We start from the raw sequence: 547255 nt of genomic DNA on the forward strand, positions 1-547255 counted from the left end.
GGCTCCCGCTCAGGGCGGGTCTCGGGACGTAGGGCAGAGACCCACCGACAAAACCTTATGGTTAAAGGGAAGGCGGGACTCCGGGAAGGGGCGGGGCTCGAGGCAGAGACCCCGGATGTTGAGCTACCGGAGGGAAGGCGGGACTCCAGGAAGGGGCGGGGCTCGAGGCGGGGGCGGGGCTCGAGGTAGAGTCAGTCCGGAGACGTGCAGAGAGAAGCGAGAGGGCCCAGGCTTCGCGCGGGGGGCGGGGCCTGGGGCGCGTGGTGGGGCGGCAGCGGCACGCGGCGCGGGGGCGGGGCCCGGGGACGTCACCGCCGGCGGCCCCGCCCCTTCGCGCCTCGGGTCAGCTCGCGCTCTGTGGAGACGCCAAGATGGCGGCGAGCAACTGCTCCGGCTTCGCGTGGGGCGCCGGCCCACAGTACAGGTAACGGCCCCAGCGCCGCCCGCGCCGCTGGCCCGACGCGGGTCCGACCCCGGCCCCGGGGAAGCCGCGGGCCGGCGTGTTGGCCGGAACCAAGCGGGACACGGGCTGGGAGGCCTGCGCCAGCTAAGATGGCCGCGCAGCCGGGAGGGAGAGCTGGCGGTGCTGGGGGTCCATACCTGAGGGGGCGCTCGGGCCTGAGGTGGGGAGGGCGGCGGCCCCCAAGGCGGGCACAGAAGCCCGAGTAGGGAGGGGGCTTGGCCGAGGGTGGCCCCGGAGGGGCGCAGCTGGAGGGCCAGAGCGCGGGGACCCCTGGGCGGGGGTGGGGGGTAGACGGAGGCCCGGAGGGTCCTGCGGGCCGCGGGGGGTGGGGGGCGGGTCCGGAGGGGACCTGACTGCGCAGGGTGTGGAGCGGAGACCCTGGCGGAGGACAGGGGAGTGGAGGGGCGATCTGATTCTGGTCTGGGGGCAGACAGGCCGGGAGGGCACCTGGCTGGGCAGGGGAATGTGGGGTCGGGGGTGCTGACCCCTGACGGGGGTGTGGGTGGTGAGGGAATTCAGAGACCTTGGCAAGGGGGATTGAGCCCTGATTGGGGGGTCAGGCAGAGCCTTGGGGGCGTTCCAGATCGACCTGGGGGAAGTCCTGACACCAGATGGGGGGTGGGCATTAGAGGCTTCCAGGGCAGGGGGAACAGTGAGGAGGGCTAGAGGAACCTGAGAGCTTGGCACTGGGGTGGGTGTGAAGGACGGAGACCGTGCATTTGAGGGCGGGGGAGGAGCTTAGAGAAGAGATGGGGGCAGAGAGGAAGCAGCCAGGGGCGGGAGGGATCTCCAGGTAGAAGCAGCACATGGGCGTGCTGTACCCCCGCTGGACAGACACACAGCCCACGCCGTCCTCCACGCCTCTCCCCGGGGCATCTCTGCTGTTGCTCCTTCAGCCTGGCGCTCAAGAGCGAGTCCCAGGCCGGGGTGCAGGGCTGTCGTCCGGGGCCGGGGCGGTGGGGCGCCTCCCCGCGCCCAGCCTTGTCCAGCTGCAGCCTGGCTGGACCTCTGGGCCAGTTCCTCACCGGGAGGAGACAAGGCCGCAGACTGCCCTTTGGGCAACCGAGACTCGTGTCGGCTGCGCTGGGGGCCTTTGCTGCGCGTTTCGGTTTCAGCTCGTGGAAGACAGGTACATGGAAAGTGAGGGCCCACCTCTCAACCCGGTCTTTGGGATCCGGCCGTGTTCTTTCCGCTGGGATCACGAGGAAACGGACTGGGGCTTGGGAGTTAAGGGTTGTGGAAAAGAGGAGGGCTCGTCATGTTTTCCGCACTTGGAGTGGCTTCTAAGTGGGGTGTTGGGCTAGTGATGGATTTTCTGATGGGGCCTGCCCTTTCCTGCAACAGCGTTTTTATCTTAGCCTTCTTTGTTTCCGCCACCCTCAGTGCTGTTTTTATTGCCGGTGCTTAGGTAAAGCAGAATCCACTAGTCCAGGCTGTTAGGGGCGTGCACTTTGGGAAGGGCTTCACCCTCTGCCCGCTCGCAAGCTCTTTTTTCTTTTCTCTTTTTCTTTCTCAGTGCATTCTTCAGCCATGAGTGGGACATCACTTGAATGTTATGCTGTCATTAAGGTTACCTTCCGGGGCGCAGGGGGGGCACCTGGGTGGCTCAGTCAGTCAAGCATCCGACTCTTGGTTTCGGCTCAGGTCGTGATCTCAGGGTCCTGGAATCGAGCCTTGAGTGGGGCTCTGCACTCAGCACAGAGTCTGCTTGTTCCCCTCCCTCCCCCTCAGCTCCTACCCCTGCTCGAACTCGCTCTCTCTCTCAAATAAATCTTTTTTTTTTTTTTTAAGATTTTATTTATTTATTTGACAGAGAGAGAAAGACAGTGAGAGAGGGAACACAAGCAGGGGGAGTGGGAGAGGGAGAGGCAGGCTTCCCGCAGAGCAGGGAGCCCGATGTGGGGCTCGATCCCAGGACCCTGAGATCATGACCCGAGCCGAAGGCAGTCGCTTAACCAACTGAGCCAGTCGGGCGCCCCTCAAATAAATAAATCTTAAAAAAAAAAAAAATTACCTCCCAGAGGAGAAATGGAGTATTTACACTGTTAAAATAGGTAATTGCTGGGCTTCAGCAGATGCATCTGTCGTTTATTTGAATTAATGTACTTACACATTTCAGCCTAGCTGCTGTCTCTAGTCTGATGACTTAGGTGATAACATGTACTCCCGTGTGACTAAGGATGTGAAATTACCCTGAATGAAATGTCAAATTAGTCTGTGCTTTAGAAGTGTCCCCAAGAACATGTGTTATTCCTTAAGAAAAGAGTAGGGGTGCCCGGCTGGCTCAGTCAGAGTGTGGGACTCTTCATCTCAGGGTCATAAGTTCGAGCCCCACGTTGGTTGTAAAGATTACTTAAAAAAATAAAATCTTAAAAAAAAAGTAAATTTAAGCGAACTGAAACATAGATATAGTAAAATAAATTTCATTCTCACAAAACCTTGGAAAGAGATCATCTGCATTATCTGAATGACTTTAACTAGACATTTTCTTCTGGGGTAAGTAACTTTTGCTTAGAACCTTCAGCTGCTTTTAGAGTATATATTTCTTATATAACGTGCCATGGGAAGACTAATTAGATAACGGATTTTGAGAATGCATACCAACTTTATGGTAGCATTTGGACAACAGTATTTACAAAACCCGTTTCACAAATTGCTAAAGTGAAGACAACAGTTTTTTTCCTCTTTTTTTTTTTTAAAGATTTTTATTTATTTATTTATTTGACAGAGAGACAGCGAGAGCAGGAACACAAGCAGGGGGAGTGGGAGAGGGAGAAGCAGGCTTCCCGCCGAGCAGGGAGCCCAATGCGGGGCTCGATCCCAGGACCCTGGGATCATGACCTGAGCCGAAGGCAGACGCTTAACGACTGAGCCACCAAGGCGCCCTGACAACAGTTTTTTTCTTAGAGGAATTTTGAGTAGGTTTTCTTGGCTTTTAAACTTGATAACCATAGCCCTGGATAGGAATATCCCTTATATCGTTGTCCATTATTAGGGTTGGGATCTGAACTTTTTGAATTGTTGATCAGTAGGAATTGGATGCATATTCACTTTTGAAGGTATAAGAAAAGTTTACAATCGTTGGTATGATGAGTTTCAGTTACTGTATGTTATTTGGTCTTTTAAATCTCCTAAAGCTTTTTTAGAGCTAGAGTTAGGGCTGCAGATATCCAGAATGAAGGATTAATCCCATGAGGAAAATTGAATTTGGCAGTGCTTTTCATTCATCCCAAGTGCAGTTTTCCCAGCAGGGTTCTGTATGTGTTTAAATCACTTTGGTAATGGAAACATCTAGACCTTGGAGCTGTATGCTGGAGGTCCACACTAGTGGAACAGGACAGGCTGGCCCTCTCTGTTACATTTCCTTCCCTCTTCGTTCAGCAGTTTTGTGAAAATTCCACCTGTACAGTACACCTGGCTACCTTTGCATTCGCATTCTTGTTAAGTCTAAATAAGACAACTACTGGATTTGATTTCTCATCGGGAGAAGCTGTATTTTATTTTATTTATTTAATTTATTTTTAATTAATTTATTTGACAGAGAGATAGCACAAGTAGGCAGAGCAGCAGGCAGAGGGAAAGGGAGAAGCAGGCTCTCTGCTAGGCAGGGAGCCCGATGCGGGGCTCGATCCCAGGACCCTGGGATCATGACCTGAGCCAGAGGCAGCCGCTTAACCGACTGAGCCACCCAGGCGCCCCAAGGAGAAGCTCTATTTTAATAAGCTTTTGAGAAGCTCTCTCTCTTTTTAAAGATTTATTTATTAGAGAGAGAGAGTGGGGGGAGGGACAGAGGGGGAGAGGGAAGAGAGAATCGCAAGTAGACTCCCTGCTGAGCATGGAACCCAATGCAGGGCTCTGTCTCATGACCCATGAGTTCATGATCTGAGCCGAAACCAAGGGTGGGACTCTTTTTTTTTTTTTTTTTTTTTTTAAAGATTTTATTTATTTGAGAGAGAATGAGATAGAGAGAGAGAGCATGAGAGGGGGGAGGGTCAGAGGGAGAAGCAGACTCCCTGCTGAGCAGGGAGCCCAATGCGGGACTCGATCCCGGGACTCCAGGATCATGACCTGAGCCAAAGGCAGTCGCTTAACCAATTGAGCCACCCAGGCGCCCCCAAGAGTGGGACTCTTGACTGACTGTGCCACCCAGGTGCCCCACCAGTGGCTTCTTTTTAATTTGAATGTCTTTGGTTGAATCCAGGGTTGGTAGTTGGACATCTGTTGTACTTGCTCATAAGAACCACACATTGGGGGCGCCTGGGTGGCTCAGTTGGTTAAGTGACTGCCTTCGGCTCAGGTCATGATCCTGGAGTCCCTGGATCGAGTCCCGCATCGGGCTCCCTGCTCGGCAGGGAGTCTGCTTCTCCCTCTGACCCTCCCCCCTCTCATGTGCTTGCTCTCTCTCATTCTCTCTCTCTCAAATAAATAAATAAAATCTTTAAAAAAAAAAAAAAAAAAAAAAGAACCACACATTGGCTGTCTAGTCCTGCCTCCCTCTGTCGACACAAGAGGTGCATGTGTTAGACCAGTGTAGACATGGCTGTAGAGGTTTCTCCATGTCTGAAAGCAGCAGGAGAGGGCTGGAACCACACATGACCCCTCTCCAGTCCTCAAACAGTGGCCTTTCATCAGTTGGATTCACAGCAGTAGACTGGCGTGGTCATTGTAAGCCCAGTTGGAAATTCCTTCGCTTGCACTGCTTCTCTGAGGGCGCATACAGAATGCTTTCTCTTTGGCTTACCCAGCATAATATCATCAAGACAACATTTTTAAGCATCTGCCTGGCAGGCTAACCTTGTGGCCACCCTCCATGTGGGGACCATGTTCCTTTGCAGAAGGATGGAAGAGTTGCACTGCCAAGCTCAGAGTCCGGCTCACCCTGGAGGCTCGGGAAATGCCTGTCACCAGCTTCGGGAATCCCTGCCTCAGCAACGTGGAGCGGCCCAGTGGCTCTGTCTTGAGGAGCCAGGCTGGCCCTGATTCAGACCTGGAGACTCTTGACTAAGGTTTAAAGAAGGTTGCAGATGGGGGTGGGGAATGAAATTCTCTGTCATCTTCTCAAGAGCCCAAGGATTTAGTGTGTTTTTGTTTGTTTGGGTTTTTTTTTAAGATTTTATTTATGTATTTGACAGAGAGAGACAGCGAGAGAGGGAACACCAGCAGGGGGAGTGGGAGAGGGAGAAGCAGGCTTCCGGCTGAGCAGGGAGCCCAATGCGGGGCTCGATCCCAGGACTCTGGGATCACGACCTGAGCTGAAGGCAGATGCTTAACGACTGAGCCACCCAGGCGCCCTAAGAGCCCAAAGATGTAGTTTATTAAACCCCTTTCCAGTATGTTGGGATGTTTTCTGCATCTGAGATGGGCATTTCACATGGAGAAGGTACATAAGACTTTCATAATTTAAAAAAATCTGCTAAAAAACAAATCAGAATTGTAGGGCACGTGGCTAGCTCATTCAGAAGAGCATGTGAGTCTTGATCTCAGTGTCGTGAGTTCAAGCCCCATGTTGAGTGTAGAGATTACTTAAACTTTAAAATAAAATATTTTTAAACATCAGAATTGTTGTGGGTATGAACGTATGTCATATATATATTGTGACTATAAAAACTTCGAGAACCGAAGTGCCAAATGAGATCATCACGGTGTGTTTACGTGTGTGTATACACACACAGTCATGTCATCTTACAATAAAACAGATTTGAAAATGTCCTTCCCATGAATGTCTTTAGTGACCATATCAGCAGTGGGTATTGGAGTTCACTGCACGCCGTCTAAACTCTGAATGTTCCTCAGCCCTGAGTCGTCGCAGATGCGCCTGGAAAACTGTGCCGAGGTCAGGGTGCTGGAGCTGAGTTTTCTCTCACCAGCACTGCAGCCTAGGTGATCCTTGACGTGAGAGTTCAGCTGCTCGGTGCTCTGCAGCAGTCTCAGTCGGGCTTAGTTTTTGCCACGTGGGGCAGTGATACTGAGTGAACTTTCTCAGCACTGTGATTGCAGGAAAATCTTTTTTTCCACCTTTTTTTTTTTTCTCAGACTCTAAATGTTTTTGGTGTTGTGTGTGTGCCTGTCCCCACTGAGTATGACCCACTGACAGTGGTGTGTATCAGATACCGCACTGCTGCAGCAGACCCAGAACATGTTACCTGCTGGAGATCCTCAGACGTACCCTTCTGAAGTGAGGGCTCCACTCAGGGGCCGTGTGTTCTTTTTTTTTTTTTTTTTAAGATTTTATTTATTTGACAGAACAAGCAGGGGGAGTGGCAGGCAGAGGGAGCGGGAGAAGCAGGCTTCCTGCCGAGCAGGGAGCCCAATGTGGGGCTCGATCCCAGGACCCCGAGATCATGACCCAAGCCGAAGGCAGACGTTCAACCGACTGAGCCACCCAGGCGCCCCTCCATGTGTTCTTTTATGGTTGGCCTTGTAGGAGCAAGCGAGAGCATGTCCCACAGGAGAGAGCCCTGCTCAGAACCGGACCTCCTCGGCTGAGTCCCTTCCATCTCCAGCCCTCCACGTCCCTGTCGGGTGACTGAGCAAAATGATATAGTGGGTCTTGCCAACCTTGCATTCTAAAATCTTACCTAGATGATGTACTCAAGAAAACTCTGCCTCCCCAAAACATTTAGGTCAAAAAACCATTAGAAGATAATTGCCTTGACCCAAAGAGGAGGATGCCAGCCGGGACTCAGGAATCCGCATTCACATAGGTGTGCTTAAATACTGCTTTTCCTGTGCTGACAGGTGCCCAGCATCCAGCTTCAGCTCTTCTCCCTCCTGGGCAGACGGCACCAGCTGGGTCCTTGTTGTCACGGGGTCCTCACTGTTGTGGGGACAGCGGCACACCCTCCCTTTGAGCAACAGGTGACTTCCAGCTATAGCAGCACAGGGCTTCGGCTGCGGGCTTAAAGGGAGTCTTCACCGAGAGCAAATTTGTGGCTTTTTATTCCTGTTCCTCATCCATCAGGGGTTGAAAATTGGCAGCTTGCACGCCATGTTTGATTCTCACACCTGCCTTCTTCAGCCTGTGTGGTAGGCTTATTGCTTGCTTTATTTGAATTGGTTGCCAGCATTTAAAAATCGGGAGACTTTGGGACACCTGGCTGGCTCAGAGGAGCATGTGACTCTTGATTTGGGGGTCATGAGTTGAGCCCCATGTTGGGTGTAGTAAAAAACGTTAAAAAAAAATAAAAATAGGGATGCCTGGGTGGCTCAGTCAGTAAAGCATCTGCCTTTGGCTTAGGTCCTGATCCCAGGGTCCTGGGATCGAGCCCCGCGTCAGCCTCCCTGCTGCTCCCTCTGCTTGTGCTCTCTCTCTCTGACAAATAAATAAAATAAAATAAAAAATGGGAGATTTTGCAAAACCCCTGATTTTTAGCCTTGCTTAAAATCGGGAGATCTGGCACCCCTGGACTGCATTGTAAGCTCCTGCCTGCACAATCTGCCGTAGCACGTGAGCTCCTGCTGAATTGTCCTGCCATCTCAAGAGGTGGGGTCCCAGGCCAGTACACCGAGGGTAAGAAAGAGTAAGTGACTTGCTCAAGGCCCTGGTGAGCAGAGCAGGACTGGAAGCCATCCCACTGGGCTGTGGCTCTCCTCCCAGTTCCTGATCTTGAAACCTCTGTGACTCCAGCTCCGTCCTTGTGCAGCACCTCTCATGCTCAGCCTCTCTTCTCTACCATCTTGCTTGAAGGGAATGTCTCACTTGTGCCTTTGGGATTTTATTCCATGGAGGAGCCTGAGTGTGGACATGGAGAGGTCTGTGTTGCTGCAAGAAGAATTGATGACATTTCCCAAGAGAAGGGGACATGCCACGTCCCACGGGGCCAAATTTGCCATTTGAGCTCAATGACTGCTTTTTGGCACCCCTGTCCCAGCAGGGATTCTTAACCTGGGGCCTGCGAGGCCAGGGTGACTACAGGCAAAACTGCCATTTCCAAGGAATCAGAGGGAAGGAAGCCTCAGCTTCTGCCTGATTGGAAATTGAGAGAAGGTGAGGTGACCAAAGGCCTCCCATGAAGGGGAGCCTGAGCAGGGGTGGGGTGTTCTCCCTCTGGACCTGTGGGGGGGAGCCTGGGCGGGGAGCCTCTGCTGTGCCCTTGGCCGCTTTTCCCCCCAAACACTAGGCTCAACCCCCAACCCCAAACCTGTGGTATCCTCACCCATTTTTGCAGGTCTGAGTTTCTCAGCAGCATGTTTGACATTGGGGCAGGTCATTCTGGGGTGGGCACTGGGGGGTGGAGCAGCATCCCTGGTTACTGACCCAGTGCCGGCAGCACCCCAGTCGTGACAACCACAGATGTCCCCAGCATCACCCAGTATTCACTAGGGACAGAGTCACCCCGGGTGAGAACCCCTATGCCAGATTTCCTAGGTTTTGGCAACCGTATGGGTCATGCCTGTGGGAGGTCTTTGCCATGAGCTGTGTTTTGGCTCACTTAACTCCTAAAACCTCAGTGTGGCGGATGGGTTGCCAGAATGTCCCCGTCCTTCATTCCTTACATCCTCAGCCTTTCTGCCATGACCTTGCAGCTTTTCCCATCTTGAAGTAACGTCTGTTTCCGTAGCCCTGGAATCTGGGCTTCCTTGTCCTTGTCTTGCCAGCGGACTGCAGTGGAAGTGACGCTGTCATAGACTGACAGTCGGTGCCCCCCACAATTGCTAACTGAAACCTAATCCTCCAGATGATGGTATGGGGAGGTGGGGCCTCTGGGGGGGCTTAGGTCATGAAGGTGCAGTCCTCATGAATGGGATGAGTGCCCTTACGAGAGGCCCCATAAAGCTCCGTCCCTCCGTCCTCCACGTGAGGACATAAGAAGATGGCGGTCCATGAACCAGTCCCTCACCAGACACGGCATCTGCCAGCACCTTGATCTTGGACTTCCAGCCTCTAGAGCCTTTGCCTGTGTCCCCTCCACCTCGGGAATGCTGCCGCGTGAAGGACCCAAGGCTGGCCCTGGAGGGGGAGATGCTACCGGGAGGGAGCCAGGGTTTCTGTCTGATAGCCAGCCGCCTTCCAGAAGTGGAGCTGCCTGCCTGCCGCTGACTTCAGATGCAATGCAGCCCAGCCTGCGGAATCATGAACAAAATAAACAGTTGCTGTTTTAAGCCAGGAATCCGCAAACCTTTTCAGTAAAGGGCCAGAGAGTAAATACTTGCAGCTTTGTGTGTATCTTAGTTTGGGCTGCTGGAACAAAGGACCATGGACTGGGTGGCTTGTAAACAGTAGGAATGTATCCCCCGCAGTTCCGGAAGCTGGAGGAGATGAGGGTGCCGGTGGGGCTGGGTTCTGGTGAGAGCCCCCTGGTGGGTTGCAGCTGGCTGCCTCCCTGCTGTGTCCTTGCATGGGGTGGGGGGCAGCAATCTCCCCGCGACTCAAGGGCACTCCTGAGCGCGCCAGCCTCCTGACGCCATCTAATCCTAATCCCTCCCAAAGGCCCCACCTCCTAACACTGTCACCCTGAGGTTTCAACATTGAATTCTGGGAGACACAAACTTTCGGTCCCTGACACCAGGCCATATGGCGTCTGTTTGCAGCTACCGAGCGTCCCCACTCCAGGCCAGAGGCAGCCGTAAACGATAACAAGGTGGACATGGCTGTGTGCAATCGAAGCTTTCATTTTTGACTGAGGGAGAAAGAGTGGATGTGCCCGCAGCCCAGCAGTTAGCAGGAGCCCTCACCCACTTCCCAAGGCCGGAAGAGGCCTTGCAGTGAAGGGTGCCTGGGATTTGGGCGGGTGGGGCTGGGATGCAGCGCACCAGCCCGAGAGAAGGGCCTGGTATGGACATTGAAATGGGAGAAAAGCACAGGGGCTGACCGGGGAACGGTGCTGTGTGCTGAGGGACAGAGGATGTTGGGGGGGTGGTGGCGGGAGGCTAGACCGTGGGCTCGGGGCTCTCAGATGTAAGGCAGAAGCTGGGGTTTATGCAGTAAGTAATAGGGAGTCACCAAGATACCTGCTCACAAGATTTGTCCTGTTTTAGGATGCTAAGGTGATGCTATAGGCTGAATTGTGCCCCCTCCAATTCATGTGAAGCCCTAACCCCCAATGTGACTAGAGGTAGGGCCTCTAACAAAGTCATTACAGTTACGTGAGGACACAGGTGGGTCTGAGGCAGCCATCCTGGCCCCATTCCGTGGGCTGTGCTTGGTTTGTGGCCAATGGGGTGGGACCCAGGCTGGACAGGAAGCCGCTCGAGGATGCCAGCACAAGAAGGCGTATGTAGAATGTACGTGGAGGATACCTTGGAGCATTGCTTACCAGCAGGAAATTAGAAATAATGTTTGGTGGTTTAAAGAGATACCCACAAACTCTTCAAAAGTTGGGGCCTAATCCTCTGCCCTGGAGTGTGGGTTAGATTCAGTAATTCGCTTCTAACTAATGGGATGTGGCGAAAGTTCTGCCATGTGATTGGTGTCAGAGGCTGGGTCATGACAAGTCCAGCTTCCGCACCCCAGACCCTCTCAGTTTTCTCTCTGGGGGAAGCTAGTTGCTATGTTGTTAAGAATACTCAAGCAGTACTGAGACGAGCCCACACAAGAGGACCCAAGGCTTCTTGCAGACAACTAGAACCAAAGTGCCCGCTGTGTGAGGGAACATCCAGGAAGCAGAGCCCGCCACCCCAGTCAAGCCTTCAGATGATGCCGCCCCAGCCAACGTCTCGTGGGCAACCTCAGAAAGACCATGAGCCTAGAGCCCAGCCAAGCCACTCCCGTGTTCCTGACCCGCAGAGACTGAAGATCAGTATTATTGTTTGAAACCACAGCATTGGGGATAGTTTTTGACTCAGCAGTACATAACACGTAATATAAATGTCTACCAGTAGGAAGATAGGCAAATGAATTGTGATCCATTCAAATGAGTAAATAATCAGCCTTTAAGTTTGGGGGGCCCAGGATGAAAGTACAAATGGACTGCATACCATACATCTAAATACTTTTTTTTTTTTTAAAGATTTTATTTATTTATTTGAGAGAGAGAGAATGAGAGAGAGCACATGAGAGGGGGGAGGGTCAGAGGGAGAAGCAGACTCCCTGCCGAGCAGGGAGCCCGATGCGGGACTCAATCCAGGGACTCCAGGATCATGACCTGAGCCGAAGGCAGTCGCTTAACCAACTGAGCCACCCAGGCGCCCTACATCTAAATACTTTAACATCATTAACCAAACTGGCTAAAAGTTAAATACAGTATGTTTTCTCTTACCTACCTTGACAAATGTACGTTTCTAATGACCAAAAAAAAAAAAAAAAAAGAGGCTAAGGTTTTTCTGGTTGGCAAAACATCAAAGATGACTGAGTTTATTATCATGCATGTCTGGGCATTCAGTTGATGGGCCAGGGCTATTTGGATGTCAAATAAAATAACAAATTCATAAATGATTATATATTTTGTAAAATGTATTTTTTGAATTTTATTTATTTATATTATTTCAGCATGAATGATGTTTGTGTAACCAAGATTTTCATGTCATCTGAGTTTTGCTACTATAATGGCCTGAAGCAGCTGTCATGGATGGGCTGACTTGTGTCCTCCCTAAAATTTATATGTAGACGTGCTAACCCCCAAGACCTCACTCACAATGTGACTGTTGTACTTGGAGATGGGATCTTTAAAAGCAGTGATTAAGTCAAAATGTGGTCACAGAGGTGGGCCCTAAGCCAATATGACTGGCATCCCTGTAAGAGGCGATGGGGACACAGACACGCATAGAGGGACGGCCCTGTGAGGACAGGGAAGAAGATGGTGTCTATACGCCCAGGAGAGATGCCTTGGGAGGAACCGCCCCTACCAACTCCTTGATCTTGGCTCTGGCCCTTACAGGACTGTCTGTTGTTGAAGCTACCCTGTCGGTGGGACTTTGTAATGGCAGCCTGAGCAAACCCACACAGTCTCTTTCCTGATCGGGGTTCCATCTCAGAGCTGCAGAACGCAGGAGATGGTCGGAGAGCCCGAGTCCCCATAGGGACGAGCCACAGCGAGCGCCATCCCAGGATCCTCAGAGGGACGTGAATTCTTACCTACACGGATGCCTGGGGGCACAAGGCCTTCGTTTCTGCTGGAATCCCAGTTGAGAAAGGCTGAGCTAAAAGATCCAACCTTAAAATGCAGTTACAGCTGAAGTGTGCAAAGCAGATGTATATTCATCAGAAATGCTGAGTGACTAAATGTAAAACATGAAAAAATCAACATAATTTTTCATGTGTGTCTAAAAAGTTTCTTAAAATATTAAAAAATGTCTGTTAAACATTAAGACAAAATATATGGGGGGGATGGGGAGTGACTAGTAGTGGTTATGAGGTCTCTTTTTATTGTAGTGAAATAGACACGACATAAAATGTACCATTGGACCGTCTCTAAGTGCACAGCTCAGTGTCATGAAGCACACTCATCCTGTCCTGCGACCACCCCCACCCTCTGTCTCCAGAACTTTCCATCTCCCCACACGGAGACTCTGTCCCCATGAAGCACGGACTCCCCACCCCCTCCCCAGCCCTGGCTCCCACCCTCTCCTCTCTGTCTGTGTGGACAGGACTCCTCTGGGGACCTCCTGGGAGTGGGGTCCTGTGGGATGTGTCCCTCTGGGTCTGGCTCCTCCCACTGAGCATGGTGTCCTCGGGGTCCCTCCACGTGTGAGGTGTCAGGGTCCCTTCCTTTCTGAGGCTGGATCATTATGTATGAGTGTTGGATTTTGCTTTCATGTTCTAGAGCAAGAGGTGGGGAGAAGGGTCTCCCCAGGGCCTGAACAGGGTTCGTCACAAGAGTGGGAGGGGGCCGAGATGCTTGTGTGCTTCTCAGTAAACGAGTGTGTGTTTGTGATGGGTGAGGACTTCGCATGCGGCACCGCCCCAGAGGACTTTCTGTGATGACGGAAATGTTCTCTCTCTGCGCCTTCCACTGCGAAACCTAAATTAATTAAAATGAAACTAAATGTTGAATTCCATTCCTCAGCTCGATCTGCCTTTTGACCAAGAAAGTCTCTAAGACAGAAGAGACCCATGAATCTCACAAGTGGCTGACTTGAGAAATCTCAGTGCTCCTTCACAGCAGATAGGGTGCTCCCGATTTTCCTGGAGAGATGAAGGCATCTCGTGTTACAGGTCGGAGGTCTGGCTTCCCGTTGTGTTGTAATTTCACTGTAGAGCTGCAGATTTCGAATTGTTTGGACGGTGGCATTGCACCTAGGAGTGGCCCCTGGGGTCCAGGACGCTGCCTTCGATTGAATCTAGAAAGCCGCTGTAGATGGGAGCTGCGGGGGCCGCCCCACCCGCCCTTTCCCAAACACGTGCCCCCGGGACGCCTGTAAGCACGTGCTCCCGCAGCAGTATTTACTGCGCCCCTGCCATGTGCCAAGGGCTATTGCAGTGCCTGGTGAGAATTGGGACGCACTGCCCTTCCTGTGCCCCTGTGGCCTCATGCTGTGGGGGAGGGGACGGCCAGGGGACAGGCAAGTCAGAGAGGATCAGGTGGTACTGGGAAGAAAACTCCAGCAGGGCGACGGGGACGGGATGCTGCTGCTGTCCTAGACGGGCTCAGAGAGGGCTTGTTGGAGGAGGTGACATTCGAGCAGCGACCTACAGGAGGGGATGGGGTGCATGGGCTTCAGGGCTGCGTTTCGGAGCCTTGAAGGGTTCCAAGCAGGAGGGCGACGTGGGCAGGTTTATGCTGTGCTCTGGCTGCCAGGGGGACAGAGATGCCAGCGAGGAGGTGGGCGGGCCCCTGGCAGGGTTGAGGCCCCAGGCTCTGCGGGTCCCCAGCTCCTGCGAGGAGCGTTTGCACTCGACTCTGTGTGGTTGACCAGCCTGGACAGCGCTCCCCGTGTTGTCCCAGCTGGGCAGCAAGCCACTCAGAGGGACAGGGGCGGCTCGGCAGTCATTGCATGGCTAGCTTTGGTCCAGAACGTGTGCGAAGGTACTTTTGTCCCCAGGCCTGCCTGCCCCAAACCCCACGCGCACATCCATCCTCGTCCCCTGCAGGGTTCGCAGGACCTTCATGGGATCCATGATGGGGCTAAAAGTTTGATGATATCTTCCCAGACAAAGGGACTTTGATGAGGACCGTCTACTCAGTGACTGATATTTAGTAGCATGAGGGGCACTTGGGTCGCAAAGATCTTGTCTGAATCGAGCACTTGACCCGTGTCACGATCCTCAGAGTTTCCGCATTCAGAAACAGGACTGACGGACAGGCAGATGGGAGAATGAGGTGGTGTAGACAGAGGCCTCAGTGCTGTGCAGAGCAAGCTGGCAATAAAACGGGTTCTCGTGACTATGAGTTTAGTTCCGTGTTAACTGATCTTCTGTATTTTAATAATTGGGGATCCATTCGTTCCTCAGTTACAAAATACCGTTCAAGTCCAGCTTTCTTTGAAGAATCTTGATGTCCAGAGAAAGCTTGCTGCCCACACAGATGAGCTGAGAAGTCGACCCACGGGCTCAGGTTCTGACTTTGCCACTTACTGTGCTTCAGTTTCCTCTCTGGTAAACGGGGACAAGGAGGGTCCCTGACTCACAGAGTTGTTAGGACCTTGTGTTATTTTGTATGAAGTGCTTAAACCCAAGCCTGCTCCCGTAGAAAGGTCTGAAGAACCGGTGATCACAGAAAGCACGGTTCACTGTGGCATCCAGAGCCTCGACGCCTGGGGGCTGATGGAACTTAGAGCTCATCTGACGTAGCCGGCCTTTGTGTTTATCTGTGGTTCCAGCACCCAGCCTCCGATGGCTTTTCCCCTCCCCACCGCTGGAGCCAGCCTCGCCACGGGACCTGCTGCTGGAATGGGTCCCGCTTTGACCCCACCGTTTCCCGCGGCTGCCCCGCCCCCCATGCCTGTCACCCCAGCGGGGTATGGCGGGTACCAGCTCCGCTCTAGCCAGCCCCAGGAGCCTGCCCCGGCACACACCATGGCTCCCTCCTACCAGGTATCAGCCTGGCCTTTCTTTGACTAGCACCGGATAACACTGAGGGGGCATGTGCAGTGGGCGCCCCGTATGGGCAGACAGACGGGGACGCAGACTTACCTTCCGGATCTCGTCCCTGCCCCTGCCAATGAGCAGGGAATGAGCTTGTGCTCATCGGGCACTTCTGGTGCTCATGATGCCATCTTCCCCTCCCAGAGCTCTGGGCCTAGAGATCTGGCCTCTGCGTTGCCGCTTGGAATTGCCAACGTGTCCCATGCTGGACATGGTCCAACCCCCCTGAGCCTCTGCCACCCACTGCTGGTACCCCCTAACGTCAGTGGATGGACCACAGGCTGCCCAGCTAGCAAAGCTCACACTATCTGGTTCCACCTTCTTCCTCCCTTCTCTTCCCACCCTCTGGTCTCTGGCAAGCCCACCAGCTGACTCCATGTGGGGGCTTCTGCATCTGGCTGACCCTGCTGGGAACCCCGCCCCCAACGTCTTCACCTCCTGCCTTCCCTGTACCGCTCCTCCTCTGAGGAGCTGTCTCCAAGCTAGGTGTTCCGCAGAGCACTTCTGCGCTCAGATGTTAACATTTCCACGAGGGCGGCCGCATCCATGTCACCGGTTACTGTGTCCCCAGCTCCTGAAATGGCCTGGCTTAGAGCGGGAGCTCAGGAACCGTGTGAACGCGCGCCGCGTGTGGGGCGAGCAAGGGCACACCTTGCCGCTGCCCTGAGGGGCTTCCTCCCTGCTCTGTGTCGCTCTGCTAACCCCCTCGCAGGACAGTTACAGCTACGGACCGTCGACAGATGCGGGTAGCTACGGTAGCTTCGAGAACAAGCAGTATCACCTGCGTGCTGCCAGCCAGCCTCAGCTCCTGGCCACGGCCACGGCCTCAGCCTGCCAGCCAGGTGCGTCTCTGCAAGGAGCCACCGGCTCTACCCAGGGAGGAGCCCCCGCGGAGTCACACTTCAAACTTTCCAGATGCGTAGGAGGGCTGGGAGTCTCAGGGCTCTCCTCCCCAGCGTGCCTGAAGGCTCCGCTGGGGGGTGGGCTGGTATAGGGGAGAGGGAGGGCGGGAAGGAAAGAGACAGAACTAAAAGGGGAGCCAACCAGTTTTATTCCGAGGAGGCTTTCCCAGGCGGGAAGGAGGTGAGTCCTGCTGAGGACTTGGAGTTTCGAGATGGGAGAGCATGGGGCTCTGGACTTGCAGGCGGTTGTGGCCAGTAGGGGCCTGGGGAGGCCAGTTGCCACGGTTCCAGGGGGAGCATGGCTCCTGCTGTCCACGGGGGGTTTGTGGCAAAGGGTGGCTTTGCAGAGAGGTTCTGCTTGCCCTCCAGGGACTAAAGGAACTTCTGTCCAGCCCGGTGGAGGGCGCAGCCAGGTGCAGCCCCTACAGCCAGTGGCCCCTGCCGAGGCAGGGCAGCCAGCCAGCGCCCTGGCGTGAGCTGCACCGAGAACTGCCCCCACCCACTGGCGACCAGCGCTCTGCCCGTGGCCTCCGCCTCCACCCTGCCTTCCTCCGCCCTGACCTCCCACAGCGCCCCCTCTGCCCCGGACGCGGGTAGGACGCATTCCCGTGTGCACGCAGGCACGGGCTATGCCTCTCGGAGCGTCCTCAAAACCAACCCGTCTCCCTGTCTGGTTTTTCTCTCTGCTTCCCAGGACCAAGCTACCCGAGCTACGAAGCAGCGGCGCACTCGGCAGCCGGTCCTCGGTGTCCCCCACCGCCGCCCCTCCAGCTGCCACCGCCTCCCCAGCAGCCGCCGGGCTCCCTGTGGGGCGGCCCAGGAAGCAGCCCCACGGCCAGGTCTGCCGGCAGCCTCTCTGGCAAGCTCCTGGCTCCCCGCAAGCTCCCGAAATCCAAGGGTGGCCCCAGGGAGCCCCCGCTTCACTACTGTGACATCTGCAAGATCAGCTGCGCTGGTCCCCAGGTCAGCTGCCCCCCGCGCCCGCTGAGCAGGCCCAGGGGACCTTCCTGGGGACCCTGCTGCCCGCCTTGGGTGGGGAGAGCCCCACCCCCCACCTGGCTAACCGGACATCAGGGGCGTGGCCTACCCCAGAAGGCCTGTTATTAAACTGGCGATGTCAAAGGCACGTCAGATGTGCCTTTCAGGCGTGCGTGCGGAGGACAGAAGGGCAGGCACGGCGCGGACCGCTGGCGGCAGGAACGTGGTCCCGGGCTCCCCTTGCCGGGTGGGCAGCGTGCGCAGAGCCCCTCCTCCGCGCGGCGACGGGTGCGGCAGGCGCAGTTCCAAGAGGCGCCTGGGGGTGGCGCGCCTTCGCTGCCGGGCTGCTCAAGCAGGGCCTCGGGTGGGGGGAAGCAAGCGTGGGCACGCGTGTATGCGCGCTTGTCTAAGGGAGATCCCCCGGCCACACTCACAGATCGCCCAGCTCGTTCTCTGGAAGGGTCGGCGGGCACCAGGGCTCCATGCTCACAGAGAACCACGCGCTAGTGTTGTCTTCTTTTTAATACTCTGAGAGAAAGCTGGCGGGGTGCACAGACCCTGGGATCACAGGCTATCAGGGTGCGTGGGGAGACCCCTCATCCAGCCCCCACTTACCTGGGGGGCCAAGGCCCTTGCCCGTCTCCTGTTGTCTCTACAGGCCTCTTGATCGAACGTCCTGTGCGCTTTTCCCGCTGAGACTCGCGCTCATTAACGGGAGGTCTGTCTTTACTGCTCCACGTGATTTTTATTCTGTGTCTCGGGGATTCTTGGTTCCTCTCACAGGTCAAACACAAGCCTCTGCTCCTAGTTCTAGACCCTGCAGGGCACTGTGTCACGCGAGTGCGGATCGCTCCCCACGACGGGGACACATGCGTGATGTGGGGTAGGATGGAACCCAGCCTCGTGCTGCCTGTCACCTGAGCAGGGGTCTGAGCTGTTCTCGGGGAACAGGGTTTGCCCGAGCGTGTCCCCACGCATGCAGCGTGCCTCAGAAGTGAGAGCTCTCGTCGTTCCCAGCTTTTTGCTGAGGTTAATAGCACTCTTCAAACTGGAATTTTTACTGAGAAAGATGTAGGTTTGCAGGCGGTTGTGAGTAATGACTCAGAGAGGTCCCTGTACGCCCTGGCCCAGCTTCCCCAGTGCCATCAGTTGGCCAAACTGCAGCCAGTCTCCCAGCCAGGGTGTTGACATTGATCAAGCGTCCTTCTTCCTCACGTCTGCCACCTCACCTGTGCCCACGGGCACATGCGTGTGCGTCTTGTTCTGTGTGAACTCACTTGGCCCTGTGGCCTCCGGGCGAGCCCTGCGGGGCCAGGGGGAGCCCTCGGAGCTGCAGGAGCACCGGGCAGGCCTCTTCCCAGCGCGCCTCCCTGCTTTTTCTCTCGTCACACCCTGAACACGTGTTTACGGTGGGGGGCCCCGTGGCGGGAAGACAGTCGCGAATGCTTCCTCTTACTTTGAGCTTAGGACCCTGCGCAGCACCTTCTGCGGGTCGTCTCCTGCTGCTACCTGCGGCCTCTACCTCCACGTGTCAGGGGAAGGCCTGGGGCGCAGAACCGGGGACCTGGGACTGGAAATCAGACCACGGTTGGTCGAAGCTGTGTGGTTTAACTGGTGTGCGTGTAGGATGCGGGCGGGAACTGCCCTACTCACTACACTTGCAGCTGTTTCCTGTTAGCATCACTGGGTCTATCCTTCCAGGCTTTTCTCTGCCCCACAGGCTTTTACTTGGCGTGTGTGTGTGTGTGTGTGTGTGTGTTTCTGCGCACACGCTGTTGCTCAGGTAGATGTTCAGAAGTTTCCTGAATTCCAGCAAGTACCCCTCCGGCTCCTGTCCCTGCCTCCCATCTGCCCCAGAACCACCCCATGTCACTGGTCCCTGTCACCAGGGCGGCCCGAGTCTTGGCATAGTCAGGGTGCATTGGTTGAGCTGACCCACTTGGAGCATGTTTATTGCAGCCGGCCTCATCTTAAGGATTGCCAGAGAGGAGTGTGGGATGCCACTTAAGAGCTTGGTCACCTGCCAGACGCCGTCCGATATTTCGGGCACAGTGGTGTGGCACGCACGGGCCTGTGACTCACGCACCCTCTCTCGCCTGGACCCCTCCGTGTGTTAGCTGCCTTCTGAAAAGGAAGTGTGCCCCGTGTGATTCAGGTAGCAGCCGTCTTCGTGTGGTTTCTGAGGTTAGATTCTGAAAAGCCAGCATTTTCCTTCCGAGTAGCCCCTGAAGCGAAAGCAGCTCATCCACTTTTAGAGAGGAAAAAGAAACCTGTGGTTCAGGCTGAGCTTCTGGCCCATTGACTGGGTTTAACAAAGGCACACCGAGCGTCTGGGTGGCCGGTGAGCGGAGGGAGGGGGGCGGCGGCCTGGGTCTCCCCCGGGAGTGAACTGCGCGTGCACACACACACACATGCACCCGCACGCACACCTCTCAGGCCGCTCTCGCTCTCTGCCTGCAGGCCTACCGTGAGCACCTGGAGGGGCAGAAGCACAAAAAGAAAGAGGCGGCCCAGAAGATGGGCACCCAGGCCAGCAGTGGCCTGGGCGGGGTGCCAGCGCGGCTGGGCTGTGGCCTCTGTGCCGTGTGGTGCCCGGGGCCGGACGCCTACGCCGCTCACATCCGGGGTGCCAGGCACCAGAAGGTAGGAGCCCTCCCAGGCCCCCGGCATCGAGGGGGCCGCCAACGACAGGAAGCTCTTCCTGTGGGGCCCATGCTGTTGCATTCCTCAGATTATAGAAGTCTCACCCGCCCCCTGGGCCAAGGGTGAGGGGGGGCTTGTTCCCAGACCGCAGGGGAAACCTTAGGTATTTACACGTTTGTAGAAACAAGAGTTTGTTGATGAGGTCAAACTGCACGGTCCATTTGGGGTTCTGCTTTTTAAAAATTAAGCAGATCCAATTCAGTTAATACAATTCAAACAGTAAGGTTTCATGTCAATTTTGATAGCAGTGTTTTAATTGATAGGGAATAATTTAATAGCCGTGCTTTTAATATTGATTGTTGATAGCAATCAACATTTTCCTGTGGCCTTAAAAGTGCCTGTATTATGTCAGTTCATGGAGAAACTTGATGGGATCCCCCACCCGAGAGAAGGTAGGGAGACCCCCATCTCTCTCCCCGGGGCCTGCCCTTGCCGTGCTCCAGAGGGAGCTTTGCGAAAAGCAGCAACCCTTCCCAAATGGTATTGATAACCTGCAAGATAATGCTCTCTTGGGGGGCGGTGTGCGCTGCAGGCAGGAGGAGTGCCTGGCAGGACACCAGCTTCTCCCCATGTAGTCACCAGCAGGACAATTAGGAAGGCCCCTGTCTCGTGGCCCCACACAGAACCTCCTCCTGGTGCCCAGGCCCACCTCCCTCCTGCCCCCGGGGCCTTTGCTCCTACCCTCCCCCGCGGCCAGCCCTCCTCCAGCTCCCCACTGCAGAGCTGGGCCACCCTCAGATCACCTGCCTGAGGACCTGTCTTCTCCCCTCCTTCGGCCCAGCCGGGGCAGGCTCTCGAAAGCTCGAGCAAATCCACAAAACTCACAAAGGCAAGAGCAGATGTAGAGGAGGGGAAGTGAGCAGGTGGAGGAGAAGTGAGAAAAGGGGATGCACAGGCCTGGCCATGCAGGGGTGCAGGCAGGAGAACTGGGACCCAGGAGGAGTGGGCCGTTCTGGGGGCCGGGGAGAACCTGCAACCAGCTCTGGGTGGAGGCAGGTCTGAGCTGTGAGTGTCAGAGACTTGGAGCCTGAGAACAGGTCTGAGGTGGTTGTCCGGGAAGATGCTGCGGGCGGTGGGACGGTCCTTCCAATAAGTGCATTGAATGGGGCCTGGAAGCAGGAAGGATCTTCTAGAGGGAGTGATGCCTGAGAGCCAAGGGCATGCCGCTGGGGCCTGGGATGGGACCTGCACCCTCCCTCCCACAGGTTGCCAGCCCCCTCCACCCACCACATGCTCTTCCTGCCTCTTGAGGAAGCCTGATCAGGCTCGGTGGTGGCCCTGACAGGGGGCCTGGGTCTGTTCCAGGTCTTGAAGCTGCACACTAAGTTGGGGAAGCCCATCCCTACCATTGAACCAGTGCTGGGGGACTCCAGCTCAGCCCAGGCCACCTGCACCAGCAAGCCGGCCCCCGTCGCCACGGAGAGTCCCCCCATGGCCTCTGCTAAGCCCACAGCCCCTGCTGGCCCCGGCGGGTGCGCCCTGAGCAAGCCAGCGCCGGCCAGGAGACCAGCGGCTTTGAAGGCCAGGAGTGTGGGTACGTGTCACAGCCCCACGCCCACGCTCTGACTCGTGCCTCCTGCTGGGGTTTCAAAGAAGCACTTGTCCTGTTAACTGTGGGCGTGGGTCAGAGCCGTCACCTCTCTCTAGAGGGGCTAAGCCCTGGATGGAGGGTGGGGATGGCGAGAGGCACGCCTTCTCTCCCACATTCTGGCCACCTCGGGCCACACCCTTGGGAAGTGTGGGCAGAGCCCGTAGTCCGGTGGCAGCATGACTCACGCCCCAGTGCTCAGGGTGAACATGTGCTCAGGGCTCCGATGAGTTATGTGGGTCTCAGGAAATTGAGGGGGGCTCCTTGGCCCCCCACCTGCAGCCCCATCTCCCCTGTGTGTGGCCTGCCTGGTGGCGCGGATTGAGTGGCAACAGCTAGGGTCCGTGGGAGACACTCCGCTGACTGCTTTGCGGCATTCCTGATTTGCCCTCCGCGACTCTTTTCTGGAAAGTAGGTTCTGTCGTAATCCCGGTTTGCAGAGGGACAGCCAGAGGTGAGGCAAGGTCACGTACCTGGCCCTGGGCCACCTCATCCATAGTGGAGGTGGGATTCAGACCCAGGGCCATCCCACGGGCTCTGCTCTCCACCACTGAGCTTTGCCCAGGAAGGGGAGGAGGATTTATTTTGAGCCTCAGCAGCACTGTGTTTTGAATCACCACATGATATTGAACTCCAAACCAGAGAGCAGTGTGGTAACAGAGACCCGTCTCCCCTCTGGCGCCCAGTGAATTTGCTGAAGGGGGCTAGCTTGACCATGACCCCGGGTCCACCTGGAAGTCCATCTTCAGCTACCTAGGGGCTGCAGAGTGGTGCGGCCACGGGCTCCTCCACGAGGGGCCTGCCACCGGGGCCTCCCCGTGGACGTGTTCAGGTGGGCACCAAATGCTGCGTGGGCCTGGTGCTCTCAGCTGCGACCCAAGCTGGCACGGAAGGGGTCTTTCAGGACCGGGAATCCGACTGACTGATGTCACAAGGGGGTGAATGCGCAGTGGGAGACCTTGGTTTGCATCGCATTCCATACTTGACGTGGGCAGACCGGAAGCCGGCCCTGGTTTCTGGCTGGAGCAGGTCATGAGCAGCCCAGCTTTTCCTTCCAGGGCCTTCCAAGCCTCAGGCGGCGAGCAGCAGGGCCCCAAAGGGCAAACGGGCACACCCCGCACCAGATGGGCCTAGAGACCCGCCCGCCCGAGGAGACTCCGCAGAAGCTTCTGGAAGCTGTGATGCGCAGCCAGTGGGCCCAGACTATGTGGAAGAGGTAACTGCCAGGCAGCTGCCGTGCCCTGGGCCGTCGGCATGTACCCTGCTCCCCCCTAGGGCTGTGGTGAAGGACTCCAGCAGGGCTCAGGCTTCAGGACCGCGCCCCGGGTCTCCATCTGAGATGTACACACCTGTCCACGGGCAGTCCACAGTGAGCCGTAACATCTTGCGGAACTCACTGGAAGGTCCAGGCACCGGGTTTCAGGTCTTAGAAGGAAGGCCTGAGACAGACAGAGGCACGGGATCTTGGGCCTCAGGAGCCGATATGCAACCCCCGTGGGCCCTGCCCCTGTGCCCGGAGCCTGCAAGGCCTGCCTGGAACAGCTTCTAGAACCAGATTTGGAAGCCGCCTCCCCTGGCCGCTTCCCTAGTTCTCAGGCTCCCCCTCAGTGGCTGAAAGGAAGTGTGAGCATTAGCGTGTTTTCTGGTTTTGTCCCGTGAAAAATTGCCACCCCGGGGCGCCTGGGTGGCTCAGTTGGTTAAGCGACTGCCTTCGGCTCAGGTCATGATCCTGGAGTCCCGGGATCGAGTCCCACATCGGGCTCCCTGCTCAGCAGGGAGTCTGCTTCTCCCTCTGACCCTCCCCCCTCTCATGTGCTCTCTCTGTCTCATTCTCTCTCTCTCAAATAAATAAATAAAATCTACAAAAAAAAAAAAGAAAAAGAAAAATTGCCACCCCAGATAGGAGTCCTGCCTAGGCAGCCCTGGCATTTCAGAGTTGAGGAGACGATCAGGTGCATAAAAGCCTCAGGAGGCACAGCAGGGCCTGTGACGGGTGGAACTCAGGACGGAACAGAGGCAGGGGCTGTGCGGGACAGGCCATGGGTGTCCGCGCCCGGGGCGGGGAGGGGGGTGGGGGAACGGGACAGGACAGTGGCCGAGGGCAGCCGGGGCACAGGAGGGTGCGTTGGTGACACGCCGGCTCCCCTGAAGCCCGCCTGGCAGGCAGGACGCCAGCACGCAGGCCTCCCGGGAAGGCTCGGTGCCCCCGAGGGGAGGAGGGTGCCCCTGGGTGCCCAGGGACCAGACGCACCGCGTGGGTAGCGGCCAGCTCAGCGGGGCGCTGTGTCTCAGGTGCGCAACGAGGAAGGCAAGGTGGTCCGGTTCCAGTGCAGGCTGTGCGAGTGCAGTTTCGGCGACGCCACGGCCAGGGACACGCACGTGCGGGGGCGGCGGCACCGGCTGCAGTACAAGGTGTGCGGGGCTGGGCGGGGGCGGGGGGGGCTGACCGGCCAGGCTTCCCGCACCCCGCCCCGTGCCCCCGACAGGCGCTCCGGGCCCCGTGGGCCTGTCCCCCGCGTTCCCGCTGCCTGGAGCCTGCAGGAGACCCAGCACTAGCTGTGCTTCCCATGGCGTCTCGGCTCTGGACCCGCTTATTGCTGGAGGGGTCCCCGAGCACCCGGAACAGGTTCACAGATGCAGCTGAGCCGGGGTGCGGGGGCAAGGGGGGAGCCTGGGGGCTGGGAGGCCGTGACCCAGGGGCCGCTGCTGCTGCGGCGGGGGCGCTGGGCTGTCCAGGCTGAGTGTCCCCTGGGAGCCGGTCCTCCGGGGAGCCGGGGTGACGGGTGCTGAGGCCTCCAGCACCAGCAGGGCCCTTGTCGGGGCGCACCACTACCCGCCCGGGGTGTGGCCCGTGGGCCCTTCCGCCCTGTGGGCTCCACCAGAGGAGGGGCGGTCGGCTGCCTTCCCCAGGCCTCCCCTCATAGGTTCGCGGGGCAGTGGGCGTGTCATCACGCGTGCACACCCCCCCTTTATAGCTGCTGCATTGAGGTGTCGTTCACACGCCACACGACTCACCCACATAAAGGGTACGGTTTCATGGCTTTTACTACTGTGGATTCACAGAGCTGTGACCCTTACCTCTCTAGTTCCAGAATATTCCATCTCCCCAAAATGAAGCCCCATCCCCATTAGCAGTCATCCCCACATACTGTCCCACGAGTCCCCTTCCCGTCTGTGGATGTGCCTGTTCTGGATGTTTCACATAAATGGACTCACACCCCGGTGGCTTCCGTGTCTGGTTCCCTCCCTGAGCGTCGTGGGCTCGGGGTCCGTCCCCAGGGCAGCGCATGTGGGCGCCTCACTCCTGCTTGTGGCCGAGGGACGCTCCCGTGCGTGGGGGACACATTGTGTGTATCGGTCCATCCATCGATGGACCCGTGGGCCATTGCCAGCAGTGAATGGTCCCTAGACAGCACTGCGCCTTGTGAATGATGAAGGAAGCACCATAAACTACGTTCAGCAAGAGAATCTGCAGTGCTATTGAAAACGCGGATTGCTGGATTTCACGCAGATGGTGTTTCCCGAGTGAGCTTGCTTAGAAATACGCACTTGGCCTTGGCTCTGCCGCGACCCATCCGTGGTCAGTGAGGGTGTCTCACGGTGGGGCCGGATTTCCTTCTTCCCTGGCTGCGCACACATCGCGGCCGTGCTCCCCGTGGAAGCTCCCTGTTTTGTGGCGCCCGGGTCCCGAGTGTTAGGACTCTGGGGGATGGAGCCCCGACTGTTGAGTCAGCCCGCAGAAGGGTGTGGCCGTGGGGGCTCCCGGGGCTCCTGGCACTTGTCGAAATGAAGGTCTCCCATCTCACAGCCCTTCCTGCCCTTTCCAGAAAAAGGTGGACCCTGACCTCCCGTTTGCGGTGAAGCCCAGCCACAGAGCTCGGAAGCTGCTGGAGGCCAGGCTGAGGAAGCAGAGGCAGCTGACCAGGAAGCGGCTCGAGGAGATGCGGTGCTGGTACGTGGGGTCCCTGCTGGGGTCCCTGCCAGGCCGCCCTCACCCGCCGAACACCCTCTGCTCGCTTTCGGGTGCAGGGACCCAGGGGCTCACCCCTGCGATGTGGCCACGGGACACTGCCCTTGGGGGGAGACGGTCACGCTGAGGACCTGTGAGCGTCACATAACATAAACATAGGACAGCACAGTCCCCGCAACCATGGGCAGGCGCTCCGGGCCCCCATTCACAGGGATGCCCTGGGTCTCCATGCACCCTGACCCCAGTGTTCCCTTGACCCCTGGTGTCCCTTGACCTCCTGTGTGTCCTTGACGTATGTTCTCTGACCCCAGTGTCCCCCTGACCTCCTGTGTCTATCTTACCCCCAGTGTCCCCTGACCTCTGGTGTTCCCCTGATCCTAGTGTCCCTTGACCTCCTGTGTCTCCCTGATCTCTGGTCGCCCCTAAACCTTAGTGTTCCTTGTGTTCCCCTGACCCTGGTGTCCCCTGACCACCCACACATTTGTCATGTCCTCTTCCACCCCCTGGAGCAATTTAAAAGTGTTTTCTGACATGGTGTCTGATTGATGGAGGATCCGGGCAGTGTCGGAGCTGGGGAACAAAGCCCAGGACAGACCCGGGGCTGTAGCTGCCCCCTCCTTCCCCACCTGTTGCCCTTGGCCTCTGTCCTCTAGGCCCGCCTCGCCTCCGTCTCCCTGGCCCATGGCGGGCATTGGTGCAGGACCCGTGTCCTGGGCTCTTGGGGCCCCGTCAGGCGGCAGCACCTCTCCCTGGTGGTCCTGGAGCCCCAGCCTTGCTCAGCCCCAGGACGAGGGGTGCTTCTGATGCCACACCCGGGGGTCCCACCGCCGCTTAGAGGAGCCTGTTTCCCTGGTTCCCTGCAGGCGCGAGCAGCTGTGCCGGAGGCGACCAGAGGAGGGGCCCCAGGCCCCGGATGAGCACCCCGGACCCTCACCACCCGACCAGCACTCTCCTTCCCTCACGAGCAGGCCGGGGGCGCCTGCCGGCTCACCTCTGGTGGGTGGTGGCCTTGTCTTTGTGCCAAAATGCCTCCCTCGGTGGAGGTCCTGCGGGCGGGTGAGCTACTCAGGCCCTCGCTAGAAAGACCTGAATCCTCCAGGAGCGAGGAGCACAACTTTGAACCAAGACCCCCGAGAGGTGCCCAGGGCTGGGAGCTGGCAGGTCCTGCGGGCCACAGCCCAGCCCCAACACTGGTCACCAACAGGAAGCCCGGGCCGGGGCCCCACTTCCCTGCGGAGCCCTCAGCGTCCATCCGGGCAGGCCCGGCCCGGGGTTGGGTGGGAGCCTTCCATTCCCACCTTGCTGAGGGGGAGAGCTGCACTGAGTTGGCTGAAAAGCCTCTGGCTCAGAAATGTAAGGACCTCAGCAAAGGGGAGCCCACAGGCCCCACGCGGTCACACATCCTCGCTGGTTCACGGCCTCGTGGGTCCCCATCCTCCTTTCGCCTGGCTCTCTGCTATCCCTTGCCTGTCACCCCCAAAGCCAGCCTGACTCCGGGGCTCCCCAGGGCCCCCTGCTGCACGCGCCGGGCCTCAGCGTGGCTGACACTCACCCTGCCCCTGCCCGCCGGGCGCCGGGCCCTTCAGCCTGCCCTTGACGAGCCCACCTTTCCCGGCAGTGTGCGCGGCGGCCGGAGTCCAGTGATGACCGGCACGTCTTGTACAAGCACGCCACCATCTACCCCACGGAGGAGGAGCTCCTGGCCGTGCAAAAGGCCGTGTCCCACTCGGAGCGCGCCCTCAAGCTGGTGTCCGACGCGCTGGCCGAGGAGAACTCCGGAAGCCCCGAGCACGCGGGCGGTGAGCACAGGTAGTGGGGGTCACTCTGTTCCCAAGGCCCGGGCTGACTGCACGGGGCAGGGAGGCCCCCCGGGTGGGGGGTCGGGGTTCTGGACAGGACGTGGCTTGCAGGAGGGCAGAGGCGCCTCACCCCGATTGGCTTTGAGCTCTTCGAGGTCTCTGGGGCTTTCCAGCCCGCCACAGAACGTTCCCCAAATTGACATTTCCTATCGAAGGTGCATCTAGAAATGTCCTTTACGAAGGGTGAACCAGTCTGTTTCTCATCTGTGAAATGGAGATTAAGGGTGATTCTGACCCGTCCCCTTCCTCCGGGGGCGGTGAGGGCCCCCCGAGCAGGAGATGCCACCAAGTGCCTGCGTGAGTCACTGTTCCAGGCGCCGTGACTGTCCGGGTGGGGAGGCCCCCCACCTGTGACTGGGAGGAAGTCCCCTTTTCCAAGCCCTTTCTCTCTGGGTGGCTGCTTCGTCTCCTCGTTGAGAGGTTTGTATGATGCTGAAATACACCGTGGCACTTACCATCTCAGCCACGTTCGCGCGGACGGGCCAGGGGCACGGAGGACGCATGCGGGGGTGCGCCCATCACCACCGTCTGCCTCCAGGGCTCTTTCACCCCCTGATGCGGAGATCTGTCCTGTTAAATTCCCCGCGCCCCTGCCCCCGCCCTGGCACCCACCACTGCACTTCCTGTCCCCGTGGCTCAGCCCGTCCTGGACACCGCACGCACACGCAAGAGGGGTCCTGCAGTGTCCACCCGTTTGCGTCCGGCTGGTACCCCTCAGTAGCCTTTTCTTACCGCAGTGTCTGCGCCCTGGGGGAGCGCACGTGTGCCCCTCGTGAGTGAGCTCCAGGGAGTCGTCCTGTCCCCTGGGCTCAAACCTATGGCCTCCCCTAGGAGAGTGCCCCTCCTCCACCCACGCGTGGTAGAGAAGCAGGGGTGCACCCAGCTGCCCCCAGCACCCTTGCGCAAGATGGCAGAGTCCCGTTCCAGCTTGTCGCAGGTGTCGTGTGAGCACGCCCGTGGCGCTCAGCTCAGCACCTGCAGATTCGCGTGACCCCACGACAGCAGGTCAGCCTCCACGTGGTGCGTCTGGGAGCCACCCCTTCACGGCCCCACACTCCCCCTCCCCTAAACCGTGCAACCACCGTGGGCTCAAAAAACAAAACTGAGCTCGTTCTTTAAGCTTTCACATGACATTTACGTCAAATCGCGTGTGAGGTCCTTTATTTTTCAAAAACACGGAAATGCATTTTTTACAGAGCGTCATAGTGAACCGTCATGTACTCAGTTGTGGCAAAGAGCACGTCAGCACTGGGGGTTTTCGCTCACTGTGGAGGTTCTCTCCCACACAAGTTGGCGGAACAGTGAAGCCCCACTGAGCGCCCGGTGCGGGTCCCTGGACCGTGGTCCCCTGTCCTACATGATCTCTTAGAAGGGAGCTGTCCGGGAGGCCAGGAGCCGGCCCTAAACAGCGAGGGCTCCTGTTTTGACTTCACAAAACCACAATGCCGTTATACTTCAACAGCGTCAGATAAGCAGGGTCCACAGAGATCAGACTGTGGGTTTAGGGCTGTTTGGTTTTACAGTGGGTGTGAATTGGGATCCAGATTGATTGACGAGCCTGAGTCTCTTTGTCTGCAGGCCCCCCCACACACACACCCCTGCCCCCCTGTGCTCTGCCCTCCCTGGTCCTCCCCCAAGTCCAGCCATCTCCCTCTGCGTGTTGCTGGTGGCCTCCTGGCCCAGTCCTCTCAGGCAGCGCTAGGCTCTGGTGCACGTGGTCCAGAAACCAACAAGAAATACATAAATGGGGGCGCCTGGGTGGCTCAGTTGGTTGAGTGTCTTGAGTCTCCATCTCAGGGTCATGAGTTCAAACCCCACGTTGGGCTCCTCACTGGGCATGGAGCCTGCCTAAAAAGAAATACATAAATGAATTTTTAAAAACCAGGGCCCCTCCTATCCCGAGGAGTGTCACAAAGCAAGCAGCAGTGGCTCCTGGAGCGGAGGGGGGACTTGGTGAGCGTGTCCAGGCAGAGGGCCCGGCGAGGGAAGCAGCCTCGTGGGGCTGGAGCACAGGGACCAAGGGAGGCTGCGGGTCAGGCTGGGAGAAGCTGGGGTGTCCCCCACCCCCCCCCACCTGCAGAGGGGCAGCACCAGGAGGGGACATGTCGAGGCAGAGGCAGTCAAGCTGGCCTGGGCTTCAGAGGGGTGAGCGAGCAGGGACCCCAGTGAGGACGCTGCGGGGCGGGGCACCGCCAGGCTCGGGATGTGGGCTGGAGGGGAGAGGGCAGACTCCCGGCAGAGCACCGGCACGGGCCTCCCAGCCAAGGAGCTGAGGTGGGGGGCACAGTGACCCCAGAGACACTCGGGAGGGACACAGAGCCCAGGGCCCCTGTGGGCGGATCCAGCTGGCTGAGGACCAGGGGCCACGGGGATGGCCATTGGTGGCCTTCCTCAGAATGCAGATTATCAGGAAGGAGTAACCGCCAGCCCTTACTGAGCATGCAACTTGGTGGGCTTGTTCCCAGGGGCACGTGCCCATTTCACAGATGGGGAAGCTGAGGCGGAGGCCCGGCAAGGAGCCTGTGAGCGCCGGAGTCGGGGACCCTGGCGGCAGCCCCTTCTCCTGAGCCCCTTCCCCTGTGGGTCTCACACGTTTGTGGGCTTGTCTTCACAGCGGCGGCTCGTCCTCAGCTCGGGTCCTGAAGGGCGTGATGCGGGTCGGCCTCCTGGCGAAGGGCCTGCTCCTGCGGGGAGACAGGACGGTGCGGCTGGTCCTGCTCTGCTTGCAGAAGCCCACGCGCGCCCTGCTGCAGAGAGTCTCCGAGCAGCTGCCCCGGCAGCTCCCGGTAAGCGGGTAAGCGCCGTGGCCCCCGCGTGCGGCCCCCAGACGGGATGGCTTTGTTCCCACGCGGTTCTAAGAAACAAGAGACGTGGCTGTTGGACCCAGACCAGGTTGTTTTTATAAAAAAGTTGACGAGAGGGGGAACTTCGGGGTTCCTTTATAAAGTGAATTTAGGGTAAAACTCAGAAATGACGTAACTGTCCCGTCACTACGGATGGCGACTTACCAGCCGTTACAGGGGTGAGTGGAGCCGAGCGCTGCATGCGGCCCTTGGTGGTGGGGAGTCGAGAGCGGCCCTGTGAAAACCTGTTTGGAGGGGCGCCTGGGTGGCTCAGTCGTTAAGCGTCTGCCTTCGGCTCAGGTCATAATCCCAGGGTCCTGGGATCGAGCCCCGCATCGGGCTCCCTGCTCGGCGGGAGGCCTGCTTCTCCTCTCCCACTCCCCCTGCTTGTTTCTCTCTCTTGCTGTCAAATAAATAAAAAATCTTTAAAAAAAAAAAAAAAAGAGAGAACCCGTTTGGGGACAGCGGGAGGCTGCCTGGGCTCCTCTCTGGACTGTCATGGGACGTTCTCACCAGAGACCTTGATTGGGGGAGGATTGAGATGATCTCAGGTTAAAAAAGTCCAATCCTGGGGTGGAGGGGGTCTCTTTCCTGGCGAGTCTGTCTCTCCTCCCGGGAGAATCCAGCACTGGGGGCTGCGCAGACCCAGGCCCACCCTCCGGGGCCCCCACTCTGGTCACGAGCAAGCAGAAGAGCAAGTGGATGTCCAGTGTGCTGTTTGTGAAGAAATGAAAGTCAGAGGCCAAGGAGGGAGCACCGGCAGGGAGGGGGGAGGCGTGCATCCCGACAGGGGAGGCCTTGAAAGATGGGGGAACAGTGTTCCACGTAGAAGGACCTGCATCTGCAGCGGCCGAGCGGCAGGAGGCCTGGGGGCGGCACATGGGGGCCTGGATCACACCAGGCCTGAAGGCCATACAAGCAGGTAGGCCTGTGTTCTCAGGGAAGTGGGAAGACAGGAGGGTTTTGAGCAGAGGAGTGACAAGGCTGCTTGGTTGATGTAAATACGCATTTCCGTGGCTCAGTCGGTTAAGCCTCAAACTCTTGATACAAGCTCAGGCCATGATCTTGGGGTCAGGGGATCGAGCCCCATGACAGGCTCTGTGCTCAGTGGGGAGTCTGCTTGAGGTTCTCTCTCTCCCTCTCCCTCCTCCTCTGCTCCTCCCCACCCCCCCCACTCTCACAGATGAACGCACACGCTCTTTCTCTCTCAGATAAATAAATTTTTAAATAAACCAGTAAACACCTGTTTCCTTCACACCCATGACACAGTGCTTTCCTGCTAGCTCTTTCAGGAGCGCAGGCACGGCTCAGACGCAGGCTCACGAAGACAGCCCAGGCTGTGGGTGAGCGGGCAGCGCACCCCACCCCAGCGCCATGGACAGGGCCGCCCGCAGGGGCCCCCTCAGGAGGAGGCCCTGGACGGGACTGGGTACCAGGCAGGAGGAAGGTGTGATTCAGGCATCAGGCGTGCATGCAGGTGGCGTCAGAGGATGCTGGGTGCTGGGTGCACATCTCCGTGCTGCAGGCCCCAGGCACCCTGAGGCAGGCCTGGGGCTCTCCGGTCCCCACACGAAGATGTGAAGCAGCATGAAGTCCAGGGAGGTGAGGGGGAAGCATTTGAACCCCCGTGCCGGCCAGGTGGGGAAAGACAGCTTAGCCGGGGCAGAGAGCATTTCTAGGGTGCAGAAACAGCTGCCTGAAGTTCTGCGCAGCTCGGGGGAGCCCTGGCCAGACGTCTCAGGGACTTCAAAACAAGGCGAGGGACGCTGTAAGGCTTCTACCGGGCAGTGGGCACTGCACCAAACCCGCATCCGTTATGAAGTCTCCCCGGAGGGCCTGCCTGTGAGGGTGACCCGCTCAGGGTACCCCCCAGGGAGGGGCGGGGGCCGTGCCTGGGCCCCTGTGGCAGGCAAGGGGTGGCGACCAGAGCCAGAGGGGGCCTGGGTCTTGTCTGGAACCTGAACACCGAATGGGTTCTCCCTGTTCTCCCCTGGTGTGCCAAATGGTAGCATGTTCGAGACCCGCTGAAGGATCTTGCTGTTTTCAATTAGCGCCCCTGGGTCCAACTTCATGTGCATATTTAAGGAACGTCATTGTGTTGTGCGGCCGACGAGCATTTCACTGCTGTTCGTCTATAACTTGAGGGGCCCTTCTGTGTAGTTGGACATTCAGGTCGTTTCCAGCGAGAAGGTGACCTCGTACACACGTGAGAGCTTATCCCAGGGGCAGAATTGCTGGCCAAATACATGAGACCAGATGTTTCTGGTAAATGTTGCCAGGTCAGCCTCCCCCAGCAGTTTATAGATGCCCGGGTTTGCCAGCCCGGCTGTGCCTCACACTTCTTGAGGTCTGTGCTCCCAGGTGATGATGGTACCTCGTCATAGTTTTAATTTGCTTCTTTCTTACCACGGGAGTAATCTGTGTCGTTGCGTAAAGAGAGTCATTTCTGTCTCTTTTCTGCAAGCTACTTGTTATGTCACTCACCAGTTTGTTTTTTTATTTTTTATTTTATTTTATTTTTTTAAAGATTTTATTTATTTGAGAGCGAGAGAGAGAATGAGAGAGGGAACACAAGAGGGGATAGGGTCAGAGGGAGAAGCAGACTCCCCGCCGAGCAGGGAGCCCGATGCGGGACTCGATCCTGGGACTCCAGGATCATGACCTGAGCCGAAGGCAGTCGCTTAACCAACTGAGCCACCCAGGCACCCCAGTTTGTTTTTTTTTAATTGGATTGCTGGTCTTGTTGAGCTGCGGGCATTCTTTACATATGAAGGCACCTACATGCCGGGTCTGTTATCCGTGCGCACTGCTATGTAGGTGCGCTCCCGCAGGCCGGGGGCTACATCTCCGTCCCTTGGCGGTTCCAGGCGCCCAGCACGGGGCCCAGCACTCGGCCACATCCTTGCTTCTCAGCCAGGGTGACACGGACTCGTGTTGCATTTGCACCTCATAGATGGTGACAGAAGACAAGTACGAGGTCTCCTCTGACTCCGAAGACATCATCATCATTTCCTCCTGCGAGGAGCCCAGGATGAGGGTCACTGTGTCCCTCACCTCGCCCCTGATGCGGGAGGACCCTTCCCCGGACCAAGGTGCGGCCAGACCCTTCTCTCCCGCCCCACGCCCCGCGCCCCCTGGTGGCTGAGGGCAGCATCTGCCCGTGTGCTGGGTGGGGTGGGGGCCACGGCCGACGGCCTTCTGGCACGTTGGTCAGCCCTGGATGCCACCGTCAGAGAAGAGCTGGGCGTCGGGGCGGCTGCCGACAGAGCCCAGGCTGTGGTGCGCTCCAGGGCACCCACCTCGGGCGCGCAGCACCGTCATCCTCCCCTCGCCTCCGGGCCAGCATAGGCTCCTGCTCTCCACCCCGGGAGACCGGCTGGGCCGGGTCCCCGGGGCTCGGTTGATTCCATGTGTCTGTGTAGCCGGGGCCGCAGCCAACCCCGCGGGGCGCAAAGCCTCTCGTGTGGGACGTGGGGGCTCAGGGGACTTGAGGCGGGTTGGCATCGCCGGAGGGAGTGGGCAGGGTGCTGGGCCAGGCCCGCGGGCAGCGAGGGCCTCGAGTCACGGCCACGTGGTGAAGGCCAGCTTCCAGGAACGCACCGCGGGCCTCTGGGAGCCACAGAACCTCCCGGAACAGCCCCGCGACTGTCTTCCAAACTCCAGTCATTCTCCAACCTCCGTCACGATTGTTTTGTCATAGCGGAGGGCCACCGTCTAACATTCTTTAAATCAGTTCATTTTTGTCACTTAAGTTTTTTAAGAGTTGCACCCTTGAACTGTTGGTGGAAAACGGTACCAGTTGTCATGGTCGTCTAAGAAAATAAACACAGGAGATAAAACAACATCGTTAAATTCTAGCTGAAGGCCCCGCTGGGCTTTGCTCAGACTCACCAACGGGGCAGACTGGGCACGTGGGCAAGTGTGAGCGCTCCGAGGCTGCTGAATGGGGCTGGCTGGAGGGAACCCCCACTGTGTCCCCGTGTGGGGGTCCAGGCCCCGGCTGGCTGTCACCAGAGGGGAGCTTCGAAAGCCCCTCCTCGCAGACACATCCCTGCCGGCTCATCTCAGCCTGAAGGAGGGGTTGGCCCGCGAACCACGTGTGGGGACACTTATGCACAAGTGACACTCGGTCCCATCGCCTGACCTCTGTGATCGGGGGCCCCCTGGAGCCAGGAGGGGAGTGTGAGGCAGTAGTAAGAAGGCAGGAAAAGGCGCCTGAGTCTCTCCCAGACTTGGGGCTTTCGCCGTCAATGAAGGCACCTGTTGGAGTCTGACCCACTTCCTCTCTTGTGGTTGATGCCCTTGTTAGTTTCTGGAAATGTGGCTTCATTCATAGTTTCCCACCTGAACTGTAGCTTGCTCACCATGGGACCGCGGAGGGAGAGGATTTGCAGAGACGTGACTTCGGTCCTTGCAGTGTCCTGGAGGAAAGACGGTCTGGAGCCCCGTACCTTCCAGAGACCCGAGGGCCCAGGAAGGCGGGAGGAGGGGAAGGGGCTCTGTGCCCACACGCCCTTTCCTTCTAGAGGGAATGCAGGTGCCTCCGTCCGACCCAGGCGACGTCCTGAGCCCAGAGAAGTGCCTCCAGTCACTGGCTGCCCTCCGCCACGCCAAGTGGTTCCAGGTCAGGAGGCAGGGGTGCCGCACGGGTTGGCCCGTGTCTCGTGTCTCCCCGCCAAGCGCGAACCCGACACTCGTGTCAGGAACGTGAGCGGAGTGCTCGCTGCTCCGGGGGTGGGGACGCCGTGGCCATGCAGCCACCCGATGGCGGGTACCAGGGGCTCCGAATTGGAACTGTTCAGTTGGCCTGGGCCCCTTTGGGCAGGGACTCCGCTCCCAGCTGCCGTGCTTGAGGCCAGCCGGCCTGTGCGGACCCCCGGAGTCCCTCCTGGGCCAGGCCCACGGCCCGAGCATCAGCCCTTGTGCCCCGGGCCTCGCGCACGTGGCTCCCTGAGCTGACGGTGTACTTTTTCCCCCAAAGGCTCGAGCCAGCGGCCTGCAGCCATGTGTGATTGTCCTCAGGGTCCTCCGTGACCTCTGCCGGCGTGTGCCCACCTGGGGGGCCCTGCCACACTGGGTAAGGCAGCACCAGGTGGCCTCCACGCCCCAACGAGCCTCATTTTGTCCGAGACAGATGCCCCCTTCTCAGTGCTAGGCTTTCCGAAAGGGGTCCCCTTAAGCCTGAGCAGCCAGGAAAGGTAGATGCAGTGGGGGCGTCTCAGGGGTCCCTTGGGGACCGGGAAGAGGCCTGCTACGGAGCATAGCCTCATCTGACTGCCATCATCTGAAACCCACACCTCGCAGACAGAACCAGGGAGCACGCGAAGGCAGGGGCGCCCAGGACGCTGGCTTGGGGGCCGCCTGGCACACCCCCTCCCTCTGATGGGGAGACCCCCCAGGGCTCTGACACCCCCCGGCAGTCAACCTGAAGCCCATTGGGGGAAAAGGGAGAAGACAGACGCAGGGGCACCCGTGCCCCCAAACCCCAAGTTGCCTGCCCTCTCTGGGGCACCCCCCAACACCTTTCTCTGGGATCACGCCATGTCCGTGCACCCGTTGGCGGGTCTGAGTCTGTCCCTCCCTCCTTTACTTTGGGGGACGCTTGCTTTGTATGTCAGTTCTGTGGGCAGCATGTCTCCCCCACCAAAGCCGGGCTCTTAGACAAGCAGACCCTTCCCACCCCGGCCCGGCCGCCCTGGGCCTTAGTCACAAGGGCCGTCTCCAAAACCAAGGGTTCTTGTGCCCCCCCATCCCAGTCTCCACTTCCTGCCCCGTGTCCAGCAGGAACACCGATCTTGACATGACACCCTTGTGGACGCGGGGTCCTCTCTGACGCCAAGAGGAGCTGTTTTCCTGTAAATCTAGAAGCACCCCCAAGATAGCACGCGTCCTGGTCCCGCCTGCAGGACACCCTCCCTGAGGCAGGGTGGCTTCCTGGGGGGGGGGGCATGCCAGAGCAGCCCAGTGGGTCATCGGGACCCCAGCTAAATGCACAAGGGTCACAGAGAGCGGTTCTTTTAACCCTCGGGACGCTGGCTTGCAGTGTTACTGTGCCCAGGATTTGCCGATGAGGAATTGGGAGACGTGGAGAGTGAAGAAACCTGCGCTCAGCCAGGCCCCGGGGAGGCGGGAGGCGGGAGGCGAGGCTCCAGGGATCCCCCTCCTCCGCAGAAATTCAAGGGTGGGTGGGCCTGAGGGAAGGAGCTCAGGGTCCCCTGGCGACCCCGCCCAGCCCGGCATTGCGGCTCTCGCTCGGTTCGGGCGGGAGGCAGGCCCGCGTGCTCTCCCCAAGGCCCAGTGTCTCTCCTGTCCCCACCCGGCGCAGGCCACGGAGCTGCTGGTGGAGAAGGCTCTGAGCAGCGCGTCAGGGCCCCTCAGTCCTGGGGACGGCATGAGGCGTGTCCTGGAGTGTGTGGCCTCGGGGACACTCCTGACAGGTCAGTCCCGCCGGCCGGGGAGCCCAGAGACCCGCAGCACGTGGCTTACACGCACTCGGGAGCACCGTCAAGGCAGACGGGAGGACGGGCCCGGACAGACGCACGCGCCCCAGAGGAGGCACGTGGACGCGCCCGCGGAGGAGAGCGGGGCGCGCGGGTTGGGGCAGGAGGGGGCCCGCCCTGGGGCAGCAGGACCCTGGTTCTCGGGGGCCCACCCGCCCTTTCTGGAGAGCCCCGGGAATCTTGCCGAAGGAAACAGCCGCAACGCAGATAATGGGCTGTAGGCAGAGGTGTTCACGCGGCGTATTTTCCGCCGCCAAGGGAGACCCCGCACCGCCCCACGGTTGAGATGTCAGCTGCGGAAATGGGGTTTCCTGGTCGCTCTAGTGACAGGATGGTAGCAGGCTAAGAGCAGAAGCGATGCAGTGGGCCCGTCTGTGCGGTCACACGGCGCGCGGGGGGCGGGGACGGACCCCGTGGGACCCGCCTGGGCCCCCGCGTTGCCCCACGGCCGTGGCAGTCTCTCACCGGGGGGCTCTCTCCTTTGCCGCCCCCACCTCCCCTCGCCAAGATGGGCCTGGGCTCCAGGATCCCTGCGAGAGAGACCAGAGGGACGCCCTCGGGTCCCTGACCCCCCAGCAGCGCGAGGACATCACGGCTAGTGCCCAGGTAGGACGGCCAGGCCCTGGGGCTCCACAGGTGGGGGCCGCCCCCCTCCCCGCCTCCTTCCCTTTGCAGAGATGGGCGGCCTGAGGGTGACAGGACTGCCCCCGGGACCTTGCTGGCTGGAACTTTCCTGGGCGCCCCTAGGCCCCCTGCCCTGTGGTGTGAAAACACCCGCCGTGGCCTCCAGCCCCACGCACCCCAGCAGAGCCCCTGGCTGTGGTTTCCTTTTAGCGGGCAAGTTTACTTAGAAGATCTCCCAGCGGCCCAGAAACCACGTCGGGCCTGGCGCTTACGAATGGCCCCTAACAGGAAGCGCCAAGTTGGTCAGGATCAGGGGCGAACAGGAGATGCAGGGTTCGGGGTCCCCGTAGAGAGGCCAGCAGGGGCCGAGGCCCTGAGGGGCGTCCTAGCGGCGTCCTGCCATCCGCCGGCCCCAGCGAGCCCCCCACCTCTCTTGGCGCCTGAGTGTGTCCTGAGCTCCGAGTTGGGCTGTGGGCGCAGGGCGAGCTGGGGCGCCGCGCGGGGGGCACTGACCCGCTGTCTGCCCCCAGCATGCCCTGCGCTTGTTGGCGTTCCGGCAGATCCACGCGATCCTGGGCATGGAGCCTCTGCCGCCCCCCAGAAGCAGGCCCGGGCCGCGCTTCCGCAAGAGGCTGCGGGAGGCGGGTGCGGCCCCCGAGGGCGACGTCCAGAGGAAGCAGGGCCGGCTGGGCGGAGAGGGGCCCGCGTGAGCAGCCTCACCCCTGCACGTGATTCCCTGGATTCATCCCGAGGACGTTGGACTGTCGTGTTTTCCTTTCCAGGAAGGCTCCGTGGGTTTCTTTAAAAACACTCGTGTTTAAATCCTCACGTTACCCCGGAGTGAGAGCCGCATGGGGCCACCCCCTCCCCACCCTGAGGCCCCCATGGCGGGGTAGAAGGTGCGGCACCGCGATGGTAAACCCTGGCGTTTCTCGCTAGCTTTGCACTCGCCCGCGGCCCACTAAGCATGTGGCTTTCTGAGGCATTTCCTTTGGATGCCGCAGCTGTGCGTGGACCCGAAGCCCTGCCAACCGACCCTTCTCGGCTGGGGAGGCAGGCCAGGGAGAGCTGGGGGGTGGGGGTAAGCCTGAGGGCACAGCCAGGCCAGGAGTGCCCCCTGCAGACCCCCAGCCTAGAGACCCCCCACCGCCAGAGGTCTGCAGGCCTGAGCTGGGCGGTGTCTCTCCAGCCCACGTCCACCCCCAGGGAGGGTGGTAGGGCCGAGTGGTGGTGAGGATGCAGGCTGGGCGCTCCCCTCGCCCCCCAGAGAGGTCTGTGACCCACAGTCGGCCCTGACCCCCTACCACTGAGTGCCTTCTAACACTGCTGTCTGCCACTTCCCATTCGGGCCTGGGCTTTGCCCTCGCTCCCGCTTGGGTGCAGCCGATGCAGGCCCAGGGCTGGGCCTGGTGGGCATGGGGGCACCCCCGGCCCAGCCCCTGCCCCGATGCGGCCAGACCTCCCTCTTTGCTGGGGCGTTTTGTCCAGCTGCCGGGTGGCCCTGAAGGAGAGAAGCCCATCTGTGGTCGATCGGTCCCTTCAATTTCATTTCTGTGTTTAGGGGACAGCCGGAGTGTGGCTTCGTGTCTCATGTCCTCCTAGAGCTAGCCGAGAGTTTGCGGGGGGTGGGGAGTGAATAAACCATGTCTTCTGGTGTGGACTGCGCGGTCTCTCCCTCGGGCCCTCCCGCTGCTCCCTCCGGGCTCCGAGCAGGGGCGCCTGACCAGCCAGCATCTCTCTCTGGGACTCAGGCCGCGGGTGTGAACACCGAGGACGTCTGAGGAGCTGGCGCTGCCCAGAGGCTGCACCCCGACATGTGGGTCCCTCGGGCCACCCCCACACCAGGGTGCCCTGGGGACCCTACCCGAGAAGCATTCATCCCACGTGCCCCACGGCTGCTCAAGGAACCCATCTTGGCCTGGTCCCAGAAATGAACAGTGGGGCCATCAGCGGGAAGGTCGGGGGCCCAGAGGGCTTCCTGGGGGAGGAGGCGGCCAAGCTGAGTTGGGGTGGGGGGGGCTCTCTGCCTGCAGGTCCCCTACCAAGAGTTCCCTGGAGTTTTCCCTAATGTTCGTTGCAAACCTCAGCGGGGAGAGCGGGGGTTCACGTGGGGAGACGTGGTCCTGGGCTGAGCTCCTGACAGCGTGAAGCCCCAGGGCGTCCCCAGGCAATGAGGATGGGGCACGGGTGGGGAGCAGGGGGAGGACGCATGGGTGGTCCGTGGGAGCGGCACGTGTCAGAGCACAGGCGCGCACGCAGACCAGGGCAGGGAGACGCCAGGACCCCCTTCTCAGAGCCGGGCCAGGGGACCGCCTGCCCCTTGGGCGGATGAAGCCAAGCCTCGTTCTAGTAGGCACGTTATCTCCTGGAAACCGGAAGCAGCCGGCCCCTGCCTAACCACTGCTACCTCCCTGGGAGGGCAGGCCCCTCTCCTCTGCCTCTGGGGCCCCAGGCCCCCTTCCTGTGGGGAGCGGCCCCCTGCCTCCTGCGGGCACCCTGACAACACCTAGGAGTCGGAGCCAGCCCCTCAGCTGGTCCTGGCTGCAGCCGCAGACGGGGCACGGGGGAGGGTGCCGACATTCTCCTGCTCCTGCCGCAGAGCTTCGCCAACCCCCCTCCCTCTGCATCTGTCCGTGGCTCTGCCAGTCAACCGGCTCCCCAGGCTCACCCCACCACCACCGGGGAGTCCTCCTGGGTTCCTCTGTGCTCGAGTTCAAGCCATCAGGAAGTGCTGTCGGCCCCGCTTCTGCCTGCCATCACAGTGGCCCATCTGCTGCTTCAATCCTCAAGCAGTAGGAGCTCAGGATAAAACCCCAAATACCAACAAAGCCCCACAAAAGCCCATCCACCACCCTCTCCCTCCATAATGCCACTTCAGACCCACAAGCCTCTGCTGTCCTCAGACCTATTCTCACCCCAGGGCCTTTGCACATGCTGTTCCCACTACCTAGTAAGCTCTTCTCTGACCTGTATGGCCAGCGACACCTCCCTTCCCTCGGGTCTCAACCCAGGTGTCACCTCCTCAAAGACTCCTTGACCACCTCACCCTGTCACATAACCATATTCGTTTTCTGTACCCCACATACCACTGATTAAAATCACGTGTTCCCTGCCTTCCCCCGGGGACGAGAATTCTCTGCGTGCAGGGAGTGCATCCACTTTGTTCCCCGTGGTAACCCCAGGTCTAGAACAGACCAAGTACATAGTTGTCGCCCAGTAAACGTGTCAAATGCTTGAAGCCATGCTCTGACACCCAGAGATGAGTCTCACTGTCCGAGGGACGTGCCTTGTGGCTGGGAGGACGCCGCTTGTTGCCATCTTATCCCAGGAGACTGTTGTAATGGTTTGGGCGAGAGGCCTCAGCTAAGGCAGGGGCAACAGGACGGCGGGAAGGGAGGCTGGCTTGGCCTCCAGGGCGAGCACTGGGCAGCCGTGACCATCACAGCCTCACCTTCGTGGAAAGCCCTGTGTCCCCGCTCCTACGACCAGCACGCAGTTCCTGGCAGGGGCAGCTCTGGGAAACCCCATCACCCACGGATCGCCGGTCCCACCCCTGGCGCCTGGGGAAGACAGACAGTATCCTCACCACCAGGTGGCCTAAAACCAACCCTGTTGACAGGGAGTTAAATCTTCCCCCGCCTCGCGCCCCCCCCCCCCCCCCCAGCAACTCCAAAAAAATCAAGCAGTTGGTTAGCGAAGCATTGGGTCCAGATGGATGAAGCGTCTGGGCAACTGCGCTCCCTGCAAGCCCGAAGAGCGGTCGCTTCGGACCCTCCCTCTCCAGCCGCCCTCCCCCCGGCAGAGGACGCGGGAGCAAGCCGGTGGCGGGCAGGCAGAGGCGAGCCCGGGCGAGCCCAGGCGCCGGGGAAGCATCCCTAGACCTCGGGCCGCAGGCTGGGGCGGGCGAGCCCGGTTGCTAGGAGACGGCGCGGCGTGTGGGCGGGCTGACGCGGGTAGTGTGGGCAGGGCTGGAGCTGAACCTGGCACGCAGTCCCCGAAAGACAAAAATGGAAGGGCAGACCTGCCAACTCCCTCCAGAGTCACCGGTAACACTGACAGCTGGGAAAACCCAGCGCGTCCCTGGTCCGAAACAAGTCCCACCCGGGGGTAGAGGGAGCGTCTCCCAAGGCTTGGCCGCTCCGGCCGGCCTGGGTGGGGAATGCCGCCTCCGCGTTCTCCCTGGGCCGCCTGAGAGTTGGGCTGCCGGGGCGAGAAGATGTTTCAGGGAAGCAGATGCGGACAAGCCTGAGGACCCGCGTTTCTCCTGCAGTGGAGAAGGCAGCCTGGCTCGGGGGAGTGGGGCCCGTTTATGTCTGCTCGAGTTCTGCCAAAAGAAAAAAAAAAAAGGTATTGGGAAACATGGGGTATTTGCACCCATCCACAGCGGCCAAAGGGTGGACACGACCCACGTGCCCATCAACAGGTGAATGGATAAACAGTGCGGTCCATCCACGCGCGGGAACACGATCCAGCCTTAGGAAGGAAGGGACCCTGACACCTGACACGACTCGGAGGGACCCCGAGGACACCGTGCTCAGTGAGAGGAGCCAGACCCAGAAGGACACATCCCGCAGGAGGACCCCACTCCCAGGAGGTCCCCAGAGGAGTCCCGTCCACACAGAACGGAGAGGGTGGGAGCCGGGGCTGGGGTGGGGGTGGGGAGTCCGTGCTTCATGGGGACAGAGTCTCCGTGTGGAGAGATGGAAAGTTCTGGAAATGGAGGGTCGGGTGGCTGCAGGACGGTGTGAATGTGCTTCATGCCGCTGAGCTGTGCACTTAGAGATGGTTATGATGGTGAAGTTGGTGAGTTTTAGGTCTGCTTTACACTGAAGAGCTTGAGTGCATTGGGTTTTCCCATTACACAGAACTTGGGAGTTTCAGAACAACGAAGAGTGGAATGAAGTGGACCACTGCGAACACCCCGTTTCCTTCCTTTCCTGTCTCTCATGCTCTCTCGGTTGCAGAGAGGCTCCTTATATCATTGTAATTCCTGCTGTTCTTCACTTGACGTCGTCACAACTTGAATTTCTCAGGTGTTTTCAGTGTGCTCTGATCCTTTGCCTAATTTAATACTTCTGTAGACCTTACAACATATTTTTTTAAATGTGGTAATGTGCACATAATATAAAACTTATCGCTACATTTCAAAGTGTACAACTCAGTGGTTTTTGGTATTTTTGCGGATGTGCACAAACATCACCACCATCTCATTCCGGAACATTCCGTCACCCCAAAAAGAAGCCTTGCTCCCATCAGTAGTCACCCTCACTCCCCTCCCCGGGCCCCCACGAGCCCCCTTCCCGTCCGTGGATGAGCCTGTTCTGGACGTGTCACCCACGTGGACTCACACCCCGTGTGGCTTCTGTGTCTGGTTCCCTCCCTGAGCGTCGTGGGCTCGGGGTCCATCCCTGGGGCAGCGCGTGTGGGCGCCTCGTTCCTGTTCGAGGCTGATATTCCCATGTGTGGATGGACCACATCTTGTTATCCACTCATCCACGGATGGACATTTGGGCTGTTTCCAATTTTGGCTACTAGGAAGAGATGTAGTTTTTAACAGACGCATAATATTCCATAAAACAAACGTACCCTAATCTGCTTAACCATCCCCTACTGTTGGACACTTAGATTGTTTTCAAATTATAAATGACAGCGTGGCAAACACCTTCTTGTACAGTTGGGGTTCTGTCTCTTCCATAGATGTCCAAAAATGAAACTTCTCGATCAAAGGGCACGAGCATTTTAAGGCATCTGAAACATCCATGTGCAAGATTACGTTCCATCAGAGCTTTGCCAGTCTCCCTCTCATTGTAAATGAAGGAGCCCCATCCTCTGCCCCCAAATCAGGACTGTGTTTTCTCATTTCCAAAGTATTTTTCTTCACATGGACAGAAGTGTAACAGTTCGGTTTCCTTCTGTGATGTCTTCTATTACACTGCTGTTCTTCCATTTTCTCAATTACTCAACACGTGCTTATGGAACACCTATCGTGCGCCATGGGCCGTCACTCATGTGGCTTCCGCATGTCTACCGTCAAAAGTGTGGAAATGTATTCAATATTCGATCAGCAAGCACTCAGCACCTTCCTTGGGAGGACCCAAAGATGAACCAGAAGCTGTCACTTCATGCATGAGGGTGACTCCAGGCTCTAGTCTCAGCATGGTCCTTGAACATATTAGCTGTGGGGGTCTCAGGACAGCTCACTTCGACTTCCTGAGCCTCTATAAAGCCGAATCATAACTGATAGCACCAACCTTTTGGAGCTGGGGGAGAACTCAGTAATAAAATGCATTTTTTCACACTTGCTGCACAGAAAGTTTCCACCTCAGGGACACAGGTGTGGTGGAAGGCAGGTGTGAAGGTGGAAACTGGCAATCGAGAAGAAAGTCACACATGGAACAAGCGGCCCCTTCAGCTTCCAGAGCAGATATTGCTGGTGTTTGGGGCTCCCTCACAATGGCCAGTGCCTCATACTCAACCCAGAGTGAAGCCACCCCAAGGGCGGGGGGCCTCTGGCTAGCTCTGCAGCACGTGCCTCATAAATTCTAGCTAGTGAGAGACTAAAACCCAAAAAGAGAAGAAAAAAGTAACTTGCTGGAGGAAAGAGACAAAGAGAACAGAAGAAAGCAGTTGGAGAGAAACCCTTCTGCAGGTTATCCTCGGAGAGCTTGTAGAAGACACAGTGGCCAGGAAGCAGCTCTACATTTGCCTTTTGAAAAAAGAACATTCAGGGGTGCCCGGCTGGCTCAGTTGGTGGACCCTGCGACTCTTGATCTCAGGGAAGTGAGTTCAAGCCCCACGTTGGGTGTAGAGATGACTTTAAAATAAAAATCTCTAAAAAAAAAGAAAGAAGGAAGGAAAAAGAACATTCAAAGAACTAGAAAGAGCCCTTGGAAATTAAAAACCTGATAGTCAAAATGGAAATGTTGACAGGCTTGGAAGAAAAAGTAGAATGAGAAGACAAAAAGAAAAAGGCGGGCAAGAAAATGAGAAGATCAACCCAGGAAGCCCAATATATGACAGAGAAAAGACACCAAAGTGGAAGAAATCACCAGGGATGTCATTTAAGAAAGTTTGCCAGGAATGGAAGGCATGACAGCCCAATAACTGCCCAGCACAACAGGTTAAAAAAAAAAGACCCACACCAAAACCACACTTTGAAAGTGCAGGATGTGGTGAATGAGAAGACTCTACAAGTATCCGAAGAGAGAGAAAACAACGTGACAAGAAGACAATGAGGAAACAGGATAGCTTTGGGTTGTTCAAATGCCCAAGACTGGAAGCTGGAAGACACAAGGCAAGGGAAATTAGCCACCACCCAGCACAGCGTCCTCAGCCAGACCACCAATCTCACAGGAGAGTGGAAGGAAAATACCTTCTCTGGAAATGCCTAGAAGGTGCGCATTCCCAAAACGAGGGCACAGACCAAAAAACAGGGAAGCCTGGACCCCAGAAACAGGAGCTACATCCCAGGAATCCCCAGGTGCTGAAAAAGTGAAAGGCCAGGGGTACAGCTGGGCTGCAGCTGGCCCTGAGTGGAGAAGTTCGTTCCATTGGCAAGGCTGGAGGAAAGAGAATTCATAGATACACAAAACAAAGGCAATTACTAACTTCAGGAAAATAACAAAACAAGTCCTAGAAAATAAAAGTGTTCCATAGTGTACACTGCTCCACTGTAAACAATTTACATAGTAACATAAGGGTCTACTATGTGCCAGGCTCCAGAGATAAATGATTGACCAAGCCAGAGACAGTCCCTGCCCTTGCTCATGGAATATATGTTTTGTCAAGGGGGCCAAGGCAAGTCAGGAGGGCAATCAACAAGAATGAGTAAGACAGGGTCACAGGCAGTGATGTGGGCTCAGATGGTGGGTGGCCATTATGGGTGGTCAGTAAGGGTCTCTTGGAGGAGCCAGAAATGCTGAGAAGGAGCCAATCTTGAGAGGAGCCGGGAAAAGCAAATGCTAGGAGGAGGCTGGGCAACACCTGGAACATTCAAGGAACAGCAGGAGGAGGCAGAGGAGGTGGTAGCGAGCCAGCCAAGGGAAGTGGAAGGAGCTGAGAGCAGGAAGTGACAGCAGCCAGACCCAGCTGGTGATGGGCCATGGTGAGGAGCTTGGGTAAATCCTAAGCAGGGTGGAGCCACGGAAAGATTTTAAGCCAAGAAGTGACACACAGACCCAGTTTACACGTGTTGAACCTGCAAGCATCGTTGGGAAATGACAGACCCAGCTCCACCTATAGAACAAGGAAGACAAGGTGAGGGATGTTGAGGGAGAGCAGATAGGCTCTCCCACCAAAGGCAGACCACTCCTGGCACCCTAAAGCAGTCGCTTTGAGAAGCCCTTCATTCAGTGAGTGGAGAATGGCCCATCAGACCATGTCTCCAGTTGAGCGATGCAGCAGTTTTCCTCGAAAGAGCAGAGTGTTCCTCCACCGAATCCCCAAATCCCCTGGCAGGGAGGAGAAAGCTAAATTTAAAGGTGTACTAATTGGGGCAGTCTGATCTGGCCGCGTTCTCCAGCGGAGGATCCACTGGGCCCCCGGCAGCTCAGCTGTTCCCACATCTGGCTGCCGCTGGCCTGCCTCACCCACCCTCTATAAAATTCTTTGGGGGTCTGTCATATGCCCAACATCTTGCTGTGCAGCATGTGGGCCCTGGAGCCTGAGAGACCTGGGTTAAAAGTGAAGCCTGCCACTTCCTGTGTCTTGGGGTGAGCCAGAGAACCCTCTGAACCTCAGTTTTCACATCTGTGGAATGGGTACAATGAAAGTGCTCCATTCACACATGTCAGTCACTGCTCATTACCTCTCCCTTCCCCAATATTCATTGGCTTAAAAAATATGTTCCAAGCATCTCCTGTGTGCCAGGTATACGGAGGCCACAGCAATGAATGACACTGTCCAAAATCTCTGCCCTTGGGAAGCTGATGTTCTAGAGAGGATGCAGCCAGTAAACAAGAAAAAGAAGTGAAATGTATGGTCAGTTAGACCATGGTAGCTCTCCAGAGCTACAAGGGAAAGTGATAGGAAGTGTCAGCAGGTTGAAATATTCTGTAGGGTGCTGGGATGTTGGGTAGGTCTGGGGAAGTGTCCCAGGCAGAAGGCACAACTGATGCAAAGGCCCTGAGGTGAGAACAGGTCTGGGAGCTTTGAGGAAGCTTCCTTGGCCCCTGCTGTAAAGATTACATTTCCCAGCTTCCCCTGCCACTAAATTTGGCCATATGGCTAAGTTCCATCCAATGGAATGAAGCAAAGGTGTCACATGCATCTTCCAGGAAGAGTTCTTAAAGGGAAGAGGTGTACCTTTTTCTCCAACTTCCTGTTTCCTGTTGGCTGGAATGCACATGGGAGGGCTGGAGCTTCAGCAGCCATCCTAGCTCAAGAGATGGAAGTTCCTGCGCTGAGAAAGGCAGAGCAGCAAGAAGGCAGGAGCCTTGGTTCCTGACATTGCCCAGGAGTACATCCCTCAGAGATGAATTTCTATCTAATTCAAGCCTCTAGCACTTGGGGTCTTCCATCCCTGTGTGCCAATCCTACTAACTGATACATTATGTAAAGTGCATTGTTACAGGACTCCGTCTGTTCATTGCCTACATTGATTTGCATCCATATCAGTGAAGAAGAATAAGAAATGTGCCCTGCCTTTGAGAAGTTTACAACCCTGTTGAGTGAGTCCACACACCTGATTTATAGCCCCAGCCAACTGTGTGACCATAGACTAGTCGCTTTGCCTCTTGGGAACTCAGCTGCTCAATTCTAAAACAAGAGGATTGGCTCCCCTCAAATCGCCAAATCCCCCCAAAGGAGAGGATTTGGCTCCCCCCAAATCCTCCGTGGGCAGGAGTGTGGAGAACGGGGGGTGGGGGTTATACAAATCGCAACAGCCAAAATAGGAAAAAGGTAGGAAGTGAAGAACAGTGAGCTTTGAATAAATAAGGAGAGGCATTCAAGAGAGAAGGGAAGTGGGCCCAAGGGAGGTGGGTCCCTCACGGTTTTTCTGTTGCATGTGACGGAAGATAGCACCAAAAGACCCAATGGATGGAACGCAGATTTATCGGATCTTGAAAGGGGATGCCCAGGAGATCCCTAGCTGCGTTTAGGGTCATCTAATCTGACTCACCAATTGCTCGTCCTAGAGTCTGTTCATTTCAACCCCCCACTTCTGGCCCCATTTTCAGTATTAGGAATCTTTTTGCTTGCGAGTGGCGGAAGCCCCGTTCAGAAGCAACCAAAAACCAACTAGTGGCTTCCAACACTAGTCACAGCACGAACCCGAGGCGTAATTGCATCCGAAGTTTTGAATTCTTCCTGCAGGATTCAATCCCTGCTTTCTAGTTGACGTAGGAAGGATGTTAGAGTTCGATGCCAAAGGCCAAGAAGGAATTCTTGAGACGTCTTTGGTGCAAAAAGGTGGTTTTTATTAAAGCACAGGGATAGGACCTGGGGGCACAAAGAGCTGCTCTGGGGTCTTGAGGAGCGGCCCATTACATACTTTCAGATTGGGAGGGGGTTAGGGAGAGTGTAAGCCTCCCAGGTGTTTTGGAAACAAGGCTTCCAGGATCCTGAGGGGGTAGCTATTGTTGGGAAAGGTCATTTATTACTGTTTAGTAAACCCTCAGTCATGAGACCCTTCAGACGTATATGAAGTGGGTCTGTGGGTTGGTAAGTATGCTTGGGGGATGATTGCCAACATGTATCTTGGGGGGTAGAGATAAAGGAAGTTTCCAAAGGAATTTTTATATGTTAGAGTAGGCTTACAGGATCCTGGGGATCTGGCTAAGATTGCCTTTTGCCCTTAGCAAAGTATTAACATCAAGGCAGCTGAGTCCCTAGAGGAAGGTCACTCTGCCTGTTTGAAGGACTTGTCAGTGGGCTGTAGGTAGTAAGGAAATTTAATAATTTTTCTTCTGCCTTTGCTTCCCACATCATTGGGACTGGCTTCCTTCCCAGGCAGGCTGATGGGCTTGGCCACCAAGGCCAGGTCCACAGCCATCACACAGTGAGACAAGAGAGCTGGTGCCTGCCTCGAGGAGTCTTTGCAGGACATAGAAGCAGGGCCTGGCTCCGAGAAGGATGGGGCATCCAGGGAGGCTTCATAAAAATGGTGCCAGTTGAGCTGGGCGTGGGCTGGAAGATGCCGGATGGACAAGGCGGAAGGGCATTCCAGGCAGAAGGGACAGCCAGCCCAAAAGGATGCAAGCTTCTGCCGTTCAGAGGTGCCAGACCATTGGGTGCTTTGTGGGAGCAGAAGGAGATGAGGCTAGGGAAGCCAGTTGTTAGCCGAACGGGAAGAGCTCGGATGGCCGGACTGAGCGTTTTAGGCAGCGGGGAGCTACGGAAGGATTTAGTGCCGGGGAGGGCCACAGTCACATTTTCATCCTTAGCCATGCAGTGGAAGGTGAATGGTAGCAAGGAGAAAAACTGGAGGCAGCTGGGGAACCAGGGAGGGGCTCCTGTGTTACCAGCCTGCACCAGGTGGGTAGCCTGGTGCGTCAGAGAATTTCTGGAATCAAGTCAACAGGACAGAAATCTGGAGGGTGAGGAGCCCAGGGCTGGGTCGTTCTGGAATCTAGTCTGATGGTGTGGCTACCAACCGGCTTCAGGCTGGTAGAAGGAAGGGGCTAGTCCCCCCTGCGCCCGGCAGGAGGAGGAGAAACTGGGGTTGCCACCTCTGGGGACTGCAAGACCCATCCAGTCTTTGAGATTCAAAGTGGCCAATTCTTGAATGCCTTCAGGAGTGGGGAGTTCACTCCTTCTGTAGCTCTGACCCAAATAAACCATGGACTCAAACCTATCTCCCTAGAGTCCGGTACAGCTCAGTGCCCCATGCCCATATGCTGGGGGGGGGGTTGCTGCACCCCAGGTTAGCCCTTGGAGATTTGAGAACCTGGCACTATCCACCTGAAGTCTGTCCCTCTCCAATCTCAGCTCCTGTGGTTCCTCTCTGATCCCTCCATCTGGGGTAGGGCCTTCCAGAGTGTGGGACAAGGATCCCTGGGGTCTTGGGGAAGACGTAGGTATTACTCAGACACTAAGTATTGATTCACAGGGGGAGCAAGCCAGCCCCTTTAACCCTCTCCCCATCTCCCTGACTCTATCAAGGAGAAAGGCTCCCTGGGGTGCTCGAGCCTCTTAGGGTCTTACACACAGGCTCCTGTCCTTGCTGAGCAGAGAGCAGGCAGGCCTCCTTCGTGGGACCTCTGGCTGCAGTCTCTGGTCTGAATCTACTGGTGTTACTGGGTTTCCTGTGGCTATTTTCATGTTTCTATTTCAGGCAAGTGATGATGGTTTGCCATATATGGTGGCCCCGTGACCCAACTGAATGCTGGCTGCAGGGTCCCCAGCTCTGGATCCACAGCAGTGCCCGAGGCTGGGAGGTGTGGCCGTACCCCGGGACTCTCCCACAGCCGAGCCCGGGGAGCCTGGGGACCCCGCTTAGCAGGAATATGCTGGGGCATCCTCCCTGCCAACATTACCACTTACAGTGAATTACACCACCTTGAAGGAAAGCGGTCTTCTCCCTCCCTCTCCCCCTGCCTACTGCCCTCGCTGGGGATAACCCTAGGGCTGTTTGGAGGGTCCCCTTCTGGAACTTTCCCCGTGTGCTTATTCTCTCCTGTATAACACAAAAGGATGGTGCGGGTTGGGTTGAGTCACGTGGTGGTGGTGGTGGTTTTCGACAACTGTTGATTCTAGAACCTTGATACATACAATTTCCTAGTTTTTGTTCTAGAATATTCCATAATTGGGATGTTTTTACAATTTTGTAACTGGGCCTCTATTCTGAGAAATCACATGATGCTTGGAGCATAGACACTTAGCCTTTTGGGCTGACAGAAGACTAAAACAGGACTCAGGCTCCCTGGGCATCCTGGCTCATCACCCTCCTCCGATGAGCGCCATCCTTGTCCAACAGACTCATCCCCTAGAAGCGGAGCGATTGCTGGGCCCAGTGCGGAGCTCAGCAAATGCTCGTCAAACCGGTGTCTGAGGCTGAAGCCCGCGCTGCCGGCCCTGCGGAGGAGGAACCCCCGGCCCAGCTGGGATGACCCTGGGCAGGCTCCACCAGGAGGCCTCCGGTTCCACAGGACCTTTTCTCCGGAGCCCCAATATCCCCCTAATGTTGCCGAGGATCCTAACGATACTGATGACCAATGACATTTTTGAGCACTTTGCGCTAGACGCCAACAGCCCTCTCGGCAGAGGAGGTGAGCGAGGAGGGCGTTGGAATCCCAGTCCGAAGGGTCCATTGCACAGTCTGGGCTCTGCGGCTTGCTTATCTCCCCAAACGGGCAGCTCACTCTCCCTATCCCCCCCCAACTCCCCCGCCCCGTGCGCGGCACCCACTCCGCGCTCCAAGGCCTCCGTTTCCCCGGGTGGGCGGGGTGCGCCCCGCGGCACCGGGCCCGGGAGTGGCGTGGAGCAGGCGAGCGCCCCGGCCCCCGCCCGGGCGGTGCGGGAGGCGCCGGGGGCCTCAGGGGCGGGGCGGGGAGGGGCCGGCGGCGGCGGCGGCGGCGGCGCGCGGAGCCGACCGCAGTGCGGCCGGCGCTAGGACCTGCGGGGGCCTCCCGGGCCGCGGCGCCTCCCGCTCCCCCGCTCACCCAGCCCTCCTCCCCCCCACCCCAAAATGAGGAAACGGAGCAACTTGTTCCAAGTTGTGCCGCCAGGGCTGCCTCGGGGTGCGCAGCCAGCGCGCGGGGGCCCTCCTGGGTGTGGGCGCGGGGCGCGGCCCGGGGGCGCCCCCTGAGCAGGTGAGCGCGGTGGCAGGGGGGTGAGGGGAGAGACCGCGGGGCAGTGGCGGGGTGTGGGGGGGAACCCCGAGGCCTCCGGGGGCGTCCCGGGCGTGCGGCAGAGGGGCCGGCGTGAGCGCGAGTGTGCGCGTCCGGCGTGCGCGGCGGGTACGCGGCTGGGGGAGCGGGTGGTTAGAGGCGATCGGGCGCAGGGTGGGGGTATTTTTCTGGGTGCGAGTGTGCGCGTCTGCAAGCTCCCGGGTGTGTGTATCCGCGCGTCCACGTGGAGGGATGTTCGCGTGTGGCCGAGATGCGTGTGCGCGGCCCTGCGTGTAGCTCTGCGTGCCCTGGTGGCCCAGTGTCTGGCGCCCAGCGTCTGGCGCCCAGGTGTTCAAGTGTGGGTCTGTGTGTGTTGGGGGGGGACAGGTACACACATTTCTGGCCGTCTGAGAGTCTGTGCGTGTGCACCCATGTGTAGAAGTGTACACATCTGTCTCTAGGTGAACGTGCTTTTGCTTGCATACCCGCGTGCCTGTGGGTACCTGTGTCCACCTGTGTCCAAGCCCCATGTGTTTCTGTGTGTGCTCGTGTGTACATGGATCAGTATGCGTGTGAGTACTCATGGGGCTGGGGATTTATGGGGGGCAATACTGGAGGGGCAGAGGCTCATCCCCCCAACCATTCCCACTGCCCAGCCACCTGCTGTGGGGTCCAAGGAGGAGAAAAGGGGTGGAAAAGACCCTTCCCCAGCAGCAGTAAGAGACCGCATGTCTATCCTAGGTTGGCATTGGAATTGGGGGGCATCAGAGAGGCTCAGTTGAGGGCCAGAGAAGCCCAGCAGGGCTGCATGCCCCCTCCCCCCACCCCCTCCCAGCCCCACCCTAGGTTCAGAGATACTTGGGAATGACCTTGAATCATCCTCTGTTTCCTTGCCCTGCCCCTGCCCACTTACCAGAAAAGAGGAACCAAGCTCAGTTAGGTGGCACCATGTTTCCCACCCACTGCGGGGCTGCTGGAGAGCCTGAGCCAGGCGCTCCACCCCTCCCCACCCTATGGCCACTTGCTCTGTGCCCACCTTGTGCATCCGTTGCCCTTCCGGGACAATGGCGGGGCTAGACTCTGGTTTCCTCACTGATGTTCCATGGCTGCAACTCTGATAAGGAACTCCTGTGGGTAAAGACCACCTCCCCAGAGGGGCTTGGGGAGCCACCACCTGGAACCCCCACGGGGATGCCCTCCGGTACTTGCCTCCACCTGGCCTGGGCGGAAAGTGGTTAGTTAGTAAAGGCCCCGGGCCCCAGCCTGCCTCCAATCTGGGCTCTCCAGCTGGTCTCTGCCCGCCCCCAGGTGAGCCCTCGCTTCCTCCGTGCCTGGCACCCCACGTTCATCTCAGCCAGGATGCCAACGGTGAGTACCCCCAACCCGGGTGCCTGTGTCCCGGGCCGTCCGCCACCCAGTCCACACCCGCGGGACCTCAGCCCCGTGGGGGGGGGGGGGCGCTGTACCTGTGACTCCAGCCCCCTTCAGCCAGTGCTGCACACTCTTTCACTATCACCTGATGCTACATTTCTGTCACCTTTTCTTCCTGACCTTCTGCTTTGGGCCCCTGGGTTTGCGCCTGATACTTCTGCCCAGGCTGCTCCCTCTTGATTTCTGTTCTGTGTCTGCCTTGCTGTCTTTTGCCCAATTTCCGTTTCTCTCTCTCCCTGGGCCTCCCCTTCATGCCCCTTTGCCCCTCCCCCCTCCCTCCCGCCCGGCCTCAGAGGCGCTGGGCCCCAGGCACCCAGTGCATCACCAAGTGTGAGCACACGCGCCCCAAGCCGGGAGAGCTGGCCTTCCACAAGGGCGACGTGGTCACCATCCTGGAGGCCTGTGAGGTGAGTGGCGGCCGCGGGGCCTGGGCGCGCTTGGGGAGGGGTGTCTCTGCCGGGAGCCCGGACCCCGGACCCCGCCGCCCCGCACCCACCGCCGGCTCCCTCCCCGGTAGAGTAAGAGCTGGTACCGTGCCAAGCACCACGCCAGCGGGCAGGAGGGTCTGCTGGCGGCCGGGGCGCTGCGCGAGCGAGAGGCGCTGTCGGCGGACCCCAAGCTCAGCCTCATGCCGTGAGTCTGGGGACGCCCCCCACCCCCCGGGGCCGGGCGGCAGGAGGGCCCGGGCCGCCTGGCCCAGCGTGCCCTTCCGCCGGCCGCAGGTGGTTCCACGGGAAGATCTCGGGCCAGGAGGCCGTGCAGCAGCTGCAGCCGCCCGAGGACGGGCTGTTCCTGGTGCGCGAGTCCGCGCGGCACCCCGGCGACTACGTGCTGTGCGTCAGCTTCGGCCGGGACGTCATCCACTACCGCGTGCTGCACCGCGACGGCCGCCTGACCATCGACGAGGCCGTGTGCTTCTGCAACCTCATGGACATGGTGGAGGTGCGGCCGCCGCCGGGCCTGGCGCCCCAGAGCCGCATGGTCTGCACCGTGGAGGTGGAGGGACCCCAGCCCCCCCCATTCTGGCAACCGGGTGGGCCCGGGACACCCACCGCTGCACGCACAGTCCGGTGTGGGAAGGAGGGGCTAGTCTCCGTGGACCACCAGCCCCACAGCTGGTCTGGGTCCTCTGGGTCCACCTCTAGGGAGGGACTGGGGTGGCTCCTCTGGGGACCCCTAGGAACCTCCACGTTGACACTGATCCAGAGACCACCGCCCCACCTTCCCCAGGATCCTCCTGTTTCCTAGCCTGCATCCTTTCCGTTCCCATGGAAACCAGCCCAACTCCTCGGGTGGGAAGCAAAGCCCCCTTCTCCCCAGCTCCTGCCCACCCCCTTCAGAGAGCCTCCCCGGGGAGGGCACAGAAGGCAGGGGTTCCCTGCACCCCTGGCGGGGCTCACGGCTCCCTCTGCCCCGCCCCCACCCTGCAGCACTACAGCAAGGACAAGGGGGCCATCTGCACGAAGCTAGTGAAACCCAAGAGGAAGCAGGGCACCAAGTCGGCAGAAGAGGAGCTGGCCAAAGGTAGGGGCCCCCGCCCCTCCTCATGGGGCCCGTGGCCAAAGCCACATTGCTCGAGCATGGCTTGCTGTGCCCGGCACTGCGAGCGGAAGACCTGAAGCAGCGCTCGGGTGGGGCAGAGGTGCCCACGGACGCCCATCGGCCCACGAGGAGCGAATTCCCACACCTGCTCTGCTTCCGGGTCCCCATCATCCACCCGATCGCCTGGGCCAGAGGCCCAAGCCCGAGCCCCAGCCTAGCCTCAGACCCTCCCACTAGACCGCCTCCTCTCTGGGGAGCATTCCCCTTCCACCGGACCCCTACCTCAGTGTCCCCAGAGGTGACTTTCTATCATGAAAATTCACCCACATCACTCTCCTGCCTTCTAGAACCTTCCCTTGTGGCTGAGCCATCTTAGTTCATCTACAAGACCCTTCCTCCATGCTCCCTACTTGCCTCCTTGTTTTCCTCTCGCCTCTATGCTATTGTGCATTCTGTTCCCTCCACCCGAAGTGCCCCTCCCGCCCCTGAGTAATGAAATCCTCGATGCTCAAGGCCCCGAACAAATGCCCCCTCCCACGGCCACTCCTCCTGAACCTGATGATCGTGTCTGTCTCTCCCAGGGAAATCTGGACGTCTCGGGGATGGCCCCAAGGGGAGGCTGGTGTCCCCATGCTTGATCATAACTAAGGGCTTGTAATTTGGAGGGGGGGCTTTTGGGCAGGAAGGGGAAGGAGCCTATGGAACCTACTAGAGAGAGGACGGGAGAACATGGGCATGTTTGAGACAAGGAGTCAGGGAGGCTGGACCCCAGATGACCACTTAGAATGCTGGAAGATTCTGGAAGATTCTGGAACCTTTGCCAGAAGATTCCAGAAGCTTTACCAGTCTCCATGTCTGTTGTATTTTTTGCTGTGTGTCCTGGGTGGCCAGAGGTAAAGGACTATAAAGGGAAGAGCCCCTGGGGTATTTGGAGGGACAGTCTCCAGGTAGAAGAGAGAAGGGCAGCCCTAAAGGGTTTGCCAGCGCCACCCCCTGGACCCGATGGGGCATTCCTGGGAAGCCCTGCTGGGTCCATCCCCCACCCCGTAAGCCCCTTTCCTCAGGTCATCCTGGGGTACCCAGGCTCTGTTGCTTTCCAGCACTTGATAAGCAGGCCCAGGAGTGGGGGTCTCGGACAAGCCCTTGACCATTGCTGGGAGCAGCTGAATGTGTGCCCCTGGCCGGGGCGCTGGGGGGGACACCACCCGGCCTCTTGCCAGGTGGAGCCCGTTCCCCTCTGACCCGGTCCCCACCCCACAGCTGGCTGGTTACTGAACCTGCAACATTTGACGCTGGGTGCACGGATTGGAGAGGGTGAGTTTGGAGGTGAGTGGAGGCCTGGGTAAGAGGCTGAAGGAAGAGGGGCGTGTTCGGGTTTAGGAGTCATGAGGGGCGAGTTAATTCACACCCATGTTAGCAGCAGCTCTGTGAGGGCGGCTGACGTCGGCTCAGCAGGCACTCGGTGATCAGTGATCGTGCTCGATGCCTTCCCACCTCCAGGCCCTGTGCTCGGAATGCCACTCCCGGAAATTGTTACTTGGAAGGCTCTGGGGCTTGCTTAGGTCAGGGGTCGGCCTACCTTCTCTGTAAAGGGCCTGAGTGCACCTATTTTAGGCTTTTCAGGCCGGACGGTCTGAGTCAGTGTTCAGCTCTGCCTTTGTAGCAGGAAAGCAGCCGCAGACGCAGGTAAATGAATGGGCGGGGCCGTGTGCCAATAAAACTTTATTTGTAGACACTGAAATTGGAACTCCATGTAATTTTCATTTATTGCAAAGTAGTGTTCTTCTTTTGATTTTTTTCCAAACATTTAAAAAGGTAAAAACCGCTCAGAACTTAGGGGCCTTAACTGACTGTGCCACCCACGCGTCCCTGAACTTAAGGGCCTTGCAAAAGTGGGGTGCCCTCTGACAGGATTGGATCTGGCCCCCAAGCTGAAGTTTGCAGACCTGGGTTCAATGCTTCTCTTTGATCAGCTTGTAGGGGTGAGGGGTTTTCCAGGCCTGGGGCCCCACAGCAGTGTTGGGGTACGTGGGGGTTGGGGTAGGTGGGTGTTCCCAACTGTCTGTCCCCATACCCGTTCTCCCCCCCAGCGGTCCTGCAGGGTGAGTACCTGGGACAGAAGGTAGCCGTGAAGAACATCAAGTGCGATGTGACAGCCCAGGCCTTCCTGGATGAGACGGCGGTGATGACGTGAGTCCGGGGGCGGGGTGGGGGTGAGGAGGGCATCCCGGGGTCGGGGTCCCAGCCGTGCCTTCATGGCCCACCTGCCGGCCCCCCAGGAAGATGCAGCATAAGAACCTGGTGCGTCTACTGGGCGTCATCCTGCACCAGGGGCTCTACATCGTCATGGAGCACGTGAGCAAGGTGGGGGTGGGGCCTGAGGTGCCATCGGGGCCTGGGGGGGCCTCTGAGCAGCCTCGAGCCCCCCAGGTCCATCTCCCTCCCCCGCAGGGCAACCTGGTGAACTTTCTGCGCACACGAGGCCGGGCCCTCGTGAGCACCCCCCAGCTCCTGCAGTTTTCCTTGTGAGTGGGGCTCCGGGGGGGGCGGGGAGGGGGGCCTTCCAAGGTCAGGGGGACACTGAGGCATGGAGCAGGACAAGCCCAGCCTTGGGAGTTTGCACCCTTGCAGCCACACACCCCCTCGGGCCCTGCCCCCTCCCCAGGCACGTCGCCGAGGGCATGGAGTACCTGGAGAGCAAGAAGCTGGTGCATCGAGATCTTGCCGCCCGCAATATCCTCATTTCCGAGGACCTGGTGGCCAAGGTCAGTGACTTTGGCCTGGCCAAAGCTGAGCGGAAGGGGCTGGACTCAAGCCGGCTACCAGTCAAATGGACAGCGCCCGAGGCTCTCAAACATGGGGTGAGCCCCCTCCGCCCCTGGGACCCTTGAAGCCCCAGTTCCGCCTGCTCTGTGACCCTGGGCACATCTCTTATTCTCTCGGGACCTCTTTCAAGGGAATGGCTCTGCCACCCCAGTGAGTGCTTGGCCCACGGTCGTTCCTTTTAGCCCGCGTCTGGCCTCTCCCTTGTGTGACCCTCTCTGGGCCCCCATTTCCCCATTTCTGAAACAGACGGGCTCTGTGCTGGGGCCAAGAATAACAAGGCCCCCTCCCTGCACTGGGTCTGAGTCCCACTCGGCTGGGGGAGGCTCAGAGGGAGCAGTCTGTTGGGAGGAGACCAGAGAGTGAAGGTCAGCCCAGGGGGACTTCCTGGAGGAAGCAGGGGCTGGCGCAGAAGCCCTTCGGGGCCCCTCCTCACCCTGATCCTGGGCCCCACAGAAGTTCTCCAGCAAGTCGGATGTCTGGAGTTTCGGGGTACTTCTGTGGGAGGTGTTCTCATATGGCCGGGCTCCGTACCCCAAGATGGTGAGTGGAGTGTGCGGGGAGGCACTGGGCCCCCTGCGGGTCTGGCGACTGTGGCCCTGACCCCAGCCGTGCCGGTGTGCACTCTGCCCACAGTCGCTGAAGGAGGTGTCCGAGGCCGTGGAGAAAGGGTACCGCATGGAGCCCCCCGAGGGCTGCCCGGCCCCCATCCATGCCCTCATGGGCAGCTGCTGGGAGGCTGAGCCTGCCCGCCGGCCGCCCTTCCGAAAACTGGCAGAGAAGCTGGCCCGGGAGCTGCGCAGCGCGGGCGCCTCGGCCCCGGTGGGGGGCCAGGACGCGGACAGTTCTCCCTTGCCCCGAGGCCAGGAGCCCTGACCTTGCCCAGTGGGGCCTCGGGCCCCAGAGGAGAGAGTGGAGGGCGCGGGGTGGGGCGGGGGCCAAGGCCTGAGGAGGGTCAGGGCCGGTGAGCTGCCCATCTGGCTCGCAGCAGGGCAGGCCCTTGCGGGGGTCTCCAGGCAGCCCGTGGACACCACAGACCGGGGAGGCGAGGGATCAGCGCCTCCATAAAGCCTGGTTCCAAGGACTGTGGGTGTCTGAGTCTCTCTGCAACCCTTGGCGTCCCTCACCCCAGGGGCTTAACACCAGGGGACCCCCCCCCGCCGCCATCGCTCAGCCCAGGGCGATCCACCTGCCCGTTGTCTGCCCACTGAGGGGCCCACCCAGCCGGGATCCTGTAGCTGCCGCGGGGACACAGGTCCCCAGGGATGGAGCGAGGAGAAGCCCCAGGATCACAGCCACCCCCACGGACCTACTTACTGTATCATCCATAGTTCCCGCTGTGGCACCCCCATGGCTGCCGTATTCAACCCTTGGGGTCCCAGGCTCAGAGGACCGCGGGAGAGTGCCAGTGGCCACGGAGGCCCGAGTTCCACGCCTCCACCCCCACTGCCCGAGCCTTGCCCCTCAGGGTGGCTGTGTGGGAGCCCGGGGAGGGTCCAGTCCAGCCACCAGACTGACCCAGTGACTCAGGGGGAGACTGGCTGAAAAGCGCCGGCCCTGCCCCTCTTGTCCACACCCACACAGGGGCTGGGGCCCGGGCTTGCACCCCCAAGTTCTGAGCTTTGTGGCCCTGACCTGTGGTGACCAACCATCCCGAACCGAGAGCATTTCTAGGATGGGGGGACATTAGTGCTAAACGTTAGTGCATCTGGTGAACTGGGGAGTTGGTCCCCCCACCTGGGCTCCCGCAGCCTCCTCTACAATCAGGCGTCTTTTCGGGGTGGGGTTGGGGATTGAAGGCTCGCCCAGCGCAGGGCTCAGCACACACAGCTGGTGCTCAGTTACTGCTGCGTCTGACAGTCACCCCCTCTCCGTTGATGTTTCCAGCCAGCCAGCTTCTAGGATGCCCGGAAGGTCTCTGGCCAGGCGGGGGTGGCCCTCACCCCAGGAACCCCCAAACTGGGGCTGGGGAGGGGACACCAGACCATAGCACACCCGCCCCTTTGGCTGACCCACCCCCGCCTGAGCACAGCCTCAGCCGGGGGGGCTTTCCCAAGGTCACACTGACCTCCTGCGGTGCCCCCCACCCCGAAGCCCTGCCCACCCTCTGGTCTCAGTTTCCCCACCAGCACCTGAAGGGGCTTCGGGATTCTTCCTGGGGGAGAAGTGAAGGATGGGAGGCCCGTGGGGCTGAGAGTGGCCTGACCCCCACCTAATCCAGCTGGAGGGGACTCGTAGCCCCACCCACCCCGCCCTTAATCCTGTTCTCTAAGCTGACACAGCGTCTGCACCCGCTAAGCCACCAAAGCCCCTGTGCCTAATGCCCAGATCCCTCCTGCAGCCTCTTAACCCACCCGGGGCCAATTAGCTCACTGGGGCCTGAGAACAGAGCAGCCCCTAGTAATGAAGCAATTAGGGACTTAGAGACCACCACCTCCCCGCCCCACGTTGCAGGCCTCATACCCCGGCCCCAGAGCCCCGAGTCCACCTCACAGACAGGGCAGCTGGGCTTGGAGGGTCCCAGGGAGCCTCGGAAAGCACCAGTGACCCCGCCCGCCCGGGCTCACGGTGGCTGGGGCCTCCTTGCCCGGCTCCCCCCACCCCTGGGCGCTGAGCCCCTGACCCCCTCTGCCGGCCCTCAGCGGGAAGCACAGCTGGGTCCTCATCCAAGGCCATTAGTGCACGCAGTTGGACCCCCCTCCAGGGCCTGGCCCCCCTTCACTGGGGAGGGGGGTTGCACAAGCGGGCCTCTCCCTACAAAGCCAACATCCCAGCAGGTGCCTGCCACCTGCTCCCCGGTCCATACACAGGCCTGGGCCTCCCTCCTGTCCTCTGTGTCACTAAATCCATCAGACATTTTCTTGGCCTCACCTTGCCCCCCCACCCCCACACTCCCCTCCTCTTGGGCCCCAGGCTCTTTGGGTGGGGGCAGGGGTGGGCAAACCAGCCTCAGGGGCTTCCCCTGGAACCTGCTGTGGCTCTTGGGCCACTGCCTCTGGGACAATCTTGTCATCCACCTGTCCCCAAAACGGGGGCCTGGGTATCGCCAGTTCCTCACTCTTCCCCAAACTTTCTCCCCGAGGATTGTTCCTCTGTCCCCCTCTCCCCCCACGTCCATCCCACAGCCCTTGCCCTGATCAGGCCTCTAGCCTCCTCCCAGCCTCCCATCTTGCCCACAATAGATATTCCTCCAAAATGCCATCTGACCGTGTCCCTCCCCTGCTCCACAACCTCCCATGATTCCCGAGTACCCTCCCCTTCATACATAGTTGTGTCCAGAATCTTAGCCTTGCACTCCATCCCCCATTCTGAAGACTTTCTCTAAAAGAACAACCTACCCTCTGTCCCCCCCACCCCGTCCCCCCCTGCTTGAGTTTTCTCACTAGCCTTATGACCACCTGACACCCTCTATGTCTTATTTGCTGGTTGTCTATCTCCCCTACTAGCATGTCAGCTCCAAGATTTGTGTCTGTTTTGTTCACTGCTGTGAACAGAACCTGGTATACAGTAAGTGCTCAATAACGTTCATTGAATGAATGAGGAGTGAACTTCTATCCATTCCTCAAAACCCAGCGAAAATGCCCCCTACTCCCTGGTCAGCTCAGTGTCTGGGGGAGCCGACTGGAACTGCCTTCACCTGTCAGGACCTTGGCTTCCCCCACCCCTGTCCCCACCGGTGTGTCTAAGAGGATCTTTTTCTGGCCCCAGCTGATAAAAACAGTAGCAGCGGACATTCATTGAGCACCTACTGTATGCCAGTCACTGTGAATGCTCTCTACTTTCATCCCCTCCTTGCCCCATGAGAGCCCCATCAGGTAAGCCCTGGTGTCACCCTTCTACAGCTAGGGAAACTGAGGCCCAGAGAGGGGGAGGCCCTTGTTGGTGTCCTACTGCGAGGGGAGGTGGACCCAGGCCGATAGTCACACCCGTCTGGAGCCCCAGCCGTCCTCCCCCATGCCCGCCCTCTGCAGCCAGCGCCCGGGCGGGAGGGGCCACCTCAATTAATCACCTCGCTCTAATCTTCCCCTCACCAGACCCCAACCCGCTCCCCGCTTGGTTCTGGCAGGGCCAGGCCAGCAGCAGACGGGGTGCTAGGCCCGCTGGGGCCGGAGCTGCGTGGATACTGGGGCTGTCGAGGGGCTGCTGGGGGCGGTGAGTACTGGGCAGGTGGGCACAGGCGGGCACCAGTGGGAGTTGGGGGTGCAGAGAGCCCCCCAGGATGGAGGACTATGGGGGCAGTGTCCCAGCCTCCTGCCTTCCTGGGGGTCCCAGGCACACAGAGAGGTGGATGGACAGACAGCCCATAGCTGAGCTGCAGGTCGATGGAGGCCGTCAGGGAGAGCTCGAGCGGGAAAGTGGGAATAGAGGTGGAGGGACAGACACACAGGGAGAAGAGGAGACGCACGGAGAGCGAGAGCATCCCTGGTGGACGGGGAGGCGGGGAGGCCGAATGAATGCAGGCCCCAGCGCGTGTCTCCCCGGCGCATCTCACCCCAGGCCCGGCAGAGGCTGGGGGCTCCCCTGCCCTCCCAGCTGGCAGTCCCTGCTGCTGTCTCACCGCCTTCTGTCCTGCTGCCGCCCGGCCAGGTGGGGGTGCGGAGAAGCCATGTTCCTGAGCCCCTGTGAGGGGCCGGCGGCAGAGGGTGGGGGGCCGGGCCCGGGCGAGGAGGCCCCCAAGAAGAAGCACCGAAGGAACCGCACGACCTTCACCACGTACCAGCTGCACCAGCTGGAGAGGGCATTCGAGGCCTCCCACTACCCAGACGTTTACAGCCGCGAGGAGCTAGCGGCCAAGGTGCACCTGCCCGAGGTGCGCGTGCAGGTGAGGGCACCCACAGCCCAGGGAGGGAGCCAGAGCTGGATCGGGACCCTCCCGGTGTGCAGGCAGCAGATCTCCAAGCTGGGAAGGCTTCCCAGGGGAGGGGAGGTGGGACTGGGACCTTGGTGTTTGAGTAGAAGTTTTCCAGTTAGAAAGCAGAAAGGGTTGGGGCGTCTGGCTGGCTCGGCAGGTAGAGCGTGCGACTCTTGACCTCAAGGTTGCGAGTTCGAGCCTCACGTTGGGTGTAGAGATTAAAAATAAAATCTTAAAAAGAGAGAGAGAAAGGAGAACAGGTGATCTCTAAGCATCCAGGAGTGTGCGCTGAGCTGTGGAGGGGTTACACCGGAGGCGTTTCCAGCCGGTGCGAAGCGGGGGGGCGGAGAGACAGAGCGCAGCCGAGACAGAGCTCGTGAAGGGCGTCCAGTGCCGAGCCGAGCGGCTCAGACCCGGTGCCCGGGGCCAAGAGAGGCCGCGGAGCCTGAGGGGCTGGGCAGAGTAGTGAGGAGAGCTTAGCTTCAGGAGACTTGGGGCTGATTTGATGGGGGCCCTGGGGGGATCCTTCGCTCGAGGCAGGTAACACTATGTTGGCACTGCAGCAGGTGGGAGTCAGGCTGGACAGCAGGCAGAACCCTGCAAAGCTGGGAGCCCCGAAGGACACAGTGGGGTGGGGAAGAGTGGGCTGGCTCCTGCCCACGGGCCCTGAACCGGGAGCACCCCTCTCACTACCTCCAGGTGTGGTTCCAGAACCGCCGGGCCAAGTGGCGCCGCCAGGAGCGTCTGGAGTCAGGCTCCGGGGCTGTGGCAGCCCCAAGGCTCCCCGAGGCCCCAGCACTGCCGTTCGCCCGCCCCCCAGCCATGCCACTGCCCCTGGAGCCCTGGCTGGGCCCCGGGCCCCCGGCCGTGCCAGGCCTCCCGCGCCTCCTGGGGCCGGGGCCCGGGCTGCAGGCATCCTTCGGGCCCCATGCCTTTGGTCCGGCCTTCACGGAGGGCTTCACCCTGGAGGAGGCATCCCTGCGGCTGCTGGCCAAGGAGCATGCACAGGCTCTGGACAGGGCCTGGCCACCGGCCTGAGTCTGGGGCCCAGCTAGCCCTCTCACCTCGGCCTGTCCGTGGCCACCCATGCCGGTCCCCTCAACCACCTCCTCAGCCTGCCCTGCAGGGAGACTGGTACTGTCTCGGGAAGGAGATGGCCTGGCCTGGGGCCTCGGCCTCCCTGCCTGCCAGACGGGCGTGGGGCGGATGGTGAGGCTCTGGAACAGTAAGGCTGCCATCACAAGCCACTCTGACTGTGCCCAGGTCCCCCGCCCGCGCCTCGTCCTTCACAGCCGAGCCCCGGCTCTCGGGCCTCCTGCTCTCCGAGAAATTCCCTGCTTTCACTGTGTGCTCCCATGTGCCTGTCCTGGGCCCATCGTTTTACCCCTTGATGACCACTCAGCTGGACTCGAGGACAAGGAGGCCATCGAGGGCAAGGAACAGGGTGTGACCAGGCTTGGGGCTGGCCTAGCATCAGCACGACAGGGGACCTCCCCATGGGACAGGGCAGTGTGGGTCAGGACAGGAGGGGAGGGGCTCAAGGGCAGAAGCTGCAAGTGACCAGCACCCTGCCTTTGAGCTCTGTCCATGAAGTGACCATAGGCTCACTTCTGAGTCCTCACACCAGTGCACACCACTGGGGTTCAAGCTGGTCTGCTCTTCTCGGTTCACTTGGCATCTCATACGCGAGTCCCATGGCCATGTCTTCTTCACCTTGTGGCAGCTGGGTCAATCGCCTGCCCACCCACCCACACACCATCCATCCACCCACCCACCCATCATGTAATGCGGACATGATGGTGAACAGACAAAAATCCCTGCCCTGATGGAGCCGCCACTCCAGTGGGAGAAAGACAAGAAGCACAATTAAATAAATACATACGTACATAAAACACCAGCTGGTTATAAGTGCTGAGAGAAAATAAAACCACAAGAGGCAATCCTGAGTGTGTGGCAGGATTACAGTTTAACAGGGTGCTCGGGGGCCTCTTGGAGGTGACATCAGAGACTGGAGGAGGTAAAAGAGCGAGCCATGGGAACACCTGGGGGAAGAGCCACCCAGGCAGAGGGAATGGCATGTTCAAAGGCCCTGGGGCAGGACCAGCCGCGTGTGGGAGGAACCACCGGGTGCCCCTGGGGCTGAAGTAGAGTGAGCGAGGTGCCAGCAGGGAGGTGACAGGAGGCAGGTCTGGCCAGGTCTTGTGGCCATTACAACTTTGTTTCTACCCTGAGAGCCACGGGGATCCATGGGAGGGTTGGGACCTGCTCTGGGCGGGCCACCAGGGAGGGCAGGTAATCCGATTGGCAGAGTCCTCCTAAGAGGATGAGGGCTCTCGGTTTCCTGGGACGAGGCAGAATTAGTCCCCAGCCCCACCCACCCCGCTAGACCAGACAGCACAGAGGAGCCTGGAGGGCCCCTGGTCCAGCCCCCCAGGTGCTGCCCGCATCCCGCCACTCCACCCCCTGCAACCGCATACCCTCTCAGGCCTCACCCCAGGGCCCCACGATCCTTCCCCTAGCCAGGCAGGGCAGAAGCTAGGACTGCTAGGAGCTGGTTCTCACTCAGGCTGTGGGTCAGGCTCCTGGTGCCAAATGCAAGACTCCCAGATGCATTTCCTGGTGGGGTGGGCACGGGGGAGGTTGAGCCCTGGGCACTAGTGGGGTGACAGGAGGACAGTGGGTACGCCTAGGTCCTGGGGCTCAACTGGCCAATGCAGAGAACACATGACCTTGGTAAAGGAAGGAAAAGAAAGTCCCTTCCCTCTGGCTGGGCTTGCTAAACTGGGTAGGGGGTGTCAGCCAGGAGTCCTGGGGCCACCTCTGTCCAGGAGAACTACCCACTGGGGCTACAAGGACCCAGAGCCAGAGAGAGCCGTCACCTGGATACCGAAGCCCGAGTCCAGCGACCTGAAGGCAGAGCCCGCCCTGGACGCTTCAGTCTCTCTCTCATGTTCGGACAGTTTGGAACGGGTTTGAGTCCCTTGTGACCAAGATGGTGTGTCTAGAAAAACCTCCCCCTGGAGCCATGTGCCTGAGGCAGCCCCCTGCCCGCCCACCCAGACAGCAGCCAGGGCCTGCCAGCGACGGTCCCCCAGGGCCCTGATCCAGCCTCGCCGTGGGGACCAAACAGGCACCAGGTCAGGGGTCTCCTCTGTTCTCAGAAAACCCTGTTTTCTCCAGGAAAATAAAGTCTCCCATGGGGGCTGGGTGGAGAAGATGTTGTGCGCCGCGGGGGTCCTCCTTCGGGGCCCGGTGAGGCCCCCGAGGGCTGCAGGCGGTCGGCCCCTCCCCGCTAGAACTTCCGGTTCTTGCTCAGACGGTTATGACGCCAGATGTTATGTTTTCGCAGCAGCCGCCAGTACTCCCGGCTCTCGGGGTCCAGCTCCTCTAGCTTCTTGGGGGGGCCCACGTTCACCTGGAACAGCCTGCCGTGGCGTGGGCAGGAGTCAGGGAGGCAGGGCAGACCCCCAGAGGTCCCCCACCCCGGGCACCGTGGGCAGAGGTGGCAGCAGGCTGGGCCCCCCAGCCACATGGTGGCAGCATGATCCCGGGGCACGCCCTCCCACCCCGAGCTGGGTTCCTGGCTGTGGAAAAGCTGCCCCATCCCAGTGGCGCTGGCACTGGAGGTGGGCACACACCAAGTCTTGTGCTGCCTCCTGGCCATTGTCTGTGCCGGGAACACCTCCCCACCCACCCACTCAACCTTTCGGAAGCTTCCCTAAGCTTTAAGGATCAGCACAGGTCAATGGCTTCAATGTCCTGCTACTGGTCCTGGGGCCAAGAGCAAAATCTTCCCTGTATCCCCCCTGGCCCTGCAAAGGCCGAGATCCATCCCCTCCCTGCCCCATCTCCCTCTATTCTCCACCTTCACGTCCTGCTGTTCTGCTAACAAACCAGGTGCAGTCCTGCCCCAGGGCCTTTGCACGGACTCTTCCCTCTACCTTTAAAGCTCCTTCCACCCACTCAGGTCTTGAGTCACGCCTCCCCTCCCCAGGGAGGCCCTACGGAAACCTCAGATCTGAGACCTTGCCCTGGCATGCGCTCTCGGGGCTCTCCAGCCTGGCTCACTCACCACTCGGGGTACTCCGCGTCTGGCTTCAGGACCACGTCCTGGCCCTCCTTGTAGATGTTGACGCCCATGGCATGTGTGGTGAGTCGGACGGGGTCTGTGCACACGTCTGGGTCCTTCAGGGCCTCGCTGGCCACGCCACCTTTGCCGCCTTTGCCCCCCTTCATGACTGGGGGGTGGGAGAGAGTCATTTCTGCCAGCTGCGTCCTCGGGAGGCTGGCCTTCCCTTCTGACCCCTCTTTCTCCAGGTGGACCCCGGCCCCTGACTAGACGGTCTGCTGCACCCAAGATGATTTTAAGTGGGACGTGGATACTGCATTAAACACTGACGCTTACAGTGACCAGGTCATTGCTTTCCCATTCTGTTTCTCTCTCGGAAAAAGGGCTGGTATGCGTCTTGAAGGCCCAACATTTTGTCAATTCCCTCCTTCCAACAAAGGAGGTCAGGCCAGGCTATACCCGGGTGATTTTGCCTTTGCTTCAGTGGCTAAACCTCAGCTGGGCCCCACTGCGTCCTCAAAGTTCCGGTGGCGACTTGCTCAAGATCACACAGTGCCTTTAAAAGGCCCAGCCAGGGCGGGGACCCAAGCTCAGGACAACCTCCCCCTCGCGCCCCCCCAACCCCGGCCACCGCAAGAAAAACACCCCGCACCTGCGCAGTGAGTCCAATCACGGCCCAGGTACCTCAAACTGCGCCTGCGCACATAGCTCAGCGCCTGCCTCTTTGCGCTTGCGCACTGATTCTAGGAAGCACCTCCCAAGCCAGCGCCTGCGCACTACTAACTCCCCAATGTCCCACACCTCTCCCCTCTGGGTCCCTCTTAACCCAGCTCACCCGGTCTCTTGGCATAACCCCGTACCAGGAGTCTTCCAGGCTCGGCAGGGACCGGGAGCTCCCGGGCCCGCCAGCCGGTCCAGGTCCACGTAGCCCCAAAGAGACGTCTGGCCGCCATGACGTATGCTGACTGCCGGCACGTGCCCTTTTCCGGGAGACGACAGCGGCCAAGGGGTGCGTGGGAGTTGTAGGCTCCTAGAGATTTCTGGGAAATGTAGTATTCCAGTCTCAGGCGTTCAGGGTGCCTTCTTTAAAACTTTTAGATATCCTGTTACTGTTAAGAGGGGACTTTCGAGATATTTCATTTACTTATTGCCCTTCTTCAGTTATCACTTACTTTAAGATCACGCCTTATGCATTCCTGATTCTATTCAATGAGCAATTAATGAAAGCCTAAAAGTAATTCGGTAATACCTAATAGCCTCATTATATCCCAGCCCTTTTGCTAAATCCGTAACCAGCTCGATCTCGTCTAGTCCTCACAAGTAGGAGGTAGGTACTATTATTATCCCCAGTTTAATTGCGGAAGCGAAGCTCAGGGATGGAAAGTTAGGCCAGGACTTGCCATTCCGCCCCCCTACTGTGAGCGAAACCGGAAGTCCGTCTACATTAGGGTCCCTGCGCTGCTTCCGGTGTCTCTCGAGTCGAAAGAGACCGCCTCTCACTTTAATATTTCCCAGTCCCATTTCTTCCCATCTGCCATCCATTGGAATCATGCCCACAGCCGTAGATGGCAGGCAGTGATCACTAACCCCAATTTGTAATTGAGGAAATAGGTCCAGAGGCCAGCCGGGACTCCCACTCTGTGTAAACTGAGGCCCGGGATTCGAATCCTTGATTCCGACACCTAGCGCTCCCGCACGGCGAGGCTAGCTGGGAGAACTACATTTCCCAGCAAGCCCCCGCAAACGCGCGCAAGCCCAGTGGGTCCGAGAGCTGCGCGGACAGACCTGCCGGCGCCGCGGCCGGGAATCGGCGAGCCGCGGCCAGTGGAGGACTGTCCGGCTGGGGGCGTGGGGTTCTGGGGGGCCTCGCGGCCTGAGGCCACCTCGGTTTGGAAAGTGAGTGTCCCGGCGGGGGCAGAGCGGGGTCTGGAGCTGGCGGCTCAAGAAGGGGGTCTGAAGTCTTGAGGCTGGGGTCTGCGAGAGGACCGGGGTCTTAACTCCTAGCTTTAGGTGGAGTTACGTCTTCAGGCTGGGTGCTGAGGTCCGGGGCAGAGTCCGGGGTTGATCTTGAGCGTGGCATTGGAAGTGTTGAGAGTAGGCTCTGCTCTCTGGCGTCTTGGAGCTCTAGTATTAAGTCTGGGGTCCTGGATCTAGCCTTAGGCTGAGGTCCTGAGTCCGAGGTCTCGGGGACCTGCACCTCCCGGGTCTGTATAGTCAGGCTGTGTCTCCAGCCTGGGTTACACGCCGCGGTGGGGGGAGACTTGGAAGAACCAAGTCTGGGGGAACAGGGTCCACGGGTGGGGAGAGGCCTGGGCTGACAGGTACAGGGGAGAACTCCGGGGTTCCGAGCCTATGAAGCCCCTGTCTTAAAACTGCCTATTCTGCATCTTGATTTCCTCTTCTATAAATTGGAGATCATAGCGGACCCTTCCTTGCAGGGTATGGTGGGGATTAAATTCTGTGTTCTACATGAACAGCACCCACCTAGAGCTTGGCACCACGTTGGCAGTCAGGAAATCTTATCTTTGAATCTCTCTTTCAGATGTTGGCCTGAGCCTGGGGTCCGGGCATGGAATTCCTGACAACTTCCCAGTCTCCCTCAGGCCCTCCAGCTATGGACTTGGAGGAGCCCAGGGACACAATTTCACCTTCCCAGGACCTCACCCCCAACTGCCAGTGGGACCCGGTGCCGGGACGGTCCGGCAGCCTGAGTCAGATGGAACTCGATGGGCCAAGTGTTGAGGACCTGGTGCAACAGTTTGAGGCTCTGCCTGGTGATCTGGTGGGCTTGTCGCCGGATGGACCTCCCTGCCCCTTGCACGTGGCCACGGGCCACGGCCTGGCCTCCCAGGACGTCGCTGATGCCCATGGGCTCTTGTCTGCCGAGGCCGGCCGGGACGACCTGCTGAGCCTTTTGCACTGCCAGGAATGCCCTCCTTCCCAGTCTAGTCCCAAGGAGCCTCCGGACCCTGCCCCTCGCCCGCTGCAGCCCCCTGAGGACCCAGATGGAGATACCAGTGCCCCGGAATGGGCGGAGGGAGCTTCTGCCGAGCAGGGCGGCAGCAGGAGCTCAAGCAGCTCCCCGGAACCGTGGCTGGAGACGGTACCTCTGGTTGCTCCTGAAGAACCGCCTGCCAGTAACCAGGTAGCGCCTGTCCCGCCCCCCAGGCTGCCTCTGCTGCCAGGAACCAAGCCAGGGCACTCAGTCCTGCCCCTCTTCTGTCTTCTTCCAGAGCCCCAAGACCCTGGTGCCATACCCTGCCCTCCAGGAGGGTGAGTGTCCTGCCCACCCTGGCCCCAGGGACTTAGCAATTTCAGAATCGCCCCAATCAGGCTTCTCCCAAAATGGCATCAAGTTTGCCAGTAAGGAGTTGTTTCTAGAGAGGCTCCGAGGTTGGTTGAGTAGATTCCGGATGGTCTGGGAGGGGAGAGGGAGTGGTGAGAATGTTCTAGAATGAATAGGGGATGGAAGGGCATGTGTGGCATTTTAGCACGGTTCTAGAGCAGGGCTTGGCAAATTACCATCTGCGATCAAATCCAACCCGCCTGTTCTGGCATGTCTTGTGAACTAACAGTGGGTTTTACGTTTTTAAGTGGTTGGAAAAAAACAGAATAGTATTTCTTGATGCATGAAAACAATGTGCAACTCAAATTTCAGTGTCCACAAATAAAGTTTTATTGAGACACCGTCATGCCCATTCATTTACGTATTGCCTACCGTGGTTTTCATGTTACAGTGGCCAGGTTGAGTAGTTGCAGCGCAGACCATCTGGCCCACAAAGACAAACGTATTTACTGTTGGGCCCCCTGCATAAAAAGTTTGTCAATCTTGGGATGCCTGGATGGCTCAGTCACTTAAGTGTCCAACTCTTGAGCTCAGCTCAGGTGATCTCAGGGCTGTGAGTTCAAGCCCCACGTTGGGCTCCAGGCTGGGTGTGGAGCCTGCTTTAAAAAAAAAAAAAGTTTCTCAATTTCTGCCCTGAAAGCGTGGAAAGAACCAGTTCTGGGCACCTAGAATGTTCTAGGATTTCCCCCCAAACTACCTGAGGCTGTAAGTCAAAGAGCAAGTTTTATGGTTGTGGGAAAGTGAAGCTGGTTTGGACTTACAGTTCCAAGAAGGTGCTGGAATCATGGGTGGAGCCATGACTCACCTTGGGAGTTCCAGAATTTGGCCTTGGTTCTAGATTAAAAGAACCTGGGCTGATAATGTTCGAGAATGGTGAACAGAGCTGTCTAGACTGGGGGTTTCGTAATCATGGGGTGAATAGAGCTTTCTACGATTCTAGCTCAGGGGGTGTTCTAGCACTGTGGACAGGGCTGTCTGATTCCAGAGTAATCAAAAAGTTCTAGAGTCGTGTTATACAATAGAATCATAATGTGAGTGATGTGTAACTTTTTTTAAAAAAGATTTTATTTATTTTGAAAGAGAGAGAGTGCGTGCATGCTAGCAGGGGGAGGGGCAGAGGCAGAGGGAGAGAGAAAAATCCCAAGCAGGGGTGCCGGGGTGGCTCAGTTTGTTAAGCATCTGCCCTTGGCTCAGGTCATGATCTCAAGGTCCTGGGATCGAGCCCCACGTTGGGCTCCCTGCTTCTCCCTCCCCCTCTGTCGCTCCCCCTGCTTGTGCTCACTCTCTCTCTCAAATACACAGAATCTTAAAAAAGAAAAAAAGAAAATCCTAAGCAGCCTCCCTGCTGAGCGTGGAGCTCGACACAGGGCTCGATCCCACAACCCTGACATCATGACTTGAGCTGAAATCAAGACTCAGATGTTCAAACAGCTGAGCCAGCCAGGCACCCCTGTGTGTAACTTTTAATTTCCTAGTTATCTGCTTTAAAAAATAAACATAGGGGTGCCTGACTGGCTCGGTCAGAGGACGTGCGACTCTTGATCTCGGGGTCATGATTTCAAGCCCCACTTTGGGTGTAGAGATTACTTAAAAAACAAAAACTTAAAAAAAAAAACAGGAAAAAGTAATAACATTTTAATTAACTCAATCTATTTAAGGTGTCGTTTCCACATATAATCAATATCTTATAATTATTTTACCTTTTTTTCATACTAAATTTTTAAAATCCAGTGTGCATTTTCAGGTGCCACATTTCAGGTGCCCAATCCCCACACGTGCCTGGCTGCTAGCATATTGGATGGTGTGGTTCTAGAACCCCAGAGTGGAGTTCTGTTGTTCCAGAATCTTAGGTCACGAAAGATAATGGGCAGAACAAGCTGTAGTTTAAATTTATTTCGAATCATCCAGAGCTGGGGCCTGCGCCTGCAGTTCTAACCCAAAAAAGCAACCACTCCTGGTTAGGACATTCTGGGAGAACTGGCTGGTTCTAGATTGCTCAGGGAATTACGGAGCTCGACGGCAGAGTTCTGTGTGGTTCTGGGCTAGGTTGGTGGAATTCTAGAACTATGTGCAGAGTAGTCCATTTCTGGACTACGCAGATCATTCTTAGACTCACTGGGGACAGCTGAGGTGTCCCGACTATTTGAGGATGTTCTAGAACCATAGGAAGAGCTACCCAATGCCATCATGATTAAGAAGTTACAGAATCACGGAGTCGGAAAATGTGGTTCTGGAGGGGTGCTGATTTCTAGAACCCCTGCAGAATTCTGTGGTTTGAGAGCTGTCAGGGAGCTCTAGAACCACAAATGGAAGCCATTTGGGGTTCTGGACGGTGTGAGTTTTAGACACGTGGGACGTTGTCTCTTCCTACTCTGACTGGGCAGTTCTACAACTATGGAGTAGAGTCGTCTCCAGTCCTGGGCTGACAAGGGAGAAATCTAGAACAGTGGGCAAAGCTAAATGGCTTCAGATTGATTCGGGGGATTCCAGAACCATTGAGTACAGGTGACTATGGTTTTATAATGTTGCTGGTTTTAGAAATGGGACTGCCTGGTTCTAGCCTGATGACAGAATTCTAGAAACACAAGGTGGAGGTGCCTGAAGGCTAGAGCGGTTTTTGGATCCTGCCGTGGTTCTAGACTCTCAGAGGGCTCCTGACACTGGGTCCTCTGCCCTGGAGTCCTTGAGCCGTGGGCAGAGTTCAGCTGGCTCTAGACCAACAAGAGGCTGTGGATATCTGTGGCTCCTGCTAATGGGATGGTTCTGGAACAGTGGGCGGATGTGTGTGGCTCAAGAGTGCTAAGCCATGGGGTAGAACGCTGTGCTTCCAGACCACTGAGGGAGCCAAGACCCAGCAGAGCCCGTGGGGTTGGACATGCGTGGCTCAGGGCTCACAGGGGCTGACCCTCCTCCACTGTTGCCTTTAGTACCTGGTCCCTGTGACCATGAAGACCTCCTAGACGGTGTCATATTTGGGGCCAAATACTTGGGCTCCACCCAGCTGGTGTCCGAGCGGAACCCACCCCCCAGCACACGCATGGCCCAGGCCCGGGAGGCAATGGACCGTGTCAAGGTGAAGCCAGGGCTGGGCAGGTGGGGTTCCCTGGGGCCAGTGGGCGGGTGGGTGGGTGGGCTGCCGGCCAGGTCCTCCAAGGCCCCTGGAGCCCAGCGCGGCAGAGGCTGGGTCTTCGTGGGCCTCCACCTCCCACCCACCCCCACAGGCCCCTGATGGGGAGACCCAGCCCATGACGGAAGTGGACCTCTTTGTGTCCACCAAGAGGGTCAAGGTTCTGACGGCCGACTCCCAGGTACGGGGCCGGGCCCGGCCTCCGGGGTGTGGGGGCCCCGCCAAGCGCCCGCACAGCCCGCCCCAGGCCTGGTCTCCCCCCTGCTCCAGGAGGCCATGATGGACCACGCCCTGCAGACCATCTCCTACATTGCTGACATCGGCAGCGTGCTGGTGCTCATGGCCAGGCGGCGGCTGGCGCGGCGGCCGGCATCCCAGGCCCACAGCCATAGGCTCTACAAGATGCTCTGCCACGTCTTCCACTCCGAGGACGTGAGCAGCCCCGCTCTGGGCGTCCTGGGGGAGAGGGGGACTCGGGCCGGCCCCACCCTCTTCCAGAGCCCACCTGGCTACACTGTCACTGCAGCATCCTTCCATTGGTCCTCGGCGCGGGCCGCTGTCTCCCTTCCCACCCCCGAAGCCCCTGGTCCTTCCCATAAGCCTTGGAGACTGGCGGCCGACCCCTGAACCTCCCCCCTCTGGGCCTGTCTCCCTCCCCTCCCCTCGCCCCCCATAGATTCCCCAAGACAGGGGCTGGTTTCCACAGTCCCTGAAGCCACAGGGCATCGCGCTGTCTCCTGGGAATCCTGTGCCCCGTGGGGGTGGGAGGGCTTGGCTCTGAGGACGCCGGAGGGTTTGGGGGACCTGAAGGAGGTGGGTGGGACACCCTCCCGAGAGATGCTGCCCATCGGCCTGCAGGCCCAGCTCATCGCTCAGGCCATCGGCCAGGCCTTCACTGTGGCCTACAGCCAGTTCCTTCGGGAAAGCGGCGTCGACCCCAACCAGGTGGGCGCCCAGCAGAGCCAGGGCGCCGCGGGCCCCGGCCACCTCCACAATGGGGACCTTGACCACTTCTCCAACAGCGAGAACTGCAGGGAGGTGAGCAAGCAGGCTGGTGGCCCCCGCCAGCCCCCCAACAGAGCAGCCCTCATGCCCCCCACCCCGTGTCCCCCTCCCAGGTGTGCATCGAGAAGCGCCGGGGCGAGGGCCTGGGCGTGGCCCTGGTGGAGTCGGGCTGGGGCTCTCTGCTGCCCACGGCTGTCATCGCCAACCTGCTGCATGGGGGTCCCGCCGAGCGCTCGGGGGCCCTCAGCATCGGGGACCGCCTCACTGCCATCAATGGGACCAGCCTGGTGGGGCTGCCCCTGGCCGCCTGCCAGGCCGCCGTCCGCGTGAGTCCCCTGCAGGGTAGCCGGGTGCCCTTCCCTGGCGCGGTCCAGAAGGCGCAAGGTAGAGCATGAAGTCCTACCCGCGCCGGTGTGCACAAGGAGACGGAGCCTTGGAGAGGGGACGCTACTGGTCCGGGGGGGGCCTTGATGGGGTGAGGGCAGGATTTGAACCCAGGCGGTCTAGCTGCAGGGTCGGGAGCCTTCCTCTCTGCCCCGAGGCAGCCAGTGTGTTCTTGAGTCTTGACCCTTGTTGCCGGCTGGGGAAACTGAGGCCCGGAGCAGGGAAGGACCTGGCCAGGTTAGAAGGGCAGGCCGGACATGGTCCACGCAGCATGTTACGTTTGAGCGTGGCAGACGCTGCTAGAAATGTGCTCTCGACAGGGAAATTGAGGCCACAGATAAGGAGGGGAGAGGTCACCGCTCTGACCCGAGGCCGCCCAGCTCGAGTCTGTGTTCTTAACTGCTTCTCAAGGGGTCTTCTAGAATCTAGAGCCTTAACTCTGAAGCTCCATTTCACGAGTGGGTAAACTGAGGCCCCAGGGGGCTGCAGTGTACCGAGAGGCCCCGCTAGGCCAACAGCCCGTGTCCTGCACAGGAGGTGAAGTCACAGACCTTGGTGACCCTCAGCATCATCCACTGCCCGCCGGTCACCACAGCCATCATCCGCCGGCCCCACGCCCGTGAACAGCTAGGCTTCTGCGTGGAGGACGGCATCGTGAGACCCCAGCCCCAGGACGGGTTGGGGGGGTGGGACTGGTGGCCCCGAGCACGGCCGCCTGAGCAGCCGCGGCCCCTCCCTGTCCCCTCCAGATCTGCAGTCTCCTCCGGGGCGGCATCGCAGAGCGCGGGGGCGTGCGTGTGGGGCACCGCATCATCGAGATCAACGGGCACAGCGTGGTGGCCACGCCGCACGCCCGCATCATCGAGCTGCTCACCGAGGCCCACACGGAGGTGTGTGGGCAGCGGGCGGGGCGGGGGCGGGGGCCCTCCTGCCAGTGCGGGCCCGGCCCGAGCCGCCGGCCTTCTCTCTGGCCCCCCAGGTCCACATCAAAATGATGCCGGCCGCCACCTACCGCCTGCTCACCGGCCAGGAGCAGCCCGTGTACCTGTGACCAGCCACCAGCGCCCCCCTCCCTCCCTCCCTCTGCTGTGCCTTAGCCCAGCAGCCCTGGGAGCCCGTCTGCGGGGCCTCCAGGGCTTCTTGGCGCCGTGTTATTTTCTGATGTAAAACATTAAATGCTTAAAAAAAATGGGCAAAATCTTGGATCGAGGTCTGTGGGGTTGAGAGAGGAAAAATAGGACCGACTCTCACTCCGTGTGCTTCCCAGAAATCTCCAGAAGCCAGTGTTGTGAAAATACTCTATTTATTAAAGACTGGCAGAAGGAAGTGGGGTTCTAGGTTCTGAATGGGAAATCGAGTCCCAGCGCCAGTGGGGAAAAAGGAATATGGGTCAGCTGGCCACCTGGGAGGGGTCACAGGTCAGTAGCCGGACCCCACTCATAGCCGTCCTCGTCAGAGGACTCCATATCTCGAGCTCGTGTAAACTTCTTCTTCAGGGCCTCCCGCCCGTAGGTCCTGGGGATCAGGAAACAGAGGAGAGGCTGTGGGCGGTGGGGAGGCTTGAACTACCCTTACCTGAGGCTGACTCTGCTAGGCACAATGGGTGTGGACAGAGATGAGCAGGACTGCTCATTTAGGGGTCAGGCCTCATTAACAAACTCCTACACATCCTTCAAAGCCCCATCTCATGTCCTCTCCTTCCGGAAGCTTTCCCAGTCCTCTGAGGACGCGGGCCCTGACTACATGGGGTGGGATTGGCCCCTCTGCTTTCATCTCGCCCAGAAGGATGGGAGCACATTTAGACATAGCTTGGTTCTAGGTCCCTTCATCCCCTGAGCCTGAGTCCCAGGAAAAGGGCTGAGGGGCTCCAGTCTGGAGTACGGGGGCTCTTACCGCACGCTGTCCTGTCGCCACTGACCGTGGTGGGGGTGGCTGTCTACCTAGGAGTGGGGGAAAGGAGGTCAGCACTTCCCCCAAAGTAAGATAAACTGGAATGAAGAGCACCCCTGTCCCAACTCCCCACCTTGGCCCAGGCAGTGCTGCCCACAGCTCTCTCCTAGCCCCACACAGGTCTGCAACTCGTCTCTAATTTTTAGTGAGAAGATATGCTGGGATGGGGGGGAAGGCCTTGGCTGAGATCCCCTAGCCTGTCAGCAAAGGAGGAGTTGGGTTTCCCATCTGCAAAATTCCTGAGGGCTGTTCATAAATAAGTTCATATATGGAAAGTGCTCAGGATAGTGCCTGCCCCATAAGCAAGCTGCCATGGACAGTTGAGCAGGTCGGGTACTGCACAACTCCTGGGAGCACATCATAGATTTGTACATTTTCACATTTAACTAAAGAGGGCCTGGAGGAAGGGGTACCTTTGTCAAATTTATAGAAAGGCACTGTGGGGGCTGAGGCAGCCTCACAAAGAATAAATACTGTATAAATACTTGTTTTTGGTAAACACCCAAGTCGTATGGGCTGGGACTTGGGTAAGCGCATTGAGTTTAAACAACAACCTTGTGACGTCAAGATGTATCTATTCCATAAGGAAACACAGCGGTGGAAACATTTGTTTTAAGTTGTTCAGTGACCCATGCATTCAAATAGCCTAGGTCTGGGTCTGAGATACTGATCTCAGCAGAGAAGCTTCTGTTTGTTGATATCCTGGGGGGAAACAGGTTCCCACACTGTGTGTCTCAGCCACCCCCGTGCCCTGCTCACCTGGGCCCCTCGGGGACCGGAGGCTCTCCCATGATCCCGCGGGCTCTGGGGCTCATCCATGAGCACGGGCTCCGAGGACCGGGCCAGAGCTGGCGCCGGGGGACCCTCGTCCACGTCCGTGTGGGGCCCGCCCTCGCCGTCTGTGTAGCCCTCGCCATCTGTCTCGTAGTCGCTGTTGACCCGGCTGTCACAGCTCAGATCTGCAGAGCTGTCGGCCAGGCCGCGGTGAGGGAGCTCCAGGTTGTCCTCCGAGGAGTTGTCCAGCTGTGGGGCGGGGAGGCCAAGCTGAGCCAAGACCCCCCCCACCAAGCCAGGCCCTCCCTGATCTCAGACCAGATCCGCGACCCAGGACACCAGCCTTTGACCTCAGTCCCAAAACAGGTCAAGACCCTGACCTCAGGCCAAATCTGGACCGTGGACACGCCCCCAGCCCTGACCCGGTACCTGGTCCTCGGCCGTCCAGATGGGCCGGGTCTGCTGCTCGCGGATGATGGCCTTGAGCTCCTCGTACCAACTGTCACTCGTGCCATGCAGGGGGATGGTGGCTGTGGGGAGGGGGCATCAGCACGGCGGAGAGACTCGGCCCAGGCCCCATCGCCGGCCCCGGATCCCCAGCTCCCAGCCCACCCGTGAAGAGGTGTTCGCTGTGCTTCCGTAGCTTCTGGGCTTGCGTGTAGAGGCGGCGGGTGCTGCGGCGGGAGGCGGGCGCCAGCCACTGGCGGAGGGCCTTGAGGGCCGGGCGGCTCTCGGGGGCGCAGAAGACCACGATGGGGTAGTACTGCACGTAGTTGAGGCGTTCGACCGCTGACGGCGTCACGTCCAAGAGCGCGTGCTTGTTCTGGGCCCAGCCCGCAGTGGAGACGGTGGGGGGGGGGGGGGGACAGACCGCAGAGACAGAGCGGGAGACGGGGCAAGAGGCAGGTGAAAGATCAGCTGATCAGAGATGCAGGCGAAGGGCCAAGGTCAAGGGGGGCCCCAGCCTCGCACCGCAGGCCGGCATGTCGGAGGGGTGGGGGTGGTGGGGGAGGCTGGGAGAGCCCAGGGCTCGCCGCTGTGTGCCTCCCAAGCCCCCACATCACAACACCTCCCCGAGGGGTGCCGTGGGAGTCCCTGCTGCGCAGCATGGGGCAAGAACAGGTCGGAGACCTAGGCCTTGGTTTCCCCACCCTCGAAACAGGACCCACAGCAGGGCCCTGCTTACTTTCTCCGCGATCATGCGCACGGTGTCCAGCTTGATGATCTTGGAGGGGCTATCCGTCCTCAACACACTGTCTGTGGAGGGGAGAGAGAACCCGGCAGCTTCAGAAGGGCATCCCCCTGGCCACTCAAATTCAAGCCTCCCTGCCCCTCCCCTGCTCAAGAACCCACCATGGCTCCCCATCGCCCTGCGAGCAATCCTAACGACAGCAGCAGCCCCCCCAGCCACGTGCCTGACACTCACTGCACTCAGTCTCCCTGCTGACTGTGGCCTACACTGCTACTGAGCCATCAGGCAGATGGGAGACAGCCTCAGCGACATAAGGTCACTGGCTCAGGGTCACAGAGCCAACACGGGGCAGGGTGAGGAGCCTCATTTGGAGTCTGTGTTCCAGACACTGGCTCTCCCAGACTTGACCCCAGCTCGAGGCCTTTGCTCAGACTGTGTCAAAGGAAGCTGCCCTCCCATCCCCCATCTGTCCTCTAGGACTTGAGATAGAGCACTGCTTCCTCCAGGAAGCCCTCTAGTATAGCCAGGCAGCTGAAGGAGGAGACCCGCCCTGCCCGGGGGGGCCTAAAAGGAATGGCGGAAACACAACCTTACCTGTTTTTTTATCGTTATAAAATGTGCATAACATAAAATGTACCACCTCAACCGTCTTTAAGCGCACAGCTCAGCGGCATGAAGCACACTCACACGGTCCTGCGACCACCCCCACCCTCTGTCTCCAGAACGTTCCATCTCCCCACACGGAGACTCTGTCCCCGTGAAGCACGGACTCCCCACCCCCTGCCCCAGCCCCGGCTCCCACCCTCTCCTCTCCTGTCTCTGTGGACGGGACTCCTCTGGGGACCTCCTGGGAGTGGGGTCCTGCGGGATGTGTCCTTCGAGGTCTGGCTCCTCTCACTGAGCCCAGTGTCCTCGGGGTCCCTCTGAGTCATGGCAGGTGTCAGGGTCCCTTCCTTTCTAAGGCTGGATCACGTTCCAGCGTGTGGATGGACCACACTGTGTTTATTCACTGGCCTTGGGTCGTGTCCACGGTTTGGCCGTTGTGGACGATGCTGCTGGGAACGTAGGGGGGCAGGTGCCAGTGTGAGCCCTTGCCTTTACTTCTCTTGGGTGTAGATCCAGACACGGCCTCGCTGGCTGGGTCAGATGGTGACTCTGTGTTTAACTTTCTGAGGAGCTGCCAACTGTCCTCCCCAGTGGCCGCCCCCCTCCATTCCCCCAGCCGCGCAGGAGGGCTCCGATTCCCACATCCTCACGGACACTGGCTACGTTCTGTTTGCTTCGTTTGACACTATGGCCCTCTGAACCACACCCAGGGGCCTCCTCCTCCTCCCGCCAAGTTCCTGTCCCACAGGCCCTGCGTCCCAGGGTGCTCTTGGAAAAGCCTCCAGAAAGCTGCTGAGCCCCCCGGGGCAGTGAGAAGGCCAAACGGACAGAGGGCCTCACCTCCTGAAACGCTCACACCTTACGTGGGCACGAACACGGTGCCTGGGAGCCCCAGCCGCGAGCCGCCGTGCAAGACACATCCGCCGCCTTCCCTCACTCATCCCTCCCACCGAGGACAAGAGACCCCATTTGAGAGGCAAGGAAGGGAGGTCTCAGAGAGGGCAAGCGGCCAGCTCAGGGTCACCCAGCCACACGGAGTAGGAAGGAATTTAGGAACACTGACCCACTGGACTCCCTGGCACTGCCTCGAGCTGATAGATGCCCACCCAGAGGACCCTCCAGCAGCTAGATGAGATGTTGTACCTCCAAAAGCCCCTCCACCCTCCTCTGGGGGCTCCTAACCAAGATCTCGACCCCACGGGGCTTTGAGCTGAGGCTTTATTAAGTGCATCTGCTCTGCAAATAGTGCCCTCTGCTGGAAAGTAGCTACAGGCAATATGTAAATCAGTGGGAGTGGCTGTATCCCAATAAAACTTTATTTGTAGATGCTGAGATTGGAAGGTCATTATCATTTTCACGTGTCACAGAATTTTTCTTTTAACTTCTCTTCAACCATTTAAAACGTGTAACTACGGGGTGCCTGGGTGGCTCAGTGGGTTAAGTGTCCGACTCGTGATTTTGGCTCAGGTTGTGATCTGGGGGTTGTGAGATCGAGCCCCGCATGGGGCTCTGCGCTCAGCGGGGAGTCTGCTGGAGGATTTTCTCTCTCGCCCTCTGCCCCTCCCCACTCTCGCGTGTGCACACACACACACTCTCTCTCTCTCTAAAAATAAATAGATCTTTTAAAAAAAGTGTAAATTCCATTCTCAGCAGGCTGTATAAAAACTTAGCTGATGGGCCAGACTTGGCCCGGGAGCTTTCATTCGCTGACCCCCTACTCCAGCTTGTTTCTGTAGTGGCTCATTTGGGGTCTCCTCAGGGCAATCATCTTGTTCAATGCTGTGTCGGTAGCTCAATAAATATCTCTTCAACAAACAAAGGAACGGGTAGCACGTTGGCTGCCTGGCGAGGTGTGTTAAGAAGGATTCTGAGGCTCTATCCAGACTAAGAGTGCCAAGACCAATTCAGGACATCTGGCCCCCGGCATTAGAGGGGTGCTGGTGACTCATGTGCCTCATGTTTCCACGGGCTGTTCTAACTTCCCACAAACAGCAGCAGCGGCAGCCTGGTCATCAAGCTGCTTTGGCCCCAGAGATGGGGAAAGGGTTGTCAAATGACCCCCCCCCCCCAACAAAGACCTGGGTTCTCACCTGCGATTTCGAACTGGTCAGGCATCTCAGCAGTCAACTTCTGCATCGCAATGTCTGCCACGGGCCCCAGGATCACCACCGGGCGCTTGAAGCTGGCTGAGGGGCAGAGAAACGGCAACAATCAAGGTCCCATTTGCAGCAAAGACTGCTAGATCCAACCAGGCCCATGGCCGCCCAGCTAAAGACTATATCTCCCAGCGTCCCCTGCAGGCAAGGACAGCCATGTGACTAGTCCTGGCCAATGGGGTACAAGCAGAGTTGTTGCGTGCAGTTCTGCTTGTATCCTCCAGGAAAGGTAGGAGCCCTCTTCACCTTCTTGCCCCTTGCCCCTGGCTGGAATGTGGGTGTTGGCGCGCCATCTTGGACCACAGTAAGGCAGAAAAACAAGATGGGAGGGGACCACCCTTGGCTGTTACTTTAAAAAGGTGTCTTGTCTGTGTCTGCAGGTGTCACATGGGGTCCGTTAGAGCAGCTGAACCAGCCAACTCAGTGGTCAGCAAACTACAACCCGGGGGCCACATCCGGCCCACTGCCTGTTTTATAAATAAAGTTTTATTGGAACACAGTCACATCCACTCTTTTACGTACTGTCTCTGGCTGCCTTCCCGCAGAGCTGAGTCGTTCTGAAAGAAACTACCTGGCCCACAAAGACCAAAACAGTTTAGTGTTGGATGGATACACCATTTTAGCCATGAGGAAACGGGCACAGAGGGCAGGAGGAAAGGGGGTATCTGCTCTTGTTCTCCTCTCCTGAACTCCAGGCCTCTCTCTCTCAAAAGCTCGATACATTCAGATTTCTAAACATTCTTTGGTCAAAATTAAGTTGGCGGCCTTTTATTTTTAAGTCTGTCTCAAAAAATAAAAAATAAGTCTTTCTCCTCTCCTGGACGTTGGAGAGGCAACTTTGGAGCAGCTCAGCCCAATCCCATCCCTACGGCAGGTTTTTTTTTTTTTTTAAAGGCCTCTGCACCTGCCGCGATTCTTTCTCCCCAGAGGCCGTGGGCGAGAGCTTGCTTCCCTTCTGGTAATCTGGATGGGGCCGTCTCCCCACCAGCCCAGTGCTCAGAGGATCTATGATCTATGTGCTGCTTTTGTGTGTATTTATAAATATTTGATTAATTTCTTAAGATTTTTAGCTTTTTAAAATTAATTGTTAAAAATATACATAACAAAATTTACTATTTCACTGTATATTTTAAGGGGTACAATTCAGTGGCATTTAGTACATTCACAGAGCTGTGCAGCCACCACCCCTAGTTTCAGAATATTCTCATCACCCTGAAAAGAAATTTGTCCCCATCAGAAGTCACACCCTTGTCCCCTCCCCCAGCCCCCGGCCCCCACGAGCCCACTTCCCGTCCGTGGATGAGCCTGTTCTGGACGTGTCACCCACGTGGACTCACACCCCGTGTGGCTTCCGTGTCTGGTTCCCTCCCTGAGCGTCGTGGGCTCGGGGTCCGTCCCCGGGGCAGCGCGTGTGGGCGCCTCACTCCCATTTGTGGCCTAGGGCGGCTCCCGTGTGTTATATCCCTTCATCTGTTGATGAGCATTTGGGTTGTTTCCACATTTTGGCTGTTGTGAATCACACTGCTGTGAACACGCGTGTGCAGGTTTAGGTCTAACACCTGTTCCCAGTATGGGTGTATTTTATTTTTTTATTTTTTTTTATTTTTTTTATTTTTTTAAAGATTTTATTTATTTATTTGAGAGAGAGAGAGAATGAGAGACACAGAGCATGAGAAGGAGGAGGGTCAGAGGGAGAAGCAGACTCCCTGCCGAGCCGGGAGCCCGATGCGGGACTCGATCCCGGGACTCCAGGATCATGACCTGAGCCGAAGGCAGTCGCTTAACCGACTGAGCCACCCAGGCGCCCAGTATGGGTGTATTTTAAAGGGTGTCTGTTTAGCACCAGCAGCACCCAGTGAATGTACAGCCCCCCTCGCTGTGCTGTCTGGTGCCACGGGGGGCGAGGGAGCACTTAAAGTGTGGCTCGACAGGGCGCCTGGGTGGCTCCTCCGGCTCAGGTCATGAGCTCAGGGTCCTGGGACCGAGCCCCGCATCGGGCTCCCTGCTCAGTGCGGAGCCTGCTTCTCTCTGTCCCTCTGCCTGCCGCCCCCCCCGGCTTGTGCTTGCTCTCTCCCTCTCTCTCTCTCTGTGTCAAATAAGTAAATAAAATCTTAAAAAAAAAATAAAATAAAATGTGGCTCGTCTGAACTAAGATGCACTTTGAGTGCAAAATACACACCAGATTTCGAACACAGTGCACACACAAAAAAGGATGTGGAATATCTCACTGACAACTTATAATTGGATGATCTATTAAAATAATACTTGGGCTACATTAACGAGATAAATTATTTAAATTATCTTTAACCATTTCTTTTTCGAGATTCTATACGTCGTTTGCATATTTCAATTGGAAATAGAAATTAATTTTTAAGGAAAGAAGCCCTTTCCTGTTTCCTTACTTCGGCACCCTACAATAACCAAAAATGGGTATTTTTGGTGGGAGAAGAGAGGTAAGGATGGGGGCTTCTGAAGGCTGATGTGGCTGAACACTTGGCCCAGAAGTTCCAACAATCTTACGAGCCCCCCCAGCCACCCCCCCTCCCCCGCCACCCCAGGGACTCACCCTCTCGAAGCACCACGCGTTCATACGGCGGGTAGTGACCCTGCCTGGTCAGAGCGGACAGGTCCTCGCGGCTCTGATGGGTGGTCTTCTTGGCCCCACGCCGAAGGCCCCGCAGCCGCCAGAACTCGGCCCGCGCGCTGGAGCCCGCCGAGGCACCCGGCCCGGCCCCCACGGCGCGCTGGGCCGCCTCCAGACTGGCCAGCTGCTCCGCCCTGGGGAGAAGGCAGGGGACTGGTCACCGAGGGCGGCGGAAAAGCAGCCCAGAGACGGTGGGCAGCGAGGCCGTGCCCGTCTCCGGCGGGGAAGCCGCGGCCGAGGGGCGGCCCACCTGCTCTGGTTGGGGATGATGCCCCGCTCCTGCTCCCGGAGGTCGCGGCCCATGCGCACGGCCAGCCAGTGGCCCCCGCGGGCGCGGCTCTGCCCAGGGCCGGGGCACAGCGTGTCCAGCACGTGGAAGACGTCTCCGCGGGTGAAGCCCAGGCCCGATGGCGGGCTGGCCTCCAGCTCGAAGTGCGTGCGGATGTAGAAGGAGTCGCCCACGCGGGACTGCACCATTTTCCGGAAGACTGCGGACAGGGGAGGCTCCGTGAGCACCCAGGCCGCCGCCGGGCCCCGGCCCTCCTGGCCACACACACTCACTGTCCTGCTTCCGCTGTGTTACCAGCTCCACGTCCTCGCCCGGTGGCAGCCCCAGCAGGAACTGCACGGCCTCCTCCCGCGTCAGGTTCCGGAACGGCACGTCATTCACCTGCCAGGAGGGGGGCACGAGATGGGGCACAGCCCCGGGAGGAGGATGGCGGGGACGAGGCGTGGCGCCGCGCTTGCAGGGGCGAGGGGGTCGGAACAGGGAGGAGACTGAACGTGGGTAAGATTGTAAAAGGAGCCTAAGGAGGTGCTGGTTGTGGAGCGAGGCAAGACTCGCCGGGAAGGCACGACCCGGCCGAGGCCGTGGCCCAGACGACGCGGGCAGGCCACGGTGGGCGCAGCCGGGACACGAGCGACAAGATTATGATGCTGACACCGATAACAAGCACGAATCCTGGACAAGGTCATCACTTGGACAACGAGGTCAGGACACCGCTAACCAGGACGTGACACGGACAAGGTCGTGACCCAGACAAGCCGTGCCCCAGTCAGCAAGGTCGTGATCCAGCCAACAAGGTCATGACGCAGGCAGGGAGAGGCGTTAAAATGTGCAAATGCCCGTGGGGGGTGTGGGCAGCCCTCGGGGTGCGCACAGGGGAGGACACGCGGGCAGGGAAGGCTTGGGTACCACACCCACCGCCCGCTGCCCCGGGTCACCTGCAGAATCTGATCTCCCTCCTGGATGCCCTGCCCGTCGGCCGGGCTGCCCTCCTGCACCCCCGACACGAAGATGCCCACGTCGTTGCCGCCGGCCAGCCGCAGCCCGATGGTGGTGCCCTTGGGGAAGCGGACCACCCTGGAGTCGGGGCTGTACCTGGGAGGCGAGGCAGAGGCGGGGTGAGGCCGGAGGGGGCGGGGAGGGGGCGTGCTGGGCGTCCTTGGGAGAGCCCCCACCCCCTCCGGGCCTCAGTTTCCCAAACAGCTCCACATGGCGGCCGCATCAGCACCCTGGTGCCGGAGGGCAGGACTGTGTGCTAGGGAGGCGGCCCCGGGATGTGCGGGCCTCGGGCCGGCGGGCTGTCTTTCTGGGGGACATACCCACGGTCCTCCACGCTCTGGCTGCTGGACACCCTGTAGATGTCATAGCTGCTTTGCCTCGGGGAGTCTGAAAGGGAACAGCAGTCTCTGTCCCAAGCCCACGGACTGGTCCAGCTGCCACACCGCTGCCTGATGGCCTCCCTGCCCCCCATCCCCCCAGGGAGCTGTCCCTGACCTCTTAGGCCCATAACAGCCTCTGTAGCCCTGCCTGGCACAGCCTCACTGGCTGGGATCAGAAAAACCAGAGGGATGCTCAAGAGTCACCACCCTTCCGCCCCCTGCTCACCTGGTTCCGAGACGGTTCTGGAATCCACCGAATTTTTCCGCCGAAGTGGGGGGCTCTCCCTGGAGGGGAAGGGACTTGGGGTGAAGTGGGGATGGATGCTGAGAGTGACTGTTGGAATTCTAACTTCTTTTTTTTTTTTTTAAAGATTTTATTTATTTATTTGACAGAGAGAGACACAGCGAGAGCGGGAACACAAGCAGGGGGAGTGGGAGAGGGAGAAGCAGGCTTCCTGCTGAGCAGGGAGCCCGATGCGGGGCTCGATCCCAGGATCCCGGGACCATGACCTGAGCTGAAGGCAGACGCTTAACGACTGAGCCACCCAGGCGCCCCTGGAATTAACTTCTCTGCACCCAGGTTCAACTCCGGGTTCTGCTCCCTCCTAGCTGTGAGACCGGGGGCCACTGCCCTCTCTGGGGATGGCTCAGTCAGCCGTGTGAGCCAGCTCAGGAGTGGGTCATCCGCCCCCAAATCCTACAGCCCTTGATGGCACCTCGGCTATAATCTGTTAAGATCGCGCATCAGCAGCGCCCCACTAAGCCGCCCCGGCTCCGGATTCCCCAGACATTTACTGGTGTTTGGAGCTGCTGGGTTTTAGGGTACTTTGTTACACAGCCACAGATAACAGACCCCCTACCTCACAGGTGCGGGATGCCTAAGTAGGGTGCCCGTTATCTAATCCCCACGTGTTGGGCACTTGGGTTTTTAAGCATTGAGTTGTGTCCCTTCAAAATTCATCTGCTGAAGTCCTAACCGCCCATCTCAGCCCCGATCCCTTGTGACTGCTATCCTTATAAAATGGGGACATTTGGACACAGAGACAGACACGCACAGAGGGGAGATGATGTGAAGGCAGAGAGGAGGTGGACACCTACGAGCCCAGGACTGCCAGGGGCTACCGGAAGCTACTGGAAGCTAGGACAGAGCCCCACCCACGAGCCTCCAGGGGGAGCCGGCCCTGCCCGTGCCCTCATCTGCCGTCCTGAGCCCCCGCCGCCACAGGGCACCGACGCAAGGTCATTGCCTCCTGTCCCCATCTGTCATCATCATCATAAGGAACAAGCACCCATGGCTGTTGTAGCCCCAAGAGAAAATCCCTAGTAGGCGCCTTATGCACTTTGAAGTCTGGGATGTGTTGTAAAATTCAGTTCCTTCTGCTTTAAAGTCGATCCATATCAGGTTTTCCCAGGACCAAGAACCCAGAGCCAGTCCTGGGGGCAGGGAGGACTATGGGTGGACAGGGGACGCCTCTTCCAGGCAGGCCACCAGGTGGAAAAGATATGTCCACGTTCCCCTCCTGCTGGACCATTCTGGCCAATGGGGGTACGTACTCGGAGGAGTTGGTTTGGCTGGCGTCCAAACTGCGTTGCACATGCTGGGGTGGTGGTGGGACGTGGGAGGGTGGCGCCTGAGACAGCTCTGAGCCGAGGTCCGAGATGTCTGCAGGGGAGAGCATGTCCCCTCAGGCCTCCCGCCCACACCTTCCAAACTGGACCCATTTCACAGAGGGAAACATCAAGGCCCCTCGCAGCAAAGGGGCCTAGACCGAGTCAGGCTCAGCCAGGGCCTCCAGCTCTGACTTACTGTGTGGCCTTGGGCAAGTTTCTGTCCCTCTCTGAGCCTCGCCAACCCCCACCAGGCTCTGCCTGGCACTCTCTGCACCGCCCCCCCCCCCGCCCTCCATTCAACCCCCAGGGCCTGCCTTCTGGCCCCTCACCATCCAGGAGGGAACTGTCGCTGTCACTGACAGCCGGTGGGATGTTCACCAGGAACTGCCCTCGGTCCCTGAGCACCAGCAGGGTCAGCTTCCCTTCTGACTTCTCGATCAGTCGCCGTGTGTCACTCAGAGACAGATTCTCGCTGGACACACCGTTAATCTAAAAGGGGCCGGGAAGGAAGAGTTAATGCGAGATCGGGGATGCCAGAAATAGATAGCTTGGTGGTGGTGGGGGGGGCGGGGACTAGAAGCACACAATCCCCAAGAATTCATAAAGACAGCCATTCTCAAGAGGAAATAATAGAATTGGATTCCTCCTGCTCTGAGGAGACCATGCCCAGAAGTGACTCCTACAAGAATTCCAGAATTGGCCAATTTCCTGAGGGGTGGGGCGAGCACTAGGGGAAAATTAGAAGCAGGTTGAGTCCCCATCTCCCTAGAAGGGGAATTTCTCGGGAGACACTAGGAACAAACATTAGAAACAAGTCTAAGTAGGGGACAGGGAGTAGATAGCCCAAAATACCAGAAGCAGACGATCTGTAGGAGGTACTAGAAACAGACATTTAGAGGTACGTCAGAAACATAATTTGGGGAAGAATTTAATGTCCTCTCTGGGCGCTCTGGGAATCCCTTTCTATCATTTCCTGGAGGGTGTGTCTGTTTTCATTTACCCTGGGGATTGTGAGTTTGTCATCTCCCCCCCCGCCCCCTCCGCCCACTGAGCTACCTGTTTCTAGTGTCTGCCCCAAACCACTAGAAACAGACAATTCCTCGGGGTCACTAGAAACAGATAACTCTGAAGAGGCTCTCAAAGCAATCAACTGGAAATGGTTTGGAAATCAAACACTAGGAATCACTAGAAACTGATTTTCAGGAGAGGAGTCTGGAAAGAAACCAGCTCCGAGACAGAGCCGCGCCTCTAAGCCTGGACTCTGGACCATCAGCACCGACCAGCTAGGGCAAGTTGTGGAATGAGCACTGTGGGCCAGCGCCCCCGTGTGATTCTGGGGATACTAGAACCCGACATTGGAGTGTTAGAGCAGAGGATGGGGCAGGGGGGATCCTGTGTTGTCCTCTCTAACCTCTGGGAAACAGGCAACACCGTGCAGGCCGATGGTTCCCGCCAGCTCTGCGGACCTTCCTGGTGGCAGGGTCTCCCTGTCTAGCCCCTGACAGGAAGCCTGGGCTCACCTGTAGGATGAGGTCTCCTTCCTGCAGCCCACGGTTCCTGGCGGCCAGTCCCGAATCAGTGATGTGCTTGATGAAGATCTGACTGCCCAGGGTGACCCCGAACTCTGTGGGGGGGAGGAGGGAAACTGAGGCAGGGCCTGGGCTGCGGGCTCCTCTCAAGCTCAGACTTCTCACCTGCCCTCGACCCTCCTGCCTGCCTTCTGGGCCGCCATCCCGCAGGGAGATCTCAGGCCCGGCTCCCTCCACGCCACCCTGGGGCTGTTCTGACAGGACCCAGGACCCAGGACGTGTGATGTTAGCACAGAAGGTCATGGGCAGGGGCCTGGGAAGGAACAGAGCCCTGGTCCCCGCTCCCCAGCGCCCTGCTCACATCACCACACAGATGCTCTTAATGACATCACCGTCAGTGTTCAGGATGTGACTCTTGCTATTAAAATCCCAAGGTGGGGGGCGCCTGGGTGGCTGAGTCGGTTAAGTGTCTGCCTTTGGCTCAGATCATGATCCCGGCATCATGGGATCGAGTCCCCTATCGGGCTCCCTGCTCAGCGGGGAGCCTGCTTCTCCTTCTCCCTGCTCTTGTGCTCTCTGTCTCTCTCCCTCTCAAATAAATAAATAAAATCTTAAAAAGCAATAATAATAATAAATAAAATTCCAAGGTGGGGACAGATGGCCAGTGCCATTTATCACATCATGTTTAGAATTCTAAGGTCACAGTGCTGCCATTGAATTGAGATGGGGTCAGAGGTCACGTCCCTGCTGTTGGGGTCATGAAGGAAACGCCAGTACCATGACCCTCTACAGATGTCACAGTGGGTGAGTTTCCCGGGGCTACTCGAAATTGTCACAAACTTAGTGGCTTTAAAACAATACCAATCCACAATCTCATAGTTCCGGGTTCAGAAGTCCTAAAACCCAGGCGTGGGCAGGGCTGGTCCCCCCGGGGCCCCCGGGAGACCAGGCTCCGGCCTCTTCCTGGCCCACGGCCCCTCCTCCATCCTCACCGCCAGCAGCGCGGGGTCTGCCCGTCTCTGGGACTCCCACCCTCTGCCTCCCTCTCGTGAGGGCCTCTTGAGGACGCCGGGCCCCCCGGGAACCCAGGGTCACCCCCTCCTTGGGGGCCCTGACAAGGTCCCCTCTGCCGCGGGAGGGGACCACGTCCCAGGTCCGGAGGGGCCAGGACGGGGACACCCGTGGGGGCCTTTATTCTGCTGACCACCCGCCACACGGGACGGGGGTCAGGGCAGTGGCGACCCCCCTCTGCGGGAACGCTGAGCCCCACCGCCAACAGCACAGCCCAGCCGCTGGTTCACCTTCGCTCTCTCGCCTCCGCACCAGCACGGACTTCACGGGCCTCATCCGCACATCCTGCCGCGGCAGCCGCTTAAAGCCAGACACCAGGGCCAGCCCCTTGGCCTCAGAGCTACCACCGGGGGGGCTCCTGCGCCCCTGGCTGCCGGCCCGGCTCCGGCGGCCCGCCCTCGGCCGGCGTGAGCGCTCGCCCCAGGAGCGGCCGGAGCCACTGGATGTGTCGCCTTCGTAGCCCTGGCCGTGGTCGGCCTCGTCGGAGTCCTGATGTCCCCGGCCAGAGGGGCTGGCCTTGGTGGCAGGCAGCTGGATTTTCCGCGGACGCTTCACCGTCTGTTAGGGGAGGAAGGGAGGGCCGGCTCAAGGCTTTGCCCATCCACTGGGTCGTCCTGGGGGACCCTGGCCCCTCTCTGGGCCTCAGCGTCCAAGCTGTGAGATGGGGACAAGATTCCACTTGCTTGTAGACGCTTACGCTCAGGCTGCCCATGAGCTGCAGGACCAGGTGGGGCTCAGCGGGGGCCTGGGGGGGCAGAGGTGCCCCCTGTACCAGGGGCTGCCCCTCCCACCCGACCCCCACTCACAATGTTGGCCAACTTGGTGCAGGTCTTGAGTATCTGAATGGCAAAGGTGGAGGTGACACTCTCCATGGAGACCCCATTCACCATGACGATGTGGTCCCCTGTCCTGAGGGAGGAGGCTGGGTCTCAGGGAGGAGGCCTCACCTTGCACTTTGGGGCGGGCACCCCCAGTTCTACAAGGCCTGGTTCTAATTGACTGGTGTCCCATGTCTCACAAAGACATTTATCCTTCTGGGCCTCAGTTTCCTCATCTGTAAAATGGGGGCCAATCATGGATGCTACTGTAATAATAAAATGCAACCACAGAACAGAAGCTGTGGTTATAACGGGTGTCTCCATACTCCTCATTTCTTCTGTCCATCCCCTCTTTCTGCTATTCTCCCCCTCTTTTCCCGTCTGGGTTTCAACATCTCTCTCTCTGAAGCTGTTCCTTGATTCCAGGCTGAGCCAGATCATCCGTCAGCCACTCAGGTCCCAGAACCATTTTCCCCCAACATAACTCCCAGGAGCCTCCTGCCCCCAACGGCTCAGAACACTGGGTTTCCTTCCCTCCAGCCAAAACAGGTTTCCCAGTCTTTTCATTCCAGGAATGCCGTGGGGCCACTATGACCCCGAGACCTACATCAGAGGACCAGAAATTGCCTTGGGGAGAGGGAGGGCCACATCACCAACTCCGTCCTGCTACCAGCTCCAAGCCCTGTGTTGGCAGGGCTGGAAGGCGCCAGGCACTTTCCTGGCTCCTAGCTTTGGCCCGCACAGGTCCCTCCTCTCGGCCAGCAACCCTGCTGCCTCGATACGCACAGCAGTCTGCCCTCCGCTGGTCCCCCGGGCACCACATCAGAGACAACCACGGATCCACTGGGCCGGTCTCGGCCACCAGAGATTGCAATGCCGAAGCCTCGCCGGGGGTCCTAGGAGAGGATGAGACATAGGATGAGCTTCTGCTTCCCATGGGGACAAAGGTTCTCCCGTCCTGTCGAGCAGCCCAGGATCAAGAAGACATTCTTGTTGGCAACCACGCGGGGAGAGGGAGGCCTCACCTTGCAGAGCGTGGCCGTGTGCTGTTCCCAAATGGTCATCTCCTCCATGTCCAACACCTGACAGGAGGGAATGGAAGGTGGGCGTGAGGCCATGGCAGGTCCACTGGAGCACTCAGGGGTCCCCTGCCCTGGGTGAGGAGCCTGGCTCTGACACTCCCATGGTCCAAGCCTGTGGGCAAGTGGCTACCTCTCTGGAGACCTCAGCTTTTGTATCTGCAAAGTGGATTTATGTCAGGGGTTCTCAGTTAGGGACCATTCTGCCCCCCAGAGGACACGTGGCAACATCTGGAGGCATCAAGGCTCCGGTCATCACAACTGGGCGTGTTCCTGGCACCAGGTAAGTGCGGGCCAGGGGTGCTGCTCAACCCCCCACAGAGCAGGGCAGCCCCACACAGAGAACAATCTGGGCCCAAACGTTCATATGCCAAAGCTGAGACCCTAGGTTAAGTGAACCAAACTGTTAAGAGCAGAGAAAAGGCAAGTGCCTGGGGGGGATGGGGGGGATCAGTGCTTCAAGGGATCCATGCCTGAGGAGGTCAAGCCTGGGGGGGGCGGTCAAGCCTGGGAGGGGGGGCGGTCAAGCCTGGAGGGAGGGAAAATCAGATCCGGAGGGCAGAGATTTTTGTTTGTCTTGTTCTCAGTGGAGTCCTGATTCAGAGCAGGGATTCAACAGCTGTTTATGGAAGGAAGGAAGGAAGGAAGGAAGGAAGGAAGGAAGGGCTTTCCTTGTGCCGAGCGCTTTCCATGTACTATCTCATTTAACCCACTCATTGAAGGGAGATTCTATTATCCCCATGTCACAGAGGAGGAAACTGAGGCAGAGAGGCAAAGTCACCTGCCAAGCCAACAGAGCTGACGGAGGTGGCGGCTGGGGAATGTGGAAATACCAGATTATTTTCAGGCCCCTGCTATAGATGCGAGTGCAAGGCCACACTCCAGGACACCCACCCTGCTAGAGGGAAGGCAGAGATGAGGAGCCCACCCTCCAAAAAACTCGGTGGCCCTATTTCCCTGGGGGGCCTGGTAGAAAGGACGCCCCCTCCCCAGCCCGGCACCGCAGGTGGATGATTCCCCCAGCAGAAAACCCTGCGCCGGCAGCCCCAGTGCCTTTTCTTAATGGTTCCCGGGAGAGCGGCATTCCTGGCTCCCAGGGAGTGGGAAGGGGGGCGGGGAGAGAGGAACAAAGCCCGGGGCGGGGCCTCCCGGGCACTCCGGGCTCCGCAGTTACCAGGCAGCTGAGAGGACAAGCCTCACAAACCAAGACTCAAACCCCTTGGTTGGCGGTGCTGGTGCTTCTCCCAGCCTCAGCTCCCCCTCCTGTAAAATGGGTTGCCCCCATCCCCGCTGCCCGGTCGTTCAGGGTTGAGGTGCCGGAGCGGGGCAAGGAGGAGCCACGCGCCAAAGGCAGAAAGAGCCTGGGCAGAGAGGCTTCCAGAGACGCGGCAGCTGTCCTGAGAGGGGAGGATTCAGACTTTCCTCCTTTGCACATGGATAAGAAAACACCGTTCCGTAGCGGGCTGCCGAGTGCTTTCCGCACACCCACTCGTTCAATCCTGAGGGGCCCTAGGATGTGGCACCACTATTATTCCTACCTTAAGGGAGGAGAAAGGAAGGCCCAGAGAGGTCCAATACCTTGCCTGAGGTCACATAGCAAACGGGGGACACAGGCAGACGGTCCCACACCCTCACTCCTCACTGCAGGGCCACAGCATCCTTCTGCTTAATGCTTTTTTTTCTTCTGAGACTTATTTTTCAAAACAGAATCTTTTTACTTGGCTTTAATTTTACGCTTTGAATCAGGAAATGGCCTCCAGAATTTTGATTTCCTGGTCTTATTTTAAGAAACAGCCCCAGGGAACAAGGGCCCCCAGGGGGACAGGAGCAGGTGACCCAGGCTTGTCCGGCCTTGCGTAGGTTGGTTCCTAGGTTCGCCTCCTCAGCTGTCAGGGGCCTTGACTAAAACCCAGGGGGCCAAGCCTAACCCCACTGCGCCCCTCAGCCCAGTTCACCTCCACAGATTTCCCCGACACCGCTGTGCCCAACACACGCTCCCAGGATTTGTGCACAGCTAGCCCTTGCCACTCGGGCTCTCAGCTCAAAAGCTGCCTCCTCAGGGAGCCCACCTTGGCTAGCCAAATTTCCCTGGCTCCCTATCACTCTTCCGTGTTTTATTGTGTTTTCTCATGGCATCCAAACCATCTTAAAATATCCTGTGTAATCACCAGTTTGCAAGTTTCTGGTCTTTCCTCCGGGCTGTGAAGGCTGGGTGAGGCTGTCTCTGCGCTCTGGTGATGGCCACTAGCACCTCCCGGGCCCTGCGATTAGCCTCCACTCCAAGCCTTAGCACACGCTGTATGTACTCTCTGGGCAAACTCCTATTCATCCTTCACAGCCCCAGTGCCATTGTCTCTTCCTCCAGGAAATGAGTCTTCAATGGCCCCATACACACATCTCACATCCCTAATTATTGGAATCTGGGATGTCTCCCATACACCCCTCTAGTCTGGGGCCTGCTGGTGGGAAGGGCTGGGGGCCCTGGGACCCCCGCATAGTCCCCACAGGACCAGCAGGGAGACAGTTTGGGGAATGGGTGAATGGTGACATAAAAAGTATATTCAGCCAGGAAATCAACCGGTGTGTCCAGAATTGCTAGACCCCTCAGCCAGCGGCCCATCCAGGTGAGCTCTGAGGGGGCGGGGCCTGCACCTGCTTCCCCACCTGGAGCACCAGGCCGGTGACAAACAACGAGGAGAGGAGGAGTCGCCCAGAGGGGGCAGGTCAGGTGGTACCAAGTCACACAACCCCAGACACTAGGCTCAGGGACTGCAGTCCTCTCTCCCCCTCCCCGCCCCCACCTCTGGGAACAAAGGCGCCCGGGGAGGCGGGAAAGGGGGCCACAAATAGGCCACTTGGGGAGGGAATTCTGGAAGCTGTTCCCCGCAGCCAGGAAGAAAGCTGGCGGGAACCTGAACTGCCCGGCCTTAGGGCTCCGGCAGTGTGGTCTGGGGGGGAGCCACATTCCCTCTACGGCCTCAGTTTACCACCACCACCACCCCGCCCCTCCGCCCGGTGCTATCGGTGATTGTGAGTCAGCGCAAGCTCCATCCCTGGGGGGTAAGGTCCCCCCAAATAGAGACACGGAGATCCCCTCCCTCCCAGCAGGTTTGCTCTGGTGTAAAAGGGGCTCTCGACTCCTATCTCTGCTGCCCCTGTATACAGTAGGCGCCCAGTACATGGTGGTTCCTTCTCCAGCAGCCTCGTCGGGTTCACCAAAGCCACCCCAGCCCACAAAAGAAGTCACTGATGCCGTTCCACGGTTGCTCAAGCCTAACTCCGCGGAACACCCCGGGAGCCAGGTGTAAACATCTTTACAGGGCACCTAATACGTGCCAAGCGCTTAAAAACACATTTTCCTCTTAGAATCCTCCCTACACCCTTCTTTAAAATGAAGATCACCAATTTTATAGGCGAGGTACGGAGAGGCCTTGATTCACTGGCCCGAAGTTATACAGAAAAGGCAAGATTTGAACCCAGGTCTACCGGGTAAGGGAGGCAGACCTTGGGGCAGAGAAAGACCCCAGAGACAGTTTTTGGAGACCAGCGGGGGCGAACGCCCCTCGCTGCGCAGCCTCGGGCTAGCCACCCTTCTCCTCTGGGCCTCAATTTCCCCATCTGCAATCTGGGGTGATCTGGGGTCCTGGGTCCAGGTCGCAAGCCCCACTCCAGCTAGATCCCCTCCCCCTCCCGCCCTCTGCGGGCTACTCGCCTGGAATCTCACCGCCATGGTCCACCCCCGGGGCTCTCCAGCACCCCTGCCCCTGGGGGGCCTGGAAACGGTCAATCGGTCCCCACCTTGGGGTGAGGGAGGAGGCTGAGGATGCTGGCGGCAGAGAGTGCCCGGCCCTCGCCCTCCTCCAGCCCGCTCCGCGGCTCCCGGCTGCACCTGCCCCTCTTCCTCCTCCTCGTCCCCTACCGGCCCCGCCCCCGCCCCGACACGCCTTCGGGACGTCGCGGAGGCCGCCTTCGCCCCTAATCGCAGGATCCAGGCGCCGGGGTGGAAATACCAGGCCGGGTTTTCCACTCAGCTGAGCACTTGCCGGCCGTCGGGGAGGGAGACCGGCCAGACAGGGCTGCAGTGAAGACCTGGGAGGAATTCCGGCTGCGTGTCTGAACGGAGCCTGCCATTCAACATCCTGGGCCGGGCCCCTTTCGAGGTTCAGTCGGGACATCTATTACAACAGGAGCAAGGTGAGTGCCAGAGACCTCCAGGACAGAGCGCTAGCCTTTCTCGGGGCACCCCACCTCCGGGAGGTTTACCCTATTACATAGAGGGGAAACTGAGGCCCGGTGAGGTCTGAGGCACGGACTTTCTGATGGACGCAGGTGCGCGGCTACCGCCACCCGGGCCTGGTCCTAAGGCCGAGCTGCTGAGAGCTCGGTCTTCACACCCCGCACAGGGCTGGGTCCCCAGCTGAGGAGGGCGGAGGAAATTCTTCAGGCTCCTGAGAGCAAAGGTCAGGCTTCCTCCTGAGCCTCAGAAGGTGAGGTCTGGGAATGACGGACCAGGGCAGGAAGACGTTTGGGGGGGGGGGAGTTGAGTGAGGGAGGAATCATCTGGATGGTCGGTGGGGGGGACTGTGGCTACACCCACACATTCCTTACTGCTATATAGACCCTGACGCCCAACTGTTCCTGAGCTGCACCTCATGCCAAGGTTGAAAGAGCAAATCTGGGCATAGACACCCCTTCCCAGCCTCATCCACTCAATTCTGGCAAAGAGGAATCCCACCCACGCTGTGGCACAGAAAGGTAGACAAGAAAGGAGGAAACTGGAGGATCAGGAAATGCTTCCTGGAAGAGGGAGCATTGCAGCTAGGGTTTTGAAGTTTGGGTAAGAGTTTGCCAAGTGAACAAGGCAGACAATATAATAAAAATCTTTGAGGCCCCCCCAAAATTGACTTCTTACCCCTCCCCACTGCAGTTCTCCCAAAAACACAAGTCAGCAGAGCCCACTCAGCCAGCATGGGCCCCTCGAGTATCTCCAAAGGTCCCCAAGACAGTAAGCCTTTGCAGAAACCCCTCTGAGGACCCACTCAAAACCTCAGGGCTGGAGGGGAGAGCTCAGCTTTTTCCCAATATGATCTTTGGCCACCAGCAGGTGGTGTGCAAAACCATTTTAGGTGGAAAAGGTCAAACTTTTTTTTTTTTAAATAGCTGTGTATTTGTTTTAATGAGTCATAGGAAAACATAAATAGGCTCCCCACTGACAAGCATCCGTGGGTGTTCGTGGCTATGAGTACTCGGGAGTGGCCCGTATGTGGGGAACATCCTGAGCTCCTGCTCAGACCTCAACACCATTGTCTATGGACTAAACTGGTTGAATTTGTGGTAATGAGGCTCCTGGCTCACGTTTATTGAGTGTTTGCTTTGCTGCAATTACACATAATGAGATCCACGTGTCCGTTTGGCAGCTGAGTTGAGGGGCAAGCCTGACTGGTAAGAGCTGGATTTGGCCCCCAATTTGGCTCTGTTTGACCCCACACACCTCACTTTATACGAGTGTTTCTCACTGTAGGGGAATTTGCCCATGAGGGATGCTTGGAGATGCCTGGAGACCTTTTGTGTTGTCAAAACAGACTGGTGCTCCTGGTGTCAGGTAGGTGGAAACCAGGGGTGCTGCTCATCACTCCACAGTGCCCAGGACTGTTCCCCACAAGGAATGACCTGGCTGAGGATGTTAATAGCACTGAGGTAGAGAAACCCCACTCTAGGCCACTCTCAGAAGGGGGGCAACCACCCCAAGACACATGGTCTTCTTCCAGCCCCCCAACATTCTGCCCCTCATGTATTCATGCCCTACTCAAGAACTCTCAATGGCTCCCTAGGACCCATCAGACAATCCTGTGCTCAAATGCAGGTTGTTTTATTTTTTAAAGTAAGCTCCGCACCCAAGGTGGGGCCTGAACCCACGACCCCGAGATCAAGAGTCCCAGGCTCCACCAACCCAGCCAGCAAATGCAGGGTTTTGAAAAAAGGTGTGGCCGGTGCTGCCCCGTAGGCCAGAGGAGCTGGCTTTAAGCCCACTATTCCAGCCACCCCCCAGCCGGATCACTTTAAGGAAATAAAAATCTGCTTTTCATCAGTCTACTTCATTCATGCCCTCATTGTTTTTATTCAGTCATTAACGCAACAAAAATGTCTCAAGCCCCTACTATGCGCCAAGTACCTAAGCGGGAACCCGGAGGAACTGACTTCCCATCTGAAATTTCAGTGCCAAATTCAACCAGGAGGGGGAAGTGCGGGCATGGCATGAGGGAGTGGGGAAGGTGGGGTCCTGGAAGTACCCCTGAGATGACCCTGCTCCGTCTTTCTGAGTGCCTAGGGGGAAACTGAGGCCCAGAGAGAGAGCTGGGGCTGGACTGAGGCCCCCAAGAGTGGTGGCCACAGGAGGGGTGAGAGCCTGGGGGTGGGGGCTCATGTAGGGGGCTTGGGGCCCTGTGTATACCCAGGACTGATGAGACAGACCCAGGAGAGCCAAACAGTAATCGAATCGTCACATAACATAAAGAAAAAGTACTACGTAGACTTCTGAGAGCATCGGCAGGGAGACACCACAGGGGCTGGGGGCTCAGGGAGGGCTTCCCTGAGGAATGGCACTCAAAATAAGAACTGAGTTTAGTAGGAGTGACCTAGGTGAGAGGGATCCAAGCCGAGGAACAATTAGACCTAAAGAAGATGAGGGAGGAGCCATGGAGAGATCTAAGTGTTCAGGCAGATGGCACAGCCTGTGCAAAGGCCCTGGGGCAGGACCAGGCCTGGCAGGTTGGAGGAACAGCCAGGAGGCCTGTGTGACTGGAGCAGAGTGGGCGAGGAGAGAGGGAGGAGGGAAGGGCAGGAAGAAGAACGAGGGGTTGGGGGGCCGAGGGGAGAACTTGGGCTTTTACCCCCAGGGAGGTGGGAGCCCTGGAGGGCCGTCGGCAGAGGGGGGACCCTGATTTGGGTGCTCGCAGGCGCCCCCTGGTGGCCACTGAGGGAAGGACGGACGGTGGGGGGGTTAAGGCAGAAGCAGGGGGACCAGGGAGGTCAAACCTGGAGGCCCTGCCAGGTCTGGCTTTAAAACAAACAAACAAACATTTCATTTTGGAATCATTTAAAATTGACAGAAAAGTTGTAGATACAATTCAGAGTCCCCACATGACCCTCACCTGGTCTCCTCCAACACTAACATTTTCCACAACTGCGGTATTTTGTCAGAACTAAGACAACAACATCCTACATCACCATGAACCGAACTGCAGACTGTCCATGCGCGCGCACACAGGCGCGCACACGCGCCTACACATACATCAAGAGCGCTGACATGAATTTACAGATAGACCATGAGCTGGACAATAACCACAGGGCAATAACCAACAGTCTCCGTAGGACAAAATTCATTTGCATTTCTATGGACCAGAAACATCTGCCATGCTACCGGTTTCCTCTGATTTACAGGGCTGTGAAATAGTTGAGGCAAGAACCACAGATAGTTTTAGAGGGTACCCCAAAGCCTGGCATTGATCAGATAGTCAATCACTATACAAATGCTAAGGAGCTATTGAATGTTCTTGAGCTAGGGTCGCAGCTTATTTTTTTTTAAAGATTTATTTATTTATTTATTTATTTATTTATTTATTTGAGAGAGAGAGAGAGAGAGAGCGCACAAGCAGGCAAAGTAGCAGGGAGAGGGAGAGGGAGAAGTAGGCTCCCCCCGAGCAGGGAGCACGATGCGCGGCTCAGTCCCAGGAACCTGGGATCATGACCTGAGCTGAAGCAGACGCTTAAACAACTGAGCCACTCAGGCGCCCCAGGTCGCAGCTCATTAACTGCACATTTATTTATGGGACTATTTTTGGAAGATCTCTTCTCCCTGCTGGTCTGCGAGCTCTACCCAAGCACCGAAGTATCCCAAGCACCTAGAACAGTGTCTGGTATGCAGTAAGTGCTTAATGAATGAATAAATAGCTCCTGGGGAGCCACCTAAGATTCTGAACAGAGGAGAAAGACCGTACTGTGTGCCCTGGGAGGACACATTCCGGGTGCGGCGGGACCAGCCACAGAACACATAAGGATTGGCAACGTGGGGGTTGTGGGGGAGCTTTAATGAGGGCCCAATGAGGGGAGCTGGCCTGGGGTACAGGGGCAGAGGCCAGGCTGATAACAGGGACTGTAAGCAAAGGTGGCAGGGGTCTCGATCCTACCCCCAGCTGTTGCACAGAAAGACAGAACCTTGATATAAACAGCTTCGTGGGGACCCCCTCCAGCCTTGGGAACACCATAAAATCACCTTCATTTTTCCCCACTGGGGCCTCGACTCCCTCCTGCCCTGGAGTGGAGAAGGAAAGGAAGCAAAAGGAGCGCCCAAGCCAACCTTCCATGCACCTGCTCCAGGCCACGCCGCTGCTTCTACTTTTGAAGCTTCCCTGTGATACTGCTCAGAAGTTGGAACCAGGTCCCCATCTTATACAAATGAGGAAACTGAGGCAAGAAGAGGGAGGGCTCTGCTCTTCCCCTGCAGCAGAGCTCCCTCCCAGAACTACGGCTTCCTCCCGTCTGATGGTGGGGGTACCTTCTGCGAGTCCCCCTCCAGCTGCAGCCCACACTGCAAGGTTCTAGAAGAGTCTACGTGCCCCGCCTCAACTTCCTTCCCCCCTACACCACAGTGCTCTCCTTAAGATGCCCCGGGACCCCCCAATGTTGCCCTGGGACATCCCTCCACCCTCCTGTGCATGCTAGGCGCCTGCGGCACCCGAATCTGCCCCTCCTACCCTCTCCCCTCCCCATCCAGTCATGAGGAAAGCATCAGACAAACGCAGAACAAGGCGCTTTCTGCAAAAGCCTTGACCGTCTCCTCCAGGCGGTGAAGGTCAAGGAACAAGGTCACAGCCCGGAGGAAGCAGAGGAGACCTGACAACTGAATGGGCTGTGCAGTCCTAGATGGGGCCCCAGGCAGAAAAGGTGACTTGTAGGCTCTGAATATGGTCTGCAGCTCAGCTCAGGGTGTTGGTATCAGTCCTGACAATACACCGCGGTGGGGGGAAATGTTAATGTCGGAGGACACCCCGTGAGGATCATATGAGGATTCTCTGAATTGTATCTACAACTTTCCCGTCAATTTTAGATGATTCAAAATAAAATGTTTGTTCTAAAGCCACACTTGCAGGGCCTCCCCGGTCCCCCTGCTCCTGCCCTCACCCCACAGTCTGTCCTCCCCACAGCAGCCACCAGAGGGTGCCCGTGAGCACCTGAGTCAGGTCCCGCCCTCCTCTGCCCACAGCCCTTCAGGGCTCCCGCCTCCCTGGGTCAAAGCCAAATCCTTGGTGTGGGCCCCAAGGCCCTGCAGGACCTGCCCCTGTCCCCTCCCTGCCCTCCCCTCCTCCCTCTCTCCCCCTCTCCCACTCTGCTCCAGCCACACGGGCCTCTTGGCTGTTCCTCCAACACGCCAGGCCCAGTCCTGCCCCAGGACCTTTGCACGGGCTGTGCCGTCAGCCTGGAATGCTCATTCCCCAAATAGTCACTTCCTTCATGTCTCCTCAGATGTCACCTTCTCAGCAAGGCTGCCCTGATCTTTCTACTGAAGGTTGTAAAACACCTCTTTGCCCATTTCACTCCTGTCCCTGTTGCTCTTCCACATTTTGCCCCGCTGTGAGACTGACCAGTCTTTAACCCCGGGTACAATTTCCTTCCTTCTTATATCTCCTGTTTCTTGAATGTCTTCCTCTACCAAAACTCAAGCCCACAGGAGCAGGGATCTTCGTTGGTCTGGTTCCCTGCTGAATCACCAAGGCCCGGAAGGACACCTAGCACACAGTAGGCGCTCCTTAATTCAAGTTCACTCCCTGGGCAGCCCCTCCTCCCAGTGGCGTCTCCGGCTAAGCTCAGCCCATTCCAAAGGGTGTCAGGCTCCTCCCTGAGCAAACACTGCCTGTCTGGCACAAGGCCAGGCTGAGGAGGAAGAACAGGAACCCAAACTGGCCTCAGCGGACTTTCGCCAGAACTCGGGGACATGCAGAAGCCCTGCACCATGGAGGAAGGACTTTTACAAGATGCTGAGCCCGGAGTGTTGGGTGGGGGTGGGCAGGGGCAGTCCCCAGACCTCCTGCTCTCCTATCTGCGTGACATCCCTACTTTACTGTGCAGCTCTGGGCAAGTAGCTGCCCCTCTCTGAGCCCGAGTGCAACTTCTGTCTAACAGGAAGGCGTATGGGACATTGCAACCAGCTTGTCATTCTGAGTTCTGGTTTGGGGTGGGACCATTTACCCCAACGCCCCATGACTGAGATTCGATTACTCACACCCTCCTTTGCTGCTCTCAGCCGCCCTGGGTCATGCTGACTCGAATTGTACCCATTTTACAGAGTGGAAAATTGAGGTTTTGGTAGGCAAAGTGGCTGGCGCCTAGATCTATCTGACTCCGTGGGTTTTCTCTCCAAATCCCAGGCAGGTGGGATCCGACAGTCAAGATATATCCCCTTCCAACCCCACAGACTCCAGATTTGAAGTCTCTCCACTCCCTGGGAGTGACCCCCAATTCCAGACCAGCTATATACCCCGAGACTCATATGCCTGTCCCTCCCTGGCCCCAGAGGGCCCTCTCCGTCCCAGACAAAGAGACTTGAGGTGCAATCGGACACCTGGCTGGCCAGGAAGCTCTCTGTCTTGCACTTTGGGAAGCAAACGACCCAGAAAAAACTCTTTCCACCCCAGCCTGTCCTCTGTAGGTTCTGGGTTTCCTTTGCCCTGGGGACCATCCAGCACCTTGCCCACAGGAGGCTCTGCCCACCGTCCCCCTTCTTACTTTTCTCCATTGGCAAGTTTTAGTCAGAGAAGGAACAAGTGAGATAAGCCCAGCGGGACCCCTCCCCGGCACCCTGCAGGTCCCAGCAGTGGGCGGAGGTGGGTTCCACTGACGGGAAACTTTGGGAGTCTCTTCAGAAGCTCCAGGAGGAGCTCCCTCGCCTGCCACCTCCCTACCCGGGCCTCCCCTGCTCAGTTTTGGGGGATCAGAGACCAGCCGGTGCCTCCTCTGTCTCCCTGGCACCACCTGGGCCAACAATGATCCTTTTAAGTCTCTGGCTCTGGCGTCCTGGGCAGGTTGCCAGGGGGTGATAACTGCCAGCCAGATAATCCCCTAGAAACTATGTCAAATGCCCATGCAGAGTGTCAGTTTCCTGCTTTCCGGGCAGTAGAGGGGAGGTGATGGGGGTCCCAGGACCCTGTGGCCAGGGAGCTCGGTCTGAGCAGAGCAGGGCGGGGGGTGGGGTGTGTGCTTACCTGTCTAGGAGGCGGGGTGGCCTCTGGGCAGGCGGCAGGAGCCAGGGCTTGGGTGCCCGCCTGGCATGGGGGTGGGGAGGGGCTCTGAGATTTGAGCTCTGTCCTCCCCACTTGGTTCCCCAACTTTTCCTCCCTCGTGGAGGCAGCAGTTCTGTTCCGAGGCAGGTGGAACCAGCAGGACGAGGTGCACAAGGCCAGTGAGAGACCAGCAGCTGGTTGGGTGTGTGGCTTTGTCGCAAGGTGCTCTCACGTGGGAGCAGCTGGCCTTAACCCCTGCTTGCCCAGAGGCCAGGGACGCCGAGTGATTGCCCTGCTCACTCTGCTGCCCGCGAGGCCCTGGCATCGGCGCGGGGACTGGAACACACAGGCGGGTCCTCGGGAAAACACCTCATGGCTCCCCTTCTCACGGCCCTCCTTGAATCTGGGACTGACAAGCCCTTCCAGCAGGCACGCCATCCCACAGATTACCGCAGAGCTGGCTCCTTCCCACCGGACAGAGCACAAATTCTGCTCCTTGGCCACCAACTCACCTGCTTGGATTCCTATGCTAGGAGCGTTCAGCCGTTTCCCTGCTGGGCAGCTTTGGGCATGCCACTGAGTCTCTTCAGTTTCCTCAGCTGAAAAATGGCAAAAACACCAGCCCCAGCTTCCTAGGCCTGTTTCAGAAGTTGGATAAATGAATGGATGTCTGGAAACTGCTTATAGAACCATGCTGGGTACACAGTAGGTCCACACCCTCTAGCCACTATCCATCCACAGGTTGGAAAGACTAGGGTGTGGGTAAGTGTAAGACACACGTCGGGTTGGGGCGCCTGGGTGGCTCAGTTGGTTAAGCGACTGCCTTCGGCTCAGGTCATGATCCTGGATTCCCGGGATCGAGTCCCACATCGGGATCCCTGCTCGGTGGGGAGTCTGCTTCTCCCTCTGACCCTCCCCCTTCTCATGTGCTCTCTCTCTCTCTCTCATTCTCGCTCTCTCAAATAAATAAATAAATAAACTTAAAAAAAAGACACATGTCGGGTTTGGAAGGCCCAGCATGCAAAGAAGAACGTAAAATAACTGGTTATTTTTAATACTGATTCCATGTTGAAATGATCGTATTTCGGATGTTTTGGGTTAGACGACATATATTGTCAAAATTAATCTTACCTGTTCATTTTTCACTCTTCAAAATGTGGTCACTAGGAAATTTAAAATGACATTTTAAGTTTTAAATTTAAATTGGCTTGCGTGATAGTTCTGTTGGACAACGAGGGGCAGGTGCTTAATGCATACTAATGCGTTATCTGGGGAGCCCGCCTTTATGGACCATGTCCCTCATAGTTTTATCGCATTTGTGTTGTTTTCAAAGTATTTATTAGCACCTGAAACTGCCTTGTGTCTTGTGCCTGTTTATCTGTCTTTTTTAGAATGTCGCCTCACTGAGGTTAGGGATTTTTGTCTTGCTCATTCCTGTGTCCCCACGGCCTGGAACAGTACCTGGTACACAGTAGGTTGCTCAATAAATATTTGTGGCATGAATGAATAGATGAATGAATGAATGAATGAATGAATTGTGGGGAGGGGGATGGAGGGATGCATGAGTCCCTACCTGCAGCATCTGCCACCAATGGTAACAGCCATGGGGGGGGGGAGGGGTGCCAGAAACCAGGTAACCTGCCCCAGCGGGGGAGCCTCAGTTTCCCAGCCTGCAAAATGGGAACCCAGGAGCAGGAACCTGAGAGGATGAAGTAGGAGAATCAGAAGCTGCGACCGCACCCTGTGACCGGCCTGGATCCCTGCCCCTCCTCTCCTTTCCTCGCCCAAGCTTTCCTGCCTCCTACAACACCAGTTTGGGGTTGTTTTCCCCAATAATGTGCGCACTCTAAAGGGTCAAATTGTCATTTAGGTTGGCTAAAATCAGCAGTACCATTGCCACCCCACAAGTTCTCCCTTCCCAGAGGCACCCCCTCTTTAGCATCTTTTAACTGATCATTTTGACCTTCACTTCCGCATGTCTAAATAAGACCTGTTTTGCCACTTTTTGGTGTTTTCAGCCTTAGTATTGACTTCCCTCCAGGAGACATTCAGAATCAACCTGAAAGTTGATTTTCTTTTTTTTTAATTTGGCTCCTTTTCATGATCCTTATGATTGGCCCAGCCCCCAGTCCTTCTCCAGTTGGAGTCAATAGTTGTCAAATTCAGGCATCTGAACTGCCTGGAGTAGGGTGCCCGGCGGGGGGCGTGTTCCTTGAAATTACAGATTATAGGTCCCACCCGTGGACTGTTTGTTACAGGAAGTCTGAGGCTGCCTGAGAATCTGCATTTCTAACAAGCTGCTAGGTGAAGCTGCTGCTGAAGCAAGGACCACGCTTTGAGAACCATCTCTCTAATTTTTCAAAATAGATTTAAAATGAGGGGCGCCCAGCTGGCTCAGTCAGTGGAGCGTGTGACTCTTGATCTCGGGATTGTGAGTTTGAGCCCCATGTTGGGTGTAGCGATTACTTGAAAAAATAAAATCTTAAAAAAAAACAAAACAGATTCAAGATGATTCAGGAGATCTATCCATGGCATGTGTCCAAAGGGCTCTTCCTGGAGGCTTTTTGTTATTGTTTTAAATGGTGGTAAAACGCACACAACATAAAATTTACCACTCTCACCATCTCTAAGTGCATAGCTCAGTGGCATGAAGCACACTCACACTGTCCTGCGACCACTCCCACCCTCCATCTCCAGAACTTTCCATCTCCCCACATGGAGACTCTGTCCCCACGAAGCACGGACTCCCCACCCCCTGCTCCAGCCCCAGCTCCCACCCTCTCCTCTCTGTCTCTGTAGACGGGACTCCTCTGGGGACCTCCTGGGAGTGAGGTCCTGTGGGATGTGTCCTTCTGGGTCTGGCTCCTCTCATTGAGCATGGTGTCCTTGGGGTCCCTCCGAGTCGTGGCAGGTGTCAGGGTCCCTTCCTTTCTGAGGCAGAATAACATTGCAGTGTGTGGATGGACCACACTGTGTTTATCCTTCATCCTTTGATTCCCTTAAGTCTTTGGGCTCCACTCTGGGTTGGTTCTCTTCTGACAAAAGCTGGGGATTCCTTTTGCCACATCTTGAGTCCTGTTCTCCATCCTTCCCTTTCTTGATTTGTCTCCTTGTTTTGACGGAAAACATTTCAGAAACATCTTTCTAACCTCTGGGTGTGGCTGCTCCAGGCCTGCTCCATCTTCCTGATTCCCCATCATTCCATTACCAAGCACCCCAGAGCCCAGTCTCCCACCTACTTTGCCAGCACCCCAGACAGTGATGAGGGACCATGTCTCTGAGTCAGACAGGCCTGGGTGAAAATATCCTAGGTCTGTCCCTCACCACGTGGGTACCCAGACTCCTCCACTCACCCCCCGGCAGAAATCGTTAGTCGTGAACAAAACAAATATAATACCAGCATTTATTACCCCCGAATCATGATCTCAGAATTAGTAAACACCTAGCCATATCATTAATAAATTCACCATTAAACTTTAATGACAATATGAACACAGTAATTCTTAACACTGTACATAAATACACTGATTCGCAGCATGATTCTTTGTGATTTCCAGTAAGTGACTTCAACGTTCTGAGATACTGTTTCCTTTGTGTGTAAAACGGAAATGATAATAGTCCCCATCTGGTTGATCAATACTATCAAATATTTATTTTCTTCTAGGTGTTATGTTTTATATTAGGTACTGGGAAAGTATTAGTAGTAAAAAAAAAAAAAAGGCAAACAAGAAATAGATCCCTGACTTATGGAGAGATTGCTCGGAGGCTTTTGCATCTAGCCTGACATTTTAATTACATTGTTACTTATAACTTACTTACCATTGTATTATACATAGTGTTTTATATTATATATGACACTCGTACATTATATACCAACATTATCTCTATTATAATAACATCATACTTTTTCTAGCAATGATATTAGTATGCCTATATCTTAATAAGACATATTTTATATACTGTGCCTATTAGTACAAATCAAATTTTTTTTTAAAGATTTTATTTATTTATTTGAGAGAGAGAGAATGAGAGAGAGCACATGAGAGGGGGGAGGGTCAGAGGGAGAAGCAGGAGTCCGGCAGGGAGTCCGATGCGGGACTCGATCCCAGGACTCCAGGATCATGACCTGAGCCGAAGGCAGTCGCTTAACCAACTGAGCCACCCAGGCACCCAGTACAAATCAAATTTATTTTGACTTATTACATCACTTATTACGTCATTATAACTACTACTTATGACAAAGCACATACCATAAGTAAGTGTCCTCTGCAATATGATGTTAAGTAGCTGATTAACTGTAGACAGCGCTTGGGTTTATGACGTGTGACAATATTCTAGCAATAGGATTAGACGACGCGCATGGAGCCGCCCTTCCACCCCCTGGGCGCGTGGGGGCGCTCGAGACGCGGGGACGCACGCAGGCCCGCCCCCGAGCCCCGGCCGGCGGCGCGCGCGCGCGCGCTGTGCGCCGGCGCACGCTGGCCCCGCCTCCGGGCCCGCCCCCCGCTCCCCGGGCCCGGCCCCCTCCCTCCGCCCTCCAGCCGGCGGCGGTTGTTGTTCGGCGGCGGCGGCCGCAGTTCGGGTGCAGCCTCCGGGCCGCCCCCCCGCCGGCCGGTCCGCGCGCGCGGCCATGGAGCTGGAGGTGCCGGAGGAGGCGGAGAGCGCCGAGGCGGGGGCCGTGACCTCGGAGGCGGCCTGGGCCGCGGAGAGCGGGGCGGCGGCAGGTAACGGTGCCGGACCTCCCTCCCTCCCCGCTCCCCGAGTGGGCCCGCCCGGCCTCCCCCCGCCGCGGCCCAGTGGAGCCGCCCGAGCGCCGGAGGGGCGCCGGGACCCGCCGCGGGGAGGCCGGAACGTTCCACTCGGGGGCGCTCGCGGGGGGGGGGAGATGGGACACACCGGGCGGGGGGGCTCGCGGGGGCGCCGCCCTGCCCGGGGGTTCCGGGGGCGCGTGCGGGGCCCGGTTCTGGGAGGCCGTGGGGCGAGCAGCCCCCTTCGGAGGCGTGCGAGGAACGCGGATCCTCACCTCGGGGCGGGGCGGGGCGGGGGGGTGAGGCCACGCGGTGGGTGGGCGCGCTGCCTCCGGCTGAGGGCGCCTGGGGACGGCATCCCACCCAGTCTTGTTGGGGGGGGTGCTGCTCTCCGTGTGTGGGACGGTGCAGCACCCCCGTTCTGGGGAGCGGCCATGCTTCCGAGATGGGCATGGCCGGGGAGGTGACACTGTCCCAGATGTGCCTCTCCCTTCCTGCGCCGGCCACCTTGCTGGGGTCAGCTTCTTGGGATCCCCCCTGTGGGCACATCTGGGTGGTGAAGGGCAGGAGTTGCGGGGGAGGGGGCTGGGGGGTCTTTGAGGCCATCTGGGCCAGCCTCCTGACTATCCCATCTCTCTTCGTGGGAGTCACCAGACCCGGCTTCTAGTGCACTGGCCATTCATTGCCTTTCTGGGCCTCAGTTTACCTCCTTATGACAGGAGGGGATTGAGGACATGACATCTCGCCATGCTTTTAGGGCCAGGGCTCTCTCTGCAGGCAGGTGGGGGAAAAAGAGTCACCCCCCTCCCCAGCCTTCTCCCTGGACACTGGAGGGCGACTGTTGGTGTGTAGGGCACTGTTTCCTCCCTCGCCCTCCGGAACAGCAGGTGTGAGGAGCGACGTGGCCCGGCCCAGCTCCCGGCGGGCTCCTGGCCGGCTGTGCATGGGCAGCAGCAGAGCTGGGCCGCTGCCCAGAGGAATCTTCTCCTCCAAGCTTCCTTCTGGGTCACATTCTCAAGCTTCCAAACAGAAGTTTCCGGATCTGCAGGATCCTCTGCTCTCATCAGGCAGCCCTCGCTAGCAGAGGCCCTGCAGACACCCACACGGGCATCCGTCCTCCTTCTCCCCCAGGCCTCCTGAAGCTTCCTTGGCAGGCGGGATATGCTGTGTGGCTGGGGGGGGGGGGGGGGGGATGGGCGAAATGTCTGGAGAGAGAGAGGGGCCAGCGAGCTTCCCCCCCACCCCCTGCCCCGGGCTCTGGAAGGCTTCTGCCGCTTCTGTCCCTACTGCCATCTGGAAGCGCTCGGTAGATGACCTGCTTCCTTCGACCATCCGGTTGCCTCGCCCTTGTTCTTGGCTGGGGATTGGTGCCCTGGCTTGGCTAGCCCTAGGCGTGGTTCCGGGACCCAGCCACGCTCCTTTATCAGACCCCTGACCTCCACCATCAGCCCTCCAACTGGGGCTGGTCAGAGACAAAACAGCCCAAGACTCAGTGACCACAAGAAAGCCGCATAGCAAACATTTATTTTATTAGGGACTCAGTGAGCCAGATGAGGGCAGATAAGGTCCCAGGCCCAGCGGCAGCTGGGTCTAAGCATGGGGGCCTGGAAGATAAGGGGCCAGCCCCGACTGCCTGTCACCAAAATCCGCAGAAATCTAACTCCCCTGGCAAATCGTTTATCTCACTCACTCTAAAATTAAGAGCTGCTGCTCCCTTTCCAAACTCCTTTCTCCTGATGTAAATCCTAAGTTTGGGTGAAAACCGTCCAGGCTTTTCCTGCTGCTCATAGAAATGTAGAAATCCATAAACATGTCTGCTTATTTTTTGCCAAGATGGTTCCATGCCACACCAGGGGCTCTCCGCCTCGGCACTATTGACGTTTTGGGCTGGAAAATTCTGTTCTGGAGGTAGCTTCCTGGGCACTGGAGGGGGGCTGAGCAGCATCCCTGGCCCCGGCCATTCAGTGCCAGGAGCACCGCCCCTGAGTTGTGTTGACCATAAATGTCCCCATGTGTGGAGACACAGTCACCCTAGATGAGAACCTTTGGTCTCACTCTGTTATCCCATAATTTGGGTTGCTTTTTATCTGCAATAATCTGAACTTCCCAGCCCCTTGTTGGTATCAATTACTTTCTTCAGAGAGAGTACGGGGCCATGGTTAAGAGGGGGCAAAGCCCAGTTATACTGCCTGGGTTCCACTCAGTTGCTGTGTGACTTTGAAGGGCAAATGCCTTGACTTTTCTGAGCCTCTGTAGCCCCATCTGTAAAATGGGGTGATGTGTATACCTGCTTGGGGCTGGCTACGACGAGCCTCACCCGAGTTAGTGTGCGTCAGCATGTTGAGAGTGCTTGAGGAAAGACAGCCCGTTTTAGGCACCAGCCATTACTAGTTCAACCAGCCTCCTGCTGAGGACCATTCTGGCTGCTTCTGGAATCCACCTTTTGCTGTTACCAGCGATGCTGTGGTAAACATCCTTGAACATGGCCCCTAACTGTGGCGCTTTGACTTCTAGCAGTTGAAGTCCCTGCTTTGGAATGGCTGGGCCGTGGTGAGCCACTTGAAAATTGTTATCTGATGCCTACTGGCTTTCCAGAAAGGTCTGGCAGGGGCCAAGAGAGACCCTCGCCACAGTGTTGCCAGCTCTGAATGTTACCAGCCTCCTTAGTTTTGGCTAGTGTGACGGAGGTGAAATGATGTCTTGGTGTTTAGAATCTGGTTACTTTAAATGCCCTGATCTTTGCTCCCAAGGCCTGGTCCAGAAAGGGCCGGATGGAGTTCTCCGCTGGCTTTTGGGGGCTTGGATGCATTCACGGGGCCAACTGTTGGGACCTGTGATCTGCCTGTGGGCTTTTGGCCTGAGCTGTGGTCTGGTTTTCTGAGCCATTTCCCTCCTGTCCTTCCGACTTGCATGATATCACAGAACAGTTGGCTTCATTCCCAGCCCCCCCCAGCCCCCTCCCACATCTAATCTGGTGGCAGATTATGCTGGTTTTGTCTTCAGAATGGACCCAGAGTCTGCCTACTTCTTCCGTATTCTCTGCCCCACCTGGTCTAGCCCCATCATCCATCGCTGGCCTGATACCCCGTCTCTTCCTTGCTCCCTACAGCTCATTCCAGAAGGTTCCCATTAAAAACTGACTTAGGTCCCACCCTTCTCTGCCCATAGCCCTCCAGGGCACCCACCTCCCTGGATGACCTGCTCTCCCCTCCTCCCTCTTTCCCCCTCGCCCACTCTGCTCTGGCCACACAGGCTCCTTTGCTGTTTCTCCCACCCACCAGGCATGGTCCTGCCCCAGGGCCTTTGCACATGTGCTCTCTGTCTAGAACGTTCATCCTTCATATCTGTGTTGTTTGCTTCCTTAGCTCTTTCAAGTTTTTGCTCAAATATCTCCGTCCCAGTGAGGCCTCCCCCAACGTTGCGGGAGGCCTGAAGGATGGAAAGGAAGATGGCGCAGCCCAGGCAAAGACCTGGTGCGCTTGAAAAACAGCAGGGGCCCACGGGGCTGGGGTGGGGCATTGTCTTCGGAGGCCTCCTCGGTAGTTGTGGGCTAGTGGTCCCTCACCCCCTTGTTGCCTGTGAGCTGTGTCCCTTGGAGGCAGAAATCTCCCAGTTGGAATTCTGCCCTGGATGCTTCTTGGCAGTGTGACACTTTTACCTCTGACGGTTCAGTCCCCTCCACGGAGAGGCCTTGGGAGCTAGACTGCTCGGTTCACATCCCAGGTGAATCCTTGGCCAGCTAGGGGGACACGCCGCCTCGGTGTCTCCATCTGTGAGATGGGTCTGATGCGTGTACCTGTCTCATGGGGCTGCATCAGGCGGACGGACTTGCAAGCCCTGAGAAGTGCCCCTGGCAGGTAGCCAGCTCCGTGTGGGTGCTGGGAGTTTCCCTCCTCGGAGGGACAGGTGAGTTCCAGGGGGCCACATGTGGTCTGCTGTTTCTGTGCAGAACCTGGAACAGTTACGGATCTGCTATCAGACTCCGGGTACACAAGGACACCCGGGTGCTTCTTACTTCGTCCTCGAACAGTGCTCATTAAACCTTGATCAGGCACCTGCCGTGGACCAGCGGGGGTTCTAGGTGCAGTGACCTGGGCCACTCCCTCGCGGCTTTCATGGCGAACAAGTAAACAGATAGGATCAGGGGTCGGCAGCCTGGACCTTTGGGGCCAAGGCCTATCCGTCCCCAGTTTCTGTCAATGAAGTTTTATTCCCACACCGCCACACCCACCCACTCACATGTTGTCTGTGACGACTTTTGCTTGTAGACCTTATGGTCTGCAGAGTCAGAAATACTCACGGTCTTGTGCTTTATGGAAAATGTTTGCCATCCCCTGAGGAGAGCGTGCTGGTCAGTGGTGAGCGCGTAGTGGGGACAGGAACAGTCGTGGTGATGCCAGTGCAGGGCTGGCTGCAGCTGGGGTGGTCAGGGAGGAATGCAGCCACGGGTCGAGTGTGCCAGGCAGAGGGATTAGCCTGTGCAAAGGCCCTGAGGTAGGAACAAGCTTGATTCATTTGATCCAAGGAAACAAAGTCCATGTTTTGGGGGACCCTGAAGCAGGCAGGGCCAGTCATGTGGGGCTGTGGCGGGGGGGCCCTGGCCCAGTACTCTGGCCGGTTGGTCGGGAAGGACCTTCCCACGGCAGGTGGCAGGTGAGCTGTGCTGAGCTAGGCTGGGGGCCTGAATGGAGGCTGTGGGGGTTGAGGAGGGTGAGGGAGCCGCGGAGCCCAGTAGGGATTGGCCTGTGCCCTGGAGCTGGTGGGGGGGCGGTGGGGAGGGCCCGGGAAGGAGCAAGTTCCAGCAGGCTCATGCTGATGTAGGAGGGGCAGGCTGGGTCTTGACCTTGGTCTTGACCCGGGGCTGACCCTGCCTTGGCCGCAGACACTGTGCCTCTGAGCAGGTGAAGTTCCTGCTCCCCATCTCGGCCCCTCTCAAGGTGAGGGCAGGGGGGTCCCAAGGATTCAGGGGACAGGAGCAGGGCGAGGCCTGCGGCCTCAGGGTAGTGCTCACCGAATGACGGCTCTGTGACGTTGGCTCCGGGGATCTCGGGCTCCCAGGCCTTCCTGCCCACACCGCCTGCCACTGTGGCTGAGCCTCGTGTCACCACTCGTGACAAGGCCGGTTGAGACCCCACTGGGGATTGCCTGCCGTTGCCAGCTGGACTGTCCACGTGTGGGGATTAGAGACGTGGGGGATTAGAAAATCACCGCCCTGCACCCGCTCCTCCACCAAGCCACCCTGGAGGGCTTCGGGTCCAGCCCGAGGGGCCCCACGTGCTCGAGCCAGTGTGAAGGCATTTTGGCTTCGGTTGGAAAAAGGAACCACCAACATTTTGTCACAGTTGCTTTCTGTCTTGTGTGTGCACCATGCACACATTTCTTGGCCTTTATTCTGGATGCGTGGGGTTGCCGTTGAAGGTTTAAGGAAGTGGGGTGCGGTTCGGGCATTTGTGTATGAAGGACACCCCAAGGTGCGCTTGGGCTAGTCAGTCCCCTTCTCGTTGCTCATCCCCATTCCCACATTTAATAATTCACATCTCAGAACTCCCTTTGTTTTCTGGGAACTGGGTAGTTGTATCTTTCCCATATCCAATTGGTCTCTCAGGTCTTTTTCTTATTTATTTGTGGAAGCTCTTTATATATCATGAAAGGTTTTTGTTTTTGTTTTTAATTTATGACACAGCGTGAGTAGTCTTTTCCCATCTTCTCTTAAAACGGTAATTAATGCCAGGCAGGTATCTTTCTATTTATGTGGTCAAATTTATCAGTCTCTCCTTTTATGGTTTCTCAGTTTGGTGTCACGGATGGAAAAGTGTTCCCTGTTCTGAGGTTATAATTTTTCTAGTACCTCTGTAGTTTCACTTAAAAAAAAAATCCTTTAAAGTCTTGCTATATTTGGAATTTATCCTCATACAAGGTGTTAAGAGAGTTTACTGTTCCATGTTTTTTCAGGTGGCTCAGGGTTGTCCCTACTCCACTTTCTGGATAATCTGCTTTCCTCCCCGATTTGAGATGCCACCTTCATCACATACCAGATTCCTGCACGTGGCTGGTCTATTTCTGGACTTTCTATTCTGTCCCACTCATCTGCCTGGTTCTTGCAGCGGGCAAGTCTGTAACTACAAGTAATAACATGTTTCCTTTAAAAAAAACAACAATCAGACCTGTGGTCAGGAGGAACGGAAGATTTCTGTTTCCTGCTCTCTGTTTCTAGGAGCAGATAACCACCATTCCAGGTGGTTTTCTGTGTTCATACCTACCTTTTCTTTTTTAACATCTTATTTTGAAAATTTTCAAGCCTGCAGGAAAAGTTGCAGGCTTACTGCAGCATTCGGCCCTTAGCCGAGATTCACCAGCTGCTGACACTTCACCACGTGATGTTATCTTTTTACTGAACGTGTATTATCGTGTGCATGCGTGTGTGTGTGTGTGTGTGTGTGAGAGAGAGAGACAGAGAGAGAGAGAGGTGCTGCGGGTCATTGCGAGTCAGCTGCAGACATGATGCCCCTCTGTCCTAATACATGGGTGTAGCCAGTTCCCCATCATTCCCAGCAGTTCTGTCCCGTGAAGTCTCCGCGCACACGGAGTTCGCGAATACTGAAACAGGCCTCCTGCAGGAACACAGGGTTAGGTCCCCGTGAGCCTCTGGTCACGACATTTTCAACATGGAACTTGTGTCACGTGTGTGTGTGTTTCTATTTAGACTTTTTGTAAACTATGTATTGTTGATTCACTAACACTGAACTCAGGGCAGCCGGCGGAAGCTGGTCTAACACGTGTGTTTTCTGAGGCGCATCACGCACAGCCTTCTGGGCTCAGGAGCCCCAGACCATGGCAGCTCTACGCTCGGGGGCCGCTGTGGACACTGAAAATCACCGACAGAAAGCACAGACATTTAAAACATGTCCCTCAGTAGGCCATGGAAAGGGCCCTTGTCTGTAGTACAAGAAAGAGAGACCTGAAGGCAGAGTGACCTCTGCTGGACACATGGGCGGGAGGTGACAGATTTTTCACTCCCCTGGTGTGTCTATGGGTGACCTCGAAAGGCTCAGGAGTATTGATTTGGGGCTGCAAATGGCCAGTGGGTAAATTTGCAGGTAAGGGATCTGCGAATAAGGAGCAACTATGTATCCTATAAGCAAGGATATTCTCTTCGCTAAGTGCGGGGATCAAGTTTAAGAAGTTTAAATCCGGTCCACAGTCAGGATTCACGTTTTATCAGTTAATCCAAAATTGTCCTGGATGGCAGTCTTTGTCCCCTCGGTGGGATTCAGTCCGGGATCACACTCAGACCTGGGGCAGCAGGTCTCCCAGGGCCCCGACTAGACAAGACTTCCCCCAGGCAGACGTGCGCTCTGTGGACCCGGCCCCACCACCTGAGGCCTTCCACCTGAGCCGTTGTGAGTGAGCCACCCCCTGCTCCAGTCCCTTCAGTGCTGGCCCTCTGCCTGCCTCTTCAGGAAGCCCACCTGATGCTCTCCAGCCTTGGGCCCTGGACTTTGGTGGGAGGCCTGCGTCTGGCATGGACATGTGTGTAACCGTGTTTGTGGCGAGGGTGGTGAAAGTTCTGGAATCTCCTTTCTCTTTTTCTTGAATGCTGGGACTTTGGAAAACGGTCTACTGGCCTAAGGCCTGCTAAGTTCTGGATTAATGGCCACCCTCCCCCCGTCCTTTGCAAGGCTTCCTGTTTACTACTCTGGAAACGCATTTGCTTTGTGCAGTGAGATTGAGGTGGGGGGAGCAGGACAGATCTCAGGATGGGGGAGGAAGGGTAGGCCGCTGGTCAGGGCTCTTCCCCCGGAGACTGCCCCCTGCCTCCATTCTCGGCACCCCCAGGTGTACCTTCCCCTCCAGCCACACCAAACCCTTTCTTTGCTGTTCCACAAAGGCATCCCATCTTGTTTCCACAGGACCTTTGCATGTGCTCTCTCCCCCTTAGAATGCCTTTGCCCTTCACTTCCCTCACTGGGTCCGTCCATGTGGTAGTTTGTGTGGGCACCTCGCTCTTCTTCCTGGCTGAGTGACGTTCTGTAATATGGATAGAGCGTGTTTTGTGTCTCCATTTATCTGTTGACGGACACTGGGTTGTTTCCACTTTTTGTCTGTTATGGATAGTGTGTCCACGAACAGGCGCAGGCAGGTTTTTGTGTGGATGGATGTTGTCATTTCTTTTGGGTGGACACCCAGGAGTGGAAGTGCCGGGTCGTGTGGAGACTCTAAGTTTAACCTTTTGAAGAACTGCCAGACTTATCCGCAGCAGCTGCCCCACTTTCCATTCCCATCAGCCGTGCCTGAGGGCTCTGATTTCCCTCCATCCTGGACATTACTCGCTCCTGTGTGTCTCTTTGACTCTGGCTGTCCCGGTGGGCATGAAGTGCTCTCACTGCGGTTTTGATCTGTGTTTCCCTGACCGATCAGTGATGTGGAGCGTCTTTTCATGGGCTTGTTGGCTGTTTGTACATCTTCTGTGAAGACATGTCATGTTCAGACCCTTTGCTCATTTTTCATTTATTTTTCTTTTTATTGAATTGTAAGTGTTCTTTATGTATTCTAGATACTATTCCTTTCTCAGATCTGTGATTTGCAAATATTCTCTCCCATGCTGTAGGTTGTCTCTTCACTTTCTTGGTGGTGTCCTTTGATGTGCAAACATTAAAAAATATATATTTTATTTAGTTATTTTTAAAGTAGGCCCCATGCCCAATGTGGGGCTTGAATTCACGACCCCAAGATCAAGAGTCGCATGCTCCACCAACTGAGCCAGCCAGGCGCCCCAAAGTACAAACGTTTTTAATTTTGAGGAAGTCCGGTTTATTTTCCCTCGGTTGCTGGTGCTTCAGTTGTCATATGCAAGAAACCATGGCCTGACCCAACGTGATGAAGACTTAGGCCTATTTTCTTCTGAGAGCTTTATTGTTGCATCTGTTACATTGGTTTAGATTTCTCCTGCGTTTTGAGTCACTTCTGCATATGGTGTGAAATAGGGTCCAACTTCATTCTCCGTGCGTGGAAATCCAGTTGTCCCAGCGCTGTTTGCTGAGACTCTTCTTTCCCCTTGGAGTGGTCTTGGCAACCTTGTCAAAATCCGTGGACTGTGGACGTGTACGTTTACTTCTGGGTTCTCACTGACGTATTCTGGACCACTCCCTGATGTCTCTGTCTGTCTTTATATGCCAGGACCACACTGTCTTGGTTACTGTGGCTTTGTAGTCAGTTTTGAAATGGGGAAATGTGAGGGGCACCTGGGTGGTTCAGTAGGTTCAGCGTCTGACTCGGTTTCGGCTCAGGTCATGATCTTGGGTTCAGGGTCGTGAGATCAAGCCCTCCGCGCTCAGCGGGGAGTTGGCTTGAGGTTCTTTCTCTCCTTCTGCCCCTCCCCCCTCATTCTCTCTTTCTCTTTAAAATAAATAAATAAATCTTTAAAAAAAAGAAATGGGGAAATGTGAATTTTCTAACCCTGTTCTGCATTTTACACTTTAACGTATTCAGTTTGGCTTGGCTCTTAGTTCCTATCAGTGTAGCTCAGAGCCACCATGTTCTTTTATTTTATTTTTTTTTCAAAGATTTTATTTATTTGACAGAGAGATAGCGAGAGAGGGAACACAAGTAGGGGGAGAGGGAGAGGGAGAAGCAGGCTTCCCATCGAGCAGGGAGCCCGATGCGGGGCTCGATCCCAGGATGCTGGGATCAGGACCTGAGCCGAAGGCAGACGCTTAACGACTGAGCCACTCAGGCGCCCCCACCATGTTCTTTTAAACCCGTATAATATGCCACTGTGCACACGCTAGTCACTCATTCCTGTTGCTCATCAGCTCCTTATTGAGCACTTACTGTCTGCCAGGCCTGGGGGAAGCCCATCGCCAGCGGAGCCCAGAAGGAGCACAGGAAGAGGCCAGCACCCAGGGGTCAAGGATTCCCACCCTCTCCCACTCTCCTGAGCTGCGCGGGTGGCATGGATATTCATTCAGCAAATGGATCAGACTCCAGCCTTGGCCTGGCCTCCAGTCGTAGTAGGGGCCAAGGTGGATTCCGGGCTTGCCTCCAGGAAACCCCCAGTCTGGGAGCGCCTGGAGACAGACCTTCATCTTAACAGGCCACACGTGGGTCCTCACAGTGACAGTGGCAGCAAGGCCTGTCCCATCCCTGTCCTCATCTCTTCTTACTCTGTTCCAGCCACTGGGGCCTCTGTGCTGATTCCCCAACTCTGCAGGCACAGTCCTGCCCCAGGACCTTTGCACTGGGTCCTCCTTCTGCCTGGGAGGCTCTGCTGGCTCTAGCACGGCTGGTTCTTCCCCATCTCCTTCCCTCCGTGTGCTTGTGGCTCAGGCTGGAGCCTGACTGCCCGGAATCACGTTCATCCATTCCCACTTTTTCCTGGGTAACCTCAGGCCAGTGACCTGACTTGGCCTCTCGGAGCCTCGGCTCAATGTAGGTAGCCATAGTACCAACCTCACAGGGCTGTGGGGAGGGTTTGATGAATCACACGTAGGTGCACCAGATGGTGCTGGCCCCACATTCAGCTGAAGTCAGCTCTTTGTTACTGTGTCCACATTCCTGCTACTTTCTAGCCGGTCGCTGGAGCTGACTGGAGCGTCAGAGTTGGTGGCTCAGTGGTTAGAGACAAAAAGCAGGCTGTGCCCGGAGGCTCCTGCTCCCCCATTTGCCTCCTGACCCAAGCCCTTAGTACCCTGGGCCCCAGACCTTGTCGTGACTCCCGTTGTCACCACCAGGGAGAAGGGGGCAGGTGCTGGTGTCCCTGCCCCGTGCCCGGCACAGGCCTCCCTGAGCCGTAGCGGTGAAGCAAGATGTGACTCCTGCCTCAGGAGGCTCCTGGCCTCTAAGAGAGCAGCCCCTGGAGGACCAAAGGCATAAAGAGGAGGTTTGAACTGAGCAGGGGTAGGAGTTATGATAGGGGGTTGGAGAATGGGTTAGGGAGCCGTCTCAGCCAGGCGTGCAGGGAGGGTCTCTCTGAGGAGACTTTTGATCCAGGCCTGAATGGTGAAATGGGGAAGAGCATCCTAATCAGAGAAGTGTGTGCAAAGGCCCTGGGGCAGGACTGTGCCTGGCACATGTGAACAGTGAGGAAGCCGTGTGGCAGGAGTGCAGTGAGTAAGGGCAGAAAAGGTGGAGGGTAGGGCAGGGAGGCCTTCTGTGTAGATATCCCCCAACCCACTGTCCTTATCTGTGCTCAGGGGCCATGTGGAAACCCCAAGCATATCAGGTAGCTATTGCTGTGAAATAAATTACCCCAAAATGTAGTGGCTTTAGACAGTGGCACGTTTACTATCTCATGGTGTCCGTGTGTCCGGAACCCGGGGGTGGCCGAGCTGGGGGGTTCTGGCGCGGGGTCTCAGATCCCGGTGTCTGTGTGTCCGGAACCCGGGGGTGGCCGAGCTGGGGGGTTACGGCGCGGGGTCTCAGATCAGGGTGTCTGTGTGTCTGGAACCCGGGGGTGGCCGAGCTGGGGGGTTGCGGCGCGGGGTCTCAGATCAGGGTGTCTGTGTGTCCGGAACCCGGGGGTGGCTGAGCTGGGGGGTTACGGCGCGGGGTCTCAGATCAGGGTGTCTGTGTGTCCGGAACCCGGGGGTGGCCGAGCTGGGGGGTTGCGGCGCGGGGTCTCAAATCAGGGTGTCTGTGTGTCCGGAACCCGGGGGTGGCTGAGCTGGGTGGCTTCAGTGCAGGGTCTCAGATCAGGGTGAAGGCAGGCCTCCTGCCTCATCTGAAGGCTCGACCCGGGCTGGAGGAGCCGCTCCTGAGCTGCTCCCTCATGTGGCTGGTGGCAGTTGTCCTCGGTTTCCCAGGCCACTTACGTGTCCTCACAGCATGTGACCACTTGTCCCCCAGAGAGCAATCCAAGAGCAAGGGAACACAGCAGTGTCTGACCTGTGTTGGAACTCACACGCTCTCACTTCAGCCGTACCCCATCGGTCACACCCACAGCTGCTGCAGAAGCATGTGGATACCAGGGGGCCCGGCCCACTGGAGCCCGTCCTGGAGGCTGGCCACCCCAGCGGGCAGCTCGCTTCGCTTCGGAGCCTCCCTCTCTCATCTGCAGAATGGGGCAGTTGTGGCCCTCTCCCCACAGGGTGGAATGCAGCACCAGCGAGAGCTTGAGCTGAGCAGCCAGCCCATGCCTGACGCAGAGGGACCCTCAAGGTGCAGGGGCCCCTGTGGTAATCCCAGAGCCCAGCGGGCATCAGGGGCCTGGTTCCGGCCTGGCTCTCCGCCAGCTTACTGGCCCTGCCCCACTCAGCCTCCATGTAAAACAAATCCGGCCCCCTGGGATTCTGGAAGCCTAGACACGCCCTGCTGGGTAGGCTGGCCCACACTGGGAAATTACTGCCGTGTTGAGAGAACGCCCAGCCCCAGGTTCCCACCGTCCGCCTAGAGCCTGACGGGCAGACACCTGCATGAGTGACGAGCCCCGGGCTGAGGGGTGCCTCCAGCTGAGCAGCCCTGGCTTGCCTCGGTGGCTCCTGGCATTTTAGAATTCAAGTGCAGTGTTGCAGCCCAGCCCTGGCTTCCGGGGAGTAAAAATATATCTGGGAAGAAAACTGGGCCAAGAAACCTCACACGTTGGTCCTGAGACAGCGCATGATCTTCCATCGGGCACCTGCTGGGGCGGGGCTCCTGTGCTCCTGCCCTCCTGTCCTCCTGCCCTCCTGTCCTCAGATCTGGCTCGTCCACAGGCCCCTTCCCCTGTGGAGGTCTGCAGTTGCATGTCCAGCGATGGCCACCTGGTGTCCCCTTGAGGAGCCCCCATCCCCCACACCTAGGCAGAGTGCTGCTGGCTCCAGGGTTGGGTGGGGAGCCAGGCCTCAGGCTCCTGACCTGCAGGGTCCTGCCCTGGGACTTTACAGGGGACAATCAGGCACCTGCGGGGGCAGGGGGTGTGCTGGGAGGACAGCAGCACTGACAGGTGGCCCCCAGGTGCAGCCACACTTGAAGCTCATCACACCTCTTCCGTTAGGTCAGGGCTTGGCAAGCTTGCTGTGAAGGGCCGGATGGTCTCTGTTGTAAGTGTTCAGTTCTGCCATTGTAGTGCAAAAGCCATGGTAGAGATTCATACATGAGTGGGCGTGGCTATGTGTCAATAAAACTTTATTTATAAAACAGACTGTGGGTTTGGTCTGCAGGGCAAGTTGGCTGGCCTGAGTTATATTAACAAATCTCTCTCTCTCTCTCTCAAATAAAATCTTTTAAAGTGGGGGGAGGGGCCTGGGTGGCTCAGTTAAGTGTCTGACTCCTGGTTTTGGCTCAGGTCGTGATCTCAGGGTTTAAGATCGAGCCCTGTGTCAGGCTCCATGCTCAGCGGGGAGCCTGCTTCTCCCTCTGCCTCTGCCTCTGCCTCTGCCCCTCCCCCTGCTCATGAGCGCTCTCGCTCACTCTCTGTATCTCTCTGTCTCAAATGAATAAATAAAATCTTAAAAAAATATATCCCTCTCCACACACACCTTTGTTCTTCCAGCGGTGTGAGTTAGGCTGCTGTCTGAACATGAAACATCCTAATCGCACTTCTTTGAGCCTCAGTTTCCCTCTCTGAAGAAGAGAGATGAGAGGCATTGCCCAGCACAGGCCTGGTGGGAAGCTCATGGCCTTGCTTCGCATTCAGCCCTTCATCAGATGTCCAGGTCAGGGACCGTGTGAGAGCTCCATTCCCCATGCTCTTCCCCTGAGGCTCCCTCCTCCACACAGCCCTCCAGGATTTCTCCGCGATGCGCACTGAGGTCGGCTCTGTGCCTGGGAGCTGGTATGGGGGTCACTGAGAGAGACGGGGAAGTGGCCTGTCCTCCGGAGCTCTCAGTGGAGCCAAGAGGGCTCTGAAGGTGGCGTGGCGTGGGTTCCAGAGGGAGCTGCCAGGAGAGGCTAGACCTGGAATCCCTGGGTCCCAGGATGGGCTCGGGGAAGGCATCCACTGAGCAGAGAAGAGGCGGGGAGGAGATGTGCCTGGCTCAGGGCCCACGGTGTGAAGGAACCTGAGCAGCAGAGGACCCGACCGGCTGGGCGGGGGGATGGACACTGGCGGGTGACCGCTCATGTGCTAGGTCTGGGGCCCCAGTGTCCGAATCCATGAAAGAGGAGCAGTCTCCGTCTGCCCCTGTGATGGTGTGGGTGACCCCGCGCAGAGCGTGCACTGCATGCCGCGAGCTCGGCAGAGCTGGTGCCGGCTTGGAGAGCGCACGACCAGGAGCGGGTGTGCCTGGGGCAGTGAGGCAGAGCGAAAGTCAGCAAATGCGGGGGGAGCGGCATGGAGCTCTCATGCTGGGCCCAATACACAGGGTGGTGGTGGGGGTCACACAGGTGACCAGATGGCTGCAGGACATGGGGCCGGGTGCTTGGGAGCACCGTCGGGAGCAGCAACTCGGCCTGGAGGGTCCGGGAAAGCCGCAGAAGGGCTTGGCGAGGAAGTTTCTGGTTGCTCGTGAGGACAGGTCAGCTTGGGCTGCCTTGAGCCAACCTGGGAGCCAGCCCTTGTGGGCGGAGTGGGTCTGCGGGGTCCTGGGACCCCCTGCAGCTCTGCTGCCTTGAGCTGGCCCAGACCTCTGAGCCTCAGTCTCCCCAGCTGTACGGTGGGTCCAGTGACCGTTGGCTTCCGCGAGTGTTAGAGGTTGGATGTGGCTTTCAGGACGCCAGCCCCGCACTGGGAACGTGTGCGTGCGGTAGGTCTTTGCTGCGGGGAACTGCAAGCAAGAGCAAAAGTAGACAGGATAGCACAGTTAGGTATGTTTTTTATCCTGGAATGTTTTAAATACCTAGAAAATACTGACACCCACATCCTACCCGCCCCCTGTCATCCCACACACCCCCACAGCGGCTCCGGAGTCCGTCCCCCCACCGCACACCCCCATGGCGGCTCCGGAGTCCGTCCCCCCACCGCACACCCCCACGGCGGCTCCGGAGTCCGTCCCCCCACCGCACACCCCCACGACGGCTCCAGAGTCCGTCCCCCCACCGCACACCCCCACGGCGGCTCCGGAGTCCGTCCCCCCACCACACACCCCCACGGCGGCTCCGGAGTCTGTCCTGGGCACTGTGGACACAGGACCAGATCATTCTGTGGGGGCCTCCTGAGCACTCTGGGGGGCCGAGCAGCATCCTGGGCCCCACCCCCTCCATGCCAGGAGGCCCCCAGGCGTGACAACCACAGACGTCCCCAGATGGGGCAGGGCTGCCCTGGGTGAGAGCCACCTTTATGTCACTCCCCTCCGCCCTAGTCACTGTCCCTGCCTCTGGGCCTCCACTGGTCCTTCACGGGAGACATTTGCTGACCCCTGACTGAAGAGAGAAACAAGAAAAGATCTGTTTAACCTGCTGGTGTCTTTTATGTTATGTTGTGCTTTTCTGGGTGCTTAAAATCTTTTGTTCCTAAGCATCATGTTTAGACAATGCCAGACCCTCCAAAGCATTTCATCCCACAGCAGGGCCCAGCAAGCAGGAAATGCTCAATGCTCACAGTTTGGAGTGAGCGAGGGAGGCAGGGAAGGAACAGAATATTCTTTGGGAAATTGGTTATTAAGGAAAATTTGTAATTCCTTCTCTGACACCATTCACTGTTCCAGGGGGATCAGAGTGAAAAATGCAAACCTGTGAGAGGGAAAAACTATCCAAGAGGAAGAAAACAGCTTTGTGAATCCCAAAGCCTTGGTTTGAGGCTTGCCTTCTATTTTGAAGTTCTAGGCTGTTGCTGGAGTCCTGCTGCTGCTGAGGCCCGCGTGGTTGCCCAGAGCCACGGGGAGTGTTCTCCTCGGGCTGTGGGGTCAGAGCCGGGATGGGTTTCCCTCGTGTCCTGGGGGTAGGGGGCTGGGGGCCAGTCCAGCCCTGCTTTGGACAGGGGCAGCATTTCCCACGGTGTCTCCAGTCCTTGACAGAGACGTGGATCGAGCACCTACTACGTGCAGGGCACTGTTCTGCTCTGCACCTGCCACCTCCATGCATCATCTTGCGTGTGTGCCCTGCCCTGGGCATCTGGCCACATCCGAGTGTCCCTCCTCCGTGGCCTCTGTGTCGGTGATGGGCCCACTGTGCGCCTGACCGGGCCCCGGGCTTCATGTCCTCCCCAGTCCTCCCCTCTTGCAGCTGGGTATCTCCTTGTCCTGGCTGTCATCCCTCTGGGGTCTTTCCCAAATCCATGCCCACTGCTCCATCCCAGCGTCCCCCACCCAGCTCCGTTCGACCTGGGGTTGCTGCGCTTGGACCGCGTGCCAGGACAGGGCCAGGTCGGGGGAAGCAGCGTCAGCAAGACGGTCTGGTCTCTGCTCTACTGGTAAGGAGAAAGGCGATAAAGCAGTTAGCTTCAGACAGTGACGTGTGTCATGAATAAACAAAACGGGCGTGGTAGAGGGTGGGAGGAGGTTAGGGGTGGGAAGGGACAGTCCCCCTAGGAGGTGCTATTCAAGCCGAGACCTGAGTGATGGAGGAAAGCAGCCTGCCACGGGCAGATGGAGGGAGAGTGCATTCCAGGCAGAGGGCACGGTGAGTGCCAAGGCCTGAGGTGGGAACGTGCCTTCTGGAAGGTATGCTGAGTGAATGTGCGTGAATCCCGTGGCACACTGGTGCTCCGTAACGTCTGCTATTCCCCCTGTGATCACTCACATTCCTTGGGCAGAATCCACTCAAAAAACGCGTTTCTCCTAAGCTTGAAAACACCTGGCGGCCGAAGTCAAAATTCACCTTTAACCTGGAGGGAAAAGTTTGCGTGTAAAGAAAATTTTCCACTGTACAGAAAAGTTGAAAGAATGGGACAGTGGGCGCTTACTCCGTACCACTTGGATCCTACCGTTGACATTTTGCTGTGCTTACTTCATGCATTCCGCCCCCCCTTACCTCCCTCCGTCCACCCCTCTGTCCACCCGTCCCCCCACATCCCCTCCCTGCTCTGGGGATTTAGTGCCCCTGGAGGACAGGGCATCTTCCCAGTGTCTGTTAATTGGAAAGGGCCATCGACATTTGACAGATAAAAATTAATCCAAGCGTGAAACTAGGGAGAGGCAGCCGCGTAAAGAGCAGGGGGTGGGTGCAAAGGGCAGAAACTCCCAAATTCAGCCTCAGCACTCGTGCTGCATGACCTCGGGTAGGTCACCGGCCACCTGCTCTGCTCTGGTTAGTTCTAACGGTTGGCCAGTTGGTTCTCCTGGGTTTTCTGAAATGTTGTCTTTCTTTCCAACCTCCGTTCCTTCTCTTTTCTTGTCTTACTGCACTGGCCGGCGTCCCCACGGTAGTGGTGGCTCTCGGCTGCACTCCTCTTGCGGGGAGCGTCGCGTGTCTGCCGTGGGTTTTCGCTTTATTCTGTTTTCAAGCAAAGCAGTTCTTCTCCCCCATCAGCCCATTTCTGTTTGTTTCTCTAGTTTCTAATAGTTTCCAGACACGAAATTTGTGTTGAATTTTGTCGAATGCCTTTCTGGATTCTGCGATGTGATCATAGGGTTTTTTTCACTTTCGGCCTGGGTGTCTTCAACCCCGTTTCGCTGCCTTTGGAATGGTGGCTGCAGAATAAGGTCGTCAAGTCGGTGGAGCCTGGCCCCTCTGGCCTCCGTGTGGGGGACAGCGTGACCTGGGCCGCTTGTACCCTCACTTTGCAGCACTGCCTGCCAGAAGGAGTGGAGCCTGGAGAATGTTCTGGATGGTGCGCATCGTTGGGCAGTGGTTTTGCAGCTAAAGGGATTCGTTTTTGAGATGTGTTCACGTACCATAAAATTCACTCTCTTGGGGGCGCCTGGGTGGCTCAGTCGGTTGAGCGTCCGACTCTTGATTTGGCTCAGGTCAGGATCTCAGGGACGTGGGATCGAGCCCCACGTGGGGCTCCGTGCTCAGCAGAGAGTCCACTTGGGATTCTCTCTCCCTCTGCCCCTCCCCCAGCTCATGCGCTCTCTTGCTCTCTTGCTCTCTTTCTCTCTCTGTCTAAACTAAATAAATAAATCTTAAAAAAAAAATTCACCGTCTTAAAGTACACGATTCTGTGGGTTTTACTACATTTGCTATGTTGTGCCACCATCACCACTGTCTAGTTGGAGAACATTCCGTCAGCCCAAAGGAAACCCCGTCCCCATCAGCGGTCACTCCCCGTCCCCCCCAGCCCGCGGGCCCCCACGAGCCCCCTTCCCGTCCGCGGATGAGCCTGTTCTGTGCGTGTCACCCACGTGGACTCACACCCCGCGTGACTTCTGTGTCTGGTTCCCTCCCTGAGCGTTGTGGGCTCGGGGTCCGTCCCCGGGGCAGCGCGTGTCTGCACCTCATTATTTGTATGACTGAATAATCCAGGCTTTGAATATATTTAGTGCTTTTTTGAAAGTAAGGAATTTAAGGTGGACAGAGGAGTTAAAGCTCTTATTTCCTTCCTCCGCCCCCGAAGAAGTCCCTGGTAATAGATCCTTACGTTCCTTCTAGAAACGCTCTCCACGTGTCGCCGCGGTACCTGCTTCCGTCAGCTGTACTGGTCACAGACCGCCCAGAGCTGGGTGCTTGAGAAAACGGCTGCGGGTTCGCTTGCGATTCTGCCCCTGGCTCGGCTTCGGCTGCAGTCCTTCTGCGGCCTCGCCCGGGGTCGGTCACACAGCCGTGGTCAGCAGGCGGCCCGAGACCCCAGAGGCTCCCGCACCGCAGCCGGGGACCGCCCGCCTGTCTCCAGAGCCCCGGGCTCAGGGTTCCCGGAGGGCGGAGTCGGAGGCCGCCAGCCTTGCCCGCGCCCTGCGGTGCCCTCGGCGTCCCCTCGGTGGCGCTCTGCGGCTCAGAGCATCACGTGGCCGCAGAGAACCGGCCGTCTTCGCTCGGCCACGGGAGCCTTTCTTCCTGTTCGGAGACAGGATTTGCAAGTGCGGCGCCTGAGCGTCCTGGCGGGCCAAGGCTGACCGGGGCTGAGGGTTGGCACTGCCCCCCAGGGGTTCCCAGCGTCTTCGCAGGCTGCCCGCAGGGCTCTGCTCCGGAGGCCTGTGCCGCGGGAGGCCCAGGGCAGCCCGAGCATCCCAGCTGATCAGGGAAGTGTGTGCGGCTGGGCCTCAGCACCACTTCCTGGCTTCTCGGGGCTGCTGGCCCTGTCTGCCACGGCCTAGTGCTTTCTTGCTGGCTCTGAGTCACGGGGAGCCGGCGCTCTTCCTGGGCCCCAGGCAGTCCTGCTCTGGGCAGGGGCCCCACCCTGCATGGAGCTGACAGGCCTCATGCCCCTCGTGTCCAGTGGGGAGTCTGCACGCAGAGAGCCCTGAAGGTGTCTGTCAGGGGGTGACTGAGCAGACCTGCTCTCCCGGTAGTGGGAGAGACATAACACGGAGGCACCGGGTGCTGCCGAGTGCCTGGGAGACCAGAAGGCCAAGGAGGTGAGGAGAGTGACCTCAGAGGGGCTGTTTTGGGCGGAGTGGTTGGAGGACACCTAAGAGGGGGTGACCTTTGAGCCAGGTCTCGGATGAAGCAAGTTAGCAAACCCTGCAAGTGTCTTGGGAGTGGTGTTTGGGGGGGGGGGGCGGGGCAACCTGTGCAAAGGTCCTGGGGCAGGGCCCTGCTTGGCATGTTGGAGGAACAGCGAGGAAGCCTGTGTGGCTGGAGCAGAGTGGGGGAGAGGGAGGAGGGGAGAGCAGGGAGGGGACAGGGGCAGGTCCTACAGGGCTTGGGGACCTCAGGGAGGACTTGGGCTTTTCCCCCAGGGAGGAGGGAGTCCTGGAGGGCTATGGGTGGAGCAGGGCGGGACCTGACTGGGGTGATCACGGGCGCCCTCTGGTGGCCGCTGCGGGAAGAACGGACTGGGGTGAGGGCGGGACTGGGGACCAGGGTGGAGGGGACTGTGCTGGTCCAGGTGATGGGCCGAGAGGGTCGGGGGCAGTGGGCAGATTTTGGACGGATTGTAAAGGTACGGTGGCTGATTCTGCTGAAAGACAGATGGTAAGGCTCCTCCCTGGGTCCTGGGGACCCACAGTCCTTCCTGAGCCCCGTCCTCCCTCAGTTTCCACGTCAAACAAATGTGGAGGAGCAGCTCCTGCTGAAGCTCACATGCGTGCAGAGGGGAGAGGAAAGGGTGTCTGTCTGTCCATCCATCAGTCAGTCAACAAACATTGGTAGGTGCCTGCTAAGGGCAGGTCCAGCCCTGAGGGAGGAGGCCCTCTCCCGTGGGTAGGACAGATGTTGGTGTCATTGTCGCCCGGAGGGACAGGACAGGGTCTGCAGGGTGGGGCAGCAGTCCGATGGTGGTGCGGGGTGGTGGGCTAGGGAGGGGGAGCCCAGCTCTGGAGCCCTAGCTTTGGTCACCCACAGGGGCACAGACCAGAGGAAAGCTGCTCAGAGAGGTGGAGGGACTTGCCTGAGGTCACACAGTGGTGGGCCACAGGGGCTAGCTCCGAGGTCAGGGAGCAGGGGAGGCAGGGGATGGCCCCCTCACCCCGAACGGTCTGGGCCCTGGCCACCCCCTGCCTTCCGCCCAGCGGCTGGCACAGCTGTGCCCCGCCCGGGGCAGGTCTTGGCCCAGTGTGAAGCACTCTCTCCCTCCCCAGGCTATTTTTAAAACTTAATTTCCTCAAAAATGGGGTGGCTCATTCAGAAGAGAATGGGTCACGTCTTGGGCTGGGAGGAGCTCGTCGTGGTGTGGCCTCCTTGGGCCTGGCCTGGCTGGTGGGAGCATAGGGCAGGGCCACGGGACCTCCAAGCCCACCCGCCCTGAGCAGCCACCACCCTCTGAAGATGCACCAAGGCCCTCGAGGGCCCGGGGCCATGGTGTTTGAGGGAGCAAGGGGGTCGCTCCCGGGCATCATGCTGCGGCCTCTTCTGGCACGGAGCCCAGGATATTCCAGGTGGGAGGACGCATCTCTCCCTTTTATTAGAGAGCGTGTGAGTCAGGCAGGAGGAGTGTGGCTGTTGCAGGGACCCTGGGCATGAAGCAGGTGACCTTGAGGGGTCCCAGGGCAGGGCAGACCCGGGCAGGACCTCATATCAGAGGCTGGTGTTGGTGTGGCCCGAGCACGCAGGGTGAGTGGGGCTGGGAGCCGCCAGGCTGCCCCCGACAAGCTGGGAGAACTGGGAAGCTGGTGGAACTGTTTGTGGGGGGAGGCCTGGACCTCGGGGCTGGGCCTGCTTGGGCAGAGAGCCCCAGGGTGAAGGGCTGGGGGCTGCAGAGGTCACAGGTAGGCACGGTTGGGTGGACTTCGGGCCCAGCGGCCCCAGGCTGGCCAGGAAGGGGAATGCCAGGGGCCCCCAAGCCAAGTCTAGAATGTTCTGTCTACTCTACCGCCGGCCTCTTTCCTTCTCTCTTCTTCCTCCCCCCACACCCCAGACGTAAAACCAACAAATGTTATGTCAGCTTCCCAGCATCTTCTGCTACCTGCTTGCTCAGGCCAAGCCTCAGGATGGGCCCAGGTTCATCCCTGAGGCCAGGGCGCCCAGGTTGGGAGGTCCCACACCCACACCCGTCTGTGGGTGGGCGCCTAGGGCCTTGGGCAAGTGACCAGTGTTGGCTCTGACCTCTGGCTGGGGTGTCCTCTGGTGGGCCCTGTGGCCGTGACCCTGGCATCGGCCAGTCACCCACCCAGCCCGTTTCCCTGCCTGGACCATCGCCGGCATCTGGGTGAGGCACAGGGCAGTGGTGGTTACACCTGAAAGAGGACACCGTCCCCCACCCTGCCGACCCCAGCCTTACCCATGGTTCACAGTCCTCTTGGGTTCGTTTTTTCCATAAGTATAATTCATACACCATAATTCACACTTTTAAGCTTACAATTTAGTTTTTCACGTATTCATAATGTGGTGCACATGACCACACTGATTCTAGAACATTCTCATCTGCCTAAAGGAAACCCCATTCCCATTAGCAGTCACTCCCCAGTCCCCAGCCTCTGGCCCTATCTGGTGTTAGAAGTGGAGCAGGTCCCTCCTCTGCTGGGCTGAGACGGAACCCGGACCCTCACCTGGGACTCCCGCTCCCCCGGCCCCGTGGTGCCTCCCCCGATGCCCAGGCTGGGTCCTCGGGCCTCTTCCCTCCCCAGCCGCTCCCTTCCCGGGCAGCCTTGTCCACTCCCCCCCCCCCCCCCGCGTCTATGGCAGGACGACGCCCACAGTCCTGTCTCCAGACGGGCCCTCCCCTGAGCTCCAGACTTGGGGGTCCAGCTGATCCTGGAGGTCTCTTTGCGGGGGGTCCCGGGCATCTCACACTCAGCTCGACCACGCTGCACCCGACTGTCCCCACACCTGCTCCTACCTTGTCGCTCATCTTGGCTGAGGCCACTCTGTCCTCTGTTAATTGTTCCGGTCAGGATCCTTAGTCATTCTTGACTACCTTCTTCACTTTGCCTCCAGTGAACAGAGCCTCTAGCTGTCCTAGGCTCCTGTCCTAACTTCAGACCTCTCCGGAATCTGCCCACCCCTCTCCCTCCTCTGCCTCCACCTGGTCCAGCCCATCGTCTCCCACTGGGACCAGAACCACCAGAACTGTCCCCTCCACCCTTGTCCCAGGCTGCGGCCTTCACTGCCCCTCCCCCGTCCGTCCTCCCTGCAGCGGCCACCAGAGGGCACCTGTGAGCAGTCGAGTCAGGTCGGCCCACCTCTGCCCACAGCCCTCCAGGGCTCCCACCTCCCTGGGTCCCACCTCCTGACCCTGACCCCTCCCCCAGGTCATCCTCCTGGCACCCACTCCCCTGTGCAGGCCCTTCTCTGGCCCCCACCCCGACTGTGAGCCCTTGAGGGTGAAGGCCGTGTCTGCCCTGGTCTCGCCTGTCTTCCCGCCAGCCTGACGCATGGTAGACCCCCAGTGTATGGGCTTGTTACATCTGTGATGGAGCACCACAGCTCCGCCTGAAACCACACACGTTTGTTAGCACACTCTGGCGGTCACAAGCCTAAAATGGGTCTCACTGGGCTATAAACCCTGGCGTGGGCAGGGCTGGTCCCCCCCGGGGCCCCTGGGAGACCCGGCTCCGGCCTCTTCCCTGGCCCGCGGCCCCCCCTCCATCCTCACCGCCACCAGCGTGGGGTCTGCCCATCTCTGGGACTCCCACCCTCTGCCTCCCTCTCGTGAGGGCCTCGTGAGGACGCCGGGCCCCTGGGAACCCAGGGTCACCCCCTCCTCGGAGGCCGTGACTTGCCCACCCTTGCAAAGCCCGTCATCTGCAGGGCGCAGGGCATATCTGCCGTCCACACTCATTGGACAGATAATCCACAGCAGAAGCCTGCGTTCCGGGTGAGGATGCTAAGGCTCAGAGAGGTCAGTCAGTGGTTGGCCTTCTCATGGGGAGCTGGGATTGGAGGGAAGGATCCTCAGAGACAAAAACCACCTGCTCCCTCACTGTGAGCCTCTTTCCATGGTGAGCAGCTCTCCCTGGGGACTGTGTGGACAGGAGCCAGGGAGTCGTGGCTCCAGCCCCAGGCACCTGGCCCCTTCCCACTGACCCCATGCGTTGCCTGATTTCCCCTCGGCCTGAGCATCTCCTGGTTAAGCCCTGTTCTCTCCCGCGGGTGTAGACGGCACTTTGTCAATTCAGTCAGTCGTTTGCCGCTGGGGACCTGACGTCTTTGGGGTCAGTGGTGGGTCACCATCCTTGCCCACTTCCCACCCCGGGTCCTCGAGTCCCTCCGTAGGGGCGCGGGGAGCTGAGTGAGGTCGCAGGCACCTGCGTGCAGCGAAGGCAGGGTGGGCTGCCCCCATCTCCAGGCTGAAGCCTCTCCCTTCTCTCCTGCAGGCTTGGCCCAGAAGAAGATGGTCCCGACTGAGGTGAGTGTCCTGTGGCTCTGGGCAGCTCACTGTGCCTCCCTGGGCCCCTCCCTCAGTCCTGCCAGCATCCTGAGTTTCAGGGAGGGGAGCGGGTGGGGTAGGAAGAGCAAGGACCCGGCCTGGACAGCGAGGGACAGAGGGACAGGAGACTGAGGGGCCGGAGAGGTGGGACGGAAGCCAGGCAAGTGTGGGTCCCTGGGGAGTTCCCAGGAGGAGGGGGACCGGGTCAGATGCTGCCGCAGGGCAGTGCCCAGTGCGTGATGAGTAGCACCTTCGTGCAGCCCCCCGGGTCTCCACACACCTGCCCGTGTCTGCCCGTCGTGTTCCAGAGAGCTTTCCCCTGGGGGGGGGGGGCCTCGTACTGCGCCTCCACGCCCCGTGTGGGCCCCGGGCTGCCCTCCCCCGCGCTCCGGTAGCGCAGGTGGGGGTCAGCACTGTCCCTGGTCCTGAAAGGAGCCTGCGGGAGCGTGTCTGTGAGCCCCGCGCTCCAGGAGCAGCCCAGGTGTGGCGTCCCTGTGCCTGCGCTGGCCGCCCGGCCCCAGGCGTCCGTGTGCCCTGGATGCCACCACCACGTGGGACCCTTGTGGGGAGGGCTTTCCTGGAGGGTGTCCAGCCACACGGCAGTGGGGAGTCAGCGAGGGGTGCGGAGCAGGGGTGGTGCCTTCTGATTGCTGGGGAGAGCCCGCCCCCTGGTGGCCAGTGTGCAGAACGCACGGCAGCCGAGCTGAGGGGCGAGGGCTGGTGGGGCATTGGAGGGCTGCCCGGACCCCTGCGTGGGGCAGTGAGGCCGTGCGGGTCTGGCTGGTCTGAGCACCCTCAGCTGGAGGCCGGAAGGGCTGCGTGGGCTCTGTGGATGGTGGCAGGTGTGCGGGAGATGTTTGAATGTCAGGGACAGTCCGGCCCCGGGAGGGACACCAGCTCCCTCTGCTGGCCGGCCTGGGCCTCGAGCCGGGGCCCCTTCCGCCACTTCCCCACACAAGTTTGTCACGCCTGCCGTGGCTGTCCCCATAGAGGGCCCAGGCCAGCGGGATCTCTCCCCTCAGTTCACAGTCATTCCAGCCCAGGGGTCTCAGCCGGGCGACTCCGCCCGAGGGGACACTGTGTGATGTCTGGGGACATACATCTGTGGTTGTCGTGACGGGGAGGGCTGCGCCGAGGGGTGGGGGCCATAGGGAATGACCCTGCCCAGTGTCAGCCGTGCCAGGGGAGCCCCTGAAACTAGGGTCGTGCTCCCCATGCACACAGGAGGGCTGCGGGTGCCGACCTCCCTGCTTTCCTCGAGGAGCCAGAAGCCCCGGTCCGGGTGTGGGCCCTCTGGATGTGCGGCGTTGGACCGTGTGGCCCCTGCGGGTGACAGGCCACCTGCTCTGCCCTGGTGCCTGCCTCTGCCCCATGTGCCTTGTCACGACACTGTGACTCAGCCCGTCTGGTCAGGATTTCCAGAGAACTCCGGGCCAGCGGCGCCTCCTTGCTGATTTTCAGTGCTTCCTGCTTCCTTCTCTGCAGGCCCCGTTGATGACTGGACAGCCGGGTCCTGGCCACGGGAAGAAGTTGGGTCATCGGGGCGTGGACGCCTCTGGCGAAACCACCTACAAGAAGGTTCTCCTCTGCCCTTAGCTGGCTGGGGTGGGGCTCCCAGCTGTCCTGGGCCCCCACAGGCTCGGGCATGCTCTGTGTCCGTGGTTGGCTGGAGGCAGATGCTCTCGGGACAGGCCCCTCCATGCAGGCCCCCAGTCCCAGCGAGGTCCTGGACGCCTGTCGCGGACATCACAGGCGTCCCCGGCACCCCTGGCCGAGCCCCAGCTCCTCCAGCCTTGCTGGCTCCTGGGAGGAACAGGGAGATGCAGTTCTCCTTCCTTCCCTTGGAAGGCGGGGCTGAGCTGATGGGAAGCCCGAACGAGGCCAGGCCAGGCGCTGCACGGGGAGCACTTCCTAATGTAGCAGCTGGCTGAGAGGTCATGGGTGCACCGTGTAATTCACCCTTTCCAAGTTAGGTGGTTCTTAGCGTGTTCACGGTATGTCCAGCTATCCCCACGGTCAGTTTTAGAATATGTCCATGAGCCCAGAATTACGCCCCGTCCCCATTCGCTGTCACTCCCATCCTCTCCTTCTTAAACGGGGGCAGGCTTCAGCCCAGGCGGCTTAGGCCATATGATGCCTGGCAGCCCCAGGATGGCCGGTACCGCCATCTCCATGTCCAACTATGGGTGGGGAAACTGAGGCACGGAGCAGCGGTGTCGCCCGCCCAGCGTGACAATGCAAATCACCGGGAGAGTGGGTAGAAGGAACCTGGGGTTACAGAAATGAAGTTTGGGTGTCATTATGCAAATTTATGTGCCCCCCCCACAAAGAAAATCCTGACAGTAGACAGACCCCAGCTGAGTCGGGACAGTTTTGAGAAGTTGGAACCTTCTAGAACCTTGATGGAAAACAGGCCTGGGGACTGCATGAGGTGGGGTTGGAGTCTCAGCCAGGCCACTTCCTTGCTGTGTGGTGGTGTGAGCTCAGTGACAAACCAGAGGCCAGCAGGTCTGTGACAAGTACTGGGCTGGCACCCCGGGGCCCTGTGATGTTGACGGGTGCCAGGGCCAAGCTGCAGGCTGGACATGTGCCCCGACCTCCTGCCCTGGGGGGCTTCTCCTTTTGCCTGTCACCCTGGGGGCCCAGGGTCTTGATGCAGCTGGGTTTTCCTGCAGACCACCTCCTCCACCCTGAAGGGGGCCATTCAGCTGGGTATCGGCTACACTGTGGGCAATCTGAGCTCCAAGCCAGAGCGGGACGTGCTCATGCAAGACTTCTACGTCGTGGAGAGCATCTTCTTCCCCAGGTAGGCCCAGGCCCTGTGCCACGGAGCCGCTGTTGGGGTGCCCGACAGCCTGGCTGTTCTCCGAATTCCCTTCTCTGCTGGAAATAGCACAGGCCTCTCCTGCCATCTTGGCTTGGAGGTCTTACCCCGTATCAGTCACGCTATTAGTTCTTTGCCGAATCAGAGAGATGTAGTATAACAGCAATTTTAAGAAAACGGGAAAAGAAAACGTAAAGTTTCTTTTTCTCTCACGTGAAGAGCACTGCTTGGCAATCCAGTGAGGCAGCTCCCTGGTGTTGGGGTCCCATGTTCCTTCTAGTGGCTCCGCCATCCTCATGTGCAGCTCATCCAGCCAGTGCTGTCAGGTGGCTGCCTGGGATCCTGCCATCACATCTGCGTTCCACCCGCAGGAGGGAAAGGAGAAGGGGAGCACAGGACCTCTAAGGGCAGGACCTGGAAATGACGTGTGTTGTTTCTGCCCTGCCCGTGGCTCATTGGCTGAGCAGTCACGTGACCACACCTAGCTGCCAGAGAGGCGGGAGTGGACGTTGGGACACGCCGGAGACCGGCCACGTCCTTTGGCCCCGGAGAGCCCAGGGGTTGCCCACCGAGGGACGGCCTGGGAGCTCAGCCGCTGGGCGCTGCCCTGGGCAGGTTGTGCTGCTGGGGGCCGCGGGGAGTGGGAGAGGCGCCCAGAGTCGCCGTCCCTCACCAGCCTCCCTCCCTCCCTGCTCCACAGCGAAGGCAGCAACCTCACCCCCGCCCACCACTTCCAGGACTTCAGGTTCAAGACCTACGCCCCTGTCGCCTTCCGCTACTTCCGGGAGCTCTTCGGGATCCGGCCGGATGATTACTTGGTAAGAGCCGTGGTCGGTCGGCTAGTGCTGCGGGTCAAGTTGCCAGAGACACGTGTGTCTGCTTCCTCGTGGTTTCTGTGGGTCGGGAATTCGGGGGCCACTCGGCCGGCTTCTTTGCCCAGCGTGGTGGTGGAGGGTGGGCTGGGGCCGGAGTCTCAGGGGGACCAGCCTGGGGGACGGTCAGCTTCCGAGCCCATGTCATTGGTGGGACCCTGTTCCTTGCCCGGGGGCCTCTTCCTCGGAGCGTGAACGAGAGGACTGTCCTGTCACCTCTGCCATATCACAGGTCCCGCCTCCATGCGAGGGGAGGTGGGTCGTGGGGACCAGCTCAGCGCGTCCCCTCCAGTTCTGGTGGAGTCTTAGTCTCTCAAATCAGAAAAATCAAAACCTAGGCCTACCCTCTGATCTCACAGTGCATGAGTGGGGTCCTGAGAGTTACAGCGCGTGGGCAGACGGGGATCGGTCTGCACTTCCGGGTGGTTTGGTGGCTGTTTGGCGACTTTGTATTCGGGAAGCCTTAGCCCTTGCATGAGAGCACGTCCATAGCCGGCGGATCTATTCCACCCGACCCCGCCACCGTCTGCCATCCCTGGGGCCGTGGTCCTGCTAATTCTCACCCGCAGTGACTCGTTTCCCTGTGTGCTGGGAAGTCCGGCTGTGCGCCCGCTTGGTCCACGGAGCCCTGTGCCCTCAGCCGTGGCCGTGTCCTTCCACAGGGAAGTAGCTCTCGCTCCGGCCAGGGGTTCTCCAGCTGTCCGGGTGCCCCTTGCCAAGGCCAAGGCCAGGTCCTCTGACCACAGCATCTGTGGTGGGCTTCATGGCTTCCCTCTCTGACCTTCCCTGGGGTCCTGCAACCTTATCGGAGCGAGGACAGCCTGATGGTTCTAGAGTGGAAACGACCCCGGGGCGACCTCGATTTTAGGTCTCGTGGGTAGAGTGGAGGCCTGTGGCATTAACCAAAGCAGTGGCGATATGGCCTCAGGCCCGTTAGCTGTCGTGTGCTGGCCCCAGAGTGGACACACGGAGATGGCCGAGGTCCTGTCTTGGCCTCGAGTGGGTGCTCAGCAGGTGTCCTCTGTCCTCTTAAGACCCTCCCTGATGCCGTGGCGGGGTGACGAGGCCCCCTGGAACTGAGAGGCCCTCCCGCGGCAGGGCTGGGGAACTCAGACATGGCTGGATTGTCCCCGCTTGTCAGCTCTGCCCCCTCGGGGTTCCTCTTTCTTCCCCAGGCGTCCCTGGGGGGCCACAGGCACCGCCTTGGCTTCCAGAGACTTCCCTGGTCCTGAGTTTTGTGGGGGCGCGCCCACTGTCCCTGTTTGTGAGGGCCCTGAGCTGTCCTGTGTTAGCTTCATCTTGGCAGTGGGGGGGATTCCGGGGGGGGCACGGGTAGGGTGGGGGCTGCACTCAGTTGACCTCAGGCCCCATGTGCCCCCCTGGGCTCTGAGGAAGAAGGGACACACCTGGGGTCGTCTGCCGGTGACCCCACCCCGGCGGCTGGTCACCCGGCCGGGAGGTCTGTGCATGTCACTGCTTCTCCCTCGGCAGCCCGGGCCCCATGAGGCCTGACCCCATATGTGAGGGCAGCTGCTGTTAGCCATGTGGTTCTGGAACATTCTCTGCTCATAGACTTCTTTTGTACAAAGCCACACACTCCCCGTCCACCGCTCGTTTCTCTCCACACTCTCCCCCTCTCCTGCTAGCTGGGCTCGGCTGTAGTGCTGGGGGGGGGTAGCCGTGGGCTCCGGAGGCCATGGACCCCGGCCCCCACGGGGTCCCTGCCCGCCCCTCGCTGCTGTCCTAGGAGCAGGCGGGAGGTGAGGAGGGAGAGCACGGGCAGCCTGGGCGTGGGCCTCTGTGTTTCCATGGGTATTGGTGGCTCGTGGCTGTGGGTGGGCAGCCCTCGTGGCACCCACGGGAGAGGGGGCATCCCTGCCCCTCACCTGTGTTCCCCCTCCCCTGCCACCTGCCAGCCCCTGTGTTACACTTCAGCAACCCACAGGGTCGTTGAGCAAACATTTGCTCAGCAGTTACCATGTGGCGGGCTGGCACCCTCAGTCCAGTGGGGGACATGCTGTGGCCTCATCCATGCTGTACACCAGTGGTACTCAGGACCTGGGGGCTGCAGGGGACAGAAACCCAATGCAGACAGCCTTAGTCCTGAAAAGCACTTCACTGGCTCGCTAGCTGAAAAGGCCCCGGGAGAGCAGCCTGCAGGGCCTAGCTTTCCACGCTAGGCTGGGCACTGTCCGAGGTGCTGGGGACCCTCCGTGAACAAAACCCATAGAAATCCCTGCATCCACAGAAGGTCCCGTCTGTCGGTGGGGAGGGCGTGTGGGGCTGCTAGGTAGCAAGCACGGAGGTGAAGCAGAGCTCAGTGGGAAGAGAGGTGGGGTGCCAGGTGCCAGGGTGGGGGCTGCTCCCCCGAGACGGAGGTCCCCCTCTCTCTGCTGTTCTGGTGCGTGGCTTCCGTACTAAAGGTCACCTTCTGGCCCAGCTTAGCGATTGGGGTTCCAGCTCTCACATCATCGTTCCAGGTGGAAAGACATGGGATGGAGAGAAGGGCACAAATTCAAGGGGCACCAGCTTTTGTCAGTTATTTAGGGAGACAGAAGCTTCTACAGACGGTTCGGGAGCCAGAGTTGACTGTTGTGACCTCACCTAGCTGCGGGGGGGTTGGGAAGGGAGCGGTAGCCAGATGTGTCAGGGCCCCAACACAGCTGGGAGTCTGTTACTAACAGGAGAGGGACTGGGCCCTAGGAGATCAGCACCCAGGCTGCTGGTTAGCCCGGGTTCGAATCTGTACTGTGTGGCCTCGGGCACGGCAGTCTCCCTCTCTGAGCCTGTTTCTTCATCTGTAAAAGGACGCTGACAGTGACCTGTTCCAGAGTTGCCCACTAGCCGTTGGGCCCGTGGGGTGTCAGCGACCCACCTGCCCACCCCCTGCCCCCCCAGTACTCGCTGTGCAACGAGCCACTGATCGAGCTGTCCAACCCTGGCGCCAGCGGCTCCCTGTTCTACGTCACCAGTGACGACGAGTTCATCATCAAGACAGTGATGCACAAGGAGGCTGAGTTCCTGCAGAAGCTGCTGCCCGGCTACTACATGGTGAGGGGCCCTTCCCTGCAGCGCCCCCCCCTTCCGGGGCTCGCAGTCCTCCCCGCCCCCAGCTCCTCCCCTTCCCCCAGCTCCTCCCCTTCCAGGGCTCGGGCAGGAGCCCCCGGGCACCACCCCGCCTCTGGCACGCCCTGGAAAGCCTTGCTGGGTCACTGAGCCTCACCCTCAGGGTGCCCCTCACGTGGTGCCCCCCGCACACGGCAGGCAGGAATGGCCATCTGGGCCCGAGTGGCCTTCCCCGGGCGGGGTGGGGCGTGGGGGCCTGGGGGGCTGAGCACCCGCTCCACCCTCCCTGCCCATCCCTGCCCCCGCCAACACCCCTGAGTCATGGATCCCAGAAATCGTGTCTCGTGGGTTCGTGTCTCGGTAGCTGGTGACTCAGGCGTGGGGGCGGGGGGCCGGGCCACCAGCTGGCGTGGGGCTCTTCCCGTTCCCCGTGTGACTCACCACCTGAAAGGGCACGACAGACTCCTGGGCGGAGGTGGACGTGGGAGCCTCACACTTCTGTCCCCCAGCCAGCCAGGGTCGTGCTGCTGGCACTGATGGGGGTGGGCTCCACCTGAGTGCCCACCTGCCCTGCTGAGCCCGACCTGGCACTGGTGGGGGTGGGGCGGGGCCTTTCTGGGCAGCTCTGCATGGACCGTGACCCATCTGCACTTGGGGCGTCTCATCTAGCGCATGATGCTTGGGTGGGCCCCCAGCTCCCCTGGGTCGGTGGTCGGCAGCCTCTCCCTGCCCAGCTCAGCCCTGCTGTTGCAGCAGGAAGGCCCCCGCGGGCCTCGAGGGAGTGGGCAGGCGTGGCCCAGCGCCAGGAACACTTCACTCACTGACACCGAAATGTGAACTTCACGAATCCTTATGTGTCACAAGATGCTAGTTTTCTGCTTTTTCCCCCGTTTTCATAACATAAAGCCATTCTTAGTTTGCGACCGGCTGCATGAAAACAAGCAAGTGGTTGCACTTGGCCTTCCAGCCAGAGTTTGCTGGTCCTTGCCCTGGACGGTGTCCGGAGGCCGGGCCCCCATGTCACCCCAGGGCGGGCAGGTGGACAGCTGGTCTGGCCCTGACACCTCACTGTGGACCCTCCTGGAGCATCTCGTCTCGGGGGAGACAGATCCCGGCTCACATCAGGATGCTGGGAGGGCAGAGTGAGGGCCGGCCCAGGAGGGAGGTGGTCAGGGAGGGCTTCCCGAGGGCGGCTCCTGGGCGGAGCGTGGTGGCCACAGCGGCCACTCTCCTCTGACTCTGTCCCCTCCCCCGCCCCCCAGAACCTCAACCAGAACCCGAGGACGCTGCTGCCCAAGTTCTACGGGCTGTACTGCGTGCAGTCGGGCGGCAAGAACATCCGTGTGGTGGTCATGAACAATATCCTGCCGCGCGTCGTCAAGATGCACCTCAAGTTCGACCTCAAGGGCTCCACGTACAAGCGGCGGGCCAGCAAGAAGGAGAAGGAGAAGAGCATCCCCACCTACAAGGACCTGGACTTCATCCAGGACATGCCCGAGGGGCTTCTGCTCGATGCAGACACCTTCTCTGCGCTCGTCAAGACGCTGCAGAGGGACTGCCTGGTGAGGCCGTGGTGCCCACGCCGAACCCCGTGCACGGGAGGGCCCGGGGCCGAGTGCGGGGGGCCCAGGGGCCCTCGTCCCTCTGAGCCTCCGTCATCCCCTCTGTAACACGGGGACGCTGGAGGAAGCGAGCGCCGTGTGAGCCCCAGATCCACGGCCCATCTTGTCGGCGTGTCCTTGTGGTCTCCCCCACCCCTGCAGCCTGGGGGTATCGTGCCTGCTCCTCTGGAGATGAGGGGCATCCCGGGCCTTCCAGAGCTCTCTGCTCCATCCTCTGGTCCCTCGGCCCACCACCCCTGGCTCCCAGGCCTCCCCCAGACCTCTCAGGACCTGCTTCCCTGAGCCCAGGTGTCAGAGCCCTTGGGGCCAGGAGGGGTCCTGGGCTCCCCAGGTGTCGCCAGGCAGGCAGGAGCTCTGTTGGGAGGAAGGAAACGCCCTGTCCCAGCCCCAGCCCCTTGGTCTCCTGACCACGTGTGAAGCGGGGGTTAGGACAGGCCCCCGTGGGGCTGTGGGGACTGAGTGGACACAGACCCAGACGCAGCTTGGGGGCGCACCGGGCCGGGTGTGAGGAGGGGGACGGAGAGCGTGATCTCTTGGCCCCACCTCCGGCAGGTGCTGGAGAGCTTCAAGATCATGGACTACAGCCTGCTCCTGGGCGTGCACAACATCGACCAGCAGGAGCGCGAGCGGCAGGCCGAGGGTGCCCAGAGCACCGCGGACGAGAAGCGGCCGCTAGGGCAGAAGGCGCTCTACTCCACGGCCATGGAGTCCATCCAGGGTGGGGCCGCACGCGGGGAGGCCATCGAGTCGGATGACACGTAGGTGGCGCGGGGCCGGTGGGGCTTCCGGCTTGTCCGCCCGCACCCCTTGCCAGGTGTGAGGCAGGCGGGGCTGGGGGTTTGGCCAGGAGGGCAGGAGACCGTCTGCGGCCGCTTCCTGGTTTGCACCAGAGTGGTAGCGCCCGCCCGCCAGACCCCACGAGGGTCACCCGGGTGGACACACAGAATCCCGGCTCGTGTGTGATGACCAGGGCCTTCCGGATTAATCTGCCAGCGGATTGAGGCCGTTGGCCATCCGTGTGGGGAACGCAGGTGTTCGCTCCTCCCACTGGAGCCCCAGACGGGCTCAGGCACCACCATCCGCGGCGAAGCCGGCGAGGTGCTGAAGGTGGTGGTGGTGCTGGGGACGAGGGTGCCGGGCCCAGAGCCCCCGGGAGAACAGGCTGCCGTGATGCAGGACGGGGTCCTAGGCTCAGAGACAGCGGGCTGACCCGGTCCTGCCGCGGGGGCTCGAAGTTTGGTGGGGAGACAGACTCATGGGGCGCCCCCTCCCACCCTCCCTGCACTGCGGACACCAGGCCAGGTTGTTCTCTGTGGGGGCGTCCTGGGCCCTGGGGGGCCGAGCAGCATCCCTGGCCCCCACCCATTCGATGCCAGGAGACCCCCCAGTCGTGAGGACCACAGACGTCCCCGGACATCGTCCAGTGCTTGTGGAAGGCAGTCCGGTGGGAACTGTGTTGAGATTGACTTCTTGTCACCACACACTGACCTGTTGGGAAGCAGTACGGGGCGGGGAGGCAGCTGGAGGAGGAGCGGGGGTAATGACCTCCCCTCATCCGCTGGGGAAATGGGGCTCAGAGGTGGAAGCAGCTGTGCTGGGTGCACAGCCAGCTGGTGAGGCCGAGGCTTGCCCCTGGCCTGGCCACCTCACGAGGCCAGCAGCTGCGGGGGCCAGGGAAGGAGCAGCCCCAGCCCCCACCAGGCAGGCAGGGGAGCCGCAAAGGCCTGGTGCGGCTGGCCCGACCTCCCACCGTCTTGGTGTTTGTAGGGTCCGCGCGGGGCCTGGCAGGGGATGGCGGGGTGTGCAGGTGAGCCCGGCACCTGAGTGCCGTGAGTGCTGTGAGCAGAGCCTGCGGGGGCCTGGGCCTGGTGGCTCTGGGGACGTTGGTGACCTGAGGACAGCCGCTGCCTTGTGTGACCTCACTAACCGTGCTGGGCCGGGCACGGGTGGGCCTGGGGCCGAGTGAAGCCACTAACTCCCCAGACGGCACCCAGAAGCCCTGGTGGCCCTGCCCGGGCTGAGCGTGTGCATGGGCGTGCATGGGTGTGCATGCGCGTGCACGGGGGCGTGTGGGTGCTGGGCCCTTCGGCCGCCTCCAGCTTCGAGTGGAGTGCCCAAGAGGGTGGAGGGCGGCCCGGGCCCAGCCGCGCTGCCACCTGCAGGGAGCATGTGGGCTGTGGCTCCTTCAGTGTCCCCAGCCGGGGGCTCCTGGCAGGGCAGTCGGTGGGGCGCTGCTGGCGGGCGCTGAAGGCGCTCGCCCCTCTCTCCCCAGGATGGGCGGGATTCCCGCCGTGAACGGCCGAGGGGAGCGTCTGCTGCTGCATATCGGCATCATTGATATTCTGCAGTCCTACAGGTGGGAGCCCGCCCCGCCTCCCTCTCCTCTCCTCCCCCATCTCCCCCGCCCGCCTCCCCCCTCCCCAGATGCACCCCCGTGCTCACAGCAGCAGTGTGCCCTCTGCTGTCAAGACTTCCTTAGTCCCCGCCCCCCTGCCCCCCACCAAAGGCTCCCAACTGGCTGTCCGGCCCTAAAGGGAGGCATTTGGTCCCCAACCTGGTGACGCCACCTTCATCAGGATTTGTGCTAGGAACATGGTGAGAGCTCCCGTGGGACAGAGGCTGAGGCTGGCCTGGGGCCTGGGGGTGGGTGCGGTGTCGCCAGCTCATCTTCTGTCCAGCCCTGTCTGTTGAGCACCTACTGTGTGCCCAGCGCTGGGCTAAACAGAGCAAGACAGAAGCACCCCATGGCCAGGAGGCACGACATCCCTGGACAGCTCATCCAGTGGGCAGGAATAAGCGCTCGTGGCTGGAGCCATGTGCTGTGTGGTCTCGAGCGTGGCAGAGCCCAAGGAACAGATACTCAGGCCTTACCCGCAGCTGAGAGCTGCGGTGTCGGCAGCCCTGTTACCCGTGCTCGTCCTTTACGAGGTCTCGGCAGTGAGCGTGTCTTAATCGTTAGTGTTTTGTCCTGAGAGTACTGTATGTTCCTTATGCACGATCTGGACAGGACAGAGAGGGCATTGTGGGCATGGCAGTCCCCACTTCCCGTCTACCCTCTCAGGAAGCCCACTGGGCACTGGGTGATTTCTTCCTTGCATGTCTTTCTTTCCCAAATACAAAGCTCAGCTCCTGCTCATCAGATGCTAATATTCACAGCCTGTTTCCCTACCTGAGGGCAAACCTCTGCTACAGGGATGTCCCTCTTGATTTAAAGCAGGACTAAGAAGCTTTTGAAGCAGCAAACCAGGGTTTCTGCAGAGACTGTGAGCCGAGGCAAGGAGGGTGGGCCAGCACATATCAGGCAACGACAGCTCATCCAGGGGCTGGGGGTGTCATAAGGGGGTGTGTGCTGAGGAGAGGACCCTCCCCCACTGCAGACTAGGGGGTGTCCAGGAAGGCTGCCTAGAGGAGGCACCATTGTCCCCAGCCCAAGTGTGCAAGGGCCTAGTTAGAGCCACAGTGCTGGGCAGTAATTCCAGCTGAGAGGACCAGGGCTCAGCTTAGGCCACGACAGCAGGGGAAGGATGTCCTCTGGGAGGTGCTGGCCGTGAGCCCCCACAGGGGTCAAGCACCGTGGCCTTTTCAGTTCCTCTCCAAGAGTAGCCGTGGTAGGAGCTGCCAGCAGGCCGGGAGGGGGACAAAGGGGACAGGAAGAGGGAGGGAGGTGGCCTCTGGCTGGAGCAGCAGGTAGCCTCAGTTCCTCCAGACCGGGGCTCCCCCACCCACTCGGTGCCAGGAGCATCCCCAGTCGTGATGACCACAAATGTCCCCAGACATGGCCCAGTGTCTCCTGGACCCGAAAGTTTGGCAGGTGTTCAGTTCTTTCTTCTCTCTGCAGGTTCATCAAGAAGCTGGAACATACTTGGAAGGCTCTCGTCCATGATGGGGTGAGCAGCGTTCATTTGTTCATTAGTCTATAAATGTAATGATCTCCCGGGGCCATGACGAGAGACGTGTTCCCTCCTTCCTGGAGTCATCATCTAATGAGGGCAGCCCTGTGACCTGGCAGTCACAGGCCAGGGGGTCAGGGTCAAGACGGGAAAGCACAGGCAGCTGGCTGTAGGCTCTCTAGTGAGGGGTCTGATCTCCACTGGTGAGGGGTACAGAAAGGCTTCTTGGAGGAGAGGACCCCCAAGCTGAGTTGGAAGGATCCCCAAGGACAGCCTGACCAGGAAAGTCAGGGGCCAGCTAGGCAAAGAATGTTCTGGAAATGTGCTGCGATATGGAGGGGGTCATATGGGTCCAACTGCGCAGCACTGACCCATTGCCACGAGGGGTGTGGCCTGCTCCAAAACGTCTCCTCTGCTGGAGAATAGCTTGGAATGTGCTTTTTCCTGTCAACGCTGCCAAATATATTCTTTCCAAATACAAAAGACTGTGAGGACCAACTGTTGGGGAGCAAACAGCCCACCTGGGGGCCCCAGGCAGCCCTGGTCCAGCTGTGCTGATGAGCTGGCTGGGGCCTCAGATGCATGCCTCCCCTCCCATGGCCCCGTTCAGACCAATTCTTACTAAAGCGCTGAGGGCTCTCTGTGTTCACATATCTGTAAGAGCCCCTGACACCCCTCAGCGTGTTTGGAGGGTTCAGATGGAAGCTTCCAGAAAGTGCACCAAGAAGGTCCAGGGGGCAGCCAGTCAGCAGGAAGCCCTTTCGTGGTGTTAGAAAGCCGTGGCAGACAGGAGAGTTGCCAAGTCCTGGTGAGGCCACTTGTAATCTCCAAAGTAAGCTTTGGCTCAGCTCCTGGGGGTCCACATGTTGATCAAAGTAACCATACAGGCATGAGCAGTCTGGGGCAGGGAGGGTGGCCCGTGGGGTAGAAGCCCAGGTTCTTGTGGGCGTGGCCCTCGGCCCCCAGCCCAGGTGGCTGGCCCCCCACAGCACTCCAGACAGAGGAGAGGGCGGAAACTCTGTCCCTACCTTGGCTCCCATGCCCTCGGCCAGAACATGGTCCTGCGGTCACGCCTTGTTGCAGCGAGGATGGGAAACGTAGTTTGCATTCTGGGGGCTGTGTGTCCCCACGGGTTCTGTTACATTACAGCAGGCGGAGGACCCGGGCCATGTCTGGGGATGTCCGTGGTCATCACCCCTGGGGGAGCTCCTGGCACCGAGGGGGTGGGGGAGGGACGCTGCTCAGCCTCCCAGTGCCCGGGATGGTGTCCACCGTGCCGAGGGGAGACTGCCATAGAAGGCCAGGCCCCTGGACTGTGGGGAGTAGCGAGTCCCTGCCTTTAGGGACCCAACATCGCAGGAACACCAAGGGTGCTGGGCCCCGTACGGACGGCACGCGTAGCCCCGTCCAGCCTCCCTGTCGCACAGATGAGCAAACAGCTCAGAGAGGCCATGCGTTGCCCGGGGTCACCATCCGGTGAGCGCCGCCTGGCTCCGAGTTAACAACAGCTGCCTCTTGTCCCCAGAGCAGGTGTAGCTGAGTGCCACCAAACGTTACTTACAGTAAGCTGTGCAGCCGTCCTTCGCTGAGCCCTGCTTTAGAGAATTCTTCTGGTTTCCTAATTTTGATATTTATTCATTTACTTGTTTGAATTGCTGTTTGATTCACGAGGTTCAAAGGATTAAAAATACAGATGGCTTTATAATGAAGAAATGTCCCTCCCAGGCCCCTCCCTACCAGTTATGTCCTTCCTGCCAGCCCTGTGCCATGGACCCATGTCCCTGTCCCGCTGCCGCTGTGTGGCCCGGGCTGACCTGCGGGACACGGGGAGCGCTGGTGGCGCGGCGGCACTCAGCCCTTGTTGCCTGCGGGCCCCACTTCTCTCCCCAGGACACCGTGTCTGTCCACCGGCCCAGCTTCTACGCAGAGCGCTTCTTCAAGTTCATGAGCAACACGGTCTTCCGGAAGAATTCCTGTGAGCTTCCCAGGCCCTCTGGGCAGGAAGGCCCCGGGGGTGCTGAGCGGGGAGGTGGGGTCGCCAAGAGCGGGGTAAACCCAGAGCCCCTCCTCCTGCCACGTGGCCATCCGTGGGCCTCGGTCAGGGTCTTGGTCCAGAGAACAGGGGAGTCAGGACGCCACTGTCTTGGGGCCCAGCATGGGGCCTAGAGCGCGCTGTCCGAGCTTCAGTTCGGGCTCCACTGCGTCCTGCCTGTGTGACCTCAAGCAGGGTCGCCCCGCTCCATGCTTCAGTTTCCCCGTCTGTACAGAGCTGTGAGGGCAAGATGTGTTTACACACACAAGAGGTGCATTCGGCCCTGCATCTGTCCTCAAGGGGGGCCACCTGCAGCCTCGTATCCTCACCAAGGAAACACGGCCTTGGCGGACACGGAGGCAGCCGGGTATCAGCCAGACCGGGCATTGTCAAGGAGGGCACAGGACAAACAGAGGCAGCCTGTGCCCCGTGGGTGGCCTCGGGAGGTCCCCTGTCTGTGCTGGGCCTCAAGTCCCAGACCCTGGTGCACATCCCGGGCCAGGATCCCACTTGCTGCCTGGAAGGGTCTTTGTCCCTACGTGTCTGTCTGCCACCTGCACCCTGTTCCCTGTGCGCCCAGAAGGCAGCGTGCTTGGTCACTCCGTGTCCCCAGCATCTAGCCCGGGGCCCAGCACGCAGTAGGTGTTCAGTCAGTGTCATTCGTGGGAATGGTCTCAGTGTGCACCTTATTCTCCGGGCTCCACACCGCAGGAGGTGGGTCCACAGAGGCAGCAGGGGCAGGCAGGCCCACTGCCCGGCGTGCGACATGCTCTCCCAGACTGGGCCAGGCCTGTGTGGGCGGCGACCCAGCCCCGGTCACCCGGAGCCGGCTCGTGGAGCCAGCGCCACTCCACATTCCCTGACATTGAGCCAGTAGCTTGAAATCGATGGCAGTGGGATTATTTACATGGTGGAAATTGGCAAACACCACAATTCTGGCCTTTGTCTCCTGAGAGCGGGTTGTTCATCTTTATCAGCATACCACTTCTTAGAACCTTTCCCGGGGCGTCATTCTCACTGGTCCAGAGGGGATGCCAGCCTCCAGGGACCGGAGGGCTGCTCACGAGGCGAACTGAGCACCTACTGTATGCTGGGTGTTGTGCTGGCCATCCTGGGGGGCAGAGTTCACAGGAAGAGCAGGGAGGACATGGTGATGGTCGCCGACAGGCTAGGCCGGGTGCAGAGGGCATCATGGGGTCACCCGTCTTGTCTGACCCTGTTGCTGCAGATGAGGATGCTAGGGTTCAGAGGGGCTGACCCTCATTTCCCAGGCCACTCATCCTGGATTGGAGCCAGGCCCTTGGTGCTGAGCCCCACATGGCCCAAGGCCTCCGGTTCCTTGTCTCAAAGTGGAGGCCATGGCCAAGGTGGGCTGCAACAAAGGGGGCTCCTGGGACCTCCGGAGGCAGAGCTGGGTAGAAAGCAGGACAGGGTTTTCTTTGCAAAGAATATTGCTTCTTGCCCAGGCTTGAGGGCCGGGCTGGAGGCCAGGCAACGGGGGCCGTGTGCGCAGGTGGCAGACCTCAAGCGGGGCCGACCAGGCTATTGAGCAAAGGAAGGATAGGGGCTGGTGGGGCCCTGCCTCAGTGCTGCCACGGGGCCCCCAGGCTGCCCCAAGCGCCAGTCTACCTCTCTCCACAGCCCTGAAATCCTCGCCGTCCAAGAAGGGCCGTGGTGCCTTGCTGGCTGTCAAGCCCCTGGGGCCCACAGCTGCCTTCTCGGCCAGCCAGATCCCCAGCGAGCGGGAGGACGCACAGTATGACCTCCGGGGGGCCCGCAGCTACCCCACACTGGAGGATGAAGGTGACTAGGCAGGCTGGGGAGTGGGTGCTTTGGTGACAGGAGAGAGAAGGGGGCTGCTGGGGAAAGGTTTTGTCCCTGGGGGGCTGAGAGGGGAGGGCATACAGGGAGCAACCCAGTGTAAGGAAGGGTTTCCTGAAGCTGGCAACCTGGGTGGGAGGGGCCTGGGTCACAGTCACCCCCCATCCCAGCCCAAGGTCTGCAGCCGTCCTGGGAGGGGGAGCAGCTGGGACTGTCACAGGGAGAGCTGAGCAGAGAAGGTGCCACCCGAAGAGGTGACCCACCCATCACCAGATGTCCAGAGACCTAGAGGAAGGAAGCACTTGATGGGGTTGGGCATGATGTTTTGGAAGGTCCCTCCCAGTTCCCAAGGTTAAAGAGTCAAAGATTACAGGCAGGGAGGGGCTGGAGAGGGGGGAATAGCATCCAGGAAGGGAGAAACTGCAGGTGCAAAGGCCCTGGGGCAGTACAGGGCCTGGTATGTTGGAGGGACAGCAGGAGGCCTGTGTGGTTGGAGAAAAGTCGGGGCGGGGGAGAGAGGAAGCGGGCGGGTTGGCAGGACTTGTGGGCCTGAGGAGGGTTTGGATCGCAGTTTGAGAGTAGGGGGCTATTGGAAGCCTTTGTGCCGAGGGTAAATTCGAACGTATTTGTCCTCTTAAAGCTGCCCAGCAGAATGGAGTGTTGGGTGGCAGGTGGGGCGGGGGCCTGGATTGCTGAAGGTGAGCCAAGCTGCAAGTGGAGCCAGAGGCCTGGAAGGCCTGCCGCAGGTGCCCACAGCCCTCTCCCCACAGGTCGGCCCGACCTCCTGCCCTGCACGCCGCCATCTTTTGAGGAGGCCACCACTGCCTCCATTGCTACTACACTGTCCTCCACGTCTCTCTCCATCCCGGAGCGATCTCCCTCGGAGACGTCCGAGCAGCCGCGGTACCGGTGAGGGGCCTGGGCTGTCTCCTTCAGCGAGGCGGGGGCGGGGGGCACATCCGCGGGAGGGGCGGGGCGGGCGGCCTCCCCCGCCCTCTCCCCCCCCCCGCCCCCATCCACCTGCTTGGTCTCTCTGCAGGCGGCGCACACAGTCTTCGGGACAGGATGGCCGGTGAGCTGAGACCCCAGCTTCCCCCCCCAGCTGCCCCGCCGTCCGGGCTCCCCGCAAGGCCCCGCCCTTCCCCCCTCCCCCTCTTGCACCCCCTGCACTTTCCCACCCAGAGCTCCGCCTCTCTGACCACTTTCCTGGGCACTGATTTAAGTTAGGCTCTTGAACTGCACAGAATCTTGAGTCACTTTGTACTCTTCTGCACACACAGACCCCGGGGGCGGGGGGGGGGGGGGGCAGAAGACCCTTCCACCTGCGTGCTGATCCTTTTTTCTTTTTATTAAATGTTTTTATTCTAAGAGGTACAAAAGAATATAGTGAGACACCTCCCCTTGCCACATGCCCCTTCCCCTCCCTGGGAGCAACCCCTGGACGGGTTTTTTTCTCTTTCTAGAAATATTTTATGAATATACAAGAAAACAAACCTACGGGCCTGTTTCTGCCTTCTGTCTTGCCACCAGCCTAGCTCGGTGCCCCTTGCTTGGCGCACTCAGCAGATACAGGTCATCTGTGAGCAGGTGGAGCGCCTGCGGGCTTCCTTCCGTCTGACAGAATGTAGCCTGCCCTCGGGGCTCTTCAGTTGTGGCCAACTCGACCACAGTGAATAGGCCTTGTTGCTTCCCTTAGTGTTCGGGCAATTATTACTGCCATTTGAAAAAAAACAAAACCTTACAGCGTAAAACACATTGGGCAGAATGCACTCCCTCTGTCCTGCTGCCTGCTCCAGCCTCAGCGGCCTTTCTGCTCCCTAGTGCTGCCATCCGGAGTCTGCATGCCGGGCTGCCGGAATGTTCTGACCCACCGACAGCAGGGGCCTGGACCTTTGAAACCCCTGGAACCACCCCACCCCCAGGCCAGTGCCCAGCCACCCCCAGGAGGGTGGGCAGGATCCAGGCCACCATTCACATGCCCCTGCTGGTACCAGAGTCACAGGATGGCCCCAGGTGGCCAACCTTTGCCCCCTTGCAGACCCCAGGTGGGCATGACCGCCCGAGGGACCAGGAGTGAGCTGGGCCAGCTTAGGGCACTGGTCAGATGGTACCCAGAGAGAGCACCCCATGGAGGCTCCCAGCAGGGCTGGAGATTTGCGCTGGCCTGGAGCTTGGCTGGCGCCCCAGGGGGGCAGAGTTAGGGGGAGGAGAGAGAGTGAGGTGCAGCTTCCCACTGCCTCCAGGCCCCAGGAGGAGACACACGCGGAGGAGGACCTGCAGCAGATCACGGTGCAGGTGGAGCCCGCGTGCAGCGTGGAGATCGTGGTCCCCAAGGAGGAGGACGCGGGGTGAGTGTCCTATCGCCAGACTGGCGCACGTGCGTCTGCTTTGATCTCATTGGCTGAGCGTGGTCACGTGGCCAGCTGGCAGCAAGGCAGGCTGGGGAATGTAGTCCACGTTCTGGGCAGGGAGTGGGGAATGGGGGGAGGCTGGGAATGGAGCCTCCCACTGGAAAGGTGGGGATGCAGGGCGTGGGAACCAGGCAGTCTGCGCAGGGGCCGCTGGGGGCTGGGATGGCTGCCTCATCAGGGCCTCTGACCTCCGGCAGAGCTGCAAGTGATGTGTCAATCCCGGCGTTCTCACGCACCGTGGCCCGGAGCCCCCGGCTTGCGGGAGGGGACTTTCCGGTCCCCCTGCGAGCCGCCTCTGGACGCAGTCCCCTTTCCCAGCTGTGTTGTGTTCCTGTGTCATTCACTTCCACTCTTCCTTAATGCCTTCCTTCCAATTTGTTTGTCTCCGTGCGTGGTCCTTCCTTTCCGGCGGAGGTCGAACGTTCGGGCTCCTTTTTTGCTGCAGCTGCTGTCCTCGGCACTGCGCTCCTGCCGTGTTCCGTGGGTTCGGTGGGAGGCAGGTCTTTTATACCGGCTCTTTGATATAGAGCAGTGGCCTTCAGCCTCTGGGGACACCTGCGCTTGTGACCCTGGGGGCTCCTGGCGCCGAGGGCGTGGGGCCAGCGACGCGCTCCCACCAGCGCCCGGGACCCCCGCAGAGAACTGTCTAGCCCCACCCGCCATGGTGCCACGGGGGAGAGACCCTGCTCTAGGGTTTATTTACAAGTGTCTCTCAACTTCCCAGGATTTGAAGACCTGTTTACGTGTTTAGTACTTATGTCTATTTTTATTCAGTAACAAGTTCAAGAAAGTGGCCTTTAAAAGTGGATGTGTATTTTATTTTTTTAAAGGATTTTATTTATTTGACAGAGAGAGACACAGCGAGAGAGAGAACACAAGCAGGGGGAGTGGGAGAGGGAGAAGCAGGCTTCCCGCCAAGCAGGGAGCCCGATGCGGGGCTCGATCCCAGGACCCTGGGATCATGACCTGAGCCGAAGGCAGACGCTTAACGACTGAGCCACCCAGGCGCCCCTAAAAATGGATGTATATTTTAAAAACAGATCAAAGCCTTCACGGTCAAATACAAAATTCATTTTTTTTTAAGATTTTATTTATTAGAGAGAGAGAGAGAGAACAAGCTGGGGGGAGGGGCAGAGGGAGAAGCAGCCTCCGCACTGAGCTGGGAGCCCAATGTGGGGCTCGATCACAGGACCCTGGGATCACGGCACTTAACCAGCTGAGCCACCCAGGCACCCCAAAATTCATTTTTTAATGTCAGTGGGCATGTGGGAGAAACCTGTGTTCTCTGTTGAGGGATGGAACATTCGGACCTGGCCGTGTCCAGTGTATTGATCCGTTGCTTTACATCCTTACTTGGTCCCATTTGGTCTGTTTGGTTCTGTGTTTGCACTGTTACCAAATTTTTCTTGCTTCTCTTGTGATTTCTGCTTTACATGCTTTTAAAATTTCTCTTCTATCTCAAGACACCTTACTTAGTGGTAATACACACACCCCCAGCCTGCACTTTGCCATCAAGAATTACGTCACAGATGCGCAGATGCACGTGCAGTGTGACCCATCTTTCAGTCTTTGCCCCCAAAACAGCCCACCCTCCCACGCGGCTGGAGAGCCAGCTCTCTGTGGTTACAGGTGCCCCCCCATTTCGGAGCTGGGCATTTTGCTCATGAGATGGAAATTGTACCCCAGTCACCCGGCCACCAGCTGAGGCCTAGGCCTCGCCTCACCTTCCATCTGGAGCCTGTTTCCCGTCTGTAACTCAGGACAGCAGCAGCCCCTGCCCCAGGGGAGAGTTGCTGGGGGTGAATTCATGCCAGGCTCTTGAAAGGGCCTGGCACATAGTAAGTACTCAGTGAAGATGACAGAGGTTCTGACCCCAACATGGGGGTGGGTGCCAGGTGTCCCTACTTTACAGATGAGGATACTGAGGCTTAACGATGGGAAAGGACCTTCAGGGTCACCCAGCGGGTGAGTGGTGAGGCGCACCTGCCCACCCGTGTGTGCGCTTGAGCCGGGGTGGGTAGGGGCTCTCCTGTTAGTGGGTGGGCAAATCCTCCCCACCCTTGCCTCAGAGGTATTTGGGGGTGGGGGTTTGTTTTATTCGGCTTCGAGTCTTTTGTCTCTGTGATGACCTCCTGATGAGAGGACAGGAGGCGAGCTGGGGCTGGGGCCACGGGTGCTGTCCAGAGCCCCACCTGAGGACTCCCGTGTCGGCGTGTCCCCAGGGTGGAGGCTTCCCCAGCCGCTGCCGCTGCCGAAGCAGAAACCACCAGCCAGGCCTCGGAGCCCGCCAGCCAGGCCTCGGATGAGGAGGACGCACCTGCCACGGACATCTACTTTGTAAGTCCCCTGCAGCTCCTTCTGTCGCCTGGTCCTCGACCAGACACACACACTCGTGCACACACACCCACGCACACTCACAAGGCACTCATGTGGACACAGTGCTCTCACTGGTCAACACTCACATCCATATACTTTTGCACGACCAGTGTGCTCTCACACGCATTCACACTCACACGCTCCCATGGCGTGGGAGCGCCCTGCCCCTCGGCATCCAGGCCAGGCCACTCTAAGGGTAGGGAACTGCCCCATCCCTCCTCCCCAGGCCTCGTGACCACCACCAGGCCACCGGGCAAGGCCCAGGCCCTAGCCATGCCACCGCGTCTCCCTAGGAAACATCTGGAGTCCTTAAGCTCTGAGCCGCCCTGGGCCCCCCCCAGTCCTGGGCAGACCCGGGGCCAGCCACCGAGGGCTGCAAACTGTGTGGATCTTCTCCCGCTGGGTGGTGGGCACAGCGAGGTGGGTTCTGTTCCCGAGGAGGCCGGGGGATTGTGTGCTTCCCGCTGCCATCCTCACTGGCCGAGGACTCATGGCTGCTCCCTAATGGGGCAGGGTCTGTCAGAGCAGGAAGGGGCCCTGCCGCAGGGACCCGGGACCTGTCTTCCAGAGCAGGGGGTCACCTCCCCCCTTGCATCTCCCACAGGCACAGGTTAGCTGGGCTGGGAGCCTGGGTGAGGTGGGTGCGGGGTGGCCAGGGAGCCTTCAGAGTCCTGCCCAGTGACCACCCCCCACCCCACCCCCCCGGACAGTGGGTCTTGAGGCTGCCTTCCTCGGGCAGCCATATTCAGTGGTCAAATGGCCTTATGCAATGAAGGGGACTGCCTGTCCTCCTCCCAGGCCTTCAGTCTTGTCTCTGCCCCCATGGCCAGTGAGCTGGGGGCCCGCGGCCACGGCTGCCTTATATACCACCACCCTGCTGTCTGTCTTGGGGCATCTGTCTGGCCTGGAGAAGTAACAGGCGCATGCACTGTGTGTGTGTCCCCACACCCGCCGTCAGCTCTCCGTCCCTGGGCGCTTGGTTTGTGTCCCATCCTGTGGATCAGTGTGTGAGGCGGCCCCAGGGGGCCATGTCCTATGTGTGCGTCTGGGTCCTGACACCTGAGTGGGCGGCCAGGCCCTGCGGGCAGCAGAGAACGTAGGCAGACCGCAGTGGGATCCCACCACCCCGAAACTCACCTCCCGCTTGGCCATCGGCTTTCCTGCCCCTGCCCAGCGTGCTCCCCACCTAACCACCCGCCAGATTCCTGTTGCCTCATCCTGTCCTCTGTTTGCTTCCTCCCCCGCCCGCCCGGCCCGCCCAGTTCACCGATGGGAGGTACTGGATTTACTCTCCCCGGCATCGCCGACTGCGGGCCGTGACGCTGAGCTCCTCAGGGACTGTAAGTGACCACAGCAGGTGTCCAGGGAGCCCAGCCCCCGGTCCACCACCCTGGGCAGCAGGGAGCCACAGGTCCTGGCTGTCCCTCGTCCTCTGAGAAGGGACTTGGGGAAAGAATCACTATGACTGAGGCCGGTCATGTGTCCCCCAGTGATGTCACTTAGGTCCCTCTGCGGTGGGCATCGCTAGGCCTGCAGGCTCACAGCCAGGGCTAAGGGCACTTGGCTGCAGGGGTGGGGTCTGCATCTGACCCCAGCCCCTGGCTGCCGCTGCCCCTCTCCCCAGCCTGCCTGAGTCAGGGACAAGTCGGTGGACACTTGTCCTGTATTCAGACCTGGCTGCTGATGGCTCCCCCAGGGGCGTCTGCCCTGCAGAAGTAGGCAGTCATGTGGGTCAGCAAAGCCAGGCTCTTAACTGCAGGAGAGAGGAGATGTATTTCCATACCCACTTCACAGTGGAGAAACCAAGGTCTCGGCTCCCCAGAAAGCCCACAAGAGGGCATGCTTTAGATAAAATCTGGGTCCAAATTCCCAAGCAGCCCCTGTGTCTAGCAGATGCTCATCTATCTATTGTGTTTGGGATGCTGTGTGGATATCATGTAACAGTGGTATTCTCAGGACCTATTATTGTCCTCATGAGCAATAAGTGAGGGGCCCAGAGAGGCCAAGTAACCTGCCCAGAGCCACACAGCACTCAAGCAGGCAGAACAGGTTGAAATCCTGAAGCAGGAGTTTCTGTTCTCAAGATGAGGCCCCTCGGAGGCTCACACCCCCAGCCCCAGTTGCCTCTGAGCGTCACTGGGTGTCCAGCTCTGCCGAGCAAACCCAAGAAGTGGAAACCACTTCCCCAGACATTCCCACCGTGCTGTGTCCTGCTGAGACAGGGATGCCACACCCTTAAAATGATCCAAGAGCTGAGGACACACAGCAGGCCCTGAGGGCCCCCCACCGGGGAAACAATTTGTAAAGGCTGCCTGCAGAGGGGTTGACCCCAGGGTGTGGGGAGGTGGGAGAAGGAAGGGTGGGCTCCGTAGAGGGCACAGCGGAAGCTGGTGAGGGGCACATAGGAGCAGAGGGAGCAGCAAGTATGAAGGCTAGGTGAATGGGAGCAGACCCTAGGGCCTGCAGTACTGGGGAGGATGTGTCCTTGGCCCCACTTTAGTGGGGTCATCACCGGGTTCTGGGTCCTGCTGCCCGTGATCCCTCCCTCCGCCGGGACCAGCTCCTTGCAGAGTTCAGGTGGAGACCCTCTTGTCCCACGTTCTTGTCCCCTGGCTCTGAACATGGGATGTAGCTGCCCTGTGTTGGACACTGGGCACGAGCAGCCCCAGACAGACCCTGCCCCCGGACTTCTGGGCAGGCTGGGGTTTTTGTGCACTGTGACCACTAAGCAGTGAGCAGGGCCTGTGCGCCATTATACCAGTCCGTCCACTGAGGATGACCTTCAAGGGGTGTGTGGCCCTGGGCCAGGTGCTCAGACAAGAATGAGCTGCCCGTGGTGCCCAGTGGGCCAAGTGCCTCCTGCGGGTGCCACGGTCTGGCCGGTGAGGGCAGGTTCTGCAGCGAGAGCTGGAGGAGGGGCAGGGAGGAGTGGGCACAGAGGTGGGGAGAGGCAGTGGGGGGCCCCAAGGGGCAGCGAGGGCAGAGGGGCCTGCATTCACCCGGAGAGCACAGAGGCCGCATGCTGGCGCTTGTTCTTCACCAGGCTCTGAAGAAGCCAGCCCTGCAGAGGCGAGGCTGGTTGTAGAGACCCGACCGAGGAGGGGCAGGTCTGGGGGCTCGTTGGGTTGCGGCCTCCGTGGGTTTAGCCAGGGCAGGTGCCTCCTCAGGCCCCGTGCTCCGAGCAGAGGCCAGGCAACGGGCTAGGTCCACAAGCGCTGAAGACTGGGAGGTGGGGGTCTGCGGGAAAGAGGAGGAAGAAAGAGAAGGGGGCTGCGGGGGTTCTTGTGGTGAGAACAGACCCAGGAGGGGCCGGTGTGGGTGCTGGAAGAACGTGCGCCCCCCCGAGTCTGACCCAGAATGGGGACCCCTTCCCTGACACCCCTGGAGGAAAAGCAGCCCACCCTCTGGCTGGGCCTCTGTTGTTTGCTCTCTGGGTGCCCCGGGCCTGGGTCTCCCCTGGCCGATCTGTGCGTTTGGGCACGAGGAAATGGGCTCCACCCTGCGCCCCCCAGGGCACTCATCACCCAGGACCCCCAGTGGAGGGTCCTCAGGGCCCCACTCCGGCTGGCGGCCCCGGTGGCCACACAGCAGGCTGGACCTGAGGCTGGGGTGCTGCCGGGCGCCCCGGGAGGCCCGAGCAGGAGGCCCGGACGAACAAGAGGGCGGGGCAGGGGGGAGGGGACAGCAAGCAAACCACGCCCCCGCCCCGCCCCCTCCCGCTCCGCTGTACCGGGCCCCGCCTGCACTCCGCGCCCCGCTTCCTGCCGCCTACCCCGCGCGCTGCCGCCGCTCAGCCCCGCCGGCCCCACAGCGGTCCAGGTTGGGGGAGGGCCCGTCAGGGGGAGGGCCGCGGGGGCTGAGCCGCCTACTCGTCGTCCGCGTTGGGGTCCGCCTCCTTTATTTCTGTTTCTTCCTTCCTCCTCTCGCCTCCCTCGCGCCTCCTCGCACCCCTGCTCTTCTGCGCCCTTCCTGCACGTGCGCCCGCCCGCCCAGCCCACCGATGAGAGGAGCTGGGTGTACTCCCCGCTTCACTATAGCGCGCACGCCCACCCAGCCTCCGACGGCGAGAGCGACACAGTAAGTGCGCCCGCGGCTCGCCACGCCCTGGGCCGGGGCCTCGGGCCGCGCGCACCGCCCCACCTGCCCAGGGACCGGCCGGGGACACGGAGGCCGGGGGCGGGCGGGGGCGGGGCAGCGGTGGGCCCGGGCCCCGCAGGTGGGGGTGCCGCCCGGCCCCACCGCTGCCCTCACCCGCCCCCTTGCCTTCCGCAGTAATTTCTATGCACTCACCGCCCTGGAGCCGAGCGCCCGCCGCCGCCGCCCTGGCTGCTTGGCGGAGGCCCTGCCCGCCCGCCGGACCCGGCTCCGCGCCGGCCGCCGCCGCTCCTGTCAACTACCTATGACTGTGAACCTCCCTGAGTGTCCGATCACGTATTTATTTTGGGTCCTTACTCTTTGCACAAAGACGGCAGCACAGGTGTGCTTTTTTAGAAAAAGATTAAAAAAAAAAAAAAAAAAGGGACGTGTCGGAAAAACGAAAAAAGTCCACTCCACTGCACTTTGTAGTTCTTTGCTGTGCTTGCATGTGTCTCCCTGAGGGACCAAGGCCTGTTGGCTCCGGGGACCTGTGCCCCCGTGGCCTGGTCACCCCGGCTGAGATCCACACTCCGAGGTTCTGCCGCTCTCCACTTGGACGGGGTGCCCCCGCGCCCGCAGGCACTCTGGGCTCAGGCACTGGACATCCGTCCTTGGAGATGGCCGACCAGTGGTCTGGGGGCGGCTCTCCACCTCCCCCACCCCCCACCCCCGATGTTTCCCATCACCTCACCTGCCAGGTGACTTGGGAGCAGGAATGGCCAGGAGGCCACCCCTCTCCATGGAGCTCAGGACTGTGGGCCTCTCTGTCCTCCCCACACGGCCCGCTCCATATCTCGCAGAGAGGGCCTAAAGCCTAAGTGAAGGGAGACGCGCTGGGCCCTCAGGCCTTGGGACTTCCAGAGAGCGGGTCCTGGAGCAGGGGCCCTCCCACGGTCAAGCTGCTCTGCTGTCCAGTAAGAGATCCCCCTCCAGGACCGGGAAGGGCTTTCTTTTTCTTTTAAGATGGTGACGTGTAAACAACTAAAGGATAGGAGACAAAGTTCTTCGTGAAAAACAAAATAAATTTTGGGGGTTTGTCGTCTTCAGCAGGAGCAGCCCCCCCTGGGCTCAGAGACCCCACTGGGTCCAGAGGGGACTATGGGAGCCGCTGGCATGGCGGGGTCTGTCCTGCCCCCACAGAAATGCCCTCCCACCTCTTGAGAGGTGGAACAGCGGGGATGGTTTCCCCCTGCCCGCTCTGCCCTCCACCCCCCACTGGCTGGCTTGCTTGCTTGGGAGGAGCTAGGAGCTGGCTTGGAGCAGAAGCTACACCTGGAAGAATTTCTCCCAGCCCTTGCCTTCCTGGCGGAGAACCCACTGATCCAGGAGTTTGATTTTCCGAGTCCCTCATCTGGGTTCCTCACCTGCTGTCATCTCCCCTCGCACGGCTCGCTTCGTGCGCCTGGAGGGAGCCTGTTGGACTGGCTGCCGTCTGTCCAGGGCGGCCAGGGACGCGCCAGCATGCAGCCCGGGTAAGGCAGCACTGAGAGGATCCATCAGAACAAGCCTGTGGGTGTCCCAGATCAGAAGCAAAATGATGTCCTCTCCTTGTTGCCCTAGAGGGCTTTGTCCAGATGGCAGGAGGTGTCCTCACCTGGATTTCAGATGGGCATCTGTCTGCAGGTGCCCTGGCTGCATGCCATGAGTCGCCAGTCCGTCCCTACCCCTTCCTGCCGAGGAGGTGGCAGCTGAGCAAGCAGAGGTCTGGAGGTGCATCTCAGGCCTTGAAGACTAACAGGGACGACTGTGTCACCCAAAAGCCGGCATTGGAGTCCCTGCCCAGGCCCCCAAAGGCCGGATGTTCAGGCACGTTGTGAGTTCTGTGGGGATGGCCAGAGCAGCATGCACAGTCCTGGAGCAGTGCGCCCCATGTCCAGGGCATCCTCAGCCACTTGGAGCTTTAGGAGCAAGGAGGGGAGCTCTGCTGGTCCCCTCGGGCTTTCCTGAGTGAATCATGGAACAAAGGCATCGCTTGGATGCTAACTTGCGAGAGAAATTTGCAAGCCTCCTGGATATCACGACGTTTCTATTTTTGTGTTAGGTCGCTGAGACCCCTTTGGAGACCTGTTTTGTGTTGGTTGCATTCTTTGTCCCTTTTCAGAGAACTGTCACGTGGATGCGAACGTGGTCTGCAGACTGTGCCGACGGGAGTTGTTTGCTTATTATTTGGGGGGCCAGGGGCGGGAAGGCAAGACTTTATTTATAATGTGTAGCAAATTCGTGGCCTTTCCGAGGCCCCCCCACCCCCAGAGGAAGGCCCTGGACCCACCCAGCTGTCGCTGACCCCCAGCATAGAAATCGAAATTTCTTCGTGGCGACACCCAGTCTCCCTTTTGGCTCATCTCTGATGGCTGCGGCCGCTGAGAGCCGAGAGCCTGGGCACTGTCTGGATGGCTGAGCTGTGAAAATGAGACATTTCCCGAGACTGACAAGGTGCAGCTTCCCGAGAGCCCCTGCCAGCCTCCCTCCTCCAACCTCCCCTCACCCCTCCCTCCACCACTTGGCTCAGTGCAATACTCCCCTTCCGGTGGGGTCCCTTGCCATGGTACTGTCGCTGCAGCCCCTCGGTCCGTACCCCGGGCCAGCGCCTTCCACCGCCTTTTCTCTGGTGGCTCAGTTGCATCGCCTGTCCCCCCCCACCCCACCCCCATGTCGTTTTTATGGTCGAACTGATTTCAAAACAATGAAATTGCAACCTTGTGTGTCTTAATTCTTTCTGGGGGTTCCGTGTGCTCAGCCCCCATGGTCTGGTGTGTGACAATCCAGAGCGCGGCCTCATCGGGCACAGAATGCCGTCTCTCTCAAACCCAGAGCCGTGGGCACCTCTGTAACTGCGCAGACCTGCTGGCCCTGAATAACATATGCAGCCTCGGGCCCCCTCCCCGCCACCCCTCCTTCTTTTTATGTTGAAGAGTTCTCTCTAATAAAATCGGGTAATAAGCATCAGCCCTCTTTCTCTTTGCCTCTGTGTGTTCCCGGGGTCTGCTTGGGAATGTAAGGACTGACTTTGAACGAGGGCAGAAAGAAACCTTGGTTGTATTTAAAATAACAACAGGACCCAATGCCTTAATAGCTGTGGCCTCCTTCGGGTTCCAGTTGAGTTCAGAAAACTTTAAAAAATTTCTGACATCAGTGCAGCCCAGCTCAAAAGAACAAACACTCCCCAAAGTTTGTATTGGTTCTGCCAGAGTTGCTCAAATTGGGTAATGCATGGACCCCTTTTAAGAGGAAAACATTTCTCCAGGATTCCCAACTGGAGAGACGCTGCTTTGGAAGTAAGATCCCATCCGTAAGCAGGCCCTTGGAAACCCGTTTTCATCATGATGCAGAACCGCACAGCTCATTTATAGACTCGCAGATGAGATGATCTGGAATGTGCTTACCATCCCATCCAAAGATGAGTATGCACATACTCTCAAAGATACATCTGCGTTTTAACAATCACAGGGCCAGCCCCCTCACGTTTTATGCACATCTGCTGATGAGCTGGCTTGTTATCAGGGGTGGTGGGAGATGGTCTTCGGAAATTCCTCTGTGCCACCAGCCCCACCCTGTGCCTTGGCACCAAGCAGAGCGTGCAAAGCTAGCATTCAGGATGAGGTCGTGAAGTTATATGTTAAGATAAACATTTGAAGAGCTTAAACTAGAACATGAAATACCATCCTCTGGGGTGGGCTGGGGGAGCTTGGAGCAGAGACTTCGGAGTCTTCCAGCCCTACCTGCTGTAGTCCTTCCTGGCCACCTGCCCAGCAGGGACTCCACCTAACAACCAGCGCCCTCGCCCCTCTCTCCCTGCTCAAAACCCTCCCATGACTCCCCAGCACCCACAGAACAAAGCTGCACGACCCAGTTCGGATCCCAGCTCCATGTTGCCTCGCTGGGGCTGGGGGGTGGGGGGACTTTATTAAAGTGATTTACCATCTCTGAGTCTGATCTCGCAGCTTCCGCGCCCACACCGGCCGAGAGACCTCGCCCGCGCGGCTCACCTCCCTTTGGCCCCGCCCCGAGGCCCCGCCTCCTCCTGTTCCCGCCTTCTGGGCCCCACCCACGCCGGCTCCACTTCCCCTGGGTCCCGCCTCCCCAGGCTCCGCCCCACTTGCTCTTCCTGTTTCGGTCTTGCTCCGCCCACAGTCCCTAGGCCCCTCCCACCAAGGCGCGAGGACCCACATAGAGCTGTCCCTAGCACTGCCTAAAGGGCGAGCCCACAACCCTGGAGACGAAAGCCTGGCCGGAGTCCATCATACGGGCCACGTTTGAGGGCAGTGGAGAGGTTACGGGGCATCGGAGCCCCTGCGGGGTGGGGCCGCGAGATGGGTTTCCTTCTCCCGGCTCAGGTGCGGACGGGGCAGCCCGGCGCGCGCCGCAGAGGAGGAAGGCCCCCGGCGCAGGCCCCGGATGTTTGTGTCAGCGCTGCCGCCACGGTCTCAGCTGATGGGTCGGGATACACGCTCGCGCTCGCGGTCGGCAGGTCGCAGGGGCCGCAGGCAACGGAGCGGGAGTCGGAGCCGAAGTCGGAGCGGGAGCCATGGGCGGCGAAACCGCCGGCGCCGGGACGACGAAGTACGGCGCAGGCGGAGGCGGCAGAGCCGGGAGCGCAGGTGGGGTCGCTGCGTGAACGGCGCTGGGGATCCGGCTCCCGCCCTCGGGGAGCCAGAGATCCTCGAATTAGTCAGAGAGGGCTTCCTGGAGAAGGGGACGTCCGAGTGCGAGTCGCAGTTAGGCAGCGAAAGGAAAGAGAGGCGCTCCAGGCAGGGCACCTGGTGGTTGGAGGGACAGTAAAGGAGCGCAGTGAGCGAGGCGGGGCGGAGGGGAAGTGGGAGAGGAGGTCGGGGCGGTAAGAAGAGACCGGGTCGTGCAGTTCTGTGTACCGTGGTGAAGGGTTTGGCCGCTATTCGGAGGGAAGTAGGAAGTCGGGAGGATTTTGAGTGATGTAGTCTGGCTTACTTTGTGGAACTTCCTCCGGTTTTCGCGTGGGAAAGGGACTGAGGAGGTTGGCAGGAGTGACAACAGGGAGGAGGAGGATGGTACGGTTGTCTAGGCGACAGATGGTGGTGGCTTTCAGAGAGGGAGGCAGTGGGAGGCACAGTGGGGAAAGATTTGAGAGGGATTTCCTAAGTAGGGGGGACAGCACCTGCTATTGGAAGTGGGTTTCAGAGGAAAGAACTGTTGGTGACAGGTGGCAGGGTTGACTCCTAGGACCTGGGTCTCAGCTTCCCCGAGGCCCACAGTTGTGTCCTTTTGGAAATGGGACACCTGTCCAGGCTTGGCTTGAGTCTGTTCCAGCACAAAGAGACCAGGCGGTGCCAGGGACTGACTTTCAGACCTAGGTCCCAATGCTGACTCAGCCCCTAACTGGCTGTGACCCTCAGGCCAGTCCCTGCCCCACTGTGGTCCAAGTTTGCTCCTCTGTGTACTCACGACCTCCCTGGGGCTTCTCCCAGCATGCCTTGTCTCCCATCCTGTTGGCCTGTTCACAACGTGGCCACGGTGGCTGTAGTCGGACGTGGCTCATTGCCCTCTACATTTGAGAAAGTGGTTTTTCTTTTTTAAGTCTCATAAGATCATTGCAACCCAGGACTTCCAAGAAGTTATAAGAGGCAGAACGGAAATAACGCAGACATGGTTTAGCCAGGGCTTGGCAGCCTGCAGCCTGGGAGCCAAGAATGCTTTTTACATGTTGTTTTAAAGATTTCATTCATTTATGAGAGAGAGCACAGTGGCACGCATGCCTGAGCAGTGGGAAGGGGCAGAAGCAGGCTTCCCGCTGAGCAGGGACCCCCCCCCTCCATTCGGGACTCAGTCCCAGGACCCTGAGATCATGACCTGAGCCCAAAGCAGATGCCTAATGACTGAGCCACCAGGCGCCTCTGGTTTTTACATTTTTAGTTGGTGAGGGGAAGAGTCAGAAGAGGAATAGTATTTCAGGACATGTGAAAATGTTATGAGATACTCGAATACATTCAAGTTTTGGTGTGCAGAAGTAAAAGCTTATCGGGACCCAGCCGTGCCCATTCATTCCTGTCTGTCCAGAGCTACTTTTGCTCTGCAACGGCGGAGTGGTAGACTTGTGTCCTCGACCGTCTGGCTCTTTACAGAGAAAGTTTGCTGGCTCTGGAGTGAGCGCCTGGTGTTGCTGTTTTCCGCATTGGTTCATGTACAGCAGTACATTTTATTGTTATCATCTGTGCAGCTTTTATATTTGCTGTCTCCTAATATTTGAATTACGATAGTCAGCCATCCCGGATAAGTAATTCGAATTGGTACTGTTAATGAAAATTTGGTTGAATGTGTAGTCTGCATACAGACACTCCAAAATAATTGGTTTTCGTGGTGTAGACTTTTTGACGTGAGCTTAATAGGTGGAGCATTTAACAGAATAAAGAGACTTGGTTGTTCCTCTACACATTCAAAGGCCCCTGACCATTAACAAATCTATCCCTGCGGCTCATGCATTCCATTCCCTGATCACAGTGTTTTTGCCTGGTTTTCAGTCCTGCCAGTCTTACTCCGGTTCACTCTTGCCCATCCTGTGGGACCAGTTTAAACAGCACCTTCTCCTATAAGCTCCCTCTTGTCACCTTGGACAGATCAGGTCCTCTGGTTTCTACACTTACAGTTCCTCCATCATCAGGACCCAGCCCACCTCCCTGCCCTCACTCCTTCCCTCACTCCCCCTTGTTCACACTTTTCCGGCCACATGGGCCTCCTGCTGCTTCTTGAACATGCCAGCTAAATTCCTGCCCCAGGGCCTTTGCTCTTGCTATGCTCTCTTCATGGATTACTCTCTCCCTGCAGCATCCTTCCCCACTTCCTCCAGAGTTGCCTCCTCAGATCTCCATCTGCTCGTGCTAAGTCACTCTTCTTTTTGACTTCTAGCACTATCTAGTGTCATGCTGCATGTTTATTTGTTGATGTGAGCCTCCCAAAGGCAGGGACCGTCAGTATCACTGCTGGTCACTGCCATGTCCCCAGAACCTAGAACAGCGCCTGGCACAGCAGGTACTCAGGAAATGTCTGTCACACGAAGGACTGACTGGCAGGCAGTAAGCAGACCTTTGTGATTCCCTCTGCAGGTCGGATTCGGAGGAAGAAAGGTGGCAGCGGCGAAGGAGGCAGAGCCCGAGCCCGCTGCCACCACGCTGGCGCTCACAGGACCGGTCCTCTCAGTCCGACTCGGAGGAGGAGCGGCAGCGGGGCCGATGGGCCCGCCGGCGGCGGACACGCTCTTGGTCCCCGGGCTCCTCGGCTTCCAGCTCGGCCTCCCCAGACCGCTCCCAGAGCCCTCGGGAGGCAGCGGCAGCCCTGAGCCAACAGCAGAGCCTGCAGGAGCGGCTGCGGCTGCGGGAGGAGCGGAAGCAGCAGGAGGAGCTGATGAAGGCCTTCGAGACCCCCGAGGAGAAGCGGGCCCGGCGGCTGGCCAAGAAGGAGGCCAAGGAGCGGAAAAAGCGGGAGAAGATGGGCTGGGGGGAGGAGTACATGGGCTACACCAACACCGACAACCCTTTCGGCGACAACAACCTCCTGGGCACCTTCATCTGGAACAAGGTGAGCCTGGTGCCGTCCTCGGCAGAGTCTGCCTGCCTTTCTCGTGGTTTTGTGTTACGTGCCTTTTACGATTTCTGCTTCAAGAGATGTGATTGAGCACGCACAGCACGCGTTCCCAGGTGGTGCTTTGCTGCTGAGAGTTTGCTTTAGACGTGCGCACGTGCACGCACCCCGGCATGTGGTAGCTCTTACTGCGTAAACGTTCCTGCCGTGTAAAATTTCAGGCGCTCTGCCCAAGACACCGGGCTAAGCTCCAACGCGACTGGAGAGCGGGTTCTCTGCGTCACACGTACCCGGCCAGTGGCGGCCTTGCGCACAGGACTTAAAGCCACAGATTTTGTTGCCCAGTTTTGGAGGTCAGATGTCGACAGAGTCCCGCTCCCTCCGGAGGCTCTAGAGGAGAGTGCCCTCCTGCCTCCTGCAGCTTCTGGTGGCTCCTGGGGACCCTTGGCTCTTGGTTGCTTCACCCCAACCCCTGCCTCTGTCGTCATCTTCACATGGCCATTTTGCCTGTGTGTCCCCTTTCTGTCTTGTAAGGACACCGGTCATTGGTTCAGAGCCCGGCCTCACCCCATGTGAGCTCATCTTAACCCATTACATCTGCAGAGACCCTGTTTCCATGTAAAATCCCCTTCCCAGGTTCCACGGTTGGGAAGGTGACATATTTTTTCGAAGGACATGGTTTAACTGTAACACAGCACCTGTCTGTTGCAGGGAGGCAGGTGGCCTGGGGTGGCGGGAGCAGGCGGGCACAGTCGGATGCCGTGGCGTCTGCCACTCACCACGTGCACTCCAGGCCTTTGTCTAGAACCCACTGGCCCATGCCACCTTGGGGCCTTGGTACTCACTGTTCCTCCGCCTGGAACACTCCCCACCTCTTTCCATGGCTGCTGCTTTCTCATTCCTTTAGATCTCAGCTGACCTGGTCTCTCTCCTAAGAGCCTTGTTGCCCGCCCCCCCCCCCCCCCGGAGTCCCGCAGGTCCTGGTGCTGCGTCTCCCCTCCTAGCACTTCACTGACTCACCTGTCCCGTGCACCTGCCGGTGCCGGGGGCCGTGCGGGCCAGGCATGCATCAGTGAGCTGGAGAGACAAAGACCCCTGTGCAGCCGGCAGCCTTCTGGGGGAGAGACTGTAAATAAGTAGACTAGCCAAGTGCACAGAGAGAGGGCAGGCAGGCATCGGGGTGCCGTGGCTGTGGTTTGAAACAAGCAGGTCTAGAAAGGTCTTGTTGCAAAGCAGACCTCTAAACAGGGGCTCTGATTCATGATGTGCGATTCCTGCCAGACTGAGCTCCACAGGGGACACTCTGTCCCCAGAGCCTGGTGCACGGTCGGCACTCGGTAGTGTCGAATGAACGAGATCGGGGTGGTTTGTACACACATGAGCTTGGGCATTTTCCCAACAAGTCTTTCTTGGAGCGCATGCTGGCTTTGGGGAATTTGCCCCACGGGAGGGCTTCATCAGCTCCTCCGGTGATAAGCACTTGGGGGCTCAACCCCAGCTCAGCCTCTGAAGCCTCTCTAGACAGGCCCACAGTTTGGGCAGCATCGCATGTCTGTCCCCTTGTCCCAGGGCCGCCGGCTGGCAGCGTGGACAGTCACGATGCGGACCGCTAACACGCTCCATGCCGGGCATCGTTCAGAGTGCTGTCCGCACGTCGACACCCTAACGCAGCCTCGTCAGCTCGGGCCACTGAGTTGCTCACCCAGGGTCTCCCCGCTCATGAATGGCAGAACTGTGATTGGCTCCTCGTCTGTGCTCTCAGTTGCTGTTCTGTGTGGCTGTAGGTGACAAATATGGTCACTGTTAATATGTGTGGCGGCAGCCCAGGCTGAGGCGGGGGAGGCCAAGGAGCGGCCCGGGCATCCAGGGGTGGCCCCAAGCCGGGCAGCCGTGTGTCCTGCCGGAGGCACGTTCTGGGCACTGGGAGAATCCATGCACAGTCCTCGCAGCCGGGGGAGCGCTCATCAGAAGTACAGGCTTAGCGCCCGGCTCAGGCAGTGATTGTGAGGGGATATTGGAGGGCTTGAGGGGTCTCCAGTCCCGTACCTCGAGCACCCTCCATCAGGTGAGGACACAGACAGGGAAGAATCGCATTTGCTGTGTTGTGTTCTGCTCCAGGGGTCTGTGAGCATGGGGACCGTTGTTCCCCTCATAGCGACCCCAGGCAAGTGTGCTTTCTGAGTCTGTCTCTCCTTCCGTCGCTGTCCTGCGACGGAGTGTGCATCTGACCAGTGGGCATCTGAGGGCTTAAACCCCACAGAGCTGGCCCAGCGAGGCTTCTGTGTAAACCAGGGCAGTGGGTCCCACGAGAGGTGCTCCCGTGAATGACACTCGGGAGCCCCCATGATGGGTGGCTGCCTCCCCTCTGCACGTTAGTGTACATCCCACCCATGCCAGAGGCTGGTCCGAAGCATCGCATTCTATCACTTTAGGTCTGGGAATACTAAGGGGGCTGCGTCTTCAGTGGAAGTCAGTGAGGTGTGGCCGTGGGCAGATCCCTTCTTTCGGTCTCGTGGTCTTATCTTCAAAAACACCGCTCAGGCTGGTGGATCTCGATCTGGATCTTGCGGAGGGGTGCCTGGAACACCCTTGGCAGGTGGTGCCTGGGAAGGTGGGAGGGAGCGTCTCTGCTCAGTGGGTGTGTGCTTGGCCCTTCCAGGCCCTGGAAAAGAAGGGCATCAGCCACCTGGAGGAGAAGGAGCTGAAGGAGCGGAACAAGAGAATCCAAGAGGACAATCGCCTGGAGCTGCAGAAGGTGGGGTTGCCCCTGACCTGCCTCCGTGGGGTCAGGAGGCCTTCCCTTGTGAGGGCCTGAAGGCTCACCCTGGCTTATGTCAAGGGAGACCTGACTGGCTTACACAGACAGTCCAGGGGGCTGGCCTCAGGCACAGCCGGATGCAGGGGTTCGGGCGGTGGCTCCAGCGAGCGGTCTCCCTCCGCCTGTTGGTTCTGCTGACCTCTGGGTCGGACACTCTAGATACTGCCTTCAGGATGACCCGAATGACCTGGGGCTGCAGGCTGCTGTGTTCCGAGCAGAGAGAATGCCCCTCTGTCCTAGGGTCTGTCCGAGGCCTTGGGCTTCCCTGACCAGTCCCAAGTCCGGGGCTGCTGGGCTGGGGGCAGGCCTGGGTTATATCCCACCCCTGAGCCCAGGGTGCCCCATGGCCTACGAGAGTACAGGGCAGGCCCCAGAGACCCCCATCTGGCTGCTGTGGGCTGCCTGTACCCCCCATCGGCCCCCTGTGCCCCCAGGTGAAGCAGCTGCGGCTGGAGCGGGAGCGGGAGAAAGCCATGCGGGAGCAGGAGCTGGAGATGCTGCAGCGGGAGAAGGAGGCGGAGCACTTCAAGACGTGGGAGGAGCAGGAGGACAACTTCCACCTCCAGCAGGCCAAGCTGCGGTCCGTGCTGCCTCCGCCACCGCTGCCCTCCTCCGGGCCCAAGCGCAGGGAGCCCTGCCTGCCCCAGGGCCTTTGTGCATGCTCTTTCCACTGCCTGGAGCCTTCTGCCCTGGCTGGTGCCCCTTGCCCTTCAGGTTTCCACCCATCACCTCCTCAGGGCGTCCCTCCCTGACCCCCCTTCTGGTGCCAACCCCTGCTGCGTGCGCCACTTCCTGTCCGCTTCCTTCCTTGAGCCTGTCTCCCCCGTTGAGTCCCGTGTCAGGGAGACATCTGAATGGTCCTTGCTCCGCGTAGTGCTGCTACACGAGCGAGCAGGGTGCTAGACCCCGGGCTGGTATGGTCGTCCCTCTCCACCCCCCAGCCCCCAGGAGCGTCTGTCCATCAGGCCCGGTCACAGACAAGGACCCCTGAGCGCCGGAGGCCGCATGGCAGGCATGTGAGCCCGAGGTCTGGCTTGTGTGCCCTGGGAGCCCGCTCCTGGCCCCCTCTCTGTCCTGCTGCCTGCTGGCCACACCAGCCCCCAGGGGCTCAGACCTGCCTGGTTACAGGGTTCCCTTGGGTTGGACCAGCGTCAGCCTCTTGACATGTGTCCCCACGGGTGCAGCACTGAGGCTTCGGATCTCCCACCCCAGCAGCCCATCCACTGGGAGGAGGTGGTCTTCTCTGCCCCACTGTGTCCCCCCACCCCGCTCCATTCCCACCTGCTGCTCTTCAGATGCCATGCTTGCCTATGTCTGGGCCTGTGCCTGGTACTCCTCTTCCAGGAAGACTTCTTTGACCACCACCTGCTGCAGGCCAGACTGTTCCCCTGGCTCCCACACAGGTCACTTCTCCAGGGCATGGTCTTCAGGAGGGGAGGGGGGCACACCCTGGGCTCTGACACCGCTTCCCTGCTCTCTGGCAGCTCCAAGATCCGCATCCGGGATGGGCGAGCCAAGCCCATCGACCTGCTGGCCAAGTACATCAGCGCCGAGGACGATGACCTGGCCGTCGAGATGCACGAACCGTACACCTTCCTCAACGGCCTCACTGTAGCCGACATGGAAGACCTGCTGGAGGACATCCAGGTACCTCCCGGCCCCACCGCTCGTGTCCGGGCCCCCGGCACAGCCCTTCGCCGCACTCACCCCTTTGCACTTCCCTCCTCCAGGTGTACATGGAGCTGGAACAGGGAAAGAATGCAGACTTCTGGCGGGACATGACCACCATCACGGAGGATGAGATCGCCAAGCTCCGCAAGCTGGAGGCCTCGGGCAAGGGCCCAGGTAACCCAGGGCTGGGGCCAGGGTAGCCAGAAAGTACCCAGTGTGCTTTTGGGGGCACGTGGCTGGGTCTGCTAGGAGCCGCCTTGGTCCACGTGGCTCCCCAGGGAACCTCGGACTCGCTGCCTGCCTCAGTTTCCCCATCTGGGGTCTCCCTGGCCCTCTGGAGGCCTCTCCGGGAGCCACCAGGGGGCAACAGCAAGTGCTCCTGACCCTGAATGGGTCGGGGCTCAGAGCCCAGCAGTGCGCCCACCCGCTTTCTTTAAACACTCGCTCAGCCACGCTCTGCTTTCCTGGGAATGGTGCCAGTGGGGCCTCGTCTGTTTGGGTTTCAGGTTTTTGCTGGAGGCTGGGTGTGTGTGAGTGAGAGCAGGACTGGGGGTCGGCTCTGCTTGTCGGGGAAGCCCCTGGAGCCCCAGTCTGTCCAACCTGATGCTCTTTATCAATTCATTTTCTTTTCTTGGAGGTGGCCACACACATGCATAACCTCTGGGGGAATGAGCTCTGGAGCTCAGTTTCTCATGCTGAGCACTGCAGTTACTGGGCCCCCACCCACTCCGTGACCGGAGCACCCTCAGTCCTGACAGCCGCAGGTGTCCCCAGACAGCACCTTGTGTCGTCTGGGGGCAGAATCACCCTGGGTGAGAACCACTGTTTTAGAGGCTTAGAACCAATTACATTCCCACCCCTCCACCCCTTGAGGCCACCACTCAGACAGCGCCCAGCTCCTGTGGGCCTCGTGGGCCTGTCCTAGGCCCCGCTTCTCTTAGGCGTGGTGGTGGCCAAGGATACGCGCCCTCCCCCTCCTCCAAGCCTGTCTTACTCAGATGGGGTGGGGGGGCTGGTTTCCTCTTAGGAAAAGGAGGAATGTTTTTCATCATGTTTATAAGTGGTGATTTGTTTTCCTGCATCCTCGTCCTCTTGGCAGGGCATGTCCTGTAGTAAGTTCAGGAGAAAGAAAAGGAAATTCTTTGTTCTCAGAGACATGTGAGGAGGTATTTCCTTTGGTGGCAGTGGGCTGGGTATAGAACTCCAGTTGGAAGGGCACTGACCGGGGCAGGTGTGGCCCTGGGTGCAGATCCAGGCCGCTAGGCAGCTCGGTGACCTCCTGGGAGCCTGGTTGTCTCTTTTGTCGCCTGGGGATGACAAGATACCTTCAGGAGTGTCAGATGAGAAGAAACGAGTAAATGGTTGTCATGCGCAGGCGCGGGGCTGTGTGACCAAGGGTCACAGCACTCAGGGCCACCACCGACCCCAGGCCTCCCCAGGCCTCCAGCTCCCCTGCCGAGGTGGCTGGACTCATCGGAGTGTCCCCTCGGGCCTCTTTCTCCTTGTCCCCGTGCCCTCTGTCCCCCTTGTCCCCTGCCTCACAGGGCTTCCCTTCGCTCTGCTGTGTTGGAGCCCCTCTTTCTATGACGCCACATTTCCCTTTCTTGTGCTTTGTGCCCTCCTGTCGGTGGGACACATCCTCCAGTAATTTCTGGCGAAAAGCAGGAAGTTCTGGGACATCGTGCACTTCAGGAAGTGTGCTTTGCCTCCCCTCTGGCAGGTGGCTGCAGTGCTGGGATAGAACTCTGGGGGCAGGGTGTTCTCCTGCAGACGCCGAAGACCCCGACCCACCGGCTGGGGAAGAGTGAAGGCCGTCCCGCTGTGTGCCCCCCTTTGCACAGCTCCCCTGCGCCGAGTCCCCGGGCCTCTCTTGCTGGCTGCCCCCATGGTGGGCCCCTTGCTGGTTGCCCCCTTCTGTGGCCGCTTCCTTTCTCCCAGTGATGGCAGAGGCCCCGCTGTCCGCTTTCCCTCCTCACTTGTTACGGCCGGAGTCCCAGCTGGCTCCGGCTGCCCTCATAGATGAGCTTGCTTTCCGGCATCTCTTTTTGGCATGATTTCCAAGAGGTCTCGGCTCTCTTATTCCAGGAGACCTGCAAAGCACCGTGTGTTGTCTTTACAAACTCAGTTGGGGTTTTTTTTGGTCTTTCTCTTGTTGGTAACTAGGAACTTGTAACTGTACAGTAAGAGTGGGCGTCCGCAGTGGGCCCCCCACTACCATTCCCTGTGGGTCCTCCCCGTGGTGCTGCCCTCTCTCCTGAACACTGTCCCAGGGAGTGCTCCCGGCAGCTCGGTAGAGCTGCCCCAGCCCCCGCCGGGATCCAGCCGGGCCCTGTGCGTTCTGGACCTGGGATCTGACTTTATTCAAACCGTGTGGCAGAGTGCGGCTCGGGTGGGGCCACGCCAGCCGGTGCTGGCTGTGTGGGGTGAGTTCTGTGTGCGTGAACGTGGGATGCGGCCCCACGGGCGGGGAGGGGGAGTTGTCGCCGAATTCAGTTTTGGTCCCATGATGTTTCTGTGCTTGTCACAGACTCAGCCAGTCTGAGTCTAGGGCTGCCTGGGATGCTCAGCTGTCTGGCAGAGGGGCTGAGTCTCTAGGTGCTGATTCCAGGGTCCCCACGTTGGTCGGCTAGAGGGACCCTTCGTGACCCTAACTGACCAGCTGCAGCCCTGTGTCCAGCGGGAGGGCTGCCGGAGCCGGTTCTGGAGCAGGACGCACCTGCCGCCCGCGCACCCCTGCGTTCAGCAGCAGCCGCACACTAAGCTCCCATGGGCCTGGCCCCGTACCCCAGAGGCAGCATTCAGAAGCCCCACAAGGTCCCCACCCTGGGGAAGCCACAAATCAGGCTTCCGGGCCAAAGGGAGCAATCCGGGAGGCAAAATGGACAAGGAAGATCATGTTGCCGGTGGAAAGCAACACGTGTGCACGGGCCCTGTGGCAGGGCTTGGTGTGTCTGACGAGCGGAAAGGGAGCTGGTGAGCCAGAGCAGGTCACACCAGGCGGCACCCAGCCCCGCCTTCGGGGCCCCTCAGGCTGTAGGGGAGGGACGTGGCCGTGGGCCCCAGCTCGTGATGGATGCAGGACAGGGGACACACTTGCCTCGGGGCAGCATCAGGACTCTGCAGAGCCTGGAAACGAGCAGCTCTCCTTACTGGGGGATGAGCCAGGCCCAGAAACAGTGAACCGCTTATCCAAGGTCATACAGCCGAGATTGGCACCGAGAGTCTGGCTGTCCAGCGATCCCTCCTTCCTCTTCCGACACGGTGGGGGTGGCAGGCCGGGCATGCCAGGCTGAGGTGCTCAGACTTGGTCCAAGGGTCAGAGTGGGGAGACACTGGAAAACACCCACCCGGCTCCCCCCGGCCCAGAGTCAGAACCATCCCAACTAGGGTCCGTGGCCTGGTGCCCCCTTCACGTGTGTTAGGATCCAGCCAGAGGCAGGGGTGAACCGGAGGCCGGGAGGAGGCAGGACCCCAGGACCAGAGGAGGGGCAGTGTGGGCAAAGGGAAGGGTCAGCACCCTGGCCCCGCGCTGAGCGGCCTGTCCCCTGCAGGTGAGCGGCGAGAGGGGGTCAACGCCTCAGTCAGCTCTGATGTGCAGTCGGTCTTCAAGGGCAAGACCTACAGTCAGCTGCAGGTCATCTTCCAGGGCATCGAGGGCAAAATCCGGGCCGGGGGCCCCAACCTGGACATGGGCTACTGGGAGAGCCTCCTGCAGCAGCTCCGCGCCCACATGGCACGCGCCAGGTCAGCCCTGCCCCCGGCCCCTGCGGGACACCTGTGACCTCGGGGAGCCTCTGCCCCCGGAGTCGGGCTCCCAGGCAGCGGGCAGGGCCTCTGGGGGTTCAGCAGGCATCACGGCGGGCCCTGAGGCCGCCCACCTCCCTCCCGCCCCACGTCCTCTGTGTACAAATTCTCAGCGTGTTTGGCCGCGCCGTGTAAACGCAGCCCGTCTGCCGCTAACTGCAGAGCTGTCTCTAAGTTTGTTCTCGCCTGCCTGCATCCTGCTCAGCCCAGCTTGGGGGCTCCCATGGCACACGAGTCCCCGGTATGGGGACCCACCCTTCCCAACCGTGGAGTGCTGCTCCCGGCAGGGTCTGTGACCGAGTCCCAGGTCTCGGTGCTGAAGCCTGGCCCTCAGCACCCCCCAGCCCCCAGGCAGCCCCCCCGTCCTCCACAGGGGCCCCTTGCTGCTCTCCTAGGACCCTCGCCAAGAACAGGCGTCAGGACGAGGGCTTGGTGGGGAGGGCGGGGTGACCTCCAGCCCGTGTTCCAGGCTCCGAGAGCGGCACCAGGACGTGCTGCGGCAGAAGCTATACAAGCTGAAGCAGGAGCAGGGCGTGGAGAGCGAGCCTCTGTTTCCCATCCTCAAGCAGGAGCCCCCGTCCCCTGGCCACAGGTAGGCCGCCTCCCGTCCCCCTCCGCGGCCCTCAGCCCAGGACCTCCTAGGGGCCCCGGGCCGCCCACCCCACACCCCATCCCGCTGCCGCCGGCCAGGCCCAGTCCAGCCCTCTCCCTTCCGCAGCCTGGAACCCGAGGACCCAGTGCCCACCCCACCCGGGCCCTCGTCGGAGGGTGGCTCCGGGGAGCCTGAGGCAGAAGGGGCGGCGCCCGCGGAGGGCGAGGCAGACGGGGAGGCCGTGCTCATGGAGGAGGACCTGATCCAGCAGAGCCTGGACGACTACGACGCCGGCAAGTACAGCCCCCGGCTGCTCACGGCCCACGAGCTGCCGCTGGACGCCCACGTGCTAGAGCCGGACGAGGACCTGCAGCGCCTGCAGCTGTCACGGCAGCAGCTCCAGGTCACAGGTGCGGGGCGTGGGGACCTGCTCCGGCCTCCCGAGAGGCCCTGCTGGGGGCCACCCACAGGTCTCTAACCACCAGGCCCTCTGGCCGCTCGCCGGGGGACACGGGCTCTTTGGTGCCCACCCAGGGGGACACTCGGAGATGGCCAACACCGGGCTGGGGCAGGCTGTGTTGGGACCGGGCCCACCTCTCCATCTGCCCCTGGAAGTGGGCGGGGGGGTGGGTGTGCCCCGCTGGGGGTGGGGTCGGCTCGGTGTGGTGAGGGGGGAGCCGAGGCCCAGGGCCGCCGCGCCGGCTCACGCAGCCCCGCCTGCAGGTGACGCCAGCGAGAGCGCCGAGGACATCTTCTTCCGGCGGGCCAAGGAGGGCATGGGCCAGGACGAGGCGCAGTTCAGCGTGGAGATGCCGCTGACGGGCAAGGCCTACCTGTGGGCCGACAAGTACCGGCCGCGCAAGCCGCGCTTCTTCAACCGCGTGCACACGGGCTTCGAGTGGAACAAGTACAACCAGACGCACTACGACTTCGACAACCCGCCGCCCAAGATCGTGCAGGGCTACAAGTTCAACATCTTCTACCCCGACCTCATCGACAAGCGCTCCACGCCCGAGTACTTCCTGGAGGCGTGTGCCGACAACAAGGACTTCGCCACCCTGCGCTTCCATGCAGGGCCGCCCTACGAGGACATCGCCTTCAAGATCGTCAGCCGCGAGTGGGAGTACTCGCACCGCCACGGCTTCCGCTGCCAGTTCGCTAACGGCATCTTCCAGCTCTGGTTCCACTTCAAGCGTTACCGCTACCGCCGCTGACGGCCGGGCCCCCTCCCGGGCCGCCTGCCAGCCCTCGCAGTGCCCGGTGGGGCCAGCGGCCTCCCCTGGCCTTCCCGTCGCCCAGACCCGCTTTCCCGGTTGCGAACAGGGGGAGGGGGGCCACCGGAGAAGCTGCCCCGTAGCGCTGACAGGACAGGGTGCCGGGCTTTTGAGGCACAGGGATCCGAGTCCGGGGCGGCTGCGGGACCCCCACCCCGGCCCTTGCCCAGGCTGGCCTGGTGCTGCTGTGGGTCCGTCTCCGCCCGCCGGGTGGGCACGGAAGACCCCTCCGCCATCGGGTCCAGCAGCCAGGGGCCACAGAGACGTTCTCTGCGTGCGGCGGCGGCACCCCCACCTGACCCGGGTGCCCCCCCATGTCGGGACAGCTGCGTTCCTGGAGACCGCCTCCCAGCCGGCCCGAAGCTGCGCTCGCGTCCCTGTGTGTGGCCGAGCTCGGCTGTGGGGCTGACAGGTGCGGCCACCACCCACTCACACGCTGCCCCAGAAACGTGGCTTCCGACGCCTTGTTCCAGACACGTTTCCAGCCTGAAGGGGGATGACCCCCGGCGCCGGCTTCTCCAGCGGCCGCACCCTCACGCCCTGTTCCGTCTGGAAGTGTTCTAGGTTGTTTCTCTAAAATGAATTTTTTTAGGTGGGGGGAAATATCTTATTTTCATTTAATTGGTCTACTCATGAAGTTGCATGTTTTTTTAATAAACGCTTTATTTTAGAATACTTCTAGAGTTTCAGAAATGCTGCACAGTCTGGAGCCGCAGGCCCCGCCGCCACAGGCGGTCGCGCTGTTTCCGTCTTGCGTGGGCAGAGCACACACGTCACAACCAGGGTGAGAAGACCTTTAATGACAGCACTTAAGAACAGCGGTGGCCCCTCAGGAAGCTCCCCGCTGTCCGCAGCTGTCCTTGTCCTTGCCCACCCATGGCTTCACCTCCCCCCGGAGCGCCTGACCGGCTCGAGCGTGGATGCTGGGAGGTGAGGAGCTGCTCTCCCAGGCCAGGGGATGGCGGGCTGTGGTTGTCACGCCGGGGGCGGGGGTGGAGGGTCTCTGGGCCAGGAGGGGGGCGCGGGTGCTGCTCGGCCCCCCCACGGTGCTCAGGCTGCCCTCATGACCAAGGACCGTCCGGCCCAGCGTCCATGGCCAAGACTGACCGTCCCCGGGCCACTGGTCGCCCCAACCCCGTCTTAATGCTACCCCAGGAGCGCCTGGCAGAGCCCAGGCCTCTCCTCCATCCTGCCCCACCTCACACATGCACATGGCAGCAGGGCTGGGCCACTCAGCAGGGAGGTGGGTCTGGTCAAGGGGCCCCGGAGCTGCGAGCTGGGGACGTAAGCTGGCCCACCCACACCAGCCTGGTGCAGGCCGGGCGGCACACGGAGCACATCCGGCCCCTTCACCACCCCTGACAGACATCACTAATTCATCACTGACTGCCAGGGCGACCTTCGTATCTGGCATGTATCTAAGCAGTTGGTACCCGGTGATTCTTGGCCCACTCCACTGTCCTGCGCACAGGGCAGGCCCCTGGGCACAGGGCTGAGTCTGGGGCACACCCAGGAGGCATTTCGGCCCTAGCCTGCCGCTTGGTCACAGGCTGGGTAAAGCGCTGCCCTGTCGTCCCAGCGTGGCTGTGTGTCCACGCACCATCTGGCTCTACGCAATAGCGTCTGTGTCCGTTTGGGGGTACTGAGGCTCGCAGAAGCCCACATCTTCAAGCCTAGAAAGTGCTCAGGGTTAGATTCTCCAGCTGGGAGAATCCCACCTCCCAGGTCACCACCCACTGTCCCAGCCTCAGTTTCTCCACCTGCTCCCAGGAGAGTCCGAATTCCTCCATCTCCTCGGCAGTCCCAACAGGGTGTGGACCCCAAGGGAGACAGCTGCACCAGGAGGGGAAACAAAGTGACTTTCCAGGTTCATGTTTAAGCCAGGAGCCCCGGTCTGGAGGGAGGAGGGCTGGGCCCAGACACCCCTAGACCAAGGGGTCAGGGAGGCATTGGGGCTAGGGGCCCCCCGAAGTCACACGGAAGGCTTCCCAGAGATGGGCGCGGGAGCCGGACTGGGCTAGGCAGCAGGGCTGCTGGGCAGAGGACAAGGCAGCAGGTGCTCCCGGGGCAGGGGCCCCGCGGGGTGACTGCAAGCCCAGCAGCTAGACTCTTCCCAGGACCCTGGGGAGCCGCAGAGGGTGGATGATCTGGACGGGGCTGTGAGCTGGGCATCAGGGGGACCCTTCAGGCCGACTGGAGGCACCGCAGCCGCCCAGCCGCCCCTTGGTCCCCACCCTGGCCCAGGGCCCACCCAGGGCCTTAAGCTGCCCCCAGCCCCCACCCCATCCTTTTCCTGCCCTTGGCTGTGGAGGCTAAGAATAGATCCTCCCTGCCTGGCCCCCACCGGAAACCAGCCCCGGGGGGCGCATCCTGAGCCTGGCCTCTGTTCCCACCATCTGGCCTCCCTAGCCTCCCTAGCTGACTGAGTGGGGCGGGGTTGGGGAGGGAGGCCCGGAGGTGGTGGAAGCCAGAGCTGTGTGCAAATCCCACCCACACGTGGCCTTGGATGCCTCATTTCCTCCCTCTGGACCTCAGTTTCCCCTTCTTTTTTTTCTTTTTTCTTTTTTTTTTTTTTTAAGATTTTATGTTTTTAAGTTACATCCACACCTAACGTGGGGCTGGAAGTCACAACCCTGAGATCAAGAGTCGTGTGCTCTACCGACTGAGCCGGCCGGGCGCCCCTCAGGCTCCCCATCTTCCCCGCCCCCCCCCACCGCCTTGCAGAGTTGCGGTGCTGCCCAGACTCCATGCAGGTCGAGTGCCCCTCTCTGACGCCTGCTGTGGCCGTTTCCCAGAAAGGCCACTGTCCTTGTTATCTCGGGCAGAGGAAGTGGGAAGGGAGCAGTGTCCCTCAAGTCCCCCCCGACATCTGCAGCCCCAGCTCCACATCCTCTTTCCACCACATCTGCCTTCCTTGCAATTTCCCAAAGCCTCACGCTCCCTCTCCTCCCCAAAGTTTTAAATGTAATTTCTGCCACAACCGTATCTCTCTGACCCAGGGTACTCCTATTCATCCTACAAAGCCCCAGTTCTCATACCTTCTTCCCTCAGGATGCCTTCCTGGCTCACCTCTGGGCCGCCCTAAGCCCTGTCACTTCCTCTGGTCCCAGGCTGACCACAGGGGACTGGACTCTGTCCAGCTCTTTCTCCAGCGGGAAGGCATCTTCAAGGGCAGATCTGATGCAGAATTGTCCACCACATGGACTAGGACACAGAGTTGCTCTTGAAGAGGGTTGGGGGTAGCAGGACTGCTTGGGAGAGCACGGCTTTACAAAGGAGGGGGTCTTAGAGCCAGGGCTCTGCCAGATGCATAAGAGTTGGGGAGACCCCTTACCAAGGAGGACAAGTTAGGGTTAACCACCAGATCCTCAGCGCCTCAGACAATGGGATAGGACAGGGGAGGGGCCTCCTGGAAGGACACAGGGTGTGTGCTAAGGCCCGGAGGCCGGAAGGATGGTAGGGTGGGGAGCCAGAAAAGGGGTATTAGGACACGCAGGGCAGGGGAGGGCAGAAGCACGTCCTCCTCACTCAGAGCCAGACCTCCTATGTCCTTCCCAGGCCCCCGAGGACTGGGTGGGGCAGGGTCAAGGCCAAACCAGCTAGTCCTGGCCCACTGCAGGCCCTAACTTAGGGCAGTGAGGCCCAGGGTCACCCCTTCACTCCAAAATCCTGCCCTCCATGCGGCTTCAGAGGCTGAGCTCAGGCCTGTGGACCCCGTTCGCCCACCTGAGGCCCAACCTCACTTTCCTCCAGCGCAGTGCAGCCTCTGGGGGCTTTTGCTCCAGCCGCGCCCAGCCTGGTCACCCTCTGCTTTTGTGGCTGATGAGACCCTGGCCCAGAGCCCTGGGTCTGGGGGTCTTCAAGGATGCCAGCCCTGCCTGGGAGCCCTTTGCCAAGCCCCGCTCCCAGTTCCCTGGGCTCACCCTCACTCCCTCCCAGGGTGACTGGCCTGGGATTCCTTCTCCATCCGTCACAGGGGTTAGGGATGGAGGGGGGTGGGGGACCGACCTCCTCACCCCCCTGCAGGGGGCTCTGTAGGGGCTTGCCTTCTCCAGCTCCACTGCCATCTTCAAGCCTTTGTCCTCACAGGACCCTCACCCTGGGATGCCAGATCCTCCACCACGGCCAGTGGACCTGCTCCGGGAAAGCCTGTCTCGGCAGGATGCCCACAAAGCTGCTCCCTGAGAGTGTTGGCGCCCCTCCCCTCTAAACAGACCCTGCATTGATTGGGTACCTAATTGCGTGCCAGGCCCCAGCCCACCAGGTTCACCAGCGTGGAGCCCTGGGCCCTTTGGGTGGGGGTCTGGGCGCCTAGGGGGCTGATTCCGCCCGCAGGCTCCGTCCCGCCCCTGCCGGCCTTGGGTGCTGCCCAGATGGTGAATAATGCGGGCCGGGCGGCAGGAGCGCAAACAGGGGGCCCGGCTCAGGCGGGTCCGGGGCCGAAGGCTCCCGAGTGGGCGCCGGCCACCCGCATCCCTGTCCCTGAGCCCAGGGGACGCGCCCACCCCTCCCCCAGGCGGCTGCGCGAGTTCCCGGGAGGGCTGGGGGGTGCCCACTGACCCCCATCAACCAGGCCGGGCCAGAGGGGCGTGGCCAGTGCAGGGGGAGGGGCCGGTAGAGACGGACGGAGAGACAGACAGACAAGGACAGACAGGGCGCCGGCTGCGGAGCGGAGACCCGGCCTGGGCTATTTTTAGCCCCCTCGGACCCCCCCTTCCGGGCCGCGAAGGCTCGTCGCCCCTCCTCCAGCCCCGGAGCACCTCGCGCACCCCGGCGTCCAGAGCTGCCGTGCCCTCCGTCTGTTCCCTCTGAGGACGTGGCAGCGCCGGGGTCCTATGGGCGGCCCGCCCCTGGCCGTGACTCGGTTTCCCCGGGGGCCCCGGGAGGCCGGACCGCCCCACTCCCCGCTCCGCCCTCCCAGGCCTGGGCCCGGCGCCCGCCCGCGGGGCTCTGTGACAGGGCGGCCGCAGCGCGTCCCACCGGTCATCGTGTCCAGGTGAGGCTGGGCCCCCAGGTTAGGGGCGGGGCGTGAGAGCGGGCAGGGTGTGTCCAGCGGTGGCCCGCCCTGCTGTGGGTGTGTCCCCCTGGGCCGGTCCAGCGGCCAGGTGCTGGGTGTCCCGGGTGTCGTCCAGAGCGGGTCTGTGTCCGCAGGGGGCGGTTGCGCCCCCCGCTGTCCGCCCTGGGCCCGTCCCAGTGTGCGTTTCCCTGGCTGGGCGCTGGGCTGCTCGGGTCCTTTGATGTGGCAGGAAGGTTGCGAGGCGCTGGGTGTGGTTGTGAGCAAGTGTGTGCGTGCACTTTGTGTGTGTGTGTGTGTGTGCACATGCGATGGTGGGTCTCAGCACACGTCTGTACGATCGAACTCGCTGTCCATCTGAAACCACGGCCAAAGGCCCCAGGGCCTGTCCCTCACCCCACACCCGCCCTCCTGTGCAGCCCCCCTGCCAGCCAGTGGTGAGCCCTGAGGGCACCCATTGTACGGATAGGGAAACGGAGGCTCACAGCGGTCCCCTGAGTCAGGGCCGAGGCGGGACTCAGACCTAGTTGGGCTGACTGTGGAGGCCCCACTCTGTACCCTCTGAGGTGGCGGCCGGGTCGGTGTCACAAACAGGAAAAGTTCCTGGAAATTAAGGCTTGTGGGCTGGTGAGGGGAGGCAGAGGCAGGCCTGGGGACTGTCAGGGGCCCTGCCTCTAGGTGCGCGTCTCCGCGGGTGTCTGTGGGCCTCCGCCGTGGGCCTGCGAGGAAGCATCAGGCACGGGCTGGCCTGGCCCCTGCAGCTTCGTGCCAAAGGGCGGCGGCGGTCACTTGGCCAGCGTTCACAGGACTCAGCAGATGTGCTGGGGGCCGCCGCGGGGCTGCCCCCCATGCACGCGGCCAGCCAGGAGATAAGCCCGGAGCGCACCAGGAGCCGGGGGCGCCGCGGAGGCAGAGGCTCAGTGGGAGCAGGTCAGGCCTGGGGAGGCCAGCCAGAATGCCAGCAGGCGACTTAGTGTCCCCGTTGTCTGCATTTCGCAGAGTGGGGCACACTGAGGCTTGGCGGTGGCAGATCAGGGGCTCCAGTCCGAGTTTGTGGGAGCTCAGCGTCGCCCCTGCGGGGAGTCTGGGTGGGCCTGGAGACAGGCGGCCTCGCAAGCCAGGGGATGGAGTGTTGAGCGGGAGACGGACGTGTTGAGAGATGGCTGGCTCCCCAGAGCGGGAGGAGGAGAGCGGGGCCGGTGGTGACCAACAGGCAGAGGAGGAGCCTGGCACTTGGGAACCAGAGATCACATTCCACGGGGTGGGGCTGGGCTTGGGAGGGCCCAGCCTGGTGTCTGTGCCTCTGAGGCAGGATGGAACCCCCCGTGGCCCAGCCGCACCCAGGAGGGCTGATGAGAACTGAGTGTCACACATCCTCCAGGAAGGAGCCAGGAGCTGAGACCCAGGTTCTGGATCCCAGCACTCAGCCACGTTCCCATCAAAGTTCTGGAACCTCGGCTCCTTGGAATTCTGGACTCGAGGCCTCCTGGGTTCCAGAACCAGGAGCTCATTGGAATTCCAGAGCCCTGGTCCTTCAAAGCCCAAACCTCCCTGCTCTGGGGCCATGGAAGCCTGCGTTTGTCCAGCAAATCTGGGGTGGGATTCTGGATCCGTGCCTCCCATGAGGCACAGAGAGGGAGATGGATTCCCCCCTGAGGGCCACACAGGGCTGATTCCGGGCCTCACGCTATGTTGACAGTCCCCTGCAGGGTGAGGGCCCTGCCATCCCTCCCAGCCAATTTGGGAGGGGATAGGACGCCTTGCCAGGGGCCCCTACAGGCCTAGCCCGTGTGCCAGGGAACTTGAGACAGCCGCTATCACCTGAACCTGGGGCTGGGGTGTGGGTGGGACTGGAAACCACGGGCCGTGGCCAGAGGGAGTCATGCAAGTTTCCAGCCTCCCCTGGAGCCAAGGGCTCTGGGTCACAGGTTTGTTCCCAGACAGGGGAGGCATGAGGCGGGCTCAGAGTGTGTGGCCCTGGGCGAATGAGAAGTGCATGAGCTCCCACACAGGGTTGGGGCCGTGAGCCCTAGGAGGAGCTGGTGGTCACTCCAGGCTGAGGTCGGGGCAGTGGCCCAAGCACAGCCCAAGTCCCCAAGAAGTCTCAGAAACAGTGCATACCAGCTCTCGAGGGAGAGGGTGCCCAGGCCTAGAAGAATCCAAATGCAGGCCAAATCTGTGATGGCACAGAGCATGCCGCTGCTCTGCAGTGGAGGGTAAGATTGAGGTCACCGTGGACCCCACGCACCTGCCCGCCTCTCTCCGGGCCTCGTTTTCTCACTCCAGGTCCCACCCCGCCCAAGTGGCGGTGGCTTTGGCTCTCGGCCTGGGAGCACAGCTCAGTGCGGTTGTCAGGGGCTGGATAATTTATGAGGAGCGATAAGGAGCCGCTGAGCAGAGGGGCCAGGCCAAGCACCGGTTAGCAAGATGGGGAGCGAGGGCCGGCGTGACGGGAGCGCCCACAGAGGGCTAAGCCCTGTACTCAGCTTAGCTCATTCCCATCATCCGCCCCATTTTACAGAAGGGAAACTGGAGCTCACAGCAGGGTCAGTGAGAGGGCTCGTGGCAAAGCCCAGATTCAAATCTGGCCAGACCCGCTTTTTAGAAAATTCTGTCCCTTAGAGAAAATTCCAATGATGGCGACCCTCCACACCTACGGCCCCCATCCTCCCTCTGACTAGCAGGCCTACGAATCATTTACACACGCTTACCCACAAGGCCTGGATTTACATCTCAGATCAACTCAGGCCAGGATGCGGGACTTGGACCAGAGACGTAACTTCTCTGGTGCCTCCATCTTCCCCCTCTGCCAAATGGGGGCCGTAGTAGGAGCTTTCTGAGCTCTAAGTGCCTGGCACCTGCGTCCTGCCCACGCCCGGCCACCTGTGCCCGCTCGGCCGTCCCCCCCGGGGCAGCCTCGCTGGCCACACAGGGACACCTGCGGTGTGGACGCAGGGCAGGAGGCCAGGAACCCACTAGCTAGGCCCCAGCCCACCCCCGATGGCCTCTCTGGTGTGTCCTTCTCGGGCACTGGGAGCTGTTCTCTGAATGGTCTCTCCTTTTATTTCTACGTGACATCCCCACAACTGGTCTATCTGTCCACACTCGCGGCGGCTGGGCCCCAGCATCTCCAGTGTCCTTCCACAGCCCCACAGGGTAACAGGTCTCTCTTGCTGCCATTTATAGTTCGTCCCAGGGGAGTCTGTCGCTCCAAATGAGCTGGGGTTTTTCTGTTGTTGTTCCCAGAATGGAACTGGATTTCTGGGTTTATTTCTCATTATAAAAACAATGCCACGAAAACGGGGCGGGGGGGAAGAATCCACACGATCCCAACATGGGCAAGGCAGCGTCTTCCAAAAAGGCTGAAGGTGTCGGGCCTCCCGTGTCTATGCGGCGCAATCGTGACCTGGAGGCTGACCTTAGAGCCAGTGTGAGAGCCCGTGACCTCTGGCCGCCCGCCTGCCGCCCTCCTCACCTTGGACGCATCCTATCTCCCAGCGGCTGAAATCTGTCTTGGATTCTGCAGTCGGCCAAGGGCTCAGCTGGGTGACAAGCGGGGCCATGGAGCCCAGAGAAAAGAAGTCATTTGCCTGGGGTCACGCAGGGGGCGCCAGGACTGTGGTTCCAGCCCAGAGTTTCTTGGTTCTTCTCTGTGACCCAGAAAAGACCCTGGGTGTTCTCCAGGGGCCGCGGAGCAGACAGCACGGGTCCTCACTCTTGTGGGTCACTGAGTCCGGGGCAGGACAGAGCTGGAGGCAGTAGAAGTAGTAATACTGAGTGCGGAGTGAGATGAGTCAGGACAGGCTTCTTCAAAGAGGGGGTATTTGAACTGGGCCGTTGAAGATGGTATAGGAGTTCGCCAGGCCCACTCCGATGAAAATACACAATGAATCACCAGCAGATCTTTTCTCTGCTCCCCAGGTGTGCCTGAGCCAGCGCCAGTTCTCCCCACCTGCAGCCCCGGCCCGATGGGGTGGTGACCCTCCCCTCCCCGCTCCGGCGCCATGTGGCCCAACGGCACTTCCCTGGGGCCCTGTTTCCGGCCAACCAACATCACGCTGGAAGAGCGGCGCCTGATCGCCTCTCCCTGGTTCGCCGCCTCCTTCTGCCTGGTGGGCCTGGCGTCCAACCTGCTGGCCCTGAGCGTGCTGGCGGGTGCGCGGCAGGGCAGTTCACACGCCCGGTCCTCCTTCCTCACCTTCCTCTGCGGCCTGGTGCTCACCGACTTCATGGGGCTGCTGGTCACCGGCGTGATCGTGGTGTCCCAGCACGCCATCCTCTTCGACTGGCACGCGGTGGACCCCAGCTGCCGCCTCTGCCAGTTCATGGGCGTCATCATGGTCTTTTTCGGCCTCTGCCCGTTGTTGCTGGGGGCAGCCATGGCCTCGGAGCGCTACCTGGGCATCACCCGGCCTTTCTCGCGCCCCACGGTGGCCTCGCAGCGCCGGGCCTGGGCCACGGTGGGGCTGGTGTGGGCGCTGGCGCTGGCGCTGGGCCTGCTGCCCCTGCTGGGCGTGGGCCGCTACACAGTGCAGTACCCCGGCTCCTGGTGCTTCCTCACGCTCGGCGCCCAGCCCGGGGATGTGGCCTTCGGCCTGCTGTTCACGCTCCTCGGCAGCTTCTCGGTCGGGCTGTCCTTCCTGCTCAACACTATCAGCGTGGCCACTCTCTGCCACGTCTACCATGGGCAGGAGGCCGCCCAGCAACGCCCGCGGGACTGCGAGGTCGAGATGATGGCTCAGCTCATGGGCATCATGGTGGTGGCCAGCTTCTGCTGGATGCCGCTGCTGGTGAGTGGCGGGGGGGGCTCTGCTCGGGGCTTCTGCCACCCTTGGTGACTGGGCTCCAGCTCATCCACAGTGGGTTTATTTATTTATTTTTAAAGATTTTACTTATTTGAAAGAGAGAGAGCGCAAGCATGAGCCGGGGGAGAGGTAGAGGGAGAGGGAGAAGCAGGCTCTGCTGAGCAGGGAGCCCAGTGCGGGGCTCGATCCCAGGACCCTGAGATCATGACCTGAGCCGAAGGCAGATGCGTAACCGACTGAGCCACCCAGGCGCCCCTCCACAAGGGATTTAAATCCTCAGGTTCTCATCTACCCAAGAAAACATGGGCACAGACCCGTGTTCGAGTCTCCTTCCTTGAGGAGCTCGTGAACAAGACACAGATGACCTCCAAACTGGGCGGCAGGGCTGGGATGCCCGGGTGGGTTCTATCTGTTATCGGAGAAAGTCTTCCAGAGAAGGGGCATTGGGGCTGGGGTTTTGAAGGATACATAGGAGTTTACCTATGAAACAAAACCAAGGAAGGCATTCTAGGTAGTATCACTGAATCATCAAACATTTCCTGAGTCTACTTTGTGCCTAGTTCTAGGCTGAAACCCAGCTCTGCCCAGATTTTCCGAGTCAGGGGAGCTTGGCTGAAGTCCTTCCACTGATCAGTGTAGTTAGCCATTTGGGGTGGCTATTTTTCCATTTCTGATTCAATCAGGACACGTCTGGAGTCTGAAGTCAGACACTCGGTTTCCAGCCCATGTCCAACAAGGACTTTGCTGCGTGACTCTGGCTCTGGGCTCCCCTCCTCCAGCCTTGGTGTCTGATCACGGGGATTAAAAAGGTGTCTGCCCTTCCAAGTGATGGTGAACTCATTAATCATCTGCTCCTTCCACGAACATTTCATGAGTGACTCCTATGTTCCAGGCTCTGGTCTAGACACTGAGGACGCAGAGAACAGAAGTGACAGAGATTCTTCCAGGAGCTCTTGCCAGTGGGGAAGGCAGACCATAAACATAGCCTATGGATGCAGGAAGCGGTAATTAGTAGGAAGTGAAAAGAACTAGAACAAAAACCAGACCTGCAGGGGTGGCAGGTGGGTTCAGTCGGAGGAGCATGCGACTCTTCAGCTCGGGGTTATGAGTTCGAGCCCCCCGTTGGGTGTAGAAATGACTTAAAAATAAAATCTTAAAAAAAAAAAACCCTGCAAAAAGAGAGATCACAAATTTGTTTTTTTGCTTTTGCTCTGGGTTTTTTGTTTTGCTAAGAATTTTTTACAAACGTTAAGTGGTCAGAGAAAAAGTGCAAAGAAGCATCATATTTTGATATTTTGTGACACGTGACAGTGACATGGAATTCAGATTTCCGCATCCAGAAATAAAGTCCTGTTAGAACACAGCCACACCCATGTGCTTCCTTGTCGCTTTGAGACTGCACGGCCCTTGAAGAAAAAGTGTGCCACCAAAGGGGCCCCAAGCGTCATTTCACGATTCAGGGAGATTCTACCTGGGATGCCTTCCTGGGTTTTATCTAGCAGTGAAACTCCTACCCATGCTTCAGAGCCCCAGCTCCAATGGTTCAGAGCAGAACAGGGCCCATTCTGGGCGTCCTAAGAGACTGGGGCAGACCATGGTCAGGGACTTCTCGGTGAAGGTGACATTTGAGCAAAGACATGGTGGAGGTGAGGAAGTGAACTGTGTGTGGAGATCTGGGGGTGGAAGCATTCCAGGAAGAGGGCACAGCACATGCAAAGGCCCTGGGGCAGGACCCTGCCTGACATATTGGAAGATCAATGAGGAGGAGCAGAGTAGATGAGGGAGAGAGAGGGAGGAGGGGAGGGTGGGGAGGGGATAGGTCGTGCGGGGCCTAGGGGACCGCAGGGAGGATGTGGGCTTTTCCACCCAGGAGGTGGGAGCCCTGGAGGACTGTGGGCAGAGGAGGGTGGGACCTGACTCAGGTGATGCCCAATAAATATTAAGAGTAATAATAATAGGGGCGCCTGGGTGGCTCAGTCAGTTGAGCGTCTGCCTTCGGCTCAGGTCATGATCCCAGGGTCCTGGGATCGAGCCCCGCATCGGGCTTCCTGCTCCTCGGGGAGCCTGCTTCTCCCTCTCCCTCTGCCTGCCGCTCCCCCTGCTTGTGCTCTCTCTGTCAATATAAATAAATAAAAGTCTTAAAAAAAAAAAAAAGAGTAATAATAATAATAAGTGAATATGTAAATACCCTCAGATCCATGAGAACAGGCCTGGGAAGGGCACCCCAAGGACAGGACAAGAGCACATTTGCCAGCCAGAAGCAGCATTCTGTGGCTGTGGCCCCCGTGGGACCCATCGGTGCCAGCAGCTGGGACCCACCCCAGGAACCGGCTCCTTCCCTCCCCTGGAGATGCGCACGCCTGTCACCTCACAAGGACCCTGACCTCCAGCAGACTCGTCCATGCTGCTGCACATCGCTCTCCTCCCTGCCCCCCAGGGACACCCAGAATGGGCTCTGTCCTGCTCTGAACCATTGGAGCTGGGGCTTTGAAGCATGAATAGGAGTTTACTCACTAGGCATAAGGGAGAAGGCGTCCCTTCCCTTAGGTAGAAGCGCTGAATCATTAAAAAACCCCTGAGTCCCCTTTGTGGGCAAACTTTTCCATAAAGGGCCATATGGTAAATATTTTAAACGTGGCCTCTGTCACAGACACTCAGCTCTGCTGGCCCATCGGGGCAGGAAAGCAGCCACCGGAGACAAATGGGCGTGGCTGTGTGTCTGTAGGACTCTGTGTGTGGACACTGGGATTTGAATCTTGTGTCATTTTCACCTGTCACAAATGCCCCCCTTCCGAGTTTTTCTCCCACTATTGGCACCAGTAAAAACATTCTTAACAAAACAATAAAGCCAAATGAAAAGACAAGGCCAACAAAACAGAAAGAGGTGGAGGGCCAGCTTTGGCCCCTGGCCAGCCCCTGCCCTAAAGCCTCCCCGGGCTCCCCATTGCCCCAGAAGATAGGCCCACAAACACTGCCTTCAAACTTGCCTGGGGAACCCCTGTGTGCCAAGCGGCTTCTGCCCCCAGGTCAGCTCCGGCGCCCACTCTGCCTCCCACGGGGCCCTCCTCGCTCCCCCGTCATGGCTCTGTCACCCCCACCCCCACGCTGGGACTGCCTCGCCACCATGCTGGCGGGGCTGCAAGCCTGTGCCAGAGGGACCTGGTCTGTTGTGGCTGGTGCAGCGTCCCCAGCTTTGCCCAGCACGCAGTAGGTGCTCAGGAAACAGTAATATAATTTTTTTAAGATTTTTTTTTTTAAGATTTTATTTATTTATTTGACACAGAGAGAGAAAGAGAGCACAAGCAGGGCGAGCAGCAGGGAGAGGGAGAGGGAGAAGCAGGCTTCCCGCTGAGCGGGGAGCCCGATGCAGGACTCGATCCCAGGACCCCGGGATCATGACCTGAGCTGAAGGCAGACGCTTAACCGACTGAGCCACCCAGGCGCCCCTAAAAAGATCTTATTTTTAACTAATCTCTACGCCCAACGTGGGGTTTGAACTCACAACCCCAAGATCAAGAATTGCACAGTCCACCGACTGAGCCAGCCAGGTGCCCCAACATGAATATAATTTCACCATAATCATTTATTTTAATATAATACTTTAACACAATATGAATTATAATTATACTTGACAATATAAATTTTAATTATAGTTATAAAATATACATTATAACTATCACATTATTGTATTATAATTTATATTTAATTATATAAATGATATAATGGTAATATTATATAATTTTAAATACTATATAATATATAGCTCCAATATATTACAATAATGATAATTAACAATATATTAATTATTAAATAATTAATTTCTTACATAATATTTGTAAATAACATATGACATATGCATACTAAACATAAATTTCAAAAGTAATAAAAATAAATACAAATGTAATACAGAATTATTTAATATAAAACCGTGTCATAAAATTATATAAAATATGTTTTAATATCATATAAAATTATTTAAAATAAAACATATAGGGCGCCTGGGTGGCTCAGTCGGTTGACTATCTGCCTTCGGCTCAGGTCACAATCCTGGGGTCCTGGGATCGAGTCCCGCATCGGGCTCCCTGCCTCTCCCTCTGCCTCTCTCTCTCTCTGTCATGAATAAATAAATAAAATCTTTAAAAAAAATAAATAAAATAAGACATAGAATATAAAAATTAAATATTTAGTGTGCAATTGAATAGTATAGTTTTATATCGTAAAATGTTTATAAATGGTAACGTGTTTGAGAGGATAATAACGCGGGCAGTGACTCACCTGCCCACACCTGTGAGTCTTCTTTCCCACCGTGTTTACTTGCCCCCAGGACATGGGCAGGAAAAGTGCGCTATCTTCCAGCCACATCAGCTGAAGCTCAGAGAGGTTGGGCAGCCCTCCCCAGGTCACACAGCAAGGCAGTGAGAGAAGTACCCCAATCTCGGCGGGGGGGGGGGTGTCTCGCAGGGGCTGCGGGGCCCCGGCTAACTGCTCTGACCCCCGGCAGGTCTTCATCGCTCAAACGGTGCTGCGCAGCCCTCCCGCCATGAGCCCCACGGGGCAGCTGTCCCGAGCCACCGAGCAGCAGCTGCTCATTTACCTGCGCGTGGCCACCTGGAACCAGATCCTCGACCCCTGGGTGTACATCCTGTTCCGCAGGGCCGTGATCCGGCGCCTCCACCCTCGCCTCAGCGCCAGGCCCAGGTCGCTGTCCCTGCAGCCACAGCTCACCCAGAGACGCACAGTGCAGTAGAGCCCGAGGGGGCGGCCGCACGGAATCCCCCCCCAGCCGGCGCGTCCCTCCCGAGATCTCCCTCCTCCATGACGGTCACAGCTGCCTGTTATGGGGTTCCAGGAGCTGGGAGTATCAGAAGGACCAAGCCTTTGAATGGCAGGATCGTGAGCTGTCCTCCATCAGCGTTGGGGACTCCCCAACTCTTCCCCATCCCCCTGCCCGCCCCAGGAAGGGTGGGCAGGCATGTTTGGGGGTGTGTGAGGAAACGAGACTTGCAAACCTCCCCTTCCAGAAATCCTCTGGGAATGGGGGACTCCGAACCCTGACTTTGACCTGCTTCCTGGGGTACAGTTGATCCCCTTGGACACCCCAACCCGAGAAGGCTCTGCTTAGGAAATACTGAATGTGCACAGGCCACACACCCCCTCTCTTGCCAAAATATATCTTGGCCCCCCAGCCTTACTTTCCTTTGGGTCTGGAAGTCATCAGTCTTTAAAGTTGGCGCATCAGATCGCTGTTCCACCGCGTGCCCACGGCCAGCAGCTGGAGCAGAGCTGGGGGGGGGCGGGGGGGCGGGGCAGAGGGGGGACCTGTTTTTTTTTTTAAGATTTTATTTATTTATTTGACAGAGAGAGACACAGCGAGAGCGGGAACACGAGCAGGGGGAGTGGGAGAGGGAGAAGCAGGCTTCCCGCTGAGCAAGGAGCCTGATGCGGGGCTCGATCCCAGGATCCTGGGACCATGACCTGAGCCTTAGGCATATGCCCAATGACTGAGCCACCCAGGCGCCCCTGGGGGTACCTGTTTTTTTCACTCAACACTTCAGACTCCAGCGCCTTGAGCAAACAGCACCTGGCCCATAGTAGGTGCTCAATAAACATCAGTTGAAGGGCCAGGTGATTGAGCCTTTGCAGAGCGCCCGTCACAGCAGCCGCTTCGGAAGCATCCGGTGTGGTCATCTGTGCCCCCTAAACTCTCATGCCTGCCCCTTCCTCTGCCTTCCCACGAACTCCCCCAAAAATGACACACCCAGCTGCAAGGAGAGGTGCCTTTATTCCCCATGAGCCCTCGAGGTACATGAGGACAAGATTGCCTCCTGCCCCCCATTTCTCCACCTCCTGCCCACATGCCCCCCCCCCACACACACACCCAGCTTTCCACTCCACAGACCTAGGATCTGCTTACACCTCCCAGAGCCAGGCCCAAGTGAAACTAAAGCCCCTGTTTCCACTCTCCCTACTCCCCCCACCCCTACCTGCTGGGGGAATGAGGTCACCTGCTGCTTCCAGGGGACCCAGGCTGGGAGGGGCCGGAGACAGGATGGGGGGGATCTTGGAAGCCAAAACTGTGTCACCCTCAAGCTACAGCTCCCCTTGGTGGGGGAGGGGCTCTGACCCCCAAGGAGCAGGCCCTGACTCCTTGAGCGTGTGGGAGGGGACAGGCCTCTGGGCTAGGGATTCAGGGGTCTGGGAATGCAGGAGGACTGCCCTGGGGGCAGAACTAGAGATGACAGATATGGTGGGTGGGGTGGACTTCTGGGGTCCTAGCCGGGGCTTGGGGAAGAGGACCGGTTTCTGAGGGGCTGACGGGGTCTGTGGCTGTGGGGCCAGGTGGGAAGTTGGTGAGCTTCGGCCCAGGCCAGTGTTGGCCTGCGTTCCATGTACCAGATCATGGGGCTGGGGCTGCAGCTGAGAGACTGTGCTAGGGCCCAGAGTCGGGGCTCTGCGTGGTGGGCCCAGGGGCTGAGGTTGGGCTGGGGGAGTGAGATCAGCCTCGGTTCTAGGGTCAAGGCGAGGGGTCTGTAGGTGGAGTCCATTTCTAGAGCTGAGCTGGATCTTTGAGCTGGTCTGGGTTCTGGAGCTGGACTGGGTTCCAGAATAAGGTTGGGTTCTGGAACTAAGGTAAGTTCCAGAGCTGGGCTGAGTTCTTGAACTGCTCTGGGTTCCAGACTTGGGCTGGATCTCAGGGCTGAGCTGAATCCTAGAGCTGGGCTGGGTTCTGGAGCTGAGCTCGGCTCCAGAGCTGGGCTGAATTCTTGCACTGGGCTGGGTCTCTGAGGTGGGCTGGGCTCCAGAGTTGAGCTGCGTTCCAGAACTGATCAGGGTTCTGGAGCTGGGTTGGGTTTCAGAGCTGAGCTGCATCTCAGAGCTGAGGCAGGTCTCAGAAGTAAACTGGGTTCTCGAGCTTAGCTGGGCTCTAGAGCTGGGTTGAATTCTTACACTGCTCTGAGTCCCAGAGCTGGTCGGGGTCTTGGAGCTGAGCTGGGTTCCAGAACTAGTCTGGGTTCTGGAGCTGGGTTGAGTTCCAGAAAGAGGCTGGATTCTAGAGCTGAGGTGAGTTCCAGAGCTGGGCTGCATTCTTGCACTGGGCTGGCTTCCAGAGATGGGCTGTGTCTCAGAGCTGAACTGAATCCTGCGACTGAGCTGGGTCTCAGAGTTGAGCCAGGTCTCAGGGCTAGACCGAGTTCTGGAGCTAAGGTGGGCTCTAGAGCTGGGTTGAATTCTTACACTGCTCTGGGTCCCAGAGCTGGGCTGGGTCTTGGAGCTGAGCTGGGTTCCAGAACTGGTCTGGGTTCTAGAGCTGGACTGGGTTCCAGAAACAGGCTGGGTTCTGGAACTAAGGTAAGTTTCAGAGCTGGGCTGAGTTCTTGAACTGCTCTGGGTTCCAGGCTTGGGCTGGGTCACAGGGCTGAGCTGAATCCTGGAGGTGGGCTGAATTCTTGCACTGGGCTCAGTCTCTGAGGTGCGCTGGGTCTCAGGTCTGAGCTGCGTTCCAGAACTGATCAGGGTTCTAGAGCCGGGTTGGGTTTCAGAAACAGGCTGGGTTTTAGAATCACTCTGGGTTTCCAAGTTGGGCTGTGTCTCAGGGCTGGAGTGAATTGTGGAGCTGGGCTGGGTTCCAGAGATGGGGTGAATTCTCGAACTTATCTGGGCTCCAGAGCTTGGCTGAGTTCCAGAGCTGGTCTGCTTCCCAAAGTCCGGCTGAATACCAGAGCTGCCTTGGGCTGTGGCTTGGAGCTGGTATCTAGAACTTGGTAGGGTTTCCGAGATGAGCTGAGTCCCAGAAGTTGACTGAGCTCCTGGACAAGTCTGGGTCCTGGAGCTGGGCCTGCTTTCAGAGCTAGACAGATTTGCGGAGATTACGTCTGTTGCTGCATTGGTCTGGGTCCCAAGGCTAGACTGGATTCCAGAGTTGAGCTGGGTTCTTGAACTCAGTGGGGTCTCAGCAACTGACTGTGTTTGGGAGCTGGATGGGATTTCAGACCCAGTCTGTGCTTCAGAATTGAGCTGAGTTCTGCAGCTGGGTGGAACGCCTGAGCTGGACCGAGCTCTGGAAATTGCCCAGGTCTTAAAATTGTTCTGGGTCCCAGAGTTAGATGGCATTCTAGAGCTGGTCTGCGTTCTGCAGTGAGAGCGGGGCTCGGCATCAGGCTTAGCTCTGGAGGCAGGCCTTGCCTCAGAAATGGATGGGGTTCCAGAGCTTGTCTGAATTCTGGAGATGGGCCTGGTTGTAGCACCAGGGTGGGGTCTAGAACTGGACTCAGTCTCTGAGCTGGACTCATCACTGGAACCGGACCAGGCCCCAGGATGGGGGTGGGTACTTGAGTGCAGTTGGGTTTTAGAGCAGGGCTGGGATCTGGGTCTGGACTGAGCTGCAGCATGCATCTGGGCTCGTGAGCAGGGTTGGGTTTGGGAGCCATCTTCCAATCCTGAACTGGTGTGGCTACTGTTGCTGGACTGTTTCTGGAGTCTGAGCTGGGCTCCAGAATTAATGGGAGTTCCTGAGCTAGACCGGGTGTCTAGGTACAGCTGAGTCATGGGGTTATCTTGAGTTCCAGCATCACTCTGAGTTTTATGGAAGGGCTTGGTCATAGATCTGGGCTGGCTTCCAGAACTGGGACTGATCTCAGAGCTGGGCTGTGTCTTAAAACTTATCTGGGATCCAGACCTTAACTTGATTTCGGAGCCTGGTTTAGCTTCAGAGCTGTCTTGGGTTCTAGGAAAGGGCTGGGTTTTGGAGCTGGGTTGGGTCTCAGAACTAAATTGCATTCTAGTGATGAACTTTGTCTCAGGGTTGGCCTTGGGTCTAGAACAGGGCTTGGTCTCAGAGCTAGGCTTAGTCTCAGAACTGAGCTTGGTTCTAGAGCAAGACTTGACCTCAGAGCTGGGCTTGGTCTCAGAACTGGTAGGGGTTCTAAAGGTGAACTTGGTCTCAGAGCTGGCCTGGGCTCTGGAGGGGGGCTGAGTTTTTGAGCTGGGTTGGGTCTCAAAAGTGGATTGGGTTCCAGAGATGAACTCAGCCTCAGAGCTAGCCTGGAGTCTAGAGTGGGGCTTGGCCTCAGAGCTGGGATTGGTCTTGAAATTGGTAGGGGTTCTAGAGGTAAACTCGGTCCCAGAGCTGGCCTGGGCTCTAGAGCGAGGATGGGTCTCAGATCTGGGCTGGGCTCTGGTGCAGAGGTGGGCTTCGGGAACTGGCCAGGAGGGCTGGGGCAGGGGGCTGGGCTCTGGGCTGGGGCTGCGCTCGGCCCCAGGGCAGACTAGCCACAGGCCTCCCTGGCCTCGCCTATGGCGGCCCACACCTCCACCACAAACTCGTCCGGGAAGGCGAACTCGCCCAAGACGGAATCTAAACGGTGTGCAAACTCCTGGACGCTCAGCGTCTTCTTGGAGGTGTCCACCATGGTGCATGCTGCAGGCCAAGCAGGAGGGAAGGCTGGTGAGGGTGCTCCGTGGGCCGTGACTTCCTCCTGGGGCCTCTGACTCCTCCCTGTGGGCTGTCCTCCCCCCAGGGTCCACCCAGCTTACCCTGGCCCCTTACCCAGCTCTGGGTCCCGAATGCCCATGTAACTCTCCAGCAGGTCATCCACCCTCCGTGATGCTTCCTCCTCAAATTTGCTGGGCTGGGGCGGGGAACAGCAGAGGGTCAGAAGTCTGGGATCCCTCCAGCCCAGCCCCTCCGCAGGCCCCGCCCCTGCGGTGAGAGTGGAGCGGGGAGTCTGCACTCTGTGCCAGCACTCCCATCCTGCCGTGCATGGAGGACCCATTTTGTGGGTAGGGGAGCCGGCTGGACGAAGGAGAGGGTCTTACCCAAGGTCCCACTGAGTCAGCTGAACGCTCGGTGCAAGAGCACCTGAAGACTCCCTTCCCCTTCACTCACCACTTCCTCCACTGAGGCAGCCCCCCCAGAACGAAGACGCAGGGTCTCCCTTCCCCTTCACTCACCACTTCCTCCACTGAGGCAGCCCCCCCAGAACGAAGACGCAGGGTCTCCCTTCCACTGGTCACTTTCGGTTCCATGGGGCATTTGCTGCCCCTGCTCCTCTGGGCGATCATATCTGGAGGGGACAGAGCGGGGGAAGGGCATGTGTTCTGGGCAGATCCACATCTGTGTAAGCCTCAGAGGTTACCAGCTAAGCCTTTCTAGCACCTTCTTATCCTTCAAAGCCCCCTTATGTCCATGGGTGAATCTTCAGAGACCCAGCTTGAGAATCCCCCCAAATCACCCTCCTCTTTTTTATTTATTTTTATTTTTTAATGTTTTTTATTTTTTATTTTTTTTTAAAAGATTTTATTTATTTATTTATTTGAGAGAGAATGAGAGACAGAGAGCATGAGAGGGAGGAGGGTCAGAGGGAGAAGCAGACTCCCCGCTGAGCAGGGAGCCCGATGCGGGACTCGATCCCGGGACTCCAGGATCATGACCTGAGCCGAAGGCAGTCAGTCGCTTAACCAACTGAGCCACCCAGGCGCCCTGTTTTTTAAATAATCTACTCCCAGCATGGGGCTCGAATTCACGACCCTGAAACCAAGAGTCATGTGCTCCCGGACTGAGCAGGCCAGACGTCCCCGTCCCTCCTGTTTTGTTTTGTTTTGTTTTTGAAGATTTTATTTATTTATTTGACAGAGAGAGACACAGCGAGAGAGGGAACACAAGCAGGGGGAGTGGGAGAGGGAGAAGCAGGCTTCCCGGCGAGCAGGGAACCCAATGCGGGGCTCGATCCCAGGATCCCAGGATCATGACCTGAGCCAAAGGCAGACGCTTAACGACTGAGCCGGCCAGACACCCCTGTCCCTCCTGTTTTTAAAACGACTCTCTCTAGAAGGGACTGCTTGAGATCCTCCTGTAGCCAGAGGGTCAATCTAGAAAAGACTTTGTCTAGAATTCAGTCCTAACGTTTGGGCATGGCTCTTGGAGTCCATTGCTCTGCTAAAGGGCAGATCTGGAACCCCACCCTGTCCCATTCTCCCTGGGACCTCCCTCCAGATGTGCCCGGGAGTTTCTAGAACCTCTTGCTGGAGAACAGCACTACTCAAAGGGCCAGTCCATAATTAAATAAGAGAGTGGTACCGGAATGGAAAGCGACAGGCTGGTTCCTTCCTTGAGAAAGTCGTGCTGTAAAAAAACGACCTGCTGCTAAACAGGATGGTCTACATTCTAAAGCAGAGGTTCTCAACCCCGGGGCAGGGGTGGGTGATTTTGCCCCCAGGTGACATTGATGATATCTGGAGACAGTTTGGTTGTTACGACCTGACGGCTGCCATTGGCATCTGCTTGCTCAAAGCCAGGGGCGCTGCTCAGCATCCTACGGTGCACAGGATGGTCCGCATTGCAGAGATGAGCTGGCCCAGATATCACTACTGCTGAGGTGGAGAAACCGTCTTCGAGAGCAAGTCCCTTGTCTCGTGCATGGACAGGTCACAGACTTCTCTTTGAAAAGCACCATTCTAGGGGTGCCTGGGTGGCTCAGGAGGTGAAGCATCTGCCTTGAGCTCAGGTCATGATCTCAGGGTCCTGGGATTGAGTCCTGCATTGGGCTCCCTGCTCAGCGGGGAGTCTGCTTCTCCCTCTGCCACTCCCCACCCCTCATTCTCTCTCTCTCTCAAATAAATAAAATGTTTTTTTTAAAGCACCATTCTAGAACTCACTTGGAAAAACATTCTCTAAAATCATAGCCTAGAAGCCGTACTTTAAAAGCTCCTAGCCAGGTTACAAAATAGGTCCAGACACCTCCTCATCCTATCCCCATCTTTCCAAACTCCCCTGCCCCCATCCCTGGATTGACTCTAACAGTCTAGAAACTACCTACCCATTCCTGACACAGTGCCAGAAGCCCCCTGTCATGTCACCAGAGGCATCTAGAACCTTCCATCCTGTCCCATTTCCCCCCCCCCCCACGCTCCCATCCTCCACTGTGTTCACTGGGCATCCAGAGAACCCGCTTCTGGAAGAGCTCCTCACCACCACCCCACCTGCCCCCTGGACCCCAGGTGGCCCTCACCGAAGGCTCTCTTGGGCTGCACCAGGCGCAGGGTGAAGGGCTGGGACTTGGGCAGCTCCCGGAGCATCTTGGCTACCTCGTAGTGGCGGCAGCCCACGATAGAGTGGTCGTTGATGGCCTCAATGCTGTCGCCCACGCACACAGCCTGGATCCGGTTGATGATGCTGCCCTCCTTGATCCTCTGCAGGGACCCAGAGTCACTCACGAGGCCACCCCAGCCACCCTCCTCGGCTTCCCAGAGCCCAGGTTAACCAGACAGGGGCAGTGGCTCATCCCAGGTCCCCGAGCACGCAGGTAGTCACCCGCCCTCCGGGGGCACCTTGATGAAGGCGTAGCCGGCCCCATTGTCCGTGATGGTCAGTCCCAGGGCATCTTCGGTCTTAGTGACCTCCACCTCCTTGGTCTCGCCGCGCACGTGAGCAAAGATAAAGTCCTCCAACCCTATCTGGCCGCCCAGGAGTTTCTGCATGTCCACTTTGTGGCTGTTTAGGGTACAGAATAAGATCTGTCCCAAGGGGAGGGGGAGCGCAGAATTAATGACAGCGCTCATCGCCCTCTGTCTGTGCAGAACAACCAGGGTGATGGGTTCAGGAGCCTGAGAGGGAAACCGAGGCACAAGGAGGCATGAAACTGGCCTGGTTACCCAGCCACCAGGATCCCAGTCCACCGGAAAACGCGGGGCATGGGACCCTCAGAATGGGGCGGGGTACAAGAAGGAGTCTGAGACCCTCAGGATGGGGAGCAGGGAGCTGTGGGCAGGAAGAGACCCCTCCCTCACCCCTAAGACTTTCAGTTTTAACCCGTTGGTGCCCTGACATCCCAGACCAACTTGTTCAGTCGATTCTGAATCTGCTGGCGCCCCCTGGGGGCTACGAGTCGTACAGCCCAGCAGCCCAGGCCCTGACCCCCGGGGCCTCCGACTTCGCACCTGGAAGGGGGCTGCCTGGAACCCCAGCCCCCAGCCGCGCCCAGGAACCACAGAGGCGCTTACCCGAGGGCTGGGATCCACTGTTAGCTGGTTCAGCGCAGTGGGTTCCTGGACAAGCTAAGGATCCACTCACCCTAACCCGGGCTCCCCTTTTGCGCAGGGCGTGCGAAGAGGTTCTCTGGGGTATGGGCACCCCAGGATCTGATGGGTGTGTCTCTGAGATCTGGTGATCGGATCCCCTCCATCCGAGGAGAGGGGGATCCGGGGCCCCCAGTCCCGGGTTCCAGGCTCCACCCCTATCCCGGGTCAGATGGGTGGGCCTCTGGCGCCGGGAGGGGTGGAGCGGGGGTTCGGGGGTCCTCACCTCTGTGGGCGCGATCCCGAAGGCCTCGGCGATCTTGGCGTAGAGCTCGCGGACGTTGGTGAAGCCCTCGATCTTGCCCGTGGGGCTGCCGTGCGCCAGCTGCGTGCGGAAGACCAGGCGCGGACGGGCGCGGGGCGCGGCTGGGGGCTCCGCGGGCGAGGGCGGGGGCGCGGACGGGCGCGGGGCCTCGGCACCCCGGGTCTCTTGGGCCGCGGCGCTCTCCATGGCAGGAGGAGCTGGGCCACCCCGGCCACCGCCACCGCCGTCGCCGCCGGATCCGCCGCTTCCTGCAGCCTCCCCTCCCCCGGCCCAGGGCGTGACAGCCGAGCCGCTGGGGTAAGGGGATCCAGGAATCCGAGCCGCCCGGGAAGGCGACACCGCGGGCTGCGGAGGGGGGTCTGGCCCCAGGTGTCCGGGCCCTGCCAGGGCCAGCTGCGCGCTCCTGGGGGACGCCGGGCAGTCCTCCAGGGGCCTGAGCTGCAGACTGGGGAAAAACAGGGATCACCAATGAGGACATAAACAGCTGAGCGTGAGGAGCGCTCACTGTCTGCTAGGCGCGCTCATTTAATCCTTGCAACAACCCTAGAAGGGGGCAGGACACGTATGCTGGGATAACCTCAGCCATACCCTGTCCCTGTTTCGACACATCCTTCCAGTGCTCAGTCCTCCCTGGGGAGGTAAAAGCCCAAGTCCACCCTGAGGCCCACCAGGCCCTGCACGACCCGCCCCGTCCCCCCCCCACCCTACCCTCCTCCCCATCTCCCCCTCGCTCCTGCTACTCCAGCCATACCGGCCTCTTTGCCTTTTCTCTAATGCCAGGCTGGGTCCTGCCCCAGGGCCTTTGCACATGCTGTTCTTTCTGCCTGGACGTCATCTCCCAAGTCATCCACCTGGTTTCCTCCCTCACCTCCCTCAGCTACTTGCTCAAATGTTGCCTCCTCCTTCCACCTCTCAATCTCTTTTCCCAGATTTTTCTCCCTGGTATCAAGTACTACCTGATAGATCAGCTGTTTACTTACTCATCTTGTATCCTGGCTGTCCCCACCACTAGGATGTTAGCTGCAGGAGGGCAGGGGCTCTGGTCTCTTTTTCCCCCTACCGTATCCCGGTTCCCCGTGCCTGGCAGACAGCAGGCACTCAGGCAATCTTTGGTGAGGAAATGAATGAACCCCCAGGTTACAGATGAAGAAGAAGGGAAGGAGGCTGTGGGCACCAGGAAGCATCTGTAAGAATCCCCTGGGACCACAGCACGGAGGCATCCAACAACAAGAATTTCGGCTCTTATAATAAACAGCAATGGAATGCCATATAGTGGTGCAAAAGAGGGGCCTCCCGCCTTGGGAGAATCTCAGAAACCAAGCGTTAATGGAAAAAGGCAAGTTGCAGAAAGCTTTGGACACTGTAAGAAAATGTTGTGTCAAGTTTAAAAGCCCACAAAACATGACACATATTATGACATGGATGAGCCTTGAACACACGACGCTCAGGGAGGGAACCAGACACAGAAGGCCACACGGGGTGTGAGTCCACGTGGGTGACACGTCCAGAACAGGCTCATCCACGGACGGGAAGTGGGTTTGTTTCTGTCAGTGGCTGAAGGAGGTGGGAGGGGCAGTGACTGCTAAGGGGTACAAGGCTTCTCTTTGGGGTGACGGAAACGTTCTGGAATTAGATTGTGCTGATGGTTGCACAAGTTCGTAAATATACTAGAAACCACAGAACTGTACACTTTAAAAACCTTTAAGAACTGAACGAGAAAACCAAACCCTGTCAAAATGGTACTCTTCTAGGAAGACATACTTATGTGCTAAAGTAGATAAAGACTTGCCTGATAAACTCCAAATTTGGGATGGGGGTACCTGTGCCGGGGCGGGGGACAAGGGACCTGGGGTGGGGAGGTGACAGTATCTGGTTGTGTTTGTCTCCTGGGGCAGCCATAACAAAGGCCCACAAGCTGGGGGGCTTAAAACAACAGGGATTTACTCTCTCTGTTGGGGGGGGGCCCGAAGTGTGACATCAGCTTGTCAGCAAGACCACGCTCCCTCTGAGACCTTGGCAGAGCCCCTCCCTGCCTGTCCTAGCTTCTGGTGGTGGCTGGCACTCCTCGGTGCTTTCTGGCAGCTTGCATTGTTCCCATTTCTGCCTCTGTGGTCACATGGCTGTCTCCTGTGTCTGTGTCCGAATCTTTATCTTCTTATAAGGACACCAGTCATATTGGATCAGGGGCCCACCCTACTCTGGGATGACCTCATCCTAACTAATTATATCTGCAATGACCCTATTTCCAAATAAGGTCACATTCTGAGGACTGGGGTTTAGGGCTTCAGCGTATCTTTTGAGGGGACATCGATTCAACCTGATAGAAGCATTTGTCTAATTATTCTCCCCAAATTTTAAGATGTCTTAAATACTGCATTACACAAAAAGTCTCAGAGAGGATTCCTCGGTAAGGCAAGCGCAGAATCCCCCTAGGAGCAGCAATTCCATTCCTGGGAGGTAGCTTGCAGAGGCGAAAGCAGGTGTTCAAACACCTGCACACACATTATACACAGCAAGACTCAAAGGAGCCGGACGGTGTAAACGACCAAAATGTCCATCAACGGGTGAAGGGATAAATGAAATGTGGTCCGTCCACATATTGGAATATTATTCGGTCACGAAAAAGAGGGAGGGGCCCACACGCACGGCCCCGGGGACGGACCCCGAGCCCACGACGCTCAGGGAGGGAACCAGACACAGAAGCCACACGGGTGTGAGTCCACGTGGGTGACACGTCCGGAACAGGCTCATTCACGGACGGGAAGGGAGCTCGTGGGGGCCGGGGGCTGGGGGAGGGCGGGCCTGGGACACCCAGCAGGGGCATCTTGGGGGCCCTGGGCACATCTTCTAGCCGACCTCCCACCCCACCCCCCAAAAAAACATTCACAAGCTTGGAAATTCAAATTCCACTTTTTTTACTTAAAAAGTCCAGATTGAGCAAAGGTAGAGGCTGCCTCCGCCAGGGTCCCTCATCTGGATGAGGGAGGGGAGGGTCAGTACCAGCCCCCCCAATTCTGGGGTGCAGGAATCTGAGGGCCACAAGCAGAGGGTCCCGCCCCGAGTATGAGAGCATGTCCCTGCAGCGTGCCTGCCTGGGGCGGGGGGGGGCACCTGTGGTGAGCACCTGCTGGGGGTCCCAGCGGGTCGGGGGTGGGGTTTTCTACCTTGTCCCTGGGCCGGTCCTCGAGATCCGGTGTAGCAGGTATAACCCTCCCCACCCTGGGCGTGCCAGTGGCTGGGGGTCCCCTTGTGTCCTGGGTTCCGCAGCCCCTGTGCTGCTCCCACGTCCCTGTAGTGTGATGTGCAAGGGGAGCGGGCCTTGCTGGGCCTTGGGGCTCCGGGTTCTAGGCGTGTCATGTACAGCAGGTGATTTTTCTGGGTTCAGGGTGCTGGGGGAATTGAAAGCTAGAGGGATGCTGTAGCAATTTAATTTTAGGGGGGCTGGAGCCCCCAAGGTGCAGGATTGGGCATGGCCCCAAAAGGTGGACCCCCAATCCTCCTCCATGGGGTGGAGAAGGGGCCATGACCAAAGCTTGGTCTTCTCTGGATCCGTGGGGCGGCGGACACCCTCATAGGTGCTCACTGTGACAGGAGAGAAGGGGAGGACTCGTGATGGGGAACCCCCATCATTTATCTGCCCTGACCCCCAGGATGGGGGTCACCATAGGTCACCAACCCTCAGTTCTTCCAAACAGATGCCACGGTGGGGGCCAGGAGTCCATCCCACCTAACCAGGACAGCTGGAAGCCACCCAGAAAAACCCACGAGCAGCTGCGGGGAAGTTCTAGCCCCCCCCAGTGGATCCCACCGGCCAAGAGGGATTGGCATTTCCCGCCCAGCAGCATTCATAAAGTCCCCGATCTGATCGGCGCCCCCCAGCGGTCCGGCCACTGGTCGCCTGTATGAAATAAGCCCCTCCTGGTAGATCCCGTGTGGGCGGTGGCCTCGGAGTACGATCCCGCAGCCGGATCCCACCCGGCAGCGCCCAGACTCCGGGACCCCCGTCGGAGGCCGAAATCCAGTCATTTCCGCGGGGCCCAAGGCAGGTCTAGCCTCAGGGAGCCCCCCCAACCCCCGTGCAGGGAGGCCCCATCCGGGCCGAGCGGAGCCCGGGGGCGACCCGCCCCGTCACACACCTGGCGACCTGGGCCAGGATCTCCTTGATGCGGACGATGAGCTTCTCGTGCTGGGCGGGGTCGCGCTCGATGGCGCCGTGCAGCCGAGCCATGTAGAAGTCCAGAGTGCCGAGAGTGGGCGTCTCGCCCGTGCCTGGAGAGGGCAGGGACCGGTCACCGGAGCCCGGCGGGGGAGTCGATGCAGCCGGGGCCCCACAGGAGCAGAGATCAGAGGGCGGGGGGGGGGTCCTCCAAGGGCAGGGTCCCGGGGAGGGGGCCAGAGGCGCGGCGCGTCGGTGGGGTCGGGTGGGGGATCAGGACGTCTAGACCCGGAAAAGTCAAGGTCAGCTGTGGGCGGGGGGCATTAGACGGAAAGTGGTGAGGGCGAGGCCGTGGGCGGAGGGCGGGTTACAATGGGGAGGAGGAAGTAGCCGAGGTCAGCTGAGGCCAGAGCGCGAAAGGCCAGAGGGGAGGGGGGGTCACGGGCAGGACCGGCGCGGGCAGGGGGCAGCGAGGGCGGGCGCGTGCTCTGCTCACGACAGGGAGGAGTCATTCGGTGCCGGAGTCGCACGGCCGGGGGCGGCGCTGGCCGGGATTTCTGGGGTAGGGGCTCAAGGCTGCAGGGGTCCAGGCTCGCAGCAGCTGGGGGCGGGGCCAGGAGGTGGAGCCGGCGGGGCGGAGCTCGCCAGAGAGAGGGTGGGGGAGGGGGCGGGGCCCGATGGTGGGCGGGGCCCGATGGTGGGCGGGGCCCGACGCGGGGGCGGGCCCGACGGGGTGGGCGGGGTCTCCGCACCGGGCACCGGCAGCGAGGCGAAGCTGGCGGTGAGCGCCTGGCGCACGGCCTGGAGCTGCTGCTGCAGCGCCAGCGTCCGCCGCTCCTCCAGCGCCAGCTCCTGCTCCAGGCGCTCCCGCGCGCTGCTCATGCTCTGCGTGTGCCTCTGCAGCACGGCGTTCTGCTCCTCGAAGGCCACGTTCATCTTGCGCAGGCGCCGCAGCTCTGCCTCCCGCGCTGCAGCGTGGGGGAGCCGATCAGAGCCTGGAGCTTCCTCCCTGCCCGCTGCTGGGCCTCCGCCTTAGCTGTGTCCCCCCCCTCCCCGACCCCGACCCCCAGGCCGGCTGTCACTGCTCTGCCTCCAGCCCCACACCTCGGCTTCGGCTCCGGAGGGGCGGGGAAGGTGGGCGCCTCTGCTTTTTTGAGTGGGTGGTCAGTTCCCCCCACCCGCCACCGCCCCCGGCCTTGGCACCCTTTTGGCCCACACACTCTCCCAACACCCACTTCCCCAAGAACCCCTGGTCAGTGCTCACCTTTGTTTTGGTCCAAGAACTCTTCAGTGAAGATGGGGACGTCAAAGGTGGAGAAGCCATCACAGTCCCCACCCTGGGACGACAGGACAAGATGATGAATTTGGGGGGGGGGCAGCCAAAACCCCTCTGGGACGTCCCTCAAGCTTGGGAGGGATTCCTCTGGCCATCTGGGTCGAAGTCCTTTTACCAACATTCCCACAATGTGGCTGCCCCACTCTGCTTGCACACTTGGGAGGAGGGGCACTCCCTTCCTCCCGTGAGAGTTGGTCTGGCTCACCCAGGGCTTAAAGACCTCCAGACCTTTCTTGCCCAGCCATGGTCCTTGGAGCAGGAGTACTTACCTTGTGTCCATTCAAGAGGGTATTCATGAGCCCAGAGCCCGAGTCTTCTGGTGGGGAAGGAGGGCAGGATCAATCAGCCTGGCAGGTCTCCTCTGAGCCCACATATTGCTTTGCGAGTGCCGCCCTCCCCCGCCCTAGTTAGCCCTGCTCGTCCTGGGGCAGGCTCCTGCCTAGGCCCCCCAGTGTCTGTGTGCCCCCATGTCAGCACTGCTCAGCCCTGCCCACTCACAGCTGTCCGCTTAGGTGTCTCTCGTCTTCATGGGACCGGGAGTCCCATGGAGGACGGTGGGTGGTCTGCCCAGGGTCACCTGTCTCAGAGCCCGCACCCAGCTGCCTGGGGGCTGGGTCCCTTCCCACCTTTCTTGATCTTCTTTTCCTGGATCTTCTCCGTGCACATCTTGTAGGCTTCTGACTGCTGGTACGCGCGCAACTCCTTCATGTACTGCTGCTTCTCCCGCTCGGCCTCATCCAGGTACCGCTGGTGGGGGCAGCGGAAGGCTTGGCCCAGCCCAGGGGCAGGGGCGGCAGGCCTCCACGGCCAACACCCCATCTCCATCACTCAGCTCACTATGCCCCCACCTTCCCGTAGCTCCCTACTGTCCTTGGAGACAAAACCCGCCTCCTCGGCCTCCTGCTCAGGGCACTCCCCGCCCCCCCACCCCCCCGCCCAAACTCCAACGCTATAAACCTCTCCCTGTTGTCTCCAGGCTGGGCTGCCCTCCTGCACCCATTTCGCTTGTTGAAATACCACTTAGAGGGCGCAAACTAGTGGTGTGTTTCGTTTCCTTGATATTTTTGCAATTTGAATTACCAGGATTTGAAAATCGGAAGGTATCACATAAAAATCCAGCCCCCACCCCTACATCTTTACACCTATCCATGTTGGTTATTAAGTGTTACGTCGATTCTTGCCTATTGCTACCCTCCCCTCGCTTCAGCCTGCTGGGGAGAGCTCATGGGTGATCAGTTCTCCAGGCGGAAGCAAGGACCCCCCACATTCTGTCCTTTGGGGCATGTGGCTGCAGGGCAGTGTCCGAGTGGGTCGGGGCAAGGTCAGTGGTCCTGGGCCAGCCCCCTCCGTCCACACCTGCTTCTCCGCCGGCTGCAGCTTGCTCCACTCGGCACCCAGCATCTTGGTGATCTCGGGAAAGGGCAGATCTGGGTGGCGCGTGCGAATCTGCTCACGCCGCTCGTTGAGGAAGCGCACGTAGCCCGTGACCGGTGCCTTGGGCCCATTTGGCAGGATCTTCTTCCGCTTCTTGCCCTTGGGCCAGCCACGCTTCTTCACGGGCTGTGAAACCGTACGCGCCATTGGGAGGGGCCTGGGGGCTGGGGCAGGGCCAGAGGGATGGGCGGGGCCGATCCAGGAGACAGGGACTGGAAGGCCTGTAGGTACGGCCTGGTCAAGGGGCAGGATTGGGAAGGGGCGGGGTTCGGAGGTCCCGGGCACTTGGCATCTGGGATGGGGCTCGCTTGTGGGCGTGGTCTCTGGGATGGGCGTGGCTTCTATGCTGGAGGAAAGGCCCACTGGACAACGGGAAGGTACCGCCCACAGGGCAGTGGGCGGAGCTGGTATTGGGCGATGGGCGGGGCCTGGTTTAGTGGCAGTAGATCTCTTGGGGGCGTGGCATGTGGCACGGGGCGGGGCCTCAGCTTCGAAAGAAAATCTGGACTGTGGGCGGAGCCACAGCGAATTCAAATCTAGCCCGGGGTGGAGCTTCCAGGCTATGGGCGAGCCCCAGAGCCTCCCCCACCACAGCGCAGGGACTCGGGACTCACCTCCTCCTCGTGGGAACCCTTCTCGCCGGCCCGGGGGCCCTCGCCGCGCTCTTGCTTGACAGCCACCACGAAGCCCCCATGCTGTCCCGGAGCCTTGCCGCCCGCCGGCCTGGAGCCATGGGACGCCAGGGTCACCCCCATCCTCACCTCCATCCCCGACCGCGGAGCTGGCACGGAGGGGGCCTGAGTCCTGGGAGCAGGGGTCTGCGGGGGTCATTATCCACGGGACGGGGAAGGAGCACTCGGGGGGCCGGTAGGGACCCCTGGGAGGAACTGGGCCGGGGAGTTGGGGGGAAAGAGGCCGGTAGGGACGCAAGGGGGAGGTCCTGCCCCAGCTGTGTGGGGGGAGTCAAGACCCCGGGGGGCGGGGGGCGAGGGGCGAGGAGCTCCGCAGGGCGGGCGGGAGCTGGGCTGCAGCCCCGAGTGGGCTGGGGGAGGGGATGTCTCACTCACGCGGCGACCGCGCCGGGCTGCTTGGAGCCGTGGGACATGGCCGCTCCCGGCCCCACCTGGAAGGCAGACGCGTGGCCGAGTGAGGGGCGCCCGAGCCGCCGATGGGGTGGCCCGGCGGGGGAGCCCCGGAATGCCGGGCCCGGGGTGTTTGGAGGGGCCGGATCCAGGGGCGGGGAGGCCCTCGAGGGCGGGCGCCCCAGGGATCCTTTGTTGGGCGATCGCCCCCCGGAAGGGCCGGGCCCACCCTCCTCCGGTCCGGGAGGGGCCCCTCCCCGGCCCCAGGACCCCCGCGCCCCCACCCCCTCGCAGGGCCCGGAGTTCCGCGGCTGTTTTCACCTCCAAAGAAACTTTCCCGGACCTCTCCGCTGCTGCGACGCTCCAACCAACCGCCCCGAGCCCGCCCCTGCCGCTCGCCCCGCCCCCGGCATGCTAATACGGCCTCCGCGAGCTGTCGGATTGGGTGCAGTGTTTCCCTGGGGCGTGACCATGCAGATGAAGGTTGGCGCGCCGGTCGGCGATTGGCTGGGGCAACCGGGGCCGCGTGGGAGGTGGATAGGGAAGGCTGCGGGCGGGTGCGTCAAGTTCGGCTGCGCTCGGCCGCTCTCGGGACCAATCAGGGCGCTTTGAGGCCTTGCCGGGCGGAGCCCCTTAAAGGGCCAGTAGGCGCGGCTCGGACTCCTCCTCTCCGGGTGAAGGCGAGACCGCCCGCCCCTGCGGGATCCCGGGACCGGCAGGGCCAGATCGGGCGCCTCCCTAGTTGCCATGGAGACGGCGGCCGGTTGCTAGGAAAGGGGGTTAAGGTCCTTCCCCGCAGTGTCTTCCTCTCCCGCCCCAGGACAGGGTGGGACCTGTCTTAGCCTCTTGCAAACCTGGCGGGGAAGTTAGCCATCCATTCACTGAACTTAGGGCCCCCGGCCGCCCGCTGTGCCTAGTCCTGCAGTGAGCCGGCAGGGGCTGCTCTCCCCCTGGGGGCTCAGCTTTCCCTCCTGTGCAATGGGGACCTTGCACGATGTTTAGGACCAGGAGGCTGGGATACTGCGAAGCTGAGGTCCAGAACTGGGCTGAAAGCATTTGGAAAGAGGAACTGAGACAGGAAGGCTGCAAGGACCTCGTGAAGATGGAGGGGCAGGAGGCTCTGCTCTGGGATTTGCCCCCCCACCCCCACGCGGCAGCGTGGTCTTATGGCCTGAGCTGGGACTTCCCCTACTCCCAGGGTGACAGTTGTGGTCACTGAATGCTCACGATCTCTTATTAGACCCCAAACAACTGGCCCACATCACCACACTGCCATCTCCCTTCTCTGCTTCCTTGATGTTCCTCAGATACAAATACGTCCATTTCACTTACCCCTCCCCCCGGCCTTTGCACCTGGTGTGCCCTTTCCTCCTGATTACCTGCTGGCTCACTGCTTGTTCTCCTTCAGGTCTTTGCTCAAATGTCACCTTCTCAATGAGGTTTCCCCCATACACCCTGTCTTAGTTTTTCTCCATATGTTAGTTTCCCCTGTTAAAGAACAAAAAAAAAATTTTTTTTTTGTTTTAAGTTTTATTTAAGTAATCTCTACTCCCAGTGTGGGGCTTGAACTCATCACCCTGAGATCAAGAGTCGCATGCTCTATGACTGAGCCAGCCAGGCGCCCCTAAAGAACAAAATTTTAATGGAATAAATTTGAAGATCTAATGGGCTTTGTTAAGGGATTCATGGATGGGGCAGCATCCCATCTAGCAAGTAGAGGGGAGCTCCAAAGGATCCTACAAAATGGAAGGTTATATAGGAAGCAAGAAGGGGCAAGGACATTCTTACCAAGAGAAGAGAAAGGATTGTGCCTCCTTGCAAGGTCACTTTCCCTTAGCAGGGGGAAGAGCAGGAGGTCTTATTATGCACATTCTCTCATTTTCCTTTGGGGCAGAGAGGGAAAGTTCCTGACTGACCCATTAATACATTTCTGGGGGAGGGGTGCCTGGGTGGCTCAGATGGTTAAGTGTCTGCCTTCGGCTCAGGTCATGATCCCAGGGTCCTGGGATTGAGTCCCGTGCCGGGCTCCCTGCTCTGTGGGAAGCTTGCTTCTCTCTCTCTCCCTCTACTACTCCCCCCTGCTTGTACTCTCTCACTCTCTCTGTCGAATAAATAAATACAATCTTAAAAAAAAAAAAAAACATTTCTGGGGGAGGTTGAAGCTGCAGTTAGGTTGGTATTAAGCTCCACTTTGGTGACGTGGCCTAAGTGGCTCTTTTATTGGCCTGTGGTTTTTAATACTTTTTTTTAGATTTTATTTATTTATTTGACAGAGAGAGACACAGCAAGAGAGGGAACACAAGCAGGGGGAGTGGGAGAGGGAGAAGCAGGCTTCCCGCCGGGCAGGGAGCCTGATGCGGGGCTCGATCCAAAGACCCTGGGATCATGACCTGAGCCGAAAGCAGACGCTTGACGACTGAGCCACCCGGGCGCTCCATCACGTTAAAGCACCTAGAACACTGCCTCTAGGAGCTGCTCAATCCCTATCTGTTGAATAAACAAATGAGTGCATACAGTAAATTTCTCAGAGGCAAGTGCTTTGGAAAACAGCCAAGCAGTTCCTCAAAACATTAAACATGAAATTACCATGCGATCCAGAAATCCCACTCCTAGAGATAGACCCAAGAGAATCAAGAACACATGTCCACGCAGGAATTTGCACATGAACGTTTACAGCAGCACGATTCACAATGGCCGATAAGTAGAAACAACCCAAATGCCCATCTGTTGGTTAACAGATAGACAAAATGTGGTCCATTCATCTATTAGAATATTAGTGGCCATAAAAAGGAATAAATTAGGGGCTCCTGGCTGGCTCAGTCGGAATAGCCTGTGACTCTTGATCTCTGGGTCGTGATTTCGAGCCCCACGTTAGGTATAGAGATGATTAAGATAAACTTAAAAAAAGAAAAAGGAATAAATTGCTGATTCATGCTACAACAGGGGTGAACCTTGAAAACATGATGCTCAGTGAAAGATGCCAGTCACAAAAGACTACAAGTGTGTGGCTCCATTCATATGAAATGTCCAGAACAGGCAAATCCATAGAGACAGTAAGTTAGTGGTTGCTTGGGGCTGGGGAATTAGTGGGGATGGGGAATGGGGAGACACTGCTCAGGGGCACGGAGTTTCTTTTTGAGTGATCAAAATGTTCTAAAAATTAGACTGCAGGGCGCCTGGGTGGCTCAGTCGGTTAAGTGGCTGCCTTCGGCTCAGGTCATGATCCCAGGGTCCTGGGATCGAGCCCCGCATCAGGCTCCCTGCTCTGCGGGGAGCCTGCTTCTGCTTCTCCCTCTCCCTCTGCCTGCTTCTCTGCCTGCTTGTGTTCTCTATCTCTCTGTCAAATAAATAAATAAAATCTTTAAAAAAAATAAAATAAAATAAAATTAGACTGCAGTGACGGTTGCATAACTGTAAATATACTGAAAACCTCAGGGGAGCCTGGGCGGCTCAGTCGGTTAAGCGTCTGCCTTCCGCTCAGGTCATGATCCCCTGGGATCGAGTCCTGCGTCAGGCTCCTTGCTCAGCGGGGAGTCTGTTTCTCCCTCTCCCTCTGCCCTCCCCCCAGCTTGTTTTCTTTCTCTCTCTCTCAAATAAATAAATAAAATCTTAAAAAAACCCCCTCAGAATTGCACACTTTAGATGGGTGCATTGTATGTGAATTAAATTTCAATAAACCTGTTCCCCTAAGAGGCAGCCCAGGGCTGAGTAAGATGAGCATGCCTTGGAATCATGACAGACCCAGATTCCAGACCCTGCTCTGTTGCTTCATGGGACACACCACCCTTGCCTCTGATCTGTTAAAAATAATATAGGTAAGAAGTCTAAGCGGGAAGTTGGGGGAAGCCCCGCCCTCCAGGCCCCGCCTCTTTGGCTTGATTGACAAGATGTTGCGCTAGAAACTGTCCTCCCCCTCCTAAGGAACCACACAAGGAATTCAGGAGTCTTTCTGTACATCAAAAAGAGAGGAACTGTTTTGAGATTGACTTTTTAAAAAATACTTTACTTATTTCCTTTAGAGAGAGAGCGAGAGCCCGAACAGGGAGGAGCAGAGGGAGAGGGAGACAATCTCTAACAGACTCCGCACAGGGTGGGGAGCCGGAAGCGGGGCTCGATCCCAGGACCCCAAGATTATGACCTGAGCCAAAACCAAGAGTCCCATACTTAAACGACTGAGCTACCCAGGCGCCCCTGGGGTTGATTTTGAAAGCAGTTTGCAGCTCTTTGGCATCAAGAAAAATATCTTGCTACATGGATATTCTCTAGAAAGAATAAAAGTGTCTTCCGTCCAATTCATGCAGTCCATACACACCCACAGCCCCAAACAAGCAACATATAGAAGCAGCCTTTATACTATCTGACTTTACATCCTTCGTGCATTTATTTAACAGCAGATCCTTTCTGCCCCGAAACTATAAATCATTTTTTTCTTTTTCTTTTTTTCCAAGTAGGCTCCACACCCACTGTGGGGCCTGAAGTCATGACCCCAAGATCAAGAGTCACCAACCGCACTGACTGAACCAGCCAGGCGTCCCTTGTTTTTTCTTAGCAACATAAAGTTCTCTCAATACCTAGCCCTCAGTAAGGGCGCCTGGGTGGCTCAGTTATGTGTCCAACTCGTGGTTTCAGCTTCGATCATGATCTCAGGGTCATGATCTCAGGGTCATGAGATTGAGCCCCGCAAAGGGCTCCGCACTCAGCATACAGTCTGCTTGGATTTCTCCCTTTCCCTCTCCCTCTGCCCCCTCTCCCCAATCACGTGATCTCTCTCTCTCTCTCTCTCTCAAATAAATCAATAAAATCTTTAAAAAAAATACCTAGCCCTCAATAAAACCAGTAACCACAGCTGTCTAAAGTCGTAAATTTCGTTTTAGTTTCTTTGCATTCATTTCCGTGCCTCGCTTGGAAATTTGTACAGTAGGAAGCCTGGTACGGAGTCCCAATTTGCAGTCCCAGAAATACAAGATCCATTAAGGATGGCTTAAACTTCTGTTTTTGAAATGAACGTTATTTTGCAAATATTGTGCAAACTCATTTCATTTGTATAAAATTAGTGTAGGTAAGGCCACGGTACGCACACCATATTCCCCCTCACCAGCTTGCTAACACTTCTTACTAAGGCTTTTCCTACGTGCACACGCACGCACGCATGCACGCGCACGCACGTGTACGCGCACGCACTGTATTAGTCCGCTAGGGCTGCTCGAACAAAGCACCGCAAGCCCGGGCCTCAAACAGCAGAAGTGTATTGCGCCCCAGTTCTGGGGCCTAGAAGTCCAACAACAAGGACTCGGTCAGAGCTGGTTCCTTCTGCGGTCCTGAGGGGGAATCAGCCCCAGGCTCTCCCGGCTCCTGGGGGTCGACGGCCATGCTGGGTGTTCCTTGACTTGTCCAAGCGTCACCCCGATCTTTCTGCCTCATCATCCCTCGGTTTCTCCGTGTGTGTGTGTCCAGCTTTCCCTTTGTATTGGGTCCACAGGGGACTGCTCCAGCGTGACATCATCTTAACTCCCCACCTCTGCAATGACCCTATTTCCAAATAAGGTTGCATTCCAAGGTCCTGGGTGTTAGGACTGTCACCTACTTGGCGGGAGGGGAGGTTGCAGGGGAGGGGACACAACGTGAAGCACAACACACACACAAATGCAGTGGTCACAGCTGCCTGAAAGAAGGGGTGTGGGGGCGGGGGCCTCAGGCCTCTGAGGAGGAGGCAGCCCCGGCTGCTGTGGGACCCGCAGAAGGTCAGGGAGGTGGCCCCAAGCCCTAGGTGTGTGACTTGAGCAATTTACCGGAACTGTCTGTGCCTCAGTCTGCCGCTCCACAAAGTGGGACGATGACTATGTCTGCCTTCAGGAGGTTGTCGCGAGGGTTTAATGAGCTTAATTCATGGTCTCCCTTAGAACTGGGGTCAATGCCACCAGAAGCGGTAGCTGGTTTGGTCCGGGAAGCTGCAGACCCTGTTACAGAGAATTTTCTAGTACAGTGGCTGCTACCCAGGGTAGTTCAGGGGACACTGGACCATGCCCAGAAACATGTTTGGTTGTGACGACTTACTGGGGGGGGGTGTGCCCCTGGTTTCTACTGGGTGGAGGCCAGGGGTGCTGCGATGCACAGGACAGCCCCCGACCACAGCGAATGATCTGGTGCCTGTGCAGTCTCAATCCTCACCTGCCTCATCTCCCTTAGGCCACCCTGTGATGCTATTCAGCAGTGCTACTGTCACACCCATTTCACAGAAAGGGAAACTGAGGCTTGGGGGCTGGCCTGAGACTGCCTGGTTTGATCTTGGCTGTGGGCCCCCCACAGCCACCCTGGGATCTAAGGAAGTTCCTGGTTGTTTCCCAGTTTCTAGGAATCCTCCCTCCCCTTCCATCCACCCCGCCTCTCCTCCCCCTCCGCCACTCCTAGTCATCCAGAGCCCCTGGAGAGGAGATCAACGCGAACCCTCCCTTCCTACCTGCAGCTGGACTGGGGCCACCAGGACATCCGATCTCCAGCAGAGGGTGGGGGGCAGCTGGGACGCTCTGGGGACATCAGAGGCTCGGATCTCACTGGACTCCAAGGCTGTCTCTATCCTATTCCGAGGGCAGGGCATTCATCCCTCCTTTCTCACATCCTCCCTTCAGGCAGGACCGTCTCTGATCTTCCCCGCAAATCTCACATGGGCTCTTATGGGGGCGTGTGTGCTCTGCACTAGGTTCCCAACCCCTGTAGCCAAGGCCTGCTTTGGAATAGATGCCCCCCATCCCCACCCCCATCCGACTTTTTATCTGACTCTCCCAGCTCCTCTCAAAACCCTCCCATGGCTCCCCAGTGATCTGGAGGTAACGTCCAGACTCTGCCTGCCATTCAATCAGCCCTCGCATGTCTGACCCCTCCACCACCAGCACCAACCACAGAGGGGCCGGCTCTGTCCCTGCTTCAGACGAGGGGCTTCAGAATTTTGGGGCTCCTGCACTGTTCAGCATGAGGCCAGATCCGCTGAATGAGTGAGTCCAGGAAGGAAGGAGGGAAGGACACAGTTCAGAGGCAGCTCCCTGCCAGGGTCCGCCTTGTTCTTGCCTTCCCCCTGCCCACCCCCCCCACCCCCCAGCGTCCAGGCCAGGAAATATTTGCTGGCTCCCACTGGCAGGAAAACCCAGAGATATGTTGGTGTTTCTGCCAAACGCCCCCACTCCCTGTGCTGGGTCTGCCCGAGGGATGCTCCCTGTGGGTTCCTGACCCACACAGGAGGCTGGTAAGAGTAAACACCGGGCACCTTTTCTCTTCAGGTGGGCCCTCCCCTGTCCGAGAATAAAGAACTCAAAGATGCTGCAGATCACGCGGGGAGCCCAGTTTGGATCCTGAATCTGCCTCTTGTTAGATGTGTGCCCTCTGGCAAGGGACTTCTCTAAGAGCCTGTTTTCTCTGTAAAATGGGCAAGAAGTAGTGTAAGATCCCCTAGGGATGTGGGATGAAAGGAGATGAGAAATGTAAATACAAAGCTTAGGTGAGGGGCGCCCGGCTGACTCAGACGTGGAGCGTGTGACTCTTGATCTTGCGTGACTCTTGATCTCAGGGTCGTGAGTTCAAGCCCAACCTTGGGGGTAGAGATGATTTAAATCAATAAATAAGAACTTTTTTAAAAAAAGATTTTATTTATTTTTGACAGAGAGAGAGTGTACAGGCAGGGGAAGCAGCAGCAGAGGCAGAGGGAGAAGCAGGCTCCCGCTGAGCAGGGAGCCCAACGTGGGGCTCGATCCCAGGACCCCGGGATCCTGACCTGACCTGAAGGCAGACGCTTAACCGTCTGAGCCACCCAGGCACCCCAATAAATAAGAACTTTAAAAAAATGTTAAAGAAACTTAGGCAAGTATTTTTAAATGTCGTGTAAGGCTGAGGCAAGAATTTCTTTAAATCACTTTCATTGCCCCAGAGAAACAGAAGGAGCATGCCCGGCAGGGAGGAAAGAATTGAGATTCTTGTCTTTCCTTATCTCCTCCAAAGCTGTGACCCCTTATCTCCCTGCTCCCCTGTTAGGTTATCTCGAGTCCCCATTACCCCACCCACATCCATTTTTCAGGCTCTTTTCCATAAAAAAGTGGGTATTGGGGTGGGTGGTCTGCATCAGTGTGGAGTTCTGGGCTAGGACCCCCTTGGGGTGCCTGAGCCTCTGGTTTGTCAGTGGGTTCCTGTCTCCCAGTTTCTGTCTGCAGTTTTGCATCTCTGCCTCCGTGCCCACCACACAATCATTGGACAGATATTTCTTGAGCTCCTATGTACCAGGCATGGATAGCTGATCCGGTCCCTGCCTTCACGAGGATCATAGTTCAGTGGGGGACACAGTTAAGAGCTGGGGTGGGGGGGAGAGCAGATATCGGCCCTGATGGGGGGCAGCCCAGAGTACTGTATGACCTGCAGGGGAGGAGGGGGTGATGAGAAAACTTTCTGGCTGAGACTATTAAGAGCTAACAATTATACAAGATTTTATTTTATTTTATTTTTAAAGGAATCTCTCACCCAACGTGGGGCTGGAACTCAAGACCCTGAGATCAAGAGTCGCACCCTCTATGGGCTGAGCCAGCCAGGCGCCCCTATATGACTTTTAGTGTACATTATACCCATTCTAGATCTGGGAAGACTGAAACCCCACAGAGTTAAAGGACTTGTCCCAGCTGGAACAGTTAGCAGGGAGTGGGCCTGGATTTGGACCCCAAGTTTCTGGCTCCAGAGCGCAGGTGTTTAACCGCGGCTGGAGGAGGCGCGGAGGGGTCGGGGGGACGACTGCACGCAAAGCTTGGGGGAACTTGAAATCGCTTGTGTGGTGACCCGGTCGTGGGAGGACGTTGCAGGAGAGTGGGGAGGGGTTCTGAGCGCAGGCCTCGGGCGCTGCCGCATGCACCTGACTCACTGCGTCCCCGAGCGCGCCTTCCCCGCTCTCCGGGCCTGTTTTATCGCGTGTGAAATGGGAGCCACTCGGCCCGCTTCCCTCCCGGCTTGGGTGAGAAAACCCACGTGGGGCATCTGGCACAGTCAGCGCTCATTAAATGCCAGCTGGTGTTATTATGATGATTACCCCCATTATTATCCTTAATAACTAATTAATTAGAACTAATGCGTCCTCTCCGCGTGAGACTGGGTCTCTCCGGCCCGGGAAGTTGGGAAGTTACGGGACCCCAAGGAGTGGCGAGCTCAGGCTCAGAATTCTCCCCCATCCCCCACCCCCCAGCCCACCCCGCAAGCCTCCAGTCCACCCCGTCCTCCCCCCCACACACATTAGGCCTCGTAAGCTGCGGGCAGGCTAGGGTGGCGCGGGCCTGAAGGCAGGAGTCTGGGTGTGGGCACCCCTTGCGTCGCCCCCCCAGCCGGTGAGGGTCCCGCTAACGCCAAGGTGAGCCGTCGGGCGCTAGGACCGTCCCACCCCGTGGGAGCAGGGCGTGGGGGCCGGACTGGCCCCCGAGGCCACGCCCCCTCTGATTATTGGCTCTCGGGCCCCGGCGCGCGGCCCCTATTGGTGGAGGCGGCCGCCAGCATTCCCCGCCCCGCCCCACCCGGGCCTTAATTTGGGGTTCGGGGCCCGGCGGCTGCAGGCGCGCTCCGCGGGGCGGCCTTGGGCGGTGGCGCAGGGAGAGCCGGGCGCGGACCGCTCGCGCGCGGGGGTCGCGTCTGCTGCGCGCCAGACCGGCCGGCCCGGGTGCGGAGCGCGGCCATGGGCCCGGGGCCCCCGGCGGCCGGAGCGGGGGCGCCGCCGCGGCCACTGTCGGTGGCCGCGCGGCTGAGCTACGCGGTGGGCCACTTCCTCAACGACCTGTGCGCGTCCATGTGGTTCACCTACCTGCTGCTCTACCTGCACTCGGTGCGCGCCTACAGCTCGCGCGGCGCCGGCCTGCTGCTGCTGCTCGGGCAGGTGGCCGACGGGCTGTGCACGCCCCTCGTGGGCTACGAGGCCGACCGCGCCGCCGGCAGCTGCGTCCGCTGCGGCCCCCGAAAGGCCTGGCACCTGGTCGGTAAGTCGCCGCCGAGCCTCCTCCCTCCGACTGCCTGCCCCCCTGGCTTGAGCCTCCCGCCTTCCGACTGCCTGCCCCGGGGCCTTCCCCTTCTGCCTGCCTGCCTCGGGGCCTGAGCCTCCCCCAACGCACTGTTTGTCCCGGGCCAAGCCTCCCTCCGCTGCTAGCCTGCCTGCCCCTGGGCCTGAGCCTCCCCCATCTGCCTGCCTGCCCCGGGGCCTGACCTCTCCTAGCCCACTGCCTGCCTGCCCCTGGGGCCTGAGCCTACCCCAACGCAGTTTGTCCCAGGGCCTGAGCCTCCCTCCGCTGCTAGCCTGCCTGCCCCGGGGCCTGACGTCTCCTAGCCCACTGCTTGCCTCCGGGCCTGAGCCTCCCCGCTCTGTCTGCCTGCCCTGGGGCCTGACCTCTCCTAGCCCACTGCCTGCCTCGGGGCCTGAGCCTCCCCCATCTGCCTGCCTGCCCTGGGGCCTGAGCCTCCCCCATCTGCCTGCCTGCCCTGGGGCCTGAGCCTACCCCAACGCAGTTTGTCCCAGGGCCTGAGCCTCCCTCCGCTGCTAGCCTGCCTGCCCCGGGGCCTGACGTCTCCTAGCCCACTGCTTGCCTCCGGGCCTGAGCCTCCCCCCTCTGTCTGCCTGCGCCGGGGCCTGACCTCTCCTAGCCCACTGCCTGCCTCGGGGCCTGAGCCTCCCCTCTCTGCCTGCCTGCCTGCCTGCTCTACGTCCTGAACCTCCTCTGTCTGGCTGCTCAGTACCCTTCTATTGCCTCATCCTTGACCTCTTCCATCTGTCTGCTTAACTGCTCTGTACTTCTTCCGTCTGCCACCTGACCACTCATGTGACCCTCCAGTGGCACTTCCCTTTGTCGTTCTGTCTGACCCCCATGGGCACCCTGAACCCTCTCTGGATTGGGTCTGACTGCCTGGTGGCACCTCTGTCAGTCGGCCTGGTCGGCTTGACTTTTCCATTTGTCTGTCTGGGTGACAACTCTGTCCGAGTGAGGGTCAGGCTGCCTGGAGCCCCCTCTGTCAGTCTGTCCCGTTTCTCCAGCGCACTCCGGCCCATCCTCTGCCCCATCATGGGGAACCTGGTGCTTGGGAGGTTTAGGGGTGCTGCCCTGGGGAGCCAAGACTTGGGAGCCAGACTGAAGAGGCAGGGGTCTGCGTGTGTCTGGCTGAGGAGGATGGGGTCTGCGGGCCCAACAGGGTCAACCTGTGTCCTGGGGGAGTTGTCAGAACACCTCTGTTGGTGAGGGGAGGAGGCAGGTCCCCCAGGAGCCGGGGTGTCCTGCCCAGTGCACACCCTTGATAAGGCCTGCCTCCCAGCATCCCTTCTCTGCCACCACGGATCCTGGGCCGTGAGATTAGCCCCAGCCACTTTCTCTGCTGTTCTTTCCCTGGCAGAGGGGCCTGCTGCATCCTGGCATCTGGGTTCCGCTGGGCATTTCAGGAGGCAGGCACAGGAATCCTGCCCAGTCCTGTGAATTCTGGGTGGCAGCTTTCTGGAAGCTAGGAGGGGTTGCCTCCTTGCCCTTGGGAGCAGTGGCCGGGGAGGCAAGGATTCGCCCTGGGCCCTGGCGAGTGATGTTTTTGCAAGGTGCAGCAGATCTCCAAGTGGCCCAAGTGGCCGGATGTCAGGTTTCTCAGGCACTGAGGACACCCAGGCTGCTCTTGGGTCACTTGAGACCATGGCAGCCAGGGAGGGAAGCAGGGGGAGACAGGAGACTCCGACAGACTGGTGATCACCTCATCTGAAAAACAGACGCGAGAGGTGCCCGTCTTTGGGCTGACGTTGGGATTGCTTGCAGAGCTGAGCCCAGTCTTCAATGCAGTTTTGTTCATAATAGATAAACTCATGGACAAACACACAAGACAGCCCCTAGGCCTGACAGGTGACAGAGGTGGGGGGTCTTTTCTCTGGGGCGGGCAGGGGAGACACCCCCGAGGAGACGGAGCCAGCTGTGGGAAGGTAGCTGGGCAGTGGACACTGCATGTGCCCCCAGGCCTGACTGTGTGCCCCTCTCGTAGGTGGGAGGGTCCACCTGACCCCGGAGGAAGAGTCTGAGTCCCCCGGCAGAGGCAGGGGTTAGGCACCTTTGTAAATAAAGAACTGAAGGCTTTGTGTTTATGTAAAACAGGCCTGGGGGATAGGTGTCCCTACGGGACCTCACGGCCTCCATCTGCACCCCTTCTCCACCTCAGGGTGAGCATGTGGGGAGACCCCGGAGGATCTGTGGAGTGAGGAGACTGGGGCAGCCCCTCTTGGCCTGATAAGGTGGCTTGAGTGAATCACCTTGGAAACAGTGCCCACTTCTCTTTTTTTTGCCCCTGAGCCTGAGGGTGTTGGGTTCACTTTACCCCTTAGCAGGCCACCTGGGCTCCCCCGCTCTAGCCCAGAGAGGACCCTTAGAGCCACACATGGATTTGGGTGACCCTCCAGTGGCATGTCCCTTTTGGGATGTGGGTGAACTGGGTTTCATAAGGGAGAAGGGGAGCTCTGAAGCTTTGGGGATTTGAAGGATGAATAGGAGTGTGTGTGTGGGTGACATAGCCCAGCTTGGAAGCTGCTGAGGCAGGAAGTGGCTGAGAGCCATAGGAGCTCCCACTTTCATAGGTTAACTGCTTGTTCTCATGCTGACTTTGGGAGCTGGGTATTTTCAATGTCTGTACTTTCTGGAAACTGCGGCCCAGGGAGGGAAAGTCACTTGCCCGAAGTCCCCCGGCCAGGCAGCCTCATCCAGGCAATGGTTAACCTGGCCTGGCCAGCTTCAGGGTGGATTCTGGCAAGGGCAGCACATTCTTCTGACCAGAGTCTACATAGTTTGTGCCTGGCCCTGAGGCGGCCCCCGGGGCCCCCAGGCATGAGCTCAGGATGCCCCTCCCAGGCCCCAGTTCCAGAGAAATAGCAAGGAAGGGTGCCTTTGCTTTCATTTCCCCATCCCAGGATGCGGAGTTGGCCCCAGGGTCTACGGCATGAGGTCCTGAGCCTGGAGGGAGAGGGGAAGGCCAGCTGCCAGTTCCAGCAGGGGAGGGTGCTGAGCTGGGCCTGTCCTGGCAGAGGGAAGGAACATGGCTCAGGGCCCAGCGGCTCACACACTGAACTTGTGTCCTCATCTGGAAAGCGGGGAGAATAGGAACACCCGCTTCTTGGGGCTGTAAGTGGATGACATTAGTATAATTATACAGTCACCCGAAAGATATGTGCCAGGCTCCGTGCTGGTGGCCAGGGCCCCAGAAGTGACCTCGAGAGACCTATTGCCCACCCTCCCAGAGCCCAGTCTCCGCTGGGGGAGGCAGGCAGGAAACAAGCAGAGACAAAAGAATCCCTGTGTGGGCTAAGGCATGTGAGAGGAAAGCCGTGTCCAGATGGACTGTGTCAGCGCAGGGAGGGGACTGCTGGGGACTGCAGTGGTCAGGGAAGTGTCAGCACAGGGAGGGGACTGCTGGGGACTGCAGTGGGCAGGGAGAGCTTTGTTGAGGTGGTGGCATTTGAGTTGAGTCCTGAGGCATGAAAGGATGTGAGGGGAACAGCGGGCACAGCTGGTGCAAAGGCCCTGGGGCAGGACCGAGCCTGGTGTGCTGAGGCTAGGAGGCCTCCTTGTGTGGCTGGGGCGGGGGTGGGGGGGCAGGTCCTGCAGGGCCTGTTGGCTGCCCCCGCGCACTTTGGCTTCTTCTGAGGTATCAGGTAAAGAAAATACCCCCTCATGAGTTGATAGGGACACTGGGGCTCAGGGAGGGCAGGGTCCACCGTAGCCTCACCCAGCATCACCTGGCCTCCTGACTGCTGGGTGCGCGGTGGGATGCTTGGCAGGAGCTGGGGGGGAAGCCCTGCCAGGAGGCGGGAAAGCAAGCGTGTCCGTGGCGGGCAGCGCTCCAGGGGACGCCGCAGGTGCTCTGTGCTTCTGTTTCCCCACCTGTCACCAAGGGAGCACCCCTGGGGAGCCCGAGGCTAGCAGGGGGGAAGCCCCATTCTTGTCCTGTCTTGTCACTTGGCTGTAGGTCCTGGCCCTGCTCTTGTACTTGCAGCACGTGGCCTTGGGAACACAACAGCCCGTTGTGTGTCTCAGTTTCGTCAGACCTGGGGGCACAACCTGAACTGACAGGTGGAGCCCTGGCCCTGCTATCCTCTTGGGCTGCATGACCTCAGGGGGACCCCAGGGCTCCCTGCCTCGGTTTCCCCATTTGTCACAGGAACTATTCCCCAGGGAAGCCGTGGGCCGCGGACCCCCCCGATCTGTGACTGTGGAAGGGTCCCACCTGGTCAGGCCCTGGGAGCCCGGGGCTGGCGTGGGAAGGCCCCGGGGTGTGACCTCCCGCTCTCTGCCCATCCACAGGTACCATCTGTGTCCTGCTGTCCTTCCCCTTCATCTTCAGCCCGTGTCTGGGCTGCGGGGCAGCCACGCCCGAGTGGGCCGCCCTCCTCTACTACGCGCCCTTCATCGTCATCTTCCAGTTCGGCTGGGCGGCTACGCAGATTGCCCACCTCAGCCTCATCCCAGAGCTCGCCACCAACGACCACGAGAAGGTGGAGCTCACGGCCCTCAGGTGCGGCCTCCGTGCGAGCACCGCGGGCCCGGCCGGGACGCGGCGGCCCTCCTGCGTTCGGGCTGCGCGGCTCTGGGCCGGTGGGCCCCCGCTCACGCGCCTGTGAAAGCGTATTAGCCAGCCGTCGCCGCGTGAACGGCCAGAGCGGGCAGCTTCAGACAGCACGCACGTGTCAGCTCACGGTTTCTGTGGGTTAGGGGTCTGGCTCTGCTTAGCTGTATTTTCTTTTTTCTTTTTTTAAATATTTATTTGAGAGTGGGGGGAGGGGCAGAGGGAGAGGGAGAATCTCAGACTCCGCTCAGCGCGGAGCCTCACACGGGTCTCGATCTCACGACCCTGAGATCATGACCTGAGCGGAAACCAAGAGTTGGATGCTCGACCAACCGAGCCACCCAGGCGCCCCACCACTTAGCTGTACTTTCTGCACCGTGGTCTCCCCTCAGGGTACTGGTTAGGGCAGGGGTCTCAGCTGAGGCTTAGGTTTTTCTAAGGATTTCCTGATTAGGTCTGGCTCACCCAGGATCATCTCCCTTAATTCTAGCTGCAGAATCCCTTTACCTTCGCCACACACTGTTGCCTCAACCTGGGAGTGACATCCGTGTCCGTGGGCCCCCTCCCCCAGGGCAGGGGTTGGACGGGGTGGGACCAGGGCCATCTTAGAATCCTGCCTGCAGGATGCAGCTAGCACTTGACCTGTTGACTTGCTTGAGGTCCTGACAGACCTTCTGCTGGATAGGATGGTAACAGGAGCATTTATGGAGTGCTTGCTGCGTGCAGGCACATTTCTAGGCCCTTCACGAGGATTACCGTCTTTAATCCCCCTGGCAGTCCCGAGATTTGTCACGTGTCCTTGAGAGGGTCTGAGCAGCGTGCGTCCCCGTGGGACAGTGTGTGCTAGGAAGAGGGTAGAAGCTCGAGCTCCGGGAGGAAGGGCTAGCACGGGTGGTGGCGGCCGGCGTGGCTGGAGCTCAGGGAAGGGCTGGCCCGCGGGAGGGCGCCTGCGAGCTGTGCACTCCTCTTGCTGTCGTGGAAGCATCTTCACTGCGGCCCAGCCTGGCTTCCTCCCCACCCTGCCTTTGGGTTCCGCTTCGGGCGTGGGCGCGGCCCCAATGACAGGGGTTGCCCAATGCCCAGGGCCCTGAGGGCCCCAGCTGGCGGGTGGCTTGTGAGACCAGGCTCTGGGGCGCCTTCTACCGGCAGGCACTTTCCTGCCAGTCTTGTGGCCTCTCCACTTTGATCTCTGGGGTATTGGTCCCACTCTCAAAGGGAAACTGAGTCCTCTGTGCGGTCCAGAGGCTCTGCCCCCACACCCCCAGCCCCTGGAGGGGCACCGCTCTGGGGCTACAAGCAGGAGGGGCCCCAGATGCTTCTAGACCACAGAGCCCTGGCCCCGTCAAGGCCCAGGATCTGGGAACCAAGCATCCCAAATCCTGGCTTCTGAGCGTCTCAGGTCTTCCCGGAGTCTCTGTACCCCCGGCCCGGGCAGCTGGAATGTCAGGGTGGAGTCGTGGGTTGGCCGTCAGTCATCACGTAACGGGCAGCAAGGGCTCTGCTGCGGCCACCGTGTTTGGCGGCTGAACGCCCCCCCAGCCAGAGACTCCCTGGAGGCCGGAAGTGGCTTTGGCAGCGTGGCCAGCGGCCGCGTGCTTTCCCGGGCCCCGCGCTGAAGCCCGCCCTGCCCCCGCCAGGTACGCCTTCACCGTGGTGGCCAGCATCACCGTGTACAGTGCCGCCTGGGTGCTGCTCCACCTGCAGGGCTCCCCGAGCTGGGGGGGTGCCCGCAGGGTCACTGACCAGCTGGGCGTCCAAGACGTGCCGGTGTTCCAGGTGAGCGGGGCCCGGCTGGGACACCCCAGTGGCCTCGAACCCAGGGCCCGGGCTGAGAGTGTGGCCGCTGACCCCTCTCCTGCCTGGCCTCCAGAACCTCTCCCTGCTGGTGGTGGGAGTCGGAGCCGTCTCTTCGCTGCTGTTCCATCTGGGCACCAGGGAAGGGCGCCGGCCTCGGGCGGAGGAGCCGGACGAGCACAGCCCGCTGCTGGCCCCCACCACCGCCCGGCCCCTGCTGCTCTGGAAGCACTGGCTCCGGGAGCCGGCCTTCTATCAGGTGCGCTGCCGGGGGGGCGCGGGGCTGCGGGCAGGGATGGTGGACACGGGGTGGGGGCCACGCAGTCCCTTTGCCGCCCTCCCTCCGTCACCGCTCCCCGCCCCGCCAGCCTGGCGGCCGGTCACCACGAGTGGCTCACGTAGGGCCCCCCCAGCCCCCCGACCCGAGCCTTCGCTTTGCCTGCCCACAGGTGGGCTTGCTGTACATGAGCACGAGGCTCATCGTGAACCTGTCCCAGACGTACATAGCCATGTATCTCACCTACTCCCTCAACCTGCCCAAGGTGAGCTGGGGGGGGCTGGATGGCGCAGTGGGTGGCACGGCCCCTGGGGCCCCCCGTGCCCCCCCGTGCCCACACCCGCTCTGCCCCAACAGAAGTTCATCGCCACCATCCCGCTGGTGATGTACCTCAGCGGTTTCTGCTCCTCCTTCCTCATGAAGCCCGTCAACAAGTGCATCGGGAGGAACGTAAGTGGGCAGGACGGGCGGGGGGGTGGGGGCCCCCACAGCTGAGGACGCCCAGGACCCCGAGAACTGGTGGCTCCGGACCGTGGCGTCCAGCCCATGGCAGCCCCGGGTCTGGCTTCCGTGTGGCTCAGGGCTACAGCGCTCTAGGACTCCGTGCTGCCCGGGGCCGTGGCCGGCGGTGGCCTGGAGCCCTGGAACTCTGGAACTCTGGCCGGTGCAACTAAGGAACTCGACACGTCACCGTGTTTGATTTTAATGGATCTGCGTCTGGCTGCAGCGAGCTCCGTCTCCACGCAGCTCCCCGGGGCTGGCTCGGCGCGCTTAGCACCCCTGGCCCCAGGACCCTCCGAGTCCGAGCTCGGGGTGCCGCAGGGAGGGTCCAGCTGGACCCCCTCCCTGCTGCGGCCGGGCAGGGGCTCCGACCGGCTGAAGAGCAGGGAGGGCAGGCGCCACGCAGTGAGGCGGCCCTGATGCCGGCCGGCTCCCCCGCAGCTGACCTACTTCGCGGGCCTCCTGGTGATCCTGGCCTTCGCCGCCTGGGTGGCCCTGGCAGACGGGCTGGGCATGGCCGTGTACGCGGCGGCCGTGCTGCTGGGCACGGGCTGCGCCACCATCCTCGTCACCTCGCTGGCCATGACGGCCGACCTCATCGGCCCCCACACGGTAAGGCTGATGGGCGGGCCGGGGGGGGCCGTGGCCGCGCTGCGGCTGCTGACCTCCCTGCTCGTGTACCCAGCACAGCGGAGCCTTCGTGTACGGGGCCATGAGCTTCTCGGATAAAGTGGCCAACGGGCTGGCAGTCATGGCCATCCAGAGCCTATATCCCTGCTCGTGAGTGCTGTTCATTTATCCGTTTAGTAACCTGCCGTGCGTGCTGAGTGCCAGGCACTGCCCCGGGTCTGGGGGTTCAGCCTGGACGAAGGCCAGCGCACGGGTGGCGCCCGCACAGCGGGGAGACCCGCTTGCTCCTGACCTGTGGCACTTGGCGGGCTGTTGTGCGCTGGGGACACAGCGTCCGGACGTACTGGGGAAGTAGGAGTGGGCAGGGCCGGGGCAAAGCCAGAATCTGCGTTCAGACCCTCAGAACCTAGGGTTCTGGACCCAGATGGTTCTAGACCACTGGGTGGAGACTTGTAGAAGCCTGGGATCTGGGAACAAAAGCCTGTTTCTCTGTCCTCACTGACCTGGGGGCAATACCAGCCCCTTTAATAAGCACAGAACTGTGTGATCCAAACCAGTGGCAAGGAGGTGGAGAAAACACCAGTTATGAAGACCTGTCTGGGGCAAGAGGTCAGGGGGGGCTTCCTTGAGGAGGTGACATTGGACCGGAGACCTGTTAGGGAGTTCCAGGCAAATGGGGAGGAACCCCCAGTGCGAAGGTCCTGTGGTAGGACTGGGCTTGGTGTGTTGGAGGAACAGGGGGAGGCCCGTGGGGTTGGAGCAGAGTAAGTGACGGGCAGGGAGGGGATGGGGCAGATGTGGGAGGAGGGTGTGGGTGGTGGAGGGTGACCCCCTGGTTCTGGCTACCCAACAGCTGAGCAGGAGGTCCAGGCTGGAGGGACCTGACAGATGGCAACTCACCTGCTTCTGCCCTCCCCCTAGCTTGGAGATTTGCTGCAGGGCCTGCATGGGCTTCTACCGCTGGGTGATGGTGGCCGCCACCGGCGGGGTGGGCGTGGCCGCCACCCTCTGTCTCTGCAGTCTCCTCATCTGGCCCATCCGCCTGCGGAGCTGTGAGTCCCAGCCGCGCCCCACCCCGTGGGCCAGGGGCTGGAGGGCTGGAGGGCTGGGCCCGGGGCAGGGCCCCCCCTCCACTGATTCCACCCCACCCCTTTCTCCTGCAGGGGACCCTGGAGCCCAGCCCTGATTCCACACGCGCACAGTTGCCGTCCTGTGCACATGAACTCTGTATACTCCAGGACCAGCTGAGGCCAGGAGCAGCCCTCCCTCCGTGCCGCCCCCACCTCCCATCCCTACCCCCCATCCTTGCCTGGCTGTGGGGCAGGACGGTCAGGATCCCAGACATGGAGCTCAGCGCTCTGGGATCCAGGGGTGCGCCCGGCTCACCCCTCACCCCGGGCTCGGGTGCAGTTTGCTACATGCCGCCAGGTCCCTCGACCACGACGTGGTCACTGAGCCTGACGGGAGCCTCAGGCAGGGGGTAGGGAGGAGCAAGTCCCATGCTCTGTGCCCAGGCCACTGCTGGCCACGAATAAAGAGCCACCCGTGGGTGAGGACTGTGGCCTCAGCTGTGTGCCCGGAGCCCAGAGTGGGGAGAGGGCAGCTGGTATGCCCTGCGTCTGTCTGCCTCTGGCCCAGTTTTGGTCACTGGGGTCTTGGTTGGGGGCTCCCTTGATCTGGCCGCCGGGTCACCCAAGGTCCCCGGGGTCCCCAGAGGTGGACAGATGCACGGGGGTGGGGTCCCTGCAGCGGGTGGTATCGGGCAGCATGAACTTTATCAGTGGGTGGGCGTGTAGACGGATGGGGGCCGCTGGATGGTGGAGGGACAGTAAGGTTCCAGGTCCCATTGCCTATAGTTCTGCGCGGTGTAGCGTGGGCGCCGGGGCGCCGACAGGAACGGCACGTAGTCAGACCCCTGCCACGGCGGCTCCGCCCGGTACTGATGCCTGTTGACCACTGTGGGGCCAGGACCCAGGTCACCTCCTGTCGCCGGGCACTCTGAACCCCAGCCGAGGTGGCCTTGCTCTCCCTGATCGCCCCCCCCTTCTCACCGTATTCCTTGCCCCGGATGGATCTGTCCGGCCACAGCGTGCTCCCCCACCGTGTGCTGGGGGCCCTGTACTGGGCAGGGAGGACAGGGTCGTACCAGGCGGTCTCCCGGAGGCGCTGGGTGTAGGCTGTTGGGGGGGCGGGTAGGAGGTCATCTGTGGCCCTGGCCGTCCCCTTGGGGCTGGCCTGGACGGGTGGGGGGGGCAGGCCAGGCTGAGCACTCACCGGAGGGCATGCTTTGCTCCCGGTGGCTGTGATGTCCGTGCCATCGCGCGTAGGCCTCGCGGTACGGGCTGTCCGGGGCCCGCGGGAGCGTGTACCAGGCTTCCCGGGACTCGGAGTTGGTCAGGCCGGTGTAGCACAGCTGACCGGCGGCGTCGTGCCCCATGGGGGCGTACTTCCAGCGCACTGCCTGCCTGGTGGCCGGTGTCCAGCGGGGCCCCTCCACGGACAGGTAGTCATCGCTGAGGGGGTGAGGGCAGGAGACAGAGGCTGAGTCTGGGGCCCGGCCCTGCCCTCAAATGGGCCTTTTCACCCTCTGCCCTGCATTGCCGGCATGCACACCCCCTGCCCAGCCTGGCAGAGGAGAGGGGGTGCTAAGCCCTGTAGTCCCCGCCCCTCTAACCCCCCAGGACCCTCATTAAACCTTTCACTATGTCAGCGCTTCTGGCCCGTCCCCCCAGGAACACGGGGTGGCAGGGGGGCGCCTATGCCAGGAGGCCTCTGCTGCCAGAGCCCATCCTAGGCTGGGCATTAGGACAGCTTCCCTAAGGAGGCAGCTGCAGCCCAGTGCAGGTGGGCGTACAAAGGCCCTGGGGCAGCAGGGAACGGTGTAAGGAGCGGGGCTGCAGTGCAGAGATGGAAGTACGCTAACAATGATCAAGGTCGAGGGGCGCCCGGTGGCGCAGTCGGGGGAGCGTGCGACTCAATCTTGGAGTCGTGAGTTTGAGCCCCATGTTGGGTGTGGAAATGACTCAAAAATAAAATCTTAAAAATTGAATCTCTATGTGGTACCATGAAAAATAAAAGAAAAAAAAACCCCAAAGTGGAAGAAACCCCCAAAGCTGCTAAAGCTGCAGGGAAACTTGCTTGGGCAGAAACCTCAAGTGGCCGTTCCTTCCTGAAGGCCTGGTAGTAGCAGCACTGCCCGGGAAGAGAGGACGAGCAGGTGCTTCGCCCCGCCGGTCGGGGGCGCTGTCGACCACAGGCTTTCACCTGCGCCTTGCACGGCCCAGAGATCACGGAAAACTGGAAACCCACAGGTCTCCTTGAGGGTGGGTGAGCCTGGAAGGTTCTGGGACATCAGTCTCGGGAACCCGACACACACTGAGTTTGCCACGCGCTCAAAGGGGAACTTCACCATCATCTGGGGTACCCCGCCCTCGTGAAACGAACACTTCTGAACCGTAACGTGCACAGAACTGGTAAAACACAATGACTAGGGTCTAACGTAACAATGAGAAGTAGGTCTCTCTTGGTCAAATGTCAGTTTAACAAATGGAGAGCAGCACCTTAGAACTGGAAAAAAACCCCAAATGAATGCTTGCTTGGTCCACGATCCAGAGAGTTCCTGCCCCTTGCAACAGCCCCGGCCGCCGGCCCCCGCACCCGGGTTTCCAGCGCGTGCTGCGCGTCCCCCTACTTCAGCACAGACGTGCAGTGGGGCGGCCCAAGGGCACCTGTCTTCCTACATCTGCACGGCCCCCGTTACGGTGCGTTTCCCCAGGCCACTGCGGTGAAAGGGCCCCCCGAATCCATGCCCACCAGGTATCTCAGAACAACCCCACTGGGAAACAGTCTCAGCAGACCCAGTTGCTGAGCTGCGGGCCTCTGGGGCTGGGCTGGCCCTCGTGCAGTGCCTGGTGTCCTGGAAGGGGGAGCCTGGACACACGGGGGCACAGATCGGGGTGACGTGTCCTCGGAGGGCACCGAGGACTGCCAGAAAGGCACTAGAACGGGGAGGCCCGGGAGAGCTGCTCCCTCAGGCCCCAGAAGGAACCAGCCCTGCTGACCCCTTGATCTCTGACTTGCGGCTTCCAGAACCGGGAGAGAGTAAATCTCTGTGGCTTCAGGCCCCAGCACCCCAGGCTGGTGTTCTGTGGGAGGAGCTGCAGAAGACTCCTGGAGAGACCTGGTCAGTTCTGCGGGCCGTGCCCATGCCCACAGCGGACCCCTGACCTGCGGTGCCCACGCACGCCCTGCCCTGGCCGCAGGTGGGGAGGGGAGCACCAGGTGCAGGTGGGGCAGGAGATGCGGGGTGCAGCCAGGTTAGGATGGGGCGAGGGTACAGCACCAACATGCCTTGACTGAAGAGCAAACGACACGCAAGAGAAGCCAAACCAAATGCCATCAGGCCTGAAACACAGAGGTGGCGCATGGGGCCGTGGCGGGCACTCACCTGTACAGAGGTGCTGGGAAATCTGCTTCGAGGGTCCCCCGGGGGACGTAGGGCCGGGCAGCCTCCCGCCGCAGGGTCTGCATGTCTGCCTCTGGGTCCCCAGGGGCTCATGCCTGGAAGGCCTGTGGGGCCATTGTTGACAGCGACAAAGGCCACCCTTGGTGTCCTGGCAACGGTACTGGCCAGCGCGGGCCCCCATCCAGACAGCTCCCTCCCTCCCCCAGCGGAGGATGGCAGGATGGCAGGGCCAGGCGGGGGGAGGCACGAGTGAGGCGGTGGCCGTGAGCCCCAGGCTCCCTGTGCCCGACCTGGGGCTCCCACCTCCTCCTCTCTGGGCCCCTCAGAACACCCCCACGGGCTCTCTGGGCCGTGCCGTCCGGTGCACCCTTCCAGGAGCTCCAGCTGGGACCCCCCACATTCCCAGCCCTCCCTCCTCACCCCCAACCCTGCCCCTCTTCTGCTTCTGAGCTACACTCAGAGCAAGACCTGCAGGCATGCGCGCACAGCAGCTCGGTCCACAGTCCGCAACCGCACTGCGGACACACAGACCATGGTCCCCATGCGCTGCCCCGGGGACGGACCCCGAGCCCACGACGCTCAGGGAGGGAACCAGACACGGAAGGCCACACGGGGTGTGAGTCCATTTATGTGAAACATCCAGAACAGGCACATCCAGGGATGGGAAGGGGGCTCGGGGCGGGGTGGGGAGTGACAGCTGATGGGGACGGGGTTACGGAATGTTCTGGAGCTAGACGGCAGCACAACCTCATGAATGTACCAAAAATCACTGAATTACATGCCTTAAGATGGTAAATGGTAATGCATATTTTACCACAGTAACGAAAACCGTAGCAAGAACTGGAGATCTGCCTGCCCCTCACTTGCACCTGCTCCTGGCTGCCTGGGCCGCGCCTCCTTCTGGCTCCGTGCCCGGCCCTGCTGCTGGGTCTCAGGCAGTCTCCCCACTTCCTTCTCGGTGCACACCCAGGGCTCCCACTGCCTAGGGGTAGAAGCCCAAGTCGTCCCTGTGGTCCCCAAGGCCCTGCCGCCCCTGCCCTGTCCCCTCCCCTGTGCGGCTCCAGAGCCCCCGCAGGGACTGTGCCCTCTGTCCGCAGCACCACCCCCACTCCCTGCTCTCTGGGCCCCTGATCACACGGCTGTCTCTGGGTTCACAGGTGCCCCTCCCCAGGGCCTCCCACCCCGTCGCAGCCACATGCTTCTCACTGTCCACCACAGCCGGGGCCCACGAGGGCAGGCGCTGCGGTCTGGTCTCTCTGGTCCCCACTGCCCCGGACAGGGCTCCTCACCTGCAGGGAAGGGCCTGGGTGCTGGCCAGCCGTGGGCAGCTGCTCACTGTAGGGGGGCTCACCCTTCTTCTCAGGAACCCCTGGGGCCCCCTGACCTGCCGGGTCCTGCTGGAGTCACCACTCCTCTGGCCTGGGCTGGCTTTCCTCTCCAGCCCCAAGACCCTCTGCTCCCCTTGATCACCTCCAGATCCCCCTCTTCTATGGTCCTCACGGCGTCCTCAGCCCCCACTCCTGCCGCCCCACCACGTCCTCCCCTGCGGCCTCCCCGCCCCCCACAGGCCCCTGCCTCACCCCCCCACTACTACTAAATCGCTTTCCCTTTCCCGCAAAAGCTACATTCAAGGATCAACAGAAACAACTCTTGCCTGCCCACCCTCCCCCCGCCTCCCCTGAGATGCTGGGCCAGCGAGGTCACCCACTGGCCTCAGTTTCCCCATCTGTCAGGTGGAGGGGGCAGCAGCGCGTGCCCCACCTGAGAGCTGCTGTGCGGCCCCCTCACCCCTAACACCCCCCCAGTCCTCATCTGCTCCTCCGCCCCCGGCCCTCCCTTTACCCCGCCATGACCCGCCTTCTGCACACAGACCGCCACTCCCGCCCCACTCTCCCCCTTCCAGATGGCAGCCAGGGGGGTGCCTCTTCCCCACAGCAGCCGCACCCTAGCTGGGCCACAAGCACTGGCCACAGCCCCGTCCTCAGCCCCAGGGGACCCTGACCTCGGGGTCGCCGGCACCTCTTGTAGATGCCCTGAGTCTTCTCCACGACCAGCTCAGCCAGGACGAGCCGCCTGCCCCCGTGTGCGACATCTAGACACCCCAGCTGGGGACCAGACAGATGGACGGCCGGCCCTAGCAGTGCATGAACCCACAACTGGTTTAATGACAACGACGCATTTCACAAGAAACAAGGCTCGCTCTGCACCAGGCGCCCCCGTCCGCTGCCCGTGCAGTTAGCCCCATGCAGACTCCCGCCCGCTGTCCCAACTCCCAGGCGCGGGTCCGCCAGGCGGGGGTCCGCCAGGCCGGGGGGGCACAGTGTCACAGGCACAGCCAGCTCCTGGGCTCCAGCAACTGCGCAAGGCGAGCGTGTGGCCGAGTCAGGACTGTTTTCTTAAAAAAACACTCAAACAAAAATAACTTGACCAATCAAAATACACACATCTATGTACACTGTCCCTCGTCCGTCCCGCGGCAGGCAGGTGCGGGGCTGGGGCTGGGGAGGCGGGCTCCCACCGCCCCCCTGCTTCAGGCAGGTTCAGCTCATCGGGAGGGTAAGCGCTGTCCCCCCCAGTGGGTAGGGGGTGAGCCACTGCTCCTTCCCCTCCAGCCTGAAACTTGGCTGGGACCAACCTACAAGAACACAAACAAATCCAAAGAAAAGTCACAAGTACATATATACATGTGCACACACATGTCCAGTAGAGGGGGGCACAAGGCCACTGGGACCCGGAGGGGCTCTGCTGGACTCCCCCCAGCCTGTCCACTCCATCAGCACCCCGTGATCCAGGAGGGGAGGAGGAGGGGGAGCACTGCTACTCCTGCCCCCGGCCACATGCAGGCCCTCCCTTCCTCCCTCTTGGTCTCCTGGTCTGGAGATGAGGCAGGAGGGGATGGGCTCACGTGCAGCTGGGGACAGAGCAGTGGGTTGGGGGAAGCTCAGGAAGTTTCTGGAGGGACCTCTGGGTGCCTCCTCCCCTGGCTGCCCCACGGCAATGGCACAGGACAGGACCCAGTGGGGTGGCCTGGGGTAGGGGAAGGGGCTGGGGGGGAGGGGCCACATGCCCTTAGGACCCGGCCCTTAGGGTCGATTCTGCCCTTGGGTCACCCTGCCCAGCTGCCCAGCAAGCCACAAGCACCTGAGTCCTGCTTGGGGATAAAACAGGGCCGTGACCCCCGTTAGTAACAAGGACAGTGCGGGGTCAGGGTAAGCACAACACAGAGAGCGGGCCTGTCTCATTTTCCGCAGACAACAAGTCCATCTCGAGATGACCTCCTTCGGCCTGGACACTGCCCGGGGCCCGCTCCTGACGGGGCGCCGTGCCCCCGAGGAAGTCAGCGGCGTGGCTGCCGGGGCAAGGGCGGCGGGACTGGCCACAGAGAAACCTATCAGGTGGCTCTGTCCCTCTGATCCATGGGCCGATCTCAGCCGTCTGCCCAGCCCCATCTGAGCGGCCTGGCGTCCAGCTGTCTGTCCCGTAGGCGTGAGTGGTGATGGCGGTGGTGACGGTGAGCACGTGCTTCTGGGAAGAGCATGCAGCCCCGACGATGAAGTGGCGGACGCAGACGGAAGCAGGCTGGGTCCCAGGAGGCGTCCATCGTGCTCCGAGCAGAGCAGCCAGACAGATGGTCCCTGCTGGGGCCCGGCCACGTCCCCGCCCCAAACACCGGCTGCCAGGGTTCACAATCAGGCTTTAATGAGAATCTTCAGGATCTCTCCAGGCCCGACTCCCCACCCGCCCCGGCTGTCTCCTCTAGGGACCGCGTGCTGGGGAGGGGAGGGTCCATGCACGCCGATGAGAGGTGGGACTCTTCTGACCCAGACGGTGAGGCCCGAGGCTTTACCGGATCCTGGTGAAGAGGTTGAGGACTGACACGGACTCCTGCAGGGCACACAGGAGGGACTGCTGAGCCCGCAGCCCCTGGGCGACCTCCCAGTAACCGCGGGCCGCTCGGCCAGGCCGTCAGGGCGCCGGGGAAGGAACTCCTGCCTGGAGGGCATGCGAGGCTTCGGGCCAGGGGAGCCTGTGAGCACCTTCCCCAGCACCCCGAGGCGGGGGGTGGGGGAGCCAGGCTCTGAGCGCCTTGTGCCACGCGGCTGGGGCTGTGCGGCGACGCGGAGCAGAGACAGAGGGGACGTGGGCGTCCCAGAGGAGACTCCCGGGGAGACCAGAGCCGACGGGGTAAATGCGCTGGTTGGGTGATTGGGGGAGGGGAGCCCCCAGGACAGGCTGAGGGACGCACGCGGGGGAACATGTGGCTCTGATACCGACCCACTTTACCTTTGTCGAACGGGTTTTGCTAAAGACGTTCCAGAACCTCAGCGTTTCGTCCCCAGCACCAGTGACTATGGCCTCTCCATCAGGGGACATGGCCTGCGGAAGGGAGGAGACAGACCCCCCTTGGCCTTATGCCCTGCAGGCAGCCCTACTTGGACAGGGCTGCCGGAATGCAGCCAGGGGCGGGGGACAGGCCCCAGCGAGGCCACACGACAGAGCCGCGGTTAGAGCACCCTGGTCAAAACACAAGGCCGCCCCCCACCCGCTGCAAGGAGAGAGAGTCTGTTCTGTAAAATCAGACAAATGGTAAGTGGGTTTTAAGCACAAAACATTTTCTTCTGAAAAGAAAAAAAATAGCACATCTGCAGACAGGAGGGGTCCTTCGTCCAGAGCACATGGCGATCTGGTGAAACGTTCAGAGATCAGCCGAGGGCTCAGACCTGGGTTACCTAGCGAGATTTCTTTCTGTGTGTGTCCAAAAACAGAAGAGTGGAGGAAGGGTAGGGATTCGGGAAAGCAGACTCCGGGTGGTGGGACAACCTGACCGTGCAGACAGGAGCCCATCCTGCTGTCCAGGCCTGGAGGCTGCCCGGGCAGGGGGACGCGGAGGCAGGGGCTGCACAGGGGCACAGGACAGTGGTGTTCTCCCAGACCCCGGGGGGGCAGACTCACCAGGTACAAGACCCTGTAGGAATGCCCGGTCAGCTTTGCCACCTGGGTCAGGGACGGGTACTTCCAGACCAGGATCTGGTTCTGCGAGTAGCCGTGTGTGCTCACCTGGGGGGTGGAAAGAGCGCTGTCGGAACTCAGGCCCCCCTTCTGTGGCCCTGGGGCTCAGACGCAAGTGGTCCGATGCACCCACCCAGGAACCATCTTGGGCTCGCTGGGCAAGGCGCGGAGGCCACAGGTGACCACCCTCGCTCCCTGCGAACCTGTCTGGTGCTCCCCCCACCTCCCGCCTGCAACACCTGGGCTTGTCTGCCCCCAGCTCCTCACAGAGAGCCTCTGAAGGCTTTCTAGCAACGAGGGGGAGGCGCGCACGGCCCCACAGGCCCCGCCCAGGCCCGCACTCACCAGCTCGTTGGCGTGCTTGGACCAGGCGAGGTTGCACACCTGGGAGCCCGTGTCGATGCACTGCAGAGGCTGCCCTGTGAGCGTGTTCCAGAAGCGGATGCAGCGGTCGGCCGTGCCACCGCCGGACGCCAGCAGCCCGTGCTGGTGTGGGGACCAGGCGATGGCCTTCACGGCCGCCAGATGCTCTGTGTACTGCTGCACAGGGCTCAGGCTTGAGTGGTTCCAGACCAGCAGCTGCGGGGGCAGCGACTATGAGACCCCCCGAGCTCCTCACAGCCCCCCCACCCCGGACAGCACCCGCATCGCCCTTGCCCTGTGACGGAAGGGACGGCCCGAGGCCGGGGTGGCGGGGGCCCTGGGGCGCCTACCTTGTTGTCGTTGCCCCCCGAGGCGAGGAGCTGGTGGTCCGTGGACCACTTGAGCCCACACACCTCCTGCCGGTGGCCCTGCAGCCGCCGCTCCGACTGCAGGGGCGGGGTCCGGATGTCCCTCTGCAGGATCATGCGGTCCCGGCTCCCAGAAGAGAGCTGGTCAGCATTCCAGGCCAGCGCCCCTGGAGGCCAGGCAGAGGGCAAGGGAGGCTGAGTCCTGGCCACCCCCACCCCCCGAGATCACACCTGCCCCCTGGGGCCCAGGTGGCTCCTCACCGACACGTGCCGTGTGGCCTTCCAGCATGGACAGCTTCTTCCCTGCAGCCGCATCCCAGATCTGCACAAAGCCCTTGTGCGTGCCCACGGCCACGAGGTTCCCCTAGAACGAATCACACGGGGGAGGGAGTGGGCATCAGGCCCAGGCGCAGGGCCCTCTGACTGGCCACCCTGGCTCTCTTCTCCCTCCTCGCTGCAGGGCGTCGCGCACCGAACCCAGACTGAGCTCTGGTGAGAAGCATCCCACTTCTCTGCGAGCTCCTTTGGGCCAAGAGGATATCCCTCCTTGGAACCCTCTGGGAAAATGGGTCACACAGACACTCTAGCTGACACACTGAACATCTGTGTGCTTCCACAGGGTGGGGGGGGCGCAGTCCGCAGGGGACCAAGTCTGAGGAGCCCCATCACTGTAACCCAGGCTGGGGACAGGCAGGGGTGCTGAGGCCACTCCTGCAGCTTAGACGAGCGACCTCCAGGCTGGGGTCTGAAGCCCCCTCAGCACTGGGCAGGGCCCCCACCAGTGAGACCGGGTCAGATGGCCCCAGTGCCAGCCCTGCCCAGCTGGGGGACGGGCCCCGGGTACTGACCCGTTCAGACCAGCCCACAGATGTCACCGAGTCCCCTTCCACTGAGAGGTCGCAGAGCCGGGTCACCTGGGGAGATGGGAAGCAGGCGGTGTGAGCCACGTGCTGCCCGCCGGGCCTCCGAGGCCCTGCCCATCTGTTCATCCCTCCGTCCGCCCCCCAACCACCGTTCACTCGCTCGGGAACACCCCAGGCCCGCGCGCACTGTGGTCAGTGCTGAGACCCGGGGCAATGTGGCCGGGGTGCTCAGGAGGCTGCACGCTGGGGGGGCACACAACAGCACGGGGACGACAGACTGCACAGAGCCTGGGGGGGTGACCAGGGCACCATGCTGCAGGCGGAGGCCACAGACTGCCATGTGCTGAGGGGTGGCCCTTTCTCTGAGGCGGCTTCAGCCTCCTCTGGAACCCACTTGCCTTTGGTTTTATTCCCGAAAACAGCCCACCTCAAAGAGCAGTGGGTTCCTGCCCTGCAGGCCCTGAACCCCAGCAGTGACTCCAAGAGCTTTACTACTGCGGGAGGTGTGAGGACCACCACCACGGACGCGGCCCTCAGGCGGTCCCCAGGCTGCGCTGGGCCTAGACCCCACCCCTCTTGGGCTGACACGGAGGAACTGGGGAGGCTGCGGCCCCCCGCAGGGAGGGGCAGGCCTGGGGGCACGCGGCCGGTGCTGCCTGGACCCCGGGGACTGGCTCAGTCCTGCCTGCCCCCCACCCCCAGCGCACGCTCGCTCAGGGGCGCCACCTGGCTGGTGCAGGCGCTCCACAGGTACACGCAGGTCCCCAGCCCCACGCTAAGCACGTTGAGGGACGACCAGTCCACCAGGTTCAGGTAGAAGTCGTCCTGCAGCTCTGGTGCGTCCAGGACCTTGAAGGGGATCTTGGAGATCTTACGGGTAGGCTTCCGTGGCGACCGCAGGAGCTTCTGACTGCAGGGAGGAGAGCCACCTCGTGATCTCCTCTCCTCCTCTGCAGCCCAGCAGCACTAGGCTCCCCCGCCCCGCCTTCTGCCCCCCACGTGATCCCAAAGCTATGGGTGACCCAGTGGCCACCAACCTCCCTGAGCTCTGACAGCCACACAATGCCTCTGCCCGGCACCTCCTCTGGGGAGCCATCCCTGACTCCCCTGTCTGGGCCCAAGGCCACTGAGCCTGCAGTGCGTCCCCAGGGAGGCCCCCTGAGCCACCCCTGCCCCTCTGAGCACAGTTCTTGGACCAACCTTGGCTCCCAAGCACCGCCTGGCTGCCTGTCCTGCCCTGTCCCAGCCCCCACAGGCTCAGACTCACCTTTTGTTGCTGACAGGGGACAAGGAGTAGGGAGATACATCGTTGCCGTCGTCAGGGCTGGAGCGCTTGGTGCTGAGGGAATACTGGAGGCAGGGGAGGGGGACACCTGCTGAGCGGAGCCCCGGCCGAGCTCAGGGACCTCCCGCCCGAAGCCCTGGTGTCCCCGCGCTGCCGGAGGCTGGGCAGGAGGGCAGGGTGTGCACCGAACCCGGGATGAGCTTCGGTGAGCAGCATTCAGAGAAGCCAACCAGGCCTCGGGCCTGAGGTGTCGTCTGGACAGTGACTTGCCCGTGTCGGCCTCCCCGCTGCCCCCATGGCCACGAGCCCCCTTGGCCATCTCTCAGGAGACCCAAGCCAGGCTCCTTCCAACACTGCGCGGTGGCTGCCCCGAGGCTCAGGACCGTGAACTTGGCACCTGGCCCAGCACTGCCTTCGTGGCAGCAGGAGAGCAAAGCCTTGGTTCGAGGCGTGGGGTTAAGCGGCTCCCAGGGTGAGCACGGGAGGGCAAGTGGGGAGCCGGGCCTGCTGGCTCACCGTGAACAGGCCCTTCTTCTCAGGCGTGGAAGGCTGCAGCCTGCGGTCCTCTGTCTGAGGGTCCTGCACCTTCTCAATGCCGGCTCCCAGCAGCTCGTTCTTCAGCAAGGCGGAGTAGGCCAGGCCGTCTGCAGGCAGGGGGCTCCATGAGGCCAGGCAGGGGCAGGGGGCCGGGATGCGGGGGGGTGGGGGTGGGGGGGCCTGACTCCTGACCTTTGCCGTTGTCTGAGGTGGCGTCCTTGGCTTTCCGGTTTTGGCTGGGAGACTTCTCATTCTCCTGTGGGAGAGGGGGGCAAAGGAGGCGGGGCCAGCTGGAGCTAGCTCCCGGCCCACCGGCCCACCGGCCCCCCGGCCCTGGCCCGGCCCCGCCGCCCTCTGGGCAGCCCCTCACATTGATCCTGTGGAAATTCACGCTCCAGTTGGCCCCGGCTCTGGAGGGGATGAAGCGGTCTCCATGCTTGCTGGGGGAGGACACGGGAGAGTTGGCGGGCGTCAGGGTTCGCCGCATCTCTGCCACCTGCAAGGACAGAGGGGCTGGGCTGGTGCCGCGGAGCCCTCAGTGTGCAGGGCCGAGGCCAGCTTCCCCTCTCAGACCCTGAGGCCAGGCCTGGCCTGCCTCCCTGCACTCGGCCTCTGGCCGCTGACCCAGGGGATCGAGTTTAGAAATCCGGGTGGCAGAGGTGAGACGGTGAGTGAGCCACGTGCTCGGTCTGGCCTCCCTGCTCCGGGAGGCCGGACACTGGCGAGCGGCAGAGGGCGCAGTACAGACCGAAGACCCTGGTCCCTGTGTGCAGAGAGCTGCCGCCCCGTCAGCCCCATCTCCATCAGGCAAGGACGGTCCCCCGTGCAACCGCAAGTCACTCACCAGAACTGGGGAGTGGACGCGGGGGCACGGTTCCCAGCAAACCAGCCCACCCCCCTCGACTGTCCCAGAAATGCCCCTTTTTCTATAAGGGATCTGCAGTGGATTGAACTGTGTCTTCCAAAAAGACACGTTGAAGTTCTAATCCCCGAGCACCTGGGACGTGACCTTATTCAGACACACAGTCTTTGCAGGTGTCCTCCGGGTAAGAGGAGGCCACGCTGGAGTGGGATGGGCCACAAATCCACACCCCGTGTCCTTCTAAGAGTCAGAGATGCCGACATGCACAGAGAAGGGGACACGAAGACAAGGCAGAGACGGGAGTGGTGGCTCTGAAACCAAGGACTGCCGGCCACACCAGGAGCTGGGGGAGGCAGGAGGGGCTCCCCCAAAAGGCCCCCCAGAAGTAGCGTGGCCCTGAGACACCACGGGCGGAGGCCTCGACTGCCCAGCGCAGAGCTCAGAGAGCATGGAGCGGAGCAGTGAGCACAGCCTGTGACCGGTCAGGAGCCCGTGACACAGGCAGCATGGCTGAGAGGGGTGGGGTACAGGAAACAGGCACCCCCAAATGCTGCTGGCTCCCAGCAGATAAGGACCAGGCCACCTCATGCCACCATCACACCTCTGCCCGGTGAGACCAGCCCCACAGCTCTGAACCCCAGCTCGGAGACATTGGGCCCTTCACCTCCCTCTCTGGAAACTGAGAGCAGCTCACCTCCCCTGCCCCCCTCCTCAGTCCTGAGTGCGGCCCCACGGGGACAGGGGTCTGGAAGCTGACGGCCCATGTGGGCTCCCTGGCGTGTGGCTGTGCCTCTCACCTGCCCTGCGCCCCATCCTCTGCAGGCTGGAGCCCAGCGGCTCACTGCAGTCCCCACCCCAGCCCCCGCGTGGAGCCAGGACAGTGCCAGTGGGGGTGGGGTCCAGGTACTCACGCAGGGCATCGTGTTCTCGTTCTGAACAACGATCTGCCGGAGGAGGCGCCGCTCATAGTCCTGGTCCATGGCGACGCAGGGCAGGCCCAGCCCGCCGGCCAACGTCAGCCGGCCAAGGTCAGCCTGGGGCAGGAAGGGCAGGAGAGGTCAGCACCAGTAGGCAGCAGCCCCCTCCACTGCCTGGTGACCCCAGGGAACTCCATGGTGATGGCCAGGCCCCTCACCACGTGTAGGACCTCCCTCCCGGGAACCAGGGTGAGGGAAGCCACAGCGGGATGTGACGGGGAGGACTGGGGAGAGACCAGGGCTCCCCCTGGCCTTTATCCCGGTTAGTGCAAGTCTCTCATTTATTCCTGGACCATGAAGCTCGCCCTAGGACCATCCCTCCAACCCATGCACCCCATCATGTTGCCTTCCTGCTTCAGATCCTGAGGCCACAAACTGCCCCCCAAACCACATCCAGCCCTGAGATTGGGGGGGCTGAACAAGGGCTGAAGTGGTCCCAGCATGGGTTCCTCCAAGTGGGGAAGCCTCTGTGTCCTAAAGCAAGAACGGGGCCATAGTCCTCACCCTGCAGGACCGTGTGTGCAAGCGGGTGGGGTTCAACAGCACCCCTTTGTAGAGCTCAAACCCACCCCCCCACTGCGCTCAACCCAGCTCAGAAGGCTTCTCTAAAAGGAGTGAGAAGAGGGGAGGCAGCAGAAGAACGTTCTACAAGGAGGAGCACATGCAGCAAGAAAGGGCTGAGCACTGTCCAGCACGAGGGGGAGCGAGCGGCCACCTCGGAGAGAACGATGCTCTTCACCGCAGGGTTGACACCGGGCCCAGAGCCAGGGGCTGCTTGCAGAAACCAACGGGAAACGTCTGCCAGCCATGCCTCCCCTTGGAGGTACCGCAGAGCCTCTGGAGGCTGAAGCAAGAGTTTGGGGGACAGAGCCTGGCACAGGGGGTGCTCAGAGGACTGCAGCTTCCCAAAGAGCACCTGCTCTCACCCCAGACCCCCCGCACGCTCACAGTCACCGTCCCTCTGCTACTCTGGCTGGAGCCCAGGGCCAGGACAGGAAAATATCAACAAACTGAAAAGCAAAAGCTGGCCAAAAATTAAAAGTTTACGAATTCTGAGGTGTAGCACCCTGGAGAAGTCAACGCTTGGCTTAAAAAAAAAATTACAATAAGAGACACGTAACAGAAACTGTAGCATCGTAACCATTTTCAGTGCACAGCTCAGCTCAGCGGCATGAAGCCCACTCACGCTGTTCTGCGAACACCCTCAGCATCCGGCTCCAGAACTTTCTCATCCTCTCGAACTGAGACTCTGTCCCCAGGAAGCACCAACTCCCCACCCCATCCCCACGAGCTCCTCGCCACACACACGCACCCACGTGACCCAGGAATTCCACTTCTAGGTATGTGCCCTGGAGAAAGGAAGGCAGACCCACACCGAGACTAGTACTCTCATGTCCTGACTAGCGTTATTCGTAACAGCCAAAGACAGAGACTCCCAAGTGTCTCCCCACAGATGAAGGATAAACACAGTGCGGTCCATCCACACACTGAAATGTGATTCAGCCTTAAAAAGAAAAGATATTCTGACACCTGCTCCAACATGGATGCACCTGGAAGACACCGCGCTCGGCGAGAGAAGCCAGACGAGGGACACATCCTGCGCGATCCCACTTGTAGGGGCTCCCCAGAGGGTCCCGTGCACAGAGACAGAGAGTAGACCAGAAAGAACGTCTGCCCTTTCAAACAAAGACACCTGAGGACGCCTCGGTGGCTCAGTTAAGTGTCTGCCTTCGGCTCAGGTCATGATCCTGGGGTCGCAGATCAAGCCCCGCATCGGGCTCCCTGCTCAGCGGGGAGTCCGCTTCTCCCTCTCCTTCCCCCCCTCCCTCTGCTTGTGCTCTCTCTCAGATAAGTAAACTCTTCAAATAAAGACACCCAAGGAAAGTACTAGCTTTGTGGCACCCGGGAGGGAGCAGACCTGGGGGAACACCACTCACACCTCTCCAGCTGTGGCCACACGAGGAGATATTCAGGCCAACCTGCCTAAGTCCTACTTTCAACATCCCCAAATGGCCTCTCTGATGGGTTCCTGGGCCTGCGGCGGGCAGACCGGATACAGCACGTGGCTGAAGGACCAGCGTGAGCCTGCTGAGTTCTTGACCCTCACCTGCGACGGGGGGACATGGAGGGCTGGCCTGGTGTGGTCCAGCCCAAAGCCAAGCCAGGTGGATTAGACTCACAGGAACAGGAGCACGGCCCCTAGTCACCACTGGGCGTTCCACACCACGTTCCGTTACCACGTTAGTGGGCGCTCCCAGTGCGCGGCCGCACACGCACATGAATGCGTGACGGCTGAGCCGGGGGCAGCAACACCCCAGGGTCACATGGGGGCACGGACAGGGGCTCTCGCCCACAGGCCCGACGTCCGTGCCCACCTGCCCCCAGGGGCCTCCCTCCACTGGGCCTGGGGTTCCTCTGAGCTCCCCCAGCCCTGTCGTCCCCACGGGGCCACACAGCGGGCCTCCTGCTTTGTGAGTGAAGTGGGGTTGAGGCCCTCCGTCTGGGGTAAACCTGTGGGAGCAGCAATCCCCTTCTTGGCCATAGCCCCCCACCTTGCATGTACCCTGTGTGCCCTGGCAGAGGTCCCCAGACCGGTTCAGCCCATTTGTCACAGAGTGGAGTCCAGAAGTGGGGGATGGCTGTGACCCTCAAGCCTCCCTCACTTCTCTGGGGGTGAGGCTCCTTCCCCAGCCTCTCCTTCCTGTCCAGTTCCAAGTCCACCTACTGGCCTGCCCCAGGATAAACCCCAACGTGTATCCTCACCACAGGGACCACTCCTGGGGCAGCATGGCCATGAGTTTCTGTCCAGGCTGGAAATGCCCATTCAGAAGACATGGTGTTTCCCAAGGGGGAGCCTAGGCCACATGCAAACGGGGGCTGAGTTCCAGGAGGCCAGCGTCCACTTCGAGGACCGAGAATCCCCAGTGGGATTTTTGGCAGGGAAGAAGAAGGGACACATGGCTCCATTCTGGTCAGTTCTACCATCAGTGGGTACTCTACCAGAGTTGGGCCAGGCAGCTGCCCCCTCCAACCTTGCAGACAAGGAAACAAGGACCAGAGAAGCAGCTAACATCCCTCTGCCAACCGTGTGTGGAGTCAACCCTGGCCGGCCCTGGCTGGAGCCTTGTCCGCCACCCACCAGACACAGAGCCCTGAGGGGGGCCAGGTGAAGGCCATGCCCAGTCCATATGCTCAGCGGATGCCCCTCCCCTGCTCTCCCCCAGTAGGGCTGCTCAGGGCCGGTGGGGCTCTGGGTGCGAGGGAACGAGGGGTTTCAGCACCGGGAATGGTCACACTGTGGGCTACGGGGGTCTAAACCTCTCAGCCCAGGCAAGCTCGCTTCCAGTGAAAAACAGAGCCCCCCATTCACAGAGCAAGGCCACCATGCTTATGTCCCCAGGTGACTCCCTGTGAGGCCGGCAGGGTTGATCTGTCACATGGACAGCAAGTCCCAAGAGAAACGAAAAGCGTCCACAAGACAAGACAAACCACAAACGGTTTTATTTAAAAAGACGACACAAGCGGGAAAAATACCTGCCAGCCTTGGGAGATACCGAAGCGGTGAAGGGTGTGAGCATGGCATTCCTGAGAGCAACGTGCACCCTGGCTGGCAGCCGGAGGGTGGCAGGTCCCCAGCCCCGAGCTTCCAGGCAGCTGACACAGCCCGGCCGCCCAGGCCAACGCAGAAGGCAGGCACGCGCGCTCCTTGGCAGGAGCTGAGACCCGACTTCCAAGGAAGGCAATTTGGCAGCTGCTTTCCAAATTTAAAACGCACATCCTTTCTGATGCGGTGTCTCTACTTCCAAGAATTCGCCCGTAATAGTTGTGTGTGCAATATCACGTGGACAAGGACGCTGTCTGCAGGCTGCATGTGGGAGCGGAAGGCGAGGGCTGACGTGGTGGCGTGAGGCTCCTGTCCCCACTAGGGCACAGGGCAGTGGGAGGGCAGGGTCAGGGAGCCCCACGCACGTGAGTGCAGCTCCGTGCCAACAAGCTACTTCCGGAGGGCGGGGGAAGAACCCAGTAGCACAGGTCAGCTCAGGGGAGAGGAACTGGGGGTGGGGGACAACAGGACAGGAAGGAGCCTTGCTTCCCCGGGCGTGTCCGTTTGCACTTCTTGGACTCTGAGGCCCCGGCTCAGGGGTGGAGCATGGCTGGCAGGGCACCCAACATTCGGCCGGCTGCACCGCACACTTGAGAACTTCCTAATAAAGTATCTGCGAGCCTGCGGTGACTCTTCTGTCAGCGAGCAGTCCGGAGCACGGGCCGTCCACAGGCCGAGCCCGAGACAGAGCCGGGAGGGCAGCAGTGAGCGCCCCCCGAGCTCCCCCAGCTGGCAGGGGAGGCTGGTGTCCAGGTCAGGTGAGTGGGGGCCAGAGCCCTCGGCCACTCGCTGCCACTGTCCCCTCCATTGGGTACTGTCCCTGGGGGACTTGCCCACCCACCAAGCCAACCCTTAAGAAGGGGGTCTCCTCTTCCCCCCAACGTGGCCCCCAGGATGAAGAGCCAGGAGACCCACCTCAGGCCACTGTCCCAGACAAGCTTCCAACCTCCAAGCCCGCTCTTCTGGGAGACAGGCAGCAGCCCCGTCACCTCACAGGACAACAGTGAGGTTCCCTCACAGCGAAAGCTGGGGTCTGCACGGGTCAGGGGTCGCCCAAGCACCAGGGCTGCCCTCCCGTACACTGGCCGTGCTCCGCTCCTCACTCACCCCGGGCCCAGAGCTCTCTGAGAGCAAGCCGATCCCCACCAGCAGTCATGGAGCAGGGCCCAGCCTTCTCTGCAGCTCCCCGCTAGCCCGACCTCACCCAACCAGCCCCACGGTGCGCTGCTCACATGGTTTCCACCCACCGAGCACTCGGCAGAGACGGCCCACTCTAGGTAGGACCCGGTGGTTCTCGCTGGGGCCATCCTGCCCCCCAGGGGACACGGGGCGGTGTCTGGGGACTTGTGTGGTTGTCACGACTGGGGTGCTCCTGGCACTGAGGGGTGGGGGCCGGGGCTGCTGCTCAGCCACCTCCCCCCAAGAGTGGTCCGGCCAGAATGTTCACAGTGCTGAGGGACAGAGACACTCTGGGACCAGGCCAGGAAGGCTAGCTGATGAGGGAGACGACAAAACACGTGGGCTGGCCTGGTGGGAGCAAGGACCGAGGACACAGCACACAGCGCCTCCAAACATCTCCCAGCCTCCTGGAGTGGGGGGCGGCCGCGGGGGGCGCACAGCAAGGGCGGCGGCATGGAGATGCAACAGTCTCCCCTCCAGGCCTGGGGGCAGCACAGCGCACCCACATCTCCTCCCAAGTTCATGCTGGGCCCCGGGGCCCCCAAGACGGAGCACTCTGCTTCCAGAAGCGCTCACCAAATTTCAAGTCCTCCAAGGTCCTGCTCATCTCGAAAAACCGGTCCCTCCTGGTTTAGATGTTGTAAGGCTCTTCAGCAAAAACCAAAGGAATGAAACAGCCCCCACAACAGGGCTTTCGTGACTCGGTGTTTTGAGGGTGACGCCGGTCTGGATGTGGCTACCTATGAAATTATTTACACCAGAGGCTCTCCCCGTTGTGACGACCACAGATGTCCTTGACACCACCCAGCGTCCCCCAGCAAAACTGTCCTGGGTGAGGGTAACTCCGGCTTCTGTGGGGGAAGCCGTATCTGCCAACAGGTAGAGGTCAGGTGGCACTTGCTACCACCCACCTGCCCCATCCCGTGTGGGCCCAGGGTCCTAGGTGAGCAGGATACTGCTCCTGGCCCCGGGGGACAATGACAGCAGCGGGCCAGTGTAGCTCCAGGTCCTGTACTTAATTCTGCCCCCAGGTGCAATGCTCCCTCCCTTTCACAAAGGAGGAACCTGCTGGGATCCTCCCCAGGAAATGGAGCCCCAGCACCCACGCTCACCCTCCTGCCCACGGCTGCTCACATCACGACGCTCCCCCAGGTGGGAGGGTCCCCAGGCCCAGCACCGGAGCGAAGGCCTGCTCTGGAGTGGGGCGTCCCATCACATGTGAATATCCGCTGGTTGGTTCTTGCGGGAACCATCCACCGATTAGGAATATGCTGGTAAATGGCTGGGGGCTCCCTGGGAACTGTCACCAAGGGGCACAGCCCTTCGCGAGGCCCCTGACATCTCCAGAGACGCATGCACCCGTGGGAGAGATCCATAGGCGGAGGCTCCAGGAGACCCCGGTGTAGCTCCTGGCGCTCCCAGACTACCTGACTAGCAGCCCTTTCCTCCTGCCAAGATGAGAGCATCCTGCCGGGCACCCAGGGGCTGGTCGTATTCTTCTCAGCCTTTCTCTAAAAGGCTGGGGAAGTACCACATGAGGAAGACCCAACTAGAAAAAGGGGGAGTTGTCCAATGTTCCGCTCACATGCAAGCCTCTGGCTTCGCTGCTTCTGCCTCAGCTCAGGCAGGCTTGGAACCAGCCCTCACAGCTCCTTCCCCCACCACCGGTCAACCCAAACACCACGCTGTCCTAGAAAGGTCTATCAGAGAACGAGCGGGGGGGCTGGCTCCAGAGAAGGACACACCTGGCTTTGAGTCCCAGCCTCCATTCCTACTGGCCCAGTAGCTCTGGGCAAGCAACTTCTCTCCGACCTGGGTTAACGGGAGAACACCACCTACGGTGCTACGAAAGTGGGCGGGACTTCTGTGAAGCAGCTAGCGAAGGGCCTGACCCAGAGGAGATGCTAGGAAGGGGTGGCTGATCCCCCCGGCTCGGGGACAGGTGCACAACAGCCTCCAGATGGGCCTGCTTCCTGCTCCTCCATCCGCAGCGTGTGTGGGCCGTGTGGCAGGGGAGGCGCCCTGGCGGCCACAGCGGTAGGCTGGGGGCCAGGTGGAGCCCCTTCTCCTCCCTCACCGCAGCGCCCCCCCACCCCCCCACCCCAGAGGAGGGAAGACTGCAGTCAGTAAAAGACGTGGGGCTGGTGGTGGGAGGCCTGGCCGTGGTCTCCAGACATCGACTAGAACTTAGGCTCCTGGGCTCTGAAAGGGACTTCTGAACAGGGAGGCCCCACCCAGCAGAGGGAACCCGATGAGCTAGTGGTCCATTGCCTCTCACTACAGCAAAAGACAAGGCCCAAAAGAGCTGGAATCAAAAAGGACCGCGCCTGACACAGGACAGGGAGACAACGTGCCTCCCCTCCGGGGCTGATGTGAATCAGCATGAGGGTCAAGTTAGTTCTGGGGAGGCCCGGAGGTCGGGGCCCCCGAGGAGCACGTTCCAGCATGCGTGCAGTCACTCAGCTAAGGCTGACTCCCCACTCGCTCTGTGCAGACAGGCCCTGGGGCTCACCAAGGAGTCCTGGCCTGCCCCAGGCTGGCAGTCTAGAGGACACGGCTTTCTGGACCAAAGGCTCTCCCTTTCCAGCCTGTGACGACGGCCCGACAGACACTGCGGCTCCCCAGGCAGGCACTGCTGCACGAAGCCCCAGAAGTGTGCCCAAGGCGAGGCCGCTCGCCTCCCACCCCTGGGCGCTGCAAGACGCCCGTCCTCAGTGTGACGGGGTGAGACATCCAGCCCACGAGGCCGTCAGGGTCCGCAGCAGCCCAGAGCACGCAAACCCCTACGCAAAGGAAGGATGACTTGGCAACAGCACCCAAACGATTTATGCTCACGTACGTGTTTGCAGCTGTGGTTTATGTCAGAGAGCCAGATCTCAAGGCTGGACGGGCCTTAAAGGGGTTCGGAGTGAGCGACTGGGGTGCTCCTGGCACTGAGGGGTGGGGGCCGGGGTACAATGGTATCTGCTTGCACACCTGCAGGGACAGGGAGCTCACCCTCTCACAGGCAGCCTTGAGCATCAGAAAGTGCTTCCTCAATATGTCTCGCCATGGATCCCACTTCTGGGTCCCAGGTAGGGGCAGAAGGAAAACCCTAAAACCTAGTACATTTAGGGCAAGGACCCCCAACCCCATCTGCTGGCACTGGTGACACCGGGGCCACGTCATTCTCTGTGGGGGGCCGTCACGGGCATGGCAGGGGGTTGAACAGCATTCCTGGCCCCCACCCACTCGATGCCAGAACACCCCCCTGTGACAACCATAAATATCCCCAGACATTGCCCCCAGTGGAGAACCCCTGGTTTACAGGAATTCTCAGGGGGAAGAGTGGTTTCCCTCAGGCTCAGGAGACCAGCGCTGACCTTTCTCTTACTGTTCAGCCTTCCGTAAGTGCAGACAGACAAGCTCCGCGCAGCAGTCTGCCCCTGCCCTTGCTCCCTCATCCTCCCCCGATGCCACCTTCGACCCAGCCCGCCTCTGCTTACTCCTTATTGTAGGGCACTGCGCAAATACAGCCTGATGCATCCCGCACAAACCGGTGGTTCCCTCCTCTGGACAGAGCATGTGCAAAAAGGCACAGGGATCTGGAAGGAGCGGTTGCTGCCCTAGGGAACTGCACAGAGGTTCGGGGAGGCTGGGTGAGGCCGTGCCGGGGGCAGGAAGAGGGAAAAGTAAGGCCAGCCAGAAGAGCAGTCTCCCGGGCGGCGTCCCCGGGCTGGTGGCAAGGGGGGTGGGGCAGCACGGGGAGCGGGGAGCGGCAGGAGCTGTGCCTCTGTGCACTGAAGGCGGCCTCACGCGCAGACCGGGCAGAGCACTGGGGAGCGGGGGGAGCAGGACCATGCCTGCCGGTCCAGGTGAGGAAGCAGGCGGTCCCGAGAGGCCGGGTGCGGGAAAGGTTCAAGGAAAGAGTGACCTCTTCTGGGCTAACTCAACACAGGTGCCTGCAGGACGCCCAGATGCCGACTGGCACTGGCCACGTGGGCCTGGAGTTCTGGAGCCAGCCTCGGGCAGCAGCAGCAAACGAGGACAGGAAGCGAAGTGTGCCCGCCAAGAAAGTGTGCCGAGAGCAGAGAAGCATCGGAGTTCAGATCAAAAACAAGGGTCACCACACAGGAACCTGCACTCAACGGTTTGCAGCGGCTCTCGTCCCAACAGGCAAAAGGTGGACACAGTCCAAGCGTCCACCCACCACGCAGCACATCACTCGGCCTCGGATGGGCCAGGCGCCCACACGCGCGGCCCCGGGGACGGACCCTGAGCCCTCGACGCTCAGGGAGGGAACCAGACACGGAAGGCCACACGGGGTGTGAGTCCACGTGGGTGACACGTCCAGAACAGGCTCATCCTGATAGAAAATGGGGCAGTGGTTGCCGGGGCTGGGGAGGGCAGAGGACTGATGGGTAAAGGCAAAGAGGTTTGTTCGGATGAGAATGTTCTGGAATTAATGGGATACATGCAAAAGCTGGAAACCACTGAACTGTATACTTTAAATCACTAAATCACATGGCATGGGAATTCTTCTGAATAGATCTGTTAACAACAAAAATTCAGCAAATAATGAAAAGGAGACTCGCTGCTCGCTGACGGGAAGGTGTAGGAAGCCAGGAAGTGAGTGGAGTCCACAGTCCACTTTCGGGGGTCGAGGACTAAGCCACTCGAGGCTGCGGGGCCGAGCCGTGTGCTCCTGTCCCAATCTCAGGTAAGGGAGCCACAGTAGGAGAAAGCAGTCACTTGCCAAGGACACAAGGATGCATGGCGGTTGGGGGCACGAATGTCCCCTGTCTGGAACGTCAATGCCACACGAGGAGGAGCCCTGACTGTGTGCGAGCCGCAGGATGCGCCCGGCTCCAACCGCCCACCGCCTGCAGCCACTCCGCATGCCCCAAATCTTGGGCAGGTGCAGTGAGAGCTGGCCAGGGCAGTGACGAGTGGACCTGACAAGGGGGAGGCTGCTGGGGCCTGTGATGGATCAGAAACTGGACGGCGGGAAGCTTCTAGGCAGAAGAGGGGCGGCCTACTATTCCCTCCCTCGCTCTGAAGGCCATCAGCTCCCTGTGCCAACTCCCGGAATGGGCCAAACATACCCTACCCTCTGGCTGTCCCCGCCCTTTAGCACCCACTCAAGCCAGGGTTCTTGAGCTCCAGTCTTACGGGGCGCAGAGTCCCTGCCCTCACAGGGCTCTTGGACTGAACTCCAGTCCCAGATCTTCCCCCTCGGCACTGCTGATATTTGGGGCCATCCTGAGCACTGGGCGGAGGGGTGGGGCAGCAGCATCCCTGACCCCACCCACTCGATGCCAGGAGCACCCCCAGGCGTGATCACCACAGACACCCCCAGACAGCACCAATGTCTTCAGTGGAGAACCTCTGCTCTAGAACAGAATTACAACGGTAATGCCATTTCGCTGGTTCCTAAAGACCGAGTCCCTTGATCCTGACACCTGACATGAGTCTCCAGGATCGGCCCTCCAAACAGAACCATTTGGGATCCTCACCCTGCTGCTCAGTGTTACCAAGCAAAAGGTCCCCATGACCAACCCCACTCTGGTCCCCAAATCCGCCAGGCCAGAGGCCCCAACAAACAGCGCTGGGAGATTTCCTGCTGAAAGAGAGGGCCTCGTGTGAGAATGGAGGCAGACTGGCTTCTGAAGACTCATCGCCTCCCCATCTGCTTCCAGGCACTTCTCCCCCAGCCCCAAACTGCCACTGCCACCGGCTGGGCCACGGGGTCTGAGATTTCCCCGGGGAAAGAGTCACGGGGCCCAAATGGCCAGCACAGCTAGCTCCCCGGACACTGCCCACCACCCAGCAAAGCAACTGTCCTTTGAGCCAAGAGCTGTCCAAGGGCCAGAAGCCTGGTTTTCAGAGGGGGAGAGCCCATAATCCTCAAGAAAACCCTCCTGGAGCAACGGAACCCTGTTCACTCGGAACGTGGCCCGTAACAACCACACGCCTGCGTGCACTCTGGGGCTCAGAAGGCACGCCGGTCTAGTCGCTTCTGTTGAAACAGAAGGGCCCATGACCTCACAGGCCAAGATGGCCCATGAGAAATTCTGCACGAACAACAGCCTCGGATGCGTTCTAGCGCACAATGCACCATGCTGGGGACTGTCCCCAGGAGACCTCCTCAGCCTCTAGTGTGCAAATCCCCTCCCCCTCCAGGAGAGACCACCCAACCTCCTTCATTTCAAAGACCTTCTCACCTGTCCCCAATCTGGGGTAAGGGGAACAGCTGGGTATGTTGAGATGGATTGTTTTTCTTTTGGTAAATCCTCCCCATCTAAAGTACAGTAAGAAGCTGGGGGGGGACAGAGGGTGCGGTGTAGCCTCCCAGAGGGGGGCATGAGGTCATCACTCTGTGAACTGGAGTGGGGTGGGGGGCTAGCGCCCAGCATGACAGGCACCTGAATGAGGGGAGGATTTCCAGGGGAAAAGGAAACAGGTCTGGGCTAGACAGCTGCACAGCGGAGGGTCTCCGCTTTGGGCTGGGGGAGGTCTAGGCAGTGCAGGACCAGTGGGTGGGGTCTGCAGTTTTTAGTGCGGGAACGCGGCTGTGATGGGAAGAAGCATCCCACACCTGGGGCTCCCGGCGGTGGGGCGGGTGCTCACAGGAACAGGCAGGATGTTCCGGGCTGGGAGGGTGGCTGGGCAGAGACAGGTCGTCTCAGACTTTGGTGGGGTCAGGGCCCACACGGAGAGCTTGACACGGGCTGGACGGCAGCTGAAAGGGTCAAGCTGGGAGGCTGGGGGCGCAGGAGGCAGTGGGGCCGGGAGCGCGGGGGTCATGTGCACTCAAACGGCAGTGCCTGAGTGCCTCTGGGCGCCAGGAGCCCCGCGGGGCGCCCAGACAGGGTCTCCGCACCTCCGTCCACTTGTTTCGGGGGCCACAAAGCGGCGGGAGGGGACCTGGTTCGACCGGCTGTGTCGTGACAGCCACGGGGGGCAGCCTCGATCCGGGCAGGGCCTGAGCGGGGATGGTCCGATTTGGAAGAGGCGGGCTCGAGAGGCCAGAGATGAAGAGCCCTTCTGGGGGACAGCTCCGCCCCGCTTATAAGCGGACCTCGGACGCGAGCTGCGGGGGGAGGGCTCGGGCTGCAGGTGGCTCGGGCTGGGGCGCGCATGCAGGGCCGGGTTTGGGGCGTGAAGACGGGAGTGACATGCGGAGGTCACCCGGGCCTAGCTCGGCACGGGGGGCGGCGTTCAGGGGGGATGGCCGGCTCCCGGAGGACCCGAGCGTGGGGGCCGCCGGCTCGGTGTCGGGGCGGAGGGCGCGGAGGCCCGGGGTAGGCCCGCGCCGCCGTCGGGCCCTGCCCGGCTCGGGGGGAGGGGGGTCGCGGCTCGGGCCCGGGGGGCGGGTCCCCACACCCCGGCCGCCTCACCTGGCTCGCTCCGGTCGCCCGCTGGCTCCGCCGACCCCGCCTCTCCCGGCGCCGCGCCGCGCCGGCCACTGCCGCCCGCAGCTCCACTGGTCCTGCCGCGGCCGCCGCCGACGGGACCCCGGCCTCCGCGCTCCTTAATATGGCGGCGGTCGCTGTTCCGCGGCCTCCCGGAGCCCTCCTCCGCCGCGCGCGCTCCCGCGGCCGGCCACGCCCCCGCGCCGGCGCGCTGCGTGCGGCCGCCCCGCCACGCCACGCCCCCTCGCGCCCGGGCCTCTCGCCGGGCCCCGCCCCGACCCGCCCACCCTGCACGACTGCGCCTGCGCGCGTCGGGCATCTCGGGAGGACGTGACGTAGCTGGTGATTCGAATCAATACAGGAAGCGCGGCGCCACGCGTTGCCATGGGCGACCGAGGCCGGCGGGATCTCCCGGGCCCCGAGAGCCCAGCTGCGTGGGATATGCGGGAATGGCTCTGCTCAGTTTAGGACGCGGTTCTTAGTAGGGGACAGTCGCAGAGCCGGGCACTCAAGGGCAGACAGACCCACGCCCCATGAGGGCAGGCACACTGCGTGATAAGCGCAGATGGGCTCGACAACAGGTGCATGTCTGGGCCGGGCCGACCCCACTGCCTGCGGCAGCCCCTTCGTTCAGTCGACCAGCATTTACTGCGCTCCTACCCAGTGCTCGTCCAGGCCCTGCAAGCAGGGCCCAGATCCTAATCATCTCTGCCCACCCCCCACCCCCTAAATGGGCAGAGGATCCAGACATTTTCCAAAAGAAAAGAGATGACTGGCCGAGAAGCTCACGAAAAGTCGCTCACCACCATTACTCATCAGGGAAATGCAAGTCACAACCAGTGAGCTCCCACTTCACTCCTGCCAGGGCGGCTACGAGAAAAGAACAGAACAGGAAACGGAACCAGGAACGTGTTGGTGAAGATGCGGAGCAACTGAGCCCCCTACGTTGCTGGTGGGATGGAAAATGGGGCCGCCACCGTGGAGGACGGTCCGGCAGCTCCTCGGAGAGTTACCCGCCGGATTACCGGAGCACCTGGCGATTCCTCTCCTAGCTATCCATCTACCCAAGAGAACTGAAGTCGTGTCCTCATAAACATTTTTACACGGATGTTCAGAGAGTTATTCACAATAACCAAAAAGTACAAACAACCCGGGTGTCTATAGCGGATGGTTGGGTGGACAAAAGGCGGTGTATCCGTGTCGTGCCATGTCGCGTGGCGGTAAAAAGAGTGATGCGCTGAACGCCCTGCCGCGTGGATGAACCTGGCAAACACGATGCCCCGTGACAGAGGCCGGACACAAAAGGCCATTGTGTTGTCCTGTATTTCCCCGCTTATATGAAATGTCCACAATGTCCGGGCAAATCTGTAAAGACAGTAAGTTGGTGGTTGCCGGGAGCTTGGGGGTGAGGGACGAAGAGGCATAGGGAATGACTGCTAGGAACTTTCTTGCTGGGGTGATGGAGTGTTCTAAAATTGATGTGATGATGGTTGCATAGCTCTGAACACACTAAAACCCAGTGAATTATACACGTTGAGTGGATTTTATAGTATGTGAATTGTATCTCAGTAAAAACGGTCATAAAAAAAAAATTCCAGTCTGCCTGGAGCTGAAGCATGGAGATTATTTTTTATGCCTCGTCCCCACGTGGCCTTCCCCTCTTTCTCTATGTCTGGGAATGGACCCTTATTTGGAAATAGGGTCTCTGCAGTCAGCAAGTTAGGACGAGGTTATACCAGAGTGGGGGTGGGCCCAGCATCCAGTGGGCAGTGTGCTTATAAGAGGGGAATCTGGACACAAGCCAAGGAAGGCGGAGGATTGCCTGCAATCTCATAAATTAATCTCCATGCTTCAGCCATAATTTAATCTCATAAATTAAAAAAAAAAAGAAACAAAGGTGGCCAGTGTAGCTACAGAACCGATTTTTTTAATTTTTTTTTTTTTTAAGATTTTATTTATTTATTTGACAGAGAGACAGCGAGAGAAGGAACACAAGCAGGGGGAGTGGGAGAGGGAGAAGCAGGCTTCCTGCAGAGCAGGGAGCCAGATGCGCGGCTCGGTCCCAGGACCCTGGGATCATGACCTGAGCCGAAGGCAGACGCTTAACGACTGATCCACCCAGGCGCCCCCCACTGGCCACCTTTGAAATGCTCCATGGCCCCCAGCCCCCTCTGGCTAGTAGCTGTCATACTCAGTGATGCAGACATAGAATATGTCTATCGTAGAAAATTCTACTGAACAAAGAAGGTGCAGAGCAGTGCTTGGCACAGAATAAATCAATAAATGTCAAATGAAGTGGGGCACCTGGCCTGGCTCAGTCGGTAGAGCGTGTGACCCTTGATCTTGGGGTCTGACAGGGCTGGGATTTGGCTGAGGCCAGGGAGGGGGCTTGTGCGAGGTCAAAGTTGGATCCTGTCTTTACTTAAGTTTGGATTTTTTTTTGCATTAATTTTGATTTTTAAAAATATTTCATTAATGAGGGAGGAATGTGGGGGCTTATGAAAGGATAGCACGGGAGATCCCTGAGTGTGGTTTCCCACTGCTGTTGCAACGGGTCACGCCAAACTTACTAGCTCAGCACAACGGAACTGTTATTTCACCATTCTGGAGGTCAGAAATCTGAAATGAGTCTTCCGGAGTAACACCCAGGCGTGGGAAGGGGTGGTCCCTCCTGGGCCCCAGGGAGACCCGATCCTGCCTCTTCCAGCTTCCAGAGGCCCCACATCCCTGGCCCGCGGCTCCCTCTCCATCCTCACTGCCAGCAGCACAGGGTCTATCTCTGGGACTCCCACCCTCTGCCTCCCTCTTGTGAGGACGCCGGGCCCCCTGGGGAACCCAGGGTCACTCCCACATCAGGATTTGAAACTTACTCCCATCTGCAAAGTTCCTTTTATAGCACACAGATTAGGGAGCGGGTATCTTTGGGGGCGGGTCATTATTCAGCCCTGCCACACTCGTGATGTGGGCACTGTTCTGTATTATGATTGTGCTGATGGACACACAAACTTACACAGTGATAAGATGGTACAGAACTTAATACACAAAAATGCATACCCAAGTCCAAGTAACACTGGAGAAATCTGAACAAGATGGGTGTATCACCTCAGCGCCAACATTCTGGTCATGATATTATGCTAGGGGTTTGCGTGTGTTTTGCACCCAGCTACTGCTGGGAAACTGGGTGAAGGTTGCACTGGGCCTTCTGGATTATTTCTTACATCTGCAATGCAGCTCTACAATGATCTCAACATACATGTCGATTTTTTTTAAGATTTTATTTATTTATTTGACAGAGACACAGCGAGAGAGGGAACACAATCGGGGAGAGGGAGAGAAGCAGGCTTCCCGCGGAGCAGGGAGCCCAATGCGGGGCTCGATCCCAGGACTCTGGGATCATGACCTGAGCCGAAGGCAGACACTTAACGACTGAGCCACCCAGATGCCCCCATGTCGATTTTTCAAAAGAAAAAAAATGCATGAAAATATTACTGACTTATGTGCTGAGGTTTTTGGCATCCCCTTCAATTTGGGGCTCACGTGCCACACTGCTTGACAAACACTTTCCTCTCTCTGGTTCCACTTATTTATTTTTTAAAAAATATTTTTATTTATTTTAGACAGTGCATGCACAAGCGAGGGGGGGGGGCAGAGGGAGAAGCAGGCTCCCCACTAAGCAGGGAGCCCGATGCAGGACTTGATTCCAGGACCCCAGGATCATGACCTGAGCCAAAGGCAGACACTTAACCGACTGAACCACCAAGGCGCTCCCAATTTTTTTTTTTTTTTTTTTAAAGCAGAGGTTCCTATTTTTGACAAACTACAAGTCCAGAGGGGTGACAGCCTGGCAAACATTCTGTAAGTCGCTCCTGAGGTCTGCCCTGGGCAGTGAGAAGAGGCAGAGCAGGAGCCCAGATGAATTCTCTCTCACTCAGCCTGGCTTGGGGCAGGGGCTGGGCCAACCCCCAACCTGACATCAGAAGTATAACAAAGGGTTATGGGTTTCATTGCATCCCCCCAAAAGGCATCCCCCAGTACCTGGGAATGGACCCTTATTTGGAAATAGGGTCTCTGCAGTCAGCAAGTTAGGACGAGGTTATACCAGAGTGGGGGTGGGCCCAGCATCCAGTGGGTGATGTGCTTATAAGAGGGGAATCTGGACACAGACATAGAGAAAGAGGGGAAGGCCATGTGGGGACGAGGCAGACACTGGAGAGATGTGTCCACAAGCCAAGGAAGGCGGAGGATTGCTGGCAACACCGGAAGCTGGAGAAGACAGGGAGGATCCTTCTCCAGAGGGCTTAGAGGGAGCAGGGCGCTGCTGACACTTTGAGCTTGGACTTGCTCAGGTGTAAAGGAGCCGCAGAACAGAAGGTGTGGGACGTCTGCGTTTAGCACAGATGTCTGCCCTGCTATCAGTCTGTCGCAGGTCTGTAGGTTCAAGATTCCAAGTTTCCTGACGTATACAGGTCTTGCTTTTGGGTGTGGCTTCCCATATCTGCTTCCTGCATCCTTGGCTCTATCTCTTTACCCCCAGCACATCCTGGGGGCCAATCACACCTGGCACTCTGCCTGGGAGCCTTCCAGAGTCAACACAGCGCCTGGCCCCTGGGGAGGCCCTGCGTGAGTATTAGCCTGAGCCACAAAACATGGTCGAGATGGTGTCCTTGCTGGCCAGCCAAGGTTACCGCAAAGTCAATCTGGAGTCAGCTCTCAAACACATAGGAAGACAATAAAAAAATAATATCGGGGCACCTGGCTGGCTTAGTCAGTAGAGCAGGTGACTCTTGAGCTCGGTATTATGAGTTCAAGCCCCATGTTGGGTGTGGGGATCACTTAAAAAAAATCTTAAAAAAAAAAATCAGGACGTCAGCTCCAGGAGACCAGAGACTATCTCGTTCTGTGCCCTCTGTGCCTGGGACCGCCCGCCACACAGTAGGTGTGCAATAAATATTTGTGAAATGAACACCTGAATGTTTAAACCAATAGCTGGTCTGTTAAAAGTGACTTCTTTGTTATGCATGGCATTTTTATGTTTTTAATTGCCCACTTTTTTTTTTTTAAGATTTTTATTTATTTATTTGAGAGAGAGAGAATGAGAGAGAGAGAGCATGAGAGGGTGGAGGGTCAGAGGGAGAAGCAGACTCCCTGCCGAGCACGGAGCCCGATGCGGGACTCGATCCCGGGACTCCAGGATCATGACCTGAGCCGAAGGCAGTTGCTTAACCAACTGAGCCACCCAGGCGCCCTTTAATTGCCCACTTTTTTTTTTTTTATCTTCTTAACTTGAGAGAGAGTGCGTGCGCACATGAAGGGCGGGGGAGGGGCAGATGGAGAGGGAGAAGCAGACTCTCGGCGGAACAGGGAGCCAGGCACTGGGCTCGATTCCTGGATCCCCGAGACCATGACCTGAGCTAAAGGCAGACACTCGACCTTGAGCCACCCAGGCACCCCGTGCACACCTCTTAAATGAGAGATGGGACGTCAAATCAATTGCTCTGTCCTCCCTTAAAAACGGGAACATCCGGCCACGCAGGTGCACCTGCCTCAGTGCCTTATGCTTTCTTTTTTTTTTTTTTAAGATTTTATTTATTTATTTGACACAGAGAGAGACAGCGAGAGAGGGAACACAAGCAGGGGGAGTGGGAGAGGGAGAAGCAGGCTTCCCGCGGAGCAGGGAGCCCGATGCGGGGCTCGATCCCAGGACCCTGAGATCATGACCTGAGCTGAAGGCAGTCGCTTAACCAACCGAGCCATCCAGGCGCCCCAGTGCCTTATGCTTTCTGCCTGGCCCAGGAAGCAAGAGAAAGCCAAGAGCAGGACAGAGTGGCCAGGCGAATTCTGTCCCCGGGTAAAGCAGCCGCCTTGGGCAGGCTATTTGCTCCCTCTGAAGAGGCCACCGTCATTGTCCCGAACAAATGTCAAAGTAAATACCATGGTGAAACATTCCAAGTAGCACAGGGAGGTATAAGATTGAAAGTACTTTGGGTAAATTCTTGGATATTTTTTTAAAAAGTCACCCATGTGTAATTTACATACGTAACTCCATTTATGCAAATGAGATTGCACGAGTCGGCTTCGCCGGCTTCGAGTTTTGGAGGTCAATCTTGGACTGCTTTCCTGTAACACAGGAAGGTCTTCCCATCCCTCTGAGGGTCTGGCTGTTAGTGTATAAATGCACCACTGTTTAAGCAGTGCCCCTGCGGATGGGCATTCCTCAAATATTTACCTGGCATGTCTCGGTGCTAGGGATCCACTTAGTGATGTGCAGGAGCCCGTGGGTGCTGACTACAGAAGTCATGGTCAGCAACTGCACGAGTGGACCATGGTGGGAAGATTTATTTACTTATTTATTTTAAGATTTTATTTGACAGAGCATGAGTGGTGAGGAGCAGCAGAGGGAGAAGGAGACTCCCCGCAGAGCAGGGAGCCCGATGCGGGGCTCCATGCCAGGACCCTGAGATCATGACCTGAGCCGAAGGCAGCTGCTTAACGACTGAGCCACCCAGGCGCCCCATTGTGGCAAGATTTAAACTATGGGAACTGGCAAACGCTACAGACTAGGGCTTTGTTTTTATTTTCCAGATTGCTCCTTTAGCACCTCACCGCTGTCATGTCATGGACAACAAAGCAGACAAAACGCTGTTCACATGGTGCTTATTCTAGTGGAGAAAACAGTGTGCAGGAAACTATAGATGCTATGGAGAAAAAGAAAGCAGGAAACAGGATAAAGGAACATTAGGAGGTCATGATGTCAGTGCAAGTGCTCCGGCAAGCCTCGGTGAGGAGGTGATGTTTGAACAAAAGAGCAAATGTTTCATTGAGGGAGTAAACATATGGGGAAGGAAAAAGGTTCCAGGTAAACAGCACATGCGAAAGTCCCGGGGCAGGATTGGGCCTGGCCTGTTGGAAGAACATTGATGAGGCCTGATTGGCTGGAGCACAGTGGGCGACAGAGAGGGGCAGGGCAGGGGCGGGTCGTGCAGGGCCTTGTGGGCCTTGGGGAGGACTTGGGCTTTTCCCCCAGGGAGGGAGGGACCTGGCTCCGGTGCTCACCGGCGCCCTCTGGTGGCTGCTGCGGGGAGGACGGACTGGGGGAAGGAAGGGGGGGCGGGGGCGGGGCAGAGGGGATTGGGCGGGTCCAGGCAGGCGATGGTGGTGGCTGCGGGCAAATGAGAGATCTGGGATAGATTTTAAACTGATTCAACCCCGATGTTTTTAGGCTGAGCCCCTGGAATGATAGTTCCCACTTCCTGCGGGAGGAGCAGCTTTGGGAGGTAACATGAGGAATCCTAAGGACACACTATGTTTGGGATGCCTCACCAATATCTAAGTGGAGACGTAGCGGGGCAGCGGACCCCGAGTCTGGAAATCAGGCGAGGCCCAAGCTGGAGACAGGACTGTGGGCATCGTCCTGCCATAGACGGGGGTGGGGGCGGGGAGAGTGGACGAGGCTGCCCGGGAGGGGAGCGACTGGGGAGGGAAGAGGCCGGAGGACCCAGCCTGGGCACCAGGGGAGGGGTGAGAGGTGGGAGGGGAGGCTGGTCCCATGAGAAGTTCCCAGGAGAAGGAGGGGGCTGGGCCAGTGAGACACTGCCCGAGGGGGAGGAGGACAGAGACTATGACAGGTCTGGGGACAGGAGGGCGGAGCCTGGCTGGTGGCGGTAGGAGGGAAAGGCGAGCCGTGGGAGGCAGTCGGGGTTTGGCTCTTCCTGGGGCTCTTGCTGGAGAGAAAAGCACAAAGTGGGCAGAAGACAGAACCTGGGGATGCTGTGAGGTCAGGAAGGCTTGTTTTTAAGAAATTCCCGCGGTCTCTGCTGCTGGGGACAGGTAAATCTGAGGAGAGCAGGGAGGGTGGCTGGTGGGCCAGTCATGAGGTGCCTGCGACACTGAGGTAATAGGGAATGTGTGTCCCAGGCCCCGGGCCCCAGCCCCTTTTAAAAGTCTGTAACTTCCTGGGGAGCCGGGTGGCTCGGTTGGGTGACCGACTCTTGGTTTCAGCTCAGGTCGTGATCTTGGGGTGGGATCGAGCCCTGTGTCAGGCTACGCACCTAGCACAGAGTCTGATTGGGACGCTCTCTCTGCCCCTCCCCCCGCTCTCTCTCTAAAATAATAAATCTTAACAAAGTAAATTTAAAAAGCCTGTAACTTCCTGAGAGGCAAGGGCCAGAGGAAGAGGAAGGCCTTCCCACCACACTTGGGCTCGCCAATGAGGCCTGGGACTGCGGGCTCACAGGTGGCTTCAGGATGGGGCTGGGGGCTGAGGAAGGAGGGACTTTCAGCCACACCCTCGGCCCTGGGGGAGAATCACCAATGGCCACCTATTGAACCAACCTTGCCTGCACACGGGGTCTCCACAAAATCCCTAACCAAGGGACTCAGAAAGTTCCAGGGCAGGTGAACGCATCCACATGGCAGAGGGGGTTGTGCCCCAAACTCCACGGGAAGAAGCCCCTGCACCCGGGACCCCTCATCTGATTGCTCGTGACATCCTTTTTAAGAAACAGGCAAGTCAAGTGCTTTCCTGAGCTCTGGGAGCTATGCAAGCAAATCATCAGCAGTGAGGAGGGGACCCGGGGGGTCCGCGTGAACTCGGCAGTGAGCATCAGAACTGAATCGAATTGTAGGATGCCCATGGAGAGAGGACTTGCTTAGGGTGGAGACCTCGTGTGCCTGGTATCAGAAGGGCCAGGAGGAGAAGGCATCAGCGTGCAGAACCAGCTCACAGTCACAGCGCCCAAGGACTCCCACTCTGGGCATCTATGCCCTCATGTGACCGGGCAGGGATGTTGTTGGCCGGGAGACCGCAGCAGGTGGAATGTGTCCCACGTGAGATTAGGTTCTATGGTTATGCCTATTTTATGGCCGTAAAACAGGGTGTTGAAGGCTGCACATGGAGAATGAGGCGGGTAGCTGGGATGGGAACCCACAGCCTGGGCTCCTAGCCATACCACTAAACCCCAATAGGGGCTGGGTGAGAATGAGGGTGTGGGGAAGGCCAGGCTGGGAGTGGGCTGGCCAGAGATGAAACCAGGGCATGGGCCTGGAGCTCTTCAAACACCCCGGCCCCCTCCCTGAGATGTTCCTTGAGAGCAGCCCTGCAGAGCCCCCAACATAGTCTGAGAGTCATGGCTTGGCAAAAATAATTTAATAGTCCATTTGGACCCCGGGGTCTGCTTGTCCCTCCCCAGCCCCCAAGCCCCTAACAACCTTCCCACCCTGCCTAGTCCCGGGCTAGGGAGTCAGAGGCCCCAGGGGCAGCCCTTGGAAGCCCCAGCCCCTGGCCAGGCCCAAGGGCTTGGGTTTGCCCACAGCGCCTTTCCGGGCTCCCCTGGTTCCTCAAGAGGCGGGGTCAAGGCAACCCCAACTTCCCTGAGCATAGCCCTGGCCTGCACCCTCAGACCCCCATTCCCACGCCAACATCCCACCACCGTGACCAGAAACCCGGGTGCTGCAGCCCTGTGCCAGGCCCCCCATGAGGGACACAGGACACCTCAGCCTGGCCCTGGGGGAGTCAGGATGCAAAAGCAGCCAGATCAGGCCAAGCAGACAGCCCCAGGGGGACGGGGAAGCCAGACCCGATCCGCACAAGCTCGGTTTATATGCAGCTCATGCCGAGTCCTACAGGTCAGGCAGGCAGACAGGCGGCTCTAGGAGGGGGGCGCGCGTAGCTGCTCCAGCCCATCGGCGTACTGGAAGGCCGACCCGGTCTCATGCTCGTACATGTCCAGGGCCACCTCGCAGCTCTCTCGCACCACGCGCTCGGGGTCGGCTGCGTGGGCCCGCAGGGCGGCCAGGCAGGTGGGCCGGGCGATGGCTCCCAGGGCCTCAGCGCACTCGTGCCGCACCATGGGGTTCTCGGCCCGCTGGGCCAGGGTCGCTGCCAGCTGGGGCACGGCCGCCTCGTGCTGCAGCTGGCCCAGGACGTAGCCAATCTCATGGCGGAAGAGGGCGCTGCCACAGTGCAGGCCTGCGGGCAGGAGGGCAAGGGTGGTCAATGGCCGAGCGGTGCCATCGGGGCAGGCGGGGGACTCGGGGCTGAGCGCCGGAGCGCAAGAAGGAGCAGGTGGAAAGGGGGTTCCCCATTTCCAGTGGTCAGTGCTGCTCAAAGGGAGGGACCTGCAGCCAGAGGGGCAGGAGAAGCTGGAGCACGGGCTGCTAATAGGCTCCCCGCCAACAGGCACTGGGAACACAGCGCTGCCCTCCGCAAGGCCAGACGGGGCAGGTGTGGCCTTTCTGGGCCCAGGGTCCCCTTCCAGCTGCGCCCACCTCTCCTCGGGCTTCTGTGTTACGCTATCGCGTGTTTAATGAGGGGACAGTCCTGAGCACCCTCCCCCCACTCCACAGACAGGTCATGCTTTACACTGATGGGGAGCCCCCGCCGGGAGGGGCGGGGTGACTGCCCAAGACCAGAGGCCCTTGAGGCCGAGCCAGGGCTTGAGGCCACCTGCCTGACTGCGGCCCCTGCTCCCAAGCACCACCCAGCCCCACTGTGCTCCTGCCCAGCACCACCTGGGACTCCCACCCCGTGGCCCAGGGTCCAGGCGATGACCAGGCATCTCCCTGCCAGACAGGAAGTTCTGGGAGCGCAGAGAGGGCTCCAAATCCTCTGCGGGCACGCCCCGGGCACGGGGGTGCAGGGGACCACGGACTGCCCGGGGAGAGGCCTGCAGAGCAGCCTGCGGAGCTGGGAGGAGAGTGACTCAAGTCACGATAACAGAAAGGGGCTAAGCGTGCCGGAGCCACACTGCCGGGGACCAGATCCCACCTCCGCGGCTCGCCAACTGCTGTCTGCTCAGGCGACCCTCTGGCTTTCTGGCCTCGGCTTCCCCCCGGGGAACTGGCGGGAAGGGTGCCCGCCCACCTCTTATAAAGCCGGGGAGGAAGTGCCGGGCGCCGGGCCCAGGACGCGCTCCCCGGGTCATGCTGCTGCTCCCTCTCCCAGGCGCAGCTCCTGAGCCTCACCCAGGCGCCTGACCGGGACCCCCCCGGCCGGCCCCAACTCACCCTCGGCCAGAGCCAACGCAGCCTCTTCGCCGCCGACATCCCGCAGGGCGAACATGGCTCGGTAGCGGTCAAAGAGTGGCCGGGCTTCGTCCAGCAGGACCCCCCGCAGCCGCCCCACGTCGCGCTCTTCGGCTGGAGGAGCAGGGTCCACGGACAGGTAGGGCCCGGCCAGCGCCGGCTCCCCGTGGTGCTGCTGCAGCCACTCGAGCCGCTGGGCAGCCAGCTGGCACGTCTCGGCCACCTGCGGGGACAGGGGCGCACGGGTGGCCGCTGAGGACAGGACGGTGGGCACGACGGACCCCCTTCCCCACCCTCGGGGGCTCCAGTCATTCTGGACGGAGAGAAAGCGGCAGGGGCTTGTGTGAGGAGGGAGCGACAGGGCGGAGGGCCAGGGCGGCTCCACACGGAGGTGACGTGGGAGCGGAGCAGGGACCCGCAGCAGATGCAGCGGGGGCCGGGCGCAAGTGGCCGCTGCAGAGGGCGAGGCCAGGCCTGACCGTTCAGCCCCGCGAGCTGCACCAAGAACGGGGGGTTCTGTCCTCGAGGTCATTAGGAAACACGAATGCTTTAGGTCTGAAAGAGGTTAGCAGACCTCCGTTCTGCACTCACCCCGCTGCTGAGAGGAGGCTGGGACTGAGTTCTGGGAGGTGACAAGCAGCAGGTGAGACACACACGCGTCCACCCAGAAGCCCATGCACGCTCACGGCAGCACGGTTCAGGTGGCCAAAAAGTGGGAACACCCCAAATGTCCCTCAGTGGGCAAGTGGACAAGATCTGGGCCACCACACACGGGAGTATCAGCCGCGAGCAGGAGCGAGGCGCCCGCACACGCGGCCCCGGGGACGGACACTGAGCCCACGACGCTCAGGGAGGGAACCAGACACGGAAGGCCACACAGGGTGTGAGTCCACGTGGGTGACACGTCCAGAACAGGCTCATCCACGGACGGGAAGGAGGCTCGTGGGGGCCGGTGGCTTGGGGGGGGGAGTGACTGCTGATGGGGCGGGGCTTCTTTGGGGGCAATGGAATGTTCTGGAATTAGGAGATGGTCGCACACCTCTGTGGATGCTCTAGAAACACTGAAGTGTACCCTTTCAAAGGGTGAACTTTATGGTATGTGAATTACATCTCAGTAAAGCTGTTCCCTGAAGAAGAAGGAAGAAAGGCAGGCAGTGGGGAGACCTGGGAGAGGCCAGGCGGGCAGTGGGGAGACCTGGGAGGGGCCAGGCGGGCAGTGGGGAGACCTGGGAGGGGCCAGACGGGCAGTGGGGAGACCTGGGAGAGGCCAGGCGGGCAGTGGGGAGACCTGGGAGGGGCCAGGCAGACAGTGGGGAGACGTGGGAGAGGCCAGGAAGGCAGTGGGGAGACCTGGGAGAGGCCAGGCGGGCTGGGGCGGCGGAGGCGGACACAAGCGGGTGGGCTCAGCGGGATCCTGGCGCGAGGACTGGACAGGGCAGGAGGGGAGAGGCAAGGCGGGTCAGCCGGGCAGGGTTTAGTGTGGGAATCAGTTTGGTTTTGCCGAACGGGGCCGTGGCCTGGGACCACCCTGGCTGCTGCCCTCTCCCAGGACCCTGGCCAAGCGGTCGCCCTGGCAACCAGACACAGGGGGAGGCCGGTCCAGGTGGGGGTGGGGAGGAAGGGATCAGGCCACGGTACCTCGATGACGGGGTCAGTGGAGTACTGCTTCAGGACCTCCAGAACGTCTGGGTTCCCGATGGCCCCCAGGGCCTCGCCTGAGAAGAACCACACAAACAGCTCACGGTTGGTTAAGAAATGTCGCGGATACTGCGGGGGGCGGGGGGGTACGACCAGCAACACCACCTCCTTTGTGCTCCCCCCTACCCCCCACCACGGCTCTGCTTGTATCTGTGACCCGTGGATTGGAGCTGGAGCGTGAAACTGGGCTGGGACCCCCCACCCCCTGCCCCGGCCCATGCCCCCCGTGCTTGTGGTCTGGGTGGGGAGACACTGCCAAGCATGTCATAACAACTCAGAGACGTCGGTCATCACGGAGCCCCAAGAACACCCGGGTGAGCAGAGCTCGTCGGGGTGAGCCCCAGAGGAGGTTTTACGCTGCAGTGTGAGAGAGGAAGGTCAGCGGAGCTAGGCAGGGCTCGGTGGGGGAGCCTGACCGTCTGTGGGTCCCCATGAGCCCCCATGGGCCTATACGGGCACGGAGCAGGAAGAGACCCACGGCCAGCAAACACGCCGCACTCAATTCCTCCTCCGCTTTGCAAGCGGGTAGAGCACACTGCTGCCCACGATCAAGAACATCCTAATGGAACTGAATCCAGGTCAGGTCCCCCTCCTTGCCCGCAGCCGTCCAGGGCTCCCACCTCCCTCAGGGTAAAAGCCCAAGTCGTCCCTGAGGCCCCCCCAGGCCCTGCAGGCCCTGCCCCTTGCCCTTCCCTCCTCCCTCTCTCCCCGTCACTCCCTCCGCTCCAGCCACAGGGGCCTCCTTGCCACTCCTCCGAGGAGCAGACAGGGTATGTCACCAGGACGTCTGCCCAGGCTGCATCCTCTGCCTGAAGCACCTCTCTCCAGATAACTGCCTGCCTTCGTTCAGATCTCTGTTCACTGATTAAAAAGGTTAACACCTCTGACACTCTCATCCTACTCCCTGCTTTACTTCTTCCTTAGCACTTCCGTGCTTCCGCCCTCACCCGACAAAGTGTTCTGCGATACCTAATACTCAAAATAGCAGAACTCTCGGGAAAGGTGAGGTCTGGAGGAGAACGTTCTGGGTAGGGAGAGCTCCAACAAAAACAGTGACTGGCACACTGAGAGTTACCTGGGGCAGCCTGGGGACGGGGGCGGCTCAGCAGAGGGAGTAGGAGAAATGCCTAAAAAGAGTAAGATGGAAACAGAGCCCTGCCCCGCCCCCATCTGCAAAGCAGCTCACTGGTTAGAGACGCAGCCTCAACAGCACTGGCTTGCCACGGAATTTACTCATCTCTCTCGTTTCTGGTGTCCCTCGAGGTAACAGGGCCCGGTACACAGCAGGTGCTCAATAAACACTGGCCCAGTGAATAACACGAACAAATGAAACTGATATCGGGCTGGCGAGCTCGCCACCTGGTTTTATATTAGCAAAAGATGGTTTCTAACTTTTTATTTATTTATTTTTCTTTTTAAAGATTTTATTTGTTTGACAGAGAGAGCGAGCGAGCACAGCAGGGGGAGCTGCAGGAGCAGAGGGAGAGGGAGAAGCAGGCTCCCCACCGAGCAGGGAGCCCCACACGGGGCTCGATCCCAGGACCCCGGGATCATGACCTGAGCCGAAGGCAGATGCTTCACTGACTGAGCCACCCAGGTGCCCGATTTTTATGTTTTTAAATGTCTCTTTTTTTAGGGGCGCTTGGCTGGCTCAGTCGGTAGAGCACGTGACTCTTGATCTTGGGGCCCTGAGTTCCAGCCCCACGTTGGGTGAAGAGATAACTTAAAAATAAAATCTTTAAAAAAATCCAACAGATGATATTTCCTGACGTGTGAAACTTACGTGGAATTCAAATCTGAGCGCCCATAAAGTCCCACCGGCACGTGGAGGGTAGTTTACCGCGGCTGCTTTTAATCACGAGGGCAGAGTTGCGTCTTGGCAACAGGGACTGTCTGGCCCACGGCGCTGAACATCTTACCACCTGCCCTTTATAGGTAAAGCCTGCCAAGCCCTGCTAGAACACGCGGGAGGGAGGGGGGCATGTGAGGTAGAAGGGATTGGGGGGGTGGTGTGTGTGGAGGTCAGGTGTCCCCCCGGCCACTCACCCGCCTCGTGGCGCACCATGGGCTCCTGGCGGGTGTCACGGAGCACGTCCAACAGCACGGGGATGGCCCGGGAGTCCTGCATCTGGCCCAGGCAGTAGGCCAGCTCGTGCTTGAGCAGGGCAGAGTCGTCGCCAAAGGCCCGGCTGATCCAGGTGATGGCTCCGGGACCACCGAGCCCGCGGAGGGTGAAGAGCGCCCGGAAGCGGGCCTGCAGGGGCTGCTGGGGGTCCACCAGCGTCTGCCCGATTGCCTCCACCTCCTGCTCTGTCACCATGGCGCCGCCGGCTGCCTCCTGCCCACGGGCCCAGGCCTTCCACAGCCTCACCTGCGCCGAAACCAGGGCCTCCCGGGCACAAGAACCTACAGGCGGAAAACCGAGAGCCCAGGTGAGCGGTGTTTTTCATCCGCTCAAGGATTTGTTCATTTACGAGTGAGGAGAAGCAGCGCGAGCAGGAAGCTGAGAGCAGCTCCTCCAGCCCCGGTCCAGCCTTCAGCTGAAGCAGCCCCGGCCAATGTCCCCACTGCGACCTCACGAGAGATCAGAGCCGGAAGCACCTAGCTACAAGGCCCAGATCCCCGGTCCACACAAACCGTGGGAGACCGTGTTTGCTGCTCTCAAAGCTGCTAAGTGTGGGGTGATTTGTTACAGGACAGGTAACTGAGGCGCAAATCCTTTCAGCATGTAAACCGGACCCCTGCCTAATCCTCCTATGGCACCTCGTTATTTCAAACTCCCTCACAGTCCCAAAGGCTCTGTGTGACCTGCCCCCACCCCTGCCAGCCCTCCCCTCCTCCCCCTCGCTCACTCTGCTTCAGCCACACGGGCCTCCTGGCTCTTCCTCCAACACACCAGGCCCAGTCCTACCCCAGGACCTTTGCATGGGTCATTCTCTTCCTCAGGGACACTCTTCCCCAAATGCCTCCCATGCTCACCCTCTCACTTTCTTGGGTCTCAAATGTCACCTCCTCAGGGCAGCCTTCCCTGATCACAGTTGTCACTGTTACTCTTTTCCCTTGTTCTACTTTTCTTCAAAGCACTTACCACCACAAGATATCATATAGGACGTTTACCAGTTTAGTTGCCTATGGTCGGTCTTATCCCTCATCAGAACTCTGAAGGCGGGGACCGAGTCTCTCTTAGTCACCACCATACTCCCACCAGTCCGTAAGCCTTCAGTAAAAACAGCCCTACCAGTAACAGCAGCTGACATTTACAGAGGACGTACTATGTGCCAGGCCCCTCTGCTAAGCCCCTCACACTCACGGACTCATTTACCTTTCCCCACAAACATATGAGATGGGCACCAGGCTTGTCACCCTTTAACAGGCGAGAAAGCAGACACACAGGTTAATAACTTGCTTATGAACAGTGTGAGGAGTTATAAATCCAGGGAGCTGGGCTCCAGAGTCAAGCTCTAAACCACAAATGCTGTGTTGAGTGGATGGACTGAGACGAAATGACACAGCCTAGGCTGGGAGGCGGGGCTCCATCTCTGTCCTCTGGACCAGTGAAGACCTGGCGGACGCCTCGTAAAGCGTGCTGTGGCGTCAGCAGGGCTCACTGGGCTTCATGAGGGAGGCGCAGCTGCCTGAGCAGGGGTGACCATCGGGGGAGGGAGAACCAGAAACCACAGAAGCCAGGAGTGAGTGAGCTGGCAAGGCATTAGGGGCCCTGAGCTCTGACTCTGCTACAGGGATGGGCAACAACTCGTGTGGGCTCACACAGCAAGCCAAGGGCAAACAGGACCCGGGAGTCCTGACTCCCAGGCTCTGCAGGGTCGTCCTCAAGACACCCGGAGAAGGCCCTTCATCGCCTACTCATCCCCAGAGTCCTTAAATTCCTGGGAATGAGGGGAAATCTGGCCAACAAGGCAGCTCCAGCTACGGGAGAGGAGCATGAGGAGAAAATACGCTGCAGATCTCCAGGGCAAGACTTGAACTTGGGCAAAGGTCTCTGGGCTTCGTTTCTGCATTTGGAATAAAACTATTAATAGCTCACAAGTCGGGTTTCCTTCTAGTCTCTGTTCAGACACTCAATGTGCAGGCAGGAACTCTCTGAGCACCCGGATGTAGCCATGCAAACCCTCCGTGCCCTGCACTCCCATTGTGGCGGCTTCAGTGATCCACGCAGCATCTAACAGCACCTGGTGTCCAGTGTATTTCACTGATCTGTTTCTTACTATAGAAAGTAAGGGCCGGGAGGGCAGGACTTCATGTATATATGTGTGTGTGTGTGTGTGTATATATATATATAAAGAAACCTAGGGGTGCCTGAGTGGCTCAGTTAAGCTTCTGCCTTCGGCTCAGGTCTTGATCCCAGGGTCTGGGATCGAGTCCCGCATCAGGGGGGAGCCTGTTTCTCCCTCTCCCGCTCCCCCTGCTAGTGCACGTGCACTCTCTCTCTTTCTGTCCAATAAATAAAATCTTTTAAAAAAATAAAGAGAAATCTATTACACACATATATGTGTACACACACACACACAGGTTATCTATATTACTTTGTTCACTGCTGGGTCCCCAAGGCCTAGCATGGGATCTGTCACCATGGCAGGAGGTGCCCAATCCGTATTTAAGTGAACTGAACACCCACTGCACACCAACCATGGTACTAAGCTCTTCATACACAGTGTAAATCTGTATCATTCGTAAAATGGGTGGAAGGGGCACGGGGACCTCACAGTTACTGCAAATGAAGGTGTGCTCGTGGAGGGGCGCCTGGCTGGCTCAATCGGTGGAGCGTTCTACTCTTGATCTCAAGGTTGTTAGTTTGAGCCCCACACTGGGTGTAGAGATTACTTAAAAATAAGATCTTAAAAAAAAAGAAGAAGAAGAAGATGGCGTGTTCATGGAGCACCTTACACGCACTTGACAAACCAGAGCTAGCATTAAATATTCCTGCAGGGAGCCCCAAACCCACCTCTCTGTACTCAGGAGGGCGCACCTAGCCTCCTGGAAGCCCACAGCTCATACCTTCAACCCATTCTTCAGTGGGAAGCAGGGCAAGGGTGTGGGCGTGGGGTTGAGGGGATCAGCCCCCAACCAAAGCAGAATCTGGCAATCTGCTCACCCCTGCGAAAGCCTCTTGATGAACTAGTAAGGGACGGAGAAAGAGGAGACCAGGCTCCTCGACCTCTCGCCCCCACCCGAGACCTATCTAAACCAAGAATTCCCAACAAAAACACCTCCGGTAACCAACTCTCCCCCGGAAAGGGGTCTTCCCAACACGGGATTCCCTCAGGGCTGCTCGCAAGACCCCACCCGTTGGAAGAGAACCCGAAAAACCGGAAGCCTCAAGATCTGTCTACGCGGGTCCCCAAGTACTGGATCCCTCATACCGTTGGTTCTCCCGAAACTCGAGAAAGGGCCCAATATGGGACCCCCTCCCCCACACGCGCCGGCTCCCAGGGTCCCACAACCTGGGAATCCAGTCCCCGGCGACAGGGTCCCCAGAACCTGGGGAAAGAGCTCGCCGGGACTCGAAACCCCTCAGGAGGAGGCCCCTCGACCCCCAACTAACGAATCCTAGAGACGGGACCTCCCCACGAGGCGTTCCCCGCCGTGCCCGCCCGCCAGGCCCGGGCCACGCACCGTGCCACCTGCAGCCGAAACGCCCAAACGAGCTCCGGGAAGACGAGGCCGCCGATCCCACCCGCGCCCACAGCGGCCACCGGCGTTTCACCAACCCCGACGCTCGCGGCGCGCTCTGGGGGCCGCCATCTTCCCGCCCACGTGACCGGGCCGGAAGGCACCAACGCGGCGCTGGGGGGGGTTCCAGTCAAAGTCTCCGCGGCAGGAGAGAGGTCTGGAAGCACGGTCGGCATCGGTGCCAGCTCACACTCACACAGCAGATGGAGTCTAAGGACATCCCTCAGGGAAGGGAAGGACAACGTCCACTCTTTCCGCGGAAGACATTCTCTTCGGCTGCCCCACCCAGTTCGATAAGTGCAAATGGTTTGTGCCGATTCTGGCCGGAGCCGGGGGAGCGACGGAGCAGGCGCCGTGCTCCTGGGGCGTGGTCAAGTCCTGGGGGCGTGGCCAATGGCGTCAGGTGGCTGGCCTCGAGCTGGGGAAGGGAGGGGTCTAGTCCTTTCTTCGGACCCGATCGAGTCGTCGTTCCCTCCTCGTTCACTTAACAAATAGTTAATGGGGGCCGAGGACAAGACAGCCTGCGATCCTTACCCTCGAAAACCTCAGAGCCTGGTTGTCTGAGGGAGACAGACAAGAAATAAATAAGTAAAATACATGGTAGTTGGTGACACCGGTTAAGCAGTAGAGTGCAAGGGCGGTGCGGAGTCTTAGGAGGAGCGGCCAGAGGCTCAGGTGGTGACGTCGAGCAAACACCTGGCAGGGACGGGAGGGAGCCGCGGGGATGGTTGCGGGAGAGCCGCCCAGACAGAAGAAGGACTCGGGTTTACTCTGACGCGGTGAGAAGCCTGAAGTGTTCTAACCAGGGAAACACATACGAAAAGTGTTTTACCTTTGGAACGTGGAAAGTTGGTTGCAACAGTATTTGTAAAGGCAAGGGAAAAAAATATTGGAAAAAACGGTGACGTGCAGACCCTCTTCTGCCTCCAGGGGGGGTCCAGCCCCCCTTATCATTCACCCGGACCACCGCAGTCCCTTTCAGCCTGCCTTCCTGGCGGCTGTCCTCACCCCTCAGCGTCTGTCCTCTCCGCAGCGGCCACCAGAGGCCACCTGTGGGCAACTGAGCCAGGCCCCGCCCTCCTCTGCCCACAGCCCTCCAGGGCTCCCACCTCCCTCAGGGTGAAAGATCAAATTCTCCCCTGACCCCCAAGGCCCGGCATGACTTGCGGGGTAGGGGGGGCGCCCTCCCTATCCTTCCCTCCTCCCTATCAGCTTGTTGCTCACTCTGCTCCAGGTACACAGGCCTCCTTGCTCTTCTCCAACACGCCAGGCCCAGTCCTTCCCCAGGGCCTTTGCATGTATGGACTGCTCTTCCCCCTGGTCCTCCCATACCTGTTTCTCTTCCTCCTCTGGGTCTGCTCACACGCATCTTCATATGGCCTTGGCTACCCTATTTTAAGCTTTAACTCCCTTCTTAGTAGTCCCAACCATGGTACCTCCACCCCAATACCACTCTTTTTTTTTCTTTTTAGATTTTATTTATTTATGTTAGAGAGAAAGAGAGTGCGCATGCACATACACGCACACACACACGCGTAAGCAGGGTGGTGGGGAGGGGCAGAGGGAGAGAGAGAGGGAGAGAAGTAGACTCCCTGCTGAGCACGGAACCCGACTTCAGACTCTATCCCATGACTCGTGATCATGACCTGAGCTGAAATCGAGTCAGATGCTCAACTGACTGAGCCACCCCAATGCCACTCTTCACTTTCTAACTCAATACATCACTTACTCAAGGTTATGTTTTTCTCAGTGTATCCCCCTATCTTGAATGTCAGCTCCATGAAGGCAGGGATGGTCCCAGAAGAGGGAACAGCTCGAGCAAAGGCCCTGAGGTGGGGGAAGGACGTGCAGAGTACCAGCCTCGTCAGCTGGAGCTGAATGAGGGAGGGGGGCCGCTGGGCGGAAGTGATTAATCCAGGCAGATGGTAGCCTTGGAGGAGCCCCAATCCTCTTACCCAAAGCCCCTGAATACTTCCGCCACGCAGGTCACCTCCGGGCCTCTCCTGCTCCAGGTGGCCGTCATGCCGGGGCTGGCAGTCGAGCAGGGGATGGAGGGCTGGAGCCCGGCCCCACCGCTGTATGAGGAGTACCGCCCACCACCTCTGGATGCCATCCGCCTGCCCAGGTATGCGCTGTACCTGCTACTGGCGGCACTCCTGGTGGTGGCCGTGGCCTATGCCATTGTGGGTCATCTCATCAAGGACCTCGCCCATGACCTGGCCGGTGAGCTGCTACCCGCCACGAGCCCTGCTTGGGACAGTGCTGGGCCACTCCGGGCCGGGGGGTGGGGGGGCGGGATGCAAGGGCCTCTCGCAGCCAGGGTGGGGACAGAGGGTGGATGAGGCCCCGGGAGGCTCCTCACCAGCGTCCTACTGCAGACTGGGCCTTCGGCCCGAAGCCAGAGCAGGAAGACGCCCCTCGGGAACTGCGCTCGAGCCTGGAGGGTGAGGATCTGGAAGAGCTGGACCTGCAGCTGGCCCTGGCCTGGCGGGGTGATGAGGACCCTGGCGGGGGTGGCGATGCAGCCCCTGCAGAAGCCCCCGCCCCGGCTCCCCGCCGCCCTTCCATTGCCTTCAAGGACCCACCTGCTCGAAGCTCCTTCTGGAGGCTGGACTGAGCCGGGCCCTGCCCTCTGGCCCGGTACCTGGGTTTGAACCCCTTTGGCAGTTGTGTAGACCGGACTTGTGCACGCTGGATCCCTTGCTCCACTGATCTGCCCCATCTTGGCAGAGAATGTTCTCTTTCTTGGCTGGCAGGTTCCAGTGGTTGATCACTGGCACTTTCCACACTCCTGCTCCCCCCGTAGCCCCAGAGCCTGATTCTGCCCAACCTCCACCAAGAAGAGTTTTTCGAAGAGTAACGATGGCGGCTAACCCTTACTGAGTGCTTAGTGTGTCCCTGCTGTTGTGCTCAGTGAGCCTTTTCCACGTATTGCTTCATTTAATCCTCCCAGGCCGGGACTTTTCACCCCCATTTAACACATGGGAACATGGAGGCACAAAGCCCGGAAATGACTTGCTTGGAGCAGAGAGAACTTTTTGCAGCAAGAGGCCAGTTCCGTGACCTGCCTTCGAACGCAGAAGCCCCAAGGCGGGGTTCTGGCCCTGCTCTCCCGATTCTGCTCCAACCCCACCTCCCACCTCCTCCCCAGCTCTGCTGCTCTGCCCGCCAGATATGTTGGTTTCTGGGGGTCCTGACTTCCCAGCTAACCTGAGAACTCCCAGGGGACAGTGTTGAGGCTTCCTCCCTCCCTTCTGAGCTTGGCACAGACAGGCACACGGTAGGAGCTTCGCGGGCACCACTCGGGTGGTTGAGATGGGCTCGCTCTGAGCAGGATGGCCCCTTGCACAGTGATGATAGACCTCAGGGAGGCAGGAGGCCCCAGGGATGCATGGGTGCTCCTTAAAGATGTGTGCAGTGACGCTGGTACCCCCCCCAGCCCCCAAGGGCCCTGCAGAGCCCCCCGCCCCCCGGTCGGGGCTTCCTGCCACGTGCCTGGGCCGTGGCTGTCCAGTGGCAGCTGGGGTGAGGTGCTCCTTCTCCTGGGCAGGGCTCCCTATCTAATCAGCCAGGGACCAAGGTTGATGGACAGGAGAGCCTGCAGCCTGAGTCATCCGCTACCTGGGCGTCCCATTCTCCGGCCGTCAGGGCGTGGCTGGGTTTGGAGATGGATAGTGGGCCACGTGGCCCATCACTTCTTGTCCCTGTGCTCATCCCAGTATTGGCTGTGGGTCCCCAGGGGTCTGGGAGCCAGGATGAGGCAGTTTAAGCCAGTGGTGGGGGAGATTGGGCTCAGATCCCGGCTCCAGCTATTTCTGCGTAACCTCTGTGCTCCTGGCCTCCTTGGGCTTCTCTGAAAATGGAGATAGAAACATTTTGTGGGGTGTTCAGAGAAGGAGACACAATGATGCCTGGCAGCCCTGAGCCCAGGCCCATCTCGGCCTGGCCACTGCCGCACGGAGCCTGGGGGACCTGGAGGCTGGGTCCTGGGGTAGGGCACAGGGTGGGGGGGCTGGACTCCCCGCGTTAATTGTTATACCAGGTCCAGAGTCTGACCTCCGGGTCTGGACCAGCCCCGCCCCTAGGCCCGCCTGCCACCATATCAGGGGCTGGGCAGGGCCTCACCCAGCTAATGACTGCACGGCTGCTGGCTCTTCCACGACCATGGAGACCCTGGAGACCCTTCTCCTGCTCAGCGCCCTGCTCCTGTCACCTGCAGAGGCTCAACAGGGTAGGGCTCCAACCTGGACCTGGGGGGAAGGCGGAGGCGGAGGGGGAGGGGTCATGGGAGGGGCTCATTCATAGGCTCACCATCTCCCCATTTTTCATGATGAGGAACCGAGACCTCTGAAAGGAGGGGGCAGGCAGAGGAGGAATGGGGCCAGGACCCTCTTGGAGCCCCCCAGCCCCCACACTCCCTCTGGGCCTCTCTCCCCATCCCTGAGATGCACCCAGCCCCCTCCCCTTCTCTAGAACTGGTCTCTGACGCCCGGCCCCTTTCCAAGACCCCATTGGCTTGAGCATCCCCCAGCAGCCTTCCCCTCTTCCCTTTCGGGGGCAGGCCCCAGCCCTGCCCCATCTGTGAGTCCCACCTGCCCCACCTTCGGACAGCCTTGCAGTATCACCTGAAGCCCTGGCTGGTGGGCCTGGCTGCCGTCGTGGGATTCCTGTTTATCGTCTTCATCCTCATGCTGGTCAACCACGTCTGGTGCTCCAGTACGAGGTGGGAGCCCCTCTCCCCACTCCCCACAGCCGCTGTCCCTGTCCTCCTCCTCTCCCCAAAGTGTTGGGCACTCCTCCCGCTCCTGACTCTCTCTGGTCCTTCCCCCCTGCTCCGCCATCTCCCTGTTTCCCTGTTCCAGCTCAGACCCCCCCCCCCCAACACCTCACAGCCTCTCAGTCCGGGACAACCATGCCGCCCATCTGCCTGGCTTGGTGCAGTTCATGAGCCCCAGCCAGGGGAGACTGTGAAGGCTACCTCCTGCCCTTCACCCACTTTCACCCCTCTATCTCTATCTCTCCCGCAGAGCTGAGGACGAGGAGTCTGCATTCAAAATGGAGTCCAACCCGTATCAGGACGTGGCCCTGAGGTACTGCTCGTGTGAGCATGTGTGGGTGTGTGCGGGGTCAGGGGTTTTGTGGGAGCCCCCTCTGGGTGTGGGGAGGGATGGGTGTGCACAGATGACCCCTTTCTGCTCTTCAACTCTTCAAGCACATTCCTGCCCCGGGGCCTTTGCACATACTGTTCTCGCTGATTGGAATACCCTTTCCTGTATCTTCTGGCTGGCTCCTCCTTCAGTCCTGGCTCAGATATTTCCTCCTCACAGAAGCCCACCCTGACCACCAGCGTTCCTGACACTCTATGTCCCCCAGCTGTGCATTCTTCTTTGCACTTATCACCAGCTGAAATGATCTTAGTCATTTGCCCCTTTCTCCACGCTAGCTGGTAGCTTTCAATAGACAAGAGAACTTAGCTTTGGTCCTGGCTGTGTTCCCAGTGCTCAGCATGGGGCCTGGAGCACAGCAGGTCTGTTGAACAAGACCGTGGTGTGGGATTGTGTAGGGGTCTGTGCACGAGCATGTGATCGGGTGGGCGACTCTCCTGGACTCCCATGTTGGTAGTTTTCTCCCTGCTTTGTTCATCCCTCCATCCATCCATCTATCCATACACCCACCCATCCATCCATTCATCCATCCATCCATCCATCCGCCTACCCACACTTCACTTTCCAACCGTCTATCATTCATCCATCAATCTCCCTACCCAGTAACCCATTAATCCATTCATCTATCCACCTGTCTACACTGCCATCCATCCAACCATTTATACTCCCATCCATTGATCTGTCATTCTCTTTTTCCTCCTGTTCCCTCACTCATCTTCCCATTCATTTATTCATCTCTCCATGAAGCTATCCATTCACCTAACCACTTATCTGCCCATCATCTATCCAACCATCCATCCATTCATTCCCTTACCCACCCATCTACCTTCTCACCCACCCATCCATCCACCCACCCATTTCCCCCACTCATCAGCCCAGTGATCTATCTACCCATCCACCCATCTACACTCCTATCCAGCCATCCATTGACCCATCATTCTTTCCTTCTTCTAATTAATCTATTCACCTACTACACTACCTATTCATCCATCCATGCAAGCTTCTATTCACTTCTCTACTTATCTACCTATTCATCCATCCTCCCATCCATCCATCCATCATCCATCCATCCATTCTCCATCCACCTGTCCATCCATGGGATGGTCGAGTCTTAGTGTCTGCCTTTGTGAAATGGAAATAGCAAGGCTTCCTCATGAGGACTGTCTGAGACTTCAACAAAGGTGTAGAACCCCTGGCACAGGTATGTGTCAGTTAAATGAGACTGTTTCTCACTGTGGTCTGGGCCCTTTGTATCCCTACAGTGAAGAAGGCAAGAGGGAGAGGAAAGGGGAGATAAAGGACAAGAAGGGCAAGAAGGCTGAGAAGGAAGGAGAGAGAAACTTGGGGCTGGAGCTGGAGGAGAAAGAGGAGTCCAGCGGTGATGGGAAAGTCATGAACACAGCCATGTGAAGACTCGACACCGACTTCCTCCAGGCAGCCGCCCCGAGATGCCCCTTTCACATCGTGTAAGCGATGATCTGGACATGAAGCCACCGTAATAACTGCATGTAGAGCTGCGAATACCGAATGAAGAGGGGTGGGACTTGCCCTGCCCCCCAGGGGGGGCTCTGTGTGCTGCGTGCGTGCGCTTTATGCACCCCCCCTTCCTGACTTGACTGCCTAGTGATTCTTCTTGCACTGGGAGTGCGTTCTTCGTTGTGGAGAAACCCCCAAGCCCTCACCATCTCATGGCTCCACCTACTTCTACCCACCGCCTGATTTCTTTTCCCTCTCCCTGATATCTGTTGGCCAGAACCTCCCCTCCCCCCCACTCAGCCTGGGGACCAACGTGGGGCAGGGGTTGCCTTTTGGAGACCTGCATTAAAGAATTGATAAGAGCCCTTCAGAAGGGCTCCTGTTGTCTCTTGGGACGCAGTTTCCCCCTGGGGGAGGCAGCTTTTGGGGTTGGGGTCAGGTCTGGTAGAGCAGGCTGCACCGTGCCCAGATGTCCTGGGCACACTCAGCCCTCTCCCTGCAATCTTGATTTTGCTGCCCTGAGCCTTGGACTTTGAGCCCCGAGAGTGCCGTATCCTGGGAAATCCTTGCTACCCCACCCCTCGTCTAGGCTCACATGACTCCATTCCCGGGGAACTGTGTCGGGGAGGCTGTGTGCCCCCGGGGCTCTGCGCCCCCCTGGGAAGGAACAAGTACATTCTCCTCCCAGTTTCCAGCCACTCCTTTCACCTCATTTTCTCTGGGCCCTGGACCTTGCCCTGGATATTAACCATTTCTTAATAAGGACCTTGATAAAGGCTGGCATTCGGGCTGGGTTCTGGGGCGGGTCGCTGGGGTTGTTGGTAGGATGTAACCCCCAAGGCTGCTAGAACACTTCCAGGATCGTCCACCAGGGGGTGGAGAAAACATAAATAAATAAAAGCAAGGTACTACATGCCCTCATGGATGCTCCCAGGGAGCACCCAGCATCTCAATCCTCAGTCTCCATCAGTACACAAGTAGTCCCATTTTCCAGCTGAAAATACTGAGGCGTAGAAAGAAAGATGGCCACTGGCCAGGTCTCGAGGGTTGCTCTTGGCAGAGCTGGGATGAAGCCCAGGCTGCCCAAACGATCAGGGAGTTTGTAGGCCCCGGCTAAGGTCAGATTTGGAGGTTAATGTCCTAGGACGGGAGAGGCTTGGAGCGCCGGGTGTCCGTTGCTGGCTGTGGTTCCTAGCTGGGAGCACGGTGTCCCTCCGGAATGCTGTGTGGACCCCGGGGAGGTAGTCCCTCATCTGCAACCCGAGGACAAGAGTTAGGAAGCTTGAAGCAGGTGCTGGGCCTTAAGAACCATTGCAAGGCCTGACGCATAGTAGGTGCTCAGGAAACGCGTTCCCCACCTTTCCTGAGCCTCTCCCATGGCTCTGGCTGTGGGGAGTGAGGGGGCCAGGGTGGGCCTCTGGGAGACAGGGTGCTGGGATGCCTGGGACGCCGGACCCCTCCCCAGCATACCCAGAATCCAGGGAAGGGGGCCCCACCCCCCTACTTCCTGCGGCACCGGCCACACCCTGCCCTGGGGTGTCCGGGGCGGGCCGCTTCCTCCTCTAATGGGGTGGCACCCTGGGCCCCGCTGGAAAGAAGCCAGGACAGACGGACAAGGATGGACAGATTCTGGATGACTGCTGGCCCAGTCTCCCTTCTGGCATCTCTGGTCCCGCGGCCGGTTCAGGCCCAACCCTGTAAGGCCTCGGCAGGGAGAGGGGGTGGGAAGGGAGCCCCCAGCTGGTGGCCCAGCCGCTGACCCCGCCCCACCCTGCCCGCAGTGGCCCAGAGGAAGCCGTGGCTGGTGGGGCTCGGGGCCGTACTGGCCACCCTCTTCCTCATCTTCGTCCTCATCATGGTCTACGCCATCTGGTGCAGCCAGCCCCGTGACAGGTAGGCCCCCCTCCTGTGTGAGTCCCTCCCCTGCTGAACTGGGGGCTCAGAGCCCCTTCCCTCCACTCTCCTCTCTGAGCCTCGGAGGAGGCAGGGCCAGGGGGCAATTCTTTGATTCAGAACTGATGGGGCCTCATACAACCTCACTGACTTCCCTCCGGACTCCCTACCTGAAAAACGAGGTGGCTTCCCTGAGACCCCATCGCTCATATGTGTTTCAGATGGGATCCCTGAAGTCCTTATCACCTCCCCTCAAGCCTCACGCATTTATCCCTCCCTCCGTCCGTCCGTCCATTCCTCTGTGTGTCCATCCCACTGTCTGCGCCTCTGTCCACCTCCCCCCCGACCCCGTCTGCATGTCCATCTGTTCATCCGTCCACCCATCCACTCATTCACCGAGCCACCCATCACTCGATCCATCTCCCCTTCTCTCTGCCTGTTCCCTCACACACAGTTCTGAGACCCGGGAAGCCAGGAAGGCCAGATGTGAAGAGTCGGGTTCGGGCTCCCGGAGCTCACGCATGAGCTCCCCGCACTTCCTTCTTGTTCAAACAGGGCAGGTGTCCTAACCTGTCTGAGCCTCAGCACGGCCTCCGCACAATGGGAACGATGAGAGTGCAGGACTCAGAGGTTCTGGGTGAATCGCAAGAGGCCTGGACAGTGTAACTCCTTATTAAGTGAGGTTTTCTGGACCCTTCTTGTCTCCACAGCAAGAAAGAGAAGGAAGAGGGGACCGTGAGAGAGGAGGAGAAAGAAGCAGAGGGCAACGGGGGGCTGGAGCTGGAGGAGAAAGAGGGGCCTCCAGACCACGCAAGAGTGGCAAGCTCCTCTGAGTGAAGTCTTCCCACCTGCCTCCTCCCCCCTTCCCAGCCTGGCCCCCTCCAGGCAGGCCTCCCAGGGACGCCAGCGCCTGCTCTGCACGCTACAAGCAGAGACCTGGTCCTGGGGCCAGCGAAATTATTCCATGTGGGGTTCAGGTGAAGTGTCCCTGAATGAGGAGCGCTCAGGCCCCACCCCAAGTCCCCCGCTTTGCATTTACCTGGGCATTTATACACCCTCTTCCCAAGCACCCCCTTCCCCTTTGAGCCAGGAAGAGGTCCGGTGGGGGGAAACCGTGCAAAGGCCCTGCGGTGTTTTCCGGGCCCCAGAGCAGGTCCAGCCCTCCGCGGTCTTGCTTTTGTTTTGTTGCTCCTGGGCCTGAACTTTGGGGGGGGGGGCAGCACGTGGCCGTTTCCTGGGAGCTGAGGGCCCTCCCACCGCGCGCTGGTTTTCTCGTCACTGTCTGCTAGCTGTGCTTGGGTGCGGGTGCTGAGGGTGGGAGGAGACCGCGTCCTCACCCCCTCTTCCCGTGCTGCGCTCCCGCGGGCGGCTGCACATCGCTGTGTGGCCCTAAGCATGTAACTTAACCTCTCTGTGCCTAAGTGTCTTGTCCTGTAAAAGGGGGAGGACAGTAACTTGATCCTTTCTAAGTTGTCATGAGGATTAAATGAAATACTGTCCACGAAAATCCCAAGCACACAACCCCCGGAACCCAAAAGGTGTCTAGTAAATGTCAGCTTTTTGTTATGCTGAAATGGTGTGGGAGACCCCCCCCACCCCGAGACCTGGAGGATCTAGGAGGGCACAGGGTGCGTGTTCAGACTGCATCTCTGGCGCCCCCGCGTCCTCTGCCTCTGGTCCGGGGGTTCGGATGAGGGGTCCGGAGGGTCCGGGCGGGAGGCGGCACTGCGGTCGCGGGGGGGGGGGGGAGGGGAGAAGGGCGGGGCTGTGTGACTCCTCCCTTTCCGCGGGGCGAGACTTCTCCCCCAGGGGCGTCTGGAAATTGTGGGGGGCGTTTTGTGGCTGTCACAAGCCTGCCCCCCTTTCAGGGCATTGAGTTGGGGGCCCAGGGATGGCAAACAGCTTGCAGTGTTGGGACGGCCCCCCAAAGCCAAGAACTGCATCACTTCAGGGGCCAATGTCTAAAAAACACGGAGGCTTTCCTTGAGATCGAGGGCCAGATTGCTCCCCACCCCGACCAGCTGAGCCCCGACCTCCTGTCTGAGGACGCCAACCCAGGCTGAGCCCCCCGACGCTGACTGACCCCCTACCCCGGCTGAGCCCCCCAGCCCTGGTGAAGCCCCACAGCCCTGACTGACGCCCCAACCCCAGCCGAGGCCCCCACCCCTGGTTGAGCCCCTTAGCCCTGACTGACCCCTAACCCTGACTGAACCCCTCAACCGTAGCTGAATTCCCGACCCCTGGTTGAACCCCCATCCACCTGAGCCCTTACCCGATGAGCCCCCAACCCTGCCTGAGCCCCCACAACAGGCTGAACTTTCACCCCGCAGAAGAAGCTCCTGCTAGCGCCCCCTTTCCCGCTGCGGGAAGGGGCTGGACGGTGGGGGTTGCGGCGCAGGTGGTTGGGGGCCCCTCCCCCCAAGACCCGGCTTCTGGATCCAGATCCTCGTCCCGTCCACAAGGGGGCGCCAGAACCGCGCTACTGAGGGCAGAAGCACCCAGCCCCGTTGGGGATGGGGCGTGGGAAGGGAACGTGCGGGATCTGGGGGGCCTAGGACCCCATCCCCCGACGACTGTCGTCTGTTCCTGTCTGGGCGGCGGCGTGGGGCAGTGCATCTGTGTGTAGCGTAGGGCACTGTGCCTGGGTCCCTCTGAGTGTCTTGTCTCTCTGTGCCTCGGTGTCCCCATCAGTAAAAAGGGATATAATCGTCCCTCCTGGGTGGGTCTGTTGCAGTTTGGAAGGAGCCTGTGCAGCAGAGAGCTTTGCTTGCCCATCTTGGGGTTCCTTGGAGGTCTCTGGGGGACTTGAAATGGGGGGAGGATGATGGGCCAGGACTCACAGATCCCAGCCCCCCCCAAGAAAGGGAAGTGACTGCCCCTCACATGGGCGATGCTCCTGTGCTGTAAGCCTCCCTCCTCTCTGACCCCAGCGTCTGAGAAGCCCCCGTGGCTGCCGGGGTTGGGGGAAGAACTGGACAGGACCACTGCCAGGCCTGACTGATCAGGGCTGCGGTGGGAGGGATTGGGGGCTGGGAGCTGGGAGGGTGAACGGGGGCTTTGCCCAGGCAGGTGGGGAAGGCCTCCGGGACCAGAGGTTGTTAGAATGAAGTCAGGTCCTGCCGTCCTCTGCCCACAGCCCTCCAGGGCTCCCACCTCCCTGGGGTAAAAGCCCAGGTCCTCCCCGAGGCCCACAAGACCCTGCAGGACCTGTCCCATCCCCTCCTCCCCTGGTCCCTTATTCTGCTCCAATCACACGGGCCTCCTGGCTGTTCATCCAACATGCCAGGCAGGGTCCTACCCCAGGGCCTTTGCACAGACTGTGCCTGCTGCCTGAAACACTCATCTGTCAGATTTCCAGGAGGTTGTTTCCCTCATTCTATTCGTCTCTGTTTAAGTGTTACCTCATGTGAGACCCACTCTCCTATCCCTTACTTTGCCTTATTTCTTTGGCACTTACCTCCTCTGATATATATTTTACTTATTTTTATTGTTTACCATGCATCTTCCCAACTTGGAACTGTAAGGGCTATGAAGGCAGGTTATTTTGGGCATTTTGTTCCCTGCTGTGTCCCCAGTACTTGGTACTCAGCAGATGCTCAGGAAATCTTTGCTGAATGAATGGGAGTTTGCCAGGTGGAAAAAGAGGGAAAGCATTCTGTACATTTATGGAGCACTGACTGCGTGCCAGGTTCTGTCCTTGGGAGCCCGGGGGTGGGAGGGGGAGGCAGAATTTCCTGGCACAGAGCAGGTGTTCCATAGATGCCCATGGAGTTTGTTGATTGAAGACCCTGGGGAGATCTGAGGCTGGTCGGGGAGGAAGCTAGACTGGGGAAAGGTGGGCCGGCCTTCTGGAGGAAGAGGATGTCCTTGTGGGAGCTGAAGGGTCTGCGTAGAGTGGGGAGGCAGTGATGAGCAGCAGAATAGCAGGAGCCAAGGTTCAGGGGTGTGAAATGGCCCCTCGTAGGAGCGGGGGACCACTGGAGCACCAGGGGCATTGCAGGAAGGACCTGGACCCAGAGCTCACCAAAGTCAGTGTGTAAAGCAGGTCCCTCCCGTGGGCTCTGTGGACACAGACATGGGGCCAGATCGCTCTGGGGGGCGCCCTGGGTGCCGTGGGGGGCTGCGCAGCACCCCTGGCCCCAGCCCTCAACACCAGGAGCATCCCTGTCAGCAAACATCCCCGGGCACTGTGGAGGGCCCCTGGGGGCCACTGGATGGACACAAAGGTCTCAGCCCCTTCCCTTCACTCTGGCACCCAACAACCCACACAGCACAGAAAGGAGGACCCAGGACAGTCAGTGAGAGTCGAAGCATAGCTTGTTTAATTTTTATACATTTTTTCTTCCTTCTTTTGTCTTTTTTTTTTTGCTTTTTATTGAATCTTTTATGGAACCCCCCTTGTTTCATTTTTTTTTCTTTTTTTTCTTTTTTTTTTTTTTTTTTTGCATAGGGAAACAAACAAACAAAATAGTAACAGCCAGAGTCACTTTCTGTAAATGGTACTTAGGTAGGCGCGTCTGCAAAAACCGAAATGACTGCGTAATATACAAGGTTATGACCAGAGTATGCTGTGAGGGGGGGCAGGCGGGCAAGCCGGGCAAGGGAGGAGTCCGGCTGGTCTGCCAGGCGTCCCCCCAGTCCCCGTCCCGGAGGGGAAGGGGGCGGCGGGCAGCAGACCCAGCCCGGACCTTCTCCTGACCTGGGTCACGAGCATGGGGTGTGTGTGCATGGGGTGTGTGTGTGTGTGTGTGAGATCCGGTGTGTGGCAAGCAGGAAGCGAGAGACAGAGTAAACTATCCTGGTAATATCAGTAAAATACAAAATGGGGGGGGAACCTCAAAAAATATCTTGGAGGGAAAAGAATGAAAACGAAGAGCAACACCACCAAAAAGTTTTTCAAAGAGCGAAAGGAAGGAAAGAAAAGGAAAAAGAAAGGAAACTCAGTCAGGTGGGTCTCTGTCCTTCCTCCCTGCGCTATGCGCTCTGTCCCTCAGACTGTCTTGTCTTCCCCCATGTGGGGTCCTGGGGGTGGGAGGGCAGGAAGCTGGGGGCAGAGGCCAGGACCCCCGAATTTGAAGGGACTTTGGTTTTGGAGGCCTGGCTGGGACCCAAGATGGGAGGATGGGGTGTTGATGCATTTGGGGAGTAGATTTTGGGGGTTCCCACGGGAGGGGGCTGGGACAGCTCCCGTCCCCTTCCCGGGGGTCCCCTTCTAGCCAGGAGGTGTGACTGGAGGGCTGTGGGGAGGGCAGTAGCTCGGGGGTGCGTGACTTCCTTCCTGTCCGGCCCTGACTCCTGTTGGATCCCACCTCCTCTTTCCTGAGGCCTGGGGGGGCCCCTGGGGAACAGGGGAGGAGAACCCCAAAGCCACACCAGCAGACATGTGAGGCACTGCTTGGGAAAGTCTTGTTTTGGTATCGCTGGCAACAAGTCCCACTGGTACGGCTTGGGGTCTGGCTCCCTGCCCCGCCTGGGGGGTGGGGGTGGGGGCCAGCGCGGGGCGGGCGGACGGGGGAGGCCGGGTCAGTTCAGAGGTGGGACACTCTCACGCGTCCAGAGGGGCAGGAACGGGGAAAGTCGGGGGCGTGCGGAGGAAGCTGGCTGTGAGGATGGCTCTCCGGTACCTCTCCACCAACACCCTCCGCGAAGAAAAGTAGAAACCGGGGTCTCAGGGAATCCAGGTCAAAACAAAAAGTAGCCACCGTATAACCTGTATTACGAGGAAAAACTCCAAAATTATATATATTTATACATACATGTGTGTGTGTGTATAGTACACCCTACACCGGAGGTCAAAGTACCGTGGGAGAAGCCAGAGTGGGGACAGGGTCCTCGGGCCGCAGCGCGCACGGGGCGGGAGCTGCTCCCAGCCCAGGCTCCCGCCTGCCCGGCTGCCGGCCCTGCGGACAGACAGAGGGTCCCGGAGCAGAGACGGGGACGTGTGGGGCTGAGGCTGGAATTGTCTGCTGCTTGGGGGGTGCAGACACCCCCCACGTCTCCTTCGGGGTTCCTCTTGGGTCTGATTGTCTAGCTCAGGGCGGGGGGCGGGGGTCTGGGTTCAGAACTCGGCAGGAGCCTGGGTGGCGGACCCAGGCCTGGGGGCCCCCTGACCCCCTTCTCCTCAGACAGGGCCGGGTCTTCCCGCCCCTCCGCACCTCCTTTTCCACCCTGGTCAGGATCCCATGCTCTCGTCCCAGAGAGGCGTGAGGACAACTTGCATATATCTGGGAGGCCTCTCTGTTCTGTTCCACAGCACGGCTGGACCCCAGGGTCAGGTGGGGGGCCTCCCATGGGTGGTGGGGGGCAGCAGGCGTGGGAGGGGATGGGGTTTGAGAACATGTTAGTCTCACACATGTAAAAAACAACACAGCGCCCTGTGCGCCCTGCCCTGTGCCTGGAGCACCAACCCGAACTGCAGAGCTGGGGAAGGGGGGAAGCGGTCTGGGTCCCGGTGTTTCTGCCTTATTCTGCCTGTGGCCTTTCCTGGGGGGGGCGGGGGGGGACACACAGGCCCAGGACGGCACCACCTACTCAGCGGGGCACACAGCTAGGGGCAGGCTGCAGAGGGACAACGTGGTCCCCATGAAGCCCTTGGGGAGGGGTCCCGGGCGGGACGCTCCCCCCTTCCCCGGGTGTCTGCTCCCCAATTCTGGGGGGAAGAGAATAAAACCCAGAAATCTGCCGCATGAAACGTGACACGCAGGGCCTTGAGCTCTCGGACCAAAGGACAGTTCTTAGGGGCGGCCGCTGAGAGCGGGACCTGGCCCCCGGGACTTGCGGAGGCGTCTTTTTAAAAGAAGACATGGGATGAGTGTGTGATGGTGGATGGAAGCCAGGCTGCCCACGGGGCCCCTCCCTGCTCTGGGGGGCGACCATCTGCCCGCCGTGTCCCCACAGGAGATGCGTGGGGGGCAGGAGCTGGATGGACCCAGCCCTCGGACACCCCACTAACCGGCTGCTACTGTCTCAGCTTTGGTCGAGTAAAAAGCAAAGGAAATTGGAAGAAAAAAAAAAACCAACAACAACAAAGAACGGAAAAAACAGAAAGGAAGCAAAAGATAAGAGGACGGACGTGAAATCAAGGACAAGACAACAGGTCGGGCAGCCACCAGACGGAGGCCCGTGCCCAGGGGCCAAACCCTGCGCCCGCGGGCCCCTGGCTGGGCCTGCGGTGGCTGAGCTAGGTCTATAGGGACAGACAGACAGATATTGCATATATTGGGTTTGGCTTCTGTTTTCTGTTTGTTTCATCCCAGATAACCGCCCCCCCCCAGTCACAGCTGGAAGACAGAAGTGGGTGCTGGGGGCAGGGAGGGGGCAGGAGGGGAGTGCCGCCCCAGGCCGGTCTCCAAGGAGGGGGGGGGGGTGCCCGGCGAGTCCTTTGGCAAGAAGGAAGGGGGGGTCTGGGGAAAGGAGGGGAGCCTGGGGGGCGGCAATGTGACCCTGAGCCGGGGGGACGCCAGCCTGCAGGAAAGGTGGCATGGGGGAGTCTGGCTGGAGGCAGGATGGCCACCCCGTGGGGCCAGGGCTCACCCCTGAGGTCTGTCCGCTGCTGTGGGCGGGGGCCTCGGAAGGGACTCCTCTGGAGCCCAGGGGTGGGGCTGGGGATGGCAGAGCACCAGGGCGCACCCCCACTGCAGCAGAGCTGTGGACAGAGCTGGGGGTGGGGGGCAGACCATGGGCGACTGTTCTGTGGATTGCTTTTCTAAGCGTGGGATTTTCCTTTTTTTTTTTAATTCTTATTTTTTTTTTTACAAATAGAAATACATCCCTCTTCAATTTTTATTTTTTATTTCATGTCATTGTTTTGTCTTTTTGTTTTTTTTTTTAACTACACGAGCAGTGCATGCAGCTATCTGTGTGCGCTGATATTGTTTAAAGGTAATACTTATTTTCGGAAGGCAAGGCACATCATGTGGTAGAAAATTTCGTGCAAATTAGGAAACATGGAGTTTTTTTAAGGTTTTTTTTTTGTATCTTTTTTTTTTTTTTTAAAGAGGAGGGGGTAGTGTCAGAGGGCTGGGGGAGGGCTGGGGGAGGGAGATAGAGCCAGGGATAATTTGCCATGCAGTATCAGCCACGGCGAGCTGACATCAGGAGCCAGGTCACAGGAATCCCCGACTAAGCACCATGCAAAGTTAGGTAGCTGGGGGCCGCCAGGTGCCCCTCCCCTACCCCGCCTACCCGCACCCTAAGGTTCCCGGCTGAGAAGCTTCCGGATACCCCAACTGCACGACCCATCCCCTCCTGCCCTCCCGGAGAGTGGCCCATGCTTTGGTCCCCAACAGCCACCCAGTGGAGGGGGCCCTGGGGACAGACGGACGGACCAAGGGTTCTTGAATGCCTCTGGACAATGGGAGGGGGGGTTGGTGGGGAAGGGTCTTTCTCTTATGGTTGAGTTTGCCAAGCCCCTTGGGCTGGTTTGGGAGGAAAGTCCAGTTTCTGGGGAGGTGGGAGGAGGCTGGCCAGGCCTGGGGTACCGGGAGAGGGCCAGGAGGGCCAGGCTGGGAGCAGATGAGGCAGAGGCCCAGCCCAGGGTGATGGCTTTGGCCCAGGCCAGGGGGTGGGGGGGTCTTGGTGGGGAAGGTTTCCCCAGGGCCAGGCATGGAGGAGGCCGGCTGGGACTCAGATGGATGGGATGGGAGGGGATCCCCCCTCCCAGGCCCCCCACCCAAGATGGCCATCCTGGGGTGGGGGTGGGGATGGGGCCAGGGAGCCGGGGTTGGGGGGCACCCGGTGTCCCCAGCTTAGTGTTTTTGGAGCGGCTCAACGGAAAACGTTTAGCAGATGGGAGGTCCCCCACATGGCCACAGGGGACCCCCCCAGGCGCTGACCCCACCCTCCCCCAGCCAGAACCCCCCAACCCCATCCAGGCTTGTACGGACTGCGGTTGCCCGGCCTTCTTTCCTTGTGGGGGCCCAGCTGTGATGCACCTGCCCGGCTGTGCCCCACTTCGGCGGGGGAAGATGAAAGTGCAAACCGTGGTCCCCCTTTGGGCTGGGAGGCAGCAGGGAGGGGGTGTCGCTCCAGGATGTAAGGCACTAGCAGAGGAGGCGCGGGGGGGCCTGCTGGCTTCCCCAGACCCCACCCCGTGCCCGAGCGCAGCAGGGCTTGAGGATGCCCAGCTCTGCCCCTTGGGCCAACTGTGGGGGGGGTCCCATCTCTCCAGCTCTGAGGGGAGCACAGCAATGAGGGTCAGCGACTGGAGGTGGCCGGGCTGGGGGAGGGAATGGAAGGGGCCCGCGGCCACTTCCCATTCCAGCTGGACAAAGGGGGGCGGGTGGTGGGAATCAGGCACTTAAACCACTCGCTCTCACCTCCCACCTCCGTGGGCTAAGCGGGGGGGGTCCTCCCCTCCCAGGGCTCGGGTGGATGGAGGCTCCGGACAGGGTGTCCCCTCCTGGGGAGCTCTGAGTCTCTCCACTCCCCCCAGCCCCTTCCTCGGAAAGTGCATTTCTTACAGTGTGTGCAACGTGGGTCCCTCCCCTGGGGGGTGTGGAGCAGGGCCAGCGGGGTGCGGGGTGGGGTGGCCTCCTATGCCGCGGGGTGGAGCTGGGGGTCAATTGCATAGAGACTTCTCCTCCCAAACAGGGCAGGCATGGGGCTGCAAGACCAAGTCCCGAGCAAGCCCGGCCGAGCGCGCACGCACACTGTGGGGCAGGCAGAGGTCCCACGGCAGCAGGACGCTCCTGACAAAGTTTCTGCCACGCATCCCAGTCCCCTGGTGACACCCAGGGTCTCCCCACAACCCTCTTCTGCCCTTGTCGCTTCCCTGCCCACCTGGGCCTCCACTGCCCGCCGCTGGGGTCCTTGCCGGCCCCCCTCTCCCCCCAGCGTCCCCACAGCGCCCGCCTCCCCACTCGGCAGACACGGTGGCGGAGGCCTGGCTGACATCCCGGCAGTGGGGACACGGGGAGAGGTGGCCTTGCCGGGTGTCCCGCCCCATGGGGCCTGGGCAGGGGCACCGGGCCGCGCTCACCTGGTCCTGGGCGGAGGCGGGGAGCGGGCGCCTGCCCTTGGAGCCCAGCAGCCGGAGATGAGTCCCTGCGGAGGGCGCCCTGCGCAGGCTGCGTGTGAGCGGCGGCGGGGCCTGGCCCTCCGGTCGGGCGCGGCGTCCCGAGAGTTCTCAGGGGCTGCGGTCTTTACCTTTTGTCTTCTCGGATGGGTGGGTTTATTTTTATGGTGTTTTTTTCTGTTTGTCTTTTTTTTTTTGCCTTTTTTTTCTTTTTGCTTGTTTCCCTCCTGTGTATGTGTGTCTGTTCTGTCTTTTCAGCCAGGCTGGGAGTCGGCGGGGTGTTCTCGCTCGCTCTAACTTTCCACTGAAAACGTGGGCCGGGGGCCGACAGTGCGGCCCCCTGGGATTCCCGCGACGAAGGAGCAGGGCGTGGGAAGAAATCTTTCTTATCCCAGATACCAGGACTGGGTGCCCGACAGGGACACACGGAGAGAGGAGAGAGAGAGAGAGAGAGAGAAACGGGGGTCAGGCTCCACCATCGACCGCACTGGCCACCACCCGCACCCGCCTCCTCGGGGCCCCCGTCCCCCGGCCCCAGACGTGTCATAACCTGCTAGGGGACCCTGCACAAGGCTGCTGGATGAAACGCAGGGTGCCCGGGGACAAGTGACTTCTGGAAAACCACAGGGAAACCCGTACGCCGTGCCACTTCTGGTATATACTTATACTGAGACAATTTTTTCAAACTTATTTTTACCTCTTGTTTATCTGGACTTTAAATCTATCTGAGCATCCTGGAGCTTTTGTTTACAACCAGATCTCTGCTCCTCGGTGCTCTGAGTCTACAAAGACGGAGAGGATGTGGCTCCGCCCCGGGCTTCCCTCCACACGCGGAGTCGCTATGAAGTGCCACCTTGTCCAAGCACGGCGACTAGGGCTGTTTGCTTTCGTTTTTTAAACAAACGTTTTCCCATTTAAGGATCCTCCCCTGATTCCCCATGAAGGAGGGACTATGCCCCCCACCACCCTGTTTCAAAACGAAGAAAGTATGGGCTCAGAGAAGTCAAGGAATTTGCCTAAGTCCACCGGCGCAGGGGGCCAGAGTGGAATTCCAACTCGGGCCTGCCTGGTTCCAGCCCTTGCTTGGCCCCTGCCCAGGTCTGACCTCTAACCTGTCCCTTGAGGGGTCACAAGCTCCACTTCCCATGGGGGGACTGGGGCTCAGGCTGAGGGACAGCTCCAGCCTGGGTCTCCGCAGGGAAGCCGCCGTACACGCCCTTTCCCTGGAGATGCGTCCGATCCACCTGCGTGGGGCCGGCCTGGGGACACCCCCTGACTGAGGCTGGAGCAGCGCTGTCCCTCACCCCTGCTGTAAATCAATTGTGCCCCTCCAACCAGGCTGCCCCGTGGGCCATCCCAATGAACTGGCGCCCTGGCTCCCAGCCCCCCACCTCCAGCCAAGTTCAAGTTCATCTTGGCCATTACCTCATGTCTGGTTTCTGTTGGCAACCAGACAGACTCTGGGCGTGACCCTCCCCCATGGTGGCCTCCCCTCGGCCCTTCCTCTTTCCTCCCTCCCAGGCCTCTGGCCCCAGCAACTTAACATCCTCCCCTTCGGCTGAGGGGGAGACTGCCGGGGGTGCCGGGGTGGGGGCGGGCGGTGAGGTCCCGGCTCTGGACTCCCCCTGGCCTGGCTGGAGCCATCAGTGTGCCTCTGGCATGTGGCTTAGCCCCTCTGGACCTTGACTTACTCATCTGCTGGATGGGTGTCACGTGTTTCTGGGCAGAAAGGATCCTGGTGTAAAATGCTCGGGCAGGGGGGGGAGTTCCATCACATCAGAGAGGGAGCAGAGGTGTATGGGCCCATGGAGCCCCACTCTGGGGACCAAAGTGATGGATGGCTCAGGACTGGGGGGGATTGATGGGGGAGATGAAGAAGGTAGGTAACTGACCAGGGGGAGATCAGTTGACTTGACCAGGGGGGAGGGGCACTGCTGGGGGAGGGGATGCTGACGGGGGAGAGGATATTGGCTGGGGGAGGGGCACTGATGTGGCGGAGAGGAAGACAGAAGATGGAAGGGTGTGAGGAGGGGAAGAAGCTGCTGTCGGCTGGGGGGGTGGAACTGGGGGGCCAGAGGAAAGCAAATCTCCCAGGAATAACGAAGGGGGAAGGCAGAAGTGCTGATCGGGTGAGACGCGAGAGGCCGCTAAGCTCTGAGCCCTTCGGATGGGGGCTCCAGGAGGGGGGGAGCAGCGAGGGGGCGCCTGACCCACTAGGGAACTGGGGCCCGCGGTCCCGCTGACACAGCGCTGCCAGGGGCTCCCCCAGAGCGGCCCTCCCTATTCACCCAGATTGGGGCCTCACCTCTCCCACAGCGCAGGCCCCCTTGGGAGCCTCTCACCAACCTGGCATCTCCCTTCCACGTCCCACGTCCCCCAGCAACACCAGCCCCAGAAAGCTCTTTCTCATCCCCAGATCTGGCTGTGCCCCTCCCCCCCTCACTCAAAACCCTTCCATGGCTCCCCATGGCCCCCAGGACAAAGCCCACATTCCACTGTTCGTCCAGCATCTCCAGCCTCTGTCAGTGCCGAGCCCCCTGCCTGGGCACCCCTGCCCTGCTCCTCTGCTGGCCAGCCTTTGTACCAGCCCCAGCCCCTTCCTACCCAGGCAGGGGGCTGGGGGCCCCCTCCCCAAGGTTCCTCCACACCAGCTGGGGCCCACTGGAAGAGGGGGCCATGAGAAGCATGTAGAACCAGAGTATGCCCTGGCCTGCCTCGGTTTCCTTCCTCTTCCAGGATGTCTGCTGGGGAGAGGGACCCCCATGTAGAGGTTGATAATGCAGAGGTGAGGCAGGGGGCTGGGGGCCTGGAGAAGAGTTAAGCAGGCAAGGCCTCCTACTGGTCACTGCGTATTACCTTCGGTTTCTGAAGCAGTTAGGACATTCCCAGCCTCCCCCTGCGGTGGGATATGGGGTGGGGGCAGGAGAGGAAATGCAAGGCTGCAGAGCACTGGGGAGTGGGAGTGTCCATGCTGGGACTGACAGAGGGTGGCCACAGGGTACCCAAAACCCAAAGAAGGGAGTCCTGGAGTTTCCCCAGCTTGCTGGGGTACCCTGACCAAGCGATTCCTGTCTGGATCCCGGCTGGAGCTTTGCAAGGCAGAACGCTTAGTATTGGGGGTTTGCAAGGGTATGTGGGGCAGTCTCTGCCTTTGGGTGCCCTTTCTAGATAAAACTGGTCCCTGAAGGAACGCTCCCTGGGAGGTGTGTGAGGCCAGAAGACGAGAGGGAGGTTCAGAGTGGGTAAAGCAGAGCCAGGTGTGAGCCCTGGCCTCCTGGCCCCAGCACTCACTGCCGAGGCCCGGGCAGGGAGGGAGGGCAACGGCCTCCCCGTGGCCCCTGCGAGCCAACAGCAACCAGGTCTGCCCAGGAGGGTCCCCAGCTGATTCTGGTCTTAGCTGAGGACGAGGGGGACGCAGCCACCTCTCCAGCTCCTCCTCAATCCCTGCCCATGCCCTGCTGCAGGAAACCCTCCCCCAGCTACTGGAGGGACCACATGTGGCCCCGGGTCCCACAAATGCCCATGCTCTGTGACTCTGGCAATCTGGAGATGCTGGGGAGCCCCGGGCTGCTCTCTCTGCACATCTGGGCCCTGGAGGCCCTGCACTGCCTGGCACTGCCCTCGGGCTGTTTGACATCCTATAACCCCCTCCCCAAGGCATACTGGGGAGCGAGGGCTCCAGGCTCCAGCCCCCACCTGCCAACACACTCCCAGCCAGCATGCGGCACAGACTCAGACCCCAACCCTGCTTGGGAAGCTGAGAGCCACGAGTCTTAGTTCTGGACCCATCGGGGCTCTGCCCTCCACTGCTGCTCAGCCTCAGGCAACTCGCTCCTCCTCTCTGAGCCTCCTGGTCTGGTCCCCGGCCCTTCCCCCTCTCCCGGCCCTGGTGCACCCTCGGCCCGGCCCGCAGTTATGCCGACTCCGCCTCCGCGGCTCCCCTCTCCACATCTCGGACTGCAGCCTGGGGTGGGGGTGCACGGGCTCTGCTGGGAGGCCCCACCCCCGGCCATGGGCTGCCTCCGTTTCCCCAGCTGCCGCTGGAGTCCTAGAGTCCACGGCCACCCTCTGTCTCCCTTTTTCGTGCTCCCTCTGGCCAGCAGCATGGAAGGGGACAAAGGCTGGGGGTCGCAAGCTTGGGCTGACGTGCTGTGTGATCCTGGGCAAATCCCCTCGCCTCTGCGGGCCTCAGTCTTCCCATCTGTACAAATGGGCCTGGGGTGGTAACAGCCCCGGCCTCGCAGCAGCTCTGTCGTGAGTGTCTCCCGCTGGGAAGCGGCAAGCGGGGTCGGGGGCCGTACCCCGTCCCCGGGCACGGGCTCGAGGCCCTGGAAGGGTACGGGAAGCTGGCCCCCTGCCACGCACAGTGGCCACCGTGCAGGGGTGCAGCTGGAGGGATGGCATGGGACCAGCAGGCCGGCCTCTCCCTGCGCACCCAGGCGGGGCCCGTTGCCCTGCCCCTCCCTGCCCCCCCCAGCCGGCCTCTCGGCCCCTACCTGTGCCTGATAAATGCCCGCTGGATCCCTCGGTCCTAATCCCACAAAGGAACGGTTTGCAGGGGACGTGCTGGGCGTAGAGTAGGCTGCGGGAGGAGAGAGACCGAGAGCCCGTTAGCGAAGGGGGCCGTGCGGGAGCACCCAGAGAGGGTGGCCGCTGCCCAGGGTCACACAGCCGGGCCTTCGCACCCAGCAGCCGGCGCCTCCAAGCTTGCTGCCCTCCCAGCCGATCCGGGACCCCGGGAAGCCCACGGTGTCGGGCCCTGGGGTCACACAGGCGGGGCATCTGCTGCGACGGAAGGCACAGGATGGAAGATTCATCATCAGAAACCGCCCGTGAATTATTCAGGGTGCTTCGCTGCCTACTCCAGCCGCTCCCGTGGCCTGCATCCCGCGCGTGGCGCCATGAATTATGGAGGGCGCTTTATTTATTAATCTTCCTCTTGGAGACTGTGCAGGGAAGGCCGGGTGTTTGCAGACACACGCATGCACGCACACATTTATATTTATGTTTACATTTAGAGTTAGATTTTCATCCCAATTACGTTTTGTTGGCAGGTATGTAATTCGCAGCCCAGGGCTGCCGGGGAGCTTGGGGGCCTCAGCCAGGCCGCGCCCGGGGTGGCGGGAGGGTCCCTGCGTCCCTGCGTGGGATCGGCCAGGCTGGGGTAAGTGGGGGGCGTGGGGGTCGGGGGCCCTGGCGGGAGGAGGGGGAGGCTGCACAGGCCATTAAAACCTGGTGCAGGAGGAGAGGGAACTCCCGGGCCCGTGGGCCAGCAGAGGACTCCATCTAGCAAACGAGAGGACTACTCCCATTTTACAGATGAGAGAGCGAGCGGAGCAGGGGTACCCTGCCCAGCGTATTTACTATCTACTCTCTACTCTGTGCCTGGCGTGGAGCTTAATGTTCTCCCTGATCTAGCTCCTCCCCTCGCTCCCCACCACCCTAGACTGGGCGCTCTGTGACCGTCCCATTTTATGGCTGAGAAAACGGGCAGCTCAGAGAGCAAGGACATTTCCCACGGGGAGTGAGCCGCGGAGACAGGATTCAAACCCAGCGCCCCGCACTGCCTCTGGCATTCAGAGAAAGCCCATCTGCTCATACAGCTGCCCCAGGTCCGGGCCGGCCCTGGACGGCGGGGGTGGGGGCAGAGCTGCAGGGAAGGGGGCGAGCTGCTGGCCCCCTGCTCAGGTGCGGTGACACAGACGCTCAGAGTGTGGGGGGCAGACTGAGAGGTCTGGGGTCTCTGAGATCATCTGCTCAGGGCAGTGACTGAGACGGCCTCGGGGGATGCCCAGAGGCCGGTGGCCCAGAGTGAGGCGGCCTGGAGGAGGGTGGATGGCCCACCCGAGCCCGCACTGGGGTCCAGGGAGAGGCTGGGTGCAGAGCCACCGCCGATGGGGGTGGACCCCAGGACTGGGGGAAGTATGAGGGGCCAGCGAGGGGTCATCTGGAACCACATCCAGAGGGTGGAAAGTTCTAGAAGGCGAGGCAATGAACTCAAGGCCTTCTAGGATCAGGTGGGCAGGTGGGGACTGTCTCATCTAAAGGTGTGGCCCAGCCTGGGTCACCAGTAGGAACGGGGCCCACTGTGGCTGCTTTTTTTTTTACCAAGAGCCCAGAACTCTGACATTTTCATGTGAACTGTCCTGACTCTAAGACAATAAGAAATTATCATTTTCCACCAACAAAAGGCACCTGGGGGCTGCATCTGCCCCCAGGGCCACCGGTTTGAGGTCTTCACCTACCGCCACCTGCTCATTGCATGGAGGAGGGCTGAGAGGCCAGGAGCGGGCACGCAGGGACCCCAGACGCCCCCCTGGCCCTCTCCTGCCACTCCCTAAGGCTGCCTTGGCCCCACGTGGGCCCGACCACATGGCCCCCCGGGCCTCTACCTGGGGACCCACCAAACTCACCGGGACCCAGCAGGCCAGGCCCGAGCCCCTGACCCCAGCAGTCGGGGAGGGGAGGGGAGGGGGCCCCTCAGGGACGCCCGCCCTGCCACGGGCACCGCTTCCCGAGTGCTTACAGGGCGAGGTCGGCGACGTGCTTCCTCCCTCGGAGGTGGGTTTGGTGGCGGGGGGGAGCGCCAGCCGCGGCAGCCCGGGGGGCGGGGGGGCCAGCATCTGAGCAGAAAGGCAGTGACTGGACATTTTGAGCTGACCACTTCCATTTAACTGGGAGGAACAGAGAGACAGGTGGTTAAGGCGGCGGGCGCCCCCTCTGCCTCGGGCGGCCGTCGGCGGCCCTGCCGGGGGAGGGCCGGGCTTGGCGTGACCAGGCGAGTTTGGTGGGTGCCGCTGCTGCCCCTCGCCGGACCCCGCAGGCCTCCAGAAGCATCCCGGGACCCTGCGTCTCCTCCTTAAGCCACTCTTTACCCGTCTGCTCCTTCCACGAGACGCCACCTCACCCTGAACTACATCCGAACCCGGGGGCTGTACGCTCCCCTTGTCCCCTACAAGGACGAGTCCGTCCACCACCTCGCCCACAGCTCCAAAACGCAAAAGGCTCTGAACACTGAAAGCTTCTGTGGAGGTTTGGCAACGGTGGGCCTGTGCTGAGGCCCCAGGACCATGTGTGGATCTGGGTAAACTGTGTGCTGTCAATTCCAACACCCGGAAAAGCCTTCATTCTGACCTGGCCCGGCTCCGGGCACTTCAGAAGAGGGAACGCGGCCCTGCCGTCCACGAAACCGTTTCAAACAGAGGCTGCCTGGCGGAGGGCTGCCCGGGACGGCCGTGGGATGTGCCAGGCCCCCCGGGGAGGTCCCCTGGAGCCATGTGTGGGCAGGCGGCTCTGTGGGGCAGAGGGGAGGCCCAAGCCCCCCAAACTCACCGGTCCAGGCTGCTGGCTGGCTGGGTCACAGGCCAGCGACACGAGATCTTTGAGCGGGTCCTGGGGGTTGAGGTGAGGTGGGTAGCGGATGGCCGTGTGCGGGAAGTAGGTGGAGGCCGTCTGGGGCAGGATGGAGGTCGTGGGGAAGTGTAGGGCTGAGGATGGGTGAGGGCTGCGGGCGATCCCTGTGGAGACCAGGAGGGGTAGTCAGCGGACGCTCTGGCTGGGGGCATGGTCTCCCAGCGACTGGGTCTGTGGGTGCAGGTCCCAGCGACAGAGCAGAACCCAGCCCTTTACACGCCCAAGTTCGAGGACGTCTACCATAAGCCCACGGGGTTGTGGTATCACCTCCCCTTTTTTTTTTTAAGTAGGCTCTACACCCAGCATGGAGCCGAATGGGGGGCTTGAACTCACGACCCTGAGATCAAGACCTGAGCTGAGATCAAGAGTTGGATGCTGAACCGAAGGAGTCCCCCAGGTGCCCCAGTTTCGTCTGGTTTCGAAACAGGACGACATGATGGCTCTCTGAGGTTATGTCCCCCGCCCCAGACCACACAGCAAGCAGGTGGCAGACCCAGGGGAAGGTCTGGCCCCACAGCCCAGAGCCCAACCCAAGGCTCGGCTAGCTCTTTCTGTAGACGGTTCCCTGGTTTCTAGCACATTCTCTGTGCAACCACCACGACGATTTCTTTTAGGACATTGCCATCACCCCGAAAAGCAGCCCCGCCCCCATCAGCCGTTACCCTCCCACCCCCTCCCCGTCCGGCCCCCACGAGCCCCCTTCCCGTCCATGGATGAGCCTGTTCTGGATGTGTCACCCACGTGGACTCACACCCCGTGTGGCCTTTTGTGTCTGGTTCCCTCCCTGAGCGTCGTGGGCTTGGGGTCCGTCCAGTGTGGGCACCTCGCTCCCGTTCACAGGTGAGTAATGTGCCCGCGTAGTATTTGCTTTGTTTTTTTATCTAAATGATCCAATGACTTTTTGTATATTCGCGCCGTCATTCTAGAACATTTCCACCCCCCCCCCAAAGGCAGCCCTGCTTCTGTCACGGCTCAGTCCCCCGTCCTCTCTCCAGCTCCTGGCCGAACAGTACGTACTTCTGGCCTCTCAGGCCCTAGGTTCTCTTGTAGCTACTGGACCCGCCCGCTGCAGCCCGAGAGCTGCCGCAGACGCCGTGTCAACGGGCGGACGAGGCCACGCAGCCGCGGATCCTTACTTACAGCGGCAGCCGTGGGCCTGGTCTGGGGCCTCGTGGTCTAAACCACGGCACTGTGCTGGTTTTTACCGCCTCCCTGTATGTGTGTCTGCCCCGTGCAGAGCTAAAGTGTTATCATCATAACGACGGGCTCCCCGGAGATGCTCAAGCCCTTGGTTTAGCTCGTTTGGTCCTAAACACAGTCCCGGGGTGGGGGGGGATGTTTATGAGCCCCAACTGCCACGTGAGCAAACACAGAGCCAGGGGCACTGTGCCCAGCTCAGCGCACGCCCACGGGCTGCTTGAGTGGGTCTCCCTCTTGTTCACATGGCGCCCGTATCAGCCGGGTGGCCTCGCGTGTGTCCACCCCCTTCGGGGACCTCCCAACCCTGCAGGGGCTGAGTGTGAGATGAGGCGAGCAGGCTGAGGGCCAAGCCCAGACTACCTCCTTCCTTACAGAAAGGGACACCGAGGCCCGAGAGACGGAGTCAGGGCCAGGCGCTCTGTACCATGACACCTCCAGGTTTTCTCGCCTGGCCGGGAGGCCACGGCGACAGGACTCGTGGTCAGATGGCCTGTGGGACGTCCCTGGCCGAGGGGGGCCTGGTCAGAGGGCCCAGCCGCCCTCCCTGCCCGGGGCCCCCGTGCTCACCGCTGTGCACGGCAATGACAGGCCGGTGGTGCTGGGTGAAGCTGGAGAGGCGAGGTGAGTCCTGGGGAGACGGGCTGTGGAACGGAGACTTGTCCATCTCTGTCTTCTTCACCGGGGACGAGATGCCTGCGTGGGAGGAGCCAGAGGGTCACAGGGCTGCAGGCATCAGATCCCGGCCCTTCCTTCTTCCAGCACCCCGGGGCCGAGGGCCTGGGAGCCCACTGTCCGCGGTGGGGCTGCACACTGGGGCTCCGAGCACAGAGAATCAGGGCTCTGAGCACAGAGAGGGGCTGCAGAGGGTCATGTGGCGCACGGAACGAGGAGCCTGGTGCCCACAGAGGCCCCTGGACGTCACAGCCTGGCCCCCGCCTTCTCTCCTTCCAGACACAGGTCCGCTTGGGGCTGCCTTAGGCCCTGGGGGCCGCCAGGCTCTGGAGAAAAGGCCGCAGGGTCCCTTCAAAAGCCCCATCAGGCAGAGGTGAGCTGGCAGGACACAGACAAGGCCCTGAGTGGCTCTGCGCGTGCGGACCTCATCCTCCCCGGGGTGAGGAACAGAATCTTCCCTGTGGGGCCATCGTGAGGATGAAGGGAGACAGAACACTACAGCTGCTAGACCAGGGCCCGGCACCTGCCCGACCTGCGGCAACCCCGAGCAGAGGGGCCTCACCGCCTCCCCAGCTGCCTGGGGCACCCCTGGCCCTCCGGTACCCCGACACCCTCAGCTCAGCCCCCGGCACCTCCCTCCATGAATGACGTGTAAATCGGGCCCGCAGAGACTCCGCGGAGACCGTGGCACAGGTGTCCCCAGCGTCCCGACGGGGGCAGACCACGCCTCTGCTGGGCACACAGGGGCCCTTCAGAAATCGGCGAGCCCCCTGCACCCTCCATCTGGCACCCCCACCCCTGCCGTCCCCCAGACGTGCGGGAAGAGAGTGACGAGTGCAGAGTCCCGGGTCCGGCTCCACCCCTGCGACCAGAATCTCAGGGATGTGGGGCCTGCAGATGGATATGCTTAGAAATTATTTTAAAAATATAATTTAGAGTGACACACACCTACTGAGACTCAGAATGGATTCAGACATGGTGAGGGGTGTGCCTTCCCTCCCACCCAGCACCGCTGACGTCAGGGCAGGTCATCCCCCTCGGGGGGGGGGGGCATTCTGCACGCTGTAGGCCGAGCAGCATCCTTGCCATGCCCCACCCCCATGCCAGGAGCCCCCCAGGCCACAACCACAGAGGTCCCTGGGCAGAGTCGCCCTGGCGAGAGCCGCTCCCTCCTGAGGCTTGCTGTCATGGTTTCTGGGGTCTCCTGTCGCGCGTGCCCCGCGACGGGGGGGCGTGTTCCCTCAGCCACACCGCTGGGTCCTGCTTCCCGTGGTCCCTCTGCCGGCCTCAGTGAACCAGATCTGGGAACCAGCCTCCCATGGCCATTAGGGCAGTCAGCTGGTTCTGCTGTTACAACCCTGGTCGCCAGCCCTGAACACACGCGGAGTGAGTGAGTGAGTCCTGGGACCTGGGTCAGCGGGCCCCACAGGCCTGGCAGCCAAGCTTTCCCAGGGAACAGGAGGGGCTGGTGGGACAGAGGTGGTCAGCAGGGGAGGCAGCCGGCACTGGGGGCTGTGTGTGTGTGTGTGTGTGTGTGTGTGTGCATGCGCGAGTGCAGGATCCCTGCTGCCACGGGGCTGTGGTGGGAACGAGGGAACGAGGTTAGGGCCGGGAGACGCTCACTTAGGAGGATTTCCTAGAACAGCCTGTCCTGGATGGCAATAGCCTGGTTGGACCCTGCCCCCCAGCGCATCTCTACAGGCCCTTCTAGAGCTTCCTGAGATGGGGCCTGGGGGAACCAGGGCAGGCGGGAGGGAGGGGGGAGCCTGACCCCAGGCCCTGCAAGAAAGAATGGCCCTCCGTGCTGCTGGGCAGGCCCCCGGAGGCCCTGAGTGTGAAGTCCCACATCCGGGCCTCCCTCAGTGGTTCAGCAGACTTGCCCGCAATGCCCCTGTCTGAGTAGCTGCCGGCCGGTTAGCACGCTGCTGGTATGGCCTCCACCCCTGGTCCGAGCAGGCATCTTGCTGCTCAACACGTGTGCTGTGTTCCCATCCGGGCGCCCGGTCTGTGCCCCATCTGAGAAGGGCCACCCTTACTGAGCACACAAGCCCGCAGCCCCCCTCCGTGTCCCCCCCGGCTCCGTCTGGCACCTGTCTAGGCACATCCTCCACCAAGTGGACCCACCTGCATGTGCATCCACTTGCTCAACACACAAGCCCGTCCCGGCTCCACTGTCCGGGGCTCCCCGGCCCCAGCGCGCGGCTGGCCCCTGCGGTGTGTGCGGGCGGAGTGATGCGTGGGGGCGCGCCGCTCTGCCAAGCCCAGCCATCAGCTGGTGAGCGTGCGTGATGCAGGGCACGTGGGGCCCAGTGGCTCTCCGCGGGGGCGTGCGGGGCACTGCGGGGTGTGCTGCATCCCGGGCCCCACCACCTCGGTGCTGGGAGCCCCTCCCCAGAGCGGTGACAACCTGGATGTCCTGACTGGAGTCCCCTGGGGGCGGAGCGGCCCGGGTGAGGGCCCTCTGCGAGATCGGGGCAGGCACGCAGCTGCCCTGCGCGGGGCTTACAGGAGTCACCCCCACCTGTGGACACTGGCGCCTGATGGGAGGTCACTGGCTGGAGGCCACGGAGCAGAGAACTGGTGGGGCTGACTCTTACCACGGCACCTCCACCGGCCACGCTCTGCACCCCTCCTGCCCGCCCCCGAGTGCCACAGAGGTGGACAAAGCCCCCCCGACACGTGACAGAGAGAAGGGAGCCGCCTGCTTCACCCTGGATCATAACTGCATGTGGGGGGGCCTGCACCCCCTGCTGGAGGGCCCCAGGAGCAGCAAGAACCAAGCAGTCTGGCAGCTGGGCAGAGGGTGCCCCTTTCTGGCCCCCGTGGGTGGGTAATCAGGGAAGGCCTCGGGAGGGGGTGGCCAGGGGGAGAAAAGGCACTCCTACCTGGGCACAGAGAGGGCAAAGGCCTGAGAGGTGTGGCTGTGGGAATGCTGCCTGGGTGGGGCTGACACGACCCCCCCCCCCCCAGGTAAGGGATGCTGGGGTTGGAGGGCTGTTAGCTGAGCACTGCCCTTGTGGCCAGAGCAGACGAAGGGAAGAGTGCTCTAATCAGCTTAGCCCCCTTAATGAGCAGCTAATTGGGGGCCGTCTAGACAGGAAGCTGGAGGAAGCCAGGAGGAGGAGAAAGTGGGGGAGGGGGGAGGAGATGGGAGGGGGAGGAGAGGGAGGAGGGGGAGGAGAGGGAGGAGGGGCAAAGGCGGAGGAGGGAGGAGAGAAAGGAGGAGAAGGGGAGAGGGAGGGGCAGAAGGGGGAGGGGAGGAGGAGGAAGAGGAAGAGGAGGGGGAGATGAATCCATCTTCCCACTAGGCTGGGAGCTCCTGCGGGGCCCAGACAGGCCACACAGCGGGGGTCACAGCAGGGATGGGGGGTGGGGGTGGGGGTTATACCGAGGGTCCCGCAGGAGGGAGCGAGTTTGCCATCACCCAAGGCAACCAACAGAGGCTGGAGGGGACAGATCCCCTCTGACATTCCCCTGCGACCCGCGATTCCCCAGCACACGACAGGAGCGGGTGTGGGTTCCTCCCCCTCCCCCACGGCCGCCACTTCATGCTCAAGGCAGGAAGTTCAGACCCAGCTCCAGTCCAGTGACTCTCGAGAACATTTCCTTCCTTTTAATTTTTTTTTTTCCTTTTTGAGCTTCCTGCATTGAAAGCTACGTTTTTTACGTCCATCCCTTCTCTTTTTCTAATCCATAGACTTGAGGCTATAATTTTTCCTCTCAGGGCTGCTGTGCCTACATCACAGAGGCTGTCCTCCACCTCTAGGTAGTACATAGCTTATCCGTAGTCTCGTCAATCACAGAGCCAATGAGGAGTGCTTTCGGCTTCCCAACCAGTAAATGACAGGGCAGAAGTTAACGATCTCCCAACATCTGCTCTACCCTTCTTTTTTTTTTTTTTTTTTTTTTTTTTTTTTTTTTTTTTTTAAAGATTTTATTTATTTATTTGACAGAGAGCGAGAGAGAGCAGGAACACAAGCAGGGGGAGTGGGAGAGGGAGAAGCAGGCTTCCTGCCGAGCAGGGAGCCCGATGTGGGACTCGATCCCAGGACCCTGAGATCATGACCTGAGCCGAAGGCAGACGCTTAACGACTGAGCCACCCAGGCGTCCTACCCTTCTTCCTTAGTAGCAGAACCCTTAAATTTGAGACGGGCACATACTTGCCGAAAATAAGACGACATTTCCCAGAGTCCCTCGGGGCAGAGTGTGGCCACAAGACCAACTCAGGGGCATAGAGATAAGCAAAAGAGGTAAGTGCATCTTCTGAGAATTATTCTTAAAGGGTGAGGACATGCTCATACTTGACCCTTCTTTCCTCCTGGCTGGAAAGTAGACATGATGGCTGGAGCTCCAGCAGCTGTCTTGGACCATGAGGTAGGAAAGAAAACCATATTCACTGGAGCATAAGGCAGGAGCCTAAGTCCTGCACAACATACATGTCCAGAGTTGCTGATGGCTGAACATTTACTTTCGGGAGAAATGTCCTGTCCTTTTGGGTTTTCTGTTTCTCACAATCAAACTTAAAGCTTATTAAATACAGGATTTTTATAGAGGCAAGCCTGACAGAAATGGGGAATGCACAGAGAGAGCCACAGAGACACTCTGACCCATAAATTAGAGTCTATAATAAATAGATCCTCCCAAAGTTAGCTACCGGCTCCGAAAGCCAACATAGTAGAAGAGGGAGGACCCTTGGGCTCGAATGTACAACCAGATGAGTTAGAGACTGACTCATAGAGATGGGAATTGTATAAAGACACAAACAATGAACTGTGTCCTGGGCACTTATCATGTGCCAGAGAGTTGCTTTAGGCACGTCCTACCATTTCCTCCTTCCAACTCCAGGAGAGAACAGTTAGCTCATCAATCCCATTTGGGACATAAGGAAACTGAGGCTCAGAGAAGTCAAGTCACCTGCTCAAAGTTACACAGCCCATACAGCGAGCCAGTGGCTGAGCTGGATTTCAAACCCCAGTCTCTCTTCCATCTAAACCTGCTCTTAACTGTAATGTTATACTGCTTTCCAGGAATCCTGGAGGTATGACACTGTATACACAGAGTTTTATAGGAAAGCTGGCCCCTGGGGGATAGGGAGGAGGGACAAAGGGGGAGGACACAAGCAAACCACTCCTAAGATTTATTGGGGGGGTATTATGTGCCAGGTCTGTTTTAGGGACACCAAATGCATTAACTCACTTAATCCCCAAAACAACCTCAGATGGGTAGTGCATGTATTAACAACCCCATTTTACAGACGAGGAAACTGAGGCTCAGAGAAGTGGGTTCACCAGAGGCTGTATGGGCCGGTGCACCCGAGTCCAGGTTGCCAACCCCTGGCTAATCCGTGGGGTGAACCCCTGATAAGGGGTAAGGGTCTGGACAGTGTGGTGCTTCTGAAATCCGGGGCAGAGATCCCGCTGAAGATCTAAGAGTCGCCAGGGACGCCGTGCCCAGGGTAAGGCAGGCGCGTAGGCCGCCCTGAACACCAGTTCGCGAGCATCCCCGAGGCCGGCCGCTGCAGAGCAGAACCTCGGATTCCTCGGAGGGGAATCGCGGTGGAGACGGGGACCCCAAGGGGGGGGATCTTTGGAGGAGGCCCTTGGGGAGCCAGCGCTGCACAGAAGGGCGCCGATGGAAACACCGCCCCTGCAGGACAGGACCCCGACCTGGGGAGGGCCAATGAAGACAGAAGCGCGAAGACACGATCTCCCCGGAAAGGACACCGAGGGAAAAGCGACGGGGCTCGGAGAGAGCTGGACTCACACGCGCGAAGACCCCGCGGGGATGAGAATCCCCTAAGAACACGAGGATCCGGGGGGGGGGCCTCTAGATAAGGGTCTGAGGACGACCCCGGGAAGAAGCGCCCTGCTGATCAGAAGCGCTGCCGAGTCCATTCGGGAACGCCGCGGAGATGAACCCCACGGGGACGAGGCCTTACCGGGCAGAGGGCAGAAAGTCGCACGAGGGACAGTCTCCGCTCACCGTGGCCTCAGCGGAACCAAAAAGCTGGGGAACGAGAGCCCGGACTTCCAGCGACGAACAACCCCCGCGACTACAATTCCCAGGAGGCTCCGCGGCCCCAGCCCCGCCCCCAAGGTTCCCGCACCCTGGGGGCCCGCGCAGTGCCTGCCGGGATATGTAGTCCCAGCCGCGGTAACCCCACCCCGACCCGGAGGCCGGCTCCGCCCCCACCGCAGGCCCACCTCCTTCCATGTCTTCAGTCCAGTTGCGGCTGCTACTCGTGGGAGAGCTGGGCGAGGTGTAGTAATCGCCGCCGGGGCTCGTGTCCACGTCTTCCTCCATCGAGCCCGATTTGTGCCGCTTGCTCCTAAAGAGTGAGGGAAGGAGAGCGCAGGCCGGTTACCACGGAGACTCGAGGGTGTGGGCAGGCTGTGCTAACTTCCGGTCCCCAGCGGGCAGGGCGAGCAGGGTGCTATCGCGAGACGCGGCGGGAGCGGCGGGCTCTCCGCGGGTGGCGTGAACGCCTGTCTCAGCCTGCCCATTGCTCCGATGGGACGCGTGGGGCCGGAGGCGCGAGGGGCTCAGCCGAGGGCAGGCGGCAGCTAGCGGGCTGCGGGCTAAAACCCCGTGGACCTGGCTAATCACGGGGCCTCCCGGAACCCTCACAACCCCCGGGTAGGACTACGGTCCCATTTTACAGATGGGGAAACCCAGGCAAACACGGTGTGACCAGCTCAAGGTTACACAGCGGATCGCAGCAAGAACCAGTGTCCACCTACTCGTGCACTCTCCAGGGCTGGGCTCACAGGACTCAAGGCTGTGGGAACTCTGACTGGGGTGCCAGGGCTGGGGAGAGCAGCACTCGGGGCTGGGTTTTGAAGGATCAGTAGGAGTTTACCAGGTGGACCTTGAAAGCAGGCATTGCAGGGAGAGGAACGAACCACTGGGATCAGATGGACGTAGGGGAGGGGTCGTTAAATGCCCCGAGGCGGGGACCAGGGCACGTACCCGCTGGAGGAAGTGCTGGGTAGCGTTCTTCTCATGCCTGTGCTGGCTGGATTCAGGTCGTATGCCAGGTGTCCCTGCAGCTCCCCCAGGGAGAAGTTGGGTCCTGTTCCAGTCACCACGGGGGCTGCGGAGGGCAAGAGCGAGCAGAGTGAGAGAGGGCGCAAGGTCCAGGGGCGCAGTGTGCCCTGGAGGGTGCGGAGAGCCATCTGGGGGCTGGCCAGTCCGAAAGGGAACCCCTTCCCTGATGGGCCTGATTCTAATTTGGCTGAAACTGTCCTTGTTCTATGGATCAGAAGACCAAAGCCGGCAAGAAAGCTGGTTCACACTGTGAGGCAGAGCTGGAGGCCAAGCTTGCAAATGCTCCCTGAAGCCAGGCTCTGCTGATGTGGACAGGGAGGATGACGGTCAGGGGGACGGTCAGGGTGAAGGCCGGACAGTGCCCACAACTCCCTGGGGTGGAATTCAGTGGGGGGTGTCAGGGGAGTGGGTCCCCAGCAGGTGCATTAGGAAGGTAAGGGAACAGGAGGCAAAGAGAGGAGGGGGGTGGGGCCCTTTGGGGTCTCCTCCTGGAGGGGTCGGGAGGCCCCAGGAAAGGACACAGGGGCAGAAGGTTTTCCAGCACCCTCCATCCTCCATGTGCAGTCTGTTTCCTGGAGAGGAGCATGTTGCCCTGACCTTGGGTTCTAGGAAGGGCCTGGATGCCGCCCTTCCTAGGGACCTTGGCTTGGTGACAGAGGGGAGCAGGGCAGGGTGATGGGCTCCTCGCCTCTCCCTGAGACCCTTTCTCTCTCAAAGCCTCCCCTCCTAAAGCCTTCTCCCTCTCCAGTGCCCCTTCCCTGTGGGAGTCCCTCCCCTCACTGGATCCCAGCACAGGGTGGGCGGGGACACTCACTCCGGGACACTTGGATGAGCTCGGTGACACTGAACACACCGGAGGTGACGAAGCTCTCCTGGAAATCCGTGGTGTCTGGAACAGGGAGAAAATGGGGCTCACTGGGTCTGTTTCCTTCCTCGACACCCTGGGCTACCCACACTCCGGGGGCTGGAGTGGTCACCCTGCCCACCCCCGGCAGCCCTGTGGCAAGACGGAGGTAGAGGCCGGACCTGGGTTCAAATCTCGGCCCTGCTGCCCGGATCTGATCTTGGGCAAGTCACTTCCCATCCCTGAGCCTCCCTGCTCCCTAATCTCGGAAACGGAGGCCACGTACCCTGTCATCTGGGTGGCTGAGAGATATGAATCAACTGCCCAGGAGGGGCTGGCTTGCTTTCTGCGTCACTCCTTACACCATGCAATGCTGCAGCTTCTTATCCTTCCCCCTCCAGACTGGGAGCTCTGTGATGATGGGGTTCTGTGTGCCCAGGTCCCAGTGTCCCTAGTGCCCAGACCAGAGCCTGGCCAACAGCAGCGGCTCAGAACCACGGGCTGAATGGAGGGCCCCCTTGCAGCAGTTCAAATCCCCAGTGTCCCCAGAACCACTCCTCCTAATGTCAGAGGAAGAAAGACCCTTCTCTCTGGTGTGGGGTGGCCGGGACCCATTTTATGGCTTTGGAAACAGGTTGGCTCCAAGAGGGCGGGAGCCCTGGCTGACCTCAGACAGCTGGGAGCAGGCCTGCTGTGCCCCCAGAGGCCCACACGGGCAGGATTCACTTGCTCAACAAGCATTTACCAAGTGCCTCTAGTGTCCAGTTCTGAGCTGGACGCTGCAGACACTGGGAATGAGGCAGACACAGCGGCTGCCCTCCTGGGACTCACTGTCCGGTGTGGGCAGTGGACACGTGACGTCAATAAGAGACAAAACCCTGTACATGAATGCACGTAGGGGCGTGACTTACAACAGCCCAAACTAGGAACAGCCCCTCAACAGATGAACGGATACACAAAACGTGGTCCATCCATGCACGGGGGTGTCCCGCGGCCATGAGCAGGAGCCAGGCGCCCACACGCGTGGCCCCGGGGACGGACCCCGAGCCCACGACCCTCAGGGAGGGAACCAGACACAGAAGGCCACACGGCGTGTGAGTCCACATGGGTGACACGTCCAGAACAGGCTCATCCACGGACGGGAAGGGGGCTCGTGGGGGCCATGGGCTGGGGGCAGGGATGGGGGTGATGGCTGATGGGGACGGGGTTTCCTTTTGGGGAGAGGGAATGTTCTGGAACTGGATAGAGGTGATGGGGTTGCACACTAACCGTACATTTGATGTTCTGTGAATTTAACCATAAAAAAATATTTAAGATCATGAACTCAATTGTGCCACGTGTCAGGCAGAGGTAGGCAGGCAGGGTTAGGGGAGCCTGCTGGAAAGGTAACCTACTGCACGCACAGGACCCTCAGAAGGCCTTGCTGTGGGTGACATTTTACCAAGACCTCCAAGTAGGGGTGGATAAGAGGAGTGGATGCATTAAAATTTGGAAAATGGCAAGAACAGCAAGTGTTGGTTGTTGTGACTGGGGTGATCTTAAACGTGGTGTTTTGCTGCCTCCGTGAGGGCCACAATATTCCCACTGGTGGCCCATGCAAAGGCCCTGGGGCTGGAGGCCAACAGGGCTGGAGTGAAAGGAGCCAGGGAGGGCTGTCAGAGCGGGGTCAGGACCAGCAGGTGGGCAGCGCTAGGCTTTTTGGGGTGGCGAGAGCAGTTCTTCTCCAGGCCCCCAGGGGGCAGCATGGGCCACAGGGAGCTGACCTTGGTGCGCGGTTTCCCCAGCTGTGGGAGATCCAAGCCCCCACCAGTCCAGAAACTCCAGCCTCCCTGGTTATGAGCTTTGTGAACACCATTTATTGTGCAATTATTATATGCCCAGCCCCATGCTGGGGGGCTCTGGGCCACAACATCCCTGGGAGGACAGGGTGATGGCCCCCCAGTGTCCAGGGGAGGACAGGGTGATGGCCCCCCAGTGTCCAGGGGAAGTGGCCATGGCCATTTCCTGCCACCCAGATGGCCAGCTGGTGTCAGCACGCCCCTCCGCCTTCCCCCCCACCGGGGTTTCCTGTTTGTGCAGCACTCGCCCAGCTCCATCTCCAGGGGACTCCCTGGCGGGTGGGAGGAAGCGCTTTCCCCCGCCAGACGCTGGAGCTCCCCATGGGACCAGGCCAAGCGCCGCTGCCCCCGCCTGCCTTGAACATCTGGCTTGGAGGCAGGCGCCTGGAGATCACAGGAGGCCAAGGAGGACTCAGGGTCACAGACGGCCAGTGGTGAGCAGCCTGAGGGCCTGTGAACCTCCTGAAACCATCCGGCCTCCCTGTGCTGGTCCTTCCTATGGGGATGTCCTCACCCACTTGCTTTTTCTTCCATTCTTCCTTCCTTCCTTTTCATCTCTCCTCCCTCCTCGCCCCTGCTATACCATCTCTCTAGTTTCTCTTTTTCTCTCTGCTTCATCTCTCCCTCTCTCCTTTTTTGCTTTCTGCAAATATTTATTGAACACTAATTATGTACCAGGTCCTATTCTAGGCACTGAGGACACAATGGTGATCAGGACAGACAAAAGCCTCTGCCCTCAAGGAGGTGACGTTGCATTAGGAGAGATAAACACATGTGCAGTCACTAAGCAACTAAGCAAATACATATGCAATCACTAACTTCCTCAGAAGGAAATAAAACAGAAGGTGGCCATTGAGAGTGACTAAGGCTGCTTGAGATCAGAAGATCTCTCTGGGAGGGGAGCATGTAAGCTGAGACCTGGGAGATCCAAAGAGAGAGAGAGAGAGAGCAGTTAGCTGTCCAAATAGAGAGCAAAGCACATGCAAAGGCCCTGAGGCAGGGACTGGGCCTGGACTGTTGGAGGAACAGCTAGGAACCCAGGAGGCTGGAGCAGAGAGAGTGAGGGAGAGACAGGGTGGAGGGGAGGGCAGAGGGACAGATCCTGAAGGGCCTTGGGGGTCAGAGGAGGACTTTTACCCCAAGGGAGGTGGGAACCCTGGAGGGCTGTGACCAGAGGAAGGCAGGACCTGACTCAGGTGCTCACAGGTGCTCTCTGGCTACTTTAGGGAGGACAGACTGGGGAGGGTGAGGGCAGAAGCCAGGGGACCAGGGTGGAGGTGACTGCTCTGGTCCAGGAGGGCGATTATGGGGGCAGACCAGGGCAGAAGCAGGGTCTCTGCAGCTTCTGAATTCTTTCTGTTCTCCGGGGCTCTGCTCCCAGCCCTGCCTGAGGCCGACTCTCTCGCTTCCCACCAACATAGAAGTGACTCGCCTTGCTCATCCATTGAATGTCCCATGGGATTGCAGGGCCCCCTGGGGCCTCTCTTGTGGCGTGAGCACTTCAGTGGCCGGATGCTGGGAGCTAAGCGTTGTGGGTTCCAACACCAGCTTCCTGGGTACCCCTGGGAAGGCCCCTTAACCTCTCTGAGCCTCGGCTTTCTCATCTACACAATGGAATAACAGCAGCACCTGTCCATGGCATGGCTGTGATGAATGACTCCATTAATCTCTGAGGTGCCCACGCAGGGCCACGCAGAGCACACAGGGTCCCCCCCTCCTTCAGCATCCCCAGACTCACCCAGTGTGATGGGCTTGCTGTCCTCCTGGTCGGAGCCCATCCCTGCCCGGGGACTGCCGCTCTGCTCCGCGTCTGTGGAGAGAAGGAGGAGGAGGTGGTGACATTGCAGGGAACCCCACCCCGGGGGGAGAGGAGACACCCGTGCTGGGGCCAGGCTGGGCAGTGCCGTGGAGAAGTGGCCCCAACGCGCCCAGGCCCCGGGGTCTCCGCTTGGCCCCTTCCCTCGGCTGCTGCCCCACAGGGTCATGGGCATCTGGCAGGACCTCTACGTGGCAGTATCTGTGTGCAGGGGCTGGCTCAGTCGCAGGCTGGAGATCTTCCCCTCCCTGAGTCTGTTTCCTCATTTATGAAATGAAGGTAGCTCACGTACTAACTCGTGAGGGTAACTCATTCATCCTGCCTTAACCCTGGGAGGCAGGAGCCACCATTATGCCCATTTTACAGATGGGGAAACTGAGGGCCAAAGAGATGAGTCCTTGAGCCCTCAGGCCCCCTCCGCTCGGCCTCTGCCCTCGAAGTCCTGGGGGTCCAGCACTTGGTCTTGGGTTGTCACGCAGGGCGCCCAGGAGGGGGCGGAGGGGCGTCCCCCTGCAGCTTCTATACTGCCACCCACCCGCCTGGCTTGGGGGCTCCCTCCCACCCTGGCGCCCGCCTCTCCATCTTATCTAAAAATAATCAGGCTCCTTGGCAGACGGGCGAAGCAGACAGACGCTGAGCTCAGCATTATCAGCTCTGGCGGCCTGGATGGCGAGTAGCGCCAACCCCCCTCCCGCACCCCCCTCCATGACCGATGCAGGGGTTGGGGGGCCCATGGCCAGGCCCAGCCAGATGGAACCCCTGGCCCTGAGTTGTCTCTCAGGTCAAAGACCAAGGTGGTGGGAATCACCATCAAAGGCCAAAGGAAGAGAATCAGCCCCTTCCACCTGCCACATCCCAAAGCCAGACACAATCGCTGTGTGACATCAGGCATGTTGCTGAACTGTTCTGAGCCTCAGTTCTCTCCTTCAAACGGGTGCAAGCACCACCAAGGGGTGGTAAAGAGATGATACCAAGAACTGGATACATGGGGATGTCCTTCACATTATTATTATTGTTGGTGTTATGTTTAAATCCCGAAGATGACGCTTTATTGTTCCCATTTGAGACGTTCCTAAAATCCTTAAGAGAGCCACACACCTGGCAGCGCTATTGGATCCATCTCATAGACAAGGAAAACTGAGGCTGAAACAATGAAGAAGCGCCCACCCCACGGCACACTTGCGCTCCTCCCTCAGGAGGGTGATTTTCTGCTAGTTTGCACCAGCATCCAGACATCCGCCACGTGGCTGTGCGTGACGCGTCTGGCTTCTGGGCTCAGGTGCCTGGGTTCCCATCCCAGCTCCGGGAGCCTCGGTGGTGATGGGCCCTCGGCAACCGCGGGAGGCCGTGGAGGTAATGTGCTGATGCCTCCTAAAACAGCCACGAGCCCTCACCCTTTGCCCTGTGGCTTTGCACACACTGTGTGTTGAGCACCTCCTGGCCGCCAAGATTGAGGATGCCCTAAACAGCACCAGAACGAGGACCTGTGCCTCAGTTTCCCCACCCACAGCAAGAGCGGATGGGGGCAGCCCCAGTCGTGACCGACTGGGCCGGGCACGGCTGGGCAGCAGCTGAGGGGAGTGTGCCCGGCTCGGCCCCACGCCCTGTGGCTGCTCCCGGGCTGGGCAGCCAGCGGCCCCTTGGCGCTGGCCACTCCTGCTTGGATGACCACGCGGCTGGGCACGGGTGGCCCCTGCGTTGGGAAGAGCCCAGCCCGGGCAGCCGGCCGTCGGGCTGCAGGCCTCGGGCACAGGACCCTCTTGCGGAACGGGCGCCCACACGGACTCAGCAGGCAGCAGCGCCTGGCTGGCCCGCGGGTGCTGCCCAGGAAGGGGGCGTGTCCCCCGGGCACCGCCTGTGTGCTGGCGCTCGGGAATCAGGGCGACAGGGCTGTGGGCCTCACCTCTCCCTGTGCCTCACTCTCCTCATCCGGGAAGTGGGCGCAACTACAGCACCTCTCTCAGAGGTAGTTCTGAACCGAAAAGGTGACAACGGAGGCTACACGCTGCCCCACAGGGTGGGGGGCTCACCATTAGCACTTCACCAATCGGAGGGGGGCGCTTCATTACTATCAGTGCGATTTCCCTCGTTTCTGTCCCGGGTGCTGCTACTTTGCACCCACTGAGAGCGATGGCCCTGGGCTAAGGCTGGCTCCTGCTGGGAGCCCTTATCCCCTCGCTTATTCACTCTGTGACCTTGGCCGGCGGCCATGCCACCTCTCTGAGCCTCAGCTTCCTCAGAGTAAAACGGGGAAGATAGCAAAACCCACCCCCCGGCTTTGATAGGGCGCCGAAGCAGCTAATAATACGTGTAAAAGGGTTGGCGCGTACCGACATTCAAAAAATGGTAGGCTTGGGGCACCTGGGTGGCTCAGTTGGTTAAGCGACTGCCTTCGGCTCAGGTCATGATCCTGGAGTCCCTGGATCGAGTCCCACATCAGGCTCCCTGCTCGGCGGGGAGTCTGCTTCTCCCTCTGACCCTCCCCCCCAATGCTCTCTCTCTGAAATAAATAAATAAAATCTTTAAAAGAAAAAATGGTAGGCTTGGGGAGTGGCTGAAAACGACATTGTGTTCTTTTTTTTTTTTTTTTAAGATTTTATTTATTTGACAGAGAGAGACACAGCGAGAGAGGGAACACAAGCAGGGGGAGTGGGAGAGGGAGAAGCAGGCTTCCCACGGAGCAGGGAGCCTGATGTGGGGCTCGATCCCAGGACCCTGGGATCATGACCTGAGCCGAAGGCAGACGCGTAACGACTGAGCCACCCAGGCGCCCCCGACATTGTGTTCTTAATTTCGGTCTCTAATTGTCCGTTGCTAGCATGGAGAACGGCGGCTGGGTTTTGTGTGTCAATCTTGTATTCTGCAACCCCACTGAACTCACTCAGTAGTTCTAGGAGGTATTTACGTTTGTATAGATTCCTTGGAATTTTCTTAGCAGGCCATCATGTACTTTGCAAATAGGGGCAGCTTTATTTTTTCTTTCTCATCTGTATGCCTCTGATTTCCTTTTCTTGCCTTATTGCTCTGGCGAGGACCTCCAGCACAATACTGAACACAAGGGCTGAGAGCAAGTGTCCCTTCTTGCTTCTGATCTTGGGGGGAACTCACTCAGTCTCTCACCACTGAGTGCGAAGGTAGCCGTGGCTCTCTGCTGACCCTCTTCATTGGGCCGAAGCTTTTTTTTTATAGTCCCCTTTTTTTCTTCTACAGTACCCAAGCTTTTTTTTTTAATTAAATAAGTGTAGTTTCTAAAAAAATGATGCTGTAATTATATGCCATCTCATTAAATTTTTTTTAAATTTAGTTTTTAAATTGTGCTTAAATATACATAGCATAAATTTTACCATTTAACCGTTTCTAAGTGCACAGCTCAGCAGCATGAAGTACACTCACACGGTCCTGCAGCCACCCCCACCCTCCGTCTCCAGAACTTTCCATCTCCCCACATGGAGACTCTGTCCCCATGAAGCACGGACTCCCCACCCCCTGCCCCAGCCCTGGCTCCCACCCTCTCCTCTCTGTCTGTGTGGACGGGACTCCTCTGGGGACCTCCTGGGAGTGGGGTCCTGCGGGATGTGTCCTTCGGGGTCTGGCTCCTCTCGCTGAGCCCAGTGTCCTCGGGGTCCCTCCACGTCGTGGCAGGGTCAGGATGTCCTTCCTTTTAATTATGCCATCTTAATTTTAATTACCTCTCACCTTTGGGATATTTCTCATCCATCTGCTGACCATTTGCCTGTCACTTGGCTCCTGAAAACTCCCACCTTCTCGAGCTGTCCAGTATGGGAGCCACTAGGCACATGTGACTTGAAATTTGCGTCCCCTAAACTGAAATTAAGTTAGAATCTCAGGACTTCGGTGGCACAGGTCATCTCTCAATCCTCAATAGCCCACAAGACTGGTGGTGACTGAATTGGACGATGCCGAATATCACCATCTGCATAGAAAGTTCCATTGGGCTGAGGGCCTGTGGATGTTTCTATGAAAACTCGGGAGTGAATGGGCACAGGTAATCCCCTCCTCCTCCCATCTACTTAGACAGCCAGCCCTAAAGTGCACCTTCCTCTGGTCTGAACAGATGTACCCAGAGTGGATAATGCCTAAAGGACGGCTAATGTCCGATGCCCCACCATGCCCCACAATGCCCCAGGCCCCAGGCCACCAGCTTTCATTTGCAGACTTTCACTGTGTGAAGAGCTTCACGCACCATCTGATTGAACCAACCCAACTGATGAGTTTGGTAAACTGAGGCCCACCTCAGAAAATCTATTTCCCAAAGCTGATGTCAAGTCAAAGAAGTTGTGTGCCTAGCACAGAGTAACGTCACTGGGGTGACCTTGCCCCTCAGGACAATATCTGGGGACGTCTGTAGGTCATCACGACTGGGGGTGCTCCTGGCACCGAGTGGGTGGGGTCACGGGTGCCGTTCAGCTCCCCCCCCAACTGCCCGGGACGCCCCCACAGAGAATGACCCGGCCCAGCATCTGCAGTGCCAAGTGGGGAGACCCTGGTCTGGACCCATCCATTTTCAGTGGGGGTGAAACCGGTTCTTGGGGGGGATGGAGGAACTAAAGATTTTACTCTTTCGTGTATAAAACATCAAAATATGAATATAGATACAGCACATAAATATATACCTGTGATATTAAAACTTCATGGGGCAGAGGGATTAAAGAAAAAAATGTCTATAAAGGATCTGTTGGTGAGGCAATAATAAAAATGGGGGGCGTACATTTTGTACCCTAGTGAATTTTTAAAGGACTGTAAAAGGAGAAAGGAGAGTATGTGACAGAAACCACATGAGACCTGCCAGGTCTTAAATATTGACCATCTGGGCCTTTACTGAAAGTCGGCTGACTTCCAGCCGTATGTCGTCCGGCGAGCTCTTGACATCTCTGAGCATCCTTTTCTTCATCCATAAATGGGATGTGAACTGCACTACCCTTATTCCTTTCCTTTTGAAGGGAACTGATTGCTGAGCACCTCCTGGGGGACACAGCAGTGACCAAGATGGACAAAAGGCCTTGCCCTCATGGCACTCACGTTCTAATGGGGGAGTGATAGGCGATGACCAAGTAAGCAAATAAATGAGGAGGAGAATCTCAGGCTGTGCCAAGTGCAAGGGAGGCTAAGCCACCGGGAGACGTGGGCGGCAGCTCCTGGAGGGTGCGGGGCTTAAGCTGGAGTTCCTGGGAGGGTTGATAAGGCCACTCCGTGTGAAATGGTCCATTCCAATAGTTAATACTTAGTGAGTCATTTCTTTGACTAGACTGGTCCGCAAGTTTCACCTCCACTGACTCATTTAATCTTCAAAACTCCCCCAGGAGGACAACATGGATGGAGCTGGAGAGTATAACGCTCTCAGGGAAATAAGTCAGCCAGAGAAAGGCAAATATCATATGATCTCACTTATTCGTGGAATTGAAGAAATAAAATAAACAAGCGGGGGGGGAGGTGCGGAAAGAGAGACAAGGCAGAAAACGGACTCTTGACTGTAGAGCACAAACAGGTGGTCACCAGAGGGGAGGGGGCCGGGGGCGGGGGACACAGGTGAAGGGGATTACGGAGCACACTTATCAGGACAAGCACTGAGTCACGTCTGAGACCGCTGAATCATTATATATTGTACCCCTGAAACCTGTCCAACACGGTATGTTAACTAGATTGGAATTAAAAACTTATTTAAAAAGCTTACCCTGACTTAAAAAACAAACAAACAAACAAACAAACAAACCAAAAACCTCCCCCAGCAGGGACATTCAATTCTCGTCCCCATCTGCCAGATAGGGAAACCGAGGCACAAGCTAGGCAGCCGCATATTCAGCCAACGGCGACGGGCCTGGAATCAGGCTTCCCGTTGATTCCCGTGCTGCTGACAGAGGTGGGGCCCAGCAGGATCCAGGATCCCTCTCTTGGTAGTTTGGGGTGATCTCCGGCGTCTGGACCCTGTTCTCTGACCAGTCAGCTAAAGCCCCCCCCCGCTGGGGTCCCCTATTCCTCTGCCCCTGCCAAAGGCCCCTTGTGCCCTTAATTGTGGTGCTGGGGATGGCGAGGGGCAGCAGAAATCCTTCGTGCCTCCCTGCTCCGTCTCCGCCGACAAACACCCCATCTCAGCAGAGTCCCCCGACCCTACTGCACAGGCCAGTGATACCTGCCCTGCACGGACGCACCCCACGCTCCAGACGTCAGGCGATGCGTCTGACAATCTGCTCTGACACCCTGGAGCAGCCCTCGATGGAGTTACCCAGAGAGGGTAAGTAAGTTACCCAAGGCCACACAGCAAGGAAAGCTGACCGGTTTTATCTGCTCCTCTCTTGGAAACATATATAAGTGAACATCATGTGGGATTTCAGACCACGTCCACTGCCAGCTTTAAAATGCTGTTTGCTTGCGAGTTTCCTCGGGACCTGGTCGACTCCCCCTGCCCCGCCCCCACGCCCTGACCACGCCGTTCCTGCAGCCCACCTCAGACCAGGCGTTCCCACTTGGCACTCGGTGCTGCTCAGAAGGTATTCTCCACACGAGGAAAACACGGATGTGTCTCCTGGGTAAAAACTGAAGTAGGACGTGGCCGCCCGTGACCCACGCTTGTGGTTCCAGACCTGACCAAGCACGGGCGTCACGGTCAAAAAGTGCGGGCCTCTCGGCGTCTGGGAGCAGCTGTGGGCTTTCCAGAGCCTTTAAAACACACTGGGGGCTTGAGGAAGGGCCGGCAGCTCCCGTGCCCATCTGATCACGCCACGAACCCTGCCCCTGAGTCCCGGCCCTGGCACAGCCCGGCGTGTGACTTCGCACTGGTCACGTCTCCCCGCTCCGAGCCTCGGTTTCCCCAGCTGTAAAGCGAACATTCTCAAGTGCTGCCTTCCTTTACGGGTGTGAGGTTGAAATCTGAGGCACTCCAGAAGAGGAAGGGCCCATCGCAGATAAGGGGATAAATACCATTTTGGTGACAGCGTTTTTCCAAACTCAGAGTTTAAATGAACTTAGTCCTTCCTCTGCCAACTGCCCTCCAGGGCTCCCCTTTCCCGCAGCCCCCCAGGCCCTGCAAGACCTGCCCTGTCCCGTCCCCGCCCTCCCCTCCTCCTTCTCTCCCCTGTTGCCCACTCCACTCCAGCCACACGGGCCTCTGGCTGTTCTTCCAATACACCAGGCAGCCACTGCCCCCAGGACCTTTGCACAGGCTGCACCCTCTGCCTGGAACTCTTGTTCCTTCAGCATCTACATGGCCAACACTCTCCCATCATCCTGGGACCTTCCTCAAAGGCTTCCTTCTCTTCGAGGCGCACAAGGCTCTTTAGCACCTGAACGAAGCATAGTTAACCACACACATGCACGTGTAAGCGACACTCTGGCTGTTGACTACGGTGTATTGCAAGTGACTCCCTGCGCTGGACCGAGCCCAGTTCTCCCGACTTTCCAGGTCCGTGGGGTGTTCATGTGTAGCCAGGACGTCACCACCTCCTGTAGCCTTTTGCTCAAACAAGCACATGATCGTGGTGACAATAGAAATGTAAACTGGATCCCACTGACGGAGTGTACAAACTGTTCTTTCCTGTCCATGGCCATGAGCCCAAATTTGGTCTGTCCCAGCCCATGACAAAGGCGCCGCCGGGCCTCCGGTCCCCGCCCTTCCCGCCAGGGAGCACCCACCCCTTTGCACCAGACAACTCCCTTCATCCTGGTGGCTCAAACTTCCGCCGCTCTTAACTGGGAGATCAACGCACCACCAGACGTTGACCTCACAGATGTTTAGTGATCACCTACTACTCGCCAGGCATTGGGGGGGATGGCAGAGTGCCAAGGGAGGGAGAGACAGACAGGAAGTGAACACACAGAAGAAGACGGAGATAATTTTGCATGGTTCTACGTTCCAGCAAGGCCATAAAGCTGGGTGAGGGGACAGAGAGTGGCTCTGGGGAGACTTTCGACACAGACGTCAGGCGGGACCCCTCTGAGCAACGGGGTCCTAGGAGCTGGGCAGAAGCACAGCAAGTGCCAAGGCCCTGGGGCAGGAATAAACATAGGATGTCTGAGGACCGGAGACAGGCCGTGTGGCTCCAACCTGGTGGGCAAAGGGGAGAGAGCTGGGCCGCTCAGGCCACGTGGCTGCCGTGAGACGCTCAGGCCTGATTCTCGAGCACCACGCGGTTCGACAGCACCACAGGCCAGGGGGCTGCACAGAATCTGGAAGCATGGCGCATGGTGGCGGGAACGTGAGCTGGGGCGGCCGCCCTGGAGGCCGCTTCCTCGGAAAGTTAAACACAGGGTCCCCACATGACCCAGCAGTTCCACTCCTGCGTATCTACTGCAGAGAGGTGAAAGCAGGGACTCCCCACAGATATTCGCACCCTGTGGGCACGGCCACCACAGATGGACGCCACCCCAGTGTCCCTCAGCGTGTGAAGGATACACACGGTGCGGTCCATCCCCACGCGGGAACAAGATCCAGGCTTAGAAAGGAAGGACCCTGACACCTGCCATGATGTGGAGGGACCCTGAGGACACTGCGCTCAGTGAGAGAGGCCAGACCCAGAGGGACACATCCCGCAGGACCCCAGTCCCAGGAGGTCCCCAGAGGAGTCCCGTCCACACAGACAGAGAGGAGAGGGTGGGAGCCAGAGCTGGGGCAGGGGGTGGGGAGTCCGTGCTTCACGGGGACAGAGTCTCCGTGTGGGGAGATGGAACGTTCTGGAGACGGAGGGTGGGGGTGGTCTCAGGACGGTGTGAGTGTGCTTCATGCCGCTGAGCTGTGTGCTTAGAAATGGTTAAGATGGTGACTAACATAACATAATAAAATTTAAAAATTAGAAAAAAAGACGGTACATTTTACGTTATATGTTTTTTTAACCACAAGAAAACACACACACACACACACACACAAAAGTCTCTGGCTGCTGGGTGAATTCTAGAATCTTGGGGGCTGGGAGACCAGGCACGGGCAGGTGTCCCAGTGGACTTACCAGCCTGGCCCAGGGTGATGGCCTGGGGACAGACAGAGGGGTCATCGTTAATTTCTTGTTGGGATGTAGAAAGGACAGGACCTGATGAAATCATAGTGATACTTCTTTAAAACCTGGCAGGACACGGGAGAGCCTGGGGTTCCCGCCCGGGCCCTGCAGCATGTCTGCTGGGCCGGCATGGGCTGCCCGGGGAGCGAGCGAGCCGGATTTACGTTCCAACCTTAGCGGGCGTCCAAATGTAGCTGGCTCTGCTGGGCTGCCACGTCTGCCTCCCAACACCAGCCAGCGAGAGAGGAAACCAAAGCCAGGCCCTGGAATTCCCAGCTCCCGAGTGTCACCAGCCATTTTTAAACATTAGCCAGCTCAGGTTCAACTTTCTCTGTCCTGGAAGGCCATGCCGTACACACGACCCTGGCCTTTGTCCTCCTCGTTGCTGCCATGCGCCTTCCCTGCCCCCCACCCCTCGGGCAAGCTCCAGCCACCTTCCCCGGCCGAGTTCTAAGATCTCCTTCTCCAGAACACCCTCTCCCTTGGCCCCTTGTCCAAACCTGTGCCCTAGCCCCCATCACACTGGACTGAGTCTGGGTCTATAAATACATGAAATTCCAAAGTCCTCCCCATGGTCCCCAAGGCCCTGCCTAAACTGGCCCCCCTGCCCTCCGCTCCTCCTTCTCTCCCCTTATTCACTCTGCTGCGGACACACACATGCACACACACACCTCCCCACTGGTCCTCCAACACGCCAGGCCCGGTGCTGCCCCAGGGCCTTTGCATAGGCTGTACCAGCTGCCTGGAATGCCTTTCCTGTAAATGCCTGCCTGGCTCATCCCCTCACTTTACTCAGGTCTCTGCTCAAATGTGGTTTATGTGCCCACAGCCCCAGGGCACAGGATCTGGGCTTGACGTCGGAGAAGTTCGGGAATCCACTTCCTTGTGTCCCTCCCAAGAAGTGTGACAACAGACTCCCATGTATGTCCAGTTATGTGACAACCAGCTTCATGCCCCTGAGCCTCCACCCCCATCCCATACTAGTGTCTGCGCAAATCCAAGCAGAAGACGAAACTGTGATTCTTTTATTCAACGCACGCATTGAGCACCTACTGTGTACCAGGCCCTGTTCTAGGCCCTGGGGACACAGCAACGAACAAAACAGACCCGAAGTCCTGCCCCACAAAGTTCACGGTCAAGGGTTTTGTCTCCGGCATTCCAAGGAGGGCCGGGGCTCGAGCCGCAGAAGGAGGGCTTCAGGCTAAACTGACCTTGGACTTCGCTGGGAGTGTGGCAGCAACAGTAGACCGCCCTGAGCTGCAAGGAACTCCGGCACAAATCCGGGCTCCCCCTGCAGTGCCCCCAGGGGCTCGGAACACAGACTCCCAAACCCAGGAATGACGACGACAACGACCGGCTGTGTGACCTCCACAGAAGTACTTTCCCTCTCTGAGCCCCCACATCTCCGTACAGAGGATCCCAAACCCCCTCTCCAGGGGCCACTTGGACAAATCAAAGGAAAAAAAGCGAGATGCTGGACGTCCAAGGCATGCGCTCATCGGCCCCCGGGGAATGGTCTGGGAAAGGCCGACAAGAAGGTCTCCAGGGGACCCGAGAGGCAAGAGAGGGCCCCGCCGGGTGACCTCCTGGACTCCGGTCTCCGCCCGGGCCTCCCTCGCCCTGCGCTTCCTGACCCGCGTGTTCCTCGAGTCTGGACCACACTTTCCCTCTTCCTCTCCCCTGCCGCCGGCTGCCTGGGCCCGAGCCAACCTGCTTCGGAGTCACTTTCAAAGAAAAGTTTCTGTTTTCTTCCCACCCAGCCCAGCTCCCCCACCGCCTGGCCTGCTCCGTGGCCTGGCTCCGGCCCCGCCGGGCGTCCGTGGCCACCTCGGGCCAGTGGGTCAGGGTAGCGGCCCTCCACCGCCCCCCCGCCTCCCCAGCGCCGCCGGCTGCTCCAGCCCGAGGCCTTGGGCTGCACTTGGGGAGTCCAGGACACCCCGCCAGAGCTCTGGCCCGGCTGTTTCGGGGCACCTGGCCCGAGCACCCGGCGGGGAGGTCCCCGCAGGCCAGAGGGCCCCCCTGGAGGCCTGCAGGCCGGGACTAGTCCCACCCCGGGACGCTTCTGGCGGCCACGCCACCTTATGACATCATTGCTCAGGCGGCCATTTTCTCCACTCTCCCTCCCCCGGGTTCCAGATGCTTCTGCCGGCCTTGGCGGCCATTTTGTCCGCGCAGGAGGCGCGGGCTGGCACGGGGCTGGGGCGGGGGGGGCGGCGGGGGGCGAGCTGGGCGGGGAGCTCGGGGGCCTCCGAGGGGTTCAGCGCGCGTGCCAGCCGGGCGGCCCTGCACACGGGGCCGCGGCCTGCACCGGCGCTGGCGCTCCGCACTCCGGGTGGCACCGGGGCCGTGAAAAACAGGTTAAAAATACCCACACGCGCAGCCTCCTCCCCTGGTCCCCTCCAATGTCAAATGTGTCAACGCCACCCGGGGAGGGGGGCAGACTTAAAATAACTTGCTGTTTACATTTGGAACAAATTCTTGGCTTCTCCAGCAGCCAAGCCAGGGCCTCCTCCCGCCTCCCTGGCAGGCCCGCTTCAGTGGCCGCGGCGGAGGGGGGCGCCGGGGGGCGAGCTGGGCGGGGAGCTCGGGGGCCACATGTGCCCGCGCTGAGCACACATGTGCCGGCCCGGGAGGGGACGGGCCGGCCCCAGCACCATCTGTGGCCGCATGGTGGACGGAGCCGGGCGGGAATGCCGGAGAACACCCTCTTCCCAAAAATGGGTGCGGGCTGGGGGGGCACCGGGCCAGGCAGGGGGGCGTCCGAGGAGCCACGGCCCCTCCCAGCTCAGCCCTGCTTCGCATGTTTCTCGGGCCGCACCACCGACTCAGCAGCCCCCAGGGGAGTCGGGAGGCCGGAGGCCAGCAGCCTTGCCAAGGGAGGCGGGCACCGAGGGCGGGCTCCGGAGCAGGCCAGAGTCTGTCCCGGGCTGTGTGGGAGCAGGCCAGCGCTGCCGCTCTCTGGGCCTCCAGGGAAAGCACCCTGGCCTTGGAGTGGGGCTGGTAGAATGGGTCCCATCCCAGCCTTGCCTGGGAGGAGGCAGGGGGCCCCGAATGTTGCAGGCCCTCTTCATGCCTCCTTCCTTTTCTGTACAAAGTGAATGTTGAGGTGCAAACACCTCAGATGTTGGGCACTCCATTTTACAGAGGGGCGAACTGAGGGCCAGAGATGGGCAGGGGCTTGGCCCAAATCTCACCACCAGTAAGGGGACAGGCAGATCAGAGCCCAGTTACCCCGGTTCCAGTGCCCACACTTTAAACCCACTGCCTCGAATGCTGGAGGAGGTTGGAAACTCGAGGGCCCAAGCCCAAAGGGGGAGTCACTGGGAAGACTTTTCTACTCCCCTGGCCTTCCTGAGACCACTCTTCCGGGAGCCTGGTACACAGTCAGTACTCAATCGATGCTCACATGAGTTGGCACTCAATCGATGCTTGCAGACAAGTGATGATTATTCCAGCAGGGGCTGGTACACAGCAGACACTCAATACCTGCTTGTTGTGTGAATGACTGGAATTATCCTGATAGGGCTTGGCATACAGCAGGTGCAGAATAAATGCTTGTCAAAGGAATCAGAGGAGTGTTGGGAAAATTGGGGGATATTCGGAGGGAAAGACTGGATTGAGGGTGATGTAGACCCCAATCGGTGTGAGACAAGAGGTTTCTGACAGCAGGCCCAGGGCTGAGTGTGGAATGTCACCCAAACATTGCCCATCTAGTCCCCTGGGTCCTTTGGGGATCAGCAGAAATCCTCTCTTGAGTAGGTCCCCCAACTGCCCCTCGTCCTGAATATCAGAGGGAGGGACCTGCAGCTGGAGAAGCCCAAGGAAGTAACTGGAATCTGTCCTGGGGGCCCAGGAAGGCTTCGGTGGGGGGGGGAGGGGATACTGGAGCTGGGGCCTTGATGTGTGAGTAGGAGTTTGCCAGGCACAGAAGGGGCTTGTGGGGAGTGAGACTAGTGTATGAAAATAATCATCACAACTTCCATGTGTTGAGTGCTTAAATGCCAGGAGCTACATACAGATTTACAGAGGGGCTGATGGTGCCCGAGAAGGTTTACAACCAGCATCCAACGTGCACAGGGGGCTTAGCCCACCACCCGCTGCCTCCCTAAATGTGTCTGGGTCTGGCGGGGGGCACAATGGGCCAAGGTCTGAGGTGGGTGAGATGGTTTCGCTCCAGTCCTTCCACAGAGTGGATGAGGCCAGGTCAGCTCCCCCCAGGGCCAGGCAGGGGCTGAGGTTCCGGGGCACAGGGGCTTAGTTACAACGGCACCCCCTCCATCAGCTGGAAGACCTGAGCTGATTCAGGAGCCGCCAGGAATCTGCTCTCACCCCTTCAGTTAGCAGCAAAGGGGAACTGGTTGTGGGGGGGGCTGCTTTGGCATCCCCCACTAATCTCCCCAGCATCCCAGGAGGATGTGTCCAGAACCTCAGGCTGGCCAGATCAACCCTTGCAGCCTCTTCCCTGGGAGCCCAGTAATTCCTACTGAGCCTAGGAGTGTGCCCATTTTACGGATCTGGAAACTGAGGCGCGGTGAGTGGCTTGGAGCCAGGCTACCTGTTCCAGAGGTGTCTTCTTGTTCCCGGGGCATGGTGAGATGACCCCCCCCCCCCGCTAGCCCCTTGTTCACTCTGGGTCTCAGTTTCTCCGGCTGTCACATGGGGGCTGGGGCAGCATAACATCCGCCTCAACACCTTTTTGTGCTGGAATCTGGCCATGCACAGGGGGTTCTGGGTGTGTGGCCCCATTTCGCTGGAACAAAACAGGGCCTCAGAGCCTCAGAGAGGGCAAGTCAGTTAACCGCCCAGTGGCCCACCTCAGGGAGTATTATGGGTTTCCACTTGCACACCTCCCATGCCGGCAGGCTCTCTCCCTTCTGGCCTCCTGCCTTATTGCTGCTGATCACAGCAAAGGCACCTACTGTCTGCTAGGTGCTCATTGAACCCACTCGACAGTTACAGATTATCACTCCCATTTCACAGATGAAGAAACTGAGGCGCCGAGCAGGGTGGGTGCTGGCCTGAGCTCCTGTGGCGAGGATGGGGATGAAGATGGGCAAAATGCTGCCGTGCTGGGGTTGGGCACCCGGCAGCAGCCCTCCCGGCCCCCCCGGAGCCCCGTGGACTTCCCGGGATCATACCCAGCTTGCATGACAGCAGTGCCCAATTCCAGGAGAGGCCCTGGGCATGTCGGGGGCACCCTGCCCTCACCTCAACCCTCACTCCCCCGCATATGCCCAGGCAGGTGCCCGGCTGCAGGCAGGGGGCAGGAGGGCCAGTGCCAGTCTCAGAAGGGGCACACGATCCAGGTGACCAACTTGCACAGCCCCACCGAGCCCAGGTTGGCAACCAAGGGAACGAACTAGGAATAGGCCTCCTGCCTCTGCCTCTATTATCCCTCTCCTGAACCTGTGCAGTGGCCTGGGTCCCTCAACTCCCACCACCCCCTTTCCCACTAGCGTCCGTGCTCCCCACAGTGGCCAGAGGGCGCCTGTGAGCCCTCCAGGGCTCCCACCTCCTTGGGGTAAAGGCCCAAGTCTTCCCAGCAGCCCCTGAGGCCCTGCACATCACACCTGCCCCATCCCCTCCCCCCCCTTCTCTACCCTTCACCCACTCTGCTCCAGCCGCACCGGCCTCCTCGCTGCTCTCAAAACCGCCAGGCCCAGTGCTACCCCAGGACCTTTGCACAGGCTGCTCCTCCCACCTGCAATTCTCTCCTCACATTTGTTCCCACAGCTGGCTCCTCCTCAATCCTCAGGTCCCAGCTCAGATATCAGGTGCTCAGACAGGGCCCCCTCCCTGCAAATAGCCCCCATCTCTATTCTTTTGCCTTTATTTTTTTGATAGTCCTCATCACCAACCAACATTTCATTCTTGCCTTTGTCTGTTTCCCCCAGCGACTGCGAGCCCCACAAGGGCTGTGGTCCTGTCTCACTCCCTGCGGTGCCCCCAGGACCCAGAGCCGTGCTTGGCCCACACCGAGCACTGAATCACACTTCCTGACTACAAAGTGGTTCTGTTGGCTGAGCACTGAGCTTGTATGTGCCCCGTGCTGCCCCAGACCTCTCTCAGGTCTTAACTCATTTCTCCCTCGGCAACCCCACGAGGCAAGCGTATTTCACAGGCGGGGAAACTGAGGCCCGGGGAGAGAAGGAGCTAAGCGAGCGTCAGGGGCAAAGCAGGCCAAGCCAGGGCTTTGTGCCCCAGCGGCTGACCCGCTGTGGCTGGGAAAGAACAGAGTCAAGCGTAAACAACATCAACAGCAGTAATAATAATGATGGCAAGGTGGCAGTGACGAGCCCGGAATCGGCCGGTTGATAAGGTTCCCCCGTGTGGGTTAGTGCGGGGGGGCCCCGGAGGGGAGACTCAGGGGACACTGGCCCCTTTAAGAGCTTCCCCCTCCCCAGCTGGGCGCTGGCCCGGCCTCCCCTTATGTAAGCTGCCCTTGCATAACCTGGTTACATAAGGAAGCAGGGAACAGGCTTGTCCATCCGGCAGCAACCTGTCCCGGGCCGTCTGTGGGGCCGGGCCTGGGGCGCAGGAGCGCCGAGGCCACCCAGAGTGGCCACCGGGTGCAGCCCTGTTCAAGGGCCCCTGGGGATGCCCCGGACTCGCAGACGCGGCGTCCTCTGTGCGGGCAAGAGAAAGGCTTCCAGTCTGCGAGTGGACAGGGGCCGCTCCCATTGCTCTGAAGGTGAGACTGAGCCCCAGAGAGGGCCAGTGAGCAGCCCAACGCTTCCCAGCCGCGAGCGGAGGATGCAGGTGGCTGGCCTGCGGTGAAATGTGGATGGTGTGGCCTCAGCTTCCGAATTCCTCCGCAAAACGGGGCTGCGGGTGGGGCCTTTCTCACAGGGCCTGGTGTGCAGCTGGTACTCCATAAATGCAGCCCTGGGCCCAACTCAGCACTGGGCAAGCTCTAAAAGCCTTTTAATTCTATTAACCAGCTTGCCTCTTGGCAGGACCCACGGCCACTGCCCTGCTCTACCCGAAGCCACAGGCCCTGCGAGGGGAATGCCCGGGGCTCAGGTGCTGTAGGACGGCCCCACCGGCTCGGGAAGAGCGCCGACTGTATACCACATTCTGGCCCAGATAACTGTTCTGTCTGCCCGAGCCCCAGGGCGGACGCGAGGAGCCCCAGAGACAGATGGGGAAACTAACTGAGGCACAGAGAGCCGGGATTTGTCCGAGGTCAAACCCAAGCCCTACCATGCACGCACCGTCTCCGTCCCCAGGCAGGCCCCCCCAGCCCCCGGTCCCCCCATCTGACCACAGGAGCCCGGGGGTGTCTGGGTATGGCACCCCCCCCAACATACACAAATATCAGTTCTGCCATCTTTGGGAGGGGTGTGGCTCGGGAGTGGAGGCGGCCCCTCTCCTTCCCCTTCTCTCTGGGCACTGCCCCTTTAAGGCAGCCGGCTGCCAGGGCTTGTCCCGGGGTTACCCCAAGGGGCGGGTGTGGTCAGGAACAAGGGGCCCATTCAGCTGCTGCTGCCACCTCCGGGCAGCCCACGGGCTGGCCTGGGTGGGAGGCAGGGAGGAGACTGGCAAAGGCAGGGACAAACTCGGGGTGAGCAGAGACAGAGAGAGAGAGAGACGGAGAGACAGAAACAGGCACTAGGAGAGAGACAGAGAAATGGAGACGGAGAGACAGAGACCCAGAGAGAGACACCGGGCCTCTTGGCTGCATCACCTGCCTCCCTGGTTCCCCTGAATTGAGAGTTTGAGGCCGGCCCAACCCCTAGCCAGGGTGCAGCCCCCAAAGGTGCTCCTTGAGCCCACTGAACCCGGTGTCCACTCACTAGCACCAAAGTCCTGTAAGCCCAAAGGGGGGGATCCTGGGACATTCTGGGGAGGTCCCTGTCACACCTCAAACAGCCCCTTCCCAGGGGACCATTGTGGGCCCTCAGATCTACCAGACCTCTGCCTCTTAGCTACGTGACCTCAGGCCAGTGGTTTTACCTCTCTGGGCCTCAATTTCCCCAACTGTTAAATGTGGGATTAGGATAAAATGAAACCGTGCCAACAGAACCGAACATCTGCCGATTGGGTGTAACTTCATGAGCCCTCGAGATGCCCACAAGCGCCCCAACGCCCTGACACGCTCGCATGTAAGTCTGCCTCCCATCAGGTGTCACGGTCTCCAAGGACAGCCGCTGCCTTAACTGAGGACCTCCTGAGCACCCTTCCAGCTGTGGGCAGGGGCTGCCCCGGTGTCCCCTGGCCCCATGACAGCCTCCGGAAACACACCCAGGGTTCCATGTCCCCGCATCCAAAAAGCAACAGACATCTGCTGGGGATCAAATGAAATCTCGATTCTTATTCCTGGGACTACCTGGTTTTAGGTTCTTTAAAGTCACACACCCCCACAAAATGCTCCCAAACATCTCGCCCCCCATCCAGTTGGCTGCCCCCAAGAAGGCAGCCCCTACCTCCGCCAGTCTGGAGGGAACCTCAAAGAAACTAAAACCTACCTCCTTCCCCTCCGTAAGCATCTTTTCTGAAATACTCTGCTCAGTCACCTGGTCTTAGGACAGACTTCCTCGACCGACCTGAGCTTTCCGGATCTCTGACACAGATAATTCTAGAACCTAACCATGGGAGTTCTAGAACCCAGCTCAAGAAAATTCCAGAGCCTGTCCTTGGGCGTGCAAACACCCAACGTGAGGAATTCCGGAACCTGCCCCCAGTGCTCAAGAATACACTTAACGGGTTTCTTGAGTATTGATGAAATCAATACTTGACCGGAGAAGTGCTGACAGGTTTCACAGTTTGGGAATCCTCACACTCCTGAGAACCCAGCTTGGGTATATGTGAGATCTATTCCCAGATGCTGAAAAAAACTCCCCTCGAAGAATGCTAGAACCCGCTTTAGGGTGTTCTAGAACCCAACTCGCAGAATTCTGGAGCTCGTCCCTTAGTAAGCAAAAACCCAACACAAAACATTCTGGACCCTGCTTCTAGACACTCAGGAACCCACCTCAGGAATTCTAGATCAAGGGATCAGCTTGCTGATCAAGGCTCTAGAACTGTTTCCTGGATCGTTAAACAGCCCGACCTCAAAGAATTCTAAGGTTTCCCTTACCATAGCGGTTCAACTGGGATGATCCTGGTGAGGGACATCTGGTGATGTCTGGAGATATTTGTGGTTGTCACAACTGGGAGGGGGCTCTTGGTATCACAGGGGTGGGGGCGGGGGTGCTGCTTGGCCCCCACAGTGCCCCGGATGCCCCCACAGAGACTGGTCCGCCCCGATGTCAGCAGTGCTGACAAGAAGAGACCCTGCCTTTCTATAATCAAAAGACCCACGGTGAGACCTTCTAGAACCTACTCCTTGGATTTTCAAGAAACCAGCTGGGGAGTTCTAGAATCCCTCCTTACATTCTCATCTATCCAACTGGGAGCAGATTTGAGATTGGCCTTGAAATTGCCTAGACTTCAGATGCTCTGGAGCGGAGCCGCCCGGTCCACGTGTGGCTCTGAGCCCTGACACGTGGCTAGTCAGAATCGGGGTGTGAGCGCAACACACACGCTGAATGTCAAAGACTGAGAACAAATAAAATAACGTCAAACATCTCAATAACTTGTTCATACTGATCATGTCTCAAAATGACAACATTTTGGATGTCCCGGGTCAAACAGAATATGTAGTTAAAACTAATTTCCCCTGTACATTTATACTTTTAAGTGTGGATACCAGGAAAAAAAAAAGTGAAATTATTTATGTGGCTCACACTGTATTCTACTGGATGGAGCTGTTCTGAAGCTGGCTTAGGAGAATTTTGTTGTTGTTGTTAAGCAGGCCCCACACTCAGCGTGGAACCCTATGCGGGGCTCGAACTCACCACCCTGAGATCAAGACCTGAGCTCAGATCAAGAGTCGGATGCTTAACCCGTTGAGCCCCCCAGGTGCCCCCAACCTAGGAGAATTGTAGAACTGCCTGGATGGTGACGATCCCAGCTCTGAAGATTCTAGAACTCAGGCCTTGGGAATTCCAGAACTTGCCTCCTGGAGGGTCTGGAAGCCACCTCAGCTCTGGCATTCTAGAGCCCCCCTCCCCACATGCAAGTCATTTTCCCTGAGGCCCCAGGGTCCCCCCCTGACTTCCACCTCCCAACACCCCTCCAAATCAGCCTGGAGCACAAGATGGGACAGGATGGACCAGAGGAAGGGCCCTTATGTGGCAGCCCGGGGCAATGCCCCCCCCAGGCCTTGGTTTCCCCATCTGGACAAGACACGCAGTGTCCCCATATGCCCCCTCCCTCATCCTTCACCAACTCTGACCATCTGTGACTTCCTGCCCACACCCAGCTGGAGGAAGAGGGGCTGGCCTGGCAGCTGGCTGGGGGGGGGGGCCAGGGATGTCCCTAGCTGCCCTCAGCCTCCCCTGGGCTCGCTGGGCAGAGGGCCAAGGTGGCAAGTGCAGCCCCGCCACGCCGGGGATGGCCACCACAGGTGCAATGTGCTGGCTCCTCGGGGAGCCGGGCCCTGCCCCGCCGGGTGGACGTGTGGAGCAGGGCACGCCGCGGGGCGGCCTCTGGAGCCTCCTCACCCCTGCCTGGGCCACAGGGGTGCAACACCACCTCCAGGGGAGCACTCACTCACAAACGCACTCCCCCCTTTCTGAGCGCTCAGCATGTGCTAAGAGGTTGCTTTCTCGAAGATGCCGTCTCCGTTTCCATCACCAGACACTCCCTCCGCTCATTTTGCAGAAGAAACAGAAGCACAAAGATGGGTGCTAACTTGCCCAAGGCTGCCCAGCGGGCCAGAGGGCAGAGCCGGGACGAGAACCGCAAGCACGTTGAGGGTAATAATCACTGTTATCATATCACCATAGCTGATACTTTTACGAATTATTTATCGTGACATGATACATATAGAATACATTACTAGTTATCATTAATGGCAACAAGTAATGGCTTCCGTGAGGGTAAAATACACAGCATAAAATTCACCATCGTAACCGTCTCTAAGCACACAGCTCAGCGGCATGAAGCACACTCACACGGTCCTGTCTCCAGAATGTTCCAGCCACCCCACCCTCCGTCTCCAGAACGTTCCATCTCCCCACACGGAGACTCTGTCCCCACGAAGCACGGACTCCCCACCCCCTGCCCCAGCCCCGGCTCCCACCCTCTCCTCTCTGTCTGTGTGGACGGGACTCCTCTGGGGACCTCCTGGGAGTGGGGTCCTGCGGGATGTGTCCTTCTGGGTCTGGTTTCTCTCACTGAGCCCAGTGTCCTCGGGGTCCCTCCGCGTCGTGGCAGGTGTCAGGGTCCCTTCCTAAGGCAACATATCACTTTTGAGTGCTTACTGTGTACACCCATGTTCTAGCACTCCGCATGCGTTCCCTAATTTAACCCCACAGGGCCCGGCGATGTGCACAGGATGCTCTTATCATGCCCATTCGAGAGGGAAGGAAACTGAGGCCCAGGCAGGGACGTCACTTACCCAAGGGCCATGCAACGCAGGAGCCGTAGGATTTGAACCTGGGTCGTCGGGCTGCAGACCGCGCCCCGACACTGCCAGCACCCCCCTCGGGCTCCCGGCCTGCTCTGTGAGCAGAACCCTCACCTGTTGGGTGTCTCTTCGCTGCTGACCATGAGCCTGGAGGCCTGCCATCGCTATAAATAGGCCGTCAGCTGGCGTCTGGGCCTCACCCCGGTGCGGCCACCTTCCCTGCACAGACGGCCCGTACACCTGGCTGCCCGGCCCCGGGGGAACCCAGGCTGCCAGGAGCCCCTCACCCCTCCGCTGCCCAGACACCTGGAGCGGGTGACACGGCTGGCTGCCAGTGGAGAGCCCGTCCTGGGTCACAGGTGCCCCCGTGGGCTCCCTGGGTGGGAGGAACGAAGCCTAGGGTCTCAGAGCAGAACTGAGGTGCCCCTCACCACCGACCGTCTCCTGGGGCTGGGGAAGAGGATCCGGGAAGGGACTGAGCATTTATGTAGTGCTTCCTGTATGCTTTTTGAGGATCACTGCCTCTGGTCCTCAGTGCGGTGGATGCGGTTCTCACGCTCCCCATTTATAGATGGGAAAACCAAGGCTGGAGACGAGAATGCGTCTCACATGGCCTGAAGCAAGCATGGACACAAACTGCCGTCCAGACCCAGGGTGCACTTCATGGTGACCCTGGTCCCCAGGCTTGGTCACGGTGGGCTCTTCAACGCGGTTCACTGCTATTCATTCATTTATTCACCGTGTATTCAGCACCTCCTTTTTTTTTTTTTTTTTTTATCGGCAGCACAACCGGGAGGGTGTGGATGTCACCTGGTAACCTCCAAAGTGTTTTGCAGGTTTTTTTTCCTTTCGGGGTTTGGAGGACTCAGGATCCTGTGGGTTCTAATTCTGCTCTGCCTCTCAGGGGCGGTGTGACTTTGGGCAAGCGGCTGATGGTCTCTGGGCCTGTTTCCTTACCTGGTGCATGGGAGAAGGTAACAGTCCGTCTCCCGCAGGATGGTGGAGAGAATTAAATGAGCTAAAATGTGGGATGAGCTCAGAACCAGGCTCACGGTGTCTGGCACACGCAATATGTGTTTGCTGCTGCTGCTGTTGCTATTGCTTGCTTCCCGCTTCCATCCAGCAGGGCTCGGGGACCCTCCCTGGGGCACCCTGGGGAGCCCCTCCAGCAGCTGCAAGCTTCCCAAGCCGGCCCCTGCCCACAGCGCCATGCTGGGAGGTTGGCACCGCACAAGGCGGGAACGGGAGGCCGGCCCGCGTCAGCGTCAGCAGATGGGCACCATCTGGGCTGGCGGCTCGGGGCGGGCTGGCAGCTGCTGGAGCGGGCGGGCCTGGCAGCCCCTCCCCCGCCCGGCCCTGGCACCGCGCCCGCCCGCGCCTCAGGTTTCTCAGGCCGCCAGAGGGGGCGGGGAAGCCTGGCTGGGCTTCAGGGCTGGGCCAGCGGCTTCCCTCTCTGGGCCCTGGTTCCTCCAGGCTCCCTCCCAAATGCAAGGCAGGTGGAGGAGGGCCGGGCTCGCCGGCTCCTGGCCTCCCCATCACCCTCACCGGGAAGCCACGCGGCAGGCCTCGCCTCCCCCTCTGAAGGTCCCCGGAGGCCTTCCTGCTCTGCTCCTCAGGCTCTGGGCCATGCCAGCCCCTGGGCCTTTGCACTGGCTGTGCCCCCATGCCTGCTGCACTCACGCAAATCCCTCTGTGGCTCCCTCACTTCCTTCAGGCCTCATCCCAAGAGCCACCTCCTTGGGGCCTCCCTCCCTCCTCACTCTCCTCGGTCTGGGGCGCCCCCCTCCCCACTCCTCTCCACACCCTGCCCCTGCTTTGTTTTCCTGCCGTTGTTCTTATTCACTGAACTGTGAATTGTCAGTTTCCGGGCCCCCCACTCAGTTGCACCCCACCCACTGCACCCATTTAGCAGGCAGCCCCCTGCGCCCCAAAGCAGAGCTCACATCACCCCCTCATCATGGTCCCCCCCCAGCTGGCCCCTAGGCTGCCCCCAGGGCACACACTGAGGCCAGCCCCTGGAATCAGGGCCCTAGGGCTCCAGATGGACGCCTGGGGCAGCCAAATTCAGCCCCAGGAGGTGCCCCAGCCTCTGACCGGCCTGGCAGCCCCAGGGGTGAAAGGGCCTTCTCAGAGCTCATCCCCATTCCCCCATCCCCCCAAATAAACCTGAGGATGGAGGGCTGGGAGCACCCCCGTCCGTCCACCTGACCCCTAGGAGAGACGGCTCCCTGGGGGCTGCCAGGCCTGTCCTAGGTCGGGGCAGAGCTGAGTGTGGTGCTTCCAGGCACGTCTGTCTGCTCTGAGGAGCCGTATCCGACGCACCAGCGGTCCCCCCCAGCTGACATCAGAGGTGGTAGCCGTGCAGCTGGAGGGAGTGCCCCACCCCAACATCCACCCTGCACGCACATCCCTAGAGCTCCGTCCCCAGCCTCCTCATCAAATCCCAGCGGCGCTGGCTGAAGGGGGTGCTGTGCTGCGGCCCAGGCTGCGACCCCCTCCAGCCCTGGGACCCACAGACGGAAGGAGGAGGGCGGCGGGCAGCCAGCTCTCTCCACTGTCGGACTGACACCTGCCTGACCAAGAACAGAGATTTCACTGGGACCCAGAATGAGGCTGGGGGTCCTGGAGGGCAAGCCCAGTCCACGGGAGCCTAGAACACAGCCCCAGCCCCGGGGTGCCAACAAGGCTGCCGGGTTGCCCACTTTGTACCCCATGATTCACCTCCATCCTCTTCCACCACCATCCGGGGTGGAGGGCTGGGGGCTGTCGTCAACAGCAGCTGCCTGCACCCACACCCCCCCCCCCCCCCCCCGCCCTCCCTTGGCTCTGGGACCTTGGGCAGTCAGGCCCTGTTTCCTTCGCCAGCCCTGGTTCCTCACCTGTGACATGAGTACAACAGCAATTCCTGCCTTGCTGGGCTGTGGACAGAATGGGATAGAAAAAATGCCCAGCAGAGAGAAAGTGGAGTTAGGAGTTGGGGTTCTGAAGCAAACGCAGGAGTTTTCCACACGGGAAAGGCCTGCCCAGCACGGGGAGCAACAAAGCACGGGCGTGGAATTGGCAAATGGTAACCGTGATCAGGATGGTAGCGGCGGGGACAGGGGCTTAAGAATAGGGGCCCGAGGAGCCCTCGCCCGGAGCCTGGCGTTTCCTCATGCCTCCGTGAGGGCTGTCTGTTGAGCACTCACCACGAGGACCCAACCAGGCAGCTAATTTGAGCTTCCCATTTTAAAGACAAGGAAAGAAGGCACAGAGAGGTTCAGCGACTTGTCTCGGATCACCCAGCTGGCCAGCGGCTGAGTCGGGCTTGGAATCGGCCCTCCCCTCACGCCCAGCCCAGCTGCGGCTGGGTCGGCTGGGGCCAGTTTGAGCAGGGGTTCCCCGTGGGGATGATGGAGCCCGCTGGAAGCAGGGGCGGGCACAGCTTTGACCTTCCCCAGCCTGCGAGCGAGGAGGCCGATCAGACTGGCTGGCAAAGGCATGGCAGTGGGACACAAAGGTGTCTGGGGAAGCCTGGAGGCCCAGCCTGCCTGCTGAGCCGAGGGGGGAGGGGGCAGGCTGGGGGAGGGGAGGCGCCTGGAGATTGTGCTGACACCAGCAGAAAACTCGCTTCAAAATTTTATCAGCTCAGCGCGGAGGAGGTGGGGGCAGGGCCAGGCTCAGAGGATGGAAGTGGTGGGAGAGGCCTGGACCAGCATGGTAATGCGTCTGCAGCCCCCAAGGCCACCCCTGCCCCCTGCCCAGGACAGCCAGTCACCTTGTCCACCCCTCTGCCTCCTCGGTCCCTAAGGCCGCTCTGCTCCCAGCCCCAGTGGGTTTGTGGCTCATGGGTGGGGGCGGGGGCAGAAGAGGTCAAGGTCAAGGAATCAAGGTCAAGACTGGGAAACTGGACTGCCTCTCCCTCCCACACACCCTGGAGACTGGGAGCCCTACAACCTCATCTAATCCTTACCCCATCGCTAGGAGAAGTGCGGTGGTTACCCCCATTCACAGAGGAAACAGAACTGTGATGTGACCAAAGTCACACAGGCCACAAAGGGCAGGGCTACACGTGGCCCCTGGGCAGTGAGCCCTGAGTCTGTCCCCGCTAGACCCCCCCACCGCCCCTCCCGCAGCCTTCCTTCCGTCTGTTTCTGGTAGTGGGTGCCTGTGGGATCTGCCGGGGCTGGGCTTGCAACCTGGGTGTACCCACCGGACACACTCAGGCAGCCCCCAGGTGTGTACCCACGTGTGCACCAGACTCAGCCCCGGTGGGGGGTGGCACTGGTGGGGCATGTGACATGTGACCATTAGGTTCTATGAGCACACCTGACTCTGTCCACACGAAGACATTCCCAGATGACACCTGCCACGTGGCAGGTCAGTGTTCACATGCTACATGCATGATCTGGCGACTCCCCAGGGGCCTCATCCAGCTAGGGACTCTGTTAACCTCCATTTGACAGATGGGGGAAACTGAGGCGCAAGGTGGACACGCAGCCAGGAAGCAGCAGGGCCCACCGCCCTCCCAGCCAGGCCCGGCCCTGGGCCACCAGCCCTGCTGACATCCAGAGGCCGGGATCTGCCTCTACATCTTTGCCCAGGCTGCCAAGCCTCTGGGACACCCCCCACTCAGCATTGTCCCGCCACCCCGGAGAGCTCGGCTCTGCCGCACCACTTTCTCCAGGAGGCTGCCATGGGTTTCCCCACCCTCACAGACCCTGCTGGTCTCCACGTGGGGCACTGACCATGGAGCCAGCAAACACCCAGCTAGAACAGCCAGAGCCAGGAACACAGGGGACCAGAGAGGGTGGTAACCTAGCCAAAGTCACACAGCACCCAGCTTCCCACTCAGCACAAAGGTGGGACCTGTCAGGCCTCTGCTGAAGGTCTGAGAGTTGATCAACTAGCATTCACAGCGCCCAACTCCAGTGTTCTTTCAGCTTTTCCTGGGGGGATAAGACTCTCTCTCCCATTGGTCGCTGTGCTGTCCTCACCCCTATTCCCAACAAGGCCTTATGTTGCCCCTGGGACCTCCTGGGACAGGGTCTCATCCTCCTGGGACAGGGTCTCATCTCCCGAGATCTCAAGGGCCTGCCTCTTACCTTGAACACTCTGGACACACCGCCTCCCCCCTCAGACTCTCCTTGAACCGTACGTCTTCCCCTCAGACCTTCACAGCACAGGTGCCTGTCCTGCCCTAGCGCAGGCCGGCAGGCCCCCCTCAGCCCCGCCCACTGCACCTGCCTCCCCTCTCGGTCCCCACCTGAACCACCTCCCCAGCCGGACGCGCGTGGGCGGCCTCCCCCGCGCCACGGGGCCCCCGAGCGCGCGTACATCTCCCCCACCCCCGACCCCGAGACCCTGGGCGCGCCCGCCCGCCCGCCTCACCTCGCTCGCGCACGAAGTAGGCCAGGTAGAGGTCGAGCTCCTTGACCGCCACGCCGATGTGATGGGGCTGCACGCAGAGCACCGGGTGGCCGCACTGCGCCGCCTTGACCAGGCGCTCGCCGTCGGTGCTCTCCAGCGGGATGCCCTTGAAGAGGATGACCATGACCAGGTCCAGCCGCCACACCTTGTCGGCCTGGCGCAGGCAGTCGATGCGGCGCATCTTGCCCTTTTGGTCGGGGTTGGAGAGCACGCAGCCCGGCGCCTTCTTGCCCGTGATGGCCAGCACGAAGTCCTCGCGGCACTCGGGCCGGATGTCTTTGCGCAGCTTGGCCAGCAGCCGGGACGCCCACTTCTGCTTCACCTCGGCCTTCTCGCCCAGCAGCTCGTCCTTCACGGCGCGCTCCTCGTCCTTCGACATGCGCTTCTCGTGCTTCTTGAAGTACTTGCGCTTCCGCGCCTGCAGGTTGAACCAGGTGTAGGCGAAGGCGCGCACATGAGGCAGCAGCGCCTCGATGAACGGGTGGAACTCATCCTGCAGGCACGAGAGGCCAGAGGTCAGGAGGCGCTGGGGACCGTGGCCCACTGCCCAGCCCGGGAGACTGAGGCCTGGAGGCCCCAGGAAGGCCCCAGGCGCCTGTGGGCAGGGGGCCACTGCAGACCTGCTCACCTCCTGGGGAGAAGTCGAGGCCAGAGGGGACCCAGCAGAAGTGTATGGGGGAGAGGCGTGAACCCCTTGCCCAAGTGGGGGAAGTGGGGAACCAGAGGCCTGGACTATGTGGGAGGCGCAGGCCAAGGCAAGAAGTTCATGGAGGGCTGTCTTGAACCCCAATATACAGACAGGCCAAGCTGAGGGTCCCCAGATGCTTGATGGGGGCTAGCCCATTGTACAGACGGGGAAAAGTGAGGCCAGGAGAACGGGGATGTTATGGACCTATTTGCCGTCTACTAGGACGGGGGGCGGCAAACCCCAGTCTGAAAGCCTCTTAAAGAACAAGATAGTGAGTATTCCATTCTGTTGCAACTACTCAACTCAGTGCCGCATCGCCAAACTAGCCCTCGATATGACACACAGATGATGGACATGGCTGCGTTCTGATAAAACTTTATTTACAAAAACAGGTGGCAGGCACTGGGCCCCAGGCCTGTAGTTAGCAAACTCCTGCACTAAAGTATGAGCTCGAGGGGCGCCTGGGTGGCTCCGGCGATTAAGCGTCCCAGGGTCCTGGGATCGAGCCCTGTGTTGGGCTCCCTGCTCAGCGGGGAGCCTGCTTCTCCCTCTGCCCCTCCCCCTGCTTGTGCACGCTCACTCTCTCTCTCTGACAAATAAATAAATAAAATAAAATAAAAATAAAGTATGAACTCCAATGTCTAGAGCAGGGCCAAGCACACAGAGGCTGCTGGACGGCTGCAGGAGAAACCAGGCTCCGAGAGCGTCCCTGTCAGCAAAGAAAGCTGACACCAGATTGTGGGGCGAGCAGTCCGAGGGCCACCTGTACTGGCCCTTGGCACAAATAAAAAAAATGAGGTCTGGGGGGCCTTCCTATAGACCAGCGGTGCAGGAAGGCCCCACGGAGGTCCACGGGCCAGGACTAGGGCAGCCTGGATGTCAGAGCTTGCTGGAAGGACAGGCTCCTGCGCAGACCCCACTGCAGGGGCTGAGAAAGCTGAGGCCCAAGAAGGCAAGAGATCAGAACACACGAGAGAAGGGGAGCTGGCCTTGGAGGTTCAGAGCTGGGGAGAGGGGCCCCTGGGGCTGCCCCCCGACATACCCATTCAGACGGAAAATCTGAGGCCTGGGGAGGCTCTGAGGCCTGGCCAGACCTGTGACTTCAACCCCCACCCCCCTATCATGCCTAACTGGTGTTGCTGGGAGGCCACAACACCCATTTTACAGATGAGGAAACTGAGGCCCCAAGAGGAGGGGACTGAGTCATGAGGGGCATAGAACTGTCCCCATGAAAACAATAGCAGCCATGGCTGGGCCCCCCTGAGAGCAACATGGCGCCATGGGAGACCCCTGCCCCCTCCTGTGGGGGTGGGAGGGCTGTCTCATCTCTCCGTTTCTCATCAAGGGGAACCCACTCTGCAGAACATCTGGGACCTGGTTTCTCAGCCTCCAGGAGAAAGGAAGACAAAGAGAACCTTGGGCTCCACGTCTCCGCTCTTGCCTGGGCCATGCGGGCTTCCAGAACAGGAGCGCTAGCTCTTCCCGGGATATGAGCCCCGTTCCCCGTTCCCCGCCCAGCTCTGGAAAGGCTGCCCTAGACTCTTAGTATTATTGTTGACATTGTTACGATTATTCCGGTTGCTTACAATCTTCCAGGACACAGGGGAAGGCCCAGGGCTCTGCTACCCACTGCGTGATGGGATCCAAGGCCCAGACAGGGGCGGAGACCTGACCTGGGGGTCCCACAGGGTCTCAGGGCCTGTGTGAGGCCCCGAGCCCAGGCCCCCCGAGCCCTGTGAAGGCCATCGGCCGCTTCCTCAGAACAGCCTGGGGTCTCAGGGAAACAGCCGTTCTGGGCTATCAGTCTGCCTGCTGGCTGGATGGGGCTGGGCTCGGTCCCACCTCCAGGGCTGGACACTCACAGGGACCCCCACCCTGTACGCTCTCAGGGCTCTGTGCACCTCTGGCCGGGGATGGGGGGGGGGGGTGCCGGGGCTGGGGAGGGGAACGACCTCAGATTTCACCTATTACCAAGGCTCTGAAAATAGCCTCCCGCCCTGGCCGGGGTGGGGTGGGATGGGGCTCAGCATATGGCAGCCCAGCTCCCCACTCCAATGTCCCCCAAAGTGTGAGTCACCGCAACAGCTGTGGCGGGCACTGGACCTCAGGGCTCTTTCCCGCTGCCCACTCCCCCCACCCCGGCTGGCCCTGCTGAGGCCGAGGGAGAATGCAGGGGGGCCCATCCACGGCCGGTCCCTGTCCAACCTCCACAGGGCTTTCCTGTGCCTGAATGCCACCTGACAGGCCAGCCCCAGAGAAGGGGAGTGACTCAGCCAGGGTCACACAGCCGGTCAGCAGAGCTGGGACCAGAGCCCGGGCTGCCTGGCCGGAGGGGCTGGGGGTGGGGAAGCGAGAGAGGCACAGGTCGCTGCCCCCCATGGAGGGGACGCCAGGGTGGCAGGAGGCCAAGGCAATGGTGTTGACGCTGGGCCATGGCTGCCACCCAAGTTCTGGCGCTTTACTGGGGCAGCGATAAGAGGTAGCTGGGAAGGGGCAGCTGGACGGTCAGCCGGCAGGGGCCGACTGACAGGTCCCCAGACTCCTCTCCTTGAACCCTTTTCTCTCTGAACCCCTCCCCTGGCTCTGGGTCCCACCCCTTCTCTGTGCCCTACTCCCTCCGGGCCCACTCTCAGGAAAGGTGCCAGGGAGGCGGGCAGGGGCGGGAGACCACGTCACCAGTGACCCCAGCTGGTCCGGGAGGAAAGAAGACAAACAGTCTGTAACTGGGTCAGGGACCTGCTGCCCTATCCTCCCTTGTCCTCCCTGGGAGGTCAGCCCAGATAAGAGGCAGGTCTGTCGCTCTCTTTGTCCCACGAGACCTGCCACAACCAAGACATCTTCCCCAGGGCACCTCCCAATGCCCTCACTGGCTGACCAGGCAAAGGAAACAGTCAAGGCAAGCCAGATCCCGAGAATCCTCCCAAACTCCTACACATCCCTCAAAGCCCTGTCTCCAGTGTTCCTTCTCCTTCAGGCAGCCTTTCCTGCTCTCCTCGGGGATCCTCCCAGACCTAGCCTGGACCACACAAGCTGGGGTTCGGAGTCTGGCTCTATTGCTACCCCCCCAAACCTGAGGCCCAGGGCTAAAGCACCCATTTGCCAAGCAGACTCTGCAAGAGAATGAGGTTGGGTGACAAGGGCCTCCATTTTCACCCTTTCTCTGACCCCGGAACAAATCACTGCTCTGCTTTGGGTCTCAGTTTCTCATTCTGTACAATGGGCAGAAAGGGATACGGCAGCTGTGGGGTGTTGGGGGTTTTTGTCAGTTCCTGGTAACCAGAGAGGCAATGTTGGGGGGAGGGGGACCGAGGCCAGGCCGTTCCCAGAAATGCCACTTGGCTCACTGGGACTTCCTGGCCAAAAAGGGCAGCAGCAGCTGGGAGGTAGACACCTGGGTCCAAGCCCTTGCTGGATGGGCTGCACCATGAAGCTCCTATTCACAAACCACAAGTTCTCCAGGAAGGATTCTCTCTCCCTCACTTACTCAGTGACTCACCTAACGTTACTGAGAACTATCTTACCACCTCCTAAATTCGTATCCCAAACTCTTTATTTATTTATTTTTTTATAAAGATTTTTATTTATTTATTGAGAGAGAGAGAGAATGATAGAGAGAGAGCATGAGTAGGGAAGAGGGTCAGAGGGAGAAGCAGACTCCCTGCCGAGGAGGGAGCCCGATGCGGGACTCGATCCCGGGACTCCAGGATCATGACCTGAGCCGAAGGCAGTCGCTCAACCAACTGAGCCACCCAGGCGCCCCTTGTATCCCAAACTCTTATGCGCCCTTCAAAGCCCTGGTTCCAACGTCTTTTCCTCTAGGTTAAGGCCAGGTTAAGCGGCAAACAGCAGAGACTATCCATCTGGCACCAGTCAGCGTCCCTAACCTCAGGTAGTCCCCCCCTCAAGCTCAGAGCATCACAGCTTAGGCTCAACTCCCACCTAACGAGGGTGAGATGCATTTGCTTGTTGGACAAACATTTATTGAGCGCCTACTGTGTGCCAGCTCCGTGCACGGTGCTATGGACCCAGCAGTGACCCGGGCTCAGTCCTCACCTGGATCCTGATCGGGGCAGGGATGGACGTGAAACAAGCTGACAGATATGCAATAAAATGTCAGTTTGAACAAAGCGCTCTGAAGATATTTAAAGGAGTTTGGGGAGGGCCAGGGAATGCCTTAGGGTTGTTTTTTAGCTGGCAGTGGTCAGGGAGGGTCTTTCATAGGAGAGAACACTTGAACAAAGACCTAAAAAATGATGGGCCAGGGTAGGAGCTTTCCAGAGAATGAAAACAGCATGTGCCAAGGCCCTGAGGCAGCACCATGCCTCATGTTTTGCGAGAACACTGAAGAGGGTGGTGTGGCTGAAACCGAGTGGACGAGAAGAAGAGTGGAGGGGGTGAGGGCAGGGAGGTGCTGGGGGCTGGTTGTGCAGGGTCTTGTGGGCCCCTGAGAGGAATCTGGGTACACGGAGCAATGGGAGTTAAAACTTCCCATCAAAGTGACTGGGGAGTCTGAACCCTGGATCTCCTGCCTTCCTTCTTTGTGCCTTCATGTCCCAGGAGGATGACAGGGGCTGAGCCAGAGGGCCAGGGCGTGGGAGAGAGAGTGAGAGAGACAGGGCACGGGGTCCTACCTTCCAGAGGCTGAGCATTTACTGAGCTATCAACTCTGCAAAATAGGGACTATCCTCACGCCTGGTTTCTGGAGGGCGAGACTGAGGCACTGAGCACCGAAGCCACCCACCCAAAGTCATGCAGCCAGGAAGGAGCCAAGCTGGGGCTTCAACCTGCATCCCCGTGACCGTGGACCTCCGGACTCCTCAGCCTGCTCCTGGGCCCTTCAAGCACGTGGTCTGGCCCCGTCGCTGGGACTTCCCAGAGATGGCCATCCTGTACCCCGCCTGCTCTCTCCAAATCCCGTGTGACTCCCTTCCCCTGCTCGGTCCCAGGTCACGGGCCACCTCCTCCTTAGCCAAAGCAGCAGCCCGGCCTGGCCCGGCCCCTGGACTGCGGCCCCTCCAGGACACAGATTTGGTCCTTCTTGTTCACTGCTGTGCCCCCAGCACCCAGATCCCTGGGAGAGCAATCCCATCCTCTGCCTACGTGACACCCATCCAAGCACCCCGCACGACAGAGGATGCTGGCACCCCCACAGGCTTGGCCAGACTCAGGAAGACCCTGGACAAATCCTCAGGGCTCACGGCTGCTCCCATCACCCAGCCCAGGGCCTGGCTCCTGCTGGGCAAACAGCGACAGCAAGGGGAGGGTACGTTGGAAATGCCTCTGAGACATTTAACCCAATTATTAGTTCAGCGACCACCATAATCACAGCCACATTTATTTGGCATGCACTGTATACCAGGCACTGTGCTGAGGGTGAAGCCTCGGAGGAAGGCATGATTGTACTCCGCATCTCACGGGGGCAGAGATGGAGGCTCAGAGAGTTCCTGCTCTCGGCTGGCAGACCCGTCCACTCATTCCTTCGTGCAACAGACATCTGTAAGCGCCTACTGTGTGCCAGGCCCTGCGCTGAGCACCTCACAGGGGTCCTCCCTCCCCGAAGCCTCGGAAGGTCACCGTTGACTGCATTTCACAGCGAGGACAAGGGGGCACGGAGGAGTTAGGTGCCCTGCCCGGCGTCACGCACCGCGAAGCCGAGAACTCAGTTCTGAGCCTCCTGAGCAAGACCTGCGTGCAGATCCGAGGGGCCCTCCCTCGGTCTCTGCCTCCGGGACCCCCATTAGGGCCCATTGGAGGCGGGGCAGGGCTGTGTCTTCGTGGGCGAGGTGGCAGTGAACACGCACGTGTGTGTGCATGTGCGTGGGTGTGGTTCAGTCCCGGGGGAACCCCCCCGCCCCCGCTGCACCGCAGGTCCACATGCCCTGACGGGAGCAGGCAGCACACGCGTGTGCAGGTTGGTGTGAACACGGGCATTCGCATGTGAGGGCTGCGTGGGGCAGGAGGACCCCGGACGTGGTGAGTGTTTCCCATCCATTTGGTGTGAGACAGGGAGGGAGGACAGGGAGGAGAGAGACAGAGACAGAGGTGGGGGGGGAGAGACAGGGAGAGGGAGGAGGAGAGAGAGAGGGGTGGGGGGGTGAGAGAGACAGAGACAGAGGGAGAGAGAGAAGGAGAGAAGGAGGGAGGGAGGGAGACAGAGAGAGAGAAGGAGAGAGAGGGAGAAGGAGAGAGAGAGAGAGGGAGAGAACGCTGACTCGCCAGAATCCCAGCTTCGTGATTTACAAGGCGCCTGGCCCTGGCGCTTGCTGAGGAACCCCTGCCTCCGCAGAGAAGGGAGGAGGGAGAGACACAGACACAGGGACGGAGAGAGGGAGAGCGACCTGGAGCCAGGTTGTGCTTTTTGCAGGAGCCAAGCAGAGGCATCAGACCATGGGTGGGGGGCGCACACGGGGAGCGCCCACCTGCCCAGGCCTGCCTCAACAGCCAAGTGGGGGCAGTGGCCCCAAAGCCAGCCTTGCCGGCCATAATGCTGTGCCACCCAGGGCGGGCCCTGGCCCTCTCTGGTCTTGGCCCCTCTCCCAGCCCCCCAAAGCCCAGGTCAGGCCTAGACCCCACGACCTCCTGCCCCCCCATCCCGCCCCTAGGAGGCATGTAAAAAAAATACCTGCTAAACCCATCAAAAGTCAGGGCCACCCTCCCAGCCTCGGTCTCCCCACTGGAGAAACGGCAGTAAGAGGGGTGCCACGCTGAGAGGGAGCGTGGGGCAGAAATGAAGGGAGGAATGAATGAATGAGGGAGGGGCCCTGGCGGCCGGCGTCACACGGCCTCGGCCCCGGGGAATCCTGGGCACTGCGGCCAAGCGGGATTTGGCCCCAAACCCGGAATAACTAACGTGGCGGTGAGGCGGGCGGAGGGAGGCAGGGAGGGAGGCCCGGAGCAGGGCCAGCGCGGGGAGGCCAGCCTTCCCGCCGCCAGGATTTATGGAAGTAACGGCTGTTCCACACAGTTCCTCTTAAGAGTAAAAGTGAAAAAGCGCTTGAGTCACCACTGAAACAGGGACGGGGCTCCCAGAATCCTCCAGGGCCGCCGCCGCCACCGCCCCCCCCCCCCCGGGGGCGGGCAGGGCCGGGGGCACCGGGGCGCTGGCACCGACAAGGATCCGGGTCGGATCAGCTAAAAGGGAGCTATTTTAGGATGGGCTCAGGTTGTAAAATTAGTCGGGCAAAGGGGGGAGATTGAGGCCCAGAGACGGGGAGACACACGGGAGAGACGGAATGGGGGAGAGGGACACACAGAGACAGATGGAGGCACGGAGAGAGACACGGAGGCAGAGACAGGGAGAGACAGACCCAGAGATCGAGGAGAAACAGAGACGGGGAGAGGGAGATGGAGATGGTCAGAGACGCGGGGTGGCGGCACGCTTAGAGAGACTGAGCCAGACAGCCAGGAGTGCAGGTCCTGCGCGGGCAGTCGGGGTCCTCCCAGGGGGGCTCCCAGCCAGAGATCCCAGCCCAGGCTGGGTCTGCAAGGAGCTCTGGGGGATCACCCTCAGGCTTCGGGGAGCCTGCCAGCGGGTCCTGGGTCTCCCCTCCTGGGTGGGGGACACAAGAGCAGAGCAGGGGAGGGGAGCCCCCCGGAATTTGGGCCACTCCATCCTCACCCTAGCCCTGGGAAGGGGGCTCTCGGGCTCTCTCTGCCTATCTCTGTCTCCTGTCTCCACCCCCCCCACACCCGCCGCTTGCCCCGAGCAACCTCAGGTAGCATTCACTGTCCACCAGGAGCCTGCCTGGCTGATCCTTGCCCTGCTCCTGGGGAGGGCCGAGCCAGGCCCCGTGAGCACACATGCTCACACCAGGGCTCGGGTTCTCACTGCCACCGCCTCTCCTCTCGGCAGCAACGTGGATGAAGGCCTGTCTCCCGAGGAGTCCTGATGGGGGAATTCCAGGGCTCAGTGACAAAAGGCGGCCTTCCAACCTCCTCCCCTGGAATAGCCTCCCTGGCTCAGCCCCCCTGTGTGGCTCTCGGGAGCTGGCAAGCGCGAGAAGGGCAGAGGGGGCGGGGGCGCCCACAGCCACCCAGGCCACCCCACAAGCCCAGAGACTGGGAGGCCCAAGGTCACGCTGCAACCCTCACTAGAACCCTACTTGCACCCGGGGAGCCTTAGGGCAGCTGGGAGGCAGAGGTGGGGCAGCAATGACAACTTCCGGGGGGGCCCCCAAAGTTGTTCAGAAAGGGAAACTGAGGCCTGGACAGGAGCAGGGACTTCCCCAAGGTCACTCAGGGGATCATGGGTAGGACAAGCCCTGAGACCCCCCCGCTCTGCACCGCCCTCTCCTTTTCTGGCGGGAGCCAGGAACTCCCTAGCGCGGCAAGAAAGATTCTACCATGAATGAGGGGGACCCCAAGATCCTGAATAGTGGACCCTCTCCACACAGACTGGCGGTCCCTGGGACCCAAGCTAGGCATAGGCATGCACGTGCTCCCCATAAGGGAGAGAGGAGGGACCGGACACCCAGGCTCCCGCTGGACTCCCACCTCCCAGAGTGCTGCACTTTGCAATCTGGAGGCCACACTGCCCCTCTCTCCAGAGCCTACCTTAGTGCTCAGGAGAAACTGAGGCCGCAACCCCATTGGCCTAAAGACACATAAGGACAGGGGGGGAGCTGGAAGTAGACCGCGGCGGGGGGGGGGGGGGGGGGGGGGGGGGGTTGTCCCAGAGGGAGCTGGAAGAGGAAAGGAGTCCCCCGGGGTGCGGCCTGGGACAGGGGCAGCCGCCCCCTCCCCACACACCCCCTTGCCCGTTGCACAAGGGCTCAGCCCCGGACAGTCTGGGAGCCTGGCCAGGGGTGAGAGGCTACGGGAGGGGGGCAGGGGCAGGTGCCGGGCTGGCGAGGGCGTCCGCAGCGCCGCAGTGCCCGGGCCAGACCCCGGAACGCCCGGCCTCCCGGCTCCTCCCGGCGGCGGTGGCGGCGGCGCAACAATCCAGAATCGATGCGGCGAAAATATCAGATCAGATCGGTGTCGGGGGGCGGGGGGCGCGGGAGACCGAGCCGGGATGTCAGCGCGCCCCCTCCCCCCGCTGCTGGCGCCTCCAACTCCGCGCGCCCCCTCCCCCTCCACGCACACGTGGGCCAATAATGGGGGGAAAGGCGTCCCGGGGCTGGGGTGGCGGGGCACAACCTTGGCGTGGGGGGGGCACTGTCTGGGGAGCACATCCGAGGGATCCTCTCCTCCACAGTGCCGAGGGACCCGCCAGGACCCCTCGATTCCTCCTAGAGGCAGGCCCGGTCAGGGCGGGGGGTCACGCAGAGGCCTGCCTTCGGCTCCCGGGGGAGGGCGCCCCCAGACCTTCCCGGGTGGGGTGGGGGCTAGCGTCCCGCCAGCCTGCACCCCGAGTCCCGCGTCCGCGTGGGGGGAGAGGCCGGGGCGCCGGGGGCGGGGCGGGAGTCCCGAGGGAGGGTCGGGGCGGGGGGTCCCCGGCCCAGCCCATCCCCCACCGGCCCCTGGCCCGCGGCGGGGGCACCCCGGCGGGGCGGCGGGAGGGACGCGCGCCTTTCCCGTCCCGCCTCCTCGGGCTTCCCGACTCCGGGGCCGGCGGCGGGGGGCGCGGGGGGCGCGGGCCGAGCGAGGGGCGTACCTGGGTCAGGCAGAGCGGGGACGAATACATCCCGGGCGCGGCGGGAGGCGCAGGGCCGGCCGGAGCGGGCGCGCTGAACTTACTGAGTCATTTTTCCAAACCCCCCCCCGCGGCCGCGGCCGGCGCGCTCCTCGCCGCCTCCTCCCTCGGTCTCCCTCCTCCCTCCCTCCCGCGCTCGCTCTCTCTCCCTCTTCCTTTCCTGTCCCCCCTCCCTCTCTCCTCCTCCGTCTCTGTCTCTCCGTGTCTCTGTCTCTCCTCCCTCTGGCAGCCTCCCCCCCTCCTCCCCCCAATTTCCCTCCCCTCCCACCCGAACCTCCCACTTCTCAACATCCAACTTTCAAAGAAACGAGGGAAAAAAGAGCGCGAGCGGGGAAGGAAAGCCGCTCCCCCCCCCATGCCCCATGAACCCCCATCATAGCTATTATTACGAATTACGAGCCGCCCTGGTCCCGGGCACCGGACGGGAACCAACCGGCCGCGCAGAGCCCGGTCGCCACGGGTCCCCGAGGACCGCCCACCCGAGTCAAGTGGGGACGGGGTGCTGGGCTGTTGCTGGACACTTTGGGGCCGGAGGTGGATTTTTAGGACCCCCCCCCAACCCTCCCCGCGCTGGCCGGGAAGTTGGAGAAAAGAGCCAAGTTTGGGGGGGGAGGGAAAGAATGAAGAAGTGACGTGTGCAGAGGCCGGCGCCAGCGCGCGTCTTTCCCCTTAAAGATGTACGACCCGGGGTGCAGGGCAGGAGTGGGGGGTCCCACAGCATCCTCTCCCCCTGCTCCCCGGAGAGCCAGACATGGGCTGCAGTTCCCCCCTGGCACAGAGGCTGGCTCCAAGGGCACTCTTGCCCACCCCACCAGTCCCGAAGGTCCCAACTAACCCCAGAGCCTCCAGGAATCTGCTCTCACCCCTTCAGTTAGCACCAAAGGGGAACTACGTGTGTGTGGGGGGTTGCTTTGGCATCCCCCGTTAGTCACCCCAACATCCCAAGAGGATGTGTCCAGAACCTCAGGTTGGCCAGATAAACCCTTGCAGCCTCTTCTCTGGGTGTCCAATAATTCCTACTGAGCCTAGGAGTGTGCCCATTTCACGGATCTGGAAACTGAGGCACGGTGAATGGGTTGGCACCAGGCCACCTGGCCCCAGAACCCACCTTTCTAAAGCTCCATTGTTCTCCCTCTAGAGTAACTGGGCACAGACCTGACCTCCCCCAGTCTCTGCCCCCAGGGTGCCATGACCTCAACCGTCCCCCTTTCACCCCCTGAATCCTCCCAGCTTCAACTGCAGAAGCTCTCATTCCCACCCCACAGACTAGGGTGATGTGTCCCTCTGCCCCTTGGTGTTGTCCCCTCTAAAGTGCACTAACAGTGCCCATTCATGGGGTCCATGGGCATAAGGATAATGACACTTAGCAGAGCCTTGACCTTGGGTCAAATGTGCACCAAGACATTCTTAGAAAGCCTGATGATTTTGATTTGTCTCTCCCGGTGTCCTGATGCCAGATGATACCCTCTTGCCAACTTGGGGCAGGTGCCCCATGCCCAGGGTAATGGGAGGTGCCAGGAACCCTATTATTCTCCCGTGTTATAGGGAGGAAACAGGCTCAGGGTCCCAGGGCTAGACTAGGAGGGAGCAGGGTTCCTACGGAGCACGTATTCCCTGGGCCACACTGACTCCCCACTGCATGTGGGTGTCCGTTATTCAAACAAACAGTGCTTAGCACATCATGAGCACTTCACAAATGTTTGAAAACCCCTTGGCTATCAGGCAGCCGGTGGGGGGGGGGTGCATTTAAAACTCCAGGATGAATGGGGAAAGTCAGGTGTCTAAGAATCCAAATGCCAACATAACATAAAGCAATATTTTATTATTTTTAAATGGCCAGGAACACAGAGCACAAGATTCCAAATTCACAGACATTTAAAGGTTACACTTGACTGCGGAGGGTTCTCCCAGCTCAGCCCCCTCATTCCCGCCCAGCTTGTCACCTGAGCTCCTTTCCAAGGTGAAGTCTGGAGAGCACAGACTGCCCCTCTCAGAGCCTCAGTCTCCACATCTGTAAAATGGCAACAGTGCTGGGACGCATGGAGGAGGGTTGGAGATGGGAGTCCTGAGGTCACCTATGTGAACACTGTGGGCAAAGTGCAGAGTAGAACCTTCTGCAAATTCCTGAACACCAGTGAACTGTTACAAATCTATATATTCTAGTTCGGGTGGGAGGGGCCCTGCGGCGCACACAGTAGGTCCACAGCTGGCCCGCTCTAGCGCAGGCTTGCAGCCTGGTCTACATCTCATCCAGCAGCAGCTACACTCCTGTGTGCCTCAGCTTCCCCTTGGTGAAAAAGGGCGAAGGTAGTTTCCACCCCCTGGGTTATTATGGGTGAACCAGGGACTATTTGGGCTGAGGTCAACTGCACCGAGCAGTTATCCGAACAAAGCAATCGGTGGATTTGGACCTGTTTGTGCAAGGGTCCAGAAGGGGGCCGGGGGGCATGATTTAGCTCCGGGCACTTTGGAGCACAATTTAGCTCATTGGTTAAAAAATTAAAAATGCACTCTCCTTATCATTCATTGTGCCTTCTCTCTAACTGTCCCCGATCCAGACGCACAAGCGTGTTGCCCACTACTCTACCAGTAATGGCAACAATTTGGGAACAGGGCACCGTGTCCCTCTGCGGAGGGCCAGATCAGTAATGCCAGCATGGGCACAGTCTGGAATACTATGCAGCTCCTAAAAGAACAAGAGGCTCCCACCGGCAGGTGCCTCTGGGAGACACACAGCGGGGAAAACAAGCTGGAGACCAGGGCTTCCCACCCGAGGGTGCTCTGGATCCTTCTCGGCTGGGGCTTGGGGCATCCTAAACACTGTGGGGGAGGGGTGCTGAGCAGCATCCCTGGCTGGAGCACCCCCAGTCCTGACCACCGCAGATGTCCCCAGACATGGCCCAGTGTCTCCTGGGGGCAGAACAGTCCCTGGGTGAGACCAACCCCACTCACTGTAAATGCTGCAAATAGACTCAAGATCTCACTGGGGATTGTTTTTACAAAATACGCAAGCATCCTTTATAAGACTATGTACCTGTTACATGTGCAACGGTTCAGAAGAAGCTGAATGAAACCAGAGCATCCCCCGGAGCGGGGACCCACACAGGTAGGGGTGATGAGGCAGGTTGGTTTTCACTTGGAATACTTTGGTATACTCTTTAGATGTGCACGAATGGTCTGTCTCATTAAAAACAAACTTTTAAAAAAGTGAGTGGCATTCACAGAGCAGCTCAGGCAGGGACCACAGGTGCCCACCTAGTAACTCCAGAGCGACCACCCCCTAGAGAACAGAGGACACAGCACCGTGCCAGGCCTTGGGAACGCACACTTGGGACAACGTCACTCCTCTTCGGCCCTTGTGTGCTCCCATTTCACAGAGGAGAAACTGAGGTTCTAGAAGGGGACGCTGAGGTCTTTGGTCTTGGTAAGTAAAGGCAGGACGGGACACAGGGCTGGCAGAGACACGCAGCACATACACCATGCCACACAATACTCACGTCACAGGAATACAGACACACACAGTCACACACCAGTGACACAAACACATAAAGATTCGCCTGAACGCAGGCCCACCCACAAACACAGACGTCCCCACACCTAGCCTCAAGCCTCACGACAGAAGGGCACCAGGGACTCACAGGCTCACACAAGGCACACGCATCCACACAGACTCGGGCACACTCAGGAGACACACAGACCCACTCGAGTGCACACACAGCCATGACCACAACACACGTACACTCCTTCACAATCACACACTCACACCCAAACACAACCATACACACCTAGGATCACACCCACCCACGAGCAGAACCGCTCCCAGTATCCCTACGCAGGCGTGGGGGCCCATATGTGAAATAACCACATCCCTGCTCCTCCCCCATGCAGTCCCATGGACACCCCCAACCCGCGCCCCCCCCCCCCCGGCCCCCGCAGCCGGGCTCAGAGCTCTCCAGGTCCGGCTGGAGGCCGGGGCGGGTGGGGTGGCTCCTCTCCACTCTCACAAGTGCAGGTGCCTGTCTGCGTGTGGTTGCGTGTGCCCCTCTGTGTGCGTGGCATTATGTACGCCTGTGTCATGGGTGTGAATGTTCCTGTGCCACTGCACCGGGTGGGGGACAAGGGGAGAGGCTTGCACTGGGGAGGGCAGCCCAGGTGTCCCACTGCACAGGAGTGTGGTGGGAGTGTTGTGTTCCAGCGCTGGGGGCGAGTGCAGGGGAGGGTGAGGACTGGCAGGGGGTGGGAAGTTTACCAGACTATGGGACCCTGAGGGTTGGGTGCCAAGGTACGCCTGTGTCCATGTAGGACGCCTTTTTCCCTTTCCCAAACAGCACCCCAAAATGGGATGCACGTTCAAAGAAAAAAGCAGAGACTCCGGCCTGGCCTTGGTGCTTTTATATTTAGAAAATTATATAAAGTGCCCTGGCGTGGGGGTGGGGGTGCAGCGGGGATTCCCCTGTAGGGGAGAAAACAACACTTTGTGCCCGCCCCGTCTGTCCTCGTAGGGGGCAAGTGCAGGGAGGCAGGACTGGGAGGGTGGTAGCTCCTAGCATAGAGAGGATGAGGGGGTTTCCTTGGCCACCCTCCTGAGCCCGACCTGGCCCGCGCGCTTCTGTTACCGGCCATCCCTCGGGACCTCTTCCGCCGCGGAGTGGGGGGACCCCCACCGCCCCGCCTCCCTCTGGGGCAGGTCCCCGCGCACGCGCAGCCCCTGGCGGGAGAAGGAGCCGCCACCGTGTGATCGTGTCCCGGCGCCACCTCGTGCCCGATCCTCAAGCCAGGACCACCTGGGGCCTCGCGGATGGGGTACCCCGAGTCGGAGGGAAGTGGAGGGGACGGTGTGTGGGGGGTGAGATGAGGGGACAGAGCTTTGGCATGGTAGAGGAAACACCCGTCCCTCACTCAGCAACCCCGGTTACAGGAAAAAAGGAACTGGGGGTGGGGGCGAGGGACAGTGTAGACCCATCCCCAGGAATAGTCACTCGGCGCTAATCACACGCACACAGTGACACCCAACTGTCCCCTGGGACACAGGGACACGACACAGTTCCCCATTCACCAGCAACCCCCTAACCGCCACACATTCACATGGGGATACCCCACGGGTCACCCAGGGACATCACGGCCCTCGGGGACACACAACCCCGCCGTAGAGCTTCACAACACCTTCCCACAGGGACGCACGGTTACCCAGACACACACACTGTCCCTTAGCCGCACAATGCTCTAACACACACGCAACACAACACACACAGCCACGTGGATGCGCAGACACACACAGACACATAAAGGAGAGGACTCGACGCCTCGAGACCCACGGACCCATGGCCAGAGACGGGACCACCCAGCCGTACAGACACGCGGGCGCATCCCCGGCTTCCCGTGCTGACCCGTTTGGGAGCACAGAAGCCCCCAAACGCACCCCTCGAGTGCCGGATGCCAACGACGCCCGCGGACTGGACACCGGAACCCTCAAGTGCAGCCACCGACGCTAGCGGGCCTGGGGCGCGCCGGGCCGAGACCCGGTGACCCCTCCCGGCTGGGACCCGGCGCGCGCCGCGGAGGGGCCGGGGTCGACCCGGGGGCGGGGCTCAGGCATCGCAAGGGCGGGCGGGGTGGCGGCCCCCGCGCGGCGCCGAGCGCAGCCGCCCGCCCGGCTCCAAGTTCAAGGCGCCCGGCGGCGGCCGCTGCGCGCTCTCCGCCCCTCTCCGCAGCGGCCATTTTCCGCTAGCTGGCGCGCGGCGCTTGCCCGGGCCGGGGCACCCCGCGGGGGCCGCCGCGACCCCCGCCCCGCACGGCCCCGGGCGGGCGCCCCCTCCTCGGCCCACGCTCCCCCGCGGCCTGCGCGCTCGGGGGTCGTGCGCTCCGGGCCGCGCCCTCCCGCCTCCGGCCCGGCCAGGGAGGAGGCGGGAGCCGGGTCTGGGGGGGACCCTCTCCCGGGAGCCCCGCCCTCCCCGCTAACTCCGCGGCGCCCGCCAGGGGCCCCCCACTTGGGGTCCCCCGCTGAGCCCCGCGCGCCAGCTCCGCCCCCAGCCGCGGGGGGGGGGAGGAGATCGGCGGGCGGGGGTCCCGCAGCCGCGGTCGGTGTGTGGGGGGGTCCCCGCCTCGAGCCCCTCCCCTGGGCGGCCCCCGCCCCCTGCCCCCCCCAGACCTTGCAACTTTCGCCGGGAGCCCACGCACCACCCCAAAAACTCCCCGGGCGAAAACGAAAGTGGGGGCGGCGACGTACCATGGCGCTGCTGCGAGGAGGCGAGGCCGGCGCCGGAGCGAGCGCGCTCGGTCCCCGGCGAGGGGGGGCCGGAGGCGGCGGGAGGAGGCGGCGAGGGAGGGCGCGCGGGGGAGGGAGCGAGCGCGCGAGGGAGGGGGCGCGCCGCGCCCGCCCCCCCGGCCCGCAGGACCCTCCCCTCGGCCCGCCCTCCCCCCGGCCCCGCGCGCCGCCCGCGCCTCAGGCCGCTCCGCGCCCCGGCTCCGGCTGCGGCTCCATCCCCGGCCCGGGCCGCGCGAGTGGAGGCCGAGCAAGCGGCCGCCGCGGCGGGTCGTGGGGCCCAGGTCGGGCTGGCTGCGGAGGAAGCGGATCCACCTTCGCCGCGGCGCGCGCGCGCTCACACACACTCACACACTCACACACACACACTCACACACTCACACGCAGAGGGCTCAGGGACACTCGCGGCCCGGGCCTCCTCGACTCCGACACGGACACACAACGCACACCGACGCGCGCAGACCCACACAGTCGCGCTTGCAGCTTGTTACAGACACACACAGCCTGCGGTGTCATCCAGACACGCGGGGACCCACACTCACGGCCGGTGGGGTGTCTCGGACGCACACCTCCTGCAGGATGCCACGAACACAGACTCACACGGCCTGCGGGTGTCACCCAGACACTCGGGGACTCACATATTCACAGCCTGTGGGGTGTCACCCAGACAACCACAGGCTCCACGCTGTCACACACAGACTCACAGCCTGCAGGGTGTCACCTGGACGCTCACACAGATTGACAATCATAGAAAGACACTCCAGACCTCGGACTGACCTGCACACCGACCCCCAGGACCCCTCCCCCAGGCGAGCGCGCCAGCCACCCGGGCCCGTGAGCGCAGGTGTCCCGGATACACGCAGTCACAACAAGCACGCATAGGGGGGAGACGGGACAGATGGGGACACAGACAGAGACTCGGACACCGAGGGCGACAGACCTGGGGGGCGGGGGTCCCCTGGGGGTCCCGCAGGGGCTCCAGCGGGGCGGGGGGCGGGGAGCGCGCGCGGCGGCTTCACAGGTTGGGGGTGAGCGGGCGCCCCCTCCCCGGGTCAGGATTAATGGTGGCGCCTCGGCAGCGGGGGGAGGGGCGGGGCCGAGGAGGGTCAGCCCCCCGCCCCTGCCGCGCGGGCAGCGGTGAGCTGGGACGCTGTGCCGCAGCGCCCCCCCCATCCCTGAGCGCTCTCCCGCAGTCCCCCTCCTCCCGCAGCCGCAGCGCAGGCACCGCCCCCTCCCCCCCTCCCTGGCTCTGCGTCTGGCGCAGCTGGGGGACGACGGGAGGGGTCTTGCCCGAGCCCGGTGGGTGGAGGAGATTCTGTTATCGTCCTTCTGTCCGGGTTTCCCTCAGCCTGCGACCCCAGTTCCCCGCACTGGGGCTCCAGGATTCAGGGACTCTTTTGGAGAAGTGGTTCCCAGCTCCCCCAGGGAGGACGCCAGGGTTTAGGGTGGGGGCCGGCGGCATCTCAGGACGAGACTCAGGCCCTGGACCGCCCTTCTGGAGCCATGGCTGACTCTGGGGGCTTCTGGAAGTTGATTCTGCGGTTCTGTGTGCGCGGCTGGGCATCCCAGAGGCTGGGAAATCTCAGACAAATGGGATATGACAGCAAGCCTGCCTACATAGTAGGTGCTCAGTAAGTCTGGGCTACGCGGAGCAGATCTCCACCAGGCCCGGAGCACCCGCTCTGAGAGCTGAGGTCTCCTCGCCTCTGCACGCTCTCCCAGTGTTTCAGAAGGGAAAACTGAGGCCCAGAGAGGGGACCTCATCCTCCCCCCTTTCAACCAGCCTGTCGGAAGCTTGAGGACCCTAATCCTAACGCCTTCTTCAGGGTTCTCCGCGGGTGGGAGGGGAAGGTTCTGCAGGTGGCCTCCCCTCTCACAGACGTGAAGCCAGAGGAAGTGGGGTGGCTACTCTGGCTCTGGGGAGGGAAGGGTTAAGTGGATAGAGACCCCTTCCCCCACCCTCTGTCTCTCTCACCCTCTCCCTCTTTCCAACCCCCCCCATCTCTAATCTGCCTCTGTTAATCCCCAGCTTGAATCCTCTGCCTCTCCCTCTTAGGGACCTGAGAGGAAGGGTGGGGGGGAATGGGTTGATAGCTGCCAGACCCCAGGGATTGGAGCCCAGAGGATAGTCAGGGGGGCACAGAAGCAGCCCCCACCATCACTTTTCCCAGAGGCCACCCCTGGGCTGCAGGAACAGTGCTTTATGGGAGCAGCTCTGTTACCCTTCCCAGCAACCCTATGAGGTGGGTGTTAGTAACTCCATCCCCATTTCATGAGGGGGAAACTGAGGCCCAGGGAGGTTTAGACAAGTGCCCAAGGTCACCCAGCTGGTCTGGAGGACGCTTTCCTGACTAACGTCCTCATAATTTTAGCTTCTTTTGTGATCTGAATAGGCTGAGCATCTCTCAAATCATCAACTCCTGTTTCCTGAGTTTCTGCTTCTGCAGAACAAGGACCCCCCCCTTTCCTCCAGATGTGTTGGCCTGCTGTGCTTTTACTCCATTACATTCCTGGGAGGCAGACTGAGTAGTAAACGTATGAAAAGTGTCCAGCCTTACAAAGACCAAAGAAAGGATAGCAACACGTAAGAAAATACCATCTCTGGCGCTCATCAAAGTAGGTAAAGATTTTTACATTGATAAAAGCTAGTGCTGGTGAGGATAGGGTGAAGCAGGCATTTTCATAAATTGCTTGGAGGTGAATGTGTGTATCAATTGGGAAAGCAGGTTGGCATGCATGGCAGAGGCCTAAGACAAGTTCAGGCCTCATGGTCCAGCTTCTGGGAGTCTGTCTCCAACTTAACGTATGATTGCCCCCGAAGATGTCCTTCGCCATATGCTTGTGAAAATTGCTACAAAACCGTGTTTCTCAGCCCTTTTTTCATGATATTCCCTCTTGACTTTTTCTTTCCTGATCACCTCTCACTATACTGCGTATAGACTGAATGTTTGCCTTTATGCTTTATGCATATCTGTGTTTTGTACATTAGAAGAGTAAGATCTTATGTACCCCCCACCCCACCCCAGGACCAATTTCTGCCCCTGTTGAGAATGCATGTCACCAATCATGGTGTAGCCTTCTGATGAAATGTGATACGGTCCTTTAAAAAGAATGAAGTTCCATTAAGAACAAGACAACTACTCAAAAGGAAAAACATGCAGAAAGCATGAACAGGCATACTACGAATGATGAGACAGGAGTGGTCAACAAGGGCATAATGAGATGTCCAGCCTCTTTGAGGATCAAGGGAATGCATGGTCAGGCCATAACAAGGCCCCGTGTCCCCCTTATCATGGCCATAAATTAAAAATGTCCAGCGATGGGGCGCCTGAGTGGCTCAGTCGTTAAGCGTCTGCCTTCGGCTCAGGTCATGGTCCCGGGGTCCTGGGATCGAGCCCCACATCGGGCTCTCTGCTCAGCGAGAAGCCTGCTTCTCCCTCTGCCTGCCGCTCCCCCTGCTTGTGTTCCCTCTCTCGCTGTCTCTCTCTCTGTCAAATAAATAATAAAAATAAAAAAAAAAAAATGTCCAGCGATACCAAATGTCAACAAGATTGTGGGTACACAGAGCACTTCCACACCGCATCGACTCTGGAAAACAGACTGACATGCATCACAACACTGGCCATCCACAGGCCACGTAACGGCCTTTCCTCTCCCGGATACCTATCCACAAGAAACCTTTGCTTGTTGCTTCCGGGAAACATGCCCCACAATGGTCATCACTGCACCGTGAAGAAGGCAAAAACCCAGAAACCACCCAAATGCCCATCACTGAGAGAGTGGAGAGATGCATTGTGGGAAATTCACCTCCTGGCATATTCATCAGTGGCCCAGCGGTGTCCTCAGCCACAGGTGAACAGTGTAGAGGGACGGAGCAACAGGACATCCATTGGGCAGTGAGCCCCCCAATGTTCCACACAGCATGATAGCCTCCTTATGAAGTTAGAGTACTTGAAACGAAATGACAATTCATAGCAATTGGAGATATGCTTATTTTTAAGCAGGGGGAAAGGATGAATTCCAGATGGAGGAGTGTGGTCACTTTCAGAGGGAGAACCCAGACAGCAGGATGGGGTTATTACTAAAATTCTCTTTATCCAGGTGGTGTTGAGCTGGTGGGTATTTATTCTATTAGCAAACTTTAAAATTTATGGATAAATGGAACTGTGATGAGAGTAAGTCATGAGTCAGACTGGGACTGAACTCATTCTGGCATCTAAAGCCCAAACAAAACGCTGAACCACTAGCTCAGAAGGACGTGTGAGAGGAAACTGTCAGCTCCACGCGGCAGGGGTAGGGGGTGTCCTTCTGGTTAGTTCATAGCTGCATCCCTGACACTGAGAACAGCTCCTGGTACATAGTAGGTGCTCAATAAATCTTTGTTGCATGAATGAAAGCCTCAGAGGGACCAAAGGCCTTGTAAAATCCCATTTTAAAAACAGATCACAGGGGTGCCTGGGTGGCTCAGTCGGTTAAGCATCTGACTCTTGATTTCAGCTTGGGTCATGATCTCAGGGTTGTGAGATCGAGCCCTGTGTCGGACTCCATGCTGGGCATGGAGCCTGCTTAAGATTCTCTCTCTCTCCCTCTCCCTCTCCCTCTGTCCCTCCCCACCTCCCACTCTAAAAAAAAAAGAAAGAAAAAAATCACACATGTATATGCGTATATAATGTATTGACTTGTATTATATATTATATATGTATATAAAGTGTATAACAACATGTATGTATTCATGGGTTCATTATTTATGTAGTGTATATAAAACGTCTATGCTTTAAATATGTTATGTATAATACATATATATGTATGTAACATGTCTTATATAAAATGTATATGCATTCAAAGCTATTATGTATTGTTATATATCATATAATGCATATTCATATATTATGTATGTGTATATATTAAATATGTTAATTAAATAATTAAACATATTTAAAAGAATCACACACACCGCTCCCCCCCCCCCCCCCCCGCCCAGGGTTACTCAGTCATAGCACTGGCGTGAACCGATGTCCGAGATGCTTTGCTACGGAGGGGAACCCAAATCGCTGAATGATGAAGACATCCTTCCAACATTTATGGCTGAGCATAGCCAGAGCCACACGGGGCCGCGGAAGCAGGCCCCCCAACCCCCCGTGGGGCGGGAGCCATGCCTAACCCCATTCTGCAGTTGTGGGAACTGAGACCCAGAGAGTTACTAATTACCCAAAGTTCCTCTCTCCTCAGCCCTGCCCCAGGAGCACAGAAGCAGTCCTGGACAATAAGTAAACCCATGGGCGCGGCCACGTGTCTGGCTTCTCTCTCTCAGCATAATTGTTTTGAGGTTCATCCATCTGTCACGTATCCCAATAGCTCATGCCTTTTTATTGTTGGCTAGTGTCCCCTGTCCGGACAGGTCACAGCTTGCTTATCTGGCTCACCTGCCGATGGGCATCTGCGGTGTTTCCTCAGCCTGTTACAAATAAAGCTGCTGGAACTTCTGGGTGCAATGTCTTATGAGCCTTCCCTTTCATTCCTCCTGGTGAATGTCTGGGAGTGGAATGGGTCACAGGCTGAGTGCGTTCATACAGAAGTGTGTGCACTGCCGTAAGCTTTCCTTTCTCCTGGGTGAAGACCCAGGGGTAGAACGCTGGATCCCGGGGTAGTAGGCGTGTGTCTGGCTTTTTAAGAACTTGCCAAACTGTTTTCCAAAGTGGTGGTACTACCCACCAGCAGGGTTGGGGAGTCCTCGCTGCCCCACCTCGGGTGGCTGAGCTTGAACAAACAGAGCAGCAGATGAAGGGGAAAAGTGGCAGCAGTGGTGGGGGCTGAGGTAGTGGGCAAGATGACGGATGGAATTAAGCAGGGGCTGGATTATGCAGGGACTGAATAGGTTCTTGTTTGCAAAGTGCCTAGAACAGGACCCGGCATGCAGCGAAGGATAGAGAGTCCGATGCGTGAAAACAAAGCCAGCTGGAGGTGTGAGGCTGTGCGCCCCCACCCCACGGCTCTACCTTAGCACCTGGGAATAACCTGAATGCCCAGCGGTAGGGGATTGTAGAGGAAATGTCACAGGATGGGGGAGTCAGGCAGGCTTCCCAGAACGGTCAGTGGTGTGGGAAAAATGGTGGTGATGTGACTTTAAAGGGGGAAAAATAGCATGTGATTTTTGTACAAACCACATATTTCATAACAATAGTGAGTACAAGTATACCAAGCTCATTTTGTGCCCTGTACTGTTCAAAGTTACTCAGGGGTCAAACACTTCCGTAAAGAGCCAGAGATTAAATATTTTCGGCTTTGCCAACCACGTGGTCTCTGATGCACCTACTCAGCTTTGCCCTTGTAGCTTGAGAGCCAAAAGCCACCAGGATGGCATATCAACAGATGGGCCGTGTACCAATAAAACTTTATGAACACCAAAGCATAAATTTCACATAACCTTCACAAAATATTATTCTTTAGATTTCTTACAACCATTTAAGAATGCAAAAATAATTCTTAGCCCGCGTTGCACACAAAAATATCTGGCCCCTGGAATGTAGTTTGCTGATTCCCGCATTAACTCATCGCTACTGCTCCATGGGAAAGAGAACTGTCATCATTCTCATTGTATGGATGAGGAAACTGAGACACAGAGAGGTTGAGAGAATTGTCCAAGGTCACACAGCCAATATGTGGGAAGCCTGGGATTTAAAGCTGGGCAGTGTGGCTCACAAGGGCCATCTGCCTAACTCCCAGACAGTCTTGCCTTCCAGCCGTTAGCTGTGTAAAAGGGTAGGAAAAGAGAAAGGTGGAGGGGGGAATAGTCCAGGAGAAAAGAGATCACAATTGCAACAATGGTGTTAGACGATTTTTTTTTTTTTTTCTAAACTCTTTCTCCTTGTCAATGTTGCTGTGGGAGGTGTTACTATAATGGGGGGGAGGGGTGTTCAGACTTTGCAACAGAAGCCAGTGTCCTCACCTTTGCAGGACTTTCTCAGCCCTCAGATGTTCCCTCTGCAAAGTCTCATCACCCCCCACCCCTTGAATCCTCCGGAACCTTGGAGGTTAACTATAGCAGGTATCATTATGCCCATTTTATAGATGAGGAAATTGAGGCCCGCAGGTGGCCCAGGAGCCCTGATAACAGCTTTCATTGTGTAGGCAGCCATTTCCGGCTATTATCCCATTTAGTGCTCAAACAGCCCCGGAGGCAGGCAAGGGAGGCCTGATTAGCATGTTTGGTAGAAGAGACCTCACTCAGGCCAGGAGAAGGAAATGACTTGCCCAGAGTCACACGGTGGGGAAGCTGGTGTGACCAGGTCTGCTGGGGTCCTGTTCCCTCGGGAATGCTGGGACTGCCCTGCACGCTGGGTGCCAAAGCTCTCGGTGCAGGGAGCCGACCACCAGCTTAGGTGTGTCCCCTGGGACCCCTACCGCCTGGTGCCCCTTTCTCAAGGCTCTCCCCTCTCTGGTGTCTGTCTCTGGGGGTGGGGGGGCTGGACTTGAGATCTTCGTATTTTCGGCCTTGCCGTAGCCCTCCCCGAAACTCTGGATTGGGCCTGGCACAAGCTAGATCCTCAGAGCCGAAATGAGGGTGAGGCACTTATGGGGGCCTGCAACATTGCAGGGAGGGGGGCACCAAAAACTCAGTCCTCAAGATGGCTAATCTCTGAACACAATCTTTTCAAGAATCAAAATGAATGCGGACAATCCACAACTAACAAAACAATCCTGTTTAAATAAAGACAAGGTCAGTATCACTGATTTGTGGTTTTTGGCCTCAGGCTTGCAGCTGGTACCCCTCAGCCCTGGAGGTCCAGGGGGATGGAAGGCCAGATCCAAGGGGGCCTGGAGGGGGCCCTGCGGTGGATGGGAAGGGCATCCCAGGCAGAGGGACCAGCTCAAGCAAAGGTGTGGAGGCAGCTAAGTCTGTTGAGTAACCAGCGGGAGAGGGGGCTACCGCAGTCGGGCGGGGGGGGTGGTGGTGGAGCTTGAAGGCCATGTGCGCTGTCCTTTGAGGAGGCTGCCCCCTTTTCTGCAAAATGCAGGGATGCGGGTGGATGATGAGAGCCTCCAAACTCCCTTCCCGCCACCCCCACTCCCAGCCACCAAGCGCAAGGCCAGGAGTGTGATTTTCAGGGTGAGCCCAGCCTAGGCTTCGTTCCAATCCCTTCTTCCTGCCAACAGCTCTCTCTCCTCCTTTTGATTCTGTTGGAAAAAAAAAAAAACCTCTCCCTACCCCCCCCCCAACCGCTGCCGGGAGGAATCTGACCTGGCAGAGGGCCCGGGTCTCCGCCCTCCCCCAAGCTGTCCTCTGCCAAGTGCAACGTGGCCAAACCAGGGGACCCTCTGCGGATGGTACCCCCCACCCTGGGCACAGAGGTGTGGAGGAGCTCCCTGCCTCGGTTTCCCCCCAGGAGGGCAGCAGGGCTGCTCCAGGGACCCCTGGCCCCCTCCAGGGCTCAGCTCCACACGCCACCCCACCCCCACCCCCCCGACCTAAGACCATCTGTTCATCATTGAGAACCTCAGCACTGGGGTTTCATTGGCGGAGAGATTCTGGAGCTAAGGGGCAAATCCTGGGTCCAAAGTGGAGGAGGAGAGGGCTGGCCCAGGCCTCAGCCACCTAACCCCCTTGGTCCGAGCTGGGCTTCTGGGCCGGGTGAGCTTTCGGGACCCCTACACTTGTCTACACACACCCACATGGACCCATCTCCTCTGTTCCCCAGGAACAGGGCTGGATGACTTCTGACACTGGCTAGAACCAAGGCCCAGCCAACCGTTTAGCCAGGGCTCGCCAGGCCACAGAACCTCTCCACAAACACAAGCCGGGTGTCGTCTTGGTTACTCCCCCACCTCTAGTTCAAACAGAAATCCCGTGGACCTATAAAGAGGGCCGAAGCCTGCTGCGGGTGGCTGTTCTTTCACCAGCACATGGGGGCCCGTCCAGCCTCTCGAGGCACAGTGGGGGGACCCCCGCCTGGTTCTCCTTGCCATGCCTGCTCCTCCCTCTTGTAGCCCAATGAACCCCTGGGGTTCCCCTAGGGCTGGGGGGTGGGGCAGGACAGACACTGGAACTTGAGGTGGGGGGGAGAATAAGGGTACTTATAGTCATCGTTCATGAATTCATTCATCGACATTTGTTGAGCACTTGCTCTGTGCCAAGGGCTGTTCTGGGCCCTGAGGATGCAGCAGGGAACAAAAAGCCAAAATTTCTGCCCTCATGGAGCTGAGGATCCAGTGGGGGAGACAGATGGTGAGCAAGATGCCGAAGTGGAATGAACGTATAGTGTGCTGGGTAGTAGTACCACAGATAAACCATGCTGGGGGAGAGAGGGAGGGGAAGTGGGGGGTCAGGCTTGGGGGTGCAATTTGAAGGAGCTGAGACATGAGGGAGGTGAAGGAGGAGGCAGGTGGATGTCTGGGGGGAGAGGTTTCCGAGGGAACAGCCCATGCAAAGGTCCTGGGGTACGGATGGGCCTGGCACGTCGGAGGAACAGCCAGGAGGCCCATGTGGCTGGAACAGAGTGAGTGAGGGGGAGAGAGGGACAGGGGGCAGGTCGTGTAGGGCCTTGGGGGCCACGGGGAGGACTTGGGCTTTTACACCCAGGATGGTGGGAGCCTGGGAGGCGGCTGAGGGGGTGGTGGGCAGGGAAGGGCGGGACCTGACTGAGGGACTCACGGGCGCCCTCTGGTGGCCGCTGCAGGGAGGACAGGCTGTGAGGGGCGAGGGCGGGAGCCGGGGGACCAGGACCCAGGGGACTGCACTGTTCCGGGTGGGCGACGATGAGGGCTGGAGCAGATGAAGGTTGTGCACCTACTATGTGCCTTTCTTCACATCAGCTCCCCAAGTAGGTATTATTACTCCCCCATCTGATGGACAAGGAGATTATGGCCCAGAGACGGAAAGGCTTTTGTGGCAAATCCCACAGCCCCTAAGTGGCACATCACATCTCCCCACTGTCTAAAGCCCTCCATGCGTAAAGTCCTCCCCACTGCCAACAGGCCCTGCAGGAGGACCTGCCCTGTCCCCTCCCTGTCCTCCCCTCTCTCTCCCCCCCTCGTTCACTCTGCTCCAGCCGCAGGGGCCGCCTGGATGTTCCTCCAACACGCCTGGCCCAGGGCTGCCCCAGGCTCTTTGCACGTGCTGTGCCCTCTGCCGGGACCCGCTCTCCCTCTAATGCGGCGTATGAATGACTTACTGAACTTTTAAGCATAATTCTGGCTCTGAGAACGTGGTCACATCCCGGGGACACATATCTGGGCACAGATGAGGTTTGGGAGTGCTCCCTGAATCCAACCCTCAGTGGCCCCATATTAGGAAGCACCAGCAGAAGGCCCGCTGTAAGGGACCGAGACCGCTGGATTTGGGGGACCTAAGGGACCCACCCCCAACGCTTTCACTGCGCCAATGGGCTCCCCCGGGGGTGTGGCCTGACTCGCTGGGGCCTTCTCATTGGCCAGGCCGTACCCAGCTTCTCCCGATAGGCCACGCGGCAGGCTCCGGGTCCACCTGGGCCCTGCCTCTGCCCTGCCATCCCGTGCCTGGGATTCCACCGTTTGTCCTGGTGCCCGGCTCTGAGTTGCCTTTTCTTTCCTGGCGGTGCCCGCGGGCCGAGGCGGCGGCCCTGCCCAGGCTTGCCGGCGTGCCGCCCTCCGATGTTGCAACTGTGGCATGCCCTGGGCTCCTTCTGCCAGTTCCTGGAACCCAGGCACGGCCGGGGTGCCGACTGCCCGCCCCTCCCCAGGTGCGCCCAGAGCCCCGCACGGCGCGGACGCCCGAGGCTGCAGCAGGGCTGGCTCCACCCCGGGTGCCGTGCGGGCCCCTCTCCGAGCCTTGCTGCCCTACCCCGCTGCTCTGGGTGCTAATGAGGCCGTAGAGCAGTGGTTCCCGAGGGCGCGGTACTGCCCCCAGGGGGGACTGGGCCCTCTGGGGCTGTCACAACAGGGGTGCTGCGGACGGGAGTGGGAGGGGGCCAGGGATGCTGCTGCCCCCCCACCACAACCACCACCACAGTGCCCGGGTCCGCCCCGCAGCGACCCTGCCGGGTGTCAGCAGTGCCCAGCAGGGGAAGAGGCCTAGCCATTTCGGAAGCTGGAGAACAGCGCACGCAAGAAAGGCGCTGCCGGATTATTTGCTCAACAAGCATGTATTGGTTACTGCTGTGAACCGGGAACCAGCGTTTCCCGTCGTGAGAGCTCTGGGAGGTGCAGACAACGAAAACACGACCGATTTATTGTGCACCTACTGTGTGCTGTCTGCACATGAGCTCATCTCACACCCTCGGACGCAGCCACTTCTGACCCATTTCACAGTTGAGCAAACTGAGCCTGAAGCCAACTTCGGAGCCCCTCACGTCAAAGGCCAGGTCCTGCCTGGGGCTTGGTCCCCTGCCTGGTGGCCACTGTCCTCCCCCCTGCTCCCCCCCCCCGCCCCACCGATGCCCTGGGTTGCACAAGAGCATGAGGTAGGTGCTCCCGTGGTCCAGCCCCCATTGCTTGCCTCGGGGAGCGCCGCCTGTTCGCCCACCCAGGGGCCCGCTCCCAGTGGCCGCGGCCAGCGGCTTCTCTCATTAGTCAGCCTCAGTTCTGGTGGGTGTTGAATGCTTTGGGTGGCACTGAGTGGTGTAGACAGACTCACTTACTCATATCATACCAGGAATATTAATAGCCAATATTGACAGCAGCCTGCTGGGCACCAGACCTGGCGCTAAATCCTTTCCATGCTCTACTGCATGGACCCCATTTTGCAGATGGGGAACTGAGGCCCAGAGAGGCACGCATCTGTTCCGGGGCTCCGTGACCTCTACGACACGCGGGTTCCCGGCTCCCCTCTGACTCGCACCTGGGCCTTGCAGGGCACCGTGATGGGACACCCAGGGACTGCTGCCCGGGTCTCTACCGAGCTGGGGCCCCCAGCCCCCCCTTCCCAAAGGTGGGATGTACTGCTTGCTGTTGATGTGCCCAGGGCTTCTGGGCTCCACTCCAGGCCCTCCAAAGAGCTGGGAGGGGGAGCCAGGCAGCAAGACAGACCGCAGCTAGACACCTGGCAGCACTTCCCAGGTTTGGAGCTTAGTGGAGCAGGAAATCTACACAATTTTTCTTCCTCTTTGGACACCTTTCACGCCCTTGAAAGTGCAGCAGAGCAAAGAGTGTGTGAGTGATGCCACTTTTGGAAAAAATAGGGAGATTGTGGCTCAGGCAGGTGTGGGCCCTCGCCCATGGGTGGTGGGACTCCTGGCTGGCCCAGGAGCTGGCGCCCTGAATTCTTTGGAATTCTCCAGATGTTGTAGTTTGGAGCTTGGCTGAGCTGGTTTTGCACTTGCTTGCTGTGTGGCTTTCGGCAAAGGTCCGGAGGTGGGACAGCTTGGCCTGCTCGGGGACAGCTCCAAGGCCAAGGAGCGTGTGGCCAGAGTCAAGCCCAGACCTCCGTGGAGGAGACGGGGAAAGGCCTCCGCCCAGCCCCTTTGCACCTGGGTGTGGGCACTTGGGTGTGGGCACGGGCACCGCCTGGCAGGGCAGAGCCTGCCCGCACACGCCCGCCCTGGGCCCAGCCTCCCGAGGCCCGCTCACACCTCTCCAGCCTCACTTCCTTCAGAGGGAGAAACTGAGGCCCAAGTGTGCCAGGACCTCACAGGTGGGAGCCGCTGAAAGATATGGGGCCCGGGGACCCTGCCTACACATCCCCTATTACTGCCCAGATTAGGCATCCCCACTGTGGTGTGGGAACTTGGGCGAGCGGCTTCTGTGTTCGTGGCCTCAGTTTCCCCATCTGTGCAACAGGAACTCGCTAACAAGCTGGCAGATCTCGCCTCCGGGGAGAGAAGATAATCTGCTTCTGGGCCAAAACGTGGGCTAGGGGTTGCCATTGTGGTTTCTGGCCCCAGAGAGCCCACCAAGGCCTCCCTCCCTGACCCCCCCCCCATACCCCCAGCAGTCAGGCTTCCGGAGGTTCAAACCCCAGCTCTGCGTGGGTTTGGGCAGGTCGCCCAGGTAGCATGCTCGCTCTGTGCCTGTTTCCCCATCTGCAAAATGGGCGTAGCCACATGAAGACTGCGGCTGTCCCCCTTGGCAGGAGTGGCCTCCTGGCCTCCACGTTCCCTTCCTGGGCAGGGCTGGGGATCTCCTCCTCGTACCGTGAGGGTGGCCCCCTGCCCCCACCAGCTGCTCTGAACGGTCCTGCTGAGTTGGAGGTTTGTTTCCCTTCTGCAAGCTGGGGGACAATTTCTGCTTCTCTCCATCTGCAAAGGGGGCTCCTTGCCCTTTGCCCTTTACCCTCCAGCTGCAAGTAGAAGGCAGCCAGCAAGCGAGTGATCGCCCAGCCAGGTGGCAGAAGGGAGCCTGGCCAGCCCCCGGACACGTCGGGGTGGCTGTGCCACTGGGGGGGTGGGTGCCTCCCCTGGGGTGGGAGCCCCAGCGTGAAGGACTAGACCCCTCTGCCACTGCGGGACCGGGGCAGGGGTGGGGGACGGGCGGCGGGCACCCAAGGTGGGTCAGTAACGGCAGGAAGTGGGTTACAGAGGGAGAGAGTCGTTGGCACTGTGATTTCCGGCTGAGCTGCTGGGTTGCGAGGGGCGGGGTGGCAGGGTGGGGAGGCGGGCACCCTGACATCGCCACCTACACCGGTCCCATCTGACGGACATGGGAAATGCAGGGTCAAAGCAGGATGGTTCCTGTCTCGGGGCCACCTGGCGGGGGTTTGAATCTGGCCGGCTGGGGCTGGACACTCTCCATCGCTCCCCTGGGCACCATGGGGGCGGAGGGGTGAAGGCAGCTGACTTAGTTTCTCAACTCCCAGACCTGCCCTTGACCGGCCATGTGAACCCCAGCCTCTGTTTGCCCATCTGTCCAATGGGCCTGGCGTATTTATTTACTTAGGTATCGGTCCTAGCTTTCTTTTTCTTAGCATATACGTAGACACTCATGTCTGCCACCGCCCATTCTAAACCCTTTCTGTGGATTTCTCAGGGACCCCAGAGGAGGAGAGGGTACTCTCATGATCCCCACTTTACAGACGGTGACACCGAGGGGCAGACTGCTTAGGATGGCACAGCTGGTAAAGGAGCTGAGATCTGAACCCAGACCTCCCTGTCGGGACCGTCCTGAGGCTCAGACTCCGGGAGCTTTGTATTGGCCTCCCCATTGCACAGATGGAAACCCTGAGTCTTAGCGAGGGCTCCCAGGGTCGGGGACCCCCAGGGTGGGTGGGCGCAGCATCAAGACTTCTCAGGGTTCACAATAAGAGTGAACAGCCAGCACTAAGTGAGCACCTACTGTATGCCGCGCATGCTCCCTGCATGGCCTTTTCAACAACCTGGAGGTCGAGACCTTCGGGACCCCCATTTTCTGGAGGAGGGAGAAACTGAGGCACAGAGACATGGTCAGGGTCAGAGCGGGGCCAGAGCCTGACCTCGGTGCCCTTGCTCTGGGCCCTCATGCTCCCATCTCTCAGACATGCTCAACCAGTCCGCCCAGTGCCCGCCCCTCACACCAGCTGGACCTGGCCTTGGGAGGGCCAGGGACCCCACTTGGATCTTCATGGAGAGGGAATGGGGTGGCCGGGGCACAGGGGGAAGGGTGGGTCGGGCTGCAGACCCTCCTCCTTGAAGAGGTCAAGCCCAAAGTACCCCACCCCCAGCCCCGCTAACAGGACGGTGGAAGAGTGACAGATGGGGGGGGGAGCCTGAAAGAATTAAACAAACAAAGGAGAGGCTGGTTTATATAATCTCTAGTACAACGTGTCCTCTTGAGCCAGGATTAGGTGCTGGCATTCCCCAGGCTGCCCTGGGGGTGGGTGGCTGGCACCCCGATCGGGCTCTGCCCTGGCCGCCGCCCACCTCGACCCTGGCTTGGGGAAGCTCAGGGTGGAGGGCCGCGCGCAGCTGGGAGGGTACCAGCTTTGCCTGGGTAGGTGGGGTGGGGACCCAGGAGCATGCCGCCTGGCAGATCTGCTCCCAGGCCCTGCTGGCCCAACCAGCTTGGGCCCTTGCACAGACCTGAGACCTCACTTTGTCCTCCGGGAAATGGGTTAGCAGGGTGACGCGTCTGGAGCATGGTACACAGTCAGCGCTAAATAATCACATGCCTTGGAAGACTGTGGATGCTAGGATGCAAACGTGAGATCGTTCCCATCTGCCCCATGGTGCTCAGCACTCCTGGACATTCTGCACTCGTCTGTCTCCCCCCTGCAATGTCCCCTCCGTGAGGGCAGGTGCCTTCAGGGTCCAGAACAGGACCCAGGCCCCCCCCCCCGGGTCTGGGGAGAGGTGACTGAAACGTTCACGTGTGTTGGATAGGTACTCAGGACCATGCTGTGCCCCAGGGACGCACTATTGTCCCAGAGCCTCACAGAGCCAGGAAGGGGGCTGTCTCATAGCTCCCATTTTTCAGAGGAGAAAAACCAAGCCTCAGGAAGTGGGGGGGGGGTCACCTGCTCAAGGTCACCCTGCAAAAAAGCAACGGCACTGAGGTTTAACCCCAGAGCCCCTTGATGTCCAGGCTCCTGGCCGGGTTGCTGACTTCCTCCTCCCGGACACAGGCTCTCTGGGAGCAAGACGGGAGGAAACAGGGGGGCTGCCGGGGGTGCCTGGGGCTCTTTCTGCACCGCCCCCATCAGGCCTTGCTGGGAGCGCGGGTGCGGGCAGTGAGCGGCGCTGCTGCAGGGTCCCCCTGCCGCAGGGCGCCGGGCGCGTGGTGCAGCAGAGGGGATGGAAGATGTGCGAGGAGGGGGACCCTCAGCCCGGTCCCACGGTCCCCGCCTCCAGCGGCCAGGCTGGGGACCAAGCCTGTGCCCCCCCTTCCCGAGGGCACACTGCAGCCACCCGGCGGGCGGACTTATTTTTCCGGTCACCGTTACTCAGCTCCGGGACCTGGGAGAAAGGTCACGGCCTCCCCTTTGGAGCAACAGGAGCCAGACTGGGCCGGGGAGTGGCCGGAAGTCCCGCTGCCCCCACTCCTAGCCTGACCACCGCTGCCCCCAGCAGGTGTCTGGCATCCTTGGGGGCCGGGAGGGGACAGGAGAGGCTCCCTGACCCCAGATATGCCCCAGATGGTCCCACGGGCTGGCCCTCTCCCTCCAGCACTCCACCCCACAGTCCATGTGGTCCTACCTCGGCCACCTGTCTCCAGACCCCGATAGTTGCGGAAGCCGGGGGCGGCTTCTTCTGGGGCCCTCCCCGCGGCCGGCACAGAACCAGACAGCAGGAATGGTGGTAGGCGGCAGAGGCCGCTGCCCCAAACCCCGTCTCCTCCGAGGGGCAGCAGCCGTAGCTCACACCCTTCGGCATCTGCGGGCCCACGCAGGCTGCTGGCAGGCACGCGGGGACAGCTTGCCTCCGGCTCAGCTCAGAGCTTAGCTGCATCCGACCGAGACCCGCGCCCCAGGACTTCCCCGGGGCTCTTGCTTTGCTGTGTGAGTCCGTGGGTGCCCTGAGTTTCACTTTACAGGGGGGCTGAAAGCTGTGTCACTGGCCCCGTGGCGGCTGCTCCAGCCCCTCCCTGGTCTCCTGGCTTTTACTCCTGCCCCCACCCCATCCCATCCCTAAAATGTGCCTCTTAAAACTTCTACAGCTCCTCGTTGCCTTTTAGATAAAATCAAGTTTTCTTTTCTGGGGGCCCACAAGGCCTGCAAGACCTGCCCCATCCCTGCCCTCCCCGCCTCCCTCTCTGCCTGTAGCTCGATCTGCTCCAGCCACATGGGCCCCCCTGGCTGCTCTTCCAACACGCCAGGCCCGGTCCTGCCCCAGGACCTTTGCACAGGCTGTGCCCTCTGCCTGGAACACCTTCCCCAATGCTGCCCTCTTCCATCTTTCAGGAACATTCTCTCCTGCCCTCCCTTCTTGCCTCTGGCCGCTTGTCTGATGTTATCCTGTCTGTTTACGTGTCGGTGCGCATCTGTCTTGGTTACTGTGCCTGGAACAGGGCTCGGTACCCAGTAGGAGCTCGATAAACATTTAGACTAGTGGTCAGCAAACTGCAGGCCAGGGGCCAAGTCTGGCCTACCCCTTGATTTCACAAATAAAGTTTTATCGGTACACGGCCGTACCCACTTGTTTACTGCTTTTGTGTTGCACGGCAGAGCTGAGCGGTCCCAAGAGAGACCGTCCAGCGCACAAAGCCGAAATGATTGACTGTCTAGCCCTCTACGGAGAGAGTTTGCGACTCCTGCTTTAGATTAACGGTGAGACATCAAACCAATGAAATCCCTCCACCCTGTCCTAGCTTCCGTTGCTGACTCTCCTCTCCCCCTCCGCCAGCACGACTCTGGGTGCACTCTCCTTCCCCAAGCCTCAGTTTCCCCACCTGTCACCTGCAGAGTAAGGGAGCCTGGCCCCTTGACTGACGTCCCCCCAAGCGGGGGCCACCTGGAATAAGGACTTACACGGGGAAGTGAATAGAAGGAACTGGAGGGGGAGAGCTTTATGACTTGGGGACAAGAAGGGGTTTCTTAAATAGAACTTCCAGCTCACGAGTGTGGATTTGGCCGTAAAGGGAAGGATTCCTGTCCCACGGCGGGCACTCCGAACAGAGCCGGGAGCGAGCTGGCTGGGCACACACGAACGTTCACGGCAGCTTCGCTGCTGAGAACCCAGCCCTGGAAACAGCCTCGGAGCGCCCCCATCAGAACAGACGAGAAGGGGAGGTACATTCACACAAGGGAATACTCTACAGGCAGGAGAGGGAACCGTCTACATTTATAACAGGGTGTGATGAGTTGAATCGTGTCCCCCCCCCCCCCCGCAAACTCCTATTTTGGAGCCCTAACGGAGACAGGGTCTTCACAGAGGCAAGCAAGCTAAAACTTCGATCCCTGGGGCGGGGGGCCCAGTCCAACAGGCCTGGTGTCTTCATCAACGGCAAATGTGGACAGAGATAGGCACACGGGGGAGCACCATGAGGGAGGGGGGACTGGAAGGTGGACAAGCCGAGCAGAGAGGCGGGGGCAGATCCTTTCTCACGGCCCTCACAAGACCAACCCCTCCCATTCCTGCCCCTGTGTGGGCAAACGCTGGTCTAGATGGTGCTGCGCACCTGTTTTGTAGATGTGATCACTGATTCACAATCTCGAGCCCACAGCATCCATTCCTACCTGAATTTTCAGCTTGCTGGCCTGTCCTACAAATTTTGGACTTGCCAGATCCTGCAGCCCATGAGACAACTTCTTAAAATAAACATCTTTATCTATTTATATCCATATCTCCATATCTGCCTGTCTATATCTATCCATCCACGTGGTATGTGCGCACAGACACCCACCCACCCCACTGGTCCCCATTTCTCTGGAGAACCCTGGCCCATACACAGCCCACCCCTGGCTTTTATAAATAAAGTTTTATTCGCACGTAGCCACACCCATTCACTTACGTATCCTTTTTGGAAGCAAATTACATATATGTGTAACCTACAACCACAAAAGGCATTTTTCAAGGACACATAGAAATAAAAAAGACACATTGGACACTGGAGACGTTTGTCTGTGCCGCAAAGGTAACGGAGCTAAAGGATCAAAATGGGGTAAAGGGAAAAGCGGAGAGAGATACACAGGTAAATAAAACAACAACAAGGGAGGAACAAGAGAAAGAAAAACCACGAAAATTGCAAAGGGCAGAGCCGAGCGCGAAGGCGGGTCTCCCGGTCCTGTGCTGCCCTCTAGTGGGGACTATAAGCACCGCAGCCTTTATTACTTGGCTTCGAGGTTATCGCCCCACGAAGCAGCGAAAACTCGTCCTTGTTCGAAGCTGCAGTGGGTTATTGCATGGATGCACGGCAGTTTTTAAAAATTGTGGTTAAATATACATAATCTATAATTTACCATATTAACCATTTTTAAGTGCACAGCTCAGCGGCATGAAGCACACTCACACTGTCCTGAGACCACCTCCACCCTCCGTCTCCAGAACTTTCCATCTCCCCACACGGAGACTCTGTCCCCTTGAAGCACGGACTCCCCACCCCCTGCCCCAGCCCTGGCTCCCCCCCTCTCCTCTCTGTCTCTGTGGACGGGACTAGTCTGGGGACCTCCTGGGAGTGGGATCCTGCGGGATGTGTCCTTCTGGGTCTGGCTCCTCTCACTGAGCCAGTGTCCTCGGGGTCCCTCCACGTCGTGGCAGGTGTCAGGGATCCTTCCCTCTTAAGGCTGGATTCCATTGGGGGAACCTGGGTGGCTCAGTCGTTGAGCGTCTGCCTTCGGCTCGGGTCATGGTCCCAGGGTCCTGGGATTGAGCCCTGCATTGGGCTCTCTGCTCATCGGGAAGCCTGCTTCTCCCTCTCCCACTCCCCCTGCTTGTGTTCCCTCTCTCACTGTGTCTCTCTCTGTCAAATAAATAAATAAAATCTTAAAAAAAAAAAAAAAGGCTGGATTCCATTGTATGGATAGGCCACATTTTCTTTACCCATTTATTGCACTGAACATTTTGGCAGATGTTACCAAGTTACCTTTAAAACACATGTTCTCACAAATAGTACACAAAAGAGTTTGCTTTCTAATTGATATTTTGGGCAGGATCATTCTTTGCTGGGGGAGGCCTTCTGTGCAACTTAGCATGTTGAGGAGCATCCCTAACCCTCTCCCACTAGATGCCAGTAGTCTCCTCCCCTGAGTTATAACAATAAAAAATGTCTTCAGACATCGCCGAGTATCCCCTGGGGTTGAAATCACTTCTGGTTGAGAATCAGTGCCCTAAGCCCATACAACTAGTGTACAAGAAGACTTTCACTCTTTGTGGCAATCTGAATGGTAGATATCCCATTGTTTTAACGTGAATGTCTCTTCCTATGAATAAAGTTAAACATCTTTTCATAGATTTTGTTCATTTTTATCTATGGTAAGTCTTTTCTGCAATGGTCTGTTCATGTCCTTTCCATGTTTTTTCTGTTAATCTTATTGATTTGTAGACGCTCTTTACATATTTGTGGTCTGGTAAAAACTTTTTGCAAGTATGTTGCAAATATTTCTCTCACGTTTGTTTGTTTTCTGGACTTGTTGCCACGCATACAATTTTAAATTTTATGTAATGAAACTTCTAAGTCTTTCACGGTCTCTGGGGCTTTGTTCTTGCTTAGAAAGGCCTTCACACTCTGATTCTATAAACAGTTTCTCCCCTATTTTCTCCTAGTATTTTATGTTTTAATTTTTTAAATAGCTAAATCTTTGACCCATTCGTAATGCATATTGTGGGTGATACGGTATAGGGAAGGAATTTAAGTTGTTTTTTTTTTTTTTCCCAATGGCTAAAAAGTTGTCCTATCCACAGGAGCCCTGTGAAACAGCTCCAATGGCAGAGCCAGAAAAATCAGAGCAAAAAATTCATAATTCAGTATCGGATAGTAAACGACAGCATACCATTAAGAAAGATGTTCACATTAGGGGAATCAGGGTGGATGGTATATGGGACCTCTCTATGATACCTTTGCAACTTTTCTCTAAATCCAAAATTATTCTAAAATAAAACATATGGGGTTTTTTTTTCCCTTAAAAATATACTGAAGAATCTGTCATTTCTCCACCAATTGGAAAAGCCCCCAAATGTGTTGGGGCCTATTTCTGTTCTTTGGATTTGCCTTGTTCCATATATAACCAATGCTTAAAAACAGAAAGTTAAAATAACCAGAGTGGAATCCATGACATACTATTTAAAAATAATCATTAAGTCAGCCAGGACAGGGGGACTTGAAGATGCTGAGCTTGGAGAGATCAGAGCTCAAGTAACCATTTTGTCCCATATTGTTTGTATGATATTTATTCATCCATTCGTTCGTTTACCCAATAAACATTTATTCAGCACCTGCTGTGTACCACACCCCGTGCTGAGTGCTAGGGACTCAGAGAGGACCACGGCGGAAGTCCTGTTCCCATTTTGCAGTCAAGTGGGGGATACAGAAATACACAGAGTATCATCTCAATGTGTGCTTATCACGTTAGTGAGAATAATGGGGGAGGGGCCAGAGACAGAACAGCGGAAGGACCTACTTTAGTTGAGAAGGGAGGGTTTCCTAGGTGCCATCTGAGCTGAGAACAGAGGAATGAGACAAAACCAACTTGGACAACGGGATATGAAACAGAGGACACAGCCCGTGCAAAGGCGCTGGGGCCGGACCTGACTGGACTGTTGGAGGAACAGTGAGGCCAGTGTGGCTGGAACAGAGTGGGCGAGAGGTGACAGGGAGGAGGGGAGGGCAGGGAGGGGACGGGGTAGGTCGTGCAGGACCTTGGAGACCTCAGGGAAGACTTGAACTTTTACCCAGAGTGAGGTGGGAGCCCTGGAGGGCTATGGGCAGAGGAGGGGGTCCTGACTCAGGTAATCACAGACGCCCTCTGCTGGCCGCTGTGGGGAGGCGGGACTGTGGGGACCAGAGCCACAGCCCGAGGTGGGGGCGTCCAGAGCAGAAGAGATTGTGTTGGTCCAGGCCCACCGTGATGGTATGGGGCCTCAGTGACCCCACCCCTAAAATGGGATTGCAAGGGTTTGGTGACCAGACTCGGTCCTTTGCCTGGCACATAATAAAGGCTCAACACATACAAGCTGGCTCTTAATAGCTCACTTAATCTTTTCAACAGCGTTATGAAAAAGGGATTATTATTATCCCGGCTTATAGGTGAGGAGAATGAGGCACAGAGAGGGAAGAGACTTGCCCAAGGACACACAGCAGGTGAGTAGCAAAGTGGAGGTCTTGCTCTTAACCCTTGCATATCCAGAAGATAAGATTATAGAATAAATGACTGGAGGAGTTGACCTAGTCTGGGAGGGCTTCCTGGAGGTGGTGACATGGACCTGACCTAAACGATGAGCTGGAGCTACCCAGGCAACACGGGGGAGAAAGAGCTGGCCGGCAGGAGGTATTGCAAGGGAGAGATCCTGAGAGAGGACCCACAGGGATGCGGGGGCGTAGGGGAGTCCATCCCTAGTCCATCCCCAGAGCCCAGGGGCATGTTTTTCCCTGACCCTCCCCCCCACAACTACAACCACCATATGGCTCTTTCCCCCTCCCGAGCAGCACTCTTTCCAGGGACCACCCCTCCCTCTCCCTTTCAGATTGGGTGGCTTGGTGCTGACCCCCTCCCCCAGCCACCTCCAGCTGGTAACAATCCCCAGAAAGGGCTCATTAAGTGGCCCAGCTGAGGCCACCGATCACCGGCACACAGGCACTATTTTAATTTTCCACTGATTTGCCTGCGGTGGGCCCCCCAGAGCTGGGCCATGTGTGTGTGTGGAGAGGAACATCAAATCCCAAAGCCGATTATGGGGAGTGAGGGCAGAGGAGAGGGCTGGGGTGGGAGGGCCTCACTCAGAGACAACTGTGGGGGCAACTGGTATGGTTTCTGGGACCTGAGTCTCCCCTCCCCTGCCTGAACTGGGGGCTTCCTGGGGCTGTGCTGAGCCCTTTGCCCATACACTCAGGACAACCGTTTGTCTCTAGCTTCCAACCACCCATCCACCCACCCACCATCCCTTTATCCACCCATCCACCTACTCATCATCCTTCCCTCCCTCCCTCCCTCCCTCCCTCCATCCTTCCATCCATCCATCTACCCATCCCTCATCCATCTATCCATCCATCCATCCCTCTATCTACCCATCAACCTACTCATCATCTTTCCATCCATCCATTCATCCATCCATCCATCCATCCATCCATCCATTTATCCATCCCTCTATCTGCACATTTGTCCATCCATCTACCCATCTGTCCATCCTCCCATCCATCCACCTATCCACCCATCCCTCTATTTATCCTCCCATCCACCTATTCATCATTCTTCCCTCTATTATTCTTCCATCCATCCATCCATCCATCCATCCATCCCTCTATCTATCCACCCATCCACCTATTCATCCTGCCATCCATCCATCCATCCATCCACCCATCACCCCTCCCTGGACTCACTCCTCCTTTCCTCCATGCCATTGACAAGTAATTATTGATCACAAAAGATGGACCAGGCACTGTTTGAAGCCCCAGGAGACTTCTCCACACCTTACTCAACATACCCCCCCAGGATCCCCCAGGGTCCCTAGACCTCTTCAAACCTAGTGTCCTCATCTCATGGACAATTCCACCATTGCTCCCCATCCCTGGGGTAGGAATCTGAGCATTGACCTTGCCTCTTCCCTCCCTGTCACTCCCCATGGACTGTTGGTTCCCAAGTTCTGTGCATTCTCCCACCTGGGGTCCCTCCACCCTGGGGTCTCTCCCCTTTCCATTCCATGGTCCTGGTCTTGGCTCAGGTCTTCCTTTCTCCCATCCAGATCATGGCTCCCATCCTCTCCTGGTTCCCATTTCAAACCCCACACCTGCCTTAGATCTGGCCATGTTGCTCCCTGCTCAAACACCTGCCATGGCTCCCTACTGCTCTGGAAAGAAAGCCCCTGCTCCACAACTCAGCATTTGAGGTCCGCATGGTCTCACCTCCCACCCCTACCTCACCTTCTCCCTACTAAGCTCTGTCATGGCCACCACATTCCCACCACCACACCTTTGTCTGAGCGGTTCCTTTTGCCAGGAATGCCCTGCCTGCAATCTTTTTGTGTTGAAAGCCTTAGCTTCCTTCCAGGCCAGCCCCCAGTGCCACCTTCTCCAGGGACCCCCTGACCAGGGGCCACTTCCCCGCTCCGTGAGTTTCTCTCAAAGGACCTGCCTTTGCTCTGCCCTTCAGGCCCTTGGAGGCTTGCAAGGCCACCAAGTGCAAAGGTGAACAAAAGCACCATGTCACTAGCTCACGAGCACATAGCGTGGGGCTGGGGCGCAGCACACACCACCCGGCAGTGCAGCCTCCCAGATCATCCATTCTCAGGGGGCAGAGCCAGACGCTGACCTCTCTGCTCGCTCCGAACCACCACGGCACCCTGGTCACTTTCCTCAACCCCATACAGTGACTGCCCCGCTCCGGGCCTCAGTTTCCCCACCCATAAGATGGTGATCACAGCAGTTCCTTCTTCATAGGCTTGTTGGGAGGATTGAATGAGATGGTAGGTGGGAGGCTCAGCCAGCCGTGCTCCGGACGGGCTGTTATCTTGAGGTCTCCGTTCAGGGCTGCAAGTTTACAACGGGTTGCTCTGTGACCTTGGGGAAGGTGCTGACCCTCTCTGGGCTGCGGCTTTCCCTTCTCTGATGACTTCTAGAATGAGCGGCACCCCAGCTCTATCCCTGTCCGGGAGGGGCAGGCACAAGTGCGCCCAGGGGAGAGTCTCAACGCTGCGTTTGTCTGCCCCGGAGAAGAAAGGAGCAAGGGGATCCCAGGTGGCATCCGAGGAAGGACTTCCAGATGGTAGGAGAAGTGCTGGGAGCTGGCGGATGGGGGCTGATGGGTGCCCCCAGCTTTCAGCTTCGTGTTGGGCTGAACTGGGGGCCAGGCTAGCTGGTGGCTGCTGCCTTCGCTCCCTCGCACAGTCCTCTCACTCCCGCCCTGACTCGTCCACTGGGGGCTGGCCGGGGAGCCCCGGCTCTGCAGCCCGGTAGTCTGGGTTCAAGTCCCACCGCTGCCTCTCCTCAGCTCTGGGGACGAGTCTCTTCATGGCTCTGTGCCTCAGTTTCCCCATCTATAAAGCGAGGGGCATCGTGGTACCCAGTCGTGGACGACAGCTTCACCATCGGCGCCCGGCGATGCCGGGATCCGCCCCCCCACCCTGGTCCTGCCTTCTGCGTCTCCCCGACTCTCCTCTCTGGGGCTCCCGCCCTCCCCCCCCCCCCCCCCCCCCCGCCGCCGACATTCCCGGCCCCGGCGCTCCGGGAAACATTCCGTGGTTTGTAGCAGACTGTCCGGCTCCTCGGCGCCTCAGATGTGGGCAGAGTGGGCGGCGGCCGGGCGGGCTGTGCACCCCCCGACCCCCCACCCCAGTGCCGGGCACACGGCGGGGGAGGTGGCCGGCAGCGCTCACAGACGGGCAAATGGGGGAGGCCCTCCCCTGCTTAGAGCCCTCCCAGGGCTCCCAAGTGCCCTTTGAATAAAGCCCAGCCTCCCCGCCCCCCACTCCGCCAGGCCCACAAGGCCTGCACGACCTACCCCGACCCCTCCTTGCCCTCCCCTCTTCACTCTGCTCCAGCCACACGGGCCTCCTCGCCATCTCCGCCCCCCAACACACCAGACTCGGTCCTGCCCCTGGGCCTTTGCACGTGCTGAGCTCTGGGCCCCCAGACCTCTGGTCCATTGAGATCACTCAGACTGCAATGTCGCCTCCTCAGAGAGGCCTGCCCTGCCCACCTGGCTTCTGTTACCCTCTTCCGAAGTCCTACAGCCCTCCTCCCCATTTGGAATAGTCTCATGCATTTATTCCTTTTCTCTCTTACTGTTTCCTGTGCTGGACTGAGAGCCCAGGCTGGGGGGGGGGGGCTGGGGGGTCCTGGTGCACCGCGGCCGGAGCGCGCACTCACTGAAAGGGCAGCGAGGCTCTAGAAGTCTTCTTGGAATCTGACCGCAATCTCCCCTGCTGTAGCTGCGTGCGTATCACCAGGATCGGCCCTGGGCACAGCCCTTCACAGTTTGCAAGATACCTCCCGGGCCATCAGCTGACCGGATGTCCTGCGGAACTCTGTCGGGAGGAGGCTCTGCTCTTCACGGCCCGCCCCGTTTTGCAGAAGAGGACACGGAGGCAGGGAGATGGCATGGATTGGTCTTGGACCAAATGCGCAGAGACGTGATAAACTTGGCTTCGTGAGGACTTTGAGGGCCTGACACACTTCTGAGTCCTCCATGGAAATCAAATGATTAAAGATGACTGTTATGTACCGAGGCCAGATCCACGACTATATAGTCGTTGTTATCATATTTACTGTTTTCCTCTGATTGCACAAGTTAAAATGAAAACATTTCCTAGGGCCCCGAGCATCTCTGGAGCCTGGGCACCGGGCCTCTTCTGGCTACGGAGACGTTGAGGCTCCCTGGGACTTGGGGGCTGAGGCTGGACTCCCTCTAGCCTCCAGTCCCACATTTTGAATGCTGCCTGGCGCCCCTCAGCCACGTTGGGGGCTCTGATGTTCTGAGCATAAAGGGACCTCTTCAGAACTGTCTGGTCCACTCTGCTTCAGAGGATGGAATTCCCACCAGTTGGGGCTTGGTTGTCTCCTGTCTGGGATGCCTCATTACCTTTCACCCAGGTAGGAGAAAGTCTTTACCGAAGTGGAGCTGAGGTCTGCAGATGCCAAGCTCTGCCCTCCAGGGCCGCGCAGACCCTCCCACCGGCCCTCCTCGGCTTCCTGTGCCCAAGGGCGGCCCGGCCTGCAGATCTCAGACCCATCTGGGGTCTGGCTGTCCCAGCTCTTCTGTTTGGGGGCTGCTCGTGGGTGGGGCTGGGGCTGACCTCATTTGGGGGGTCCCAGATGACCCAGCTTGGGGCTGAGCCCAGAGGAAGATCAGGGAGAACATGGCGAATTTCACGGAATTTGCCCCGTTGTCTTGGGTTTTGGGCTGAAGCCCTGACTCTCTCAGTCTTTCCCTGTAGGCCTATGAGCCCGCACCTCTTCCTCTTCAGGATATGCCCCAGTTTGATACCTGCCCTGGCTTACTACTGGGTCCAAACCTCCCCTGTATTGGGTCTCCTACCTCTATTGATAAGACCTCAAGTTTGCACAGAAATGTGTCTCATACTGCCAATTCTGCATGACTTTCCCCGGACCCTGGAGATGGGCAATGGGGATTCGATACCCTCCCCTCTGGTCTCTAGCCACACGCCTCTTCTCCCCCTCCCGGCTCTGCCCTCCACTTGCTGTGGGACTTTGAGCAAGTCACTCCATTATCTGAGTTTTCAAGTTAATTGTCAAGTTCCCGCCATTCTTCCTCCCACCCCCAGGCCCCCATCATCACTGGCCTGGATGCCGCCCTAGGCTCCCCCTCTGGCTGCCACGTCAGCCCCGGACGATCCCTTCTCCCCACAGAAGCCCAAGGGAGCTTTAAAAAATGTAAAACAGGCCTCCTCTGCCCACACAGCCCTCCAGGGCACCCAGCTCCCCGGGGTGGAAGCCCAAGTCCTCCCCGCGGCCCCCACGGCCCTGCACAACCTGCCCTCCCCTCCTTCTTCTCTCCCGCTCGTTCACGCTGCTCCAGCCACATGGGCCTCCTCGCTGTTCCTCCAACAGGCCAGGCCCGGTGCTGCCCCAGGGCCTTTGCATGGGCTGTTCCTGCTACCTGGAACGCTGTTCCCCCTTCTCTTCTAATGAATTCTGTCTCATTCAGACCTCATCAGGTCACCTCCTCAGTGAAGCTCTCCTAGATTGCCCAGTCTTATTCAAAGCCTCTAGATCCTTACAACCCTCTCCACATTCATGGTTGTCTTACTTTGTGCACTGATATTTTTATTTTCTGTCTCCTCCACTGGAAGATCAGCCCCAAGAGGACAGGGATCTTTCTCCGAGTCACTGCCGTGTCCCTAGCAGGCGAACAGGGCTGGAGACACAGTAGGTGTTCGGTAAATGTTGGCCGAATGAGGAATGAAACATGAAACCCACGTATGAACCTCCCCAGAAACGTGGGGAAAATCTGTCCTCGTGGATCCCAAGATGGCGACACTCTGACATTGAGGAAACAGCTCCCACTCCCCCAACCCACCCAAGTCAGATGAACCTGAGGGGCGGCAGGTCCCGGGGGTCGCGGCAGTTTATGAGGTGCCATCCCCACCCCCACGCCCGACCTCCGCAGGGGCCGGCAGAGCTATGGCAGAGGGGCCTGAGACATCCAGGCCCCAAGCCATTTTCCCAGTGGGAGAACCTGCGGGCCAGAGAGGGTCAGCCACCGACCCAAGGTCACATAGCATGCCCAGGTCCAAACCCGGGTCTGGATGATCTTGAACTGTTTGTTGAGGGAAGCGTTCAGAGTCTGGCTATGGGTGACAGGCCAGCTCTGGAGGGATGCAGGGATGGGTCACAGTGGGGCAGACAATGGAGTGTTGGCCTCCAGTGGGAGCCTCAGACGCTTCCAGCCCGAGCCTCCGCCACCCACCCTGCCCCATCTGCTGGATCTTAGCTCAGGGACCTTGGTCACACACCCTGGAAGCTTCTGGAAGGGTACTCAGTCTTAAGGGTGGAGGCTTCAGGGCATCCACTCCCTCCCTGGGGTCAGGGGGCAACAAAAACGGGAAGAGCCCTGGCCAGCTCATCTGGGGGGGGGTCGCCAGCTCCCCAGCCCCCCAGCCCTCCCTGTGCTCAGAACTGCCCGCCACAGGCCCTCCGCGGGCGACGGGATTCGCGGCCAGGCCATCGCAAGGTCTCTGGCCCGGCTAAGTCCCTGCCGACCCGCCAAGAGGACGCCGCCTGCGGTGCCCTCCGGGGCCACGACACGGGCTCCTTCCGGGCAGCCTCCGACCCGCTTCCAGGTGGGAGGCTCGGGCGTGCTGTCCTCTCCGTCGTCTAGCCTCGGTTTCCCCCCTCGTGACCACCTCTCCCCATTCTGCAAAGGGCCGCGGAAGGATGGCACGGCCGCAGCTCCGCCTGCCCCCCCCGGCCCCAGTGCCCAGGGGTCCCCGAGTCCGAGAGGCCAGAGCGCGCCCCCGGCCCCTGGCCGCCCCCGCCCGCCGGCCGCCGGGCGCCCCACTCACCATCCACCACATCTTGGCGGTCACGTCGTAGCAGAGCTGCCATTTGACCGAGGTCTCTCCCGGCTTGCTGGACACGGGGGGCCCGGGCACCTCCATGTTCGGCCGGGGGCGCTGGCGGCCGGGGCGCCTCACTCGGAGCGCAGCGCGGGCCGGGCGGGCCGCCGGGGGTGCGGGTCCGGGGAGCCGGCTCCCATGGCCCCCGCAGGGCCCTCCTAGGGGGCGTCGAAGAGGGTGCGGCGGCTCAGCTGGGGCGCGCGGGCTGCGGGGAGCGCCGGGCAGGGCGGGAGGGGTGCGGATGCGCTAATCTGAGACACGCCGGGCCATCCCCGCCGAGGGGCCACCCACAGCCCCAGGAGGCCGTCGCAGGCCGTGCGCGCGTGTGTGTGCGCGCGCGTGCGGCGGCGACCAGCCCGAGCGTGGATTTGTGAATGAGGCTCTGATTGGGAATATCCCCCCGCCCACCCCCGGAAGGAGTGTGGCTTGTCCCGGCGGCCCCCCGCCTCTCTGCCTCCCCGTCGGCTCCATCGGGGAGGGGCGCCTGGGACCAGAGGGAGTTGGGGTCCTGCGGCCCTAGGCCGACCCACCTCCCACCCACCCACCGCCCCATCCCAGTCGCCCTGGGAACAGGCCCGAGGCCTGAAGCGGTGGGCCGGCGGAGGGTAAGTTTGGAGAGGTTGGATGCGAAGTGTGGGAAGAGGGTGGGACGCAAGGCCCTGGATCTGGGGAGGAGGAGATGGGTGCCGATCTCCGGCTGTGGTGCTCTCGGACAAGTGGCTGTCCGTCTCTGGGCTCCAGGCTCCCTGTCTGGAAAAGGGCAGAGAATCGCTGAGGATGCGGGCGGGGGGGTTGGGGCGGAGACCAAACACCAAAGCCCATAGAAGGGGCTGTTACTGTCATTTTATTTCCCGTTTTTCCTTCCTTCTCCCAACCTCTGAGAAGAGGTAAGCCCGGGAGATTCTTTTCATTTCATAATCTAATCACTGCTGTGCATTTATGGAGCGCTGAGTGTATGCTCAATCTCAATGAGAGGGTCCCTGATCTGTGTGGGTCAGTTGTCCTGGCCCCCCGCTGGTAGTAGGAGGGCCGGAAGCAGGAAGGACTGCCCGGTGAGGGCTGCCCACGTGCTCTGAAATGGCCGGGAGGGCATCTGGCTGGAAAGCATTTGGCTTTGGGTTTCCACGTGGCCTTGCAGTTGGCTGAGTAGGAGCCGGCAGAGAGGGCAAGGTTTGTGGAGCTGCAGGGGCTGGGCACGCAGGGCGGCACAGGGGGGAACGTGGCTGCCCAGGCTTACCCTCTCTGCTCTGTCCCCCAACGACCTGGACCATTCTTCCTCAAATGGGGCTCTGACTGGTTCTCTCACCTGCCTGCAACCCTCCATGGTTCCCAGTGTCCCCCACTTAAGGCCCCGGGGACTGGGCCTGGCTTCCCTGCATTCCCTCTGCCTGGCACATCCTTCATTCTTTTATCACCTGGGGACTCATGCATCCTTCAAAACCCAGCCCGACATTCCCCACCTCCCCCTAAGGGTAAGAGAGAGTTAGAGAGAGACAAAGAGAAACAGAGATACAGAGACAAAGGGAGAGACAGAGATGGAGAGACAGAGAGAGTGAGAGTCAGTGAGAGAATTAGAGAGATAGCCCTGCCCCACCCACAGTCTGGGTCACACTCTTAACTCCCACCCTGAGAGGCCTGGATTACCAGCCACATTTTCCTCGACAAGAAGAAACCCATGTGACCCACGGGTCCCAGGCCCCAGCCCCAAGCACAGGACTGAGAATATCTGTGCCCAGCTTGGGGGCCCACAGAAGACAGGACCAGGAGCTGAACCCTCATGGGGACTCCCACATCAAGCAGCACAGGGCTGTGAGTGTAGTGGGCTTGCAATTGCTGGCAAAGGGCGAGCATGTGGATTAGACCCAGTTACTCAACGTAACAGGAGACGTTTACTGACCATTTACTATGCACCAGGTGCGCGATCACACCCAAGCTTCCAAGAGCCGTGGGAGGTCGGTACTTCAATTGTTTCTCTTTTACAGATGGGGAAACTGAGGCTCAGAGAAGTCCGGTCAGGAGCCTAGGGACACACGGTAGGTAGAACTCACCCCTGAGATGTGGGAGGGCCGCGTTTCCACCCCCTGACTTCCCTCACCTCCTTCAGGTCTCAGCTCAGATGTCCCCTCCAGAGGGAGGCTCCCTCTGACCCCCTCCCGTTTAAAATTGCTCCCCTCCCGCCTTTGTTGTTCTTTATCACGATTATTTATTTCTTGTCTGCGTCTCCTGGCAGAGTGTCAGCTCCAGGAGGGCAAAGACTTTCATCCATCTTATTCACTACTTTGGCCCCAGTGTCTGGAACAGCGCCTGGCACAGAGTGGACGCTCAGTAATATATTTGTTGAATGGATGAAGGAGTGAATAAATAATGGGCCAGGGTTTTGCCAACAATGGCATTTCCTGCTGACTTTCACAAAAGGCATTTTCATCTTGCCACAAAAGATGCAGGTCTGGCAAGAGGGGTGGGGAGGGACAAGGGCCGGGCACCGGCTCTCAGGGCCTGAACGAGGCCACGCCTCAGCCCCAGCTGCCTCACCCAGCGCAGCCCAGCCCAGCGGACGCGGTTCGCCCACATGGAGGCCCCCGCCCGTAACTATAATTTGCCTCAGTACCTTGTGGTTGTAGGAGACAATCACCCCACAGATGTGCGGTTGGAGTAAGGCATTCAGACGGCGGGTCAGAGCCCGGGCCTTGGCGGAAGGCAGATGTGGGAGGCAGTCTTCAAACAAGCAGGGAGGGAGAGACAGAGACAGAGACGGAGAGACAGAGGGAGAGGTGGGGGACAGGGAGAGACAGAGACAAGGAGAGAGAAAGACAAACTGAAACAGAGAAAGACATGAACACAAAGACAGACCAAGAAAGGCCGGGAGACCAGCCACACCCCATCTGACGGGGCAGGCTGTGGGACTGCGGGGTCACACACCGTACACTCCCGGCCCCAGGGGCCTGGCTGGTCAGCTACGGTTTCCACTCAGGGAAACTGAGACCCCTGAGGACCAGCCCAAAGCCTCAGCCACAGCTGAGCTGGGCCAGGGCCCGGATCTCTGTGAGTCCCCCCACATCCTATCCTCCAGTACCAAGGGCAGAGGGCCCAGGTCCACAAATCTTTGCCCACTCTGTGCCTCAGTTTCCCCAGCTGCCAAATGAGCAGGCTAGATTAGGGAAGCCCCATTCAACCTTCTGTCACTCGCCTCTCCATTTTGTCCATATATTACCAGACATTTTTCTTTCGATTAAACTATCCATATAAAAAGACTGAGATGTATTTATTTATTAATTTTTAAAGACTTTATTTATTTATTTGACAGAGAGAGAGGGAACACAAGCCGGGGGAGTGGGAGAGGGAGAAGCAGGCTCCCTGATGAGCAGGGAGCCAATGTGGGACTCGATCCCAGGACCCTTAGATCATGACCTGAGCCAAAGGCAGACGCTTAACGACTGAGCCACCCAGGCACCCCAAGACTGAGATGTATTTAAAGAGAAAAGTATAACTCACTACTCAGGCTGCCACGAGTCAAGGTCAGCTGTAAAGATAAATGCACTAGACACCTCAATCTTATCCACCTCTGACCAGAGATCAAGCCTAAAGCCTGCTCTCTCTTTGTTAAAAAGATAACCAAATATTAAAGAGGTGTCACAGACAGGTTAGGAGCATCCAAGGGCTGTGGGACAGGATCAAATGATCTAGCACATGTGTCATTGGAATCCCAGAAGAAGAAAAAGAGGCAGAAGAATATCTTACGAGAGAATGGCCAATAATTTTCAAAAATTAAAGACATTATATCATAGATCCCAAAGCTTAGAAAATACCAAATAGAATAAATATCCCTCCAACACATACTCGGATATGTCATATTCAAAATGCATAGAATTAAAGATACAGAGAAAAATTTTGAAAGGGGCTGAGGACAAAGAGATGTGTTATGTACAGAGGACCGACATTAAGAATAACCACAGACTTCTCATCTGGAAGTGTACAGGCAAGAAGACAATGGAGGGATATCTTGTGGATGGGAAAAGACTGTCAATCCAGAATTTTATACCCAATGAAAGTATCACTTGAAAATGAGGGAGAAAGGAAGGGTTTTCAGCAAACAAATGCTGAAAAAATTCATGATTAGCAAGACATCCACTTTAAATATAAAGACAGATAAAGGATGGAGAAAATGTACAAGAGAACACTAAGTTAAAATATGCTGGAGTGGATACATTAAAAGCAGACAAAGCAGACACTGTGGCAAGGTGCATATGCTGATGATGGGCTCAGTTGTCTGATCTGCAATGTGTGTGCAGCTAAGCACATACAATCAGCAAACATCTAAGAACAAACAGTTAAAATATAAAATCATCAAAACAGATAGACCTTAAAGGAGAAATTGGCAAATCTACAATTATATTTGGAGACCTCCACACCATTCCCTTAGCAATTGATGGGAAGAGGAGATGGGAGGTCTGCAAGACTCTGGAAGAGCTCGATAACACTGTCCACCAGCTTGAAATGACATGTACAGAACACACCATCCAACAACTTTTCAAGTTCACATGGAACATTCCCCATGGGAGACCATATTCTTTTATATTCATATTCATATTCATATTCATATTCATATTCATATTCATATCCCCCCTCATAGGGGGACTGTATCCCCCTATGAGAGACCACAGGCTGTGAAAAGAAACTTAATAAATTTAAGAGAATTCAAGTCACCCAAATTATGTTCTTTGACCATAACAAAATTAAACTATATATCAATATCAAAGAGATATATGAAAAAAATTTCCAAATATTTGGAAATTAAACAACCAACTTCTTAATAACCCAGGTCAAAGAGGAAAGCATAAAACATGAGAGAATACTTCTAATTCAATGAAAATGAAAATACTGCATATCAAAATTTATGAGATGCAGCTAAAACATGACTTAGGTGAAAAATTATAGCGCAAAATGCTTATATTATAGGTTGTGTGATTGTGCTTAGTGCCATTAAGCTGTATGCCTAAAAATGGCTAAAATGATAAATTTTATTTTACCTGCATTTTACCACAATTGGAGGAAAAAACACAAGAGGGAGGAAAGTAACCTAACCATGGGATTGACACCATCATCTTTGCCATACTCTTGTGGTTATGGCACTCAAGGAATGGCGTGATCCAAGGGGAGGTGTATCCATGAAATCAGCAGTGCACAGCGCTCTTCTCTGCATGGGACAGACTTCTTAGCTCAGGATGTCTTCCCTGACTCTCAGCCCCACATGATCTTCCCGTAGGGTTGCCTGCTGATTTCATCCTTTGCAACCACATGGCTTAACCGTTGCTCATGCCTTCCTGTAGCCAGGGCCCTTGTTCCAGCCCTTGACCCTCACCCTCACCTTTCCAGGCCCCACCCAAATGCCACCTTCTGTGGAATGAGACCTTCCAAGACCACCAGAAGACTCATTTGTGTCTGCCTGCATTTGCTTAGGCAAACCCCTTCCCTTCCTTGAGTCTTAATTTCCCCATCTGTAAAATGGGTCCGATGATGTTTTCTTTGCAACTTTGCTGTGAGAGCCAATGCGATGTCAGATGCCTCCTAGCCAGGGCTTTGGGCATGAGATATTCATATATTGATTCATCAGACTTCTATTGAGCACCTGCTGTATGCTAGATCTGGTACTGAGCCCTGGGGAACATAGCAAGACTAAGGCAGACCCCAATCCTGCCCTCAGGGAGCTCACAGTATGCTGGGAGTTCACAGTATGAACATTAGATTAATATATATATTAACATATCATTAAATATTAATACACAACCAATTATATTAGTATATAAATTAAATATTAATACATATGTTAAAATAATTATATTTATATTTATATTTTTTATTATTTTTATTATTATTATTTTTTTAAAGATTTTATTTATTTGACACAGAGAGCGAAAGAGCACAAGCAGGGGGAGCAGTAGAGGGAGAGGAAGAAGCAGACCCCCTTCCGAGCAGGGAGCCTGATGAGGGACTCAATCCCAGGACCCTGGGATCATGACCTGAACCGAAGGCAGTTAGCTTAACCATCTGAGCCACCCAGGTGCCCTCATATTTTTTATTTTTAAAAGGATTTATTTATTTATTTGAGAGAGTGTGTGCCTGTGCCCATAAGTGGGGGGGAGGGGCAGAGGGAGAGAATCCTCAAGCAGACTCCCTGCTGAGCATGCAGCCCAACACAGGACTTGATCCCATGACCATGAGATCACCACCCGAGCTGAAACCAAGAATCGGAGGCCCAACCGACTTTGCCAGCCAGGCGCCCCTATATATTCATATTCAAATGACAAAGGTGACAAATTCTGATGAGGGGAATTCTGGGAAGCTCTAGCCTCATCTAAGCCACACCATTTCTTGCTTGGAAGCCAGCATGAGCCTCCTCTTTTTACTTAGCTCTCCCTGCACTGTGTTCTCCACACAGTAGCCAGGGAAAGACTTAAAAACGCAGATGTGCATGCCTCACCTCTCCCTCAGGTAAAATCTTCCTATGGCTCCTTACTGCCTTCAAGGTAAAGACCAACATCATCACCGGGTCTCCAGAGACTGTGACACCTTTAGTCAGCCCCCTGCTAACTTCTCCCACCTTCACTCCCCCAGGGCTACCCCTGTGTGTGGAAACAAGGTGAGAATAATTTGCAGGCAGGTATCTGGAGGAAGAGGGTTCCAGGTAGAGGACACAGCCTATGCAAAGGTCCTGGGGCAGGACCTGCCTGGAGTGTTGGAGAAACAATGAGAAGGCCCGTGGGGCTGGAACAGAGTGAGTGAGGGGGAGAGAAGGAGGATGGGAGGGGACAGGGGCAGGTCCTGCAGGGTCTTGGGGGCCTCAGGGAGGACTATTACCCCAGGGAAGTGGGAGCCCTGGAGGGCTGTGGGCAGAGGAGGGCGGGATCGGACTCAGGTGCTCATGGGCGCTCTCTGGTGGCCGCCGTGGGAAGGACGGACTGGGGGTGGGGGGCAAGGGCATTAGCAGGGTCTGGGGCGGAGGGGACTGCGCTAGTCCAGGCGGGAGATGATGGGGGCTGGACCAAGTGGAGGCAGAGAAGGGGAGAGAAGTGGACAGGTTGGTGTAGAATTTTGAAAGCAGCGGTGACAGGACTAGCTTATAGATTGGATGTGGAGAGAGCAAGCCGGAAAGAAGTCAAAGATAACATGAGAGATATTTGGCCCCAGCCCCTGGAAGGATGGCACTGCCGTGTGCTGAGATGGGGACGACGTGGAGGAGCGGGATTCCGGACCAGGCACAGTTTCGTCCTGAGGAACGTCCGCTTGGCGATGTCAGGTGGATTCTTGGATCAGGAGCTGGGCTCATTTGAGGCTTTGATGGGGGGCAGACAGGCAGGGAAAGAGTAGGCCCTTGTTCCTGTTGGGCTGGCTGAGGGCCTGGGGTTCTTTCTGGATCTTGTCCCCAGAACGCCCTCCACACCGTCCCCCACCGGCACAGGACCCTCCGTCTAGGCCCTGGATCTGTCCACGACCCCCGGTGCTGAAGTTCTAGCTGCAACGCGGCAAACCCGGTGCTGGAGTGAAGTGCTTGCTAGGGACTGAGCGCTCAAAACCTGTCCCTGGACTTCACCCAGGATGGCAAAGCTCCTTCGCTGCCATTGGTCTGAGCCGGTTTCTATGCCTGGCACACCCTATCCTGCATTGTATAGACCTCCAAAGAGAGGCAGGTATGTGTCACTCTTAAGTTCCGGACTCCCTTTCTCTATAGGCCGTTACTGTCCCTTTAAGGATTACTTAGTACGTCACTCACTAAGGCTCTAAAGACTGGCCCGAGTTCCGGCTGTGGACTGGCTGGTGAGCTCATGAATATGTAGATCACCCCCACCTCCACCTCACTCTGGTAGGCTCAGGAAAGAGAGGGGGCGGAGAGAAGGCGGGGCTGGGGGCGGGGCGCCGTGCTGGAAGCCCCCACCGGGAATTTCGTGCATTTTGTTTCCTGTGGGGCCTCCAGGACCTACACGGTGTGCAGCATACAGCAGGTGCTCAACAAATGCTGTCGACGCCCGAATCCAGTAGGAGTGATGTCTGGGAGTTCGCTTTTCTGATTTGGGAGGAGGCGGTTCTGTTTTGCCTTCGTCGTATTACATGAAAATGACGATGACTGTTATTTATGTGCATTAATTAATCTCCCTGATGGTCTCCACAGTCCTGGATGGTGCATACCATCACGAGTCCCATTTTACAGATGAGGAAACTGAAGTCTGGAGAGAGAAAGAGGCGGCCCGAGGGCAAGCAGACCTTGACTCGCTCATTAGGTCCTGGGAACCCAGAGGGGGGCCTGCGAGTGCACGTCCCCTAACCCTAACCCTAACCCTAACCCATGGTACCCTAGTTTGATCACCATGCACCCTGCTTGCGTCCTCTGAGTCGAAGGGCCCCTGTTCCGTCACTAGGACATGGCTAATACCTCCCTCTCCAGGATGGCCAGTGCTGTTGTCTGGGCTCGGAAGATCACGTGTGCCTCCGTCCCAATCCAGCATCTCAGGACCCGGGGCGGGAAGGAGGGCGAAGGCCGGGTGGCCGGACCGCATTCGGCCTACAAAGGAGCAAGGCCAGATGGGAGGTGGGGTTGACCCCAACGGCTTTAAGGGACAGGTTAAGAAATTTGGACAGGGTGGCTTTTGTGTCCCAGCAGAGAGCCCAGGGGTCTCTCTTCACCACCTCCCTCAGCCCCCAGAGCAGTGCGGGGCACACAGTGGGTGCTCAATAAATGCTTGCGGTCTTTCAAAATGGTGACGCCAATACTGGACGAAGGCGTGGGTCTCTGCTGCCCCCTGCTGGTATCCTGGGATGAAGCCTTTGGAAACTTTCAAAGGGATTGATTTGACACTTGAGTAGCGCCCGGCTGGGCTTTCTAAATATTAACTCGTTCATTCCCACAACAACCCTCAAAACGGGGTGCCCGATTAACCTCATTTTGCAGAGGGGTGACACTGAGAGATCTGAGCCGAGGGATCGGCCACTGTCCTGACAAGTGTCATAACTGGGATTCAAACCCTGGGCTAGGCTCCAGGGAATAAGGAAGGAGATAAAACCCATGGGCATCGATGGCATGCTGGTTTAGGGAACTGTGCCCGGCAGGCAGCATGTGCCCAATAACCAGCCTTTCGTTTTGGCACATTCTGGTCTGGCTTCCTTTACAATTCAATTATCTGCATGACTTTGAGAATCAGTTTGTCCAGTTCTTTGGAAACGATTGTGGGGATCTGAACTGTGTCGAAGTTCTCTTTAAGACTGGGAATCTTGGGGCACCTGGGTGGCTCAGATGGTTAAGCATCTGCCTTCAGTTCAGGGCATGATCTCAGGGTCCTGGGATCGAGCCCCATATCAGGACCCTGGCTCAGCGAGGAGTCTGCTTCTCCCTCTCCCTCTGCCTCTCTCCCCTGCTCATATTCCCCCCCCCCCCTCTCTGTCACATTAATAAAAAAAATTAATTAAAAAAAGATTGGGAGTCTTATAATTTAGTGGCTTAAACCATTCATTATCTGAGTTTCTGTGAGTCAGGAATCTGAGGGTGCTTAGCTGGGCTCTCTGTCTGCTTCCTGGCCTTTCATGGGCTGCACTCAAGGGCTTGGCCAGGGCAGGGTCTCATCTGAAGGCTCGACGGGGGAAAGACCCACTTCCAAACTTGTGTGGTTGTTGGCAGGACTCAGCTCCTCACTGGTTGCTGGCCTTTGCCATGTGGAGCAGTCATGTGAAATGTTGGCACTTTCCCAAAATGCCTCCCATACCTGCCTTTTCCATTCTTGCATCTTCACAAAATGTATTTAAAATGAATTCTTAATTTCCTAAATAATGCCTGAATATATTAAGCCCGTAAAGATCGCAGATAAGTCTCAACTGTTCGTCCTCTTGACCCCCAGTTTCTCACTCCCCCAAAGCCTCCTCCTTCAACATCCTGGTGAATACATGTCTAGTCCTCCTCATCCTTACGATCATACACACGTCCCTGGACAGAATGCATATTTTACACACACACACGATATTTCCTGCTGTACTTTTCTGCAAATCTCTTTTCATCAGATGATGTGGCCTGGAGAGGGTTGTGTTCTCTGACAGCCACATGGATGAGGCACAGGTGATGGTGTGTGACCTGGAGACAGACCATAGAAGGCAGCATCCTCCCTCCCTCTCTCTCTCTCTCTCTCTGTCCCTCCCCCACTCCTCCTTTGGGTCACAGGGAAGCCAGCTGCCAGGTCATGAGCAGCCCCACGGAGAGGCCCACGTGGTGAGGAGCTGAGGCCTCCCTCCCACCAGCAGCCCCACGAGGGAGCTGGGAGGAACAGCTCCTCCCGCCCCGGTCCAGCCTTCAGATGAGGCAGCCCCAGCTGGCCTATGTGCTGACCACAATCTCATGAGAGACCCCGAGCCAGGACCACCCAGTTACGTCTGCTCCTGGATTGCTGACCACGGAAACCCTGAGAAAATAAACGTGTGTTGCCTTAAGCTGCTAAATTGCGGGGGGTGGTGGTGGTGGTATTTGTTATGCAGCAATAACTAACTGATACACGCTGCCTGTCACTTAGCCTATCCCCCCGATGAACACCGACATCACAGGAGGGCTCGGCCGTGTCAGGCATACGCCTGTTCACTCCGTGGACACACCAGCCAGAACTGCTGTATTGCAAGGACGTACATTCCACACGTTCAACAACTTTGAGTTACACTCAAAAGCTTCAGTTGGAGTATTACAAATAATAACTTGAATTACAATCTAATATATTTAAATTTTAGCCACTACGTACTGCAGGGAAGTGGGTAAGAGCCAGGTAGAGGGCCGGGATTCCCTTCCTGCTGAGCTGCCTCTGGCAGCCACTTACTCTCTCTGGGCCTCAGTTTAGTAGTAACTCCTAGAACGGGGCTGTCATCAGGACACCCATCACAGGGTGGTGGCAGGTTACGTGAGTTAAGTCATAGAGAACGCTCAGCACCATGCTATCCACAAGAACTTCATGCAGTGATGGACATACAGCTCTTGAGTCCTTGCAATGTGGCTTCATTTGGCCCAGTGAATTTATAATTTTGTAAATTGATTTACCTCTAAATAGCTACATGTGGTTAGTGGCCACTGTCGTGTATGACTCAGGCTTGAAACAATGCTTGGCAAATCGTAAGTGCTTAGTAAACGCTTGGTAGGACGATTGTCCTGCCACATTATCTTCCAGAGTGCTGATTTGCATCCCAGCAGCAGCATGGAGGTCACCCTGGTGACCTTCTCGTACCCAAGTATGATCATGCCTCTCCCCTGCTCCGAGCCCTTCTGTGGTCCCTCATTACCCTCAAGATAATAGCCCAGATTTGTTCATCTCATTGTAGTTACAACTTGTAGCACCCTCTGGAATTACTTTTTCCTGCAGGGCTGGGCACTTCTGGTTTTTTGCCCACCTTCCTCCTTGACTGGGGCCTTTGGAGGGTGGAGACAAAGTCTGGCACTTGGTAGCTGCTTAATCACCAGAGGCCCTCTGTAGCTGAGTCCCTCCCACCTCTACATCTGTTTCTCCAGCCAGTGCTGCATCTTGGCTGACCGTCCAACCTCCACAACATCTCAGCCTCTGAGCCTTTGCCCAGGCTGTTCCTTCCACCCAGAAAACCCTTCCAGGCGGATTCAGACTCAGCTTTCCAGCTCCCACCCCAACTGGCCTTGTTCTGTCTGAGGTGCTGGAGCGAGGTGCCCACACACACTGCCCCCCACAAGGTGTGTGAGTCCACGTGTGTGACGCGTCCAGAACAGGCTCATTCACCGACGGGAAAGGGGCTCGTGGGGGCCGGGGGGGCTGGGGAGAGGGAGGCGACTGTTCACAGGACGGGGGTTGCCTCTTTGGGTCAGAATGTCCTGGAATTAGGCACACGTGGTGGCTGCACAACCTTGTGAATGTACTTAATGCCACTGGATTGTAGACTTTAAAATGGTAAAAATGGTGAATGTTATGTGAATTCTACCTCGACTTAAAGAAAATGCATATTGTAGAGTGTCTCTCTGCTCCGCGGGGCCGCCTCCGTGAGGGCAGAGACCAGAGCCACCCCGGCGCACAGAAGGGGTTCGGCAGGTGTCTGCGGACTGAATAAGCATGTGAATCCATCATCACAGGCACCTGCTCTCCTGGAGAAGGAAGAGTCCTATCTCCTCCACTTCTGGACGAATCAGAGGGAATCTTGGTCACGGGAGTATTCTTGGAATATCTCCTCCTGCATCCCCTAACTTGAAATCTGGGGTTTTCCTCCTGCCCAGGCAACTCGGGCCAGACGCGCTCGGTCTTTATCGACGAGGAGAGGGCAAATAAGGGAGGACCCGGTCCTTTAGCAAGTAAAACTTTTATTAAATAAACTTTCAGTTTCTCCAGACCAAAGAGAGGCGTTTGGACATTAAGATGATGCTCGCAGCTTCTCACCTGAACACGCCACAGTGACAAGGATCTCTCCAGCCAGAAATTCAAACCAAGTCAACCCAAAGTTCCCTCTAAGTCCCTTTCTCGTCTTCCTTTTCTGTGTGTGTGTGTGTGTGGCGGTTTGTCTCCAAAAGTCGGTTTGCAAGTTGAAACTTCATGAAATTACTCGTAGCAGAAATAAAGTACATCGTACAAATCACGTAGGTCTTCGATGTGGAGTATAAAAATGGTATTTACAGCCGGTAAACATGGACCAGAAGGACACACGCCACTGCGCACCACCACGCACTCCCAAGCAGGCCCGGCGGGGGCTTGGCAGGTGCCGGGGACGCGGACGAGGCCCCCTCGTGGCCCCTGGGCACGCGCTTGCACACGCAGACGCACGGGACACAGGCACGCTAGAGTGTCTCGGAACAATTATCAAACTCTGGAATATCGAAACAAGTTGGTCATAAGATTTTTTTTTTCTTTTCCTTTTTTTTTTTTTTTGCTATGTGGTTTTTTTTGTGTTTTTTTTGTTGTTTTTGTTTTTTTTTTTTCTGGGTCAGTCAACACATTTTGGTAGAAACAAAAGGGAATGCTGTTTTTTTTCTTTACAAATTTTTTTTTTCTTGAGCTTATTAAGTTCTCTGGTGCCTCACTTGGCAAGAGGCCCTATTGACGTCCAACGAACTTGACTCTGTGCTTCAAAGTGGGTTTTCACGGTTTGAGTAGTTATACAGAGACGCCCCGCAAGACCTCCCTCCCCGCCCCGACTAGGAAACAAAAATCCACTGTCGTCTGATTTTTTTCCCCATTTTGTTCTCTTTTCTTCTTTGTATCTGCTCAGAAAGACCAAAATTAAAAAAAAAAAAATTATTTGTAGAGGTATCTCTGGTAAAGGGGTGCTGGGCCAGTGCAGGTTGGCTTGTCCAACGCGCTTGGCAATCTTGGTCATGAGATCGTGAACTCCAGGCTGGTGATCCGAAGGCAGGGAGGGTGGCTGCCTGCCCTTGGGAGGGGGCACGAAGGGCGGGGGGCTCCCCCGACCCTGTCTGCCCCTGACGGAAAGCTAAGGGCTATTGGTCACATGAGTAAGGCTATGACGGGGGGAGGTGGGGGGTCTCTTTTGTGCCTACATCGGGGAAGGCAGGGCCCTGGGGCGAGGGAGGGGGTAGGGGTTCCAGAAGCTGCAGCTAAGACCAGGGACACTCGAGCTGGCTGAGCCCAAAGGCCTGCGAGAGCCGTCGGCGGCAGGGGCCCAAAGTCCTGGAGGTATATCGCGTTGGCTGATGATTCCCAGTGCTTCTCGGTGCCCTGGTCTGACATGACAGCGGGAGATGGGGAGACACTGGGCTGCCCGGTCATCCTCAGCCCTTCTTATGTCCCTGCTGAGTGACCGGGCCAGGGTCACCTTCTCTTGGATGGAAGGAAGTCGGAAAAGTTTGGTCCCATGATCTATACTCAAAAAATATATATACTGTCTATCTATATATATATGCATATATATATATAGGAAAAGTGGTGATTTAGTTTGGGGAGCCACCAAGGAGGGGGGCGGTGAACCCCTTGGCCCCCAACTCAGGAGCCCCCTCCCCCCAGTGCTGGGGCAGACCACGAAGCCCCCTCCCCGCTCCACGTGGCCTTCAGTAGTGTTTCACATTAGGGGATGGGGGGGCAAGGGAGACGGGAGAGGAGAGGGAGGGCTGGTGTCCAAACTCGGTTGTAATTTACGGAAAAGTCCGGGATCGGTTGGAAGCGGGAAGCCCTCCTGGGGTGGGAAGGCCCCTCACCTGGCGGAGAAGGGAGGGGCGTTAGGGTGCGGTGATGCGGGGCCTGCTGGCCTACGACATCGCCTCCCACCCATACCCCCTGCCCTGGCCAGGCTGGGTTCTGGGAACCCAAGGGCCCCTATCTTTTCAGAGAAAGAGTCCATTTCCAGATTTGGAGGCCAACAAACTGCCTGGGAAGGGACTTTGGGTCGCTGAGCCCATTTCCTCCCGCAACCTGGGGCCAAGAGTTGTGTTTATTCTTGTCTCCCCTCCCCCGCTCCCTGCCACTGAAGCTCCACAGAGGCAGCTCCCCCTCCAACCCCCGCCCCGTTTCTGGTCATTCACAGCTGTGTCCCCAAGCGCTGGAAACAGAGCCTAGCGCATAGTAGGTGCTCAGTAAGGATTTGCTGTCCCAGAGTGTTCAGGTGCACGGGGCGTCTGTTAGTTGCCTGATCCCGCGACTGAATACCCGCGAATCTGTGGGTGCTGATTTGACGGGGTCTGAAAAGCATGAGCAGCCCCTAACTGAGCACCTACTTCGCGCCAGACCCCAGGCGCGGCGCTTTGATGATGACGGCGCTCGTGATTGAAAAAAGAAAAAACAAATGATCAAGAGCTTTCCAGGTGGCGGGTCCTGGGCTCGGCTGGGAAAACACCGCATCCCCAAGCGGATCCTCCCTGCTGCCTCTCGGGAGGCGACTTTCACGAACCCATTCCACAGATGAGGCTCGTCAAGGTTTGCGGTCAGTTACGTTTCCCCACTGGCCCCTTAGGCTCACTGTTCATTCCCCGAAGAAGGTGTTTAGTTGTTGATAAAGTTGTTCTCTCTGATGGCAAAATACACTCTTGGGGATGTGTTTGGGGGTATCTTTTTTTGGGGGGCATGCTGGTGAGCAGGGCAAACATTCCGCTTTCTCACCAGTCCACTGAGCATGAATTACACCAAATAAGGAGCTATGACAGGGGCCCAGCTGTGAGATTCATAGGACAGGACAGATGCCCCTCCCCACAGCCCACCCCACCCCAGACCAAACCTGGCCTCTCAGGCGAACTTCTATTCATCCTTCAAAGCCTTCTTTTGGAAGGATTCCCCAACCACCCCTGGACCCTGGTTACACCTTCTGTCCCAGCCCTGACCGAAAGGGGAATGGGGGGTGACTCTAGTCTAGCTCTGTCCTCACCAACCCAACCTGGGGGCTCCTCGTGGCCTCCAGCAGCATCCCCCGGGGCTGGGGAGGGTTTGGAGAATGAGGGGGTGTTTGGCCAAGACAGGGTGGGGGCGGGGTGTGGGTGGGGCCGCCTGGCGGCTCACCTGGGCCAGGCCCGCAGCCTCCGGGCGGCTGTGGGCGCGGTCAGTAGGGGTGTCCCGGGTCTTTGGGCCGCTTCAGCTGCACTTTGAGCCTCTTCATGCCGATCTGAAAGCCGTTCATGGCCTGGATGGCCGTCTGCGCGCTGGCCGGGTTGTCAAAGCTCACGAAGCCTGCGGAGACCGGGGTGGACCCGCGATGGTGGGCAACGTGGGCGTCCTCCGCATCCTCCAGTGCTGCGGCCCCGGCTTCCCGGCTCGCGGGGTCCTGGGGGCGGGGGGTGTGCGCTCGCAGGGGCAGATGGGCCCAGGGAGTTAGGAGAGCGCGCCAGAGTACACACAGCAGCCCGGGGCCTGGTTCTGACACCCTCTGGACTTGCATGCCTCTGGGGATGGGGTGCTTGCTCCTTACCTGGGGCCTGCTCTGCTGAGACTTCCCACAGGCGGAGGGGACAGGTGAGGCCTCTGGGGGTCCTGGGAGGGCCACATTCTCCCTCCCTCCCCATCCTGGCTGCCTGCCTCCTTCCAGACCCCGGATGCGAACCGCTATCCATCTGGGATCTTGACCGTGAATCGGACTCTCTGTCTCTGTGTGAGTGTCCTTGTGTCTCTTCTCTCTGTCCTTCTTGTCCTCTTCCTCTCTCTGCCTTTTATCTCTCTTTCTCTATCTCTCTCTTTGTCTCTCTCTGTCTCCCTACCCCCATCTCCCCCCCTCCCACCAGGCAATCGGAAACATCCTAGCCTGGTGCTCCTCAAGCTTCCATCAGCCCCAATCCCTCCACCTGCCACCCCAGGCCACCCTGCCCTACTCCTGCCCCTCACTTCTTGGTCCTCACAGGCTTCCCGGGATGGTGTGGAGGCCACAGGGGCCAGGGACCCTCTGAGGCAAGGGACGGCATGCACAAGCATTTGAGGCGGGGATCCCTGAGCTCTGTGTGAGAGGCCGCGTGGAGGGTCAGGTGGAGAGACGGCGGGGCAGGGTTGAACGGTCTTGCAGGGGCCCACTGGGGAGCTATGGGGGAATGTGGAGCTGGGGGGGGACGTCTTCACATCTAGCATCTCCCCTAACACCTGTCCCCCACCATACTGATCAGGAAACTGAGGCTCAGAGAAGGCATAGGACTCCTCACTGTTGAGAGGGATTGAGGGTGGTCCTCCACGCATTGCCTTCTTTGTCCTGCAAGCAGGATGCTGAGGAGGGGCCTGGGCACGGGCAGGGACCCTTATTGGTGTGACCTCAAGTGTGCCATTTGACCACTCTGTGCCTCTCGTCCTCCCTCGCTAAATTGGGGCAATTCTTGTATTTCATGGTTGGATATTGAGTGCATACAGGAGGTGCTTACTAAATAGGCAACGGTTGGCCTTTTGAATACAACAGGGTGGGATTAAGAGTCCACATTTTAGAGTCAAACAGACTGGTTCTAGTCTACGTTCTGCCTCTTCGCTGCTGTGTGGACTTGGAGGCGTCCAAGGCCCCGCACGACCTGCCCCGTCCCCTCCCTGCCCCATCCCCTCCCTGCCCTGTCCCTTCCCTGCCCTCCCCTCCTCCCTCTCTCCCCCTCACTCGCTCTGCTCCAGCCACATGGGCCTCCTGGCTGGCCCTCCAACACACCAGGCCTAGTTCTGCCCCAGGACCTTTGCATGTGATGCTCCCTCTGCCCGGAACCCTGTACCCCGACGTCCTGGGGCTGGGAAATCTCATTATTTGGGTCTCAGCTGAAACATCACCTCCTGCATACCAGCTTCTATGTCCTTAGGAGTAGATGGTGATGGTGTTCTTCATGCCATTATAACCCCCTGGCCTATGTCCTGCCTTGTTTATTCCCACCTCCTACCCGTAAACCTGTGCTTTTTGACTCCCTGCTCGCTGGCCACAGGTGGTATTTTAGATTTAGATTCATGAAAACTACACCTTCGGTTCTGTGGTTGAGCTGCCACACTTGAGGTGCCTGGTGGCCACGTGTGGCTGATGGCTCAGACGGCAGAGGTGTAGAGAACATCTCCGCGGGTGGAGAAAATTCTGTTGGGCAGTGCAGCAAGACTGCGAGCTTTGGAAGGCAGGAATTTTGTTGGCTTCCTTCACTGCTCTGTACCAGCACCCAGCATGGTGCCTGGCACACAGTAGGTGCTTAATAAGTGCTCATTCTAACTTCTAAATGTTATTCTTTGGACCACACCTGTCTCACGGCTGACCACACCCTCCCACGCCCCTGTTCCTTGGCGGGCGGAGTCGGGGAGGGGGCTGGCAAGCAGGAAGGGGTGCCTGCAGCGGGTACTCACCAAAACATTTGCTCTGGTTGGTGGCCCGATCCATAAACACCTTGGAGGAGATGATATTGCCGAAGGGCAGGAACATCTGCGTCAGCTCCGTGTCTCCAAACTCCTGGGGGAGGTGGTAGATAAACAGGTTACAGCCTTCGGGACCTGCAGGTGGGGGAGAGAAAGACATAAAGCCCCCAAGGAGAGGAGGCGGACCCCCCCGGGGGAGGGGCGCGGGACTGGAGCCCACCTCTGGCATCTCCAGCTGTTGGGGGAGGGTGCCCGTGACACCAGGAAGCAGGGGCGTGGAAAGGCGGGGAGGGGAGGCAGGGCGCGCTTACCCTCGCCTGTCTAATCCCACACTCAGGTACACCGAACCTCTGATGATCCTCAGGTCCCAGATAATTTACAAAATTCAGATGGTCCCTCCCCGCAAAACTGAGATAAATCCCTCAATGCCAGAACCTGGATAATCCCCAAATCCCAGACAACCGGAAACCCCTGAAAAATCCCTACACCGGAAACTCCAGACCATTTACGACATCAGATGAATTGTATGTGGGGTATGCGGACACTCTGCTCTATCTTTGCACTAATTCTGTAAATCTAAGACTGGTTTTAAAATAAAATGTTCATGTTTTACAAGTCCGATGATCACAGAATAAAGTAAGACAAGTCATTCCCTGGTCCCAAACCCCAAATATCTAGTTTTCAAAACCATGGATAATCCTCCAAACCTTGAATAATTTTCAAAACCCACATGACATAAAAATAAAGTCAAGTAAGATAAAAAAAAATTATCTAGCCCCCAAACCCCCTGGTAATTTTATTATATTTTTATTTATTTTTAAGTAGGCTCCATGCCCAGTGTGGCACTCCAACTCACGACCCTGAGATCGAGAGTCATGTCCTCTACTGACTGAGCCAGCCAGGCGATCCCCGCCCCCACCTGGGAATTTTTAAATGATATACTATACCAACCAGAAATACTTTTTTAAAAGCACAGCTAACTCTCAAAACCATCCCCTCCCCAAATAATCCCCAATGCACGAGTAATGTAAAATCTATAAATAACAATCAAATTTAAAAACCTTCTTATCTGAAGCCATGAACAGTCTCCAAACCTGCCCCTAATCCCAAACCAACAGATGACCTTCTCCCATGCCCCCACAAAACGCGGGGAACCCCCCCAACCACCAAGAATCCCCTTCGGCCTGGCAATGAGTATTCTCCACCCCAGGAAATACAAAATCCAAGATTGGATTTTGTCCAGTGTCCCACTGACATCCAACCCTCACCTTCCTGATTAGGTCCACAGCTCTACGAACGCTTGTTTTTAAAATGCAAGTGTGTCCCAAGGCGATCATCGTGGTTGATTCGGACCGCGCAGTCTTGACCGCAACACAAATGTTAGGTGTGCTTGTGCGCTACCTCATCTCCAGGAAACACGGGGTGAATGCAGAAGGCCGCACCCAGCTGAGTCGGACCTCAGGAGAACACACAGCGGGAACGCCTACCACTCCCTCAGCTCCCCAGGTGTGTCGTGAGCCACACGCGTCCCCATCCGCCCGGGGTTACGACACCCCACCTGACTTCAGACAAGCCTCTTTCCGCCACTTCGCAGCAGCCCGCGGCTGCAACCCTTCCCACCAATGCCACCTCCACGTGCAAACCTGAGCTCTTTGCCAGGATAAAATGCCACACTGAGCGTATTTTTTTAACCTGCTCACGTGCATAACACTGCGCTACCATTTTTATTAGGGCTCCGTCTTTAGTTTTGCTTTGACATGTCACGGACAGAGGTTTGGAATGGTGCCAGCAGGAGTCCTGCGGATTGTTCTGCATGCTGTGGGCACTCTCCAGAGCGCTGGTCGTGAGTTACAGCAGCGCTGACCGCCTCTGCACTAGCTTTTACCCCCTCAGCCCAGGTGGAGGGAAGGTGGAGCAGGGACCGGGGAGGGAGACACCCAGGTCCGAGCCATCCACAAAACAGTGACCCGAGGCAGCTGGGCCCTCTCTGAAGCTCGCACTGGCCCGCCCTGGGTGGGGGGTCCCGGGGGTGCTGGGAGGTCACTGAAAGTCACATTGGAGCTGCCAAGTCCTCATGCCTGTTCTGTCTGTGACTTTAACCACAGAGCCCCCTGGAGATATAAAATCTGACGGAGAACGGGGTAGCAGCTGGTTGGCAGAGCTGGGGACCCCTCAGCCTAGGGCTCGCCTCCAAAGCTCAGCTCCTGTATCCTGGCAGTGCCCCCTTCCAAGGGCCAAGGGCAAGGGAGAAGTGGGGCAGAGCCCCAAAGAACTCGGTCTGCAGGCCAGGCCAACTGCGGAGCTCCCCTGGCCATGGGGCGAGTTGGTCACCTCTCCCCCACCCCCACTAGCTGGATGGACAAGGGAAAGGGCCTTCCTGGGTGCTGAGCCGCACTGTGTGTCAGGAACGGCCCTGCCTCCTTCCTAGTAAGGCCTCTTGACCCAGATGGTCGCTCCTGTTGCAGAAGAGGAAACTGAGGCACAGGGCAGTGAAGTGAAGCTTTCCTTACGATGTCACAGTCAGAACTGGGTGGATCTGAATCCCGGCTGTCGGACTCCAGGATCTAACTCCTCCCTCTTTCCACTTTACTGGCGAGGCCTCAGTTTCCCCGAGATACCTCGTACCGCCCCCCGCCCGACCTCAAGACGAGCGTCCTTTCCAAAAATTCAGAGAATCGTCCAGTCCTGGAGAGGGCGGCTGGGGGGGTGGGGTCACCGCTAGTCCTACGGTTCCCACTTTCCAGAGGAGCGAGCCGAGGCTCAGAGAGGGTGATTCAGTTCCCCCAGAACACCCAGGGGCCGCGCCAGAACTCGAACCCAGGTCTGTCCGGCCAGCCGGCCGCGCTCTTAGCCGCGGTTCCCCGAGGCCGCGCGCCAGGCCAGGCCAGGGGTCCTGGAGGTGGAGGGGGCGGTCAGAGGGCGGGGCTGGCGCCCGGGGGAGGTCGCGGCCCCCTCACCTTCTCGCTGCTGCTGCTGCAGGAGGGGCGGCGGCTGGGGGACGCTGTGCGCGATGGGCGTGATGGCCGCGGTGGGGTACATGGCTGCGGAGACCGGGAGCGAGACACAGGGCGGAGGCGGGTGTGAGGCCGGTGGGCGGCTCGGGGCGGGCGGGGGCGGGGCCACGGCGGTCTTGGGAGGGAGGCGGGGCGTGCCCGCGGCGGGGGGCGGGCCTAGGGGAGGGGCCAAGGCACAGGGAAGAGTGGGGCAGAGCCACGAGGGGGTGGGGTCAATGCCTGGCATCAGGAGGGGGCGTGGCCACAACCAAGGGCGGGCCTGAAGGAGGGGCCAAGGCCACACAAGATCAGAGTGGGTGGGGCCAGAGCTTGAGGGGCAGGGCCATGGCTGAGGGCGGGGCCCTGGCAGAAACGGGGCAGGATATGAGGGGCGGGACCAGACGCTGCAAGGGGCGGGGAGGGGTGGGGCCAAAACCTGGGATTGGGCCAGGGCTAGAAGTAGGAGGCGTGGCTAGGTGCAAGAGGGAAGGCCAAACGAAAGGGCGGCCCTTGAGAGGCGGGGCCAGAAGCGGGTTGTGGCTAAGGGGGAGGGGCTAGACAGGAAGAAAGCCGGGGCCAAGGGGGCGGGGCCACGCCCGAGACTGGGCCTGACTGCCCCCGTACCTGTGTACTGCTGGACTCCGGAGAAGGCGGGATGGAGGGTCTCGGCTACGGTCGGGCTCTGAGCTGTGGGGCAGACGGAGGGGCTGAGTGGGACGGGGGCAGCAGATCTTCCATCCACCCCCGATACTTAGGACCCAGAAGGAGAGCAACAAACATCCGCCCCAGCTTCACCTCTGCATAAACTTTTTACAGGTATGGTCCCCATTTTACGGGCAGGAAAACTGAGGTTCAGAGAGGTGAAGCAACTGGCACAGGGCCACTCAGATAGGAAATGGCAGAAGTCGAACAGGACTCCAGAGAGGTTTAACCATCACCCCCATCTCTCTGTCCCCATCCGGAACCCCTTGCTCTTCCCCTTTATTCTCTGGATTCTCCAGGACTGCAGGCCTCTGCTCCTGATCACCCTCCACCCCCATCCGTTTCCCTCTCTCCCACTCCAAGCCTCACTCATCAGACACCCCATGGATCACCCATGTGGCTGTGACCTCCCAATGGCTCCCAGGGGAGGAGGTAAGGGGAGGGGAGAGGTTGTCCAGACCACTAGAGTTGGTGCATCAGGGGGAAATTTTAGCCAAAAGATTCTGCTCGAATGGAGAGAGGTTACTAGAGGGTGGGTGTGTGTGTGTGGGGGGGTTTACCATAAAGGGGTCACATGAACGAATCACCCCATGGAGAAGGAGCAGTTCTGTGTCTTGATTTTGGTGGTGGTTACACAAATCTACTATACCTGTGATAACATGGCACAGACCCCCCCCCCCCACACACACGAGTGCACACAGAAAGTGGTTCAGTCTGAATAAGGTGTCCAACTCCTGTTGAGTTCATTGTATTGTACCAATGTCAGCTTCCTGGTTTCGACAATGTGCTCGGGTTATGTAAGCTGTTAGCATGGGGGGGGGGGGCTGGGTTGGAGGGACCGGGACCTCTCTGTACTATTTTTGAAACTCCCCGTGAGTTCCAATCATTTCAAAATAAAAATAAATTCTCCTCGATGGTGGAAATGCAGATGACTTCACCTAAGTAAGGTGTCGGAGGAGGCTTGCCTGGGGACTGGTATAGGGTCAGGAAAGGTGGGACCTCTGCTTCACAAAGGTAGGGCCCAGCCTAATTCGGTGCATGGCTAATACTGAATGGATGGATGCATGAATGAATATGGGTACTGATGTCTTCCTAAATAGTGACGATTAATAATTCAGATTGATGGTGCTGTTCTTGGTACAGGCGATGTGTTAAGCATTTGACATGCTAATTTCACTGTCAGTGCAACCTCCTGAGATGACTGATGTCATCTGCCCTATTTCCCAGGTGAAGAAACTGAGGCCCAGAGACTCGCAGAGACCATCCGGGACCCCCGAACTGGAATTTGAACCCAGCAATGTCTGGATATAAAGTTCCCATGTTTTAACCACCCTGCTACAGCCCTTTCTCTGTGCCCACAGCTCACGTCTGTTCCGTTGAGACTCCCTCTGTTTCCCAGGGACCATGGCATAGGAACTCATGCTTGTCCCAGAGACACCCTCCCCGCCCCCTCCCCAGATCCCAGGGGACCACTCCAGTTACCTGGGTAGGGCACAAGGCCATTGGCATACACAGTCTCTAGGGCGGGGTGCCCCCCAGGGAAGGGCACGACACCTGCGAAGCCATTGGTGATGGGAGCCACAAGTCCGGGCACGGCAGTGGTGCCAAGCAGGGGGGGTGAGTGCAGTCCTGCAGAATGGAGGAGCACCATGGGGAGCCTGAGCCTGGCCCTGGCCCTGCCCTGCCCACCCATCCTTAGGCCCCTGGCGGACTCTCACCAGAGGCAGGGGCGATGGGCGTGGCAGGCAGCCCGTTAAGGCTGACGGCGCCAATCTGCTGGATGTGACAGGGTGAGAAGGCCACGCCAGGGCTCAGGTAGCTGCCCGACGTGGACAGGACCGTTGTCTGCTGCTGCATGAGCTGGGGGTGGAAAGGGAGTCAGCGTGCACAATAGGGGTGACACCTACCCTGAGGTCATGACTCATGGGAGGAGGCCTGGTCCTCAAGTAACTTGGGAGGGGAGGGGGTCAGACTGGCTATCTTGGCTCAGGCTGGGGTCAGGGCTCAGTTAGAAATTGGGGCTCAGCATGGGATCAAGGCTCAGTCTAGGATCAGGACTCAGGCTTGAGATGAGGGCTAAGTCAGGAATTTGGACTTGGTTTGGGATCAGGGATCAGCCAACATTGAACTCAGCCAGGGTTGGGTCTCAGTTTGGAGTCTCGATTTAGAGGCTCCTTTTGGGTTTGAGACCCAGCCTAGATTCAGGGGCTAAGCATGGGGTCGTGTCAGTCCAGAGTTAGGGTTCAACTTGGGCCTGGGGCTCAGTTCATGGTTGGGGGCTCAGCTGGGGGTGGGGGTTCAGGAATCAGCCTGGATTTGGGGACTCAACCATGACCAGGATAGGACCGTGAGTCAGAGAGATTGGGCAAGATACAGAAGATGAGCAGAGAGGCAGAACCCCCAACAGAGCATGGATGGAGAGAGAGACTGAGCGGGACCCCCAGAGTGGTGTTGGGAGCCCCGCTGGAGACAGAAGTGCAACTGCTGGGGTCACTCACAGCCTGGGCGTAGGCACTGTAGGGGCTGAAGGGCAGGGTGAGGGATGGTGTCAGGATGCCCAGCTGGCCCACCATCTGCTGCATGCGCCGCAGTGTTCGCTCCTTGTCGGTGTCGGCAAACTTGACCACCAGGCTGGAGGAGGCACCCTACAGTGGCAGCGGCAAGCAAGGAGGGAAAGGAAGGAGGTAGCCAGGACTTCGGGGTTCCTGGAACCGCGCCAGCTCTGGCCCTCGGGGGGGAGCACCGTAGATGTCAGCAGCTGCCGGTCCTGCCCGTGCGCCCGTAGCTGCAGGACACGCACGTCACAGCGAGAACAGCTCACAGATTAGCATCCTGGGTCTCGCACTTGACCGTGCAGCCGCCTGTGGGCACAGGTGGGGCATCCGGGCCCAGGGGGTCGCGTCTGGGGCACAGTAGAGGACCCTGACTATCAGCCACACTCTCAAAAATGGAGAGTCCAACTGGCGGGAAGAAACAACGGGGACCCAAGTGGAGGACCCTATAACTGTCACTCACACCTGAGAACAGCTGAGACTCCAACCATCAGAGAGGGGACATGCCCCCTTTGCTGGAGAGCTCACTCCCTGATGCGCCCCGTCACTGGTCAGCTGTGTGCATGAGAAAGCCTGACCTCATGGTGAGCCGAATCCTGCCACTCCAGGGACTAAAACTGAGGCCCCAGAGCCCAGAGTGCAAGGGACAGGAGGCTCTGAGGCTGCCCTGCTCCTCACACCCCTTTTTGAGAACAGCTGAGAGGAGAGTTGGTTCTCTAAGGCCTGTCTTCCCTGTGGCAGATTCGGACACTTATGTACAGCGATGTGGCTCCTAGCAACTCCTTCTAGAGGGCAGGGCTACTCCCAGGGCCTGGCTGGTCCTCCCCAGCCTCTCACCGCTCCAAGCCTGCCCCCTGCCCATCCCCACTCTGGCCCAGGGGACATTTCCAACTGACCTGGCCCTTCCCTGCCCTGTCAAAACCTTCCATGGCTCCTCATTGCCCTAGGAATCCCATGCTCCTCGGCCATCAGCTGCAGCCCCTCCAGCCACCCCCCCTGCTCCTCTGGGGCTACGCGCCCCCACCCCCATCCTTGTTGTCATGCCCCATGCCCCACGTTCCCCTGCTGGCCTCCACAAAGCCAAACCACCCCTCCGGCCCTGCCCCTCTAGGACACCCGCTTGTACGCTCACACACACATGCACACATACTCTTATACATGTTCACACACATGCACACTTAGGCACACACACGTTCATACACAGTCACACACACACTCACCAGGCATGCTCACACATTTACGCACCTAAAAACATAACCTCACGCACCACACATGCTCATACACACACCCCACATGCTCATACACTCACACACGTACACACAGTGTGCATGCTCACACTCACATCCACATGCAGACTCACTATGCACGCTCACGCACATCTGCACACACACAAACACCACCCACACAAACACACACTCACATTTACACTCGCCATGCATATCACATATAGATGCACACATGCATTCACACAGTACATTGAGGCACACAATCACGCATGTGCACATGCAGTCGCATACACGCACATTCACACACACACTCACCCCTCCACACACACTCACACACTTGCCCTCACATATACCCACAGATGCACAACATCAGCCAGACAGACCCACAGACACACGCGCTCAGCACACACACGTATAAATACACACGCGCACACGCCTACACGCACACCGCACAATCCACTCACACACACCCACTCAGCACACACACCCGTACATATTCTCACACACACACCTCCTGTGCACATTACCGATCACCTACTGACAACCACACCCACACGCACTCACATATTCTCTCTTAAACACACACAGACACAGACACACACATGTCGCCACACACTGGCAGGACATCCGTGCACACTCACACACCCGTGCACGCTCACACACTCATATGCTCCACCCATGCACAATCGCACACTCACATGCGCACACATACCCGCACCTCTCTCTCCACCTGTGCCTTGCTGATGAACAGCCTGAGGCTACGGGACGGAGGGACCAGTAGGGAGAGGTTTCGTCCCTGTCCCCTCCCCCCTTCCGCACGCCCAGCACCATGGCCCGGGATGGGCCCTACTCACCGGCATGGTCTGGCTGCCGTGCAGGGCATGGATGGCCGCCTGGGCCTCGGTGTGGGAGGAGAACTTCACAAAGGCACAGCCTGCCCCGAGAGAAGGAGAATGCGTGAGGGGCGACGGGGTCTTTCTGGGCGGGCAGGTGCCGCAGGAGAGGGGACTGGGAGCCCTGGATGGCTGGTCAGACAGTCAGAACAGAGAGACAGCCAGTAATCTGTTCAGACAGACAGCTGGACAATAAGGGATCAGGCAATAAGACAAGCGCACGGCCGCCGCGGACTATGACGTCAGCCAGGTGGCCACCCCTTCACTCAGAAAGCCACAGCTCCACAGCTGTTTGTGGCTCGCATGGTTCGACAGACACCGAGAGGCGGTGTGCAGTCGGCGGGGCAGGTCCTGCTTGCTGGAACTAGTGAAGGGCACAGGCTTAGAGAACACCACCAGCCGCTGACACCGTGAGATCGAGTTGTAATCAGATATGCAGAGAGAAGGTGACAAACGTTCAGACACAGGCGCTGAGATACGGCCCTGTGGGCACACTCAGGCACAGATACATTCAGACCCAGACAGGCCCATGTGACCAGAATTGGAGAGATGGGGATAAAAAATAAATAAATATATAAATACATACATACATACATACACACCAGACAGGTCAGACCCAGCTGGCTGGTCACACAGGAAGAAATCAGAAATCAGGCAGCCAGGGACCACCAGACACAGGCGAATTCAGACACACAATCATAAGGAGAGACTACTAGACATAGTTCCAGACAGGCAGAGTACTACGGAAGACTGGGGGTAGGGTAGGGCGATGGAATGTTCTGGATTAGAGAGTGGCAATGGTTGCACAATTGTTTGAACATAAAGCACTTCACTGCACACTTTCAAAAGGCGAATTTTAAAGTGTTGATATCAATTAAAATCAATTAAAAAAAAAAAGAGGGGCGCCTGGCTGGCTCAGTCGGTAGAGCATGCGACTCTTGATCTTGGGGTTGTGAGTTTGAGCCCCACATTCGGTGTAGAGATGATAAATAAATAAACTTTAAAAAACATTTAAAAAATGAAAAATAAAAATAATTTAAAGAGAGGGAGAGCCAAGCAAATAGGGACCATGGGATATATTCTGTCCTAGAAGATAAAACGTTTTGAGGGCCAGAGATAGGCAGGGCAAGCGTTGGTGCCTGATAGATGAACCCAAAAAGGTAGAATCAGGTAGACAGACAAAGACCACCAGACGCATGAAGACCCAAACAGAAATAATCATTTAGACACTCAGGCAGAAAGTCAGAGACTAAGAGCCGCAGGTGGAGTGATGCTCATCTGCAGTCACAACCAGTCACGTGCGCAGATAGGGAAACAGGTCGCCGTGGACCATTAAAGTCTCTCCTAGATGTTCAGCCAGGATCAGGCAGTCCACAGGAAACTGTCCCACAGAGTCAGGTGGGCACAGGCGGCGCGCAGGCAGGACCAGGTGGGACCCTACAGTCTCCGCCCACCCAGGCCCCGCCCCCAGGAACAAACCCCAGCCTCCCACGTGACCGGCCCCGCCCCCCAAGAGCCAACCTCCGCCTTCTCAAGTACCCAGCCCCGCCCCCAGGAGCCAAACCCCGCCCACCCACGTACCCTATCCCGCCCCAGAAGCTAGTCCCGCCTTCTCAAGGGCATGGCCCCGCCCCAAGAGCCAACCCCGTCCTCCCACGTGCCAGGCCCCTCCCCCAGGAGCCAGTCTTGCCTTCTCACATGCCTGGCCCCGCCCCCAGAAGCCAAAGCCGTCCTCCCACAGGCCCCGCCCGACCCCGAAGCCAACCTGGCTTTCTCAAGAGCCAAACCCGCCCTTCCACATGCCCCGGCCCGCCCCAGAAGCCAACCCCACCTTCTCAGGAGCCTGGCCCCGCCCCCAGAAGCCAACCCCGCCCTCCCACGTGCCAGGCCCCTCCCCCAGGAGCCAGACTTGCCTTCTCACGTGCCCCGCCCCGTCCCAGAAGCCAACCCCACCTTCTCAAGAGCCCGCCCCGCCCCCAGAAGCCAAACCCTTCTTCCCACGTGCTCCGCCCCGCCCCAGAAGCCAACCCCCACCTTCTCAAGAGCCGGCCCCGCCCCCAGAAGCCAAACCCTTCCTCCCACGTGCCCCGCCCCGCCCCCAGAAGCCAAACCCTTCCTCCCACGTGCCCCGCCCCGCCCCAGAAGCCAATCCCCACCTTCTCAAGTGCCCGGCCCCGCCCCCCCAGTGCCCAGACTAGGCCCATCCCCCCACGCGCCCGGCTCCGCCCCCGGGCCAGTCCCGCCCCCGGCCGGTCACCTTTGCTGCTGCCGTCAGGCCCGCGCAGCACGGTGCATTCGTCGATGACCCCAAAGGGCTGGAACAGCCGCAGCACGTCCTCCTCCGACTGCTGCTTATTCAGCATCCCCACAAACAGCTTCCGGTCTCCTGTGGGCGGAGACACCCCCTCAGCCGAGTCCTGGCCTCCGGGAATTTCTCGGTCCCTCCAACAGAATGGAGGCAGCAGGGCGTGGGGGGAGCACTGCTGGCCCCTGCTCTGCCTGTACGTGTGGGAGGACACAGCCACGCGCTTCCCTGCTCTGGGCCTCTCCATCCTCCCACGTGCCGTGCACGGCTCATCTCCAAGCCTTTGCTCACGCAGTGCCCCTCTCCTGGAATGCCCTCCCTCCAACCCCGCAGGGCCACCGCTTCACTGCTCCCACCCTCCGGCCAAAGATGGTCTCTCTCCTCGCCCTCGGAGAACTCACACGTAGTACTAGCGTAAGAACTGCCTTGCCTGGCCTGGGTCCCTGTCTGTCTGTCTGCCATCTAGATTTCCCAGTCAGGGGTGAGCGCTGATGGCCCCTGCATCCTCAAGAGGGGCCAGGCAGTCAAAGTCTGTTGAATGAGCGAGGGCACGTGTGCACACAGGACCAGGTGCCCAAAGCCTGGAGCCCCCATCTGGTAGGTGGGGGTCTGGCTGGAGGCCTGGCTGGAGGCACAAGAGTCCTGCTCCCTCTGGTAACTGGGCTATTCCCCTGCAATCAGGAACATGGCAGCTTCATCTCCCAGGGATGGTGAGCTGGGTTACTATGGAAACCTGTTCTCTGGCAGCTGTCACTCATGGGGATGGAAGAGAGGGGCATAGAAGCAGAGAGACTGAGAGTCAGGGAAAGAGACATGTGAGAGAGAAAGAGAGACAGGGAGAAACACAGAGACAGAGACAGTCAAAGAGAGAGACAGTAAGAGACAAAGAGAGACACATAAAGAGTAGAGAGAGAATCAGAGACACAGAAGGAGAGAAAAAGATGAGAGAGAAAGGTATGGAGTGAGATGGAGAAAGAGAAGGTGAGACAGAGAGAGAGACAGAGACAGAAGGAGGAGGAGGAGGAGAAGAAGAAGAGGAAGGATTATTAAGAGTGAGAGAGAGAAGAGAAGAGACGGAGACATGCAGGACCCCTCAACCCCCATCCCAATCCCTGACCTACACTAGCAGCCCGTTTTGAGAGTGTGAAAACAGGTCCCAGCCCAGATGGGCTGTACCAGGCTCCTACATATACACAGATGTCCTAACAGCCCTGCCCCACACACCACCCCCAAGGCTGGCTGCTCCCCCTCAGCCCCCAGGCCACCTGAAATGGGGAGGGGGTAGGAAAATCTCCAAGAATGGCTAGCTTGGATGCCACTAGGGACAGCCGAGCATACCCCCATGGTCACATCCCCAACACGGTCCAGACCTATGCAGATGCCAGGCCTCCAGCCCGCATACCCACACGCCCAGCCTGGAACAGTCAAGCACACAGGCTCACACACACACACCCACACACAGGCCAGGCACGCGGACACGCACACAGGCCAGCAGGCAGCCCCACCGCATAAGCCACAGAAACACACATGCACGTGTGCACGTGCTCACACACATCCGTACACAGGTGTGCCAAGGTATGCATGCTCACAAACATGCGCGTGCACACACACACACACACACACTGAAAGCAATCCCCCTGAGGGGTTCCTTCAGGGATCCCAGCCCCTCTGCATCAGAAGACCCCCAATATTGCACCCTACAGGGAGTGGGGCATTTTAAGCTCTAGGGGCAAGCAGCTGGACCTAGCCAAATCCCCCCCACAACTCCTCCACTCCTGGGCCTGTGGCACTGTGGTGTGGAAGAAGGGACACAGCCCCCCCAGCTCTCCTGCCCCTACCCTAGCCAGGGGACTCTGCCTCTCCCACCACCATGAGGTGTGTGAGCAGAGAGGTGACTGCTACAGCCTTCTGATCGGGGACTCCCCTCCGTCCCCCATTCTTCTGCCACCCCCCAGCCTGGTGGCCACGGAGAGATGACAACTACCTCCGCGGCTTTCGCTGTCCGCCGGCTTCACCTGGATTGGCCGCGCCATCTGTAGAGAGAGAGAGAGGGGAGGAGGAGGTCAAGGCTGACAGTGGGGGCATCAGGGGTGGGGGCTTCGCCTGAGCTCTGCCAGGCACCCTGACCACCTCCCCAAGGCTCAGCATCCCACCAACTTCCAGCAGCAAATCAGTCAAACAAGTGACACATGGTTCCACTGATGGGGCTTCACTCATTGCAGTCTGGAAAACTCTTACTTTACCTTCAAAACCCAGTCACAATATTTCTTGCTGTAGGAAGCCTCCTTGCTTTCTCAAGTGTAGTAGGTTCTTTGCAAAGATGCCCAATCCCTCTAGTCCCTGTGTGTGATGTGACTGCAGTTTCTCTCATCAAAAACTGGAGCCTATTTCCCCACACTTCTGCATCTGGACTTGGCCTCCTGACTTGCTCTGACCAGTGGAATGTAGTGGAAGGGAAGTGGTGGGAGTTCCAAGCTCTGGCCTCAAGAGACTTTGCAGCTTGCTCTTTTGGAACCCTGACATTGCCAGGTGACACGCCCAGGCAGGACAGGAGGACAGACCTCATGCCTTGAGAGGCCCCCCTGACAAATAGCATGTGGCAATGAGGTTGGCCTGTCCCAGCTCATCCCAGCAAGCCCTGCCTGCCACTGCATGAATGACCCCAGGAGAGACCAGCAGAAGAACCACCCAGCTGAGCCCAGTCTGAGCTTACTAACCCACAGAATCAACAAATAAAATGGTTGGGTTGGTTTGTTCCTTAGTAGTAGCTGACTAATACCAAGGCAGCTACTTTTAGTCAGCTCTCTGAGCCTTGGGTGGGAGGACTGTCATACCTGCGTGGACCAGCTTTCAATCTGGGCTCCTTGCTCTGGACACTTCTGTCCTCCACCCCCAGCACTGAAAATGATGTTTAATGGAAGAAATCCTCCTCTAATCCCCACCCCCAAACTGACCCAGCCATGGATGTGAGCTAATGTGGATATTTGAGAATAAACTCAAGGGATGTGGGAAGGGGGTGGCATTTGTTTCTCCACTGGTCTGAGAATAGAATCCTCCTCCAAGCCTTGTGTCTCCTGGTGAACTCCTATTCATCCTTCAAAACCCAGCTCAAAAGCCCCCATGCGGGCAATCCTTCCACCCCTCTGGGTTCCTTTCTCCCTCTGCCTCAGGGCAGGAAGTGTCTATGTCTTGCTTTCTCAGAGCAGGCATCTCTCCCCACACCAGACAGGGAGAATCCGAGAAGCTTGCCGAACTGAATTGACCAGAAAGAAGTGGCTGACGCACACCAGCATGGAAGGTACATGGTGGCTCTGCGCCTGGCCTGGGGTTGGAACGATTGCCAGTCCTAGACCCCCTCCCAGGTCAGACCATCCCCATGGCCATTCAGAGAAGGTGCTTGATGGATGTCAGCTTTCTATTCGCTGTGCAGGTGCCCAGCAAGCTCCAGAGGCAGGCACAATTGTCACCGGGCCTTACAGATGTCAACGTCAAGGCCCAGACTATTTGTCCAAGGTCATGGTGGGCCAGTTGAGGCACTAAGCAGCCTTCCTAGACGTCAAATTTAAGGATCTTTCTACCTACTCCTATGAGTAGAGACCCTTCTCCAACTATGAACCCCCAAATCTCCTTCCCCTTGTCTTGGACCCTATCTCAGCCCTGAGCCTCCCCACCCCATCGGAGGCCCCTCCCTCACACTGCACCCTCTTTCCCTGAGCTCCCTCCCCCTCTCCAGCTTCCCTACTCTCTCTGAGCCCCTCCCATTCTGAGTGTTTGTTCCCTGGCTCATTTGGGCTGCCTCAATTTGAACTCAGCCTTGGGAGCCCCAGAAGCAGAGAGGCCTCCCAGTGTCCCCAATACCTGCCACCCAGCCACATCTTCAGAGGGACCCTGACCACCTGGGAAAGGCCAAACCATGCCTCCCTTCCCCCACCACGTACACACACACACACACACACACACACACACACACACACACACACGAGCCCTCTCCACCTGGGTACCACACCCAGCTAGCTGGAGGCAGGAGGGGAGATTATTTCAACCAGATGGGACCAGTTTCTGGGCTGGGGACAGACAGGTTGTGAAGGGAGGTGGGGGGAGTAGGGGCACCTGAGCTCCAGCCTCCTGTTCGCCCCCACCCCTCCCACCCCGCCTCCGCTGGCCCTCACCTCCTCCCTCCTCCCAGCACCTTGGGCAGATGAGGATGGGGTTGCCATGGCAACGCTGATTCACCACACGGAAGCTGGCAATTGTTGTTGCCATGGAAACCGCCTCTTAGGGGCGAGCCCAGCTCCTGCCTTGCACAAAAGAGATATTTAAATATAATCTTCTGGAGATGGATGAGCTGAGGGAGGGAGCGAGGGAGGGGGCCCACGGGGAGGGAACCTGTCCCCATCACCGCACCCTCCACCCCCGCCCCATTCTCGCGGCCTGGGTACCTGCGCCCCATCTCCCCCGCCCGCTGCGGAGCCTGGGACCTTTCCGCCTCCTCCTGGGAGGCCCCTTCCCCCTCCTGGGTCATCTCGGGCTCGGGGCAAGGGTCCCGGTGTGGTCCCGAGAAGCCAGGCGGGCAGTCCCCTCCTCCTCAGCTCCCCCCGCTCCCCCCCCCCCCCCCGCTCAAAAGCCGAGGCTCCGAGGCCTGGCCATCCGCACCCCGCAGCCCGCCTTACCCACCGGCCTGGAGACGCGCGCCAGGCTGGCCTCCACGTGCCGCCGCCTGCCCGGCCGGCCCTGGGCGCACAGGCGCGCACACGCCGCACGCACGCACCAGCCCCGCGCCTCGCTCCCCGCGCCCGACGCCCAGGCGGGCGCTGACGATCCGCCCGCCAGAGGCCGGGCCCTGCAGGCGTTGCCCGCCCGAGCCGGGAGGAGGCGCGCGGCGCGGGGTGGGGTGGGGGGGGAGCTGGGTCTCCCCACACCCACCCCTCCTGTCGCCCCTGCCCGCCCATCTGGCTCGGCCCACCTCCTTCCGGCTCCCTCTCTCCATCTGTCCCACCGAGGTCTCTGCCTAGTGCCCTCCCTCCCTCCTCCACCTTCTCTGGCTCCCCATGGCTGCATCCGTTCCCTGCTCCCTCCCTTCCTCCTTTCATTTATTCAATAACATTCCCGGTGTGCCCCATGCTGGGTGATTTTGCAACACCAGGGAGGACCCACTAATCTGGCGTGAGGGGAGACAGAGGTAGATACAGACACTCCCAGACCTATGCAGTCAGGATTGAGGCAGAGGTAGGGACCACCCCCTGGGAGACCCTAGAGCATAGAGGAGTGAGGAGCCAGAGGTTATCCTGGGGCTTCACTGAAGATGGAAAATCTGCGGTGGGTTTTGAAGTATGAGTAAGAGTTTGGGGTGGGGAGACAGTTTCTCATGTTGGAGGAATACCTACATCCATTGACTCATTTAATCTCTAAACAAGTTTATGAGATGAAAACATTCTCATTCTACAGATGGGCAAATCAGAAAGGGAGAGGGGAAAGTCAGAAGCAGAGGCCCAATCTCCTGCGGGGCGGGCAGGTTTCCTCAGGGTCTTCTTGGGATCCAGCCAACCCTCTAGCCAAGGGGCCGGGGCTCTGGGGAGTGTCTGTGTCTTTGGAGTGGGCACACATTAGATAGCTGAGACCCAGTCCTTGCTCTGCCCCCCAGCTTTTGCTGGGTGACGTCAACCAAGCCACACATCATTGAGAAACCAGGGTCCCTCGTGTCTGACCTGTGTATATTACAGACGGGGAAACCGAGGCCGCTGGGGAGGGACTGCAGGAGGTGTCTCCAGCGGTCAGGCTGGGGCCCCAAAGATGGTCCTTTAGAAGATGCATAGTTGTGGCTTTAGAAGATGTGGGGGCCCAGGAGAGGCCCCCACTAGGTCGTGCCCGGGTGGTATGGAGGAGAAGAAAGCAAGGTGGTCCCCAGGTCACTATTCCAGCCTCCCCTCTGCCGCTGGAGCCCCAGCAAAGCCTCTGCCAAACAAACACCTGGGCCCCACCGCTCTCCTACTCTAGGTGCTGCCTTGGCTCCTTCTGCCCAGGGGGCGGCATCCTGGCCTTCCTCCCCACTCCCCCTCCCAGGCCCTCAGGACACCACTGCTGAACTCACCCCTCCACACCCCATCCTCACTGTGAAGAGACCCCTCACATGCCACCTCCCCCTGAAGACTTCCCCGCCAAGTCCATCTGCTTCAGGCGCTACGTCCCCCACCAGACACACCGTCCCTCTTGGGTGGGCTGCCAGGGGCAGGGGGCCGAGGGGCCCTGGGCACCCCTCCCCACCTGAGGCCCAGCACAGGGTCCACAAATGACAACTGAAATGAAATGAGACAAGAGCTATGGTTTCCAGACCCCACGGAAAGGGAACCCCAGTCCCCGTCCCCATGGGCAAAGAGCAAAGTGCTGGGAAATAACTCAAGAGCACGAGTCCAGCTGTGTCTACACCTTCCCCACTTCATGGAGGAGAAACCAGGCTTGGACAGACGACACGACTGGCCCAGAGTCCTGCAGGCTCGACTTGTCTGGGACAGTTCATTCATTCATTCATTCATTCTTTCGTTTGTTCATTCAGCATGGATTTACCAAGCTCCCGTTGTGAGCTCAGCAATGGGCCTGTGTCACCCCACAGGATCCTCAAAGCCCTTCTGCAATCCCATTCCACAAATGAAGAAACTGAGGCCCAGGAGGGTCACACCACTGGACATTTGGCACCTGGGGTCCCTCGCTCAGTCTCAGGTTGGGCTTGGCTCTGAGCCAGGTCATGGGATGTGGGAGGGGGTCTTGAAAGGGGGCCCCTTCAGCCAACCCCTGTGTGCATAGAAAGGGTTTTCAGGGGGCTCTGTGAGGGGACCCCCAGCCAGCCAGACAAACCTATCCCTTTCTGGGGTGCAGGGCAGACGTCAGATCTGGGATGTCCTTCGCCCCTCAAGACCTTCACGAAAAAAGAGACAATACCGCCTCAAATGGCACAGCCTCTCAGAGACAGGCGCGGGAACTGCCGCCCCCTGCCCCCCGCTGTCCCCACGGGTCTGTTCCATCTCCAGGAACCTCATCCTGGGGTTTGACAGCCCCACAAAAAGCCTCTGCTGCAATCTGAGGCTTCTGCCCAGCGTGGATTCCAGGGTCCTGCAGTCCATTCTGGGTTCTATTCTGGGATTCTGTTATTCAATTTAGGATCCTATTCCAGAATGCTGAGATTTGATTAAACCACATCCCCCACGGACGCCGCTGTCACACTCGAGATGGGGGCTGGAACTCGCTTCAGAAGGAGTATTTGTGAAGGGGGGGGCCTGCCTGTTCCCTGGAGTGGGGGGAGAAGCATGGAGCCAGCAAATGACCCAGCTCACTCTCCCCTCCCAGTTTAGGAAGAGATAAAAAGACAGAAGGGTCCACTCCACACTGTCTCCCCCAACACACACACACACACGCACGCATGCATGCATGCACGCACGTGGGTTTTTGAGGGGAGGCAGGGGACAGGAGAGACGGTGGCTGTCTTGGTCTCTGGCGTGACCCAGCTGTGGCCCCCTAAGTCCCGGGCTGCGTGTGTGGGCGTGTGCGGGCACGTGAGCCGGCCGGGTGGGCTCTCCCAGCACGGGGGGCACCTCGTGCAGCAGCAGCTCCATCTTCTGGCGGAGACGGAGGGGGGGGCTCAGACTTCCGTGCTCAGATGCGGCTGGCAGGCAAGGGGCGCCTTCCCCCCAGCAGCCCCCGTCACTCTTCCTGCAAGCTGCGAACGAGGCTCCGGCTCTGGTGCTGAGAGTGCTGATACCGTTTCTGTGGGTGCCCTGGGGGGGGGGAGGAGGCTCACCCGCAAGTCAGACCCCTTCGCTAGGCAGGGGGGTATCAGCTACAGAAGCTGGAGGCACACACACTCGGGGGTCGGGACTCCTGAGAACGCGCCCGGAGGAGATGCGGCACGTGCCCCTCAGAGACAAGGGTCTCTGTCGGTCACGGCAAAAGCCGGAAACAACCCAGATGTCCACCACCAGGAGGATGGGAAAATCAATTGTGTATGCGCGCTGTGGAATACGACCCGGCAATGAGAAAGCACCAGTCACGATGTGTGTGGCACCGACAGGTGATACCCAATCTCTTCAGCATCGTACTAAGTGGAGAAAAAAAATGCAGACGGTAAAGACCACACGTACTATGGTTCTGTTCATATTAGGTAAAAAGCGAAACGGGGAAAAGCGACCCAATGTTTTAGAGATCTATTCATAAGCGCTAAGAACATGAAGAAAGACAGGGGTTGGTTACCATAAAAGTCAGGACAGTGACAGCCCAGGCTTGGGGACATCATAGGGATGGTTTCTGGGTATTGCTGGAGACTCCTCCTCCTTCCCCTCCAGCCATGAGCTGGTATCAAACCGAGACCCACAATCTAGACATATGATGACACTGCATCCTGTTCCTGAGTCTAGAACATTCTAGGTCTGCACTAACATGGTAGCTGATCCTTGGTCTAGGACATTCTACATCTGTGCTATCCCAAACAGTGGCTGACTCCTAGTCCAGAACATTCTAGGTCTGAACTCGCCAATACAGTAGGTGACTCCCAGTCTAGAACATTCTATATCTGCTGTCTAACACAGTAGCTGACCCCTGATCTAGAACATTCTAGATTTGAGGTGTCCAATGTGGTAGCCACTAGCCACATGTGGTGGTTTAAGTTTAAATTTAAATGTATTAAAATCAAATAACATAAGATATTGTTCCTGAGGGGTGCCTGGGTGGCTCAGTCGATTTAGTGTCTGCCCTCAGCTCAGGTCATGATCCTGGGGTCCTGGGATCGAGCTCCATGTCTGGCTCCTTGCTTAGCAGGGAGTCTGCTTTTCCCTCTGCCCCTACCCCCCTCCCGCTCATGCTCTCTCTCTCTCTCTCTCAAATAAATAAATAAAATCTTTTTTTTTAAAAGAAATTGTTCCCAAGTCACACTTGCTACATTTCAAAGACAATAGCCACACAAAGCCAGTGGCCACCGAATTGGACAGGAGAGACAGAACATTTCCATCACGGTGGAAGATTCTATCGGACAGCAATGGTCTAGAATTGGGATCTGCCAGCTCCTTTCTGGGCCTCTGTCTGTTTTTGTAAAGTTTTATTGACACGCAGCCACACCCATCCATTTATGTATTGTCTGTGGTTTCTTTTATGTGATGTGACAGAGGCCCTATGGCCCATGAGGCCAAAAATATTTACTCTCTGATCCTTTACAGAAGAAGTTTGCTGAATCTTGACCTAGAACATTTTCGAAGGCTACTGTCCAATATGGTACACAAACATGGCTTGTGTGACCAAGGAACAGAATTTTAAATTTTGTTTAATTATAATTATTGTAAATATAAACTTAAATCTAAAAACTGATTCCTGACTCCATTCTTGGAAAATCTTTTAAGTATGTTTAGAGCAAGCGGGGTATGTGAACCTTCTTTTCCAACTGTCAGTTTTATAGAATGCAAATAGCAAAGGCAGATCGAGCATTTCTGATAACAACTGATTGTCCAACTTCAGACGGACCGAGAGGCAGGACACACACTGGGTGTTGGACGCCTACGAGGGAAAAAGGAACGTGAGCTCTTATTAACTATGCTGACTGCCTGCTGAAATGATAATATTTTGGAGAGGTATTGGGTTAAAATGAAATCTAGTATGAAAATTGATTTCACCTGTTTCTTTTTAATTTTTAAAAGTTGCTCCTAGAAAAATGTGAATGCAATTTGTGGACTGCATTATATTTCTATTAGCACTGTCCTAGAACATTCACCAGCTCCTTATTCTCCTGATCACTGGATGACAGTTGTCTCTCCCAGTCATGACAATCACAAATGTCCCCAGACATCGCCCAGGGACCCGTGGGGGCAGAATCGCCCCCGGGGTTGAGACCCTCTTCTGACCTGATGTAACTCCTCCATGAGACAGTGGAGGCTCTCGTGTGTTCCCACACTCAAAAATGCGCCTGGCACGTTCCTGCCTCCCAGTCTCGGCACACTCGGTCCCCACGCCACCCCCACCTCCATCTGCCACAGTCTTCCCCATCTCTCAAGACGCAGCTCAAACGCTCCCTCCTCCAAGAAGGCACCTTGTTTGCCTGCCACCAAGTCATCGGCGGTGGGGCAGGCCCCCTGCTTCCCCTCTGACCCCCCACCCCCGAGATGCCGCCCCCGGCCGCCTTATATCCGCTCTTCATTTAGTGCTCGCCCTATTACAGTGGGTTGAATAGGGACTCCCCTAAAACACATCCAAGTCCTAAGCCCCCAAAACCTGTGAATGGGACCTTATCTGCAACAGGTGTCCTTCCAGATGTCAGTAAGTCATGGATCTCAAGATGGGGTCATCCTGGATTTCGGGTGAGCCCTAAGCCCAATGACAGGTGTTCTTATAGGAGAAAGGCAGAGGGAGAGGGGAGACGTGTAGGCACGGAGGATGGCCATGTGGTGACAGAGGCAGGGATCCGGCTGATGCGTCAATGAGCCAGAGAACATCAAGGATTATGGGCGTCACCTGAAGCTGGAGAGACATGGAGCAGGTTCCCCCCAGAACCTCTGGAGGGAGCGCGGCCCTGCTGACGCCTTGATTTCAGACTTTGGCCCCCAGAACTGAGAGAGGGCAAGTCTCTGTCGCTTTAAGCCCCCTAGTGCGTGGTGCTTGGTGTCAGTGACCCCAGATCACTCACTGGCCCCCCCATTCACCCCTGCCCGGAAAGCCTTGCTCCTAAAGCATCTTAAACCCCTGACTTCTACCCCTGCCATCCCTGCCCGAGTCGCTTCCTGACCAACTACAGCTCCCTGCTGCCCCTCTGGCCCCCCTCCCTGCTCGGAGAGGCATCCCCGAGCACCCTGTCTGAACAGAACCTGCATCTGGAATCTGAAAATCACTCTGAAAGACCCCCCTGCTTCTCAGCTCCATGTTGTGCTCACCACCAGAAGCCCTCCCATTGGGTCCCGCTCGGGTCACAGGTCAGGTGCTCAGTATGCATCTGCTGAATGAACCAATGTGTGCTGAGCACGCAGCCCAGGGTCTGCCCTGGAGGGGCCCCTAATCCCGGCTGCTGATGGAGCCCAGAGCCCAGCTTTGGCCCCCAACACAGAAGGAGCTGGGCCTCAGGTGGGGGAAAGGGAGGCTGGCTTTGACTCCATCAGGAAAATGGGAGCAGAAGAAAGCTAAGAAGAACTTAGCTGGGGGCACCAGTAGAAATGTTAGCAGATCTCCAAGAGGGTACGGATTTCTCTAGACAGAAGGGTCAGAGCTTCCAGCCCGAATCTGATCACACACACACACACACACACACACACAAACACACACACGTCCACTGGACATGGAGGTACTGGGTGCCCGCGAAGTGTCTGCGGTCAAATCCCCGTTCTGCTGTTTGCTGGCCGCCCGACCTTGGACACATCCACTAGAACACTGCTTTGTTCCTCTCGGTGCCCAATGCCCCCAGGCTCCTGGCGCCCGGAGGTGTCGCTCTGAGGCCCAGGGGCACTGAGCTCCCTCCTTGCATCCTGGGGGGAGCCGGCCGCCGTGCCGCGAGGCTGCTCAAGATGTCCCCCCTGGAGAGGAAGTGAGACCTCCCGTCCGTGGCCGCTCCAGGGGCCAGCACGGTGGCCAGTCCCACAGCCACACTCAAACGCCGGCTGACCACTCGACTGCGACGTCAGGGCTCCTCTGAGCCAGGACCATGCGGCAAACTCATTCCTTAATTCCTGACCCGGGGCCCCTGAGATAACTCATGCTGGTGGCTTGAAGCCACCAGGTTGTGGTATAATTGTTAGGCAGCAGGAGATAACTAATATGGTCCACAGAACCCCACTGTTCCCCCCACCCCCCGGGTGCTAACGTGTACGGATGGACCTGCCCTCCAGGTCCGGCTCAATCTGGGGAGGTGCCAGCAGAACATCCGAGGGAGGGAGAACTGTGAATTCTCTTCCCAGATGTCACCTCCTCAGTGAAGCCTTCCATGACCACCTTCTCTACGGTTTCCTCCCCTCACTCCCCACTGTTATACTCTTCCGGTGCTGAAGATCAGAGAGGTTAAGTCACTGGCTCACAGACACAGCAAGGACTGCTTGGAACTAAGCAAGGAGCGCCGCCACAGCACTCTACCACTCTTGTCTCCACTTCACCCCCCCCCAAAGAGGGACACCTTATTCTTCACTATGAGGTTGAGGCCAACCCCAGGACCATTTTTGGTGCTGTTCAGAGTCAAGTCAACCCCTGCCATGATCTCATGTTCCCAGCAGGTGCACCCCGATTATCCAGCCAGCCATGCTGCACCCATATTCTCAGCATTTGTGGCCACAGATGCCACCCAAGTCGCCCCCAAATGCCTTTGAGGCTGAAGAGTCCCTGAGAAATGTAGAGGGAAGCGTGGACACCCCCAGAGGTCATGGGGTGCCATCGATCTCACTGTGGTTCTTTCAATTTCCACCCAGAGGCACTGCCCGGGGACCAGGCTCAGTTAGCTCAGGGGGACCACCTTCCCTTCACCGGGGACAGGGACCTCCTGCCCACCCCAAGAAGGCAGGGCTGACAAGGGAGAGCCAGCAGGGACAGAGGCTGGGCCAGCCCTGTATGACTTGCCCGGTCCCCTCCCTGCCCTCCCCTCCTCCCTCTCTCCCTCTTACTCACTCTGTTCCAGCCACACAAGCCTCCTTGTTTTTCCTCCAACACACTAGGCACAGTCCTGCCCCAGGATCTTTGCACGGGCTATTCCATTTGCCTGCTAATGCTTCCTCATCCTTCAGGTCTCAGCACAACGACACTAACATGCTGGGCCAGGTGCCCTTGTGCAGTATGCGACCTACACAACCACACGGAACCACTCAGGTGGGAAGTATGGAGCATGACATGTGGTAGGCACTCAATAAATGCTCTCTTTGGTGATCATTTCTGTCTGTCGGCACCTTATACCTCTTTCTGAGTCCAGAGGCATGTGGGCTTCACAGCTGATCCTTGGAAGGGCCTTAGGCTTCCCCAGGCTGAGAGCAGCCCCCCTCCCCAGACAGCACCTCGGACTCACCCCGGGCAAGGTCTTCTGTTCGTGCAGGGCAGTCTGAGCTTTGATGGCGGAGTCCCTGGCACAATAGGTGAGAAAGGCACAGCCTGGAAAGGAAAGAATTGGGGGTGTTAAGAGAAAGGAATGCGGAGACCCGTGTTCACGGTCACATTGATCCCAACAGCCAGAAGGTGGAAGCAACCCAAATGTCCATCAGTGGATGAAGGATAAACACAACTTGTCCTTCCATCCACATGCTGGAATATGATCTAGCCTTAGAAAGGAAGGGACCCTGACACCAGCCACAACGTGGAGGGACCCTGAGGACACTGGGCTCAGTGAGAGGAGCCAGACCCAGAAGGACACATCCCGCAGGACCCCACTCCCAGGAGGTCCCCAGAGGAGTCCTGTCCACAGAGACAGAGAGGAGAGGGTGGGAGCCAGGGCTGGGGCAGAGGGTGGGGAGTCCATGCTTCGTGGGGACAGAGTCTCCATGTGGGGAGATGGAACGTTCTGGAGACGGCAGGGGCGGGGGTTGGTGATTGCACGACAGTGTGAGTGTGTTTCATGCTGCTGAGCTGCGGGGTGCCTGGGTGGCTCAGTCAGTTAAGCATCTTCCTTCGGCTCAGGTCATGATCTCAGGGTCCTGGGATCAAGCCCCACCGCATCAGACTCCCTGCTCAGTGGGGAGTCTGCTTCTCCCTCTCCCTCTGCCTCTCCACCCCCACCCCCGCTCGTGCTCTCTCTTTCTCTCTCAAATAAATAAATAAAATCTTTTTTAAAAAATGCTTTGAGCTGTGCACTTAGAGATGGTTTAGATGGTAAATTTAATGTTATGTGTATTTTACCACAATAAAAAAATGGAAAAGGAGGAAAAATTGTTTAAGATGGTAGATTTTATCTTCTTTTTTTCTACAAGTTAAAGATAAACGGAGGAGCCAACTTTTTTGGGGGCGGGGGCCAACAGCAGTGGTTCAGCTGCCCCCCACCCTAAACGGTGAGCTAGGGAAGGGGAGAGAGGAGACCCAACTGTTAAATCCGTGGCTGACGCTAGATAAAGAGATACTGAGAAGGCCCGGTGAGGTGTGGTGGCGGGAGTGGGACAGAGGCTGCCTCGGAGAGGGGGTGGACCAGCAGCCCCAAAGATGCAGAAGGCGCCTCAGGACTGGGACGAGGAGCACCGTGGCTCTGCGTGGACCTGCTTCGTGGCCTTAGATGGGGTGCCTCTGCCTCCGTGGACGGGGCGCCACCTCTGTCTAGGTCTCGGTTGTCCCCATCAGAGAGGATGGTCCCAGTGTAGAAGGGGGGGAGGGTCAAGGGGCGGGGGAGGAGCTAGAGGGGGCGTGGCGCAGTGGCCAAGGGCAGAGCCAATCAGGAGAGGAAGGGGCGGGCCAGCCCTGAAGTGGTCCAGAGCCAGGGTGTGATTGACTGGACGTCGTCTTGGGGTGGGGGTGGGGCTGGGGCTGGGGCGGGGTGCAAAGCGTGAGAACTGCAGAGACAAGAGACATTGAGAGAGACAGAAGCAAGGAGAGAGAAGCCCCCAGAGAAAGGCTGATGAGATCAAAGGTATTTGAAAGATGTTTGCCTGAGGCCGGGTGTGGGAGGCAGGCAGGTGTCAGGTCCCCTTCGACGGACCCAGGGGACCGGGCCTCAGCCCTGGGCTTTGCCTCTAATCTCTGTGGACCTCATTTTCACTGCGTGTGAAATGAGACCATCGTTGGCCGCTCTGATGCTGTTGGACCCTGTGTCCACCACCCCCATCTCCCTCCCTCTGCCTCCCCCTCCCCCGCAGGATCCCCTGCGCAGAAGCCCTGGTGCCCATTTTTGCTCCAGGCAGGAGCTAATTAAAGCCGTATCCTTCCTTCTGGGATGAGCTCACCAAGCCCCCACTCCCACAGGCGGGGCCGGTTGATGGGGAGGGGTCTGCCTCAGGCCTGACAGGCTCCCTTGGAACCCTGGGGAGAAAGGCACCAGGCAGAGCTGAGGATGGTTTCTAGCATTTAAAAAACATTTGTTGTGAGAATGTAAAATGGTGCAGCCCCTGTGGGAAACAGTTTGGCGGCTCCTCAAAAAAGTTAAACATAGAATTACCATATGATCCAGCAATTCCACTTCTGGGTCTATACCCAAAAGAATTGAAAACAGGGACTCGAACAGATATTTCAAACAGATATTACACATATTCACAGCAGCATTATTCACAATGGCCAAAAGGTAGAACAACCCAAGTGTCCACCAACAGATGCATGGATAAACAAAATGTGGTCCATTCATACACTGGAATATTATTCTGCCTTAAAAAGTGGGGAATTCTGACCCATGTTACAACGTGGATGAACCTTGAGGATGTTATGCTCAGTGTCATAAACCAGACATAAGGGGGGTGGGAGGATGGGTTAGCCTGGTGATGGGTATTAAAGAGGGCACGTTCTGCATGGGGCACTGGGTGTTATGCACAAACAATGAATCATGGAACACTACATCAAAAACTAATGATGTAATGTATGGTGATTAACATAACAATAAAAAATTTAAAAAAATAAGCCAGACATAAAAGGACACATCCCTCAGGACCCCACTCCCAGGAGGTCCCCAGAGGAGTCCCGTCCACAGAGACAGAGAGGAGAGGGTGGGAGCCAGGACTGGGGAGGGGGTGGGGGAGTCCGTGCTTCATGGGGACAGATCCATATGGGGAGATGGAAAGTTCTGGAGATGGAGGGTGGGGGTGGTTGTACAACAGTGTGATTGTGCTTAACGCCATTGAGGTGTGCACTTAAAAATAGTTAAGATGGGGGGGCGCCTGGGTGGCTCAGTCAGTTAAACGTCCGACTTGTCTTGGCTCTGGTCATGATCTCAGGGTCATGAGATGGAGTCCCGTATAGGGCTCGGCGCTCAGCTGGGGGGTCTGTTTGAGATTCTCCCTCTTCCTCTGCCCCTCCCCTCCCACTGTGCTCTCTCTCTCTAAAAATAAACAAATCTTTAAAAAATGGTTAATAAGGTGAATTTAATGTTATGTGTATTTTACCAAAATAAAAAATTGTCATTGGGATATATTAAAAACATACCCCCCTAAGAAAAGTGCAGAACATGAAAGCATATAATGTAGCAAATAATCATAAAATCATGTAACCATTTCCCAGGTCAAGGAATAGAACATGGCAGTCACCGGAAATCCCAGTGCTTCCCATCCCATGACAAGCCCCTCCATCCCCCGGAGGTGACTGCTATCCTGGCTTTTGTGATAACCACGTCATTGCTTTTCATTATGGCTTCCCGCCCCGTGTGTGTCACTAATCAATGTAGCTGAGTACTTCCTGCTTTTGAACTTATATAAACGGAACCATAGCATATGTATACTTTGTGTCTAGATTCTGTTACTCAACAACAGATGGTTGTGAGTATCAGGAATTAATTCCTTTTCATAGCTGTGTAATATTTTCTCCTGTGAATATACTGCAAGTTGGCTGGCTATCCATTCTCCTGTGAGTGGGCATCTGGGTTGTCCACTGTTAGAGACTATCATGAAAAACGCTGCCATGGAACATTCTTATATAGGTGCTTTGATGCACAAAGGCATATCCAGGAATGGGATTGCAGGTTATAAGATAGGTTTATGTTTAGCTTTAACAGATTCCTTTAAACAGTTTTCCAAAATGGGTTGTACCAAAGAATTCTCCAACCAACGGTTCTGACAACATTAATGCTTCATTTTCACCAACCTTGGTTTTGCCAGCCTTTTAAATGTTAGTCATTATGGTAGGTGTATCACTGCATTTCATTGAGATTGTAACATACATTGCTATAGTTATTAATAAAGCTGGGCACCTTGTTGCTTTGTAGGAGTTCTTTATGTGCTGTGTAAATAAAGAATACTTTGTATTCTTTTATGGTTATATCTGATGCACACATCTTCCCCCAATCCATGGCTGGTCTTTCTACTCTTTTTTTGGTGTTTCTATTTTCTGAATTTAATCCCCCAAGGTCTTCAGGGAAAGGAGAGGCACTACGACAACTAGCCTAGGGCCTGAGAGAAATTAGGCACAACCAGCAAGAAACTGGACTGCAAGATGTGAAACAGAGGCAAAACCCTTCCTCCTTGGGCCCATTCTTGCCCGTGAGGCCTCATTTGCAGAAAATGGAGTGTGCTAGTCCTGGGAGTCTAGGATAGGACCCCCGAGCGACCTTCTAGGCCTTCAGCCTCTGGGTCCGGAAGGTTTTCAGCCAGAGGGACAGAAAGACCAAATTGCATGCCACTGTCCCCGGTGCTGAAATGCTTGCCTGTTCTCTTGACCCCTTAGTTTCTCTTTTTTTTTTTTTTTTTTTTTTAAAGATTTTATTTATTTATTTGAGAGAGAGAGAATGAGAGACAGAGAGCATGAGAGGGAGGAGGGTCAGAGGGAGAAGCAGACTCCCTGCCGAGCAGGGAGCCCGATGCGGGACTCGATCCAGGGACTCCAGGATCATGACCTGAGCCGAAGGCAGTCGCCCAACCAACTGAGCCACCCAGGCGCCCCTTAGTTTCTCTTTTCTAATGGGGAGAAATGTGTGATGTTTACCCCTTTCTGGGTAAATACAGCCTTGATGTTCAGTTAGTTCAGTTCCTGTTAGGGTTTAATTGGATCCCCCCTCCCCAAAATTCATATGTCGCTGTCCTAACCCCTCAGGACCTCAGAATGGGACCTTATTTGGAAAATGAGCCATTGCAGATGTAATGAGTTAAGGTGAGGTCATCCTGGAGGAGGGTTAGCCCCAATGCTGTAGGACTAGTGTCCTCACAAAAGGAGGAAATTTGGGCACAGAGACACACACTCAGGGAGAAGGCCAAGTGATTATGAAGGCAGAAATCTGGGGGATGTATCGACAAGCCCAGGGACAGCAAGGACTTCCAACAAACCACCAGAAGCTGGGAGAGACCTGAACCAGATTCTCCCTCCATTTCGAAGGAACCAACTCAACCCGCACCTTAATCTCAGACTTCTGGCTCCCCGGACGGTGAGCAAACATGTTTCTGTTTTTGAAGACCCCTGGTTTGTGGTACATTTTTTCCACAGCTCTAGCAACCTAATACAGTCCCCAATCAGCACAGACTTTCAGTGGTATTAATAAAGTTCACTGGCTTCTAATACTAATAAACTTGTACTCAGTATTGACTCACTCAATCCTTATAACAACCCCACAAAGTAGCTGCTAGTATTGCCTTCATTTTACACATGAGTGTCCAGGGCACGGAGTGGGGAAGTGACTTGCCCAGGACCACACAGGTGGTAAGTGTGTGCTCATCCAGGCTCCATGGACAGTTTGCTAACCACTGGGGCACACTGCCCGGAGCTTGCATCTTTTTAAAAATTTCCCCAGGGCCTAGGGTGAGGATCACAGGCCCCTGATTCACCCCTTCCCGAAAGGAGCTTTAAAATTGTGCCAGGATCAAATGCTCGTTCAAATACACGGACCCCATTTTAATTGTTTGAAGTCTGTTTGCTGTGTCCTAGTCCCACAGAGACCTTTTGAGGGAAGTCACAACCCAACCAAAGCCTACATTGGGTGAACCTCTCGTCTCAATTTCAGCCCTGGCCACCCCTACCCCACACATCAGCCTCACCAATGACAAGGGGGCCAAGTCTGGTGTCCAGCAGCCCCTTCCCATGCTGGCCATGCCCTGGGGTTCTTCCCAGAGTGCTCAGCACTTGACCATCCCTTCAAACCCACACCCGTTTTCTTTCTTTTTTTTTTTTTTTTAAAGATTTTATTTATTTATTTGACAGAGAGACACAGCGAGAGAGGGAACACAAGCAGGGGCAGAGGCAGAGGGAGAAGCAGGCCTCCCACCGAGCAGGGAGCCCGATGCGGGGCTCGATCCCAGGACCTGGGATCTTGACCTGAGCCGAAGGCAGACGCTTAATGACTGAGCCACCCAGGTGCCCCCCCACACCCGTTTTCAAAGCCTGGACCAGGACTGATCTGCGGTGGGGTGCTGTTAATGCCCACAGATCTCTCTAGGCCCAAAGACAGAGCAGGGACCAAAATGGAGGAATCATTGGGGGAACAAGAGTATGTATATATGAAAGTTTCCTAATAACTAGATCTGTGTCATCACAGCTCCTTTGGGAGGCAGGGAGCTCCCCATCTCTGGAGGTAAGCAGCAGTGACTCCCCAGAGAGGAAACTTCTTTGCCAGAGAATCCTGAGAGTCCCTCCTCATGCTAAGATCCTCTGCTCTCTGGTCTGAGATCTGAGCTTTTGGGATTTCATGACTCAAAGTTGTAATGATGATAATAATAGTTAGTGTCCACTGTGAACCAGGCATCCTTACAGGGGCACATCACTGGTATCAACCCTTTGAGTCCTCAGACTAGCCCAAGAGAATTGCATGATTGTATTTATTATTATTATTAAAGACTTATTTATTTAGAGAGAGCGAGCACGGGGTGGGGGAGGGGCAGAGGGAGAGAGAATCTCAAGCAGACTCCGCTGAGCTTGGAGCCCGACGTGGGGCTCAATCCCACGACACTGAGATCACGACCTGAGCTGAAACCAAGAGTCGGACGCTCAACCGACTGAGCCACCCAGGCGCCCTGGTATTTTATTTATTATTATTTGCATTTTGCAGGTAGGGAAACTGAGACAGCAGCCACACAGGTAACATAGTGACGGGGCCAGAGGCGGGATTGGAACTCCAGAGGACTAACTCCAGTCTGTGCTTCCTCGACCTCAATATTCCCCCTCTTATAAAGATAGTAGTAGTCACGACAACAGCTCCTTCACGGAGCACTTGGACAGGGTGGCCATTATCCTGGGGGCTTGGCTCCACCCCCCTCGCCCCCTCTCCTCCCTGCAGGAATCCCGTAAGGTGGGTCTTATGCAGATTATGCAGGGAGGCTTGCCTAAGATGCACAGCGGGAAAGGGTAGAGCCGGAGTTTGAACCCAGGGGCATCTGACATCATGGGTTTCACTGCCATCCACTGTGCTTAGAGGCTTTGATCTCCAGGGTGTGGCTGTGGAGTGGCAGGGGCTCCCAATTCTGCCATCTTCCCTGAAATTCACTCAAAACCTTTGATGTTTTAAGACAAAGGTGGCCTTAAGAGCATCTATGAAAAGACAATTATGCGCCACCTTCTATCTAGTGTAGACACCGATTGTCTGATATGCAGATAGATGGAATCATTAGGGGGTGACTTAACGATACAGGCCTCCCAAACATGGGGCTCTGGGGCAACCCCACAGAGCCTTCAGTGGTGGGAAGAATTGTGCCCAACTTACAGATGAGAAGACTGAGGTTCACAGTGACCCAGGTCACCTGGAGCCCATATCTGCATGACTCCATTGCCCAGGGCTCTTCCCCCAGCCCACAAGGACACTCCTCTATCCAGCCTGGGAGATTCTGTCTCTGAGGAGGGGGGCAAAGTTGACCATAGTCCCTCCGTAGCAACCAGTCTCTGTTCACCCTGGCCTCCAGGGAAAATGCCCTGACTAATGGGCGATCCTAAGGCTGGGAAAAGGTGCAAAAGACACACCCCCATGTGTGGTCAGCCTGGGGCAGAGGGTGGGACAAAGGGCTAGGGGAAGCCCAGAGGACAAAGGATGGCTCTGTCTGGCACTGAGGGTGTAGGGAGCAGGCTGGGGAGTATGGCAGGTGTCAAGCGATGTTGTTGGGGGGAGGGGAGCATAAACACTTTGCTCGGCAGGTGAAGACAATGAACTGAGTCGAAGGTAGTGGGGAGCCACAGAAGATGTGTGGGCAGGGGAGGGCACAGAGGTGTGTGCTGGGAAGATCCTCTGGGGCCAGCATGGAGGAGGGACTGGAGTACAGGACAGAAGGCTAAGGTCAGGAAGGTGAAGACTGAGCTGGGGCCATGGGGGCAGAGAGGAAAGACGGATGGGACCTTCAGAGGGGGTCTCTGGGGGACAAGGGGCTGGGGGTAGAGGCGGGGCGGAAGCCCAGGGCCATCCCTGGGAGGGTGTAGCGGATCGTAAGGTGGCCCTCCAGAAAAGATATGTGTACATCCCAGACCCTATGCATGGGAACTTATTTGGAAAAAGGGACTGTAATTAAGATGTAATTAAGGATCTTGAGATGAGATCCATCCTGGATAACGAGGTGGACTCCAGATCCAACGACAAATGTCCTTGTAAGAGACAAGAGGAGACACAGAGAGAAGAGAGACCACGTGAAGACGGAGGCACAGATGGAGGGACGCGGCCACAAGCCAAGGGGAGCCTGGAGCCCCCGGAAGCTGAAAGAGGCAGGAAGATCTGTCCCCTGGAGCCTCCCGAGGGAACACAGCCCCTTGATCTCAGACTCCTGTTCTCAAGGACCAGGGAGAAGTCTGCTCTTTTAAGCTAAGTTTGTGGTCATTCGTGACCGACGCCCCAACAGACTCACTGCTCACTGGATGGAGATCCAGTAGGAAGAGCAGTTTGGAAGAAAGATGCAGAATCTGGTTTGGGTCCTCAGACCCATCTGGGGACTTGGGAGACATCAGGGGAAGGATCACCCCCAGGGCTGGCTAAAAATCCCCCAAATGTCCCAGCAAGGAAGTACCAACTGAGGACAGAGCCAAGCCCTGGGTCAGATGCCACGGCCTCAGCTGGAACCCTCCTTCTAAACTGGTGGATATTTGCATCCCATGTTACAGATGCGTGAACCCAGGCTCAGAGAGGCTTAGCAGCTTTCCTGAGGTCACACAGCAAGTCACAAACAAGGCCTGGAACTGAACCCAACCTGGGGGTGGGCACAGGGCTTCCGAGTTTCAGAAAATCCCAGAGTGTGGGGGACTACTTGAGTGGCCTAAATAAAAATAGTTTTTAAAGTTGTTTTTTCCTTCTTAGTATTCATGGTCATTATTTTCATGCCCGAGTGTGGGATTTCTGTCACTTCCGGGGAGCCGGGCAGGTCTGGGAACTGGCCATGTCCCCCTGCACCCCACGCTCGGCCTCTCACCCACCACCCTGGAGCTCGCCACGCCTTGGTCCGCACACGCCCACCCTCATCTGTGTCCCCATCCTTTCTCCTCCACCCCCGCGACCCAGCCTGTGTCCCCTCCAGAGGAGGGGGGTGAGGCACCTCTGCGGCTCTCCCTGGGCCTGTGCGGCGCTCTAACTGCCCATCAGGAGTTACTGTCCCACTGGACTCGGAGGCCCTGAGGGTGGGAACCAGGTGTGCCGGCCACTGGACCTGTCCCCAGGGCCCAGCACTGGGCCCAGCACGCTGTGTGTTCAGCAAGAATTTGGTCACAGCTCACAGCCTCCATGCTGGTTGAGCACCCATCCACGCCCTCCTGGACCTGTGGTCCCCTCTGCCCTGGTCTCCCCATGGCCACTGCTGCCTCCCTCACCCCTACAACCGGCCCCCCAGGGGCCACCAGAGGGCGCCTGTGAGCACCTCGTCTGCCCACAGCTCTCCAAGGCTCCCTCCTCCCTGGGGTAGAAGCCTAATCCTCCCCACACGGTTCCTAAGGCCCCCACAACCTGCCCTGTCCCCTCCCTGTCCTCCCCTCCTCCCTCTCTCCCCCAGCCCACTCTGCCCCAGCCACACATGCCTCGTCTGTTCCTCCAACACACCAGGCCCTCCTGCCCCAGGACCTTTGCACGGGTTGTTCCGGAATGTGCTTCTCCAGATCTCTGCACAGTTCACTCCCTTCCTTCAGGTCTTGGCTCAAATGTCACCTCCTTAGTGGAGCCTCCTTTGAGCACCCTGTTTAAAGTTACAGCCCTCAATCACCCCCTCACCCTGCTCTATTTTTCCTCTGCCCCCATCACCGTCTCTATGATGCATACAGGTTTCCCTCACTATCCAAAAGTAGAGTGTTCCTGTGAAACCTCCTGTCAGCCTAAATGGCATACAGCAAGGAAGCAACCACCTTTAATTTATATGGAAAACTTTTTGAACATTCCCAGACTCAAAAAATAACCTCCCTTAGGCTTTTCAGATACTTTAGGACACATCTTGCTAATGGATGCACAGAATGAACCAAGGTAAAGCACAGATGCTCACACAGTTCAGAGCCCTGGCGGCTGATGCTCAGATGCCAAGCGTGGTCCCAGGGAAGGCGCGCGGTGGGGCCGTGCTCACTGCTGGGGGAGCATTGCTCACTGCAAAACCAGCGCCGAATGCTCATTTTGCTTTCTGCTTTTATTCATAAAAGCAAAAATCCCCTTCGGATTTCTTTCAGTTGCCAAAAAGAGGTATTCACGTAGGCCTTTCATGGAAGTGAAGTAGGGTAATACAAACTTTCCAAAAGCAGGGGTGCCCACATTATATTTATTTCTGTTCCCCACGCCCACTGAAATGTCCCTTCCACAAGGACAGAGGTTTTTACGTTTGATTTGGGGGGGGTACCTAGATAGTGCCCAGCACACAGTAGGTGCTCAATGGATACTCGTTGACTGAATGCTTGTGTTTTCAAGCTGACCTGCTAATATCAAGGCGACCTCTCTGAGGGCAGGGGCATCTGATCCATTTTCATCCCTCCCCGGTCTTACCCTGCGTGGCACGCAGTTATTCAGTATTTCCTGAGCACCTATTATGCACCAGCTGTACAATGGAAACAGACGCAGGAAAGACCCCTTGCTCATTGCTGATCACTAATATCTCCCGCTTCCCTCGCCAGCAAGGACCGACCACAACGGGTCGTGTGAACCCTCCTCTCAAATCCCGTGGGCCCCCAACCCCCTGCACTCCAGGTGCCCTGCGTTCTTGGTCTTTAACCTTGGCTCTGTGATCTAGCCCGGCCCACTGCCCCCTCTCTGCTGTGTGATCTTGGGTCACTTAACCTCTCTGAGCCTCCACTAAGGATTACAGAAGACATTCCCATGTGCTGTGGGGCCACCCTCCACCAGCCACCTGCCCCCGGACACCCTCTCTGTTCCCCTCCATCCTTTCAGCCCCAGGCTGTCCCCACCTGCTAACAACAGTGGGGTTGACAGGCTCTCTCCCGTACTCATCACGCCTCCCCTCACTTACAAACTCATGGACTCCTGTGCAGGAGGGCAGGGCTTCACACCCTAGGCTCACGCTCCTGGACCCCTCCAACCAGCGCACCATCTCTGGGGTGGCCTCCTCCCTCCCCGGCTGAGCTCCTCCTCTGCCCCAGACTTACTCGTTGGGGCTTCTCAGGCCTCGTCTGGACACGCACCCCCAATCTCCTGCCCACAGCCATCTTGACTTCTCCCACAGACTGTCACCACGGCTACACCACTGGTCCCTCCATCCGTACACCCACCCACCTGTCCATCCACCTAGCCACCCATCCACCCACCACCCACCTGTCCATCCACCTAGCGACCCATCCACCCACCACCCACCTGTCCATCCACCTAGCCACCCATCCACCCACCACCCACCTGTCCATCCACCTAGCCACCCATCCACCCACCACCCACCTGTCCATCCACCTAGCCACCCATCCACCCACCCACCTGTCCATCCACCTAGCCACCCATCCACTCACCACCCACCTGTCCATCCACCTAGCCACCCATCCATTCACCACCCACCTGTCCATCCACCTAGCCACCCATCCATTCACCACCCACCTGTCCATCCACCTAGCCACCCATCCACCCACCCACCTGTCCATCCACCTAGCCACCCATCCACCCACCACCCACCTGTCCATCCACCTAGCCACCCATCCACCCACCACCCACCTGTCCATCCACCTAGCCACCCATCCACCCACCACCCACCTGTCCATCCACCTAGCCACCCATCCACCCACCCACCTGTCCATCCACCTAGCCACCCATCCACTCACCACCCACCTGTCCATCCACCTAGCCACCCATCCATTCACCACCCACCTGTCCATCCACCTAGCCACCCATCCATTCACCACCCACCTGTCCATCCACCTAGCCACCCATCCACTCACCCACCCACTTGTCCATCCATCTGTAATCCCTTCATTTACCCATTCTTCCACTTATCCACCCATTGGTCCATCCATCCACCCATCCATTCACCACCCACCTTTCCATCCACCTAGCCACCCATCCACTCACCCACCCACTTGTCCATCCATCTGTAATCCCTTCATTTACCCATTCTTCCACTTATCCACCCATTGGTCCATCCATCCACCCATCCATTCACCACCCACCTGTCCATCCACCTAGCCACCCATCCATTCACCACCCACTTGTCCATCCATCTGTAATCCCTTTGTTTACCCATTCTTCCACTTATCCACCCATCTGTCCGTCCATCCTTCCTTCCATACATCCATCCGTCCATCCATCCATCCATCCCTCCATCCATCCACCTGTCCATCCACGCACCTGCTGTGTTCCAGGCACTATTCTAGGCCCTGGGGACACAGCCGTGAACACAAAAGGCAAAAGACTTCGTCCTAATGGGGTTTCCTAATGGGGGGAGGAGAGAAAAGCAAAATAACATAAAAAACAAAATCTATGATCTATGGTATGTCGGAAGTCTTCATTTTCACAGGGAAAAAAAAAGGAAAGCAGGGAAGAAGGGTTTGGAGCGCTGGAGAGTGGCTGTGATTATAAATCATGTCTGCGGGGAGGCAGCATCGAGAAGGTGAAGGTTGAAAGGCATGAGGAAGGAGCATGCGAGTATGTGGGGGACAAGGAGGCTTCACCAAGGAGGTGACATCTGAGCCAAGACCTGGAGGAAGTGGGAGAGTGAAGCCTGCAGAGATTTGGGGGAACAGCATCCCAGGTAGCAGGGATAGCTCATGCAAAGGCCCTGGGGCAGGACTGGCCTGGTGTATTGGACAAACAGCAAGGTGGCCCGTGTGTCTGGGGCAGAGTGGGTGAGGGGGAGAGAGGGAGGAGGGGAGGGCAGGGAGGGGCAGGTCAGGTCTTGCAGGGCCTTGGGGCTGCAGAGAGCACTCTGGTCACTCTCTGGAATAGGGCCATTCCAGGCACTGTTGGGGTGCTGAGCAGCATCCCTGGCCCCCATCCACTGGATGCCAGGAGCACCACCAGTTGTGACAACCACAGATGTCCTGAACATCACCTGGTGTCCCCTGGGGGCAGAACTGTCTCAGGTGAGAACCACTTTGCTAGATCCCTTCCTCTTCTCTACCTCCCCCACCGAGAGCTGATGATTTGACCCCTTAAATATGTCTCCCCAGTACCCTCAAGTCAAAGCCAAGATTGCCTGCCTTTGCAGTCCTTCCCAACCTCACCACTGCTGCCTTCTGGACTCTTCTCTCAACATTCCCTACATTGCCCTTAACTCCGATCCACTTGTAATTCCCCAGACATGCAGCCTTCAGGCCTCAGGCCTGACTCTGGAATTCCAGCCCCTCCCCCATAGCCCTGCTCTCCTCTATGCAGCTTTTCCCCCAAATTGTGGTAGAATACACATAACATAAATTTACCATCTTAACCATTTCTAAGTGCACAGCTCAGTGGCGTGAAGCACACTCTCATCCTCATGCAGCCACCCCCACCCTCCGTCTCCAGAACTTTCCATCTCCCCACACGGAGACTCTGTCCCCGTGAAGCACAGACTCCCCACCCCCTGCCCCAGTCCCGGCTCCCACCCTCTCCTCTCTGTCTGTGTGGACAGGACTCCTCTGGGGACCTCCTGGGAGTGGGGTCCTGTGGGATGTGTCCTTCGGGGTCTGGCTCCTCTCACTGAGCACAGTGTCCTTGGGGTCCCTCCTTTCTGTCGTGGCAGGTGTCGGGGTCCCTTCCTTTCTAAGGCTGGAGAGTGTTCCCTCGTGGGGACTGACCGCACCGTGTTTATCGATTCATCCTTCAGTGGATGCTTGGGTTCTTTCCACTTTTGGCCGTTGTGAATTGTGCTGCTATGAACATCAGTGTGCAAATAGCTCTTGGAGACTTTCATTCTTTTTGGGTCTGTATGAACTGCTGGCTCATGTGGCTCATGTGTGAGCTTCTGAGGAACCGCCAGACTGTCTTCCAGAGCACCTTCCCGGCTCACATCCCCCCAGCCATGCGCGGGCTCCGATTTCTCCACATCCTCGCAGACTCCCGTTGCCTGGTCTGTTTTAGAACAGCCGTCCTGCTGCGTGTGGGGTGGCACCTCATTCGCGGTACCCTCGACCCCAGGACATCCGCTTTGCCCGTCCCCAGCACACATCACCATCCCTTAGGACCAGCACAGACATTCTGTCCACCTCTCCCAGAGCCGTGTGCTCCCTGTGGACGCACATTAGGTCTTGTGCTCTCAAAACTGGCACATAGTAGAGACTCAAGAAATCGCTGAGAGGCGGGGAGGTAGGTGGATGAAGAAAGGAGCTTGCAGCCCCAACCATCTGTGTGTCCTTGGGGAGGCTTTCTCCCCTCCCTGAGCCTCCATCTCCCCCTGTGGTCAGGTTGCTCTGGGCACCCCCCAGCCGCGGTGGGGCGGCCTCACCTGCTCCCTCCCCCAAGCAGAGGGTCAGGGACAAGGACTCTCTCTCCTAGCCCTCACGTGTTTACCCTGACCGCACCGCCAGGCAATCCACCATCCTCAGGAGGTCCCAGGGGGGCTGGGTGCAACCATGGTGGCAGAAAGCTCCATCTGCTCCAGGACTCTCTGTGCCTTAGTCTCCCCATCTAGAAAATGCAGGACCCAGAGTCCATGTTCTTCAGATTCTGAGCTCCCTAAGGGACCCTGTCTTTTCCCTGCCCACTGCCTTCAAGGGTTCCCACCTCACTCAGGGTAAAACCACAATCCCAGAGTCCTCTCCAAGACACATGAAACTCAGCACAACCTGCCCCATCTCCTCCTTCCTCCCTCCCCTCACTTTCTCTACTCCAGCCACATGGACCTCCTCGCTGCTTCTCCGACAGGTCAAACTCATTCTGACCTCAGGGCCTTTGCATGCACTGTTTCCGGCCCTGGAATGCCTTTCCCTTGGCTTCAGACCCACAGCTTCCTCATCTGTCATTTGGGTCACCTCCTCAGAGGTGTCTTTTGGTCTTTGGCCACCCAAGGTAAGCTGTCACCTTCCAACATACATCCTACGTTATCTTCTTCATAGCAACTCAGTCCAATCTAAATCTTACTTATTTGTTTCCCCATTTATTATCAGTCCCCCCTCTCCCTGGGATTGCTTTGTGTCCCCAGAGCCCAGCTCAGTGCCTGACACACAATGGAGACTTGATAAACAATTGTTGACATCTGACTGCCTGGCCATGTATCGAGGACACCTACAATATGAAAGACATCACTCAGAGTCATTACATTAATCACATGATATAAGTGAACTCTAATTTCTACAACTACTCTGGAAGACAGCTATCAATATTCTTTATCTTTTACAAATGAGGAAGCTAAGGCTCAGAAAAGATGAGGTGGCTTATCTAAGATCACACAGAAGCAAAAAAGCAGAGCCAGGAACAGAAACCAAGCCTGTCAGACTACAAACCTGATGGGTCATTCCCATCTACCATGTGAGGAGGAAGGTGGTAAATGCTGGGGAGGTATCCATCTTCCACCCATGCATCCACCCATCCAGGCATCCACTCACCCATCCATCCTTCCATTTTCCATCCACCCACCCATCCATCCATCCATCATCTGTCTACCCATCCATCCATCCTTCCATCTGTCTACCTACCCATCTACTCATCCATTCCCCCATCCATCCATCCACCCATCCATCCATCCACTCACCCATTCATCCATCCACTCACCCATCCATCCTTCCATCTTTCCATCCGTCCCTCTATCTATCCATCCATCCAACCATCTATCCACCCACACACCCATCCATCAATCCATTCAGGCTTCCATTCATCCGCTCTTTCATCTACCAGTCCACTCATACATCCACCAACAAATTGTCATCCATCCATTCATCCATCCATCCATGCCTGCACCAATCTACTCCCTTAACCATCTATCTATCCATATTGTAGCCAGCCCACCCTCCCACAACCAGCCACTCCCCACCCTCCCATCCTCTCATTCCCACATGCCCTTGCCCATTCTCATGCTCCACTTCCAAATGGCAAATAAGACACAGTCCTTGCACTCATAGAGCTTATGTGTCAGTGATGATCCTCATGACCCCAGGCCAACAGGACCATTGGTAGGTCAGTGTCTTCCAAACCTAGTAGCCCCTTCTTCTGGCACTGGTCATTTTCAGTCCAAGGACAGCCAGCCTCCCTCAATGGCTTTTACCCTGAGCCTGCATCTCCACAATCACACCTCTTTCTCTGCCTCCTCCACTCCTCTTCCAAAGTGGGTCAAGGCTCAGTTTGGGAGGTTTGCCTTGCTATATTGCTGTGTGACTTGGGGCTGAGTTACACCCTTCTCTGAGCCCCAACTCTTCATGTGATCCATGTGGGGGAGGGGAACTTGGTTCTCTGAGAACACATGTCTGCTTCTTTGCATTCCTCTTTCCCCACAGTGTGGGCTCACCCCAAGGGGAAACTTCCTCTTTTTCCATCCAGGTGCGTAGGAAGTAGGCATATCCTGAATGAGGCTAGGAGGCTGGAAAGAGGCTGGCTATGGCAGGTAGAGAGACATGAAGCTCCCTTTCCACACAAGTCTGAGTTCTTCCCCTGCTCTAAATTTGTCCATGGCTCCCCAGTGCCCTCAGTCTGGGGTCACAGGCCCTGCAGGCCCATGCTCACTCTCTGGCCTCATCTCCCATGTCTCACCTAATTCCTCCTCTGCTCCAGGTATGCCCTCCACACGTCCAGATCTCTGTAAACCCAGCTGCCTCTGCCCACATGCACGAGGACAGGGACGATTGCCTAGCTCACTCTCTGCTGTGTTTCACCTGCATCACTGGGCCTGGGACACAGTAAGTGCTTCTGTGAATAAACAAATGAAATGCTTCTTCTACCAGGAAAACTCCTATTCATCTTTCAAAGCCCCTATTCTAAAGCCCCTCCTCCATGTAGCCTGTTTCCCTGTCCAGTTCCCTCAACCCTGCATCCCTCCCTCTGACCCAGCCCTGACCATTGACTCTAGGTGCTTATGGCCAGCTCTGTCTTGCCATCAGAGGGCTTTCATCCTTGTCTCACCCAGGATGAGACAAGGTCCCAGAGGCTTTCAGGAGGTGTTGGCTGAATGAATGAATGAATGAATGAATGGGCACCTGAGTGAGTATGGTCCTCCTGAGCGTTCCTAATGGCCAGGTTCTCATCTGCCAGTGTCAGGGGTGAGAGAGAGAGACAAGAGCTCGTTCCAGACATAGTTCCTGGGCCCACCCCCAATGCCAGAGCCTCTCAGAAGAGCCCTCAGAAGAGATAAGTCCCAGGTCAGAAGGGGACGCTGGGGCTCCCAGGACGCTTTGCTTCTTTCCCTCCAGGGCAAAACCTCTGCCCCTCCCCACCGGAAGTTTCCAGAGTTAACACTGCTCTGGGCCTTTGCACATGCTATTCTCTGTGCCAAGAACACCTGTCCCCATCAACAGATCCTTCTCACCCTATAGGCCTCAGCTCGGTCACATAATGAGCTCAGCCCTGTGCCGAAAGTCTTAACTACCATTGTGGTCCTCGCCTTCCCGACCCCTCTGAGATGGAAAGCCCTGCAGGTCTCCCGATTCTGTAGGTAGCAACACAGTCTGCCAGTAAGATGCAGAGAAACCAGACTCATCTCAATGCCAAGCTCGGAACTGCTCTTTCACGCTGACCACCTCCTCCAGGAAGCCCTCCTGGTCTCCACACCCACAGGGGCCGGGGCTGGAGCTCCTCTGGGCTGTCCCTGGAGGCACGTGTTTCCACCATCACAGCCCTAACAGCAATGCCTCACTGTGTCTTCCTGCCAGACTGGGATTTGAAGGCAGGTCAGATCTTGGGGGGCATTTTTATCGGTGTCGCCCAACATCGTCTCCTGGGTCTAGAGTGGGGCCTGGTGCACAGCAAGTGCTCAGTAAATGTCGGTTATATGGGTAGATGGGTCCATGTCTTGTTCACTCCATCGTGAATCCTGCACTGATTCCCGTTCACGTGGATTCCCACGTCCCCACAAACGCCGCACACAGTAGATGCTCAGTCAACCCTCTCTGCCTGAAGGAGGGCAGAGGTGATGCCCCGGTCCCAGCCTGAAAGGCCCCGAGGGCCTCCTAAAAGCCTGTTAAATCAGGGAAGAATGGGCTGCTGGGGAAACTGAGGCACAGAGGGGGCATGCCTAGCTCAGACTCAGGCCCCCAGCACCCCCCACGCGCGGCTCTCACCTCGCCAACTCCTCCCTCGGCGCCCCCCCCCCCCCAGGCAGCCCTCCGTCTCCCTGGGGCTGGCGCGCGCCGCTCCAAATCTCATGCCTCAGAGCTCAGCGTGCTCCAGCCTCCCCTCCTGCCGCCGAGCCGAGCAGCTGGTGCTCCCATGGAAACCACAGGCCTCCACCCGGCCCCCCCACCTGCAGCGGCCCCCCTCGCAACCTCCGCTTTAAGACAAATATTGTCATTAACATGCAAATGCATATACGATTACCATAAATGGGGGGCCGCTCGGCAGTGATGGCCGAGCCCTGTGACGGGCGCCTGCCCGGGGCAGGGTGGGCATTGATGTTCGGCCCCCTCGGGAGAGAGGGACAGCACGGCCACGCCAGGCCCTTCCGTGGGCCCCCTCTGAGGGCGCTGTCCCCGGCTGGGGCCTGGTGGGGGGGACATGGGGATGCTGGCCAGTGGGAGCCCCCCAGGTCCTGGCCTGAGCTCCTGGTGAGGCACAGGTCTGAGTGGAGAAGCGGCCTCCCCGCTCCCCTTCTTCGTGGCTCTCCCTGCCTCCCCCTGCCTCTCCCTGGCTGTGTGGGGGGGTCCTCCCTCTGCCCCTGTTTCTCTCAGTCTCTGGGTGTCTCTCTCCTTCTCCGCTCCTGCTCTGAGTCTCTCTTCGTCTCTTCTTGTGTCTCTAAATCTGTTTCTCCATCTCTCTGTCTCCATCCCTTTCTCTTAAAAACAAAACAAGCCAGCGCCCAAGGGCCTGCCCTCTTTCTAAGGACTGTGTCCTTCCCATTCTCCCCCGACCCTGCCACATTCCCAGAGCCCCAGGCGTGGCTGGACCTCCTGCCCATCCCTTGGTCTTGGCATGAGACCTCACTGCACAGGCCCTGAGGCATCGGGGCGCCTCATGCCACAGCCCCTTCCCTCCCCAACACCATCTCTGAGGGGCCTGACTCTTGGATCGGGGGAACCTGTCACTCCGCCATCACACAGATAGACTTTTGTATTCCCTGGGCTGGAGGGAGACACGTGGGTGACAGTGGGGGCCCCAGCTCCGGTTGGTCCTTGAGACCCAGTACTGGCCCCTCCGAGCCTCAGTTTCCCTTCCATGTGAAATGCGCTACTGCTCGCAGCCCACCTCAGTGGCGATCCCTTCAGTGGGGGGCCTAAACCGGCCCCAGGCATGACAGTTAAGGATGAGACGATCACTGGGACGAGGCTGATGCTGGGTGGCCCTTGCTGCGTGGGGTAGCAGCAGCATGGTGACCCACTTCACCCCCTCTGGCCCTCCAGCTCCCCTGGTGCCCATCGTCATGGATCCCCTGGCATTCGAGAGGGATTCCTCTCCCCTCTCCCCCCGCCAGGACCACACCCCCGACCCCAAGCTCTCAGCCAGCACCAAGTTGGTGCGAGGCACCTGGACACCTCCTGGACTTCCCATTCATCATTCCACCGCCCTTTGGCTGAGACCCAGAGAGGGGCAGCCACTGGCCAGAGGTCATACAGCTGAGCCCCAGCCGCCGGCCTCCCTCCTCGCCACTGGCCCTCAAGAACCCCTCACCTCCAGCTTGCCCCACACCCCAGCCTCCCCTCACAGGTGAGGCCCAGCCAGACCCAGCACAGGTGGGATCAGGAGAGAGATCCATCCTTGACCCTTGGGTGTCGGAGAGTGGATATGAGGGCAGGCGCCCTGCCTTAGCCCCAGGTCCTGTTTCCAGGGCCCCTGGGAAGTGGAGGGTGACAGGCAGGTGTCATGGACACCCTGCTTCCTAATTTTCACCCTGCTGGGAAAGCCCCTGAGGTGCCCCTAATCCAAGAATCTCCAGCCAGAAAAACATAACCACACATTCAAGGGGCCCTGCTCTGCGGACAGTGGGGGAAACTGAGGCTCCAGCCACAGTCCCTCACTTCTTCCTGGCCAGCGGGTGGGGGGAGCTCCAGGGGAGATTTTAAAAATGGGAAAAAAGGAGAAGGAAGGATCACCCAGTGTGTCCATCTCCTGCACCCTATTAGCTTCCCGATCCAGAGCTCACCGACAGCTTTTCAATTCAGTATTTGGGGGCCGTGTGGACACCCCCTCCAATCTCCATCAGAAGCTTTCTAGAAATGGGCCCTTCAGGCATACTAGGGGTAAGGGCTTGTGGAAAGAGCCCTCCATGCAGCCGTGGACCCCTGAGCATGACTCATGGGCGAATGGAAACCCCCTGCCCTCTTAGTTCACATAGAAGAATTAGATTGTCCAAGCCCGATTTTTTTTTTTTTTTGGTGGTGGTTGGATTTGAAAAGAGGTGGGGGATGGGAAGGGTTTCCTTTCTCCCTCTAAGATACCAGCTGGAGGGTCTAGCTACAGTAACAGGCCCTGGCTCCATCCCACCAGACTCTCCCTATGGCCTGCCCCAGTCCATCATCTATCTATCCATCCATCCATTCATTCATTCGCTCATTCATTCATTCATTCATTCAACAAACATGTATTCATGCTTCCTATGCCTGCAACAGGGAGGAGGATGGAGACAAACGATCTGAAATAGGTCATGGGCCCTGGCCCATCCCCAAGGCATCCCCAGGGTCTTGTCAGGGGTGTCCAGCACAAAGCCTTCACTGTCCCCACCCTCAGTCGCCAACACCTTTACAGGAGAGCCTTCAAAGCTACCGTAATTCAGACAGTGGGCCCATGACTGGAGCCCAGGGCTGGGGCCACAGCCCCTGGGCACCTCCTCCCAGCATCCCATCAGAGAGAGAATCAGGTGGGAGGGAGGTGGACAGGCCTCCCCCACTCCTCCTGCCTCCCACACTGGGCTCCCAGGTCGCCCACGCCTCCCTGTCCACCCTGGGATCTGGGCTCTGCCAGATGGACAGTCCAGGCTCATCGTCTTTGGCCTCAGACCTCAACACATTGCTAACAGGCTAGGCCAGTTTTAACTTGAGCCAAAGGTGGAGGCAGGGAGGGGGAGGGCAGAGAAATGGAGGGGGGACGCTGATCCAAACAGAGAGGATGGGCAGGGGGGGAGGGCAAACCATAGCCTTTTAACCACCCAAGGCTGGGGAGGCTGGCGCCACCCCCCAAGCCTGGCTCAGCTCCCTGATACCCCCACCCCGCTTTCTTTGTAGTTACCGATTAGCCCAGGGTCCTGGGCATCCGTGTCCCCTGCGGCTGGCCGGACCTGCCCCGCTGGCCTGGCTTTGTGAAAATGACCAAAGCAATGGAGTCCAGAGGTGCAAACTTCCCCGACGGGGCCTGGGGAGGCCGAATGAATGGGGGGCGGGGAGGGGGGGGTGATGTTCAGGCAGCTCCCCCAGCAAAGGGGCAGGAAAGAGTGGGTGAGGGAGGGAGGAAGGGGTGGGGGTCCAGGGGGAATGGGAGGGAGAGGCAGAGAGAGAGAAGGATGTTGGGGGGGGAGAGGATGGGAGGTAGAGGGAGATGGGAGAGGAGAGAAAAGGAAAGAGAGAGGGAGAGGGAGAGAGAGGATGCCGGAAGGTGGGGAGGGAGGGAGAGGGGGCGGAGGAGGGGAGGGGGCCAGCTCGAATCTGTCAGCTGCACCCCCAGAGGGGGGAGGAGGGGTGGGTGGGAAAGGGGGGGGAGAGATGATGCTGTGGCAGAGGCGAGCAGAGGGAGGAGGTGAGGAGAGGAGGGCTGGGGGATAGAAGATGCCGGAAGGTGGGGTGGGGAGGCCGACGGAGGGGAGGGGAGGGGAGGGAGGGGGCCGGGCGCCCACCTTTGTGCATGCCCGTGTAGGGGTCTTTGAGCACCGTGAGCTCGTAGATGCGGCCGAACTGCTCGAAGAGCGGCTTGAGGTCCTTCTCGTCCAGGTTGCGCGGGATCTGGCCCACGAAGAGCTTGATGGCGTCCAGGTCCTTCATGCCGTCGGGCTGCCCCCCGGGGGGCTCGGGCCCGCTGCTGCCCACGGGCGACGGCCGCGTCTGCAGGAGCTGCTGCTGCTGCCGGCGCGCTTCGCTCTCCGTCAGGCGGGCCATGGCGGGCGCGGGCGGGCGGCGGGCGCGGGACCGAGCCGGCGGCGGCGGCGGAGGGCGGCGGGCGGCGGGCGGACTCGCAGCTGGAGCGACGGACGCCGCCTCCCGCCTCCCTCCCGCCCCGTCCCCGCGCCCTCCTCCCTCCTCCGCGCGCCCGCTCGCTCCAGCATCAGGACCACAAAAGGGCGGCTCCGCAGCGGCCCCTGGCGGCCGGAGCGCGCCTCGCCGCCGCGCCGCCCCTCGCGTCCCGCGTCCCGGCGCCCAGGGCCGGCGGGGAAACCGAGGCTGGGGGAGCGCCAGCCTGAGGGCAGGGCAGACCTGGCTTCCAGGGGGCACCCGCTCCTCCCGCTGCTGACGACAGGAAAATACACTAGAAGTGGCGCACGGTTCTATAGAGCGCCTGCTTGGCGTGGACCGGGCTGTCCTTGGCACTTTTAAGCCTCTAAGTCAATAACAGTAGCAGTAGTACTAATGATAATATCAGCGACAAAACCCCAAAAAAGAACACTTCGATAATAACCATGTGCCAGGCACTGTGCTCAGTACTTTTAAGTTTATAACTTACTGAATAGAAATAGCAACCATCGTCGGGGGTTTCAGCAGCAGAACCCTCGAGGGCGCGCGCGCACACACACAAAACAAAAACAGAAAACAAACAAACAAACAAATAGCAACCATTGTGTTTTTATCAGCAGCAACCAGAAGTAACATTTTTTCTCACACTTGCTGTGTGCACATACTATTCAAAATATTTCAAAGGATATTGACACATTTGGTCCAGCTGCTCTAAGAGTATCATGTCACCCTGCCTTCAAACTCTCCAAAGATGTCCCCAAATTAAAGCCCACGAGGCCTGTAGGACCTGCCCCCTCCCCTCCCTGCCCTCCCCCCCCCCTCACCTGCTCTGCCTCAGCCACACAGGTTTCTGTTCCTCCAGCACAGCAGGCGGGGTCTGCCTCAGGGCCTTTGCACGGGCTGTGCCCTTTGCCTGGAATGCCATCTCCCAGATGGTGCATGGCTGACTCACTCACTGGATCCTCATCACTTTCTCTCTCCATCTTCTCTAAAATCATTCAGCCATTATCATCTCCTTTCTCTGGCTTGCTTTTTCCTCCATGGTATGTATACCCTTTTAACTTAACTCTAATATGCTATATATTTACTTGTTTATTAATAAACCACAGAGCTCTTTCCAGGTGCCAGGACACTCAACATGTAAGAACTCATTCAATCCACACAACAACCCCCCGGGTGGGTGCAAATAAACAGATTCTGACAGACTATGTTTGGTCGGTGGAGCATGGGACTCGATCTCGGGGTCATGAGATCAAGCCCCATGTTGGGGGTACAGATTGCTTAAATAAATTAAAAAAAAAACACTTAATGCAGGGGTGCCTGGGTGGCTCAGTCAGTTAAGCATCTGACTCTTGATTTTGGCTCAGGTCATGATCTCAGGGTCCTGGGATTGAGACACATGTCGGGCTCCTTGCTCAGTGTGGAGTCTGCTTGAGATTCTCTCTCCCTCTGCCCCTCCCCCTGCTTGTGAGCACTCTCTCTGGAGTGAATACATAAATCTTAAAAAAAAAAACTTTCTAAAAAAATAAATAAAAAACAATGTGATATTTAAAAGATCAAAATGCAAAAAATTACAATGAACAAGATATCAAAATTTTAAATAAGCACAGAATTAGTATTACTGAGTTTTCCCATTGGCTCAGCATGGCACTGTTACTGATCCTGATTTTAATTTTTAATTTGTTTTATTTTTATTTTAAATTAAAAATTCTGTTTTAAAACAAAGACAGGACCAGTAACAATGCCATGCTGAGCCAAAAGGGAAACTCAGGAATACTGATTCTATTTAAAGTGTTGACATTTTGTTCATTATGGATTTGTTGGTCATCAGTGTTGACTTTTTAAAATTGCATTAAAATAATCTTTATCTTGATGACTGGGTTTTTTGGCACCCCCTTAAACTTTCTCCCCAGGTGAGCTCACCCTGGTCCCTCCCAGCACAATCCTCAAAGCAACCAACTGTAAGAAGGGCATACTGTTTCTATACCCACTCTATAGAGGGGGAAACTGAGGCTCAGAGTGGTCAAGTCACCAGAAAGAGTACTGGGATTTGAACCCAGCCAGCTGACTCTGGAGCTCACACACTTCCCGCGATCCCACACCATCTTCCTCACGCTACAGGTAGCTAAGCCTTGGTTTCCTTAATTGTCAAGTGACACCAAAGAGTGAACAGGGGAACGTCCCTGGCATGAATTCAGTGAGCTAATTGGTGAGGCTTAGTATAGTGCCTGGGACATTCTTAGCACTCAATGAATGGCTATTATCACGACTGTTACCAGCAGCCACCTGCCGAACCACAAACAGGAGCAGGACATCAGGGTCGGCTGAGAAGCAGGGGTGGGGGGTGGTCAGGAGTCCTCCTACCGCATCCCACCCCTTGGCCCTGCCTGGCCCCTGGTTCTCAGCTCAGCCCCAGGATGGGCTGGTGGAGCAGGGCCGGAGACAGCTTCCGTCTCCATGGAGACCGGAGGACGGTGCCCGAAGCCCTGTGGGTCTCTGATGTGCCAGGAGAGTCGGTAAAAAGGACAAAAATTAAACCCAGCAGGCACCCTGTGAGCTGAAGATGCACTTTCCTTAGCCTCTTGCTTCTACCCAAAATGAACCGGGGGGTGGAAGGGAAGGGGCTGGAGAGAGCCTAGTCCAGCTCCCGTCTGGCCTTGGGGAGCTTAAACTCAGCGTTCCACCTTCTGAGCGATACTCAGCCCTGGAGTTCATTCCCTGACCCAGCTGGTGCACCTCAGGCGGAGCAGGGGTGGGGGAAGGGCAGGGAAAACAGCCTGTGCATCTGGAAGCATTTGGAGCCCACGAGGAGGGACGCTTCTCTGAGTTGTTTCCAGCCGGCGGGCGGGGGAGGGGGGGACCTGGTCACAATTGGCATCATGGCAGGGGTCCCGCCAGCTGAGACATTACTGAAGAAGCAGAGGGTGGGAGCAGAGCCCGTTGGAGAGTCCGGGTGGGAGGCTTCCAGCAAATCACTTGGCTCTCCCGTCCTCAAGGCCCATCCACGCTGTAGCCGGGGTCATCTTCCACCACAAGGATGGACACATTGTGGACGCTTGGGCTGCAGGGAGCGTGGGCGTGCAAGTATCTGTTCGAGTCCCTGCAAATCAGCTTTTTTTTTTTTTAAGATTTTATTTATTTATTTATTATTTAGAGAGAGCGTGAGTGCACTTGTGAGCACAGGGAGGGCAGAGGGAGGGAGAGAGAGAATCTCAAGCAGACTCTGCGCTGAGCGTGGACTCCATCTCACAACCCTGAGATCATGATCTGAATCGAAACCAAGAGTCGGATGTTCAACCTACTGAGCCACACAGGGGTCCCTCAATCAGCTCTCTAAATACAAAACAAAACACAACAAACTTAAATAAATTGATCTTAAAGGCTGGGATGCCTGGCTGGCTCAGTCAGTTAAGTGTCTGCCTTCGGCTCGGGTCATGATCCCAGGGTCCTGGGATCGAGTCCCACACTGGGCTCCCTGCTCTGCAGGAACCCTGCTTCTCCCTCTGCTGCTCCCCTTGCTTGTTCACTCGCTCTCTCTGACAAATAAATAAATAAAATCTTAAACAAATTTTATCATAAAGGCAAATCTACATTGCTGCCTTAAAAAGGAATGAGGTTTATTAGATATGCGGTGAAAACCATATTTTTTAGGAGGTTTAAATTGGACTCTGGTGCTCTTACTCTTGGTTCAGAAGGGCCATCAGCAAGCATTAGAGGTGTGAAAGACCCGTTAGCACCTGAAAGACTTTCTCCTGACTTCAGTGGAACCGCAAACAGCTGGAAAAGGTGGTCTTTCCATCAACCCCCCAAATCACAGTGGGAGTCCCACCTTTTGGGAAACCCTGGATTAGGGGATGGTGCTCTAACCCTAACAAAAGGTGGTTTGTGCTGTGTGGCCCTGGGTGAATCACCTGAACTCTCTGGGCCCCAACTCCTTTATCAGTAAAATGTGGGGAGGGGCGGTGGCAATTCTGTGAAACGGAGCTGTGAGGCTCACATGATACCGTGGATGGGTAGCGGGGTGAGCCTCAGCCCCGTAATAACGGTGTCCAAGAAACGCCGAGTTTTTAGACTCTACAAGTTCACTTAAATCCCGATTCTTGCCCCCAGCCTTCCCCTGGCCGGCGGGAAACCCTGGGGCTGACATTCCTGTGTCAAAACCTCCTCCCCGGGGCCGGGGGAGGGGATGGGGTGTCTCTTGGGGTGATGGAATATTCTGGAATTAGGGCTGATGGAGGTACAACTCTGTGAATGTACTACAAACTACTGAGCAGCGCCCCTGGGCCCCGCATGTGCCCTGAAAACTCCCCCACGTCCGATTTAGGACCCTTCCCTAGAACACCTGTAAGGAGGCACTTTGCAAACTTTAAGGGGACGTCAAGAGGGAGCTGGAAGGCACGGCGGTAACTTTCTAAGGGGAGGAGAGCAAAGTCCAGAGAAAAACACGGATGCCAAGAGTGAGAACAGCACCAGCTACCACCGTATCAGCTAGTTACCACTGCGTAACCATGTACGACAAACTCAGCGGCCTGAAACAGGTTTACTGTCTCATGGTTTCCCTGGGTCAGTAACTTGAGCGCAGCGAGTCACTGGGGTTCTCAGTCTCACGAAGCTTCAATCAAGGGGTCAGCCGGGCGGCATTCAGAACGCCAGACCCTCTTCCAGGGCCAGGTGGTTGTCATTCCCATCGACTTGCTCGGCTCCAGATGCCGCCCGCGGTTCCGCACCACGCGGCCCGTCTGGACAGCTCACCCAGGGCCAGCAGCAGACTCTCCTGCTCCAGTCGGCTAAGATGGAGCCTCGTTGCAGAATGTGCATGTGCCCATCTGGGCATCCTGCCCGACATGTGGATCCTGATCCTGCTGGGGCTGAGGGGCGGGGCCTGGGACTCTGCATTCCCAACAAGCCACCAGGGGAGGGGCCGCAGGTCTGGGGCGATGTCTGCAGTGTTCCCGACTGGACTTTTCATAGCAAGGCTCTTATTTCACCGGATGTGGGCACGAAGAGGGCTGAGCCCCAGGAGGAGGCATGAGAAATGGCTCCTTGTCCTTTTCTGGTCGGTGTCCCCCCTGCACCCCCCTCCCCGCCAACATCCCGGCTTTCTGCTGGTGAGGAAATGGCCAGTCGCGGGCAGGGGCAGGGCATGTGGGTGATGGTCAGCCTCACCTTGTCCCTTTGAACCCTGCTGCCCTTCGGACCTGCCCCCTCCACCCCTCCATGCCCCCCCCCGGTGGGCCACAGCCCCTGGGACCAGGAGTGGACACGTGCCCCCCCACACCGCTGAATCCTCCCCCTGGGAATTTGAGTTTGAGAACAAGACGAGCCCTCGATGGGGCTGGGTGTGCACCATGTGGAACTTGGGAGCTGTCAATGGGTTTGGTTTTTTTTTCTGCCAAGTTAGAATGAGAGAGATGGATAATAAATTCTCTTTTCTGAATGAGCCAGCCCCAGTGTGTTCCTGTGACTCGCAATCAGAACCACGTGGGCTTACATACTGTAGGATTCTGTGCATGGGAAGTGTCCGCAACGGCAAATCCAGACACAGAGGGTGGATCTGCGGCTGCCAGGGGCCGGGGGAGGGGATGGGGTGTCTCTTGGGGTGATGGAATATTCTGGAATTAGGGCTGATGGAGGCACAACTCTGTGAATGTACTACAAACTACTGAAATGCACACCTGAAAAGGGTGGATTTTATGGTCAGTGACTCGATCTCAATGACTCTGTTTTATTTTGAATTAAACTAAATGTCAGCTCTGGGGCCGCCTGGGTGGCTCGGTCTGTTGAGCATCTGCCTTCAGCTCGGGTCATGATCTCAGGGTCCTGGGATCGAGCCCCACGTCAGGCTCCCTGCTCAGCGGAAGTCTGCTTCTCCCTCTCCCTCTGTCACTCTCCCTGCTTGTGCTCTCTCTCTTTCTCAAATAAATAAAATCTTAAAAAATAATAATAATAAAATAAATTAAAAAATTAAAAAAACTAAATGTCAGCTCTGTCTCCCATCTGCCATTCGACCTCAGGGCGAGATACTTCACGGGTTTGGATTTCTCTTTCGTCCTCTGTAAAACTGGAAATACAAATGGACATATAATCCCAGCAGGTAAATGCAGGAGGGACGGAGTGAGAAGCACCCTTACTTGGCAGCCATCAGAGGGTCCTGCTTTCGGGCACGAATCCCCAGTGGGTGAGTCCTTGGAGGAGTACTGGGGTCTGCATGGAGACCCTCCCCACCACTGCCTGGTCATAAAGGGGATGATGGTAACTCCCTGGTGGGGAAACCCCAGATGCCACATCATCCACGCCATCGGGGTTTGCGCCCTGCGAAGGACACGGCATCTGGGCTGTGGTCCCCCGGCCCCCCGACGCAGAAGCTGAACCCAATTGCGTGGACACACCAGGATACCCAGACTGTGGGTCATTCTACAAAAATACCTCTTAAAAGGGTCCAGGTCGTACGACGCAAAGATGGGGAACAGTACAGCAGGTTAAGAGACAGGACCCCAGAATGCAGGTGTGATCTGGAATGTTCTTTACTACAGAGGACGCTGTTGGGGACAATGACCAACACTGTCTGTTATTAACCGGTGTCCACTACCCGAGCTGGGTGAGTGCTCTGTGAGGGAGGGACGCCCTGCATTCGAGGAAATGCACTGGGACAGATTTAGGAGAAGGGGGTGGGGACAGACAGGGAGAAAGGGACGAAACACATGTGACACGTTAGTGTTCACAGAGCACACGAAGGGTTTAAAAAGTTCTTCCTGGCGTTCTCAGAATGTTTCCGTAAATATGAAATGATGTCCAAATAACAAGTTAGGAAACAGTGCTTTGTTGAAGCACTGGGCGGCGTCCCCATCTGTCCCTTGAGAGCCCGCCCGCCCGCTGCGAGCCACTCCCTCCCCTCTTCCTGGGGGTCTCTGGTCCGGGGACAGGTGCCTGGCGTGGACTGAGGATGCCCCTTGTGTCCTGGGCCACCGGTAGAGACATTCCTGAGGCCCCTGGGAGCCACGTGTCCTTGAGCGACCCCTGCCACCCCTCCTGGAGTGATCAGAGTGCCTCTCAGACGCCAGCAGTGTGTTCTTGCCAAAAACAGAGGTCCACTCTGCTCCCCGGCAGTGGTCGTTTCCTCCACAATGAGAGAGGAAAACCAGAGCACAGATGGGGGGCACAGGCTGTTCCTGGAAAGAGCTGGGTGGCAAACATTTTGGGTTTGGCAGGGCACAGGGTCCCTACTGCTCGGCTCACCAGCAGCTGCAGGGGAGACATAACCAGGTGGGCATGGCCACGTGCCGATAAAACTTTATTTACAACCACAGGCAGCTGGTTAGACCAGGGCCCCGGGCCCTCCCAGCATTCCGAAAGGCCCCTGTGAAGGTCTGCGGTGCTGGAAGCCGGGGAAAGCTGTGTGTCCGTCAGCAGGAGACTGGGTGAGTAACTCCAGGCACCTTCCAGGGACAGAACACCATTCGGTGTTGAAAAGGGCCGTGTCTATGAGGAAAACTATAAAAGCAAGTTAACGCAAGCCCGGGACGGTATAACGCTGTCTGTGGAAAACGGTCGGGCCGTACACAAAACGCTCCCGAACACCGTCTGTGTGTCCCTAAGGATGTATGTAAAAACGCCTTTTGTTAATTTTTATTTTTTTAATATATATTAAGTCCTCTCTACCCCCAACGTGGGGCTCAAACTCACAACCCCGAGATCAAGAGTCTCACGCTCCACCGACTGAGCCAGCGGGGCGCCCCTAAGAGTGTTATTTAAAGAACAAAAAAGGGGCGGCTGGGGGGCTCAGTCAGTTAGGCGTCCGATTCTTGATCTCAGCTCAGCTCTTGATCTCAGGGTCATGAGTTTGAGCCCCGTGTTGGAGCCTACTTTAAAAAACAAAAAGAGGAACAGAAAGGCCAGAGACAGGGAACAGCGTCTCCGGGGAGAGACGGAGGTGGTCTGGAGGGAGGCTCACTCGTGTTTTATCGCCTCAAAACACAGACACCTGGGCAGAAGTCAAAGCCCACAAGGTGACCCCCCCGCCGTCCTCATGGAGGTGACAGGGCCCTTGCTGGCACATGCTGGTCCAGGTCATTTGCTGCCGCTGCCCAGGGTAATGACACTGAGGCTGAAGCTCACCAGCCCCCAGGGAGCCCATGGAGGCTTCCCAGCCACCCTCCAGGGCCCACTGACCTTTCCAAATGCAAGTCAGGCCCCATCCCTCCTCTCCTTGGCCCACCTCCTCCCACGGTTCCCCATCACATTGAGATGCAAACGTCCCCCAATTCCCTCGCCTCCTCCCTCTCCCCCCATGGCTCGCTGGGCTCCAGCCACACAGGCCGCTCAGAACACCAGGCACCGTCCTGCCCAGGGACCTTTGCACGGGCTATGCCCAATGCCTGGACCACCATCCCTAACTTCCAAACGGCGTAACCCTTGTCATTCCGATTTCACTCAGAAGCGCTCTTGAGGGAGTCTCACTTCCACTCCCCATGCGTTTCCACTTTTCCCTGTCTTCCCCCGCGGACAGTGCAGACCCTCCGCGCATCCCCAGGCCCAGCATGGCCCCTGGCACGTGGCAGGGGTGGCAAAGGGCAGCGAGGCAACGTTCGAGTGCGACTTGCAAAGAGCCGCGCAAACAGAAAGACGGCTGAGCCCCGAACAACGTGGGTTTGGACGGCGTGGGCCCACCTGCCCGCGGACCTTTTACAAGACAGCGCTGCGATGGATTTCCTCTTCCTGACTGGAAGTTCAGTAACTCTGTCTAGCTTGCTTTACGAGCACGGCAGGTAACACATGGGCTGATCGGCTGCTCGTGCCAGGGCGAAGGCAGACTCCGGGAAGGCCAACGTTGTAGGAGGGCTTTTTTTTTTTTTTTTTTTTTAAGATTATTTATTTGAGAGAGAGAGAATGAGAGACAGGGAGCACGAGAGAGAAGAGGGTCAGAGGGAGAAGCAGACCCCCACTGAGCAGGGAGCCCGATGCGGGACTCGACCCTGGGACTCCAGGATCATGACCCAAGTTGAAGGCAGTCGCTCAACCAACTGAGCCACCCGGCGCCCTGTAGGAGGGCTCTGGACAGCGCGGGGGTCGGTGTGCCTTGCGGCTGGGCTAAGGCTCAACCGTCCCTGAAGCCTAACAGGAGCCCTATTCTCAAGATGAGAGGTCCCGTCCGTCCACCGGCGCTGAGGAGCAGGATGGAAAACCCTGGCCGGGGTTACTGGTAGCTTGTTTCCCTGGTTTCAGTCAATGGAACTTTCTGGGTAAGCCACCTTCCAGCCCTAGGGGTGGGAGGGCAGCAGGGAAGGGAGACGGCTTGAGAAGAGGTGGCCATGACCCTGGGGCCGGGGGCCCAAGCAGTGCCCGCTCCAGGCCCAGCCCGCACACCTCGGTGGGCCCCGCACTCTGGGAACCCGGGCCCTGCCCACCTCCCCCGGGGGGCCAGCCGACGTCCTGCATGGCGGCGTCCTCGTCCTCCCCGCGGCGGCCACCGGAGGGCGCCCATGAGCACCCCCGCAGGGGCGGGTCACACAGCTCAGCTCCCCGTCTCCCCCCGCTCCCGCGCAAACCCCAGCAGCCGAGACCACGTGTGGTCCCCCCCATACCCAGAACACCCAGAACGTAAGCTCCCGAGGACACTCCTTTGTTCTCCCTGAGCGTCACGGAGCCGGACACATGGACGCTGTCGGCTGACTGACGAACGGGGTGGGCCCAAGTGGGGTCAGCCCCAGATCGGGGTCCTCCCCGTGGAGCAGGCAGGCAGTGGGAGCTCCCGGGCCTGGAGCAGAGACCTGGGCCCCATACACCGCCCCCAAGTGACCCAGTGACCACGCCCCGGCCACGACCTCCTGGAGCCTGGTTTGGGGCTGGGGTGGGCTTTCACACAGCCCGATGCCCCCATCCTGGGTGGAACGCGTCCCCCCAAATCCACGTCCGCCAGAACCTCAGCTTGGGACCTGATCGGGAAGGAGGGTCTGCGCAAGTGTGCTGCTGGGATGACGCGGTGCCGCACACGGGTGGGCCCTGACGCCACGCCCGGGGCCAAGAGCACGAGACACAGAGGAGCCGCCTCGGGAACACGGCGGCAGAGGCGGGACCCACGAAGCCAGGAGAGCCCCAAACAGACCCCCCACGGCCTCCGAAGGAAGCAGCCCTGCCCACACCCGGACCCCCAGGCTTCTGGCCTCCGCTGGGAGCTCATCCGCTTGCTGCTTTAAGGCGCCCTGTGGTCCGGCTGCCTCAGGAAACGCGCGCACTTCACGGTCCCACGTGACAACAAGCTGGTTTGCACCCCCATCTGGCAGCTGGGGGGCAGGAGGGTGAGGCTGCCGGGCATGGCGGGGGTGGCAAGGGCCCCTCAAGGACTGCAGAACCCCTTGAGAGTGGGTACAGCCAAATCCCGACCCCAGCCCCCCGGACAGGACACGCGAGGCTGATCATTCGATATGGCTTTATTTTCTGATCGTCCAAGTGCGTCCCACAACCAGCCTGAGCTGACGACCCGCCCTGGGGAGGAGGGACACCCACTCGGCACCAGCACACGTGTGCGGGAGACGATGAGCCAATGCCAGTCCCCGCATCCTGCCCCCCAGAGGTGGCCGGGCTGGCTGGGCACTCGGTAAACAGTCTCTGGGGGAAGACAGGCCACCCAGCAGGGCAGAGAAGGGGGGACAGACAGAGGATCCCGTGCCCCCCAGGCCCTCCGCGGGCCTGGGAGGCTGGGAGGGCAGCCCTGCTGGGGGGTCGGGCTTGGCGAAGGCAGGAGGCCCAAGACAGAGGTGGAGACGTAGCCCCCAGGAGCCCGAACCCCGCAGCAAGTGGCGAGCTGGCTTCTGAGGGCTGGCTGGGGGCACACGGAGGGAGCTAGTCCCCCTGCTCCGCCGCCCCTTCCGTGAAGGCCTCGCTGGAGGCTGGGGCTGGTGCCCAGAGGCCCTTCTCCCTCATCCCGACCCTCCCCTCAGCACAGAACACCTAACTGATTATATTGCTAATGAATCGGTACGCCTGGGTCTCCCTGAGATCAATCTCAGCAGCGCTAGACGCCCCCTCGGCACCCCTTCCCTTCCAAGGAGCCTGATTTGTGGGGTTCAGGCCTGGACCTTCCTCCCCAGATCCCAGGTCCCAGGACGGGCAGCCCCACGGGGCCCGCGGCTGCATCTTCTCCAGCAAACGCTCTCCCTCGACCCGCAGCCTGGACGCCCTCCTAGGACACGGGGGCACCAGCGGCCCCACAACACACCTCCTCTCTACGGATGAGGAAACGGAGGCCCAGAGAGCCCGAGGTAAGGTGCGGAGGGGTAGGGGCCTCCTCTCCCCGCGGCTGCCTCCCGCCCCAGGGGCTCTGAAGGCACCCAGGTTCCTGGGGTCAGGCCCGAGCTCCCCGGGGCGCGGCGGGGAGGGGGAAGCAGGCGGTGAGAAGCACACGTGAAGGCGAACGGCGCAGGGAGCCGGACCGGGGAGGCCGCGTGTCTTCAGGGCACCGGCGTCCACGGGGGCTCGAGGGAGACGCATTCCAAGGCCACACCCTGAGGCGGCTGCCCTCAGCCCCGGCCAGGGTCGGGGGACACAAGGCTTCCGAGGGAGGGGCCGGAACCTGGGGACCCTTCTTCAGACAGGAGGAAGAGCATCCGAGTCACCAGAGAGGGATCGGGGCAGTGTGGCGGGCAGACCCGGGCCAGCGAAGGCGGCCCCTTGCCCCTCAGCCTGCGGTCCCCGCTCAGCATCGTGGCCGAGAGGAGGGACGCGGAGGCCGTGCTGGGGGCGTCTCCTCGGTCATCCCATGGCCGGCGAGGAGCCCTGAGGGCAGTGGGGCTGCCTCCGGGGCCGGGGGCTCATCTGCAGACTTGTCCCCAAGTCCATGGCCCGGCCCCGGGCCCTCCACCAAATGCTCCTCCAGGGGAGTTCAAAGGACAAAAAAGAGAAAGAATCCCCCAAGTCCTCAAGAGCAACACAGAAAAGCTCTGTAATTCAGGGTTTCGGCCCTGAGCCAGGGGTGGAGCCCTGCCCTCCTGCGGGCTGCAGCGCGGGGAGGGGCGGCAGGCAGGGGCTCGTGGCGCCGGCGAGGGGCCACGTCACTGCGTCTTGGCCTTCACGAGCAGTCTCTGAACTGTTTTGTACAGGAGGTCGAAGTGCTGGGGGCAGCGGGAGGGCTCACGTGAGGTCGGGGGCACACCCGCCGCGAGGAAGGCCTGAGGGCCACCGTGGAGTCACCTGCTTCTAGGCAGGGTGGGGGCCGAGGACTCACCTGGCCTGGTCGACCCCCCTCCCCCCCGGGCACAGGGGGCCTTGCCTCCCACCTGAGCCTCCACCTGCTCACCTGGACTGCTGTGTAGGCCATCCCGAGGTAGGCGCCGATGCAGACGGCCAGGAGCAGGTCGAAGATGGCGGGCTTGACCCTGAGGGGCAGGGGGTGGGGGATTGGCAGGGTCAGGGGAGGGCCCACCGCAGGACCACGCGCCCTGGGCCGTGACCCAGGGGCATCACGGTTCCAATGCAGCGCGACTCACCTATAGGCGTTCATCACCTGCTTCAGCTGGTCATAGAAGACGAACTCGGGGTCCCTGCGGAGAGAGTGCATTCACCCGATGGCCGGGCCACATCCCGTGGCCCCCAGAAACCAGACCGCCCAGAGGTGCCACCAGCCCAGGAACGGGGTGTGCCCCCGACCTCACACGAGCCCTCCCGCTGTATCTTTGCGTGCACGAGGCTGCCACTGACCTTCCTGGGGAAGGACTGGCCTTTATGCTGAAATAACCTTTCCCCTATTGCTTTTTTGGGTGTCAAATCTTACTCTTTAAAAATGAAATAGGGAGCGCCTGGGTGGCTCAGTCGTTAAGCGTCTGCCTTCGGCTCAGGTCATGATCCCAGGGTCCTGGGATGGAGCCCCGCATCGGGCTCCCTGCTCTGCGGGAAGCCTGCTTCTCCCTCCCCCACTCCCCCTGCTTGTGTTCCTGCTCTCACTGTGTCTCTGTCAAATAAATAAAAAAACCTTAAAAAAAAAAATGAAATAGGGAGGGGGTACCTGGGTGGCTCAGTTAGTTGGGTGTTCAACTCTTGGTTTTGGCTCAGGTCATGATCTCAGGGTCGTGAGATGGAGCCCCGCATCAGGCTCTGTGCTCAGTGTGGAGTCTGCTTGAGGCTCTCTCTCTCTCTCTCTCTGCCTTGCCCCTCCCCTGCTGTGCACATGCACTCTCTCAAAATAAATAAAATCTTAAAAAAAAAAAGAACTAGGGTGACTCTATAATGTTCTACTGGTCCGGAGAGCATTTCTACAGAGGGAAGACGATCATGGTCTGGGAATCAGAGACCTGCCTCCACAGCTGTGGGTCCACTCTGAGCCTCAGTTTCTTCTTCTGTCCAAGAACCCTGACTCCCAGGCACACCATGAGTGGGGAGAAGGCAGAGAGCCAGCGAGGGGCACCAAGCAGTGTGGGGATATCTCCTACCTGCGGACACCTGCAGGTTCCCCTCCTACCACAAGGCCCTGCGGTGCTAGCTTGGCCCAAGGGGGTTGGAGCGTCGTGGGGCAGATGGGGGACCCAGGGCACAAGTCACCTGACACCCCAAGCACGGAAAGACCAGAAGGTGGGTGGGGCTAGAGGGCTGCCCCATAAAACAGGACGTCAGTTATATGTAGATTTCAGACAAAGAAGAAATTGGCTCCTAGCATAAGTCTGTCCCAGACACTATGTGAGATAACACTGAGAAAAACCTCATTTACGTGAACTCACGGTTTAGTCGGATACCTGTACTTTTTTTTTTTTTTTTTTTAAAGATTTTATTTATTTATTTGACAGAGAGAGACACAGCAAGAGAGAGAGCACAAGCAGGGGGAGTGGGAGAGGGAGAAGCAGGCTTCCCGCCGAGCAGGGAGCCCGATGCAGGGCTCGATCCCAGGACCCTGGGATCACGACCTGAGCTGAAGGCAGACGCTTAACGACTGAGCCACCCAGGCGCCCCGGATACCTGTACTTCTTATTTATTGTTTCGTTTCTCGTCCTCTGCTTTTACTTGCTCAACCTCGCTCCCGGGGTGCGAGACTCCAGAAACGCCTGCTCCCCGGCGAGCCCGAGTCGGGCCACGGGACGCTCGCAGGGGCGCCTGACTCACCGTTTGTCGGCCTTGATGTGGTGCTGCTTCACCTCCTTCAGGTAGCGGCTCAGGTAGTGCTCCAGCGTGCTGAGGAACGTGCCGTCCTTGTCCACCAGCTGGGCGGCCCGGGGCTGGTTGGTGAGCCAGTCCATCACCGAGTCCAGCTGCTCCTGCTGGATCTGCTGCGGGGGAGGGGCGGTGGTCACGGGACCCCCCACCCCCGCCGGCCCCGCCCCCGCCCCGCAGCCCCCCGCCCTTACCATCTGCTCCGTGAAGACTGGCATGTCTGGGGGGGTTCCCTGTGGAGAGAGGAGGGATGGGCCCTGAGTCTGACCCGCCGGCTGGGGGCGTGGGGGCTGGCGGGCACGGGGGGGGGCTCACCTTCTCGGTCAGGTTGTAGATGACTCGGGTCAGGGCCTCTGCAATCAGCCTGGTATTGCGGGTCAGAGTCTTAGAGTCGACCCGGGACCTTTGGCAGAGTCGACAGAAACACGCATAAGTATCTAGAATCCACGTCCGTTAAAATCACCAAAAAGGGGGTGCCTGGGTGGCTCAGTCGTTAAGCGTCTGCCTTCGGCTCAGGTCATGATCCTAGGGTCCTGGGATCGAGCCCCGCATCGGGCTCCCTGCTCCGCGGGAAGCCTGCTTCTCCCTCTCCCACTCCCCCTGCTTGTGTTCCCTCTCTCGCTGTCTCTCTCTCTCTGTCAAATAAATAAATAAATAAATCTTTAAAAAAAAAAAAAAAATCACCAAAAAAGCACAATCGTATTTCCAACGATAGTAAAAGCAAGAAAAGCCGCAGCGTCCTCGGGGTGGGCGCCTGCCGAGCGTCCACCGAAGGACTGCCGGGCTCGGGGCCTGTTTCCTCAGCGTGGACGTGGGGGTGGCCGGGGGACCCACATCCGCCGTTGTCGAAGGCAGAGCTGAGGTGATGCCGCGTGGCGTGAACAGCGTTCCCCGCGTTCACCCCCACCCAGAACCCGGGAACGGGGCCTGCGCTGGAAGCAGGGCGTCCGCCGAAGTGGCCAGTGCTGGAGGACAGCCCTACGTCAGACGGCGGATGTCCTCATGCGAAGGGGGAGACCATCTGTGGCCACGGGGGCAAAGACTGGGGAACCACAGGCCAGGGGACGCCCAGCACCACGGGCGACATGCAGACCCGTAAGAGGGGCCCGGGTGCAGAACAGCGCTGCCCGCTGATGGGAGCAGCCCGCCGGGGCGAGCGGGGGGGAGCACTCTCCTTGGCTCTCACTCCCTCCACCCTGGAATGCCCTTCTCCTGGCCCACGCCCCTCAGCTCCGGCACCAACTCCTCCAGGAAGGCTTCCTGATGCCTCAGGAACAGTCAACGCCCCTGCCCACACCTGTTCTCTCTCTGGGCCTCCTCCAGGCCCAGCTTCTCATCCGCCAGCAGACGCACGGCCAGCAGCTGGGCCGGGCCCAAGGCTGGCCAATGAGTGCGCGTGGCCTGACCAGCCCAAGCCCAGCTCCGTGGCCGCCATAAAACCCTGGCCCCACGGAGGGCTGGCACACCACCAGGAGAGGCGGACGGGGTGAAATCAGAGGTGCCCCGCGTCTTGACGAGAGGTAATGTGAGGAGGGAAGGGCAGGCGGGGCTCCTTGAGGAGGTACGAGGAGAGAGCCGTGCAAAGGCCCAGGGGCAGGAGCTTCAGCCTCTGAGCTGCAGGGCAGGCCGAGGTGCCCAGCATCTGAGGGTCACGTGTGGGGTCTGGACATCACACGTGGGGGCCAAGGGACCGCAAACCACTCACACGTGACCCCCTGTCCCTAATAAGGGGGGCTCAGTCACCCGACCCCGGGTCCCACCCACCGGACTCAGGCCAACCACCCTCCCCACCACCCGCATTTCGGGTTCGTTCCCTGCAGGCGCCTGCGTCCACACCGCGGCCCCTGAGATGGCACACGGCAGCAGTGGATGGAGGGGAGGCCGTGCCCACCTCACGTCCATGATGCTGCTGCGCTGGCCGTCGCGGTGGCTCTCCAGGTGGGACAGGGTGAAGGCAGGCAGCCGGCGGATGGCGAAGCGCTCGTGCTCCCAGGCCAGGATGTCCTCCGCCAGGTTGATCTTCTTGTGCACCATGGAGAAGCGGACCTCTGGGAACTGGTGGGCGGCCACCTGCGTGCGGGGGCGCTGTCAGGGTGGCGCTCCGCCCTGTGGTCCCGGCCCCCCCACCGCCAGTCTCTGTGGAGGGGCGCCCCAGCCCCGGCTTGGGCCATGGATGTTTACACGGGGCCTTGACAGCCAGGAGGGTCCCAAGCCACTCGCCGAACGACCCGGCCTGGCCCCCAGCTCACGGGTGCCACGGCCCTGGCTCAAGCTGCGGGCAGGAAGGCACCTACCACCTCCAGCTCCCGCAGGAAGGCGTGCTGCAGCGTCCCCTCCCGCGGCGGCTTGGACACGTGCAGGTGCAGGCTGTCCCCCCGGCCCACGGTGTCCAGGCACAGCACGAAGGCCACGTTGTCCTGGAGCAGGCTGGAGTCTGCGGGGCAGGCAGGGCTGGTTGGGACGGGCAGGAAGCAAGGGCCCCGGCCCCCCCGGGCCCCCGGGGGCCACCCACCTGTGTGGTCCAGGTTGTCTTCCAGCCAGCGCTTTGTTCCCTGGTAGTTGAACTTGCCCCCTCCAGAGGCGAAGAAGAGAAGGTTGTACCTGGCACGGCAGAGTGGGGGATCAGCTTTGAAGGACAGGGACCAGGGCCCCGACGAGCAGGCGACCTCCCCCCAGGTACTGAATCCTGACCAGCTGAACCTCTGGGGGGCAGAGCCGTACCCACGGCCCCCACTCACTCGATGCCGGAGCACCCCCAGCTCTGACCACAGATGTCCCCAGACGGGCCCCTGCAGCCCCGGGGTGCAGGATCTGGGCGGGGCTCAGCCCCAGGCCCACAGGGAGGCAGGGGAGGGTGGCGGGCCCTCCATGCGGACCCTGTGACTCCCGGGGTGTGCACGTGCCCACACCCAGCGGCCCCCCCGCAGCCCCGCCCGCGGGCCGTCGCGTACGCCGCGTGGGTGCGCTTGTAGGTGTAGAGCCTGGAGAAGAGGCGGGCGAGCTCCAGCAGCACAGAGATGCCGCTCCCGTTCGAGTCGGCGCCGTGTGACAGCCACTGCGGGCAGGAGGGAGACAAGGCCGGCGGTCAACCCCAGCTCTCACCCAGCACCTGGCTGCCCCGCCCGTGCAGCCGGAGCCGGCTCCCAGCAGCCCCCCCTCGCCTCCAGACCACATGGCTGGCGCGCGGCTGACATCACGGCCCCACTCCAACCCCAGGGGGACGGCACCCCGTGTCTGCGGGGCTGAGCCCCCAGGCACCCTGGCCCCTTCCAGCGCTCCTGCTCGCTCCCCAGCACTCTGCACCGTGCCCCAGAGCCCAGGGGGCTGCCTCCGTGTGGTCTCAGCGCCTGCCCCAAGCTGCGCAGCACACCCCTGCACTGGGCGGGGGGGTCGGTGCGGGTTCCCTCCACTGCGGGAGCCCCCGACTCATCCGGATCCCACGATCTAAAGCAACATTCCCGGGGCGCCGGGGTGGCTCAGTCGTTAAGCGTCTGCCTTCGGCTCGGGTCATGGTCCCGGGATCCTGGGATCGCGCCCCACATGGGGCTCCCTGCTCGGCGGGAAGCCTGCTTCCCATCCCCCCGCCCCCAGCTTGTGTTCCCTCTCTCGCTGTGTCTCTGTCAAATAAGTAAATAAAATCTAAAAAAAAAGCAACATTCCCGACAGCATGATAACTGGACCTTGGGACCCTCCCGAGGTTACGGTACGTACACCAACATATCACGTGTTGATAGTATTAAAATGTAGGGGGCGAAGGCAACACGACGCTCAGGGAGGGAACCAGACACAGAAGCCACACGGGGTGTGAGTCCACGCGGGTGACACGTCCAGAACTGGCTCATCCACGACGGGAAGGGGGCTCGTGGGGGCCGGGGGCTGGGGTGTGACTGCTGAGAGGGATGGGGCTTCGTTCTGGGGAGATGGAATGTTCTGGAGTAGATGATGATGGCTGCACAACTCTGTTGAGTGTTGGACTAAACTACACGCTTTAAAAGAACAATTTAAACGTTCTGTGAATTCTACCTCAGAAAAAGTAAATAAATAAACGCTCCGCAGCAAGCGCTGGAGGAGATTTGGACAAAATAATCTCACAAGGCTCCTGGTCGGGGGTGAGGGAGACTGAGGACCAGGCTGAGCATTCTGAGGTGACCGCTGAGGCCCTGGCCTCCCAGGCAGGGTGGCGCTCCGAACAGCCGTGCACCATGGGTCCCTCGGTCAGGACCTCACGCCAGGCTGCCCCTGGGCAACCTCTTTGCTTCAGCTGATTTCTCTTCCAAAGCAAGACTTTCCTGATGAAGAGCAGGCACCGTTCGCACTCTGCCATGAGCCCTGACCTCACTGCGGCGGCGGCTGAGAGCATGGCCCGGGGGGAGGCCCTGAGACTTCCCTCCCCGAGGGCGGCTCGCAAGGCTGACCCTCGGCGGCGTCTGAAACCGGACTCCGGGCTCTCACCACCCTCGCTGCCCGGGGGCTCGGGTCCCTGAACCGTCTGTGCAGACACGAGGTTCGGGCTGAGCGCCTGCTCCCCTCCCGGAGTCTGGGGTCCTGGCCCAAGCCGGGCAGAGGGGCCCGCGAGACCGACCCCCGCAGAGAACCGGGCGCTGGGTCTCTGCCGGCCCCCTGGAGACCACACCTCACACACGCGGTCCTGTCTCGTTTGGGGGGAGCTAAGCGCGTCCTGTGGGACACCCCGGGAGAGGACTCTGGAAGCTCGCGCCTGGTGTCCCCGCCCCGCCCCCCACGCCTCTGCCCTGAGCTCATCTGGCTTCCTGTCCTCTCTGTATAAACCACGGCCGTGGGGTCGACCATCTGCTGAGCCCGGGGGTCCTCCCGGCACATCCCCGCGCCTGGGCCTGGGCCTGGGGATGGACACAGACACCTGGCCTGGCCACCTATCTGCGTGGGACTCCAGCCATGAGACCCGCCTCAGATTAGCCTGTTTCTGCTTCACGAGGACACCCACCCCCGGGGTCCTTAGAGGGGGGGTACTGCTGCTCCGACCTCAGCCGGACGCTCCAGCCCGGAGCTAGGCCGGAGCAGCGCTGGGGGGTGCCCATGCCGCTCCGCAAGCGCACACATACGTACAGGAGCTACTCCGAAGGCGTCGTAGTGGGCCACGATGACGATGGTAGGAAGGTCCTCTCCGCCCAGCCCCGTCAGCCGCCCCTGCAGAGAGAAGGTCTGTGAAGGGCCTGCTGGCCGGGGCCCCAACGGCCAGAAACAGCCCAGGCTGCCCTCCCAGGGCGGGGCAGTATTTCTGGCTTTGCCGGCTCTGTCACGGACGATATGGAAACGAATGGCTGTGGCCACGTGTCAATAAAACTTTATTCACAGACACAGTGAAGAGGGCCGCAGTGTGCCGACCACCGCTCTAGCGTGCAGCCCCACCCGGAAACCCGCCCATCCTTCCTGGCTGAGCCCCAAGCCACCAGCGGGCCCAGCAGGAGAGCTCGGCTAAGGACGATGAGGGGCCAGTACGGAACGTGGCCACAGTCCAGGTCCCAGCGCCCGCGCCCTGGCTGGAGTCTCATCACACATGAACTGGCCCTCGCTAAAGTCACGTGGGTGACCAACGAGAACGACCTTCTGTCAGCAAAGGCCTCGGCCTCCACGCCTCCCGTCCGAGTGCTGGTCGCAGGGTGCAGAGGGGTCGGACAGCGTGGGCCAGGGGTCCGTGCCAGCACACGGCTGAGGCCGTTTTCCCGATTTTCGCAACCAGAGGGTGAGCTCTGCGAAGACCTTGGCCATGCTGGAGGGGAAGCTGCTGCCAGCCGTGGACACACTGCTGCCCCCACGGACTCGGGGCTCTTGCCCCGACAGACGGGCTGAGGCCAGCGCTAGCTCTACGGGCGACGGGGGTCGGGGAGAGGAGGCCAGCCGAGCACCCCCACCCGCACGCAGACAACGGGATGGCAGAGGGCTCACGGTGCTGCAAAGCTGTCCAGAAGCAGAGGCCAGGGCGGCCAGGCTGGCAGGCTGAAACAGACCCCCAGTGGCGAGGAGGACCCTCTGCAGCCTGCCTGGCTCCGGCTGCCACCGACCCACTGCACATCAGACCAGCTGCTGCTCGGCCCGACCTCCGGGAGCCTGATTACAAGGACTCGGCTTACTGGGGCTTTCTCTGCCCAAATTGCCATGATCCGCACACAATTTTAAGAAACGTATTCCTTCTAGAATTTCACTGATAGCTTAGATGCTGCAGTGGCTTCCCCACATCCTGGATCGGCCCGTCCAGCCCCACTGACCACCCTGCCCGGCCTCCTCCACCGGTCTGTGCGGGGCGGCCCACTGCACCCAGAGCTGGGCACTGTCCTCGCTGCGGCAGGCCTGCAGCCTGGACGTCCAGGAGCCCCCGCACACAGGGACAGGGCCGCTAGGGGACGGTGCCCGCTGCCCCGGCAGAGGCCTTCTCCCACTGTGTCTAAGTGCCGGCTTGCTGCCCTCAGACCTCGTCCCAACTGCCAGTGAGTTCTTCCCGGAAGGAAGGGCATCTTGCTGCCTCCTGCACACAGCAGGGCTCCGGAAGTGCTCACGGAGAGGCGGACTCACTAGTTCCGGAGAGGGAAGGGGAGGCTGCAAGTGTGGCTCCACCCAAGTCCCACCCGCAGCCGCACCCCAACACCAGGTAGGGCACGGCAGCCTTGCACCACCTGGTGTGAGCCACTGGGGCCTGGGGCCCAGCACGTTCAGTGACAAGTGCTCGCTGAGGGCCTACTGTGCACCACGCGCCAGGTTAGGCTCCAGGGACACAACAGAGACCACGCGACGAAGTCTCAGTGTCTCCGGCACTCGGGCTGATGGGAAAGAAACCGATGACCCATGGCTCCCGAATGGGTCGAGTGGGACCATCACTCACTCAAGAGAAAGTGAAGCCAGGGACAGGGCAAGCGTGCCAGCACGGGACTCCGGCTCCAGGTTCACACCAACCTGTGGCTTTTCGGGCCCGAGCCCAGGCGTGTACAAAGGCCTTGCCTGGAGGACTCCCAGGGGAGGCCGCCCCCCGCTCTAGACTCAGGGCACACGGGCACGCTGTAGGCCGGCGGGCTGCCACTGAGCACTCGGCCCCTGGCCGGGCTCTTCCCATGTTTGTGCCCCTCGCCCTGTGCCTTCATGGCCGGGGGCTCTGCCAGCGTCTCTCGGGCTGTGTCCGGGGAGACCTCCTCACTGGGGTGGGGGACACACCAGATGTGACACCACCACAAAGCAGACACTCCCCACCTCACCGTTTTCCACTCCTAGCCCTCCCCGCCCTGGGTCCACACCACTGCTGGAGCCTTCTGTCCAGCCCTGCCCCCCGGCAGCTGCCAAGAGGGCCGACCCCCCACACGGGGGAGGAGAGAGCAGCAGAGTCAGGGTCTCCTCTGGCCTAGACGCTTGCTTACACCACCACCAGAGGTGATTACAGGCTGAACTCTTTCATGTTTGGCTTGTTGCTTTAATTGGATACTTCCACATCCACAGCTCAGCGGAGCTCTAAACAACAGGGGCTGTGTAGCCCCAGAAAGTTCTGAGGACTTCTGGGAAGGCAGCACTGGAGGGATCGTAATATGATGAGAAGGAGCAGCCACTGTGCGAGAGAGAGCTCTCTGTGAGTCAGGGACAGCCAGTGCAAAGGCCCTGAGGCAGGATGAGGAGGCTCGGTGTGCGGCTGGGGCTGGCGGTGGAAGATAGGAGATGGGCTGGCAGGAGAGTCGACCCAATTTCCCTATCAGAAGCTCCCTCCGGGGCGGGGGGAAGAGGTGGGGGGTGAGCTCAGGGAGCTTGGGTGCCCCCTCCCCAGGCCCCAGTGCGGCAGACAGGGCCGGGCACTCACCTCCACACTGGTGATGAGCCAGTCACTCACGGCCTTGCTCTGGACCCCACTGGTGACCATCTGGAAGCCGTTGGCCGTGGCGGTGTGCAGCAGCACTGAGGACGGGTGGGGAGGTCAGCCCAAGCCCTGGGGGTTCCCAGGCCCGAGCCGGCCTCCCTGTGGCCCCCACGCCCCCGACGGTAGGGGTTCGGTCCAAGCCCAGCTGTACGCAGAAGCGACCCCGTGGCCTGGAGCACAACGTGGAGACTGGGCACGGGGAAGAGCCCGGCGTCCAGAGCGAGAGCTGCTGAGACCGCTGCCCAGCCCCAGGCTGGCCGGCAGGTGCGACTCCCAGGGCCTGCCTCCTGTTCCACCCACCACTTCCAGGGGGACGAGATGTCAGGCGGGTCTTTTCCGGGGCGTTTCCTGGACTACTTCTGCTAGCCCATTCTCCACAGCACCTGCCCCTGCACCAAGCTCGTGGACGTCCCCGGTCCACGGGGCACGAGAAACCTGTGTCCTCCTCTCCCCGAGGACGCTGCTGCCCCACCCTGATGGGCTCCAGCACGATGGTGACGCTGAGTGTCCTCAGCAAGTGGGACAGACAAACCCCACAGACGCCCACAGGCTCCATAAACCACCCAGAGGCTAGTTGGAAAACACCTCCCTCCAAATTAGTGGTTCTCAAGGTTTTGTTTGCATGGGATCAACGGTGGGGGGGGGGGGGGGCTGCAAAATGCCGAGTCTTGGCCTCGACTCAGAAATGGTGGCGCAGCGGGGAGGGGGGGAGGTAGGGCCTGCTAACCCGCATGAGACAGGGCCCCGCAAACGGCCTGGCATGGCCACAGCCGGCCCCACTCCTGCAGCCCGAGCCCACCTTCGGCGGCCGAGGCAGAGCCCTGGGCAGCGGATGCGGCCTGCGTCTGCTCATAGATGGACAGCAGGGCCTCGTCCTCCACAGCAAAATATACAGGGACGACCGTCTCCATGGCCAGCATCTCAGGCTCAGTCTCCATGAATTGCTATGGAAGAGACACATGTTTAGGGGCTTCTAGCCTGGGGGAGGGGGTGCCCAGGGGCTGTCCCTAGAGTGCAGGCACGCTTATTCTGAGGCTGGCTAACAAGGCTAGGATCATGCTGGAAAAGAGGCCGAGAGTACAAACAGGACAAGGACGGAGGAACGGGTGGGGTGGCAATGCCCATGGGGCCCCCAGGCGGTACCCACCGGGGAGGAAGCAGGTTGGGAGAACGGGCGAGGGGGGCCAGCCAGGTCTGGGGTCAGATCTGGTGTCACCGGGGGCTGCTCCCAGCCCCACTGGCCATCACACCCTCCTCTGTGAGTGGGCGGTGGATGCTGGCACCCTGGTCTGATGGAGGGACCCACACACACAGTGGGCACAAGGTGCCCGGCACTCAGCTGGCCTTCGGTAAGCCTGAACTCGCTCCACCGCCCCACAGCTGCTCCTCATCTGCAAAAGCATCTTCATCCGAGCTGTCTCAGGGGATCCTATCAGACCCCCTCCTCCCCTGGCACTGTGGACAAGGGGCGGGTCACTCTCTGTGGGGCGTCCTGGGCGCTGATGGAGCTGAGCAGCGTCCCCAGCTCCACCCGCTGGATGCCAGGAGCTCCCCAATCCTAATGAGCACAGATGTGCCCAGACATGGCCCAGTGTCCCTCAGAGACAGGATCTGTCTGGCCGGGAAGGGGCAATGATGAAGGCAAATAGGCACCGTCCTGCTTCCTGAAGGGCAGAGGGCACAGGAGTGTGAAGCAACCTGCCCAAGGCCACCTGGCTGACTGCAAACCCAGTGTTGTTCCTTCCGTGGAAGGTGAGGGCGCAGACTCACCCGGATGACGTCCTGGGGCACGGCGGCCATGGCCCGTGGCAGGATGATGACCACGGCGCCGGCCGACTGCCGCAGGGCCTTCTGGTACTGCTCGTAGGAGAAGTCCAGCAGCCGCATGAGCACGCAGCGACGGCTCAGCACGTCCGCGTCGATGGTGCGGGCCTCCGTGTTGAGCACCGCGTTCCGAGTGCCTGCAGGAGGGCAGGGAGGGCCTCCCTCAGAGGGGCACCGGGGCCCCACCTGGAGACCACCTACATGTCCTGTTACTGGGCGCTGGACAGGACCCCGTCCGCCAAGGCCAGCCCCTCGCTGCTGGTGAGTCACGACCCCTCTCTGGGCACTGTGGGGGGCTGAGCAGCATTCCCCACCTGCTCGGTGCCGCCTGGAGCTCTCCCAGTTGTGACAACCACAGATGTCCCCAGACACTGCCCAGCGTCCCCTGGGAGAGGATCGCCCCAGTCTACATCCAAGGGCCATTTCCCACCTCTCTTCAGAGAGCTGAAGAAAGCGCCAGAAAATCAGGAAGAGCGCTAGAGCCGGAGTTTCCAGGCAACTGGACCCCACCCCCCACCCGAGAAGTGGCGGGTCAGAACCAGGGCGGCACAGACAGCTTTTCAAAGGCCAGTGGGGGTCTCCCCCAGACACAGGGCACCCGAGCACTGACGTTAAGCGCAGGACTAAGGAGCGCGCTACCACCTACATCACTTCCCACTGGCGCTGGCACGTGGCAGGCCCTCGGGGGCCATCTGTCCCCGTGCACTGCTGGAAAAGGGGGCTCGGGCAGCTCCCGGGGTCACGGCACTCAACTGGGATGCTGCCAGAAATCCAGGTTTTACATCCAATCACCCAAATGCCAAAGGTAAGCAATGATTCCAAATGTTTCAAAAGCTGCAGGCCGACCCAGGATGCACAAAACAAGCAAACCACGTTGCATGTGGGGGCTGGACGTGCCCCACCCTGCCCCCCGGGGTCTCCAGTTTGGGATGCAGACAGTAAGCACTCAAAAGACACATGCAGAGAAGTGGTCTGGCTTCCCAAGGGGAGCCCGGCCTGGCGGTCCTGGAGGTCCAAGCTGCAGGAGGAGGCATCGTCCGTCCACACAGATGAGAACCTATGCTAGGCCACCGGGGCCCCCCAGGTCCCCGCCTCTGCTTTCCAGGAAGGTGCCATCTGGGAGAGCAGGTAGGCGGGAGATGGCTGGCTTCCAAGGGAAGGTAGGTGGGGCTGGGCAGGGGAAGTGGACAGCGTCCCGGGTGGGAAGGCCATCTCAGGAGCAGGGGGCCTGGGACCAAGGAGCAAGGGTGGGCCATGGGTCCCAGGGCTGGAGGGGGTGCTCCCTGCCTGCACTCCCCCAGCCCTCCAGGGGCCTTTTCTCTGATTTAGGCCACCAGGGTGGAAGCCCCAGGAGGGCTGAGCAGGGAGAGGGCAGCAGGACGTCCCTGAAGCTCCCGGAATGCCGAGAAGGCCCCTCCCCCATGCCCCACGTGTCCTGCGCGCTCAGCCTCCCGGAGGCCCTCCACACCAGCTGGGGGTGGACACACCGAGGGCCACCTGTGCAACCTACTGGGTGCCAGGCTCCGCAGGCCTCAGGCAGGGCAGGGATCCCCACCTTCCAGAGGGAGGGAGCCAGAGAAAGGAAGGGGGAGAGCAGAGCTGGGTGGACGTGGGCACCCCCCCCAACCAGGGCAGAGACCCTCTCGTGCTGACCGAAAGCTGGAGCCGGCGCTCTGTCCGGACAGGAAGAGGTCAGGCTGGGCAGACGCCGCAGAGGGGGGTGCCGGGCGCCGGGACAGAAGTCACCGGTTCTCACCACAGGACCGGACCCAAGCAGGGGTGGCAAACTGCTCCATCAGGGGCCAGAAGGTCAGCCCTCTCCCCTTGTTGGCCGCACCGGCTCTGGCTCAACCACTCAGTCCTGCTGCCGGAGACGCACGCCAACCAGTGGGAGGGGCCGTGTGCCAGTAAAACTTTATGCACAACAACGCGTGGAGGAAGCTGACACGGGTGCTGGGAGGCTGACGGCCCCACCTCCCGGGGCCTCGCGTTAGCCAGGGGATTGAGTGAGACGGCGAGGAGCGGGGCCGCTCAAGGCAGCAAGGGCCCCCAGCAAGCGTCACCCCAGGAGGGCCAGAGTCTGCCCGGCAGGAGGGGTGAGGTCACACCCCATGGCCTTGGACCTGGTGGATCACCCTCAGCCCTGCTCACACTTCAGCACGAAGAGCACACGCCTTTCCTTCCCAGCAGTCGTCAGCTCGCATGTCTCAAGAGAAGTGAACAGGAAGTTAGGAAAGACCCAGAACAAGGGTTGCACCAGGAGGCGGGGAGCCTGCAGGCGTGGAGAGGGCGCTTAAGACACTGGGGAGCCCGCAATCCGCGGTGACCCAGCAGAGCCGCTCTGGGGACAACACCGCCGGGAGAGGCCGGGGCTCCCTGCAGCCACACCAGAGGGGCCTCGCCTCCAACCACCTGCTTCCCCCCACCGGCACCTGCACCCCCTCCAGCTTCTGCCCAGGTGATCACACCTGCTGCGACTGGCAGGGGGCCGGGAGGTGTGTGAGCTGCACACGGGGGGCCTCGTCCAAGCTTTAAGAGCCGGGCCACAAGCAGCACTTGGCTGAGGCAGGTGTCGTCCCCCCCGCCCCAGGTCCGTGCTCAGCCCCCGAGCCCAAGGTCTTCACGGAGGCCACACGTGAGGCAGGCAGCATCTGGGCTTCTTAGTAGAAGCAACAGAGACGGGGGCGCGGAGGCGAAGATGTCAAGTCACAGAAAGGAACGGGAGGGAATCCCAGGCTTAGGGACAACGGACTCAGGGAGGGGAGGAAGAAGAGAAAGCAGTGTGGAAACCAGCTCGGGATCCGGAGAAGCGGGTTATCTCAAGTCCTAGGACCTGGGCCTTCGGGAGGGCAGAGTCCTCTGGGAAACCAACAAAAGCTCTAGACCAGGACGGCAGCCACCAGCCACACCAGCTATTCCAGTTTATTACGACTGTACGACACTCAGATTTCCCCTCCTGCCTTGCCCGAGCCACAGCTCAAGTGCCCAGCGGCCTCCTGGGGCTGCCGGCTCCCGTGTTGGCACACAGCACACATCCTCCGTCACCCCAGACAGCGCGGGTAAAGACCCTTCCTCCAGGGGAACGTGAAGCATTCCGCAGAAACGTGCCCACGACATCAGGGGGCTCCTGGTCTTCCCTCCCACCCCTCCCGAGCCTGGGCCCTCAGGTTTAAGGGCATCACTCACCCACGGCCCGCCCGCTCGGCACCGTGGGCACGCAGGGCCGGGTGGTTCTCTGTGGGGGGCATCCTGCGCGCTGTGCGGTGATGAGTGGCATCCCCGGCTCCCCCCCACTCGATGCCAGGACCCCACCCTCCACTTGTGACAGCCCCGAAGTCATCACCCAAAGACCCCTGGGTTGACAACCACTTCTCTAAACAGCAACAGCCTAACTTTGGGGTGAGGAGGGATCTGAGGGGAAGTCCGGACGTGTCTCCAGGGACTGGGACTCCCCAAGGACTTGGCTGGGGGTCCACGGGGCTCAGCTGAGGAGAACCAGACTGGGGAGGGAGCTCCTTTCTGAAGAGGGCAGAGTCTGACTCGCAGGGACCCAAGGCACCAAGCTGGAAGAAAAACCAGAGGCCAGCAGGTTCTGGAACACCAGGTACAGCGACAGCCGGGCAGAGATGAGAGAAGTTAGAACTCAGGCTTAGGGGCTGGGATCAGGACCTTGACAGAAGAGGCAGGAGGGGGCAGCAAGGAGCTGTGCTGGATGCGGGCCCAGGAGGCTGAGAGAGGACGGAGCAGGGGCCAGAGACCATCCAGGATTCCTGGAGAGAGGGAGCAAGCGGGATAGCCAACGCTTGGGGACGAGGAGGCTGAGCCCAGGAGGTGCGTGTGCACCGAAGGAAGGGACAGCACACAGGGTCCAAGGGACCCCCAGAAGCCCACAGGCATGGGGACTGAAATGGGGAGGGGGGCTTGGCTAAGGAATCTGAGGAGCCTGATTCCTGAGCTGGGCCCAGAGAGAAGAGAGCCGGGAGAGGTGGGCCTTGACACGAGGCCAGGCCTGGGTTAACGATCAGAGCTCCTGAGCCCCCAGGGGAGCAGAATACTGGCACTGAACAAAAAGCACTGGGGTACCCGTGGGGGGCCGAGAAGGGTCAGGGCTGGCTGGACCTGCCCATCGGGTGCCCCGGCCCGGCAGAAACCGGGCAAGGAGGCTCGTCCCCAACTTAGCTCCCAAAGTGGGAGCTCTGGGCGCAGGGGCATGACCCAGGGAGGATGGGCACCGGGGTGGCGTCCGGGGAAGGGGGCCTGGGCAGTGCGACTCTGGCCCGGCTCGGAATCAGAGAGAGGGGACCCAGGCAGGGTCCAGGCGCAGAGAGAGCCTGGCCTGCGGGTCGGAGCTGCGGGCTCTGGGGCACGTTGCCCTTGTCCGGGGCCAGGGGCCGGGGCTGGGGTTCCGGGGGCACTGGACACCGAGGGCTGGGGGCGTCGCAGGGGTGCAGGCACGCAGGCCCTGACTCGTCTGGGGTTGCCTACGGGTCTGGGGGGCTCGGCGGGGTCTGGGCGCGGGACCGCAGCGGGCCGGGCCGGCGCGGCGGGTCCCGGGGCTCGGGGGAGGCCGGGCTGCACGCACCGTAGGGCTGCCCCTGCAGGTCGTACTGCTGCATGCGGTAGACGGTGAACTCGTGCGCCGCGTCGGCGGCGGGCAGCGGCGGCGCCACGAGCAGCAGCACCGCGGGCAGGAAGACGATGAAGCCGAGCGGCAGGCACGACGCCTTCAGCATGTTCTCCAGCACCTCGCCCGCTTCTTCCAGCATCCTGGCCGGCGGCGGGGCCGCGCGGGGCGGCGGCGGGTACGGGACAGCGGCGGCGGCGGCTCCCGCGGACTCACCTCAGCATGGGTAGCCGCCGGGGTCCTGCGGGCGCCGCGCCGGGCAGCCCGCGCCTGCTCCGGGGTCCTACGGGCACCGCCACGGGCCGCCCCGCCCGCCGCGCTGCCTCCGGGGAGTTGTAGTCCTCCTGGCGCGCGCGGAGGCTCCTGGGAGTGGTAGGCCCGCTCTGTTACTTCCCAGTGGAGGACGCCGTGATGGACTGTGTGGCTAGACCTAAGGATGAAGTTTCACGTTAATACGCGAGTCAGAAAAATACGGAGACTTTAAAGCAACTATTTGCAGTGGAACTTTCTCAAACGCTGTCTTTGTGGCGGGGGGCGGGGGGGCGGGGGGAGGCGAGAGGCGGGGGCAGGACGTGACCTTGCGACCCGGAAGGAAGTTGGAATGAGAGCCGAGAGGGGCCCGCCTGGGGCGCGCAATCTCCTGGGAATTGTAGTCCTGTTACACAGGCACAAGGGCTCACGGGAGCTGTAGTCTTCCTGGTCGAAGTCAGAAAATCACTTAAAACTCCCAAGGAACGTGGATGCTAAACTCCATGAAGGCAAAGACTTGTCGGCTTCCTGCGTTGATGTATCCCCAGAACCCAGTGCCAGGCCTGGCACACAGTGGGTGGGTTATACCGTTTTGGGATGAATGAATGAAAGAAGAATAAAGAAATCATGATAGAAGTTTCCTAAAGGGATGGCGCAGTGGGTTATGGGACTTGTAGTCTGGCGTCTGGAGTCTGTGAAGGGGTTGGTGATAGGCTTATTCATCCTTAAGGCTTATTCGTATTTGGAGCATACTCATAGTAAAAAATAAATTTCGTTGTTCATCGGAAATGCAAATTTAACTGGGTGTCCCAAATTTGTATTTTCGAATCTGGCAACCCTAAGAACCCAGTGCGTCCCAGCCAGGGGTCCTAAGGAGCATCAGTAACGCAAACCCCCTCCTCCAGATGGGAAGACTGAGGCCACGGGGTGCAGAACACGAGAGCCCCAGTGAGCTGACGTCCAGGCTCCGATACGGCCGCCCCCCTTCTGTCCCAGGTGCAAGGTGGCGCTGACTCACAGCATTCGGGATCCAAGTCCCAGCGCCTCCCCTTTCCCGGCTGTGTGACCTTGGGCAGATTGCTCCACCTCTCAGAGCCTCAGTTTCCTCAGCTGCCCGACCTGATGATAAATAATCTCATGACCTTTGCCCACCCCCCAGGGGTAAGAATTCAATAAGATGATCCCCGTGAACTGACTCAGAGAGAGCCAGGCACACATTCTGTGCTCCGAACGTGTTGGTATAATGAGAACGCACTTGGCTGCATCTGCTATCCCAGTCCCCCGCCTCTCCGCAGGGCTAACATCTTACCGAAATGACCTCTGGCTGTTTGTCACCCCCACCAGAGTGGACCTTTATGGGGGCAGGCAGCAGGCTGTTTACGGGTGCAACCCCTGTACCCAGAAGAGAGCCTGACACACAATGGTTAAGTGAATGAATGAGTGAGATGAATGACAAGTGAGCGCCCCAGCACCAGCCCACCCCTCCTAGTCCTGTCTCCTGCTTCCAGGGAGCTCCTGGGCCTGAGGAGTCAGGGATGGCCTGGCAGGGCAGGGAAAAAGGACCAGAACTCATTCTGGCCCCTGTGCTCTTCGCACCTGTTCCTTCCATCTGCCCCACCCCCACCCCGTTCTTCCAGGTCGGACTATGAACGCACAAGATACACACACACACTCACCCAGAGACAGCCCAAGAAACGGGCCTGAACCTGACTCAGATAACAAGGCTTGGACCCTAGAGCTGCTCATGCTGCCTCCTCCTCGGAGTCAGAGTTTTCCTGCCTGGAAAGTGGAGAGATTCAACGAATCCCTAACAAGCTGGGATCAAGAAGCCACCTGCCTGCCACCGCCACTTAGAATCCCAGCTCTGCCCCTTCCTAGCTGTGTGACCTTGGGTCAATTACCTGACCTCTCTGGTCCTCAGTTTCTCCATCTGTAAAATGGAGTTGACGGTGGTATCTTCGTCCTAGCGGATTTCGGAGGAATAAATGAGTTAATACAAAGGTGAAGAGAGCAGGGCCAGGCACAGAGGAATACATAAGGCTTTGTTGCTGTTGTTACCCATTTAAAAACGTACACATCATAGTTCCAGAGCCTCTAAGGGCCTCACCTTATCAACATGCCAGGAGGGCAGGGGCTATCGATATCCTTCTTTTACAGATGAGGAAGCCGAGGCCCGTGGTGTGAGGCAGAGCTGGGAAGCGGTGGCAGGTTACAGATGCCCGAGCCATCCCACCAGCAGAAGTCCGGATTCTTGGGGACAGTTGTGCTGCTGTCAGGGACGAGGGCTGGGGTGGGGAAGAAGGAGAGGAAGAGGTTTCTGAGGCTCAGAGGAAGGCACGCTGTTGGGTCCAGTTCTCCCAGAGCTCTGGCCACAGTCGTGACCCAGACACTGCCGCAGCCTCTACCCTCACGGAGCTCCCAGTCCAGGGGAAGAGATGGAGGAGTGGCCAGAAGTGATGACAGCTGCAATCCATGCGGGATGCGCAGGCGGCTGTGGGAGGCGAGAAGAAATCAGGGGAGACTTCCTGGAGGAGGTGATGCTAAAGCTGAGACCCGAAGGGAGGGCAGGCAGCAGGCAAGCGAGGCCTGAGAGTAGGCACATGCCAGGCAGGCTGCTGTGGTGGGGACAACAAGGGAAGTGCAAAGGTCCCCAGCTGGGAGGGCCAGCAAATAGTTCAGCTGACTCCAAACGGAGCGTGTGATGCCCCGCAGAGCAGAGGGGACAGCCAGGCCAGCTCACACAGGCCCAGGGCACTGGCCGAGAGCTTCTGGGTGGCCCAGGCTCCACTCACCCCAGATTCCGCCAAGACCCTACCCTGCCTGCAGCTGTCACAGATGAACATGATGACAGGAATCGGGAAAATACAAAAATATCCCAATTTATTGTGCACCTGGACACGTGTTTGGAACTCTATTCCAAGTTCTCAGATGATGGAACTGTCCTGCGTCTACACTATCCAAAACAGTAGTCACAGGCCCCATGTGCCTCTGGAGTATTTGAAATGAGGTTGGCATGACTGGACATTATGGGCTGAATCGTGTCCCCTCAAAGTTCACATGTTGAAGTCCTCGGAAAGGGACCGGATTTGGAGACAGGGTCTTTACAGAGGTGATCAAGCTAAAAAGGAGGTAGTTAGGGTGGGACTGACATCCTTCTAGAAAGGGGTCATATGGGCACAGACGCCCAGGGAGAGCACCACGTGAAGGCGTGAGGAGATCGGGATGACTTCCAGGGGCAAAGGGGCGCCGATGATGCCGGCAGACGCCCGAATCCGGGAGAGAGCATGGAACAGGCTCATCCTCGGAGCCTCAGCGCACCAGCCCCGCGGGCACCTCGGCTTCAGGTTTCTAGCCTCCAGAGCCACGGGAGGACACATTTCTGTAAGGCCACCCAGTCTGTGGCACTGAGACATGGCACCTCCAGCCGACCAACGCACCAGGAAGGCGAGTGTTTAATATTTCGTTTCATTTTCATTCATCGTAAATAGCCCACACGTGGCTGGTGGCTGGGGACCGGCCAGCACGGTGAACAGCTTCGGGTCGCCGCACCCCTCGTCATGCAGGGAAGCCGAGGCTCAGAGCCGAGTGGTCCTGTGCCCGAGCGGCGGGCAGGGTGCTGCCCCCCAGCCCTGGGCAAGGCGGCGGCAGGAAGACTTCCAGGCACTGGCTTGCCTGGACGGAGGGAGAGAGAGAGAACTTTCCCGCAGGAGAGGCGGCCGCGCGTTGGAGGTGCACCCCTGCGCCGTCCAGTATGGTCGCCACGGGGGCCACGGACTATTTAAACGCGAACGAACTCAAAGTTCACTTCGACAGTCGCGCTGGCCACTTATCAGGGCTCCACGGCCACTGGGGCTCCCGAAGCGGACAGCACGCTCCTACCATCGCCACAAGTTTGGTCGGACACGCCAGACGCCACGTGCCACAGCGAGCCTTGAGCGTGTGCTGACAGCCTGGCGCTACGGGCTCCATCCCTGATCAGCCCATTTCACAGGAGGGAAGGACGAGGCAGTTAGTGCTAAATGGAACAGGAGAGGAGCGGTCAAGCTTCCCTGAGGCGGGGGGGGGGGGGGCAGGCGGCTGCGCCTCTGCGGGCCCCCCGACGGGGCCCCCGATAGGTGCAGAGGCCAGAGACGAGGAAGAGGCTGCCGGGGCCCAAGACGAGAGAAGGGGTAGGGAAAGGGGAAGTGAGGGAGAGGGGCGGGGGCCCACCCGGCAGCCCCCACCGGCTCTCACACACGTGCGTGCGCGCGCACACACACACACACACACACACACACACACACACGGGGCTGTCTGTGCACGCAGACACACCAGCACTCGCTCTCGCACACCCTGCTCTGTGCCCACCTCCCTCTCTCCCTCTCTCTCCCTCCCTCTCTCTCTCTCTGTCTCTCTTGCACACACTCGTGCACACTGCCGCTCCCCCTCACAGCCGTATCCCCAGTCCGCACAGGCCCACGGCCCTCCCTGCTCGCACAGTCCCACGCCATCGCGCCGGTGCCCACAGGTGAATAAGAGGGAGGCCGGGACAAACCGTCATTGAACTTCCGTGTTGCCAGGCCATCAACCCCCACTGCTGCTGGCCCCTCACAGCCTGGGAGCCCCCCCGAGGCCGGGGAGGGGCTGGGACTCCCCAGAATCACACGGGAGCTGGGGGCGTACATAGCAAACCCACTCACCCCCACTCTAGGACCCTCCCCGTTCCGGTGAGCAGCCGCCTCCTCCGGGGAGACCATGGGACACCTGCTTGGCGTCAGCGGGCCCAGGCGCTGTGAGGGGGACTGTGGGGCCTCGGGACACACTGCCCAGCTGGCTGCCCTGTTCCTGCCTCTCCATCAGAGCCCCCACACTCCCGGCGTGCCCCGGCCCCCCCGGACACGGGCCCCTGCTGTGGCTCAGACGCTCCGCACGCTGGAGATGCTGGTCAGGGGCTCTCGCATCCGAAAGCTGAGCGACCGGGAGCCCCGAAAGCTGTCCCTGGGCCTCAGCGAGCTGTCCGTGGTGGAGGCTCCGGAGTGGGCCTCGCTGACCTGGGCCAGGCAGTCCCTGGGCCCCTGCAGGCCCAGCCTGAGACACCCGCAGCAGAGGAAGGCCAGCACGGCCTGGCACACCTCCCGGCTGCGGAAGGAGTAGATGAGGGGGTTCACGGCGGAGTTGAGCACGGCCAGCGCCAGGATCCAGTCCATACCTCGCAGGTACTCCTGCGCCCAGTCCGTGGAGCTGAAGACGTCGGCCAGCAGCAGGCCGAAGAGCGGGCCCCAGCACACCACGAAGGCCACCAGGATCATGAGCACCGTCTTGAGCAGCCGGCGGGCCTTGCGGCGGGCGGGGGGCCGGGGGGCCTTCTGCCCGTTAGCCCGCACCACCCGGAAGATGGCCCCGTAGAGCGCCATGATGGCTGCCAGGATGCAGGCGAAGACCCCCACACAGAAGAGGATGTAGGCCTTGGAGTAGAGCGGGAGCAGGCTGGAGCAGCGCTGGAAGGCGCACACGCAGTTCCAGCCGAGCAGGGGCAGCAGGCCCAGCAGGGCGGCCAGCAGCCAGCAGAGCCCGATGAAGCCGTACACCCGGCCCCGCTTGCTGGCCCCGCTCTCGGCCACCGGCCGCACCATGGTGGCGAAGCGCTCGCCGGCCGTGAAGAGCAGGCTGAAGGTGGAGGCGGCCAGCGCCATGAAGAGCAGACCCTCGCGCAGGAACCAGTGGGCAGGCGCCAGGTGGAAGGTGCGGGCGCCCGACAGCAGGACGTTGGCCAGGTAGGCCACGCCGGTGAGCAGGTCGCTGAGCGTGATGTTGACCAGGCAGTAGTAGACCCAGCGCCGGGACCGCATGTGGGTCACGATGGCCACCAGCACCAGAAGGTTCTCCAGCACCACCAGGCAGCTCACGGCCACGAAGATGCCCCGCAGGACCCCCAGGCTCCCCTCCTCGGGCCCGCCCCGCCCGGCCAGCCGGCCCGAGTGGTTGTAGTGCAGGACGATGAGCCGGCTGTGCCCACTGGCCACCAGCTGCTGGCAGGACTCGGGGGCCTCTGCCGGGGGCCCCGTGGTGTTCATGGCGGTCCCCTGGGGCAGACTGAGGCCCGGGGTGGCTCGCCCTGGGCAGGGTGGGGCCGCCGCCTGCCCAGCCTTGGTTTCCTGTTGTTTCAAATTTCCTGTTATGTTCAAGGTACCCCCAAGCTGGGGGTGAGGCCAGGGACAGGGAGGGGCACCCCAACGGTCGGCTCCCACCCAGGCTCCGGGAGGGTGCTGCGGTTGCTCCTGCCGCGAGACCCTGTCTCTGCCCCCCCTGTGGTCCTCAAAAGCCCAGGGAGGGGTGGGGGCCCCAGTGGGGAGGGGAAATGCCCCACCCCCCTCCCCTGGGCACGCGCCACACTTCCCTGGGCTGGGCAACTCCCCTGCCCCCACAAGCTACCCTCTCCAGGACCCGGCTATTCTCCTGGACTGCTCCAAGCCTGCCCAGCACACAGTAGGTGCTTAATAAGTGTGTTAAGGCACACAGGTGAGTGCCCCCAGATACCTCATTGGGGGCAGAGACGCATCCCATTTTATTCCCAGGATGGACCTGCTGCATGCCCGTGCACAGAAGGGGAGACTGAGGCCTGGAGAGCGGGACCAGCTGTCTCCAGCGGGAGGTAAACCCCCGCACACGGACCCATGTAGGTCTCGGCCAGGACCCTCCTCACTGGAGGTGCCTGGCCCACCCCTGAGCTGGCCCTGCTAGGAGCAGAGCTGCTGGGGATGCACCCCCCCCAAGACAGTCCCTCACCTCTGGAGGGGGAGGGGCTCATAGGAAAAGTGGGAACTCACGCCCCATGCCTATCCTGAGATGCTGAGGACTGGGGCGTGGGTGCCGGGGGGGGAGGGGGGAGAGTAGAGCCCGTCCTGGAGAGTCTGCTGGGGGAGGCACAGGGCTCCCGTCAGGGGCTCTCAAAGCTCCATCAGGGGCAGGGCAGTCAGGGCACTGGGGCTGGGGGCAGCCCAGCTGCCTGTGGCCACCGAGCAGCACCCCTCCCTTTGTTCACTGGTCAGCCCTGGGGACAGTGCAGTTACAGGGAAGCCACAGATAGAGGTGCTGCCTGGGGAGGTGGTAGCTTCTTGTCCCTGGAGGTGACCAGGCGGAAGCAGGGGCCTGAAGAGGAGGCTGTGGGAACAAGGGCTGCCCAGGCAGTGGGGCTGTGAGGCTGGGGCAGGCGGACAAGCAGCCAAGTCTTGCTCAGGTACCACCGTGCATAGCTGAGAACTGAACCTTGGTCTCAACTTCACAAGGAGCCACCCAACTCAGGCACATTCACAGAGAGACACACTGTGCGTTCTGAGGCTGAGCCTGGACCCTGAAATGGTAGCTGATGCCAGACTGAGTCCTGATCCCGGACTGAGGCTGAGCCCTGATCCCAGACTGAGCCTTAATCCCAGACTGAGCCCTGAGCCTAGGCTGAGCCCTGAGCCTAGACTGATCCCTGGTCCCAGACTGAGCCTTGATCCTGGACTGAGCCCTGATCCCAGACTGAACCCTGATCCTGGACTGAGCCCTGGTCCCAGACTGAGCCCTGATTACTGGCTGAGCCCTGATCCCAGACTGAACCCTAATCCCAGACTGAGCCCTAAGCCTAGACTGAGCCCTGAGCCTAGACTGAGCCCTGATCCTGGACTGAACCCTGATCCTGGACTGAGCCCTGATCCTAGACTGAGCCCTGATTCCTGGCTAAACCCTGATCTAGGCTGAGTGTGTGACTATAGGCTGGCCACAACTCTGACTCCTGACCCTGACTGAGACCTGGCCCCGGACTGAACCCTGATCCCAAACTGAGCCCCAATTCTAACTGAGCCCCAACCCCCACCCAACCCCCACTCCAGCTGCATCCCTGACTCTAGGCTCAGAGCAAATTCAGGACTAAAGTAAATGTAATGAGAGAGCAGAGTGTGACTAGTAAGGCAAGCCATCCAACAATGACTTTCTGCCATGAATCACCTGCTGCCTGGTGGAAGGCCCTTTGTGCACTGTACCTTATTTAATCTCGGGATTATCCCCATGCCACAAAAGAGCAATCCCCCCTCTAGAAACCTGCCCAAAGACACAGCTCTGACCACGCGCTAGTATGCATGCAAAAGGTTATTCATTGTTGTTTGTGAATGCAAAATATCAGAAGCAGCCCAAATGTCTGCACACAGGGGAGAGGCTGACCAGCCACACCGCATCATAGAGTGGAGTACCACGCAGCCATGAACAAGAGTGGATTGGAGCCACCTCCAGGTCATATTGTTAAGTGGGGGAAAAAATACGAAAAGGTATATGTAGTAGCCTACCTTCTGTGAAACAAAGGAGGGGGAATGAAATATCTATATAGCTGCTTGTTTTTGCAAAAGAAACAGAGGAAAGACAAGCCAGGAACCAATGAGGTTGGTTCCCTATGGGGGGGCGGGTAGAGTTGGAATGGAAGGAGGAAGGCATGACGACCTCTGTGTAATTTTCAAACTCTGTTTATGCTTTCTATATTCTACAATAAAATTAAATCAACAAGGGTGTGGGGAAGTAAGCTTGAGAATGGATTATAAACCGAAAACAGAGGAGCAGAACTGTGTTTCAGATGAAAACAAGAACCACACAGAAACAGAGGAGAACGAGCCCATGCAACTTATGGACATGCACTTATTCTAAAGACAAAAGGAACTACAAAAAAAAAAAAAATATGAACTTTGTGTCGTAGATCTGTTTTCAGGAGTGGTAGAGGTGTAGTGATTCTGAAACTCTCATGTGTATTATGGGACTGAGCAAAGTACCAAGTGTACTGATGTTCTTAAGAACCAGGTCTCCAGGGGCACCTGGGTGGCTCAGACAGTTAAGCGTCTGCCTTTGGCTCAGGTCATGATCCCAGGGTCCTGGAATTGAGTCCTGCATCGGGCTCCCTGCTAGGCGGGGAGCCTGCTTCTCCCTCTGCCTCTGCCTCTCTCTCTCTCTCTGACTTTCATGAATAAATAAATAAAACATTAAAAAAAAAAAAAACCGGGTCTCCACTGGGGAGGAAATACAATGTAAATACGGGATGGGAGGACACACTGCTCAACCCCACAGGGATGGAATAGGATCGAAAGTATCAGCGTGGACCTGTGATTTAAAGAAAAATCGATTTTGTCACTCTGTCCGCTGAGACAAGCCAGGAACAACAGACACATCTATCCAGCACCCAGATCTCGGCTTCTAAATATCACCTTCAGGTCTGCGAGAAACAGCTGATTCCAGGGATGGGGCAGGGGGAGTGCCTGGTGGGCCTGGAACATCCTGGTGTACCAGAAAGTCAGGAAGTGCCCCAAGAAGGATGGGGGGCCAGTCAGTGTTTGATGGGGACAGAGGTCAGGTTTACGAGATGGAAAGGGTCCTGGACGTGGGTGGTGGGGATGGTGCACGGCATTATGAATGTGTTTAACGCCCACCAAACGGGGCACTGAAAATGCTGAAGATGGTGCATTTTATGTCAAGTGCATTTTACCACAGTAAAACAAATTAGGAAAAAAAAAAAGAATATTCTTTCTATATGACCCAGCAGTTCCTCTCCGAGGCATCCCCCCAATAACATAACAGTCACCATTTTGTGGCTGGCACAGCAGTAACTGGCCCAGGCAAGAATCAGCATGGGGTGTTAAATTATCAGGCAGACGTTGGTTGGGGAGCAGGGTCTCTGCATAATCTCAAAGTGTCTTCCTACGGATTCCTTTATTTTTTATTTTTTATTTTTTTTAAGTAAGCTCCATGCCCAGCGTGGAGCCCAGCACAAGGCTTGAACTCACGACCCTGAGATCAAGACCTGAGCTGAGATCAAGAGTCAGTGGCTTAACCGACTGAGCCCCCCGGGCGCCCCCTACAGATGACTTTTTAGTTACAAAGAGGAAACTGTCTTACTGGACAAGTGTCCTGAAGATGGTGTTTACATCACCAGGGGAGTATGATAAATGGGCATCGTGCCTTCCTGATAGGACGCAGCCGCGGGGAGCTGGTCGCTGCTGGGACGTTCCCACCAGAAGTGTGTACCCTGCATCTGACTGAGGAATCAGCCCACAGATCCACCTTGAGGCACATCCCACAAGATAATTCCAAAGAGTCAAGGTCATGAAAGGTCATGAAAGACAAAAGAGCAAGCCCACGCTGTCTTGTCTGGGATGGAAGGAGACCCACAAGGCGTGGAGTTAAGTGCGGGGAGTGATCCTGGATGGGACACGAGCGTGGAGGGAAAGGTGCTATAACGGACGGAATCAGGACGACTGATGGGATTTTCGCTTGGGCTGTACATGATATAAGATTATTCTACCAATGTGAGATTTCCTGAATTTGACCATCGTCCTTTGCTTACATAACAGAAGGTGTTTGTTCATAGGAAATGTTCATAGGAGTGCTTTAGAGTCAAGGTTCATGATGCCTCCAACTCACTCTCAAATTATTTAGAAAAACGGAGGAAAAGGAGGAGAATCTTTTCTATAGAATATATTACATACTTTTAGATTATGTTTATAGGCAGATACAAAGCAAAAAGCTTAACCACAGGCGGATCTAGCTCTGGGATCTAGATTTTTTTTCTGCAAAGGGCCAAATAGTAAATATTTTGAGCTTTGCGGGCCAGACTGTCTCTGTCACAATTACTCAACTCTGCTGTTGTAGCCAAAGCTGCCAGGACAGTATGTAAATGAGTTGGCGGCGTGCCAAGAAAACTTTATTTGCAAAAAACAGGCTTGGTGCAGGTGGTTTGTTGGTCCTTGACCTAGATGAAGGGTATATGGGAGTTCGTTGTAATAGTTTTGCAACTTCTTTCCTAACTTTGTGGTCAGATTGTGGTCCTTAAATGTCACCTCCCATTAAAAAGAAGCAGGGCTACTTGGAGAAATGGCAAGGTCCAGGGCAAGTGCAGCGTGAGCCCAAAGCATCCCTCTGTGCCAGAACATGAACTCTTAAGGCCAGTGGGGGCGTGTCAGAAGGACTGAGGAGCCCACGTGCAGCGGTCTCCCCTGGCCGGAGACCCAGCCATGTGGGTACAACAAAAGAGTAACGCCCGCTCTCATAAAGCATAAAATTCACCATCATAACCATTTTTAAGTGCACAGCTCAGCGGTATGAAGCACACTCACACCGTCCTGCGACCACCCCCACTCTCCGTCTCCAGAACTTTCCATCTCCCCACACGGAGACTCTGTCCCCACGAAGCACGGACTCCCCACCCCCTGCCCCAGCCCCGGCTCCCACCCTCTCCTCTCTGTCTCTGGACAGGACTCCTCTGGGGACCTCCTGGGGGTGGGGTCCTGCAGGATGTGTCCTTCTGGGTCTGGCTCCTCTCACTGAGCCCAGTGTCCTCGGGGTCCTTCCACGTCGTGGCAGGTGTCAGGGTCCCTTCCTTTTTAAGGCTGGATCATATTCCAGTATGTGGATGGACTGCACTGGGTTTCTCCTTTATCCATGGATGGACACTTGGGTTGCTTCGACCTCTTGGCTATTGTAAATAATGCTGTTGTGAACATGGGTGTGCAAGTATCTCTTCAAGACCCTGCTTTCAATTCTTTTGAGTGTTTTTTTTTTTTAAATAGAATAATTCCAGGCAAAAAATGCAGAGAAAATGGAAGTATTAGGATATCACCATTTTTGCCATCCCAAATGATGTATCTATGGAACGCTCCCCAGTGGCCGCTAAGACCATCAGGAGAAAGGCTCATGGGCAAATTCATGATGGATGAATCAGACTGATGCCCCCTAAATCCAGGGATCAATTTTAACATGGAAGAGAGAGTGAATGAACTTGATGTTCCATTATGTGTCTCCTGGAGAGGGTCAGAGATGCAGGGACAGGCGCAGAGAGAACCAAGCAGAGGTTCAGTGTCTTCTGGCCGAGGCTCACAGCACCCCCTAGGAGTCCACTCCCATTTCCAGACAGATGAGCTTGCAGCGGTTACAGGAAACGAGGCACATGGTCTTTGACCCCGGGGATACCACTTGCCCTGTCTGGAGGCTAGGGTACTCTACAGGACAAATGACCTGGGTTCTTAGACAGATAAATGACCAAGAAAAAAAGGTTGAGGGATGCTTCCAGATGAAGAGAGTTACAGCAGCCAAATGCCACGTGTGGACTTGGTTTGTGAGCAAACATTTGTGACTTATGCCCATCAGTGATGAGACACGCTGTCCTCATGGACCCGGGGAGGGGTCAGTACTGACTGAGGAGGGCTGGGGTCTCTGTCCTGGCTTCAGGGCAGCTTCCCCTTTAGGCCCAGGGCCCACGACACTTTGTGGGGCCTGTGCAAATGTTTTTAATTTCTTTTTGACATTAGAAGAATAAAATGAATACAGCAATCATGAATATGTAATGAGCCCAGCCTGGATTTCATTAGTCTTTCTACCAACACTGTTGTAAGAAAATAATCGTTAAAGGTTGCTTACGCAGGACGAGGCCCACGAAGGCAGCATACGTTGAGCCCACAAACGTCCAGGTGTAGCCCTGACTCGCCTCCCTGTTTTTGTAGGTTTGGTATTTTCCACAATAAAAAAAAGGCTTTCAAAAGAGTTGGGTGACTCCTCGGCCAGGTGACCGAGGTGCACAGTGGTGGCGGGCTGACCGCACGTGCTCTTGAGACGATGCGGCGGAAATGGCCCTTTGCCTCTGTGGTCCTCCGCCCTAAAACCCGTAACCTGAGCCCAGTCATGAGGAAAATACCAGGCAAGCGCCCGCCAAGGGACTGTCCAGGAGATATGGTCAAGTCCTAACCCACTGGGACGTGGGAATGTCATCTTCTTTGGAAACAGGGTCTTTGCAGATGTAATCAAGTTAAGACGAGGTCATTAGGGTGGGCCCCCATTCACTATGACCGGTGCCCCTATAAGGAAGGAGAATGTAGACACAGACGCAGACGCACACAAGTGAAGGGGCCATGTGAAGACGGAGGCAGAGACAGCGGGGCGCGGCCACAAGCAAAAGGGCGCCTGGAGCCCCTGGAGGCTGGGAGAGGCTAGAAGGATCCTGCCCTGGAGCCTCCAGAGGGAGCACCCTGCCACACCTTGACTCCTGCCCTCCAGAATGGGCAGAGGACATTTCTGCTATGTAAGTCACCCACTTTGTGGTACTGTGTTTTAGCAGCTGGAGGAAATGAATGCAATCCCTGACCAGCGGGCTTCAAAACTACCGGGGTCATCAAAAACAGGGGAAGTTGGCAGCTTCTGTCTATCTGCGAGATTGGATGCTCCCTGATTCGTGAATCTCTGGTAAAAAGCCAGTAAGTTCTTTAAAAATCACAAACGAGGAAAGTCTGAGAAACTGTCACAGCCCAGCGGCGTCTCAGGAGACATGACAGCCTCAGGTCGCGAGGTGTCCTGGCTGGGGTCCCAGGACAGGAAAAGGACACTAGGGAAAAACAGGCCATCTGAATAAAGGGTGGACTTCAGTTCATAACGAGTCAATGTTGGTTCATTAATTATCAAAAAAAAGGTACCACATTAATGTAGGATGTTTACAATAGGGAAACCGGCTATGGTTTCGTAAGACAGCTCTCTGTAGTATGTTCACAATTTTTCTGTAAATAGGACTATTCTGAAAAATAAAGTGTATCTTTTTAAAAGTTAAAAAAAAAAAATAGAAAAGGGTCGACTGAATCAGTATCTTGGCTCTGCCCTCCCGCAGGCTGGAGCCTCAGTCAAACGAGAGCATTTCTCTGTGTCCGTTTCCCATCTGAAAACAGAGGTGGGCCGGCTTGTGACACGGCTCTGAGGACGGTGGGGGACGGCCGTCCCCATCCGCATCTCCACCTTCATCGGAGGTGGTGGTGGCTCCTGGAATTTGGGGTGAGGAGCAACACAGGCTGGGCTCAAATGCCGCCCCCCACCCCCAGGCCGGGGAGGGACGCCGACTCCACCGCTCGGCTCCAAGCGCATCAGCCCCACAGCTCCCAGGACGTGCCCTGCCCGGGTGCGCGCACAACACCAACTTCCCCTCCTTCCCCACGTGGCCACCCACCTGGGACAGGCGCCCTGAGAAGGGGCCGCGCAGTGAGGCACAGGACGCCCCTAAGAAATCATAGGTCTCCAGACACGTCTTTAATGTCTTGCAAGGGGCCCCACAGAAGGGGAGGGAATAAATACAGAGAAGTTGTAAGATGCAGTGCGCCCGAGCCCCCAGCCTGGGAAGTGGGGGGAACGCCTGTGGCCTCAGTTTCCCTCGTCCGTAAACAGGGCAGGACACACTTTGAGGCGCAGACTCTGGAAGGGACAGCGCTCTCCGGGTCTCTTCCCGCCCAGAACGGGAAGTCCCCGCGCCACGCAGACCTCAGGCTGGTGGGTGCCGCCTCCCGTCCGCTGGGGGGCGCCAGAGTCCGGTCCCTCGGCCTGAAGGCCCGCTCCCCCGCCGCCGGGCTGGCGCATCACCTCCGTGGGGGTCCGCGGCCTCCCCCCTGGAGAGGACCTACCCCGGGGTGGGGCAAGTCCCCGATCCCCTGCTCCCCTCACTTCTTCCTCCACCCTGCCATCCCAAGTGGCCGCTGTGCTCCCTTTCCGAGGAGGTAAACGGAGTCAAGGGCGGGCAAACGCGGGGGCTGTCCTGGTGAGGGTCGAAGAAAGGAGGGGGCGGCGACCGGCCTTCAACCCCTGACTCGCTCGCGGCCCTTCCGCCACCTGGACCTGGGGCTGCGCGACAGGGGGCATCCGGGCTCACTGCGCACCGGTCCGCCCGCAGGTCCCGCCTGCCGCGCGCGGGTCCGAGCCCGGGGAGCAGCGCCTGGGTCACAGCAGGTTGATCTCGTCCAGGTAGCGGGCCAGCACCGAGTCCCGCACGTCCCTGAAGACCTTGCGGATGTTCTGGGTGTCCGTGGCACACGTGTAGTGGCTGAAGAGGCGCCGGGAGCGCGGGCCCCTCCTGTCCCCGTCCGCGCTGTCCACGCAGCCGGCGTACATGCCGGTGTACATGTCCAGGATGAACCTCTTGGCTGCCTCCGCGTCCTGCTTCGGGCCTGGGGGGCGGGGAGGGGTGGGCAGTCAGGGCACGCGGTTCGCGCGGCAGGCGGGAGACTCCCCCCCGAGCCACGGAGGGGGATCTGGAGACCCTGCTCCGGACGTGGACTACATCAGGGCCGCAGGGGCCGCAGGGACCGGGCGCCGCGTGCAGGCCGGCCCGTCTTCGGTCTTTCTAGAGGGTCACATGACCATCAGGTCCAGCCAGTGGGAGCCTCAGGAATGGACTCTGATGGTCACACGACCTGGAATGGACCAGTAAGACTTGGCTCTGGGACTTTGGGCCGAAAGAAGCCCTCTCACTTGGCTGGGCTTGGGACTGAGGGGATGGGTACCTGGGGTGGCAGAGAAAGAGCTCTCTGAGCAGTGCAGGTGGGTAAACCGAGGCCAAGAGAGGGGGAGGGATGGCCACCCTGGGGAGGCAGCTGACACGCTCAGCCTCTCTGTTTCTGCGTCTGTCTGTGTCTCTCTGTCTTAAGCACAATGCGAGCTAAGGCTCTTGGAGCCCAAGACCTGGCTCTGCTACTTACTAGTAGGGTTGCCTTATAGGGTAGTCCATGCAACTGCTGTGAGCCTCAGTTCCCTCATTTGTAAAATGGGGATCCTAACAGTCCCAAGCCTCCCAGAGTTGTGAGGATTCAGTGCAATCATGTAGAGGGCTCTGTACTCAATAATCAGAATGTTATCATCATTCTTCCAGAAAGGCAGGGTACCCAGGGGGTAAGGCTGGTGGCTCCTGATCCAGACAGCCTGGGTTCAAATCCTGCCTCTGCCACTCACTGGCTGTGTGGCTTTTGGGGAGTGTTTGCACCTCCCTGTGCCTCGGTTTCCCCATCTCTGTGGTGGTAAGAAGAAAGAATTCCACTGCACAGGGAGCTTCCAACGGTGTTCGATGTGTGAGCTATTGTTATAATCACAGATGTTATTAAGTACAGAAGAGGGAAGGACTGAGCGCCAGAAGTTGGCAAAGAGTACTCCAGCCTCTGGCTGGGAGAAAAAGATGAGTCATGAAGGTTCCCTTTGATGTGAAGGAAAACAATCCTTCAAAACTGTCCACTTTATCCCCATCACCAAATTCTCCACGCCATGTTCCCATTCCCAAGGCTGCTCAGCTGGGGAGGGAGTAAGGGCTGTCCACCATGCTGGAATAAGTTGACATCTGTCTCCCAGGCCCCCACGTCTTCTGGATCTGATTGGTTGAGAAGGGCTCACATGGGCTCTGAGCCCTAACAAGGCCAAGGGTCACACCCATGGTGATGTCACCAAGCTTAAGAGCTGCATCTGCTTGTGTATTGGGGTGAATAGCATCCCCCCAAGTCCTTGTCCACCCAGAACCTCAGAATATGACTTTATTTGGAAATAGGGTCTCCAGATGTAATTAGTTAGCCTGAAATGGGGTCATACTGGATTGGGGTGGGCCCGGTAGCCAATGACTGGAGTCCTTATAAGAAGAGGAAAGGCACACACACACACACAGAAGGCCATATGACAACTGAGGAGCTCGGAGTGATGTGTCTATAAGTCAAAGAACCCCAAGGATTGCAGGCAACACCAGAAGCTAGTGGAGATGCCTGGGACAGATGTCCCCTCAGAGCCTCCAGAAGGAACCAATCCTGCTGACATCTTGATTTCACACCTCTGGCCTCCTTAACTGAGGGGAATATATTTCGGTGGTTTTCTGCCCCCTAGTTTGTGGTCCCAGGAAATGAAGCCAACTTGTCTCCAGCACGGCCGCCATTACTCCCCTCCCTGTAGGTGGGTGCCATTTGGCCGTCCAGAGGGGAGTCTGTTTACCTCCTTTTGAGCCTGAGCTGGCCTGAGTGATTTGCTTGACCAATAGAGTGAGGCATCTCTAACCATCTGGGACTTCTGAGGCTCCCCCGACCCAAACCGGGGCTGAGGTCTGGCTACCCTGAAACAGCCATGCTGTGAGGAAGCCCAAGCCTCATGAAGGGACCCTGGATTAGGAGACACCAGATGGGGCCAGGGAGGGGTGCGGGGTGTGGGGCAGAAAGCAGCGGAGGGAAGGAGGGGGGGACAGGGAGGGAGAGGGGCGCAGAGCGATCAGACACACGGTGTTAGAAGCTGGAGGGGTATCTCGATCCCGGCCACCTCAGCTGATGCCCATACGCGTCAAAGATGAACGCACCCACCTCAACCTTTCCCAAGTTCCTGCCCCTGCAGCAAAGTCAAAGGGCTGCTCTAAGCCCCTAACCTTGGGGGCAGTTTGTGGCTCAGCTGGGATATTTCCACCAGCCCCTTCACAGTGGCCCTCCAGGGAGAGTGCAAGCCCATAAGCCCGTTCCTGGGACCCACCCAAACCCCACCTCCCCGCTCTGTAGGATATGCTAAACGGTGCCGTGGCCAACTCCCCCATCCTCCTCTCCAGAAGGCCAGGCCCTTTGCCCCTCGGGCTGCGCTGAGGGCTCACTCCCAAACCTGCTCCTTAGTCCTGATTCATGCGTGCTTGCCGAGACACGACCATGGCTACCGGCACCGCATGTAAGAGGGTTGCTGTGTTTGTGAAAACCGAGCCATGTGCCTTGGAAGGACTTGTCCAAAGGTCAGGCACCGTTTTCCTTTTGAATCTGCTATCTTAGGTATAGATAAGATGACTATGGAAGATCGAAAAAGAAGTCTCAAAAATCGAGGCAGATTCTGGAAATAGTTGTTGACGCCTTCCAGGTGTGGCTTATGACAATGAACTCTACAGCGGACCCACGCGCAAGAGAGCTACAACACCTGCCTCCTTAGAGCCCCCTGCTTGAAGCCACGGCATCAAGAGAGATGGTGGCTGTCACTTTGTCCCCATTCTGCAGAGGGGGACACTGAGACTCACGGCTTGGGTCTAGAGCTCAGGTCTGTCTGATCCCATTTGAAACTCCACTGACTCCGGCTGAGGTAGTCTGGACCAGCATTTCTCTTGGGAGCTGCTTTCGGGAGGTGAAAGGTTATAGAGAGTTCTAGGACCACTCACCCTGAAAACTGGGGAAGTAGGTAGCCAGGTGGGAGGTGGGGATCTTCTCCTCGAGGATGTCAGTTTTGTTGAGGAAGAGGATGACAGATGTGCTTTTGAACCAGGGCAGTTCCAGGATGGTGCCAAACAGGGCCAGGCTCTCCTTCATTCGGTTCTGGGTTGGGGGGAACAGGCAGGTTATTGCTCCAATGGCTGACTTGGCCCAGACAGGAGCCCCCCCCCAATGTGGGGATGGGGTTGTCAGCCTAACGTCCAGGAGCTGGGGGCTCCCCAGCTCCTGGCTGGGTCAGAGGGGGTGTGCCCATGCTTTTGTGTGGCCTCTACTGGCTTGACTAGTGTCCCCCACAAGTTCATGTCCCTCTTGAACTTCAGAATGGGACCTTATTTGGAAATAGGGTCTTCGAAGATGTAACTAGTTAAGAAGAGGTCATAGTAGATTGCTACCTCTAATGGCAGAGGTCCTTATAAAGAGGGGACGTTTGGACACAGATGCAGGGGGATAAGACCATGTGACCGCAGAGGCAGAGATGGGGTGACGTGGCCCAAGGATGGCCAGCGACTCCCAGAAGCAGGGAGAGCTAGGGACAGAGTCTCCCTCACAGGCTCAGGAGGAACGAGCCTGGCCGACATGCTGATCCGGGGTGTGTGGCCTCCAGCACTGGGAGAGGAGACGTCTGCGTATCTCTAGCCCCCAGAACTTCACACTTTATTATGGCAGCCCCAGCAAACTAGGACATGGCGGGTGGCTGCATTCGAGCAAGATCTGTGGCAGAATGACCTCAAATTCAATCTGTTTCATTTGGCCAGAGAGTCAAAATTTTAGCATCTGACCCTTGGGTCTCCAGACTGTGTGTGTGAAACTTTAACCCCTAAAAGCACAAACGTCTGAAACAAGCCAGGTCCTAATTAGGAGAAGAGTTCAAAAAAGAGCGATGCCCAGCCTTTCTGAATAAAAGCAGGACACCGTCCCTGGGGCATGCCCTGTTTTCCCAGGCCAGCTGCATTGTGCTTCCTGGGGGCCATGTCTCGGGGCTCGAGCATCCCTTTGAGAGAGAGAGAGTCCGGGGTGCTTGTGGATCTGTGTCTTGGACTCAATGCTCTGACCACGGAAGAGTGGAGGGTGGAGCTCAGAGCCACGCCAGATGCACACAGACCCACTCAAGAGTGGCAGGGGGGGTTTCTGCTCAGCTGTGCATCCCGGGGCCAGCAGGAGGCAGCACCCGCGGTGGCCCTCACCTCCTGGTTGTTCTCCTCCAGACACTGGTCGTATTCGCTCAGCGAAGCTAGGTAGATGAGGGCAATCACGTTCTCGAAGCAGTGGATCCACTTCTTGCGTTCTGACTTCTGGCCCCCTACATCCACGATCCTGCCGGGAATCACCCCCTGTCAGGCCTGATCAGGAACCCCTGCCATGGCACCCCAGACCCCAGGCACGTCCAAGGCATGTCCAGATCAATATTTAATAGCAGCAGGAATTGGTGGCAGCCTCTGGGCTCTGCTGTGTTACTGCATTTCAGCCCCGTGAAGCAGGTGTTACTGTTAACTTATTTACACATGGAGAAACTGAGGCACGGGAGGGGAGACTTTGCTGAGCTTCTGCATTGGGCTGCCTGATTTCCACCCCAGGGTAGAGGACAGCAGGTCAGACACATCCGGGATCTGCCCTGGTTCTGGCGGGTGACCTGGGGCAAACTGCCGAACATGTCCAGAACTCAGTTTCCCCAACCGTGATGTGCACATTGTTCTGACGGGCCAACACCATCCCCTCTGTGTGTGGCCCAGGGTGAGGGCCCAGCCTCCACCTCCACACACGGCAACAAAAGCCTGAGCCCTCCCGCCTTCCTCTTCTCTCCTCTAAGAAATGTGGGTCACTGATAACAAGGCTTGCGTCATTTCCCCAGGGATGGGACTGTTACCCAGGCAGCCAACAGGAAATGCCAGAAGCCCCAGAGCAAGAAGGGACTTGCCCCTTTGTATGGTCGGGCAACTAAGGCTGGTGCCTGTGGCTCCCGATCCCTGAGACCAACCCCTCTTGTGCCTCTTCAGATTCCCTGAAACCCAGAACAGAACGGGAGGTGCAGGGGTTGAGAGCGGGGCTCTGGAGACTGAGACAGATGTGGGGGATGCTACTTGCCAGCCTCCAGTCTCATAGTCTCAGCTTCCTCTGAGCCCTCACTGCACGGATTAGCTCTGTCCCTGGCCTAAGAACACACTCAAGGCTTCCCACCTGAAAATCAGCACCTCAGCCCAGCCTCACCTGTGAGCTTCCCCAACCTCTATCTTCATTCCTAAACTTTGACCAATTCATCCACCCACATACTCACCCATCCATCCACCCATTTATCCATCTATCTGCCCATCTGTCCATCCACCCATCCACCCACCCACTTATCCATCCACCCATCCACCCATCCATCCACCCATCCACCCATCCACCCATCCATCCACCCACCCATGTACCCACCCATCACCCACATATCCATCCGTCTGTCCTTCTGTTCGTCCATCCACCCGCCTATCCATCCATCTACCCACATACTCATCCATCCATCCACCCGTCTATCCATCTATCTACCCACCCACCTACCCATGAATGCGTCCATTATCCATCCATTCACCTGCCCATCCACCCACCCTCCACACATCTACACCTACATACACTCACCCATCCATCCACTCGTCCATCCTTCCATCTTTCCAATCATCTTCCCACATTCACCAACTTCTACTCTGATCTTGAGCTGATCATCACGAGCAAAGCAGGAGAATCAAACTCATTCCCTGGCCTTGTGGGGCTCTCCATTAGGGGAGGAGACTGATGGCAAACAGAAAGTTATGAACCATCCTCGTAAGGACTATGAAAAGGCCAGAAGGGCATGTTCAGGGGGTCAATCTAGGGAAGCATGGGACTCAATATGGGTGAAGTGAACACAACCCCTGTGTGCAGTCCTCACCCTGCACCCTCCAGAGTTCCCTGCCATGAACCTACAGACAGGGAGCTTGCTGAGGTCACAGATAACCCTCTCACCACAATCCCAGAAATCACTGCTCTCAGTGTACTCTTCCTGATCTCGCCTTAGTCTTTGACACTGGTCATCATTCTGCCTGGATGACCCCGTGCTGCAGTGGCCACTCACACCTGTGCCTTGCAGCTCAGGCCTGTGTATGTCCAGCCACCTCCCAGATGCCCCAGATCCCTCAGACTCTAGTGCCCTGAATGACTTCGTTGTCTAATTGAATACCCCCATGCTGCCGCCACCACATATTGACCCCATCACCTTGATTCTCGGATTTTTACACTCATCTAGTCCTGCCCATTTTACACCCGAAACGATTTTTGCACCATCCCTTCATTTCCATCCCCATGACCACTGCCCTGGCCCTTACCAACCCTTCCTGCCTGGATCATGGCTCCTGCCTCCTCCTGAGTCTCCTGACCTCCAGCCTCAGCCCCTCAAGGGGATCACCTCTGAGCTTCCCCAGCCCTGAATCAATCCCTCTGGAATATCACTGACCACACAGTCTCTGTCTCCTCCTACCTAGCAGCCCTTCAAGACTTATCCTAGTGAACTCCTACTCATCCTTCAATGCCCCTAATACCAATGTCCTCTCCTTAGGAAGACCTGCCCTCCTAGAGCTCTGGTCGCCCCACTCTGGGCTCTTCCAGGTCTCAGACCTGACTGCAAGGGGGCTGAAGGTGTCTAGATCCAGCTCTGCCCCCTTCAGCCTGGAAGCCCCTTGAGGACTGGGACTGGGAAACTCCTACTCATCCTTCAGGGCCCCAATTCCTTTGCCCGCCTATAGGAAGCTTCCCCCAACTCTGGGCTGTGAGCTCACCGCAGGTTGGTCTTCTGCACGGAGAAGCAGTACTCATTGATGCCGGTGGTAGGCATGCGGCTTCGGAGCACGTCCTGTGCTGTGGGGATGTAGCCCTCCTCAGTGATGCGCTCCAGGTGGGACAGGTAGCTGTGGAGTGAGGAGCCCTGAGGCCCAGTCTTGCAGACTTAGTTTGTTTCTCAGACCCCCCACCCAAAGCCCAGTGAGGCCCCTGCTCGGGGAGGGGCCAAGATCTCTGGGTCTGCAGGTAGCCCAGAAGCATCACCCTGACGCTGTGGAACATCGGGAAGAAGTCGTTTCACCCTCAGAGCAGCAGGACCTCAAGGACAGTGTGAACTCAAGAACAGTCTCACTGTGTGGGGGGGTCACCTTCGGGGAGCTGTCACCCAGTGGCACTGTCCCAAGAAAAGCCCCAGCTGTCACATCACCCTAGATGCCCAGCATGGTACTCAGGACAGTGTCACTGTGTGATGATGAGCAGCGTCACCCCAGGAATGATGTCACTGCAGGTCAGTGCCCCCCCAGGAATGACATCACTTTGGAGCAAGACCATCCATAGCCAGCCCACCCCACCGCATGTCCCACATCAGGAGCCCACGAGCCTGGGCCCTGTCTGTCCAAGAGCAATCCCTAGGAGGAGTTCATCACTGGCTGCCTCTCAGCTGTGCCCTCCACCCCACACCTGCTGCCCGTGGGCCCCAGACTCACTACACGGCCGAGTCGAGCAGGTGGAACTCTCGGCGGCGCTCATAGCAGGCCCGGATGCCGGCGTCCCTCCACAGCCACTGCATGGCCACGGCGTAGCGCTTCTCGAAAGTGGTCACTTTGTACGGGTCCTGGCTCATGACCAGACTGGCATAGTGCTGAGGAGGGATGCACGGGGCACGTCAGGGGCGGGACCACCCTACACACATGCCTGCAAGCCACCTCCTCTCTCTGCTACGGAGCCCCCGCACACTGCTGTCCCGCTCCACCCCTCTGCTCTGCTCCTTCCTTCCCACACGAGTTTGTCCCCAGATGGAGGGCAGAGGGGCCTCAGAGAACACAGGTGGACGTCAGTTCTGGACGAGTCAAGTCTCTACAGGTGCCCCCACCACAGACTAGATAACGCAATGAAGCCCCGTGGCCAGGTCTCTCGGGGAGGTAGAGGCACGTGCAGCCTGAGCCGCCTGCCCAGTGGCCCACGTTCTCCCCTTCTTCCTCACAGCAACCTCCTCTCCATCTCTCCTCCTTTCTTTCCAGCAAGAAGGCATCAGTGCTGATCAGACTCCTGCGCTGGTGTGGGCACACATGTGGGTATGTGGGGGGGGGCTTGCATATGCCTGTGAATCCGCGTGTGTGTGGGTGTGCATCTGGGCACATGCATGTGAGCTTGTGTGGATCTGTGTGTTCCTGAGACTGGAAATGTGACTAAGATGTCCACGATCTCTAATTAACCCTGTACTGAGGTCCTTGCCAGTGCCATAAGACGGGGAAAAGAAAGGAAAGCTGTCAGGTTTGGAAAGGAGCATGTTATGCTGTGGTTATTCACAGGTAACACGATTATATGTAGAAAATCCAAAACAGCCTAGAGATGAGCTATCAGAATACACCGGTTAACTTAGCAAGGTCCCTGAAGGCAAGATCAATAAACAAAACTCAAATGGGTGGCTATATATTAACCACGAATCAGTGGGAATTTTTAAAAATTTAAATCCTCAAAAACTAATGATGTAATGTATGGTGATTAACATAACATAACAAAATAAATAAATAAAATAATAAAAATTTAAATCCCATTTACAGTGGCACTGAAAGATATCAAATACCTAGGAATAAATCTAACAACAGATGTGAAAACTCCCTACACTGAAATGTAGAAAACACCACCAAGAAAAATTTAAAAGATCTAAATAATCAGAGGGCTATGCCATGTCCGTGGATTGAAAGACTCAGCATTTTTTTTAAGCTGCCAATTCTCCCCAAATTAATCTACAGATTCCATGCAATTCTACCAAAATCCCAGAAAGGTGTGAAGGGGTGTGTGTGTGTGTGTGTGTGTGAGCAAAAACTGACAAGATAATTCTAAACTTTATGTAGAAAAGCAAAAGGACCCAAAGTAGCCAAGACAATTCTGGAGAAGAATAAAGTGGCAGGATTTACACTAACAGGCTCGAAGCCTAGATATTAGGAAGCTACAATCATTAACATGAAGTGATATTCACTCAAAGGTAGATAAATTGACCAATGGAACAGAAGATCATTAGCGGGTCCAGGCACATTTGAACGCTTGATTTATCACCAAGATGAGACTGTGGTACAGTGGGAAAAGCATAAGAGGCACTAGCATGATTGAGTATCTGTCCTGGGGGGAGCGGGGGGTGGGGGGGTGGGGTGGAAGGAAAGAAACATAATCCCTGCCTCACACCCTACACAAAAATCAATTCCAAATGGAATGTAAATATAAATATGAAACAACAAAGCTCCCTTTAAACGACAGCAATAGAGAGTCTCATCACGACCTTGGGGGGAAAAACATCTCAATCTGGCTCCAACCTCCCCCCCCAACAACACACTATTAACCAGAAGATTGACACACTGGACTTCATTGAAATTAAGAGCTATTCATCCAGACACCATGAAAACAGTGAAAATGCAAGGAACGGATGGGGAGAAAGTATTTGCAAAATACATAACAAAGTGCTCGTATCCAGAACATACAAAGAATCTGCTACAAATCAGTAAGAAAAAAACTGACAATACTTTTTTTTTTTAAATGGGCAAAACTAAAAACAAAAACAAAAATGGGCAAAAGTTTTGAACAGGTGCTTCACAAAATGGAATACCCAAGTGTCCAACACATACATGAAAAGCTGTGCAGCCTCCTTATTAACCAGGGAAATGCGAATCAGAACCACAATGAAATAAGACCAAGAACCCACCAGAATGGCTAACACGAGGGGACAGCATCAGGTGTTGGCTAGGATTTGGGGCAAGCAGAACTCTTCACATGCTGCTGCTTGGGGACAGTTTGGTGCTTCCTCCTTACCTAATCCACTTTATGATCCACATCGACTTCTATGCAGATACCCAACGGAAATGCACAGTTTTGCATAAAATATATATGGTAGAAAGGAACAAATCACAACTATGCCCCCAATGATGGAAGAATTCCAGATGCACTGTGCAGTGCCAAAAGCCAGACATGGCAGAACATTCCGTCTAATTCCATGTAGGAGAAGTTCAAAAATAGGCAATATGCTGATGGGAGACGGGATAGTGGTTAGCCCGGGGCGGGGTAGCGATGTCGGGGAGGGGCCTCTGGGGACACGTTCTGCTTCTCGTCCCGGGCAATGGTAACACACGTGTCTTTGCTTTGTGATGATTCACTGAGCTCGCCAGCTGGCTTCTTTGGCACGTGTGTTACATCGCAATAAAAAACGTTATTCTGTAAAGCAAAGCAGCATAACCAAAGGTGGTGGTGTGGTTGGTGGGTGCTTATCTTTGGTCTTCCACTTGTGGACTGTGAAAATTGAGCCAAGTGTCTCCCTTCCTTGAGCCTCCTGTTTCTCACCTAGGAGATGGGGACGATGGCACCCAGCTGGAAGGGGTTTTGTCCCATCTACCGATGCTTACTGTGCCCTACTACACTCCAGGCACCGTTTTGAGAGCTTTCAGCACTTTTAATAGATCACATTCTTCTATCAGCCCTGTGAGGAAGGTTCTACCAGCCCCAGTTGCTCTTCTGAGGTCCTTGGACCAGCTCAGATTCAAAATCACAAGCTTTCTGATTAGAGAAAGGTGATGTCACCTCACACCTGTTGGAATGCCTATTATAAATACCAAACAAAGGACAGGTGCTGGCAGGGATGTGGCAAAGCTGGAACCCTTGTGCCCTGTTGGGGGAAATGCAAACTGGTGCAGCCGCTGTGGGAAACAGCATGCAGGTTCCTCTAAAAATTTAAATTGAACTACCGTGTGATCCCACAATTCCACTTCTGAGTGTCTAACCAAAAGAATTGAAATCATGATCTTGAAAAGATATTAGCTTCCCGTGTTTCCTGTAGCACGATTCACAACGGCCAAGGTGTAGAAACAACCTAAATGCCCATCAACAGATGAATGAATAAAGAAAAAGTGGTGCGTGCACGGGCGCGCGTCCTCATGTGCGTGCGCACGCGTGCGTGCACACACACACACACACACACACGCTGGAATATTACATAGCCTTAAAAAAGAAAGGGATTCTGCAATAGATAACAACACTAATGAACCTGGGGGACATCGTGTTAAGGGAAATAAGCCAGTCACAGAAGGACAAACACTGCAGGGACATGGTCCCACCCTGAGGTCCAGAGGGTCCCACCCAGCTTGAAGCCCAGCAGGAGAGGCCCCAGGATGCTCACACTGCTCTCAGGCCTGCTGAAAGGGATCTGCAGCCGATCCATGGCCTCAATCATGGCCCGCATGGAGACGAAGATGTTCTGGTAGACGAGGGGCCGGAAGCCCTTGCGGTCCTCCTCCGAGTAGCCCGCCCCGTGGATGATGCGCATCTGCTTGATGAACGTGCTCTTCCCGCTCTCACCGGGCCCTGGGGAGGCACACGAGCAGCTCAGCCCTGGGACTCCCGCCACCCACCACCCAAGCCTCCAGGGCTCAAATCCCGGCTCAGCCAGGGCCGCACTCTGTGACCCTGGGCGAGCGCCTTCACCTTCCGGGCCTCAGTTTCCCCAGTTGTAAGACGGGGTTCGCAACAGACCCTGCCCGCTAGCTCCCAGGGAAGGAGCTCACTGTAAGGGGCTCCCAGGGGGGATCAGCAAACTATGGCCTGAGGGCGATCCAGCTGGCTGCCGATTTCTGCGTGGCCAGCAAGTTTTTACAGTTCGTATGGTAGTTTTTGCATCTCTAATACTTTTTACAGTTGTAGTTTTTACATTTCTAAACAACAGAAAGGAATTAAAAAAAAAAAGACTTTCGTCACACGTGGAAATGATATGAGATTCGTGCATCAGTGCCCATAAATAAAGTTTTATTGGCACACAGTCACGCCCATGTGTGTACAAATGGTCTATGGCTGTTTCCTCACCACAACAGCAGAGCTGAGCAGGTGGACAGAGAGCGCCTGGCCCCCAGCACTGAAAATACTCACCATCTGCTTGTACAGGAAAAGCTCGTGGACCCCTGGCCTGCAGCATGCCTGGACACAGGAAGAGCTACACTGGCGTTCACTATGCTCAGTAACAGCAGCATTGACTCTAGTTAGAACTGCTGTTATTATTTGCTATGATAATTTCGGGTAGAGAAACTTTTATGAAGGAAATACAATAGAATAAATAGTGTTTAGCTGACTATAGCTGAATGCCAGGGACGGCTTCTCAGTGAAGGTGACTTGTGGAGTTGAGATCTGAAGTCTGGGAAGGTTGCTCTTGTGCCAAGATGTGGAGGAAGGGCACATCATGCAGAGGGCACAGCCCGTGCAAAGGTCCTGGGGCAGAACCAGGCCTGGTGTGTTGGAGAACAGCGAAGATGCCATGTGGCGGGAGCAGAGTGGGTGAGGGAGAGAGAGGGAGGAGGGGAGGGCAGGGTGGGGATGGGGCAGGTGGTGCAGGGCCTCAGGGACCACGGAGAGGACTTGGACTTGGACTTGGACTTTGATTGACCCCAGAAAGGTGGGAGCCCTGGAGGGCAGTGGGGAGTGGTACTCCTGTCCCGGGTCCTCACAGGCATCCTCTGGCGGGGGGTGCAGTGAAGACAGACTGTGGCGGGCAAGGGCAGGAGCAGGGGTTCCGGGGTGGAGGTCTAGCTAAGTGATGATGGGGGCTGCACCCAGGTGGAGAGAAGGGAACGTTTGAGAGATATTTGGAAGACAGACTCAACAAGACCTTGCTGAGGGACCAGAGGGGTCCTTGCAGGGCCAGCTACACAATTTGCAGGGCCAAGGGCAAGATGAGGCCCTTCTGAGCCCAGGGCGCTGTGGGCCTGCCCCGGCCTCACACCCAGGAAGCCAGCCCTGGGCTTGTGATAGTAACACTTGGATCTTCAACAGCCCGGGACTGGAAGCTCAGAGACCAAGGCTCAATGCCCCGCTGTCTGAGCTCTGGACTCTCCCTCTCTGTGTGCCTCTGTTTCCCCTTTTGTCAAGTGAGTGTGACAGCCAGGCAGGAGGTGTGGGACCAGGAGGCTCCTCCAACACCTTCCTGCCCTGCCCAGCTCCAGGGGGACACTGGCAGGGGGTCCTTCCAGGGACAGGGTGTCAGACTGGAAGGAACAGGAAGCAGCAGAAAAGGAAGGGGTGGTCTGGTTGGAGCCCAGAAAGAGGAAATGGGGCAGAGGGAGCAGAGGTTGGGGGGAGGGTGGGAAGCAGAGAGAAGAGGAGGTGCCGTCTTGCATCCCCCCCCCAGAAGCTCCCTGTCCCCACGTATCTGAGGGCAACAAGGGCAGGCCGGGGTGACACCAGGTATTCGTTAAGTCCACTGGACTCGAGGTCCAAGAGAAAGAGGTGTTTTTCTCTTGTCCTGAGGGACATTGGCAGGGAAAGGGGAGAGTGGCCAGGCTGTGAGTCAGGTGTGCGGGCCAGGCTGGTGGAAGGTTCTGCACGGCGCTCATCACCTGCTCTTGATCCTCGTCCTGGGAGGGTCCCTGCTTTGTGGTGGGACTCAAACCCATGAAGTATTTAGGGGTAAAAAGCTGTCAGGCCTGCAACTTACTTGCAAACAGTTCAGGGGGATAAAAAATGAGTATGTATTGTATTAAATACACGAATATACAGTAAAACAAATTATAGGTATAAGTATTCATTATATAAATTATGAATATACACACATATCTGGATACATAGAGTGTGTACACAGAGAGAGAGGGAGAGAGATGGAGGACAGAGGGAAAATGGTAAAATGTCAACATTTGCAGAAGAATCGGGCGCCACTTTTCCGCGAGGTCTGAAAGTATCTCAAACTGAAAAGTGAGGATGCTGAAGGGGACGCCTGAACAGAAAAAGGGCCCCAGCGGAAAACCAGTCACATTCCGAGTCCGGCGTGAATTTCCCAGCCGTGACAAACGTGCTGTGCTCTCCGACATGTGAACTCGAGTGGAAGCCGTTTAGGAGTCAACAGGAACCCTCCGTACTACCTTTGCCATTTTCCAGTACATCTAAAATTATTCCAAAATAAAAAGTTTCCCCCAAACACCCAAACATCCCACGCCACGGGTCCACAGGCTGAAACTCTCCAACGCGGAGCCGTATGTGTCTGAGATTACGGAATTTCTTGGGTTCTAGGAAGGGATGCATCCAGCTCACCAAATGTCCCTGCGGGGGGAATGTCCATGCAGATATCACAGCCGGAGTCAAGCCGAGGAGCCCGGGGTGGGGGGTGGGGGGTGGGGGAGAACACCCAGCCCCCGGAGCGCCGGCAACACAGCATGGCAGCGGTGGCCGTGAGCCCGGACCGAGGGACGGCTCTTGGCTCACTCTTCGTGTGGGGAAACTGAGTCCCAGATAGGCTGATGGGATTGCCGTGGGCCATGCAGCTGATAAGTGGCCGAGCTGGGACGTAAACCTCGTAAACCTCGTTCCGTCTGAGTCCCGGGTTTTAAGTAGGATACCAGAAAGTTCCCCATAAAGATAATCACAGCGAGCGTGATTTAACTCTTGGCATCTGCCCAGCCCTGGGCCAAAACAGTCCATGCCTGTCCTCAGTCGATCCTCACAAAGATTCCCACTGGCTTACAATCTGCAGATGACACCCAAGGATCAGAGAGGTGAGGTGATTTTCCCAGGGTCACACAGCCAGAGGAGAAGCAGAGCAGTAAACTCAAGCCTTTACAGGTCCTGAGCCAACAAAATGGGATACGGCCAGCCAGCCGGGTCAGGTGTCACCCGAGTATCAGACAACGTCACCCGAGTATCAGACGACGTCATCCGAGTATCAGATGACGTCATCCGGCCGCAGACACTCAGAAGCTGGACAGCTCCTGGGGGGGGGGGCGTACTGAGGCCAGCGCAGGGGACCGCGCCCTTTGCCCTCTCAGACCTCGGTCTCCCCCAGGAGTGTGGAGGGCAAGCACAGGTCTCACAAAGCAGCAGCTAACTTGCTTTTCTTCTCTTCTCTTCTGTTTCATTAAAGGAAAAAAAAAAAATCCTGGTCACCACCCACAAGATGGATCGTGTGACTCACGGATGGGTCACAGGCTGAAGTCTGAGCACTCCAGCGGGTGGAACCCCCTCTTTGCAGGCCAGGACTATCCTGAAGCCAGGAAGGACTCTGGAACTTCTCCAGCCCCAGGCTCCCGGCCGGCTTCGGGACCCCCCTCCTCACCCCGTGGGGCTGGGGGCCGTAGGGAGAGCTCTGCCCACCTGGCAGGTCAGAGGGAAGTGACTGCTTCCTTCTGGGGATGGGTGAGGAAGCGGAACCTCGCAGACACTGGGAGGGGCTGTGCCAACCCCGGGCATCACGAGACACTGTGAGCCTCCTTCCCTGGTGGGTGGCCGCTCCAGGAAACGGGGCCTCGGGGTCACAGGGAGCCAGGCCTGGGCAGCTGGAGGGCAGGCAGCTTGACATCTATGTCCAGCTCAGGCTCAGACAGGCTGCCGACCCCAGCCCAATCCTGTCACCTCCCTGGGCCTCAGTTTCCCCATCTGTCATTGGGGAATCGGGGCTTTTCTCTCCAGGAGCACATTCACAGGGAGGTCAAATGCATGGGCTTTGGAACCAGAATTCTAGGTTCTGATCCTGGCTGTGTGACCTTGGGCAAATTGCTTCACCTCTCTGGGCCTCGGTTTCCCCATCTTATCTACCTCAGGCGCTGCGGACAGAGCTGGCTCCTTTAATGGATTCATTCTGATGCCCCACACTCCCCAACAGCCAGTCGCTTCCTGTCCAGGACAGACCCCTGGCCCCTCAGCCTACTTCCTCAAAAAGATCAGCCACCTCCAGGAAAAAATAACTTTTGGATTCAATTCCTGTTTTCAAGAAGGGAGGGTGGTGTGAAGGCCGCCCTCAGAGCTGGGGGTGGGGGGGGTGGTCAAGACCACAGTCCACAGCACGGTCCACAGGGCCACCATCAGCACATGGGACGTGGACAACCTCCCCTCCCCCCACCTGACACCAGCAGAAGGGGCTTCCTGATGCGGGGCTGGCCCGGCGTGGTCAGAGCCATGTAGGGGCAAGGGACCGCCCAGCTCTGGCGCAGCTCCAGGGGAAATCGCCCCTGAAACAGGACTCATTCATTCCCTTATTCATTTATAAAGTTTGCTCTGGGCATCAGTTCTCTGTCGGGGTCACCGTGCTCCTGGGCCGGATGCTGGGGACCCCGGGAATGAATGAAAGAGACACGGTCCCCACCTTTGTGCTGTTTGCTGTATCACTGGAGAGACAGACAATGAAGAACAGTGAACAAGTCTAAGAGAATGTCAGTGGGTGAGCGCTCGGAAGAAAGATCAAGTGCATCAAGTGGAGGAAAGAGAAGGGTGGACGACCTTTGTAGTCAGCGAGTCCTGGAAGACTTCTCCGAGGAGGAGACACATGGGCCATGCTGCCTGGAGTGAGAGCACCAGCTGTGCGGAGGCGTGGGTGATGCTGACAGGTCCTAGCAGGAGAACAGCATGTGCAAAGGCCCTGAGGTTCGGGTATATGAACTTGAGGTGTGCAAGGAAAGATCACCGACACTGATAAACCCGAGCCTGATGGACGGAGGAAAAGCAAGCAGATGGAACCAAAGAGAGGACACCACCCCAAATGCTCTGGGCCTGAAAAGGATGATGAGGGGCTTGTGGTAGACAACTGGATGCCCATCCCTTTGACAGCTTTGAAGAAACGGGCAAGTGCTTTGACAGTCACCGACAACCAAAAATAGCCTAGCTAGCCCTAATAATATTATTATTAAAAAGTAATCAATCACATATCATCTATCATACCTATTATTACTGTAATAACCTACCTGGTCTGAAGAAATCAGAGATAGCTATTAAAGTAATTAAATTCTTAATTAAAAGCTTCCAGGCTCAGACAGCCTCATTGGTGATTTTACCAAAGTGGTGGTTTTTTTTGTTTTTTGTTTTTGTTTTTTATTTGACAGAGAGAGACACAGCGAGAGAGGGAACACAAGCAGGGGGAGTGGGAGAGGGAGAAGCAGGCTTCCCGCTGAGCAGGGAGCCCGACACGGGGCTCCATCCCAGGACCCTGGGATCATGACCTGAGCCGAAGGCAGACGCCTCACCGCCTGAGCCACCCAGGCGCCCCAGATTTTACCAAAGTTTAAGGAAAACAAAATAGTCCATGAAAAAAAGCAAAGAAGCCAAGTGGCCACCAAAGGATTATGGGAGGAAGGAGTAGGAGCTGGGGTCTGAGAGGCCACGGGGCCAGAGCCTGGACCCGACAGGCCATCCCCGTGCCAGCTTCCTTGGAAAACTAAATGGGGGGGGTGTCTTTTACCGGAACTGCATGTAAGACTAGAGTGAGAAGGGCCCTGATTCAGGCGCAGTCCCGGGGTCCCATGCTTTCACTCCTCGGGGTCCTTGGGGTCCTTGCCCACCGAGCCAGGGAAGAGCGAGGCCAGCACACAGATGGCCAGCCTCCTGGCCCAGGGCCGGCCGGGCAGCAGCTGTGACTCGGGGACACCTGACACCTTCCCTGCACCCCCCCCCCACCCAGCTGGGGCTCAGGATGTCCCATGCAGGGCAAGGTCCGTGGGGAATGGACATGTGAGCGGGACAAGACTTGGAGCTTCCCAGGGCCGCAATCTCAGAGCCTTACAACCCACCGAGCCCGTCACTCCTCCCTCCCACCCTGTTTTCTTTTCCTCCTGCTTTTCTTGCCGCTGGAAATTATTTTATCTGCTCGTTGGTTTACGGGCTAACTTAGCGTCTGTCTCCCTCATGGCAAGATGAGGTCCACGGAGGCCGGGACATTGCCCATGTCTGTAGCTGCTGCGCCCCAGGAGGTATTCACTGTTTCTTTTTTTTTTTAAAGATTTTATTTATTTATTTGACAGAGAGAGAGACAGCGAGAGAGGGAACACAAGCAGGGGGAGAGGGAGAGGGAGAAGCAGGCTTCCCACTGAGCAGGGAGCCCGATGCGGGGCTGGATCCCAGGACCCGGGGATCATGACCTGAGCCGAAGGCAGACGCTTAACGACTGAGCCACCCAGGCGCCCCGCATTCACTGTTTCTTGATTGAATGAATGAATGAATGAATGAGTCAACCCGCCCGTCACTCAGGCAGGGCCGACTGACAATGCTGCCCAGGGGACTCCGCAGATGGTCAAGTCCTCCGTGGGGCGGGCCGTGTGGCCGGGGAGAGGGCGGGAGGGCCTGTGTGGACGGCCGGCCGGCGAGGCCTGGGCAGGCCGCAGACCTGAGCTCCTGACTCTGCAGCCGGATCCGGTAGGGCGTGCTGGGCCTGCCGCCCTGGGCCGCCTCCGCTCTGGCACTCGCCCTGCCAGGTGCCCGGAGCCGGGTGTCTCTGTGCCTCGGTCTCCGCGCCCAGAAATGGGCTCCCAGACTCTGCCAGCCTGGTGGGGGCCCCGTCCCGGTCCCCGTCCCGGTCCCCGCCGGCCCCGCCGGCCCCACTCACCCAGCAGCAGCAGCTTCAGCTCCCCGCGGTCCCGTTTCTTCTGCTCCAGGAGGAGCCTGTTGATCTCCTGGTCGATGCGGGCCGCCGCCTTCTCGTCCTCGGTCAAGCACCAGGGACAGCAGCTCCAGGTCAGCGAGCGGGCCATGGTGGGGGCCTCAGCGGGCACGAGGCGGCATGGCCCCGGCCCCGGGGAGGGCACCCCACCCGGCCGGCCCGGGGAGGGCTCCTGGCCGCCGCCGCGGGGGGCTTCGCTCTTCTGGGGGGGGGTCACCCCCAGGGACCCCTGAGTTCCCGGCCTCGGGCACCGAGCGCCCGGCTCAGCGAGGCCTGAGTGCCTGGCACAGGCGGGCGGGGGCAGGAGGAGGAGCCCAAGAAGGTGTGGAGGTTCAGGGCTCCCCGCCCATCTCCAGACCTGCCCGCCTGGCCCTGCCAAACTGGTTGAGGGTGGGTGCCCCCGGGGAGGGCGGGCTGCCGTCAAGGAAAGGCCCTGGCCACAGTCAGCCTCCCGCAGCGCCCGCTGGGCCCTCCTTCCTCATTCTGGAGAAGGGGGTGGACTCCATCCTCCCTGGGCCTCTGACCCCGCCTCCGGGCTGGCCCCGGGCCCACCCCTTCTTCCCCTCCACGGAGCCAATTAGGAGACATCATCAGAAGGCCAATAACGATCTTTTTCAAAAAACAGTGAAGGCCAGGGCTCCCATGTATGAGAGTTCCTGTTACCCCCCATGTGCAGATGAGCAAACTGAGGCACGGAGCCAGGAAGTGACGCGCCAGGACAGCCCCGACAGCGGCGGCAGAAGGACCAGACGGGGCTGGGAGTCCGCGGGGCCCCGGGCTCCAAGCGCTGACCAGGCAGCCCTGGGGAGGGGCTGTTCCTTCTTCCTGCAAATATTTGCTGAGCGCCTACTGCGTGCCAGGCAAAGGACAAAAGGACAAAATCCCCGGCCTCCCTGCCTAGCATCTCAGATAGAGACACGGATGAAGAAACACAGTTTTTTAAACATATTCCAGCCTGTTGGGTGGTGATACATTTATTCTGAACAAAAAACAAAGCAGAGCAGGGGGCAGGGGATGTTGGGGTGCTGGGTTTTAAATAGGGGGTCAAGGAAGGTCACACTGACCGGCATCAGAAGAAGGAGCTGAAAAGGCAGCCTGGGCGTAGGGGGACCTTGGGAGTTGAAGCTGTTCAGGGAGAGTTCAGGGACTCTCCGGGCGAGGCTACGGGGCCACCTGACCCTACCCCCTGAGCCCCCAGGACCCTAGAAGCAGGATGGTGACACAGCAAGGGGAATGTCACAGCCGCTTCCTGGACAGACGCTCACAGCAAAAGGGGAGGTCTTGGGTTGTCTCCAATCCCATACATCTTTGCCCTGTTTGGGTGCAGAACCCCCTTTAAGAGGTTCTAGAAAGCTCTAGAAAGTTCTGGAAAACCCCTCCCCCTGGAGGTACGCATAATTCGGGAGCCTCTGGCCACCTCTCAGATGGCGGTAGCAAGGCTCAGAGAGGGTGAGAGAAGAGCCTGGATCACACAGCAGCAACCGTTGGCCCTCCCCCACGCACGGCCGGCGGGATTGTGTGGTTTTCTTTGCTGTTGATTCATAACGAATGGCAGATGGGAAGTTCGATAGGGCCCCCCCCCGTTGGGTCACTGGGGCTGGTAGGCGCTGCCCTGCTCACCCGCCCTCCCGCCCACAACCGGATGGCTGTGAGGAGAGGTGCTCCCCAAGGCTGGAGGCCTGAGCGACTTCCCACTCTTGGGGCCGATGAAGAAAAGCAGAAATAGGTCTGAGCCAGGCAGAGCTGGGAGGGCCGCAGAACAGAAAGAACCAGCTTGGCAAAACCAGGAGGCCGGGCTGAGTCACAGACGCACAGGACACGGAGGGGCCCCCCCTGCCGAGTGTTTCCCCGAGGGGACACCAGGCCCCCACAGGCCACAACAGGACCAGGGTGTGGGGGCCTTGGCTTACCATCTTCTGTGGCTGCCAGGGGCCTCAGAGAAAATGAACCAGCTCCTCCATCCCCACCCCTCTAGTGGCCCAGCCTCTGAGAATCTCTCCAGCTTCAAAATAAATCTCCTTTCTGGTCCCTTGACAGGTGAGCTGCTTCCTTTCTCCATACCAGCCGCCGTGTGGGACATCTGTCATGTTTCAGTTCATTCGGGAATACCAGGGTGCGCTTGGGTGCATATTTTCAAGACACACACACACACACAACACATAAAACATGAATATACAACCTAATAAATTCTTGTGAAACCAACAACCACGTGATCGGCACCCAGGCGAAGACGAAGGATGTCGTCAGCCCCAGGAGGGTGCCCAGATGTTCCTTCCTTCTGCCCAGCGGCCCATACGGCTCTGACTTCCACGGTATCCTGTGTCCAGGGAGCACTTTTTGGTAATAAGATTTATCTTGTCCTTCATTTCTAAAATTTACATGGCGCTGTATTCACTTTCTTGGGTGTGCGTTTCTATGAGTTTCGACAGAGGTACAGGCATGGAAATTACCACCCTCACAGTGGCCAGGATGTGGCTCCATCCCCTGAAAATCTCCCTCCAGGTACCCGCCCCCCCCCGGGTCCTCAGACCCTCACCCGGCTCCAGTCCCTGGAAACCGCTGATCTTCATTGCCATGATTTTTAAAATATTTCTCAGGATGTCTTATCAAAGCAAGCCTACTCTTATGTAGCTTGTCAGGTTGGCTTCTCTCCCTTAGCGTTTGAGATTCACGTCTTCAAGCAGGGGTCCCAGGCCTCCTTCTGACCGCTGAGCGGCTGTGGGACACCACCCAGCAAGGTTCATCCACAGAACACGGGGCGCTGTTTCCCATGCAGGGTGATTGTGAAGACTGGCTGCTACAAATACACGTGTTGATTTCTCCAGGATAAATCCCTCGAGGTGGGATTTGCAGGGCCAGGGTCTGCAAGGCACCGTGAACAGCTTCCCAAAACCGCCACACCATTGTGCAAGGGCAGCCGCGATGGATGACACACCATTGTTGCTTGGCGTCCTCTTCAACACGTGGTGGTGTCCATATTTTTCATTCTAGCTATTCTTTTTTTTTTTTTTTTTTTTAAGATTTTATTTATTTGCGAGAGAGAGAATGAGAGACAGAGAGCATGAGAGGGAGGAGGGTCAGAGGGAGAAGCAGACTCCCTGCCGAGCAGGGAGCCCGATGTGGGACTCGATCCCGGGACTCCAGGATCATGACCTGAGCCGAAGGCAGTCGCTTAACCAACTGAGCCACCCAGGCGCCCCTATTCTAGCTATTCTGAGACGTGTGTGATGGTGTCTCCTTAGGGAGTTAATCCCTGTCCTCCCGATGAACTAACGGTGTCTAGGCGCCCTCCGTGTATCCTCCTCGGGGAAGGATCTAGTCATGTAATTTGCCGTTTCTTTTACTGTGTTGTTGTCTTATGACTGCGTTTGGGAAATTTTTGTATGATCCTGATACAAGTCCCTTATTGGGTATGTGGTTTGCAAATATTTCCTCCTAGTCTGTAGGTTGGTTTTTCATCCCCTTAACTATGTCTTTCATGGAGCAAAAGTTTTAAATTTCAATGCTGTTCAATGCCCATTTTTTAAACTCTGTGGATCATGCCTTCGGTGTTTTATCTGAGAACCTTTTGCCAAATCCAAGGCCGTGAAGATGTTCTCTGTTCTTTTCTTCTGGGAGTTTTACCGTTTTGCACATTACATTTATTTTTTTTCTTAATTTTTAAAAAATTTTTATTTATTTATTTGAGAGAGAGAGATAGCGAGAGAGAGCAGAGCAGGGAGGAGAGGGAGAAGCAGGCTCCCCTCCAAGAAAGGAGCCCGATGCGGGACTCGATCCCAGGACCCTGGGATCATGACCTGAGCCGAAGGCAGACGCTTAACGACTGAGGCACCCAGGCACCCCTACACGTTACATTTAGATCTACGATCCTCGTGTTCATTTTTGTGTAGGTTGAGGTTCTTCCTCTTCTTCTCCCTCCTCCTCCCCCTCCTCCTCTTCTTTCTCCTTCTCCCCTTCCTCCTTTTCTTTCTCCTCCTCCTCCTGCATGTGGACGTTCAGTTGTTCCAGCACCATTTGTTAAGAAGACTGTCATCTCCTTTCAGGCCCTCCACATCTTGCCTGTGTATCTCGTGCATCCCCACCTGAATCATCTGGTGAACTCTGGTGAGTTGATTCTCTTAGGTAAAGTCCCTCTTTGCTTCTTCACTTTACTAATTCACAACCGAATTAAGCAAACCTAAACATTGTGTTTCATTTTTGCCAGTTTTGAACTTTATCTGAGTAGAATTGCACAAGATGAACTCCGGAGAGTCTGGTTTCTACCCCTGACTCCGCGCCGCACGCGGTTGTTCAGTCCTCAGTCCTCACGGCCGAGTATCCCACCATCTCTTCAACCATTCTTTTGTTTTTCTGATCAGCGTTTGATACTTGTGATGTTTAATTGACATGACTTTGTATCGGTTTCAGGTGTACAGCATACAGACCCAATATTTGTGTTATATTGTGAAATGATCACCACAGTGGGGTCCAGTTAACATCTGGACCCACATGTAGTCACATTCTGTTTTCCTGGGATGAAAAAGCCTAAGATCTACTCTCAGCAGCTTTCAGATATGTTGAGTACGATCCCCATGCTTCGCTATCCTCCCGTTGTACTGTTGATGGGCGTCTGGTTAAATTTCAGCTCAGGGCTGCACTGAGCAAACTGGCTGTGGGCACTCGGCACACGCCGTCTGGTGACCGTCTGTCTGACTTTCTGTGGATAAATACCTATGTGTGGCAGTGCTAGGTTATGAGGTATTTCCCAGATACTATGTTTTGCCAAAGTGCATGCACCAATTTACACTCCCACAAGCTCTGGTGAGTTTTCGTGGGATGCATTCATTCCTTCCCTCCCTGTCTCCTTTATTCATAGACGACTTGCTCCTTTCTGCTTCTCTGGTACTAAAAATGTCCTTTCTGCTTGGGGCGCCTGGGTGGCTCGGTTGGTCATCCAGCTCTTGGTTTCGGCTCAGGTCATGATCTCAGGGTCCTGGGATCGAGCCCCGTGTGAGACTCTGTACTCATCAGGGAGTCTGCTTGGGATTCTCTCTCCCTCTCCTTCTGCCCCCCCCCCCAACTCGCGCACACGCGTTCTCTCTCTCTCTAAAATAAATAAATCTTTTAAAAATGTCTTTTCTGCTTAATGAAGAATAGGATATTTACATCATTTCCAAGTACCTCCCACTCCTCAGATGCCGGGAGTCCATGGCTGTCCCTCCCTGGACCCTGCCCTTGGCCACACCTAAGGTCATGCCCACCCCCAGGAGTGGCCCAAAGGCAATGCTGGGATCCCAAGTTTTTAACTGATGAATCATTTATTTGGATAAGACAAGAAAGTCTTCATCCAGCGATTCCCACTGCCAGTTTTATATTCAAAAGAATGGAAAGCAGAACCCAGGTACTTAATACCTGTGTTCAGAGCAGCATCCTTCACAGCAACCAAAAGGTGGACGGGTCAACAGGGCAGGCTTTGTGGGTGTGCGAACCTGGCCCTGCAGGTTTTCCAACTTGAAATTCTCCTACTGTTCTCCTTCCGCGCTGTCATTTAGCCCCTGCCTGAGCCTAGCTGGACAGGCTGCGGCTGGCGCCCAAGTCCCGCAACCGCTGGCCTACCGTCAGGGCAGGGAACTGGCCACTCGGTGCCTTGGTTTCTCTATTAGAGCGGGATGAGAGGTCCTCCCCCGGAGAAAATGCGCTTTAGGGCTGCAGGGGGGCGGGGAGGCCAGAGCTGGCGAGCGGCACCTGCCGGCCGCGGGGGGCATGACGTCCAGGTGCGCCAGCAGTCTAGCGGGGCCTGCTCCTCCCCGCCGCCCACTTCCCGGATCCTGCCCCTCCTCTTCCTCCACCTGGTCAGCCCCCATCACGCCCGCCAGGACCAACGCAGTCCCCTGCACCCTGGTCCCCAGTCCCGCCCTCACCCCCAAGTCCACCCTCCCGTCAGCGGCCACCAGAGGGCGCCCGTGAGCACCCGAGTCAGGTCCCGCCCTGTTCAGCCCACAGCCCTCCAGGACTTCCACCTCCCTGGGGCCCAAGTCCTCCCCACGTGGTCCCCTAGGCCCTGCACGACCTGCTCCTGTCCCCTCCGCTGGCCCTCCCCTCCTCCTTCTCTACCCCTCACTCACTCTGCTCCAGCCACACAGGCCCCCTGGCTGTTCCTCCAACATGTAAGCCCAGTGCTGCCCCAGGACCTTTGCATAGGCTGTGCCCGCTACCGGCAATGCCCTCTCCTGTCACTATTGTTACCCATCCTGCCCTCCCGCTCTATTTTTCTTCATAGATTAAGTCCTGGTGGCGAGGCTACCTCCTTCGCCATACCGCAGGGCCTGGGACAGTGCCTGGCACCATGGGCCTTCAAGGAGTATAAACAAGGGACAGACAGACAAGGGAATAAAACCAGAGGAGGATGTGCAGAAATTGAAACCCTTGTGCACGGCTGGTGTGAGTGTGAAACGGGGCAGACACTGGCAAAGGGGTTGGTGGTTCTTCCGAAAGTTAAATCGAGAACGACCATATGATCCGGCAATCCCACTTCTGTGTCTATACCCAATAGAACTGGAAGCAGGGTCTCGAACAGGTATTTGCACACCCATGTTCACTTCAGCACGATTCACAATAGCCAAGAGGTGGAAACAACCCAAGTGTCCACTGATGGAGGGACAGTACAGCAAAAAGTGCTTCATCCATAAAATGATTATTCAGCCTGAAGAAGAAAGAAAGAGACTCTGACCACTGCCATGACGTGGAGGGACCCCGAGGACACCAGGCTCAGCGAGAGAGCCAGACCCAGAATGACACATCCCGCAGGACCCCACTCCCAGGAGGTCCCCAGAGGAGTCCCGTCCACACAGAGAGGAGAGGGTGGGAGCCGGGGCTGGGGCAGGGGGTGGGGAGTCCGTGCTTCAAGGGGACAGAGTCTCCGTGTGGGGAGATGGAAAGTTCTGGAGACGGAGGGTGGGGGTGGTCGCAGGACCGTGTGAGTGTGCTTCATGCCGCTGAGCTGTGCACTTAGAAGATGGTAAATTTTATGTTATGTGTACTTATCACTTTTTAAGAAGAAAAAAAGCCCGAGAGAAGACTGCAGAGACAGGCCCAATCTCCTCAGTTTACAGAAATAAATACAGAATGTCCAGAACCTGGGCTCCTCAGTCCCCGACCCCCAATCGGGAGGCACTTCTCTTGCCGGACGGTCCAGCCCAGCAGTACAGACAAATGAACCTGAAGTCAGGGCCAAGTCGGGGAACCTCAGAGCAGGGGCCCTGGTGCCAAGGCCGGAGGCACATCCCGGGGCATCCGTGGCCCCCGCTCCCGTGAGCTCACACACCAGCCAGCCACACGAGGACCAGGCAAGACCCTGCAGAGCTCGGGCACCCCTGCATTGCCCACCACCCACCCGCTCTGGCCAGCAATTGGAAATAAGCCAGAGGGGGCCACAGCATTTAGGAACAAAATTTATTCCAATTTAAAACAGAATTCATTTCAGGAGAAAGATATGAAAAGTCAATTTCCATCAGCTATCTCTGGATTAAGGGGTCAGGGCCCCGACACGTTGAGCGAAGCCCGCCGCCCCCCCACCCCTGCCCCAACACGGGAGTCTTGGCCCCGGGAGGTTGGCACAGAGCTAATGGGCCTGTCCCCCAGCACGCACAACAATACATGCATTTCAAATGACAAAAGGTTTAAAAACAGTATTTTATATAATATTCTTCTTTAAAATAGGTTAAGGTTGAAACCGTCTGAAATCAGGACTGTGTAATATACAAGTATGACCGGAGAAGGTCCACTGGCGGCCGGCACGCCTCCCGCACCGCCGCTCGGGGGCGCGGGCCCTGGGGCGTCTGGGGGGGACCTGACACAGTGGGAGGAGGATGGAGCCCCCAGGGTGGAAAACGAGAAAAACAAACCTCACACCATGGGCGAGGGAGGGGCCCGGACCACCAGGCCCCACTGGCACAGAGCGGTCTCCGACCCTCTAGGGCACGCAGCCGTGTCCCCGCCCTCTGGTCCCGGGCCCTCAGGGTTCCGGAAGCACCGGGCGGGGGTGCCATGCGTGCCAGCCAGGCTTCGGCTCTGGGGTGCTTGGCACACTGCTCCCTCTGGGAAGAATTAATACTTTGGGTGCCCAGGCCAACATGCTCAGGTCACCCCCCCCCCCGAGGCCCAATCCAGTTCCCTTGCGATCTGGGCCCGAGAGAGGCGCTGAGACATGGCGATGCGCACCCCGCGAGGACCCCGAGTGACCTGGGCAGGCCCCCCGCCAGCAGCACCATCTGCTCTGGCACTGAGGGTGCAGGCTGGGGGCTATGGCCCCCCCCTCCCGTGCAGACACGTGGCACCGCGAGGGCCCGTCCTGCCCCCAGAGAGGGCTGGCCACTAGGAATGTCGCCGCCCCACCCCGAAGGGGCTCCCCCGTCGCCACAAGGCCCCTCCTAGCTCCCTCCTCCGACACCGGCAGGCCGGCCCCTGCATCAGGCGAGCGGAGGGAGCGGGGCCAGGCGCAGCGGACGCCAGCCTCGGGGCTGCTGTCCGAGGCGTTTCTACTCTTCGTTGGCGGCCCAGACCAGCAGCGGCCACACAGACCGCGACCGGGCCGTGTCCAGATGCAGCGGGTGGGTCCAAGGCCTGGCAGTTCATTCCCGCTACATTGTGCAAATCAAATCAAAACAAAACAACCCACAGAAAAACACTGTAGTGCTCAGTCCACATCAGATGAAAACACACCCCCCGCTTGTTCCCACCCTCCGAGCCCCTCGGAAGAAGGCGGCCCGGGCAAGGCGGCCCGTGGCTCTGGCTCAGTGCGTGGCCGTGGCCGTGGCCAGGCCTGGAAGCCACCCGGGGCCGCGGCGCCAGCGGCCACTGGCCCTCCACGGCTCGGGGCAAAGTGCGCGTCGTGCTGCATGCTCGCCTCCCGGGGCAGGGGGCTCGGGAGCAGAAGCGGGAGATGTGGGAGAAGGGCTTGCGCCGGGGGCCACGCCTGGGAACCGCCGCGGGCGACTCCCTTCTCTGCCTCTCGGGGACAGACCTGAGAATATTCTGAAGAAGTCCCCACCCCACCCTGTTTCCAAGCTGGTTTCGAAACAGAACTAATCAAAAGCGACTCCCAATCCAGGAGGGCCCTCTCCCGGCTCCCTGGGCACAGCGGGGCGCCCTCGACCCCTCGGGGGTGTCTGCACGGCAGCCTGTGGGCCCCGGGAGCCGGCTCACTGCCTTCCTTTCCTCACCCGGAAAAAAAAAAAAAAAGTTAGGCACTTCCCAGGGCGGGCAGCGGGGGGCGCCACCCACCCCCACTTCTTGGAGTCCAGGACGTCAATAACTTAGGGAGAGAGAGAGAGAGAGAGAGAGAGGGAGAGAGAGAGAAGTCACAGTCCGGGGCCTCGCGGTGAGGGCCAGGAGCAAGGGGGGCGGGCCGGCGGGTGGCTCTGTCCCCGCTGGGCGCCGGGGGGCCGCCGGCCTGCAGTGGGGGTGCGCGCGCTCGCGTGTCTCGTCTCCGCTGGTCTCGTCTCCTTCTTTTCCTTTTTTTCTTTTTTTTTTTTTTAATAGAAAAAAGCGAGCCACGAGTCAAGGCCAGGAAAAGGCTGCCGCGCCGCGGACACAGATGAGGAGGTGCACGGGGTGTATAGAAAGAAACACGTACGTCCCCTGATAGCTGTGAAATAAAAACCCTTTGTTAAAAATAGGAAAACAAAATCAACTCGTCTGTGGGCAGAGCCGGGCGGGCTCGGCGCCTGGGGAAGGCCCGCCCGACGGCTGTCCCTGTCCCCTCAGGGCGGCGGTGGCCGGGTCAGACCAGGTTGTACTCCTTCAAGTTGAGCTGCAGGATGGTGTCCTTGACAGCCGCGAACACGAAGCGGATGTTCTCTGTGTCGGTGGCACATGTGAAGTGCGAGTAGATGATCTTGTCGCTGTCGGGGTTCAGGTCCACAAACATCTTCAGGATGAACTCCCGGGCGGCCTGCGCATCCCGCTGCGGCCCTGGGGAGGCAGAGACAGAGGCAGGTGAGCGAGCCCAGCCTGCACCCGCCGGGCGTGGACTGACACCCACGGTGCGCCCAGACACCCACCGGGCGCGGACAGTCACCCGCCGGGCGCGGACCGGCCTCATGAGGGCACCTGCAGATCGCGGACAGACACTGATCATGCGCAGACCGGCCGTGGGCAGACAGACACCCGCTGGGCGCGGACCGGGCACTGGCCAAGCAGGGGCAGCTCCTCCGGCCGCCCCCAGCCTCCAGCAGGGGCCCTGGCGCCCGTGCGGCCCCTCGGCCTCTCAGCCAGCTGCTGCCCACATCCAACACCCCCTCCACCTCCAAACTGTGCCGAGCTTCCCGCCCAGCCCCATTTCACCGCACTGCGCTCCCACCACTTCCCCAACACCGACATCCAAACACGGGCAGGGGCCCACACGTGCGTCCACACGGCCCCACGCGCCCCTGCACACACGTGCACACTTGCACGGCTACCGTCCCAGCTGTGCGCACACGGCGATCAGGCCACAGCCGTGTCCCCGAGGCTCTGGGCCAGCCGGGACCGAGCTGCTGCGGAGGGGTGGCCAGGCCCAGAGTGCCCTAGAGTCCCGTGTCCTGGCGGCAGCTGCGGCTGACGCTCACAGAGCAGGGGTGCCGAAAAGGCAGCTGGGGACGGTCTGCACTCAGTTTTGCCTTCTGTTAGAGCTCAGGCTAACCCGGGGAGGGGAAGCGGGTCCTGGGTCACCCCCTCATTCCCAGGGCCTCGCTCCTCCCCACTCAGGCTCCGGGCAAGCGGGGGCCTGGGAGCACAGTGTCCCCGTGCATCCCTCCTGCGGCTGTGCACAGACTGTGGGAGATACCCTCTCCAAGAGGACGCCCCCCTGGGACACAAGATCCTTCTGCTCACTAAGGCTGGGGTGGGGGGGAGCACGGAAGCTCCCCAGCTCGCACGGACCGTGCCACCAGCCTTGGTCAGGGCCCGCACCCCCAAATCACAGAGACACTGAGGCCCAGAGCGTGAATGGGCCCTCCCCGGCAGGATCACGGGGCCCAGAGGGGCAGGGAGCCCAGTCCCTGCTCTGGGTGCTCCCCCACTCCACCGCAGCTCCCGGCTCACCGTCGAACTCGGGGAAGTAGTCCACCAGGTGGGAGTGCAGGATCTTATCCTCCAGCAGGTCCTTCTTGTTGAGGAAGAGGATGACCGAGGAGTTCTGGAACCAGGGGTAGGTGATGATGGTCCGGAAGAGGGCTTTGCTCTCCTCCATGCGGTTCTGTGGGAAGGAAGACGTGAGGATGGACGCTGCCCCCCACCCCCAGGGCCACAGGGCAGGGAGAGCGCGGAGAGGGGTCCCTCACCTCATTGTCCGATTCCACCAGCACTTGGTCATATTCACTCAGGGCCACAAGAAACATGATGGACGTCACGTTCTCAAAGCAGTGGATCCACTTTCTCCGCTCTGACCTCTGGCCTCCCACGTCCACCATCCTGCAGGAGACAGGAGCCCCACAGGGGCTCAGCACCGCGGTCGGCTGTCAAGCCCCTTCCACCAGCACGGCGGCGTCTGCTAGAGCCCCGAGGGCCCCCGGGACAGCCCCTGCCCCCCACATCCGCTAGGGCCAGGAGAACACGTGCGCCTGAACACCTGCACCTGATGGAGGAGTCACAGGACTAGGGAGCCCGGGAACCCAGGTGCTCCCAGGGAGGGGGGGGCGGGACGGGCCGACCCCTGGACCTGAGGTCCCACATCTGAGACCCACCCCCTCACTTGGGCAACGTGCACGCACGCCCACCACAGCGCTGTCTGTGGGACACGGGAGAACGAGATAAACCGAGAACAGCCACGCGACGGACCCGCCTCGGCATCGCGAGGGGGTGGCTCACGGAGCGACATGCTTCCCCTGTTGCCGGGAGCAACGGCAGGTGGCAGTTTCCCGTCCAGCACGAGAAGCACGTGCAACCTAACAGTCCGAACAACAGGCTCCCGGGCAGAAGGGAGCAGCCGGGGGAAGCGAGCAGCAGGGACGCCCCGTCACACTGGACTCACGACAGGCGTCTGCCGCTGGCTACCGGTGAGCTCCCTCAGATTCCTCTGATGAGGAAAAACCACAGCAGGCAAGCAGAGCGGCCCTCAGGCAGGGGTCCCCGCGGCTGGGCCCTGCCCGGGGGCGCGGGGGCCGCGGGGAGGGGCTGCCGTCGGGGCTGTCCCGGGCACGGCCGGCAGAGCGGGGCCGCCCAGCGGAGCTTGCACCGAGGAGACTCCAGCAAGCACAGGAGGGTGGTGACGGGCCCGGGGCCCCGGGCGAGGCCACCGAGCTCACAGCAGCAGCTGTGGCCAGTCTGGGGAATGCGCCAGCACAGACAGGCTCCGGGGCCACGGCCTTTCCGGAGCAGGAGGCTCCCCAGTAAGGCCCCTGTTCGGGACCAGGCTCATCTCCTCACACACTGGGGCCGTCAGGCCATTACTCAATGCTGTCCCCGCTCCGGTCAGGGGCCAGGCCACGAGCTCAGGGCCAGGGCCCCCAGGCTGCCCCCATGGGTGCCCAGCTAAGGAAGGGGTGGGCCGGCAGAGGACCGGCAGCAGCAGAGGGTGGGGGCCCATGACAGAGCAGAGCGCAGAGCGGGGAGGGGGCACCAGGGAGATGCCAGCCGGCCCAGGCTTGGGGAGGGGAGGGAGGGGGCCGGGCATCCCGGGCAGAGGACCCAGCAGGCACAGGCCGTGCCGCGGTCGGGGCGAGGCCAGGAGGACGCCCCGCGACGGGGGCTGGGGCAGCACTCGTCCCAAGCCCCAGCCCGTGCTCGGCAGGCTCAGCTCCGAATTCAGAGGTCACAGCCCCATCAAGGATCCGACGTAAACAAGAAAGAAAACTCAAACCTGACCCCTCACCAGGAAAGGAAAACGTGCATCAGGCCCGTGCAAGGTGGATGCCTACAGCTTCCAAGACCCCGGGGAACCACGCAGGGCTTCCGACAGAGGCCCGGCGGGTGAGAGAGGGTGCAGAGGGCAGGGAGGGGTGAGGGCAGGCGGCCCCCCCAGCTGAGCTCTGGGGGGTCCCTGTGGCGGGGCGGGTCTCGGGCCAAAGGGCACCTGGAAGCACACCCAAAAGGCTCCTCGGGTGCTCCCCAGAGCTGGCGCTTCAAGGCCACAGGACAGTGGCAAGTGCCACGGCTGAACACCTCCTTGGGACCCCGCCCCAGGAGCATCAATTCCTCCCCAGCGTGAGCTTGCGCTGGGGGAGCAGAGGGCGCCCAGACGGGGTGCTGCGGGCAGTGGAGGGCTCACAGCTGGCAGACGGGACCCGCCCCAGCGTGGGCCTCGGGGCGCTGGGCTAAAACGGTGTCCCCCAAAACCTGGGGACGGGACTGACTTGGGAGCAAAGTCCCTGCAGTGTCATCAGTTAAAACGACATCACATTAGAATGGGGTGGCCCTATCCAATCACCAGTGTTTTTACAGGAAGGGGGATGTCCGGACACAGACACACAAGGACAGGCCACGTGACCACGGAGGCAGGGATGGGGCGAGGGACGCCGAGGATGGCCGACGACCCCCAGGAGCTGGGAGACACGGGGAACAGACTCCCCCTCACGGCCTCAGAAGGAACCGGCCCTGCCCACACCCCGCTCCTCAGCTTCTGGCCTCCTGAGCCGGGACGGCAAACACGCCTGTGGGTTTCAAACCGCCCGTCTGTGGTCATCGGCTGTGGCAGCCCCAGGGGACACACACTTGCCCTTGCCACTCAGCAGCTCCGGATCCGCCATGGCCTCGCTGAGTGGCGGGGCCCGTGTCCTCAAGGACGGCACCTAGTCTACTCCGGCCGCGCCACCTGCCAGGACTGGGCCCCATTCTGCCCACATGCCAGGAGCTACCGTGGGCCCAAGAGCTGGAGTCCGGGAACCACCTGTCACCTGGCTCTGCATGGGTCCCCAGGGCCGCCAGGACCTCTCCACCGCCCCACAGCGTACCCGGCTCTTGCCGCAACTCCAGACCACCTGCCCCACTGACACGCGCCGGCGTCCTCCCTCGTCCACAGTCCCGGCACAGAGGCCCCCGGAAAGTCCTCCCCTCCAGGCCAGCTCTAGCCAGCTCCGTCACAGCCCGTACCACTCCTGGGACACGGATTGCTCTGAGAGCCGGTGACAGTTATTTATGAGCCCGTCTCCCATCCCGGGCTGGAAGCCGCCCGAGAGCAAAGACCGGGACCCGGTGACCCCGTTGCTGTCCCCGCAGCAGGTGCCTGGGGGCTGGGACGCGAACAGCCCCCACCGCAGCGCACAGAGCCCGACGCAGCCGCAGCACATGGCCGCCCAGGGCGCCGGGGCACAGGTACCTGAAGATGATGTTCTCCAGGTCGAACGGGTACTCGATGATGCCAGTAGTGGGCACACGGACCCGCAGCACGTCCTGCTGGGTGGGCAGGTAGCCCGAGGTGGCGATGCGGTCCACGTCGGCCAGGTAGCTACGGCACAGCACGGACAGGGCTGCTCGGCCACGGGCGGGGGGCGGACAGCCCAGCCACCACGGTCCCCCAAGCAGCCGGAAGGGGCCCGGCACGGTGCCTCACCAGCAGGGACGCAACAGCCCCGAGCACTTGGGACAAGGCAGACCTGGGGTCGGGCAGAGGTGTCCCCGGCCCGCCCTGGCTCCCACGGGACAGGCGGCCACAGGACAGAAGTCAGGCCGGCTCTGGGGGTCTCTCTCACAGGGCTGTCCGAGGACGGCCGCCGCGGCGGGAGGAAAGGGGCTGGCTGGGCGGCCAGGCTGGAAGCGGACTTCTCACAATGAACTTCCCTGCCTGAGCACGGGGCGGACTCACAGAAGAGGCACTACAAGATGCTCCGAAGCGACCGTCTCATGGCAGCCCGGCCCGCCCGCATGCCCGACACGTCCCCTGCGGCCTGGCTGGGTCCGCGGGGCGGGCGCCCTACTCACTACTTGGCGGAGTCCGAGAGCTGGTATTCCCGCCTCCGGTCGTAGCACTCCTGGATGCCAGGGTCATCCCACAGGGTCTTGATGGCGTGCACGTAGCGGTGCTCAAACGTCGTCACCTTCTCCACATCTACCTCGCGGATCAGGAGCGCGTTGGCCTGTGGGGCGGCAGGGAGAGCCGTGGGCTTGCTGGCACCCGGGCCCCGCGGGGCGCCTGCCCGAGGGGGGACCTCTGCCCCAGCGAAGCGCGCGCACACGTCAGGATGGAGTGAGAGTGAGCCGCGGTGGGGGGGTCCCCAAAGCAGGGCCCGAGGGCAAGGCAGCTCCTGGGGCCGGGCCTGCACAGCTGGGGTGCGCCCCAGTGCTGGGGTGCGGCTCTGGGGAGCAGCGGGCAGGACTGGAAGCAACCACACGCACAAACAAGCAGACTCCAAAAAGTGACCGAGGGCCGGACCCGAAAGAACAGAGCAATGAACATACACACCGTCAGCAGCTCCCCGCCCCCGTTTCACAGACTGCCTCAGAAGTCTGTCTGGCCTGCACCCCCTTCCTGGCACACAGCCCCTCAAACCCCAGCAATCTCTGCGGGGACAGTGGGCTGGGGGCGGGGCACCGGCCAGAGGAACCACTCGGGGCATGTGACTCAGGAGACCCCACTTCTCCACGTGCCTGTCGTCCTCAGGGTGGTCCAGCCACACAACCGGCCACCAGCAGAGGGTCTGGGAAGGACACACCTGGGCAGAAGCCAAAATGGGGAACGAGGGAGCCCTAGCCCATGCTCTGAAAGCCAGTGGGCTCCTCCTGGGCTGGAGAGCTGCCCCACACTGTCCACCCCCCAGCTGTGGCCCCCAGCCCTCACCTGCCCCGTAGTCTGCACCTACGGAAGCAGACACCAGCCCCGGAAAACCCCCCTGTCAATGTGTGACGGTCAGGGATCAGGGATCACTTCTATAAAAGCCCAGAGAACCGTGTTTTCAGCTTTGTGGCCCCCACCTCTGCCACTGCAGCAAAAGCCATCAAGGATGACACATAAACAAGTAGGCATCACGTGAACCAATAAAACTATTTACAAAAACACAACACGGTAGGCCACTGCTGTTCTAGATGCCGATGGACATCTATGGTCCGAACACCGGACCAGCTGGACTGTATGGTCTGGATGCTGGAGAGGGCCGCAGCTGAGCAGATCACAGAAACCCAGACCCAGAGGACAAGGGGCTCCAGCAGGCCCCCCAACCCCACAACAGGCCCTGTTGGGGGTCCCCGATCATCTATGAACCCGGGATAGAGGGAGGAAGGTGCCAATTGGAGATATATCAACAACCTGGTTGACTGACCTTCTGAAGCCTCAAAGCAATGGATTCATTTAAACCACTACTGCATAAATATGGACTCCGTGCCTCACGTCAGCTCGAGGCAAACTTCTGGGGTTGAATGAGAAACCCCCAAAAACAGATCTACAAAAGCAAAGCCAAGGGAGGCCACCAGTGAGAGCCCACTGGTGCATGACTGGGGGGAGTGCTGTGGCGAGAGTGGGCCAGCAGCTCCTACCAAGGCAGACCTCGAGCTGCCCTGTGAACCCCCGTGTCCCGGGAGCATGGCCCGGGGAAGTGACAACAGGTGTGCACACAGAAACCTGCATGTGAATGTCACCCCAGCAAGGAGACAAACTGGAAAAACCCAAGCGTCCATCAGCAGGTGAGCAGATACACACTGCGTGTCCCCCTGTACACGGGAGCGTCACTCGGCCATCAGGTGGTGAACAGACACGTGAAAACGGCCGCCAGCAGGAGCGAGGCGCCCACACGCGCGGCCCCGGGGACGGACCCCAAGCCCACGATGCTCAGGGAGGGAATGAGACACAGAAGGCCACGTGGGGTGTGAGTCCACGTGGGTGACACGTCCACGGACGGGAAGGGGGCTCGTGGGGGCCCGGGGCTGGGGGAGGGGAGACTGACTGCTGATGGGGATGGGGTTGTTTTTCAAGTGATGGAATGTTCCCAAACTAGACAGTGGTGGTGGTTGCTCAGCTGTGTGTTTAGAAAGCTGTGAATTACACACTCTAAGGGGAGACCTGCCCAGTGAGTGACTTTGGTCTCGATAAGCCATTACTCAAGAAAAAGGAAGGGAAGTGCCCCACCCCCCGGGATCACCCACCCCGGCAGACACAGTGTATGAGGGGCCAGGAGCTGCAGCTCACGCTGCCCAGCCCCGGGCCGGCTTCCCCGCGGTCGGATCGGGGCGCTGAGGGCTACCCGACAGGAGGGCTGAGGCTCGGCCAGGACACGCCTGCTGCAGGCGCTCTGAGAAGGCAGGTCCCGGCAGGGAGGGAAGCCAGGCGCCGTGCTGTGTCCCGGGCGGCCCCTATCCGACGGCACCCCAGGCCTCACCTTGTTCTGCTCGTACTTGTACAGGATCTTGAGGGTCTCCATGGCGCGGATCATGGCCTGCATGGCAGTGAAGATGTTCTGGTACACGAGCTTGGTGAAGCCCCGCTTGTCCTCCTCCGAGTAGCCCGCCCCGTGGATGATCCGCATCTGCTTGATGAACGTGCTCTTCCCGCTCTCGCCCGTGCCTGCAAACGCAGGGCGCGTGAGAGCGAGTCCGGAGCCGAGGCCTGCAGCCCCACCGCGCAGAGAAGGGGCGCTGGGGGTCAGAGCTCAAGAACTCAGCCCTCTGAGGGGCTGTGGGACACGCTTGGCCAGCAGGCGGCCACTCTGCGAGGGGCGTCCCCCGCTGTAGCTTGGTCATGCCCCAAGCATACGACCCTTCTACACAATGGGAAAGTGAGGCTCAGCGTTGGGGGGGCATCTGGCACCGAGGTACCAAGCAGGCTGGTCCCCCAAGCGTCCTGCCTGGTCAGACAGCAGGTGACCGGCCTCCGCACGCACTCCATACCCCGAGGCCGCAGTGAGGCACGGAGCCGTGGGTCTCCGCCAGGCGTCGCTGCCTCCCTGACCAGTCAGGCTGACCAGCCGCTGCCCCCCTGGGCCATATGCGGCACCCCACACACGACGCCAGCCCCTTAGGACCTGCCCACGCCCACCGGGGACAGCAAGTCCAACTGGACAATGTCCCTGTGGACCCCCAACCATGTTCCTCTTCCAGGAGCCCCACCAGAGTCAACCTTACTGGGGGCAAGAGTTTAGTACCTGCCCGGAAGCCAGGGCAGCCTAAGGACGGAATCTATCCCCACAACGGTCCTCAAAAGCTCCTTCCCAGTTAGCGGTGAACTCATAAACCCACCCAGCATCACGCCGCCTGCTGAGCACTCCGAGCTCCCCCAGAGTGACCACAGCACCTGGACGAGTCCAGGCCCCGGAGCCCGCACCCACGCAGAGGGCCCCCCACCAGCTCCCCACTGGCCCGGGCATCCGCTCTCTTCACTCAGCCCACTGCCCTGGCGCACACAACATCAGACCGTCCTGTCTCCCTTCCCCTCTGCAGGCGTGAGGGGATGCGGGGCTCACCAGGCAGCACGCTGACCCCTCAGCCTCGAGGGATCGGAAGGATCGGCAAGTCAGCGGGAAGGCCATCTGGAAAGGGGCCCCCTGGCCGCTGAGCCCTCATGCCAGCCCCGCTCCAGCACCATGCAGCCCAGGGTCCCCTCCTGCGTTGGCCTCTCCCCACCCCGTCCGGGGGCCAAGCGGCAAGCCTGTCTCCTCAGCTGGCTCACCCCACACTCGGGCACAGCAGCTGTGGGTTCTTCAGACCCACAGACCTCGGCCGCACCCCCTTCCATGCGTGCAGACGGACCCCCGTGCAGCGAGCGCGGGCCGACTCAGCGACCACCTGCAGAGCAGGACAGATGGTGGGGGTCACTTCCAAGACTAGGTCACAAGAGGCGCAGCAGCCTGCTCCACACCGTCGGCACCACTGGCGGAGGGGCCCGGGGGGCGGCCACCAGGCTGCGAGGACGCTAGACCCGCACTGGGGAGAGGCGCCGAGCCAGCCGCCGGCTGACGCGCGCTCTGCAGCCTCACGAGGGACCCGGAGCCTGGACCGCCCGGACTCCTGGCCCTCGGAGACTGTCTGCCGGGTGAGGCTAAGCTGGGGGTCATGTGATTACACGGCGAGAGAGAACTCCGCCGTCTAGGCGCACGCCGCCTCCAACAGCTGCCCATACCCTCACTCACAGGCTGAAGCCCCAGAGCCTCCTCCCGGGGGCTCAGAACCCCCCAAACTCGCCCACCTGCCGCTCTAGGCCTACTTCCACCCCTCTGCCTCTGAGTCGGCCCGCGTCTGCCCACGTCCACACACTGGCCTGAGCGGGGACCCCGTGCAGAAGCCGCCGGCTCACACACCTGTGACGCGCCCCCCGGGCGGGCAGCCCTCCCTGCCCCCGGAACCGTCCCCCCCAGCCGAGGGGGAAGCCTCTCTGCCGGCGTCTGCTGCTGGCCTCCTCCACGGACAGGGGCCTCCGCGACAGACTGGTTCTGTGGGCCCCACGTGTCCACGCTGTCCTGCAGCCTGGAGGCCCTCGGCCCGCATCCAAGTAACTGACTGCACTCGGGGACACCCGGGCCACCATCCCCAACATCACAAAGCAGGGGTTTTGGCTGCAATGCTCGTGCCGTTCTGGTACTTTCACAACTACCTCGGATCCTTCCTGGAATAAATAAAATGACTCTGGGTCCATCATCAAGGAAGGTAATTACCTTCACGCCATCCCCCGTCCGTCCTACTTCAAACAACTCACCTCTGCTATAAAAGTGACCCGAGGCCACCTGCTCACTCCAACCAACACCTCCCCCCCGAGAGTTCCAGGGGCAGGAGGGAGTGGAAGGAGTGTGCCCATGACCCCACGTATCCCCAGAGGGATCCACACTGCTCCCTCACCACACTGCAGGGAGGGGACACGCATGCCAGGAATGCAATTTCTAATGTGGTTTTCTCTTGACCCGCGTCTGTCCCCCTCGGCGCGGCTGACACCAGGCACAGTCATTCTTTGGGGGAGGGGGGGCGTCCCGGGCACTGTGGGGGGTGAGCAGCGTCCCCGGCCCCACCCCAAGATGCCAGGAGCACCCCCAGTGTGACAACCCCAGACATCCCCAGACACCGTCCACGGTCCTCTGGGAGGGAGAATGGCCCCGAGTGAGAACCCCTGGTTTTGACAAAACGCTATTATAGGAAGGAAAGTGCCCTGCCAGTCCGTTTGGAAGGGTCCCTCCCAGGCAACAGCCAAACCGCGCACACATGAAAGCCAAACCCCGAGACGCAGCCCTAGAGGTCGGCCCGAGGAGGAGACGGGGCAGGCCCCACACTGAGGCCCCCCGACGCCGCCCCGATGCAGTGCCCGCGTGGGAAGGGCAGGCCACGCTCTCGCCCAGGGTGTGGGGAGGACCCAGTGAGGAGAGTCTGCGCATGCCCGGGGAGAAAGGGCCCCGCCTCACGCCGCTTTGTACAAAGGAACTCGGGGGCACCTGGGGGGTGCAGTCGGTTAAGCTCGACTCTTGCTTTCGGCTCAGGTCGTGATCTCAGGGTCGAGGGATCGAGCCCCGCGTCGGACTCTGTGCTCAGCGTGGAGTCTGCTTGGGATTCTCTGTCTCTCCCTCCGTCTGCCCCTCCGCCTCACGTGCGTGAGCGTGCGTGCACACTCTCAAATAAATCTTAAAAAATAAAATTAAAAATGAAGGCAAAAGAGAGAACCAGCCCCCGCTGGAGTGCTCCAGAGACAGTGCAGACACGCTGAGGGGTCACTCACACACACGCTCGCACGCGCACACATGCTCATACGTGTGCGCACCCCCACACACACGGGCAACTATGTCGACCAGCATGACACCCTGCTGTGAGCCCCAGGAGGGGACGGGCGGTGAGGGGGGCATGTCTGTGAAGGGGCCCTCGATGCCGGGCCAGAGAGCAGCCTCCCATTTAGCAGGAAGCCGGGCCAAGGGAGAACAGCGGCATCCAGGGCACTGCCCGAAAACTGAAGCCTGAAATGCGGGCTCAGCCCCTGGAGGTGTCGGGGGTCCTGGACAAGGGGCGTGGCCGAGGTCACACGGGTCCCTACCAAGCCCTGCTGGCTAGTCTGCCAATGCCCCCCCGTGGCAGGGTAGCCACAGCCAAGACCACGGCCATGGTCAACCTCCAGAAGAACCAAAACGCACAGAAACAAGGCACGACGCCGTGAGGCGCTGGACGTGCTAACTGACCTAACTGAGGCAATCATTTCATGGCACGTCCATGTACCGAATCATCAGGTCGTACCCCGCACGCTCACGCGATATTAATGTCAATCAAATGTCAATAAAGCCGAGAGGAAGAAGGAAGCCAGAGGGAACACCAGGCACACTGGGAAACGGGGCGATCAGTGACCCTGCCCGAGGCAGCCACCACCTTGCCAGGAAGGACAGAGAAAGGAGGGTGTGGAGGGGCGGGTGCAGGGAGGTGACGCCCTGGGAGGAAAGCAGCGCAGTCTCGTGTCGCATAAGCCCCGGGCCGCCGTCCAGTGAGCAGGGAGCCCGCGAGGCCAGGTGCGGCGGTGCAGCGGGCATGCACCAGCAGGGCCCTCTGCCCTGGCACGGGCCAGGCCCACTGCCCATGAGGCGCCGGGCCACCGCAGCGTCCGGGAGGGAGGGAGGGAGGCTCAGTGCAAGGCTGAGCAGGCCAGAGCAACCCAGGTTAGCTTTCCAGATGCCCTGTTTCCTGGGCCAACTGAGCCACGGCCACATCTGTCCCCTGGGAGCTGGGACTCGGGCCTCTGACAGGATCCCTGGCCCCGGGAACCGCCATGCACCTGACCCAATGTCCACCTGCCCAGAAGCGTCTCGGGGGCAAGGGCTGCCTGGACCTCACGGCTGGGCCCCTCTGCAACCAGCCGCTGACCTGGCCCCTGTGCCCTGGCCGATGCCCCAGTGCCCGGTCAGCCCAGCATGCCAAACCTCCCATGGGGCTCTCCTGCCAACCCACACGGGGCCTTGGCCCTCAGTCTCCAGCCTCCGACTCAACCTGCCCAACCTCAGTCACGCTCCCCCTCAAAGAGATCTGGTCACACGTGCCCTTCTGGCTCAAAAGCAGGGAGAAAAGCAAGGCCCCACCTCAAGCCCAAGCGTGTGACACTCCCAAGACTGAGCCTCGCTCTATGCACACGAGCCGACAGCACCCCACCTTGCCCCCAGCCACGCCGGGGCAGCTGCCCTGGACCCACGAGCTCCCAAGTCGCTCGCTGCAGTGAACACCAACGTCCACTCCAGCACCCACGCGTGGCTTTCAGAGCAGCATTCCCGGAGCCCCTGAGAAGTGGCATCGGCCCAGATGTCCTTCAGGTCCAGGCAGATGGCCACAACAATGGCCCAGCCATACTGCGGAGCGCTACTCGGCACCGAAAAGGATCCCCCGTGGACACAGGGACAGCCGGATGGGGCCCGGGGGACTCTGCCACGCGGGAGCACGTGCTCCATGTCACACACGGCGTGGCGCTGCCAACGCGATGGCATGGAGGATACACTGCTGGGCGTCAGGGGCGGGGGGGCGTGGAGAGAAGGGTGACAGGAGGGTCCCTGCGGTAGGGGGACTCAAGCACCGGGACAAGCGATGAAATCGCGGCACCTCCCCTGAAGGAACCGTGCAGCTCCAGGTCCCGGCTGTGGGCTCCCTGGCCGGCCTGCTGCCGGTCGTTTCCAAGAGACGTCCACGGGGCCCTGTGCCACCATGAAATGTAAGCTACCCCAGCACGCCTTCCCAGCACGACTGGCGCTTCCCGCACAGACACTCAATTTCAGGGCTTCCAAGAAGCGCCCCAGCACGCTGATGCCCCACCCGTTCTTCCTCCAGACGACGCCACCCAGTCACCCCTCTGTGAGGTCTGCTCTTCCCCATGTGTCTGCACGCTGGGCTGGGGCTCTGCTCACAGCCCCCTGCCCTGGCCCCTAGCACAGGCCAGCTCACGGAAAGTATGGCACAAGCGTTTTATGAATGAACAGAAGGAGCTGGGCCCCAATCCAACATACTGGCTCCGTCGAGCATCTCCCCTGGGTCCCCCGCATCCCTGTGCTGGGCAGGGGACTCGATGGGTCGTTACTCCAAGAACAGGGGGCCCTTGGTACAGCCCAGCCTGGCACCTGCCCCGCAGGGTCAGATGGAGCACGGCATGGGCTGGGAGCCTGTGGACGCCCTCTGGGCGTGCTCTGACACGTCACCCTCTGGAGGGCCAAGTCTGACCTATGCCCAGCAGAGACTAGCTGAAGAAGAGGGAGAGTGGGAAGAGAACCCGCTGTCCCCCCTCCTCGGGGGCTGAGATCTAGGAGGGGGGCTGGGGAGAAGGAAGTCTGAGCCCCAGACCCAGGAGGGCAGGGAAGGGACTCCAGACTCCCAAGGGCTGAGGCCTCCAGGGCAGGAAGGATGGGGCTGGTCTCATCTCCCTGAGACTCAAGGTAGGCCACTGAATCCCGGACCCCAGGGGCAGGCAGCCAGGCGGCCCAGGACTGTGGGGTGTGGGCAGTGAAGCCAGGAGCCGCCAGGATTGCAGGAGACCGATAAGAGCACCCTCCCAGGGGACCTGGGGCTCCCGGAAACCCAACAGGGACCTCGAGCTGTGTGGACAGGTCTGAGATCACAGATGGGACACTGTCCTCTACCCAGGGGGACAGAGAAAATGGAAAACCCTAGAGCAGCTGAGGACGCCCCTACTCACTCACTCATTGGGTGACACAACTGTCAGGGCACTGCCTCAGGGGAGGTGCGGGAACTGAGACACAGAGAGGGTCGGTGGCTTCGCTGAGGTCACACAGCCAGCGACTTCAAAAGACGGGGGCCACCTGGGCTCGGTGCTTGGGGGCAGCGTCAGCGACAGGGCCTCCGGAGAGAGCAAAGGCGCCGGGGGAACCTGCCCTGAGAAGGCAGGGCAGGTGGCCACCCTGGCCGAGTCGGCCGGGGCCTCTGCGGTGCAGACACTAGCCGCCCCTCGGCTGGGCCACGCCTACTGTACCCCGAGGCCCAGAGGTGGGGCTGGCCGTCCCTGCTGATTTCGATGAGTGTCCTCCATTCAACACGTGTCCTCTGAGGCCCCACTTTTGTCCCCAGTGTGCTGAGTCTTACTGTAGCCCTTCCTGGGGCACCCCGACAGTCAGGACACTGTGAGCCCCCGGTCCTGCCCAGCACCCCCATCCACCCCAGCTGGAGGGTGAGGACAGAGCTCCTTCACGGAGGCGCAGATGAGGGGACAGATGGCAGAGACGGAGAGAATCTCCGGAGCCCCACCTGCCTCCCGCCGACACCCTTGCCCCAAAGGCCTCGGGGAGCGGCCTGACCGCGGCCCCCAGGCAAGCCGGCCAAGAGCAGCTCCTGCCGGGCCCCGCCGGAGGGGTTTACGTGGTGCGCAGCGCACCACCCCGCTGCGAGCAATCAGAAACGGTAACGAGGAAAGGCACTGAGACTCCCTCCTCTCTGAGGACCAAGCTCAAGACAGGAGGCCCTGCTCAGGAGAGCAGAGGGGACCGCCAACCAGGGTGGACAGTGTGGTCGGATGCAGACAATCCTGGTGGCACCCCCCGCCCCATCTGACCCTCACAATCATCCTAGAAGGTCACTGTGATTATCTCCACGTCACGGGAGTCAGATGGGAACAGACGCCCCACTCCAGCACTTTCCGGCTCGGTCCTGGTGGGGACATGCACCTCCCAGGGCTGTCTCAGCGGCTTTCGCAAGGGACCGTCACCAGCAGTGACAGGACAAAACAGCTCCCTCTGCCTGCCGAGTGCCCGCCGTGCCGCAGGCCTCCGCCGCATCATCCCACCGAACCCTATGACCGTGCCTCAGGCCCGGGGCGCCAGCCCACGGGACGGACAAGGAAGCGAGGACGGGAGACACGGCCTTGCCCCAGGGCGAGTGCCCCAACTGCTCCGAGGGGAGCCCTCAAAGCCAGCCCCCCACGCCCACTTGCAGGAGGGCCTCCCGAGGAAGGCCACTGCGAGCTCTGGCCCCTGGAGTCCCTGTCTGCTCACACGCCAGGTGGCAACAGGCGCCCCCAAGCAGGCAGTCGTGTCCAGACAGGCTGTGAGCACCCGAAGCTCGGGTGGCAGGGGAGCCAAGTCACTCCCACCCCACTTCCCGGGGGATCTGAATTCGATTAAAGCAAACTGGAGTCAGTCAGCAACATTTCTGAGGTCAACGGCTCTGCCCCGTGGGCCAGGGTGGCGGCGACCCGAAGGTGGGGGACAGTGGCGGGAACGAGCAGGAGCCTGCACGACAGGTGAGTGGCCGCAATGTGAGGCCACAACGACGACCGGCCAGATGCCCTCCAGGGGACAGATACAGTGGCCCCGGGGCGACAGAGAGGCCCAGGAGCACAGGAACTATAAACACCTGTGAGTGGTCGCACAAACTCCCCAAACCAGCAAGCCTGAGGCCCGGACCCCGGGTCTGTGAGCAGCCCGAGTTCCGCCCCCAGACCAGCCTGCATGCAGCGCCTCCGGGGCCGTGGCACGCTGCTCACCTCCCCAGCTGGCAGGGCCCTCAGTTAACAGGCCACCACGGCGGGCCGGGCACCAGGGATGGGACCGCTCCTCCCGACAGCTGCCCGACTGCTGTCCAGCTCCGGCCACCCCGCCCACCCTGGGCTGAACTTTGCACCCAGCGCCATCTGGGACAGAGAGGGACAAACACACCCCCCCAGCCCTCCTCCCCGAGGTCTCCTGGAAGCTCCTGTCTGGCTTCGCTGCACGCCGCTCCAAACACCCCGGGGCCACCAGCAGCGATGCCGGTGGCCGTGCTCCCGGGGCTGCATGGAGCAGGGCTCCACCGCAAAAATACGAAAGTGAAACCTTCTGTGGTTAAATACCTAAGACGGAACACTTCCTCATGTCCCACCGCAGAGACCGGCCCACCAGCGGTCCGGGGCACACAGGGCGGGAGCAGAGCCGGGGAGCACTGTGATCATCTGTGCCAATGTGAGTTCAGAGTCTGGCCCTGGCCCCAGTGACCCCCGTGACTCCAGCGGCCCCAGCGGCGGGACACACATGGCGGCTGGTGGCCGAGCTCGGAGGGCCCCACGCTAGCTGACCTCTATCAGGCCCATGGCAAGGCAGGGAGAGAGCCGTGAGCTGGCACCGGCGTCGTCCGGGTACACGCAGGGAAACTGAGGGAGAGGGCGGCCTCAGAGCAACCCCGCAGCACTTCCAGGCACCATGCCCAAAGAAAGCGGACCGTTTGGGCAAAGAAACTTAATTTAAATTTAAGGGGCATAAGGCACATGCTGGGGTGGGTCACCGTCCTAACACAGCCCAGGGGCCATCCAGGGGTGCACGAGAGGCTCCCCGAGGGTGCTTCCCGCTCCCCCAGGCGGCAGGGGATGCAGCCTGACCACTCTGCCTGGAGCCAGTGACCACACTCCACTCCGCGCCTCAAAGCACTGGGAGGCGCGCCCTTCCCACCAGAGCCACCACACCCCATGCCAGATTCCGGGCCTTTTCACTGCCCTTTGGGGGCCGGCACAGCCGACAGGAAGCCTGTGGAACTGACCGCCCTGCTTTATTTAGAAATCCCAGAGCCGCGCCGGCTCAGCCGGGCCAGCACGCTGCACCTCCAGTGACCAACGTCCCCGTGGAAGACCTCGATTTTCAAACAGGAAACCTGCCCTAAGGAACAGACAAGGGGCCTCCTCTGTGGTTTTCTACCAAGTGACAGAAACACGACAGCAAAGGACTTGCCCAGGACAGGTCACGGGAGGCAGAAGCCAGCCGGGCCGGCCTGGGACCCCCACCCCAAGAGCTCCTAACTGGGTTTGCAGCATCCCCCCCGCCGACCTCAGGGTTCCGTTCCCTAAAATGGGAGAACGGTAGTGAGTTCTCAGGACTGCGCACTCGCTGCACAGCCCTGCCCCCCACTCCCGTTCCCGACCAGACTAAACGCTAACAACAACTCGGCCTGGGGCAACAGCACCTCACGGAGCTCAACGCCTGCCTTCTACACGTCCAGACGCACCGTGCGCACTGCATGCACACGCACACACAAGTACCCACTTCGTAAGCACCCCCGAAACACCCGCTGACCACACCCCAGTTCTACAAGGCGCATTTGATACCGTGCACCACAGGGCACTGGGGGGAGGGGGGCCCGGCAGGCAGTATCTGGGGGCGTCTGTGGCTGTCATGACTGGGGTGCTCCTGGCATCCAGTGCGTCGGGCCAGGGATGCTGCTCAGCCCCCACCCCAGCATTGACAGCTGTCTTCCTCCTGCCACAGACCTCCGCTTGGGACCTGCAAGCTCACTTCTTCCTCATTTTCCCACCTGCCCCCCGATACCTAGAACTTAACAACCCCCTGAAATGGGTGCATGATTCCCCATAGTGCAGGCTGGCAGGGGGAGCGCTGGGTGCCTCTCTAGGGTCACAGGGCGGCGGCAGTGTGGGACCGCAGACAGGTACTCCTGCTGCCGACACCCCAGCCCACAGACAGGCACGAGACACTTTGGGCAGGTGGCCACGCTGGGTCTCCCAATCCAGGGAGACTGCAGATACACACCAAGGCTGCAGAAGCGTGAGCTGCTGACCTGCCTCCCTGAACCCCAGCTCAATCCAAACCTTGGGTGCTCAGGACAGGTGGCAGGGGCATCTGGAGGGTCATGCAGCCCCCAGGCAAAGGATCAGGCAATATTGTTAACACGCCAGTAACTTCTAAAGTCCCCGTCCCATAATCAAGTCTGTGTCACACTGCAAAACCAGCCAGTGCCACGCTGTCCCCCCAGAGGCCCCCCAGAACCCACTGCAAGTCTCCTCCAAACTTGAAGGTTACTCTCTGTCTTTTCTGCAAAGTTGGCCCTATCATATAGTCTTTAAGTAAACTGAAACATGTCTGTAAAAAAAAAAAAGAAAAAATAGGGAAGGTACTTCATCAAATGGAGGGCCCAGCAGGGCCACTGCAGGAGAAGCAGTGCATTCCCGCCAAGACCTGCGGCCTCCCACAGGGCCACCAACACGGCTCATTCACCTGCAGACTCCGCTCCTCTGAGCCCTCCACCACCCTTCCAGCGCACCCCTCTGTGACAGGGCCCCCTCCCACCTGGAGCCCATCCAAGCTACCTCTGAGGGCGGGGAAGCATTTCCACCCTTCCCTGCAGTGCGGGAATGAAGCAGAGCTCAGGAGAAGGGCAGGGCAAGGGTTTCTGTTTTGTAAACGACCTTCCTGTCTTTGGCGGTGGAGTCCTTCAACAACCCTCCTCTGGGTGACAGCACTTTGCCAACAGCTGGGCCGACGTGCTCCCTACAACAGGTGTGCCCTGGGGAGATGGAGACCGGGACCCTGGAGACTGGGACAGGAATTTTCTCCAGGAGGGAGAGGACCTGGGAGAGCAGCTCCCACCAAGACGAAAGGAAAGGGTTTGGGGAAGGGTGGTGAGCTGGCCGGCTCTGAGGATCCGCAAAGGCTCCTGCGGGGCCCCCGCCCTGGCCTCCGCCTAAAACAGGAGCCCCAAGGGAAGAAAAGGCTGTCCTCTCCCGCAAGGGGTGTACCCCATTCAGGAGGGAAACAGTTTTCCCACAGAGGGAATGGGGTGCTAGAGGGGGACAGACCCCGCACGCAGGAACAGGGCTCCACCTGCTGGGAAGAACCAAGACAAGATCCTGGGAGGTGAGGGGCACAGCTTGTGGACTGCAGCCCAGAGCTCTGGCCCTGAACAGATGCTGGGGCAGCGAGGGGGGTACATCCAGTAGAGCAGGGACAAAGGGCCAGCCCTGTGTGGGCAAGGGGATCGCTGGCTGAGAAGTGGCACAGGGTCGGCCCTCGAGGGTTCTGGGGCGCCCCCCGACCGCGGACAGCAGAGGCAGGGCCTGCCCCTGAAGGAGCCGGGGGCCTGGTCTGGACAAGAGAGGCAGGGCTGACCCCACAAGGACCTGGACACCTGAGGTGCACAGCAGAAGCAGGGGCTGGCCCTGGGGGACTCCGGAAGCCCCACATGGGCCGCGCAGGCACGGCTGACCCTGGAGGAACCTAGGGCCGGATCCGGACCTCACAGGCAGGGCTGACACCCCCCGACACACACCCAGGGGCTGGGACCGGCGGTGGACAGCACAGGCGGGGGCCGGCCCCGCAGGAGCCTGGGGCGTGCTGCCGACTGCACGGGCAGGGATGCGCACGGGCCGCGGGCAGCACGGCAGGCTCGGCCCCACCCGGCCCGCGCCGACACCCGCTGCTGGCCCGCGGGACCCCGGCAGGCCCGGCCCCACTCACCGAGCAGCAGCAGCTTCAGCTCGCGCCGGGCGTCGCGCTTGTCCCGCCGCAGCTGCTTCTCGATCTCGGCGTTGATCCGCTTGGACTCCTTCACCTCATCGCTGAGGCAGCACGCCATCATGGACTCCAGAGTCATCGTCCCGGCCCCGGCCGCCCGCCGGCCGCCCCCGCCGCCGCCGCCGCCGCCCCCCGGCCCGGCCCTGGCCCGGAGCCGCCCCGGCCGCGCCCGCCTGGCCCTCGGCGTTCGGCCCCCGGGCCGGCCGGTCCACCTCGGCCGCCTGCGAGCGCCGGTCCCCGCTTGGCCGCGCACTCCCGCCCAGCTGCCCCGCGCCCGCGCCGCCGCCGCCGCCGCCGCCAACCGCAGCCGCCGCGACCAAGCGACAGCGGTGCACAACCTAACCCGCGCCCGGACAGCGCCGACGGGCGGGCGGCGCGGCCAATGGGAGGGGGCGGCGGCCCGCGCGCCCGCTGCGGGGGCGGGACTAGCGGCGGCGCTGGGCGGGGCGACGCGCGGGCGGGGCGGGGCGCGGCGCGGCGGGCGCGCCCGCGGGTTAGGTTGCGCCGACGTGGGAAGGGGGACGCGCAGCCGGGAGCCGGGCGGGGCCGCCCGGGATTGTGGGAATGTGGCGGACTCGGCAGGCCGGCTCGTCTGCGCTCGGCTCCGCTCGGCCCGCTCGGGTCGCTCGGCCCCGGGCCGAGAGGGGCGGACCCCGCCGCTGCAGCGGCCGCACTGAGGGACCTCGGCCCCCGGCGAGACGCTGGGGCATCAGCCCTCACGGTCTCCCGGGAGGCGCCCTGGCATGGCCACGCCGGAAACGAACCTTCCTGTCCTCCGTTAAGCACTCAGGGAACGCCTCGTGGATACCGGGCCGGCGTCCAGCGCTAGCGCGGGGCCCGCTATACGCCAAGCAGGAGACAGACGTTAACGGAACGCCCGCCGTCAACCGGCCGCGAGCCAGGCAGTAGCGCGGCGCCGGCTCCGTCCGGCCACGTACGACGCGTCCGTGCGGGGCCTGCTCTCCGCCGGGGTACAGCGGGAGGTACGCCCGCGTGTGTGCTCCGTGTGCGTGCGGGTCACGCATTAATGCAGCGCCTGCTGTGTATCCGATGTGGCCCAGGCATCGGAGCAGCACCTGCTTTCCAGCTAGGCATGGGCCAAGCATTAATGTCATGCCTGCTGTCTACCAGACAGGGCAAAAGCATTGCGGAGTGCCTGCTGTCGACCATGCGTGGACCAGGCATTGGTGCAGCGCCTGCTGTATTCCAGACAGGGAACGAGCATTAACGAGGCGCCTACTTTATACCAAGCGCTGCTTTAAGCCCTTTAAACCAACCCTACTGCCCGGTTGAATTTACTGGAACGTAGCCAAGCCCTTGCATTTACATATGGAGCCGGGCTGCTTTCACCCTGCTCCCGCCCGGTCCTGTGGTTTCGACAGCCCTAAACTATTTACCATCTGGCCTCATAGAGAAAGAGACCTAGAACAAGGTTCAAACACGGAGAAGGTCCTCAGTCAAGGTGTTTTGAATGATGGAAAAAGAATAAAAGAGCCTGAAGTGTTCCCAGCGCAGCAAACCCATTTTACAGACAGGGAAGCTGAGGCTCCACTAGGCACGGTTCCCTGCTATGGCACCTCTCCCAGCCCTGACCCCGTGAGACCGCCCCCACCTCCTCTCCCCACCTGGCACTGCCCAGACCCCATCACACACCTTCCGAGCTGCACCTTGACACGCTGTTCTTGCCTATCTTGAGATATGAGGTGAGGGGAGGGTCAAAGTCTCCATTTATTAATTGAGTGGGTGTGTGGGAAGATTCGTTCCCTGAAGCTCTCCTCTCTGGGGCTTCCAGCTGCACCTTGCTGGACACACAGCCAGGGCGGGGGAGGGGGTCCATGGGGCTCCCCCCACAAACAGAAGCTCCATGTGTTGTGGGCCGCCCCAGTGACCAGCAGACTGTGAGCTCCAGGAGGGCAAGTCTCGGTCACCAGGGGGTCCTCTCCCCCTCTGCAGCAACACGCCCGTGCGCCAGGTGCTAGGTGGATGGGGACAAGCAGAATCCCTCACCCATTGTGCAGCCCCATGTGTGCAGGGAACCTTGTCCACCTCATTCTCTGTGGCGTCCCCGGCACTAACAGCACCTGGCAAATAGTGGGTGCTCCATGAATGTTCCTGAAACCAGCGAGGGAGCCCAGCTGTCGTGCATGCTTGTCCTCCTTCTCTGGAGAAGAAGAAATCACTGTACCTTCTTCCCTTCTGGGCTCCTGCTCCTTGCTGCTGTCAGCCTCCTCCTGGCGCAGGGCCTGAGGGGAGCCTGCTTCTCCCTCTGCCCGCCGCTCCCCGTGCTTGTGCCCTCTGCCTCTCTCTAGCGAGTAAATAAAGAAATCAAAATAAAATCTTAAAATTAAAAAAAAATAAAATAAAATTCTGGAAAAGGCCAACTACGGAAATCCATAGTGACTAAAAGCAGGTTTCTGGTTGCCCAGGGACAGGGGTGGGGACAGGCAGGGCACAAGGGAACTTTCTGGGGTGATGCAGGTGTTCTTCACCATTTTGATTGTGCCAGTGATTGCGCTGGGGTCGACACAGGACAAAACTCCACTAATTGAGGATTTTAAACACGGGCAATTCATTGCATGTCAGCTAAGTCTTCATAAAGCTGCAAAAACAAGAAATGTTCGAAGAGGTGGTACTTGTAAAGTACACAGTGGGTGCTTAATAAATGCTTACATGTTTACAAGGACCCCAGGCAGGAGCAGGCAGGGTTGGGGCTGCAGTTGCGGGCAGGGAGAGTCGGTGTGCTCCTTCAGCCGCACCACCCCCTCCCGCCGCAGCTCTGCCCTGGACACCTGGAGGAGGAAGTGGGGGGAGCGGCAGGGAGTAGATCTGCGGGGGGTGGGGGGTTTGCCTCCCCCTTCTCATCCATTTGCTGCATGCCTACCATGGGCCAGGAGCTGGGTAGGCACCAGGAAGGCCCTGATGGATAAGATAAGGAAACTGAGGTCCACGGAGAGATGGTGAACCCGGCCCCGGGGCCCAGCCAGTTGCTAAACGCTGACTTTGGCTTCCCCACCCAGAGGCCCAGGGAGACAAAGTCCGCGGCTGCGACATCTTAATGGCCGGGAGGCCCTGCCTTCCTGGCTCCCTGGGGCCTCCTGGCCTCCTCTGTCCTTGGAAGTTGGCCTCCCATGCCTTGAGGAGTTTGATTTTATGAGGGGTCCAGAGGCTGGGGAGCAGACCGTCTCCCGGCACAGAGCAAAGGTGAGGGGGCCCAGGCTGGGGCAGGCAGGTTGCAGGGGCCCCCAGGGTCAGAGTGCCAGCCCCGGGATTGGGCGGCAGGTGTCACAGCACCCAAGTGCCTGCCCTTCTCCAGGGCTCGATGCTGATTTTCTATTAAAGAAATCACCCGGATCACATGGACACTTAGTGTCAGAGGAGACTGGGGGAGCCTGGCATCCTTGTCCTGCCGTGCCCCTGGCATTGTCCCCAACCTGCGATCATGGAGACTATTGGTTTATTTACTTTTTTTTTTTTTTTTCAAAGATAGTGCCGTCCACGAAGACTGGGTCTGTGCTGTGTTTCCAGAACCCAACCCTAGGCCTGGTCCACAGGAGGCACCCGGGAACACCTGCACAGCTCCATAAATACGAGTTTGTACTCTTTACCAAAGAAAGACATACAGAGGGCCCAGGAGCACTTAGGGAAAAGCAAATTAAAACCACAGTGAGCTGCCACGTACCAGAATGGCTAAGATGAAAAAGTCTGACCATCCTACGTGCTGACAAGAATAGGGGGCAACTGGAACTCTCATCTGCAGCTGGTGGGAATGCAAAGTGGTAGACCCACTGTGGAAAACGACGTGGGGGGATCTAAAAAGGTGAACCATTTACCTACCAAGGGATCTAAGCATTTCATTCCTAGGTTTTTAACAGACAGAAATAAAAAACATTTGTCCATATAAACATTTGCACAAGGATCCTCAGGGCTGTCCCACTTTAAGTAGTCAGTGGGTGAGAGTCAGACTGTCTTCATCCCTGCAGGCTGTGTGACACTTAGGAAGTGGCTGTCCTTCTCTGAGCCTCTGTTTCTTCTTCTGTTAACATGGGGGCGATGATAAGAATTTCCACATACCGATAAGCACGTGAAAAGATGCTCTGCCCACGGCAGACACCCAATAAATGCTGGTTTGTGTGATTCAAAAAAAAAAAAAAAAGATACCCAATATCATTAGTTATCAGGGAAATGCAAATCAGAACTACACTGAGATACCAATCCACACCCACGAGGAGAGCTATAATAAAAAAGACAGCACCAAGTGCTGATGAGGACGTGGAGAAACTGAGTCCTTGTGCACCTGCTGGTGGGGATGGAAAATGGTGAAGTCGCTGGGGAAACAATTTGGTCTTTCTTCAGAAAGGTAAACGTGCAATTACCATCCCACCAGCAACTCCAGCCCTAGGCATCTATCCAAGAGAACCGAAAACAGTCGTACGAACAAAATTGTGTACACGCATGTTCGCAGCAACATGGTTCATAACAGCCAAAAGGTGGGAACACCCCAAGTGTCCATCAAAGGATGAGCGTATAAATACTATGAGTCCCCCACGCATGGGAGCGTCCCTCGGCCGCGGGCGGGAGCGAGGCGCCCACACACACGGCCCCGGGGACGGACCCCAAGCCCACGACGCTCAGGGAGGGAACCAGACACAGAAGGCCACACGGGGTGTGAGTCCACGTGTGTGACACGTCCAGAACAGGCTCATCCACGGACGGGAAGGGGGCTCGTGGGGGCCAGGGGCTGGGGAGGGAATGGCTGATGGGGACGGGGCTTCTTTTTCAGGTGATGGACTGTTCTGGAATTAGTGGTAATGGTTGCACAACATAGTAAATATACCAAAACCCACTGAATCGTACTATTTAAAATGGTGAATTTTGGGATGCCTGGGTGGCTCAGTCGGTTAAGCGTCTGCCTTCAGCTCAGGTCATGATCCCAGGGTCCTGGGATCGAGCCCCGCAGCGGGCTCCTTGCTCAGCGGGGAGCCTGCTTCTCCCTCTGCCTGCTGTTCTCCCTGCTTGTTGTCTCTCTCTGACAAATAAATAAATAAAATCTTTAAAAATAAAATAAAATGGTGAATTTTATGGTAGGTAAACTATAGCTTAAAATATATATATATAAACCAATGATGAAAAGAAAACTTCCCACATAGCTTCGCACACAGAAGGCACTCAATAAATGCTCAGAATTGCCATTACAATGGGCTGAATGAACATCATGAAGCCAGTTTTTATTCAACAAACATTTATTGAGCACCTGCTGTGATCTGAGTGCTGGGGACACAAATCCTTGCCCTCAGGGAGCTGGCTTTCTAAGTGGAGTCACACAGATAATAAACATAAATAATTAAAATACAGTCGATCCTTGAAAAACACCCGTTTGAACTGCGCGGGTCCACTTTCACATGATTTTTTTTTTTTTTTTTTATGTTATGTTAGTCACCATACAATACATCATTGGTTTTTGATGTGGTGATCCACGATCCATTGTTTTCGTATAACACCCAGTGCTCCATGCAGTACGTGCCCCCCTTAATACCCATCACCGGGCTAACCAATCCCCCCTCTCCCCTCCCCTCTAAAACCCTGTTTGTTTCTCAGAGTCCATAGTCTCTCATGGTTCATCTCACATGATTTTTTCTGATAAATACAGCACTATAAATGTATTTTCTGGGGCGCCTGGGTGGCACAGTTGTTAAGCGTCTGCCTTCAGCTCAGGTCATGATCCTGGGGTCCTGGGATCGAGTCCCGCGTCGGGCCCCTTGCTCAGCGGGGACCCTGCTTCTCCCTCTGCCGCCTCTCCCCCTGCTTGTGCACTTGCTCTCTTTGCTGAATAAGTGAATAAAATCTTTTAAAAATAATAACAAATGTATTTCTTCCTCCTTATGATTTTCTTTTCCATTTATTTACTTAAGTGATCTCTACGCCCAACACGGGGCTCAAACTCATGAACCCGAGATCAAGAGTCACACACTCCACTGACTGAGCCAGCCAGGCGTCCTTCCTGCTTATGATTTTCTTAACATTTTCTTTCACTGACTCTATTGTAAGTATACAGTAAATAATACATATAACATACAAAATACGTGTCGATCGACTTACGTCATCAGTAAGGCTTTGGGTCAACAGTAGGCTATTGGTAATTGGGTTTTGGGGGAGTCAAAAGTTACGTGCAGATTTTTTTACTGTTTGCCGGGTCAACCCCCTTAGCCCCGTCGTTGTTCAAGAGTCAACTGTATATTGATGTTAGGAGTACATGCTAAAGAGAAGAAAATAAGCAGAGTAGGAGGCTTAGGAAGGGAGTGGAATTTTAGATTCAGGGATTAGGGAAGGGTTCTCTGAGGAAGTGAGGAAGGCACAAGTATATCTATGAGAAGAGCATTCCAGGTAGCAGAGAGAGCCAGTGCAAAGGTCCTGGGGCAGGACTGGGCCTGGAGTGTTGGAGAAACAGTGAGGCGGCCCATGTGGATGGAGCACAGTGAGCAAGGGGGAGAGCGGCAGGAGGGGGTGGGGCAGGTCCTGCAGGGTCTTGGGGGCCTTGGGGAGGATTTGGCTTTCACCCAGGAAAGTGGGAGCCCTGGAGGGCTGTGGGCAGAGGGGGCGGGACCTGACTCAGGTGCTCACAGGCGCCGTCTGGTGGCTGCAGTGGGGAGGACGGACTTGGTGGTGGCGGAGAGTGTGATCAGGACAGAGGCCACTCTGCCGCTGGTACAGGTGGGTGAGGATGAGGCTGGACCAGGAGGAGGCTTGGGAATGGCAGGAAGTGGACTGGTCAGTAATGGCCCAGATTCTGCACCCACAATTTCTGGGCTCACATCTCAGCTCCATGACCTTGAGCCATGACCTTGAGGCTGTGACTCAATCTCTCTCCATTTCCTTTTTTGTAAGACAGATATGGCAGTTACCTATCTCAGGAGATTGAATTTATGCAAAATGCTTAAAACGAGGCCTGGTCCACAGTAAACAGGCTGCGAGTGTTGGTTTCTGTTACAATAATAATGATAATAGTGATTGTCACCACTCCTTATGCCAGTGGTACAGCTGTCAACCCAGGATCCCTTTCACGCTGACCCCTCCTTCCTCAATTCGCCTCCTGGGGAACATTTAAGGCCCACTCCCAGGTGGATTCCTGGAGGACAAAGACTGGAGCTTTGTCATCTTTGTGTCCCCAGCTCTCAGCTTGGGGCCAGTATCAGGAAGGAGACACCGCAGGAAGGGATGAGTCTCCTGACTCTGGCAAGCAGAGCCCTGCCCGCCCCTACCGGCTCCCCACCTGGGTCCCTTTCTCAGTCCTGGATCCTTCCATGCAAACTTCCTCCCTAGTTCAGAGGCTATCAAGGGCCCGGACTAGCAAACTCCTACCCATCCTTCAAAACCTCAGCTCGAATGCTTGGCAGAAACTTCATCGCCTCCCCACAGACTCCCTAAGCCCCAGACCCTCCCTCCACCTCAGCCCTGCATGACCAGGCTCCTGAGAATGTTACTATCCTAGCATGCCCCAGAAACTCCCCTCCTGGCCTCATCCTTCTCAATTAGACTGAACTTGCTGCGGTCCCTACAAACCCTCCGTTAGGCTCATACCTTGAGCATTTGCATATGCTATAGAGTCTGCCTGGAGCATGCTCCTCACCCTCTCTGCTTTGCCAACTTCCAACAGCTCCTTCCCAACATCTTCTCCTCCAGGCAGCCTTCCCTCCCTAGCCCCTACACACAGAACCCAATCTCCCACTCCTGAGGATCCCAGCCCCAAGTCCCACCCTCTGCTCCAGCCCCTACCCCACAGGGTTGGGAGCATCTGTGACTGGTCCTGTCTCCCTCAGACTAGGGGTTTCTCAATAGCTGGAAGTGCTGAACTTCTATTTACCCTTCAAAACCCCAGCTTAAATGTACCCACCTCTGCATAAACTTTGCCAATCTCCTTCTGACAACTGCTTCATTCCTTCCCTGGGGTTTCCCTAGCCTCAGGGCCCCTCTTCTGCCCCTTCGAGCTAACAGCATCCGTGTCCAGTTCTGCCTTCTCCAAATGGCCAGACCTCAGGATCTGCCCACCATGTGGCTGGTCACAGAAGGGGCATCAAGGAATATACTAAATAGGAAGGAAGGGAAGGAGGGAGGGAGGGAGGGAGGGAGGAAAGAAGGAAGGAAGGAAAGAAGGAAGAGAATGCCTGACTGAGGTCTTGCATTTTACTAATCCCGGCTGTTCTGAGACCTCAGGCAAATAACCAAGCCAAGACTGTGCCTTAAAAAAAGGGGGGGAAAAAGCTGAGGTGCCTGAGTGGTGCAGTTGGTTAAGCCTCCAATACTTGGCTTCAGCTCAGCTCGTCATTTCAGGGCTGTGATCTCGGGATCGTGAGATGGAGCCCCACGTCGGGCTCAGTGCTGAGCAGGTAGTCTGTTTGGGATTCTCTCCCCCCCATTGCCTCTCCCCCACTTGCTCGCTCTCAAATAAATACACTCTTAAAAAAAAAAAGAAAAAGAAGACACTATTAATCCAGGATCCTTTTGTAGGAGGGTGGTATTTAGAGGCCAATATCTGGGTTAAGGGTGCTCATTGCACCTGGGGTGTTTCTCCCCCAAAGCCCCCTTGGTGAACGGAGCAGGAGAACACATCAATGGAAATAAATGTATACACAGCCAGTCCTCATTATTCTTATATTCTGTACTCGAAAATTCGCCTACTCACCGACGTTTATTTACAGCCCTAAAATCACTAACTCGAGGCACTTTTCAGTCATTTGCGGGCGTGCGCAGAGCGGCAAAAAGCATGAGCCACCCCACGTGCACGTTCCCAGCTGGGGTGGAGAAAGGTGACACTCTGCCTTCTTGTTTTTTCTTTTTCTTTTTAAAGATTTTATTTATTTATTTATCAGAGAGAGAGATAGAGCGAGAGCACAAGCAGGGGGAGTGGGAGAGGGAGAAGCAGGCTCGCTGCTGGGCAGGGAGCCCGATGTGGGACTCGATCCCAGGACCCTGGGATCATGACCTGAGCCAAAGGCAGATGCTTAACCAACTGAGCCACCAGACGTCCCTGCCCTCTTGTTTTTTCAGCTCAGACTGTAAACCAGCCTCCTTTTCATGGTGCATTGAGTTTGTTTGCATCTTTCTGCTTTTTGTGGGTGATTTTGCTGTTTGCACTGGGCCCCAGGCCTCCCATGCTGCCTGGTGTCCCTAAGCTCCAGACGGCTGTGACTTGGCTTACTGAGAAAGCGCTGCCCCAGGACAAGCTTCGTTTGTGGTGAGCTGTCGGCCGTGGGTTCGGTGTTGTGAATCCACAGCCGACATTAAATACGGAGTCTCGAAACAGACACACGCATGACACAAGTTCACATACTGATGGGTTGACGAAGGTGCTGTGACCAGGGGCTCATAGGAAGCTCACGCCAGATCTCTTCCTGGAGCCCTTCTTCTGCACTCACTAATTCCGCATCCGTGGCAACTTGACTTTGCTGTGAATCACAAGCATGGACCGTACATACATCCTGCCTCGCTCTATATGACGACCCAAAACAGTAAGACCTCCCCCCCTCTCAATGCTGCACTTTTGGGATGACCATTGCTCATCACAGAGCAATCAGCACATGTTGCACGCCTTCAGGAGATATTCATCTCCCCCCGTGCTGTTCTTCGGGGAGGGAAACTGAGGCATGGAGGGGTGGAGTTGGGTCTGGCCCAGCATCCTCCCCAGCCTGCTGGTGTGCCCAGAAACTCTCGAGGGCGTGGCTGCAAAGACTTTCAGTTCTGAGCTTTCTTTGAAACTCTTCCCTTATGACTCCTTATCTGTGTCCAGCAATAAAAGTCACCAAGGTTCACTGGTGGGTGGGGGCTGCGGGCAGATAAGGGCAGACACGTGGGCAGCGCGACCCCGGTGCCCTCGGCAGGCAGGCGCAGCAAGCATCCCCGGAGCGTTCTCCCAGCCAGCCTCCTTGCCCACCACCGCGTGCACGGGCGCATCTCGTCCTGTGGACCGCCGCCGCAGGAAGCGGCCAGTCTTCCCTTCTTGCCCGAGAATCAGGCCTGCAAGGGGTTCCAGCGGGGTGGGCACACGGGGCAGGTATAGTGCAGCCTGGGGAGGATTGCTGAATTTAGCAGAGAAAATCTACTCGACGCCCAGTTACATGGCAACTTCAAATAAACAATGAATAATCTTTTAGTGTATGAACATCCCTTGCTCATTTAACTGGGCGCCCCATAGTCCATCTGGCAGCCAGAAACCCAGGCAAAGTCCTTGCTCTGCCCGCGCCCCACCCCAGCCCCACCCCAGCACCAGGCCCCGCAGTCCCCGACCCAGGCCCCTCTCTCGAACCCAACCCTCAGCCCTGCGCAGCTCTTTTCCCCTACCCAAGCAGGTTTGGGCTTTTTCTTTGTTTGTGATAGTTTTTCTTAATACTGTTCAGTTGTAGGGGCACCTGGGTGGCTCAGCCATTAAGCGTCTGCCTTTGGCTCAGGTCATGGTCTCAGGGTCCTGGGATCCAGCCCTGCATCGGGCTCCCTGCTCCGCAGGAAGCCTGCTTCTCCCTCTCCCACTCGCCCTTCTTGTGTTCCCTCTCTTGCTGTGTCTTTCTCTGTCAAATAAATAAATAAAATCTTTAAAAAAAATACTGTTAAGTTGTAGTAAAATGCACATGACATAAAACTTACCACTTTAATCATCTCTAAGTGCACAGCTCCGCGGCATGAAGCCCACTCACACCGTCCTGCGACCACCCCCACCCTCCGTCTCCAGAACTTTCCATCTCCCCACACGGAGACTCTGTCCCCATGAAGCACGGACTTCCCACCCCCTGCCTCAGCTCCGGCTCCCACCCTCTCCTCTCTGTGGACGGGCCTCCTCTGGGGACCTCCTGGGAGTGGGGTCCTGCGGGATATGTCCTTCAGGGTCTGGCTCTTCTCACTGAGCGCGGTGTCCTCAGGGTCCTTCCACGTCATGGCAGGTGTCAGGGTCCCTTCCTTTCTAAGGCTGGATCGTGTTCCAGCGTGTGGACAGACCGCACCGTGTTTATTCATTCACCTGCTGGGACACTGAGGTTGTTTCTACCTCTTGGCTGTTGTGAGTCACGCTGCTGTGAACACAGGCATGCAAATACGTCTTCAGGTCCCTGCTTTCAGTTCTCCCGGGTAGATACCTGGAGAGGAGTTGCTGGTCAGACAGTCACTCTGTGTTTAATATTTTGAGGGACAGCCAGACTGTTTCCCGCAGTGCTGCACTGTTCCCCATCCCCACCAGCCATGCACCAGGACTCTGCGTCCTCACCAACCCTTATTCCTTTCTGGCTTTTTTGTTGTTGGTTTTTTCTTGTTTTGTTTTTTTTGTTTTCGTTTTTTTTTATTACTCTAGCTGTCCTAGTGGGTATGAGGTGATATCTCACTGTGGTTTTGATTTGCATTTCCCTGATGACTCATGATGGTGAGCATCTTTTCGTGTGCTTCTTGGACATGAGTAGATAGATCCCTTTGGAGAAAAGTCCCTTGCCCGCATTTTAACTGGGTTAGTCTGGCTCACTCTGAAACCTCACCAATGTGCCATCGGGCCGCCGGCGTGCCTTCGCGTCATGCATGTAAGATGTGTCATGCGGTGACCCCATCACACTAGCCTCTCCTGCAGTCGGAGGGCTTCACGGGCTGGGCCCCCCCTTGGGTCCCAGCCTATACGCCGAGCCATCATTTTTGTCCATCTGCTGGTCAAGGGATCAACGTAATCAGTCAAGACCCACATTTCTCTTTGGAAATGACACAGAATAGAAACGAGCCTGGTGCATCGTGCTTTTCGAGGGCAAGGGGCGTCTCGTGTACCTTTTACTGGGGTGACGCATGTGTTGAAATGTGTGCCCCAAGCGAGTGCACGTATGCATATGTATATGTGCGCACATTTTTAACTAGGAGGAGAGAGGTCATGGCCAAGAAAAGCTCGAAGGCTCCCCACCCCCCGCTGCTTCTTTTTTCAGAACTTAATCCTTGCACGTGTGATGAGCTGATTCGCTAGAATGGTGATTCTCTGTTGAGCGCGATTTTGCCAAGAGACAGTCAGCAATGTTGGTGACCTTCTGACCTGATTCTGCCCGCAGGGGACGCTGGGGCCACCATGTCCAGGAACATCCGTGGTCATCACGACTGGGGTGCTCCTGGCATCGAGTGGGTGGGGGGCGCTGCTCGGCCCTCCCCAGTGCCCACCCCAGAGGACATCCGGCCCCAACGCCCAAGTGCGGAGGGAAGGACCCTGGACCGGACTGTGCTGGCCGCGCCAGGTCGAGCGCCCGGGCCACTCCTGCGCAAGCCCGGGATGCTCGGGTCCCTGTGCCACGCTGCCCCCGTGTGGACGGTCATGGCACGGGCACCGCCTGACCTTGGGGAGGGTCTCCTCCCCGGGGCGGCCCACCATCTCTTTCTCCTGGGATGGCAATATTCTAGCTCCAGGCTGTCCCGCATGCTGGCCTCTCGTAGCCGCCCAGCCCTGAGATGCGGCCAGGGCAACTGAGGAACTGAGTTTCTAGTTTCTTGTCATTGCAATTCACGGACATTTGCGGGCTAACAGCCGCAGCTGCCCCGCGGTGACCCGACTTACAGCCCAGTCTGTACAGAAAGCCGTTTGTCCTCGGGCAGCAGGGGTCCGTGTATGCGGCTGTAGCGTCCGTGGGTTGGTAGACACGTGTGTATTTAGGCCCACGTTTTTGAATTCTTGTGTATTTAGCACCTACCGGCACCAGACCCTGCTCTGAGCACTGAACTCTCATCGCCTCAAGTCTCGTCTCAAATAAGCACTGACAACATGCCCATTTTATAGAAGGAGAAACTGAGGGTCAGAGAGGACAGCGGCCCAAGTGCTCATACCTCTGGGCTAAGCCCCGGCTAAGGTACCCTCTGGCCTTATTTCATTCCATCCCACAACTTTCTGCAACTTGTATGACTCCCATTTTGCAGAGGAGGAGACTGAGGCCCACTCACTCAGCAAGCAGAAGGCCAGCGTGAGGGGACCCTGGCCCGCTTGGTCAGAAGAGCGTGCGACTCTTGATCTTGGGGTTGTGAGTTTGAGCCACATGTTAGGTGCAGAGATGACTTAAAAATAAAATATATATATATATATATTTTTTAAGATTTTATTTATTTATTTGACAGAAAGAGACACAGCTAGAGAGGGAACACAAGCAGGGGGAGTGGGTGAGGGAGAAGCAGGCTTCCCGCTGAGCAGGGAGCCCGATGTGGGGCTCGATCCCAGGACCCTGAGATCATGACCTGAGCCGAAGGCAGACGCTTAACGACTGAGCCACCCAGGTGCCCCAAAATAAAATATTTTTTAATAAAAAAAGAAAAGAAAGAAGAAACAATGCCAGGGTGAGGATTTCCCACATCAGTCTACTAACCATGGCGCTAATGTGCCTCCCTCGAGTGGTCTGCAGGGTCCTGGGGAGGGTCACGGGGCGGGGCTGGGGGGTGGGTATACGGATGGGACTGGGAACGAGGCCAGCTGGAGTTGGAACCTCACCTCTGTCAGTTCCTAGCTGTGTGACCTTACAGAGGTGTTTGCCCTCTCTGAGCCTCTGGGTCTCCTCAACTGTAACCATGCCTTCCTGGGGCTATTCCGGGGATTAAACTAGATAACTTGTCCTAGTTTGCTGGGCAGTGTAACCCAGGCTGAGTGGCTTAAACAAGGGACATTTGTCTCCTCTTGGTTCCAGAGATCAAGGTGTCCGGAGGGCCGTGTCTGGTGAGGGCTCTCTCTTTGGGGGACAGTGTTCACCTTCTCGCTGTGTGCTCACATGGAGGGGTCCCTCATCCCCTTCCCAGGGCGCTAATCCCACCGGGGGGCCCCAGCTTCATGCCCTCACCTGACCCTCAGCACCTCTCAAAGGCCCGACCTCCAAATACCGTCCCACTAGGGGGGCAGCGTTTCCACACGAGCCTATGGTGGGGGACACAGTTCATGACACAGCGCGCGTGCAAACCACGGAGGACTCTGACCACGTTCCGTAGGGATCGCTGGCTGGTGGGACCAGCATGGCGGCTGAGGTTCAAATCCTGGTTCTTCTATTCACCAGCCGTGTGCTCTGGGGCCCGTGGCTCAAATTCTCTGGGCCTCTGGGTCTTGGTCTCCTCAGCTGTAAGATGGGAGAGAAAACCGTGCCCACCTCGAGCGCTTGGAACAACGTTGGGGATGTGAGTGAGCTTGATGGGCCATGGCCACTTACGATGGAGGGGGTGTTTATGGGGTTAGGGGGCAGGCGGGTGGCATCTGGGCACCTGGGAGCCAGGACTGGGGCCCTGGGTCCTGCGGGAGATGCACTATCTTCTCATCCACTAGATGGATGAGAAAGACGCCCAGAGAGGGACAGACGCTTATCCAGAGCCACACAGCCCACCAGTCACAAAGCTGCAGCTGACACTTGGCCCTTGGGTGTCTTCGGGGAGGCAGCGAGGGCCTCTGGAGGGCAGGGCAGGTGGGCGGCCACACTTCCTGTTCCCTGCAGTCCCCAAATGTCCCCATATGTCCCCAGAGACCAGCCCCCTGGCAGCAGCCTCCTAATCGCTGTGCCTAATTACCCCACGGCCCCAGGGAAATGCTGGGAACACCTTTTAAAGGCCCTTAAGCACCCCAACAGCA

General features: G+C 58.9%; 24 protein-coding genes and 1 long non-coding RNA gene across 74 annotated transcripts; 12 read left to right on the top strand and 13 right to left on the bottom strand.

Moving 5' to 3' along the window:
- Positions 1 to 320: 320 nt before the first annotated feature.
- On the top strand, positions 321 to 39050 carry ZFR2 (zinc finger RNA binding protein 2). Of its 4 annotated transcripts, XM_078057453.1 has the most exons (19): positions 321 to 424; positions 15161 to 15374; positions 16138 to 16267; positions 17022 to 17290; positions 18773 to 18892; positions 19766 to 19948; positions 21314 to 21542; positions 22655 to 22812; positions 23889 to 24008; positions 25424 to 25548; positions 26430 to 26562; positions 27185 to 27375; positions 30040 to 30211; positions 33222 to 33360; positions 34795 to 34892; positions 35250 to 35345; positions 36594 to 36705; positions 37277 to 37374; positions 37923 to 39050. In XM_078057453.1, exons 1-19 carry the CDS (start codon positions 372 to 374, stop codon positions 38100 to 38102), a joined length of 2820 nt encoding a protein of 939 aa, XP_077913579.1. In that variant the 5' UTR covers positions 321 to 371; the 3' UTR covers positions 38103 to 39050. The 4 variants fall into 4 exon arrangements, with proteins under 4 accessions (XP_077913579.1, XP_035971948.2, XP_077913577.1 ...); XM_036116055.2 differs by lacking the exon at positions 18773 to 18892; XM_078057451.1 differs by lacking the exons at positions 37277 to 37374; positions 37923 to 39050 and having other exon boundaries at positions 36594 to 37246.
- Positions 39051 to 50242: 11192 nt separating this feature from the next.
- MATK (megakaryocyte-associated tyrosine kinase) lies at positions 50243 to 58042 on the top strand. Of its 10 annotated transcripts, none has more exons than XM_078057459.1 (14): positions 51713 to 51733; positions 51818 to 51877; positions 52470 to 52529; positions 52886 to 52999; positions 53110 to 53225; positions 53315 to 53573; positions 54023 to 54116; positions 55395 to 55460; positions 56225 to 56324; positions 56414 to 56498; positions 56586 to 56659; positions 56800 to 56995; positions 57414 to 57500; positions 57594 to 58042. In XM_078057459.1, exons 1-14 carry the CDS (start codon positions 51728 to 51730, stop codon positions 57831 to 57833), a joined length of 1557 nt encoding a protein of 518 aa, XP_077913585.1. In that variant the 5' UTR covers positions 51713 to 51727; the 3' UTR covers positions 57834 to 58042. The 10 variants fall into 10 exon arrangements, with proteins under 10 accessions (XP_035971957.1, XP_077913605.1, XP_077913600.1 ...); XM_078057463.1 differs by having other exon boundaries at positions 56414 to 56489; XM_078057466.1 differs by having other exon boundaries at positions 55395 to 55448.
- A 1181-nt stretch (positions 58043 to 59223) lies between these two features.
- On the top strand, positions 59224 to 63741 carry RAX2 (retina and anterior neural fold homeobox 2). The gene is made up of 3 exons (XM_078057482.1): positions 59224 to 60772; positions 60992 to 61779; positions 62509 to 63741. The coding sequence occupies exons 2-3, from the start codon at positions 61177 to 61179 to the stop codon at positions 62845 to 62847; spliced, it is 942 nt and encodes a 313-aa protein (XP_077913608.1). The 5' UTR covers positions 59224 to 60772; positions 60992 to 61176; the 3' UTR covers positions 62848 to 63741.
- Positions 63742 to 63752: 11 nt separating this feature from the next.
- Positions 63753 to 66876, bottom strand: MRPL54 (mitochondrial ribosomal protein L54). The gene is made up of 3 exons (XM_036116068.2): positions 66714 to 66876; positions 65882 to 66047; positions 63753 to 65234 (listed from the first exon to the last, which is right to left on the bottom strand). Exons 1-3 carry the CDS (start codon positions 66829 to 66831, stop codon positions 65102 to 65104), a joined length of 417 nt encoding a protein of 138 aa, XP_035971961.2. The 5' UTR covers positions 66832 to 66876; the 3' UTR covers positions 63753 to 65101.
- A 749-nt stretch (positions 66877 to 67625) lies between these two features.
- Positions 67626 to 74930, top strand: APBA3 (amyloid beta precursor protein binding family A member 3). 3 transcript variants are annotated; one of them, XM_036116078.2, is made up of 11 exons: positions 67626 to 67774; positions 68421 to 69023; positions 69112 to 69151; positions 72152 to 72297; positions 72446 to 72532; positions 72622 to 72783; positions 73210 to 73389; positions 73470 to 73682; positions 74275 to 74394; positions 74490 to 74630; positions 74720 to 74930. In XM_036116078.2, exons 2-11 carry the CDS (start codon positions 68448 to 68450, stop codon positions 74789 to 74791), a joined length of 1737 nt encoding a protein of 578 aa, XP_035971971.1. In that variant the 5' UTR covers positions 67626 to 67774; positions 68421 to 68447; the 3' UTR covers positions 74792 to 74930. The 3 variants fall into 3 exon arrangements, with proteins under 3 accessions (XP_035971971.1, XP_077913610.1, XP_035971972.1); XM_078057484.1 differs by lacking the exon at positions 73210 to 73389; XM_036116079.2 differs by lacking the exons at positions 69112 to 69151; positions 72152 to 72297; positions 72446 to 72532.
- Positions 74931 to 75026: 96 nt separating this feature from the next.
- Positions 75027 to 102222, bottom strand: TJP3 (tight junction protein 3). Of its 3 annotated transcripts, none has more exons than XM_078057488.1 (21): positions 102094 to 102222; positions 90782 to 90838; positions 90543 to 90652; positions 89745 to 89847; positions 89169 to 89496; positions 87859 to 87962; positions 86668 to 86827; positions 86282 to 86390; positions 84954 to 85012; positions 84668 to 84734; positions 84287 to 84443; positions 83624 to 83732; positions 83313 to 83550; positions 82985 to 83196; positions 80353 to 80448; positions 77651 to 77721; positions 77077 to 77287; positions 76894 to 76994; positions 76450 to 76713; positions 75634 to 75676; positions 75027 to 75255 (listed from the first exon to the last, which is right to left on the bottom strand). In XM_078057488.1, exons 2-21 carry the CDS (start codon positions 90827 to 90829, stop codon positions 75233 to 75235), a joined length of 2613 nt encoding a protein of 870 aa, XP_077913614.1. In that variant the 5' UTR covers positions 90830 to 90838; positions 102094 to 102222; the 3' UTR covers positions 75027 to 75232. The 3 variants fall into 3 exon arrangements, with proteins under 3 accessions (XP_077913614.1, XP_035971963.2, XP_077913615.1); XM_036116070.2 differs by having other exon boundaries at positions 75634 to 75680; XM_078057489.1 differs by lacking the exon at positions 102094 to 102222 and having other exon boundaries at positions 75634 to 75680; positions 90364 to 90652; positions 90782 to 90821.
- Positions 102223 to 106637: 4415 nt separating this feature from the next.
- Positions 106638 to 158554, top strand: PIP5K1C (phosphatidylinositol-4-phosphate 5-kinase type 1 gamma). Of its 4 annotated transcripts, none has more exons than XM_036116073.2 (19): positions 106638 to 106835; positions 130505 to 130536; positions 132043 to 132135; positions 133233 to 133363; positions 134082 to 134199; positions 137152 to 137304; positions 138582 to 138881; positions 139494 to 139699; positions 141214 to 141297; positions 142780 to 142828; positions 144722 to 144806; positions 146505 to 146666; positions 147455 to 147593; positions 147724 to 147756; positions 148928 to 149032; positions 151318 to 151432; positions 152734 to 152811; positions 155465 to 155548; positions 155744 to 158554. In XM_036116073.2, the coding sequence occupies exons 1-19, from the start codon at positions 106742 to 106744 to the stop codon at positions 155744 to 155746; spliced, it is 2064 nt and encodes a 687-aa protein (XP_035971966.1). In that variant the 5' UTR covers positions 106638 to 106741; the 3' UTR covers positions 155747 to 158554. The 4 variants fall into 4 exon arrangements, with proteins under 4 accessions (XP_035971966.1, XP_035971967.1, XP_035971968.1 ...); XM_036116077.2 differs by lacking the exon at positions 106638 to 106835 and adding an exon at positions 126115 to 126166; XM_036116074.2 differs by lacking the exon at positions 152734 to 152811 and having other exon boundaries at positions 106639 to 106835.
- Positions 158555 to 159997: 1443 nt separating this feature from the next.
- On the top strand, positions 159998 to 173990 carry CACTIN (cactin, spliceosome C complex subunit). The gene is made up of 10 exons (XM_036116072.2): positions 159998 to 160206; positions 162682 to 163153; positions 165816 to 165911; positions 166409 to 166554; positions 167459 to 167621; positions 167705 to 167819; positions 171197 to 171389; positions 171919 to 172041; positions 172168 to 172451; positions 172765 to 173990. The coding sequence occupies exons 1-10, from the start codon at positions 160004 to 160006 to the stop codon at positions 173253 to 173255; spliced, it is 2286 nt and encodes a 761-aa protein (XP_035971965.1). The 5' UTR covers positions 159998 to 160003; the 3' UTR covers positions 173256 to 173990.
- A 126-nt stretch (positions 173991 to 174116) lies between these two features.
- On the top strand, positions 174117 to 188329 carry TBXA2R (thromboxane A2 receptor). 3 transcript variants are annotated; one of them, XM_078057490.1, is made up of 4 exons: positions 174128 to 174245; positions 177405 to 178311; positions 182251 to 183119; positions 187636 to 188329. In XM_078057490.1, the coding sequence occupies exons 3-4, from the start codon at positions 182334 to 182336 to the stop codon at positions 187879 to 187881; spliced, it is 1032 nt and encodes a 343-aa protein (XP_077913616.1). In that variant the 5' UTR covers positions 174128 to 174245; positions 177405 to 178311; positions 182251 to 182333; the 3' UTR covers positions 187882 to 188329. The 3 variants fall into 3 exon arrangements, with proteins under 3 accessions (XP_035971974.1, XP_077913616.1, XP_077913620.1); XM_078057494.1 differs by lacking the exon at positions 187636 to 188329 and adding an exon at positions 185329 to 185704; XM_036116081.2 differs by lacking the exon at positions 177405 to 178311 and having other exon boundaries at positions 174117 to 174245.
- A 568-nt stretch (positions 188330 to 188897) lies between these two features.
- On the bottom strand, positions 188898 to 197058 carry GIPC3 (GIPC PDZ domain containing family member 3). Of its 4 annotated transcripts, none has more exons than XM_036116083.2 (6): positions 196435 to 197052; positions 195462 to 195647; positions 195143 to 195323; positions 193086 to 193198; positions 192669 to 192763; positions 188898 to 192552 (listed from the first exon to the last, which is right to left on the bottom strand). In XM_036116083.2, the coding sequence occupies exons 1-6, from the start codon at positions 196657 to 196659 to the stop codon at positions 189225 to 189227; spliced, it is 4128 nt and encodes a 1375-aa protein (XP_035971976.1). In that variant the 5' UTR covers positions 196660 to 197052; the 3' UTR covers positions 188898 to 189224. The 4 variants fall into 4 exon arrangements, with proteins under 4 accessions (XP_035971976.1, XP_035971977.1, XP_035971980.1 ...); XM_036116088.2 differs by having other exon boundaries at positions 192273 to 192552; positions 192682 to 192763; positions 196435 to 197058; XM_036116084.2 differs by lacking the exon at positions 195462 to 195647 and having other exon boundaries at positions 196435 to 197053.
- A 2313-nt stretch (positions 197059 to 199371) lies between these two features.
- Positions 199372 to 204858, bottom strand: HMG20B (high mobility group 20B). 2 transcript variants are annotated; one of them, XM_036116090.2, is made up of 10 exons: positions 204803 to 204858; positions 204467 to 204522; positions 204014 to 204122; positions 203322 to 203525; positions 202592 to 202712; positions 202235 to 202278; positions 201894 to 201966; positions 201382 to 201597; positions 200610 to 200742; positions 199372 to 200055 (listed from the first exon to the last, which is right to left on the bottom strand). In XM_036116090.2, exons 2-10 carry the CDS (start codon positions 204502 to 204504, stop codon positions 200043 to 200045), a joined length of 951 nt encoding a protein of 316 aa, XP_035971983.1. In that variant the 5' UTR covers positions 204505 to 204522; positions 204803 to 204858; the 3' UTR covers positions 199372 to 200042. The 2 variants fall into 2 exon arrangements, with proteins under 2 accessions (XP_035971983.1, XP_035971982.1); XM_036116089.2 differs by having other exon boundaries at positions 202235 to 202281; positions 204803 to 204834.
- Positions 204859 to 214041: 9183 nt separating this feature from the next.
- Positions 214042 to 223816, top strand: MFSD12 (major facilitator superfamily domain containing 12). 2 transcript variants are annotated; one of them, XM_036116099.2, is made up of 10 exons: positions 214044 to 214467; positions 218797 to 219007; positions 220696 to 220834; positions 220929 to 221111; positions 221302 to 221394; positions 221487 to 221579; positions 222072 to 222242; positions 222316 to 222410; positions 223182 to 223312; positions 223424 to 223816. In XM_036116099.2, exons 1-10 carry the CDS (start codon positions 214170 to 214172, stop codon positions 223444 to 223446), a joined length of 1437 nt encoding a protein of 478 aa, XP_035971992.1. In that variant the 5' UTR covers positions 214044 to 214169; the 3' UTR covers positions 223447 to 223816. The 2 variants fall into 2 exon arrangements, with proteins under 2 accessions (XP_077913626.1, XP_035971992.1); XM_078057500.1 differs by lacking the exon at positions 223424 to 223816 and having other exon boundaries at positions 214042 to 214467; positions 223114 to 223253.
- Positions 223817 to 223903: 87 nt separating this feature from the next.
- On the bottom strand, positions 223904 to 226790 carry TEKTIP1 (tektin bundle interacting protein 1). The gene is made up of 5 exons (XM_078059566.1): positions 226708 to 226790; positions 225570 to 225730; positions 224535 to 224825; positions 224312 to 224437; positions 223904 to 224216 (listed from the first exon to the last, which is right to left on the bottom strand). The coding sequence occupies exons 1-5, from the start codon at positions 226788 to 226790 to the stop codon at positions 224038 to 224040; spliced, it is 840 nt and encodes a 279-aa protein (XP_077915692.1). The 3' UTR covers positions 223904 to 224037.
- Positions 226791 to 228866: 2076 nt separating this feature from the next.
- FZR1 (fizzy and cell division cycle 20 related 1) lies at positions 228867 to 249340 on the bottom strand. Of its 3 annotated transcripts, none has more exons than XM_078057508.1 (14): positions 249153 to 249340; positions 236925 to 237047; positions 235522 to 235591; positions 235344 to 235407; positions 235131 to 235258; positions 234597 to 234679; positions 234056 to 234239; positions 233315 to 233380; positions 232728 to 232830; positions 232449 to 232633; positions 232081 to 232314; positions 231679 to 231783; positions 231001 to 231102; positions 228867 to 230610 (listed from the first exon to the last, which is right to left on the bottom strand). In XM_078057508.1, exons 2-14 carry the CDS (start codon positions 236978 to 236980, stop codon positions 230569 to 230571), a joined length of 1422 nt encoding a protein of 473 aa, XP_077913634.1. In that variant the 5' UTR covers positions 236981 to 237047; positions 249153 to 249340; the 3' UTR covers positions 228867 to 230568. The 3 variants fall into 3 exon arrangements, with proteins under 3 accessions (XP_077913634.1, XP_035971987.1, XP_035971986.1); XM_036116094.2 differs by having other exon boundaries at positions 235522 to 235647; positions 249153 to 249339; XM_036116093.2 differs by lacking the exon at positions 249153 to 249340 and having other exon boundaries at positions 231010 to 231102; positions 235522 to 235647.
- Positions 249341 to 253038: 3698 nt separating this feature from the next.
- DOHH (deoxyhypusine hydroxylase) lies at positions 253039 to 267850 on the bottom strand. Of its 2 annotated transcripts, none has more exons than XM_036116101.2 (5): positions 267530 to 267850; positions 263934 to 264293; positions 261828 to 261904; positions 260172 to 260412; positions 253039 to 259134 (listed from the first exon to the last, which is right to left on the bottom strand). In XM_036116101.2, the coding sequence occupies exons 2-5, from the start codon at positions 264205 to 264207 to the stop codon at positions 258815 to 258817; spliced, it is 912 nt and encodes a 303-aa protein (XP_035971994.1). In that variant the 5' UTR covers positions 264208 to 264293; positions 267530 to 267850; the 3' UTR covers positions 253039 to 258814. The 2 variants fall into 2 exon arrangements, with proteins under 2 accessions (XP_035971994.1, XP_035971993.1); XM_036116100.2 differs by having other exon boundaries at positions 267522 to 267850.
- Position 267851: 1 nt separating this feature from the next.
- On the top strand, positions 267852 to 270947 carry SMIM44 (small integral membrane protein 44). 2 transcript variants are annotated; one of them, XM_078057521.1, is made up of 3 exons: positions 267852 to 268178; positions 269564 to 269801; positions 269957 to 270947. In XM_078057521.1, the coding sequence occupies exons 1-3, from the start codon at positions 268176 to 268178 to the stop codon at positions 270193 to 270195; spliced, it is 480 nt and encodes a 159-aa protein (XP_077913647.1). In that variant the 5' UTR covers positions 267852 to 268175; the 3' UTR covers positions 270196 to 270947. The 2 variants fall into 2 exon arrangements, with proteins under 2 accessions (XP_077913647.1, XP_077913644.1); XM_078057518.1 differs by lacking the exon at positions 267852 to 268178 and having other exon boundaries at positions 269395 to 269801.
- A 670-nt stretch (positions 270948 to 271617) lies between these two features.
- On the top strand, positions 271618 to 274693 carry LOC118550769 (small integral membrane protein 24-like). The gene is made up of 4 exons (XM_036116102.2): positions 271618 to 271809; positions 272190 to 272301; positions 272606 to 272668; positions 274006 to 274693. Exons 1-4 carry the CDS (start codon positions 271743 to 271745, stop codon positions 274151 to 274153), a joined length of 390 nt encoding a protein of 129 aa, XP_035971995.2. The 5' UTR covers positions 271618 to 271742; the 3' UTR covers positions 274154 to 274693.
- Positions 274694 to 275760: 1067 nt separating this feature from the next.
- On the top strand, positions 275761 to 277619 carry LOC118550770 (small integral membrane protein 24-like). Its single transcript, XM_036116107.2, has 3 exons — positions 275761 to 275916; positions 276001 to 276112; positions 276823 to 277619. Exons 1-3 carry the CDS (start codon positions 275838 to 275840, stop codon positions 276947 to 276949), a joined length of 318 nt encoding a protein of 105 aa, XP_035972000.1. The 5' UTR covers positions 275761 to 275837; the 3' UTR covers positions 276950 to 277619.
- Positions 277620 to 280411: 2792 nt separating this feature from the next.
- On the bottom strand, positions 280412 to 349531 carry NFIC (nuclear factor I C). 6 transcript variants are annotated; one of them, XR_013442223.1, is made up of 12 exons: positions 343111 to 343268; positions 332789 to 333320; positions 306881 to 306952; positions 303275 to 303349; positions 302383 to 302506; positions 301617 to 301741; positions 295308 to 295433; positions 293460 to 293644; positions 292654 to 292801; positions 290624 to 290709; positions 286092 to 286531; positions 280412 to 281822 (listed from the first exon to the last, which is right to left on the bottom strand). XR_013442223.1 is itself a non-coding variant. In XM_036116096.2 (11 exons), the coding sequence occupies exons 1-11, from the start codon at positions 349376 to 349378 to the stop codon at positions 286514 to 286516; spliced, it is 1494 nt and encodes a 497-aa protein (XP_035971989.1). In that variant the 5' UTR covers positions 349379 to 349531; the 3' UTR covers positions 280412 to 286513. The 6 variants fall into 6 exon arrangements, 5 of the variants coding, with proteins under 5 accessions (XP_035971989.1, XP_077913658.1, XP_035971988.1 ...); XM_036116096.2 differs by lacking the exon at positions 343111 to 343268 and adding an exon at positions 349376 to 349531 and having other exon boundaries at positions 280412 to 286531; XM_078057532.1 differs by lacking the exon at positions 343111 to 343268 and adding an exon at positions 343539 to 343557 and having other exon boundaries at positions 280412 to 286531.
- LOC144379394 (uncharacterized) lies at positions 294226 to 296359 on the top strand. Its single transcript, XR_013442226.1, has 2 exons — positions 294226 to 294380; positions 295115 to 296359. It is a non-coding gene; the product is annotated as an uncharacterized LOC144379394 (long non-coding RNA).
- A 40738-nt stretch (positions 349532 to 390269) lies between the features above and the next one.
- Positions 390270 to 441444, bottom strand: CELF5 (CUGBP Elav-like family member 5). Of its 12 annotated transcripts, none has more exons than XM_036116111.2 (13): positions 441161 to 441444; positions 419377 to 419459; positions 408361 to 408409; positions 406329 to 406457; positions 404033 to 404112; positions 401899 to 402045; positions 401119 to 401260; positions 400883 to 401029; positions 399323 to 399385; positions 398663 to 398746; positions 395697 to 395840; positions 393423 to 393590; positions 390270 to 392131 (listed from the first exon to the last, which is right to left on the bottom strand). In XM_036116111.2, the coding sequence occupies exons 1-12, from the start codon at positions 441417 to 441419 to the stop codon at positions 393463 to 393465; spliced, it is 1455 nt and encodes a 484-aa protein (XP_035972004.2). In that variant the 5' UTR covers positions 441420 to 441444; the 3' UTR covers positions 390270 to 392131; positions 393423 to 393462. The 12 variants fall into 12 exon arrangements, with proteins under 12 accessions (XP_035972004.2, XP_035972002.1, XP_035972008.1 ...); XM_036116109.2 differs by having other exon boundaries at positions 390270 to 391796; positions 408358 to 408409; XM_036116115.2 differs by having other exon boundaries at positions 408358 to 408409.
- Positions 441445 to 448834: 7390 nt separating this feature from the next.
- NCLN (nicalin) lies at positions 448835 to 470203 on the bottom strand. 4 transcript variants are annotated; one of them, XM_036116120.2, is made up of 15 exons: positions 469901 to 470203; positions 465265 to 465455; positions 464294 to 464438; positions 463438 to 463532; positions 460710 to 460790; positions 458576 to 458679; positions 458137 to 458225; positions 457919 to 458058; positions 457516 to 457694; positions 455940 to 456027; positions 455819 to 455857; positions 455577 to 455740; positions 453974 to 454027; positions 453784 to 453862; positions 448835 to 448982 (listed from the first exon to the last, which is right to left on the bottom strand). In XM_036116120.2, the coding sequence occupies exons 1-15, from the start codon at positions 470082 to 470084 to the stop codon at positions 448971 to 448973; spliced, it is 1644 nt and encodes a 547-aa protein (XP_035972013.1). In that variant the 5' UTR covers positions 470085 to 470203; the 3' UTR covers positions 448835 to 448970. The 4 variants fall into 4 exon arrangements, with proteins under 4 accessions (XP_035972013.1, XP_035972012.1, XP_035972011.1 ...); XM_036116119.2 differs by lacking the exon at positions 448835 to 448982 and adding an exon at positions 451901 to 453598 and having other exon boundaries at positions 455577 to 455737; XM_036116118.2 differs by lacking the exon at positions 448835 to 448982 and adding an exon at positions 451901 to 453598.
- Positions 470204 to 472214: 2011 nt separating this feature from the next.
- On the bottom strand, positions 472215 to 476303 carry S1PR4 (sphingosine-1-phosphate receptor 4). The gene has a single exon (XM_036116122.2). The coding sequence runs from the start codon at positions 476242 to 476244 to the stop codon at positions 475087 to 475089; it is 1158 nt and encodes a 385-aa protein (XP_035972015.1). The 5' UTR covers positions 476245 to 476303; the 3' UTR covers positions 472215 to 475086.
- Positions 476304 to 484227: 7924 nt separating this feature from the next.
- GNA15 (G protein subunit alpha 15) lies at positions 484228 to 504044 on the bottom strand. The gene is made up of 7 exons (XM_036116123.2): positions 503522 to 504044; positions 496358 to 496542; positions 492681 to 492835; positions 491973 to 492101; positions 489372 to 489501; positions 488136 to 488289; positions 484228 to 485157 (listed from the first exon to the last, which is right to left on the bottom strand). The coding sequence occupies exons 1-7, from the start codon at positions 503664 to 503666 to the stop codon at positions 484931 to 484933; spliced, it is 1125 nt and encodes a 374-aa protein (XP_035972016.1). The 5' UTR covers positions 503667 to 504044; the 3' UTR covers positions 484228 to 484930.
- Positions 504045 to 510992: 6948 nt separating this feature from the next.
- GNA11 (G protein subunit alpha 11) lies at positions 510993 to 532786 on the bottom strand. Its single transcript, XM_036116124.2, has 7 exons — positions 532612 to 532786; positions 520837 to 521021; positions 518450 to 518604; positions 517848 to 517976; positions 514876 to 515005; positions 514637 to 514790; positions 510993 to 513526 (listed from the first exon to the last, which is right to left on the bottom strand). The coding sequence occupies exons 1-7, from the start codon at positions 532745 to 532747 to the stop codon at positions 513336 to 513338; spliced, it is 1080 nt and encodes a 359-aa protein (XP_035972017.1). The 5' UTR covers positions 532748 to 532786; the 3' UTR covers positions 510993 to 513335.
- Between the last annotated feature and the right edge of the window lie 14469 nt (positions 532787 to 547255).

This window comes from Halichoerus grypus, chromosome 1 (genome assembly GCF_964656455.1).
Source record: "Halichoerus grypus chromosome 1, mHalGry1.hap1.1, whole genome shotgun sequence".
Taxonomy (NCBI): Eukaryota; Metazoa; Chordata; class Mammalia; order Carnivora; family Phocidae; genus Halichoerus; species Halichoerus grypus.

Coding starts and splice junctions, on each gene's coding strand:
- ZFR2 (XM_078057451.1), top strand. CDS start 372: ATGGCGGCGAGCAACTGCTCCGGCTTCGCGTGGGGCGCCGGCCCACAG. Junction 425..15,160: donor GGCGCCGGCCCACAGTACAG/GTAACGGCCCCA, acceptor CTGTGGTTCCAG/CACCCAGCCTCCGATGGCTT. Junction 35,346..36,593: donor GGGGGGCCCTGCCACACTGG/GTAAGGCAGCAC, acceptor CACCCGGCGCAG/GCCACGGAGCTGCTGGTGGA.
- MATK (XM_078057459.1), top strand. Junction 51,878..52,469: donor AAGACCCTTCCCCAGCAGCA/GTAAGAGACCGC, acceptor GCCCGCCCCCAG/GTGAGCCCTCGCTTCCTCCG. Junction 55,461..56,224: donor TGGAGAGGGTGAGTTTGGAG/GTGAGTGGAGGC, acceptor TCTCCCCCCCAG/CGGTCCTGCAGGGTGAGTAC.
- RAX2 (XM_078057482.1), top strand. CDS start 61,177: ATGGAGGACTATGGGGGCAGTGTCCCAGCCTCCTGCCTTCCTGGGGGT. Junction 61,780..62,508: donor TGCCCGAGGTGCGCGTGCAG/GTGAGGGCACCC, acceptor CACTACCTCCAG/GTGTGGTTCCAGAACCGCCG.
- MRPL54 (XM_036116068.2), bottom strand. CDS start 66,831: ATGGCGGCCAGACGTCTCTTTGGGGCTACGTGGACCTGGACCGGCTGG. Junction 66,048..66,713: donor GGGTTATGCCAAGAGACCGG/GTGAGCTGGGTT, acceptor CCCACCCCCCAG/TCATGAAGGGGGGCAAAGGC. Junction 65,235..65,881: donor GACGCGGAGTACCCCGAGTG/GTGAGTGAGCCA, acceptor ACGCCACGGCAG/GCTGTTCCAGGTGAACGTGG.
- APBA3 (XM_036116078.2), top strand. CDS start 68,448: ATGGAATTCCTGACAACTTCCCAGTCTCCCTCAGGCCCTCCAGCTATG. Junction 72,533..72,621: donor TTCTGACGGCCGACTCCCAG/GTACGGGGCCGG, acceptor CCCCTGCTCCAG/GAGGCCATGATGGACCACGC. Junction 74,631..74,719: donor TCACCGAGGCCCACACGGAG/GTGTGTGGGCAG, acceptor CTGGCCCCCCAG/GTCCACATCAAAATGATGCC.
- TJP3 (XM_036116070.2), bottom strand. CDS start 90,829: ATGGAGGAGATGACCATTTGGGAACAGCACACGGCCACGCTCTGCAAG. Junction 83,197..83,312: donor ATCATCCCCAACCAGAGCAG/GTGGGCCGCCCC, acceptor CCTTCTCCCCAG/GGCGGAGCAGCTGGCCAGTC. Junction 75,681..76,449: donor CCGGTCCCCGAGGGGCCCAG/GTGAGCAGGGCA, acceptor CCCCACTCCTAG/GTAGACAGCCACCCCCACCA.
- PIP5K1C (XM_036116073.2), top strand. CDS start 106,742: ATGGAGCTGGAGGTGCCGGAGGAGGCGGAGAGCGCCGAGGCGGGGGCC. Junction 144,807..146,504: donor GGTCTTCCGGAAGAATTCCT/GTGAGCTTCCCA, acceptor CTCTCTCCACAG/CCCTGAAATCCTCGCCGTCC. Junction 147,594..147,723: donor TCCGAGCAGCCGCGGTACCG/GTGAGGGGCCTG, acceptor GTCTCTCTGCAG/GCGGCGCACACAGTCTTCGG.
- CACTIN (XM_036116072.2), top strand. CDS start 160,004: ATGTTTGTGTCAGCGCTGCCGCCACGGTCTCAGCTGATGGGTCGGGAT. Junction 172,042..172,167: donor CCCCCGTCCCCTGGCCACAG/GTAGGCCGCCTC, acceptor TCCCTTCCGCAG/CCTGGAACCCGAGGACCCAG. Junction 172,452..172,764: donor GCAGCAGCTCCAGGTCACAG/GTGCGGGGCGTG, acceptor CCCCGCCTGCAG/GTGACGCCAGCGAGAGCGCC.
- TBXA2R (XM_036116081.2), top strand. CDS start 182,334: ATGTGGCCCAACGGCACTTCCCTGGGGCCCTGTTTCCGGCCAACCAAC. Junction 183,120..187,635: donor TCTGCTGGATGCCGCTGCTG/GTGAGTGGCGGG, acceptor GACCCCCGGCAG/GTCTTCATCGCTCAAACGGT.
- GIPC3 (XM_036116083.2), bottom strand. CDS start 196,659: ATGGAGAGCGCCGCGGCCCAAGAGACCCGGGGTGCCGAGGCCCCGCGC. Junction 195,648..196,434: donor TCGGGATCGCGCCCACAGAG/GTGAGGACCCCC, acceptor CCCTTGGGACAG/ATCTTATTCTGTACCCTAAA. Junction 193,199..195,142: donor GCAGCCCAAGAGAGCCTTCG/GTGAGGGCCACC, acceptor TGTCCCCTCCAG/ATATGATCGCCCAGAGGAGC.
- HMG20B (XM_036116089.2), bottom strand. CDS start 204,504: ATGTCCCACGGCTCCAAGCAGCCCGGCGCGGTCGCCGC. Junction 202,713..203,321: donor TGCAGCCGGCGGAGAAGCAG/GTGTGGACGGAG, acceptor TGCCCCCACCAG/CGGTACCTGGATGAGGCCGA. Junction 201,967..202,234: donor CCCTCTTGAATGGACACAAG/GTAAGTACTCCT, acceptor CTGTCGTCCCAG/GGTGGGGACTGTGATGGCTT.
- MFSD12 (XM_036116099.2), top strand. CDS start 214,170: ATGGGCCCGGGGCCCCCGGCGGCCGGAGCGGGGGCGCCGCCGCGGCCA. Junction 221,395..221,486: donor ACTCCCTCAACCTGCCCAAG/GTGAGCTGGGGG, acceptor CTGCCCCAACAG/AAGTTCATCGCCACCATCCC. Junction 222,411..223,181: donor CAGAGCCTATATCCCTGCTC/GTGAGTGCTGTT, acceptor CCCTCCCCCTAG/CTTGGAGATTTGCTGCAGGG.
- TEKTIP1 (XM_078059566.1), bottom strand. CDS start 226,790: ATGCAGACCCTGCGGCGGGAGGCTGCCCGGCCCTACGTCCCCCGGGGG. Junction 225,731..226,707: donor TTCCCAGCACCTCTGTACAG/GTGAGTGCCCGC, acceptor GTGTTTTACCAG/TTCTGTGCACGTTACGGTTC. Junction 224,438..224,534: donor GGAGCAAAGCATGCCCTCCG/GTGAGTGCTCAG, acceptor CCCCCCCAACAG/CCTACACCCAGCGCCTCCGG.
- FZR1 (XM_036116094.2), bottom strand. CDS start 236,993: ATGGACCAGGACTATGAGCGGCGCCTCCTCCGGCAGATCGTTGTTCAG. Junction 235,259..235,343: donor CACCTCAGACAACGGCAAAG/GTCAGGAGTCAG, acceptor CCCTGCCTGCAG/ACGGCCTGGCCTACTCCGCC. Junction 232,315..232,448: donor CGGGGGGCAACGACAACAAG/GTAGGCGCCCCA, acceptor CTGCCCCCGCAG/CTGCTGGTCTGGAACCACTC.
- DOHH (XM_036116101.2), bottom strand. CDS start 264,207: ATGGTGACAGAGCAGGAGGTGGAGGCAATCGGGCAGACGCTGGTGGAC. Junction 261,905..263,933: donor CATGGTGCGCCACGAGGCGG/GTGAGTGGCCGG, acceptor GGTTCTTCTCAG/GCGAGGCCCTGGGGGCCATC. Junction 259,135..260,171: donor TGCGTTGGCTCTGGCCGAGG/GTGAGTTGGGGC, acceptor TCCTGCCCGCAG/GCCTGCACTGTGGCAGCGCC.
- SMIM44 (XM_078057518.1), top strand. CDS start 269,501: ATGGTAGCCTTGGAGGAGCCCCAATCCTCTTACCCAAAGCCCCTGAAT. Junction 269,802..269,956: donor CCTCGCCCATGACCTGGCCG/GTGAGCTGCTAC, acceptor GTCCTACTGCAG/ACTGGGCCTTCGGCCCGAAG.
- LOC118550769 (XM_036116102.2), top strand. CDS start 271,743: ATGGAGACCCTGGAGACCCTTCTCCTGCTCAGCGCCCTGCTCCTGTCA. Junction 272,302..272,605: donor GTCTGGTGCTCCAGTACGAG/GTGGGAGCCCCT, acceptor TCTCTCCCGCAG/AGCTGAGGACGAGGAGTCTG. Junction 272,669..274,005: donor TATCAGGACGTGGCCCTGAG/GTACTGCTCGTG, acceptor GTATCCCTACAG/TGAAGAAGGCAAGAGGGAGA.
- LOC118550770 (XM_036116107.2), top strand. CDS start 275,838: ATGGACAGATTCTGGATGACTGCTGGCCCAGTCTCCCTTCTGGCATCT. Junction 275,917..276,000: donor GCCGGTTCAGGCCCAACCCT/GTAAGGCCTCGG, acceptor CCCTGCCCGCAG/TGGCCCAGAGGAAGCCGTGG. Junction 276,113..276,822: donor TGCAGCCAGCCCCGTGACAG/GTAGGCCCCCCT, acceptor TTGTCTCCACAG/CAAGAAAGAGAAGGAAGAGG.
- NFIC (XM_036116095.2), bottom strand. CDS start 343,140: ATGTATTCGTCCCCGCTCTGCCTGACCCAG. Junction 301,742..302,382: donor CCCAGCACTTCCTCCAGCGG/GTACGTGCCCTG, acceptor CTCACTCTTTAG/GAGCAAGCGGCACAAATCGG. Junction 295,434..301,616: donor GACTGAAGACATGGAAGGAG/GTGGGCCTGCGG, acceptor CCTCCCACGCAG/GCATCTCGTCCCCGGTGAAG.
- CELF5 (XM_036116109.2), bottom strand. CDS start 441,419: ATGGCCCGCCTGACGGAGAGCGAAGCGCGCCGGCAGCAGCAGCAGCTC. Junction 402,046..404,032: donor ACGGCAGCCAGACCATGCCG/GTGAGTAGGGCC, acceptor CTGCCACTGTAG/GGTGCCTCCTCCAGCCTGGT. Junction 401,261..401,898: donor ACAGTGCCTACGCCCAGGCT/GTGAGTGACCCC, acceptor TTCCACCCCCAG/CTCATGCAGCAGCAGACAAC.
- NCLN (XM_036116118.2), bottom strand. CDS start 470,084: ATGCTGGAAGAAGCGGGCGAGGTGCTGGAGAACATGCTGAAGGCGTCG. Junction 458,680..460,709: donor ACGCCTTCGGAGTAGCTCCT/GTACGTATGTGT, acceptor TCCTGCCCGCAG/TGGCTGTCACACGGCGCCGA. Junction 456,028..457,515: donor AGCAGCATCATGGACGTGAG/GTGGGCACGGCC, acceptor ACTCTGCCAAAG/GTCCCGGGTCGACTCTAAGA.
- S1PR4 (XM_036116122.2), bottom strand. CDS start 476,244: ATGAACACCACGGGGCCCCCGGCAGAGGCCCCCGAGTCCTGCCAGCAG.
- GNA15 (XM_036116123.2), bottom strand. CDS start 503,666: ATGGCCCGCTCGCTGACCTGGAGCTGCTGTCCCTGGTGCTTGACCGAG. Junction 496,543..503,521: donor GCTGAAGCTGCTGCTGCTGG/GTGAGTGGGGCC, acceptor GTGCCTCCCCAG/GGCCCGGTGAGAGCGGGAAG. Junction 492,836..496,357: donor TCAGCAGGCCTGAGAGCAGT/GTGAGCATCCTG, acceptor ATCCCTCCTCAG/CACTATGCCAGTCTGGTCAT.
- GNA11 (XM_036116124.2), bottom strand. CDS start 532,747: ATGACTCTGGAGTCCATGATGGCGTGCTGCCTCAGCGATGAGGTGAAG. Junction 521,022..532,611: donor GCTGAAGCTGCTGCTGCTCG/GTGAGTGGGGCC, acceptor CTGCGTTTGCAG/GCACGGGCGAGAGCGGGAAG. Junction 518,605..520,836: donor ACAAGTACGAGCAGAACAAG/GTGAGGCCTGGG, acceptor GCCGCCCCACAG/GCCAACGCGCTCCTGATCCG.